A 549,823-nucleotide genomic window follows, 5' to 3' on the forward strand; every position below is an offset into this window, starting at 1 on the left:
AACAGTCTGCAAGCAGGTACCGCCCAGTCTGTCTGGGTAATTATTTGTTGCACCTGGGGGTTAAAATCCAGTCCTTGGCTACATACCCTCCTCCATAGCGACATCTTCTACACTTCCCATTTGTGTTAGATCAGAAATACTTCATACAGGCTTTATAGGGGTTATGGGCAAATATTTCTATAGAAACAGAAGCTGCTCATTCTCCCGGCACCTAATGAGCCTCAGGCACAGCTGTACCCAGCCCAAGCCCCACCCACTAATACTGTCCCATCATCCCCCTCTGCCCCAGCCCAAGCCCCACCCACAAATACTGCCCCTCCACCATCACCCTCTGCCCTAGCCCAAGCCCCGCCCACAAATACCGCCCCCGCTTTGCCCCCACAGCAACAACCTCCAACTGGCACCTACCCACCCTGCTGGGAATAGCTGGGGGTTTGTACCTTTTATGGGTCTGTGGGTTCCTGGGATGTGTAGGGCAGAACCTCCTGCAGGTACCGGATTCTACCCCTTCCTGTCTGTCTGACAAACCCAGAGCTTTCCTATTAACCCTGAATCTCCCCTAGAGAAGCCTGTGCCCTGTATAACATGGTGCCTTATTAATAGGGAAACGTTACTCACCGGCCCCAGGAACGGGATCCATTTCCCTCTTTATTGTGGGCAGAGGCTCCTCAGTGTCCGGCTCTTCATTCTCCCATTTCCCCTCTAACCTCCTTGGTTCCATCTCTGGAGAACCTGACAGCAAGGAACAGAAACCCACCATATAAAGCTGCCTGTGGGGCTGCGCTTGGGCCCCCCCTCTGATATTAGTGCAATAAATACATGTTGTACAGGGAGGGGTTTATCCAATCAGTAAACTGCCCCTCTCTATCAGCCCCTGCAGCGGGATTAACCCCCAGTCCCACAGCCGCCCCTCTCTATCAGCCCCTGCAGCGGGATTAACCCCCAGTCCCACAGCCGCCCCTCTCTATCAGCCCCTGCAGCGGGATTAACCCCCAGTCCCACAGCCGCCCCTCTCTATCAGCCCCTGCAGCGGGATTAACCCCCAGTCCCACAGCCGCCCCTCTCTATCATCGGCCCCTGCAGCGGGATTAACCCCCAGTCCCACAGCCGCCCCTCTCTATCAGCCCCTGCAGCGGGATTAACCCCCAGTCCCACAGCCGCCCCTCTCTATCAGCCCCTGCAGCGGGATTAACCCCCAGTCCCACAGCCGCCCCTCTCTATCAGCCCCTGCAGCGGGATTAACCCCCAGTCCCACAGCCGCCCCTCTCTATCAGCCCCTGCAGCGGGATTAACCCCCAGTCCCACAGCCGCCCCTCTCTATCAGCCCCTGCAGCGGGATTAACCCCCAGTCCCACAGACAGTGCAGGGAGGAGGAGGAGGAGGAGGAGGAGGGAAAAGCACTTACCCAGTAGCCCAGGCTGGAGATGTGAGTGCAGGGGAGGGACAATGCCAGGGACACAGGGGAGGGAGTTACATGGGCAGCAGGACACAACTCCCAGCCTGTTCCTTGGTAACTCCCCTCCTCATATTTTAGCTCTATCTGAGCTGTGTATGTGGTGGGATGTGCTGGGGTCTTTCACCCCTCCCCTAGGGGGCAGTTCCTCCAATGATGTAAGCCTGCATCTCACACAACTGTCACTGAAAATGGGGGTGCGTGTGGAGGTGCCACCATCTTATTGGTGGGCAGCTATGACCGTTTTTAAAAATTAAGCTGCAGTTCAATGATCATCAGCTACAGGCAGAAATCAGGATTTAGCTTGCATTACAGCTGTATGACTTAAATTCCAAATTGGGTTCTAATTTTTAATTTTTTCTCAAATGATATACGGTGCTGGTTTCCCTTTGGGCTAAACATTAACCCTATCTGTAACAATGGCCCCTTTATTGGAGCTCCCTATAGATCCTCTCAGGTCCCTGTCTGGGTTTCACATGAGGGGTGGGCGTGTCCTAACGGTCCCTGCCAGAAGCACAGTAGGAGGGGGAGAGCCAATCACAGCCCTGCAGTCACACAAGCACAGACAGGCTTCAGTTCCCTATCAGGTCAGCCTAGCTGCTGATTGGTTCCCGGATTCCTTACTGAAAAGCCCCTCATTCCCCTTTGATCTCCTGCACTGAGCGCCAAAAAAGATACAAAGTTTCTCCAACTTAATTAGTTAGCTTTTGACAGAGCCCAGAAAACTCACCCCCCCCCCCCCCCCCAGCACTGAGATACAATTGTAACTAATTAGCTAAACAGGTCTCTTGGGGGAACTGAGACTTGCAGCTTAAAGGACAAGTCAACCCAAAATATTTTTTTTTTGCCTTATAAAGGAAAACATAATTCTAAGCAACTTTGCAATATTACAAATATGTAATGGTTTTTTACTTATTTGTATATATAATTGCTATTAGAAGCAGTGTTTGTCCTTGGGGGCTCTGGCATATGAAACAATGTAACACAAGGCAGCAGCCTGACAGACCTGACTCGCTGGGGGAGACTGACCTTTGCAACACTGGTTAAAGGAGACATATTGGATAAATGGGAAAACCCCTAACCCTGTAGGCAATTATGAATAATATCTGGTGCTGGTTTCCCTTTGGGCTAAACATTAACCCTATCTGTAACAATGGCCCCTTTATTGGAGCTCCCTATAGATCCTCTCAGGTCCCTGTCTGGGTTTCACATGAGGGGTGGGCGTGTCCTAACGGTCCCTGCCAGAAGCACAGTAGGAGGAGGAGAGCCAATCACAGCCCTGCAGTCACACAAGCACAGACAGGCTTCAGTTCCCTATCAGGTCAGCCTAGCTGCTGATTGGTTCCTATCCTACAGTGCAGGGTACGGAGGGTCGCCGGCTCCCCAGCTCATCCAGAGAATTCAGCCAGCAGGAAGTGGAACAGATGGGCGGGGCTAGTGGGGTTTGGGGGAATTTCTCAATAAATCAGTCAGAAACACAACTTTAAGCACAATCCTTCTATATCTAGAGGAGTATAATTCCCTGGTACATTCTTAATTTTTATAGGATATGTCTCCTTTAAGCACACAAGGTATAAATAGGGGCGAGCCCATAAGCCACTCCCCCAACATTAAAAAGAAACATTGCACAATTTACCCATGAACAAGGGTTCCCCCTTTAGTTATTAGTCAAAAAAGAAACATTATACCATTCACATTATAAGGTCATTAAACCTGAGTCAAAAAGAAACATTACACAGCTCACATTATAAAGTATCCATGTTCACTGGTCATCAGTCAAAATATGAAAACATATTCAACAATATTATGTACATTTAATATCTGAAGTAACACGTGTGTTTGTCTCTGTGTCACCAAAGTCATCACTTCTGGGAAAAAGAACAATTTTGAGGAAATTTTTTCTTTTTTTTTTTCTTTTAAATAAATGCATACAGATTGCACTCTCTATTAAGCCCCCGTGGCTGTAATGTATAAAATAGTTTTGGATTCATAATTTGGCCACGTGTTACTTCAGATATTGCCTTAAATGTACATGATATTGTTGTTCAATTCAAATTGCTGATTGGTTGCTATGGGCAACCTCACCAGGGATGTTGACTTACACACTATAATAAATATGCCCCATATAGGTTTCATTGCCCAGAGCTGGTTGATGGGGAGCATCTACCACTACAACCGACAATTCCATCAGTACCAGTTAAAGGAGAAATATCACATAAAAATTAAGAATGTGCCAGTGAATTATTCTCCTCTAGATATAGAAGGATTGTGCTTAAAAAAGTCTCAGACTGATTTATTGAGAAATTCCTCCAAAACCCCACTAGCCCCGCCCATCCGTTCCACTTCCTGCTGCCTCGTTCCCCCAGGCTGTGCAGGGGAGCCGGCGGCACCATACCTCCCAACATTTGAAAAATGAAAAGAGGGACAAAAAGATTTGGCACGCCCACTTTGTGTGACCACGCCCCAATTGCCACTCCCCCCAAAAAATACTCCTTTTATATAGTTGAAATGGCGGGATCAGACGCAAATGTGCTATACCCTCATACTGTACTACCTAAGGGAACCAATATAGCAACTCCTACATATAAATACAGATATAGAGAGAAGGCAGTGAGTTATAAGTGAGTTCTAACTATCTACCAGTTTTGCCCCCCCATACACAGGTGTCCCCCCATACACAGTAGCCCCCCCCACAGTGTCCCCCATACACAGTAGCCCCCCCCAAAGTGTCCCCCATACACATTAGCCCCCCCATACACAGTAGCCCTTCCATACAGAGTAGCCCCCCCACAGTGTCCCCCATACACATTAGCCCCCCCATACACAGGTGCCCCCCATACAGAGTAGCCCCCCATACAGAGTAGCCCCCCCCACAGTGTCCCCCATACACATTAGCCCCCCCATACACAGGTGCCCCCCACACAGTGCCTCCATACATGCTGCCGATGCTGCAGCTTCTTCTTCAGCGTCCCCTCTCTATATGCGGCTCCTTGTTCTGTGGAGCCAGGCCCTTTTATAAGGGTGTGCGTGTGACGTCAATACGCACGGGCGCAACCTTATAAAAGGGCCTGGCTCCGCCGAACAAGGAGCCGCATATAGAGAGGAGCCACTGGGGGAACGCCTGACTGCAGCCAGCGCGTCCCGCTGTCGGGATAGTTCCATGAATGTCCCGCATTACGGAAATGCGGGACATTCTTGGAACTATCCGGGACAGCGGGACGCGCTGCCAAAACCGGGACTGTTGGGCGGTATGGGCGGCACTGTAGGATAGGAACCAATCAGCAGCTAGGCTGACCTGATAGGGAACTGAAGCCTATAGGCACATATCTCTTCTTTTGCCTACCCCTAGTCCCGAGCCCTTTTTACCCCCACTGTGGGCTACCTCCCTCTCCTGTTTTCTGCACCATCAACAACCCAGCAGTGCTCCTCGCCCCCCCCCCCCCCCCCCCCCCCCCCCCGTGAGCCCAGTGTCCCAGGGCACCTGTTCCTGCATGCACCCATATGGGGGGCTGGGCCTGGGTAGGGGGAGCACTGAGCCCCTGGTACTCTGTGTATAACTGTATCTATACTCATACATTATAGGAAGCTGGCAGTGTCTAACAGTAATCTCTAATAGAGTCATTCTTGCCCACCAGTTAAATGGTGACAGCTCTCTGTCTCAGTGACAGCTTTAGGGGATTCTCAGAGTCCATTTGATTGGTCATCAGTGTGTGGGCTCTATCCAATCTCAGAAACATCACTGTACGGAACCTCAGGTCTCGCCCAAAGGGGTGGAGAGAAGAGATGTCAGTGCCTCCCCCGACCATACACAGCCCTCATAGAGAGATATGGGGAGGGGCCTCAGTGAGGAACAGGCTGGGAATTGTGTCCTGCTGCCCCTGTAACTCCCTCCCCTGTGTCCCTGGCATTGTCCCTCCCCTGCACTCACATCTCCAGCCTGGGCTACTGGGTAAGTGCTTTTCCCTCCTCCTCCTCCTCCTCCTCCTCCTCCCTGCACTGTCTGTGGGACTGAGGGTTAATCCCGCTGCAGGGGCTGATAGAGAGGGGCGGCTGTGGGACTGGGGGTTAATCCCGCTGCAGGGGCTGATAGAGAGGGGCGGCTGTGGGACTGGGGGTTAATCCCGCTGCAGGGGCTGATAGAGAGGGGCGGCTGTGGGACTGGGGGTTAATTCCGCTGCAGGGGCTGATAGAGAGGGGCGGCTGTGGGACTGGGGGTTAATTCCGCTGCAGGGGCTGATAGAGAGGGGCGGCTGTGGGACTGGGGGTTAATCCCGCTGCAGGGGCTGATAGAGAGGGGCGGCTGTGGGACTGGGGGTTAATCCCGCTGCAGGGGCCGATAGAGAGGGGCGGCTGTGGGACTGGGGGTTAATCCCGCTGCAGGGGCTGATAGAGAGGGGCGGCTGTGGGACTGGGGGTTAATCCCGCTGCAGGGGCTGATAGAGAGGGGCGGCTGTGGGACTGGGGGTTAATCCCGCTGCAGGGGCTGATAGAGAGGGGCGGCTGTGGGACTGGGGGTTAATCCCGCTGCAGGGGCCGATAGAGAGGGGCGGCTGTGGGACTGGGGGTTAATCCCGCTGCAGGGGCTGATAGAGAGGGGCGGCTGTGGGACTGGGGGTTAATCCTGCTGCAGGGGCTGATAGAGAGGGGGGCTGTGGGACTGGGGGTTAATCCCGCTGCAGGGGCTGATAGAGAGGGGCGGCTGTGGGACTGGGGGTTAATCCCGCTGCAGGGGCTGATAGAGAGGGGCGGCTGTGGGACTGGGGATTAATGCCACGAGAGGGCGGAAATAGTACAGTACTGACAGTATAAGAGATGTATGAGGGAGTGAATAATAAACTAATTAGAATGCAGAGCAAATACCTGCAAGACACTCTGTACCAGGAGATATAGAGGATTGTGGATCCCGGATGTTCAAGTGCCTGAGGCATAGGGAGGGTAAGTGTCAGCCTGAGGCACAGGGAAGGTAAGTGACAGCCTGAGGCACAGGGAGGGTAAGTGACAGCCTGAGGCACAGGGAGGGTAAGTGACAGCCTGAGGCACAGGGAGGGTAAGTGACAGCCTGAGGCACAGGGAGGGTAAGTGACAGCCTGAGGCACAGGGAGGGTAAGTGACAGCCTGAGGCACAGGGAGGGTAAGTGACAGCCTGAGGCACAGGGAAGGTAAGTGACAGCCTGAGGCACAGGGAGGGTAAGTGACAGCCTGAGGCACAGGGAGGGTAAGTGACAGCCTGAGGCACAGGGAGGGTAAGTGACAGCCTGAGGCACAGGGAGGGTAAGTGACAGCCTGAGGCACAGGGAGGATAAGTGACAGCCTGAGGCACAGGGAGGGTAAGTGACAGCCTGAGGCACAGGGAGGGTAAGTGACAGCCTGAGGCACAGGGAGGATAAGTGACAGCCTGAGGCACAGGGAGGGTAAGTGACAGCCTGAGGCACAGGGAGGATAAGTGACAGCCTGAGGCACAGGGAGGGTAAGTGACAGCCTGAGGCACAGGGAGTTGTTACAGTAGCAAATACACAAGTCAGAGTTCAGTGATATGACTTCTGCACAAGAGCTAGCTGTGAATTTAATTGGGGTTAAAATACTTATTTAGTGGGGGATAATAATAACAATAATAATAATAATAATAATAATAATAATACTATTGAGGATGCTAGGAGCTGTAGGGCCAGCTTCTCCCTGAGATTGGTGCCTGGGCAGGAAGCAGAAGGAAAATACGGGCTGGAGTCGGAGCCCAATGCTGGCAGAGAGAGAAGGGGCCTCTGTGTCTGAGCTTCTCCCACTCGCTCCCCTTTCTCTTTGCTCTGTGAGTGGTTCTCTTGCAGCACAAGTCAGACGCTCCCTTACTTGCAGCCCATAGTGAGCTCAGTGCATACATGCCCGGTCCCATGCTCAGCACCATACTCAGTAGTGCCGAAGATACCCACAATGCAGTGCAGAACAGTGCAGGCCCTCAGATAAAGGAGAAGAAAGTCTCATACTGTGTCCCCCACATAATTCTCTAATATTCTGGCTTTTGGTCTTGGTTAAAGTTATCATGTACAAAGCAGTGAATTGCAAGCTCTCTTGGTTGCTCTCAGTCAGTGTCCTGCAAGTTGCAGGAATTTCTCATTTGCTGGAGAGTTACCCCAGTCTGGTTACCAGTATACCCCCTAAACGTGACTTGGTGGCTCATTGGGACTGTCTCTGCTGGGGCCCAGTACAAGTGTAACATGGGGCCTCTCCGGCCGTCAGTTACTGTAATTCCAAGTCATTTCCCTATGGCACAGTATGGGCACACATCTAACTAAAGGGACAATCTGCATAGACATATCATATAAAAATGATGAATGTACCAGTGAATTATACTCCTCTAGATATAGAAGGATTGTGCTTAAAGTTGTGTTTCTGACTGATTTATTGAGAAATTCCCCCAAACCCCACTAGCCCCGCCCATCTGTTCCACTTCCTGCTGCCTCCTTTCCCAGGCTGTGCAGGGGGCCGGCGGCACTTTACGATAGGAACCAACTAAGATATAATTACCCCTTATTGGGTCAGAACAGCCCTATTGGGTTTATTTAATGGTTAAATGATTCCCTTTTCTCTGCAATAATAAAACAGTACCTGTACTTGATCCCAACTAAGATATAATTACCCCTTATTGGGGCAGAACAGCCCTATTGGGTTTATTTAATGGTTAAATGATTCCCTTTTCTCTGTAATAATAAAACAGTACCTGTACTTGATCCCAACTAAGATATAATTACCCCTTATTGGGGGCAGAACTGCCCTATTGGGTTTATTTCATGCGCACAGGCCCCGCCCATTCCCAACATGGAGTCACATTCGTCCTGTCAGTAGATATTTATCTGGGTGGGAAATGGCACCTTGTGACTGCACCCACAAACTGGCCCATTGGTTTCCCTGATTGGATAAACCCCTACCTGTACAACATGTATTTATTGCACTAATATCAGAGGGGGGGCCCAAGCGCAGCCCCACAGGCAGCTTTATATGGTGGGTTTCTGTTCCTTGCTGTCAGGTTCTCCAGAGATGGAACCAAGGAGGTTAGAGGGGAAATGGGAGAATGAAGAGCCGGACACTGAGGAGCCTCTGCCCACAATAAAGAGGGAAATGGATCCCGTTCCTGGGGCCGGTGAGTAAAGATGATGAATACAATAGTGCCCATTATGTTCCATAGGGAACCCTGAAATATGTCACTCTCTGGATATAACTTCTTATATTATCAATATACTGAATAATGAGAAACTGTATTCATAATTGGTTTCTCTGTTAAAATTTCCATCAGCAGAACCAGAAGTGTTGCAGATAAAGGTAGAGCAAGAAGACTCTGACGACCATCTAAACCCAGCAGACAGTGAGGCTGGGACATATGATGGGGGTAGGTATCCTTGGTAACCATCCCTCAACTTCTTACTGTGGCATAGCTGGCAGCTATACAATAAATACTTCTGCACAGCAGTTCTACTCTATGTTATGGCTGAGATTCTAGCTATCTGTATAACAGAGCATTCTGTCACAGTGGCACAGATCCTATCTGATCCCCCCATTGTAAGCAGCAGTCCTGCCCTGCTTTATGGCTGAGATTCTAGCTATCTGTATAACAGAGCATTCTGTCACAGTGGCACAGATCCTATCTGATCCCCCCCATTGTAAGCAGCAGTCCTGCCCTGCTTTATGGCTGAGATTCTAGCTATCTGTATAACAGAGCATTCTGTCACAGTGGCACAAATCTAATATCCATTATTCACATCTTTGTAGTACAGGTATAGGACCTGTTATCCAGAATACTTGGGACCAAGGGTATTCCGGATAAGGGATCTTTCTGTAATTTGGATCTCCATACCTTAAGTCTACTAAAAAAATCAATAAAACATTAATTAAACCCAATAGGATTGGTTTGCATCCAATAAGGGGTAATTATATCTTAGTTGGGATCAAGTACAGGTACTGTTTTATTATTACAGAGAAAAGGGAATCATTTAACCATGAAATAAACCCAATAGGGTTGTTCTGCCCCAATAAGGGGTAATTATATCTTAGTTGGGATCAAGTACAGGTACTGTTTTATTATTACAGAGAAAAGGGAATCATTTAACCATTAAATAAACCCAATAGGGCTGTTCTGCCCCAATAAGGGGTAATTATATCTTAGTTGGGATCAAGTACAGGTACTGTTTTATTATTACAGAGAAAAGGGAATCATTTAACCATTAAATAAACCCAATAGGGCTGTTCTGCCCCAATAAGGGGTAATTATATCTTAGTTGGGATCAAGTACAGGTACTGTTTTATTATTACAGAGAAAAGGGAATCATTTAACCATGAAATAAACCCAATAGGGCTGTTCTGCCCCCAATAAGGGGTAATTATATCTTAGTTGGGATCAAGTACAGGTACTGTTTTATTATTACAGAGAAAAAGGAAATCAGTTTTAAAATTCTGTATAATTTGATTAAAATGGAGTCTATGGGAGACGGGCTTTCCGTAATTCGGAGCTTTCTGGATAATGGGTTTCTGGATAAGGCATCCAATACCTGTATTAGTAAGATTAATGAGTAGAATGACTGAGAGTGATTTTTTTTCATGGTAAAGGGTGCAGCTGCAAAACTAATTAAAATATATATCTTTATGAATATTGAATACTGTATATTTACTAAGTATGGAAAAGTTAATCTTAAAATGAACTTAATACAATTCAGACTGCTGTATATTTAACAGAATTGCAACTGCCCTTAATCTGTTCTGTTTGTTTTAATTTTTTAATTTCCTTTTTGTTCTGCAGCTCACTGGTCTTTTAACCTCTGGTTGCTAGCATCACTGACCCTAGAAACCAGGCCGGGCTCTGAATGCCAGATTAAGAGATGAATGAAAAAGTGCCTAAATAGAAAGATAAGTAGTAAATATTAAGCCTGGGAATAAATCTGCCATCCGGTGACAGGGGTCAGTGACCCTGGCAATAAAATTCCAGATTGGAGTGAGGCAGAATAGAAAAGAAAATATTTAAAAAACTTCCTTCTTTATCTATATGAAATAAAAAGATAATTTGCTCTTTAAAGGGACACTGCCATGATATTTATGGGGTACTCTGCCATTTAACCTTTTATTCTTGAACCAACAAATGTATTTGTAGCTGTAATATTGGTGTGTAGGCGCCATCTCAGTGCCTTGTGCCTGAGTCTGAGCTTTCAGCCAGCGCTACTCATTAGAACTGCTTTCAGCTAACCTATTGTTTCTCCTACTCCCATGTAACTGGGGGAGTCCCAAGCCGGACTTGGATTTCTTACTATTGAGTGCTATTCTGATACCTACTGGGAGCTGCTATCTTGCTCCCTTCCCATTGTTCTGCTGATCGGCAGTTGGGGGGGAGGGGGGATATCACTCCAACTTGCAGCGCAGCAGTAAAGTGTGCCTGAGTCTGAGCTTTCAGCCAGCGCTACACATTAGAACTGCTTTCAGCAAACCTATTGTTTCTCCTACTCCCATGTAACTGGAGGAGTCCCAAGCCGGACTTGGATTTCTTACTATTGAGTGCTATTCTGATACCTACTGGGAGCTGCTATCTTGCTCCCGTCCCATTGTTCTGCTGATCGGCTGCTGGGGGGGAGGGGGGGGGGATATCACTCCAACTTGCAGCGCAGCAGTAAAGTGTGCCTGAGTCTGAGCTTTCAGCCAGCGCTACACATTAGAACTGCTTTCAGCTAACCTTTTGTTTCTCCTACTCCCATGTAACTGGAGGAGTCCCAAGCCGGACTTTGAACCTCTTTTGAGGTTAGTGCAATGGGCAGCACTGCCTTCAGTCAGGTCCAAGCTCCACCACTTTCTGTGGGAAAGAGAAGCCCAGGAACAGGAATAGGTCTCATCTGTTCCTCCCTGGCAGGTAGGGTGCTTATGGTATTACTGTTCAGCACAGGGTTTTAAACTGTTCTTTGAACCCCCCTCACCCTAATCTTATGGGTCCCTTTATTTTATTAGCAGATATTACAGAGGATGATATCATACAGATAAAGATTGAGGAGGATGAAGTAGATCCTGAAGATCACACAGACACTGGAAAGAGAATAGAATTCACTAATAGGGGTATGTGTTGCCCACATTTATTGTAAATTGTAATAATATATGCTGTTTTGTCCCTTCTCCACCCATTATCTGCATGTACAGATAGAGCAAACCCACCTGTACCATAAAACTGTGGCAGCATAAGGATTCCCCTGTATCTGAGTGGGCCCAGCACAAATAATCCCTCCTCCTCTGCCCCCACTACCAGCCCCACTCACGCCACGTTGCATGTGATGTTAAAGGTAGGAGTGGGGCTGGAGAGGGAGGACTACAATACAGCAGACTCCTAGTTCAGTGTCCCGCCCCCCACGACTGTACTTTCTGCTGTATAGTTAGTTACGTCACTGTGTAAGCATATCTGCAAAAAAATAATCCCATAAAAAATAAAGACAAGGAAACATATAGACCAGTTCCATTTCAGTACTTTATATTACATTGTTACCCCCATATATAATAAAATGCACTAAGTTTGCTCAGGAGCCCATAGCAACAGGTGACCAGTAAATGCTATCTGCTGATTGGTTACTTCTCCTAGGCAAATTTAGTGTCTTTTATTACATAACCCCATGTTTTACAATGTTTGTTGTGTTCTGACACATTTGCTATGTTTCCTTAGATACCTGTGGTTCATGTAGCGCCCCGGGGGCAGCTAAGGGGCCGTCACTGTGTGGAGCAGGACTCAGAGGACATTCACAGTTTAAATCGGGCACAAGATCTGAGAATCGTTCAACAAGTTCTAAAGCTCTGTGTTTTATCTGCTGCAAATGTGGGAAAAGCTTCCCCAGCAACAGTGACCTCCGTAAACACGTCTGTGGCCCCCGCGCTAGAAGGCGGAGCTTTAATAGTAGGCGGAACGAGGAAGCAAAGAGGAGAAGGAAAAAACCCAAGGAAAAGCAGCTCTTCATCTGCACAGAATGCGGGAAGCACTACTGCAGTAAGCACAGTCTGCAGACACATCTGATGATCCACACTGGCGAGAGGCCGTTCAAATGTAAGGAATGTGGCAAAGGCTTTGCTCGCAAGGTCAGCCTAGTGACCCACGAGAGGATCCACACAGGGGAGAAACCATTTGCCTGCAAAGAATGTGGCAAGAGATTCTCCTACAAGATCAGCCTTATGACACACGAGTGGATTCACACAGGGGTGAAACCGTTTAAGTGCACGGCCTGCGGCAAAGGGTTCTGTCTCAAGAGTCAGCTTCAGGGTCACCTAAAAAGCGACAATCCATGTACGGAAAACGGGAAAAATTCCGATGGGAAGACCCCCGCAGAGGAGAAAATCTTCACCTGCAAACAGTGCGGCAAAACCTTCTCTCGGAAAAGAAGCCTCGACAGCCATCAGAAGATTCACCCAGATGGGAAGCCCTTCCTGTGCACGGAATGTGGGAAAAGCTTCTCTAGGAAACGGAACCTCCATAAACACCAGAAAATTCATACAAGGGAAAAACCCTATAAGTGCATGGAATGTGGGGAAAGTTTCGCTCATAAGGGAAGCCTCTCTTGCCACCAGAAAATCCATTCGGTTGAGAGACCTTTCAAGTGCAATGAATGTGGGAAGAGCTTCACGCTAAAGACAACGCTTCAAACACACCAGAAACTTCACACCGGGGAGAAACCATTCTCCTGCACCGAATGTGGGAAAAGATTTGTTCAGAAGAGCAACTTTCTGATCCACAGGAGGATTCACACCGGGGAGAAACCATTCATCTGTTCCGAATGCGGGAAGGGCTTCTCTCACAAGATTCACCTTTTGTCCCATGAGAGAAATCACCGAGGTGAAAAACCGTTTACCTGCAACGAATGTGGAAAAAGTTTCTCCCAAAATGGCAGCCTCTACAATCACAAAAAGATTCACACCGGGGAGAAACCCTTCACCTGCACGGAATGTGGCAAAAGCTTCTTCCAGAAGAACAAACTTCTACGGCACGAGATGATCCACACTGGGGAGAAACCTTTTGTATGTACAGAGTGCGGCAAGGGCTTCTCTCAGAAGGGCAACCTGCACACTCACCTGAAAGTTCACACAAAAGACAAACCGTTCACGTGTACAGACTGTGGGGAGAAATTCACCCTCAAAAGCAAGCTTCAGAAGCATCAGAAACTCCACATTGACTAGGAACCCTTGGGAGATCTAAAAGCTTCTCTTTCTGAATAGAAGTGCTAAAGGGGCTTCTTGTAGGCCTTGGTCAGTCAGCCTTCCCTTCCTTTGGTGTAGTGTTACACCCAGCAGGGGTGCAAGTGGAGGACAGATGTAGGGGCACTAAACCGCGACCTTGCAGTTGGTGGAACTTATTCCCCAGAGGACTTTCCAGTCCTCTACAAAACCCTGTAAAGAAAGAAGTTCCTCAGGAACCCTAGCAAGAAGGCTATGTGTATCATTTCACATACAGATCACATCCGTCTCCAGTCAATGGAACCTTTTTGCCCATAAAGGACCAACGACAGCAAAAACCAGGCCTCTTTATTGGCACTGACATAGCAGCTAATTCCCACCCATGACATGAGCATGAAGTATGGTCGCTAAGTCATTATTCATCTGTGTTTTATCTCATATACATGCATTACACAGGCATAGGAGGAATATTCAGATATATCATGTGCAATGAGTATATATATAAAGAGAATTGATGCTACTAGCCCCTAAAAACACCAGTCCCTGCACATTATGAGTGGTTATTTCCACCCATAATTGGCCCTGGTCTGGTCCTGTCATGTTGCTAAAGCCAAGAAAGGCTGCATAGGAATTAAAGGGGACCCAAGAACCCCAAGTTGTGTTTAGGAGAGGGGAATACCTATGCTGGCATAGTTCCCACTCTGTACAAAGTAGAGGTTTGTTGATTTGACCGGTCTCACCCCCAATGATGCCCTGTAAGGGGGGATGCCCCACCTCAGAAGGGTTAATAATTAGTGACGGGCAAAATGTTTCGCCAGGCATGGATTTGCAGCGAATTTCCGTGTTTCACCATTGGCGGATTGTTTCGCGAAACAGATGAAAAAATTTGCAGCGGAAAATTTGCCGCACGTTCAAAAATTGTCGACAAAATAATGATGAAAGAATAGTTGCTGCCGACAATTTTTTTTTGACGTGAGACATTTTCGGCGTTTCGGCGAATTTTCTGCCGTTTCGTTAATCTTTTGAAAGATTCGCACATCTTTCGACGAAGCGAAACGAGACAGATTCGCTCATCACTATTAATAATAACTGCATAAAAAGCTGGAAGTAACATTGTAATGGAGAGGTAGGGTTGCCACGTGGCTAGTATTTTAATGGCCTGACTTGTAAAAATGATGATTGGTGCCAATGGTAATAAGGAAAATAGATAAAGGTGGCAGCCCTATGAAGAGGGCACAGCATAGAACTTAACTGGTTTATTGCAAGAACTAAATGTCTCAAAGGCTCCATAACACAAGTGTTGCCCCAAGGGAAATCTCTATATTCCTGAGCCTATTCAGTTCCTGCTCTACATGGTGGGGCTTCCGGCTGCTCTAGTAACTGGAGCAATATAGCATTTTCTACTTAGGGCCTCCTTGCCTCAGGCTTCCAGATCTATCCACCCTCTTCCACTGAGTGTGGCCTGTAGCCTGGCTATCCTATTCCTTATATGGACTAAAGGAAGTCATCTGACACCCCTAACAGGGAATTCCTACAGGCCCAGGGCATGCCTAACCAAAAGAGAGACTATACCCATACCTCCCAGAGCCAGCTCAGGGCTATACCTGCCAGTAGGGGAAGGAATAAACCCACTTGTTGGCCGTGCAGTGCCAATCAGTAATGGATTACTGAGCTACTGTGATAAAGGTAGGTAGAGTTCTACAGGTACAGTTTCACATTGTACTGGGACATGGGGAGAAACTTACCAAGGAGACGTGGGACTATGGGGTCCTTCCCTGTGGTATCTGCCATATTGAGCCCTATAGGAACAGTGTATCATGTCCATCTCCTCTTAGTTCCCCTTACAAAGCAGCGACGCCGGGGGAAGAAAGGCTGAGAAGCTCTACTAGACTGTTCTATGAAGACAATATCACCCACTTTTGTTTTTCCACTGACTTGATTACTTCATGCTAATATTCAGCATTCTGTGCCAGCTCAGCTACTTGTGATTGGTTCCTTGAGGATGGACCAATCACTGTCAATACTGGGACTATCCTATCACTTGTAGACGATGGTGCTACTCAATCCCCGACTGCTCAAAGCCCAAAAGGTGATGAAGGTACATGGGATTTCTGTGGGCTGTCACCCTACATCATTTATTTTACAACAGAGATGAAAGCCACCAAAGATGTAGGGCAATAGCCCACAGAATAGTCAGTTGCCTTCTCCCCTTCTTTTGTGGGAACCATTGAGCTTATGGTGTTGGGGCCTTTTACTCACTTTCTCTACAGCCTTGGCCTTGTCCACAGGACTAAATGACCTTATCAGTAACTGTTGATTGGCTAGAACTGTATAACGGCATCATGGGATTTATACAGATTTATTTTACAACAGGGATTACTAGTAAATACTATTTTTATATGGAATTGCTTTTACAGCGCATGTGTTTAATGAGAGGGGATGTGTTTGTACCAATGAGCAGCGTGATTGGCTGCCGCTCTCTCCTTTTTCTTCCATGTACACATTTGTATTTTCTATATAAGTAATAAAAGTAAGTGCTCCTAGTGGCATCTCTCGGGTATGTGCTCATAATGCTGAAGCGCCATGCAGGGCCCGTCTGCTCCCAGCATCCCTTAGTCATCTCCATCATATACCATATATGCTTTTGGCCCAGGTTCCCTAAGCTGCACTAAGGGGTATATTTACCAGGCTGTGTAAGAAGTGGAGTGAAAGTAATCACCGGTGATGTTGCTCATAGAAACCATATCAAAGCATCTGATTGGCTGCTAACTGTTGAAATCTAATTGCTGATTGGTTGCCCTGGGCAACATCACCAGTAATGCTGCACTCCACTTTTTATACAACCTGATAAATATACCCCTAAGCGTGCACGTGTGGAAGGGAAATGCAGGAGTTTGGTTGCTGAGAACAGAAAACGTGTATTTTCTATGACAGCTCCTCTATCAGAACCAAAAGCATCAAGTGTCCAACTCACAGAAGAGAGCCTGTCTGTGCTTGTGTGAGTGCAGGGCTGTGATTGGCTCTCCCCCTCCTACTGTGCTTCTGGCAGGGACCGTTAGGACACGCCCACCCCTCATGTGAAACCCAGACAGGGACCTGAGAGGATCTATAGGGAGCTCCAATAAAGGGGCCATTGTTACAGATAGGGTTAATGTTTAGCCCAAAGGGAAACCAGCACCGGATATTATTCATAATTGCCTACAGGGTTAGGGGGTTTACATTTATCCTATATGTCTCCTTTAAAGGGGACATATTGGATAAATGGGAAAACCCCTAACCCTGTAGGCAATTATGAATAATATCCGGTGCTGGTTTCCCTTTGGGCTAAACATTAACCCTATCTGTAACAATGGCCCCTTTATTGGAGCTCCCTATAGATCCTCTCAGGTCCCTGTCTGGGTTTCACATGAGGGGTGGGCGTGTCCTAACGGTCCCTGCCAGAAGCACAGTAGGAGGGGGAGAGCCACTCACAGCCCTGCAGTCACACAAGCAAAGACAGGCTTCAGTTCCCTATCAGGTCAGCCTAGCTGCTGATTGGTTCCTATCCTACAGTGCAGGGTACGGAGGGCCGCCGGCTCCCCAGCTCATCCAGAGAATTCAGCCAGCAGGAAGTGGAACAGATGGGCGGGGCTAGTGGGGTTTGGGGGGAATTTCTCAATAAATCAGTCAGAAACACAACTTTAAGCACAATCCTTCTATATCTAGAGGAGTATAATTCCCTGGTACATTCATCATTTTTATAGGATATGTCTCCTTTAAAGAAAGGGGCAGTAAAGATGAATTGTTAAATCTTTGCCCTACGAGATATAAAACCACACCTCGTCCAATGAAACGCCCAATGGCATGAAACGCGTTAGTGCCCTGTAGTCCCTGTTTTCCCAAGAGCTCTGCCCCATGGCACGGGCTATTTGAGCATCAAATAAACATTTCATATGCGACACTGCTGATGGTTTGTATTGCTATTTTATCTATTCAGGCTCCAGGGCAGAATTCCCATCAGGAGGTTCACTACTTAGTGTTTGCTTTTATTGTTGAGACTGAAGCTCCTCCTTTTTTTGATCCTTGCCAGGAATGTAATCTGATTATTAGGTGTTTTATTCGCTGATGAAATGGGGTTGATGGGGGAGGGGCGACATGTCCAGAAATCCCCTGTGCCCCATTGCCCCGGAATGATCAAGCAGTAAATGTAACGGAGCCATTCAGATAAAGGGCAATTCCTGCCTTTGTGTTGGGGAACCCCACAGGCTCTGATCCTGGATTTATACATAGAATTCCTGCCATAAAGCAAGACTGGCTTCTGTCGTTTAGCAGAATATATTAAACATTGTGCTCAGGCAAAAATGACATGTTTTATTCTGACAACAGTAACCATTTATGGGGAATAAGGTGTTAGACACTAAACCTTGTACTGCAAACATAACCCATGGTTTTAGTGGTACATATTTCATTAAAATAAAATATATATATGATTACACTGAACTCATGCTTCAATATAAACGCCCGAAGTAGCACTATTAGGCCTGTGGCACATACAGGGTGATTTGAGGCTACAAAGAGTGGAGATGAAATCCCTGTCTGTGCAAAAGGCCTAAGAACAGTAGGTTGCAGACACATTTTGGTTTCAGGCACCGTCCTTTTTGGTCCAAGAGTAAGTCATTTGCCCATTCCCCATACAGTACGGAACAGAGCAATGAGAATTGCAGTTTGTCTTTTTGTTATAGTTCCAAAGAATCTAGAATGGTAAATAAATGTACATCTCCCCCTAACTGGCTTTCAGGCTGGGCCCCCTTAGCCCATAACAAGGTTACAGATATATAGAAACATTGGGGTAACAGTCACCCTGCTATAGTTCCAGGGGTACCCAGGGCACAAATAAGCACTCACCCCAAATCCCCCCCTAACTGGCCTTCAGGCTGGGCCCCCTTAGCCCATAACAAGGTTACAGATATATAGAAACATTGGGGTAACAGTCACCCTGCTATAGTTCCAGGGGTACCCAGGGCACAAATAAGCACTCACCCCAAATCCCCCCCTAACTGGCCTTCAGGCTGGGCCCCCTTAGCCCATAACAAGGTTACAGATATATAGAAACATTGGGGTAACAGTCACCCTGCTATAGTTCCAGGGGTACCCAGGGCACAAATAAGCACTCACCCCAAATCCCCCCCTAACTGGCCTTCAGGCTGGGCCCCCTTAGCCCATAACAAGGTTACAGATATATAGAAACATTGGGGTAACAGTCACCCCGCTATAGTTCCAGGGTACCCAGGGCACAAATAAGCACTCACCCCAAATCCCCCCTAACTTGCCTTCAGGCTGGGCCCCCTTAGCCCATAACAAGGTTACAGATATATAGAAACATTGGGGTAACAGTCACCCCGCTATAGTTCCAGGGGTACCCAGGGCACAAATAAGCACTCACCCCAAATCCCCCCCTAACTGGCCTTCAGGCTGGGCCCCCTTAGCCCATAACAAGGTTACAGATATATAGAAACATTGGGGTAACAAACCCCTGGAACTATATCAGGGTGACTATTACCCCAGTAGCCTCTTGCCCCTGTGCTGCTTTGGGAATGTTAGCCTTAGATGAACCCTAGCGCTGGGGGCTTTGGGGAAAATAAATAAGTGCCCAATCACGGCCTGGTTCCAATCTGTGCTTGAATACTGTGCATTGCTAAGAATGGATGGACATTTCCTACAACAGCAGTTCAGCAGTTCTCATCCCGCGAGGGCTGGGGGTCAGGGCAAGAGGTGCTATTGGGAAACATTTGTGTCCATGCTGTTTCATATAATTTTTCCTGTAGAAGTTGTTCTTTGATTCTATAGACTGCCATTATTTGCTGTTCTGATATGAAGCTCCTCTGTTCCATGCCACCAATCAGCTCTTCAGCCAGGCCTATCATTCTGTCAATGGGCATTTTCTCTTTCACAACACCCTCCGGCTCGTCGCTGTCACTCTCTTCATCTGAGTTTTCGCTAATGTCTCCATCTGGCAGCTGCAGAGCTACCGGCGCGTCGTTGTCAGCAGTGAAACTCTCTTCTATCGCCTCCTCATCCAAGAGCCGGGCTTCCGGGCACGACAGGCTCCGCGCGTAGTTCATCAGTTCCGAGGTGAGCTGGGATTCGCGGAGCTCAGTAAAGCCCAGAAAGTCGCATTCCTCGGCAGGGTTATCCAAGGCGAATGAAGAGGGACACAGGTTACGCCACCCATGAATCAGTGCTTGCTTATCCACTTTATCCCAGGCCAATGCAGCAGTCCAAATGGCATCCTTGATATTGGCCTTAGCCTGGAACTGTGCCCCGGCCATGCCCTTATTGCACTCCGTCAGCATTCTCTGCAGGAATTCGCTCTTATAGTTTGACTTGAATAAGCGCAGAATCCCTTGGTCCAGGGGTTGGATGAAGGACGTACAGTCGGGGGGCAAACACACAGCAAACACATTATCTTTAACAAGGAATTCCGCGCTGGGGTGTGTGGGGCAATGATCTAAAATTAACATGACCTTGGCATCCTGGCTGAGTCCCACCGACATGCAGTGTGCCCTCGCCTCGGGAACAAAATGGTTCTCAAACCAGTCCTGGAAGATTTCTCTGGTGATCCCCGCCTGCTTATTGGCTGTGTAGGTAACAGGGAAAACACGGACACCTTTAAACGCACGCGGGTTTCTGCTTTTGCCAATAACGAGCAGCCGTGCCTTGTGCGTCCCCGCCGCATTGGAACAAGCCAGCACAGTGAGTCTTTCTTTGGGGTCTTCCAACCCGCTTGATGGCGGCTTCTGAGCCGTAGCGACCAATTTCTGTGGCAGATGCCTCCAAAACAGGGAGGCTTTAGCCGCGTTATACACCTGCTCTGCCGATAGGTGCTCGTCGCTAACCAGTTTATTGAGCTTCTTCACAAAGTTGTCGGCTACATTATACTCCTCGGAGGCTTTCTCTCCGTTTATAGACAAGATACTGAGGCCATTCCTCTTCTTGAATTTGCCGTACCAGCCCGACGAATACTCGCAAGGCGTTGAGATGTTCAGCAACACGTGGAATTTTTTTGCCTGGGCCATGATAAGGGACCGAGAAAGCGGGAAGTTCTCCCTGCGGCGCTGGCGGATCCATTCCATAAGCACCTTGTCCACGGAAACGTTCTTTGCTTGGTGCAGGGTTTTTCTATCGGCCATTAAATCGGGGGCGTCGCTGTTACTGTAGAACGTCAACAGTTTATCCTTTTGCTTCTTTAGATCATAAATAGTGGACGTGCCAATCCCGTATTTGTCGCACAGGGACTTTACGGAGGCGCCATTTTCTAGATCCTGCAGCAACGTCACTTTGTCCTTTATGCTCAGCGAGACGCGCTTCCGCTTGGTGTCCGGGGGAATTCCTGGGGTACCTTCTGTCATACTAAAGAATGAATGTGGGAACTGGACAGGAGTGTGCAAGCTGACGGGGTGGTTTATATTGTATTCCATTAGGGGCTGAGCGGCTAAGTACTGGAAACTGTCTGCAGGGGTGCAGGGAGAGCAATGAATGTCTGAGGCAGTCCTGCAGGCCAGAGGGGGCGCTGGGATTTCTGGGAACATTCCTGCAAAGCCAAGGGAAGGGCCGCAGCTTTTGCCCTGGGGGGAAAAAAAAAACACAAGTGTTGGTTCAATGTAACACAGATTTTGTTTACCAGCAACACTGCACTGTAGGATAGGAACCAATGAGCAGCTGGGCTGACCTGATAGGGAACTGAAGCCTGTCTGTGCTTGTGTGACTGCAGGGATGTGATTGGCTCTCCCCCTCCTACTGTGCTTCTGGCAGGGACCGTTAGCACACGCCCACCCCTCATGTGAAACCCAGACAGGGACCTGAGAGGATCTATAGGGAGCTCCAATAAAGGGGCCATTGTTACAGATAGGGTTAACGTTTAGCCCAAAGGGAAACCAGCACCGTATATTATTCATAATTGCCTACAAGATTGGGGGTGGGGCAACAAAAATAGACCAGCAGCGGGAGTTTGCACACAATTCTGGGCCTTCTGCTCATTGCGCCCAAGGCAGGACCCACCGCTCAACATCCCTTGGCCCACTTATCACCCCTCGTGGTTCTCCCCACTGCAAGCATGGCCCTACTACTACGGGGGGGGGGGGTCATGGGAGGTAGCAGTGACAGTTTGGTTGGGCAATCACAGGATGATGCAGTAACACAGCCCAGACGGAAACCGTATATTATTCATTATTGCCTACAAGTTTATGATGGTATTCACTTATCCTATATGTCTCCTTTAAGTGAGTATATATATATATATAAATAATGTTAAGTGTATTGGTGCAGCCCAATAGAGCAGTGACAAGTTCCCACTAACACAATTCCCATCTAATACTGCGCAGCCTCAAGAAAATACTCACCAGCAGTGGAAGATGTTGCGGTGGCCTTTTTTTTCTTCCTGCTCTAGGGTTGATTGAAGGACCCCTGCCTATAGGAATAAAGAATCTAATTAAATTCAAATTGCATTTGCCTAACCTAGAAATCTCCCCCCAGTTAAGTAAATGTAATTTTCATTTGTCAGTGTTACAGACAAGAAGCTGCGGCTACTTACCTCTACCAGTAAGTGGAATGGCGCAGTTTTCCATTGAGTTTAGATCTTCGCACTCCATTTCTTCCTTGATCTTTATTTGTAATATTTCTGGTTCCTCCTCTGGGAGATCTACCATCAAGGAAGAGACAGGTCTGGTTTAAATCTCACCTGAAAATTACATCTTTACTTTCCCAAAGATTCTTACTTGCTCCCTGTTACAAAAGAGCAGTGAGTGAGCCCAATAATTCCCCATAAGCACAGTAGGAATCATGGGAGCCAGTCACAACTCTGTTGTTATTCAGAATGAAACTTACTGCCCACTAGATGGGGACTGGCTGACTTCAAACAATAAAACTATTAAAACTCCCCTACAGTTCTGGCCCTCCAGCCTGGGACAGCAGCCAGCAGGAGGTGGAACTAGCAATGTTTTTTGGGAACTTTCCATTGAAGCAGCACAAACAGTTTAAAGACACACACCCTCAACCGTTAGTGATGTATAATGCAATAGGAAAACACACTATACGGCTCATTTAATACAGAAACGTTACTCACCATCCCCAGAGACAGAATCCATTTCCATCTTTGTGATGGGCAGGGGGTCCTCAGTGTCCGGCTCCAGTTTTTCCGCTAACCTCCTTGGTTCCATCTCTGGAGAACCTGACAGCAAGGAACAGAAACCCACCCTATAATCAAAACTGCAGGCAATTTATACCACTTTTTATATGTTTACTGGTATTTTCTATTCTTTTGAATTGCCCAACTGTTGTCACGGTCCCCTCTGATATCTCTGATCTCCTCTCTATTTGCCTCCCCTAGAGCCCATTAAAGAATCAGTGAGGTTTAGCAAAGGATGATGGGTAGCAGAAAAGCCAAGTTTAGCAAGTGCTAAGCAGACCAGTAGCAAGGTGGGGAGTATTCAGCTACATGGAACGCTTTCCTGCAGGGGTTTTATTCCAAAGTCAGTGGTCCCTTGATGTGACAATCATGTACACTGTAGCCCTGTACCTCTATCACTGCCCTCTCTGCAGAACAGACACCAGTGCAAATTATATACACAAAGTGCAATTCAGAAACAAGAGCCACACTTACATTCCATAAGATGTCCAGTCCAATCAGGCCAGGGAAGTCTATTGTTATCGTCTTCCTCCCAAAGCGCAGAAAATGTCTCTGGAAGCTGAGAGGTTAATCCAAGTTGAACAGCGGCCTAGGGGATCAGCTTTGCCCTGTAAACCCCTTCTCAGTTATTATACCCCTAATGAGATGACATGCTAGCTCCTCCTACATTGGGTATCAAACACACAGGGCGACCCCCGTTGCATCATTACAGCATCTCTGCTACCGGCCAATCCGCACGCTGGATTTCCTGAGAACAAAGAAACACACAGTGAGCTGCTTCACAATCTTTAAGATTCAAGTTCTGCCCCTACTCCCAGAGAAAGGAATATAAACATTCTGCTGTTAAAAGGAATGGCAATATAGAAATATTATTATATTGCCATTAGTTTAACCTTCTATCCAGTGGGGATTTGTAGGATAGAATGGTGGAACCACACGTGCCATGACATTAGTACTGACACACTAACTATAACACACGTATGGATGGTCACATATATAGAAAGCTCTTTATGGGGGATTGTGGGCAGCATTTAGATATAATGGTGGAATGATCATGGTGAATTAGGGATGTGGCCACCCCATTCTGCTTACTTGGCAGAGCCTAGCGCCCAGAGGACCCAGGCCGGCTACTAACCCAAGTCCCCCGGATGGCAGTGCCCTGGGCAATTATAAGAAGCACATGGCCCCATGATTTTATTGCTATATTTTTCATAAAGAAGAGTTCAAACTGTAAGGTCGGTTTAATACATACAATATACAGGGTGCAATGATTTGGCAGTTCTTAAGCAAGACTCGCCCCGGCCCTTATGATCTTATTTCCTGACTAAACACAGACTTATAAAGACACATTCCCTCAAGGCTGTATAAGACTTAGGTATTTCCAATGGAAGGCATCTAGGCACTATTAGCTTATAAGCGCTTTGGGGGGGTAATTTTTTACTGCAAGGCAAAGTCGCCCCAGTACGGTACCCCGCTGCAACCATATGCATTAGCCAATTCAGTACCATAGAGAACCTTGTTGCTATGGGTTACTGCCATGGTTACACTGGGTACCAAAGTGATGCTGTTACAGAGAGAGCCCCAGGCCAATCACTGGAGATCACATGACTCACATATAAGGCACAATACACGGGCCAATCAGAGGAGCAGGAATAGTGGGACCCCCATGTAAGCTGAAGCCCCCCAGCTGCACGTCCCCGGTGTATATATCGGAACGCACCCAAGCGCTGTTACATGTATGAGGGGCTCCTGTGATGTTGGGCCCCATTGGCTATTCCCCTGCCCAGCAATGACCCACTCTCCCTGGGACAATCCCCTGCGCACAGGCGGCTCCGGTTTCAGCTCGGAGTGGGACAAATACACAATGAGTCGCCCAATCCCGCGGCCACTAGCGAGCAAAAGGCGCCCAAGGAACCCCCAACCCGAAGCGAACGAACAAAGACCTGGGACTCCTCACCTATACCGCTTATCTCGGAGAGGCTTGGGGGAGTCGCGAAAATATGACGTCTTTCCTGTCTCCCATGGTCCCTTGCCGGGCAGTTTGCGGCTTCACGCTGCTGCATAGTTCCGGCCGCACAGCCTGTCCTGGAATCTGATTGGAGGATCCCTGGAGCGTCAGCCTGTCCTGGAATCTGATTGGAGGATCCCTGGAGCGTATCTGTGGGGCCCCCTGTCCCGCTGCTCAGTTCTGTGCGCTTGTGGGACTGTAACTGCCGATACCGGATAAACTCCCCTTCCCCGTACCGCTACTGACACGGCTTTATTCGCGGTGTTCCTGCATTTTGGACATAATGGACTCCAAGGCTTCGTGTTTATGATGCGCTTGGTCACGCCCACTCCACTCCTGGCCACACCCCCCGATTGTGCTTCTGTCGCTCTAAGGTTCTACTGTGCATTGAATTCCAGGTGACAATAGCAACCAGCGTGGGGAGACACGGGTTAATAACTGCAGAGACCTCTCCGAGGGCTGAGAATTCCGCGACTTGAGAGTGAAAATGATTTGACTCTGGCTCCGTATTGCCAGAGGTGTGAGGGGGATGTTAGCCCACCAACAAGATGGCGGCACCTATATTAGTGACAGGGAATCTGCTGCCTATTGTGTGTATGGCAAGCCCCACTTGCTCCTCTGGCCGGGACTGGATAGCTTTGTAACGTTTGGCTCGTTAGTGCCCCAGGTCTTGCCAGTCTGCGGAGCCTTAACCTCAGGTGTTTGTCCAGGCGCGGGGGCGCTAGAAAAGGCCTGTCCAGCTAGGTGAGATAGGACATGGATTACACGCAACATGGGCCATTGAAGTGAGTGATCAGCTTTTTAGAGTGGATTTAATCAAGAATGCAGGCTTACACAGGCAGAACTTCATTTGATAAAAAGTTTTGCCTTGATTGAGCACTGTAATGGTTAAAGGAGACATATCCTATAAAAATGATGAATGTGCCAGGGAATTATACTCCTCTAGATATAGAAGGATTGTGCTTAAAGTTGTGTTTCTGACTGATTTATTGAGAAATTCCCCCAAACCCCACTAGCCCCGCCCATCTGTGCCACTTCCTGCTGCCTCCTTTCCCAGGCTGTGCAGGGGGGCGGCGGCACTGTAGGATAGGAACCAATCAGCAGCTAGGCTGACCTGATAGGGAACTGAAGCCTGTCTGTGCTTGTGTGAGTGCAGGGATGTGATATGTCCCTATTAAATGATGCCTAGCTGCATATTTTTGACAGAACCACATGAACTTCTATAATATTTATATGATATGTCTCCTTTCATCACTTGGATTTCCTTCTCCTTCTCTAACCCATTTGCTTTGGCTGTTGGCTACTGGGCATGCCCAGTTCCTCTCAGATTACTAAACACGCCCTCCAGTCTAGCAGCCAATGAAGACATAGCATTGCTGGTTCCCATAGAAACTCAGCTCTGGCTTTCTGCTTCTTTTTTCTCCCAACCTCCTCTCCTGAGTGCAGCTTAAAGGAGACATATAGGATAAATGGGAAAACCCCTAACCCTGTAAGCAATTATGAATAATATCCGGTGCTGGTTTCCCTTTGGGCTAAACATTAACCCTATCTGTAACAATGGCCCCTTTATTGGAGCTCCCTATAGATCCTCTCAGGTCCCTGTCTGGGTTTCACATGAGGGGGTGGGCGTGTCCTAACGGTCCCTGCCAGAAGCACAGTAGGAGGGGGAGAGCCAATCACAGCCCTGCAGTCACACAAGCACAGACAGGCTTCAGTTCCCTATCAGGTCAGCCTAGCTGCTGATTGGTTCCTATCCTACAGTGCAGGGTACGGAGGGCCGCCGGCTCCCCAGCTCATCCAGAGAATTCAGCCAGCAGGAAGTGGAACAGATGGGCGGGGCTAGTGGGGTTTGGGGGAGTTTCTCAATAAATCAGTCAGAAACACAACTTTAAGCACAACCCTTCTATATCTAGAGGAGTATAATTCCCTGGTACATTCATCATTTTTATAGGATATGTCTCCTTTTAAAAACACAATTGCATGGATACAGCCATTGGCGAATTGTTTTGTAAAACTTCCACGAAATTTCGGCATGAAAATTTCACGGTTGGGTCAAAAAAGTCATGTTAAAAAAAAGGTTGCGGCCATGTAAAAAAATTGCACGCGTCAAAAAAGTTGTGCAGTACGTGCATTTTGCACATTTTGTTGCCTTTTTGTGATTTTTTTCATACTTTTGCTGATTTTACGGTGATGCAAAACAGGTCAGATTCGCTCATCACTAGCGTCCAACACCCAAAGATTATTTTTTATCTGTGGCCCCCTTGGAATTCCCACACTGAATTAATACAGTTATTACTTACGTACTGGGAAGAGAAGACATCTTTTTATCTGGTTTGGCTTAGGGAGGAGATTGAGATCATCAAGGTAGTACATTTTGTACTAATTAATCATATAATCAATACATTTATTTTATTGGGTATAAATCCAGTGCCTGGTTGTCTTTCTTTATTGCTTTACGTTTTTGGAGGTGGTAGACTAGAGCACCCCCCCTCACATATAGGGTAGATTAGCTCAAGTAATAACCTGTGCCGGTTATATCTCTGTACTATATCCATGGTTATCCTATAGAGTTCAATGCTTTCCTTCTGTGATGTCTGCCAGGAAAATAACTTACCGTCCAGAGGCCGATTAATAAAGCCTGGAACTCATATTTTCCTTTTAGGCTGGAAATTAAGACAATAATTAGTTAAAGGAGACATATAAAAAAAAAATAACAATGTACCAATGAATTATACTCCTCTAGATATAGAAGGATTGTGCTTAAAGTTGTGTTTCTGACTGATTTATTGAGAAATTCCCCCAAACCCCACTAGTCTGAGGACCCCTGCCCTGGAGCAGAGGAGGAGAGGAATAGGAAGGGAAACAGCTGCTGGCCAGGGCTTCATCTTGTGCTCTCTGTCCCCTTCACCCAGCAGGAGGGATTCACCCCATTGTTGCCCACTGCCATGGGAAAGGGATAGAAGAGCTCCCAGACATATGTTTCCCCAAGATAAATGGAATAAATGACAGTGTTACACTACAGAGCTTGGTCAGGTCAGTCTCTAAACCATCAGGGACATATTTATCAAAAAATCATAATCCCACCATTAAGGTCCCAGAAACCACCTTCATTATCAACTCGGCACAATTGCTCTCTGTGAGAGAAGAGGGGAGAAATCCACTGATCTGCTAATCCACAAACTGCCTTTCCAGTGCCTGGTCCAAAATAAGGCTCAGTATAACTGATTGGATGGCACCCAAAGTATAGTTAGTACCAAAGTCGGGTGCTCACTGCGCAATAATGCGCAAAAAGAGCAAAAAACGGCATGCTGATGTAAAAAATACAACTTTTTAAACAAAAAAATCTCAACATAACATGTTTTTAAACCCAGTCAACTCCAGTTCTGGCTCCTGATGAAGAGAAAGGGGGGTTGAAACAGGGCTGACCTAATAGGGAACTGTTTAGCCCAAAGGGAAACCAGCACCGTATATTTTTCATAATTGCCTACAGGGTTAGGGTTTCTTTTTTCATTTAGTTAGAGGAGTATAATACACTGGCACAGTCTTGTTATTCACACAATATCTCTCCTTAAAAGGGCACATATTACTCTAAAATGGCTTTTCCCACTGGAGGTGCAGGCTAATAGAGCACACACTCCTGTTGGGGGAAACAATAGTTTTCTTTATAAAAAAAAAAACAGTCCCCGTCCATTCTAGCCCTCTAGCACCGGAGGACCATGTTATTTATCACGCACAGAGGCAGGCCGACCCACCTTCGCCACAGCTGCCCCCCCCCCCCCATCTGAAGCGATGTGAAGGCCTTTCCACTGGTGACTCCATTTATTGCCAGTAGTGATGGGCGCAATGTTTCGCCAGGCATGGATTCGCAGCAAATTTCCACGTGTCGCCATTGGCGGATTGTTTCGCGAAACAGATGAAAAAATTCGGCGCATGTCCAAAAATTGTCACCGGCGTCAAAAAAGAATAGCCGCGCGCCGAAATAATAGCCATGTGACAAAATAATAGCCGTCTGGGAACCCAATACCCCACCCCCCCCCCCATCCCCTGCACATACAGCTCCCTCTCTCCCTCACTCACACTCACACTCAGTGCCGCCCATACAGTGTCGGGCTCATGTTCCCTTCTCCCCGGCACATAAACCCCCAACTGATCAGTATCCGGCACGGACTCAGAACTAAATGCCCCGCACTCAGTGTGGCCCTTCCCTGAATACTGCAGCCGAGGGCCCAAAGGCCCCTGTACTGTGCTACTTGCCTGGGATTCCCAGCCCCGCCCATTCCCTTTATACCCGCCCCCCCGCCCATATTATACCCGGGGCCCTTATTTCTCTGCTGCCCCAGCGGGAGGGATCGGATTTATAGAGACGGGGAATCGGCGGCAGAACCCGAACCCTACGGGGAGAATGTGCCCGATCCCTGGGAGTCTGAATCCCCCGGCGCTATTCTGCGCCTCCTCCGTACATTCCTCCCAGATAATCCCACTGCCGGGCAGGGAACTTACTGTGGCACCCGATCAGCTACAGACTGTGCGATATTTATCAGCGGAAGGAATAATAAAACAACATTTTTTCAAGATGAAGAAACACAGAGGCGTCAGTTCTACAGGTTAGAAAGAAGGTAAAGCATAATGGGCGGGGCTTCAACACCACCCAATAGGAGGCATACTTGATGTTGCTAGTTGACCAATCAGGGCAAAGAAAGGCTGAATATAAGGAGGCTCCGCAGAGGCGATTGAATTAATTTTTGTTTTTACAAACAGAGTTTGAGGAGAGAATGGCAGAGACTGCAGCTGAGACCGTTCCGGCCCCTCCCCCGGCTGAAGCCGCCAAGAAGAAGAAGCAGCCCAAGAAGGCGGCAGCGGGAGGCGCCAAAGCCAAGAAACCCTCCGGGCCCAGCGCGGCCGAGCTCATCGTGAAAGCCGTGTCCGCCTCTAAGGAGCGCAGCGGGGTGTCCCTGGCCGCTCTCAAGAAGGCTCTGGCTGCCGGAGGCTACGATGTGGAGAGGAACAACAGCCGCCTCAAGCTGGCTCTCAAGGCCTTGGTCACTAAGGGGACTCTCACCCAAGTCAAGGGGAGCGGAGCCTCCGGATCCTTCAAGCTGAACAAGAAGCCGCTGGAGAGTAAGGAGAAGGCGGCCAAGAAGAAGCCAGCGGCGCCCAAAGCCAAGAAACCAGCGGCGGCGGCAAAGAAGGCGCCCAAGTCTCCTAAAAAGCCCAAGAAGGTCTCGGCAGCAGCAAAGAGCCCCAAGAAGCCCAAAGCTGCCAAACCCAGGAAGGTGGCCAAGAGCCCGGCTAAAAAGGCCGCCAAGCCCAAAGCTGCCAAGAGCCCGGCTAAAAAGCCCACCAAGCCCAAAGCTGCTAAAGCAAAAAAGGCCGCTCCTAAGAAGTAATGTGGCCCCGGGGCCCCAGCGCATTGCACCAAAGGCTCTTTTCAGAGCCCCCACCTCCCCCAGCAAAAGAGCCGATATCTGTGCGACTGCGTTACTGTAATATGCCGGGGTGTTCAGTTCGGGCAGAGCCCCTGTCCCACCCAGTGGTACCGGCCCTGGGCCCTACGGTCTAGTCCCGCCCTCACACGGGTTGTACAATTCCCCATTATATTTACTCCGAGGGATCATTTTATATCCTCTGGGCCGATCCCTCATTACATTACACGGGAGAGAAACAAGTTACCCCCAAAATAAGGGAGCAACGCCCGCGTCCGTGTTCCCTGCCACAAATAGAGATTCAGCCGGGGGGAGATCCGTCCAAAACTAACTACAGACCGGACCTGTAACCCAGCGCTGAGTGCACAGTTAGTGACAGGGCGGCACCTAGTGGTGATTCGCGGTTTTACAGCTTCATTTAGCAAATATTCATTTCCATGGGTTTTGGTTTCAGCCCTTGTCTCCCGGCTGAGCGGATTCAGGTGGAACCCGGGGAATAAAACGGGGAGCGGCTGTTCCAGTGCGGGAAACTGACAGTTTGTTACACGGGGTTCCCTTACTGATATCTTGGATTAGCGGCATTGAAGTGACAATGTGCACTGGGCTCAGCACTACATTGCAACAAAACATAAAGTCCAACGCTAAAGGCTCCGTCCCCTTAGCAGGTTATACTGTACGGGAGCAGAATCAAGAACAGTATCTAGTAAAATTATGTCTAAATCAAGAACATTTTGGCGGGATGTCTGAAATCACCAACGGGTTTCTCTGACCCAAACAAAGAAGCAATTACCGTAACCCATTAAAATAGGCTATGTAGCGTTGCAATGATTTCCTAGATCAACAGCGCCCCAGGTGGCATTTCATGTGAACAGAACATTCCCGAGCAGAATCGGTTATTCAGCCTATTTCTTGCAGAATCAGAGACTCCGGGCTGAGCGCGGTTGCCAAGTAGCAGCTGCGCTTAGAAATGACCTGCACTGTAGGGCGCGGCGCTTGTTGCTCGGCTCATAGGGCCCGTATAGTGCGGTCAGTCAGTAATAAACACAGGTACCGGCTCTTTTGCTGGGGGAGGTGGGGGGCTCTGAAAAGAGCCTTTGGTGCGATGCGCAGGGGCCCCGGGGCCACATTACTTTTTAGGTGCCGCCTTCTTTGCTTTAGCCGCTTTGGGGTTGGCGGCCTTGGCCTTTTTAGCCGGGCTCTTGGCAGCTTTGGGCTTGGCGGCCTTTTTAGCCGGGCTCTTGGCAGCTTTGGGCTTGGCGGCCTTTTTAGCCGGGCTCTTGGCCACCTTCTTGGGTTTGGCCGCTTTGGGCTGCTTGGGGCTTTTGGCGGCCTTTGCCGGTTTCTTCACCTTCTTGGGCTTTTTAGGGGACTTGGGCGCCTTCTTTGCCGCCGCCGCTGGTTTCTTGGCTTTGGGCGCCGCTGGCTTCTTCTTGGCCGCCTTCTCCTTACTCTCCAGCGGCTTCTTGTTCAGCTTGAAGGATCCGGAGGCTCCGCTCCCCTTGACTTGGGTGAGAGTCCCCTTAGTGACCAAGGCCTTGAGAGCCAGCTTGAGGCGGCTGTTGTTCCTCTCCACATCGTAGCCTCCGGCAGCCAGAGCCTTCTTGAGAGCGGCCAGGGACACCCCGCTGCGCTCCTTAGAGGCGGACACGGCTTTCACGATGAGCTCGGCCGCGCTGGGCCCGGAGGGTTTCTTGGCTTTGGCGCCTCCCGCTGCCGCCTTCTTGGGCTGCTTCTTCTTGGCAGCGGCGGGTTCTGCCGGGGGAGGGGCCGGAGCGGTTTCAGTTGCAGTTTCTGTCATTCTAAAAGATACCAGTCAAACCCACAGAGAACAATAAATTCTCTGTGTTTTCCAGTCCTCTTTATATACATCCCTCCTTTTCCCCGATTGGTTCATTCTCTGGCTAATCTTTCCTTCCTATTGGGTGATTTTCATTTCCCCGCCTATAAACCTTTTCCATTCTAACCTGTAGCGCGGATGTCCCTGTGTTTCTATAGACAAAAACATTCGTATTTTCTATCGGCTCTGAGTATAAATATGCCCCAGTCTGTATGGGATCAGCTGCCCCAGTAAGTGCCCGGGTCTGTGCCACTAATTCCCATTCTATTGGCTGCCTATATTGCCCAGAGCAGCTCCTTGGAACTCAGTCCCGCTCCCCGGAAAGGCTCCGCTTCATTTCTCTCCTTCCCATTTCTGGGAATTGTTGGGGATGAATAGAAATCCTTCCCCTCCCGCTGTTCCCCCAGAGAAATAAGGGGGCCCCGGGTATAATATGGGCAGGTGAGTGAGAGAGGGGGAGGCTCTAAAGGGAGTGTGGGGGGGTCGGAGTCCCAGGCAAGTAGCACAGTACAGGGAGCCATTGCTGGGGGAGTTTGGCTGCAGCACTCAGGGAGGGGTCGGTCCCACTGACCGGATTGGGTTATTGGTTCCATTCTAGAGACTGATCACTTGCTGATCCCCAAACATGGGCACAGGGAGAGGGAACATTAGATGCTGCACTGGATCCAGATCTGTATTATTAGTATATGGGGCAAATCCCCACTGCACTGAATCTTATCATAAGGAATATGGGGGGGTGCCAAACTGGGGGGCAGGAAGGGTAGAACCACTGGCTCAGCGCTGGGGTAAATAAAGTGAGAAACCCAGACTGGTACCAAGATGCCCAAAGGGTGTTGGGCAGGAGAAGCCCATTCAGTCTCCGACTCACTGACACACAGGGCCCTATAGGGAACATGGGCCCCAGGGGGATACATTGTGCTGCTGTGGGGGGAGCGGAATTACTGACTAGTGAATTTTGTCACCAGATATCGGGGAAAAGCAGTTTGCCATGGGGAATTTTTTCATGAAAATGTATGTTTGCCATTGGCGGGTCATTTTGTGAAACAAAATAAAGTTGTTGCGCATCAAATAACGCCGCAAGTCCAAAAATATTTTTTTTGACGCACATTATTCTGGCTGTTTCAGGAATCTTTTTAATCCTGTCTGTAACAATGGCCCCTTTATTGGAGCTCCCTATAGATCCTATCTCTTCTCTGTCAGAGTTTGAAATGGAGAGTGGGCGTGTCCTAACGGTCCCTGCCAGAAGCACAGTAGGAGGGGGAGAGCCAATCACAGCCCTGCAGTCACACAAGCACAGACAGGCTTCAGTTCCCTATCAGGTCAGCCTAGCTGCTGATTGGTTCCTATCCTACAGTGCAGTGTACGGAGGGCCAATCAGCAGCTAGGCTGACCTGATAGGGAACTGAAGCCTGTCTGTGCTTGTGTGAGTGCAGGGCTGTGATTGGCTCTCCCCCTCCTACTGTGCTTCTGGCAGGGACCGTTAGGACACGCCCACTCTCCATTTCACACTAGACAGAGAAGTGAGAGGATCTATAGGGAGCTCCAATAAAGGGGCCATTTTTACAGATAGGGTTAATTTTTAGCCCAAAGGGAAACCAGCACCAGATATTATTCATAATTGCCTACAAAATTAGCCATTTTTCCCATTTATCCAATATGTCTCCTTTAAAAAAATCGGCACCTGGGGCTTCCCTGTATATTACAGCTGCTGCGCTTCCTGGATTATTGTTCTCTCATAATAAAAACAGCACAATGGTAGCACTTTTTGTGTTTGGGGACCAAGGGATCAGGCAAGTTCCACAGAGCCAGTTACAGATCTTATAGGGAGGGGGTGAGTGGCTCTGAGAAGAGCCTTTGTGTTGCTGGGAGTAGGGCAGGAGATGGGGAGCAGTTACTTGGCGCTGGTGTACTTGGTGACAGCCTTGGTGCCCTCGGACACGGCGTGCTTGGCCAGCTCCCCAGGCAGCAGCAGGCGGACCGCGGTCTGGATCTCCCGGGAGGTGATGGTGGAGCGCTTGTTGTAATGAGCCAGGCGGGAAGCTTCCCCTGCGATGCGCTCAAACACATCGTTGACAAAGGAGTTCATGATGCTCATGGCCTTGGAGGAGATGCCGGTATCGGGGTGCACCTGCTTCAGCACCTTGTACACGTAAATAGCGTAACTCTCCTTCCTTGTCTTCCTGCGCTTCTTCCCATCTTTCTTCTGGGTCTTGGTCACCGCTTTCTTGGAGCCTTTCTTCGGGGCTGGAGCGGACTTGGCTGGTTCAGGCATGATCAACTAACCTTACGCTTTCCGATATACGAGAAAACTATTCTTTCCTCCTCCCGGGCTGCTGCTGCTTTTATAGCCCTCCCATGCAAATAAGGGAACTCGGAACCTGCGTCTGTAACTGGTCGGTTTGTGTCACATGGCATAAACCCTCCCATCTACAGCTACGGATTGGTGTTCCAGATAGCGTCTGTGTGATTGGCTGCAATCGAACTTACATGACAAAAAAAAAAGGATGAATGCGCTTAGAGCAATTTATTGGCGCTTCCTAAAACCCCACTGTGATTGGCCGAACCAGAATTCACCCAATTAGAGAAGAGAGGTGTGTCCTGCGCTGCCTACTAAAACCAGTACTTGGCGTAAGAACGCTACATTCTTCTATTTCTTTGCAGCTGAGTTGTATTGACGATCATGTCCGGCAGAGGCAAACAAGGCGGGAAGACTCGGGCTAAGGCCAAAACCCGCTCATCCCGGGCTGGGCTGCAGTTCCCAGTTGGCCGTGTTCACCGCTTGTTGAGGAAAGGCAATTATGCCCAGCGGGTGGGAGCCGGAGCTCCGGTCTATCTGGCCGCAGTGCTCGAATACCTGACCGCTGAGATCCTGGAGTTGGCCGGGAACGCTGCCCGGGATAACAAGAAGACCCGTATCATCCCCAGGCACCTGCAGCTCGCTGTGCGCAACGATGAGGAGCTGAACAAACTGCTCGGAGGGGTGACTATCGCTCAGGGCGGGGTCCTGCCCAACATCCAGTCCGTGCTGCTGCCCAAGAAAACCGAGAGCTCCAAGGCGGCCAAGAGCAAGTGAGCTGCCCGGTCACAGTGCCCCCATCAGGAAACACAAAGGCTCTTTTCAGAGCCCCTACACCGGCTAAAGAGGGCTGCATGGCGCACACACAGGGGGGGGGGGAGGGGATTCCTACTGATCATTATAGTTCCTTACAAGCCCGTTAGTACAGACAGAAGGCGGTGGAGGCGTTTATAAGCTCCCCCAGTGGTATTTGATAGAGGTCAGTCCGTACTACGGATATATAAACTGGCTTTGGTCCTGTAATAAAACTCATTAGGGAAAGATGTTGGGAAAACTCTTAGTGAAGAGAATCCTGTGAAACACGGCGCTTCTGTTAGGGTTCCGGGGAGTCTCCTGTTTCTAACCCCCCAGCACTGAGGGTTTTGAAACAGACTTGGGTTTATTCTGGAGACCGAACTGAAGCGGTCAGTGTGGGGCCGGGACTGTGGGAGATTGTGCTGCTCAGTGAGTACCAAGTACCGGTGCGGAGACCGAAACCCACTGTGTCCTGTGTATAAACCGCATCGACTCCCAATAGAACAGACAGGGAGCGATGCGATCTTTTACTTTAGATCAAGTTTCTCTGGCACAGTGAATTGTACCCCGACATTATACGTGTGTGGGCGGATTCTATGGCAGGGGGTACAGGCACTATTAGATGTGGCGGGATTTCCCGGGAGGGATTACTCGAAATACGGTAATCCGAACTGCTCTGCCATTGGGTTTAGTCCTCACAGTACATAGCGATATATAAAAGAAGCAGTAACAGCTCTGAGACTGAGCAAGTGGGGGCTCTGAAAAGAGCCTTTGGGTGCGATGGATCATTAGCCGGAGGGAGCAGATTCAGCCCCCGAAGCCGTAGAGAGTGCGGCCCTGGCGCTTGAGAGCGTACACCACATCCATGGCGGTGACGGTCTTCCTCTTGGCGTGCTCGGTGTAGGTGACGGCGTCCCGGATGACATTCTCCAGGAAAACCTTGAGGACCCCCCGAGTCTCCTCATAGATGAGGCCAGAGATGCGCTTGACTCCCCCTCTCCGTGCCAGGCGGCGGATGGCGGGCTTGGTGATGCCCTGGATGTTATCCCGCAGTACCTTCCTGTGCCGCTTGGCGCCTCCTTTCCCCAAACCCTTCCCGCCTTTGCCGCGTCCGGACATTTTGCTATTAGTTCTGATAAAATATCAGTCTGTAGCACAGTCTCTCTGGTCGCTCTTTTATACACAGATGAGAAGGAGGAGCCAACTGAGTTCGGGCGGGGTTTAATGTACCGCCAAAACTCCTTCATCTCCGATTGGCTCCAGACAAATCGATTTCAGTTTCAAATGACCCGCCAAAACAGCCCGCTCTAATTAACGAACTGAATCCAAATCCATCGCTACAGGATACGGGGAGAGGGGATTATTTTTATTTTGCGTTGCAAACGTTGCGGCTGAGTGAGACTTTATGTGCAGCCTGAAATGTCCCTTATCTGCTATTTATTCTTACCCTGTAGGGTCATTATGTTTGGGGATCGTTCTGCTGGAAGTAACTGCTTGGGGCAAAAAAAGTAAAACCTTCAGAGTCCCCCGAACGCCGCTTTGTATTTGTAGTAGGGATGTGACCTCAGCAAGTTCCCTGGGATAGGAATTGTATAGGATTGTGTGAGAGCCAAACTGCCACTAGGTGTCGCCCGAGCACCAAGGAACAGTGTAACAATCAGAGCCGGGCGTTAGATTAGTGGAGCTGACTGGTTCCGTGGTTTCTTTTCCGTTGTTATACGCGGCCCAGTGGGGCTTCCGATTCAGAAAAGACGGCAGTGGGATTTGGCTGGACAAAAACATTTTACACATATAAGAGGGAAATGTACATTGTATAAAGCGCGATGCATTTACATGCACCCGGTACCGAAATATCACCGCTAATAAATCAAGCCGAACCGTTAAACTGTAAATGTATTTTCCTGTGGGGCGGCTGCTAGAGGGAACCCTGGTCTATTTTGGCGGCCAAATGAAATCTAGCGATTATCGAACATAGAGGCGGGATCTATTTAAATTAACCAATAACACATGATATTTTAGGCGGGATTAAAGAAACTGAAGTGGATTTGCGGAATCGGCAGGGGCGTGCTTCTAATCACCCAATCACAGGGAGGAGACGCCAATAAAAGCAGAAACCAGAAGCAGTTTGTTTCAATTTGAGTGTTACTCAGGTTTTGTTTTTATAGTTACAGAATGGCCCGTACCAAGCAGACCGCCCGCAAATCCACCGGAGGGAAAGCTCCCCGCAAGCAGCTCGCTACCAAGGCAGCCAGGAAGAGCGCCCCGGCCACCGGCGGAGTCAAGAAACCTCACCGTTACCGGCCCGGCACAGTCGCTCTCCGGGAGATCCGCCGCTACCAGAAATCCACCGAGCTGCTCATCCGCAAACTGCCTTTCCAGCGCCTGGTCCGGGAGATCGCTCAGGACTTCAAGACCGACCTGCGCTTCCAGAGCTCAGCCGTCATGGCTCTGCAGGAGGCCAGCGAGGCTTATCTGGTCGGTCTCTTTGAGGACACCAACCTGTGCGCCATCCACGCCAAGAGGGTCACCATCATGCCCAAGGACATCCAGCTGGCCCGCAGGATCCGAGGCGAGAGGGCTTAGATCCAACCCGCACAGCCTCCCAGCAGCACAAAGGCTCTTTTCAGAGCCACCAAATCCCCAATCAAATCAGCTGAACCCCAGATTATCCACTTACTCCCGTGTAATATCCGCATTTCCCTCTATATAAAGGGGCTTTGGTTCCATAATCAGCTCCCATTCAGGGTCCCATTCCTGCACCGTTTCTAGGTGTTATCGCCCTGAGGGGAGAGGCCAAAGGAAAGGCCCAAGTGCGCTTTACTGCAATGTAGGAAGTTTATCAGCCGTGGGAGGGAGAATGTGCTACAGTCCGGGATACACAGGGGAACAGTGTGAGAATCAGGGGGGCCTGAGCCAACACAGTCGGTTCCCTCGCACTGACACCCGGTCTGTGGCTCCGGCACCATTGTGCCCCGAAATCTCAGTGCCCGCCGCTCCCCCCGTCATTACTCACATGAGGTTCTCCAGCCCAAAGATCCCACTATTTGCCCAGGGTCAACGATAGTGAGAGTTGCACAGAAAAATCCTGTTCAAGCCGAAGCCGAAGCCTCAGCTCATATTTCGTGTGCGGAAGGGGACACAAGGCGAAGACTTTTGAGAGGGACCGGTGTTACCAACAGATTAGTTATCAGATCGCTAAATATTAACTTCCCCCCTGCGATACTGCGACTGGGCCGGACACTGACCAACCTATGGGGAGTGTATGTTTGTGTGGGGGAAGAGACTACGGGCTAAACCAGAAAATTACAATGGAGTTTATCAAACTGAAAGCTATGTAGAAAGTTTAGAATATAACGAGTTACAATTCAGTGACTATGGGCGGATCCGAAAATTGCCTTTGGGTTTATGAGCGGATCAGCAGTCAGATTTACCCGTATGTGTCACACAGCCGTGTTTAGATAATGTGGGCGGCTCTGAGAAGAGCCTTTGGGTGCATGTTTTTTTATAGTTTGACTTGTCGTTCGGAGCTTTACTTGCCCTTGGCCGCCTTGGAGCTCTCGGCTTTCTTGGGCAGCAGCACGGACTGGATGTTGGGCAGGACCCCGCCCTGAGCGATAGTCACCCCTCCGAGCAGTTTGTTCAGCTCCTCATCGTTGCGCACAGCGAGCTGCAGGTGCCTGGGGATGATGCGGGTCTTCTTGTTATCCCGGGCAGCGTTCCCGGCCAACTCCAGGATCTCAGCGGTCAGGTACTCGAGTACTGCGGCCAGATAGACCGGAGCTCCGGCTCCCACCCGCTGGGCATAATTGCCTTTCCTCAACAAGCGGTGAACACGGCCAACTGGGAACTGCAGCCCAGCCCGGGATGAGCGGGTCTTGGCCTTAGCCCGAGTCTTCCCGCCTTGTTTGCCTCTGCCGGACATGATCCCCAATACAATTCAGCTGCAAAGAAATAGAAGAATGTAGCGTTCTTACGCCAAGTACTGGTTTTAGTAGGCAGCGCAGGACACACCTCTCTTCTCTAATTGGGTGAATTCTGGTTCGGCCAATCACAGTGGGGTTTTAGGAAGCGCCAATAAATTGCTCTAAGCGCATTCATCCTTTTTTTTTTTGTCATGTAAGTTCGATTGCAGCCAATCACACAGACGCTTTCTGGAACACCAATCCGTAGCTGTAGATGGGAGGGTTTATGCCATGTGACACAAACCGACCAGTTACAGACGCAGGTTCCGAGTTCCCTTATTTGCATGGGAGGGCTATAAAAGCAGCAGCAGCCCGGGAGGAGGAAAGAATAGTTTTCTCGTTTATCGGAAAGAGTAAGGATAGTTGATCATGCCTGAACCAGCCAAGTCCGCTCCAGCCCCGAAGAAAGGCTCCAAGAAAGCGGTGACCAAGACCCAGAAGAAAGATGGGAAGAAGCGCAGGAAGACAAGGAAGGAGAGTTACGCCATTTACGTGTACAAGGTGCTGAAGCAGGTGCACCCCGATACCGGCATCTCCTCCAAGGCCATGAGCATCATGAACTCCTTTGTCAACGATGTGTTTGAGCGCATCGCAGGGGAAGCCTCCCGCCTGGCTCATTACAACAAGCGCTCCACCATCACCTCCCGGGAGATCCAGACCGCGGTCCGCCTGCTGCTGCCTGGGGAGCTGGCCAAGCACGCCGTGTCCGAGGGCACCAAGGCTGTCACCAAGTACACCAGCGCCAAGTAACTGCTCCCCAGCTCCTGCCCTACTCCCAGCAACACAAAGGCTCTTCTCAGAGCCACACACTTTCTCTTTAGAAGATTTGTAACTTGTTCTGTGATGTTAGTGAGGAATTTTCCTTAATATATGTAGAAAACAAAGCTAATCCGCACTATTAATGGCCATTACGTCCCACATGACTTGCCTGCTCGGGTTCCCATATACAGTTTATATAGGGAGGCACAACTGGGGGACGCGTTTCTAATCTATAGAATAGGAGAGATGTTTGTGCTGTTTCTGTAATGCAGAACATGCTGATCCCATTGTACAGGACATTGTTACAGTGTCCCATTGGCTGTAGGTGAGGTTGGATACAGCGTTGCTACTCATACCCTCCTATAGTAACGCCGAGGGTGATTTCTACCCACAGCCATAGCTTTCTCCTAGTCTGGGCTTTCCAGCCGATTAGAGGCCGCACAGGACATGACTTGCACAGGGAGGCAGATTCCTACACCCAGAGCAGTGTCTGACCGTACGGATTATTATGGGGGGGAGCCTGGGGCTGTAGTTGCTGTGTGAATATTGTCCGGGACGCAGTGAGTTAAACAACGCGCTGAGAGAGGGGGGAGCAGGGAACCGCCATTACTAGATCCTCACTCGCTGTACTGTAGTGTATTCAGCTGCATTTCAACCCTTTCCTGTGGCGCTGTATTTAATTCCAGTGGGCGCGGGTAATTGATGACAACGGATTTCATTGTTCTATTTTACGTAAAACCGTTATTAGGGAGTTAAAATGTAAACAAGCCAATAGTAAAGCCGCATCTTTGGAGGGAACCAATGTGTGAGCTTTTTTATTGTTCTTAATAACCAATACGTGTTCACAACTACTAAAGCGTCATCTTAGCTCCGCCCACACGTTCAGTTCCCTTTCAGGTCCTCTCCGGTTGTATAAAGAAGAGGTTGCCCGAAGCGCTTGTTACGTAGAACTCAATTTGAGAATGTCTGGACGCGGTAAAGGCGGGAAGGGTTTGGGGAAAGGAGGCGCCAAGCGGCACAGGAAGGTGCTGCGGGATAACATCCAGGGCATCACCAAGCCCGCCATCCGCCGCCTGGCACGGAGAGGGGGAGTCAAGCGCATCTCTGGCCTCATCTATGAGGAGACTCGGGGGGTCCTCAAGGTTTTCCTGGAGAATGTCATCCGGGACGCCGTCACCTACACCGAGCACGCCAAGAGGAAGACCGTTACCGCCATGGATGTGGTGTACGCTCTCAAGCGCCAGGGCCGCACTCTCTACGGCTTCGGGGGCTGAATCTGCTCATAAACCGATATAAACACAAAGGCTCTTCTCAGAGCCGCCACATATTCTCTTTGGAGCTGTTACTGCTTATAAATTAAGTTCTTTTAGTTATGGAACCAGTTCACTCACTTTTTGTCTAGAGTTTCACAGGATATCTATATTTTAGTCTTTCATTATGGGTGAGATCTAAAAACGCTTTCTTGGGTCTGTACTTTGGGCTAAACATTAACCCTATCTGTAACAATGGCCCCTTTATTGGAGCTCCCTATAGATCCTCTCAGGTCCCTGTCTGGGTTTCACATGAGGGGTGGGCGTGTCCTAACGGTCCCTGCCAGAAGCACAGTAGGAGGGGGAGAGCCAATCACAGCCCTGCACTCACACAAGCACAGACAGGCTTCAGTTCCCTATCAGGTCAGCCTAGCTGCTGATTGGTTCCTATCCTACAGTGCAGTGTACGGAGGGCCGCCGGCTCCCCAGCTCATCCAGAGAATTCAGCCAGCAGGAAGTGGCACAGATGGGCGGGGCTAGTGGGGTTTTTGTGGAATTTCTCAATAAATCAGTCAGAAATACAACTTTTTAAAGAGCAAGGAAAGGCTTCTACTATAGCCCCTTATATATTATAGAGCCCCCTTGCCTTTAGCAAATCGCCAACTTTATTTTTTAAAATAATGCTAACTTCTCCCAAATATTGCCTCTGTCACCCCTAACTACTAAAGCGTCATCTTAGGAACTGAAGCCTGTCTGTGCTTGTGTGAGTGCAGGGTTGTGATTGGCTCTCCCCCTCCTACTGTGCTTCTGACAGGGACCCTTAGAACACGCCTCCCCCCTCATTTGAGACAGAGACCATAGCAGATTTTTGGGGAGCTTCAAAAAAAGGAGCCATTGTTAAAGTTAATACCCCACTATAGTCCCTGGGATACTAGGAATTGTCTAAAACACTCAGATCGCACAATCACTCAAAAATGCCTTTGCAAGAGTTTTTTGTGCGATATGAGCGTTTTAGCAATTCCTAATACTGTCTATGGCAGGGTACTTTCTGGTGCTTTGTAGCCCTGACACAACATGGGCCCCATGTCATTGCCCTTATTGAAAAGGAACTGCAGTTGCAAATGAACAAACAAAAAACAAAGTCTTTATTTCTGTTGAGAGAAGCGCTATTATATCCCTATGGGAGGTTATTGTGCTTGATGCTACTCAGATCCAACACAAGTCTTGTATTCTGCTTCCTCTCGTGTAGGGTAAATAGCAGCGCTGGGTGCAATGGAGAGGGAGGAGCTGCTCATAAGGAAACACAGTTTATCCCGTGGGATTTCAGGTGACGGGAGAGGTTGCGCATATGGAAGAAGCTCCTCACACACTCAGTGCAGCTGAACGGTTTCTCCCCTGTGTGAACGTTCTGGTGATGGCGAAGGTCTCTTTTCTGTAGGAATCTCTCCCCGCACTCTGTGCAAGTGAAAGGATTCTCATCTGTGTGAAGTTTCATGTGTTTCTGCAGGTTGCCCTTGAGGTAGAATCTCTTCCCACACTCTGTGCAAATGAAAATCTTCCTCCCCGTGTGAATTCTCTGGTGGCTGCGCAGGTTGCTCTGCACATTGAAGCTTTTCCCACATTCTGTACATTGGAACGGTTTCTCCCCCGTGTGGATAATCTGGTGACGCTGGAGCTGAGCTTTCCGGCTGAAACTTTTCCCACATTCACGACACTTGTAAGGTTTTTGCCCAGTGGGAGGTCTCTCTTGTAACAATCTCTCCCCGCACTCTGTGTTCTCGTCTGTGTGAAGCTTCTGGTGTCTGTACAGGTGGCCCTTAACTGAGAACCTTTTCCCACATTCCGTACATTTAAAAGGTTTTTCCCCCATGTGGATCAGCTGGTGTTGCTGCAGCTCAGTGTTCCGGCAGAAACGTTTCCCACATTCGGTGCATGTGTAGGGTTTCTCCCCTGTGTGCATAACCTGGTGCCGCTGGAGCTGGGTGTTGTGGCAGAAACATTTGCCACAATCCCTACACATGAAAGGTTTCTCCCCTGTGTGAGTTCTCTGGTGAATATGGAGGCTGTTTTGCTGAGAATATCCTTTCCCGCATTCTGTGCATGTGAATGGTTTCTCCCCTGTGTGGATTAACTGATGTCTCTGAAAATTTGATTTTGAACTGAAGTGTTTCCCACACTCTGTGCAGAAAAAAGGCTTCTCCTCTGAGGGAACATTATTATTATTATTCTGGGTACAGAGGTGGGAGAGAAGATCGATGTTACTAGAGAAGCTTTCCCCACATTTACAGCAGATAATAACTGGCGCTTCAGAGTTAGCTGAGCCGGAATCACACTCAGAGTCAGTCAGTGCTTTGTGCTGTGCTGCCCCCGGCAATACTCCAGCCCCCGGTAATGGCTCCTTGGCTGTATCCAACATATGAGTCTGACCATTGGTCTCTGGTATTAGGGTGCTCTGAGGCTTTAGCCAAAGGCTAGAGGTTTTAAGCTGCCAATTCAATTGAACATTAAGGCGATTCTCTAAAAGAAGAAAGACAAAGTGAAGACAATTAAACAATAATTGTATTAAAGTACAGGGAAAGGTAGAATCAATAGGGACAACCCCCTGTGCAGCAAATATAGAGGATAAACAAAGTCTGTATGTCCCTGTGTATTCCTCTTCCTGAAACCCCGGAGCCTGCTAATGAAAGCAACAGTGATGCCTGAAAACTGAAAAGGGCTTTAACGGTATAAAAATACAATTTGCTTTGTGCCTGCATGGGTACGACTGGTGGGTTGGCTTCAGAAAGAGATCAATCAACTATCCCCGGTTCCCTGTTTCACTAGTAATTCAATATTGATGCAAGGGAAGACATTACAGGGATTTGTAGTTATAAATGTATGATAAAATTTACAAACCATACCGGGTGAAGGTAAATCGCATATGGTGGTTCTAACTATTATTATTAATATTATTACTTACTTTTCATAGGCTGGCACCTCCCTGAATGGCAGTGTTGTGGGGGCACCCAAAGGCTAAGTAAAATGGATGTGCAACTGATCAGCTACAAACCTACAATAGAGAGGGGACTGATCAATGCACATTTCCTGGTTCCATTTCACTAGTAATTCAGTAACTGTGCAAGTGAGTTTTTTTTAAAAAACATAGTATTTAGTTTATTAATTCATCAACTCTCTCTATTTTATATGCTTGTAGCTGATCTGGCCACATCAGTGCACTTCCATTGTACTTATATATTTACTTACCTTAAGGTCCCCATACACAGGCCGATCCACTCGCTTGGCGATGTCGCCAAGTGAGCAGATCTTCTCCCAATATCCCGATATCGGGAGAATCCAGGCCAAACGATCGAATTATAACGATGGGTATAGGCAAAGTCCGTCCGATGCGGTCCCTGATCCGACTAGATTTTCTAACCTGCCCGATCGAGATCTGGTCGATTTCAGGCCAGATATCGGTCGGGCAGGCCCGTCGGTAGTGCCCATACACGGGCCGATTAGCTGCTGAATCTGTTCAAGGGACCCATATCGGCAGCTAGAATCGGCCTGTGAGAGAGAGAGAGAGAGAAGACACAGGCTGCAGAGCAGATAACTTCTGTGCATGGGTTTAGGAGTAACATAGGAACCTACATAGCACATGAGCTTTGCAGAATAGAATGGGTTTGGATTGCTGTGTAAGGACCCTAGACCCATTGTATTCTACAGAGCTTATCTGCTATGTAATTGGTGCCTTTTCTTCTTTTTTTTTAACTGAATGGCTGCCGTACATTATATTTTAATTACTTTTCAACAATTTTTGGTGTTACTGTTTCTTTAAAGGAGACATATTGGATAAATGGGAAAAACGCAATTATGCAATAATATGAATAATATCCGGTGCTGGTTTCCCTTTGGGCTAAACATTAACCCTATCTGTAACAATGGCCCCTTTATTGGAGCTCCCTATAGATCCTCTCAGGTCCCTGTCTGGGTTTCACATGAGGGGTGGGCGTGTCCTAACGGTCCCTGCCAGAAGCACAGTAGGAGGGGGAGAGCCAATCACAGCCTTGCACTCACACAAGCACAGACAGGCTTCAGTTCCCTATCAGGTCAGCCTAGCTGCTGATAATTTTTATAGGATATGTCTCCTTTAACCCTAAATATAAAGTACTCACTGTCTGCAAGAACAGAGTCCATTTCCCTCTTTATTGAAGTCACATGACCCTCAGCATCCGACTCTTCATTCTCCGATTTTACTTCAGTCTTTACAGAACCTGACAATACAAGTACATAAGACACAGCAGCCGTATCTAACTATCTCTGTGCCACCTTCTGTACACTATATAGGGTCATTTTCAATATGGAACACAAAGTAGATGTGCTGCCCCACTGCTCTTTTATGAATTACTGTTACACAGGGGTTTTTGCACTGATGCCCAACAGACACAAGAGCTGAATATATACAGAAGGCAGAGCAGTATAAAAATCTGAAATAAAAACAACACAGACAAGCAATACAGGATTCACAATCATGTCATGTCCAGACCAGAGCTTTAAATTCCCAAAATTTTAAGGGTTCGGGATCAGCTGAACAATAACAATCGAAATCCTGCAAAAACCCTGCTGTACTCTCCTAGCAAAAAATAATGAAGGGAACCGTATTGGGAAACCGTCCCTACCTGAACAAAATAGGTTAAACTTGATGGGCAGGTGTCTTTTTCCAACCTCCTGTACTATGTTCCAGCCTTTAAGCTAAACATCCAGTCAGCAGATTTATGGGTTTCAAAACAGTGGAGAAAATGTGATAAATTGCCAGTTCCAGCAAGTAATAGGGAATTTGTAACACCAAGTAGGAACATTAGGGCAAACAAAATTCCCACATACTTACCCCCATCAGTAAGTGGAACGGCCAAGATTCCCGTCGGATTCTGATGATCCACAGGGTCCGGTTCTTCTTCCTTTATCGTTACCTGGAACATATCTGTTTCTGCCTCTGGGGAAGCTGCCAGTAAGGAGCAGACAACACAACAGATTTTTTAAAGGAGACATATTGGATAAATGGGAAACCCCTAACCCTGTAGGCAATTATGAATAATATCCGGTGCTGGTTTCCCTTTGGGCTAAACATTAACCCTATCTGTAACAATGGCCCCTTTATTGGAGCTCCCTATAGATCCTCTCAGGTCCCTGTCTGGGTTTCACATGAGGGGTGGGCGTGTCCTAACGGTCCCTGCCAGAAGCACAGTAGGAGGGGGAGAGCCAATCCCAGCCCTGCACTCACACAAGCACAGACAGGCTTCAGTTCCCTATCAGGTCAGCCTAGCTGCTGATTGGTTCCTATCCTACAGTGCCGCCGCCCCCCTGCACAGCCTGGGAAAGGAGGCAGCAGGAAGTGGAACAGATGGGCGGGGCTAGTGGGGTTTGGGGGAATTTCTCAATAAATCAGTCTGAAACAGAACTTTAAGCACAATCCTTCTATATCTAGAGGGGTATAATTCCCTGGTACATTCCTGTTTTGCACAGAATATGTCTCCTTTAATAAGAAGAAAAAACCCTCAGGCTCCTTAATATGAATTCTCAGTATAACATGATGGCAGAGATGATTCAGTACAGGGAGCTTGTGGGGGACACAGTGTTATAAAATGAATATTAAGATGTTAGCTCTGCTTTACTAAGGAATCATCTCTGATCACCGCACATACATAATTACCCATGATGCTCCTTTAACATAAGACAATTACTTACTGCAGCAAGATACTGAATCCATCTCGCTCTTTATTGGGGTCAGACGATCCCTCATTCTCCGGGGTTACTGTAGGTTCAGCCCAGAAAGATCCCAAAGTCAGGAAACTTCATATACACACACTGAAACATCAGCAGCTCATTAGAAAATACTGTCAGGGAAATAGCAATGCAAGAAATAAACTGTATAATAGTTTAGAAATAAACACAACTTGGCACAGACAGTGCAGGGAGGAGGAGGAGGAGGAGGAGGAGGGAAAAGCACTTACCCAGTAGCCCAGGCTGGAGATGTGAGTGCAGGGGAGGGACAATGCCAGGGACACAGGGGAGGGAGTTACAGGGGCAGCAGGACACAATCCCCAGCCGGTCCCTCACTGAGTCCCCTCACATCTCGGCTCAGCTCTATCCTAACTGTGTATGGGAGGAGGAAGTGACATCATCAAGCCGCCCCAAAGAGGCGGTACCTAGCTCCTCCCACCAGTGACACGGGCCAGTCTCAGCCAATAAAGTAAACACTAACAGCAACCTACGACCTAGTGCCCATAGCAGGGTGCGCCGCCATTTTACTGGTGGTTAGAGCTTGTATCATGAAAAGTTCATGCTGAGTTTGGTAAGTGCACATAAATGGTGGGGGGATTACTTAATGTTCCCCTACGTAGCACAGCACTCCAATGAGAAACCCACAATAAATATTTTGTACAACGGAAATATTGCCCTTGCTCACTGGGTGATTTTTGTTCTCAGATAACGCAGTTTTGCTTAAACTTGAATAATTAAATCAGTATTGGGCCAAACCTACCCAATCCTAACTATTCATAAATTAATATAATACCAGGGTTATTAATATTTGTTTGTAATTATTTATTAGTGAATTATGTATCATACTGTTAGAAATTCACTAATAAATAGCACAGACTGGACAGTGTGTAATATATGTGTCACCAAGCAACATGTTAATTCCACAAGTCCCACAGCCGCCCCTCTCTATCGGCCCCTGCAGCGGGATTAACCCCCAGTCCCACAGCCGCCCCTCTCTATCGGCCCCTGCAGCGGGATTAACCCCCAGTCCCACAGCCGCCCCTCTCTATCAGCCCCTGCAGCGGGATTAACCCCCAGTCCCACAGCCGCCCCTCTCTATCAGCCCCTGCAGCGGGATTAACCCCCAGTCCCACAGCCGCCCCTCTCTATCGGCCCCTGCAGCGGGATTAACCCCCAGTCCCACAGCCGACCCTCTCTATCAGCCCCTGCAGCGGGATTAACCCCCAGTCCCACAGCCGCCCCTCTCTATCAGCCCCTGCAGCGGGATTAACCCCCAGTCCCACAGCCGCCCCTCTCTATCGGCCCCTGCAGCGGGATTAACCCCCAGTCCCACAGCCGCCCCTCTCTATCGGCCCCTGCAGCGGGATTAACCCCCAGTCCCACAGCCGCCCCTCTCTATCGGCCCCTGCAGCGGGATTAACCCCCAGTCCCACAGCCGCCCCTCTCTATCGGCCCCTGCAGCGGGATTAACCCCCAGTCCCACAGCCGCCCCTCTCTATCGGCCCCTGCAGCGGGATTAACCCCCAGTCCCACAGCCGCCCCTCTCTATCGGCCCCTGCAGCTGGATTAACCCCCAGTCCCACAGCCGCCCCTCTCTATCAGCCCCTGCAGCGGGATTAACCCCCAGTCCCACAGCCGCCCCTCTCTATCAGCCCCTGCAGCGGGATTAACCCCCAGTCCCACAGCGGCCCCTCTCTATCAGCCCCTGCAGCGGGATTAACCCCCAGTCCCACAGCCGCCCCTCTCTATCGGCCCCTGCAGCGGGATTAACCCCCAGTCCCACAGCCGCCCCTCTCTATCGGCCCCTGCAGCGGGATTAACCCCCAGTCCCACAGCCGCCCCTCTCTATCAGCCCCTGCAGCGGGATTAACCCCCAGTCCCACAGCCGCCCCTCTCTATCGGCCCCTGCAGCGGGATTAACCCCCAGTCCCACAGCCGCCCCTCTCTATCGGCCCCTGCAGCAGGGAAGAGGAAGGTATTTATGTAGGTGTGCTTCAGGGGGCTGTAGGGGGGGCCACTAGGTTAATGGAGATGAAAATCTTGCACTTTGGCCTGTGTGACCTTAGTCATGTTACATGTTAGGAACTTGACCCAGTAACAGCAGCATAAATAAAGAAGCAGGGGCTAGTTGAAAAGAAGGAGCAATTATTAAGCTACAGGCTAAAAATAAAAATCACTATAAAAATGGAAAGAAATTATATAAGTATAATCTTCCTAAAATGTTCCCTGTGAGGTGCTCCCACCTTTTCTGCTGGTCCCAGGCAGGAGAAATGGCATCTTGAAGGGGACATATTGTGTGAAAAACAATATAGTGCCAAAGAATTGTACTCATATAAATATAGAAGGAATGTTTTTTATAAAGTTGTGTTTCAGACTGATTTAATGAGAAATTCCCCCAAAACCCCACTAGCCCCGCCCATCCGTTCCACTTCCTGCTGCCTCCTTTCCCAGGCTGTGCAGGGGGGCCGGCGGCACTGTAGGATAGGAACCAATCAGCAGCTAGGCTGACCTGATAGGGAACTGAAGCCTGTTTTTACTTTTGTGAGTATAAAATCCGTGCTCTTTTGGGCTCTAACTAAACAGAGGGTTCAAGTCCCTCACTAGGCCCAGTCCCTGGGGTTTGCTATGGGAACAGTGTGTTTTGTTCCCTTTAACTGTATTTATGTATTTACTACATCCCCTTTCTACATAACCTAGAGCTCTGGTACAAATGTTCCAGGCACAGCCATTTCCCTCTTTATTTTTGGCAAATAATCTTCAAGGTTAGGGCACACATCATAGATCTGCTTGACTGGCAAGGTGGCCAAACTAATGTACCCATGCCCATAATGGCCACCTACATTCAGTGGCAAATCTAGTTGATTTAATAGTTTAGCCCAAGGGCAACAATTAAATCATAATACTGGCTGGGCAGGCTCATCCCATGCAGTCCTTTTCAGCGTGAAACACTGCTTGGTAGACATGTGACTGATTCTGAGGCACAGATATCTGTTTGGCAGGAACATACAGGGGCCAATAAGCAGCTGATTTAAAGGAGACATATTGGATAAATGGGAAAACCCTAATTTTGTAGGCAATTATGAATAATATACGGTGCTGGTTTCCCTTTGGGCTAAACATTAATCCTGTCTGTAACAATGGCCCCTTTATTGGAGCTCCCTATAGATCCTATCTCTTCTCTGTCAGAGTTTGAAATGGAGAGTGGGCGTGTCCTAACGGTCCCTGCCAGAAGCACAGTAGGAGGGGGAGAGCCAATCACAGCCCTGCAGTCACACAAGCACAGACAGGCTTCAGTTCCCTATCAGGTCAGCCTAGCTGCTGATTGGTTCCTATCCTACAGTGCAGGGTACTGAGAGCCGCCGGCTCCCCAGCTCATCCAGAGAATTCAGCCAGCAGGAAGTGGAACAGATGGGCGGGGCTAGTGGGGGTTTTTGTGGAATTTCTCAATAAATCAGTCAGAAACACAACTTTTTAAGCACAATCCTTCTATATCTAGAGGAGTATAATTCATTGGTACATTCATAATTTTTATAGGATATGTCTCCTTTAATCTTAAATTTCTTTGTGTATGCCCAAGAGCCCAGCAGCATGTTTGTGTGTTCCCATTTAGTTATAGAGTATCAACACGCAGCACATGTCCACCATCATTAGCAGTTCTTAAAGTATGACCTCATTTTAAACACCCCATCCCATTGGACAGTGCCCCAAGAGACAATGCAGCAGCTCCTACCTTTACTCCTCTTTTTTTTTTTTTTTTTAATTTATTTGTCACAGATAAAACAGCTTTGGGTCAGATTGGGTAGCAGGTCTGAAGGGTAACATTACAGACTGGGGTTCTACCCAGCGCTGACCTCATTTTATAACTGATTTCTGTATATACATGGATAGAGAATTGACTTAAGGAGCAGTCACACATTATCCTCAATCATGGATAGTAGGGTTAGACACTGGGGAGGCTGGACATTTGTGGGGGAACATTATCTCTGTTAGGGTAGGAATGTCAGTTGCAAAGGCAAAAACATAGGAGTTGGTGAGGGAGAATTACTCTATAATGCTTTATAATATCCAGTTATACATGGCCAAGTCCCCTGCTGTTTCTGTGATGATCTTAATGAGAATATTCTAATGCTCAATCTCCATATTTTTCAAAATATTTATCACTGAAACCACTGACATAACAATCACCCTAACTGGCCTTCAGGCTGGGCCCCCTTAGCCCATAACAAGGTTACAGATATATAGAAACATTGGGGTAACAGTCACCCTGCTATAGTTCCAGGGGTACCCAGGGCACAAATAAGCACTCACCCCAAATCCCCCCTAACTGGCCTTCAGGCTGGGCCCCCTTAGCCCATAACAAGGTTACAGATATATAGAAACATTGGGGTAACAGTCACCCTGCTATAGTTCCAGGGGTACCCAGGGCACAAATAAGCACTCACCCCAAATCCCCCCTAACTGGCCTTCAGGCTGGGCCCCCTTAGCCCATAACAAGGTTACAGATATATAGAAACATTGGGGTAACAGTCACCCTGCTATAGTTCCAGGGGTACCCAGGGCACAAATAAGCACTCACCCCAAATCACTCCCTAACTGGCCTTCAGGCTGGGCCCCCTTAGCCCATAACAAGGTTACAGATATATAGAAACATTGGGGTAACAGTCACCCTGCTATAGTTCCAGGGGTACCCAGGGCACAAATAAGCACTCACCCCAAATCCCCCCTAACTGGCCTTTAGGCTGGCCCCTCCAAGCTGGGGTAACCCCACAAGATGGCAGTATTAGGACATCTGAAGTTGCTCAATTTTATCAGAAACAAAGATAACATTACTTAAAAAAAGATACAAACTGCAATTGCAAATCAACAGAACAAACTCGTGAATGATTTCTGTTCCTTAATGCCCAAAACAATATTTACTAAACAAAAACTGACAACTCAGATCCAACACAAGTCTTGTATTCTGCTTCCTCTCGTGTAGGGTAAATAGCAGCGCTGGGTGCAATGGAGAGGGAGGAGCTGCTCATAAGGAAACACAGTTTATCCCGTGGGATTTCAGGTGACGGGAGAGGTTGCGCATATGGAAGAAGCTCCTCACACACTCAGTGCAGCTGAACGGTTTCTCCCCTGTGTGAACGTTCTGGTGATGGCGAAGGTCTCTTTTCTGTAGGAATCTCTCCCCGCACTCTGTGCAAGTGAAAGGATTCTCATCTGTGTGAAGTTTCATGTGTTTCTGCAGGTTGCCCTTGAGGTAGAATCTCTTCCCACACTCTGTGCAAATGAAAATCTTCCTCCCCGTGTGAATTCTCTGGTGGCTGCGCAGGTTGCTCTGCACATTGAAGCTTTTCCCACATTCTGTACATTGGAACGGTTTCTCCCCCGTGTGGATAATCTGGTGACGCTGGAGCTGAGCTTTCAGGCTGAATCTTTTCCCACATTCGCTACATGTGTGCAGTTTCTCCCCTGTGTGGGTAACCTGGTGACGCTGGAGCTCAGTGTTCTTAAAGAAACGTTTCCCACATTCGGTGCATGTATAGGGTTTCTCCCCTGTGTGCATAACCTGGTGCCGCTGGAGCTGAGAGTTGAGGTAGAAACATTTGCCACAATCCCTACACATGAAAGGTTTCTCCCCTGTGTGAGTTCTCTGGTGAATATTGAGGCCGCTCTGCTGAGAATAGCTTTTCCCACATTCTGTGCATTTGAATGGTTTCTCCCCTGTGTGAGTCAACTGATGTCTCTCAAAATTAGATTTCTTACTGAAGTGTTTCCCACACTCTATACAGAAAAAGGGCTTCTCCTCTGCAGCTCTACTGGGAACATTATTATTATTCTGGGTACAGAGGTGGGAGAGAAGATCGATGTTACTAGAGAAGCTTTCCCCACATTTACAGCAGATAATAACTGGCGCGTCAGAGTTTGCTGAGCTGGAGTCACACTCAGAGTCAGTCAGTGCTTTGTGCTGTGCTGCCCCCGGCAATATTCCAGCCTCCGGTAATGGCTCCTTGGCTGTATTCAACGTATGAGACTGGCCACTGATATCAGATATTGGGCTACGGGTTTTAAGCTGCCAATTCAAATCATCATGAAGGCCATTCTCTAACAGAAAAAAAAAGACAAAGTTGAGACTATTACAAAAATAAACATTAAAAGGATAAGGAAAGGTAGAATCACGGGGGGGAGTGGGTGTGTGTTTAAGGGCTCTGGCACACGGGGGAGATTAGTCGCCCGCGATAAAACTCCCTGTTCGCGGGCGACTAATCTCCCCGAGTTGCCTACCCCTGCCATCCCACCGGCGAACATGTAAGTCGCCGGCGGGATGGCAGACGCGGCGGGGCAATTTCAGGGAATCGCCGAAAAAGACTCGCAACCCCAGTTAGCCAATTGCTTACTTCATACCCCAGGCCGTGGATGGACTGGAGGGGAAGTTTAAACTTCACCTATCCAATCCATATACAGCTGTACCAGGACTTAGATTCAGTGAGAAAAGGAGCCGTACAGAAATCTGTGTAGGTAAAGAACATGAAGCAACAGGAGCTTCTGCCCTCCTTTCCCAAGTCTGCAGCTCAGTGACAGCAGGGGGGCAGCTAATACAAGTAAGTGCAGCACTGCAGGTGACAGCCCCAGTGGGTCCCAGAGACACCTTAGTCCAACACCCACCTACTAATAATCATAGAATTATTATCACTAAAATTCCTATGTATTCATTTACCTGCAAACCTAGGGCTTCCCAATAAAAGGAACAGTTAAAAAAAAATATGTACTGTTGACCCGCACTGGTACAACTGATGTTTGCTTTAAAAACACTACCATAGTTTATACCAGTGATCCCCAACCAGTGGCTCAGGGGCAACATTTAGCTCTCCAACCCCTTGGATGTTGCCCTCAGTGCCCCCAAACCAGGGAGTTATTTTTCAATTCCTGTCTTGGGGGCAAGTTTTGGTTGAATAAAAACAAGATTTCCTACCAAATAAAGCCCCCTGTAAGCTGATAGGGTGCATTGAGTTTCCCTAATAGCCAATCACAGCCCTTATTTGGCTCCTCCATAAACTTTTATGGTGCTTGTGTTGCTCCCCAAGTCTTTTTACATTTGACTGTGGCTCACGAGTAAAGGTGGCCATACACGAGCAGATCCGCTCCCTTGGCGATGTCGCCAAGCGAGCGGATCTTCCCCCGATATCCCCACCTACGGGTGGGCGATATCGGGGACCATTTAGGTAAAAAAAATAATAATCCGATCGTTTGGCCCTGGGGCCAAACGATCGGATTATGTGGGCGGCAATGGGGCAGTCGGATCGGGGACCGCATCAACGAGCCGATGCGGTCCCCGATCCGACCAGATTTTCTAACCTGGCCAATCGAGATCTGGCCAATTTCAGGCCAGATATCGGTCGGCCAGGCCGCTCTGCTCTCCCCATACACAGGCCGATTAGCTGCCGAATCGGTCCAAGGGACGGATATCGGCAGCTATAGTCGGCCCGTGTATGGCCACCTTAAGAAAGGTTGGGGATCCCCTGGTTTATACAATGCTGCTGTGTAGCCCCAGGGGCAGCTGTTCAGTCTAGAAAGGAGAAAAAGGACATGTTACTAAGCAGATAAGCTCTGTAGAATACAATGGATTTCCATTCATGTGCAAATCTAAATCCATTGTTTTTTAAAGATCTTATCTGTTATGTAATCTGTACCTTTTAAATTAAATGGCTGCCCCCGGGGCTACACAGCAGGGTATTTATATAAACTATAGTAGGGTTTCTGTAGCAAACACCCCAGCTGTACCAGTGCAGGAACGGCTGCCCCCGGGGCTACACAGCGGGGTATTTATTTAAACTATAGTAGGGTTTCTGTAACAAACACCCCAGCTGTACCAGTGCAGGAATGGCTGCCCCCGGGGCTACACAGCGGGGTATTTATATAAACTATAGTAGGGTTTCTGTAACAAACACCCCAGCTGTACCAGTGCAGGAATGGCTGCCCCCGGGGCTACACAGCGGGGTATTTATATAAACTATAGTAGGGTTTCTGTAGCAAACACCCCAGCTGTACCAGTGCAGGAATGGCTGCCCCCGGGGCTACACAGCGGGGTATTTATATAAACTATAGTAGGGTTTCTGTAGCAAACACCCCAGCTGTACCAGTGCAGGAATGGCTGCCCCCGGGCTACACAGCGGGGTATTTATATAAACTATAGTAGGGTTTCTGTAAAAAACACCCCAGCTGTACCAGTGCAGGAATGGCTGCCCCCGGGGCTACACAGCGGGGTATTTATATAAACTATAGTAGGGTTTCTGTAGCAAACACCCCAGCTGTACCGGTGCAGGAATGGCTGCCCCCGAGGCTACACAGCGGGGTATTTATATAAACTATAGTAGGGTTTCTGTAGCAAACACCCCAGCTGTACCAGTGCAGGAATGGCTGCCCCCGGGGCTACACAGCGGGGTATTTATATAACACCCCAGCTGTACCAGTGCAGGGAAACAGTACATTTTGTTTAATTTCCTTGAAAGTATCAATAAAAATCAAAATGTACTGTTGCTCTGCTCTGGTAAAACAGTTTATATAAACAAAAAGTGCTGAATAGCCATCGGGGGGGGGGGGGTACCTATTCAAACTGAAACAGGTCTATAAGCACCTTTTTCCCAGCTTGAATGGCTGCCCCCACGGCTAAACAGCACAGTTTTTATACAGACTATTGTAGGGCAGCTGTACACTTTTATTTAACTTTCCTTTTTATATTACTGTTCTTTTGATCTTGAACATCTCCCAGAGAAGCCTGTGCTGATGGTTATTGTACTGATCAATGTGCTATACGGTACTCACTGTCTGCCCGAACAGAATCCCTTTCCCTTTTAATTGCAGTCATGTGATCCTCAGCATCTGATTCTTCATTCTCCGATTTTACTTCAGTCTTTACAGAACCTGACAATACAAGTACATAAGACACAGCAGCCGTATCTAACTATCTCTGTGCCACCTTCTGTACACTATATAGGGTCATTTTCAATATGGAACACAAAGTAGATGTGCTGCCCCACTGCTCTTTTATGAATTACTGTTGAATTTTTTTTTGTTTTTTGCACAGAAAAAGACAGACATTAGAGCTGTATACCTGTATTCTTTGTCTCATTGCTAATACTTTAGCTTCTTGTACCATACGTGTAGCCCTCTGGGGGCATTATGCACTTATACAGCTCTAATGTCTGCTCTGTTTGTGCCAAAAAAAACCTTTTTAACAGTAATTCATAAAACAGCAGTGGGGCAGCACATCTACCTTTTTTCTTAATTTTGAAAATGAACCAATAATGTTTACAAAAAGTGGCATCAAACTCATCATTTTAGGTTTTACAATATTTTTTATGAAATATTTGGTTTTAATATCAAACCCACATTTGTATGTATATATATTTAAAAAAACCTGCATAATGTGTAAAAGAAAACCTGACCAAAGCTATAAATTCCCAGTTAACAATTGAAATCCTGCAAAAAAAAAAAACCTGTAGTAAATACTATTAAATGGGGCCTTATTGGGAAACTGTCCCTACCTGATCAAAATAGGTTGAACTTGATGGGCAGGTGTCTTTTTTCAACCTCCTGTACAATGTTAACCGTAACATTTTTATTTTAAAAAATCCATTGTACCCTTATCCAGTAACACTTCTATGTTGGACTAAGTTAATTAATATTTATTGTTTTACACACAAATACCTAGATAAAATCCCTCTTCTAGTTGCTTCTAGTTCTGTGCTGCTTTTCAAAAAGACGATGGGGGGGCGACATGCATTCTAGCAGCTTATACATGCACGTTCTAATCTCCTTGCTTGACTTTCTTGTTAAAACTGGAAGTTAGTTGCTTCTGCACTGAAGGCAAGTTGAAAAATTCTCCTTGAAGCTGGAGCTACTAAACATCCGGATTTAAGTCAGAGAAGGATATTGGAGCCCATAACGGCCGTTAGATTGCACTCGCTACCCAGCATGCAACCAGAAGAGGTTATCTAGGTATTCACATATAAAACAATAAACTTTGTCCAAGATAGAAGCATTATTGAAGGGGGGGAGGGTAGGATTTTTTTTATATAAAATTTTATATAAATTTCTAGTCCTTTAAAGGGGACCTGTCACTCTAAGAAATAATTCTGAATCATTTTCTATCGTGTTAGTCAAGCAAATGAAACTTTACTTTACAATATATAATCTATTTTCATTGGTTCCTTCAGTCTTGAAACTGAAATGACAGCAAGCAGGCAGGGAACATTTTGCAAAGACTGTTACTGAGGAAAAGTTTTGTATAACCCCAAAATGTGGTATATGCGCCATCTAAGTGATATGTATGAAGTGCTGAATGGACAGTGAAAGTAATTGTAAATAAAGGTCCCCATACACGGGCCGATTGTAGCTGCTGATATGGGTCCCTTAGACCGATTCAGCAGCTTATCGGCCGTGTATGGGCAGAAACGAGGGGCCTGGCCGACCGATAAATCTGGCTTGAATTTGGCCAGATATCGATCGGCCAGGTTAGAAAATTTAGTTGGATCGGGGACCGCATCGGCTCGTTGATGCAGTCCCTGAACCGAATGCCCCATTGCCCCAGGGCCAAACTATCAAATTCGCTTACAGGTTCCCCGATATTGCCCACCCGTAGGTGGGGATATCGGGTGAAGATCTGCTCGCTTGGCGACATCGCCAAGCGAGCAGATCTGCCCGTGTATGGGCAGCTTAATACATTTATTACAGATATGGATGCTATCTGGTTTTATGTTTAATTTGCAAAGGACTTCTTATACAGCTTTTTATGTGTAGGTGACAGGACTTTAAGTTCAACATCCAGCCAGCAGATGTATGGGTTTAAAAATAGTGTGATAAACTGCCAGTCCCAGAGGGAGATGCCACATTCCTACAGACAAATCCCCACATACTTACTCCCATCAATAACGGCCAAGGCTCCCATTGGGTTCTGATGATCCGCAGGGTCCAGTTCTTCTTCCTTTATCGTTACCTGGAATACTTCTGTTTCTGCCTCTAGGGAAGCTGCCAGTGAGGAACAGACAACACAACTTTTTTTAAAGCACAATCCTTCTATATATTTTAGAGTATAATGCACTGGCACATTCTTGTGTTTTTACACAGTATGGCTCCTTTAATAAGTACACTTACCCACATAAGTTCCCTTAAAGTGCCACACAAACCTTTTGTTTTACATTGCTTTCTTAATTAATTTCTCAGGCTGATGCTCCTTTAACATAAGACAATTACTTACTGCAGCAAGATACTGAATCCATCTCGCTCTTTATTGGGGTCAGACGATCCTTCATTCTCCGGGGTTACTGTAGGTTCAGCCCAGAAAGATCCCAAAGTCAGGAAACTTCATATACACACACTGAAACATCAGCAGCTCATTAGAAAATACTCTCAGGGAAATAGCAATGCAAGAAATAAACTATAAAACTATAATAAGATCAGGAGCTATAATGGCTGAGACATCTGTGCATGCCCTGGGTACTGGCACTTACTGATACTGGAGTTACATAAGTGAATTGTGTGTCCCACAACTTGGCACAGCTTCTACACAGAGGGAAAAGCACTTACCCAGTAGCCCAGGCTGGAGATGTGAGTGCAGGGGAGGGACAATGCCAGGGACACAGGGGAGGGAGTTACAGGGGCAGCAGGACACAATCCCCAGCCGGTCCCTCACTGAGTCCCCTCACATCTCGGCTCAGCTCTATCCTAACTGTGTATGGGAGGAGGAAGTGACATCATCCAGTCTCCACGAAGAGGCGGTACCTAGCTCCTCCCACCTGTGACATCGCCCCGTCTCAGCCAATAAAATAAACGAGGAACGTAACCTACAACCTGCTGCCCATAGAAGGGCACACCGCCATTTTACTGGTGGTAAGAGCTTGTAGCATGGACCATACAGACTCTTTGTGAGCGTATAATGAGCACTTTAATAGTAATTTTACCAAATCAGTGTTTAGTGTCAGTATTGGGCCAGACCTGCCCTAGCTCACATATTAAAAAAATAAACCCCAGTGTGGTAAGTGATTAAGGATTATTAACGTTTGTTTGGAATTAGTGAATCATTTATAATACTATATAATAATGTTAGATATGTTCAATAATCTTAGAAACTCACTGATAAATAACACAGACGTGGTAGCACAGTGTGTAGTGTATGTGTAGTTTCTATTGAATGTGTTACTGAATAAGTATGGAAAAGGGTGGGGTGACAGGAGGGGTAATAAGGGGTGTGGGAGGCCAAGGAACTTGCCCCTGTACCGGCAGCGCAACTAGAGATGCAGGGTCACATGATCCATTTTGGGCTCAGGTAAAGGGGAAGGGGGAGGCCTTTTAAAGGAGACATATCATATAAAAATGATGAATGTACCAGGGAATTATACTCCTCTAGATATAGAAGGATTGAGCTTAAAGTTGTGTTTCTGACTGATTTATTGAGAAATTCCCCCAAAACCCCACTAGCCCCGCCCATCTGTTCCACTTCCTGCTGCCTCCTTTCCCAGGCTGTGCAGGGGGGCGGCGGCACTGTAGGGTAGGAACCAATCAGCAGCTAGGCTGACCTGATAGGGAACTGAAGCCTGTCTGTGCTTGTGTGACTGCAGGGCTGTGATTGGCTCTCCCCCTCCTACTGTGCTTCTGGCAGGGACCGTTAGGACACGCCCACCCCTCATGTGAAACCCAGACAGGGACCTGAGAGGATCTATAGGGAGCTCCAATAAAGGGGCCATTGTTACAGATGCCGGGGCCTTATTTGAATCTTAATACTGGAAAAGAAAAGGCGCTCACTGAGCTATAGAATAAAAATAAACTTTAGGAATATCATAGAGAATATAAATTTTTCAAAAGATCATTCAAAGGCATATCCATAAAGTCCATAATCGGATAAAGAAATCTTCCTATAAAGTCCCACGTGGGGTACCGCTTCCTTATCTACTGGTCCCAGGCCGGGAAGAGGGGCCAACATTTACTAATCTAGTCATTCTCTTGTATTATGTAAAATGTCTGTAATAATGTGATTAGTTCTCTCATTTCATTCCAATCACATTAATGCCAATTAAGGTGTTTGGAATAACATACATTGAATTTGTGCTCCGTACACCTATCTTTTCATTTCATTTTTGTTTGTCCCACTTCCCACACCCAGGTAACTTACTAAGGTGATATTTGGTTGGATCTAATAATAACTCACAGTTTTGGATTCTTATTATGTGGCATATATTGGCAAGTGATACACCTGTTTGTATTTCCACGTTCTATCATACCATCATTCTTATCTAAACGATTGATTACATATGTACAATGGGATAATTTAATGAGGGCTAAAATGTTCTTTACATTATGGACTTTTTTGAAAGATTATTTAGGCTTCAACTCGAATACTAGTTATGGCTCAGCTTCTATTATATTCCAATGCTTAAAGGCACTGAATCTTCTCCTGCTCCTTCTTTCTGCTGTTCCCCCGGGCCGGGACATGTGCAGCCGAGCTTTTTACTTAAATATAATCTATTCACTGTACTGCCCCCCCCCCCTCCCGCCAAGAAGAAGGAAAATGCGGGAAAAGATTGTGACATAGTGATTTCACCTTTTCTTCTCCTTTAAAAATGTCTTATATAGAATGTTCATAAAGCTATGCTAAGGCCATACACAAGCATGTTTAAGCTGCCAATTCAAGTCTTTTAGACTGTATGGGGACCCCCCGATAGGCCTACCCACCAATATCTGACTAATCTCTCTGTGCGGAACCAGCCCTATGTTTAACTTCACAGTTGCCTGGGGAATGCCTTGTGTCACTTAGATATGGGAGCAGAAGAGATAAGAGCCCTGGCTGGGGCAAAACAAAGGATTCAGTAGGATAAAATCTATAGAAAAGAAGACTGAATACAAGAAGCAAAGATAAACTACAATGCAAATTTTCAATACACTGGAATGCCCTTGCCAGGCAAACATACTGCCTCTTATCCTGTGAATGCTCCCCAGGGTCCTGGAACTTGCATAGAGTCTTTCTCTTACAATAGCCTAAAGCTAGATACAAATGGAGAAACAGTCTATTCAGCTAAACACCCTGGCAGCCCAACTAGCCACATAGTCCCTAATCCAATATTTGTGGATCGGCCTGCTATAACTTGTAGGGTACCCAGGGTTACAGATATATAGAAACATTGGGGTAACAGTCACCCTGCTATAGTTCCAGGGGTACCCAGGGCACAAATAAGCACTCACCCCAAATCCCCCCTAACTGGCCTTCAGGCTGGGCCCCCTTAGCCCATAACAAGGTTACAGATATATAGAAACATTGGGGTAACAGTCACCCCGCTATAGTTCCAGGGGTACCCAGGGCACAAATAAGCACTCACCCCAAATCACCCCCTAACTGGCCTTCAGGCTGGGCCCCCTTAGCCCATAACAAGGTTACAGATATATAGAAACATTGGGGTAACAGTCACCCTGCTATAGTTCCAGGGGTACCCAGGGCACAAATAAGCACTCACCCCAAATCCCCCCCTAACTGGCCTTCAGGCTGGGCCCCCTTAGCCCATAACAAGGTTACAGATATATAGAAACATTGGGGTAACAGTCACCCTGCTATAGTTCCAGGGGTACCCAGGGCACAAATAAGCACTCACCCCAAATCCCCCCCTAACTGGCCTTCAGGCTGGGCCCCCTTAGCCCATAACAAGGTTACAGATATATAGAAACATTGGGGTAACAGTCACCCCGCTATAGTTCCAGGGGTACCCAGGGCACAAATAAGCTCTCACCCCAAATCCCCCCCTAACTGGCCTTCAGGCTGGGCCCCCTTAGCCCATAACAAGGTTACAGATATATAGAAACATTGGGGTAACAATCACCCCGCTATAGTTCCAGGGGTACCCAGGGCACAAATAAGCACTCACCCCAAATCCCCCCCTAACTGGCCTTCAGGCTGGGCCCCCTTAGCCCATAACAAGGTTACAGATATATAGAAACATTGGGGTAACAGTCACCCCGCTATAGTTCCAGGGGTACCCAGGGCACAAATAAGCACTCACCCCAAATCCCCCCCTAACTGGCCTTCAGGCTGGGCCCCCTTAGCCCATAACAAGGTTACAGATATATAGAAACATTGGGGTAACAGTCACCCTGCTATAGTTCCAGGGGTACCCAGGGCACAAATAAGCACTCACCCCAAATCCCCCCTAACTGGCCTTCAGGCTGGGCCCCCTTAGCCCATAACAAGGTTACAGATATATAGAAACATTGGGGTAACAGTCACCCCGCTATAGTTCCAGGGGTACCCAGAGCACAAATAAGCACTCACCCCAAATCCCCCCCTAACTGGCCTTCAGGCTGGGCCCCCTTAGCCCATAACAAGGTTACAGATATATAAAAACATTGGGGTAACAGTCACCTCGGTATAGTTCCAGGGGTACCCAGGGCACAAATAAGCACTCACCCCAAATCTCCCCCTAACTGGCCTTCAGGCTGGGCCCCCTTAGCCCATAACAAGGTTACAGATATATAGAAACATTGGGGTAACAGTCACCCCGCTATAGTTCCAGGGGTACCCAGGACACAAATAAGCACTCACCCCAAATCCCCCCCTAACTGGCCTTCAGGCTGGGCCCCCTTAGCCCATAACAAGGTTACAGATATATAGAAACATTGGGGTAACAGTCACCCCGCTATAGTTCCAGGGGTACCCAGGGCACAAATAAGCACTCACCCCAAATCCCCCCCTAACTGGCCTTCAGGCTGGGCCCCCTTAGCCCATAACAAGGTTACAGATATATAGAAACATTGGGGTAACAGTCACCCCGCTATAGTTCCAGGGGTACCCAGGGCACAAATAAGCACTCACCCCAAATCCCCCCCTAACTGGCCTTCAGGCTGGGCCCCCTTAGCCCATAACAAGGTTACAGATATATAGAAACATTGGGGTAACAGTCACACCATCCACGCAAAACCTAATATATGAAAGTGCTACTCGCTGGCCATAATTGCTGCATAAAAAGGAATAACCAATACACATTCTCTCAATTCCAACAATAAATGTGGCTGCAGAAGTGACTCTGGGAACAGCAAGATTAGGTTCAAGGTAAGCAAATAACAATTTCCTCCCAGTGTAACTTATCTAGGAGCTGCAACACTGGGCTGCCATTAGCGGGAGATTCCTTATCTTTGTTTAAACAAACTCTCCCAATTCATGGGGGGGGGGGGAATGGTAAATATATAACTGTGACCAATAGAGCCTTTGTAGGGAAATATAATTAAATTCACAAAGAAAAGGGCAGAATAAGTTTCCTCTGTAGGATTTAATTATCCAGCTAATGTTGAGATAAATATACTGCCACTAATCCAAACAAACCTTTGTACAGTCCTTATCTATGGTCCCCAAGCTGCCAGGGAGCCGCATATCAGCGGGAAGGGGGGTGTACGCAATAGCTGAGCCTGTAGGTGGTCATACACGGAAACCTACGGGTGGGTGATATCGGGCTAAATCGGTCGTTTGGCCCTGGGGTGGGTATAAGCGATATAGCCGACGGAAAAATCAAACCTGGCCTGACCGATTTCAGGCCAGATGTCGGTCGGGGAGGCCCATGGTTTGTGCCCATACACGGGCAGATAAGCTGCCAAATCGGTCTAAAGGGCCAATATCGGCAGCTAGAATCAGCCATGTATGGGCACAAACAAAGGGGCACCATGAGGGGTACAAGGCGGATTTTCGGCCTGTGGATAAACGCAGACCATGAATCCACCCCTACACTCAACAAGACCTATTGATGTGCGCAGGTCCAGATTTGTATGCTCACATATGGGACACGGGGTCTAGGTGCGCTGGGGATTTCTGCGAGTCCTGTCCACAGTGCTCGGTGTGCAAAATAAATGGATGCGCTTACGTGGGATCCTAGGGAGGGGGGAGGGAGTGAAGTGGCGGCTGATGGGGTGCGGCCTCTGGGTGCCCAGTGGGCAAATTCAGTCTTGATTGTGCCCGGAGCCGCCCCTGGGGGATTAACCCCCAGTCCCACAGCCGCCCCTCTCTATCAGCCCCTGCGGCGGGATTAACCCCCAGTCCCACAGCCGCCCCTCTCTATCGGCCCCTGCGGCGGGATTAACCCCCAGTCCCACAGCCGCCCCTCTCTATCGGCCCCTGCGGCGGGATTAACCCCCAGTCCCACAGCCGCCCCTCTCTATCGGCCCCTGCGGCGGGATTAACCCCCAGTCCCACAGCCGCCCCTCTCTATCGGCCCCTGCAGCGGGATTAACCCCCAGTCCCACAGCCGCCCCTCTCTATCGGCCCCTGCAGCGGGATTAACCCCCAGTCCCACAGCCGCCCCTCTCTATCGCCCCTGCAGCGGGATTAACCCCCAGTCCCACAGCCGCCCCTCTCTATCAGCCCCTGCAGCGGGATTAACCCCCAGTCCCACAGCCGCCCCTCTCTATCGGCCCCTGCAGCGGGATTAACCCCCAGTCCCACAGCCGCCCCTCTCTATCAGCCCCTGCAGCGGGATTAACCCCCAGTCCCACAGCCGCCCCTCTCTATCAGCCCCTGCAGCGGGATTAACCCCCAGTCCCACAGCCGCCCCTCTCTATCAGCCCCTGCAGCGGGATTAACCCCCAGTCCCACAGCTGCCCCTCTCTATCAGCCCCTGCAGCGGGATTAACCCCCAGTCCCACAGACAGTGCAGGGAGGAGGAGGGAAAAGCACTTACCCAGTAGCCCAGGCTGGAGATGTGAGTGCAGGGGAGGGACAATGTCAGGGAGACATTTCCAATTCAAAGTCGGCATGGGCTCTCAGTGAAAAACCCAAGATAGAGAACAAATGATTTCTACCCCAAACCCATAATATTTAGCAGAGTATGGATGATTTACCCAGAAGCCCCTATGGTACCAGATGGTAGCTCCCCTGCCTGGTGTCACATGGGTCGCTGACAGTTTCCTACTTATAACAATAACACTAGCTGTGCTGTGGATTAAGGCCTCTTGTAACAACATAATAACCTTATATAAATATGTTTTATATTAAAGAAAAAGGAGATATTTTTAAAGTGAAATCTTTTTTAGCCAAATCTACTTGCTTTATTCAGGCAGCGAGAGCTCCCTCTATGGGTCAGACAGATGCAAAGCAATGACAAGGCTGCTTCTTGCTGTACCGAATAGTCAGTCTGTAAGTCAAAAGGTAACAACCACACACAATTCTGTACAAATATAGGTTTTATTTTACATTTTGCAAGGAAATGACCAAACTAACAGGGCTTGCTACTCCTTTCCCTCCTAAGTACAATGATTCCAAGGGCATTTTTCTATAACACCATTATCCTACCTGCTACCTATTAATCTACTGATTTAATACAGTTTGGACACTCCAGGATGAGTTGTGCAGGCAGGGACATAATTATTGCTAGATACAGCGTGACCCTTTATTTACAAGGGGCTTATTGGATGCTGTGTAGCCAGCAGTGGCGCAGTTTAGCCCCCATATTAATAAATCAGGCAGAGAGAATAAAATGATTCAGGAATCTCCCATTCAGAGTCTTATAAAGGTGATTGTACTGGTAGAACCATTTGTCCCATTGTATACAAGTGAAAGGATCCTGCCTATTGAGATCCAGCTGGCGTGCCTGAAACCAGATTTACTCATTGTTAGGGATGCACCAAATCCAGGATACATAGTACAGATATAAGCCTTTCTCTCTGGTTGCTAGTAGGTTGCTATGGTAGCAGATGATTATTCACATGCCTTCCCCCATGTTCTGTACATGTAAATGGTTTCTTCCTATGTGAAGGGCCTGGTGTTTGTAAAGATTGCTCTTTTGGGAGAATGTCTTCCCACAGTCTGTGCAGGTGAATGGTTTCTCCCCGGTGTGGATTTTCTGGTGGCTGTGAAGGTGGCTCTTTTGGGAGAAGCATTTGCCGCACTCTGCACAAGTGAATGATTTCTCCCCTGTGTGAGTGGTCTGGTGGCTCTGCAGATTGCCTTTCCGAGAGAAATGTTTCCCACATTCTGTGCAGGTGAATGGTTTCTCCCCCGTGTGGATCTTCTGGTGTCTCTGAAGGTGGCTGCCATGAGAGAAGCTTTTCCCACATTCTGTACACTGAAAAGGTCTCTCCCCCGAGTGAATGTTCAGATGCCGGTGGAGGTGGCTGTTGTGAGAGAAACTCTTCCCACACTCCGTGCACGTGTATGGTTTCTCCCCCGTGTGAATCCTCTCGTGGCTGCGCAGGCTGCTCTTGACAGAGAAGCATTTCCCACACTCTGAGCAAGTAAATGGTTTCTCCCCTGTATGGACCAGCTGATGTCTCTGGCAATGTGACTTGCGACTGTAGTGCTTCCCACATTCCGTGCAGAAGTAAGGCTTCTCTTCTGCGTTTTCTCGGAAAGGTCTCCTTGTGAAATGGTTATTTCTAGTCATCGTACAGAGGTGAGTGAGAAGGTCGCTATTCACAGAAAAGCTTTCCCCACATTTACTGCAGATAAAACCGGATGTATCACAACATGTTGTGTTGGACTCACAATTCAGGTCAGACAGAGCTTCCTGCTGTACCGGCCCCAGTAACGCACTGGCACCCTGTAATGGCTTCCTGGCTCTATGCAGAGCCACAGAGGGTACACTGGCTTCTGGTGCCTTGGGACTTCTTAGCCAAGGTCTTGGGGATTCCTGGCCACAACCACTTCCATTATTTGGGATAAGAGCTAACAAAGAGAAACACAGCTTGTTACAGACACATCTCAGTTTAGGATTCCCTACAACTTATAATATTCTGGTGTTAAGGAGACAAAGGATAAACGAAAAGACCTCTAATCCTGTAGCCTAATCTGTAAAAATGGCCCCTTTATTGGAGCTCCCTATAGATCCTCTCAGGTCCCTGTCTGTATTTCAAATGAGGGGTGGGCGTGTCCTAACGGTCCCTGCCAGAAGCACAGTAGGAGGGGGAGAGCCAATCACAGCCCTGCAGTCACACAAGCACAGACAGACTTCAGTTCCCTATCAGGTCGGCCTAGCTGCTGATACAAATACAGGTAGCATTACAAGCAGCTAGCTACTACTGGGCCCTCTGCCTACAGCAGTCGGCAGCACAATGCAGAAGAGTCCAAGACAACACTTCCTGTTATACAGTCCCATATATTCCCTAAGGGTAAAGCCACATGGGATGGGTTCAGTTTGGTTGCACCAGTGCCAGTAGCTCTGCACTATTTGCATTCATTTGGGTTTCCAACAGGGGAATATAAGGGATGCCCAAGAGGACTAGGCAATTTTTCAGGTATATACAGACATAGAAAGGGTAACTAAATCACTGTTGGGCTTATTGGACTTGTGGACTTATTGGGAAAGATAAAGGGCTGTGATATAAAATGCCATGCAACATGTGAGACAGCACTAGGGCTCTGTGTAAGGCTTACACATGTTATGAAATAATAATACAATACAATAATGACTGAATACCCTGTAATTACCCCTGATCCCAGAGTAGCCTGTGTTCTGTACCAGGGACAAGTTACTCACCGGCCACAGAAATGGAACCAATTTCCCTCCTTTTTGCAGTCACATGATCCTCAGAGTCAGACGCTTCATTTTCTGATTTCACTTTATTTTCAGTCTCTATATGACCTGACAACATACAAAGTATAATGCAGTTAGATGTGATCCCATTAGAGGAAAACCATGAAAGAAGAATACAGGGTATGAAGAGACACTAGGGAGAAGAAGGTATCGCACAAAGCACAGGAAGGAGAGCGGGGAATCCTAGAAAGGGACAGTTAGAGGGGAGGACATTGGGGAATGACACCCAGTACCTCAGATAGAAGGTTTGTGAATGAGCAAACTCTAGAGCGATGATCCCCAGTGGCTCGGGGGCACCATATTGTGTAGCCTCAAAGTAGGTGCCAGTTTTACATTTATGGCTTGTAGGAAAGTTTTGGCACAGAGTTTTACCCCAAGCAGAACCTCCTGCAGGCCAGCAGCCCACATTGGGCTACCAAATAGCCAATCACAGCCCTTATTTGGAAGCCCGTGCTCTATGTAACAAACATGATACCTGAACTACAGACAATTTACTCACCGGCCCCAGGAACAGAATCCATTTCCGTCTTTATTTTGGGCAGCGGATCCTCAGTGTCGGGCTCTTCATCCTCAGATTTCACTTTAGGCTCATTTTGTGCAGAAGCTGACAAGAGACAGGGGATGATGCAGTTGGCCAGTGCTGCCCCTTAGTTTCTCCATGCAGTGCTCACATTCTCACACCCCCTATAATGGTACACCCCAATGTTAATAACAAGGTGCTCTTAGAAAATGTTGCATAATATCTGCAAAGAGTGCTATTTTTGTTTTATTGGCTTTTTATAGGGCCAGTCGTTGCTACAGGATGGCAAGGCAGAAGCACTGATCTATAATGTTCCATTTAGTAGGGCTAGCTACAGCTCTACTGACAGAGTACTGCTCGATACAGTAATGATGGTTTCTCATCTCTGTGATACAGAAACGTTACTCACTGGCCCCAGGAACGGGATCCATTTCCCGCTTTGATGCAGTCACATGATCCTCAGTGTCCGGCTCTTCTTTCTCTGATTTCACTCTAAGTACAGAACCTGCCAACAGAGAATGGAACCATAGTGGGCCATTTGCTAGCACATATAAACTAGCTACAAACACTCTGCCTACATAAAGCTATTATAGATATCTATAATGCCCTGAAGTTGTGTTTGTGCATTAGACTTTGGCTTTTCTGTTGAATGGTACCAAATGTGATATACTCTGGGGAGTCCTGAGATGCAACAAGGGAGACAAGCTGGGAGCAGACGGACATTGCTCTGTATTGGACATCAAGAATTGAAAACTGCTGGACACAGGGGTTCTTAGAGGAAAAGGGTTAGGTATATAATATATACTATGAAGTCAATGAGAGGTTGTGAGACCAACAAAAAAACGATGAGGCACATAGACCATTGAATCCAAGATATCAGTGACATCTTCCATTTACAGAAGCACTGGCTGTAGCTGAAGTGATCGGGCCACTTCCCTAGTTCAGCTAGAGCTGTATATTGTATCTCCTACTAAACACAGGCATGTACATTAGAAGCAGTATGACAGCTCCTAGATAGACCTAGATAGAGTAAAGACTCAACAACTGGCCAGTTGGGGTGGCAAAGGGAATTGGTTAGAAGTAGAAGCAACTAAAGCAGAACGACTCCAGCAAACCAAGTAGGGAACGAACCTCTACTCAGGGAACGAGCCTCTACTCAGGGAACGTGCCTCTACTCAGGGAACGTGCCTCTACTCAGGGAACGTGCCTCTACTCAGGGAACGTGCCTCTACTCAGGGAACGTGCCTCTACTCAGGGAACGTGCCTCTACTCAGGGAACGTGCCTCTACTCAGGGAACGTGCCTCTACTCAGGGAACGTGCCTCTACTCAGGGAACGTGCCTCTACTCAGGGAACGTGCCTCTACTCAGGAAACGTACCTCTACTCAGGGAACGTACCTCTACTCTGACCCCAAAACAGAAGTGAGGAAGAAAGTAATTACTTATAATAATAATATAAGGGGCACGCTTTCTGCAAAAGAACCTTGGTGACAATAAAAGCTGCTAATTTCAGAGAAAGTGTTGCCCCATTCTGTGCTATGGGAATGGTTTCTTACCTGTACAGATGTACTGATGACTGTGCAGGCTGCACTTTTGCGAGAAGCTTTTCCCACACTGGGCACATGCAAAAGCTTTCACTCCTGTATGAACACTATGGTGTCTCCAAAGGCTGCGCTTATCATAGAAGCCTTTGCCACATTCCGTGCAAGTGAATGGTTTCTCCCCAGTGTGGCTTTTCTGGTGATTACGGAGGTAGCTCTTTCTGAGAAAACATTTCCCACATTCCATACAAGAGAAAGGCTTCTCCCCCGTGTGAATCCTCAGGTGTGTCACAAGGGTTTGCTTGCTGCAGAAGCCTTTCCAACACAAAGTGCAGCTAAATGGTTTCTCCCCTGTGTGGCTTTTCTGGTGATTTTGTAGATAATTCTTTTTGATAAAACTTTTCCCACATTCCATGCATGTGAAAGGCTTTTCCCCTGTGTGGATTCTCTGGTGGGTGTTAAGATTGCCCTTTAGGGAGAAGCTTTTCCCACAATCAGCACATTTATAAGGCTTCTCTGCTTTGTGAATTTTCTGGTGGATGTAGAGATTGCTCTGCACATTGAAGCTTTTCCCACATTCCGTGCATCTGAATGGTTTCTCCCCTGTGTGGATGATCAGGTGTCTCTGGAGGTGGCTGTTGGTATAGAAGCTTTTCCTACATTCCGTACAGGCAAATCGCTTCTCTCCGCTATGAACCAACTGGTGCCGTTGGAATTTGGACTTACTACTATAATGCTTCCCACATGTTATACAGGAAAAAGGTTTATTTACTGCATTCTCTACTGTATGTTTGTCAGTATAACTATCATTCCCGGTCTCTGTGCAGATGTGACTGATCTCTGAGAAACTTTCTCCACACTTATTGCTCATGAAAGATGAGGCTTCGGAGCTGTTTGTGTCACACTCAGAGTCAGTTCCAGACAATACTTTCTGTGACGGCTCCTTGGCTGTATCCAATGTATTCAAATGATCATTGGCTTCCAGTCCTGGGGGGCTCTGGTGCCTTAACCAAAGCCTGGGGGTCTCAGGGTTACAATTTCTTTTGCCATTTATGTAACTGTCTAACAAAAAACACAAGACAAGTTAGGAAAGGAAGTATTTCTCACAAATCTGTGTTACTGACCATCACAGACAAACACAAAGCCATCCCTAGCAATGGCACAATCCCAGGCTACTTACCCCTGTCAGTAAGTGTATCTGCAGAACTTTCCTCTGGGTTCTCATGATAATCAAAGTCCAGTTCTTCTTCTTCCTTGATCTTTATCTGTAATATTTCTGAATCAGCCTCTGGGAAACCTTCTGGAAGAGCACACAGGAACATGGCAGCCTTTATTATTATTAACATTTATTTATAAAGCGCCAACATAAGCCTTATACACATATACTTATATTATATACATAGTCTTATCTCACTGTTCTCTGTCTGACATTTGAAATTGGCTAGAATATTGGCTAGAATATTGGCTAGAGCCGCACTTGTAATCTTGTAATTGGCCAGTGGTACTGGTTAGGCCGGTGTTAAAGAATTACCTTTAGGTATAATAAAATATATATATTACTATTCAGCTTAGCTGATGGAAGCACCTCTAAACCCCTCCTCCTTTTATAAGGTCTGGACTGAGAGTCAAACAGCCCCCCCACTAGCCCAATAAATAATGACTGTCTATGGCATCTTCGGCAGCCCCGGATTGCCAGTATGGGCCTCATTTTAAGTCACTAGTACTCCCGGACATGCTAGTAAATAAGTCACAAATCAAATGCAGCTGACTAATTGATCCAGATGACAGATAAGATATTTCCTAGTGACCTGTGAGCTTTCTGTAAAGTGACAGGGATTTAATACTGGGCAGTTACTCACCAGCCCCGGAAACTGAATCCCTCTCATTCTTTATTGGGGTCAAGTGTTCCTTCATATTCCAGCATCACTGATAGGAAAATAAAGCAAATAAAGGAAAGAAAAAATGTCAGTATAAAATAACTACACATTCAACCGTCAAGGTATCGCCAGTTAGATCCACTCACTGGCAGCAGATCCCAACCCCTCCCAACTGCTCATATTGCTCCATTTGATCACTCTCCTTTGTGCTTCTGAAAGGTGCCCATACGTGTTACAATAACAATCTTTCCTGCAACTCCACTAGCGTGAGAGCTGAATCGTCAGATATGCAGATAGAAACAACAGAATTCTACCCCTATCTGAAGATTCAACATTAAAGGAGACATATAGGATAAAGCATATGAGATAAAGCAAAAAACCTCAACTTGTAGGCAATTATGAATAATATCCGGTGCTGGTTTCCCTTTGGGCTAAACATTAACCCTATCTGTAACAATGGCCCCTTTATTGGAGCTCCCTATAGATCCTCTCAGGTCCCTGTCTGGGTTTCACATGAGGGGTGGGCGTGTCCTAACGGTCCCTGCCAGAAGCACAGTAGGAGAGGGAGAGCCAATCACAGCCCTGCAGTCACACAAGCACAGACAGGCTTCAGTTCCCTATCAGGGAAGCCTAGCTGCTGATTGGTTCCTATCCTACAGTACTGTACTGAGTGCCACTGCACCCCCAATAAAAATTTTCCACCTTGGCTAATCGATGAGATGACCAAAATCCAAGGCTTTTGCCGATATCAGTAACCTTGTCAACCCACCAAATATTGTACGAAACGTCTTTCATATGATAATATCAGTGCGTGTATGGACACCTTAAAATTCAGTGCAGTTTAATTAAATGTACTTTTTGTGGCACTGTGGTATCATCCTTATAATGTACCAGTGACAGGAGTAGAGGTGTATTACTGTGAGTACATATACTGAGCCAATTCAAAGGTGCAAGTTCACAATTCAGATATATAGAGAGATATATTAGGTAGAGAAACAATAACTACCTAGTAATAATCAATGCCACATAAAAAAGTCCCATGGAATTTAATGAGATTATATATATATATACTGTGAGCGTAATTATCTGCAGTGTACAAGCAGGCAGCAGATTACGGTCAGATCCCATCTGTTTATGAGATGTCCTGGTGATCAGTGTTAAAGGAGACATATTGGATAAATGGGAAAACCCTAATTTTGTAGGCAATTATGAATAATATACGGTGCTGGTTTCCCTTTGGGCTAAACATTAATCCTGTCTGTAACAATGGCCCCTTTATTGGAGCTCCCTATAGATCCTATCTCTTCTCTGTCAGAGTTTGAAATGGAGAGTGGGCGTGTCCTAACGGTCCCTGCCAGAAGCACAGTAGGAGGGGGAGAGCCAATCACAGCCCTGCAGTCACACAAGCACAGACAGGCTTCAGTTCCCTATCAGGTCAGCCTAGCAGCTGATTGGTTCCTATCCTACAGTGCAGGGTACGGAGGGCCGCCGGCTCCCCAGCTCATCCAGAGAATTCAGCCAGCAGGAAGTGGAACAGATGGGCGGGGCTAGTGGGGGTTTTTGTGGAATTTCTCAATAAATCAGTCAGAAACACAACTTTTTAAGCACAATCCTTCTATATCTAGAGGAGTATAATTCCCTGGCACATTCATAATTTTTATAGGATATGTCTCCTTTAAAAGACCCTGTCACTTACACAGCGGGATTAACCCCCAGTCCCACAGCCGCCCCTCTCTATCAGCCCCTGCAGCGGGATTAACCCCCAGTCCCACAGCCGCCCCTCTCTATCGGCCCCTGCAGCGGGATTAACCCCCAGTCCCACAGCCGCCCCTCTCTATCGGCCCCTGCAGCGGGATTAACCCCCAGTCCCACAGCCGCCCCTCTCTATCAGCCCCTGCAGCGGGATTAACCCCCAGTCCCACAGCCGCCCCTCTCTATCAGCCCCTGCAGCGGGATTAACCCCCAGTCCCACAGCCGCCCCTCTCTATCGGCCCCTGCAGCGGGATTAACCCCCAGTCCCACAGCCGCCCCTCTCTATCGGCCCCTGCAGCGGGATTAACCACCAGTCCCACAGCCGCCCCTCTCTATCGGCCCCTGCAGCGGGATTAACCCCCAGTCCCACAGCCGCCCCTCTCTATCGGCCCCTGCAGCGGGATTAACCCCCAGTCCCACAGCCGCCCCTCTCTATCGGCCCCTGCAGCGGGATTAACCCCCAGTCCCACAGCCGCCCCTCTCTATCGGCCCCTGCAGCGGGATTAACCCCCAGTCCCACAGCCGCCCCTCTCTATCAGCCCCTGCAGCGGGATTAACCCCCAGTCCCACAGCCGCCCCTCTCTATCAGCCCCTGCAGCGGGATTAACCCCCAGTCCCACAGCCGCCCCTCTCTATCAGCCCCTGCAGCGGGATTAACCCCCAGTCCCACAGCCGCCCCTCTCTATCAGCCCCTGCAGTGGGATTAACCCCCAGTCCCACAGCCGCCCCTCTCTATCAGCCCCTGCAGCGGGATTAACCCCCAGTCCCACAGCCGCCCCTCTCTATCGGCCCCTGCAGCGGGATTAACCCCCAGTCCCACAGCCGCCCCTCTCTATCGGCCCCTGCAGCGGGATTAACCCCCAGTCCCACAGACAGTGCAGGGAGGAAGAGGAGGAGGAGGAGGAGGAGGAGGGAAAAGCACTTACCCAGTAGCCCAGGCTGGAGATGTGAGTGCAGGGGAGGGACAATGCCAGGGACACAGGGGAGGGAGTTACAGGGGCAGCAGGACACAATCCCCAGCCGGTCCCTCAGTGGATCCCCTCACATTTCAGCTCTAATCCCTGCTGGGTACTGGGGATGTCCTGGCATCTCTAAGCCCCGCCCATTAGGGAGGCAAATAGAGAAATTATTTACTGAGTAATATCACTATATTAAACTCATACAAATCCGATTTGCGGAACAGTTGAAGCAGCTGCTCGCTATTCCCTGGGCAGACTCCCCTATCCCAGTCCGGGCTGCGGATGACATGTTTGCACAGACTGCGTCTCGCTAGATACCGCCCCTTCAGCTCCCAAACCCCGCACATGCGCAGTGGAAGTCATGCGGTTGCCTAGCAACGTTTGGAAGCCTTTTTGTCAAACCAGCTGACATTCTCAATTGGCTGCAGTCAGTAGCGCTGTTTTATGCTAGGAAGGGAGGAGTAATCCCCGGCATTTCTGCTGCCCACCTCTGTTAAAGGGGTAGGTCACCTTGTTATAGAATGGCCAATAGTAAGCAACGTTTCAGTTGGTCTTCATTAATTATTTTGTACAGTTTTTTAATTTTTTGCCGACTCCTTCCAGCTTTCAAATGGGGGTCACTGACCCAGGCAGCACAAAAACTACCGCTCTATAAGGCCCCCATTTTATTGTTTTTGTTACTTTTAATAACCATAAACGCATTTGTTACACAATTTTTTTGTCTTTTTTTCCGCCTGTGGTTTTACACGACTGCGCCCAATTTGACGCACAGTGAAATTTTTTTGATGCCCGATGAATTTTTCCACAACAAATTTTCCCGGGTTTTGCAAAACAATTCACCAATGGCAAAATGCGTAAATTCGCTGCAAACTTACCTTTCTATTCAGACCATCTACTATTCATATTCCAGTTTATCATTGCAACTCTACCTTACAAAGTCCCTGGTTGCTAAGGTCAGTTGGACCCTAGCAACCAGATAGCTAAAATTCCAAAATGGAGAGTTGCTGACAGGGTCAGACTGGGGTGTGAAGGGCCCACCGGGGCTCCTGTCCCAGGGTCCCTGCAGGTGCACTCAGCCGGGCGCGTCCTCTAACCCCCCCTGTAGGAGCCCCCCTAACCCCCCTCGCAGGGCCCCCACCTGACGTCCTCCCCCGAGCGCATAAATTTGACGTGTCAGGGGAGGAGTGTTCTGGAGGATTTTTCCCGGTGTCCCGGCGGCCCAGTCCTACCCTGGTTGCTGAATAGTAAAATAATAGAAAAAACCCACAAATAACAATAAAAATATATATATATATTTAAGACTATCACTCTCTACATGATACTAAAAGTTAACTTAAAGGTAAACAACCCGTTTAATATCTGCCCTCTACCTGCCATTTAGCAGAACTTGCCGACAGGCCTTCTGAGCTCCCTCTGGCTCTCTGTGGATGAACATATAAATCCATACACAAACGAGGCATAGTCTCCTCTAACCAGTATATAATATAATATAGTTTCTCTGAATGTGGGGTATTGCTGAGGCTCAGCTGGCTCTATGGGTATAAATCAGCAGCCAGTCAGCAGGTAATGCCAATTAACCAGCCCCAGAGGCGCTGCTTCCATGAAGTGCGCCCCCCTCAGGTTACTAGCGGCGGCAAAAACAGCTCCTGGTAACTAACAATGAGTTTGGGGTTTTTAGATAAACACCTTACGGGGAGAATAGGGGTAGGATACAGAAGAGATACATGCCTTTATATACATTCCTTATTATGATAATATATCTGTGTGTGTGGTGGGTGGGAGGCCCAGAGAGTCCCCTGCCCAGATGCACAGAGGTAATACGATTAGTCATGTACATCTCATAAGGATATTACCATCTAAATAAAAGTATGTACTTACCCCAGGCAGGAGGATGAGGGGTGTGGGTAGGTGTAACTGTACCAGAGGCTATTATCTGCCACATTTAAAGGAGACATATCCTATAAAAATGATGAATGTACCAGTGAATAGAGATGTAGCGAACTAATTCGCACGAACATCGGGTGTTCGCAAGTCCGCAAGTTTGCGAACTTTTCGCGTATGTTCGCAATTTGGGTTCGCGTGGCGTTTTTCCGCTGCGTTTTTTCTAGGCCTAAAAACGCAGCACAAGCCACACATGGCGTTTTTCAAATCCCGTTTCCATGGTGCTAATAGTGCGAAATAGCAAAAAACGCAGCATATTTCCGCTAGGTCTGCCAGCTGCCTTTGCATATACATAGGAATAGCTTGCGTTTTTACGCAACGCTGTGTCAACAAAGTATTTTTCAGAGAAGTTTTTGCCCTTGATCCCCCCCCGCATGCCCCTGTCCAGGTCGTGGCACCCTTTAAACAACTTTAAAATCAGTTTTCTGGCCAGAAATGGCTTTTCTAGGTATTAAAGTTCGCCTTCCCATTGAAGTCTATGGAGTTCGCAAATGTTCTCACTTTTTGGCGTAAGTTCGCAAACTTTTTTTTTGAGGTTCATTACATCCCTACCAGTGAATTATACTCCTATAAATATAGAAGGATTGTGCTTTAAAAAGTTGTGTTTCTGACTAATTTATTGATAAATTCCACAAAACCCCACTAGCCCCGCCCATCCGTTCCACTTCCTGCTGGCTGAATTCTCTGGATGAGCTGGGGAGCCGGCGGCCCTCCGTACCCTGCACTGTAGGATAGGAACCAATCAGCAGCTAGGCTGACCTGATAGGGAACTGAAGTCTGTGCTTGTGTGAGTGCAGGGCTGTGATTGGCTCTCCCCCTCCTACTGTGCTTCTGGCAGGGACCGTTAGGACACGCCCACCCCTCATGTGAAACCCAGACAGGGACCTGAGAGGATCTATAGGGAGCTCCAATAAAGGGGCCATTGTTACAGATAGGGTTAATGTTTAGCCCAAAGGGAAACTAGCACCGGATATTATTCATAATTGCCTACAGGGTTAGGGGTTTCCCCATTTATCCTATATGTCTCCTTTAATGGAAGTGGGACAGCAGCAATATCTAAGCCACTAGATGTTAGATAGAGTTACATCTACAGGTCCTTTTCAAAAAATTAGCATATTGTGATAAAGTTCATTATTTTCTGTAATGTACTGATAAACATTAGACTTTCATATATTTTAGATTCATTACACACAACTGAAGTAGTTCAAACCTTTTCTTGTTTTAATATTGATGATTGTGGCATACAGCTCATGAAAACCCAAAATTCCTATCTCAAAAAATTAGCATATTTCATCCGCCCAATAAAAAAAAAGTGTTTTTAATACAAAAAAAGTCAACCTTCAAATAATTATGTTCAGTTATGCACTCAATACTTGGTCGGGAATCCTTTTGCAGAAATGACTGCTTCAATGTGGCGTGGCATGGAGGCAATCAGCCTGTGGCACTGCTCAGGTGTTATGGAGGCCCAGGATGCTTCAATAGCGGCCTTAAGCTCATCCAGAGTGTTGGGTCTTGTGTCTCTCAACTTTCTCTTCACAATATCCCACAGATTCTCTATGGGGTTCAGGTCAGGAGAGTTGGCAGGCCAATTGAGCACAGTAATACCATGGTCAGTAAACCATTTACCAGTGGTTTTGGCACTGTGAGCAGGTGCCAGGTCGTGCTGAAAAATGAAATCTTCATCTACATAAAGCTTTTCAGCAGATGGAAGCATGAAGTGCTCCAAAATCTCCTGATAGCTAGCTGCATTGACCCTGCCCTTGATAAAACACAGTGGACCAACACCAGCAGCTGACATGGCACCCCAGACCATCACTGACTGTGGGTACTTGACACTGGACTTCAGGCATTTTGGCATTTCCCTCTCCCCAGTCTTCCTCCAGACTCTGGCACCTTGATTTCCGAATGACATACTTTGGACCACTGAGCAACAGTCCAGTGCTGCTTCTCTGTAGCCCAGGTCAGGCGCTTCTGCCGCTGTTTCTGGTTCAAAAGTGGCTTGACCTGGGGAATGCAGCACCTGTAGCCCATTTCCTGCACGCGCCTGTACACGGTGGCTCTGGATGTTTCTACTCCAGACTCAGTCCACTGCTTCCGCAGGTCCCCAAGGTCAGGAATCGGTCCTTCTCCACAATCTTCCTCAGGGCCCAGTCACCTCTTCTCGTTGTGCAGCATTTTCTGCCACACTTTTTCCTTCCCACAGACTTCCCACTGAGGTGCCTTGATACAGCACTCTGGGAACAGCCTATTTGTTCAGAAATTTCTTTCTGTGTCTTACCCTCTTGCTTGAGGGTGTCAATGATGGCCTTCTGGACAGCAGTCAGGTCGGCAGTCTTACCCATGATTGCGGTTTTGAGTAATGAACCAGGCTGGGAGTTTTTAAAAGCCTCAGGAATCTTTTGCAGGTTTTTAGAGTTAATTTGTTGATTCAGATGATTAGGTTAATAGCTCATTTAGAGAACCTTTTCATGATATGCTAATTTTTTGAGATAGGAATTTTGGGTTTCCATGAGCTGTATGCCACAATCATCAATATTAAAACAAGAAAAGGCTTGAACTACTTCAGTTGTGTGTAATGAATCTAAAATATATGAAAGTCTAATGTTTATCAGTACATTACAGAAAATAATGAACTTTATCACAATATGCTAATTTTTTGAAAAGGACCTGTAGGGTGTGACATTTTTCAACAATTTTTACTTGAAAAAAATACCCATAGACTACAAATTGCTGCAAAAAAGCAGGAACTGTAAAAAAAAAAATGGCCATTGACTTTAATGCATTTTGCTAAATATTTTTACTGTTTCTCAGATTTTTCAGCAAAGCGAAACTACACCGATGAGATTCGCTCATCACTACTAGGGATGCTCCAAACCCTCATTTGTGGCATTTAACCAAATCCTAAATCTTTCATGCTGGGTTTGTCAAATCCTGAACCTAATTGAAGCCCATATTTGCAAATGTAAACTAGCATCCAGAGAAGCAAAGAATATTTTTTCTGCAATTTTCCTAAATGTCTGCCCTAAAGTCATGTAAAAAGCTTCCCATTTGGCTCGGCCAAACCAAATCCTGGTTTCATTGCATCCCTCGCTAAAGATCTTTGTTGGATTTATTCAGGCACTGGAAGTGGTTAGGATTATACTGCCCAACATCTGGGTATGTACGATAGGGTTGCCACCTCTGCCGGCTTTCTTAGTCGGGCAGGGGCGGGGGTGCCATCATGGGGGCGGGGAGGAGGCGGGCCATGATGTTGTGAGGCAGGGAGGGGCAGGGCCATGATATCACAGGGGCGGGGTAGGAGTTTTTGACACGGGCAGCCCTTCCGAAAATCCAGGTCAAACCCAGACAGGGGGCAACCCTAATGTACGACTAGTCTGGCAAGCGTTTAGGCTGATAATCCTGTAATCACGATGGATCGAAAATTATTGTTCTACCACAAAATTTCTCTGCAGCTCCTTTTTTCTACCAGCTGTTCCAACCCTTCAGCCTCAATGAATGGAACAAAGCCAAGTTGGCCTTGCGTGTGTATAGCCCCTATCAGTCTGTCTGGCCTGCCTGCTGATACCAAACTGTTCCTATGCCGAGCATCAAAGAGAAAGGAATCATTTATATTGGGCTTTTCTCTCATGGGACTCAAGGCATGTTCCAGCAAGCAAGGCAGCCATTCAGGCCAACTCCATCTCCTCAAATAGTAGTTAAATCAATTAAAAAAAAAAAGTAAATAAAATGTATAACTATTCCCAAATGCTCAGCTATTAATAAATAGCAATCATGGCTCTAAGCTATTGTCCATATAGGGTATAACCCCCAGAGGCCCTCAACAAAGACCCTCATTTAAAGAAGGATAAATGAAAAAAAAAAACCCTAACCCTGTAGGCAATTATGAATAATATCCGGTGCTGGTTTCCCTTTGGGCTAAACATTAACCCTATCTGTAACAATGGCCCCTTTATTGGAGCTCCCTATAGATCCTCTCAGGTCCCTGTCTGGGTTTCACATGAGGGGTGGGCGTGTCCTAACGGTCCCTGCCAGAAGCACAGTAGGAGGGGGACAGCCAATCACAGCCCTGCACTCACACAAGCACAGACAGGCTTCAGTTCCCTATCAGGTCAGCCTAGCTGCTGATTGGTTCCTATCCTACAGTGCCGCCGGCCCCCCTGCACAGCCTGGGAAAGGAGGCAGCAGGAAGCGAAACATATGGGCGGGGCTAGTAGAGTTTTGGGGGGAAATATTTTAATAAATTAATCCAATGGTAGGGACATTTGTCACTATAGACCAGTGATCCTCAACCAGTGACTCGGGGGCAACATGTTGCTCCCCAACCCCTTGGGTGTTGCTCTCAGTGCCCCCAAACCAGGGAGTTATTTTTGAATTCCTGACTCGGGGGCAAGTTTTGGTTGAATAAAAACAAGATTTAGTACCAAATAAAGCCCCTGTAAGCTGATAGGGTGCATAGAGGCCTCTAATAGCCAATCACAGCCCTTATTTGGCTCCTCCATGAACTTTTATGGTGCTTGTGTTGCTCCCCAAGTCTTTTTACATTTGACTGTGGCTCCCGAGTAAGAAAGGTTGGGGATCCCTGCTATAGACCATAGAGATTAGTTCTCCCAGTCAGGTAAAGCCCTACCTATCTGGAAGGCTATGGGAAAGAGAGCAGCCCAGGGTCAGTCAGGACAGAAAACACTTTCCTTTATCAATGGATATATTGGCATTTTTATTGTATGCAGAGTTTTCCCTGTTGTTCTCATGGATCTGTACTGGAAGTACTGGAAAGCCTGATGCATTCTGCTGTACTGAGTCAGGCCATACACTATACACAGGTTATTTACAAAGTATAGGTTTTATTTCATATGTCACCGAGATGTGTCTATACTAACTGGGCTTACTGCTCCCCTCATTGGTCTTTGTTAACCCTGATCTAGTGTAATAATTCCAATTAAACTCATTATCCTACATTCTACGAATCTAAGAACATGATTTAGTGCAGCTCGGAAGCCCCGTGGCCTACAGCCGTGCTACATAGTTACTGGTACATGTATATTTATCAGGCTGTGTAAAAAGTGGAGTAAAACATTACCGGTGATGTTGCTCATAGAAAACCAAAGCAAAGCATCTGATTGGTTGCTAACTGTTGAAATCTAAATGCTGATTGGTTGCCCTGGGCAACATCACCCTTAATGTTTTACTCCACTTTTTACACAGCCTGATAAATATTCCCCTTTGTTTCTATTCGTCTGTTGTTCCATTGGCGTAAGAGCACTGCTCATATATCTTCCCCTAAGTTCTGCGCATGTAATATGTTCCTCTCGGTATGAACAGTCTGGTGTTTGTACAGAGTGCACTTCTGTGTGAAGCATTTGCCACATTCAATACATTTGAACCGCTTCTCTCCCGTGTGAATGGCCTGGTGTTTGTACAGAGTGCCCTTCTGTGAGAAGCATTTGCCACAGTCTGTGCACGTGTAGGGTTTCTCCCCGGTGTGGATTTTCTGGTGACTGTACAAGTTGCTTTTTTGAGAGAAGCTTTTGCCGCATTCCGTGCAAACAAAAGATTTCTCCCCCGTGTGAGTGGTCTGGTGGCTCTGCAGATTGCCTTTTCGAGAGAAATGTTTCCCACATTCCGTGCAGGTGAATGGTTTCTCCCCCGTGTGGATCTTCTGGTGTCTGTGAAGGTGGCTGCTGTGAGAGAAGCTTTTCCCACATTCTGAACATTTACAAGGTTTCTCCCCCGTGTGAGTCTTTTGATGTCGGTTTAGGATGCTTTTATGAGAGAAGCTTTTGCCGCATTCTGAACACGTGTATGGTTTCTCCCCTGTGTGAACTCGCTCGTGACTTTGCAGATTGCTCTTAAGAGAGAAGCATTTCCCACATACTGAGCATGTGAATGGTTTCTCCCCTGTGTGGACCAGCTGATGTCTCTGGCAATGTGACTTGCGACTGTAGTGCTTCCCACACACTGCACAGAAGTAAGGCTTCTCTTCTGCATTCTCTCTGGAACGTATATTAGATATCTCATCTTTCTCATCTTGGGAACAGAGGTGGGTCAGGAGATCGCTATTCAGAGAGAAGCTTTTCCCACATTTATTGCAAATAAAACCTGATGAATCAGAGCTTGTAATGCAATTGTCATATCTAGTGCCGGACTCCTGCAATGGCTCCTTGGCTGTATCCAATGTATCACCGGCTTCTGTAACAATAACATTCCGGCGTCTTCGCCAAGATCTGGGGGTCTCAGAATTCCGACTGCTGCCATTATCTGTGTTAAATATAAATCAAACAAGGCAGGTTTAAAAAAAATAAATAAATAAATAAAAATGAATGTGATCAGTAAAACAAATAATACATGAACTCCCTACAACTGTTATTTGTTGTTTATTACCTGAGCAGATTAAGCACAAAAATACTAACCTGTTTAGAGTGCCTGCATATGGCTTATTATGGCTAATATACTCAATATGAAGGTTTACTTCTCCTTTAAAGCAATACTGCCATGGGAAAACATGCTTAAACCCCATCAGTTCTGCATTGTAATCTGTTTTTCCCATGGGGCTAGCCATATTCTTCATTTCCCAGGGTGCCACAGCCATGTGACCTGTGCTCTCATAAACTTCAGTCTCACTTTACTGCTGCGCTGCAAGTTGGAGTGATATCCCCCCCTCACCCCCAGCAGCCGATCAGCAGAACAATGGGAAGGGAGCAAGATAGCAGCTCCCAGTAGGTATCAGAATAGCACTCAATAGTAAGAAATCCAAGTCCGACTTGGGACTCCTCCAGTTACATGGGAGTAGGAGAAACAATAGGTTAGCTGAAAGCAGTTCTAATGGGTAGCGCTGGCTGAAAGCTCAGACTCAGGCACAATGCACTGAGATGGCGCCTACACACCAATAGCAAATGAATGGATAGTGAGACATTCCCAATCTTTTAGGACTTTTTAGTACATATAACAAAAACTATTTTGTGCTACTTACCGGCTCTGGGAAGAGAAACCCTTTCCTTATTCGCTGCAGTAACATGATCCTCAGCGTCCGACTCTTCATTGTCTGACTTCACTAATGAACCTGGCAATGTACAGGGGATTAAGGAGTTAGAGGTATCTTCATCCAATAGTAAAATAAGTTTTTTTTGTGGGCAATTAATATTTACTTGGCTTTACACTTAGGTTTAGGGGTCCCCCCTGCATTTGGAAGTACAGTATCGTCTTTATTACACAGAGGAGCAGGTTTCTAGGCAGGGTGAGGATATTGGGGTGCTCTTCTGTGAGGTTATATGAAACAAAAACTTGTGCCAGGTAGCGGGCAGCTTTTACTGGTCTAAGGCTGTTACATTGATAAACAGAAACATCCCATTGGTTGTCAGGCTGGACAAACTTTGCACATGTTGATAAATAACTCCTGCTGGTCTTGAAGGCTCCATTACTATTCCAGTGGTCTGATTGGCTACATGTCCCTATTCTTTCATGAGGACCCTGCCTAAATTTCATTATATCCCAGCCTGCCCATCCTAGGTAAATCACCCATAAAAGTAGAAAGTGCTCTTGTACATATAGGGAAAAGGTTGCTTAAGCTTAATGGGGGCTTCAATACCGAGCAATGGTTTGTATTCAATTTGTACTGACTCCAACCAACAGAAAGATTTAGGTATAAATACTCTTTAGTATTACATTCTGTTTCCTATGCGATAGCTGGGCTCCATGTTGGCTGCACCCGTTTTTAGGGATATTACAGTATTTGTCTAGTCTCTAGGGCAGCGGTGGGCAAACTTTTTGGCTCAAGGGCCACATTGACTTTTAAAATTTGACAGACGGGCCAGCGTTACGCCGTATTAAAAAGACCAACGGGTCAGACATGGCCCGCGGGCCGTAGAGGGAATACAACCCATATTGACCTTACTGTTAAACCAGTTTATAAGAGTGGACCCATCCCAGAAGGGAATTAATAAAAGTGAATTTCATTGGAGCCACAATGTACAACGGCCAATCAGACTTATGCTTTGAATAATCTTTCTGCAGTTGACCAATCAAAGCTAGTTGAAGATGGGTTACAACACCAGATTAATGACCCCATTCCCAAGATCGGGAATCACTGGCCAGGAGTTTGTGTATTTGAAGTCAAGACATGGCAGTTGCTAACCCTGCTTTTTAGTATGGGGGAGTAGGGACATTTTGGTGAGTTTCCTTGGTGCTGTTTCCAGAGCAGGAAAGGAGCTCTGTGCAGGGGTTCTAAGTTAAACTAGTATAAATGAGATATTTCCTTCCAGTTGGAAGTTAGGGCTCTATCCTATTTGTTTTTAACAGTACTGATATATCCTGAATTGTTTAGAGCTTACAGTCTAAAGGTCTCCATACACGGGCCGATTGTAGCTGCCGATATGGGTCCTTTGGACAGATTCGGCAGCTTATCGGCCCGTGTAGGGGCAGAAATGAGGGGCCTGAAATTGGTCAGATATCGATTGGGCAGGTTAAAAGATTCAGTCGGATCGGGTACCGCATCGGTCAAGCGAGCAATTCTTAACGTGTATGGTGACCTTAAGGGGTATGTTTAGTAAGAATGGAGAGAAATATCTCCGGTAAAGTTGCCCATAGCAATAAGATTTGAAAGGTCACCTACAAGTTAGAAATCAAAGCAAAGACCTAATTGGTTGCTACAGGCAACCTCACCGGTGATATTTATCTCCATTCTTGGTAAACACACCCCTAAGGGCCCTATCAAATTCACACACTCTAGGGTTAGTTTTATCAGGAGCCAATTAACCTGCCTGTGTGTATTTGGGGTGTAGGAGGAAACTAGGGCTACCAGGAAAAAAAATCTACGCAGACACAGGGAAAACGCAGAATTTCCAAGAAGATAGTGCCCTGGCTGGGATTGAACTCAGGAGCCCAGCGCTGCAAGTCTGGATCTGTAGTGGGTGACTGAATTAGGGCAGCACGGATGGTGCAATAGTTATACTAACCACTTACTCTTTACAGACTACAAATGGAAACTCCGACTATAGAAATACAAACAATATGGCAGGTTCACTTTACGGTATAGAAGCAAAAGCGTAAATAACGCAGCGCATACATCTTTGTCGTATGGTTTAATGATATTGCATAGGTAAAGGGCCACTTAAACATACATTTGTGCTGAAAAGATTATAGGGTTCACAATTATTTAGTGCAACAACACAAAGGGACTGGGTGAATGCACTATATAGCCAAATGTATGCAGACACACTGGTGGGTTTAACCATCCCTATCACTGCCGGCACAGGTACCAATACATCAGGCAGCGCCATTCATGATAATTCTGTGCCTCCTACTTTGTTGAACAGTTTGGAGAAGGTCCTTTCCTGTTTCAGCACAATACTGCCCCCCTGTGAGTGAGTGAGGCCCATACAGAATGGGGGTGGAAGAACTTGAGGGCAACAGAGCCCTGAACTCAACCCAACAGAACACCTGTGGCCCAACAATGTTTCAGCATCTATTAGGAACCTTCCCAGAAGAGTAAAGTCTGTAATAGCAGCAAAGGGAGGGGCAACATCAAAATAATCCCATTGGGTTTGGTATTAGATGTTGGACAAGCAGCTGTCACCATATCTTTAGGGACAGGAGGTGCATATATTGGCTAAATAAAGGTCCCCATACACGGGCAGATTCGCTCGCTTGGTGATGTCGGGAGAAGATCCGCTCACAGGATATTTCGATCGTTTGGCCCTGGGGCCAAACGATCGAATTATAACGACAGGCATAGGAAAATCTAGATTTTCTAATCTGCCCGATTTAAAGGAGACATATTGGATAAATGGGAATAACGCTTATTTTGTAGGCAATTATGAATAATATCCGGTGCTGGTTTCCCTTTGGGCTAAACATTAACCCTATCTGTAACAATGGCCCCTTTATTGGAGCTCCCTATAGATCCTATCACTTCTCTGTCCAGTGTGAAATGAGGGGTGGGCGTGTCCTAACGGTCCCTGCCAGAAGCACAGTAGGAGGGGGAGAGCCAATCACAGCCCTGAACTCACACAAGCACAGACAGGCTTCAGTTCCCTATCAGGTCAGCCTAGCTGCTGATTGGTTCCTATCCTACAGTGCAGTGTACGGAGTGCCCCCCCTGCACATCCAGAGAATTCAGCCAGCAGGAAGTGGCACAGATGGGCGGGGCTAGTGGGGTTTTTGTTGAATTTCTCTTTCTCTTCTGTGTCAGAAACACAACTTTAAGCACAATCCTTCTATATCTAGAGGAGTATAATTCACTGGTACATTCATAATTTTTATAGGATATGTCTCCTTTAAGGCCAGATATGGGTCGGGCAGGCCCGTCGGTAGTGCCCATACATGGGCCGATTAGCTGCCGAATCACTCTAAGGGACTCATATCGGCAGCTACAAATCGACCTGTGTATGGAGACCTTAACTCCCGTAAGAAAGTATTTTCCAACATTCAGTACATAGGAACCTCAATCTTAATCGTTCCTTGTGACTCAGTAGACTGCTCTTTTATGAGGAATCCTTGTTGGGGTAATGCACTATTTGGAATGGTCGCTACTGACAGAGAAAGGTTCCCCACCTTCTCAGTGCTTCTACGGCTTCTGGCTGCGTGAGTATTCTGATGTCGCTGCAGGTTGCGCTTAACAGCAAAGCCTTTCCCACATTCTGAGCAGGTGAATGGTTTCTCCTCTGAGTGAATGGCCTGGTGTTTGCTTAGATTGCTTTTCTGATAGAAGCTTTTCCCACATTCAGAGCATGCAAATGGTTTCTCCCCCGTGTGGATCCTCTGGTGGCTCTGGAGACTGCACTTTAGAGAGAAGCTTTTGCCACATTCTGTACAGGTGAAGGGCTTTGCCCCTGTGTGGATATTCTGGTGTCGGTGAAGCTGGCTCTTCTGAGAGAAGCTCCTCCCACAATCTGTGCATGTAAATGGTTTCTCCCCTGTGTGCACCGTCTGGTGTTTAAGAAGATTACTCTTCTGTGAGAAGCACTTTCCGCAGTCTGTGCATGTAAATGCTTTCTCCCCCGTGTGGATTTTTTTATGACTGTAAAGGTTTCTGTTGTGGGAGAAGCTTTTCCCACACTCTGCGCAGGTGTAGGGTTTCACCCCTGTGTGAATGTTCAGGTGACTATGCAGGTGACTCTTTTGAGAGAAACTTTTACCACACTCTGTGCACGTGAAGGGTTTAACCCCTGTGTGAACGGCCTGGTGTTTGTAAAGATTGTTCTTCTGAGAAAAACATTTGCCGCACTCTCTACATGTGAAATCTCTCTCCCCCGTGTGAATGGTTTGGTGCCTCCAAAGGTTTCGCTTGACATAGAAGCTCTTGCCACATTCGGTACAGGGGAAAGCTTTCTTTCCTGCATGGATTTTCTGATGAAGGTGAAGGTAGCTTCTGTTACCGAAGCTTTTGCCACATTCTATACAAGTGAAAGATTTCTCCCCCGTGTGGACTTTCTGGTGGCTGCGAAGGCTGCTCTTGCGAGAGAAGGTTTTGCCACATTCTGTACAAGTGAATGGTTTCTCCCCTGAGTGTATTTTCAGGTGGCTAAGAAGGTTTCCATTGTGAGAGAATCTTTTCCCACACTGTGCACACTTGAATGGTTTCTCCCCTGTGTGGACAATATGGTGTCTGTGAAGGTGACTCTTTTGAGAAAAGGCTTTGCCACACTCTGTACATGTGAACGGTTCCCCCCCTGTGTGGCCCAATTTATGTTTTATTGGCCGAAGGTGTCTATGAGATTTATGGCTACTAGGCTCTTCTTTTACATCGTCTATCATTGGTTTGTTGTTATTGTCCCCACTCTGTTTACAGTCATGAGTGAGAAGGTCCCTCTTAACAGAAAAACTTTGCCCACATTTACAGCAGATAAAGCCAGATGCCTTGGGGCCTGCTGAGCAATCCTCATATCTTGTGCCAGCCTCAGAATAAGGCAGGGCTTTGTGCGGAGCCGGCCCCAGCAATACTCCAGCCTCCTGTAATGGCTCCTTGGCTGCATCCAATGTATCTGAGCAGTCACTGGCTTCTGGCAACTGACATAACCAAGGTGTGGGGGGTTCAGACTCCCAATTCTTTTCATCATTTAGCCAGTTTTCTAACAGAAGAAAAGAAACAAGACCTGTCAGATCAGAGGATTAACTGACAGAATTCCCCACAATTCATCAGACTGTCAGACCTTACTGAGAGGGCTAAATATGGGAGCATTGCATTGGCCCTTTGCCCATCTGGATAAAGCACAAAATTCCCGGAATGGTTTGCATTGTCTCTTACATTTCCAGAGGGTATATGTCCCACAGGGCAACGTGACTGTGGCTCTTAACTGAATAAAAGAGGCAAAGTGCTAAACAACCAATCCATGTGCTTGTTGTCTTTGAAGTCAGAACAGCCGGACAGTGCTGCCTAACCTTATTCACACCAACCAATCTTTCTGCACTATCTGTTTCCCAACGCGGTAAAGAAACATTATCAGGTCAGAGAGAAGCCAAGGAGAAATGTTATAACACAATGACAGGCAGGTTTTTAGGGTGTTCCATTGCACAGCAGTCAGGGGTAATTTCTTAAATGCACCTAAAGCGCCCAGGGCCCACCATTAGTCCTTTTATCTGAAATTACATTTGAGTGAAACCCCCAGAGATGGCAGATCCCTCCTTCTACTCAGCGGGGCGAGGGCTAGACAATTTTATTGTTCTGTGGTTATCCATGTAGAGGTGGTGGCTTGTGAGAGTCTGCTTGCTCATTTTCCAGCCCTGGGCACTCATGAGACAGTCTGGGGGTGCCTTATTTTCTCCCCCCCTGCGTAGAATTAGGTGGCCTTTCAATTCTGTTGCATAGCTAAAGGTGGCCATACATGGGCCGATTCTAGCTGCCGCTATCTGTCCTTAGACCAATTTGGCAGATTATTTGCCCATGTATGGGCACGAACGACGGGCCGGCCCGACCTACATCTGGCTTGATATCAGGGGCCGCAACGTTTAGTTGATGTGGTCTCCGAACCAACGGGCGCCTTTACCCCCCGTTCTAATTCAATTGTTTTGCCCTGGGATCAAACGACCGAATTATCCAGATATTGCCCACCCGTAGGTGGGAATATTGGGTGGAGATCCCAATGTGTGGCCAACTTTACTCTTAAATAATATCCTATCAGTAGGGGCACAGGCCCATGTAATACAAACAGCAAGAGCTGAAAGCAGCCACCCCACTCACACTGACCACAGGCTTTGTAGGGATGGGAAGTATTTTACACGGAGATCACCACCTACAAAAGCCCAAAACCCATCTGATTGGCTTCGGCTACATGTTGCCTAAAAATGTACAAAGTTTCTGTGCAGTTTAAAAAAAAAAAAAAAAAAAAGTTTTAAAAAAATCGCAAAAGTCACAAAGGCTCAAAAGGTGGAAACTTTTTTTTTCTTTTTTTTTTAAAATAATGTGATTACTTTTAATTATTAGGAAAAAACAAAAGACCAAAATGTGAAGAGTGTGATTTAGAGACTTCAGTTTTTTATTTTCCCCGCAAAATCTCTGTGAATTGGGCTCAGTGAATCGTTGTTTTTCCTATTGGTTTTCAAACTATGAACTTTTTGCTGCTTCTGTTCCCCTATTTCCTATTTTTTCACTCTTCTTACCTATTGGCTGAAGTGCACCGACACCGTTATATTGGAAGGGTGTGGGAAAATATTTACCAGTTTGACTTTTACATTTAAGATGTTTTGGTTTGGTAAATCTTCTAGTTAGAAAAATGTGTATTTGAAAAAAAGAGAAGATTTGTTTTGCTGGCAATATCAAACGACATTTGCTTCTAAATGCCAATGCCATATTTAGGAGCAGTGTGGATAATGGGTCTCAAGTTTATTGATAAAAGACCTGTATATAAATATCATATTTGGTCCAGGAAACATGTTCAATATTTACGTAGCTATTACACACAGTTCGGCATTTTCACAACAATATTCACTGAAAGCAGAATATGTGCTAGAAAACCCAGCTATCATTCAGTAACCCCCTAAGGGTGTAATGAGATTTCAATAACATTTCATTTCTAGTCTGACAACTATTTTAATCTCTATTCGATTATGGCAGAAGCTTTTTGAAGTAAATAGATTGTCCAACGTGGTTTAGTGCATGGAAGTAGCATGAAGTGATCCTTTAGAAATAGGGCCCTTAAAGGAGACATATCCTATAAAAATTATGAATGTACCAGGGAATTATACTCCTCTAGATATAGAAGGATTGTGCTTAAAGTTGTGTTTCTGACTGATTTATTGAGAAATTCCCCCAAACCCCACTAGCCCCGCCCATCTGTGCCACTTCCTGCTGGCTGAATTCTCTGGATGAGCTGGGGAGCCGGCGGCCCTCCGTACCCTGCACTGTAGGACAGGAACCAATCAGCAGCTAGGCTGACCTGATAGGGAACTGAAGCCTGTCTGTGCTTGTGTGAGTGCAGGGCTGTGATTGGGTCTCCCCCTCCTACTGTGCTTCTGGCAGGGACCGTTAGGACACGCCCACTCTTCATTTCAAACTGGGACAGAGAAGTGATAGGATCTATAGGGAGCTCCAATAAAGGGGCCATTGTTACAGATAGGGTTAATGTTTAGCCCAAAGGGAAACCAGAACTGGATATTATTCATAATTGCCTACAAAATTACCTTTTTTTCCCATTTATCCAATATGTCTCCTTTAAATGGGCCAGTCACCCAGACATAAAAAGCTGTATAATAAAAGTCCTTTTTAAATTAAGCATGAAATTAAATGAATTACATTTTTAAATGAAAACATCTATATCTGTTAGGTATTTAAAAACCTCAACTGTCAATCATATATTGCCTGTCCCACCCCTATACCTGCGGCATAAGAGGCAGGAGAGTCAATTGATTTCACTTTCCATTCTGTACTTCCTAGATATCACTGCACTCCTCTCATTCCCCCTCCCACCTCACTGTCTATCATTGTGTATCCTGTGCATGGGCATCAGCTCCCCCATTCTGACACATAAAACAAGATTATGGGGAGATACAAAACTTGCCTTTATACCTGTGCCCATAGCCTACTTGCTACGACTGTAAATTCGCAGACTGAAGGAAAGAAGATTTAAAGGAGACATATCCTATAAAAATTATGAATGTGCCAGTGAATTATACTCCTCTAGATATAGAAGGATTGTGCTTTAAAAAGTTGTGTTTCAGACTGATTTATTGAGAAATTTAACCAAAACCCAACTAGCCCCGCCCATCTGTTCCACTTCCTGCTGCCTCCTTTCCCAGGCTGTGCAGGGGGGCCGACGGCACTGTAGGATAGGAACCAATCAGCAGCTAGGCTGACCTGATAGGGAACTGAAGCCTGTCTGTGCTTATGCGATTGCCGGGCTGTGATTGGCTCTACCCCTCCTACTGTGCTTCTGGCAGGGACCATTAGGACACGCCCACCCCTCATTTGAAACCCAGACAGGGACCTGAGAGGATCTATAGGGAGCTCCAATAAAGGGGCCATTGTTACAGATAGGGTTAATGTTTAGCCCAAAGGGAAACCAGCACCGTATATTATTCATAATTGCCTACAGGGTTAGGGGTTTTCCCATTTATCCATTTTGTCCCCTTTAAATAATTGATATAATATAAGTAAAGTTTATTTTGCATGACTAACATGATAAGAAAGGATTTGAAATTTTCTTGGGATGACAGTACCCTTTAAAGTTGTTATGTGACATTTTACTTCCTGCGCCAACCACTCATTCGTGCCATGGATCCCTGACTAACAGAGCAGGTGTAATTAGTTGTACCGGGGGATATTGGTAGGTAGCAGGAGCATATATCCCGGATATATATATATATATAATTAACTCATTCCAACTCAAGCCTGCAATGCTCATATAACTAAAAGCTATGCTATATTATTTATATATATATATATATATATATATAGATGCACCATAGACAGGTTACTCACCGGCCCCAGGAACAGAATCCAATTCCATCTTTATTACAGTCACATGGTCCTCGGTGTCAGACTCTTCAGTCTCTGATTTCACTTTAGCTTCGGTCTCTACAAAACCGGACATGGACAAGAGATGATGCTGTTGGATTGTGCTGCAAAATGCTAAATTATTACCCACAATTCAAGCAGAACTGCATCCTCCACAATCAGACACTATGGATTCAGACACTGTGCATTCATGAAACCACAAATTTTTTGTTTTAGAAAAAAAAAAATCATATTTTTTCTAATTTATAGAACTTTTCGTTATGTCCACGATAATTTTAATTTTTAGTGGTTTTCGTTAACTTCCACAAAAAAGTTGTATTTTTCGCAACGACTACAACCACTTCTGAATGTTTCCGTATTGTGACTATCTTTTGGCCAGGTTGGAGCTGCAGAGTGCCATTGAGCCCTATGGGAGACTTTCCTTGGGCCGGGTTGGAGCTGCAGAGTGCCATTGAGCCCTATGGGAGACTTTCCTTGGGCGGGGTTGGAGCTGCAGAGTGCCATTGAGCCCTATGGGAGACTTTCCTTGGGCCGGGTTGGAGCTGCAGAGTGCCATTGAGCCCTATGGGAGGCTTTCCTTGGGCCGGGTTGGAGCTGCAGAGTGCCATTGAGCCCTATGGGAGGCTTTCCTTGGGCCGGGTTGGAGCTGCAGAGTGCCATTGAGCCCTATGGGAGGCTTTCCTTGGGCCGGGTTGGAGCTGCAGAGTGCCATTGAGCCCTATGGGAGGCTTTCCTTGGGCCGGGTTGGAGCTGCAGAGTGCCATTGAGCCCTATGGGAGGCTTTCCTTGGGCCGGGTTGGAGCTGCAGAGTGCCATTGAGCCCTATGGGAGACTTTCCTTGGGCCGGGTTGGAGCTGCAGAGTGCCATTGAGCCCTATGGGAGGCTTTCCTTGGGCCGGGTTGGAGCTGCAGAGTGCCATTGAGCCCTATGGAAGACTTTCCTTGGGCCGGGTTGGAGCTGCAGAGTGCCATTGAGCCCTATGGGAGACTTTCCTTGGGCCGGGTTGGAGCTGCAGAGTGCCACTGAGCCCTATATGGGAGACTTTCCTTGGGCCGGGTTGGAGCTGCAGAGTGCCATTGAGCCCTATGGGAGGCTTTCCTTGGGCCGGGTTGGAGCTGCAGAGTGCCATTGAGTCCTATGGGAGGCTTCCAAAATCATACATTGAAGGTTTCAAAGCCAGAAATGTTTTTGCTCCGTTTACGAACGTTCGGATCCGAAAATTTGGTGACTTTCGGAATGCAACCGCGATATATTCGTATGACCGAGAAAAGAATTTTCGTGACATTTTCGAACATCAGAAATTATTGTGGTTACTCCAAATTTTTTCCAATTGTGATTTTAAACACCCAAAATTCATGGTTTCGTGAATGGGCCCCTATATTTTGCACCAGATGCCAAAAACACAAGATTAGCACCATTTATTAAAATGGGTGCATCCCAGGAGGGTCTCTTGGCAAAACTCAAGGAAGTCCAGTATTTGCAGCCTGCTTATGGCAGCTGTTGGTTCCTTTTTAAACAAAGCTATAAGGTGCAACTGGCAAAATGACAATGCATCTAGATGCGAGTATATTGTGTATGGCATATTACAAATGGCATTTTTTGTACATAGCAATGTGCAGTGTGACTGGAGGTGGGCCCCGCCCACTTCAACAACCACTGAAAGTCTGAGATTTTTGGACTATGTCCTTTCCTGTTATTTCAACAATCCTAGAAAGCCCAGACTATCCCTTAGGGAAGACTGTGCCCTGCATAAGAAGACTCCAGCACTACAGAACTTACCTGCCTCTGGACTGGAATCCTTTTGCCTCTTTATTACAGTCAGACGTTTCTTCCGATCCTGCTGCTTATTCTCTGATAACACTTTACCTCCAGTGTTTCGAGACCCTGACAAAATACAGGGGAAAGTACAGTTACTTAACTTGGTAATTGCAACCTGTGACAATATATTTAAAGGAGGTATATCCAAACACTCTGCTATCTGGAGCCTAATCCTTTACAAACTGGAAGGAATGAGTTGCAGGTATTATGCAGAGTAATAGTCCTCTCTACTAGAAGCCTACTGCTCTACTGCATCACCTGACTCTCCTCTGATCACTCATATGTGGGTGGGATCAAGCACAATAAGGGAGGGGTCACTATTACACCCCCAAAGGGCCTCCCTACTTATCTTTTGGGTCAACACGCTTATTACTACAGCGCATACAGTGTGGCCTTTGAGTGCTCCCATTGTGTATCTGGGAGCAGAAAGATTAGTGAACCAATGGTCTGTGAGTGCATATCCAAGAGTCCCACTAGGCTTTGAGAGCTAATGGGAAAAGCATTTTGATGAAGCACCTAATGGCCAGTGTTCCACCAACCTGCTTTATAGAGCCCACAGATGACTACAGTATGAAAGCACTCCAGCCAGGTTTGGATTGCACCTAAATCACCTCCACCTAATCCACCTTTATCCTTAGGGAACGTATGTTTAAAGGGGTACATTTTGTGGGGATATCTCCCCTTTAGTAATTTGCACACCAATGTAGCACATCATTTTAACACAAAATCCAGTGCCTTTTCACACATATGTTTATGTCCAGAGAAGAGAAAAAAACAGAAGGTTATTGTTGCAGGTTTCCTGAGTAGGGATAAAGCTCGACCCACTGTATGCAAGTAGCAGGGAATGTTCAGTTGTATGATGCTGGATTCACAGTAGCTTCTGTTCCACACCAATATACTGGTGACTGAAGGGGGGTGATATTTGCCCCCATATTTATTACACAAAAGCCTCCATCTGAGCATTTTTGGCATATCTGAAGGTGAATCTATAATTGTACGGAGTGTTCCTTTCCAGTTTGATCCAAAGGAGGAATTGTGTTAGGATCGCAGTGTGCGAGACGAAGGTTTCTCAGTTTGCAAACAATTTACATTTTTATTCTGTATTTTTAAGGGACACATTTCCCATAAGAAAATCTTACCTTTGCAAATGTAGCGGTGAGTGTGCAGGCTGCACTTCTGTGAGAAGCTTTTCCCGCAGTCTTTACATGTGAAGAGTTTGGCCCCTGTGTGAACGCTGTGGTGCCTGGAAAGGCTGCGCTTATCATAGAAGCTTTTCTCACATTCTGTACACGAGAAAGGCTTCTCCCCTGTGTGCCCTTTCTGGTGGTTACGGAGGGAGCTCTTCCTAGGAAAACACTTCCCACATTCTATGCAGGAGAAAGGCTTCTCCCCCGTGTGTATTCTCAGGTGTGTCACAAGGGTCTGTTTGCTGCAGAAGCTTTTCCAGCAAAAGGTACACCTGAAAGGTTTCTCTCCCGTGTGGGTTTTCTGGTGGTTTTGAAAGCAGCTTTTTTTGATAAAACTTTTCCCACACTCAGTGCAAGTGAAGGGTTTCTCCCCTGTGTGACTTTTCAGGTGATTCTGAAAGTCCGTCTTTTTAATGAAACATTTCCCACATTCGGTACAAGTTAATTCCCCAGTGTGAATCCTCAGGTGCATGTTAAGATTGCCCTTTAGAGAAAAGCTTTTCCCACAATCAGCACATTTATAAGGCTTTTCTGGTTTGTGGAGTTTCTGGTGGCTGTACAGGTTGCTCTGCACATTGAAGCTTTTCCCACATTCCGTGCATTTGAATGGTTTCTCCCCCGTGTGAATGATCAGGTGTCTCTGGAGGTGGCTGTTGGTATAGAAGCTTTTCCCACATTCCGTACATGCAAAACGTTTCGCTCCGCTATGGACCAACTGGTGTTTCTGTAGTTTAGACTTACAGCTGTAATGCTTCTCACATATCACACAGGAAAAAGGTTTATTATTTGTATTTTCACCTACACATCTCTCAGTATGATTATTATCATTTCCAGATTCAGTGCAGACATGAGCAAGCAGATTGCTATTCTCCGAGAAACTCTCTCCACATTTAGAGCAGATGGAAGCTGATGCTTCAGAGCCGGCTGAGCAATCCTTATATTTAGCGCTGGAGGTTAGTGCTTTGTGCTGTGCCGGTCCTGCCAATACTCCAGCACACTGTAAAGGCTCCTTGGTTGCATCCAATGTACTCAAGTGGTCATTGGCTTCTGAAACTTCTGTTCTGGCTGTTTCAGGGTCACTGTCCCTTGAGTGATTTATGCAGTCGTCTAAAAAACAGATTAAAAAACAAAGCATGTTAGCGGAGAAAGTCCATTCCTATTCCACCTTAAGTAACGTGCAGCTTATTACAAGCAGTTGCAAACACATACATTATTTTCATTCACACTACCTGCTAATGCATTATTGCCCTGCTGTATTATTCCTTAATGACCCAACTTGTTTAAAGGAGACATATTGGATAAATGGCAAAACCCCTAACCCTGTAGGCAATTATGAATAATATACGGTGCTGGTTTCCCTTTGGGCTAAACATTAACCCTGTCCCTCAAAAATGAAAAATTATTGGTGAACTTTGTATAAAGTACTTACGAAAAATGCTTTAGCTCCTAGTTGTTGCTCTGTGCTGCAACCAAATACAACTGCAAAAATCCAAAAATAGGAAAAAAAGCTCCAGCAGATTAACTGCAAAACATTTATTATGGGTAGCCCCCATTAACCCTGTCCCTGTCTGGGTTTCACATGAGGGATGGGCGTGTCCTAATGGTCCCTGCCAGAAGCACAGTAGGAGGGGGAGAGCCAATCACAGCCCTGCAGTCACACAAGCACAGGCAGGCTTCAGTTCCCTATCAGGTCAGCCTAGCTGCTGATTGGTTCCTATCCTACAGTGCCGCAAGCTCCCTCTGCACATCCAGAGAATTCAGCCAGTAGGAAGTGGAACAGATGGGCGGGACTAGTGGGGTTTTGGTGGAATTTCTCAATAAATCAGAAACTTTAAGCACAATCCTTCTATATCTAGAGGAGTATAATTCACTGGTACATTCATAATTTTTATAGGATATGTCTCCATAATGTGCAGTAATATCCATTCATCCTTCAGTAAGACAATAACACTTCTCCTTCTTTGACCTTCTCTTTTATTAACCAAGAACCCTATAAAAGCTTGTTCTCTGTATAAAAAAAATGGTTCCTGTACAAACACATGACTCACCGGCCCCAGGAACGGAATCCGTTTCCCTCTTTATTGCAGTCACAGTATCTTCAGTGTCCGACTCTTCGTCCTCAGATTTCACTTTAGGTTCATTCTCAGAACCTGACAATGTACAGGGGGGATGATGCAGTTACACGATGACCACATATAATTTTAGTTCTGTTGGCAACTGCCAGCTGCACTGGATCATTTATGAAATGAGCAATTTGTGTTTAGGAGTTGTTTCCAAAAAAATCACATGTAGAATGCTGCATTTTTTTGTAGATTATTTTCTGATTTGTAATGATGGGCAGTTGTGGAGAGAAGATTCCCAGGGAGCAGGATAATAAGAAAGGCACGAAGGGCAACTATCAGACCAGGCCATAGGTAGTTTGGTGGTGGGAAGCCCAGCCAGCACGTATCAATAAAGTGCATGATAAGAATCTGGTACACAAGCATCCTGTATGTGAGCAATCAAGAGAGTTGTATCCCATACTTTCTCCACTTTATGCCAGAAAGTTTATATAGCACCAATTCAACCTCTATATACTTACACCAACAGTAATGTTTTCAATAATCTAACATAAGGAGTTTAAAAACTTCTGAAACTTTACTGATTAATATAAGATGAGAATGTTATAGGATTAATCCTCAGGTATAGTTCAAAGGTAAATATGACTTAATAATGAATTCAGTGGGAATGGGAGCAATAGGCAAGCCTGCAACTCTGTAACTGAACTAAAGTAGTTTATTTTTGTATCATCTGTTAAAAACATATCTGTAATGATGTGGTCAAGTGGAAAGATACATAAAAAAGAGAATATCGGCAAATAAACATAAAAAAAACCAAAATCAGAATTTAGTGTTACCGTCCAACAGGTGAAAGAAAGCAGGGAGATCCCTAAACTCCAGCCCAGTGTTACTGCCCCACAGGCACAAGCAGGGAGATCCCTAAACTCCAGCCCAGTGTTACTGCCCCACAGGCACAAGCAGGGAGATCCCTAAACTCCAGCCCCGTGTTACTGCCCCACAGGCACAAGCAGGGAGATCCCTAAACTCCAGCCCAGTGTTACTGCCCCACAGGCACAAGCAGGGAGATCCCTAAACTCCAGCCCAGTGTTACTGCCCCACAGGCACAAGCAAGGAGACCCCTAAACTCCAGCCCAGTGTTACTGCCCCACAGGCACAAGCAGGGAGATCCCTAAACTCCAGCCCAGCGTTACTGCCCCACAGGCACAAGCAGGGAGATCCCTAAACTCCAGCCCAGTGTTACTGCCCCACAGGCACAAGCAGGGAGATCCCTAAACTCCAGCCCAGCGTTACTGCCCCACAGGCACAAGCAGGGAGATCCCTAAACTCCAGCCCGGTGTTACTGCCCCACAGGCACAAGCAAGGAGATCCCTAAACTCCAGCCCAGCGTTACTGCCCCACAGGCACAAGCAGGGAGATCCCTAAACTCCAGCCCAGTGTTACTGCCCCACAGGCACAAGCAGGGAGATCCCTAAACTCCAGCCCAGTGTTACTGCCCCACAGGCACAAGCAGGGAGATCCCTAAACTCCAGCCCGGCGTTACTGCCCCACAGGCACAAGCAGGGAGATCCCTAAACTCCAGCCCAGTGTTACTGCCCCACAGGCACAAGCAGGGAGATCCCTAAACTCCAGCCCAGCGTTACTGCCCCACAGGCACAAGCAGGGAGATCCCTAAACTCCAGCCCAGTGTTACTGCCCCACAGGCACAAGCAGGGAGATCCCTAAACTCCAGCCCAGTGTTACTGCCCCACAGGCACAAGCAGGGAGATCCCTAAACTCCAGCCCAGTGTTACTGCCCCACAGGCACAAGCAGGGAGATCCCTAAACTCCAGCCTGGTGAATCTCTAGCTACTTACCCCCATCAGTAAGTGAAACCGTAGAATTTTCCATCTGGTTCTCATCATATTCAAAGTCAGGTTCTTCTTCTTTGATTTTTATCTGTAAAATTTCTGGTTCATTTTCTGGAAAACGTGGAAAAAGGAACATGTAAGCCTGTTACCAAGGATATAGTTATGGAATGTATCAGAAATGCAGCTTTATACTGGTTTAAAAATGTCTTTAGACAGGGGGAATGTGTAATTCTAAGCCTATATTTTTAAAGCAATACAAAATAGTTACACAAAGTTACTTACCAGCCTCAGACACTGGGTCCATCTCACTCTTTACAGAGTTCACATGGTCCTTCATATTCCAGTGTCACTGTAGGTGCAGTCTCTAAATTTGGGAAAATAAATCACATTTGAATTAAATGGAAAAAACATGCAGCAGCTACAGTATTCCTACAACAGAATGCATCTAGCCCCATTAGCCCATAACAAGTTTACAGATATATAGAAACATTGGGGTAACAGTCACCCCGCTATAGTTCCAGGGGTACCCAGGGCACAAATAAGCACTCACCCCAAATCCCCCCCTAACTGGCCTTCAGGCTGGGCCCCCTTAGCCCATAACAAGGTTACAGATATATAGAAACATTGGGGTAACAGTCACCCTGCTATAGTTCCAGGGGTACCCAGGGCACAAATAAGCACTCACCCCAAATCCCCCCCTAACTGGCCTTCAGGCTGGGCCCCCTTAGCCCATAACAAGGTTACAGATATATAGAAACATTGGGGTAACAGTCACCTCGCTATAGTTCCAGGGGTACCCAGGGCACAAATAAGCACTCACCCCAAATCCCCCCTAACTGGCCTTCAGGCTGGGCCCCCTTAGCCCATAACAAGGTTACAGATATATAGAAACATTGGGGTAACAGTCACCCCGCTATAGTTCCAGGGGTACCCAGGGCACAAATAAGCACTCACCCCAAATCCCCCCTAACTGGCCTTCAGGCTGGGCCCCCTTAGCCCATAACAAGGTTACAGATATATAGAAACATTGGGGTAACAGTCACCTCGCTATAGTTCCAGGGGTACCCAGGGCACAAATAAGCACTCACCCCAAATCCCCCCCTAACTGGCCTTCAGGCTGGGCCCCCTTAGCCCATAACAAGGTTACAGATATATAGAAACATTGGGGTAACAGTCACCTCGCTATAGTTCCAGGGGTACCCAGGGCACAAATAAGCACTCACCCCAAATCCCCCCCTAACTGGCCTTCAGGCTGGGTCCCCTTAGCCCATAACAAGGTTACAGATATATAGAAACATTGGGGTAACAGTCACCCTGCTATAGTTCCAGGGGTATCCAGGGCACAAATAAGCACTCACCCCAAATCCCCCCTAACTGGCCTTCAGGCTGGGCCCCCTTAGCCCATAACAAGGTTACAGATATATAGAAACATTGGGGTAACAGTCACCCCGCTATAGTTCCAGGGGTACCCAGGGCACAAATAAGCACTCACCCCAAATCCCCCCTAACTGGCCTTCAGGCTGGGCCCCCTTAGCCCATAACAAGGTTACAGATATATAGAAACATTGGGGTAACAGTCACCTCGCTATAGTTCCAGGGGTACCCAGGGCACAAATAAGCACTCACCCCAAATCCCCCCCTAACTGGCCTTCAGGCTGGGTCCATAAACTGTAATTCCCCTTCTTTATCAGCCCCTGCAGCGGGATTAACCCCCAGTCCCACAGCCGCCCCTCTCTATCAGCCCCTGCAGCGGGATTAACCCCCAGTCCCACAGCCGCCCCTCTCTATCGGCCCCTGCAGCGGGATTAACCCCCAGTCCCACAGCCGCCCCTCTCTATCGGCCCCTGCAGCGGGATTAACCCCCAGTCCCACAGCCGCCCCTCTCTATCGGCCCCTGCAGCGGGATTAACCCCCAGTCCCACAGCCGCCCCTCTCTATCGGCCCCTGCAGCGGGATTAACCCCCAGTCCCACAGCCGCCCCTCTCTATCGGCCCCTGCAGCGGGATTAACCCCCAGTCCCACAGCCGCCCCTCTCTATCGGCCCCTGCAGCGGGATTAACCCCCAGTCCCACAGCCGCCCCTCTCTATCGGCCCCTGCAGCGGGATTAACCCCCAGTCCCACAGCCGCCCCTCTCTATCAGCCCCTGCAGCGGGATTAACCCCCAGTCCCACAGCCGCCCCTCTCTATCAGCCCCTGCAGCGGGATTAACCCCCAGTCCCACAGCCGCCCCTCTCTATCAGCCCCTGCAGCGGGATTAACCCCCAGTCCCACAGCCGCCCCTCTCTATCAGCCCCTGCAGCGGGATTAACCCCCAGTCCCACAGCCGCCCCTCTCTATCAGCCCCTGCAGCGGGATTAACCCCCAGTTGTACCCTGTACGTGAATGCACAAAAGAGGAAAGATGGGGACACAGAAGAATGACACACGCACTTACAGTGTAACACAATTTCCAACCGGCTCCTCAGGAAGGTCCCTCAGCTCCATCCGGTCAAAACATTCAAGGGAAGGAACTGAGACCTTTCGGCCCCGCCCCTGGAGGGAGTACCGGAACCCCTTCCAATAATAGCCGAGAGCCTCGAAGTCGGGATAGCCAATAAAACTGCTGATTTCACTTCAAAATGAAGCAGTTTGCTGCCATTTTGTTGGTGGTCAGAAAACAACGCTAATGAGCTCATAGCCCAGAAGTGATTCCCCTTCGATAAATAAGACATTATATTGAACCCACTCCTTACAGAACAGTATAAAACTGGCTAAGTGAAAATAGCAGCACAGCTTTCTGATTCGTGTGGGGTGGTGCGAGTTCCCAGCATCCTGTGCATTAAATGTGATGGGAAATAACATTTCACTAATATGAAGCTACATTGCTGCTTTTTTCACGCAAATTGGAGAGTTGGTGGCAAATGGGTACTCACAGAATAATGAAGGGTGTGAGAGAGAATAAGAGGGTGAGGGGACATGATGGTGTGGGGAGTGGAGGCAAGAGGGAAGAGAGAGACAAATATTAGGGGAAGAAGAAGATAAGAATAATGGAAGAATTAGATGACATAAGGGGGTGTTTATGTATAACACCCCATGACCCCCCCCGCCGGCCTTACAGTCAAATATAAAGATTCTTTATTCCCCTACAGCTGTAAGAAGGCAAAAGATTTTGAGCTGTATTAAAGGGGAGGGGGTGGCCATCCTATTTTTTATTTGTTTGTTTTTTAACACAACTGAGTAAGAAGTAAATGTATTTTAAAAACTTAAAAGTATTTAAAGGAGACATATCCTATAAAAAATTATGAATGTGCCAGGGAATTATACTCGTCTAGATATAGAAGGATTGTGCTTAAAGTTGTGTTTCTGACTGATTTATTGAGAAATTCCCCCCAAACCCCACTAGCCCCGCCCATCTGTTCCACTTCCTGCTGGCTGAATTCTCTGGATGAGCTGGGGAGCCCCTGGCCCTCCGTACCCTGCACTGTAGGATAGGAACCAATCAGCAGCTAGGCTGACCTGATAGGGAACTGAAGCCTGTCTGTGCTTGTGTGACTGCAGGGCTGTGATTGGCTCTCCCCCTCCTACTGTGCTTCTGGCAGGGACCGTTAGGACACGCCCACCCCTCATGTGAAACCCAGACAGGGACCTGAGAGGATCTATAGGGAGCTCCAATAAAGGGGCCATTGTTACAGATAGGGTTAATGTTTAGCCCAAAGGGAAACCAGCACCGGATATTATTCATAATTGCCTACAGGGTTAGGGGTTTTCCCATTTATCCAATATGTCTCCTTTAAAAAAATGTCTTGAGATATATTGATGACTTGTGGTCATTGTTATTGCTTTGTGCAATTTTCTTTTACAAAGTCATAAACTGAAAAAGGTAGATTAAGTGCCAACAGGGCATCAGTGTGCCTGTCCTGGCTTTCATGCTGCTCTAGCATCTCCACCCAGGGTCCACCTATGGTACCTCTGCCGGACACACACCCTTTACATACCCCCCCCCACCACAACCACCACCACCCAACGCATGAGGGGAGGACAACGGCGGCCAAGGGAAGTGGCAACAAGGTCGGTTCTGGGCTGCTGGGGCCCACCAGGTGGATTTTGCCAGTGTCCTGGTGTCCCAGTCCGACCCTGTCTCCACCATCAGATTCCTCCTCAGGGCAACTACATGCTCATCAATTACTGCGCCAGCATTGCTGCACAAGGTAAGGGGCAGAGCAGTGAACAAGTTCCCAGCCAACTCGGTATTCTCATGTTGAGCCCCTTGCAGTCCTCACCCTGGGTCCTGGCGAATTCCCTCGCTAACAGCACTTACAAAACAAAGGGAAGTAAACTAAATTTAAAAAGCATAGATAAAGCAAGATTTAGAAGTACAAAGAACATTTAAAGATTTGTAAAAAAAAACTATATGCCTCAATTAAACTCTGTAGCGATAAACTAAAAGGTGACTGATTATAAACCGATAAGATTGTGGGATACACAAGTGACCATGGCATACACAACCACAGTGCCACAGTATTTAACCATCTGTCTTTGTGGGTAGTCCCTCACAGAAAATGTTTGTTGGCCAGGGGGAAGGGAAGTAGAGTCACATCTCTGTGAAGGTCACATCTGCAAGTGCATTTCATTTGGCCCATATCTCTCCTCTCTTATTGGCCCAAACATGCTGGGTAAGTTGCCTAACATTCTGGTACATATGGGCAAGCATTCAGCTCACAGATATTGCAGTACCTTTCAGCTTTTATGCTGTATGGGTGTTTATGGCAGATGAATGGGATACAGAGTGTTAGCACAGTTCATGGTTAATCTCCCTTCATTCCTCGTGAATTTTCACTTGATAGCCACCCTCATGTTACTGGACTACAAATCCCAGCATTCCCAATCAATTTTTTGTAGGAGGCTGGGACAATTGATGCTAAACTGTTTCTTGTCTAAAACAGAGAGATAAGATTGCAAGACAAGTGGATCGATATGGACTGTTCTTGTACAGTGCACCCTGTACAGAATGCCTCTGGCCAGGGAATTACAGGATTAGAGATAAGGCACTGGCAGTGAGGGCAGATAAGCGTGGGGGTTGGGTCTGTGCAGAAGTACACACAGTAGAAATGCCAGGGACAGGGGAGTAACTAGATACTACAGAAAATTCTGCTTAGGGTTCCAGATGGTGCAGGAGATGCCTTTATGTAATCCACAGAATGAAATGGGGAATCAGTCAGGACTCCCATGGGGCCCATTCTTCTCCCTCTGGGCTTGTGTTCCCCATTATTATGTGCCTTGTCAGGAACTATGACAGCCCCTGCAAGTGAAGGCATTAAAGGAGACATATAGGATAAAGGAAAAATTCTCTAACCTTATAGGCAATTATGAATAATATCCGGTGCTGGTTTCCCTTTGGACTAAACATTAACCCTATCTGTAACAATGGCCCCTTTATTGGAGCTCCCTATAGATCCTCTCAGGTCCCTGTCTGGGTTTCACATGAGGGGTGGGCGTGTCCTAACGGTCCCTGCCAGAAGCACAGTAGGAGGGGGAGAGCCAATCACAGCCCTGCAGTCACACAAGCACAGACAGGCTTCAGTTCCCTATCAGGTCAGCCTAGCTGCTGATTGGTTCCTATCCTAGAGTGCAGTGTAGTGGGACTAGTAGGGCTTTGGGAGAAATTTTCAATAAATCAGCCCAAAACACTACTTTTTAATGCCCATTTCTACTGTATTTAGAGGAGTACAATTTATTGGCACAATTTAGTTTTTTACACAATGTGTCCCCTTTAAGCATGTGACCCACAAGTGCATGCGAACAGGGCAGTTATTAGTAATCACACGGCCCTCCCACTAGGGGCCCCAGTTATTAGTCCACCAGTCACCTTTGTGGAGCCCCAGTAAAGATAACATGCCCCCTGGGTGGGGCACTGAAACAGTGATCTCTGATTAGCTTATCGCCACGCTGTTTTTACCTGGACAGCCCTTTCTGAAAACCATCACTACCCTAGGACTCGCTATAGTCCACTCTGATAAAACCCCAATTATGCCAAATCTCCATCAATGACCTGCCCAAACCTCATCCCACAAGCCCCACCACTTTTGTTACCCACAAACTGTGACTTTCCATTATGAGCCCCTGACTGCAGTACCCCTATACACCCTGATGGTGGCCCTAAAATGCACATACATACACACCAACCTACTCTCTGTTGCACCCATTATGCCCATAGCTATACCCCCAATCACACTCCCAGCTCTGCCCATTGCTGCCTGTGTTTGGGATATACTTTGTTTTAGGCTTTTCTCTGTGCATTAACATTAATTAGGGTGCAAATTACAGAGGTTGGGAGACCGGGTGGTTATTGCGGCTGAAAAGGTGGGAGGGGCAAACAAAACAGGGTGACACAAAAAAAAAATCCATGTTCTGCAAATATATATATCTGAGCACTCACCTTACTGATATACCCCCATTTCACTAAATATATTCTGACAATTTGTATAAAAACTGCTAAAATACTTAAGGGAAGGTTTGCTGATTAAGGTGTTAAAGCACAGCAGTTAAAATAGTAATGCATACTGCTAACTATAAAGCCCACAACCGGCACGATTGACGTGTGGCCACCAAAAATATGGCGGTGTGCTTCTACTGTCTGCGACAGAACTGCAGTGTCTGCCAGCTGTCATTTTATTGGTCCTCAGACAGTGGGTTTAACCTACTCTGACTACATCATAGAGAGGGTGGGAGGTCGAACAGATGCAAGCTCCTCCCTCCATACAGACCTCCGATAGAGCAGGAATGTGAGGGGACACAAGGGGGAACAGGCTGGGGATTGTGTCCTACTGCCCCTGTAACTCCCTCCCCTGTGTCCCTGGCATTGTCCCTCCCCTGCACTCACATCTCCAGCCTGGGCTACTGGGTAAGTGCTTTTCCCTCCTCCTCCTCCTCCTCCTCCTCCTCCTCCTCCTCCTCCCTGCACTGTCTGTGGGACTGGGGGTTAATCCCGCTGCAGGGGCTGATAGAGAGGGGCAGCTGTGGGACTGGGGGTTAATCCCGCTGCAGGGGCTGATAGAGAGGGGCGGCTGTGGGACTGGGGGTTAATCCCGCTGCAGGGGCGGCTGTGGGACTGGGGGTTAATCCCGCTGCAGGGGCTGATAGAGAGGGGCGGCTGTGGGACTGGGGGTTAATCCCGCTGCAGGGGCTGATAGAGAGGGGAGGCTGTGGGACTGGGGGTTAATCCCGCTGCAGGGGCTGATAGAGAGGGGCGGCTGTGGGACTGGGGGTTAATCCTGCTGCAGGGGCTGATAGAGAGGGGCGGCTGTGGGACTGGGGGTTAATCCCGCTGCAGGGGCGGCTGTGGGACTGGGGGTTAATCCCGCTGTAGGGACTGATAGAGAGGGGCGGCTGTGGGACTGGGGGTTAATCCCGCTGCAGGGGCCGATAGAGAGGGGCGGCTGTGGGACTGGGGGTTAATCCCGCTGCAGGGGCCGATAGAGAGGGGCGGCTGTGGGACTGGGGGTTAATCCCGCTGCAGGGGCTGATAGAGAGGGGCAGAAAAACATGGTGTAAAACAATGCCACCTTTTTTTGTGCTGAGCCCAGTGTCCCTATGGCTCGTATCTACCACACATACAATCAGTGCCTTTAGGATACTTGGATTATCTGAGGGCCCAGCACTTCTGCTTGTTATAAGCAGGTGATAGTAGCATTATAATTCTTAATAAAAGGGCACAATACTATTTTCTATAATGGAAGGAAGGAAAAGGTTCCTAATGTGGTTACCTGGGGTTGGGGGGGGGGGGGTATTGGGAAGAGATAATTACATTGCAGGGGGTAATTCTAATACACTTCTCCCCTAGCAAAGGCACTGGGATTCCTTTATACTGTCATCTTTTGATGTCTTTTCTTTTTAAAAACTGCAATTAGAAAATGAAGCATCTGACCCAAGTAAAACCTGAAATGGACTCCGATTCTTACATTGGTGAGTTAATTATTTACTACAAGAGCCACCATGTCTTACTGCTCCCTTCATATGTATCTGTGGTCTGATTTCTCGCTGCTTGTGCCCTGGGTGCCCCTGGAACTATAGCGGGGTGACTGTTACCCCAATGTTTCTATATATCTGTAACCTTGTTATGGGCTAAGGGGGCCCAGCCTGAAGGCCAGTTAGGGGGGATTTGGGGTGAGTGCTTATTTGTGCCCTGGGTACCCCTGGAACTATAGCGGGGTGACTGTTACCCCAATGTTTCTATATATCTGTAACCTTGTTATGGGCTAAGGGGGCCCAGCCTGAAGGCCAGTTAGGGGGGGATTTGGGGTGAGTGCTTATTTGTGCCCTGGGTACCCCTGGAACTATAGCAGGGTGACTGTTACCCCAATGTTTCTATATATCTGTAACCTTGTTATGGGCTAAGGGGGCCCAGCCTTAAGGCCAGTTAGGGGGGGATTTGGGGTGAGTGCTTATTTGTGCCCTGGGTACCCCTGGAACTATAGCAGGGTGACTGTTACCCCAATGTTTCTATATATCTGTAACCTTGTTATGGGCTAAGGGGGCCCAGCCTTAAGGCCAGTTAGGGGGGGATTTGGGGTGAGTGCTTATTTGTACCCTGGGTACCCCTGGAACTATAGCAGGGTGACTGTTACCCCAATATTTCTATATATCTGTAACCTTTTTATGAGCTAAGGGGTTTGCTGTCTGGATAATTTTTTTTAGCTCATTTTAGTTGCAGCCTTACTTGACCTTTAATTTGCCTCTGCTAATTTCCCAGAAGCAGAACCAGAAATATTACTGATAAAGATAAAAGAAGAAGAATCAGACTCTGAAGATCATATGAACGTAGTGGAGAACTCAGCAGTTCCTGTTACAGATGGGGGTAAGTAGCTGGACATTCTGTCTGGGCTGGATAGTAATGCTATTGCAAAATGAAGATTCAGTATAAGCTTCCTTTCGTGGAAATAAGGAACAGTTAGTTCTAGTCAATTAAAGATGGACACTGTTTTCTGAAATGATGTATAACATGTATAGAGAGGATTTGTGTCAGAGTCAGTTAGTTTGAAAGAGTTAGAAGACCTAACAGGGTTCTATGGTTCCATTCCCAGTGTGAGGGCAGAACTGTGTTTCTGGGGCAGAACCATACAAATAGAAGCTGCTCATTAGTAACACAGACTGGGGTCAGATAGGATCTGTGGGGAGCTCCAATAATGTGCCCTAAAAGCAACAATTCTCTTTAACTCCAATTAACCTCGGGTTCCATATATTATTTATAACTGAGGAGGCAGTCGGGAACTTTTGAGCCAACTAATAACCCACACACAGTTCATTTCTGCCTAGAATTATGAGCCCCCCCTGCCCCCGCTTGGAGCTCACATACAAATGCATTATTCCCTGTACATTTTCAGGTGCCTTAGAAATTGAGCTTAAAGTAAAATCAAATGAAGAGTTGGGCACTGAGGATCATGGGACTGCAATAAAGCGGGAAACAGATGCAGTAACGGAGGCCGGTGAGTAATATTCCTGCCGTTAAACAGAGATATATTTAGGGGATAGTTGGGGCGATGGCAAAGGTTTTTGGAATGATTTAGCCATTTCCCCTGCGTGCTGCAATAGGGCATAGCAAGCACCATTATTAATATCCTTTATTTGTATAGCAAATGCCTTTAACCCCAGGGGTTATGGGAGGAGCTGTGTGAGCAAAGGATGGAGTAATAGCTGACAGTTATTGGCCCTCCTGCCTGCAGTACAGATTCCATGAGTGACTGTGCACGTAAATACAGTGGCTTGCAAAAGTATTCGTCCCCCTTGAACTTTTCCACATTTTGTCACATTACAGCCACAAACATGAATCAATTTTATTGGAATTCCACGTGAAAGACCAATACAAAGTGGGGTACACGTGAGAAGTGAAAGGAAAATCATACATGATTCCAAACATTTTTTACAAATAAATAAGTGCAAAGTGGGGTGTGCGTAATTATTCAGCCCCCTTTGGTCTGAGTGCAGTCAGTTGCCCATAGACATTGCCTGATGAGTGCTAATGACTAAATAGAGTGCCCCTGTGTGTAATCTAATGTCAGTACAAATACAGCTGCTCTGTGACGGCCTCAGAGGTTGCTAAGAGAATATTGGGAGCAACAACACCATGAAGCCCAAAGAACACACCAGACAGGTCAGGGATAAAGTTATTGAGAAATTTAAAGCAGGCTTAGGCTACAAACAGATTCCCAAAGCCTTGAACATCCCACGGAGCCCTGTTCCACCGATCATTCAGAAATGGAAGGAGTATGGCACAACTGTAACCCTACCAAGGCACGGCCGTCCCCCTAAACTCACAGGCCCAACAAGTGCTGATCAGAAATGCAGCCGAGGCCCATGGTGACTCTGGGGGGGCTGCAGGGATCTACAGCTCAGGGGGGGAATCTGTCCATAGGCAACTATTAGTCGGGCACTGCACAAAGTTGGCCTTTATGGAAGAGTGGCAAGAAGAAAGCCATTGTTAACAGAAAACCATAAGAAGTCCCGTTTGCAGTTTGCCACAAACCATGTGGGGGACACAGCAAACATGTGGGAGAAGGGGCTCTGGTCAGATGAGACCAAAATGGAACTTTTTGGCCAAAATGCAAAACGCTATGTGTGGCGGAAAACTAACCCTGCACATCACTCTGAACCCACCATCCCCACTGTCACATATGGGGGGGCAGCATCATGCTCTGGGGGGGCTTCTCTTCAGCAGGGACAGGGAAGCTGCTCAGAGTTGATGGGAAGATGGATGGAGCCAAATACAGGGCAATCTTGGAAGAAAACCTCTTGGAGTCTGCAAAAGACTTGAGACTGGGGCGGAGGTTCCCCTTCCAGCAGGACAACGACCCTAAACATAAAGCCAGGGCAACAATGGGTTAAACCCAAACATATCCATGTGTTAGACTGGCCCAGTCACAGTCCAGATCTAAATCCAATGGAGAATCTGTGGCAAGATCTGAAAACTGCTGTTCCCAAAGGCTGTCCATCTAATCTGACTGAGCTGGAGCTGTTTTGCAAAGAAGAATGGGCAAGGATTTCAGTCTGTAGATGGGCAAAGCTGGTAGGGACAGACCCTAAAAGCCTGGCAGCTGGAATTGCAGCAAAAGGGGGTTTTACAAAGTATTGACTCAGGGGGCTGAATAATTACGCACACCCCACTTTGCAGTTATTTATTTGTAAAAAATGTTTGGAATCATGTATGATTTTTGTTCCACTTCTCACGTGTACCCCACTTTGTATTGGTCTTTCACGTGGAATTCCAATAAAATTGATTCATGTTTGTGGCTGTAATGTGACAAAATGTGGAAAAGTTCAAGGGGGCCGAATACTTTTGCAAGCCACTGTAGCTACATTTCTCTGTTCCAATCTGTTGTGCTGTTGATCCCACTAAGGTACCCGCTGACATGGCGCATCAGCAGATTAGGTTGTCAGATGTGACAGGTGATGCGCTTTGTGTCAGATCAGTTACACTGACCCCTGTCCTGGCACACGTGGTCAGCTGGTTGGGTGATAGAGTTAAAATTTGAAACCCTGACTGACCAAATCTGGGCACATTTAGCCAAGTCTGAAAACCATTCTCTTTAAGGTAGTCAAGTGAGTAGATCTTTTTCCGATATGCCCACCTACGGGTGGGCAATATCGGGCTAATTCAATAGTTTCAGGCTAATTTCAGGGAGGCCCATCGTTGGTGCCCATACACAGGCAGATTCCGTCCAGAGGAGCGATATCGGCAGCTAAAATCGTCCACTTTTAAGGTGGCCACACACGTGGCGATCTGCAATCTTCAGACCTGCCACTAACCTTCAGGGCTGAAACGGCAGATAAGGAGGTAGAAACAATATGATTTCTACCTCCTTCTGCCGACTCAGCCCTGACAGCAGATTTTTCTCAGGTGCCTTCTATGGCGCCCGATCAAAATCTTTTAACCTGGCCGATCGGGGAGTCGACCGATATCAGCAGCCTCCTGCGATACTGGTCGACTCGCCGACTTGCCATACACGCACCAAATATCGCACGAAACGAGGTTTCCTACTATATTATCGGTGCGTGTATGGCCAGCTTAAGGGCTCTGGCACACGGGGGAGATTAGTCGCCCGCGATTAACTCCCTGTTCGCGGGCGACTAATCTCCCCGAGTTGCCTACCCCTGCCATCCCACCGGCGAACATTTAAGTCGCCGGCGGGATGGCAGACGCGGCGGCGCGATTTTGCACAAATCGCTCCGCCGCGTCTGCCATCCCGCCGGCGACTTACATGTTCGCCGGTGGGATGGCAGGGGTAGGCAACTCGGGGAGATTAGTCGCCCGCGAACAGGGAGTTAATCGCGGGCGACTAATCTCCCCCGTGTGCCAGAGCCCTAAGACTTTCTGTTGTCTGATAAGGAACTGCTCATGGGCTCCATTTTTTATCTTTTCTCCCACTCCCCCATATCTGCCCCAACTTGCCCCTCTGAGTACAGAACCTACGCTTTGCATCTTTGTCTTATTGTATTTTATGTTTTCCTGATCATTTCCTGACTTGGCTTATTTTTTCTTAGAGAGATTACTTGGTGATAGAAGGAAGCTGGATCCCATAATTTGCAGACCTTGGCAAAGACAAGAGAGACCCCCAGTAGCGGGTTCCAGCGATTCCTCTGACATATTGGATGCAGCCGAGGAAGGCGCTGGGGTATTGCTGGGGCTGGCACAGAGCCGGGCACTGACTGACTCACAGTTCGGCACAAGATATGAGGACTCCTCACCAGAATCTGATGTCTCTGAGTTTCCCTGTGAGAAATGTGGCAAAAGCTTCTCTCTAAATAGTGACCTTCTTGCCCACGGCTGTACCCCGCCCTGCAGTACAGAGTTCTCCAAACGACCCATGAGAAAGAACACCAAAAAGAAGCCTTTCTTCTGTGCAGAATGCAACAGGCACTACTGCAGCAAACCCAGCTTCCAGAGGCATCAGTTGGTCCACACCGGGGAGAAACCATTTGAATGTACGGACTGTGGCAAATGCTTTTCTGACAAGAGTAACCTTCGCTGCCACCAGAGAATTCACACTAGAGAGAAGCCTTTTACATGTATGGAATGTGGCAAAGGATTCTCTGATAAGAGCAACCTTCGGAGCCACCAGAGAACTCACACGAGGGAGAAACCATTCGCCTGTACAGAATGCGGCAAAAGCTTCTCTCAGAAAATCGGCCTTCACAATCACCTGAAATGCCACACGGGGGAGAAACCGTTCATGTGTACAGAATGCGGGAAAAGCTTCTCTAATAAGAGCAACCTTAACACCCACAGGAAGATCCACACCGGCGAGAGGCCGTTCATCTGTACCGAATGTGGCAAAACCTTTCCTCGGAAGAAAAACCTCCAGAGCCACCAAACCGTCCACACGCAAGAGAAACCGTTCACGTGTTCAGAGTGCGGCAAATGCTTCTCTCAGAAGAAAAACCTTCACACTCACCAGAAAATCCACACGGGGGAGAAACCGTTCAAGTGCAACGAGTGCGGGCAGGCCTTCCTCCGCAAGCGCAACCTTTTGTCCCACGAACGGATTCACATCATAGAGAAACCCTATATATGCGGTGAATGCGGGCAAAGCTTCTTTCTGAGCAGTGAAAACCCTACACACTGTTGCACCAAGGCCGCAGATAATAATAACACTTCCAATGGACACAACGGCGGAAACGCTGGGCACAGCGCGACTAAATCCGCTTTCCAGCTGGACATCACCGCCTGGAAACCGTTCAAATGTTCAGAATGCGCCAAATGCTTCTCTCAGAAGTGCAACCTTCAAAGCCACCAGAAGATTCACACGGGGGAGAAACCTTATCCGTGTTCGGAATGTGGGAAGAGCTTCTCCAGGAAGGTGAACCTCAAAATCCACCAGAAAATCCACACCGGGGAGAAACCCTTCACCTGCGCAGAATGCGGCAAATCCTTCGCTCTGAGGTTGACACTCAATAACCACATGACCATTCACACTGGGGAGAAGCCGTTCACGTGCTCAGAGTGCGGGAAAAGCTTCAGCATAAAGAACCGCCTGCGCATCCACCAGAAAGTGCACACAGGGGAGAGGCCGTTCGAATGCACAGAGTGCGGGAAGCTGTTCTCCCGCAAGTTCAACCTCCTGACGCACGTTAGGATGCACATGCGCAGAAACGCGCTACATGCGCAGGAGGAGGGGAACGCTGCCGTGTAAATAATGGGGTAAATGAACAGAGACAACATGACGCATTTTACACTTTTTTTAAAAATTTGCCATCATTATCCTTTATTACCCATAAGCCAAACCGGTTGCCGTAATCATGAGTTTCATATCTTTGAACAGAAAAATCTGAATGGAAAGTCACCCGGAAAAGGAGAAAATATAGAGTATATTCCGAATATTCTATACAAACTCAACAGACTGACAGGGGAGTCGTTATCCCTGGGAATGGTCGCTCCGACATTAGTACATGCACTTAGGGTCAGGCTGGAGCCTTCCCTACGTACAGACTGGGATACGGGTTTCCCTACCAAACTCACATGGAGGAGAGAGTTTTGTCACGTGATACAAACAATGCAATTCACATACATCAGATAAATAGTAATGTTTCCTTTTACTTGTGCATAGTGTGCATGTGCTGTGCCTCACACTCTCGTGCGATGTTCTGTGCACACTAGCGTCATAAACCATTCCTACCTAAAACAGTTTGTAATTCTTTGTAAAGCACAGCAACGCTGTAAAAGGTGTCTCTAGTGGCACAGATACCCATTGTAAGCAGCAGTCCTGCCCTGCTTTATGGCCGAGATTCTAGCTATCTGTATAACAGAGCATTCTGTCACAGTGGCACAGATCCTATCTGATCCCCCCATTGTAAGCAGCAGTCCTGCCCTGCTTTATGGCTGAGATTCTAGCTATCTGTATAACAGAGCATTCTGTCACAGTGGCACAGATCCTATCTGATCCCCCCATTGTAAGCAGCAGTCCTGCCCTGCTTTATGGCTGAGATTCTAGCTATCTGTATAACAGAGCATTCTGTCACAGTGGCACAGATCCTATCTGATCCCCCCATTGTAAGCAGCAGTCCTGCCCTGCTTTATGGCTGAGATTCTAGCTATCTGTATAACAGAGCATTCTGTCACAGTGGCACAGATCCTATCTGATCCCCCCCCCCCCCATTGTAAGCAGCAGTCCTGCCCTGCTTTATGGCTGAGATTCTAGCTATCTTGTTATATTTACTGGGTGCAAACCCATTTCCTCCTTAAACCCCAAATGTGTCTTAGTTCTTTAAAAAAAATGCTTTCTGTAAATGACTTACCTCCTAGTGGGCTGGCATTGTGGTATCACTTAGGGTGAGAGGTGCTTGTTCTGTCCAATCAGATTTACCTTTACAAATGTACGAGTGGATTGTCATTTGACTGAAAGGTTTCTTGTTGCTAAACCTGCAAAGCATCACAGATTTCTAGAGCTGCAACCATAAGATCTGTAACCCCCCCCCCCCCCCCCCAGTGATCCCCTTTATTGCTGGAGGAAAGGCTTTTCCCCCACAGTAGCAGAGGTTTAATGCAACTATAGTTTATATAAATACCCCGCTGTGTAGCCCCGGGGGCAGCCATTCCTGCACTGGTACAGCTGGGGTGTTTGCTACAGAAACCCTACTATAGTTTATATAAATACCCTGCACATATACCTTCCCTATCTTTATTTCCTGAAAGCACCTCCAGCATATAGAAAAGCCCCTCCTGGGCTGATGGAGAAGGAAATGCCTCGGGGTAGTGTTGGTTAAAACAAGCCTTTGGGACTGATTTTGTAGGTCCCTACGGTTAGTGAGCATATGACCTGCTGTAACTAATAGTACTTCCCATACTGAGCTCACCCACAGGCAGGCAGAGCTGGTAGATACAACCTTGTTCATAGTTGAGGACATACATCACTTTAATGACATCACAGTTTGGAGGAATGTTTAATATTATGATAGCCATTATAAAAAAAGTTAGTATTTCCAAAATAAGTGCACTTTGACTTAATTCCTAAAGCCATCAGCGGCTCCATCTACTGGTCAGATATGGAATTTGCAGCTAAAAAGAGCCAAAGTCTATGTTTGCGTTATCCTACTGTGCAGTAAAGCCGCCATGGCAAGGTAAATACACACTTCTGTAATATATCACCGAGAGCATTTGTTTAAGGGGATGTTCACCTTTAAATGAACTTTTAGTATGATGTAGGACTATTCTGGGGCAATTTGCAATTGGTCTTCATTTTTGTATTATAATTATTTAGCCTTTTGTTCTGCAGCTATCTGGTTGCTAGGGTCCAATTTAACCTAGCAAACAGACAGGTATATAAATAGAAGAGGAAATAAATAGAAAGATAAGTAACAATAACAATAAAATTGTAGCTTTACAGAGCAACAGATTTTTGGCTGCCGGGGTCAGTGACCCCCATTTGAAAGCTGCAAAGAGTCCGAAGATGAAGGCAAATCATTCAAAAACTAAGACCAATTGAAAAGTTTTCTAAGAATAGGCAATTCTGTCACATACCAAAAGTGAACCCCATTAAATTGGTAGTGCAATGGCTCAACATGTTCTTCTTCTCTTCGACACAAGTCTATATCCTTTCTCCCAGCGCTCAGTGAAGGTTCCCAATCTGCCAGCTTTCCTTTGCTCCAGACACAATGATTCCTGGTATCAGTGCAGGGCTGTGGATACAATGAATATTCACGGGGGGAAATTCCCCTCTCTGTGGCTGTTCTGGTGTTTCTGAAGGCTGCTCTTCTGAGAGAACCGTTTGCCACATTCAGTGCAGGTGAATGGTTTCTCCCCGGTGTGAGTTTTCTGGTGATTGAGAAGGCAGATCTTTTTAAAGAAGCTTTTCCCACAGGCTGCGCATGTAAATGGCTTTTCCCCTGTGTGGATTCTCTGGTGTTTGTTGAGATTACCTTTTAGGGAAAACACTTTCCCACATTCCATGCATGCATAGGGTTTTACCCCCAAGTGGATTTTCTTGTGGCTTTGCAGGTTGCTCTGCACGTTGAAGCTTTTCCCACATTCCACGCATTTGAAAGGCTTTTCTCCTGTGTGAATGTTCTGGTGCCTTCGAAGGTGACAACTCTGAGAGAAGCTTTTCCCACAGTCTGAGCAGGTGTAGGGTTTCTCCCCAGTGTGGATTCTCTGATGAGCATGGAGGCTGCTTTTTCCAGAAAAGCTTTTGCCACATTCTGTACATGGGAACATTTCTTTCTGTGGTTTAACCAAGCGAGGCCTGTGAAGGTTAGATTTATGGCTGTACTGCTTGCCGTCTCCATTCTCCACTGCGGACGAGTTACAAACGTGATAATTACCAGACTGGGTACAGTGATGACTGAGAAGGTCGCTATCGAAAGAGAAGCTTTGCCCACAGGTACAGCAGATGAAGCCCGGTTCTGTACACGCAAAGGCTTTATTTTCTGTGTGAATATTCTGGTGTTTCCAGAGGTTGTGCTTATCGTAGAAACTCTTCCCGCAGTCTGTGCACGTGAATGGTTTTACCCCCGTGTGAATCTGCTCGTGCCTTTGCAGGGTGCCTTTCTGAGAGAAGCATTTGCCACATTCCCCGCAAGAGAACGGTTTCTCCCCCGTGTGCAGCTTCTGGTGGCTGCGGAGGTTGCTCTTATAGAAGAAACTCTTGCCGCACTCGGGGCATTTGAAGCGCCTTTCTGCGCTGTGATTTTTCTGGTGGGTGTAGAGAGTCCTTTTGTGAGAGAACCATTTGCCACATTCCGTACAGGTGAAATGTTTCTTGCCTGTGTGAATGATCTGGTGGTTGACGAGGTTGCTTTTGTGGAAGAAGCTTTTCCCACATTCTGTACATTTGAATCGTCTCTCTCCCGAGTGATTTCTCTGGTGGGCGGTCAGTGTCCTTTTGTGAGAAAAACTCCTCCCACAATCTGTACATTTGAATGGTTTCTCCCTTGTACGGCCCAACTGCTGTCCCACAATCCTTTCTGTTTCTACACATTCCTTATCTGAACCGTTATTTCTCCCATTCTCGGTACACATGTGAGTGAGGAAATCTCTCTTCACAGCAAAGTTTTCTCCACATTTATTGCAAATAAAACCCGACGCTTCAGAACCTGCAGAGTAATTCTCATAATTTGTGCCGGATTCACACTCCAAGTCACTAGGCGTTTTCTCTTGTGTCGACCCCGGCAATACTCCAGCATCTTCTGTCTGCCCATTGGCTGCTTTCAGTGCATCGGAGCAATCACTTGTTCCTTGCCTTGGTGGGCTCTGGTCCCGGTGCCAAAGTCTGGGAGCCTCAGGGTCACTATTATTTCCATTACGGATGCAATTCTCTAAAAGAAAAAAATATGTTAGGACAGTAATTCACTACCATCATAAAGAAAAACATGACATATATCTGTAATATTAGATTATACCACATGGACTTTGCTTAGGAATAAGCCTGTTATTGCACTAATAGACCCATTTTCTGTGGCAGCACAGAAAACAGGCAAAATGCCAACATAATATTTTGCAAGGCCCGTGGAAAGCCCAGAAGTTGTGCAAAATTCCCCCTACACTGTACCTGAGTGAAGCGCCCTAGAAGCTCCCTCTGATAGCAGCTGCCATTTTAGCTTGGTCTTAGTAGCTTCCTGCTGCAGTTATTGCCATTGGAAGCTCAGATTACACATTCCCAAGGGTGGGGGAAGTGAGTTCTTATGCATTCTTATGGGAGGGGGAGAGGAGACTCATGACCCAAACCTGAATGAGCCCTAAAACAGAGGAAGTCTAATACCGAAGAACATGTTCCTAAAAAAGGAGAAAATAAATCCTGTGTTTCTTTTGATTGAGGATTCTGTGAGTACTTATGGCTGTATTTATATAGATCTTTCTGATAAAGCTACTGAGTTTGTACCTTTCCTTCTCCTTAAACTACTGTACAGCAATGTTCTGAGGGCAACAGGGCCCAGTGTACAATAGCTCATTCCTTTTATTTGTAGTGACCATCAGTGATTCCTTCTTGCTGCCTCAGTAGCCGCTATAGGAGTAGTATTCAGACACAGAATAGATGTACAGCTTGTTTTTCTAAACACTTTCCGCGCCCGGGCTCTATAGAACTAAATGGTTCCTGCACAACAGACAAATCACTCACCGGCCCCAGGAACAGAATCCATCTCTCTCTTCAGTACAGTCACATGATCCTCCGTGTCCGACTCCTCATCCTCTGATTTCACTTTATCCTCGGTCTTTAGGGAACCTGACAATGTACAGGGGACGGTGCAGTTAGGTGGGACTGTGACCACATTTTATTGCTATAGTTTACACTGTGTATAGGATAACTTTTTAATTGGCTGAGCAGCATAAACTGAGCACCTCCCCATAATGGCAGATGGAGGCTGCTCAGCTTTCCTTATACAGTTACAGACAAGACGTTGCTTTTTGAGATAGTGGCTGAGCTGGACAAAGGCTCCTTCCCAGAAGGCACGGTGGGAAGTCTGGAAACTGAAAGGTTGGTAATTGGAATCATGAATATATATTATACAGCCATAAGGCAGAGCAAACACTACTTACCCGCATCTGTAAGTGGAACTGCTGAGCTTTCCACTGGGTCCTGATAGTCACAGTCCGGCTCTTCCTCCTTTATCTTTATCTGTAATATTTCTGGATCTGCCTCTGGGAAGCCTGATGGGGAGGAATTACGTGGGTCATATCACATATAAAAGCTCTCAAAGGCAGAATAAGCTCCCAAATTCCAGAGCAATTTTATTTTCTATAAACCCCAAAAAAGCCATTGATGTAAAGGTGCTCAGGGAACTTCTCTAAGCACTTTTGCAATATACATCAATTTTCTATTTTTTTGTGGTATCTAAGATATTTGCAGTTTTAGACTCTGAATACTAGGCTTTTGTCTCTCTGAGAATCAGCAACCCTGGGGTTAACCATCGATACAGGAAATCCACACAAAGTGCATAAATATGGTCATTTGCACTCCAACCTTCATAGACAGCTTTAAAGCCAAAAGCCTGATATAAGGGGAAAAATGCTAATATCCCAGAAACCATTAGAACTAGAAAAAAAAACCATAAAAAAAATAAATATAAGAACAGACACTCACCACTCCCAGATTGTAAGTCCATCTCGTTCTTCACTGAGCTCAGGTTTTCCTTCATTCTAGAATTTCATTTGGGCTCAGTCTCCAAACCTGATGAGACAAGTAATGATGGGGAATGATTACACAGGAGGTTTCTTTCTATAATGCACAAACATGCTGGAAACTTCTCATAGTGACAAATAATAAATTATATTTTATGAGTTGTCAGCAAAATAAAGGTTTTTTCAAAATTAGTGTTTTCTAACCTCTAAAAATGCACGTTTCCTATAACCTTGTGCCTTTATATGGGCACAGAACCCCTCAGTGACTGCTAATATCCTTATCATTTACAGTAGGGGGTACATTATCCCTTATAATACATGAGTGATACTCAGAGTTCCCTGTATAACTCAGCCTGCAGCCTTGTGCCTTTATATGGGGGGCACAGAACCCCTCAGTGACTGCTAATATCCTTATCATTTACAGTAGGGGGTACATTATCCCTTATAATACATGAGTGATAATCAGAGTTCCCTGTATAACTCAGCCTGCAGCCTTGTGCCTTTATCTGGGGGGCACAGAACCCCTCAGTGACTGCTAATATCCTTATCATTTACAGTAGGGGGTACATTATTTAAATTTTTAAATAAAGGGACCATATTGTGTGACAAACAAGAATGTCAGTGAATTATACTCCTCAATATATAAGGAACCCCCAGTCCCACAGCCGCCCCTCTCTATCGGCCCCTGCAGCGGGATTAACCCCCAGTCCCACAGCCGCCCCTCTCTATCAGCCCCTGCAGCGGGATTAACCCCCAGTCCCACAGCCGCCCCTCTCTATCAGCCCCTGCAGCGGGATTAACCCCCAGTCCCACAGCCAGTGCAGGGGAGGAGGAGGAGGAAGAGGAGGAAGAGGAAGAGGAAGAGGAAGAGGAGGAGGAGGAGGGAAAAGCACTTACCCAGTAGCCCAGGCTGGAGATGTGAGTGCAGGGGAGGGACAATGCCAGGGACACAGGGGAGGGAGTTACAGGGACACAGGACACAATCCCCAGCCGGTTCCCCTCACATCTCGGCGCTATTGGGGCCGGTTACACAGAGACTCAGTAGGATAAAGGCCGGACATGCCCAGACGCGGAGGGATACACATGACAGCGCTAGTTGCTGCCGGGAGCAGTGACACGGTTAGCGCACTATCACACACATTTGCCCAGGGAACACAAACTGCAAATCAGCCAGAAAGAAGTTTCGCCCCTGAATCCAAGGTTCCCGCTGGGAGAGCCGGTACCGGTGCCCCGATTCCTTGAATAGAATTTAAGCGGCCAAAGTAGCAATGAATGAGTAACACGGTCCCATCCCGGGCGCCTGAGCTTTCTTCCTACAGAAATTCCAACACAGACTCCTACAAAACAAGTAGTGGGCGTGCCCAAATGCGCAACTTCCGCTTCCGCCGGTAAACACGGGGGCGTGGCTGGCCGAGTAGCGCCGCTATCTGTGCGGTGATTGGTTGTTTAATGAAAGGTGCCCGTATGTTAGTGTGTGTGTGGCTGCTCAGTACCGTATTATCAGTGTGAGGGAAATGGCACCGTGTGAGGGGCGCTACTTTATCCAGCAACCTGCAGGTACGCTTATTTGGCGGCCTATCAAATTGCAGTACAGGAGTAACTTGAAAGCTAAATGCTGATTGGCTGCTATTGATACATAGACTGAAACGATCTGTGTGAGGCGGCGTTATCCTTCCCAGGAGTCATTTTTAGCCATTTCCATCCCCCCCCCCCCACTGCCACCTGAAACCTCCCTTAATTTCTGCATCAAAAATGTTTGGGGCAGTGACAGTGTTGCTGTAGGTACAGCTTTCTGCCTCAGGTTTGTATGAGCGGCTCATATAGATAAGGGACATGCAATCCCTTCATATGGAATAGATCTTAAAGGAGAAGGAGAGTCATTTTACTGCCAATAGATTTGCCACATTAGTGCAGGGTCGGCCCAGACCCAACTCTTGCCGGCGCTCCCTCTGCCTGACAGTTCCTCTCCTGATGGTCCCTGCACCCCCCCATCCCACCCTGCACCCCCCCGTCCCATCCTGCACCCCCCCAGTCCCACCCTGCACCCCCCCAGTCCCATCCTGCACCCCCCAGTCCCATCCTGCACACCCCCCGTCCCATCCTGCACCCCCCAGTCCCATCCTGAACCCCCCCAGTCCCATCCCATCCTGCACCCCCCAGTCCCATCCTGCACCCCCCCGTCCCATCCCACCCTGCACCCCCCCGTCCCATCCTGCACCCCCCAGTCCCACCCTGCACCCCCCCGTCCCATCCTGCACCCCCCCCCCGTCCCACCCTGCACCCCCCCCGTCCCACCCTGCACCCCCCCCGTCCCACCCTGCACCCCCCCCGTCCCACCCTGCACCCCCCGTCCCATCCTGCACCCCCCCGTCCCACCCTTCACCCCCCAGTCCCATCCTGCACACCCCCCGTCCCATCCTGCACCCCCCAGTCCCATCCTGCACCCCCCCAGTCCCATCCTGCACCCCCCCAGTCCCATCCCATCCTGCACCCCCCCAGTCCCATCCCACCCGCACCCCCCCGTCCCATCCTGCACCCCCCCCAGTCCCACCCTGCACCCCCCCCCCGTCCCACCCTGCACCCCCCCCCCGTCCCACCCTGCACCCCCCCCCCGTCCCACCCTGCACCCCCCCCCCGTCCCACCCTGCACCCCCCCCCCCGTCCCATCCTGCAACCCCCCCCCGTCCCATCCTTCACCCCCCCCGTCCCATCCTTCACCCCCCCCGTCCCATCCTTCACCCCCCCCCCGTCCCACCCTGCACCCCCCCGTCCCATCCTGCACCCCCCCCCCGTCCCACCCTGCACCCGTCCCCCGTCCCACCCTGCACCCCCCCAGTCCCACCCTGCACCCCCCAGTCCCATCCTGCACCCCCCAGTCCCACCCTGCACCCCCCAGTCCCATCCTGCACACCCCCCGTCCCATCCTGCACCCCCCAGTCCCATCCTGCACACCCCCCGTCCCATCCTGCACCCCCCAGTCCCATCCTGCACCCCCCCGTCCCATCCCACCCTGCACCCCCCCCGTCCCATCCTGCACCCCCCAGTCCCATCCTGCACCCCCCCGTCCCATCCTGCACCCCCCCAGTCCCATCCTGCAGTAGTGCCACATAGAACAATATGTTTATTCTGCAGAAACCATTCCCATACCTGAGTCACAGCTTTAGAAGCTTTCTCCGTTTGCTTAAAGCAGACATATTGGATAAAGGAAAACCCCTAACCCTGTAGGCAATTATGAATAATATCCGGTGCTGGTTTCCCTTTGGGCTAAACATTAACCCTATCTGTAACAATGGCCCCTTTACTGGAGCTCCCTATAGGAATGTGTGATCTGAGCTATAACCGCTAGAGACTGCAGGCAGGAAGCTACTTAAAATTGCAGCTGCTGTCTTAGGGCTGTGGCAGATGGGGAGACTAGTCTCCCGCAACAAATCTCCGGTGGTATGGCATACGTGACACGCGACCACGTATGCCATCCCACCGCCAATTTACATACTTGCCGGTGGATGGTATTTTGGGGAGATTAGTCGCGGGCGACAAGGGAGATTTGTTGCGGGAGACTAGTCTCCCCATCTGCCACAGCCCTAAGACAGCAGCTGCCATTTTAAGTAGCTTCCTGCCTGCAGTCTCTAGCGGTTATAGCTCAGATCACACATTCCTAAGAGAGGGGGGGGGGGGGGGAGCAGGAGAGAGGAGAGAACTGCACAGATTCTGGGAATTAAGGAGGTTTCTGAGAGAGGAAGTCAGACACTGGAACATCATGTTTACAAAAAAGAAAGAAATCCTGTGTTTCTTTTGATAGAGGACTCAGTGCAGTGTTTCTGTGAGTACTTATGGCTGTATTTACACAGACCTTTCTGATAAAGCTACTGAGTTTGTACCTTTCCTAGCTCCCTTGTTATAAGGCAGTTATAATTAAGAGATTTATTTAAAAAAAAAAAAACACTGTCTGTTTAATCTTTGGGTTTATATTCATATTGTTTGGGTTCCTTTCATTGTTGACATTTCAAGTTTTTCTCCCCACCCTGCATAAAAAGCAAGACTTGCTACATTCACAAACACTATTTACATACAGTACACACTAAAAAAATCCATGGAAAGGGTAGAGCCAAATTCAAGGGTCCGGCCCTGAGATCCAGCTAGCGCCTCTGGGCATCCTCAGCAGGGCATTGATGGTGTCCTTCACTTTTTTACGGTCCTGGTCGGTGAGGCGGAATTTAGCCTCTGTCTGCAGCATTATATCCCTCATTAGATTTCGGGGCAGGGCCTTCTTTCCCCGGGAGCCGTCGATGTTTACGTTCTTAGCCCACTGCTGGTACAGAGGGAAGGGGACGTGGTGCTGGAAGATCATTTGTGCAAAGCGATGGGATTCGTTGTTGGCGCGGCGTGCCAGGTGGGTGAGGGTTTTCTTTGACAAAGGGGCCAGGGGAACGTCCGGCAATTGCTCTCCTATTTTCCAGTTGCCGGCTCCTGACGTTGATGGGGAGCTGCCCTTGGTGCCAGGGAATGGGGTGCTTGAGAGCCAACCCTTACCGGCTTTGCCAACATCATTAGCAGGAGCCGGCGTGGCAGTTACCATCTCATCCCCATCACTGCGTTTAGGTGGTGGAGACAAGGGGGTGCATTCATTTTGCAGCGGCTCAGCGACTTGCTCTTGGCTCTTTGCTTCCTTTTTAATGTTACTCGTCATGGCCTGAGCCACCGCGTCTTTCACAATGTCCCGCATGGAATGGGTCAGCGCCTCCGTGGCAGCTGTCACTGCCTCCGATACAGCCGATTTTACGGTTTCCGAGACAGTGCCCCTGAGAAACTCCAGCTGTTCCTGTAATTCCCTGATCAAGCGCTTGTGCTCCACACAGTCCTGGCAGGCAACTGCGGGGGAGTCAAAGGCACAGAGACTCGACTGCTGCTCGTCAGAGTGCGGCCGTAGTGGGAAGGACTCCTCTCCCAGCAGCATCATGCTCTGTCTCAGGAGACTGCCTGTATCGGGAAGTGCTTCTGTGCGCTGGGCTGCATCTCTCTCATGGGTTCTGCTTGCCACAGCCCTCTCAGGGGTCTGACTGGAAGCAATAAATTGCCCTATGAGGTAGACATCAATAAAACGACACGTCAATACTTACTTACATCACATGTACAGTGCTCGTCCCACTGCAAGCAATCTGCATTCAATGCATGTAAATAACATCATTCTACACGTCATATCTGTTGTAAAGTACCAAAGAATAATCTACTTCCTGTAACCCTTGTTTGTTCATTTATTGTAAAACCTGTCACTATACTGGCACTATACAGTGGACGTTACTAGAGGTTACCACAGAAACAATTTTTGTAGTGCCCAAAAATGTTTCAAAATGGCACCGTCAGCCTGCAGTCATCTGACCAGTCACATTATTGCGTATAGTATAGTAGGAAGTGATCAGATCCTTCTGGGTTAATCCCTGCGATAGGTCCACCCAGCAGTTCCTATGCAAGGGGACAGATAATGTGACAAGTATTTACCATTATACAGCTCTGCTTGTGCAGGGGGGCCGGCAGAAATCTTGCTTGTGATTCGCTACCAGTCTGCAGTACAAAGGGCTAATGGATCTGAAAGAAGACCAATATATCTTCCTCTATATTAAGGCAGTTTATGTAAAGGCAGGCTAAAACTAGACCTAAATCATGGTTTTCCTACAACTGGTTGAAGAAGGGGATGTCCCTTACCCAGCAGCCCCCTAGATTAGTAAAAGAAATCTCTCGGAGGCATGAGGTAGGGCTTGAAACTGACTGCTGTGAGAAAACCAGCTTTCCAATCAGTTGGTGTTTTCACAAGTAGGGCGTTTCCTTGCCAACAAATATGGATCAAGCCCCGCCCCCTGCCAGACACAAGGAAAGAGAGCAGCCCATCATAAAACAATCCTATCTTTGCACTTGACTAAGTATTGAGTGCACATTGGCTTTACACTTCCAAGGGGAAGTCCCAAGAGCAAATTCAACTGTGTATCAAGCCAAGCAGACTAACAGCCACTTCAGCAACAATTCTGCTCACTTACCCCCATCAGTAAGTGGCACTGCTGCACTTTCCATTGGGTCCTGATGATCTTCTGGTTCTTCTTTCTCTGTCTTTATCTGTATTATTTCTGGTTCATTCACTGGGAAACCTGCATATGAGGAACACAGAGTGTCAGTAAGTGTTTAGCTGATAGGACAGGTTGAAGGTTCAGACCCCAAATTATTTTCTGGGTTCCTGGGGTACGTAGGGCAGAACTTACCACAGGTGCGGGATCATACCCTTTCCTGGCAAACCAAGGCTTCCCTAGTAACTATTCATGCCCCGCTTGATAAGTCTGTGCTCCGCTGAGCAAGCATTTAATATAATAAGACAAGTATCTCACCTACTGTAGAAACCGAATCCATTTCCCTCTCTGCTATATGTTCCTTAAAGGTCGACTCTGTGTTCTCCATCTTTACCTTCTGAACAAATTCTAAATGGGACAAAATTTGCAAACATATAAATGATTGCCAAATCCACTAGTAGATTTCTACGAAAGCTGTATGTACAATGTTCAATGTAACATGAACATCCTTATATCTAGGTGTGTTTGCCTTCAATAATTCAGCCAAACCATACGATCCATCATAATAGCGTGTTAATACATTTTAATTTGGGTTGCACTTTGTAGTAAGTTGCTAAAAACTCCAGCCCGGTGTTACTGCCCCACAGGCACAAGCAGGGAGATCCCTAAACTCCAGCCCAGCGTTACTGCCCCACAGGCACAAGCAGGGAGATCCCTAAACTCCAGCCCAGCGTTACTGCCCCACAGGCACAAGCAGGGAGATCCCTAAACTCCAGCCCAGTGTTACTGCCCCACAGGCACAAGCAGGGAGATCCCTAAACTCCAGCCCAGTGTTACTGCCCCACAGGCACAAGCAGGGAGATCCCTAAACTCCAGCCCAGTGTTACTGCCCCACAGGCACAAGCAGGGAGATCCCTAAACTCCAGCCCAGTGTTACTGCCCCACAGGCACAAGCAGGGAGATCCCTAAACTCCAGCCCAGTGTTACTGCCCCACAGGCACAAGCAGGGAGATCCCTAAACTCCAGCCCAGTGTTACTGCCCCACAGGCACAAGCAGGGAGATCCCTAAACTCCAGCCCAGTGTTACTGCCCCACAGGCACAAGCAGGGAGATCCCTAAACTCCAGCCCAGTGTTACTGCCCCACAGGCACAAGCAGGGAGATCCCTAAACTCCAGCCCGGTGTTACTGCCCCACAGGCACAAGCAGGGAGATCCCTAAACTCCAGCCCAGCGTTACTGCCCCACAGGCACAAGCAGGGAGATCCCTAAACTCCAGCCCAGTGTTACTGCCCCACAGGCACAAGCAGGGAGATCCCTAAACTCCAGCCCAGTGTTACTGCCCCACAGGCACAAGCAGGGAGATCCCTAAACTCCAGCCCAGTGTTACTGCCCCACAGGCACAAGCAGGGAGATCCCTAAACTCCAGCCCAGTGAAATCGCTGGCTACTTACCCCCATCAGTAAGTGGGCCTGCTGAGCTTTCCACTTGGTTCAAACGATGTTCTATGTGTGGTTCTTCTGGTTCTGTCTTTATCTGTATTGTTCCCGACTGAGTGGAAAGTGGAAAGCCTACAAGTGAAGAGCAGCATTACCAGAGAAATACAGAGCTTTTATCATTAAAGCCTGATTATTCAATAGCGATGGATTAAAAAAATAAACTCACCATTAACAAAAGGGGAACCCATTTCACAATTTACCGAGTTCAGACGACCCTTACAGTTGGGTTCCTCATTCTCCAATTTCACTTCTAATCTTGGGTCACACCCTAAGAAGAAAAGAAGTGAATGAACAGAAAGCCATAACAATAAAAGCCATAATATTAACAGGAGGCAAGTGTTTAGGATCATTTTCATTAAAGGAGACATATCCTATAAAAATGATGAATGTACCAGGGAATTATACTCCTCTAGATATAGAAGGATTGTGCTTAAAGTTGTGTTTCTGACTGATTTATTGAGAAATTCCCCCAAACCCCACTAGCCCCGCCCATCTGTGCCACTTCCTGCTGGCTGAATTCTCTGGGTGAGCTGGGGAGCCGGCGGCCCTCCGTACCCTGCACTGTAGGATAGGAACCAATCAGCAGCTAGGCTGACCTGATAGGGAACTGAAGCCTGTCTGTGCTCGTGTGACTGCAGGGCTGTGATTGGCTCTCCCCCTCCTACTGTGCTTCTGACAGGGACCATTAGGACACGCCCACCCATCATGTGAAACCCAGACAGGGACCTGAGAGGATCTATAGGGAGCTCCAATAAAGGGGCCATTGTTACAGATAGGGTTAATGTTTAGCCCAAAGGGAAACCAGCACTGGATATTATTCATAATTGCCTACAGGATAAGGTTTTTTTTTTCCATTAATTCAATATGTCTTCTTAAATATTGGTCAAACAATGAAGGTGAATAATAACATCCCTCTGGTATTGGAGCAATAAACCAATGCTATGCAGCGAGTGGTTTATATAAAAGCTCCATACTAAGGAGGTTTGGGTGTTTAAGTTCAAAGTCAGAATTTGTCATCCAAATAAATATTTACTCACCAGAGAGATGTGGCTCCATGTCCGGAGAGATTAGTGCTTCTCTTGCTGTGAGGACATATTTATCCACATCAGAAGTGCCGGAGATCCATGACATGGACTGTCCTGCCTATAGGAAACAGAAGTAACAGACAGTATAATCCCTTCCATGGGAACCACCAACAGGATACTGCACAGTCTTCTGATACTGAGAACCTCTTTACCTGCCTTCTGAGGTGGATAACCGGAATCACAAATGTTCTTCATCTATCAGTCTCTTGAAGGATAATCAGGCACCAGCATCATGGATGCCATACTCTGGCACAACTGGGTTAAAGGAGACATATAGGATTTACTAAAAAAAACTTCTAACCCTGTAGGCAATTATGAATAATATCCGGTGCTGGTTTCCCTTTGGGCTAAACATTAACCCTATCTGTAAAAATGGCCCCTTTATTGGAGCTCCCTATAGATCCTCTCAGGTCCCTGTCTGGGTTTCACATGAGGGGTGGGCGTGTCCTAACGGTCCCTGCCAGAAGCACAGTAGGAGGGGGAGAGCCAATCACAGCCCTGCACTCACACAAGCACAGACAGGCTTAGGTTCCCTATCAGGTCAGCCTGGCTGCTGATTGGTTCCTATCCTACAGTGCCGCCGCCCCCCTGCACATCCTGGGAAAGGAGGCATCATTGGCACAGTATTGTTTCTCACACAATTTGTCATCTTTAATGTCAATGTTATAAAAAGAAAAACCCACCTAAATAAAAAAGCTTCTGATTTATATCAGGCATTGGCCCCTGCAGCAGGATTAACCCCCAGTCCCACAGCCGCCCCTCTCTATCAGCCCCTGCAGCGGGATTAACCCCCAGTCCCACAGCCGCCCCTCTCTATCAGCCCCTGCAGCGGGATTAACCCCCAGTCCCACAGCCGCCCCTCTCTATCAGCCCCTGCAGCGGGATTAACCCCCAGTCCCACAGCCGCCCCTCTCTATCGGCCCCTGCAGCGGGATTAACCCCCAGTCCCACAGCCGCCCCTCTCTATCAGTCCCTACAGCGGGATTAACCCCCAGTCCCACAGCCGCCCCTCTCTATCAGCCCCTGCAGCGGGATTAACCCCCAGTCCCACAGCCGCCCCTCTCTATCGGCCCCTGCAGCGGGATTAACCCCCAGTCCCACAGCCGCCCCTCTCTATCAGCCCCTGCAGCGGGATTAACCCCCAGTCCCACAGCCGCCCCTCTCTATCGGCCCCTGCAGCGGGATTAACCCCCAGTCCCACAGCCGCCCCTCTCTATCAGTCCCTACAGCGGGATTAACCCCCAGTCCCACAGCCGCCCCTCTCTATTGGCCCCTGCAGCGGGATTAACCCCCAGTCCCACAGCCGCCCCTCTCTATCAGTCCCTACAGCGGGATTAACCCCCAGTCCCACAGCCGCCCCTCTCTATTGGCCCCTGCAGCGGGATTAACCCCCAGTCCCACAGCCGCCCCTCTCTATCAGTCCCTACAGCGGGATTAACCCCCAGTCCCACAGCTGCCCCTCTCTATCAGCTCCTGCAGCGGGATTAACCCCCAGTCCCACAGCCGCCCCTCTCTATCAGCCCCTGCAGCGGGATTAACCCCCAGTCCCACAGCCGCCCCTCTCTATCAGCCCCTGCAGCGGGATTAACCCCCAGTCCCACAGCCGCCCCTCTCTATCAGCCCCTGCAGCGGGATTAACCCCCAGTCCCACAGCCGCCCCTCTCTATCGGCCCCTGCAGCGGGATTAACCCCCAGTCCCACAGCCGCCCCTCTCTATCGGCCCCTGCAGCGGGATTAACCCCCAGTCCCACAGCCGCCCCTCTCTATCAGCCCCTGCAGCGGGATTAACCCCCAGTCCCACAGCCGCCCCTCTCTATCAGCCCCTGCAGCGGGATTAACCCCCAGTCCCACAGCCGCCCCTCTCTATCGGCCCCTGCAGCGGGATTAACCCCCAGTCCCACAGACAGTGCAGGGAGGAGGAGGAGGAGGAGGAGGAGGAGGAGGAGGAGGAGGAGGGAAAAGCACTTACCCAGTAGCCCAGGCTGGAGATGTGAGTGCAGGGGAGGGGAATGCCAGGGACACAGGGGAGGGAGTTACAGGACACAATCCCCAGCCTCTCACATCTCATTACTGTGCATGATCAGAATACACATAGCGAGTTACAGATTCATCTTTCTGCCGCAGAACTTCCAGCGTCGCTGCTCTATGACACATCGGAAGCTAATTCATTCCAGCCACTGAACTCAAAGGACCAATCATGTATCCCCTTATCCTCCCTGACACGAACCGCTCCGCCATGTTGTTGGAGGGCATATTCCTCCACACAGCCCCCTAACATTAGCACTTGTACGTTTTAGGTGAAGCCGCATCTCTTTCTTCAGATAATAGTGAAGTTTCCGACTTATCAATCGGGTATTCGGTTTTGGGCTGCGCTCGTAAAGAAAATGCTTTCAAGAAGAAGCGGGTTAGTTATACCGTCACATGACCTTAAATGGGCGGGGCGAACCAGCGAAGGGCGGGGTCATTGATTTGTTGACGCTTATGGGGCCCTAGGTACGGTAGCGCTTTGGGGCTCTCTGAATGGGATACAGAACTTCCCATTGAAGTGAACGTCTTACATAAACTGCTCCGATACTTCCCTTCAGAATCCAACTCTCTGACATTAGGGCTCTGCAAGAAACTGGAGACAAATGACATTTCCACTAATATGAGTGACAGTATATAGTCACTAAATGGCTCATCCACTGCATCATGTGACAGCGCAGGCTCCTCCCACTCAATACTCCAATTTGCAGCAGAGGGTTCTTACTGTGGATAGTAACACAATGGGCCCCATACAGGCAGCTGCAATAATTAAAGACATTGGAAAAAACCCTTTATCCGTGATATGGATTCAGGCGAATAGCGTAAACCGTGAGAGCCCAAATCTGCAGGTTGTTCAATAGCGGCACCTAGTGGGGATTTGCGGTTTCACAGGATAATTCACGGCTTTATTTCCATCGCTGGATCAATACTTTTCTCCACTTTGCACTTGGGAAATGCAGGAAGGAAAGAGAAACTGAGACAGAGAAGGAAAAATAAAAACAATGATCTAGAAGAAAAAAAAAAAAAACAACATACCGGTATATGAAAAAAATGAGTGTACTAAAGGGCTGGTATTACCGATGGGAATCACGCACCTCGCTGGGGGTCTGTCCGAAATCAGCCAAAAGGACCTGCACTCACTAACCCCAAGCCCAGGGGAACCGATACATCTCTTTGGTCCCATCAGCCTTTTTATGGCCGCGTTGGCCTAGACTGTGTATGAAGAATTTCGGGTCGGGGCTCAACAATTAATAGTATGAGAGAGTAAACTCAAAGCGTTTATATTCTGTGCTGCCCCAAGGGGATGGCAGTAACGGGGTGTAAGTGCCTGGGAAACCCGGGCGGGACAGTTCCTAGGGCAGGGGGGAGAAGGCAGCAATGGGGGGGGGGGGGTGTATTTACTGCATTCGTCTTTGATAGGACTGAGAGGGATTGTTGCCAGGAGACTGGGCAATAACTACCCAATGTACCCGGTGTTACCCACAGCCAATCAGCTCACGCATAATTACAAGTTTTCGCATTAGATACAGTATTAGGCTCTGGCTGAGTAGCGTTACTGGAACAACTAGATTCGTAGCAGCTCTGTCCCCATAAACATTTTTATGTACATTCTCGGTACCAGAGAAACAGCTCCCAAGGGAATATGTGGCGGCTCTGAGAAGAGCCTTTGGGTTTATATCGGTTTATGAGCAGATTCAGCCCCCGAAGCCGTAGAGAGTGCGGCCCTGGCGCTTGAGAGCGTACACCACATCCATGGCGGTAACGGTCTTCCTCTTGGCGTGCTCGGTGTAGGTGACGGCGTCCCGGATGACATTCTCCAGGAAAACCTTGAGGACCCCCCGAGTCTCCTCATAGATGAGGCCAGAGATGCGCTTGACTCCCCCTCTCCGTGCCAGGCGGCGGATGGCGGGCTTGGTGATGCCCTGGATGTTATCCCGCAGTACCTTCCTGTGCCGCTTGGCGCCTCCTTTCCCCAAACCCTTCCCGCCTTTGCCGCGTCCGGACATATCTCTTCCTATTCACCGTACAAGGTAAACTAAAGTATTAGCCCTCCAACGGGCCCTTATATACATATGGACAGAACCTGGGAGGGAACTGAAATGATGGGTGGGGCTAAAATGACGATATAGTAGTTGTGAACATGTATTGGTTATTGAGAATTATAAAAAAAAAAAAAGACCAAATATTGTTTCCCTCCAAAAATGCGGCTTTACTATTGGATTGTTTAAATTGTAGCTTCCTGATACGGTTTTACGTAGACTAGGACTGTGAAATCCGTTGATAGTTATCAATTGCCCGCTAAAATATCCGCGCCCACTGGAATTAAATACAGCGCCACAGGAAAGGGTTGAAATGCAGCTGAATACACTACAGTACAGCAAGTGAGGATCTAGTAATGGCGGTTCCCTGCTCCCCCCTCTCTCAGCGCGTTGTTTAACTCACTGCGTCCCGGACAATATTCACACAGCAACTACAGCCCCAGGCTCCCCCATAATAATCCGTACGGTCAGACACTGCTCTGGGTGTAGGAATCTGCCTCCCTGTGCAAGTCATGTCCTGTGCGGCCTCTAATCGGCTGGAAAGCCCAGACTAGGAGAAAGCTATGGCTGTGGGTAGAAATCACCCTCGGCGTTACTATGGGAGGGTATGAGTAGCAACGCTGTATCCAACCTCACCTACAGCCAATGGGACACTGTATCTATGTCCTGTACAATGGGATCAGCATGTTCTGCATTACAGAAACAGCACAAACATTTCTCCTATTCTATAGATTAGAAACGCGTCCCCCAGTTGTGCCTCCCTATATAAACTGTTTATGGGAACCCGAGCAGGCAAGTCATGTGGGACGTAATGGCCATTAATGGTGCGGATAAACTTAGCTTTATGTTCCACTTATATAAAGGAAATACCCTTAGTAACATCACAGAACAAGTTACAGATCTTATAGGGAGGAGGTGGTGGCTCTGAGAAGAGCCTTTGTGTTGCTGGGAGTAGGGCAGGAGATGGGGCAGCAGTTACTTGGCGCTGGTGTACTTGGTGACAGCCTTGGTGCCCTCGGACACGGCGTGCTTGGCCAGCTCCCCAGGCAGCAGCAGGCGGACCGCGGTCTGGATCTCCCGGGAGGTGATGGTGGAGCGCTTGTTGTAATGAGCCAGGCGGGAGGCTTCCCCTGCGATGCGCTCAAACACATCGTTGACAAAGGAGTTCATGATGCTCATGGCCTTGGAGGAGATGCCGGTATCGGGGTGCACCTGCTTCAGCACCTTGTACACGTAAATGGCGTAACTCTCCTTCCTCGTCTTCCTGCGCTTCTTCCCATCTTTCTTCTGGGTCTTGGTCACCGCTTTCTTGGAGCCTTTCTTCGGGGCTGGAGCGGACTTGGCTGGTTCAGGCATGATCAACTACCCTTACGCTTTCTGATAAACAAGAAAACTGTTCCCTCCGCCTCCCGGGCTGCTGCTTTTATAGCCCTCCCATGCAAATAAGGGAACTCGGAACCTGCGTCTGTAACTGGTCGGTTTGTGTCACATGGCATAAACCCTCCCATCTACAGCTACGGATTGGTGTTCCAGAAAGCGTCTGTGTGATTGGCTGCAATCGAACTTACATGCAAAAAAAAAAAAGGATGAATGCGCTCAGAGCAATTTATTGGCGCTTCCTAAAACCCCACTATGATTGGCTGTACCAGAATTCACCCAATTAGAGAAGAGAGATGTGTCCTGCGCTGCCTACTAAAGCCAGTCCTGGGGGTAGTAATACTACATTCTTCTATTTCTTTGTAGCTGAGTTGTATTGAGGATCATGTCCGGCAGAGGCAAACAAGGCGGCAAGGTTCGGGCTAAGGCCAAGACCCGCTCATCCCGGGCTGGGCTGCAGTTCCCAGTTGGCCGTGTTCACCGCTTGCTGAGGAAAGGCAATTATGCCCAGCGGGTGGGAGCCGGAGCTCCGGTCTATCTGGCCGCAGTACTCGAGTACCTGACCGCTGAGATCCTGGAGTTGGCCGGGAACGCTGCCCGGGATAACAAGAAGACCCGCATCATCCCCAGGCACCTGCAGCTCGCTGTGCGCAACGATGAGGAGCTGAACAAACTGCTCGGAGGGGTGACTATCGCTCAGGGCGGGGTCCTGCCCAACATCCAGTCCGTGCTGCTGCCCAAGAAAGCCGAGAGCTCCAAGGCGGCCAAGGGCAAGTAACGCTCCGAACGACAAGTCAAACTATAAAAAAAACATGCACCCAAAGGCTCTTCTCAGAGCCGCCCACATTATCTAAACACGGCTGTGTGACACATACGGGTAAATCTGACTGCTGATCCGCTCATAAACCCAAAGGCTCCTCTCAGAGCCGCCCATATAGTCACTAAGACAAGTTTGCCGTGTATCTCTTACTATAGTTGGCCTGGGCCATGATGGGGGCCGTCGGGCACTGATAGATTTAGGGGCCTTTGTGCTGCTGGGAGGCTGTGCGGGTTGGATCTAAGCCCTCTCGCTTCGGATCCTGCGGGCCAGCTGGATGTCCTTGGGCATGATGGTGACCCTCTTGGCGTGGATGGCTCCCAGCAGCACAAAGGCTCTTTCAAAGACCCCCCCCCCCCCCTCCCTATAGGGTCTGTAACTGGCACTTTCCCTGCGGATAGAGAGTCGGTGACACGGCTGGAGAGTAGGATTTAGAGCCATATAATAACTGCCACAACACTGGGTGAGGGGATTCTGATATCCGCGGACAAGAAGTTCTTTTTAGCGCATTAATTGCATTTGCCTTGTTGCCGCGCAGGGGGGGTGACTATCCCGGGCGGACTGATACAGTCGCACTGCCGGTAACAGGGAGGGACACAATGTTGCTGTTTGGAGTTCAATAAACCTCATAACGGGAGCTGCAATTGATTTCTGAGTTGGTGAAATAATGTATCGGGGTAAAGGGATCTGAGTGCCCCCCAACTTCTCCTTATTCTCTGATCCCAGGGGAGTCGGATGTTACAGGGAACTGATTTTGAGGGGATTTCTGAATTTGTCATTTTTATGATTTGGGGCTCAGATTATATACAGGGAATATGAATGTGATTCCCAGAGATTAGTGGGAACATTCAGCAAATACGTTTTGAGGTTTGGATTGCGCTTTCCAGTTACTGTATATAATCAGTTATAATGTATCACTTGAACTTTGATTCATATAAAAGAATTATATAAATAAGTGACGTCTCAATCCAATAAAAACCTTTCCTGCTTCCCCTTATACTGTGTGCGCCCAACGGACGCTTTCTTGGCGGGCGATTTAAAACCAGCAGCTGATCTCACTGAACCAATCAGTACAAGTAACCTATGGGCGGGACTTAGTTAATCGACTTGTTTGCGAGGACAATGTATTATTATGCGCTAAACTCCGCCCACCAGCTCAGTTCCCTCTCAGGTCCGTTCCCGTAGGATAAAAGAGAAAGCACGAGCTATTTCCCGTAGACTGTAACGATTAGCGAATATTTGGGATCATGTCTGGACGCGGCAAAGGCGGGAAGGGTTTGGGGAAAGGAGGCGCCAAGCGGCACAGGAAGGTACTGCGGGATAACATCCAGGGCATCACCAAGCCCGCCATCCGCCGCCTGGCACGGAGAGGGGGAGTCAAGCGCATCTCTGGCCTCATCTATGAGGAGACTCGGGGGGTCCTCAAGGTTTTCCTGGAGAATGTCATCCGGGACGCCGTCACCTACACCGAGCACGCCAAGAGGAAGACCGTTACCGCCATGGATGTGGTGTACGCTCTCAAGCGCCAGGGCCGCACTCTCTACGGCTTCGGGGGCTGAATCTGCTCATAAACCGATATAAACCCAAAGGCTCTTCTCAGAGCCGCCACATATTCCCTTGGGAGCTGTTTCTCTGGTACCGAGAATGTACATAAAGATGTTTATGGGGACAGAGCTGCTACGAATCTAGTTGTTCCAGTAACGCTACTCAGCCAGAGCCTAATACTGTATCTAATGCGAAAACTTGTAATTATGCGTGAGCTGATTGGCTGTGGGTAACACCGGGTACATTGGGTAGTTATTGCCCAGTCTCCTGGCAACAATCCCTCTCAGTCCTATCAAAGACGAATGCAGTAAATACACCCCCCCCCCCCCCATTGCTGCCTTCTCCCCCCTGCCCTAGGAACTGTCCCGCCCGGGTTTCCCAGGCACTTACACCCCGTTACTGCCATCCCCTTGGGGCAGCACAGAATATAAACGCTTTGAGTTTACTCTCTCATACTATTAATTGTTGAGCCCCGACCCGAAATTCTTCATACACAGTCTAGGCCAACGCGGCCATAAAAAGGCTGATGGGACCAAAGAGATGTATCGGTTCCCCTGGGCTTGGGGTTAGTGAGTGCAGGTCCTTTTGGCTGATTTCGGACAGACCCCCAGCGAGGTGCGTGATTCCCATCGGTAATACCAGCCCTTTAGTACACTCATTTTTTTCATATACCGGTATGTTGTTTTTTTTTTTTTCTTCTAGATCATTGTTTTTATTTTTCCTTCTCTGTCTCAGTTTCTCTTTCCTTCCTGCATTTCCCAAGTGCAAAGTGGAGAAAAGTATTGATCCAGCGATTTCCTCCCCCAGTTTGATATCACTGACACGTCTGTTTCAGCAGAACTGCCCCAACTGCCCCCAGACTCCAGTAAATCCCAGTTCATTGATCTTTAGGGAAAAGTTTAGACGTATCAACTGTGCATACAGTCCTGCCACTCACTTACAGTGTCGGGCTCATGTTCCCTTCTCCCCGGCACATAAACCCCCAACTGATCAGTCTCCGGCACGGACTCAGAACTAAATGCCCCGCACTCAGTGTGGCCCTTCCCTGAATACTGCAGCCGAGGGCCCAAAGGCCCCTGTACTGTGCTACTTGCCTGGGATTCCCAGTCCCACCCATTCCCTTTATACTCGGATTTATAGAAACGGGGAATCGGCGGCAAAATCCGAATTCTACGGGGAGAATGTGCCCGTTCCCTGGGAGAGGGAACTTACTGTGGCACCTGATCAGCTGCTGATTGTGCGATATTTATACGGTAATTGGAAAATAAATTTTCCAGGCTGGAGAAACACAGAGAAGCGGCGGCGCTACAACACCACCCAATAGGAGGCATACTTGATGTTGCCAGTTGACCAATCAGGGAAAAAAAGGCTGAATATAAGGAGGTTCGGGAGATTCGATCAAAATTACTTTTTGCAAACAGAGTTTGGGTCGAGAATGGCAGAGACTGCAGCTGAGACCGCTCCGGCCCCTCCCCCGGCTGAAGCCGCCAAGAAGGCGGCAGCGGGAGGCGCCAAAGCCAAGAAACCCTCCGGGCCCAGCGCGGCCGAGCTCATCGCGAAAGCCGTGTCCGCCTCTAAGGAGCGCAGCGGGGTGTCCCTGGCCGCTCTCAAGAAGGCTCTGGCTGCCGGAGGCTACGATGTGGAGAGGAACAACAGCCGCCTCAAGCTGGCTCTCAAGGCCTTGGTCACTAAGGGGACTCTCACCCAAGTCAAGGGGAGCGGAGCCTCCGGATCCTTCAAGCTGAACAAGAAGCCGTTGGAGAGTAAGGAGAAGGCGGCCAAGAAGAAGCCAGCGGCGCCCAAAGCCAAGAAACCAGCGGCGGCGGCAAAGAAGGCGCCCAAGTCCCCTAAAAAGCCCAAGAAGGTCTCGGCAGCAGCAAAGAGCCCCAAGAAGGTGAAGAAACCGGCAAAGGCTGCCAAGCCCAAAGCTGCCAAGAGCCCGGCTAAAAAGGCCGCCAAGCCCAAAGCTGCCAAGAGCCCGGCTAAGCCCACCAAGCCTAAGGCTACAAAGAGCCCCGCCAAGGCAGCCAAACCCAAAGCGGCTAAAGCAAAGAAGGCCGCTCCTAAGAAGTAATATGGCCCCGGGGCCCCAGCGCATTGCACCAAAGGCTCTTTTCAGAGCCCCCCACCTCCCCCAGCAAAAGAGCCGGTAACTTCCTCTCACCCAGTGCAGCGGCGATTCCCGCCCAGTTGTGCGATACAGCGCAGCCCCCATAGCAACCCCACTGTTACTATTCCATTGGGCTTAGGTACTGATTGTTACATAGTAATTAGGACCGGGGCGGGGGCAAGAAAAGCCGAAAAAGACCCAAAGCCTTCCCATCCCAACCGAGCAGTTACATTTCCTTACAAATAAATGAGCCTGTAAAAACCGCAACTCCCCGCTAGGTGCCGCTATTGCACAACTCAACTAGCAACCTGGGGCCGCCAAAGCGGTACTGACACCCGTAACGCCCACAGATTCAGCTTTTCCCCCCTAATAGGAAGGCAGGAAACGGGAAGTCCGAGTCCCAAGGCCGCACCAGTGTCACATTGTACAACGAAGCCGCAGCCGCTTTGTGCGCAGCTCACTATTTGCGCTGTTCTGACGCGGAAAGTAGAGGTTATTCTGTACTCGCACATCTATTATTAGCGGGAAAGCGCATTGGGCTCAGCGCTTAAGTATTTCCAGATTGACAGCGGGAAATATCAAAGAACTCATAATCCGTGCTTCATAATAATGGCAGTAACACTAAAATATTAACCTCACGGTACTTTACACTGCAGAAAATGTAATAAGAGAATCATTGCAGCTATAGGTACAGATCTTCTAAAGAGAGTGTGTGGCTCTTAGAAGAGCCTTTGTGTTGCCGGGAGTAGGGCAGGAGATGGGGCAGCAGTTACTTGGCGCTGGTGTACTTGGTGACAGCCTTGGTGCCCTCGGACACGGCGTGCTTGGCCAGCTCCCCAGGCAGCAGCAGGCGGACCGCGGTCTGGATCTCCCGGGAGGTGATGGTGGAGCGCTTGTTGTAATGAGCCAGGCGGGAGGCTTCCCCTGCGATGCGCTCAAACACATCGTTGACAAAGGAGTTCATGATGCTCATGGCCTTGGAGGAGATGCCGGTATCGGGGTGTACCTGCTTCAGCACCTTGTACACGTAAATGGCGTAACTCTCCTTCCTTGTCTTCCTGCGCTTCTTCCCATCTTTCTTCTGGGTCTTGGTCACCGCTTTCTTGGAGCCTTTCTTCGGGGCTGGAGCGGACTTGGCTGGTTCAGGCATGATCAACTACCCTTACGCTTTCTGATAAACGAGAAAACTGTTTCCTCCTCCTCCCGGGCTGCTGCTTTTATAGCCCTCCCATGCAAATAAGGGAACTCGGAACCTGCGTCTGTAACTGGTCGGTTTGTGTCACATGACATAAACCCTCCCATCTACAGCTACGGATTGGTGTTCCAGAAAGCGTCTGTGTGATTGGCTGCAATCGAACTTACATGACAAAAAAAGGATGAATGCGCTTAGAGCAATTTATTGGCGCTTCCTAAAACCCCACTATGATTGGCTGAACCAGAATTCACCCAATTAGAGAAGAGAGGTGTGTCCTGCGCTGCCTACTAAAACCAGTACTGGGAGTAAGAACGCTACATTCTTTTACTTCTTTGTAGCTGAGTTGTATTGGGGATCGTGTCCGGCAGAGGCAAACAAGGCGGCAAGGTTCGGGCTAAGGCCAAGACCCGCTCATCCCGGGCTGGGCTGCAGTTCCCAGTTGGCCGTGTTCACCGCTTGCTGAGGAAAGGCAATTATGCCGAGCGGGTGGGAGCCGGAGCTCCGGTCTATTTGGCCGCAGTACTCGAGTACCTGACCGCTGAGATCCTGGAGTTGGCCGGGAACGCTGCCCGGGATAACAAGAAGACCCGCATCATCCCCAGGCACCTGCAGCTCGCTGTGCGCAACGATGAGGAGCTGAACAAACTGCTCGGAGGGGTGACTATCGCTCAGGGCGGGGTCCTGCCCAACATCCAGTCCGTGCTGCTGCCCAAGAAAGCCGAGAGCTCCAAGCCGGCCAAGGGCAAGTAACGCTCCGAACGATGAACTCTAAGCATCAAATAACCCAAAGGCTCTTCTCAGAGCCACTCACATTATCTAAACACGGCTGTGTGACACATAATATGTAGCAATGAGCCATAATATATTGACTCAGTGTAATATCGTTAAAAGCGCTTGTTGGTTCCTTTTACGACTTCCAAGCGTGTTTTTGTGTTTTCCTAAAGGCCAAATGTATCTTTTCCTGGAGCCATTTACAAAGAACGTAGCAAATGGGGAAAGTCCCAGGGCTCTCCTAATGCTCATGTAACAGCCCAAGATTGTTGGGGTTATGGGAGAAGAGATTCAGTCTGGAGCAATAATTAATGAGCGGCTTTGCTTCAGGAACACTGCTGTATAAATAAGCTGCTGAGCCACTAAGGCTGCCTGGAGAAAAGGCACAGGTTACATAATAGATAAAACACTGTATTCTACATAAGTTATATAACCTGTGCCATTTCTCATTTTGGATGGCTGCTCCCATTGGTAAACAGCAGGGTATTTATATAAACTATAGTAGGGTTTCTGTAGCAAACACCCCAGCTGTACCAGTGCAGGAATGGCTGCCCCCGGGGCTACACAGCGGGGTATTTATATAAACTATAGTAGGGTTTCTGTAGCAAACACCCCAGCTGTACCAGTGCAGGAATGGCTGCCCCCGGGGCTACACAGCGGGGTATTTATATAAACTATAGTAGGGTTTCTGTAGCAAACACCCCAGCTGTACCGGTGCAGGAACGGCTGCCCCCGGGGCTACACAGCGGGGTATTTATATAAACTATAGTAGGGTTTCTGTAGCAAACACCCCAGCTGTACCAGTGCAGGAATGGCTGCCCCCGGGGCTACACAGCGGGGTATTTATATAAACTATAGTAGGGTTTCTGTAGCAAACACCCTAGCTGTACCAGTGCAGGAATGGCTGCCCCCGGGGCTACACAGCGGGGTATTTATATAAACTATAGTAGGGTTTCTGTAGCAAACACCCCAGCTGTACCGGTGCAGGAATGGCTGCCCCCGGGGCTACACAGCGGGGTATTTATATAAACTATAGTAGGGTTTCTGTAGCAAACACCCCAGCTGTACCGGTGCAGGAATGGCCGCCCCCGGGGCTACACAGCGGGGTATTTATATAAACTATAGTAGGGTTTCTGTAGCAAACACCCCAGCTGTACCGGTGCAGGAATGGCCACCCCCGGGGCTACACAGCGGGGTATTTATATAAACTATAGTAGGGTTTCTGTAGCAAACACCCCAGCTGTACCGGTGCAGGAATGGCTGCCCCCGGGGCTACACAGCGGGGTATTTATATAAACTATAGTAGGGTTTCTGTAGCAAACACCCCAGCTGTACCGGTGCAGGAATGGCTGCCCCCGGGGCTACACAGCGGGGTATTTATATAAACTATAGTAGGGTTTCTGTAGCAAACACCCCAGCTGTACCGGTGCAGGAATGGCTGCCCCCGGGGCTACACAGCGGGGTATTTATATAAACTATAGTAGGGTTTCTGTAGCAAACACCCCAGCTGTACCAGTGCAGGAATGGCTGCCCCCGGGGCTACACAGCGGGGTATTTATATAAACTATAGTAGGGTTTCTGTAGCAAACACCCCAGCTGTACCAGTGCAGGAATGGCTGCCCCCGGGGCTACACAGCGGGGTATTTATATAAACTATAGTAGGGTTTCTGTAGCAAACACCCCAGCTGTACCAGTGCAGGAATGGCTGCCCCCGGGGCTACACAGCAGGGTATTTATATAAACTATAGTAGGGTTTCTGTAGCAAACACCCCAGCTGTACCGGTGCAGGAATGGCTGCCCCCGGGGCTACACAGCGGGGTATTTATATAAACTATAGTAGGGAACATTGTGTGAAATAAATAAAGAAGGAATGTGCTTAGCAGTGTTTGAGCTGATTTATTGAAAAATTCCAACAAAACCCCAGTAGCCCCGCCCATCTGTTCCACTTCCTGCTGCCTCCTTTCCCAGGCTGTGCAGGGGGGCCGGCGGCACTGTAGGATAGGAACCAATCAGCAGCTAGGCTGACCTGATAGGGAACTGGCCTGTCTGTGCTTGTGCGAGTGCAGGGCTGTGATTGGCTCTCCCCCTCCTACTGTGCTTTTGGCAGGGACCAATAGGATACGCCCACCCATCACTTGAAACCCAGACAGGGACCTGAGAGGAGTTACAGGAAGCTCCAATGGGATAATTGAATGCCCATGTATAACATTACAAGGAAACTGCAAAACCTCTGTAGCAATATATGGACTGGTGGTTACTATTATTACACTGTGGTGTAGTTGCACCTACTCAGGCTGAGTAAGGGGTATATTTATCATGCTGTGTAAAAGGTGGAGTAAAACATTACTAGCGGTGCTGCTCATAGCAGCCAATCAGATGCTTTGCTTTGGTTTTCTAACTGTTGAAATCTAATTGCTGATTGGTTGCCCTGGGCAACATCACTGGTAATGCTTCACTTCACTTTTTACACAGCCTGATATACACCATAGTGTTGGGTTTCACAGGGTAGAATAAATGCCCTGACTGCCCCCGCTAGGAAGTCTGTGGTAGAAACAGCACTGTGATTAATTTGCTCTCTGATAACTGAGAGGCTCCAATAGCAGAGCAGCACAGAGTTACCGGTGCAAGTCCCTGCTGCTCCTGCCCCACGTGCCCCACGTGCCCAATGTGCTGCTGGGCGATGATGTTCCTTTTCCTCTCAATGGTTCTCTGCAGAGAGTGAATTTGCTGGTGTTTCTTGAGGTTGTTCTTTACAGCGAAAGTCTTGCCACATTCTGTGCACGGGAACGACTTGCGCTTTCGTTCCTTCCCTTCTTCCTTTCGGTGAATTCTCTCGTGGACGTTCAAGTTGCACTTCCTAGAAAAACATTTTCCACACTCGGAACACGTGAAAGGTTTCTCCCCGGTGTGGATCCTCTCGTGGGACGTCAGGCTGTTCTTGGTAGAGAAGCCTTTGCCGCATTCCGTGCAGGTGAATGGTTTCTCCCCGGTGTGGATCATCTGATGTTGCACAAGTGAGTTTTTGGTTAAAAAAGTTCCGCCACATTCTGTGCAGTTAAAAAGGTTCTCCCCCGTGTGGGTTTTATGGTGGTTGAGCAGTTTGCTCTTCTCAGAGTAACTCTTGCCACATTCCGTGCAGGTGAATGGTTTCTCCCCCGTGTGAATCTTTTGGTGTTTGCGGAGCTTGCTCTTCTCGGAGAAGCTTTTGCCACATTCCGTGCAAGCGTAAGGCTTTTCCCCCGTGTGGATTTTGTAGTGGATGTTAAGGTTGCCCCTTAGATAGAAGCCCTTACCGCATTCCGTGCAAGTGAATGGTTTCTCTCCGGTGTGAATCTTCTGATGTCGGTTAAGATCTTTCCTTAGAGAGAATGTTTTATGGCAGTCCTTGCAAGTAAATGGTTTCACCCCTGTGTGCAGCAACTGATGCGTTTTTAGGCTGCATTTATTGTTGTAGTGCTTCCCACACTCGCTGCACGGAAACCGAACCCCCTGCACCTCCTCATTTTTGTGCGGATCCGTGAAATTCTCAGGACAGTCGGCGCAGAGGTGGGCGAGAGGGTCGCTATTCCCGGAGAAGCACCTCCCACATTTTTCACAGATAAAACCAGATGTGTCGGCGCTTGCTGAGCAATCCTCATATCTAGTGCCGTCAGTCAGTGCTGCCCCCGGCAATACTCCAGCCCCCGATAATGGCTCCTTGGCTGCATCCAATGAATCAAAATGATTGCTGGTTTCTGTCAATAACCGCCTCTCGTGCCTTATCAAACATCTGGGGGGGTCGGGGTCCCAACAGTTTCCATCATTTATACAACTCTCTGTAAGAAAAACAGAAAGAGGAGTAGGAATTCTGTCAATCCAAAATCCCTAAATGTGGGGTTTATTTTGCTGAAATTACAGTAAGTAACCTACTTTTATTTAACTATAAGGGGTATATTTATCCAGCTGTGTAAAAAGTGGAGTGAAGCATTACCTGTGATGTTGCTCATAGCAACCAATCAGCAATTAGATTTCAACAGTTAGAAAACCAAAGCAAAGCATCTGATTGGCTGCTATAAGCAACATCACTAATAATATTTTACTCCACTTTTTACACAGTCTGATAAACATACCCCTAAATACACTTCCAATACAAAGTAATTAGGCAATCCCATGATTATATAGTCATTTGTACACAATTGCCCCTGAGAGCAGTATCTGCCATTTTCTGCACTGATGGTCCTGACTAGTTATGAGCGAATCTGTCCTGTTTGGCTTCGCTGAAAAATTCAGGGAGAAGTTAAATGGAGATTAATGCAGTGGGGCCCATGTGGGATTCCTCATTAAAGGGATGCTAAAATCACAATCACAATTACAAACAGGTCCCTGGCTACTTACCCCCATCAGTAAGTGGTGCGGCTGAGCTTTCCATTGGGGTCTGATGGTCCTCAGGGTCCGGTTCTTCCTCCTTTATCTTTATCTGTAATACTTCCAGCTCTGCCCCTGAGGCCAATAAACCAATACAAAAAGCAATTTTCAAAGGCACATTCCTTCTATTTCTAGATTATTATAATACTATATGTCTTTATTTTACCATTCTATTTATCTAATGCTCTGTTATACAGATAGAATAGCTAGAATCTCAGCCATAAAGCAGGGCAGGACTGCTGCTTACAATGGGGGGATCAGATAGGATCTGTGCCACTGTGACAGAATGCTCTGTTATACAGATAGCTAGAATCTCAGCCATAAAGCAGGGCAGGACTGCTGCTTACAATGGGGGGATCAGATAGGATCTGTGCCACTGTGACAGAATGCTCTGTTATACAGATAGCTAGAATCTCAGCCATAAAGCAGGGCAGGACTGCTGCTTACAATGGGGGGATCAGATAGGATCTGTGCCACTGTGACAGAATGCTCTGTTATACAGATAGCTAGAATCTCAGCCATAAAGCAGGGCAGGACTGCTGCTTACAATGGGGGGATCAGATAGGATCTGTGCCACTGTGACAGAATGCTCTGTTATACAGATAGCTAGAATCTCAGCCATAAAGCAGGGCAGGACTGCTGCTTACAATGGGGGGATCAGATAGGATCTGTGCCACTGTGACAGAATGCTCTGTTATACAGATAGCTAGAATCTCAGCCATAAAGCAGGGCAGGACTGCTGCTTACAATGGGGGGGGGGGGGATCAGATAGGATCTGTGCCACTGTGACAGAATGCTCTGTTATACAGATAGCTAGAATCTCAGCCATAAAGCAGGGCAGGACTGCTGCTTACAATGGGGGGATCAGATAGGATCTGTGCCACTGTGATAGAATGCTCTGTTATACTGCAGTGGATATATGTGAACTTTTTCACTGTATCTGTATAAGAAGATGGTTCTAATATCACAGGACAAGTTACTCACCCGCTGCAGGGACTGACTCAGTTTCACACTTTATGGCAGTGATGTGATCCTTTGCGTCTGAGCCTTCATCCTCACATTTAATTTCAGAGACTAAATAGAAAAAATGTAATTTGTATGAATGATGTAAATCAGTAAGTATGAATCAAAGTACTGTAGTCGAGTAATATAGTACTATAAAGTGTAGAAGCAGCAATATAGTATCTGTACATGGGGGTGCAGCAATTGCCAGGCTTCCCTGTGGCTGTGGCAGTGGGCCCCAAGGCAGAGATGGTTCCATGGGGGGAGCACCAGCAGCCAATAACCCCTGGGCCCCCCCCACTCACCCTGCCCTGCAGGCAAATTCCCATCCTGTGTCCCATCCACTTACCCCCATCAGCAAGCGGAACTGCTCTCCTTTCCATTGGGCTCTGATAATAATCAGAGTCTGGTTCTTCCTCCTTTATCTGTAATATTTCCATTTCCTTCTCTCTGAAACCTGCAGAGTGGGATGTAACTTTCATTAAATGAGACATATTTCGTAAAACAACAAGAGTGCCTTATACTCATTAAAGGAGACATATCATATAACAATTTATAGAAGAATTATACTCCTACAGATATAGAAGGATTGTGCTTAAAAAGTTGTGTTTCAGGCTGATTTATTGAGAAATCCCCCCAAATCTCCACTAGCCCCGCCCATCTGTTCCACTTCCTGCTGCCTCCTTTCCCAGGCTGTGCAGGGGGGCGGCGGCACTGTAGGGTAGGAACCAATCAGCAGCTAGGCTGATCTGATAGGGAACTGAAGCCTGTCTGTGCTTGTGTGACTGCAGGGCTGTGATTGGCTCTCCCCCTCCTACTGTGCTTCTGGCAGGGACCGTTAGGACACGCCCACCCCTCATGTGAAACCCAGACAGGGACCTGAGAGGATCTATAGGGAGCTCCAATAAAGGGGCCATTGTTACAGATAGGGTTAATGTTTAGCCCAAAGGGAAACCAGCACCGGATATTATTCATAATTGCCTACAGGGTTAGGGGTTTTCCTTTATCCAATATGTCTCCCTGTATTGTTCTGTACAAATAAAATGAGCTTTGCCCTATAGAATTCTAACTCACCATCAGCAGGAGGGGGATCCGTTTCACGTTTTATAGAGCTCAGACAATCCTCACATTCCGACTCCTCATTCTCCACTTTCACTGCCAACCTTGGCTCCATCTCTAAGGAACAAAAATCAAATAAAGTTTGTGGGATTTGTCTAGTGCAGACATCGTTACTATGGGAACTGCCTCCCAGGGGGGCACAGAGCAGCGGCAGGGGGAGCGCCACTTGCTGGAAAGGGTTACTTTTTACTTCTCATCATAACTTGTGATTCCCCACAAATATACACCGTGAGGCACAGGTAGCCAGGTATGGGTGGGAACATAATTACCGGCCCCGCCTATGGGGCCAACTGCCACTTTTTCTGCACAACTGCAGTTCCAAAATCTTTGCTCAAATAAGTTCTATAGGAAACCCCTCTGATAGGTTTCTCAGTCACTGGGAAAGAAAGAATCCCAGAAAGAGCAAAACCGGATATTCCTGACAGGGTACTGTAAATGGACACAGGGTTAAAGGCTGAAAAAAGCAAATGCACTCACGTGGCTCCATGCTGGAAGGGGGTCGGTCTCCTCTCATTCACATGCAGCTTTCTATTCCCACAGCTAAAGGGCAGAATCACCCGTAAGTCTTATTGGTTTCATACAGGGGTCTCTTCTCTGTGATGCTGAGACTTATTAAGATGAGACTGAACACACAGCAACTGCCAACTCATGTTCTGCACAGGAGACAGTTAAAGGAGACATATTGGATAAATGGGGGGCAACGCTAATTTTGTAGGCAATTATGAATAATATCCGGTGCTGGTTTCCCTTTGGGCTAAACATTAACCCTATCTGTAACAATGGCCCCTTTATTGGAGCTCCCTATAGATCCTCTCAGGTCCCTGTCTGGGTTTCACATGAGGGGTGGGCGTGTCCCAACGGTCCCTGCCAGAAGCACAGTAGGAGGGGGAGAGCCAATCACAGCCCTGCAGTCACACAAGCACAGACAGGCTTCAGTTCCCTATCAGGTCAGCCTAGCTGCTGATTGGTTCCTATCCTACAGTGCAGGGTACGGAGGGCCGCCGGCTCCCCAGCTCATCCAGAGAATTCAGCCAGCAGGAAGTGGAACAGATGGGCGGGGCTAGTGGGGTTTTGTGCGAATTTCTCAATAAATCAGTCTGATACACAACTTTTTAAGCACAATCCTTCTATATCTAGAGGAGTATAATTCATTGGTACATTCATAATTTTTATAGGATATGTCTCCTTTAAAGTCATTTCGTTAGTATTCTGACAGTTAACCCCCAGTCCCACAGCCGCCCCTCTCTATCAGCCCCTGCAGCGGGATTAACCCCCAGTCCCACAGCCGCCCCTCTCTATCAGCCCCTGCAGCGGGATTAACCCCCAGTCCCACAGCCGCCCCTCTCTATCAGCCCCTGCAGCGGGATTAACCCCCAGTCCCACAGCCGCCCCTCTCTATCAGCCCCTGCAGCGGGATTAACCCCCAGTCCCACAGCCCCCCCTCTCTATCAGCCCCTGCAGCGGGATTAACCCCCAGTCCCACAGCCGCCCCTCTCTATCAGCCCCTGCAGCGGGATTAACCCCCAGTCCCACAGCCCCCCCTCTCTATCGGCCCCTGCAGCGGGATTAACCCCCAGTCCCACAGCCGCCCCTCTCTATCAGCCCCTGCAGCGGGATTAACCCCCAGTCCCACAGCCGCCCCTCTCTATCAGCCCCTGCAGCGGGATTAACCCCCAGTCCCACAGCCGCCCCTCTCTATCGGCCCCTGCAGCGGGATTAACCCCCAGTCCCACAGCCACCCCTCTCTATCAGCCCCTGCAGCGGGATTAACCCCCAGTCCCACAGCCGCCCCTCTCTATCAGCCCCTGCAGCGGGATTAACCCCCAGTCCCACAGCCGCCCCTATCAGCCCCTGCAGCGGGATTAACCCCCAGTCCCACAGCCGCCCCTCTCTATCGGCCCCTGCAGCGGGATTAACCCCCAGTCCCACAGCCACCCCTCTCTATCAGCCCCTGCAGCGGGATTAACCCCCAGTCCCACAGCCACCCCTCTCTATCAGCCCCTGCAGCGGGATTAACCCCCAGTCCCACAGCCGCCCCTCTCTATCAGCCCCTGCAGCGGGATTAACCCCCAGTCCCACAGCCGCCCCTCTCTATCGGCCCCTGCAGCGGGATTAACCCCCAGTCCCACAGCCGCCCCTCTCTATCAGCCCCTGCAGCGGGATTAACCCCCAGTCCCACAGCCGCCCCTCTCTATCAGCCCCTGCAGCGGGATTAACCCCCAGTCCCACAGCCGCCCCTCTCTATCAGCCCCTGCAGCGGGATTAACCCCCAGTCCCACAGCCGCCCCTCTCTATCAGCCCCTGCAGCGGGATTAACCCCAGTCCCACAGCCGCCCCTCTCTATCAGCCCCTGCAGCGGGATTAACCCCCAGTCCCACAGCCGCCCCTCTCTATCAGCCCCTGCAGCGGGATTAACCCCCAGTCCCACAGCCGCCCCTATCAGCCCCTGCAGCGGGATTAACCCCCAGTCCCACAGCCGCCCCTCTCTATCAGCCCCTGCAGCGGGATTAACCCCCAGTCCCACAGCCGCCCCTCTCTATCAGCCCCTGCAGCGGGATTAACCCCCAGTCCCACAGCTGCCCCTCTCTATCAGCCCCTGCAGCGGGATTAACCCCCAGTCCCACAGCCGCCCCTCTCTATCAGCCCCTGCAGCGGGATTAACCCCCAGTCCCACAGCCGCCCCTCTCTATCAGCCCCTGCAGCGGGATTAACCCCCAGTCCCACAGCCGCCCCTCTCTATCGGCCCCTGCAGCGGGATTAACCCCCAGTCCCACAGCCGCCCCTCTCTATCAGCCCCTGCAGCGGGATTAACCCCCAGTCCCACAGCCGCCCCTCTCTATCGGCCCCTGCAGCGGGATTAACCCCCAGTCCCACAGCCGCCCCTCTCTATCAGCCCCTGCAGCGGGATTAACCCCCAGTCCCACAGCCGCCCCTCTCTATCAGCCCCTGCAGCAGGATTAACCCCCAGTCCCACAGACAGTGCAGGGAGGAGGAGGAGGAGGAGGGAAAAGCACTTACCCAGTAGCCCAGGCTGGAGATGTGAGTGCAGGGGAGGGACAATGCCAGGGACACAGGGGGGGGAGGGAGTTACAGGGAGTTTCCATGCCCCCTAACAGCTCTCACCGGACTGAGTTGGAAGGGAAGAATCGGCCTCTCTCAGCCCGGCCTTTGGGGGATGCTCGGTCCCCTCCCTATGACACACACGCAGCTTCTCCCTCACACACAGGACCAATAGAAACAAGCGCAGACTATTACTTCCATGGTGTCACGGTTAGAGCGCCGCCATTATATTGGTGGGCACTTATAAACATTGCCATTTACAACTCAGAAAGGTAGAAAAGAAAGGAACCGTTCCCCAATCGCTCAGTATATAAACGCACGTCACTGAGAGAAAGAACACAGAACCGCCTTACAAACGGAACCCTAGTGAAGTATTGCAAGCCGGAATTGAGTGCGCCCCCTTCGGTGGAAGCCGGTACTGCAGGGCCGAATGTATTGCTTATTATACCATCTTTCTGTTACATCTGCCGATACATTCGGATTATATTTATATACATTTTATCACCAATACGATTTTTACACAACATACTGATTAGTGGGATTTTATTAAACATTATTTACATTTTCCTCTTTAAATAAAACCATTTCCCAGCTGAAATGTATTAAAGTTCCCCCTCCTTCCCTTAGTAGATATATTTGCAATCAAAAATCTATTACCTCTTTTTCAGGAAAAATATATCATTTGGTAGGGCAGTTAATTAATTACACTGATATACCCCCCCCCCCCTTGTATTTTAATTTAATTAATGAATTGCCTATCTGTCATACCAGGGGATGCAGGATGTTAACCCTTTCTCTGCTGCTGCCTGAGTAAATAACAGAAACACATTTTAACAGCAGTAGTTGCTACCTGCTTGTTTGCTGGTTTGTACCAGCGCAGAGATATGCACACATTGGGGAAGGGCTTACTGCAGGAGTCCTTTGGCTGCCATGCTGTGTCATAGTTCTCAGTGGGTTAAACATTACTTGGGATTCTTGTCTTGCTAGTTAATACAACTAGTTAAAGGAGACATATCCTATAAAAATTATGAATGTACCAGGGAATTATACTCCTCTAGATATAGAAGGATTGTGCTTAAAGTTGTGTTTCTGACTGATTTATTGAGAAATTCCCCCAAACCCCACTAGCCCCGCCCATCTGTGCCACTTCCTGCTGGCTGAATTCTCTGGGTGAGCTGGGGAGCCGGCGGCCCTCTGTACACTGCACTGTAGGATAGGAACCAATCAGCAGCCACTCTTCATTTCAAACTCGGACAGAGAAGTGAGAGGATCTATAGGGAGCCCCAATAAAGGGGCCATTGTTACAGATAGGGTTAATGTTTAGCCCAAAGGGAAACCAGCACCGGATATTATTCATAATTGCCTACAGGGTTAGGGGTTTCCCATTTATCCAATATGTCTCCTTTAAAGGAGACATATTGGATAAATGGGGGGCAACGCTTATTTTGTAGGCAATTATGAATAATATCCGGTGCTGGTTTCCCTTTGGGCTAAACATTAACCCTATCTGTAACAATGGCCCCTTTATTGGAGCTCCCTATAGATCCTCTCACTTCTCTGTCCGAGTTTGAAATGGAGAGTGGGCGTGTCCAAACGGTCCCTGCCAGAAGCACAGTAGGAGGGGGAGAGCCAATCACAGCCCTGCAGTCACACAAGCACAGACAGGCTTCAGTTCCCTATCAGGTCAGCCTAGCTGCTGATTGGTTCCTATCCTACAGTGCAGGGTACGGAGGGCCGCCGGCTCCCCAGCTCATCCAGAGAATTCAGCCAGCAGGAAGTGGCACAGATGGGCGGGGCTAGTGGGGTTTTTGTGGAATTTCTCAATAAATCAGTCAGAAAGACAACTTTTTAAGCCCAATCCTTCTATATCTAGAGGAGTATAATTCCCTGGTACATTCATAATTTTTATAGGATATGTCTCCTTTAATGCAGTAATTGCCGGGTGTAGCTCAAACACATGTATCCTGCTCTGTTGTGTGGATGTAATACTAACTAAGTTCTACTGTCTTTCTGCTGCGGGATGCTGGAAGTTATAGTTCAAAATGCTGCAGGATAAAAATCCTTCTTATACATACTAAAAATGTCTTAAATTGTGGGCCCATTTGCATTAGCCCCTATAATAACCCATTCCTGGTTATGTGTATCCAAGCTCCCACCAGTACTTACCCAGGGATAGAGCTATAACTCTCTGTACTTGCTGCTTGTGGGCTGCTCTCTTGCCCTTGGATAAGTGAATCCAAGCTTTCCCACGGTGGACAAGAACAAAGACCAGATTAAGGTTATTTTTTTTTTATTGTTATTGTATTAAAGTCTATGGGCAGTGTGAAGCAGGTATACGAAGAATATTCAGTTGCCCCTTCAAACTGCTTTCCCTAAGTCTCCCAACAGGCTCTTTTAATAAAACCATAGGCTCCACCAGTGTGAAAGGGAAGGAAATTATCCATTCAGAATGGATGAAAAAGTCACATAAAAACACACACTATGGGGCACATTCATCAAAGTCAGAATACAAAAAATTTGTATTTTTTCTAAGTTTTGGTACTGTGCGTACTGTGACAATCGTATTTGTCGCAACGAGTACGTATATCAGATTCATTCAGGGTTCGGTATGGTGACTTTCCTTGGGCCGGGTTGGAGCTGCAGAGTGCCATTGAGCCCTATGGGAGACTTTCCTTGGGCCGGGTTGGAGCTGCAGAGTGCCATTGAGCCCTATGGGAGACTTTCCTTGGGCCGGGTTGGAGCTGCAGAGTGCCATTGAGCCCTATGGGAGACTTTCCTTGGGCCGGGTTGGAGCTGCAGAGTGCCATTGAGCCCTATGGGAGGCTTTCCTTGGGCCGGGTTGGAGCTGCAGAGTGCCATTGAGCCCTATGGGAGACTTTCCTTGGGCCGGGTTGGAGCTGCAGAGTGCCATTGAGCCCTATGGGAAGCTTTCCTTGGGCCGGGTTGGAGCTGCAGAGTGCCATTGAGCCCTATGGGAGGCTTTCCTTGGGCCGGGTTGGAGCTGCAGAGTGCAATTGAGCCCTATGGGAGGCTTTCCTTGGGCCGGGTTGGAGCTGCAGAGTGCCATTGAGCCCTATGGGAGACTTTCCTTGGGCCGGGTTGGAGCTGCAGAGTGCCATTGAGCCCTATGGGAGGCTTTCCTTGGGCCGGGTTGGAGCTGCAGAGTGCCATTGAGCCCTATGGGAGACTTTCCTTGGGCCGGGTTGGAGCTGCAGTGTGCCATTGAGCCCTATGGGAGACTTTCCTTGGGCCGGGTTGGAGCTGCAGAGTGCCATTGAGCCCTATGGGAGACTTTCCTTGGGCCGGGTTGGAGCTGCAGAGTGCCATTGAGCCCTATGGGAGGCTTTCCTTGGGACGGGTTGGAGCTGCAGAGTGCCATTGAGCCCTATGGGAGGCTTTCCTTGGGTCGGGTTGGAGCTGCAGAGTGCCATTGAGCCCTATGGGAGACTTTCCTTGGGCTGGGTTGGAGCTGCAGAGTGCCACTGAGCCCTATGGGAGACTTTCCTTGGGCCGGGTTGGAGCGGCAGAGTGCCACTGAGCCCTATGGGAGACTTTCCTTGGGCTGGGTTGGAGCTGCAGAGTGCCATTGAGCCCTATGGGAGACTTTCCTTGGGCTGGGTTGGAGCTGCAGAGTGCCATTGAGCCCTATGGGAGACTTTCCTTGGGCCGGGTTGGAGCTGCAGAGTGCCATTGAGCCCTGTGGGAGGCTTTCCTTGGGTCGGGTTGGAGCTGCAGAGTGCCATTGAGTCCTATGGGAGACTCTCCTCGGGCCAGGTTGGAGCTGCAGAGTGCCACTGAGCCCTATGGGAGACTTTCCTTGGGCCAGGTTGGAGCTGCAGAGTGCCATTGAGCCCTATGGGAGACTTTCCTTGGGCCAGGTTGGAGCTGCAGAGTGCCATTGAGCCCTATGGGAGACTTTCCTTGGGCCGGGTTGGAGCTGCAGAGTGCCATTGAGCCCTATGGGAGACTTTACTTGGGCCGGGTTGGAGCTGCAGAGTGCCATTGAGCCCTATGGGAGACTTTACTTGGGCCGGGTTGGAGCTGCAGAGTGCCATTGAGCCCTATGGGAGGCTTCCAAAATCATACACAGAAGGATCAAAGTCAAAAAGGTTTTCTCGCCGATTGTTCGGATACGAAAATTCACCTTAGTGAATCTGGCCCTATATATATAACACAACATCTATTTGACAAAACATAACAATCCTATATTATTAAAACAAAAATAAGAGTCCAATCTGTGACATTATTAAAACTTGTGAAACAGGGTCAAATAATGAAACAGAACATTAATCGAGAGCCATCTTTTCTGCGAGGTAGTCCAGAGCCCCAGGAAATCCTGTGTATTTATGGTTGGGATCTGGAAAGGCCTTTCGGATTCGCCTGATAGCGCAGGCCGGTATAGGTTTGTGTCCTTCTGCTCCAAGATAGCCGTACAGCCACACCATAAAGGAACGAAAAGCTGTTTTCCGCAAACACCTATTTAAAAAAAATAAATAAAAAAATAAGATAATGAAGGACTGCGATTAAACACATAATGTGCCCCAGCCAGTCCACTAGGGATGAGTAGCAGCTCTCAGCATTATATGCTTGCAATCCCCCATCTTGTCCACAGGCAGTCTGCCCCTAGGTGAACCTGATTGGATGAAAGTGCTTTACACCTTTGAAAGGTGTGTGAAGGCAGAGCAGTGACTGGCTACTTGCACCCCCATTCTGTTCTGGGGTCATTAGGACACACCCACATCTCACAGATGGACCAGAGAGGATCTATGGGAGCCCCAATAAAGAAGTAATTTTTCAAGATAACAGTCCTTTTAAGCATCATGGTCTACATGCTGATGGGGATTAAAAAAAAAAAAACAAAGAAATATGTCCCCTTTATAGGGAAAGTACACATATTCTATGCCAATTAGCAACTGGTCTCCATGTTCAGCAGCTCTTCAGTTTGGAATTTCAGCAGCTATCTGGGTACTAGGGAGCAATTCACCCTAGCAATCAGGCAGTGGTGTGAGACTGGGAGCTGTATGGGAGGGGCCTGAATAGAAAGATAAAGAATAATAATATCATTGTAGCCTCACAAAGTAACACTTGGTTGCTGGGGTCAGTGACCCCCATCTGAAAGCTGGAAAAAGTAAATAATTTTAAAAAATGAATGAAAGCCAAATTTAAAGTTGCTAAAATCAGAACATTCTATAACATTATGAATGTTAACGACCCCTTTAAATTAAACACAATTAGAGATATTTCTTTTTCTTGAACCGTCCGTAATTTTTCAGACGATCTGGTAACATTCCTGTACAATTGATACTGACAGTTCTGTACGGGATGGACATAGATAGCTGCAGATTACAAGAGCCATTGAGTCCTGAGTGCACAAAGTTGTATTTAAGCTTTGGGGATCTAGGCCGCCATGCAGTACATGCACTGGCACTTTGCTTGGCCCCATCCTGACACAGCGTCGGACTGGGCCGTTGGGGGTACCAGGAAAAACCCCGGCGGCACAGATTTGTTCCCCCCCCCCCCCCCCCCCCCCAGGGTGCTCCCGTGATTCTTTATTTCCCTCCCCCGACGCACCGCAGGTAAGTTTCTTTTAGGAGCGCTCAGGGGAGGCGGTCAGAGGCTTCTGCGGGATGGGGGGGGGGGAAGGCGGCGGGGGCCATTGGGGGGTGCAGGGGCCCCTGAGGCAGAAGCCCCCGGTGGGCCCTGCACCCCCCCAGTCTGACCCTGTCCTGACAACAGGAAAGAAAACAGCCCAGAACCAAAAGAGGTTGTAGTTCTGGGAAAGTAATGGAGGGGACTGGATATGTTTACCTGGGGGGAGGAGCTCCTACTAGCATTCAAACAAATAGATCCACCTTTCAATCCAAACTGGATAAACTCTAAAAATAAATATATGTATAGAAGCACCTCATATAGACTCTATGCTTGGGCAGCCGCTTCATCTTGTAATTGATTATCTTGAACCCAGTGTCCACTCTGGCATAGTCCACAACCTGACTGAGAAATGTTGAGTGTGCGGTTATGCAGTGAGCCCCACAAGGAATGAGATCTCGGATCTTCTCAACTGCAGTGCAGCAAAGGTTCTCTGTTTGGGTGTCTATAGGAACACAGTTTCCACAGTTGCACCAATCCACATTCTCAACCCGTTCAGCTGTTTCTTCCGTGTCACCATCTATGCTGCTGCTTTCTGGGCTGTTTGTATTCTCATCCTCCTCTTCATCATCATCTTCATCATCATCATCAACGTCGTTGTCCTCATCACTGGATTCCTGACTACCCGGGCTTTCTGCCCTGTTCATTCTTTGCCTTTGAGGATTAAAGGGGAAGCAGCCAGAAGTAGCAGTCACCGCTGGCCTTTTTCTTAGACGCTCAAGTAAATCCTTTAGCTGTGTGTGGAATAACTAGATATTAGGTCTCATAATCATATTTCAAAAAAATATAGTGCATTAAGTGCATTACAAAATATTATCATTTAATACCTTATCACTTTCAGATGAAGGTCTGCCACCAATGCCTATGTCACTTCCTGCTCCTTGTTGGGGGGAAACAACAGCATTTTAATGTGCCAATAAGTCTGAAAACACATTGTATAACTTAAATCCCTAAACTCCAGCCCGGTGTTACTGCCCCACAGGCACAAGCAGGGAGATCCCTAAACTCCAGCCCAGTGTTACTGCCCCACAGGCACAAGCAGGGAGATCCCTAAACTCCAGCCCGGTGTTACTGCCCCACAGGCACAAGCAGGGAGATCCCTAAACTCCAGCCCAGTGTTACTGCCCCACAGGCACAAGCAGGGAGATCCCTAAACTCCAGCCCAGTGTTACTGCCCCACAGGCACAAGCAGGGAGATCCCTAAACTCCAGCCCAGCGTTACTGCCCCACAGGCACAAGCAGGGAGATCCCTAAACTCCAGCCCAGTGTTACTGCCCCACAGGCACAAGCAGGGAGATCCCTAAACTCCAGCCCGGCGTTACTGCCCCACAGGCACAAGCAGGGAGATCCCTAAACTCCAGCCCAGTGTTACTGCCCCACAGGCACAAGCAGGGAGATCCCTAAACTCCAGCCCAGTGTTACTGCCCCACAGGCACAAGCAGGGAGATCCCTAAACTCCAGCCCAGTGTTACTGCCCCACAGGCACAAGCAGGGAGATCCCTAAACTCCAGCCCAGTGTTACTGCCCCACAGGCACAAGCAGGGAGATCCCTAAACTCCAGCCCAGTGTTACTGCCCCACAGGCACAAGCAGGGAGATCCCTAAACTCCAGCCCAGTGTTACTGCCCCACAGGCACAAGCAGGGAGATCCCTAAACTCCAGCCCAGTGTTACTGCCCCACAGGCACAAGCAGGGAGCCCGGTGTTACTGACAGGAACCCTGGTTACTCACCCCCACCATAGAGTGAAACTGCAGGCGTATCACTTGGGGTCTGGTAATAATCAGGGTCCAGTTCTTCCTCCTTTATGATTACCTGTGTTATTTCTGATTCAGTCACCATGAAATCTGTGTACACAAGGGACAGATGTGCCACTTAAAGTGCTGCCATGGGAAATATTAGCAATAACATAGCGTAATGGGATACATGCACACACATACACCCGCGGAAGGCTGGTTATATCAAACATGTAGTGCTGAGAATGCTGCAATAAAAGTCACTATGGGAAAGTCATAAGCTACTGTGTCTGCTTTCTGGGTTACCTTTTTCTTAATGTGCATACCCTTACCAAGAGATTGCCCCCAGTGCTGGCGATACCTGGAAGTTAGGAGCAGACTCTAACACTGAAATATGTGGGAATTTTCATTACTTACTTATTAATTTGTTGACAGTAGACATGGCTATAAGGACACACTATTCAGTGCCAGTGCCCCATTATACCTTATGGCTGGGAATGTACACTGGCTGTAATATTATAATATATAGAAGCTAATAATACAATGTTTTCCAAGCAAACACTATTGTCCCGGGGAAAATAAACACAAGGGTACGGCCTCACCATGTAGGTATTTATTCGCTATTCTAAAACAGGGATTCAATTCTGCATGAACTTTACATCAACTGCCACAAACAGGGTAATTCCTACAATCCAGCCCAGTATTACAGGAAGAACTTTGGCTACTTACCCCCCTCAGTAAGTGGTTCTGTCCAGCTTTCTATTGGTGACTGATAATATTCCGGATTCTCATTTTCTTCCTTTATTTGTGGTTTGGAAAAACCTGTAAATGCGGAACAGTCAGTGCCATTGGACAACTAGGAATAAGATATATGGTCCCTGAATTGAATGAGATTTTTAAAGTGATGTTATATTGTCCAACTATGGATTTGTAAGAACATTAACTGTGCACTGGGCCTTTTCTTACCATTGTGAATGGAATTTACATGAAAATGTGCCTAAAAATGTGTGTACTCACCATCTGTAAGTGGAACTGCCGAGTTTTCTATTGGTTTTAGTTCCTCCTTCTCTAACTTTATCTGTAATTTTTCTGGTTTTTTCTCTGGAAAACCTGTAAAGAACAGGACAATTCACCGACGAGCCAAGGATCTGCCATCCCCATCGTGACATACCAGACATTGCACAAACAGACATACCAGACTTTCCTGCACCATAGTCAAAAGCTATCCAAACAAATCTTAGCATTTATGGGCAACTTTTACTATAAAAAGACAATTACTTCAATACAAAACTAAAAGGCTCACCATTGATAGGCACAAAATCCACTTCACGCTTTATAGAGGTTAAATGATTCCTAGAGTCCCACTCTTCACCCTCCAACTTCACCTGCAAACTTGATCTAATTTCTAAGGAAAAAAACAAAAAGCTATCATCATAAGAATGCATGTAGGTAAAATATCTCTCCCATAACAGATACAATATATAGAGTATGGATTTTAAAAATGATTATTACTGTTAACATTTTGCATCTTTTAAAATGGTACCTATATTTGGGATCCCCATTGATCTAATGCTCAATGTATAGAAGGAAGTGGGTAACCAATCACAGGTCTACCTTCATACAAGAAAAAATATACCGCAGTGGCCTGTCAGGTCCACATAGCTGCTGATTGGCTGTAGAGAACAGAGCAAAAGCAGCCAGCAGCAACTGAACAAATGAGGGTTACGGGTAAAGATTTTGGAGAGATTTTCAATAAAGCGGTACAGAACGTAATATTTGAAGGCACATTGCTTCCATTTTACAGACAAACACTTGCCCTTGACACTATAAAAAAATTCCTCATGCAGCAGCTTGGTGGAAAGGCCCTGGTCACATAGAGCGTCAGCTCCACTTCTCTGAGCCTGCAGTTCGTAGGCAGGCAGAAAGAAGCAGATCTGCTCTCTTCCGCAGCTCCATATAGCTGCACTGGCAGGCACAGCTACACAGAGTGGAGCCTAAAACGGCTGAAAACACAAAAGCAGGCATTTTAGGGCCAATCTCTACTCCATGTAGCTGCACTGATGAGGAAGATGCGCCTTTCAGAGCTGCAGAAGAGATCCACTAATCTCCACCTGCCTACAATACAAGGCAAGAGAAGCAGAGCCAACACTTTGTTAGATCACGTCCGTAGTCATTGGGCAGCTGATTCCAACACAGGCAAATAGCTACTCACGAGACAAGACGGGCTCCATTTCAGTAATGGGTGGTGCTCCTCCGGCTGTTCTGACTCCGTAGGAGGGACCTTGATCTGCATTCACTGAATATCAGGAAAACATTAGATAAGATGAAAACCAAAAGTACATTAGCCACACAAAGGATTGAGACTTCCAAACTGTCTCAGTGATGTAACTAGTGGCCCAGACCCCCTGTCACCACTCATTGTATGTGCAGCCAAGGGAGCCTGGATACTATCGCACCCCCAGTAGTTACACACAACGAAGCTTTCTGATTAATAGTTTATTTACTGTATGCGGAGATTTGTCCTCATGATGTCAAAACCAAGCGGCCATGATGCTACTCTGCTATGTAACAACACTCACAGAAGTAACCCAAATGCAGCTTTACAAGTCATACATACTAAAAAGTTTGGGTACAACCTGTGAGTGGGTTTTCTATGTTCTGTAAAACGATATTGGTAGGTGCCCCAGGTGTGTATCCAGCACTTCCACACATCCCAAAACTGCCTGCTTACCCATTTTACTACACCAACTCCAAGAGGCATAATCCATTACCCACAGTTTCCGACCCATTCTGGTCCAACTTCCAAAATTTCATAGCTCTCCTATCACTGCAGGATACCCTCCCATCTGCCCCTCTCTATCGGCCCCTGCAGCGGGATTAACCCCCAGTCCCACAGCCGCCCCTCTCTATCAGCCCCTGCAGCGGGATTAACCCCCAGTCCCACAGCCGCCCCTCTCTATCAGCCCCTGCAGCGGGATTAACCCCCAGTCCCACAGCCGCCCCTCTCTATCGGCCCCTGCAGCGGGATTAACCCCCAGTCCCACAGCCGCCCCTCTCTATCAGCCCCTGCAGCGGAATTAACCCCCAGTCCCACAGCCGCCCCTCTCTATCGGCCCCTGCAGCGGGATTAACCCCCAGTCCCACAGCCGCCCCTCTCTATCGGCCCCTGCAGCGGGATTAACCCCCAGTCCCACAGCCGCCCCTCTCTATCGGCCCCTGCAGCGGGATTAACCCCCAGTCCCACAGCCGCCCCTCTCTATCAGCCCCTGCAGCGGGATTAACCCCCAGTCCCACAGCCGTCCCTCTCTATCAGCCCCTGCAGCGGGATTAACCCCCAGTCCCACAGCCGCCCCTCTCTATCGGCCCTGCAGCGGGATTAACCCCCAGTCCCACAGCCGCCCCTCTCTATCGGCCCCTGCAGCGGGATTAACCCCCAGTCCCACAGCCGCCCCTCTCTATCGGCCCCTGCAGCGGGATTAACCCCCAGTCCCACAGCCGCCCCTCTCTATCGGCCCCTGCAGCGGGATTAACCCCCAGTCCCACAGCCGCCCCTCTCTATCGGCCCCTGCAGCGGGATTAACCCCCAGTCCCACAGCCGCCCCTCTCTATCAGCCCCTGCAGCGGGATTAACCCCCAGTCCCACAGCCGCCCCTCTCTATCAGCCCCTGCAGCGGGATTAACCCCCAGTCCCACAGCCGCCCCTCTCTATCAGCCCTGCAGCGGGATTAACCCCCAGTCCCACAGCCGCCCCTCTCTATCAGCCCCTGCAGCGGGATTAACCCCCAGTCCCACAGCCGCCCCTCTCTATCGGCCCCTGCAGCGGGATTAACCCCCAGCCCCACAGCCGCCCCTCTCTATCGGCCCCTGCAGCGGGATTAACCCCCAGTCCCACAGCCGCCCCTCTCTATCAGCCCCTGCAGCGGGATTAACCCCCAGTCCCACAGCCGCCCCTCTCTATCGGCCCCTGCAGCGGGATTAACCCCCAGTCCCACAGCCGCCCCTCTCTATCGGCCCCTGCAGCGGGATTAACCCCCAGTCCCACAGCCGCCCCTCTCTATCGGCCCCTGCAGCGGGATTAACCCCCAGTCCCACAGCCGCCCCTCTCTATCGGCCCCTGCAGCGGGATTAACCCCCAGTCCCACAGCCGCCCCTCTCTATCGGCCCCTGCAGCGGGATTAACCCCCAGTCCCACAGCCGCCCCTCTCTATCGGCCCCTGCAGCGGGATTAACCCCCAGTCCCACAGTCCCCCCTCTCTATCAGCCCCTGCAGCGGGATTAACCCCCAGTCCCACAGCCGCCCCTCTCTATCAGCCCCTGCAGCGGGATCAACCCCCAGTCCCACAGCCGCCCCTCTCTATCAGCCCCTGCAGCGGGATTAACCCCCAGTCCCACAGCCGCCCCTCTCTATCAGCCCCTGCAGCGGGATTAACCCCCAGTCCCACAGCCGCCCCTCTCTATCAGCCCCTGCAGCGGGATCAACCCCCAGTCCCACAGCCGCCCCTCTCTATCAGCCCCTGCAGCGGGATTAACCCCCAGTCCCACAGCCGCCCCTCTCTATCAGCCCCTGCAGCGGGATTAACCCCCAGTCCCACAGCCGCCCCTCTCTATCAGCCCCTGCAGCGGGATTAACCCCCAGTCCCACAGCCGCCCCTCTCTATCAGCCCCTGCAGCGGGATTAACCCCCAGTCCCACAGCCGCCCCTCTCTATCAGCCCCTGCAGCGGGATTAACCCCCAGTCCCACAGCCGCCCCTCTCTATCAGCCCCTGCAGCGGGATTAACCCCCAGTCCCACAGCCGCCCCTCTCTATCGGCCCCTGCAGCGGGATTAACCCCCAGTCCCACAGCCGCCCCTCTCTATCAGCCCCTGCAGCGGGATTAACCCCCAGTCCCACAGCCGCCCCTCTCTATCAGCCCCTGCAGCGGGATTAACCCCCAGTCCCACAGACAGTGCAGGGAGGAGGAGGAGGAGGAGGAGGAGGGAAAAGCACTTACCCAGTAGCCCAGGCTGGAGATGTGAGTGCAGGGGAGGGACAATGCCAGGGACACAGGGGAGGGAGTTACAGGGGCAGCCTGTCCCTCAGTGAGTTTTCCCTCACCTCAGCTCTGTCAGCGATGCAGAACAGTAACTAGCATCCAAAAGCTCCAGAGGGAGGTACCTTTGTCGCGCCTCAGTGACGTAGTTCTGTTTTCCATCAAAGCCGCCCACTGTGGACAAATTAAAAGCTTGCACAGTTCGCACTTCCGGGTCTTCATTAACCTAACGCCGCCATTTTATTGGTGGGCAAACGCTTCTTAAACTTCTTATAGTGGAAGAAAACCTAATGGTGACATGTACAGGTATTTGACACATTTATTAATCATCTTGCTGGGGTTTTTATATTAATTACCTGAGGTACAAGTACATACTAGTCCCGTGTATAACTGACTGAGGCACTATCCCTGCCTCCCAAACTCCTTTCCAGCAGTCAGTATAGGTAATGCATGAATGAGAGGGCGCAGTTATATCTGCGTTATTATTGTTATAGTGAGCCGTATTTATTGTTATAGTGAGCCGTATTTATTGTTATAGTGAGCCGTATTTATTGTTATAGTGAGCCGTATTTATTGTTATAGTGAGCCTCAGAAAAGGGGGAGGAGCTGACATGGAGGGTTTATAAAGGAAGAGCTGAGTCTTGAAGCAACAGCAGGAGTCATTTCTCCTCCAATTCTGCTTATCAGCTGCTGCTACATTGTGTCAGAAGCCAGAATCAGCAGAGCATTAAACAGACAAATACTGCTTCCCAATAGCAAGTACATTTACAAATTAAAAACTATAGAGAGAGTTTATAGTTATAAGCTGCTTAGAATTGTATTATCCTTAGCCAAAGGGGAGGCAGGGCAGAAATATCCAAAGAGAAATGGGACTGATCCAAGATGGTGTCTGTTTATTGGCTGTCAGATGTTTCTGCCCCCCCCCCCCCCCCGCGCATGGCAGTGCCAGTGTAAAAGGATGCGGGCAGCCTCTGGCCTGTCACCATCCCACCCCCCAATGATACTACCCCAACCCTGACGCCACCACCCCACACACAGCCCAGCCTTTGCGTATTCTGTATTTATATCCCTAGTGGGCAGGATGCATGGGTGTGCTCAGGGCCTGAGAGGGTACAACAGGGCCTGCATTAATGCCTAGTACAGGGCTGTGGATGCAAGTCCAAGGTAGGGGCATGCCTGGGGTTGCCACCTCACCCCTTTTAATGTTGACCACATATTAAATCCACATGGCTAATTAGCAATTAATTTAGACAAATGCTGCATATAAATCAGTACAGTCTGCAGAATGCCTCTCAATTACTTGGTAATTAGCCGCAAAAAGTGGGTAGACGTCCTGCCGTAGCTTCCAATGTATTGTGTAGGTACTCATCCACAGGTAGCAGTCCCCGTGCTGGCTGTATATTTTACAATTATAATTACAAGAACCCGGAGAGTACGCTTATTTGCAGTGAAACAGTGTAGATTTATTGAGACATCTTTTTTAGCACTACATGTTTCGGCTAAACAGCCTTCCTCAGGTGCATATAAAAGTGAACATAGCAAAGGAAATAAATACCCTACACCCACCAACAAGTTGCACCAGCTCCACAGTGTGGCCAGGTGTATGAGTTTTCAGGGAAAGAAATTGTACTGCCATCTAGTGGCCTACTAACAATGTAACACCTTAGAAGTAATATATAATTCTTTAGTTAATTCATAGTACGGCAACAATGTATTCAGTATTTGGTAACAGTGTCTACAAACAGTGATTTATATCGTATTCGCAACATTTTATACAAGGAAAGAAAGGCTTCTCCTACCGGACGCCAATTAGGTAGAGAGATAGTTCTTTTCTGAAATAAGTCCATCATGCAAAAGTTCATTGCTGTAAGGATGAAAGGTATATTGTTATAGGAAACATTTAAAGCTTAGGGCCTCATTCATACCCAATGGTTCCAATGTGTCTAATGTATGAATCCATTTTGCCTCGTTTTGTAACAGTAAGCGTGTTCTATCTCCTCCCCTCCTTGGGACCATTACATCCTCTAAGACCAGCCAGCGTAATGTTGCTGATGTATGTTTATGTAAATAGAAATGCTTGCCCACGGGTGTTTGTGTTTTCTTTTTTTCTGGGTCGTAAATGGTTATAGAATATTTATGTTCACGTATTCGTATTTTAACAGGTCTGGCTGTCTGACCTACATACATCTTTCCACATGGGCATTTAAGGGCATATACTACCGATTCAGAGTTACAGGTGTAATACCCTTTAATGGGGATCTTATGTCCCTTGTGTGGGTGTGTTACAGAGTCCCCTTTGATGATAGAGTTGCAATTACCACACCCCAGACATGGAAAGGTACCATGTTTTGGGGGGCCAAAAAAACGGGTTCGTGTCTCTTTGCCCTGAAGGTCTGATTTTACCAGTTTGTCCGCTAAATTACTTCCTCTCTTGTAGGAAAATAATGGTGGCGTTTTACAGAGTCTGACCAATGTTGGGTCTTTTTGTACAATAGACCAATGGTGCAGGATCAGCTTCTCAGGTCGTTTACTTAAAGGGCCATATTGGCTAACGAATGGTATTTGTAACTGTGATGGGGTATTATCTATTTTCTTTTTAAGTAGACTGTTTCTATCAATTTTTTGTACCTCATCTCTCAATTTGCAAAGCATTACCTTATCATATCCTTTCTCTGCAAACTTCTTTATAAGTTTGTTTGCACTCTGTGTGTATCTTAGGTTGTCTGATGCAATGCGTCCTCACAGTTATACACCCACGAGTACCAGTACTTTACCTTTTGCCCAAAATTCACAAAAATTTGGAACACCCACCTGGGCGCCCGATTGTATCAGGGGTAGGATCAATCCTACAACCACTCTCCCAATTTATGGATGTGTATTTACAAGAGATTGTAAAATTCATACCCCAATGCCTTTGTGACACTACTGACTTTCTCTGCAAATTGCAGGACATAGGGCAAATTTCCCCTAACTGGATGCTGTGCACCATAGATGTACAGTCACTATATACATCTATACCACACGAAGAAGGCATGCATTATATTGAAGAAGCATTACTCAATAGTCATACTCCACATTCAATGATATTTTTCCTTATGGAATTATTATCCTTTGTGCTAAAATATAACTACTTCCGTTTTGAAAAGGAGTTTTACGTCCAAGTGCAGGGCACGGCCATGGGCAGTAATCTGGCACCTAGTTATGCCAACATCTTTATGGATTATCTGGAACGTGTACTGATACTCCAGAATCCATTATATAGAGAATCTATACATTGTTATTTCAGATATGTGGACGACATCTTTATAATCTGGAAATCAGGGGAAATACAGTTGAATGAATTTCTTAATTACATTAATTCACAACATGGCTCCATTAAATTTACAGCGGATTACAGCATTGACACTATACACTATCTTGATGTGCAGGTGTCTAATAAAGAGGGGTATATTGTAACTGATCTTTTCTCTAAACCTACGGAGAGAAATAATATCCTCAGACCGGATAGCTATCATACACCAAATACCATCAAGGGGATACCAAAAGGGCAGTTCTTACGCATAAGACGCATTGCATCAGACGACCTAAGATACACACAGAGTGCAAACAAACTTATAAAGAAGTTTGCAGAGAAAGGATATGATAAGGTAATGCTTTGCAAATTGAGAGATGAGGTACAAAAAATTGATAGAAACAGTCTACTTAAAAAGAAAATAGATAATACCCCATCACAGTTACAAATACCATTCGTTAGCCAATATGGCCCTTTAAGTAAACGACCTGAGAAGCTGATCCTGCACCATTGGTCTATTGTACAAAAAGACCCAACATTGGTCAGACTCTGTAAAACGCCACCATTATTTTCCTACAAGAGAGGAAGTAATTTAGCGGACAAACTGGTAAAATCAGACCTTCAGGGCAAAGAGACACGAACCCGTTTTTTTGGCCCCCCAAAACATGGTACCTTTCCATGTCTGGGGTGTGGTAATTGCAACTCTATCATCAAAGGGGACTCTGTAACACACCCACACAAGGGACATAAGATCCCCATTAAAGGGTATTACACCTGTAACTCTGAATCGGTAGTATATGCCCTTAAATGCCCATGTGGAAAGATGTATGTAGGTCAGACAGCCAGACCTGTTAAAATACGAATACGTGAACATAAATATTCTATAACCATTTACGACCCAGAAAAAAAGAAAACACAAACACCCGTGGGCAAGCATTTCTATTTACATAAACATACATCAGCAACATTACGCTGGCTGGTCTTAGAGGATGTAATGGTCCCAAGGAGGGGAGGAGATAGAACACGCTTACTGTTACAAAACGAGGCAAAATGGATTCATACATTAGACACATTGGAACCATTGGGTATGAATGAGGCCCTAAGCTTTAAATGTTTCCTATAACAATATACCTTTCATCCTTACAGCAATGAAATTTTGCATGATGGACTTATTTCAGAAAAGAACTATCTCTCTACCTAATTGGCGTCCGGTAGGAGAAGCCTTTCTTTCCTTGTATAAAATGTTGCGAATACGATATAAATCACTGTTTGTAGACACTGTTACCAAATACTGAATACATTGTTGCCGTACTATGAATTAACTAAAGAATTATATATTACTTCTAAGGTGTTACATTGTTAGTAGGCCACTAGATGGCAGTACAATTTCTTTCCCTGAAAACTCATACACCTGGCCACACTGTGGAGCTGGTGCAACTTGTTGGTGGGTGTAGGGTATTTATTTCCTTTGCTATGTTCACTTTTATATGCACCTGAGGAAGGCTGTTTAGCCGAAACATGTAGTGCTAAAAAAGATGTCTCAATAAATCTACACTGTTTCACTGCAAATAAGCGTACTCTCCGGGTTCTTGTAATTATACTTGGTAATTAGCAATGCAGAATGTGACCAGTATTAAAGTTTTGTTTCGGACTGATTTATTGAGAAATTCCCCCAAACCCCCACTAGCCCCGCCCATCTGTGCCACTTCCTGCTGCCTCCTTTCCCAGGCTGTGCAGGGGGGCAACACTGTAGGATAGGAACCAATCAGCAGCTAGGCTGACCTGATAGGGAACTGAAGCCTGTCTGTGCTTGTGTGAGTGCAGGGCTGTGATTGGCTCTCCCCCTCCTACTGTGCTTCTGGCAGGGACCGTTAGGACACGCCCACCCCTCATGTGAAACCCAGACAGGGACCTGAGAGGATCTATAGGGAGCTCCAATAAAGGGGCCATTGTTACAGATAGGGTTAATGTTTAGCCCAAAGGGAAACCAGCACCGGATATTATTCATAATTGCCTACAGGGTTAGGGGTTTTCCCATTTATCCAATATGTCTCCTTTAATGGGGTGAGGTGGCAACCCTAGGCATGCATGTGGATGGCCATGGGCCTCCTTCTATCAGATGGAACCCCTGGGGTAAGTTTTATTAAGAACAAAAACATGGCACTTCCATCTGTTTTTGCTAGGAATGTAACAATTCTGGATTTGGTTGGGGGTTCCGGCGAATCCTTAGAGCTAAACTACATGTGAGATTTTGATCAGGTTTTCACACAACAGCAAGCAGAAGCATGAGATTTGTAATCTGATCCCCACGGCTGTAATGCAAGTTGGATGGAGACTTTGGTTCATGCATCTCCATCCGACAGACAATGTATTTCAATGGGGAAAAAGTCTGTAAAAGCTTCTGTGTAGTTTGCACCTTAGATTTTACTATCAGCTCAATATTTTTTGACCCAAGGCGATAAGGACAGGGCTGTGCTGCGTCCTGAGGCTTCTCTCTGTATCGAGCACTGTGTATTTCCTCCAAAGAGCAACCCTCTCCCACCTACTATATAAAACTCCACAAGAAGAGGTCACCATGCATCGGGACCAATAGGAAACTGTTACTGCCTTGGTCCAGGAACCAAATAGGGGATTTCCCAAACCGGTAGGGGAGTTGACCGGGTTGGTGGGTTACCACACTGAGGAGTTGCACCCAGGAGCTAGCAGCACACACTTTATTAAATGATTCTAACAGAAGCCATTAGCTGCACACACTTTCTGCAACTACCAAGTCCCTATTTTAGCCAACTCCTACACAGGTCTGAAGCAGTGAGACCTCTAGTGACTGAATCTTCAACTGAAGGTTGAACTGAAGAAGCTGCTCGGATGAGTAGTGAAACACCTTCAATGATTACCAGTTGCTTGAGATTTACTTATACTGGATATACCATGACCTGGATGAATGAAATCCCTCATAGTCATAGGACACACGTGCTACTCATCTGTAACACATGGGCCAGATGGTGGGATTTCTAAAAACCCTACGTGTCCCATAAGGAGACAAACCCCAAGAGTGTCAACGCTTCCGAAGGCCATTATTGTACAATGCAGAGACTGGCATAATGGGAATGCCACATGACACCACATTTAAAAGAGGCTCTTTATTAGTACCTGCTGGTCACTTCCTGTGCTGCCTTTAGGACTGAAGGTCTCCATACATAACGATCTTTCCTGCAACCATTGGGACATTCCCCACATTGATGTGCAAGGCTGAATCTAAAGATATGGAGGTAGAAACAATACGGATTCTACCTCTACCTGCCCATTCAGCCCTAAACGTAGATTTTGCTCGGGGGCCTTCATTGGCGCCTTATCAAAATCTTTTATTGTGCCCAATCAATGAGACGTCCGGTATCCGCAGCCTTTGCAATATCCGTCTCCCCATTAATCTGCCATACACGCACCGAATATCATACGAAACAAGGTTTCATACTATAATATCTGTGCGTGTACGGCCGGCTTTAGGGTCCTCCATCTCATACACATTTTTACTTCACATCATGTTCGTGATGAAATACATTTAGAGTCCAATTAGTAAAAATATAATGCAGAACCTGCCCGTGGATAATGAAACCAGGTCAGGGTTTTCTATATACATGTTACTTACCTACCACAGAAATGGAACCCACCTTGCTCTTTGTTTCAGTGCCGTGACCCTCGGTGTCCGATTCTCCACTCTCTGATTTCACTTTAGGGCGTGTGGGGACCATGGCAGGGGTCCCTTGGGAGGGTGCGTAGCCCCTGCAGTGGCAGCCCTGGTGGGCCCTGCAGTCTGACCCTGCATATCTAGCTCTGAGAATCCTGCTAATAAGGAATAGGAGTAAATTGGGGGCCTAAATAAGACATGTTGGATAAATACGGTCCCTGACTGTGTTTCAAATTAGCGATGGGTGTGTCCTAACTAGAGATCATTCCAAAACATTTTTATAAGCACAATCCATCTATATTTAGGAGTATAATTCACTGGTACATTCTTAATTTTCACATGATATGTCTCCTTTAAATAATATCATATGCTGGGGTTTAAAGGGCACCTGACAGCTTTCAGCACCTTGGACTGCAAGATGCCAGCCAATTAGCAGCTAGGATCTGACAGGAACTGTAGCCATTCTTTGACTGTGTGACTACAGGGCTGTGATTGGCTCCCCCCCTCCTACTGTGCTTCTGGCAGGGACTGTTAGGACACGCCCACCCCTCATGTGAAACCCAGACAGGGACCTGAGAGGATCTATAGGGAGCTCCAATAAAGGGGCCATTTTTATAGATAATTTTATTATCTATAAAAACCGGATGGAGCAGAAACAGGAAGAAACATCTCTTCAATATACTTTAATTACAAAATCTGTACAAGTTTTTATAAACTGTTTACATTTTGTAATTAAAATATACTGTTGAGTGCCGTGCATTGTCCTGCTGTGCTGTGTGCATAAGTACTGCTGTATAAATATATAAAAATACATCTAGAGACCAATACAAACACACACATATATTGCTCAGAGTACAAAGCAGCATTGCTGTTCCTGATTAAAATAGAAGAGCAGTGTGTTTATTTGCAATAAGTGTAGGTTGCGACACAGTATCAGATAATCAGTCTGTGCATCAGGTACATGGAGAGTAGGGCGATTATGTGGCGCAGAAGCAAGGGGGAGCACACAGAATTCTCTGTTCTGCATTAAGGAATATTTGAATCCTGCATTCCCAGTCCTGTAGCACTAAAAAGCCTTGATTTGTACAGAGCCCCCTTTGGATAATATAAATAAAATAGGGTGCAGATTCAGCATGGGGAAAGGGGAAGGAGCTGCCACTAATTCCTAATACAGATGCAGTTTTGGCATCCATAAACTGGCAGGGTGTGCCAGGCTTACTGGGCATGATTCAGTGTCGGACCGGGGCACCAAGGGGCCAACCAGAGAACCCCATATTCAGGGCCCGCCAACTGGACTCCTAAAATGTGCTGAGAAAATCCCTGATATCCCCACATTTCAGAGATTCATCCAAATCGAACTGATTCACATAGACAAGAAGGCACTGTTATTCAAAACAATTTGCCCACGAGATGCTAGTTCACTGGGAAATAGTTTATACATAGGGGTACACTATACTAATTCCAAGTGTTGTGTTTGTTGTGTTATTGCTGTAAGCTGCGTAAGTGCACAGAGCAATACAGGTAGGGTCATTTAGAAATACTGGGCAAATCTGATGGTTGCTACGAGTTACTGCTTTACCGTTGGAAATAAAAAAAAAAACACAGCACCTGGAAAAAAGTGTTAACGCTCTGTGCTATAGAAAGGAAAAAGGTATAATGGATAATGCCTGAAAAACAATAGTTCTCAATGGAAGTGGGAGCTGTAGAATGTAGCAGCTGAAGAGTCTCGGCTGGAAGGTCCCTGGTCACTGGACAGCCTGTAGCAGGAAATGTAGGGAGCAGGGTCAGACTGGGCCGAAGGGACACTGGGAAAAATCCCCCTGTCCCAGACCCAATCCCAGCCTGCCCTGCCCATTGCTCCCCCACTGAGCTCCTCCCCTGATTGTGGCAAAAATAGGTATAAAGTGCACTTGTGGGGGGAGGGGCAGGTGGCGAGGCCCCAGAGGGAGAGTGGGCCCCAGTGTGACTTGCACACCCCAGTCCGACCCTGGTAGGAACCAAACTCCAATCTCTGGATCCATTTCCTACACCAACAATGTCCTGCTGCCCAGTAAGCCTAAAGGCCCAGTAACTATCAGGAAACAAAAGGGCCCTAAAAGTATTTTCACCTAATCGGCACTTTGTACATTTGGCACCATTTCCAAAAAGCATGATTATTTTTTGTTTTAATTCCTTGCCTCTCCGCCACCACCATTGCCTGCCATGTTCTCCTGTGGGAAGCCACGAGAGGTAACTTGCTGATCTTGTACAATTGCTATTCTCCTCACAAGCAATGTATCATCCAAACAATGTATCATAGCCCTTAGGCTCCGCTGAACAGGCTGGGCGGGGCTTTGACAACAAAGATGGCTGAACACCGCATAGCTGATAAAACACTGCAGTGCAATACAGGGCTTGACAGAAAAGCTTTTTACCTGTACAGGATAGAAATACCCAGCATGTCAGAGTAAATAAAAACAATTCATTCTTGTTGTTACTGGTCCTGTAATGTCCGTCAGTATTGCTCAGTATTATAAATAACGCCTTTCTTCGGACCCCTTGGTGACTGCGACTGTCGCTCATCACACCCAAACTTTCCCAGTACCTAAGTGCTTTCTGCATGAGTCTGTTTGTGCTTTTTGAGGCTGCTCTTTGTAGAAAACCCTTCTCCGCACTCCGGACAGCTGAATGGGTTCTCCCCGTGAAGCTTCTGGTGAGACTGCAGGTTGCTCTTCTTCAAGAAGCGCCTTCCGCATTCGCCGCACTTGAACGGTTTCACCCCCGTGTGCGTTTTCCTGTGGCTGTTGAGGTTGCTCCGCTGAGCAAAGCATTTCCCGCACTCTGTGCACTGGTAGGGTTTTTCCCCGGTGTGCACAAACTCGTGGATCTGCAGAGCATATTTAGTGCTGCAGAACTTGCCACAGAATCGACAGTTGAAGTTTTTGACCTCGGGCTGTTTTTGGCTGACGGCGGTATCCTCGTTCCAGTTGAGTGAGCAGTTGTGGGCAATAAGGTCGCTGGTCACGGAGAAGCATTTGCCACATTTCCCACAGATATATCCCAGTACTTCGGCGGTTCCCAAGGCCTCCCCCTTACTTGTGCCAGACTCGCATTCGGCATTGGTTGAAGCTTTGTGCAGTGCCCCAGGCCCCTGCATTGGATCATTGCCTCTATCCAACATATCTGAGCAAACATCCATATCCGACAAGCTCTTGTGCCTTAGCCAAGGTCTAGGGGCTTCAGAGTCCTGACTTTCCTCGTCATTTAGCCAAGTCACTAACAAAACAAAAGAGACAAGCAACTTCAACCCAAAAATGAATACAATTTATTAGTTATACACAATGCTTTATCTTATGGGCGACCTCATCAGCCTAGGGGATCTTTGCCCCTCATCCCATGAATCGATCACAATTGTTTCCTTCTTATGACTCAGTAATTAAAATGCAATGATTGGTTCAGCCTAATAATGTCCACCTATCCCTATTCTAATAACAAAGTCATTAGAGCAGCCTGAGAAAATCCACATCCAAAGCTTTCCCCATTGATATCTGACCAGAACCAGATCAGGTATTGGTCAAGCAAACTCTAATTTTAACAGTATTTACTTACCCCTATCAGAAAATGCATCTGCCCCACTTCCTTCCACATGATGCCCAGTGGTTCCTGTCCTACTGTGCCGCCGGCCCCCCTGCACAGCCTGGGAAAGAAGGCAGCGGGAAGTGGAACAGATGGGCTTAGCATCTCTTGGGTTAAATAATGCACTGGCACATTGTTTACTCTTGTTTATATATATATAAAGAGAGAGAACTACACAATTAGTTGGTGCTGACCTAGTAATGAAGTCTTTCCTTAGCCTTGCAGCTGTTTCATTGCCTCTGGCTGCTTCCCCAGGCTGTGCAGCCCCTCCCTGAAATCCAGCTACATGGAACAATACATTACTTACCCCCATCGGCACTTCCCATTGGGTTAAGGTGATCTTCGGATTCTGGGGGTTCATCTTTTATTTGGACTTGTATTATTTCAGGTTCAACCTTTGGGACACCTAACGAGAATTGGGAAATGGTGAGCGCCCCCTATCTCTGGGCAGAAAGAAAATATATACATTTTGGGCAAAACATATCTGTTCTACAATGTGTCCCTTTAGTATCTGGATGTGTGTATGTATCTATATGAGCAACACATATACAGTAGATAGCCACATAACGTTCCCCAATAACTTGCTTTGTTGCTTTTATCAAAGTGACCAATCTACCCACTAATCTACCCACTGGCACACAAAAAATAGATGCCCATAAATTGAACCTTTGGTTCTGAAGGTTCACCGGCTACTTACGCCACTGGCTCCCTGTCCCATTTTCACCCTCCTTTTTATGATCCTCGCAGTTTGGTTCCTTTTTCTGCATACTGCTGTGTGAAGTGGCCGAGCCAATGGGAAGCCTACCAATAAAAAGAAGAAGGAGTCATGGGACTGTAATATTATTATTAAACGCAGGGTCGGACTGAGCCTCCGGGTCACCGGGATAATACCTGGTGGGCCCCAGCAGCCCAGAGCCGACTTTGTTGCAGTTTCTCTTTGCCAGCGATGTCCTCCTGATGCGTTTCACATACACACATTCAGGGGAGGACGTCGGGCGGGGAGCCCTGCAGGCGTTAGGGGTGCGCGGGGTCCCAGGGCGGTAATCCCGGTGGGCCCTTCACCCCCCCCACTCCGACCCTGATTAAACATAGCAAAGGTTATGTGAATACGGCCACCTACCTACTCACAAAGTTGGTGAAGACACACTCACTATTTATTTGTAACAAACCAGGGAGCATCTATGGGGAGCTCCAAAAAGGGAGTTATTTTTTTAAAGGAGACATATCCTATAAAAATGATGAATGTACCAGGGAATTATATTCCTCTAGATATAGAAGGATTGTGCTTAAAGTTGTGTTTCTGACTGATTTATTGAGAAATTCCCCAAAACCCCCACTAGCCCCGCCCATCTGTTCCGACGGCACTGTAGGATAGGAACCAATCAGCAGCTAGGCTGACCTGATAGGGAACTGAAGCCTGTCTGTGCTTGTGTGAGTGCAGGGCTGTGATTGGCTCTCCCCATCCTACTGTGCTTCTGGCAGGGACCGTTAGGACACGCCCACCCCTCATGTGAAACCCAGACAGGGACCTGAGAGGATCTATAGGGAGCTCCAATAAAGGGGCCATTGTTACAGACAGGGTTAATGTTTAGCCCAAAGGGAAACCAGCACCGGATATTATTCATAATTGCCTACAGGGTTAGGGGTTTTCCCATTTATCCAATACGTCTCCTTTAAAGGAGACATATTGGATAAATGGGAAAAAAATGTAATTTTGTAGGCAATTATGAATAATATCCGGTGCTGGTTTCCCTTTGGGCTAAACATTAACCCTATCTGTAACAATGGCCCCTTTATTGGAGCTCCCTATAGATCCTCTCAGGTCCCTGTCTGGGTTTCACATGAGGGGTGGGCGTGTCCCTGCCAGAAGCACATTAAGAGGCGGAGAGCCAATCACAGCCCTGCACTCACACAAACACAGACAGGCTTCAGTTCCCTATCAGGTCAGCCTAGCTGCTGATTGGTTCCTATCCTACAGTGCAGGGTACGGAGGGCCGCCGGCTCCCCAGCTCATCCAGAGAATTCAGCCAGCAGGAAGTGGAACGGATGGGCGGGGCTAGTGGGGTTTTTGTGGAATTTCTCAATAAATCAGTCAGAAACACAACTTTTTAAAGCACAATCCTTCTATATCTAGAGGAGTATAATTCATTGGTACATTGTTATTTTTTTGGATATGTCTCCTTTAAGGTATGATCCTTTATATGTCCAAATTTATAACTGGCTCTGTGTATTATTCATCACTGCCTACATGATAAGAAAGATTTTTAAAAACACAGCATTCGCATTTTAATAGAGACAGCAGAATGACAGTTTGCTATGATCCTTGGGGTTTAACGGAGACATATTGGATAAATGGGAAACCCCTAACCCTGTAGGCAATTATGAATAATATCCGGTGCTGGTTTCCCTTTGGGCTAAACATTAACCCTATCTGTAACAATGGCCCCTTTATTGGGGCTCCCTATAGATCCTCTCAGGTCCCTGTCTGGGTTTCACATGAGGGGTGGGCGTGTCCTAACGGTCCCTGCCAGAAGCACAGTAGGATGGGGAGAGCCAATCACAGCCCTGCACTCACACAAGCACAGACAGGCTTCAGTTCCCTATCAGGTCAGCCTAGCTGCTGATTGGTTCCTATCCTACAGTGCCGCCGCCCCCCTGCACAGCCTGGGAAAGGGGGCAGCAGGAAGTGGAACAGATGGGCGGGGCTAGTGGGGGTATTTACAGAAATGTTCAATAAATCAGCCTGAAACACAACTTAAATCCCATTCCTTCTATATTTAGGTGAGTACAAGTCATTGTTACAATATTGTTTTTCAATATGTCCCCTTTCAGCCCAGGGGAAGAAGGTATCTAACCCAGTGCTCTAACAGCCTTTATTAAAGGGATAGGAGCCAATAGAGGGGTTGCTCTGTATCCCAGGGTGCAGTGTGGGAAGGAGACAGAGTTTATATACACCCTGTTTGGGACACATATAATTATATATATAAGGGGCCAAGGCTTGGGCATGCCACAAATTATAAGCCAAGTCCCCTAGGGTGGAACGAGTAACCTACCGTACCTACCGCTCTGGCACATAGGAAGGAAGTGCAAAGCATCAGGAAATGATTCCGTGTAGGTACCGAACAACCTATAATGTTGGGTTCCCAAGGAGCATGGCGACATCTAGCGATCATATTTGGGAATTGCTAATAGCGCCACTTTGGGAACACAACTAACAGTGACCTCTAGCGGTGGATTGTGAGAATTGAAAATGCACGGCAGCCGATCCCGCCCAAAACCGTCTCCGAACTGGTCCAGCGCTTGTCAATCAGCCACCAACCAGCGCTAAGGGCCCGCCTACAGGGGGCAGAGGGCGGGGGCAGAGCAATGGGTTCATAGTATTTCCACCTCAGGGCGATGGGGCACACACGGCAGCACCCCTGTACTCAAAGGTTGGACCCCCCCTGATTTTACCGTTCCCCCCACACACACAAATGTGTCCCTCAGCCGTATTGTTCGAGCCCCTCCCCCCACACTCCCTGCAGCTCCCCCGGCGCTTTATTGAGGGAGTGGAAACAATTGCCAAAGTGCTTTTAACCAACTAAATAGTAACAGTGCCCAGGCGGTGTGAGCGCTACCGGCAAATCCTGCCCCCGCACTCACGGCTCAGGTTCCACTGTAACCCCCCCCCCCCCAGATTTATTATATTGTATAGCCACGTGACAGGAATTTGGCGCAATGGCGGCGGCACGCCCACCTAGTGACGCCACAGAAGCGAAAGTAAGCCTTCATTTGATTGGCTCTCTGAATGTGAATTGATCCAAACTGACCGAATTGTGGAGAAAGTTGCACGTCCCTCCCCCAGGGAAGGCTGGAAGCACCGCCCACCGATACACAGATACAGCCTGAATAGAGCAGTGAGGGGCCGGCTGGGGATTGTGTCCTGTGTCCCTGTAACTCCCTCCCCTGTGTCCCTGGCATTGTCCCTCCCCTGCACTCACATCTCCAGCCTGGGCTACTGGGTAAGTGCTTTTCCCTCCTCCTCCTCCTCCTCCTCCTCCTCCCTGCACTGTCTGTGGGACTGGGGGTTAATCCCGCTGCAGGGGCTGATAGAGAGGGGCGGCTGTGGGACTGGGGGTTAATCCCGCTGCAGGGGCTGATAGAGAGGGGCGGCTGTGGGACTGGGGGTTAATCCCGCTGCAGGGGCTGATAGAGAGGGGCGGCTGTGGGACTGGGGGTTAATCCCGCTGCAGGGGCTGATAGAGAGGGGCGGCTGTGGGACTGGGGGTTAATCCCGCTGCAGGGGCCGATAGAGAGGGGCGGCTGTGGGACTGGGGGTTAATCCCGCTGCAGGGGCTGATAGAGAGGGGCGGCTGTGGGACTGGGGGTTAATCCCGCTGCAGGGGCCGATAGAGAGGGGCGGCTGTGGGACTGGGGGTTAATCCCGCTGCAGGGGCCGATAGAGAGGGGCGGCTGTGGGACTGGGGGTTAATCCCGCTGCAGGGGCTGATAGAGAGGGGCGGCTGTGGGACTGGGGGTTAATCCCGCTGCAGGGGCTGATAGAGAGGGGCGGCTGTGGGACTGGGGGTTAATCCCGCTGCAGGGGCTGATAGAGAGGGGCGGCTGTGGGACTGGGGGTTAATCCCGCTGCAGGGGCCGATAGAGAGGGGCGGCTGTGGGACTGGGGGTTAATCCCGCTGCAGGGGCCGATAGAGAGGGGCGGCTGTGGGACTGGGGGTTAATCCCGCTGCAGGGGCCGATAGAGAGGGGCGGCTGTGGGACTGGGGGTTAATCCCGCTGCAGGGGCTGATAGAGAGGGGCGGCTGTGGGACTGGGGGTTAATCCCGCTGCAGGGGCTGATAGAGAGGGGCGGCTGTGGGACTGGGGGTTAATCCCGCTGCAGGGGCTGATAGAGAGGGGCGGCTGTGGGACTGGGGGTTAATCCCGCTGCAGGGGCTGATAGAGAGGGGCGGCTGTGGGACTGGGGGTTAATCCCGCTGCAGGGGCTGATAGAGAGGGGCGGCTGTGGGACTGGGGGTTAATCCCGCTGCAGGGGCTGATAGAGAGAGGCGGCTGTGGGACTGGGGGTTAATCCCGCTGCAGGGGCTGATAGAGAGGGGCGGCTGTGGGACTGGGGGTTAATCCCGCTGCAGGGGCTGATAGAGAGGGGCGGCTGTGGGACTGGGGGTTAATCCCGCTGCAGGGGCTGATAGAGAGGGGCGGCTGTGGGACTGGGGGTTAATCCCGCTGCAGGGGCTGATAGAGAGGGGCGGCTGTGGGACTGGGGGTTAATCCCGCTGCAGGGCTGATAGAGAGGGGCGGCTGTGGGACTGGGGGTTAATCCCGCTGCAGGGGCTGATAGAGAGGGGCGGCTGTGGGACTGGGGGTTAATCCCGCTGCAGGGGCCGATAGAGAGGGGCGGCTGTGGGACTGGGGGTTAATCCCGCTGCAGGGGCCGATAGAGAGGGGCGGCTGTGGGACTGGGGGTTAATCCCGCTGCAGGGGCTGATAGAGAGGGGCAGTTTACTGATTGGATAAACCCCTCCCTGTACAACATGTATTTATTGCACTAATATCAGAGGGGGGGCTCCAGCGCAGCCCCACAGGCAGCTTTATATACATGACTTTTCTTTCTCTTTCTGCAGGGATTTATCCAGGGAGAATGGACGTGAAAGTGGAGAATGAAGAGAACCATCTGCCCACAATAAAGATGGAAGTAGATTCAGTTTTTGCGGATAGTAAGTCTTGTTATACAGTGGGGATCTCACTGGGGAGATATTCAGGGATTATTGGAAGGGTTGGTTGGTGCAGGGGGGGAGTCCCAGTAACCTGTTTCCAGTCTCCCATTACTCAGAGTCAGAGATTACGCAGATTCAGATAAAAGAGGAATGGGACTCTGATGACTGTGAGGACTCCAGGCCGGATTTCCCAGTTCCACTTACTGATGAAGGTAAGTAGCCAGAGTGCGGCGGTAACTATATATGTCACATGACATTACGGCTTAGTATTGGTGTATGTGAATACATAGAAATCCATGTGATTGGAATGTTTTAAAGGGCTGCTATTTATCCATCTCCCAGTCTGAACCCTGTTAACTTTTAGTTTGTTATAGAATGGCTAATTCTAAGCAGCTTTTCAATTGGTCTTCATTTTTTCTTTTTTTTTATAGTTTTTGAATTATTTGCTTTCTTCCCCCTGACTCTCTTCAGCTTTCAAGTGGGGGGGGGGGGGGGGGGGGGTCACTGATCCTGGCGTCCAAAAGACAAATGCTCTATGAGGCTACAATTTTATTGGCATTGCTACTTTTTGTATTGCTCATTTTTATATTAAAGGAGACATATTGGATAAATGGGAAAACCCTAATTTTGTAGGCAATTATGAATAATATCCGGTGCTGGTTTCCCTTTGGGCTAAACATTAACCCTATCTGTAACAATGGCCCCTTTATTGGAGCTCCCTATAGATCCTCTCAGGTCCCTGTCTGGGTTTCACATGAGGGGTGGGCGTGTCCTAACAGTCCCTGCCAGAAGCACAGTAGGAGGGGGAGAGCCAATCACAGCCCTGCACTCACACAAGCACAGACAGGCTTCAGTTCCCTATCAGGTCAGCCTAGCTGCTGATTGGTTCCTATCCTACAGTGCCACCGCCCCCCTGCACAGCCTGGGAAAGGAGGCAGCAGGAAGTGGAACAGATGGGCGGGGCTAGTGGGGTTTGGGGGAATTTCTCAATAAATCAGTCAGAAACACAACTTTAAGCACAATCCTTCTATATCTAGAGGAGTATAATTCCCTGGCACATTCATCATTTTTATAGGATATGTCTCCTTTAAAACCGTCTCCTAAAAATCAGTAACTGGTTGCTAAGGTAATTTGGACCCTAGCAACCAAATAGCTGCTGAAATTCCAAACTGGAGAGCTGGTGAATATAAAGCTGAGTAACCCACAAATAATAAAAAAATTAAGACCAACTGCAAATTGTCTCAGTATATTACTCTCTACATTATACTAAACGTTAATCTAAAGGCGAACAACCCCCTTTAACCCAGTAGTTGCCAAACTACAACAGGACTTCTTTTCCATATAAACAGACCTTTATTTAACTCTGCAGTCTTCCCTGCAGTTGGCCCTTTCAGGGGGGGATTATATGAAGCAGTTTTGCAGGTTTGTAGCCGACTTTTTTTTTAGTAAATGTTATATTTTCTTTTTCTCAGGGTCCCCGGGGATTTGGCAGAGGGAAGTGAAAGCAGAGAATGAAGCACTTCGTCTCGGGCAGATGAACCTCAGCGCTGAGGGGGATCCCAGTAAGTACAGGAACCATCTGTTTATATAAAGGCAGTGCCAGTTCCCTCACCCCTGTCACAGAGCTTGGAAAGGAAAGCAGAGAGTAATGTCAGTAATGTGTTGTTATAGACACAAAGTGTGCAGCGCTGTACCTGCTCCGTATCGGCTTCAGCTGCACGTGCTCAGTGGGGAAGCTTTAGTGGCACGAGATGGAGCCTTTCCGCCCTGCTGCGCTGCTCTGTTTTCTTCCATCAGGCAAAGAAAATTGTGTGAATTTTGGGGTGTCTAGAAATTCTACTTTTATGCAAGGTTTTCATTATCCATGGAAATGGGAAAACCCCTAACCCTGTAGGCAATTATGAATAATACCCGGTGCTGGTTTCCCTTTGGGCTAAACATTAACCCTATCTGTAACAATGGCCCCTTTATTGGAGCTCCCTATAGATCCTCTCAGGTCCCTGTCTGGGTTTCACATGAGGGGTGGGCGTGTCCTAACGGTCCCTGCCAGAAGCACAGTAGGAGGGGGAGAGCCAATCACAGCCCTGCAGTCACACAAGCACAGACAGGCTTCAGTTCCCTATCAGGTCAGCCTAGCTGCTGATTGGTTCCTATCCTACAGTGCCGCCGCCCCCCTGCACAGCCTGGGAAAGGAGGCAGCAGGAAGTGGAATAGATGGGCGGGGCTAGTGGGGTTTTGGAGAAAGTGTAAATAAATCAGCTTGAACACTACTGTTTAAAGTCAATTCCTTCTGTATTTATATGAGTACAATTCATTGGCACAATATTGTTTTTCACACAATATGTCCCCTTTTAATTCTGCTTCAGAGTAATGGGAAATAAGTAGGGATGAACCAAATCCACAATCTTCGGATCCAGCCGAACCCTGAATCCTTTGCATACGCAACTATTTGCCCAAATATTTAGCAAATTAGTATAAAGAAGGGTTAAATAGAACGGTGTGCAAAGCGCATGGGAAAACATTTTTTTACTTCCGTGTTTGTGACCAAACGTCACATGATTCTAAGGATTCGCCCGAATCTAAATCCTGCCGAGAAATCCTGAACCAAATTCTGAATTCAGTGAATCCCTAGAAATGAGAAAATGCCGTTTTGAAAAAAAAAAATATATATATATATATTTATTCCTTCTACTTTTTTCTTCATCTTCTCCTAGAAACCAAGGAGGGAAATTTGTCTTCTGAAACTCAAAGCCCTTTAATGAACTCACAAGTGCCAGAAAGCGATGACCCGTGTGATGCTGCGAATACAACCCAGGGGCGGCTGCACGAAGGGGACGTGTCGTCGGGTTTTATCTGCGGTCACTGTGGGGTGGTCTGCTCTGAAAACGGGGATCTAGGCTCGCACCGATGCACCCAGCCTTGCACTGAGGAGAAACCCACGGCACAGAAACCTTTTCCCTGCCCCGAGTGTGGGAAACAATATGGCAGCAAGCGGAGTCTGCAAACCCACCAGCTGAGTCACACCGGGGAGCGGCCCTTCTCCTGCGCAGAATGTGGCAAAAGCTTCACAAGGAAATACAAACTCGTGAGGCACCAGATGATCCACAGAGGGGAGAAACCCTATTCCTGCTCCGAGTGTGGGAAGCGCTTCTCTCAGCTGGGGAACCTTTATTCCCACCAGAAGGTTCACACCGGGGAGAAACCCTATATATGCACAGAGTGTGGGAAAAGCTTCTCCCAGATAAACAACCTGTACACTCACCATAAAATTCATACGGGAGAGAAACCGTACTCCTGCCGGGAATGCGGGAAAAACTTCTCGCAAAGGAGCGGCCTTCTAGCCCACGAGAAAACCCACTTAGGGGAGAAACCATTCTCCTGCACAGAATGTGGGAAAAGCTTCTTTTTGAAGAGCCAGCTTCACAGTCACCAGAAATCCCATGCAGACGAGAAGGATTTCCCGTGCACAGAGTGTGGGAAGAGCTTCCCGTACAAGAGCGCTCTGCAGCAACACCAGATCACTCACTCCGGGGAGAAACCATTCACATGTTCAGAATGCGGCAAAAGCTTCTCCCTAAAGAGTCAACTTCACAGTCACCACAAAATTCACACGGGGGAGAAACCCTTTACGTGTGCAGAATGTGGGAAAAGCTTCTCCTATAAGAGCCACCTCCTCCAGCACGAGAAAATTCACACGGGAGAGAAACCGTTCGCGTGTACGGAATGTGGGAAAACGTTCTCTCGCAAGAAAAATCTTTCCATCCATCTGAAAATCCACACGGGGGAGAAACGATTCACCTGCACAGAGTGCGGCAAATGCTTCTTTAACAAGTTCACCCTAATGACTCACGGATTCATACACACGGGGGAGAAACCGTTCATCTGCAAGGAATGTGGGAAGAGCTTTACTCACAGCGGCAGCCTGTACAACCACCAGAAGGCACACACGGGGGAGAGACCTTTCTCCTGCTCCGAATGCGGGAAGACTTTCCATAGGAGAACTCAGCTTCAGAGACATCAGGTGATTCACAAGGGAGAGAAACCCTACGCCTGCTCCGAGTGCGGGAAACGGTTTTCTCAGAAGGGAACCCTCCATACGCATCAAAAACTCCACACGGGGGAATTGCCTTTTTCTTGCACAGAATGCGGGGAGTGTTTCCCCATCAAAAGCAGCCTTAATAAACACCAGAAAAGTCATACGGCTTAGTAAGGTTTCAGCAATAAACTGTAGCGCAGAGACTGCATTTACCCAATAAACAACATTTGCTCAGCAGTTGTTCTGCCCTATTTGTCCTGTGTTACCCCCCTCATCCCGCCTTTAGCTTCTGCTCTATGCCCCATCAGTGCCGTTTACTTTGACCAGCTCTTTCCAACAGTCGGATCTGTCCGTATGGGTTCTGCAAACCAGAAATTCCTTACTGTCGGCATGTGATCGCCATAGCCTTCTGTCTTATAGGAGACATATTGGTTAAATGGGAAACCCCTAACCCTGTAGGCAATTATGAATAATATACGGTGCTGGTTTCCCTTTGGGCTAAACATTAACCCTATCTGTAACAATGGCCCCTTTATTGGGGCTCCCTATAGATCCTCTCAGGTCCCTGTCTGGGTTTCACATGAGGGGTGGGCGTGTCCTAACGGTCCCTGCCAGAAGCACAGTAGGAGGGGGAGAGCCAATCACAGCCCTGCACTCACACAAGCACAGACAGGCTTCAGTTCCCTATCAGGGCAGCCTAGCTGCTGATTGGTTCCTATCCTACAGTGCCGCCGCCCCCCTGCACAGCCTGGGAAAGGAGGCAGCAGGAAGTGGAACTGATGGGCGGAGCTAGTGGGGTTTGGGGGGAATCTTAATCAGCCTGAAACACAACTTTTTCAATACACTGACATTCTTATTTTTCACACATGTCCTGGACCAGCTGGGTCCAAGCACTACTGTCCTGTCTGACAGTGGGAAAGAGCAGCCCAGGGAAAGGAATTCCAGAGAGTCGGCTTATTGTATGGTTATTGACTGGGGTAGAACAGGTTCTGGTGGGCACGCAGGCCTCAGTGCTATACAGGGAACAAGTTCTCAGACTTTTATGTAAAGTAGAAGGAAATGTCAAATACTTTTAATAAGGAATAAGTGCCGGGGTCTGACTGGGCACAAGGAATAGGAAATAGCAAAACAGGCGAGCACTCACCAGATGGGTTTAACTGCAACTTGGTACTCCGTGCTGCAACGTCTCAAACCTGCCTCCAATCCAGGCAAAACGCAGGGAAATATGGATAAATTGTGGACGGAGCACAGGAACATCCTTCCATAAAATATCACTTTTATTCAAACGATTAAAACCATTAGCTTCTGATGAAGTGGCGAGAAGCCATGAAACGCGTAAAGCTGTGGGTGCCTAACTCCGTGATGGTTTTAATCATTTTGAATAAAAGTGATATTTTATGGAAGGATGTTCCTGTGCTCCGTCCACAATTTATCCATATGGGCACAAGGAATAAACCTGGTGGGCTACTGATTCCCACATGGAAGTGTTGGTGTTCCCCCACTGACTTCCCTCCTCCAATTGCAGTAAGGTATATGCACTTGGGGGGGGGGGGGGGGGGGGGGTTGGGCAGGGGGCCCTGACGTCAGGAGTGCTGCTACAATGAGGTGAGTAGAAAAAAATCGCCTCAGGCAGCAGCACCCCCGATGTTGCTAGGGCTGGCAAAAAGCCACTCCTGGTAACTTTAGGAGCTGAATTTCGAGTTTTTAAAACGTAAATTCAGTAATTGCAATTGCGCTCTCTACACTAGCAATGCACCCCCCCCCCCCCCATCTCCTCCAGTGCTGTAAAGTTGAGGGGGGGGGGGCAGCATTGGAGGAGCTTGGGATGCCTGGCATGGCAGTCCTGGTTGGCCCTGCAGAACCCCAGTTTGGCCCTGGCTCTCACCATATTACTCTCCTTGGTGCTTCGCCTGCTCTGGAACAAATTATTTTGCAGAGATCTGAAATCATTTTCCTCTTTGTGGTGCTTCTGCTTTGGATACAGAGTGCCAGCGCATATATGTTTACATTCTGAGCACCATTGGCATTATCCAATCTTCCCTGTATTTACCCAGGAGCAGAGTTCTCTATTCTCTGTGCTTCCTATTCCAGGGCTGCTCTCTTTCCCATTGCCATGTAGGGACAGGGGATTACTGAATATATTCTCCCTCTCACAAGGGAACACATTATTCTATAGCGCCTATACTGTAAGCCCTGGCCCTGGTCTGCTGTTTTAATGTTCAGCCACTAGATGTCACTATCGTAGTGAGAGTGTTAGATTTTACCTTTCACCACTAGGTGTCACTATTTTCTATGGGAACAAATGCGTTTCCCGGTTTCCTTCCTGCCTTGTATTCTAATGCACAGTTCGTTACTTCCTGTGAGCGGGACTGCGGCCAGAGGTACAGTTTGTCTTTCTCTCTCTTTGCCCCGCTGCCCCCAAATCATTGCAGGGCCCTAGGTGCCCTTCTGTGTGGCTTTTATACTGGCACAGAGCTTTCCCATTGGGCAGCTACAGGGAGGCTCAGGGTTTTGTGGGTTTTCTTACCGGCAGGGGATTGTGGGAGTTGTAGTACAACAGCTGGAGGTTGAATATGCCTGATATAGGAAGGTTACAAGATCACTAGAAAAGCCAGCTGAAAGTCTGCGCCGATTGCAGTTGAATTTAACAGCAGCCCTGTAACATGTATTTATTAGACATGACCCTGCATTTCCAGCGATCTGTTTCCCTTCTAATATATAGCGATATAGCCAATAACTTGCCTGAATCGGTCACACGTGTGTATAAACTGGATACATTCAAACACCTTGATTATTTTCCTATAATTTCCATTTTAGCAAGTGTAACACTTGACTGGCTTTTTAGGGGTAATATACCAGGCTAGTTGGACACTTAGAGCACGTGTTACAGCAACCCCCTTTCCCAGGATGGGCCTCCGCTATATGGGAGCTATGTCAGGGGCTTTATGGTGTTGTTAAACTACAACTCACACTGGTGTTGTGCAATAGATCAAAGTGATAGGACGCCAGGAGCTCTTGCAGATGAACTATATGCAGATTTATTGGACAAGGCACATACAGAATAGTGCAACAGGGTATATACTCACAGACACAGCAGTATAGGAATTGGTCACAATGGAATACAGCAGATGTGACACTTAAGGAAACAGTATAGCCCACTTGGAGGATATGCAGAGTATTAGCTGTATACCAGGAACGGATCCCCTCCAGCCAACTATGGTTCAGGGTGAGGAACTGCCTGAATCCTGCGTCTTAAAGGAGACACATCCTATAAAAAATAACAATGTACCAATGAATTATACTCCTCTAGATATAGAAGGATTGTGCTTAAAGTTGTGTTTCTGACTGATTTATTGAGAAATTCCCCCAAACCCCACTAGCCCCGCCCATCTGTTCCACTTCCTGCTGCCTCCTTTCCCAGGCTGTGCAGGGGGGGGGCGACACTGTAGGATAGGAACCAATCAGCAGCTAGGCTGACCTGATAGGGAACTGAAGCCTGTCTGTGCTTGTGTGAGTGCAGGGCTGTGATTGGCTCTCCCCCTCCTACTGTGCTTCTGGCAGGGACCGTTAGGACACGCCCACCCCTCATGTGAAACCCAGACAGGGACCTGAGAGGATCTATAGGGAGCTCCAATAAAGGGGCCATTGTTACAGATAGGGTTAATGTTTAGCCCAAAGGGAAACCAGCACCGGATATTATTCATAATTGCCTACAGGGTTAGGGGTTTTCCCATTTATCCAATATGTCCCCTTTAACTGTGGTCCCTACAGCAAGGCATACAGAGCCTGGGTTGGACTAAACCCTTACAGTCTCCTTTGATGGGGCTAGTGCTGCCCTTACTAAATAAGCTATCTATGCTCACCACTCCTAGAGGGCGCTATTACATAAACTGACTGTGCTGGCTAATTCTCATTCACGGGGCCCTGTCCCCGACTTATCACTAGGGTATGAGGTCCCCTAGGGCACAAATGGCTTCTGGGTCTATGTTTTGGTCCAGGCTCAATTGCAGCTCTGCCCAGAACACTTCCTTGTGCAAGACACTATATAGTCTGCCAAGGGGAGTGGTCAACCTGGGCTAAACCTATGAGGGATAGTGTCTCAGCTGTAACCTGAGTACAGAGGGCTCTGCCCTATAACAGTACAGATATCAGAAAGTAGGGATATTAAGCCATAGGGCACTTAACCCTATGAGTCCCTACACAAGCAAAAAGCCCCCCACTGGGAGGCCCCCAAGGGGTCTGGTAGGTTTTTTCCAAATTTCTGTTGCCCTGGGTAGAGACGGTGCTCTTGTTCCAATAGGGGCTGAATCAAGGGATTTTTCAATTGTTCTTCATTATTTATTTTGTACAGTTTTTGAATTATTTGCCTTATTCAGACTCTTTCCAGCTTTCAAATGGGGGTCACTGACCCCGGCAGCCAAAAAACTATTGCTCCTGATGGATACTTTTTTTTACTTATCTTTCAATTCAGGCCCTCTCGTTTTCATATACCAGTCTCTCATCGCAGCTCCACCTTAGCAAGTCCCTGGTTGCTAAGGTAATTGGACCCTAGCAACCAGATAGCTAAAATGCCAAACTGGAGAGCTTCTGAACAAATGGAAAAATAATTAAAGAACCACAAACGATAAAAAATGAAAACCAATTGCAAATTGTCTCAGAATATCAATGCCATACTAAAAGTTAACCCAACCCCTTTAAGATGCCAGTGCAGCTCCCGGCAAGGGGAATTTTCTCCTGAGACCCTTTGGGGGCTCCCTGGCTGTAGCGAGACTTCCCTGGAATCTGCCCTCGTGTGGTAGGAAAACTCCTTCCAACGGCCAGTAGGATCCCATCCCCCAGGAGAGCTGTTTAGTCTGCAAGGTTATTCTCAGCTACTGTTATCCCTTGGGTGTGTTTAAAGGGGAACTCTGCCCTGCTGGTCTGTGAACTGATTAAGAAGGACACTTCACTGTTAATTTGGGGGCACCACTCGGGGGGGGGGGGGGGTGTACTATGTACCAGGGGTTGTTGAATGGGAGTGGGCTACTCATCCTCTATTACTGCATCTCTATGGTAGAAAGGCGTTAAAGTGTGGTGTATCCCTGTTTTGTACCAGTTTCCAGCGCATAACACCTGGGGGGTTCCAGCAAGTTAATAATTAAACAAACACTATGTAATGAGGGGACGTATCATGTGAGAAGCAGATTTCCACTTTATCTACTTCATGCCGCTCCCTGCCAGGGGCACTCGGCACTTTCTCCAGCAGTTTGTACTTCCCTGTATGAGACAGAGCTGTGATTGGCTCAGAGCCGCAAGGATAATGGATTCAATGTTAAATGTCTGTTTCATTTTGGCAGGTTAAATGGAGTTGGAATTATTAAAAGTCAAGAAGGAAGAACTGGAATGTGAAGATCTAAACCCATTAGAAAGCTCAGCATTTAATTATGGGGGTAAGTAGCCAGGGACTCCATCTGGTACTACAAATAGCTCTGCTGGTGAGACGGACAGAGGGGGAGTGAGAGGGACATAGGGGGAGAGAGAGGGGGAGGGAGAGGGACAGAGGGGGAGTGAGAGGGACAGAGGGGGAGGGAGAGGAACAGAGGGGGAGTGAGAGGGACAGAGGGGGAGGGAGAGGGACATAGGGGGAGAGAGAGGGGGAGGGAGAGGGACAGAGGGGGAGGGAGAGGAACAGAGGGGGAGTGAGAGAGAGAGAGGGACAGAGGGGGAGTGAGAGGGACAGAGGGAGAGAGACAGGGGGAGTGAGAGGGACAGAGGGGGAGGGAGAGGGGGAATGAGAGGGGGAGAGGGACAGAGGGGGAGTGAGAGGGAGAGGGGGAGTGAGAGAGAGAGGGACAGAGGGGGAGTGAGAGGGAGAGGGAGAGAGACAGAGGGGGAGTGAGAGGGACAGAGGGAGAGGGACAGAGGGAGAGGGACAGAGGGGGAGTGAGAGGGACAGAGGGGGAGAGGGACAGAGGGGGAGTGGGACAGAGGGAGAGGGAGAGAGACAGGGGGAGTGAGAGGGACAGAGGGGGAGAGGGACAGAGGGGGAGTGAGAGGGAGAGGGACAGAGGGGGAGAGGGACAGAGGGGGAGTGAGAGGGACAGAGGGGGAGTGAGAGGGAGAGGGAGAGAGACAGAGGGGGAGTGAGAGGGGGAGAGGGACAGAGGGGGAGTGAGAGGGACAGAGGGGGAGAGGGACAGAGGGGGAGTGAGAGGGAGAGGGAGAGAGACAGAGGGGGAGTGAGAGGGACAGAGGGGGAGTGAGAGGGAGAGGGACAGAGAGAGAGGGAGAGGGACAGAGGGGGAGAGGGACAGAGGGGGAGTGAGAGGGACAGAGGGGGAGTGAGAGGGAGAGGGACAGAGAGAGAGGGAGAGGGACAGAGAGAGAGGGAGAGGGACAGAGGGGGAGAGGGACAGAGGGGGAGTGAGAGGGACAGAGGGGGAGTGAGAGGGACAGAGGGGGAGAGAGAGAGGGACAGAGGGGGAGAGAGAGAGGGACAGAGGGGGAGAGAGAGAGGGACAGAGGGGGAGTGAGAGGGACAGAGGGAGAGGGAGAGGGACAGAGGGGGAGTGAGAGGGACAGAGGGGGAGTGAGAGGGAGAGGGACAGAGGGGAGTGAGAGGGAGAGGGACAGAGGGGGAGTGAGGGGGAGAGAGACAGAGGGGGAGTGAGGGGGAGAGGGACAAAGGGGGAGTGAGAGGGACAGAGGGGAGTGAGGGGGAGAGGGACAAAGGGGGAGTGAGAGGGACAGAGGGGGAGTGAGAGGGACAGAGGGGGAGTGAGAGGGACAGAGGGGGAGTGAGAGGGACAGAGGGGGAGTGAGAGGGACAGAGGGGGAGTGAGACAGAGAGGGGAGTGAGAGATAGAGGGAGAGGGACAGAGGGGGAGTGAGAGGGACAGAGGGGGAGTGAGAGAGAGAGGGGGAGTGAGAGGGACAGAGGGGGAGTGAGAGGGACAGAGGGGGAGTGAGAGGGACAGAGGGGGAGTGAGAGGGGGAGTGAGAGGGGGAGTGAGAGGGGGAGTGAGAGGGACAGAGGGGGAGTGAGAGGGAGAGGGGGAGTGAGAGGGACAGAGGGGGAGTGAGAGGGACAGAGGGGGACAGAGAGGGAGAGGCAGACAGAGGGGGAGTGAGAGGGACAGAGGGGGAGTGAGAGGGAGAGGGGGAGTGAGAGGGACAGAGGGAGAGGGACAGAGGGGGAGTGAGAGGGACAGAGGGGGACAGAGAGGGAGAGGCAGACAGAGGGGGAGTGAGAGGGACAGAGAGGGAGTGAGAGGGACAGAGGGGGACAGAGAGGGAGAGGCAGACAGAGGGGGAGTGAGAGGGACAGAGGGGGAGTGAGAGGGAGAGGGGGAGTGAGAGGGACAGAGGGAGAGGGACAGAGGGGGAGTGAGAGGGACAGAGGGGGACAGAGAGGGAGAGGCAGACAGAGGGGGAGTGAGAGGGACAGAGAGGGAGTGAGAGGGACAGAGGGGGAGTGAGAGGGACAGAGAGGGAGAGGGCTCAATCTTCAGGGTTAGGACCAGCAGCACTAAAATGAAATTCATTAATTAGAGCTGAAATTGTTTTTAATGCAGAAGTGGAGCCGTAGTTAATACTTACTGATAGTCTGCCCTGAAGGTCCTGCCAGTAAATCAACAGGTATCTCTAATTACCATGGTTTCTAGCAATTTAATGTTCTGGTGTAACGAACCCTTTAGAGAGAACCCTTACGTGTGCTGAGAGACAACAGAAGAAAGTTATACTTAAGGGCAAGTTCTCTAGTTATAAGCAGAGCAGGGAGGTTCCGGGCACAGGTGATGGGTTCACAGAACCTTTATAGAAACTACAGAATAGAATAAAAGTATTTTTTCAGCCCTCAGTCCCATTATACCTGTCTGTTCCTTTCCCTGGAGCCAGAGTCTGGCCAGAGCCATGCACCACTGCTCACTTGTGCTTGTGATTAGTGAGCTACACAGTGCAACTGCCACTGGCTGTGTAAACAGGCACCCAGTTAAAGGAGACATATTGGATAAATGGGAAACCCCTAACCCTGTAGGCAATTATGAATAATATCCGGTGCTGGTTTCCCTTTGGGCTAAACATTAACCCTATCTGTAACAATGGCCCCTTTATTGGAGCTCCCTATAGATCCTCTCAGGTCCCTGTCTGGGTTTCACATGAGGGGTGGGCGTGTCCTAACGGTCCCTGCCAGAAGCTCAGTAGGAGGGGGAGAGCCAATCACAGCCCTGCAGTCACACAAGCACAGGCTTCAGTTCCCTATCAGGTCAGCCTAGCTGCTGATTGGTTCCTACCCTACAGTGCCGCCGCCCCCCTGCACAGCCTGGGAAAGGAGGCAGCAGGAAGTGGAACAGATGGGCGGGGCTAGTGGGGTTTGGGGGAATTTCTCAATAAATCAGTCAGAAACACAACTTTAAGCACAATCCTTCTATATCTAGAGGAGTATAATTCACTGGCACAATATTGTTTTTCACACAATATGTCCCCTTTAAAAAAATGCTGTATGTTACTAAATAAAGCAGTAGAATGCGGGTGAGAGGCTTGTATTATATACTCAGCCCCCCTATCATATAACTAAAGGGGAACCTAAATGTGAAACAAGTGTATTATCCTTTATGAACTGGATTATCCTTATGATCCCTGTTTTATTTCATTTATTCTCTTTGTTACCTAGAAACCTGCCACAGGGACACTGACATCTCGAGACTTTGGTTACAACACAAAAGTCCAACAGGCCCAGAAGCCAAAACGTCTCTATACAGAGCCAATGAGCCCTTAGAGGCGGCTGGAGGAGCGTTGCCGGGGCAGCACAAAGCTCCGACTGACTCCGGCACTAAACATGGCGACTCGAGCAGCCTGAAGGTGTTGAGTTTTATCTGTAATAAATGCGGAGTGAGCTTTTCGGCGAGTGGCGACCTCCTGTCTCACCAGTGTAACCACTCGCTTATCAACCGACACAGCTGGAAGCAGCACCAGCTCAGAGCCCCCGTTTGTACTGAAACTGGGAAGCGCAACAGCGGCGCCAATAGTTCCCATCAGCTGCTCCGCACTGTAGAGAAATGGTTTCCATGCCCTGAATGTGGGAAAACCTTCAATGGGAGGGGCGGCCTTAACAAGCACCTCATCATTCACAGCGAGGAGAAACCGTTCCAGTGCCGGGAGTGCGGCAAACCCTTCCTGCGCAAACATTCCCTAGTGGAACATGAGCGAATTCACACAGGGGAGAAACCATTTAGCTGCTCTCAGTGCGGGAGATGCTTCTCTCGAAGGGGCGGCCTCTACAAACACCAGGTCATCTGCAACGAGGAGAAGCCATTCGCCTGTACGGAATGTGGCAAACGATTCTCCCAAAAGACTCTGTATCTTATTCACCAGAACAGCCACCCCCCCCCGTGCCCCGATTGTGGCAGAACCTTTGACAAAAAGGCCAATTTTCTAAAACATATCAAAACTCATAAAAAGTGGGTAAAACAGTAAATAGAGTTCCCAAAGGGATTCTCCTAAGGGGGCCCAGCCTGAAGGCCAGTTAGGGGGGGATTTGGGGTGAGTGCTTATTTGTGCCCTGGGTACCCCTGGAACTATAGCGGGGTGACTGTTACCCCAATGTTTCTATATATCTGTAACCTTGTTATGGGCTAAGGGGGCCCAGCCTGAAGGCCAGTTAGGGGGGTATTTGGGGTGAGTGCTTATTTGTGCCCTGGGTACCCCTGGAACTATAGCAGGGTGACTGTTACCCCAATGTTTCTATATATCTGTAACCTTGTTATGGGCTAAGGGGGCCCAGCCTGAAGGCCAGTTAGGGGGGTATTTGGGGTGAGTGCTTATTTGTGCCCTGGGTACCCCTGGAACTATAGCGGGGTGACTGTTACCCCAATGTTTCTATATATCTGTAACCTTGTTATGGGCTAAGGGGGCCCAGCCTGAAGGCCAGTTAGGGGGGATTTGGGGTGAGTGCTTATTTGTGCCCTGGGTACCCCTGGAACTATAGCGGGGTGACTGTTACCCCAATGTTTCTATATATCTGTAACCTTGTTATGGGCTAAGGGGGCCCAGCCTGAAGGCCAGTTAGGGGGGGATTTGGGGTGAGTGCTTATTTGTGCCCTGGGTACCCCTGGAACTATAGCGGGGTGATTGTTACTCCAATGTTTCTATATATCTGTAACCTTGTTATGGGCTAAGGGGGCCCAGCCTGAAGGCCAGTTAGGGGGGGATTTGGGGTGAGTGCTTATTTGTATAATTTTATTTTTATATAAAAAACACATACTGACGTACAAAGGATCAGTATTCTAATGCAGGGGTCTCAAACTCGCGGCCCGCGGGCCATTTGCGGCCCTTGGTACAATATTTTGTGGCCCGCACCAACGCCTTCTCAAAAGCAATGAATGGATCACGATTTTTATTGCGATTTAAGGGATAATGCAAGGCACGGCGGGCGGGAGCTGCCGATTGCGGAAATGAAGTTATGCCATCATAACAGTTAGCTGCTAAGGAGCTAATTGTGCACACAGAACGTCTTCCCATAATAACTGTTATGATGGCATAACGTCATTTCCGCAATCAGCAGCTCCCGCCCGCCGTGCCTTGCATTTTCCCTTGAAAGCCAATTTTTTGTGAAATCCCTTATGCGGCCCAGCCTCATCCTGACTTTGCCTCCTGCGGCCCCCAGGTAAATTGAGTTTGAGCCCCCTGTTCTAATGTATCTAATAAAAAATTGTTTCTAGCTTTATGTGTTTGCTCATCTTCTTGCTGCTATGTTGGAGCCGCTAGCATTACTGCACTGCAGGGCCATAAACAATAACTGCTGGGAAGGAAGTTTCTAAGGAGAAAATAAAGATACAAATCACTATCGGTAGGTACAGCTATTAGGGAGTGAGTGGGCGGCTCTGAGAAGAGCCTTTGGGTTTATATCGGTTTATGAGCAGATTCAGCCCCCGAAGCCATAGAGAGTGCGGCCCTGGCGCTTGAGAGCGTACACCACATCCATGGCGGTAACGGTCTTCCTCTTGGCGTGCTCAGTGTAGGTGACGGCGTCCCGGATGACATTCTCCAGGAAAACCTTGAGGACCCCCCGAGTCTCCTCATAGATGAGGCCAGAGATGCGCTTGACTCCCCCTCTCCGTGCCAGGCGGCGGATGGCGGGCATGGTGATGCCCTGGATGTTATCCCGCAGCACCTTCCTGTGCCGCTTGGCGCCTCCTTTCCCCAAACCCTTCCCGCCTTTGCCGCGTCCAGACATCTCTCTCTCTATTCACCGTACAAGGTAAACTAAAGTATTAGCCCTCCAACGGGCCCTTATATACATATGGACAGAACCTGGGAGGGACCTGAAATGATGGGTGGGGCTAAAATGACGATTTAGTGGTCACGGATTTCTATTGGTTACTACTAAATACACCAAACACATTAAGACATTGTCCTCCCGCCAAAAATGAAGCTTTGTTATTGGTTTATTTAAATGTCAGCTCCTTGGGCGATTTACTGATGTCTGCAAATCGGTTGTTGGATTTAAATCGCCCGCCAAAATATCAGCGCAAACAGGAATCAAATTAAGTTCCGCAGGAGAGGAAGGAAGTTTATATTGTACCTTATTGTGTGTGAGGAAATAATTTCCAGAAAATCCCACTCACACTGATCTCAGTATATTATCTGCCTCTCGCCACCTTTTCACACACTAACTCCGTGCCCCAGGCTCCCCCCATAACAATCCGCACAGTCAGACACCGCTCCGGTTATAGAAATCTCCCTGTGTGACCTCTGTAATCGGACGGAGAAATAAATCCGCCACATGATTTAAATCGCAGGTTCAGAACTGCAACAATGAATCCAGTAATAACGTAACCAATTCTCTCTCATTTGAGTTTGGGCCTAGATACTGTATCGATCACTACAGAAATATTCCCCAAGTGTTTACCGGTATAAATATCTGTACCATTCTATGGATCTAAAGTGCGCCCACCCGAGTTGTGCCGATACATCCCTGGGAATTCGGACAAACACTGAAATTACTAATAACCATCTGGCCTGCTTTCATATAAAGCAAAACCCCCCACTATGAAATTGTTTATCATGTCACAATGTTGTTACATCACGATATAAGTAAATCTAGGTACAGATCTTATAGGGAGGTGGTGAGTGGCTCTGAGAAGAGCCTTTGGGTTTATGAGCGAATCAGTACTCAGATTTACCCGTATGTGTCACACAGCCGTGTTTAGATAATGTGAGTGGCTCTGAGAAGAGCCTTTGTGTTGCTGGGAGTAGGGCAGGAGATGGGGCAGCAGTTACTTGGCGCTGGTGTACTTGGTGACAGCCTTGGTGCCCTCGGACACGGCGTGCTTGGCCAGCTCCCCAGGCAGCAGCAGGCGGACCGCGGTCTGGATCTCCCGGGAGGTGATGGTGGAGCGCTTGTTGTAATGAGCCAGGCGGGAGGCTTCCCCTGCGATGCGCTCAAACACATCGTTGAAGGAGACATATCCTATAAAAATGATGAATGTACCAGGGAATTATACTCCTCTAGATATAGAAGGATTGGGCTTAAAAAGTTGTGTTTCTGACTGATTTATTGAGAAATTCCCCCCAAACCCCACCCATCTGTCCCACTTCCTGCTGGCTGAATTCTCTGGATGAGCTGGGGAGCCGGCGGCCCTCCGTACCCTGCACTGTAGGGTAGGAACCAATCAGCAGCTAGGCTGACCTGATAGGGAACTGAAGCCTGTCTGTGCTTGTGTGAGTGCAGGGCTGTGATTGGCTCTCCCCCTCCTACTGTGCTTCTGGCAGGGACCGTTAGGACACGCCCACCCCTCATGTGAAACCCAGACAGGGACCTGAGAGGATCTATAGGGAGCTCCAATAAAGGGGCCATTTTTACAGATAGGGTTAATTTTTAGCCCAAAGGGAAACCAGCACCAGATATTATTCATAATTGCCTACAAAATTAGCCATTTTTCCCATTTATCCAATATGTCTCCTTTGACGAAGGAGTTCATGATGCTCATGGCCTTGGAGGAGATGCCGGTATCGGGGTGCACCTGCTTCAGCACCTTGTACACGTAAATGGCGTAACTCTCCTTCCTTGTCTTCCTGCGCTTCTTCCCATCTTTCTTCTGGGTCTTGGTCACCGCATTCTTGGAGCCTTTCTTCGCGGCTGGAGCGGACTTGGCGGGTTCAGGCATGATCAACTATCCTTACGCTTTCCGATATAGGAGAAAACTGTTTCCTCCTTCTCCCGGGCTGCTGCTGCTTTTATAGCCCTCCCCTGCAAATAAGGGAACTCGGAACCTGCGTCTGTAACTGGTCGGTTTGTGTCACATGGCATAAACCCTCCCATCTACAGCTACGGATTGGTGTTCCAGAAAGCGTCTGTGTGATTGGCTGCAATCGAACTTACATGACAAAAAAGAAAAAGGATGAATGCGCTTAGAGCAACTAACCCCAACTATGATTGGCTGAACCAGAATTCACCCAATTAGAGAAGAGAGGTGTGTCCTGTGCTGCCTACTAAACCCAGTACTGGGAGTAAGAACGCTACTTTCTTCTATTTCTTTGTAGTTGAGTTGTATTGGGGATCATGTCCGGCAGAGGCAAACAAGGCGGCAAGGTTCGGGCTAAGGCCAAGACCCGCTCATCCCGGGCTGGGCTGCAGTTCCCAGTTGGCCGTGTTCACCGCTTGCTGAGGAAAGGCAATTATGCCCAGCGGGTGGGAGCCGGAGCTCCGGTCTATCTGGCCGCAGTACTCGAGTACCTGACCGCTGAGATCCTGGAGTTGGCCGGGAACGCTGCCCGGGATAACAAGAAGACCCGCATCATCCCCAGGCACCTGCAGCTCGCTGTGCGCAACGATGAGGAGCTGAACAAACTGCTCGGAGGGGTGACTATCGCTCAGGGCGGGGTCCTGCCCAACATCCAGTCCGTGCTGCTGCCCAAGAAAACCGAGAGCTCCAAGTCGGCCAAGGGCAAGTAACGCTCCGAACGACAAGTCAAACTACAGAGAACCGAACACCCCAAAGGCTCTTCTCAGAGCCACCCATATAGTCACTAAGAATTGTAACAACTTGGTCTGTTCTAGACTTTCTCCATAGCTTTCAGATTAATGTACGATATTCGCTGCCAAGAAATTAACAAACTCCACTGTAATTTGCTTATTTAGTCCACAGACTGTTCCCCCCCCCCCACACAGACACGCTCGCCATAGGTTGGTCAGTGTCCTGCCCAGTCGCAGTATCGCAGGGGGAAGATATTTAGTGATGTGAGAACGAATTTGTTAGTAACACCGGTGCCTCTCAAGTCTTTGCCCTGTGCCCCCCCCCCCCAAACCCCTTGTCCCTCCCTCACACTGATTATAGAGCTGGGACTTTGCGATTTGATAGGGGGAGCGGCGGGGAAAAAAAAAGCAGCCGGGCATTAATACATTTCGGGGCACAATGGTGCCGGAGCCACAGACCGGGTGTCAGTGCGAGGGAACCGACTGTGTTGGCTCAGGCCCCGCTGATTCTCACACACTGTTCCCCTGTGTATCCCGGGCTGTAGCACATTCTCCCTCCCACGGCTGATAAACTTCCTACATTGCAGTAAAGCGCACTTGGGCCTTTCCTTTGGCCTCTCCCCTCAGGGCGATAACACCTAGAAACGGTGCAGGAATGGGACCCCCCCACCAGCTTGGGGGCTGATTATGGAACCAAAGCCCCTTTATATAGAGGGAAATGCGGATATTACACGGGAGTCAGTGGATAATCTGGGATATCTCTGTTAGTCCGCAGCAGGAACCCACTGGCCCTACTAGTTACTTATACCCGGGAGCCCCCCCCCTGTATAACAGCTGTATGAGCCGTGGGTTTGTCTCCTGTCCCTCAAAGGTTTCCGTGTAATCTGCCAAATGCCTGAATCCTACCGCAGTCACCTTCCCTCCCTACCGGCTCCTCATGTTCAGCTGATTTGATTGGGGATTTGGTGGCTCTGAAAAGAGCCTTTGTGCTGATGGGAGGCTGTGCGGGTTGGATCTAAGCCCTCTCGCCTCGGATCCTGCGGGCCAGCTGGATGTCCTTGGGCATGATGGTGACCCTCTTGGCGTGGATGGCGCACAGGTTGGTGTCCTCAAAGAGACCGACCAGATAAGCCTCGCTGGCCTCCTGCAGAGCCATGACGGCTGAGCTCTGGAAGCGCAGGTCGGTCTTGAAGTCCTGAGCGATCTCCCGGACCAGGCGCTGGAAAGGCAGTTTGCGGATGAGCAGCTCGGTGGATTTCTGGTAGCGGCGGATCTCCCGGAGAGCGACTGTGCCGGGCCGGTAACGGTGAGGTTTCTTGACTCCGCCGGTGGCCGGGGCGCTCTTCCTGGCTGCCTTGGTGGCGAGCTGCTTGCGGGGAGCTTTCCCTCCGGTGGATTTGCGGGCGGTCTGCTTGGTACGGGCCATAGCGATCTGATAAACCTGCTACTTTCAGAAACAAAAATAAATACAATAACAGCAACCAGCTATGCTCCTTATATATTGGCGCTATCTCCCTGTGATTGGTTAGCTATAGACCCGCCTCTTGCGTACTTAGCAAATGTCCTTTTCAATCAAAAATCCCGCCTAAATACTACTGCACTATTGGCTGTTCCCCATCGGCTCTGAGAAAACCGTAGAGACTACAAACATCCCGCCAAAACGGACCGACTGACTCGTCATATAATATCACTTGCTAAATGGGCAGAACCCCCGGGGTAGGATTTGGCTGCCATTAAGCGCTGAGCCCAATGCGCTTTCCCCGGGTCGCGGCGCCGCTAATAATAGATGTGCGAGTACAAAATAACCTCTACTTTCCGCGTCAGAACAGCGCAAACAGGGAGCTGCGCACAAAGCGGCTGCGGCTTCGTTGTACAATGTGACACTGGTGCGGCCTTGGGACTCGGACTTCCCGTTTCCGGCCTCCTGTTAGGGGGGAAAGCTGAATCTGTGGGCGTTACGGGTGTCAGTACCGCTTTGGCGGCCCCAGGTTGCTAGTTGAGTTGTGCAATAGCGGCACCTAGCGGGGAGTTGCGGTTTCACAGGCTCTTATTTTTAAGGAAATTGTAATAGTTGCCCGGGGGGGATGGGAAGGCTTTGGGTTTCATTAAATGAGAATTCGCTTTTATTACCCCCGCCCCGGTCCTAATTACTATGTAACAATTGGGTTCCCAGACGAGAGAGGGATAAGGGCAGATACTTTTATTCCCAAGAAGACAAGAGCCTGAGGCCGGTACCTCCCTGGCAGAGTAGGGGCCCGGGGAGTTGCAGTGTTGGCAGAAGGGGCGCACTAGGGACTATATACAGTAACTGGAAACACAATCAAAACCACAAAACTTATTTGTTGAATGTTCCCACTAATCTGTGGGAATCACATTCATATTCCCTGTATATAATCTGAGCCCCAAATCATAAAAATGACAAATTCAGAAATCCCCTCAAAATCAGTTCCCTGTAACATCCGACTCCCCTGGGATCAGAGAATAAGGAGAAGTTGGGGGGCACTCAGATCCCTTTACCCCGATACATTATTTCACCAACTCAGAAATCAATTGCAGCTCCCGTTACGAGGTTTATTGAACCCCCAAACAGCAACATTGTGTCCCTCCCTGTTACCGGCAGTGCGACTGTATCAGTCTGCCCGGGATAATCACCCCCCTTGCCCTGCTCTGAGAGGAGCCTTTGGGTTTATGAGCGGATCAGCAGTCAGATTTACCCGTATGTGTCACACAGCCGTGTTTAGATAATGTGAGTGGCTCTGAGAAGAGCCTTTGGGTTATTTGATGCTTAGAGTTCATCGTTCGGAGCGTTACTTGCCCTTGGCCGGCTTGGAGCTCTCGGCTTTCTTGGGCAGCAGCACGGACTGGATGTTGGGCAGGACCCCGCCCTGAGCGATAGTCACCCCTCCGAGCAGTTTGTTCAGCTCCTCATCGTTGCGCACAGCGAGCTGCAGGTGCCTGGGGATGATGCGGGTCTTCTTGTTATCCCGGGCAGCGTTCCCGGCCAACTCCAGGATCTCAGCGGTCAGGTACTCGAGTACTGCGGCCAGATAGACCGGAGCTCCGGCTCCCACCCGCTCGGCATAATTGCCTTTCCTCAGCAAGCGGTGAACACGGCCAACTGGGAACTGCAGCCCAGCCCGGGATGAGCGGGTCTTGGCCTTAGCCCGAACCTTGCCGCCTTGTTTGCCTCTGCCGGACATGATCCCCAATACAACTCAGCTACAAAGAAATAGACGAATGTAGCGTTCTTACGCCAAGTACTGGGTTTAGTAGGCAGCGCAGGACACACCTCTCTTCTCTAATTGGGTGAATTCTGGTTCAGCCAATCATAGTTGGGGTTTTAGGAAGCGCCAATAACTTGCTCTAAGCGCATTCATCCTTTTTCTTTTTTGTCATGTAAGTTCGATTGCAGCCAATCACACAGACGCTTTCTGGAACACCAATCCGTAGCTGTAGATGGGAGGGTTTATGCCATGTGACACAAACCGACCAGTTACAGACGCAGGTTCCGAGTTCCCTTATTTGCAGGGGAGGGCTATAAAAGCAGCAGCCCGGGAGAAGGAGGAAACAGTTTTCTCGTTTATCAGAAAGCGTAAGGATAGTTGATCATGCCTGAACCAGCCAAGTCCGCTCCAGCCCCGAAGAAAGGCTCCAAGAAAGCGGTGACCAAGACCCAGAAGAAAGATGGGAAGAAGCGCAGGAAGACGAGGAAGGAGAGTTACGCCATTTACGTGTACAAGGTGCTGAAGCAGGTGCACCCCGATACCGGCATCTCCTCCAAGGCCATGAGCATCATGAACTCCTTTGTCAACGATGTGTTTGAGCGCATCGCAGGGGAAGCCTCCCGCCTGGCTCATTACAACAAGCGCTCCACCATCACCTCCCGGGAGATCCAGACCGCGGTCCGCCTGCTGCTGCCTGGGGAGCTGGCCAAGCACGCCGTGTCCGAGGGCACCAAGGCTGTCACCAAGTACACCAGCGCCAAGTAACTGCTGCCCCATCTCCTGCCCTACTCCCGGCAACACAAAGGCTCTTCTCAGAGCCACTCACCTCCTCCCTATAAGATCTGTACCTAGATTTACTTATATCGTGATGTAACAACATTGTGACATGAGAAACAATTTCATAGTGGGGGGTTTTGCTTTATATGAAAGCAGGCCAGATGGTTATTAGTAATTTCACAGTGTTTGTCCGAATTCCCAGAGATGTATCGGCACAACTCGGGTGGGCGCACTTTAGATCCATAGAATGGTACAGATATTTATACCGGTAAACACTTGGGGAATATTTCTGTAGTGATCGATACAGTATCTAGGCCCAAACTCAAATGAGAGAGAATTGGTTACGTTATTACTGGATTCATTGTTGCAGTTCTGAACCTGCGATTTAAATCATGTGGCGGATTTATTTCTCCGTCCGATTACAGAGGTCACACAGGGAGATTTCTATAACCGGAGCGGTGTCTGACTGTGCGGATTGTTATGGGGGGAGCCTGGGGCACGGAGTTAGTGTGTGAAAAGGTGGTGAGAGGCAGATAATATACTGAGATCAGTGTGAGTGGGATTTTCTGGAAATTATTATTTCCTCACACACAATAAGGTACAATATAAACTTCCTTCCTCTCCTGCGGAACTTAATTTGATTCCTGTTTGCGCTGATATTTTGGCGGGCGATTTAAATCCAACCAACAACGGATTTGCAGACATCAGTAAATCGCCCAAGGAGCTGACATTTAAATAAACCAATAACAAAGCTTCATTTTTGGCGGGAGGACAATGTCTTAATGTGTTTGGTGTATTTAGTAGTAACCAGTAACCAATAGAAATCCGTGACCACTAAATCGTCATTTTAGCCCCACCCATCATTTGAATCTGCTCATAAACCGCTCCCTCACCCAATCATCCTATTCTCCAACACATAATCCTACCAGCAGGGGGCGCCATTAATCAATGTTCTACGCTTGTTCATATAATTCTGTGGATTTTATCTTTCTCACCCAAGATATTGTATTTCTATTTCATGCTTTTCATACTGAGTAAGGGGCTGCTGCAGGGCTTTACAATCCCCCATTTTTTTCATACACTTGTTACTTATTTGCACCTGAATAAAAAATAAAAAAACACTTAAATGCACAAATAAGATACCATTGTTTTAGAGAGTTTATTGGTTCTGGGCCACAGATGTAAAGTCTAGATTCACAGGAGGGAAGGTGACTATCTCTGTATACAGATCATTTCAGTGTGGCACATAATTGTTCAGGGCACAAGAAGTGGCATTAGATTCTTATTGGATCAAATGACTAATGTTGTAAAGGGTTAAATTACTTTGAGTTACTGATTTCAAAATATAAATGCGTAGGCAGGGAAGCCCCACATTGTATGCCCAAAACTGTTTCAGGCCCGGCTGGAACAAAATGGATACTAAGTGGCATTGACGTGGGCATCATTGCAATTCTATCTAAGTACCTGGGGTGCCGAGAGGTTTTATGACCTTGGATGATGGATTCTGAATAATAAATTCCCAATTGTCCTACATAGTCTTGTCCTGGGCATGAAAAGTGGCACCGAAGGTGGAAACTGTAGCAATTCTGGCAAACAAAGTGGCGCTTAGGCCTCCCCACCGGTGATTCAATTTATTGATGGTGGAAAGGCCTGTGAGAGAGATTAGTCGCCCGCTGAGGTTTATGGGTAACTAATCTCCCCGCGGCCCATTGTGCCAAGATTGTACCATTACATTACACACCTAGTTAGGGGCCGTACCTATCTGCGCCACTGCCCATCCAACACTATATAAATGGAAAGTAGGACCATCTAACCAAATATAGGGTTTAAGGCAAAACGTATCAGCAGCTAGGCCGACCTGATAGGGAACTGAAGCCTGTCTGTGCTTGTGTGAGTGCAGGGCTGTGATTGGCTCTCCCCCTCCTACTGTGCTTCTGGCAGGGACCGTTAGGACACGCCCACCCCTCATGTGAAAACCAGACAGGGACCTGAGAGGATCTATAGGGAGCTCCAATAAAGGGGCCATTGTTACAGATAGGGTTAATGTTTAGCCCAAAGGGAAACCAGCACCGGATATTATTCATAATTGCCTACAGGGTTAGGGTTTTGCCTGCTCCTCTCTACTGATGTGAGTCTCCAGTTATTTCATCCCTCACTTGGGGAAAGGAAACTCACCAGCGCCATTGCCCTGCGCAGCCGAGTGAAAGCCCAATGAAACCATATAATACACCGTATTGGCCTCACTGCCTGTATTATTGGCTTTAGAAAACATGACAAGTCCCGTTTAAGTGCAGGTTCGGTACCCAGTGATGCCTTTCATTTGGATCCCTCCAGTCTGTTCCAGTACAGACCCTATTGCAGAGGCAAAGCATCATGGGAGAAGTTCTGTCAGGGTTCTGTTGGCTCCCTTTCTCTCCTTCCTGTGAGTCTTTATGTGCTGCTGGTAACTGTACTTCCTGGTGAACGTTTTGCCGCAGTCGGCGCAGGGAGGGGTGTGGCTGTTCTGGTGAAGGAGATACAGAGACTTCTGGGAGAAGCGTTTGCCACATTCCGTGCAGGCGAATGGTTTCTCCTCATAGCAGGCCGCCTGGTGGCTGTTAGAGACTGCCCCTGTGAGTGTAGCTCCTCCCACACTGCTGGCAGCGGTACGGCCTCTCCCCCGTATGCACTCGCTCGTGTTCCACCAGGGCCACCCTGCGCTTGAAGGCTTTGCCGCACTCCGTGCAGATGAAGGGTTTCTCCCCGTTGTGAATGAGCATGTGATTCCGCATCCTGTAGCCTTCGGGGAAGAGTCGGCCACACTGGGGGCAGGGCAGGCATTTCTCCTCCGTGTAGATCAGCTGATGCGCTCGGGAAGCGTTGCCGCTGCTTTTCTGCTTCCAATCGCCCATACAGACGGGGGCGCTGAGCTGCTGGAGCCGCCGGCTCTGCCGGTTGATCATCGTGCGGTTACAGCAGTGCGACAGCAGCGCCACGCCGGCCGAGAAGCTTAACCCACATTTATCACAGATAAACCCCGCGGCTTTGGGTCCTGCTGGGAAACCCACAGAGCTTGCACTCAGCCTACAATCCAGGGTGGTCTGCGCTCTGGTCTCCGGCGGCCACAGCAGCATTCCCGGGCTCGCTAATGGCTCCTTGGCTGTATCTAATATAACAAAGTAGGTTTTAGTCCCTACGACTGGCAGAATCCCACAGTTCCACTCATTGGTCGGGCAGTTCTCTATTGGAAGAAAGAAAAATCTTGTCAGAAATGGGGAGTAAGTGGCAGAAATGCAGAGAAACCCATTGGCTTTATTCCTGTGAGCGCAGTGACAGCCCCGCAGCATAAGGTTCTATGGGACTGAGTGTTGGGCTGTTACAGAGGGAAGAACAAAACTACAAATACACATAGTTCAACATATTGACAAAGGGAGTGGGGGAAAGAGAGGGGGGGTAGTTCCCTGGGTACCCCTGGAACTATAGCGGGGTGACTGTTACCCCAATGTTTCTATATATCTGTGACCTTGTTATGGGCTAAGGGGGCCCAGCCTGAAGGCCAGTTAGGGGGGGATTTGGGGTGAGTGCTTATTTGTGCCCTGGGTACCCCTGGAACTATAGCGGGGTGACTGTTACCCCAATGTTTCTATATATCTGTGACCTTGTTATGGGCTAAGGAGGCCCAGCCTGAAGGCCAGTTAGGGGGGGATTTGGGGTGATTGCTTATTTGTGCCCTGGGTACCCCTGGAACTATAGCGGGGTGACTGTTACCCCAATGTTTCTATATATCTGTAACCTTGTTATGGGCTAAGGGGGCCCAGCCTGAAGGCCAGTTAGGGGGGGATTTGGGGTGAGTGCTTATTTGTGCCCCGGGTACCCCTGGAACTATAGCGGGGTGACTGTTACCTCAATGTTTCTATATATCTGTAACCTTGTTATGGGCTAAGGGGACCCAGCCTGAAGGCCAGTTAGGGGGGATTTGGGGTGAGTGCTTATTTGTGCCCTGGGTACCCCTGGAACTATAGCGGGGTGACTGTTACCCCAATGTTTCTATATATCTGTAACCTTGTTATGGGCTAAGGGGGCCCAGCCTGAAGGCCAGTTAGGGGGGGATTTGGGGTGAGTGCTTATTTGTGCCCTGGGTACCCCTGGAACTATAGCGGGGTGACTGTTACCCCAATGTTTCTATATATCTGTAACCTTGTTATGGGCTAAGGGGGCCCAGCCTGAAGGCCAGTTAGGGGGGGATTTGGGGTGAGTGCTTATTTGTGCCCTGGGTACCCCTGGAACTATAGCGGGGTGACTGTTACCCCAATGTTTCTATATATCTGTGACCTTGTTATGGGCTAAGGGGGCCCAGCCTGAAGGCCAGTTAGGGGGGATTTGGGGTGAGTGCTTATTTGTTACATAGTTACATAGTTACATAGGGTTGAAAAAAGACCAGTGTCCATCAAGTTCAACCCATCCAAGTAAACCCAGCACACCTAACCCACACCTACCAATCTATACACTCACATACATAAACTATAAATACAACCACTAGTACTAACTGTAGATATTAGTATCACAATAGCCTTGGATATTCTGATTGATCAAGAACTCATCCAGGCCCCTCTTAAAGGCATTAACAGAATCTGCCATTACCCCATCACTAGGAAGGGCATTCCCCAACCTCACTGCCCTCACCGTGAGGAACCCCCTACGCTGCTTCAAATGGAAGCTCCTTTCCTCTAATCTATAGGGGTGACCTCTGGTGCGTTGATTGTTTTTATGGGAAAAAAGAACATCCCCCAACTGCCTATAATCCCCTCTAATGTACTTGTACAGAGTAATCATGTCCCCTCGCAAGCGCCTCTTTTCCAGAGAAAACAACCCCAACCTCGACAGTCTCACCTCATAGTTTAAATCTTCCATCCCCTTTACCAGTTTAGTTGCAGTCTCTGCACTCTCTCCAGCTCATTAATATCCTTCTTAAGGACTGGAGCCCAAAACTGCCCCCCATACTCAAGGTGAGGCCTTACCAGGGACCTATAAAGGGGCAAAATTATGTTCTCATCCCTTGAGTCAATGCCCTTTTTTATACAAGACAGCACTTTATTTGCTTTAGTAGCCACAGAATGACACTGCCTGGAATTAGACAACGTGTGATCTACAAAAACCCCCAGATCCTTCTCCATTAAGGAAACCCCCAACACACTACCATTCAGTAGATAGTTTGCGTTTATATTATTTCTACCAAAGTGCATAACTTTGCACTTATCAACATTGAACCTCATTTTCCAGTTTGCTGCCCAGTTATCTAATTTTGTCAAATCGCTCTGCAAAGCGGCACATCCTGCATGGAACTTATAGTTTTGCACAATTTAGTGTCATCAGCAAAAATAGAAACAGTACTGTCTATGCCCCCCTCCAGGTCATTAATAAACAAGTTAAACAGCAAAGGACCAAGGACTGACCCCTGCGGTACTCCACTAACCACACTGGTCCAATTAGAAAATGTTCCATTTACAACCACTCTTTGTACTCTATCCTTCAGCCAGTTCTCTATCCAATTACAAATATTATGTTCTAGGCCAATATTCCTTAATTTGATCATTAACCTTCTGTGAGGTACTGTATCAAACGCTTTAGCAAAGTCCAAGTAGATCCCATCCACTGCCATTCCAGCATCAAGGTTCCTGCTCACCTCCTCATAAAAGGCGACTAAATTAGTCTGGCAAGATCTGTTACGCATAAAACCATGCTGGCACAAACTAATAGTATTGTGAACTGCAATGTATTCAAGTACCCTATCCCTTATTACCCCTTCCAAAAGTTTTCCTACTACTGATGTCAGACTAACAGGCCTATAGTTTTCAGGCTGAGAACGGGATCCCTTTTTAAATAACGGCACCACATTAGCAATCCGCCAGTCTCTCGGCACCATGCCAGACCTCAATGAATCCTGGGAAATTAAGTGAAGAGGTTTGGCAATCACAGCGCTCAGCTCATTTAATACCCTGGGATGAATCCCATCCGGCCCTGGACCTTTGTTTACCTTTACATGTTCAAGTCTCTTTTGAATTTCCTCCCGAGTGACCCATGCGTCAGTAGCTAAATTACTAGAACTGGGCATATTACAAGGGAAGCCTTCATTATCTGGCTCCTCAGATGTATAGACAGATGAAAAATAAGAGTTCAAAATTTCAGCTTTTTCCCCGTTTTCATCAACCAACTTACCCCCCCGTGATAATAAAGTTCCCACCCCTTCTTGCTTCATTTTTTTACTATTCACATAATTAAAAAATAATTTTGGATTCTTTTTACTCCTAGCTGCAATATCCCTTTCCATCTCTATTTTAGCTGCCTGATAGCTTTTTTGCATGCTTTATTTGCTTCCTTGTACCTGATGAAAGTTTCCGCTGTCCCAGCTAACTTGAATGCCCTAAAAGCACGTTTTTTCTTACCAACCTCGACAATAACACTTTTATTCAGCCATAAAGGTTTTGCTTTGCGATGCCTCTCCTTGCTTACAAGGGGGATATACTGTTGTGTATACCTGCAAAGCAATGTTTTAAAGATGTTCCATTTTCCTTCTGTGTCTAACCCCATGAAAAGCCTTTCCCAGTTGACACATTGCAGAGATGCCCTTATACTGGCAAAGTCTGCCCTGGGTACCCCTGGAACTATAGCGGGGTGACTGTTACCCCAATGTTTCTATATATCTGTAACCTTGTTATGGGCTAAGGGGGCCCAGCCTGAAGGCCAGTTAGGGGGGATTTGGGGTGAGTGCTTATTTGTGCCCTGGGTACCCCTGGAACTATAGCGGGGTGACTGTTACCCCAATGTTTCTATATATCTGTAACCTTGTTATGGGCTAAGGGGGCCCAGCCTGAAGGCCAGTTAGGGGGGGATTTGGGGTGAGTGCTTGTGCCCTGGGTACCCCTGGAACTATAGCGGGGTGACTGTTACCCCAATGTTTCTATATATCTGTAACCTTGTTATGGGCTAAGGGGGCCCAGCCTGAAGGCCAGTTAGGGGGGATTTGGGGTGAGTGCTTATTTGTGCCCTGGGTACCCCTGGAACTATAGCGGGGTGACTGTTACCCCAATGTTTCTATATATCTGTAACCTTGTTATGGGCTAAGGGGGCCCAGCCTGAAGGCCAGTTAGGGGGGATTTGGGGTGAGTGCTTATTTGTGCCCCGGGTACCCCTGGAACTATAGCGGGGTGACTGTTACCCCAATGTTTCTATATATCTGTAACCTTGTTATGGGCTAAGGGGGCCCAGCCTGAAGGCCAGTTAGGGGGGGATTTGGGGTGAGTGCTTATTTGTATAATTTTATTTTTATATAAAAAACACATACTGACGTACAAAGGATCAGTATTCTAATGCAGGGGTCTCAAACTCGCGGCCCGTGGGCCATTTGCGGCCCTTGGTACAATATTTTGTGGCCCGCACCAACGCCTTCTCAAAAGCAATGAATGGATCGCAATTTTTATTGCGATTTAAGGGATAATGCAAGGCACGGCGGGCGGGAGCTGCTGATTGCGGAAATGACGTTATGCCATCATAACAGTTATTATGGGAAGACGTTCTGTGTGCACAATTAGCTGCTAAGGAGCTAATTGTGCACACAGAACGTCTTCCCATAATAACTGTTATGATGGCATAACGTCATTTCCGCAATCAGCAGCTCCCGCCCGCCGTGCCTTGCATTATCCCTTGAAAGCCAATTTTTTGTGAAATCCCTTATGCGGCCCAGCCTCATCCTCACTTTGCCTCCTGCGGCCCCCAGGTAAATTGAGTTTGAGCCCCCTGTTCTAATGTATCTAATAAAAAATTGTTTCTAGTGTAGGGATCCATAGGGTTAACTAGTCCCTATGGCTTTAAACCCTGCAGCTTCCTGGTTTTGTGCTGTTACTGGGCAAAGACCCCTGTATCAGTTTTGAGTTCATATGTGTGATTATTGGTTCACAGGGAGACCACTCCCTTGGCACTCTGATATAGTGTTTAGCAGGGGGGTGGGTCTGCCTCTTTGGCTGCCTGTGTTCTGAGAGAGAGGAGCATTGAGCCTGGAGGGAGAAGACTAGGCCTCCAGTAAAGCCATGTGCCCCAGAGTGTGGTCAGCCACTCTGGTGAAGTCGGGGACAGGGACCCCGTGAATGAGGAGCAGTTAGAGAGCAAGTTTTGTGGAGCACTTTGTAGGAAAGTGAGATAGTGAGGGAAGGGAGCAGTTTGGCTCAGAGGAAAGTAGCTGTGGGAGTCCCAGACAGGCACTGTTGCCTTAGTGTAGGGCCACGGTTTAGACCTAGGAGGCAGGTAGTTTGAACCCTGATCCAGAGTTGCCGTGGGGCCTGAGGAGTGTGGTATCCAGCTAGCTGTTCCACAGAGTGAGCAACTGAACCGGTGGCACTGATCCTGCCCGGGCTCAAGGGGAGTTGGGGGGAGCGGGTGTGCCCCCTCTCTGTGCCCCCTCTCTGTGCTGTCCTCAGAGACTGCTATGCTAACTGATGTGTGAGTATATTGCATAACCCTGCAAGTTGCTTGTTGCTGAAAATAAACCAGTTCTACTGTTAAACTGCAAGAACCTTCTGGCGCCCATTTGTTATTCTGCACTGCACACAGCTACAGTGAGTTGTAGTTGCACTACACCCTAGCTCCGTTTGGTTACTTCCACATAGCGAAGGCCCATCCTGAAGGACTGAGTCGCGTGTACCCCATGCTCTAGACCTATCTAGTCGTGCTGTTGGCTTGTTACAGCCAAGAAAGGGTGCCATTTATGGCGCCCAACGTGGGGCGGAGCCATTATCCTGAGGGTGCTGAGCTGGTGTGCATGTAACTTTAAATTTTGCTGACAGGCTGCTGGACTCGATAGGAAAAGGCGCCTGTGGATGCTGATCGTGAATTCTATGTTGTATTTGGCCGTGGGTTCGGGCTTGAAGGTTCCCCCGAGAGTACCCATTGGCTGTTGAAGCCGTCAATCAATCGCTGTGGAGTTTGGCGCGCTTCTGTGAGATCCCGCGGGAAGTCATGCTTGTTGACGAGACTTCGCGGAGCGTCGGCCATTTTGTGACAGACCTCGGACCCAGATGCAAGCGCAACATGCTGCCTGAATGGGAGTTGGCAAGCGGTTGCTACCACTGAGGACTGCAACCAGATTAGTTCCAGATGACCGCGGCTGCGGACTGGATTGCTGTGAGAGGGGGGGTAAGCAAGCCATTTCCCCCGGGTGTTACTGCGCCGGCGGAACACCCCAACTGTAGTGACTTTTCCATAGACCCTGCTTTATCGTCTGGAGAGATGGCGGATAAAGGCCGGGAGGGTGGGAGAAATCTAAGGTGCGAGGTTATGCCCGGATTTCCCACTGGTTGGTCACCCCTATGGACTCCCAAGGACAGAGACACTTAGGGGGATGATCATGTTCTGTTACCCATAAAGGTGGGACAGGAGTGAGTTTAATAAAGTTGATGTTGGGTGGGGTGTGTTTTTAACAGTTGCATGCACCCACTGACTTTTTCTCCTTTACAGCCAAGCACACGATGGGGTTGTAAGTGGTTGAGAAATGGTAACATGTTTTTTCCGCAGGAACCATTGTACCTGGTATGCCTCAGGAGAGGGTACCTGAAGAGGATGTTTGGTACTGTGTGTTGCACTGTATATTATGATTTAAATGTGTGTTTGAACCATTGCCGGGACGGAATGTGTTTTCCCCCGGGTGAATGTAGGGATCCATAGGGTTAACTAGTCCCTATGGCTTTAAACCCTGCAGCTTCCTGGTTTTGTGCTGTTACTGGGCAAAGACCCATGTATCAGTTTTGAGTTCAGATGTGTGATTATTGGTTCACAGGGAGACCACTCCCTTGGCACTCTGATATAGTGTTAGCAGGGGGGTGGGTCTGCCTCTTTGGCTGCCTGTGTTCTGAGAGAGAGGAGCATTGAGCCTGGAGGGAGAAGACTAGGCCTCCAGTAAAGCCATGTGCCCCAGAGTGTGGTCAGCCACTCTGGTGAAGTCGGGGACAGGGACCCCGTGAATGAGGAGCAGTTAGATAGCAAGTTTTGTGGAGCACTTTCTAGTAAAGTGAGATAGTGAGGGAAGAGAGCACGAGCAGTTTGGCTCAGAGGAAAGTAGCTGTGGGAGTCCCAGACAGGCCCTGTGCCTTAGTGTAGGGCCACGGTTTAGACCTAGGAGGCAGGTAGATTGAACCCTGATCCAAAGTTGCCGTGGGGCCTGAGGAGTGGGGTATCCAGCTAGCTGTTCCACAGAGTGAGAAACTGAACCGGTGGCACTGATCCTGCCAGGCTCAAGGGGAGTTGGGAGGAGCGGGTGTGCACCCTCTCTGTGCTGTCCTCAGAGAAAGCTATGCTAACTGATGTGTGAGTATATTGCATAACCCTGCAAGTTGCTTGTTGCTGAAAATAAACCAGTTCTACTGTTAAACTGCAAGAACCTTCTGGCGCCCATTTGTTATTCTGCACTGCACACAGCTACAGTGAGTTGTAGTTGCACTACACCCTAGCTCCGTTTGGTTACTTCCACATAGCGAAGGCCCATCCTGAAGGACTGAGTCGCGTGTACCCCATGCTCTAGACCTATCTAGTCGTGCTATTGGCTTGTTACAGCCAAGAAAGGGTTACACTAGCTTTATGTGTTTGCTCATCTTCTTGCTGCTATGTTGGAGCCGCTAGCATTACTGCACTGCAGGGCCAGGAGTATCAGCCAATCAGAAGCTGAGTGGATCTGGGCTTAACCAGCAGAACAGTGTAAGATGGAAACACACACCTTGTCAGATACCAATTTGCCACAGAACCTGCAAGTGACATACACAGTATAAAATGGAGAATATGGGTTCCCAAAAGAATGAAGATTGTGGGATTCTCAGTTTCCCAAGTGAGAGATAGAGGGTCTTCAGTTATGAGTTGTGTCTCCCTGTGGGCTGTGATTGGGGGAATGACTTGGTTGTACAACAGTGTAGGGGCACCAGTACATATTTGGGGTAAAAGTGAGTCAGTTCCCCCCTAAAGAGGCAACCTATAATGGAACTCATAATAAAATAATGTCCTGTGTGTGGCCCTTCCCTGAATGCTGCAGCCGAGGGCCCCGAGCAAAGGCCCCTGTACTGTGCTACTTGTCTGGGATTCCCAGCCCCGCCCATTCCCTTTATATCCGCTGCTTCTCCTGGTGGGTTTTTAAAGGAGACATATTGGATAAATGGGAAAAATGGCTAATTTTGTAGGCAATTATGAATAATATCCGGTGCTGGTTTCCCTTTGGGCTAAAAATTAATCCTCTCTGTAAAAATGGCCCCTTTATTGGAGCTCCCTATAGATCCTCTCACTTCTCTGTCCAGTGTGAAATGGAGAGTGGGCGTGTCCTAACGGTCTCTGCCAGAAGCACAGTAGGAGGGGGAGAGCCAATCACAGCCCTGCAGTCACAAAAGCACAGACAGGCTGCAGTTCCCCATCAGGTCAGCCTAGCTGCTGATTGGTTCCTATCCTACAGTGCAGGGTACGGAGGGCCGCCGGCTCCCCAGCTCATCCAGAGAATTCAGCCAGCAGGAAGTGGAACAGATGGGCGTGGCTAGTGGGGTTTGGGGGAATTTCTCAATAAATCAGTCAGAAACACAACTTTTTAAGCACATTCCTTCTATATCTAGAGGAGTATAATTCCCTGGTACATTCATCATTTTTATAGGATATGTCTCCTTTAACAATGGTATCTTATTCATGCTTAGAAGTTTGAAGTCTCAAACTCGCGGCCCGCGGGCCATTTGCGGCCCTTGGTACAATATTTTGTGGCCCGCACCAACGCCTTCTCAAAAGCAATGAATGGATCGCGATTTTTATTGCGATTTAAGGGATAATGCAAGGCACGGCGGGCGGGAGCTGCTGATTGCGGAAATGAAGTTATGCCATCATAACAGTTATTATGGGAAGACGTTCTGTGTGCACAATTAGCTGCTAAGGAGCTAATTGTGCACACAGAACGTCTTCCCATAATAACTGTTATGATGGCATAACTTCATTTCCGCAATCAGCAGCTCCCGCCCGCCGTGCCTTGCATTATCCCTTGAAAGCCAATTTTTTGTGAAATCCCTTATGCGGCCCAGCCTCATCCTGACTTTGCCTCCTGCGGCCCCCAGGTAAATTGAGTTTGAGCCCCCTGCCTTAGTGTACTTTGATACTGAATTAGCCACAATCCTTTTCTGTTTGCGGCGCTAAAATAAACCTATTTACAGTAATTCAGCGCCCTCCGTAACAATAACCGGTAGCCGTGACTGGGACCCATAGTCCGGCCCGTAGCAGCAACATCTCAGCACAGACTGACTAGAGAACTAGAATCAGGATTTAGCGGATGACCCAGGCGCAGGCCCCATAAGCGATTATAACCAACTGAACTTTCCGAAAACGAAATACAAGACAATAACTGCTGGGAAGGAAGTTTCTAAGGAGAAAATAAAGATACAAATCACTATCGGTAGGTACAGCTATTAGGGAGTGAGTGGGCGGCTCTGAGAAGAGCCTTTGGGTTTATATCGGTTTATGAGCAGATTCAGCCCCCGAAGCCGTAGAGAGTGCGGCCCTGGCGCTTGAGAGCGTACACCACATCCATGGCGGTAACGGTCTTCCTCTTGGCGTGCTCGGTGTAGGTGACGGCGTCCCGGATGACATTCTCCAGGAAAACCTTGAGGACCCCCCGAGTCTCCTCATAGATGAGGCCAGAGATGCGCTTGACTCCCCCTCTCCGTGCCAGGCGGCGGATGGCGGGCTTGGTGATGCCCTGGATGTTATCCCGCAGCACCTTCCTGTGCCGCTTGGCGCCTCCTTTCCCCAAACCCTTCCCGCCTTTACCGCGTCCAGACATCTCTCTCTATTCACCGCACAAGGTAAACTAAAGTATTAGCCCTCCAACGGGCCCTTATATACATATGGACAGAACCTGGGAGGGAACTGAAATGATGGGTGGGGCTAAAATGACGATTTAGTGGTCACGGATTTCTATTGGTTACTGGTTACTACTAAATACACCAAACACATTTAGACATTGTCCTCCCGCCAAAAATGAAGCTTTGTTATTGGTTTATTTAAATGTCAGCTCCTTGGGCGATTTACTGATGTCTGCAAATCCGTTGTTGGTTGGATTTAAATCGCCCGCCAAAATATCAGCGCAAACAGGAATCAAATTAAGTTCCGCAGGAGAGGAAGGAAGTTTATATTGTACCTTATTGTGTGTGAGGAAATAATAATTTCCAGAAAATCCCACTCACACTGATCTCAGTATATTATCTGCCTCTCACCACCTTTTCACACACTAACTCCGTGCCCCAGGCTCCCCCCATAACAATCCGCACAGTCAGACACCGCTCCGGTTATAGAAATCTCCCTGTGTGACCTCTGTAATCGGACGGAGAAATAAATCCGCCACATGATTTAAATCGCAGGTTCTGAACTGCAACAATGAATCCAGTAATAACGTAACCAATTCTCTCTCATTTCAGTTTGGGCCTAGATACTGTATCGATCACTACAGAAATATTCCCCAAGTGTTTACCGGTATAAATATCTGTACCACTCTATGGATCTAAAGTGCGCCCACCCGAGTTGTGCCGATACATCCCTGGGAAATTACTAATAACCATCTGGCCTGCTTTCATATAAAGCAAAACCCCCCACTATGAAATTGTTTATCATGTCACATCACGATATAAGTAAATCTAGGTACAGATCTTATAGGGAGGAGGTGAGTGGCTCTGAGAAGAGCCTTTGGGTTTATGAGCGAATCAGTACTCAGATTTACCCGTATGTGTCACACAGCCGTGTTTAGATAATGTGAGTGGCTCTGAGAAGAGCCTTTGTGTTGCTGGGAGTAGGGCAGGAGATGGGGCAGCAGTTACTTGGCGCTGGTGTACTTGGTGACAGCCTTGGTGCCCTCGGACACGGCGTGCTTGGCCAGCTCCCCAGGCAGCAGCAGGCGGACCGCGGTCTGGATCTCCCGGGAGGTGATGGTGGAGCGCTTGTTGTAATGAGCCAGACGGGAGGCTTCCCCTGCGATGCGCTCAAACACATCGTTGACAAAGGAGTTCATGATGCTCATGGCCTTGGAGGAGATGCCGGTATCGGGGTGCACCTGCTTCAGCACCTTGTACACGTAAATGGCGTAACTCTCCTTCCTCGTCTTCCTGCGCTTCTTCCCATCTTTCTTCTGGGTCTTGGTCACCGCTTTCTTGGAGCCTTTCTTCGGGGCTGGAGCGGACTTGGCTGGTTCAGGCATGATCAACTATCCTTACGCTTTCTGATAAACGAGAAAACTGTTTCCTCCTTCTCCCGGGCTGCTGCTTTTATAGCCCTCCCATGCAAATAAGGGAACTCGGAACCTGCGTCTGTAACTGGTCGGTTTGTGTCACATGGCATAAACCCTCCCATCTACAGCTACGGATTGGTGTTCCAGAAAGCGTCTGTGTGATTGGCTGCAATCGAACTTACATGACAAAAAAGAAAAAGGATGAATGCGCTTAGAGCAAGTTATTGGCGCTTCCTAAAACCCCAACTATGATTGGCTGAACCAGAATTCACCCAATTAGAGAAGAGAGGTGTGTCCTGCGCTGCCTACTAAACCCAGTACCTGGCGTAAGAACGCTACATTCTTCTATTTCTTTGTAGCTGAGTTGTATTGGGGATCATGTCCGGCAGAGGCAAACAAGGCGGCAAGGTTCGGGCTAAGGCCAAGACCCGCTCATCCCGGGCTGGGCTGCAGTTCCCAGTTGGCCGTGTTCACCGCTTGCTGAGGAAAGGCAATTATGCCGAGCGGGTGGGAGCCGGAGCTCCGGTCTATCTGGCCGCAGTACTCGAGTACCTGACCGCTGAGATCCTGGAGTTGGCCGGGAACGCTGCCCGGGATAACAAGAAGACCCGCATCATCCCCAGGCACCTGCAGCTCGCTGTGCGCAACGATGAGGAGCTGAACAAACTGCTCGGAGGGGTGACTATCGCTCAGGGCGGGGTCCTGCCCAACATCCAGTCCGTGCTGCTGCCCAAGAAAGCCGAGAACTCCAAGGCGGCCAAGGGCAAGTAACGCTCCGAACGACAAGTCAAACTACAGAGAACCGAACACCCCAAAGGCTCTTCTCAGAGCCACCCATATAGTCACTAAGAATTGTAACAACTTGGTCTGTTCTAGACTTTCTCTATAGCTTTCAGATTAATGTACGATATTCGCTGCCAAGAAATTAACAAACTCCACTGTAATTTGCTTATTTAGTCCACAGACTGTTCCCCCCCCCCCCCCCACACACAGACACGCTCGCCATAGGTTGGTCAGTGTCCTGCCCAGTCGCAGTATCGCAGGGGGAAGATATTTAGTGATGTGAGAACGAATTTGTTAGTAACACCGGTGCCTCTCAAGTCTTTGCCCTGTGCCCCTGCCCCCCCCCCCCCCAAACCCCTTGTCCCTCCCTCACACTGATTATAGAGCTGGGACTTTGCGATTTGATAGGGGGAGCGGCGGGAAAAAAAAGCAGCCGGGTATTAATACATTTCGGGGCACAATGGTGCCGGAGCCACAGACCGGGTGTCAGTGCGAGGGAACCGACTGTGTTGGCTCAGGCCCCGCTGATTCTCACACACTGTTCCCCTGTGTATCCCGGGCTGTAGCACATTCTCCCTCCCACGGCTGATAAACTTCCTACATTGCAGTAAAGCGCACTTGGGCCTTTCCTTTGGCCTCTCCCCTCAGGGCGATAACACCTAGAAACGGTGCAGGAATGGGAACCCCCCAGCTTGGGAGCTGATTATGGAACCAAAGCCCCTTTATATAGAGGGAAATGCGGATATTACACGGGAGTCAGTGGATAATCTGGGATATCTCGGTTAGTCCGCAGCAGGAACCCACTGGCCCTACTAGTTACTTATACCCGGGAGCCCCCCCCCCCCCTGTATAACAGCTGTATGAGACCCCCCCCCCTGTACAACAGCTGTATGAGCCCCCCCTGTATAACAGCTGTATGAGACCCCCCCCCCCCTGTACAACAGCTGTATGAGCCCCCCCTGTATAACAGCTGTATGAGACCCCCCCCCCTGTACAACAGCTGTATGAGCCCCCCCTGTATAACAGCTGTATGAGCCGTGGGTTTGTCTCCTGTCCCTCAAAGGTTTCCGTGTAGTCTGCCAAATGCCTGAATCCTACCGCAGTCACCTTCCCTCCCTACCGGCTCCTCATGTTCAGCTGATTTGATTGGGGATTTGGTGGCTCTGAAAAGAGCCTTTGTGCTGATGGGAGGCTGTGCGGGTTGGATCTAAGCCCTCTCGCCTCGGATCCTGCGGGCCAGCTGGATGTCCTTGGGCATGATGGTGACCCTCTTGGCGTGGATGGCGCACAGGTTGGTGTCCTCAAAGAGACCGACCAGATAAGCCTCGCTGGCCTCCTGCAGAGCCATGACGGCTGAGCTCTGGAAGCGCAGGTCGGTCTTGAAGTCCTGAGCGATCTCCCGGACCAGGCGCTGGAAAGGCAGTTTGCGGATGAGCAGCTCGGTGGATTTCTGGTAGCGGCGGATCTCCCGGAGAGCGACTGTGCCGGGCCGGTAACGGTGAGGTTTCTTGACTCCGCCGGTGGCCGGGGCGCTCTTCCTGGCTGCCTTGGTGGCGAGCTGCTTGCGGGGAGCTTTCCCTCCGGTGGATTTGCGGGCGGTCTGCTTGGTACGGGCCATAGCGATCTGATAAACCTGCTACTTTCAGAAACAAAAATAAATACAATAACAGCAACCAGCTATGCTCCTTATATATTGGCGCTATCTCCCTGTGATTGGTTAGCTATAGACCCGCCTCTTGCCTACTTAGCAAATGTCCTTTTCAATCAAAAATCCCGCCTAAATACTACTGCACTATTGGCTGTTCCCCATCGGCTCTGAGAAAACCATAGAGACTACAAACATCCCGCCAAAACGGACCGACTGACTCGTCATATAATATCACTTGCTAAATGGGCAGAACCCCCGGGGTAGGATTTGGCTGCCATTAAGCGCTGAGCCCAATGCGCTTTCCCCGGGTCGCGGCGCCGCTAATAATAGATGTGCGAGTACAAAATAACCTCTACTTTCCGCGTCAGAACAGCGCAAATAGTGAGCTGCGCACAAAGCGGCTGCGGCTTCGTTGTACAATGTGACACTGGTGCGGCCTTGGGACTCGGACTTCCCGTTTCCGGCCTCCTGTTAGGGGGGAAAGCTGAATCTGTGGGCGTTACGGGTGTCAGTACCGCTTTGGCGGCCCCAGGTTGCTAGTTGAGTTGTGCAATAGCGGCACCTAGCGGGGAGTTGCGGTTTTTACAGGCTCATTTATTTGTAAGGAAATGTAACTGCTCGGTTGGGATGGGAAGGCTTTGGGTCTTTTTCGGCTTTTCTTGCCCCCGCCCCGGTCCTAATTACTATGTAACAATCAGTACCTAAGCCCAATGGAATAGTAACAGTGGGGTTGCTATGGGGGCTGCGCTGTATCGCACAACTGGGCGGGAATCGCCGCTGCACTGGGTGAGAGGAAGTTACCGGCTCTTTTGCTGGGGGAGGTGGGGGCTCTGAAAAGAGCCTTTGGTGCAATGCGCTGGGGCCCCGGGGCCACATTACTTCTTAGGCGCGGCCTTCTTTGCTTTAGCCGCTTTGGGTTTGGCTGCCTTGGCCTTTTTAGCCGGGCTCTTGGCAGCTTTGGGCTTGGCGGCCTTCTTAGCCGGACTCTTGGCCACCTTCTTGGGTTTGGCAGCTTTGGGCTTCTTGGGGCTTTTGGCGGCCTTTGCCGGTTTCTTCACCTTCTTGGGGCTCTTTGCTGCTGCCGAGACCTTCTTGAGCTTTTTAGGGGACTTGGGCGCCTTCTTTGCCGCCGCCGCTGGTTTCTTGGCTTTGGGCGCCGCTGGCTTCTTCTTGGCCGCCTTCTCCTTACTCTCCAGCGGCTTCTTGTTCAGCTTGAAGGATCCGGAGGCTCCGCTCCCCTTGACTTGGGTGAGAGTCCCCTTAGTGACCAAGGCCTTGAGAGCCAGCTTGAGGCAGCTGTTGTTCCTCTCCACATCGTAGCCTCCGGCAGCCAGAGCCTTCTTGAGAGCGGCCAGGGACACCCCGCTGCGCTCCTTAGAGGCGGACACGGCTTTCACGATGAGCTCGGCCGCGCTGGGCCCGGAGGGTTTCTTGGCTTTGGCGCCTCCCGCTGCCGCCTTCTTGGGCTGCTGCTTCTTCTTGGCGGCTTCAGCCGGGGGAGGGGCCGGAGCGGTCTCAGCTGCAGTCTCTGCCATTCTCACCCCGAACTCTGTTTGTAAAATCAAAAAGTAATTTTGATCGGATCTCCCGAACCTCCTTATATTCAGCTTTTCTTTGCCCTGATTGGTCAACTGGCAACATCAAGTATGCCTCCTATTGGGTGGTATTGTAGCCCCGCCTATTATTATTTTTTTTATTTTTTTATTTTTTATTTTTTTTTTAAATCTCCTTTCTAACTTGTAAAACTGATGCCTCTGTGTTTCTTCATCTTGAAAACATATTTTTTATTATTCCTTCCGCTGATAAATATCGCACAGTCTGTAGCTGATCGGGTGCCACAGTAAGTTCCCTGCCCGGCAGTGGGATTATCTAGGAGGAATGTACGGAGGAGGCGCAGAATAGCGCCGGGGGATTCAGACTCCCAGGGATCGGGCACATTCTCCCCGTAGGGTTCGGGTTCTGCCGCCGATTCCCCGTCTCTATAAATCCGATCCCTCCCGCTGGGGCAGCAGAGAAATAAGGGCCCCGGGTATAATATAAGGGGGGGGGGGGTATAATATGGGCGGGGGCCCTCGGCTGCAGCATTCAGGGAAGGGCCACACTGAGTGCGGGGCATTTAGTTCTGAGTCCGTGCCGGATACTGATCAGTTGGGGGTTTATGTGCCGGGGAGAAGGGAACATGAGCCCGACACTGTATGGGCGGCACTGAGTGTGAGAGGGAGAGAGGGGGCTGTATGTGCAGGGGGGGGGGGGGGGGTATTGGGTTCCCAGACGAGAGAGGGATAAGGGCAGATACTTTTATTCCCAAGAAGACAAGAGCCTGAGGCCGGTACCTCCCTGGCAGAGTAGGGGCCCGGGGAGTTGCAGTGTTGGCAGAAGGGGCGCACTAGGGACTATATACAGTAACTGGAAACACAATCAAAACCACAAAACTTATTTGTTGAATGTTCCCACTAATCTGTGGGAATCACATTCATATTCCCTGTATATAATCTGAGCCCCAAATCATAAAAATTACAAATTCAGAAATCCCCTCAAAATCAGTTCCCTGTAACATCCGACTCCCCTGGGATCAGAGAATAAGGAGAAGTTGGGGGACACTCAGATCCCTTTACCCCGATACATTATTTCACCAACTCAGAAATCAATTGCAGCTCCCGTTATGAGGTTTATTGAACCCCCAAACAGCAACATTGTGTCCCTCCCTGTTACCGGCAGTGCGACTGTATCAGTCTGCCCGGGATAATCACCCCCCTTGCCCTGCTCTGAGAGGAGCCTTTGGGTTTATGAGCGGATCAGCAGTCAGATTTACCCGTATGTGTCACACAGCCGTGTTTAGATAATGTGAGTGGCTCTGAGAAGAGCCTTTGGGTTATTTGATGCTTAGAGTTCATCGTTCGGAGCGTTACTTGCCCTTGGCCGGCTTGGAGCTCTCGGCTTTCTTGGGCAGCAGCACGGACTGGATGTTGGGCAGGACCCCGCCCTGAGCGATAGTCACCCCTCCGAGCAGTTTGTTCAGCTCCTCATCGTTGCGCACAGCGAGCTGCAGGTGCCTGGGGATGATGCGGGTCTTCTTGTTATCCCGGGCAGCGTTCCCGGCCAACTCCAGGATCTCAGCGGTCAGGTACTCGAGTACTGCGGCCAGATAGACCGGAGCTCCGGCTCCCACCCGCTCGGCATAATTGCCTTTCCTCAGCAAGCGGTGAACACGGCCAACTGGGAACTGCAGCCCAGCCCGGGATGAGCGGGTCTTGGCCTTAGCCCGAACCTTGCCGCCTTGTTTGCCTCTGCCGGACATGATCGCCAATACAACTCAGCTACAAAGAAATAGAAGAATGTAGCGTTCTTACGCCAAGTACTGGTTTTAGTAGGCAGCGCAGGACACACCTCTCTTCTCTAATTGGGTGAATTCTGGTTCAGCCAATCATAGTTGGGGTTTTAGGAAGCGCCAATAACTTGCTCTAAGCGCATTCATCCTTTTTCTTTTTTGTCATGTAAGTTCGATTGCAGCCAATCACACAGACGCTTTCTGGAACACCAATCCGTAGCTGTAGATGGGAGGGTTTATGCCATGTGACACAAACCGACCAGTTACAGACGCAGGTTCCGAGTTCCCTTATTTGCATGGGAGGGCTATAAAAGCAGCAGCCCGGGAGAAGGAGGAAACAGTTTTCTCGTTTATCAGAAAGCGTAAGGATAGTTGATCATGCCTGAACCAGCCAAGTCCGCTCCAGCCCCGAAGAAAGGCTCCAAGAAAGCGGTGACCAAGACCCAGAAGAAAGATGGAAAGAAGCGCAGGAAGACGAGGAAGGAGAGTTACGCCATTTACGTGTACAAGGTACTGAAGCAGGTGCACCCCGATACCGGCATCTCCTCCAAGGCCATGAGCATCATGAACTCCTTTGTCAACGATGTGTTTGAGCGCATCGCAGGGGAAGCCTCCCGCCTGGCTCATTACAACAAGCGCTCCACCATCACCTCCCGGGAGATCCAGACCGCGGTCCGCCTGCTGCTGCCTGGGGAGCTGGCCAAACACGCCGTGTCCGAGGGCACCAAGGCTGTCACCAAGTACACCAGCGCCAAGTAACTGCTGCCCCATCTCCTGCCCTACTCCCAGCAACACAAAGGCTCTTCTCAGAGCCACTCACATTATCTAAACACGGCTGTGTGACACATACGGGTAAATCTGAGTACTGATTCGCTCATAAACCCAAAGGCTCTTCTCAGAGCCACTCACCTCCTCCCTATAAGATCTGTACCTAGATTTACTTATATCGTGATGTGACATGATAAACAATTTCATAGTGGGGGGTTTTGCTTTATATGAAAGCAGGCCAGATGGTTATTAGTAATTTCCCAGGGATGTATCGGCACAACTCGGGTGGGCGCACTTTAGATCCATAGAGTGGTACAGATATTTATACCGGTAAACACTTGGGGAATATTTCTGTAGTGATCGATACAGTATCTAGGCCCAAACTGAAATGAGAGAGAATTGGTTACGTTATTACTGGATTCATTGTTGCAGTTCTGAACCTGCGATTTAAATCATGTGGCGGATTTATTTCTCCGTCCGATTACAGAGGTCACACAGGGAGATTTCTATAACCGGAGCGGTGTCTGACTGTGCGGATTGTTATGGGGGGAGCCTGGGGCACGGAGTTAGTGTGTGAAAAGGTGGTGAGAGGCAGATAATATACTGAGATCAGTGTGAGTGGGATTTTCTGGAAATTATTATTTCCTCACACACAATAGGGTACAATATAAACTTCCTTCCTCTCCTGCGGAACTTAATTTGATTCCTGTTTGCGCTGATATTTTGGCGGGCGATTTAAATCCAACCAACAACGGATTTGCAGACATCAGTAAATCGCCCAAGGAGCTGACATTTAAATAAACCAATAACAAAGCTTCATTTTTGGCGGGAGGACAATGTCTAAATGTGTTTGGTGTATTTAGTAGTAACCAGTAACCAATAGAAATCCGTGACCACTAAATCGTCATTTTAGCCCCACCCATCATTTCAGTTCCCTCCCAGGTTCTGTCCATATGTATATAAGGGCCCGTTGGAGGGCTAATACTTTAGTTTACCTTGTGCGGTGAATAGAGAGAGATGTCTGGACGCGGTAAAGGCGGGAAGGGTTTGGGGAAAGGAGGCGCCAAGCGGCACAGGAAGGTACTGCGGGATAACATCCAGGGCATCACCAAGCCCGCCATCCGCCGCCTGGCACGGAGAGGGGGAGTCAAGCGCATCTCTGGCCTCATCTATGAGGAGACTCGGGGGGTCCTCAAGGTTTTCCTGGAGAATGTCATCCGGGACGCCGTCACCTACACCGAGCACGCCAAGAGGAAGACCGTTACCGCCATGGATGTGGTGTACGCTCTCAAGCGCCAGGGCCGCACTCTCTACGGCTTCGGGGGCTGAATCTGCTCATAAACCGATATAAACACAAAGGCTCTTCTCAGAGCCGCCCACTCACTCCCTAATAGCTGTACCTACCGATAGTGATTTGTATTTTTATTTTCTCCTTAGAAACTGCCCTAGGATTAATTCCTTCCCAGCAGTTATTGTCTTGTATTTCGTGTTAGGAAAGTTCAGTTGGTTATAATCGCTTATGGGGCCTGCGCCTGGGTCATCCGCTAAATCCTGATTCTAGTTCTCTAGTCAGTCTGTGCTGAGATGTCGCTGCTACGGGCCGGACTATGGGTCCCAGTCACGGCTACCGGTTATTGTTACGGAGGGCGCTGAATTGCTGTAAATAGGTTTATTTTAGCGCCGTAAACAAAGTATTGTGAAAGGAGACATATCCTATAAAAATGATGAATGTACCAGGGAATTATACTCCTCTAGATATAGAAGGATTGTGCTTAAAGTTGTGTTTCTGACTGATTTATTGAGAAATTCCCCCAAACCCCACTAGCCCCGCCCATCTGTTCCACTTCCTGCTGGCTGAATTCTCTGGATGAGCTGGGGGGCCGGCGGCCCTCCGTACACTGCACTGTAGGATAGGAACCAATCAGCAGCTAGGCTGACCTGATAGGGAACTGAAGCCTGTCTGTGCTTGTGTGAGTGCAGGGCTGTGATTGGCTCTCCCCCTCCTACTGTGCTTCTGGCAGGGACCGTTAGGACACGCCCACCCCTCATGTGAAACCCAGACAGGGACCTGAGAGGATCTATAGGGAGCTCCAATAAAGGGGCCATTGTTACAGATAGGGTTAATGTTTAGCCCAAAGGGAAACCAGCACCGTATATTATTCATAATTGCCTACAAAATTAGGGTTTTCCCATTTATCCAATATGTCTCCTTGAACGAAACTGGTTACTTCTGTATCAATGTACACTAACGTCATGTTAGGATTATTTTGTGCTCAGTGCTGCCCCCTGGTGGGTCGTTCTTTAACCGCCAATAACCCTTCCCCCCCCCCCCAAGGGCAGTGATGGGGGTGAGTAACCGACTGAATGGGGGAATATCCGTAATGCACGATGGGAAATGCACTATTTGGTGCCAGCGGGCCGCAGCTCCGCAAGGGACGGGCCATTTAATGGGCAGATACCATTGTGACTGAGGATGGGAAACGTTAAAATATTATCTGTACAGAGAATCTGTCAATCATCTTATTCTCCAACACATAATCCTACCAGCAGGGGGCGCCATTAATCAATGTTCTACGCTTGTTCATATAATTCTGTGGATTTTATCTTTCTCGCCTCCAGCGTATTACACCCAAGATATTGTATTTCTATTTCATGCTTTTCATACTGAGTAAGGGGCTGCTGCAGGGCTTTAGAATCCCCCATTTTTTTTTTCATACACTTGTTACTTATTTGCCACCTGAATAAAAAATAAAACACTTAAATGCACAAATAAGATACCATTGTTTTAAAGAGTTTATTGGTTCTGGGCCACAGATGTAAAGTCTAGATTCACAGGAGGGAAGGTGAATATCTCCGTATACAGATCATTTCAGTGTGGCACATAATTATGTTCAGGGCACAAGAAGTGGCATTAGATTCTTATTGGATCAAATGACTAATGTTGTAAAGGGTTAAATTACTTTGAGTTACTGATTTCAAAATATAAATGCGTAGGCAGGGAAGCCCCACATAGTATCCATTTTGTTCCAGCCGGGCCTGAAACAGTTTTGGGCATACAAAGTGGCATTGACGTGGGCATCATTGCAATTCTATCTAAGTACCTGGGGTGCCGAGAGGTTTTATGACCTTGGATGATGGATTCTGAATAATAAATTCCCAATTGTCCTACATAGTCTTGTCCTGGGCATGAAAAGTGGCACCGAAGGTGGAAACTGTAGCAATTCTGGCAAACAAAGTGGCGCTTAGGCCTCCCCACCGGTGATTCAATTTATTGATGGTGGAAAGGCCTGTGAGAGAGATTAGTCGCCCGCTGAGGTTTATGGGTAACTAATCTCCCCGCGGCCCATTGTGCCAAGATTGTACCATTACATTACACACCTAGTTAGGGGCCGTACACATCTGCGCCACTGCCTATCCAACACTATATAAATGGAAAGTAGGACCATCTAACCAAATATAGGGTTTAAGGCAAAACGTATCAGCAGCTAGGCCGACCTGATAGGGAACTGAAGCCTGTCTGTGCTTGTGTGAGTGCAGGGCTGTGATTGGCTCTCCCCCTCCTACTGTGCTTCTGGCAGGGACCGTTAGGACACGCCCACCCCTCATGTGAAACCCAGACAGGGACCTGAGAGGATCTATAGGGAGCTCCAATAAAGGGGCCATTGTTACAGATAGGGTTAATGTTTAGCCCAAAGGGAAACCAGCACCGGATATTATTCATAATTGCCTACAGGGTTAGGGTTTTGCCTGCTCCTCTCTACTGATGTGAGTCTCCAGTTATTTCATCCCTCACTTGGGGAAAGGAAACTCACCAGCGCCATTGCCCTGCGCAGCCGAGTGAAAGCCCAATGAAACCATATAATACACCGTATTGGCCTCACTGCCTGTATTATTGGCTTTAGAAAACATGACAAGTCCCGTTTAAGTGCAGGTTCGGTACCCAGTGATGCCTTTCATTTGGATCCCTCCAGTCTGTTCCAGTACAGACCCTATTGCAGAGGCAAAGCATCATGGGAGAAGTTCTGTCAGGGTTCTGTTGGCTCCCTTTCTCTCCTTCCTGTGAGTCTTTATGTGCTGCTGGTAACTGTACTTCCTGGTGAACGTTTTGCCGCAGTCGGCGCAGGGAGGGGTGTGGCTGTTCTGGTGAAGGAGATACAGAGACTTCTGGGAGAAGCGTTTGCCACATTCCGTGCAGGCGAATGGTTTCTCCTCATAGCAGGCCGCCTGGTGGCTGTAGAGACTGCCCCTGTGAGTGTAGCTCCTCCCACACTGCTGGCAGCGGTACGGCCTCTCCCCCGTATGCACTCGCTCGTGTTCCACCAGGGCCACCCTGCGCTTGAAGGCTTTGCCGCACTCCGTGCAGATGAAGGGTTTCTCCCCGTTGTGAATGAGCATGTGATTCCGCATCCTGTAGCCTTCGGGGAAGAGTCGGCCACACTGGGGGCAGGGCAGGCATTTCTCCTCCGTGTAGATCAGCTGATGCGCTCGGGAAGCGTTGCCGCTGCTTTTCTGCTTCCAATCGCCCATACAGACGGGGGCGCTGAGCTGCTGGAGCCGCCGGCTCTGCCGGTTGATCATCGTGCGGTTACAGCAGTGCGACAGCAGCGCCACGCCGGCCGAGAAGCTTAACCCACATTTATCACAGATAAACCCCGCGGCTTTGGGTCCTGCTGGGAAACCCACAGAGCTTGCACTCAGCCTACAATCCAGGGTGGTCTGCGCTCTGGTCTCCGGCGGCCACAGCAGCATTCCCGGGCTCGCTAATGGCTCCTTGGCTGTATCTAATATAACAAAGTAGGTTTTAGTCCCTACGACTGGCAGAATCCCACAGTTCCACTCATTGGTCGGGCAGTTCTCTATTGGAAGAAAGAAAAATCTTGTCAGAAATGGGGAGTAAGTGGCAGAAATGCAGAGAAACCCATTGGCTTTATTCCTGTGAGCGCAGTGACAGCCCCGCAGCATAAGGTTCTATGGGACTGAGTGTTGGGCTGTTACAGAGGGAAGAACAAAACTACAAATACACATAGTTCAACATATTGACTAAGGGAGTGGGGGAAGGAGATGGGGGGTAAGGCCTATGGGCTCAGAGTAACTGAGGCACAAACAGGGGGAGCCAGGTAGGTCAGTGTCACACAATCCCTGGCTACTTACCCCCATCAGTAAGTGGAACTGCAGAGTTTTCCATTGGGTTCTGGGAATAATCATAGTCTGGTTCTTCCTCCTTTTTATTTACCTGGAATATGTCTGGTTCAGCCGCTGGGGAAACTGCCAGTGAGGAAGAGACAGGGTGTATAACCAACAGATGGTTTCCATTATCTTGCATTGTAACTAGTGAGGCTACAGATAAAAGCCCCCCCGCCCCATGCACAGAGTAACAGCCAACCCTGTAGGCAATTATGAATAATATCCGATGCTGGTTTCCCTTTGGGCTAAACATTAACCCTATCTGTAACAATGGCCCCTTTATTGGAGCTCCCTATAGATCCTCTCAGGTCCCTGTCTGGGTTTCACATGAGGGGTGGGCGTGGCCTAACAGTCCCTGCCAGAAGCACAGTAGGAGGGGGAGAGCCAATCACAGCCCTGCACTCACACAAGCAAATGTAACTGATCCCCAGACTCACATATACCAGGCCGCACCAATCTCTGCCCATGGAATCACTTTACAATAAGCTCCATACCCCCAGGGAAGCCAGTACATTGCATCACAGCCCCAACAGTTTAATTAATGACTTTATTGCACCACAGAGAGATCCTTTTCATCCCTGAAATCCAACCTTTACAGACAGAAATCCTGGCTACTTACCCCCATCAGTAGGTGGAGCTGCTGAGCTTCCCATTGGGCTCAGGTCAGAGTCCGGTTCTTCCTTTATCTCAGTCAGGAATAGCTGCGGCTCCATCGCCGGAGAATGTGTTACTGTTTAGAACAGACATTGTGAAAACAGACGTTAGTTCCCCTCCATTCGGCTGGATTGTGCTACATTGTGTTAGGAGTCAGAACCAGCAGTGCAGAGAACACTAATAACTGTATCATTAGGGAACACCATGTATAAGGGCAGCAGCTGAACTGCGCTGGGGGAGCAGCTTCCCATCAGTTTACATTACAAACAGACTTGCAGTTCCGCAGTGAAACTGTAGGGGGCAGGGTTGCAGCTCCTTATGGGAATATAATGATGCAGCAGTCACAGTATAAAGCCTACACGTCCCACACAGGGACAGAACAGCTGCACTCTCTATGGGAATTCCCTCATCCCCGGCTCTATGGGAGCTTTGCCTGAATATAGAAAAGCTGCGCAGCCCTCAGCCTTCCCTGTGCAGCAGGAGTTCCCTAGTGTAGGGCCCTGGGGAGAGGGGGGCTGCACTTAGCCAGTGTCAGGACCCCAAAAAACAAAGGGAGGGGAAGGAAACACACGCCGTACCTCTTCCTGTAGCCCTCCCTAACAACGGAAGTGAGAAGTGCATTAGGATATAGCGCGGTAAGAAAAGCCGCATCACCTTACACATTGGTTCCCTTAGGAAATAGTGACACCTAGTGACGGAATGTGGAACTGCCCGCTGCCATAGTAACACCTGTGCATGGAATTGTCCCGGCCCGGAGGAGTGCGGAAGGATTACGTCCCTCAGCTACTTTACACCTGTGAAATAGTCCCCCCAGGGCGGGATGCTGTAGTTTCTGATCCTGGAACCATTTGTCATCGTTTTCTTTTGTCCCTCTCCAGTTCCGTGTGTTTTAAACATACAATGAAATGACATTAAAATATAAAACCTGGAAGTTCCTAACTTTCTGCGGCTTCACAGGGATTGGATAGACTGGAAAGTGACCTTTGTACCCCCTCCAGCCGAACCAATCCGCATGTGGCTACACTGGGGACACTTTGGGGTTAAAATAAGCCCTATTTGAAGCTGAAGGAAGTTTTAGCAGGATAACTTTGCTTTAAAATAGCCAAAACCCACAAAGTGTTGGTGGGCGTGGTTTATAGTTGTGGGTGGGGCTTATTTTGGGCACAGAGCACTAAAAGGCACATTTATTATTGTCTCCATCATCACTGGTGAAGTTGCCCATAGCAACCAATCAGATCTTTGCTTTTGCTTTCTAACTGTAGGTGACCAAATAGTCACACCCACATGATGTCACTGCCCTGCCCAGTGACATCACATCCCACCCCACTGCCCGGGATCAGCCACAGCACAAGGCGGCAACCCTACACTGGTTATAAGGGGTGAAATTAAGCCTCTGGGTCGTGTTTGTATGATCATTCCTGTTTGGTGGAACCTGATTGGCCCTCACTGGGCCAGAACTGCTCCAATTCGTATGTAGCGGGACCCCAGTAATTGGGTTTGGGTATCATTTGGGTTCTAGTCCTTCCATGTGAGAGGAGAGTAAGGAGGATATGCAGAGAATGAGGCCTATGTATGGGGGTGCTTGGGGGTCCCCTATAAGCTCCCCTGGCAGGTACAGGAGGACAGAGCGTCTCACTGTGGGAGGGGCTGCTCCGCCCACTTTACCTGGATATTCAATGAGACAGAAAGGAGGAGCCAGTTCAGCTTCTCCCCCCAGAGCCGAACCCGGCAGTTACCCGGCAGTTACCCGGCAGTTACCCCCTCCCAGGGCTCCTTCCTTCTGATCAGATCCTAATAAGTTTGTGCAATGAAGCCGCCCAAGCACCCACACAGCACTCACTAGCCTCTCTCTGGTACGGATATACATGATGGGACCAGTGTAATGTGCCGGTGCATTACACTCCTAAATACAGAAAGAATGGGCTTTAAAATGTAGCCTTTTGGGCTGATTTATTGGAAATTTCTTCAAAACCCCACTAGCCCCGCCCATCTGTGCCACTTCCTGCTGCCTCCTTTCCCAGGCTGTGCAGGGGGGCGGTGGCACTGTAGGATAGGAACCAATCAGCAGCTAGGCTGACCTGATAGGGAACTGAAGCCTGTCTGTGCTTGTGTGAGTGCAGGGCTGTGATTGGCTCTCCCCCTCCTACTGTGCTTCTGGCAGGGACCGTTAGGACACGCCCACCCCTCATGTGAAACCCAGACAGGGACCTGAGAGGATCTATAGGGAGCTCCAATAAAGGGGCCATTGTTACAGATAGGGTTAATGTTTAGCCCAAAGTGAATCCAGAACAACATAATATTTATTATTGCCTACAAGATAAATACCAAGAAGTGATGCATAAAGAGCTCCAGGCAGTTTCTGAGCCATTTTATTCCTCTCAATGTTCCTATGGAAGCCACATCAGCGCTCACAGCACTCGGTACAGGGCACGTCACACTCACAGAATGGCAGCTACACGGCAGACATTAGAGGGCACTTTATTTGGGAATTTGGGCCACATCCCTGCTCTATTCCCAGTACATATAATGGAGCTGTGTGTCAAATGCACAAATAGCTGCGGCTCCATCTGCACTTGCTCTGGGGGTGGAGCTGCACACAGGGGGCTACAAGCTGCTCACAATGATGCTGTAGCCGTCAGGGAACAGAGGAATAAACAGGAATGAATGGGAGAAGCAGAACATTGAGATTCAGGCGTTTGCTGTTGAGCCCATGATTTCCCATTATGTTACAGGTTCGTCCCTCTCGGGGTGGTTCTGTCGATCCTGCAGGGGGCGCTGCTCTCACACAATCGTTCAATCCGTTTCGGGGACCCCTGCTCCTTCCACCTCTCTGCCTTTGCTATGGATTCCCTGGTGCTTCTTGAGTTGTTTCTTCTCGGGGAAAGCCTCGCCGCAGTCTTTGCACCCAAACGTTTTCTCCCTCTCGTGAACCTTCTGGTGAATAGTCAGGTGATTCCTCCGATAGAAGCCGTCGCCGCACTTGGCGCACCTCAAAGGCATTTCCCGTATGTGATTTTTCTTCTGGCACTCCAGGCAGGTGAATGGGCTGAGCCCGGGCGAGCCATAGGGGAAACGCGTTTGGGTAAAATATTTGCCGCACTGGCTGCACGTCTTCTGCACTACGTGCAACTTGCTGTGTCGCCGCAGATTGTCCTTCTTGGAAAAGCTCCTCCCACATTCCGTGCACGTGAATGGTTTCTCCCCCGTGTGAACGTTCTGGTGAAGGCGCAGTGTGACCTTTTGAGCGAATCCGCGGCCGCACTCCCCGCAGGTGAAGGGTCTGTTTGCCACAACGTGAGTCTCCTGGTGGTTCTGGAAGCTGCTCTTCCGAGCAAAGGCTTTGCCACACTCTGTACACGGGAAGGGTTTCCCCCCTGTGTGAAGCTTTGCGTGTTCCGCGATGCCAACCTTATGGGCAAAACTTTTGCCACATTCTGTGCAGTGGAATTGTCCCACCAGGGCCGCGTCACGTGACTGGGAATCGTACAAAGCGTTCGCGCAGTGGTGGGTGGCAAGGTCGCCGCTCGATGAGAACATTCTGCCGCATTTACAGCAGTTACATCTCGGCTCTTCGGCGCTTGCTGAGAAAACAGTGAATTGTGTGTGAGCTCTGTGCTGTGCCGCCCTGCAGCCGTCTGATGTGCCCAGCTGGGCAGCTTCTGGGCATCTATTCACTTCACCATTCAGGCAGTTCTCTAACAAAAGGAAAGGTATATTAGTAAAACCCTCTATATCTACAAACCCTTACACCGGGGATCCCCAACCTTCCTTACAGTCAGAAGTAAAAAGACTTGGGGAGCAACACAAGCACCATAACAGTTCATGGAGGAGCCAAATAAGGGCTGTGATTGGCTATTAGGCAGCCTCTATGCACCCTATCAGCTTACAGGGGCTTTATTCGGCAGTAAATCTTGGTTTTATTCAACCAAAACTTGCCCCCGAGTCAGGAATTCAAAAATAACTTCCTGGTTTGGGGGCACTGAGAGCAACACCCAAGGGGTTGGGGAGCAACATGTTACCCCCGAGCCACTGGTTGGGGATCACTGACCTACAGTCTGCCCATGAACGTGGCACCGAGGGCAATATACTGGCAGGGTGGGGCCGGTGCCGTAACTAGATGTTACTGGAGCCCCTAAGGTTGAACTGTTCTACCAAAAAAATATTGAAATTGCTCTATAATTAGGGAAACGCTACTACACTCCTGCCCCCCCCCCCCCTTTATAATTACCCCCCTGGGAGTGGCATAATGACTTACCCCCATCAGTGTGTGTCACTAGGAGCATTGTTGGTGGCATCAGATCATCGTTAGGGTCCGGTTCTTCTTCCTTTATCTTTATTTGTAGTATTTCTGGTTCTGTTTTGGGGGAAGCTGCCAGTAAGGGAGAGACACGGGGATAAAAACTTATTGCACATTTCCATGGTACGTTATTGGGGTGCAGACGTGTCAAACACAGAACCTCTGGTTACTTACCCCAATGAGTAAGGGGCACCGCTGAGCTTTCCATTGGCTTCAGATGATCTTTAGAGTCCAGATCTTCTTCCTTTATCTGTGACATACCTGCCAGGCCTGCAGATTGAGAATGGAAGAGTCATAAAACGCACAAGGCTCATCCCATCACACACTCTGACAGAACCTCACTGTCTATTGCATCTATTTCCCTTATTCTGCTTAGGGAGCCATTACACATATGTGACTGAGCAATCATGATAATAATGCAATGCTTAATCCACATAAGCAAAGGAGTCTGCATGCAAAGTAAATACCTACTCACAGGACGAGTGTGACTCCATGTTGGGAATGGGCGGGACCTGTGCGCAGGTAGGAGGGGCCCCACACTCACTGTATCAGAAGTGCCTGAGATCCATCAGGTCCTGTCTGTGGGAAACAGCAGGAGGGACATTAGTAGCAAAAACAGCACAGAATTCATTTGAAAAAGTCACTTATGTGTACAAGGGGAGAGTATATACTATAAATGTAATATATACAGACTAATACTGGTCAGTGCCGCACTATAAGTTCCACTGAATACCCATAATGCAGCAGGGGGTGTTTAATGCAGACAGACATAAAGGCTTAAGCAGCTGCACTGACTGCAATGAGAGCAGACAGACAGAAGCCATTGCAGGCTGCAGCCAGGGATACAGTGGCTAAATACAAAGGCAGAACTGTCTCACAGGATATGTATAGGACAGCCCAGGTACCCAGGGACTGACAAGATACACACTCACCTACCCATGTGACTTGCAGACAGGAAGCCTGGGGCGGTGCTCTAGCAAGGAACTCCGTATGGAAACAATGGAAGGCCACAGTGTAATCCCCCCATAGGCAGCAGTGACATCTAGTGATCAACTAAGTGAATTGCTAGCAGGTTCCTTTAACAGGAAAACAGTGACATCTAGTGGTCGCAGGTTTTATTGGAGATTATTTAAAGCGAGAGTCACATTGGGCCCCTGTCAGATTTACTAATATTCACATCTTTTACTCCAGTTGGACTTTGACTTTTTTCCCCAAAGAGGGTTATAATTGATGAAAAAACAATTTTCTTGCTTTTTTCTATACACTTTTTTTCTATGTGCGTTGGTTTGCTCATCCAACCATGCAGGATTCTGTCGGGAGCCGTCCTGCTGATTGCTTTAGTTTCTGCTTTATACATCAAACTTTACTTCCCACAGATACCAGCTCTGTGTCAGATCTCTCCCTCTAAACAGCAACTTCTCTGGACTTACTGGGCTGGGACCTATGTTACCCTGTAGCTGACTACTGCCCACATGATCCTATCTGATCCCCCCCATTGTAAGCAGCAGTCCTGCCCTGCTTTATGGCTGAGATTCTAGCTATCTGTATAACAGAGCATTCTGTCACAGTGGCACAGATCCTATCTGATCCCCCCCCCATTGTAAGCAGCAGTCCTGCCCTGCTTTATGGCTGAGATTCTAGCTATCTGTATAACAGAGCATTCTGTCACAGTGGCACAGATCCTATCTGATCCCCCCATTGTAAGCAGCAGTCCTGCCCTGCTTTATGGCTGAGATTCTAGCTATCTGTATAACAGAGCATTCTGTCACAGTGGCACAGATCCTATCTGATCCCCCCATTGTAAGCAGCAGTCCTGCCCTGCTTTATGGCTGAGATTCTAGCTATCTGTATAACAGAGCATTCTGTCACAGTGACACAGATCCTATCTGATCCCCCCATTGTAAGCAGCAGTCCTGCCCTGCTTTATGGCTGAGATTCTAGCTATCTGTATAACGGAGCATTCTGTCACAGTGGCACAGATCCTATCTGATCCCCCCCATTGTAAGCAGCAGTCCTGCCCTGCTTTATGGCTGAGATTCTAGCTATCTGTATAACAGAGCATTCTGTCACAGTGGCACAGATCCTATCTGATCCCCCCATTGTAAGCAGCAGTCCTGCCCTGCTTTATGGCTGAGATTCTAGCTATCTGTATAACGGAGCATTCTGTCACAGTGGCACAGATCCTATCTGATCCCCCCATTGTAAGCAGCAGTCCTGCCCTGCTTTATGGCTGAGATTCTAGCTATCTGTATAACAGAGCATTCTGTCACAGTGGCACAGATCCTATCTGATCCCCCCATTGTAAGCAGCAGTCCTGCCCTGCTTTATGGCTGAGATTCTAGCTATCTGTATAACAGAGCATTCTGTCACAGTGGCACAGATCCTATCTGATCCCCCCATTGTAAGCAGCAGTCCTGCCCTGCTTTATGGCTGAGATTCTAGCTATCTGTATAACAGAGCATTCTGTCACAGTGGCACAGATCCTATCTGATCCCCCCCCATTGTAAGCAGCAGTCCTGCCCTGCTTTATGGCTGAGATTCTAGCTATCTGTATAACAGAGCATTCTGTCACAGTGGCACAGATCCTATCTGATCCCCCCATTGTAAGCAGCAGTCCTGCCCTGCTTTATGGCTGAGATTCTAGCTATCTGTATAACGGAGCATTCTGTCACAGTGGCACAGATCCTATCTGATCCCCCCCCATTGTAAGCAGCAGTCCTGCCCTGCTTTATGGCTGAGATTCTAGCTATCTGTATAACAGAGCATTCTGTCACAGTGGCACAGACCCTATCTGATCCCCCCATTGTAAGCAGCAGTCCTGCCCTGCTTTATGGCTGAGATTCTAGCTATCTGTATAACAGAGCATTCTGTCACAGTGGCACAGATCCTATCTGATCCCCCCATTGTAAGCAGCAGTCCTGCCCTGCTTTATGGCTGAGATTCTAGCTATCTGTATAACAGAGCATTCTGTCACAGTGGCACAGATCCTATCTGACCCCCCACCCATTGTAAGCAGCAGTCCTGCCCTGCTTTATGGCTGAGATTCTAGCTATCTGTATAACAGAGCATTCTGTCACAGTGGCACAGATCCTATCCCCCCCCATTGTAAGCAGCAGTCCTGCCCTGCTTTATGGCTGAGATTCTAGCTATCTGTATAACAGAGCATTCTGTCACAGTGGCACAGATCCTATCTGATCCCCCCATTGTAAGCAGCAGTCCTGCCCTGCTTTATGGCTGAGATTCTAGCTATCTGTATAACAGAGCATTCTGTCACAGTGGCACAGATCCTATCTGATCCCCCCCATTGTAAGCAGCAGTCCTGCCCTGCTTTATGGCTGAGATTCTAGCTATCTGTATAACAGAGCATTCTGTCACAGTGGCACAGATCCTATCTGATCCCCCCATTGTAAGCAGCAGTCCTGCCCTGCTTTATGGCTGAGATTCTAGCTATCTGTATAACAGAGCATTCTGTCACAGTGGCACAGATCCTATCTGATCCCCCCATTGTAAGCAGCAGTCCTGCCCTGCTTTATGGCTGAGATTCTAGCTATCTGTATAACAGAGCATTCTGTCACAGTGGCACAGATCCTATCTGATCCCCCCCCCCCCCCCCCCCATTGTAAGCAGCAGTCCTGCCCTGCTTTATGGCTGAGATTCTAGCTATCTGTATAACAGAGCATTCTGTCACAGTGGCACAGATCCTATCTGATCCCCCCATTGTAAGCAGCAGTCCTGCCCTGCTTTATGGCTGAAAATATTTATAAAAAGCAGCGCAAACTGTATGTTTAGAAGGCACATCCCTTCATGTCTGGGTGGATAATACAATGGCATGTCCCTGCCTGACACTCTGTCCCTTTGCTGAGTTGCTAATAAAGTTTAGCCAATGAAGAGACAAACGCAGTTACATTGAAATAAGTGACTTTATGGAAACTTTACAGAATGTAACAGAATCTGCCAGTCAATTGCATATAAAAAATACAAAGGAGCTGTAACGATGGGATTGGGTGACAGAATAGCCTTAAAGCCCCCATTGATGTGCACCTACCTCCAGCCATGATCATGGATTTAAAGGGAACTACTCCCACCATTGTTCATCATTCTTCCAGTCCCAGGCTCCACAATGGAGATCAGCAAGCAGGATCGTACCCAATGGAAGCCACCCAATGTGGCTGGTCGGGGATGGAGCAGGGCGACTATCAAGCTTTTAGTAATGTGGGGGTTTAGTTACCCTTTAAAAAAAGCTCTACTTAGTTTCCCCCCTAGTGTTTATTGAGTAACAGTTGTAACTTACTAATATACAGATATAATTAGTCTCCTGAGTGGAGCTGGGAGCCAGGGAATGAAGGGCACCCAAGCTCTGGGCAGAGGGCGGGGCTACATCAGCCTGGTTTATATTGCCCTTAGGGATCAGTGCAAGCCCCTTGGCTACTCAGTTCTGTGTTTGGACACTGGTTGGAAAGCATCTCACAGGAAACACTGACTGCCTGGGCAATAGGGCTGTTACCGTACCGACAGGCCTGCCCGACCGATATATGGCCTGAAATCAGCCAGGTTAGAAAATCTAGTCGGATCGGGGACCACATTGGCTCGTTGACGCAGTCCCCGGACCGACTTTGCCTATACCCATCGTTACAATACGATTGTTTGGCCCCAGGGCCAAACGATCGAATTAGCCTGGATTCTCCCGATATTGCCCACCCGTAGGTGGGGGATATTGGGAGAATATCCGCTCGCTCGGCAAGGTGTATGGGCATCTTTAGTCGCCCGCGATAGGACTAACCGGTCCCAAATGCCTTTCCATGCGCAGTTCCCTGTCTCCGGCATCTTACGGCAGCCCCTCTGTGTTTGCCAGAACCCACAGATCCAGTCTGGGCTCCTAATGCATTACTGACTGTATCCCTTTAAGGAGGGGGCAGATTGCCCATAGGTGCATGTAACCCCTTATCCAACCAGATAGGGGTCCTTCTATAGAATAAAGCGATGGCCGATGTCCTGTATAATAACCCGTGGGTACTAAGGCCCAGCCTTATATTCCCCTGACAAGCTTCTCCCCGGGGGCTTATCCTGACAGCCCTGTAGGAGGCGCTTTCTCATTCCCTTTCCCGTTTTTCTGACTCCCCAGCCTCCGCCCCCACTTTCCTAACCCTATGGGACTTCCTGTGTTTCCTCAGTTCCTTGTTGGTGGGGAACCTCTCCCCGCACTTTGCGCAGCTGAAGCGTTTCTCCCTTTCGTGAACTTTCTGGTGGGCGAGGAGGTGCGACTTCTGAAAGAACGTATCCCCGCACCGCGGGCACTTGAACGGCTGAGTCCTTTTCTTTCCGCAGTCGGAACTGACCTTCTCACACTCGGAGCACAGGAAGGGTTTCTCCCCGGTTTCGATTTTGAGGGAAACCTTTTGGTGAAAGCCTCTGCCGCACACTTTGCACGTTATTTGCACCATGTGGACGATCTCGTGGCGGAGCAGGTTGAACTTGCGGGAGAAGCTCTTGTCGCAGTAAGCGCAGGGGAAGAGTTTGGCCTCCGTGCTTTGTTTCTGGTGGATCTGAAGGCTGCTCTTCTCGTGCCTCATAAGGTTGAACTTCTTGGAAAAGCTTTTGCCGCACTGCGCGCAGGTGAATGGTTTCCCCCCCGAGTGCTCCTTCTGGTGGTTCTGGAGGAGGAGCTTCCGGGCAAACAGTTTCCCACATGCCCTGCAGACAAATGGTTTCTCCCCCTTGTGAAGCCTCAGATGTTCCAAGAGGGCCGCCTTACGGGAGAAAGTCGTGCCGCATTCGGAGCAGTGGAATTCCCCCGCGGGGGCCACGTCTTGGGGCTGGATGTCGTAGAAAGCGCTGATACAGACGTGAGATGGCAGATCTCTGCCCTTACAGAAGCTTTTCCCACATTTACTGCAAATATAACTCGACTCTTTGGAACAGACGTCACCCTGGGCTTTTGGTGCTGGGAGGCTCCGGCATTTTCTCCATAATCTCGGGGGTTCCGTGTGGATACTTCCCTCATCACTTGGGCTGTACTCTACATAAAGAGCCATAAACATAGATACATGGAGTATATACACAGAGTATATACACAGATAGAGTATATACATAGTTGCATGGAGTATATACACAGATAGAGTATATACAGTATAGTTGCATGGAGTATATACACAGATGCATGGAGTATATACACAGATGCATGGAGTATATACACAGGTGCATGGAGTATATACACAGGTGCATGGAGTATATACACAGGTGCATGGAGTATACACACAGGTGCATGGAGTATACACACAGATGCATGGAGTATATACACAGATGCATGGAGTATATACACAGATGCATGGAGTATATACACAGGTGCATGGAGTATATACACAGGTGCATGGAGTATATACACAGGTGCATGGAGTATATACACAGATAGAGTATATACATAGTTGCAGAGTATATACAGTATAGTTGCATGGAGTATATACACAGATGCATGGAGTATATACACAGGTGCATGGAGTATATACACAGGTGCATGGAGTATATACACAGGTGCATGGAGTATATACACAGGTGCATGGAGTATATACACAGGTGCATGGAGTATATACACAGATGCATGGAGTATATACACAGATGCATGGAGTATATACACAGATGCATGGAGTATATACACAGGTGCATGGAGTATATACACAGGTGCATGGAGTATATACACAGGTGCATGGAGTATATACACAGGTGCATGGAGTATATACACAGATGCATGGAGTATATACACAGATGCATGGAGTATATACACAGGTGCATGGAGTATATACACAGGTGCATGGAGTATATACACAGGTGCATGGAGTATATACACAGGTGCATGGAGTATATACACAGGTGCATGGAGTATATACACAGATAGAGTATATACATAGTTGCAGAGTATATACAGTATAGTTGCATGGAGTATATACACAGATGCATGGAGTATATACACTGATGCATGGAGTATATACACAGGTGCATGGAGTATATACACAGGTGCATGGAGTATATACACAGGTGCATGGAGTATATACACAGATGCATGGAGTATATACACAGATGCATGGAGTATATACACAGATGCATGGAGTATATACACAGATGCATGGAGTATATACACAGATGCATGGAGTATATACACAGATGCATGGAGTATATACACAGGTGCATGGAGTATATACACAGGTGCATGGAGTATATACACAGTGGCATGGAGTATATACACAGTGGCATGGAGTATATACACAGGTGCATGGAGTATATACACAGGTGCATGGAGTATATACACAGGTGCATGGAGTATATACACAGGTGCATGGAGTATATACACAGGTGCATGGAGTATATACACAGGTGCATGGAGTATATACACAGGTGCATGGAGTATATACACAGGTGCATGGAGTATATACACAGGTGCATGGAGTATATACACAGGTGCATGGAGTATATACACAGATGCATGGAGTATATACACAGATGCATGGAGTATATACACAGGTGCATGGAGTATATACACAGATGCATGGAGTATATACACAGGTGCATGGAGTATATACACAGGTGCATGGAGTATATACACAGGTGCATGGAGTATATACACAGGTGCATGGAGTATACACACAGGTGCATGGAGTATACACACAGGTGCATGGAGTATACACACAGGTGCATGGAGTATATACACAGGTGCATGGAGTATATACACAGATAGAGTATATACATAGTTGCATGGAGTATATACACAGATAGAGTATATACATAGTTGCATGGAGTATATACACAGATAGAGTATATACATAGTTGCATGGAGTATATACACAGATAGAGTATATACATAGTTGCATGGAGTATATACACTGATGCATGGAGTATATACACAGGTGCATGGAGTATATACACAGGTGCATGGAGTATATACACAGGTGCATGGAGTATATACACAGATGCATGGAGTATATACACAGATGCATGGAGTATATACACAGGTGCATGGAGTATATACACAGGTGCATGGAGTATATACACAGGTGCATGGAGTATATACACAGATGCATGGAGTATATACACAGGTGCATGGAGTATATACACAGATGCATGGAGTATATACACAGGTGCATGGAGTATATACACAGGTGCATGGAGTAAATACACAGATGCATGGAGTATATACACAGGTGCATGGAGTATATACACAGATGCATGGAGTATATACACAGGTGCATGGAGTATATACACAGGTGCATGGAGTATATACACAGATGCATGGAGTATATACACAGGTGCATGGAGTATATACACAGGTGCATGGAGTATATACACAGATGCATGGAGTAAATACACAGATGCATGGAGTATATACACAGGTGCATGGAGTATATACACAGATGCATGGAGTATATACACAGGTGCATGGAGTATATACACAGATGCATGGAGTATATACACAGGTGCATGGAGTATATACACAGATGCATGGAGTATATACACAGTGGCATGGAGTATATACACAGATACATACTGTAGCACTCTAAAGACAAGGGACACTATCACCCCCAACTATGATAGGGAAATTGACTGGGCACTATGGGTAGCCGGAGTACAGTGCTCTCCCACTGGACTGTAAGGGCGGGGCTTTGTAGTTAGGGGTTCCTACCTATTCCAGGGGAACCATACTGTATGGCCAGTGCTCCCAGCAGGGCAATTAGCTACTTACCCCCATCAGAAAGTGTGACTTCCACGCTGTCTATCTGGTCTGCGTCGGAATCAAATTCAGCCTCTTCCTCCTTTATCTTTATCTGTAATATTTCCGGCTGTGGCTCTGGGGAAGCTGGGAGTAAGGGAGACACAGGGCCGTGTAAAGCTGGGAGTAAGGGAGACACAGGGCCGTGTAAAGCTGGGAGTAAGGGAGAGACAGGGCCGTGTAAAGCTGGGAGTAAGGGAGAGACAGGGCCGTGTAAAGCTGGGAGTAAGGGAGAGACAGGGCCGTGTAAAGCTGGGAGTAAGGGAGAGACAGGGCCGTGTAAAGCTGGGAGTAAGGGAGAGACAGGGCCGTGTAAAGCTGGGAGTAAGGGAGAGACAGGGCCGTGTAAAGCTGGGAGTAAGGGAGAGACAGGGCCGCGTAAAGCTGGGAGTAAGGGAGAGACAGGGCCGCGTAAAGCTGGGAGTAAGGGAGAGACAGGGCCGTGTAAAGCTGAGAGTAAGGGAGAGACAGGGCCGTGTAAAGCTGGGAGTAAGGGAGAGACAGGGCCGTGTAAAGCTGGGAGTAAGGGAGAGACAGGGCCGTGTAAAGCTGGGAGTAAGGGAGAGACAGGGCTGTGTAAAGCTTGGGAGTAAGGAGAGACAGGGCCGCGTAAAGCTGGGAGTAAGGGAGAGACAGGGCCCGTGTAAAGCTGGGAGTAAGGGAGAGACAGGGCCGTGTAAAGCTGGGAGTAAGGGAGAGACAGGGCCGTGTAAAGCTGGGAGTAAGGGAGAGACAGGGCCGTGTAAAGCTGGGAGTAAGGGAGAGACAGGGCCGTGTAAAGCTGGGAGTAAGGCTGTGCGCTTCCTATAAACATCTCACAGAGACACAACAAAGATACGTAAGGAAAAGGCTACAGATAAAGCGTTACTGGGGGAGGGAAGATCAGCAAACAAGTGGAGCTAAATATCATAGACTGAATCTGCTGCGTGACTACCCCGCGCGTCTGTGTGCATTCCCTGTGCTTCTGGGAGCCCCTGCGGGATGCAGGGAATTAGTTACCGTCCAATGAAAATGAATCTGTTTCTCTCTTTATTGCAGCTATGTGATTGGTGCCGGCGGGTTCCTTTTCCACTTTCACACTGGGGGCGGTCACTGAATAACCTGCCGAAATAGGACAATAAATTCTGATGTTAAAATGACATGTAAATAAGAACTAATAGGAGCCCTGTACAATAGAGTCATTTGGGGGGGGGCACCGTATGGCCACTGCAGACCCCTGGTTCCTATATCCCTAGCAACAGCACAACAACCCTTTGATTAGTGTTATTAGCCATATGTATGTGGCTATAGGGAATACAGGGTGTGAATGTAAGAAATCCCTGTGTGTAGGAATATAGGAATACGGGGGGGGGGGAGTGTAAATACCCCCCAGCACTATATACAATTACACACAAAGGTAGGTTTCCTGGTCAGTGTGTCTGTGTCAACTCACGGGACAAGCGTGACTCCATGTTGGCAATGGGCGGAGCTTTGCTGGCTGTGTGCTGATTGGAGGGCCTTGGTTCCTCATTACTTTATCAGCTTCTTATCCATCAGGCCTGGGAACAGCGGGGGGGACTAACGCTATAAGAGAAGAGTACGAAATAAATATGAAAGGAACATCAGGGCCAATGTCTCGTGGCTACAGAGATGTAGTACATACAGATACGCACAGATACGAGGGTTCGGCCGAACTTCCGAATCCATCCCAAGGGATTCCAAACCGAACCAACTCCTAATTAGGCACTCACGTATAACTGTAGAGCCAATGTGCCTGGGTGCAGTACAGCAGATATCACATAAACCATAAAGAGAGATTCTGCACTCACAGGACTTAAAAGTGGTAATTTATACAATATATATATATACAAAAACAAACGGAGCACACCCTTCAAGCAATCAAATGCCCTAGGTGCTGGTCACAAATGTGCAATAAACAGAGTACCGCACACATAGGGACTTTAGAAAAAACAAAAAAGAATTTATTGAAAAAGATCCAACGTTTCGAGCACCAACTGTGCTCTTCCTCAGGTTTGACCTACAGCCCTTATATTTGCCTATTTGTGTCTGTTAGTTACCCTCCCATATAGATTGTAAGCTCTACGGGGCAGGGACCTCCTTCCTCTTGTGTCCTCGACAATTAACTTATTGCAACTGTATTTATTTGTATTTATTGTTATACTTTGTATTTATCTATTATCTTATTAACACCCTGTTTGTATTAATGTATCTACTGTACAGCGCTGCGTACATAAGTAGCACTTTATAAATAAAGATATACATACATACATATATATATATAATGTACCCCCCATCATGACACATAAGGATATAGGGCATCATAGACAAGTGACCACACTAAGGCACAATGGCAGAACTCTAAGGTCACTTCTAATATCCTTATGTGTTACAATGGGGGGCATTATTGTTTAGATGTGAAACCATGTGATATTACCCCCAGTGTGAGTTGTACAGATTATCCCTGGCTTGTGTGTATGGAGCACTGCCGGTTCAGCCAATGGGAGCTGTTCTGCATTAAAGGGGAGATACACCCAAACAACAAACCAGTTATATAGCCGGTACCGAACCCCCAGCCCCTACAGCTTATTAGCAGCCACACGGTTCGGCGCTCAGTGCAGGTTTGTGATGAGACCAAATACCTGGTTGCACAGGAAGAAGCCAGTGTAGGCTGCAGCCCCATGTCAGCCCTTGGGATGAGAGAAGCACAAGCCAACTGGCCCGGCCCCGCTCTCCGGGCAGATACAAAGGGACAGGCAGCCGGGGGCCGCCATTCTGGGTGCACACCTGGGTACCGGCTTCTGGGCAATTCCTAGGAAACCTACTTACCCGGTCATGTGACCCTGGAAGCAGGAAGTAATGAGCGGCGCTCCGGAAAATACCTTCCTGTAACGCTACACTAGAGTTCCTACCCAAGCAGCGACACCTAGCGGCTCGACTGCTAATAAGCCTTACACTCATGGCGTACGGAACAGAGCGGCCTCTAGTGGCTGAAAGTGAGAAGTGCGCAGTCCGACCCTCGGAACCGCTGTATCTTTGCCTCTAACCGGGCCAACCGGGCCAACCGGGGGAGGGGCATCAGAGAGAAGCCACCAGAACACTGTAAGATTCCTATAGGAGTCAAAGGAGCTCCGCTAGGGAACTGTCCGTTCACCCTTTGATAAACAGACTGATAGAGACTGACTGCAGCCAATGGGAACATTTCTTTTGGGGAGAATTAGTAGCCCTGGGCCAAAGCTAATGTTAAAGGAGACATATTGGATAAATGGGAAAACCCCTAACCCTGTAGGCAATTATGAATAATATCCGGTGCTGGTTTCCCTTTGGGCTAAACATTAACCCTATCTGTAACAATGGCCCCTTTATTGGAGCTCCCTATAGATCCTCTCAGGTCCCTGTCTGGGTTTCACATGAGGGGTGGGCGTGTCCTAACGGTCCCTGCCAGAAGCACAGTAGGAGGGGGAGAGCCAATCACAGCCCTGCACTCACACAAGCACAGACAGGCTTCAGTTCCCTATCAGGTCAGCCTAGCTGCTGATTGGTTCCTATCCTACAGTGCCGCCGCCCCCCTGCACAGCCTGGGAAAGGAGGCAGCAGGAAGTGGAACAGATGGGCGGGGCTAGTGGGGTTTGGGGGAATTTCTCAATAAATCAGTCAGAAACACAACTTTAAGCACAATCCTTCTATATCTAGAGGAGTATAATTCCCTGGTACATTCATAATGTTTATAGGATATGTCTCCTTTAAGGCATGGGGCAGGCTGGGGTGTCCCTAGGGGTCCCCCAACCCAGTGGCGACAACAAAGGGGAATGTACTTGGTTACTCAATACACTCCTCCTAAAATAGTGGAATAATTTCCCCTTTAAAACAGAATAATGTTATACCAACGAAGCCCCAGGGAGTGGAACAAACCAATCAAGGATAAGGGGGTGGGAGGATCCATGAGTCTGGGGCCCGACACATGATGGGGATTCACAGCACTGATTGGCTGATGTACAAATCAGAAGAACCAAGTTAAGAGCCAGCCTAACATTTATTCACTTTTTATCATTGCTGCCATACTGCTTCCTACATACAGTAATATTATACATGTACGGCCCCCAGACCATTGCAGGTTCAGCCCAAACCCAGATGACAATGTGCCCAGGCCAATGAATAAAGGAGAGCAATGAGCAGAGGATCAACGCACAGGTTCATGTATTGGCTGCTGCTGATCCCATTACCTCCCCTGCATGCTGTCCGTTATCAGGGTTCCCCCTCACAAGCTGTGGCCCCCAGGTCCCTCTGTCCGGTATCAGGGTCCCCCCTCACAAGCTGTCCCTGCATTCCCGGGGCCCCCGGGCCCCTCTGTCCGGTATCTGGGTTCCCCCCTCACAAGCTGTCCCTGCATTCCCAGAGCCCCCGGGCCCCTCTGTCCGGTATCAGGGTTCCCCCCTCACAAGCTGTCCCTGCATTCCCAGAGCCCCCGGGCCCCTCTGTCCGGTATCTGGGTTCCCCCCTCACAAGCTGTCCCTACATTCCCAGAGCCCCCGGGCCCCTCTGTCCGGTATCTGGGTTCCCCCCTCACAAGCTGTCCCTACATTCCCAGAGCCCCCGGGCCCCTCTGTCCGGTATCAGGGTTCCCCCCTCACAAGCTGTCCCTACATTCCCGGAGCCCCCGGGCCCCTCTGTCCGGTATCTGGGTTCCCCCCTCACAAGCTGTCCCTGCATTCCCAGAGCCCCCGGGCCCCTCTGTCCGGTATCTGGGTTCCCCCTCACAAGCTGTCCCTGCATTCCCAGAGCCCCCGGGCCCCTCTGTCCGGTATCAGGGTTCCCCCCTCACAAGCTGTCCCTGCATTCCCAGAGCCCCCGGGCCCCTCTGTCCGGTATCTGGGTTCCCCCCTCACAAGCTGTCCCTGCATTCCCAGAGCCCCCGGGCCCCTCTGTCCGGTATCAGGGTTCCCCCCTCACAAGCTGTCCCTGCATTCCCAGAGCCCCCGGGCCCCTCTGTCCGGTATCTGGGTTCCCCCCTCACAAGCTGTCCCTGCATTCCCAGAGCCCCCGGGCCCCTCTGTCCGGTATCTGGGTTCCCCCCTCACAAGCTGTCCCTGCATTCCCAGAGCCCCCGGGCCCCTCTGTCCGGTATCTGGGTTCCCCCTTACAAGCTGTCCCTACATTCCCAGAGCCCCCGGGCCCTCTGTCCGGTATCAGGGTTCCCCCCTTACAAGCTGTCCCTACATTCCCAGAGCCCCCGGGCCCCTCTGTCCGGTATCAGGGTTCCCCCTCACAAGCTGTCCCTACATTCCCAGAGCCCCCGGGCCCCTCTGTCCGGTATCAGGGTTCCCCCCTTACAAGCTGTCCCTACATTCCCAGAGCCCCCGGGCCCCTCTGTCCGGTATCAGGGTTCCCCCCTTACAAGCTGTCCCTACATTCCCAGAGCCCCCGGGCCCCTCTGTCCGGTAATCAGGGTTCCCCCCTTACAAGCTGTCCCTACATTCCCAGAGCCCCCGGGCCCCTCTGTCCGGTATCAGGGTTCCCCCCTCACAAGCTGTCCCTACATTCCCAGAGCCCCCGGACCCCTCTGTCCGGTATCAGGGTTCCCCCCTCACAAGCTGTCCCTGCATTCCCAGAGCCCCCGGGCCCCTCTGTCCGGTATCAGGGTTCCCCCCCTCACAAGCTGTCCCTGCATTCCCAGAGCCCCGGGCCCCTCTGTCCGGTATCAGGGTTCCCCCCTCACAAGCTGTCCCTGCATTCCCGGGGCCCCCGGGCCCCTCTGTCCGGTATCAGGGTTCCCCCCTCACAAGCTGTCCCTATATTCCCGGGGCCCCCAGGCCCCTCTGTCCGGTATCAGGGTTCCCCCCTCACAAGCTGTCCCTGCATTCCCAGAGCCCCCGGGCCCCTCTGTCCGGTATCAGGGTTCCCCCCCTCACAAGCTGTCCCTGCATTCCCAGAGCCCCGGGCCCCTCTGTCCGGTATCAGGGTTCCCCCCTCACAAGCTGTCCCTGCATTCCCGGAGCCCCCCGGGCCCCTCCTGTCCGGTATCAGGGTTCCCCCCTTCACAAGCTGTCCCTGCATTCCCAGAGCCCCCGGGCCCCTCTGTCTGGTATCAGGGTTCCCCCATCACAAGCTGTCCCTATATTCCCGGGGCCCCCGGGCCCCTCTGTCCTGTATCAGGGTTCCCCCCTCACAAGCTGTCCCTGCATTCCCAGAGCCCCCGGGCCCCTCTGTCCGGTATCAGGGTTCCCCCCTCACAAGCTGTCCCTGCATTCCCGGGGCCCCCGGGCCCCTCTGTCCGGTATCAGGGTTCCCCCCTCACAAGCTGTCCCTGCATTCCCAGAGCCCCCGGGCCCCTCTGTCCGGTATCAGGGTTCCCCCCTCACAAGCTGTCCCTGCATTCCCGGAGCCCCCGGACCCCTCTGTCCTGTATCAGGGTTCCCCCATCACAAGCTGTCCCGATATTCCCGGGGCCCCCGGGCCCCTCTGTCCGGTATCAGGGTTCCCCCCTCACAAGCTGTCCCTATATTCCCGGGGCCCCCGGGCCCCTCAGTGCTACAGCCATGGTGCAGCCTCCTGTGTTTCTTTAGCGGTTTCCTTTTAGAGAAGGCCTCCCCACATTCTTTGCACCTGAAGGGTTTCTCCCTTTCGTGAACCTTGCGGTGAATGACCAGGTGACTATTGTGGAAGAAGCTGTCGCCGCACTCTGTGCATTTGTATGGCAGCTCCTTCATGTAATTGATTTTCTTTTCACACTCTGTGCAAGTGAATGGTTTCTCCTCGGCCTGCCCATCATGGGATCGCCTCTGCGTCACGCTCTTGCCGCACCTCGTACAGGTTCTCTCCACTGTGTGAATCTTGCCGTGCTTCTGCAGGGTGCTCTTCTTCGGGAAGCTCCTCCCACACTCTGTGCATATGAATGGTTTCACCCCGGCGTGCATGTTCTGGTGCACCTGAAGCCCCGCCTTCTGAGTGAAACTCTTGCCGCACTCGGGGCAGGTGAATGGTTTCTCCCCACTGTGGATCTTCAGGTGTTTCTGCAGGTTGCACTTGAGGGTGAAGCATTTGCCGCATTCAGGGCAGGGGAAGGGTTTCTCCCCGCTGTGCACCTTTGCATGCTTTATTACTCCCATCTTGTAGGAGAAGCTTTTGCCGCATTCCTTGCAGCAGAATTCCCCTGTGGGGGTCACATCATAATTATTATTATTACTCTCCCTCCCCAGATCTGTGGCTTTGTTGCCCCTGTGGGAAGTCCGGGCACAGAGGTGGGTGAGAAGGTCCCGACTCGATGAGAACATTTTCCCACATTTATTGCAGATAAAGCCCTGGGACTTGGAGCTGGCAGCGCGGGTCTCATACCTGGGGCCGGACCCACACATTGGATTAGTCCCCACGCCGGGCCGTACCGACACCATCCCAGCTCCCTGTAACTGCTGCTTGGCCAGACCCAACCCATTGCGCTGATAACTGGCTCCTCTCACTGGGGGTCTCTGGGGTCCGTGCGGAGCTCTGGGTGTTTCAGCATCACAGGTCCCCTCATCACATGGATCAGCATCTGAACAGAACAAATCAAACAGGTCAGACTAACTATGTTACCAATCAGCAGGCTGAGTGAGGAGACCTAATGAAAAACCTATAGGAAAGGTGAACCCGCCCCCCCTAACCCTATGGGCAATTATGAATAATATCCGGTGCTGGTTTCCCTCTGGGCTAAACATTAACCCTATCTGTAACAATGGCCCCTTTATTGGAGCTCCCTATAGATCCTCTCAGGTCCCTGTCTGGGTTTCACATGAGGGGTGGGCGTGTCCTAACGGTCCCTGCCAGAAGCACAGTAGGAGGGGGAGAGCCAATCACAGCCCTGCACTCACACAAGCACAGACAGGCTTTAGTTCCCTATCAGGTCAGCCTAGCTGCTGATTGGTTCCTATCCTACAGTGCCGCCGCCCCCCTGCACAGCCTGGGAAAGGAGGCAGCAGGAAGTGGCACAGATGGGCGGGGCTAGTGGGGTTTGGGGGAATTTCTCAATAAATCAGTCAGAAACACAACTTTAAGCACAATCCTTCTATATCTAGAGGAGTATAATTCCCTGGTACATTCTGGTTTACACATGATTTCTCATTTAGGGACAGACACCAACTTACTCCCTTCAGTGATTTTAACTTTCAAGATTTCCATTGGAGTCTGATGGTCCTCAGGGTCCGGTTCTTCCTCCTTTATCTTTATCTGTAATATTTCTGGCTGTGGCTCTGGGGAACCTGCCAGTGAGGGAGAGACAGGGCCGTAAGAACAATTAGAGGGAGAGAAACAAGTGGCCTTCTCTCAGGTCGTTATGGGAGATGTATTCCTGTATTTATGTTTAGCAAGAAAAAATTCATGGGGGCAGTAGGCAGAATAGTCACCCACCTGCAGATGGCAATGAACCCAGTCCCCTCCTCACTGGGGGCAGATATTTCTCACTGTCACAACCTGCTTCAGCTTTGGGCACTGTCTGTAAATAACCTGCAACCAACAGAACATCTGATTTGGAGATGGATACAAATAAGCAAAGATACAAGTAACCAACATAAAAGAAGTTGTTTGTTCCCTCGGGAACATAATGCAGCGTTACCCTGCGCGGGGGGGGTCGGGTGTTTCTTCAGGAGCCCCCCCCCCCACCTGTAAATGCCGGGCAGCCAATTGGCTGAATGTTCAAGAGAGGTCCCCCAGCTACTTACCCCCATCAGTAAGTGGCGCTGCTAAGCTTTCCATTGGGGTCTGATGGTCCTCAGGGTCCGGTTCTTCTTTCTTTATCTGTAACATTTCTGGTTGTGGCTCTGGGGAACCTGCCAGTAAGTAATGGGCACTGTCATGTAAAGCTGGGAGTAAGGGAGAGACAGGGCCACGTAAAGCTGGGAGTAAGGGAGAGACAGGGCCGTGTAAAGCTGGGAGTAAGGGAGAGACAGGGCCGTGTAAAGCTGGGAGTAAGGGAGAGACAGGGCCGTGTAAAGCTGGGAGTAAGGGAGAGACAGGGCCGCGTAAAGCTGGGAGTAAGGGAGAGACTGGGCCGTGTAAAGCTGGGAGTAAGGGAGAGACAGGGCCGCGTAAAGCTGGGAGTAAGGGAGAGACAGGGCCGCGTAAAGCTGGGAGTAAGGGAGAGACAGGGCCGCGTAAAGCTGGGAGTAAGGGAGAGACAGGGCCGCGTAAAGCTGGGAGTAAGGGAGAGACAGGGCCGCGTAAAGCTGGGAGTAAGGGAGAGACAGGGCCGCGTAAAGCTGGGAGTAAGGGAGAGACAGGGCCGCGTAAAGCTGGGAGTAAGGGAGAGACAGGGCCGCGTAAAGCTGGGAGTAAGGGAGAGACAGGGCCGCGTAAAGCTGGGAGTAAGGGAGAGACAGGGCCGCGTAAAGCTGGGAGTAAGGGAGAGACAGGGCCGCGTAAAGCTGGGAGTAAGGGAGAGACAGGGCCGCGTAAAGCTGGGAGTAAGGGAGAGACAGGGCCGTGTAAAGCTGGGAGTAAGGGAGAGACAGGGCCGTGTAAAGCTGGCAGTAAGGGAGAGACAGGGCCGTGTAAAGCTGGGAGTAAGGGAGAGACAGGGCCGTGTAAAGCTGGGAGTAAGGGAGAGACGGGGCCGTGTAAAGCTGGGAGTAAGGGAGAGACGGGGCCGTGTAAAGCTGGGAGTAAGGGAGAGACGGGGCCGTGTAAAGCTGGGAGTAAGGGAGAGACGGGGCCGTGTAAAGCTGGGAGTAAGGGAGAGACGGGGCCGTGTAAAGCTGGGAGTAAGGGAGAGACAGGGCAATCTCCTTCTTATTCACTGAACACTAAATGAACCCTGACTACTTACCCCCATTGGAGCCCATTTCTTCTTTCTCTGTCTCTATTTGGAATATTCCCAGTTCATGGAAACCTACCCGAATGGAAGAGAAATAGAAGACCTTGGAATGAATAGCCCTTATTCCAATATCCCCACTAAAGGTGAAATCCAATGGAGTTTGATGGAACAAAGCACATAACTCTGAGCCCCCCAATAATCTAGACAGACAAGCACGGGGGGATATAATAATCATTCCATGTGGGACATTTTTCTCCATATAACTTTAAGAAGCAATCAGTTGCCCCCAAAACTACAGGTGTTCCAGTAGGGGGCGGAATAATAATGTCTGGGGGGGGGGAGCTCAGTAACAATGGGGGCAATAGGGCCTGACTGGCGCATATTTATGGGTCTCAACACTCCTTATGGCGGCGCCTCCCCAACAATGGAAGTCACAGCTCTCACTTTCAGTGTCTGTTTATTATAGATAAATAGCTAAAGTGTATAAAATATACTTCAAATTCTTTCTTTGACCCCTCCCCCCTTGGCCCCTCCCCCTGCTGGCTTCTTTCCCATGATCCCACACTGTATCAGCTCTCAACACTTTGCACTGTAGGATGACAGCCAATCAGCAGCTAGACAGACCTGACAGGGAATTGCAGTTTTTCTGTTTGAGAGCAGAGCTGTGATTGGCTACCCACATCTTCCTGTGCTTCTAGGCAAGGCCCATTAGGACTTGTAATGTCAAACCAGGCTGCAGCCTATGCCTGTCCCTATCCCCACTACTGTCCATTGGTACATTGGCTGAGCTCTGCAGAGATGCCATTATCCTACAGACCCTGCTGGCTGCTATGGCTGCCATGGTTACTAATGATATCTAGCTTATTATTTGGATATTTTCATACCTACCATCAGCTTGCCAACCAGCTAGAGATTCTGCTAACAGGAAGCGAGAGATGGGGCGCTAGAAAATAATTCCATACTGAAACCAAGATCTTCAACGCTTGGATTCCTAGTTCTGCAGTGACACCTAGTGGTAATACGGGGAAACTGCTTAGGATCTACAGTCCTTTTATTAAAAAAAAAAAAAAAAAGACAGTGACATCTAGTGGTAGAACTCTAAACTGCTATTTTGCTATCCAGTCTTTTAAAAGGGAATGTTACAGTTTCATTATACTTTTCCACTAATTTGATAGTAATGTGTAAATGGAATTGTCTAGGAAAACAGTGTCTGTCTATTTAAATTCTATAGTGGCTGCCGTTACAGGTGGTTCAGGAGTTAGAACCAACAGTACAGGAAATAACAGCCAGTGCAAGGTTTTCCTTCTGTTCCACTTCCTGTTGGCTGAATTCTCTGGATGTGCAGGGGGGCCGGCAGCACTGTAGGATAGGAACCAATCAGCAGCTAAGCTGACCTGATAGGGAACTGAAGCCTGTCTGTGCTTGTGTGACTGCAGGGCTGTGATTGGCTCTCCCCCTCCTACTGTGCTTCTGGCAGGGACCGTTAGGACACGCCCACCCCTCATGTGAAACCCAGACAGGGACCTGAGAGGATCTATAGGGAGCTCCAATAAAGGGGCCATTGTTACAGATAGGGTTAATGTTTAGCCCTAAGGGAAACCAGCACCGTATATATATATATATAGAAATATGTGATGATGATGATGATACATGGGAATCATGGGAAGGTTCGATTCATAAATGTGTATAGTGGGGGGTACGTTACAGGACCCCGTAATTAATATGAAATAGTGTTACTGCAGCTAAATCTTGTCCCCTCTCGCTATACTGCACCTCCCTCTATAGACCTACAGCTGCTGCTCCCCCCCCCCCCCCCCACTTTGTAAGCAGCAGTCCTGCCCTGCTTTATGGCTGAGATTCTAGCTATCTGTATAACAGAGCATTCTGTCACAGTGGCACAGATCCTATCTGATCCCCCCATTGTAAGCAGCAGTCCTGCCCTGCTTTATGGCTGAGATTCTAGCTATCTGTATAACAGAGCATTCTGTCACAGTGGCACAGATCCTATCTGATCCCCCCATTGTAAGCAGCAGTCCTGCCCCGCTTTATGGCTGAGATTCTAGCTATCTGTATAACAGAGCATTCTGTCACAGTGGCACAGATCCTATCTGATCCCCCCCATTGTAAGCAGCAGTCCTGCCCTGCTTTATGGCTGAGATTCTAGCTATCTGTATAACAGAGCATTCTGTCACAGTGGCACAGATCCTATCTGATCCCCCCATTGTAAGCAGCAGTCCTGCCCTGCTTTATGGCTGAGATTCTAGCTATCTGTATAACAGAGCATTCTGTCACAGTGGCACAGATCCTATCTGATCCCCCCATTGTAAGCAGCAGTCCTGCCCTGCTTTATGGCTGAGATTCTAGCTATCTGTATAACAGAGCATTCTGTCACAGTGGCACAGATCCTATCTGATCCCCCCCATTGTAAGCAGCAGTCCTGCCCCGCTTTATGGCTGAGATTCTAGCTATCTGTATAACAGAGCATTCTGTCACAGTGGCACAGATCCTATCTGATCCCCCCCATTGTAAGCAGCAGTCCTGCCCTGCTTTATGGCTGAGATTCTAGCTATCTGTATAACAGAGCATTCTGTCACAGTGGCACAGATCCTATCTGATCCCCCCATTGTAAGCAGCAGTCCTGCCCTGCTTTATGGCTGAGATTCTAGCTATCTGTATAACAGAGCATTCTGTCACAGTGGCACAGATCCTATCTGATCCCCATTGTAAGCAGCAGTCCTGCCCTGCTTTATGGCTGAGATTCTAGCTATCTGTATAACAGAGCATTCTGTCACAGTGGCACAGATCCTATCTGATCCCCCCATTGTAAGCAGCAGTCCTGCCCTGCTTTATGGCTGAGATTCTAGCCATCTTTATAACTCCCCCCTATGACAGAATACCTTTAACTTTCAGCTTCTTTTTAGAAAGGAAAACCAAACCACACCAGCGTTATTATAGATTATTTTATGAAACCAGCGTGTGATGTCACAGGAAGCAGCACCAAATAAATATTCTGTGTATAAAAAAATCACCGGTTGGATATTATGGAACGTTTCTATTATCCATTGATTAAACCTTCATTGCTCATTGGTTTTATTGCAGAGATCTGTCCCTGATTCTACACCAGTTGTCTCTGCAGTCAGGGAGGGGCCCAGACATCAGTACAAAGATGGCTACCTCCATGTTCCTCCCTAACTGCCCTGCAGCCCCCCACGCAGGGGGAATTAGTTAGGAACGCGCTTAGTACAATGAGCACCCAGGGGCTGTTTCGTTTCAAGGGGTGTTTCCTGGACCCCCCGCTCCCTCCCTCCCCACCCCATCCGCCTTGCGTTTTTTAAGTTTCTTCTTCTTCTTTTTCAGGCCCTCCTCCCCGCCTTCAGCCAACCTGAAAAGTCTTTCCCTCTCGTGCACTTTCTGGTGAATGGCGAGGTCGCTCTTCTTGAAGAAGTCGTTGCCGCACACTGAGCAGTGGAACAGCGCCTCCCGCTCGTGCACTTTCTGATGATTCACCAGTTCGCTCTTTCGGGGGAAATAGCGGCCGCACACCGGGCATTTGAAGAGCAGCTCGCTGATGGGGATCTTCCTCCCGCACTTGGCGCACTTGAACCTTTTCTCCCCCATCTGAACCACCCATTTCCCGCAGCCGACGCAAGTTTTCTGAGCCGCGTGAACCATCTGGTGTTTCTGAAGGTTTTCCTTAAAGGCAAAGCACTTCCCGCACTCTGCGCATGTGAACGGTTTCTTGGGCGGGTGATTGCTCATGTGGATACGCAGCGCCGGCTTCTGGGAGAAGCTTTTGCCGCAGTCGGGACACGGGAACAGCTTCTCCTCCCCGTGGGTTTTTAGGTGCCTTTGGAGGGTGCTCTTGCGCCCAAACACCCTGCCGCATTCAGGGCACGCGCAGGATTTCTCCCCGGTGTGGGTGCTCCGGTGATTGCGGAGAGTGGCCTTTTGGGCGAAGCTCTTGCCGCACTCGGTGCAGGTGAATGGTTTCTCCGCCGTGTGGATTTTCTGGTGGTTGAGAAGGTTGCTCTTTTTGTTGAAGAGTTTGCCGCACTCTGCGCACTTGAAGGGTTTCACCCCGGTGTGAATTGCCTGGTGACTGCGCAGCGCGGATTTCTGGGCGAAGCCTTTGCCGCACTCGGTGCATTTGAACGGTTTCAGCCCCGCGTGGATGTTCTGATGGTTGAGCAGCGAGACCTTCTGGGTGAAGCCTTTGCCGCACTCAGTGCAGCTGAATGGTTTCTCCTCGCTGTGGGTTTTCAGGTGGATCCGGAGGCTGCTTTTCTGCACAAACAGTTTCCCGCATTCCGCGCAGGCAAACGGTTTGGCTTTTCTGTGTGCCGTCATGTGTTCCACGAGCGCCGCCTGGAGAGCAAAGTCTTTGCCGCACTCCCTGCAGCGGAATGTCTCCCTGCCGGCAGAGTCGTGGCTTTGGGGGGAGTCGGAGTTACCATCCCCCTCTCTCCCGTCTGTGTCGCTCCAAGTTCTGCAGCAAACGTGCGTCAGGAACTCCCAGTTCACGGAAAAGCTAATTCCACATTTATCGCAGATAAAACCCGATACTTCCGAGCTTGCTGAGCTTTCGGCTTTCCTTCTGCCGGACTCGGAGTTACTGAGCGCGTCGTGCTGCACCGGCCCCTTGGCTTCATCCATCGGATCTGACCAATCACTGGCATCGTGGGTGCCCTGCTCCTCATTCCCTTCAGCATTTATACAGCTCTCTAGCAAAACAAAAGCAGGAAACAGTTAGACACCAATTCCCAATCATCCCATAAACATTATGGATACACACAATCCAGGATTTGGTTCCAGGATTCGATTCCGTATTCAGCCGAAGCAGCATCCCTAATAAACATCAAACAGCCTTGAATGAGCCCAATCGGGAGTGAGTTCTCTCCTACTGAGGCCTGTATTGCAGCAAGCTCCGCCTACTGATGCTCTTTGTATTCAGAGCCATATCCGATGCTCCCTGTCCCTGATTGGATGCCTACCCCTTGTCATGTCAATGTAAGCTTTGCTGTACCTGGGACATGAGGTGCCCGGTGCCCTCTACATGCTCCTGGGCGTGTCTTATTTTATGCTAATTCACTAAGTGAATTTATAATAAGGAAATATCTAGATATATTTTATGAAATAAATTGAATAAATGATTTTAAATCCACAATCAGGGGGTCACGGGAACATCTGCGCCACCAAACTGCAGTGCTTCCCCCCGGCCTATTAATATCAGGAAGAGTAAAAGCCATTGGTCACCCCGTGAGAGAAAGGTGACTTTGTGCCCATATACACTAAGCAATAAGACTCTCTCCCTGATGGGCTGGATTGCTTTTTAGTAGGGTTATAGATAGATAGATAGATAGATAGATAGATAGATAGATAGATAGATAGAGAGATGATAGATAGAGAGATAAATAGATAGATAGATAGATAGATAGATAGATGATAGAAAGATAGATGATAGATAGAGAGATAGATATATAGATAGATAGATGATAGATAGAGAGATAGATGATAGATAGAGAGATAGATAGATAGATAGATAGATAGATAGATGATAGATAGATAGATAGATAGAAAGATAGATGATAGATAGAGATATAGATAGATAGATAGATAGATAGATAGATAGATAGATGATAGATAGATAGATAGATAGATAGATAGATAGATAGATAGACAGATATTATTTACCTTCTTTAAGGCAAACTGGAGATGGTTCCAAGCAGCCCTCGTGGTTCCCCTCCAGCTCCACTACAAGAAAAAGTAGGTTGATATTAGAGAAGGTTATTTGTGCGCATTCCTTTGGCTCTGCCTTACAGGGAACATATCCTATAAACATTATGAATGTACCAGGGAATTATACTCCTCTAGATATAGAAGGGTTGTGCTTAAAGTTGTGTTTCTGACTGATTTATTGAGAAATTCCCCCAAACCCCACTAGCCCCGCCCATCTGTTCCACTTCCTGCTGCCTCCTTTCCCAGGCTGTGCAGGGGGGCGGCGGCACTGTAGGATAGGAACCAATCAGCAGCTAGGCTGACCTGATAGGGAACTGAAGCCTGTCTGTGCTTGTGTGAGTGCAGGGCTGTGATTGGCTCTCCCCCTCCTACTGTGCTTCTGGCAGGGACCGTTAGGACACGCCCACCCCTCATGTGAAACCCAGACAGGGACCTGAGAGGATCTATAGGGAGCTCCAATAAAGGGGCCATTGTTACAGATAGGGTTAATGTTTAGCCCAAAGGGAAACCAGCACCGGATATTATTCATAATTGCCTACAGGGTTAGGGGTTTTCCCATTTATCCAATATGTCTCCTTTCATATATATAACACATTCCCCGTCAGTCTATGTTGCTGCTGGTGGGTCAGTGATGGGTCGATAAAGGGGAGCAGAACATTGGCTGCACATCAGGGGGGAGGGGCAGACAGAAGCCGATGCAGTCAGGGCTCATAATTAGCACTAAAGTCCATGCACAGCTGGAAGCCTGGATCTGCCCCCCCCCCCCCGATACATACGTAGAGACACCTACCCCCATCAGTACCAGAGCTTTCCACTGGGGTCTCATAATCTTCAAAGTCCGACTCCTCCTCCTTTATCTTTATGAGTAAAATTTCTGGCTCTGGTTCGGGTTCTGCTAGTGGGAAGAGACAGAGTCAGGCACAGCTGGACTAAAACAGCAATATCCCTTGGGAGGAAACATGGGCCCCTCCATATTAGCCCCACAGGTAGGTGTTTCACTTACCCACAACCTCCTATTCCTTCCCTCCCACAGGCTGAACCCCCTTTCTACAGATACAGATACCCCTAAGCTAATGGCTTCCCAGAATGGAACAGCCCCGGGTTGGGCAGGTACAGAGGGAATGCCATAGGGTCAGGCAGAGCCAGCGCCATTCCTGAGTGTCAGAGCTACCCGCCACTCCCAGCCAGAGCCGCAAACAGTCCCCCCACAGCCGGCAGTGTGTATCCTCTGTACTATGGGCCACTGTGGCCCCTCACTGACCTCAGGGCTCAGCTCTTCTGTAAAAACTCACCAGACAACTGTGCCTCCATGTTAGTAGAGGGCGGGGTTCCCTGGTGTGGCCTCAATGGGAGGGGCCTCAATCCATATTCACCAGGAAGAGCTGAAAGAGGTGCAAAGAGCACAAGTGTGAGTTCCCTAATCTGCCCCGTGTATTCTCCTAGGGGCAACTTTATTTGTAAGGGCAGAAGCGGTACCCAGGCTGCAGGGCTAGTTATGAGCAGGGGCAGAAGCGGTACCCAGGCTGCAGGGCTAGTTATAAGCAGGGGCAGAAGCGGTACCCAGGCTGCAGGACTAGTTATAAGCAGGGGCAGAAGCGGTACCCAGGCTGCAGGGATAGTTATGAGCAGGGGCAGAAGCGGTACCCAGGCTGCAGGACTAGTTATAAGCAGGGGCAGAAGCGGTACCCAGGCTGCAGGACTAGTTATAAGCAGGGGCAGAAGCGGTACCCAGGCTGCAGGGCTAGTTATGAGCAGGGGCAGAAGCGGTACCCAGGCTGCAGGGATAGTTATGAGCAGGGGCAGAAGCGGTACCCAGGCTGCAGGACTAGTTATAAGCAGGGGCAGAAGCGGTACCCAGGCTGCAGGGCTAGTTATAAGCAGGGGCAGAAGCGGTACCCAGGCTGCAGGGCTAGTTATGAGCAGGGACAGAAGGGGTACCCAGGCTGCAGGGCTAGTTATGAGCAGGGGCAGAAGCGGTACCCAGGCTGCAGGGCTAGTTATGAGCAGGGACAGAAGCGGTACCCAGGCTGCAGGGCTAGTTATGAGCAGGGGCAGAAGCGGTACCCCAGGCTGCAGGACTAGTTATAAGCAGGGGCAGAAGCGGTACCCAGGCTGCAGGGCTAGTTATGAGCAGGGGCAGAAGCGGTACCCAGGCTGCAGGACTAGTTATAAGCAGGGGCAGAAGCGGTACCCAGGCTGCAGGGCTAGTTATGAGCAGGGGCAGAAGCGGTACCCAGGCTGCAGGGCTAGTTATGAGCAGGGGCAGAAGCGGTACCCAGGCTGCAGGGTTAGTTATGAGCAGGGGCAGAAGCGGTACCCAGGCTGCAGGGATAGTTATAAGCAGGGGCAGAAGCGGTACCCAGGCTGCAGGGCTAGTTATGAGCAGGGGCAGAAGGGGTACCCAGGCTGCAGGGCTAGTTATGAGCAGGGGCAGAAGCGGTACCCAGGCTGCAGGGATAGTTATAAGCAGGGGCAGAAGCGGTACCCAGGCTGCAGGGCTAGTTATGAGTAGGGACAGAAGCGGTACCCAGGCTGCAGGGCTAGTTATGAGCAGGGGCAGAAGCGGTACCCAGGCTGCAGGGTTAGTTATGAGCAGGGGCAGAAGGGGTACCCAGGCTGCAGGGTTAGTTATGAGCAGGGGCAGAAGGGGTACCCAGGCTGCAGGGCTAGTTATGAGCAGGGGCAGAAGCGGTACCCAGGCTGCAGGGCTAGTTATGAGCAGGGGCAGAAGCGGTACCCAGGCTGCAGGGCTAGTTATGAGCAGGGGCAGAAGCGGTACCCAGGCTGCAGGGCTAGTTATGAGCAGGGACAGAAGGGGTACCCAGGCTGCAGGGCTAGTTATGAGCAGGGACAGAAGGGGTACCCAGGCTGCAGGGCTAGTTATGAGCAGGGACAGAAGGGGTACCCAGGCTGCAGGGCTAGTTATGAGCAGGGACAGAAGGGGTACCCAGGCTGCAGGGCTAGTTATGAGCAGGGACAGAAGGGGTACCCAGGCTGCAGGGCTAGTTATGAGCAGGGGCAGAAGGGGTACCCAGGCTGGAGGGCTAGTTATGAGTAGGGACAGAAGGGGTACCCAGGCTGGAGGGCTAGTTATGAGCAGGGGCAGAAGGGGTACCCAGGCTGCAGGGCTAGTTATGAGTAGGGACAGAAGGGGTACCCAGGCTGCAGGGCTAGTTATGAGTAGGGACAGAAGCGGTACCCAGGCTGCAGGGCTAGTTATGAGTAGGGACAGAAGCGGTACCCAGGCTGCAGGGCTAGTTATGAGCAGGGGCAGAAGGGGTACCCAGGCTGCAGGGCTAGTTATGAGTAGGGACAGAAGGGGTACCCAGGCTGCAGGGCTAGTTATGAGTAGGGACAGAAGCGGTACCCAGGCTGCAGGGCTAGTTATGAGCAGGGGCAGAAGGGGTACCCAGGCTGCAGGGCTAGTTATGAGCAGAGGCAGAAGCGGTACCCAGGCTGCAGGGCTAGTTATGAGCAGGGACAGAAGGGGTACCCAGGCTGCAGGGTTAGTTATGAGCAGGGGCAGAAGGGGTACCCAGGCTGCAGGGCTAGTTATGAGCAGGGGCAGAAGGGGTACCCAGGCTGCAGGGCTAGTTATGAGCAGGGGCAGAAGCGGTACCCAGGCTGCAGGGCTAGTTATGAGCAGGGGCAGAAGGGGTACCCAGGCTGCAGGACTAGTTATAAGCAGGGGCAGAAGCGGTACCCAGGCTGCAGGACTAGTTATAAGCAGGGGCAGAAGCGGTACCCAGGCTGCAGGGCTAGTTATAAGCAGGGGCAGAAGCGGTACCCAGGCTGCAGGGCTAGTTATGAGCAGGGACAGAAGGGGTACCCAGGCTGCAGGGCTAGTTATGAGCAGGGGCAGAAGCGGTACCCAGGCTGCAGGGCTAGTTATGAGCAGGGACAGAAGCGGTACCCAGGCTGCAGGGCTAGTTATGAGCAGGGGCAGAAGCGGTACCCAGGCTGCAGGACTAGTTATAAGCAGGGGCAGAAGCGGTACCCAGGCTGCAGGGCTAGTTATGAGCAGGGGCAGAAGCGGTACCCAGGCTGCAGGACTAGTTATAAGCAGGGGCAGAAGCGGTACCCAGGCTGCAGGGCTAGTTATGAGCAGGGGCAGAAGCGGTACCCAGGCTGCAGGGCTAGTTATGAGCAGGGGCAGAAGCGGTACCCAGGCTGCAGGGATAGTTATAAGCAGGGGCAGAAGCGGTACCCCAGGCTGCAGGGCTAGTTATGAGCAGGGGCAGAAGGGGTACCCAGGCTGCAGGGCTAGTTATGAGCAGGGGCAGAAGCGGTACCCAGGCTGCAGGGATAGTTATAAGCAGGGGCAGAAGCGGTACCCCAGGCTGCAGGGCTAGTTATGAGTAGGGACAGAAGCGGTACCCAGGCTGCAGGGCTAGTTATGAGCAGGGGCAGAAGCGGTACCCAGGCTGCAGGGTTAGTTATGAGCAGGGGCAGAAGGGGTACCCAGGCTGCAGGGTTAGTTATGAGCAGGGGCAGAAGGGGTACCCAGGCTGCAGGGCTAGTTATGAGCAGGGGCAGAAGCGGTACCCAGGCTGCAGGGCTAGTTATGAGCAGGGGCAGAAGCGGTACCCAGGCTGCAGGGCTAGTTATGAGCAGGGGCAGAAGCGGTACCCAGGCTGCAGGGCTAGTTATGAGCAGGGACAGAAGGGGTACCCAGGCTGCAGGGCTAGTTATGAGCAGGGACCGAAGGGGTACCCAGGCTGCAGGGCTAGTTATGAGCAGGGACAGAAGGGGTACCCAGGCTGCAGGGCTAGTTATGAGCAGGGACAGAAGGGGTACCCAGGCTGCAGGGCTAGTTATGAGCAGGGACAGAAGGGGTACCCAGGCTGCAGGGCTAGTTATGAGCAGGGGCAGAAGGGGTACCCAGGCTGGAGGGCTAGTTATGAGTAGGGACAGAAGGGGTACCCAGGCTGGAGGGCTAGTTATGAGCAGGGGCAGAAGGGGTACCCAGGCTGCAGGGCTAGTTATGAGTAGGGACAGAAGGGGTACCCAGGCTGCAGGGCTAGTTATGAGTAGGGACAGAAGCGGTACCCAGGCTGCAGGGCTAGTTATGAGCAGGGGCAGAAGGGGTACCCAGGCTGCAGGGCTAGTTATGAGTAGGGACAGAAGGGGTACCCAGGCTGCAGGGCTAGTTATGAGTAGGGACAGAAGCGGTACCCAGGCTGCAGGGCTAGTTATGAGTAGGGACAGAAGCGGTACCCAGGCTGCAGGGCTAGTTATGAGCAGGGGCAGAAGGGGTACCCAGGCTGCAGGGCTAGTTATGAGCAGAGGCAGAAGCGGTACCCAGGCTGCAGGGCTAGTTATGAGCAGGGACAGAAGGGGTACCCAGGCTGCAGGGTTAGTTATGAGCAGGGGCAGAAGGGGTACCCAGGCTGCAGGGCTAGTTATGAGCAGGGGCAGAAGGGGTACCCAGGCTGCAGGGCTAGTTATGAGCAGAGGCAGAAGCGGTACCCAGGCTGCAGGGCTAGTTATGAGCAGGGACAGAAGGGGTACCCAGGCTGCAGGGCTAGTTATGAGCAGGGGCAGAAGCGGTACCCAGGCTGCAGGGCTAGTTATGAGCAGGGACAGAAGGGGTACCCAGGCTGCAGGGCTAGTTATGAGCAGGGGCAGAAGGGGTACCCAGGCTGGAGGGCTAGTTATGAGTAGGGACAGAAGGGGTACCCAGGCTGGAGGGCTAGTTATGAGCAGGGGCAGAAGGGGTACCCAGGCTGCAGGGCTAGTTATGAGCAGGGACAGAAGCGGTACCCAGGCTGCAGGGCTAGTTATGAGTAGGGACAGAAGGGGTACCCAGGCTGCAGGGCTAGTTATGAGTAGGGACAGAAGCGGTACCCAGGCTGCAGGGCTAGTTATGAGCAGGGGCAGAAGGGGTACCCAGGCTGCAGGGCTAGTTATGAGTAGGGACAGAAGGGGTACCCAGGCTGCAGGGCTAGTTATGAGTAGGGACAGAAGCGGTACCCAGGCTGCAGGGCTAGTTATGAGTAGGGACAGAAGCGGTACCCAGGCTGCAGGGCTAGTTATGAGCAGGGGCAGAAGGGGTACCCAGGCTGCAGGGCTAGTTATAAGCAGGGGCAGAAGCGGTACCCAGGCTGCAGGGCTAGTTATGAGCAGGGACAGAAGGGGTACCCAGGCTGCAGGGTTAGTTATGAGCAGGGGCAGAAGGGGTACCCAGGCTGCAGGGCTAGTTATGAGCAGGGACAGAAGGGGTACCCAGGCTGCAGGGTTAGTTAGGGGCAGGGCTAGTTAGGAGCAGGGCTAGTTAGGGGCTAGTTAGCGGCAGGGTTAGTTAGGGGCTAGTTAGGGGCAGGGCTGGTTAGGAGCAGGGCTAGTTAGGGGCTAGTTAGGAGCAGGGCTAGTTAGGAGCAGGGCTAGTTGGGGCCGGGCTAGTTAGGGGCCGGGCTAGTTAGGGGCAGGGCTGGTTAGGGGCTAGTTAGGGGCAGGGCTAGTTAGGGGCAGGGCTAGTTAGGGGCAGGGCTAGTTAGGGGCAGGGCTAGTTGGGGCCGGGCTAGTTGGGAGCAGGGCTAGTTAGGGGCAGGGCTAGTTAGGGGCAGGGCTAGTTAGGAGCAGGGCTAGTTAGGGGCAGGGCTAGTTAGGGGCAGGGCTAGTTAGGAGCAGGGCTAGTTAGGGGCAGGGCTAGTTAGGGGCAGGGCTAGTTAGGGGCAGGGCTAGTTAGGAGCAGGGCTAGTTAGGGGCTAGTTAGGAGCAGGGCTAGTTATTGCCTGTAGAGCTCACACATTCCCAAAGCTAAATGGAAGTCTGGAGCCATAATGACATATTAGCAGGATGGGTTCTATGCCTAAACGCCTCCCTCATACTCTCTGGGCTCACACTACATTCGGTACAAACTATCGGTGCCGCTAATTCCTCAGCCGGTAACACATGGCGCCGGGCTGCTATTATTCCGTGACAGGTTGGGGCGGGCCCTGTGTCAGGCCTGGGGGGCGGGAGAGTGACACCGGCTACAATAATAATACAAATCTTACCAACCCTTCGGTACCAGGGAGGCAGGAAGTACCAGCTGCGCTCTCAGAAATAACTCCCTGTAACAACTAGTAACTACAACACTGAGGTTCCTGCTGCCAATACTGCCACCTAGCGATCATGTTTAGGAAGTGACAAGGCGCCCCCTAGCGGCAGGTGTGGGGAATGGCTGAGAGGTCCCAGCCGGTTCCTTAGGGTTAGCGGAAGAAGCAGTTTATCATTCGGCTGATCATTATGGGTATTGTCCGCTGTATCCCAAACTGCACTGCGCTGAGTCTGGCGCTAAATATGAACACTCTGTGCTACATTAGTTACACCAACAGCCCGGTGCCCCACTATATGAACGTGTTTGCAAAGCAGCTGGGAAAACATGATGTTGACAAATAGGAGCAATGAGACAGTGAATTGTATAAAGTATCTAAGACACAGTCTGTGCCCATTGCACGATATCACAAACAATCTAAAAATCTATTGTAAAGCGGCCAGCACGCCTTCCCTTGTTATTGTGTCAGAGCGGCGGAAGGATATGTGTGAGGCTTTGTTCATCCGCACACACCCCCTCAGGTCCCTAGCGCTGCTCTCCGGAGACAAAAGGGAGCTTGTTATATCTGTTGCCCCTCCCGCCATTAGCAAACCGGACCGGTACCGGTACCAAACATGTCTCGCTAGAATTCGAGAGAGATGTACATGGAATCACTTCTTTTTATAGTTGCAGCTGTTTGTCAAATAAGCGGCCGGTAGCAGCTGCCCACCAAGAAAATGGCGGCTCTTGGTGCGCTGAGAGACAAGTCGGAAGTAAAAGCCAGCGCTCGTTTTATTGGCTCAAACAGCGGAGAGGAGGGTGAAAAAGCCTAGTGCGTCCCAATCTACTGCCCGGATAGAGCTGAACTGTGAGGGACTCTGGGGATTGTGTCCTGTGTCCCTGTAACTCCCTCCCCTGTGTCCCTGGCATTGTCCCTCCCCTGCACTCACATCTCCAGCCTGGGCTGCTGGGTAAGTGATTTTCCCTCTCCTCCTCCTCCTCCTCCTCCTCCTCCTCCCTGCACTGTCTGTGGGACTGGGGGTTAATCCCGCTGCAGGGGCTGATAGAGAGGGGCGGCTGTGGGACTGGGGGTTAATCCCGCTGCAGGGGCCGATAGAGAGGGGCGGCTGTGGGACTGGGGGTTAATCCCGCTGCAGGGGCTGATAGAGAGGGGCGGCTGTGGGACTGGGGGTTAATCCCGCTGCAGGGGCTGATAGAGAGGGGCGGCTGTGGGACTGGGGGTTAATCCCGCTGCAGGGGCTGATAGAGAGGGGCGGCTGTGGGACTGGGGGTTAATCCCGCTGCAGGGGCCGATAGAGAGGGGCGGCTGTGGGACTGGGGGTTAATCCCGCTGCAGGGGCCGATAGAGAGGGGCGGCTGTGGGACTGGGGGTTAATCCCGCTGCAGGGGCTGATAGAGAGGGGCGGCTGTGGGACTGGGGGTTAATCCCGCTGCAGGGGCCGATAGAGAGGGGCGGCTGTGGGACTGGGGGTTAATCCCGCTGCAGGGGCCGATAGAGAGGGGCGGCTGTGGGACTGGGGGTTAATCCCGCTGCAGGGGCTGATAGAGAGGGGCGGCTGTGGGACTGGGGGTTAATCCCGCTGCAGGGGCCGATAGAGAGGGGCGGCTGTGGGACTGGGGGTTAATCCCGCTGCAGGGGCTGATAGAGAGGGGCGGCTGTGGGACTGGGGGTTAATCCCGCTGCAGGGGCTGATAGAGAGGGGCGGCTGTGGGACTGGGGGTTAATCCCGCTGCAGGGGCCGATAGAGAGGGGCGGCTGCGGGACTGGGGGTTAATCCCGCTGCAGGGGCCGATAGAGAGGGGCGGCTGTGGGACTGGGGGTTAATCCCGCTGCAGGGGCCGATAGAGAGGGGCGGCTGTGGGACTGGGGGTTAATCCCGCTGCAGGGGCCGATAGAGAGGGGCGGCTGTGGGACTGGGGGTTAATCCCGCTGCAGGGGCTGATAGAGAGGGGCGGCTGTGGGACTGGGGGTTAATCCCGCTGCAGGGGCTGATAGAGAGGGGCGGCTGTGGGACTGGGGGTTAATCCCGCTGCAGGGGCTGATAGAGAGGGGCGGCTGTGGGACTGGGGGTTAATCCCGCTTCAGGGGCTGATAGAGAGGGGCGGCTGTGGGACTGGGGGTTAATCCCGCTGCAGGGGCTGATAGAGAGGGGCGGCTGTGGGACTGGGGGTTAATCCCGCCGCAGGGGCTGATAGAGAGGGGCGGCTGTGGGACTGGGGGTTAATCCCGCTGCAGGGGCTGATAGAGAGGGGCGGCTGTGGGACTGGGGGTTAATCCCGCTGCAGGGGCTGATAGAGAGGGGCGGCTGTGGGACTGGGGGTTAATCCCGCTGCAGGGGCTGATAGAGAGGGGTGGCTGTGGGACTGGGGGTTAATCCCGCTGCAGGGGCTGATAGAGAGGGGCGGCTGTGGGACTGGGGGTTAATCCCGCTGCAGGGGCTGATAGAGAGGGGCGGCTGTGGGACTGGGGGTTAATCCCGCTGCAGGGGCTGATAGAGAGGGGCGGCTGTGGGACTGGGGGTTAATCCCGCTGCAGGGGCTGATAGAGAGGGGCGGCTGTGGGACTGGGGGTTAATCCCGCTGCAGGGGCTGATAGAGAGGGGCGGCTGTGGGACTGGGGGTTAATCCCGCTGCAGGGGCTGATAGAGAGGGGCGGCTGTGGGACTGGGGGTTAATCCCGCTGCAGGGGCTGATAGAGAGGGGCGGCTGTGGGACTGGGGGTTAATCCCGCTGCAGGGGCTGATAGAGAGGGGCGGCTGTGGGACTGGGGGTTAATCCCGCTGCAGGGGCTGATAGAGAGGGGCGGCTGTGGGACTGGGGGTTAATCCCGCTGCAGGGGCTGATAGAGAGGGGCGGCTGTGGGACTGGGGGTTAATCCCGCTGCAGGGGCTGATAGAGAGGGGCGGCTGTGGGACTGGGGGTTAATCCCGCTGCAGGGGCTGATAGAGAGGGGCTGATAGAGAGGGGCGGGTGGGTGCTGCCACAGTACCTGAAGAGGTGGCAGCTGTAGGACAAAGATGTGTTTATATGGGGGAATGTGCTATTCCCTGTCCTGCTGATTTGCTGGGTACCTGCCCATAAGATGGGGATTCCCTGGTATCCCTGCGAGTGAGTGGATCCGGCTCGCTGAGCAGCTGGATGTTACTGGCATGTTTCTTCCAATGCTACAAATCAGTATTAACCCCCCGGCCCATGTGACTGTGAGGCGCCAGATTATAATGTGCTCGTAGCTGTGTAACACGTGACTGTAGGAAGTGCTCACTCCCCAAGCACATGGGGCATTAGGGGGGCGCTGTACCAGTATGATTAGGGTATGTAGGTTGCATGGTGCCCCCCAACCTCTCCTGGCATGGTGCATGCCCCCGCTCCCCAGTATGTTTCTGTAGGAAGCCGTTGACCAGTTCTGTTTCTATGTTATATTTAAGGCCTCTCACATTCCAGTGGAGGATGCCCACTGACCAGTCGGATAATGGTAAGCACAGTACCCCCGCCCCCCCATTCCCCAGCCATCCAATCAGATCATTAGAATAAACAAGGGCCGTTCAGTAGAGCCAACCATTCTGCCAAGCGAATGAGAAAAATGCAAAAATTCATCCAAACAGGACCCAATGGGGTATTGAGGGTTTTCTTTTGGTACTTTGTTCTAAGAGCTGGAATCCCATTACTGGAGAGGTAGAGGGGTTACACAGGTACCAAAATATACCCCCCCAGGCAAGTACTAAACGTGAGTAGCCATTCACTACATTGACTCAAATGGCTGCTGCCATGCATTTGATTAGCCGCGCTGCTTCATTACTATTAGTATGAGGCCGCAGCGTCCTGATTGGCTGGATTTGCTCCTGGGAAGTAACACGTGGCAACCAAGTAAAAATTGGATTTTATTGTTCTACCTGCAGCTGGATGAAAGTAGCTCAGTATTGATTGGTTGCTATGGGTTACTGCCCTGGTGCAAGTTTTCCCAGTGTTGGTTAATGAGCTGAATAGTCTGGGTTGAATAATCGGGCAGAGGATGGCAGTCTCCCTCTTACAGCCATATTGTAACACACAGTTACCCTTTCTCTCTGCTCGTTTAGACGCTGCTCCGAAAGTCAAGTTGGAGGAGACAGAGCTGGACACTAAGGATCATCTGGCTGCGATACAGATGGAAATAGATTCTGGTTCTGGTACTGGTAGGTTCTACATAGGCATATGGACTTATAGCCAAATCTTAGCATAAAGGGACACCGGTTTCTCTCCATTTCAGTAACACAGTAGTGCAGTCCCAGGGCCCAGTATTCTGGGGGGGGTCTCCTGTAGTGCAAAATGCTGCCCCCCACCCAGCACCCTGATCTTTCACAGGGGCAGCTAGGCAGTTTTGGGGGGGCAGCTCTACAAAATCTAATATTCTGATAACGACAAAAATATTGTAACCCCGAATTGATCCCCTAACTGATATGCTTTTTATCGGCAGATGTACCGGAGATAAAACCAGAAAAGCTTCATGTAAAGGTGGAAAAAGAGGAGCTCGATTCCTCAGAAGATCCTCAGAACCAAGCAGAAAGCTCAGCAGGCACCGATGGGGGTAAGTAGCCCTGGGCTAGTGTTAGTACCAAGTGGGACCCACACAGGGACGGGCAGGACAATTCCAGTCTTTCCATTACGTTTGTATTTGGCACCGTCTTCATCTCAACAACTCCATTTCTGTGTCTGTAGAAAAGGGCAAGGTCAGGTGATTAGTCTTACTAAGGTCCTTGCTCGACTCATCTCTCTTTTTTTTTTTTTTCTTAATGGGCAGAACCAGAATTATTACATATAAAAATAAAGGAGGAACAATCAGACTCTGATTATTTCCAGAAGCCCATTCAAAGTGCAGCAGTTCCACTTGCTGATGTGGGTAAGTAGCCAGGGATTTTATCTCTAATATCTGACTAGGTTCTACGGATCTCCCTGCTTGTGCCTGTGGGGCAGTAACACTGGGCTGGAGTTTAGGGATCTCCCTGCTTGTGCCTGTGGGGCAGTAACACTGGGCTGGAGTTTAGGGATCTCCCTGCTTGTGCCTGTGGGGCAGTAACACTGGGCTGGAGTTTAGGGATCTCCCTGCTTGTGCCTGTGGGGCAGTAACACCGGGCTGGAGTTTAGGGATCTCCCTGCTTGTGCCTGTGGGGCAGTAACGCTGGGCTGGAGTTTAGGGATCTCCCTGCTTGTGCCTGTGGGGCAGTAACGCTGGGCTGGAGTTTAGGGATCTCCCTGCTTGTGCCTGTGGGGCAGTAACACTGGGCTGGAGTTTAGGGATCTCCCTGCTTGTGCCTGTGGGGCAGTAACACTGGGCTGGAGTTTAGGGATCTCCCTGCTTGTGCCTGTGGGGCAGTAACACTGGGCTGGAGTTTAGGGATCTCCCTGCTTGTGCCTGTGGGGCAGTAACACTGGGCTGGAGTTTAGGGATCTCCCTGCTTGTGCCTGTGGGGCAGTAACACTGGGCTGGAGTTTAGGGATCTCCCTGCTTGTGCCTGTGGGGCAGTAACACTGGGCTGGAGTTTAGGGATCTCCCTGCTTGTGCCTGTGGGGCAGTAACACTGGGCTGGAGTTTAGGGATCTCCCTGCTTGTGCCTGTGGGGCAGTAACACCGGGCTGGAGTTTAGGGATCTCCCTGCTTGTGCCTGTGGGGCAGTAACACTGGGCTGGAGTTTAGGGATCTCCCTGCTTGTGCCTGTGGGGCAGTAACACTGGGCTGGAGTTTAGGGATCTCCCTGCTTGTGCCTGTGGGGCAGTAACACCGGGCTGGAGTTTAGGGATCTCCCTGCTTGTGCCTGTGGGGCAGTAACACCGGGCTGGAGTTTAGGGATCTCCCTGCTTGTGCCTGTGGGGCAGTAACGCCGGGCTGGAGTTTAGGGATCTCCCTGCTTGTGCCTGTGGGGCAGTAACGCCGGGCTGGAGTTTAGGGATCTCCCTGCTTGTGCCTGTGGGGCAGTAACACCGGGCTGGAGTTTAGGGATCTCCCTGCTTGTGCCTGTGGGGCAGTAACGCCGGGCTGGAGTTTAGGGATCTCCCTGCTTGTGCCTGTGGGGCAGTAACGCCGGGCTGGAGTTTAGGGATCTCCCTGCTTGTGCCTGTGGGGCAGTAACACCGGGCTGGAGTTTAGGGATCTCCCTGCTTGTGCCTGTGGGGCAGTAACACTGGGGCAGTAACACTGGGCTGGAGTTTAGGGATCTCCCTGCTTGTGCCTGTGGGGCAGTAACACTGGGCTGGAGTTTAGGGATCTCCCTGCTTGTGCCTGTGGGGCAGTAACACCGGGCTGGAGTTTAGGGATCTCCCTGCTTGTGCCTGTGGGGGCAGTAACGCTGGGCTGGAGTTTAGGGATCTCCCTGCTTGTGTCTGTGGGGCAGTAACACTGGGCTGGAGTTTAGGGATCTCCCTGCTTGTGCCTGTGGGGCAGTAACACTGGGCTGGAGTTTAGGGATCTCCCTGCTTGTGCCTGTGGGGCAGTAACACTGGGCTGGAGTTTAGGGATCTCCCTGCTTGTGCCTGTGGGGCAGTAACGCCGGGCTGGAGTTTAGGGATCTCCCTGCTTGTGCCTGTGGGGCAGTAACACTGGGCTGGAGTTTAGGGATCTCCCTGCTTGTGCCTGTGGGGCAGTAACGCTGGGCTGGAGTTTAGGGATCTCCCTGCTTGTGCCTGTGGGGCAGTAACACTGGGCTGGAGTTTAGGGATCTCCCTGCTTGTGCCTGTGGGGCAGTAACACTGGGCTGGAGTTTAGGGATCTCCCTGCTTGTGCCTGTGGGGCAGTAACACCAGGCTGGAGTTTAGGGATCTCCCTGCTTGTGCCTGTGGGGCAGTAACACTGGGCTGGAGTTTAGGGATCTCCCTGCTTGTGCCTGTGGGGCAGTAACACTGGGCTGGAGTTTAGGGATCTCCCTGCTTGTGCCTGTGGGGCAGTAACACTGGGCTGGAGTTTAGGGATCTCCCTGCTTGTGCCTGTGGGGCAGTAACACTGGGCTGGAGTTTAGGGATCTCCCTGCTTGTGCCATCTAACTTGCAAATTTTTTTTTTTTTTCTTTCCTAATCATAAGATAAAGCACTGAAAATAAAATCAAAGAGTAAAGGATCGGACAGTAAGGATCATGGAACTGCAAAAAAGAGTGGGAAGGATTCAGGTGAGTTCTTTTTTTTGTGTGTGTGTGTGTGTGTGTGTGTGTGTGTGTGAAGCTCTGGTTTCTCAAGGGAATATTTTCAGTTGGTAGGAAGGCTCTGGTATTGCTGTAGGGATTCTGGTCTGTACCAAATTCCTGTGTTATAACCCCTAACCCTGTAGGCAATTATGAATAATATCCGGTGCTGGTTTCCCTTTGGGCTAAACATTAACCCTATCTGTAACAATGGCCCCTTTATTGGAGCTCCCTATAGATCCTCTCAGGTCCCTGTCTGGGTTTCACATGAGGGGTGGGCGTGTCCTAACGGTCCCTGCCAGAAGCACAGTAGAAGGGGATTTGATTGGATTAGAGGCATTATTCGTTGAATTAACCTTTTGTTACAACGTATAATGTTCCTTAATACGTAATTTCTTACTGATCAGGGAAAGGTGCCAAGAAGAAACGCCACAAGGGATCTCAGGGGATCAAAATGCCCAACAAACTGATCATCGACACTGAGCGTCTGATTATTGAGATACGGAAAAGGCCCTCCCTGTTTAACCCCTCCGACACTGACTTTGCCGACAAGCAGAAAAGGAGAGAAGCCTGGGAAGAGATCTGTGTGGAGATCATCAAAGACTGGGCAGGGTCATCCTCCAAAATACAAGTGAAGTACTGTAAGTATGAGTGCCGCCTCATCCCCAATCCCCCCCGTGTCTCAGCCTCTGCAGCGGAACAGCTGATAGAGGTTCTTGTTCACAAAGATCAGCAAAAGCCTTAATGGAAACGCTTCTTCAAAGAGGGTCTAATATTCTGCGACAATTTGCAATTGGTCTTCATTTTTTATTATTTGTAGTTTTTTTTGTTTTGTTTTTTTTTGTTATTTCATTATCAGTTCAGAAGCTCTCAATTTTGGAGTTTCAGCAGCTATTTGGTTGCTAGGGTCCAAGTTACATTAGCAACCAGGGAGTGGTTTGGATGAGAGACTGGTATTTAAATAGGGGAGGGGCTGAATAGAAAGATAAGGAATAAAAAGTAACGATAAAACTGGAGCCTCACAGAGCAATAGGGTTTGGCTGCCGGGGTCAGTGAGTTGGAGTTGGAAGAAGGAAGCAAATAATTCAAATGCTATAAAAATAAATAATGAAGACCAATTGAAAAGTTGCTTAGAATTGTTCTGTCTATAACATACTAACCGTTAACTTAAAGGAGACATATGGGCTAAACATTAACCCTATCTGTAACAATGGCCCCTTTATTGGAGCTCCCTATAGATCCTCTCAGGTCCCTGTCTGGGTTTCACATGAGGGGTGGGCGTGTCCTAACGGTCCCTGCCAGAAGCACAGTAGGAGGGGGAGAGCCAATCACAGCCCTGCAGTCACACAAGCACAGACAGGCTTCAGTTCCCTATCAGGTCAACCTAGCTGCTGATTGGTTCCTATGCTACAGTGCCGCCGCCCACCCTGCACAGCCTGGGAAAGGAGGCAGCAGGAAGTGGAACAGATGGGCGGGGCTAGTGGGGTTTGGGGGGAATTTCTCAATAAATCAGTCAAAAACACAACTTTAAGCACAATCCTTCTATATCTAGAGGAGTATAATTCCCTGGTACATACACTGGATGCTTATAAATAGTGGCATCAAATAATAAATTCTGTTTCTCTGCAGTAAACGAGATTCGGAAGAGGTGGGTCACCTTACGGGACTACTTTCAGAAGGAACTCGAAGCCCCGACGAAGAAGAATCGCAATGGATCCCGTTCGTCCCGGAAAAGCGCGTTCATCTATTTCAGCGACCTGCAGTTCCTGAAGCCCATTATGGAAGACAGCGAGTAGGTCTCATTTCCCTGCATAATAAACCCCTATGTCCCGTATTCCAGCGCAGTTACATTTGCGGTTTTGTATTTTTAAGGACATCTTTACAGGTGGACGAGGAAATGTACGACGAGCCGATAGATGAGACGCCGGCAGCGAACTCTCCTGCTCCGACGGCTGAGGACGGGAACGCAGAACCAGCAAGGGGCCCGGCGCCATTGAATCCACAGTCTCCGGAGACCGAGAACAGTGACGGGGAATATGTAGGAGACGCGGCGTCTCTACATCCGCTGTCCCCAGCCAGCGAGGAGAGCGTAAGGGAACGTGTGCGAGACAGACCCGCTCGCTATCACCTGTCTCCGGAGAGAGGGGACGTGGCCCCCAGGCCGCGTGTAAGTGAGCCCCAGCCTTTCGCCGCCGGCAAACTCTCCAAGAAGAGGAAGCACATTCACGAGGAAGAGGAGGAGGTCCCGGAGTTGCCAAAACCCATCGCCTATTTCAGGGACACTTCGGTGGATGACGAGAGGGACGAGGATCGGCTTTTCCTCCTGTCATTACTAAAGACTCTCAAGAGATTTTCTGCTTCTCAGAAACTGGAGATCAAGCTGAAAATGAGACAGACTGTGGCACGGGCAGCCAAGGAGGGGAGCCCTCAGCGCGCACACCCCCTGTACCCACACCCATATGCACAGTATTCACACTCCTACACTCAGCAGCACTATATGCAACCGCAGTCGCAATCTTCCTCTCCCTCTGACGCGCCGCGGCGTATGCGCTCGCCATACTCGCACAATTACTCAGGCCCCAGTTATGAAAATGCTCCCAGGCAGAGCCCTCCCTTTCAGTCTTCTGCAGCATACAGGTAAATGGATGGTAAAGATGGAGGTTCCAGATTTTCATCATTAATTGAAATTTAAGAGTAGGTTCAAAGCTGAATCCATTTGCTTTAGCCCCACCCCCTCAACAAGATAATGATTCAGTCAACCCCTCTCTACCAGTACCTGCCAAACTACAAAGTTCTCTATCTGATGCTGGGCTGTTCTCCTCCCCATGGTCAGGCAGAGGGGAGTGGCTTGGACCTTGGTAGGAATGACTGGTTTTCACACTGCCCAATATCTGTGTTCCAGGGAATGCAATGCAAAGTAGTTCGATGGTGAAAGAAGTCCCTGCAGTGGCCAAAACGTATTGAACACCTTTACAGCCTTCATGGAAATACAATGGGGAAAATACTATTGGATTAGACCAAGTCCCACCCATCTGATTATGGGAAAGGAACAGCCAATTGCAGGGATTTCAAAGGTTGTAGCACTGGATTAATTTAGCCAGACAGGGTTGGACTGGGCCGGGGGGGACCTGCTGACCCAAACCCAATTCCCATGGGGGGGGAGTGGGGGCCTCTGGGGCGGTATCCCCGGGGAAGGGTTCTCATGGAGCTGCCGCAGATGGGCCCAGGTTTCTCCCTGGATGTGCCCTGTAGATGTATAAATTTATATCCGCATCTTTTGTGTGTGTTTTTGCCCAACAAACGGGGCCATTTTGTGTTCATTATTCGTACAGCCGGTTGGATGTAGAAAACAGTTTAGTTTGTTATTTATATTAAGTTTAAGTTTGATAATAAAAAACTCGAATAGCGGAGTTGTGAGTGGCTTAATATTTACATTCTACCCTTCCTTGGGTTTGTTAAGAAAAAAAAAATGTTTTTCTTTGTATTTCATTTTCAGACTTACTTACTGTTTAGCCATCTTCTTTTCTCGTGGTGTATATATAGTTACCCCGCTGTGTAGCCCCGGGGGCAGCCATTCCTGCACTGGTACAGCTGGGGTGTTTGCTACAGAAACCCTACTATAGTTTATATAAATACCCCGCTGTGTAGCCCCGGGGGCAGCCATTCCTGCACTGGTACAGCTGGGGTGTTTGCTACAGAAACCCTACTATAGTTTATATAAATACCCCGCTGTGTAGCCCCGGGGGCAGCCATTCCTGCACTGGTACAGCTGGGATGTTTGCTACAGAAACCCTACTATAGTTTATATAAATACCCCGCTGTGTAGCCCCGGGGGCAGCCATTCCTGCACTGGTACAGCTGGGGTGTTTGCTACAGAAACCCTACTATAGTTTATATAAATACCCCCGCTGTGTAGCCCCGGGGGCAGCCATTCCTGCACCGGTACAGCTGGGGTGTTTGCTACAGAAACCCTACTATAGTTTATATAAATACCCCGCTGTGTAGCCCCGGGGGCAGCCATTCCTGCACTGGTACAGCTGGGGTGTTTGCTACAGAAACCCTACTATAGTTTATATAAATACCCCGCTGTGTAGCCCCGGGGGCAGCCATTCCTGCACTGGTACAGCTGGGGTGTTTGCTACAGAAACCCTACTATAGTTTATATAAATACCCCGCTGTGTAGCCCCGGGGGCAGCCATTCCTGCACTGGTACAGCTGGGGTGTTTGCTACAGAAACCCTACTATAGTTTATATAAATACCCTGCTGTGTAGCCCCGGGGGCAGCCATTCCTGCACCGGTACAGCTGGGGTGTTTGTTACAGAAACCCTACTATAGTTTATATAAATACCCCGCTGTGTAGCCCCGGGGGCAGCCATTCCTGCACTGGTACAGCTGGGGTGTTTGCTACAGAAACCCTACTATAGTTTATATAAATACCCCGCTGTGTAGCCCCGGGGGCAGCCATTCCTGCACTGGTACAGCTGGGGTGTTTGCTACAGAAACCCTACTATAGTTTATATAAATACCCTGCTGTGTAGCCCCCGGGGCAGCCATTCAAGCTGGTAAAAAGGATAAAAGGCACAAAAACTATAGGCCTGTTAGTCTGACATCAGTAATAGGAAAGCTTTTGGAAGGGGTAATAAGGGATAGGGTACTTAAATACATTACAGAACCTCAGTGACTTCTAATATCCTTATCATTTACAGTAGGGGGTACATTATCCCTTATAATACATGAGTGATACTCAGAGTTCCCTGTATAACTCAGCCTGCAGCCTTGTGCCTTTATATGGGGGGCACAGAACCCCTCAGTGACTGCTAATATCCTTATCATTTACAGTAGGGGGTACATTATCCCTTATAATACATGAGTGATACTCAGAGTTCCCTGTATAACTCAGCCTGCAGCCTTGTGCCTTTATATGGGGGGCACAGAACCCCTCAGTGACTGCTAATATCCTTATCATTTACAGTAGGGGGTACATTATCCCTTATAATACATGAGTGATACTCAGAGTTCCCTGTATAACTCAGCCTGCAGCCTTGTGCCTTTATATGGGCACAGAACTCCTCAGTAGAGATGTAGCGAACTTTTCGCCGGAGAACTAATTCGCACGAAAATCGGGTGTTCGCAAGTTCGCGAACTTTTAGCGAAGTTCGCAATTTTGGGTTCGCCTTAGCTGGAGCCAAATTTTGACCTCTCACCCCAGAGCCAGCAGATACATGGCAGCCAATCAGGCAGCTCTCCCTCCTGGACCACCCCCGGACCACTCCCTTCCATATATAAACCGAAGCCCAGCAGCCATTTTACATTCTGCCTGTGTGTGCTTGATGAGTTAGCATAGGGAGAGAGCTGTGCAGGGGTTTGAGGGACAGTTTAGGTAGCTTTGCTGACTAGTAATCTACTTTCTACTGCTCTGTATGTAGCTGCTGGGGACAGCTGTCCTGCTGATCATCTGCTGTAACCCAATACATTACACATAGTAGTGCACCAAACACGTTACACATAGTAGTGACATTGCATTGCAAAAAAATCACCTGAGCAACGTTTTTCCACCAGCAATAATATATTCCGTATCCACTACTGCGGCGTTTTGTCTTTGCGTGGGAACCGGCTGTAACCTTTACACGAATTGATTGGCATGTAGGCGCCGGACGTTTTAAAGCAGTTTATTACACAAGTTTAGGAATGTAGTGTGATTTCTGCCCTTTACAGCACAAAACGCAATGCTGTGTCAACAACGTATTTTTCAGAGACATTTTTGCCCTTGATCCCCCTCCTGCATGTCACTGTCCAGGTCGTGGCACCCTTTAATCAACTTTAAAATCAGTTTTCTGGCCAGAAATGGCTTTTCTAGGTTTTAAAGTTCGCCTTCCCATTGAAGTCTATGGGGTTCGCAAAGTTCTCACTTTTTGGCGGAAGTTCGCGAACGGGTTCGCGAACTTTTTTTGTGAGGTTCGCTACATCTCTACTCCTCAGTGACTGCTAATATCCTTATCATTTACAGTAGGGGGTACATGGATGGTTGGAGATGTCCCAGAAATACCCCAGAAAATGAGTATACAGTATAAGCAGGTTTATATTCTGCCAGTCCCTGTGTATCCATACGGTTGTGACTAGTTCCCACCCTCAGAAAGGACCGTCTCTCTAGTGGGTAGGAAATAGACGATTCATATAACAGTGAGCTAGTTCCTATCCCTAGAAAGGCCTTTGGGTGCTGAGGGGGGTACAGAGGAAGGAGATTTGCCAGAGATTGGGGAGGAAGGTTGGCAGGTGGTTGGGGGAAAGCCAAGGGAAAGTCCAGGGGAAATGGTTCTTGAAGGTATTGTGACCTCAAATATGTTCGAATTGCCTTCAGGGAAATCTTGGGGGGACATTGCAGTGGAAGAGGTGGAATTAAGGAGGTTGAAAAAAGGGAAAAATAAGCCAAAAGTCCCCAAGCCCCCCTTGGAAACCCCAGAAGTGGGAGGGAATGAAACCCCGGGTTCCCCCATCACTGGAATGGAAATTGCAGAGGATCAAGGGAAGAACAGAAAAGGCAGAATAGGTAGTGATGGGAGGGGAAATTGATGGGGAGGATTTCCTGGTTGAAGAGAGTGTTTCAGGGGGGCAGGGGGACCCCAGTTTAAAAGGCACGGGGAGGTTACTGTAGGCCGGCTGGCTAAATCTCCCAGATGCCACAGCAAATAATGAGTCTTAGCTCCAGCAATGTGTATTGTATCAGAACAAGGGATGAGGTTTAATAAGATCTTTCCTATGGATAATGTGATGCTATAAACCTTGGGAAGGGAGGAGGTTCTACTGAAGTGACGGTTACAGTGTAAATAAGGGAAATATGGTTTTGTGGGAGGGGTTTGATTTGCAAGGGTTAATTCTTTTGGTACTATTTAATAAGCTTTTAATATGCATGTGCATTCATTCATGTTTTGTTTCATTTTGGATTTTCGACATTTGTTTTCCTGTATTGTTTATTTAATTTTAATAAAAATCCCTATCCCTAGAAAGGACCTGAATGCCTCTAGTGATGAGCTACCAGAACCGGATAGGAATTAGTCCATTCTATACCGACAAAGCTAAATGCCATCCAGTACAAGGACCTTCCAGTAAGGCCCCAAATGAGGATAGAATGTAGTCTAATCTAATAGAGCTGGCTATTTCCCATCCTTGTAAAGGCCCACACAATATATGAATCTTTTGGTATGTTAAATACATAGAAACTAATTTGCTGCTCATTAAATTAAATATTTTTTGAGATATTAGTTATTCTTATATAAGATGTGTGAAATCCATCATCCTGTGTTCGGCTGTTTTATTGCTACTCCATATGAGGCCCAGTACAGGGATAGGAACGAGTCGGTTCATATATAAACAAGCTAATTCCTATCCTAAGGACCTTCCCTAACAGTATAGGAACCATCAGTATTAGGCAAATAGCTGACAGGTCCAGTATAGGGATAGAGTGACCACCTAAACCTTATTAATGCAATTAATGTCGTTTATTTCTAGCCAAGTAAATAAAGTTATGCATTCGATCCTAAAAAGTGGACAAAAAAATGTACTTCAAACAAAAAAGTAATTTTATTTATAATTTTATTAAAACATAAATGAAAAGACAAAGCGGGATCAGACAACAAATCTATGACACAATAAATAAAACTGAAGCTTTTCTTTAACGACCGCCACTTCCATTCCTGGCAAAACAATAGGAAAACGCACCAAACGATAGAGACAAAAGGAGTCGGGATGTGAGGATTCCAACGGCAGCTGTAAAATAGGAGAACAAAGAATCAATTAACACTGTGCAATAATGGAAGCTAGTTTTGGCCACTCCCCTTTTTAAAACCACATCCACTTGAAACCACAACCATGTTATCGCATGACCATAGCCATATTAATGGTGGTAGTACAGCAAAAACCTGCCATACTCTGCCTGCCCTACCCTGCCTGTGTGTGCCATACTCTGCCTGCCCTAGGCTGCCTATGTGTGCCATACTCTGCCTGCCCTACCCTGCCTGTGTGTGCCATACTCTGCCTGCCCTAGGCTGCCTATGTGTGCCATACTCTGCCTGCCCTACCCTGCCTGTGTGTGCCATACTCTGCCTGCCCTACCCCGCCTGTGTGTGCCATACTCTGCCTGCCCTACACTGCCTGTGTGTGCCATACTCTGCCTGCCCTACCCCGCCTGTGTGTGCCATACTCTGCCTGCCCTACCCTGCCTGTGTGTGCCATACTCTGCCTGCCCTACCCTGCCTGTGTGTGCCATACTCTGCCTGCCCTACCCTGCCTGTGTGTGCCATACTCTGCCTGCCCTATCCTGCCTGTGTGTGCCATACTCTGGCTGCCCTACCCTGCCTGTGTGTGCCATACTCTGGCTGCCCTATCCTGCCTGTGTGTGCCATACTCTGCCTGCCCTACCTGCATGCAGCCCGCGGGCCACCAGTTGGACAGCACTGAATTAACACATTCTTATCTAAATAAATTGAAAAAAACAGAGGCCACTGAACAATTACTAAAATTAAATAGTTCTGTGAATAAAAGGAGATTTCAACCACCCTTGATGTTAAGTCCCCATCTGCCCCCCCTCAGTATGTCCCCCCTGCACAGTCTTACGCCTGAATCCTCCTCCCTCCAGAAATAGCGACCAGAAAAGCAGTGAGTGCAGCGGAGCTCCCGGCCGCCATCTTCTTAATCTTCGTGAATGGAGCGGCGTTCTGGCGCATGCGCAGTTGTAGCACATTTCTGGGTTTGAAAAATACATATTCGCCGAAAGATACAGGACGTGGCGAAGAGGAGAAACAAGACAAAAACATGGCGGCTGGGGGCTCCGCTGCACTCACTCTTAACGTTATTATTATTATTATATCCCGCAGCGCTGTACAATAGGTGGGTTACATACATTGGGCATACAGAGTAACATATAAAGCAACCAATAACTGATACAGGAGGGGAAGGGAGCCCTGCCCAAAAGAGCTTACACTCTACAAGGAGTAACATATAAAGCAATCAGTAACCGATACAGGAGGGGAAGAGAGCCCTACCCAAAAGAGCTTACACTCTACAAGGAGTAACATATAAAGCAATCAGTAACCGATACAGGAGGGGAAGAGAGCCCTGCCCAAAAGAGCTTACACTCTACAAGGAGTAACATATAAAGCAATCAGTAACCGATACAGGAGGGGAAGGGAGCCCTGCCCAAAAGAGCTTACACTCTACAAGGAGTAACATATAAAGCAATCAGTAACCAATACAGGAGGGGAAGAGAGCCCTGCCCAAAAGAGCTTACACTCTACAAGGAGTAACATATAAAGCAATCAGTAACCGATACAAGAGGGGAAGAGAGCCCTGCCCAAAAGAGCTTACACTCTACAAGGAGTAACATATAAAGCAATCAGTAACCGATACAGGAGGGGAAGAGGGCCCTGCCCAAAAGAGCTTACACTCTACAAGGAGTAACATATAAAGCAATCAGTAACCGATACAGGAGGGGAAGAGAGCCCTGCCCAAAAGAGCTTACACTCTACAAGGAGTAACATATAAAGCAATCAGTAACCGATACAGGAGGGGAAGAGAGCCCTGCCCAAAAGAGCTTACACTCTACAAGGAGTAACATATAAAGCAATCAGTAACCGATACAGGAGGGGAAGGGAGCCCTGCCCAAAAGAGCTTACACTCTACAAGGAGTAACATATAAAGCAATCAGTAACCGATACAGGAGGGGAAGGGAGCCCTGCCCAAAAGAGCTTACACTCTACAAGGAGTAACATATAAAGCAATCAGTAACCGATACAGGAGGGGAAGAGAGCCCTGCCCAAAAGAGCTTACACTCTACAAGGAGTAACATATAAAGCAATCAGTAACCGATACAGGAGGGGAAGGGAGCCCTGCCCAAAAGAGCTTACACTCTACAAGGAGTAACATATAAAGCAATCAGTAACCGATACAAGAGGGGAAGGGAGCCCTGCCCAAAAGAGCTTACACTCTAAAAGGAGTAACATATAAAGCAATCAGTAACCGATACAAGAGGGGAAGGGAGCCCTGCCCAAAAGAGCTTACACTCTACAAGGAGTAACATATAAAGCAATCAGTAACCGATACAAGAGGGGAAGGGAGCCCTGCCCAAAAGAGCTTACAATCTACAAGGAGTAACATATAAAGCAATCAGTAACCGATACAAGAGGGGAAGGGAGCCCTGCCCAAAAGAGCTTACAATCTACAAGGAGTAACATATAAAGCAATCAGTAACCGATACAAGAGGGGAAGGGAGCCCTGCCCAAAAGAGCTTACACTCTACAAGGAGTAACATATAAAGCAATCAGTAACCGATACAGGAGGGGAAGAGAGCCCTGCCCAAAAGAGCTTACACTCTACAAGGAGTAACATATAAAGCAATCAGTAACCGATACAGGAGGGGAAGGGAGCCCTGCCCAAAAGAGCTTACACTCTACAAGGAGTAACATATAAAGCAATCAGTAACCAATACAGGAGGGGAAGAGAGCCCTGCCCAAAAGAGCTTACACTCTACAAGGAGTAACATATAAAGCAATCAGTAACCGATACAAGAGGGGAAGAGAGCCCTGCCCAAAAGAGCTTACACTCTACAAGGAGTAACATATAAAGCAATCAGTAACTGATACAGGAGGGGAAGAGGGCCCTGCCCAAAAGAGCTTACACTCTACAAGGAGTAACATATAAAGCAATCAGTAACCGATACAGGAGGGGAAGAGAGCCCTGCCCAAAAGAGCTTACACTCTACAAGGAGTAACATATAAAGCAATCAGTAACCGATACAGGAGGGGAAGAGAGCCCTGCCCAAAAGAGCTTACACTCTACAAGGAGTAACATATAAAGCAATCAGTAACCGATACAAGAGGGGAAGAGAGCCCTGCCCAAAAGAGCTTACACTCTACAGGGAGTAACATATAAAGCAACCAATAACCGATACAGGAGGGGAAGGGAGCCCTGCCCAAAAGAGCTTACACTCTATAAGGAGTAACATATAAAGCAATCAGTAACCGATACAAGAGGGGAAGGGAGCCCTGCCCAAAAGAGCTTACACTCTAAAAGGAGTAACATATAAAGCAATCAGTAACCGATACAAGAGGGGAAGGGAGCCCTGCCCAAAAGAGCTTACACTCTACAAGGAGTAACATATAAAGCAATCAGTAACCGATACAAGAGGGGAAGGGAGCCCTGCCCAAAAGAGCTTACAATCTACAAGGAGTAACATATAAAGCAATCAGTAACCGATAGAAGAGGGGAAGGGAGCCCTGCCCAAAAGAGCTTACAATCTACAAGGAGTAACATATAAAGCAATCAGTAACCGATACAAGAGGGGAAGGGAGCCCTGCCCAAAAGAGCTTACAATCTACAAGGAGTAACATATAAAGCAATCAGTAACCGATACAAGAGGGGAAGGGAGCCCTGCCCAAAAGAGCTTACACTCTACAAGGAGTAACATATAAAGCAATCAGTAACCGATACAAGAGGGGAAGGGAGCCCTGCCCAAAAGAGCTTACACTCTACAAGGAGTAACATATAAAGCAATCAGTAACCGATACAAGAGGGGAAGGGAGCCCTGCCCAAAAGAGCTTACAATCTACAAGGAGTAACATATAAAGCAATCAGTAACCGATACAGGAGGGGAAGAGAGCCCTGCCCAAAAGAGCTTACACTCTACAGGGAGTAACATATAAAGCAATCAGTAACCGATACAAGAGGGGAAGGGAGCCCTGCCCAAAAGAGCTTACAATCTACAAGGAGTAACATATAAAGCAATCAGTAACCGATACAAGAGGGGAAGAGAGCCCTGCCCAAAAGAGCTTACACTCTACAGGGAGTAACATATAAAGCAACCAATAACCGATACAGGAGGGGAAGGGAGCCCTGCCCAAAAGAGCTTACACTCTACAAGGAGTAACATATAAAGCAACCAATAACCGATACAAGAGGGGAAGAGAGCCCTGCCCAAAAGAGCTTACACTCTACAAGGAGTAACATATAAAGCAATCAGTAACTGATACAGGAGGGGAAGGGAGCCCTGCCCAAAAGAGCTTACACTCTACAAGGAGTAACATATAAAGCAATCAGTAACCGATACAGGAGGGGAAGGGAGCCCTGCCCAAAAGAGCTTACACTCTACAAGGAGTAACATATAAAGCAATCAGTAACCGATACAAGAGGGGAAGAATGACCCACCAACATTCAGAGGCACAACGACCCCCCACCTTATCCCATTGAGATTCAGTCTCAGTGATCCTCCCCTTACCCCACAGACATTAAGAGGCACAGTGCCCCCCACTCATCCCACCTATTCAGAGGCACAGTAACCCCCCCAACTCCACAGAAATTGAGGCACACTGATATTCCCCCATAGCCCATAGAAAATCCAAGGCACAGTGATACCCCCCCCCCCAGCAAATCAGAGGCACATTGATACCCCCATCCCAAGGCCCACAGAAAATCAGAGGCACAGTGATACCCCCCCCTCAGAAAATCAGAGGCACAGTGATACCCCCCCCAGAAAATCAGAGGCACAGTGATACCCCCCCCTCAGAAAATCAGAGGCACAGTGATACCCCCCCCCAGAAAATCAGAGGCACAGTGATACCCCCCTCAGAAAATCAGAGGCACAGTGATACCCCCCCTCAGAAAATCAGAGGCACAGTGATACCCCCCCCCCCAGAAAATCAGAGGCACAGTGATACCCCCCCCAGAAAATCAGAGGCACAGTGATACCCCCCAGAAAATCAGAGGCACAGTGATACCCCCACCCCCCCAGAAAATCAGAGGCACAGTGATACCCCCCCAGAAATCAGAGGCACAGTGATACCCCCCCAGAAAATCAGAGGCACAGTGATACCCCCCCAGAAAAATCAGAGGCACAGTGATACCCCACCCCCCAGAAAAATCAGAGGCACAGTGATTACCCCCCCAGAAAATCAGAGGCACAGTGATACCCCCCAGAAAATCAGAGGCACAGTGATACCCCACCCCCAGAAAATCAGAGGCACAGTGATACCCCCCAGAAAATCAGAGGCACAGTGATACCCCCCCAGAAAATCAGAGGCACAGTGATACCCCACCCCCCAGAAAATCAGAGGCACAGTGATTACCCCCCCAGAAAATCAGAGGCACAGTGATACCCCCCAGAAAATCAGAGGCACAGTGATACCCCCCCAGAAAATCAGAGGCACAGTGATACCCCCCAGAAAATCAGAGGCACAGTGATACCCCCCCAGAAAATCAGAGGCACAGTGATACCCCCCCAGAAAATCAGAGGCACAGTGATACCCCACCCCCCAGAAAATCAGAGGCACAGTGATACCCCCCCAGAAAATCAGAGGCACAGTGATACCCCCCCCAGAAAATCAGAGGCACAGTGATACCCCCCCAGAAAATCAGAGGCACAGTGATACCCCCCCAGAAAATCAGAGGCACAGTGATACCCCCCCTGAAAATCAGAGGCACAGTGATTACCCCCCCCCAGAAAATCAGAGGCACAGTGATACCCCCCCAGAAAATCAGAGGCACAGTGATACCCCCCCTGAAAATCAGAGGCACAGTGATTACCCCCCCCCAGAAAATCAGAGGCACAGTGATACCCCCCCCAGAAAATCAGAGGCACAGTGATTACCCCCCCCAGAAAATCAGAGGCACAGTGATTACCCCCCCAGAAAATCAGAGGCACAGTGATACCCCCCCCCCAGAAAATCAGAGGCACAGTGATACCCCCCCCCAGAAAATCAGAGGCACAGTGATACCCCCCCAGAAAATCAGAGGCACAGTGATTACCCCCCCCAGAAAATCAGAGGCACAGTGATACCCCCCCAGAAAATCAGAGGCACAGTGATTACCCCCCCCAGAAAATCAGAGGCACAGTGATACCCCCCCCCCAGAAAATCAGAGGCACAGTGATACCCCCCCAGAAAATCAGAGGCACAGTGATTACCCCCCCCCAGAAAATCAGAGGCACAGTGATACCCCCCCCAGAAAATCAGAGGCACAGTGATACTCCCCCCCCATAAAATCAGAGGCACAGTGATACCCCCCCCCAGAAAATCAGAGGCACAGTGATACCCCCCCAGAAAATCAGAGGCACAGTGATACCCCACCCCCCAGAAAATCAGAGGCACAGTGATACCCCCCCAGAAAATCAGAGGCACAGTGATACCCCCCCAAGAAAATCAGAGGCACAGTGATACCCCCCCAGAAAATCAGAGGCACAGTGATACCCCCCCCAGAAAATCAGAGGCACAGTGATACCCCACCCCCCAGAAAATAAGAGGCACAGTGATACCCCCCCCAGAAAATCAGAGGCACAGTGATACCCCCCCCCCAAGAAAATCAGAGGCACAGTGATTACCCCCCCCCCCCAGAAAATCAGAGGCACAGTGAGATACAAATATCCAGTAACTAGCTCAAAATCTACAGTAAAGGTTACAGTCTGTACTAAACTTACATTACAAGTTGTCAACCAATTAAAAGTTGCAGGTCCTGTGACATGGTCGCTGTCTGCGTGTTTGAATGCACCGCGCAATAATGGGGCATGCGCAATAGAGCGGTCACATGGTACTACCACATGGCAGTGACGTCCGAAAGTCCCTTCAGAGGATCCGAGGATAGAAACTAGCCAATACCGTGTGCAGTTTGTAATAGAGTGGGAGGGGCATCCAGGGATGTACTAAACAGTTTCACTTCCTCTCCCCCCCAGTCCCACCCCCAGCAGCTGGAATGTGATCCCTCAAAGGGAGAGGATGGAAAGTGTTTCACTGGTATAACTGCTGTCTCACCCCGTGTGTCCCTGCACTGCTGTCTCTCCCCTTGGCTCCCGGGTGTGTGATTCCCCCTGTTCCCTGCACTGCTGTCTCTCCCCTTGGCTCCCGGGTGTGTGATTCCCCCTGTTCCCTGCACTGCTGTCTCTCCCCTTGGCTCCCGGGTGTGTGATTCCCCCTGTTCCCTGCACTGCTGTCTCTCCCCTGGGTGTGTGATTCCCCCTGTTCCCTGCACTGCTGTCTCTCCCCTGGGCTCCCGGGTGAGTGATTCCCCCTGTTCCCTGCACTGCTGTCTCTCCCCTGGGCTCCCGGGTGAGTGATTCCCCCTGTTCCCTGCACTGCTGTCTCTCCCCTGGGCTCCCGGGTGAGTGATTCCCCCTGTTCCCTGCACTGCTGTCTCTCCCCTGGGTGTGTGATTCCCCCTGTTCCCTGCACTGCTGTCTCTCCCCTGGGCTCCCGGGTGAGTGATTCCCCCTGTTCCCTGCACTGCTGTCTCTCCCCTGGGTGTGTGATTCCCCCTGTTCCCTGCACTGCTGTCTCTCCCCTGGGCTCCCGGGTGAGTGATTCCCCCTGTTCCCTGCACTGCTGTCTCTCCCCTGGGCTCCCGGGTGTGTGATTCCCCCTGTTCCCTGCACTGCTGTCTCTCCCCTGGGCTCCCGGGTGTGTGATTCCCCCTGTTCCCTGCACTGCTGTCTCTCCCCTGGGCTCCCGGGTGAGTGATTCCCCCTGTTCCCTGCACTGCTGTCTCTCCCCTGGGCTCCCGGGTGTGTGATTCCCCCTGTTCCCTGCACTGCTGTCTCTCCCCTGGGCTCCCGGGTGAGTGATTCCCCCTGTTCCCTGCACTGCTGTCTCTCCCCTGGGCTCCCGGGTGTGTGATTCCCCCTGTTCCCTGCACTGCTGTCTCTCCCCTGGGCTCCCGGGTGTGTGATTCCCCCTGTTCCCTGCACTGCTGTCTCTCCCCTGGGCTCCCGGGTGTGTGATTCCCCCTGTTCCCTGCACTGCTGTACAGCTGTGTTTACCTGAGTGAGTGTGTCTGTCCCTGGCCCAGTGAGGTTACAATCTAAGGTCCCTATCCCATTCCCATCAGTCTCTGCCCCAGTGAGCTTACAATCTAAGGCCCCTATCCGATTCCCATCAGTCCCTGCCCCAGTGAGCTTACAATCTAAGGTCCCTATCCCATTCCCATCAGTCCCTGCCCCAGTGAGCTTACAATCTAAGGTCCCTATCACATTCCCATCAGTCCCTGCCCCAGTGAGCTTACAATCTAAGGTCCCTATCACATTCCCATCAGTCCCTGCCCCAGTGAGCTTACAATCTAAGGTCCCTATCCCATTCCCATCAGTCCCTGCCCCAGTGAGCTTACAATCTAAGGTCCCTATCCCATTCCCATCAGTCCCTGCCCCAGTGAGCTTACAATCTAAGTTCCCTATCCCATTCCCATCAGTCCCTTCCCCAGTGAGCTTACAATCTAAGGTCCCTATCCCATTCCCATCAGCCCCTGCCCCAGTGAGCTTACAATCTAAGGTCCCTATCCCATTCCCATCAGTCCCTGCCCCAGTGAGCTTACAATCTAAGGTCCCTATCACACTCCCATCAGTCCCTGCCCCAGTGAGCTTACAATCTAAGGTCCCTATCACATTCCCATCAGTCCCTGCCCCAGTGAGCTTACAATCTAAGGTCCCTATCACACTCCCATCAGTCCCTGCCCCAGTGAGCTTACAATATAAGGTCCCTATCACATTCCCATCAGTCCCTGCCCCAGTGAGCTTACAATCTAAGGTCCCTATCACACTCCCATCAGTCCCTGCCCCAGTGAGCTTATAGTCTAAGGCCCCTATCCCATTCCCATCAGTCCCTGCCCCAGTGAGCTTATAGTCTAAGGTCCCTATCCCATTCCCATCAGTCCCTGCCCCAGTGAGCTTACAATCTAAGGCCCCTATCACATTCCCATCAGTCCCTGCCCCAGTGAGCTTACAATCTAAGGCCCCTATCACATTCCCATCAGTCCCTGCCCCAGTGAGCTTACAATCTAAGGTCCCTATCCCATTCCCATCAGTCCCTGCCCCAGTGAGCTTATAGTCTAAGGTCCCTATCCCATTCCCATCAGTCCCTGCCCCAGTGAGCTTACAATCTAAGGCCCCTATCACATTCCCATCAGTCCCTGCCCCAGTGAGCTTACAATCTAAGGTCCCTATCACATTCCCATCAGTCCCTGCCCCAGTGAGCTTACAGTCTAAGGCCCCTATCCCATTCCCATCAGCCCCTGCCCCAGTGAGCTCCCGGGTGAGTGATTCCCCCTGTTCCCTGCACTGCTGTCTCTCCCCTGGGCTCCCGGGTGAGTGATTCCCCCTGTTCCCTGCACTGCTGTCTCTCCCCTGGGCTCCCGGGTGAGTGATTCCCCCTGTTCCCTGCACTGCTGTCTCCCCCTGGGCTCCCGGGTGAGTGATTCCCCCTGTTCCCTGCACTGCTGTCTCTCCCCTGGGCTCCCGGGTGAGGGATTCCCCCTGTTCCCTGCACTGCTGTCTCTCCCCTGGGCTCCCGGGTGTGTGATTCCCCCTGTTCCCTGCACTGCTGTCTCTCCCCTGGGCTCCCGAGTGAGTGATTCCCCCTGTTCCCTGCACTGCTGTCTCTCCCCTGGGCTCCCGGGTGAGTGATTCCCCCTGTTCCCTGCACTGCTGTCTCTCCCCTGGGCTCCCGGGTGAGTGATTCCCCCGTTCCCTGCACTGCTGTCTCTCCCCTGGGCTCCCGGGTGAGTGATTCCCCCTGTTCCCTGCACTGCTGTCTCTCCCCTGGGCTCCCGGGTGTGTGATTCCCCCTGTTCCCTGCACTGCTGTCTCTCCCCTGGGCTCCCGGGTGTGTGATTCCCCCTGTTCCCTGCACTGCTGTCTCTCCCCTGGGCTCCCGGGTGAGTGACTCCCCCTGTTCCCTGCACTGCTGTACAGCTGTGTTTACCTGAGTGAGTGTGTCTGTCCCTGGCCCAGTGAGGTTACAATCTAAGGTCCCTATCCCATTCCCATCAGTCTCTGCCCCAGTGAGCTTACAATCTAAGGCCCCTATCCCATTCCCATCAGTCCCTGCCCCAGTGAGCTTACAATCTAAGGTCCCTATCCCATTCCCATCAGTCCCTGCCCCAGTGAGCTTACAATCTAAGGTCCCTATCACATTCCCATCAGTCCCTGCCCCAGTGAGCTTACAATCTAAGGTCCCTATCACATTCCCATCAGTCCCTGCCCCAGTGAGCTTACAATCTAAGGTCCCTATCCCATTCCCATCAGTCCCTGCCCCAGTGAGCTTACAATCTAAGGTCCTTATCACATTCCCATCAGTCCCTGCCCCAGTGAGCTTACAACCTAAGGCCCCTATAACATTCCCATCAGTCCCTGCCCCAGTGAGCTTACAATCTAAGGTCCCTATCACATTCCCATCAGTCTCTGCCCCAGTGAGCTTACAATCTAAGGTTCCTATCCCATTCCTATCAGTCCCTGCCCCAGTGAGCTTACAATCTAAGGTCCCTATCCCATTCCCATCAGCCCCTGCCCCAGTGAGCTTACAATCTAAGGTCCCTATCACACTCCCATCAGCCCCTGCCCCAGTGAGCTTACAATCTAAGGTCCCTATCCCATTCCCATCAGTCCCTGCCCCAGTGAGCTTACAATCTAAGGTTCCTATCCCATTCCCATCAGCCCCTGCCCCAGTGAGCTTACAATCTAAGGTCCCTATCCCATTCCTATCAGTCCCTGCCCCAGTGAGCTTACAATCTAAGGTCCCTATCACATTCCCATCAGTCTCTGCCCCAGTGAGCTTACAATCTAAGGTTCCTATCCCATTCCTATCAGTCCCTGCCCCAGTGAGCTTACAATCTAAGGTCCCTATCCCATTCCCATCAGCCCCTGCCCCAGTGAGCTTACAATCTAAGGTCCCTATCCCATTCCCATCAGTCCCTGCCCCAGTGAGCTTACAATCTAAGGTCCCTATCCCATTCCCATCAGTCCCTGCCCCAGTGAGGTTACAATCTAAGGTCCCTATTACATTCCCATCAGTCCCTGCCCCAGTGAGCTTACAATCTAAGGTCCCTATCACATTCCCATCAGTCCCTGCCCCAGTGAGCTTACAATCTAAGGTCCCTATCACATTCCCATCAGTGCCTGGATATTTTTTTTTTCCTGTAATTTGTATCACCAGACCATAATATTGCTAAAAAAAAAAAAAACATTTAATGAAATGTGTTAGATATTGTTTTGCTACAATCACATATTTTTTTTCCTACTTCTACAGTCTGCTGTATGGTAGGGGGCAGCATTAGTAGGAAAGCACCGAATCCATTATTTCTGGGTTTGGACAACCTTCCTTTTTGAAAAATTCAGCTGAATATCAACCAAAACTGAATCCTAATTTGCATATGGAAATGAGGCTACAGAAGGGTTAATAGAATTCTGCGCTTAAAAAAAAATTTATTCTGTGTTCATGTAACAAAAAGTCACCTGATTTTAAATTAGACACTTGGATTCGGCCAAATCCATCTGAAAAAGGCAGATTCTTTGCCGAATACTGAATCCTTACTATTTCCAGCGCTACCCACCCCTGTTTTATTAAAATAATGTTGTCATATAAAGAAGTTTATGAGTCTTAAAGGGGACCTGTCCCCCTAAGAAATAATTCCAAATCCTTTTTAGTCAGGTTAGTAAAGCAAAATGAACTTTACTTACACTATTTCAATTATTGAATTTATTTTCCCTTCAGTCTTGGGATTAGTAGTCACAGCCAGCAGGTCGGCGCCATTTTGTGTTATTAAGGGAAAGCTTTGTATCACCCCAAAATCTTATGCATTTGCCATCTGGATGATGTATAGGAAGTGCTGAATGGGAAGTTAAAGCAATTATTAAAAATCTGAGTTGTCAATCATATTGCCTGCCCCGCCTCTATGCCACAGGCATAGAGGCGGGGCAGGCAATATATGATTGACAGCTCAGATTTTTAAATAGATTTAAAACAGGTATGGATGGTTTCATTAAAAAAAAACTTTATGTGTGGGTGGCAGGTCCCCTTTAAAGGGCACCTATTTGGTAAAAATGATTTTCCACACTGGAGGTGTGGCCTAATATAAATTTCCTTCAACTCTTAAATTAGAAGAAAAAAGGAAATTTTATGTTGCTCCGAAGTCCATTCCCCCAAACACATTGCTCTTCCGGCTGCTTCTTCTCTAGGTGGCGCAGGAGGCGGCGGCACACAGCATATTGTACTGGACGATGCCAGCCAATCCCCATCTAGTGCATAAGCCAACGGAGGTTTTGCAACCTTATAAGGAAATACATTGTTTAAACAGAGCTGTGATTGGCTATCCGCACGCAACTGGGTTTCTGGGAAAGGCTGTTAGGTCACGCCCACTGCTCAGCTGACCAAAGTTAATGAATGTTCTTATCACATATTTAAAGCAATTGCCACAATAATATTTATAATTCCTGCCATTATTTCCCAAAATGTGTATATGACTTGGTATTATGTTTCCTATCCGTGTCTCTGTTCTTCTTTTACCAGGACGTTGCTTCATGATAAGAGTCATCAAAACCTACTGGTTAAGTCTCTGAAGGCCACGTGGGGACATTATAGTAGGACACAGTGTGGAAGAATGTGTAAGGCTGGCACAGCACAAACCCAGGCTGAGTAGGAGTGTGAGCCAACTGCATGGAATGAGGGTCACTGACTGAGCTCACATTGATTGGTTGGATGTGGGAAAGGCTTCTCTGTGATTGGTCATCTTCTCATCCACCTCTGTGCTTGTTCTGGAAAGAATAGGCTTTACCTGCAGAGACAAGAGGATGGACACCCAGGGGAAACATTTGGCCAATAAGGAGTGTGGGCAGGACTTTGGTACTGAGCCCAATCCTCTCACCGGTACTGAATGTGGGGAAACATCATCTCTAACCAAAGACTGTCAGGGGCAAAGAAACATTTCTACAAGAAAAAAACCCTTTGAGTGCACAAAATGTGGGAAAGGCTACATCAGTAGGATTGCCCTACTCACTCACCAGAAAAGTCACACAGTGGGGAAACCTTTCACTTGCACAAAATGTGGCAAGAGTTTCCATCGAAAAGCCAACCTTCTCTGCCACCAGCGCGTCCACTCAAAGAAGAAACCTTTTACTTGTAACGAATGTGGGAAACGCTTCTCTCAAAAAAGTTTACTTGTCAATCACCAGAAAACTCACACGGGGGAGAGAAATGTCACTTGTCCAGAATGTGGGAAAACTCTGTCTTCCAGTGGCAGCCTTCATAATCACCTCAAAATACACACAGGGGAGAAACCATTCACTTGTACAGAATGTGGCAAAGGCTTTACTCAAAAGAATAACCTTGTATCTCATATGTACATACACACAGGGGAGAAACCTTTTGCTTGTACAGTATGTAGCAAAGACTTTGCTCAAAAGAGTAGTCTTTTATCTCATATGAAAATACACACAGGGGAGAAACCATTCACTTGTACAGAATGTGGGAAAAACTTTGCACACAAGAGCAGCTTCCTAAGTCACCTGCAAACCCACACTGGGGAGAAACCATTCACTTGTACAGAATGCGGGAAAGGCTACTTCAGCAGGATAACCCTTCTCGCTCACCAAAAATGTCACACACAGGAGCCTTTCATTTGCACAAAATGTGGCAAGAGCTTTAGTGCAGAAAGCAGCCTTTTTCGTCACCGACATGTCCACAACGTCGAACAAACATTTTCTTGTAAAGAATGTGGTAAATGCTTCAATCAAAAAAGGCTCCTTATCGGGCACCAGAATATTCACACGGGGGAGAGAAATGTCACTTGTCCAGAATGTGGGAAAACTCTGTCTTCTAGTAGCAGCCTTCATATTCACCTTAAAACACACACAGGGGTGAAACCATTCACTTGTACAGAATGTGGCAAAGGCTTTACTCAAAAGAATCGCCTTGAATCTCATATGAAACTACACACAGGGGAGAAACCATTCACTTGTACAGAATGTGGCAAAGGGTTTACTCAAAAATGTTACCTTAAGTCTCATATGAAAATACACACAGGGGAGAAACCATTCACTTGCACAGAATGTGGGAAACAGTTTACACGCAAGGAAAGCCTCTTAGGTCACCTGAATCTCCACACTGGGGTGAAACCATTCACTTGTTCAGAATGTGGCAAAGGCTTTGCTAAAAGGAGTAGCCTTGTACCTCATATGAAACTACACACGGAGGAAAAAAATTTCTCTTGCACAGAATGTGGGAAAAAATTTGTACAGAAGGCTGGCTTGGTATATCACCTGAAAATCCACACTGGGGAAAAATTGTTTTGTACAGAATGTGGAAAAGGGGTTCGCAGTAAGAGCCACCTAGCATCTCATATGAAAAAACACACAGGGGAGAAACCCTATACTTGTTCAGAATGTGGCAAAAGCTTTGCTCAAAGGAATAACCTTGTATCTCATATGAAAATACACACAGGGGAGAAACCATTCACTTGTACAGAATGTGGCAAAGGCTTTGCTAAAGCTGTAGGTCTCCAAAAACATAAGTGTGTTCACCAAAAGGAGAAGAAACCTTTAATGTGTACAGAATGACAGGAATCTTATTTGTTTGTTATTTCTTGTGCCGTACCGGGAAATTAGGGGAACTGAAGGTCCTTCATGTTTGGTCCTTGCGAGTTAGAGAATTAGATTCCCAGTGAACATTATATTGCAGTATTGATTCAATAGAGTGTAAGCTCTGATAAACAGGGCCCTCTAATATCAGTGAGTATTTGTATGTAATTGTATGATTGATGTGTACACCCTTCTATTATATGGCCCTGTTGAATATGCTGGTGCTTTATAAATATGTGTTAATAAACATTTTTCGCAAGTCTAGGATTATTGGAGGAATTTTCATTTTCAGAAAGTACAATTTATATAGCCAATACATACAATATAAACTAATCTACAGCCTACAGGGAACTAATGAAAGTATAGCATGTACGTGTGTATGTGATGCCTAGGGGTATGTGTGTATATGGGAAAGAGCTGTGTAGTGCCCAGGGCTACACAGCGGGGTATTTATATAAACTATAGTAGGGTTTCTGTAGCAAACACCCCAGCTGTACCAGTGCAGGAATAGCTGCCCCCGGGGCTACACAGCGGGGTATTTATATAAACTATAGTAGGGTTTCTGTAGCAAACACCCCAGCTGTACCAGTGCAGGAATGGCTGCCCCCGGGGCTACACAGCGGGGTATTTATATAAACTATAGTAGGGTTTCTGTAGCAAACACCCCAGCTGTACCAGTGCAGGAATGGCTGCCCCCGGGGCTACACAGCGGGGTATTTATATAAACTATAGTAGGGTTTCTGTAGCAAACACCCCAGCTGTACCGGTGCAGGAACGGCTGCCCCCGGGGCTACACAGCGGGGTATTTATATAAACTATAGTAGGGTTTCTGTAGCAAACACCCCAGCTGTACCAGTGCAGGAATGGCTGCCCCCGGGGCTACACAGCGGGGTATTTATATAAACTATAGTAGGGTTTCTGTAGCAAACACCCCAGCTGTACCAGTGCAGGAACGGCTGCCCCCGGGGCTACACAGCGGGGTATTTATATAAACTATAGTAGGGTTTCTGTAGCAAACACCCCAGCTGTACCGGTGCAGGAACGGCTACCCCCGGGGCTACACAGCGGGGTATTTATATAAACTATAGTAGGGTTTCTGTAGCAAACACCCCAGCTGTACCAGTGCAGGAACGGCTGCCCCCGGGGCTACACAGCGGGGTATTTATATAAACTATAGTAGGGTTTCTGTAGCAAACACCCCAGCTGTACCAGTGCAGGAATAGCTGCCCCCGGGGCTACACAGCGGGGTATTTATATAAACTATAGTAGGGTTTCTGTAGCAAACACCCCAGCTGTACCAGTGCAGGAATGGCTGCCCCCGGGGCTACACAGCGGGGTATTTATATAAACTATAGTAGGGTTTCTGTAGCAAACACCCCAGCTGTACCAGTGCAGGAATGGCTGCCCCCGGGGCTACACAGCGGGGTATTTATATAAACTATAGTAGGGTTTCTGTAGCAAACACCCCAGCTGTACCGGTGCAGGAACGGCTGCCCCCGGGGCTACACAGCGGGGTATTTATATAAACTATAGTAGGGTTTCTGTAGCAAACACCCCAGCTGTACCAGTGCAGGAATGGCTGCCCCCGGGGCTACACAGCGGGGTATTTATATAAACTATAGTAGGGTTTCTGTAGCAAACACCCCAGCTGTACCAGTGCAGGAATGGCTGCCCCCGGGGCTACACAGCGGGGTATTTATATAAACTATAGTAGGGTTTCTGTAGCAAACACCCCAGCTGTACCGGTGCAGGAACGGCTACCCCCGGGGCTACACAGCGGGGTATTTATATAAACTATAGTAGGGTTTCTGTAGCAAACACCCCAGCTGTACCAGTGCAGGAACGGCTGCCCCCGGGGCTACACAGCGGGGTATTTATATAAACTATAGTAGGGTTTCTGTAGCAAACACAGAACTATTTATAGCAACAGTACATTTTATTGTAATTCATTTTATACACTTTTATTTTTGGTGTTACTGTTCATTTTGTTAAACATGAAACTGTTGGATAGGCCAGTTTGATTGTAGCAATGTTTATTTATACAAAGAGAGTATTCCAAATGCATGGTTGTTGCATATCCTGTATACTTTGTCTATTGTCCCAAGGCATGTTAGTCTTATAACCCTGAAACATTCTTATCAGTAGTAGCTCTGTTATCTCTAAGAACAGAACAGGCAGAGGGGCCCAGTTGGCCAACACACCCATGGGGCCCCTTGTTACAAGCTCAATGGCTCATCAACAGTAAGGAGAAAACATTCTTATACAGGTATAGGACCCATAATCCAGAATGCTCGGGACCAAGGGTATTCCGGATAAGGGGTCTTTCTGTAATTTGGATCTCCATCCCTTAAGTCTACTAAAAAATGAATAAAACATTATTTAAACCCAATAGGATTATTTTGATTATTTTGCATCCAATGAGGATTAATTATATCTTAGTTGGGATCAAGTACAGGTACTGTTTTATTATTACAGAGAAAAGGGAATCATTTAACCATTAAATAAACCCAATAGGGCTGTTCTGCCCCAATAAGGGGTAATTATATCTTAGTTGGGATCAAGTACAGGTACTGTTTTATTATTACAGAGAAAAGGGAATCATTTAACCATTAAATAACCCCAATAGGGCTGTTCTGCCCCCAATAAGGGGTAATTATATCTTAGTTGGGATCAAGTACAGGTACTGTTTTATTATTACAGAGAAAAGGGAATCATTTAACCATGAAATAAACCCAATAGGGCTGTTCTGCCCCCAATAAGGGGTAATTATATCTTAGTACTGTTTTATTATTACAGAGCGGCCCTCCACCATGTATGCTCGAGAAATTCCGGCCCTCGGCACGGCAGAAGTTGGACAGCACTGCCTCAGCCTATCCAGGCAAGGAACCACATCCATACTTTATCTGAGGTGGGAAAATAACTTTTTTGTTTATTTACTCTGGAATGGATACTTTGAATGTCTATGTATGAGAAGTTCAGACTTTGTCTGATAGCAGGTACAACTCTTCCTATCGTACAATTTCCCCATGTTCCCATAGGGAGCCATGAGTAAGCTCAGTTTCCACAAATATAGTAGAGCTATCTTCATCTTCTCCTCGGTCAGGGCAGGAACACCTGGGGCACAAGAATAGGGATGTAGCGAACTGTTCGCCGGAGAACTAATTCGCACGAAAATCGGGTGTTCGCAAGTTCGCAAACTTTTCACGATGTTCGCAATTTTGGGTTCGCCTTAGCTGGAGCCAAATTTTGACCTCTCACCCCAGAGCCAGCAGATACATGGCAGCCAATCAGGCAGCTCTCCCTCCTGGACCACCCCCGGACCACTCCCTTCCATATATAAACCGAAGCCCAGCAGCCATTTTACATTCTGCCTGTGTGTGCTTGATGAGTTAGCATAGGGAGAGAGCTGTGCAGGGGTTTGAGGGACAGTTTAGGTAGCTTTGCTGACTAGTAATCTACTTACTACTGCTCTGTATGTAGCTGCTGTGGGACAGCTGTCCTGCTGATCATCTGCTGTATCCCAATAGTCCTTGTAAGGACTGCTTTTATTTTCTGATTACTGTTACTCTTCTTTTCATTGTGTATTGCAGCTCCGTCTGTGTGTGTTGGAGACAGGTGTGCTGCTCATAGTAGTGCACTAAGCACCAACCACACATTCACATCATTTTTTTTATTTGTGTTTTTTTACTTTGCTACTGTAATTTATAGAGCCCAGTGCTATTAGTCTAGCTGTGTTGGGGACTGGTGTGCTGCTCCTAGTAGTTCACCCCCAGCACCAACCAGAGATCACTTTTTTTTTATTATTATTATTTTTTTATTTAACTTACTGTTCTTTAATGTGTCCAGTGCTGTTTGCTGTTATTCATAGTAGTGCACCAAACACGTTACACATAGTAGTGCACCAAACACGTTACACATAGTAGTGCACCAAACACGTTACACATAGTAGTGCACCAAACACGTTACACATAGTAGTGCACCAAACACGTTACACATAGTAGTGCACCAAACACGTTACACATAGTAGTGCACCAAACACGTTACACATAGTAGTGCACCAAACACGTTACACATAGTAGTGCACCAAACACGTTACACATAGTAGTGCACCAAACACGTTACACATAGTAGTGCACCAAACACATTACACATAGTAGTGCACCAAACACGTTACACATAGTAGTGCACCAAACACGTTACACATAGTAGTGCACCAAACACGTTACACATAGTAGTGACATTGCAATAAAATCACCTGAGCGATGTTTTTCCACCAGCAATAATATATTCCATATCCACTACTGCGGCGTTTTGTCTTTGCGTGTGAACCGGCTGTAACCTTTACACGACTTGATTGGCATGTAGGCGCCGGACGTTTTAAAGCAGTTTATTACACAAGTTTAGAAATGTAGTGTGATTTCTGCCCTTTACAGCACAAAACGCAACGCTGTGTCAACAACGTATTTTTCAGAGAAATTTTTGCCCTTGATCCCCCCCCGCATGCCACTGTCCAGGTCGTGGCACCCTTTAAACAACTTTAAAATCAGTTTTCTGGCCAGAAATGGCTTTTCTAGGTTTTAAAGTTCGCCTTCCCATTGAAGTCTATGGGGTTCGCAAAGTTCGCAAAAGTTCGCACTTTTTGGTGGAAGTTTGCGAATGTCATGAATCGGCGACGCTCCCTACCTGGCGTGCGGCGGCGTCCTCTCTCCCGGCGCGGCGAATCCAAGATGGCGGCGCCCAGGGCTCCACGTGGGCGCAAGGACGCCGGCGCGATGACGTCACGCGCTATGGCGCCAAATTCAAACTTAAAAGGACGCCAGAGACCCAGGTTCAATGCCCGAGTATAGCTCAACATACCTATTGTGTTCCTGGGTCTCTAATATTCTCATCTGCTTCCTGTTGCTGTTTATTTGCCTGTTCCTGACCTTGAACCTTGCTGCCTGCCTTAAGTGACCTTTGCCTGAACCTGACCTCTCTATTGGATTACCCTGCATCTGTACTTCGCTCAGACTCGCTGGAAGCGGCCTTCCTCCTTGATCCTGACTTCACCCTTCCCGTGGGTGCCGGAGGCGCCCGCTGACATTATACTCTGGCCATGGATCCCGAGGAAGCAGTACTGGACGTCGGAAGAGCCCTTCGCGGGCTGGCGTCCCGTATGGAGGCGTATGAATCCCAGCAAGTCAGAATTGGGCAAGTACTTGATTCCATTTTGTCCCGTTTGCCCACTACTCCCGCTGTCGCGGAAATTCCTCCTGCTGTGGTGGTTCCTCTGCCAGCGATGCCGCCAGCTCGTGAGCCACGAATACCTCCTCCTCCGCGCTACAGTGGCAATCTGCAGGCCTGCAGGGGATTCGTGACTCAATGCCAGATTCAGTTTGAGTTCCAACCTTCCCAATTCTCCTGTGAGCGAGCGAAGGTGGGCTACGTTATGTCTCGTCTGGAGGGCAAACCACTGGAATGGGCAACTTCTCTCTGGGAGAGTCAGTCACCCCTGACATTTGATGTGAAGGAATTTCTACAGATGTTCAGAACCATCTTTGATGCCCCTGGTCGGGTCGCTACTGCCTCTTCACGCCTGCTGCAAATCCGCCAGGGCAGTCTCGGTGCCAGTGAGTATGCCATAGACTTTAGAACCCTCATGGCGGAAACTTCCTGGAATGAGGAGGCTTATAAGGCAGTCTTCTACCAAGGCCTATCGTCCCGTCTGAAGGATGACCTGGTATCCAGAGATCTACCTGACTCCCTTGAAGATTGCTCTCGCTATTAAGGTAGACACTCGCCTTAAAGAACATCAGGCTGATAAAGAGCGGAGTAAAAAGTCTCATCCAGTCCTGGCTCCGCGCTTCCAGAACCCTATGATACCCCCGTCTTCTCCGCAGTTTACCACTTCCCCTTCGGAGGAACCCATGCAACTTGGGAAGGCTCGACTATCTGCACAAGAGAAGCTTCGGAGACGCCTTTCCGGCCTATGTCTATACTGCGGCGGACAATCCCACTTAGCGGTTTCCTGCCCTGTCAAGCTGGGGAATACTCCTGCTTCAAGTAAGACTGTTGTTTCTTTTGCTGGTAGTATTGTTCCTAAGTCAGCGGAACAATCTCACCAATTTCATGTTCCTGTGCAGATCCGGTTGCCCTCCCAGGCAATTCCAGTCTCAGCCTTCCTTGATTCAGGAGCTGCAGGAAACTTTATGGACTTGGCATTCGCAAAAAAGGTTGGCATTTCCCTCTTTCCAGTGACTCCTCCTATTCGGGTCCTCGCCATCGATGACAGACCTCTCTCCACGGACACCATCACTTTAACCACCGGTGAACTATCTGTCCAGATTGGAGCACTACATCTGGAAAAGATGTCATTCCTGATCATTCCATGTCCTTCGTCTCCTGTTGTGCTGGGGTTGCCATGGCTACGACTCCATAACCCCTCCATTGACTGGTCATCGGGTCAAATCTCCCATTGGAGTCAGTACTGCCAAAGACATTGTTTAATTCCTCAGCCACTCCAGCGGGTTACAGTCTCCTCTACGAGTCTTTCAGCTCTGCCCTCCGTCTACAGGGACTTCTCTGATGTTTTTTGTAAAAAGTCAGCAGAGTTTCTTCCCCCGCATCGGCGGTATGACTGCCCTATTGATCTCCTTCCTGGAATCATGCCACCCCGTGGGCGGACCTATCCCTTATCCCCTGCAGAGACCGCTGCCATGAAGGAGTATATCTCTGAGAATCTCCAGCGTGGATTTATCCGTCCTTCTACCTCTCCAGCAGGAGCTGGCTTCTTTTTTGTTGAAAAGAAGGACAGTGGACTCCACCCCTGTATTGACTACCGGGGTCTCAATAAAATAACTGTTAAGAACAGATACCTTTTACCCCTTATTTCAGAACTTTTTGACCAACTAAAAGGGGCCAAGTTTTTCTCTAAGTTGGATTTCCGTGGGGCCTATAATCTCATCAGGATCCGAGAGGGCGATGAGTGGAAGACGGCTTTCAATACCCGTGATGGGCATTACGAGTACCTCGTGATGCCCTTCGGCCTCTGCAACGCTCCAGCCGTCTTCCAAGAGTTCGTAAACTATATTTTTCGGGACCTCCTGGGGAAGTCTGTTGTCGTGTACCTGGATGACATCCTTATCTTCTCTCAAGATTTGGAGACCCATCGCTCCCAAGTCAAAGAAGCCCTTTCTCGCCTTAGAGAAAATTCTCTTTTCGCCAAGTTGGAGAAATGCACTTTCGAAGTACCAAAGATCTCCTTCCTGGGCTACATTATCTCGTCTAGGGGCTTCAAAATGGATCCTGCCAAGGTATCTGCTATCCAGAAGTGGCCACTCCCCCAGAGTACTAAAGCAATCCAGAGGTTTATAGGATTTGCGAACTATTACCGCCAATTCATTAAAGGCTTTTCTTCCCGCATTGCTCCTATCCTTTCCCTCATCCGCAAAGGAGGGAGACCCAATTGTTGGCCTCCTGTGGCCCTTGAAGCCTTCCAGTCCCTGAAGGATGCCTTCATTTCGGCCTCTGTTCTTCGACACCCAGAGCCTCATCTACCCTTCTTTATTGAAGTCGACGCCTCTGATGTAGGAGCAGGTGCTATTCTTTCCCAGAGACATTCTGCAGATGGTAAGCTCCATCCATGTGCATACTTCTCCAAGAAGTTTTCCTCCGCCGAGCAGAATTACAACATTGGGAATCGTGAACTCCTGGCTGTCAAACTCGCCCTCGAGGAATGGCGACACCTCTTAGAGGGAGCATCTCATCCGGTCACGATCTATACCGATCATAAGAACCTAGAATTTCTACAGTCTCTAAAGAGACAGAATCCCCGTCAGGCGAGGTGGTCGCTTTTCTTCTCCCGTTTCAATTTTGTCCTGACGTATCGTCCTGGGACCAAGAATCGGAAGGCAGACGCCCTGTCCCGAAGTTTCTCCCCAGAGGATCGTCTACCTATAGAGCAGGAGCCTATCATTCCATCAATCACAAATATTGCTAAGCCAGTCTGCCGCTCCTCCAGATACTCCCATAGGGATGGCATTTGTACCTCCTGAGTTACGCCTTCCCATTCTCCAGCAGACTCATAGCTCCAAACAAGCTGGCTACCCTGGTTCTGAAAAAACTCTTGAACTTCTTCGACGCCTAGTTTGGTGGCCGACCATCCGCAAGGATGTCCGAGACTTTGTCGCAGCTTGTACTGTATGCGCCACCACTAAGGCCAGCCACTCTCGACCCTGCGGTCTTCTGCATCCATTGCCAATACCCTCTCGCCCATGGACGCATTTGGGTATGGACTTTATTGTGGAGTTGCCGCCCTCCTGTGGTAACACTGTCATTTGGGTAGTGATAGACCGCTTCAGCAAGATGGCACACTTCGTTCCCTTGAGGAAACTCCCCTCGGCTGTAGAACTGGCTCAACTCTTCATACAGCATATCTTTCGTTTGCATGGTTTCCCTGTGGAAATTGTCTCCGATAGGGGGTCTCAGTTTGTGTCCAGATTTTGGCGCTCCTTGTGCAAGTCTCTGGGAGTATCTCTTCAGTTCTCCTTGGCCTATCACCCTCAGACCAATGGGGCAGCAGAGCGTGTAAACCAAGCTCTTGAACAATTCCTGCGAAACCATGTTTCCCTTTGCCAAGACGACTGGTCGGATTTACTCCCATGGGCAGAATTCGCTCACAACAATGCCAGTCATTCCTCCACTGGAAGATCTCCTTTCTTGTCGGTGTATGGTCAACATCCTTTGGCCTTCCCTCAAGATTTTCTCCTCTCCGAAGTTCCCGCTGCAGATGACCAGGCGGCTCACATGTCTGTTATCTGGGCTGCCACCAAGTCTAATTTGGAGAAAAGTTCCCTGGTACACAAGACCTTCGCTGATCGTCGGAGAAAGCCTTCCCCTCCATACAAGGTTGGTGAAAAAGTCTGGCTGTCTTCCAGGAACATCCGCTTGAAGGTACCATCTCCGAAACTGGGTCCCAAGTTCCTGGGTCCCTTCTCCATCTCTGAGGTGATCAATCCCGTGGCAGTCCGGCTACAACTTCCCCCAGAGATGCGGATTCCTAACGTGTTCCACGTCTCCTTGTTGAAACCAGTGGTGCTCAATCACTTCTCCTCTGCTCAGTCCCCTCCTTCTGCCATCCTCGTGGATGGTCAGCAAGAGTACGAAGTTGAGAAGATTCTAGATTCTAGGCTCTCCAGGGGATCACTTCAATACCTCGTCCAATGGAAGGGATTCGGCCCTGAAGAATGCTCCTGGGAGAAAGACTCTGATGTACATGCTCCTCGTCTTGTGAAGGCGTTCCATGGTCAATTTCCTCAGAAGCCTCGGCCTAGTGGTCCAGTGGGGGGGGGGCACTGTCATGAATCGGCGACGCTCCCTACTTGATCCTGACTTCACCCCTCCCGTGGGTGCCGGAGGCGCCCGCTGACAGCGAACGGGTTCGCAAACTTTTTTTGTGAGGTTCGCTACATCTCTACACAAGAAGCATTCATTCTCCCACACCAACAAAAATCATTACAATTACCCTGCATCTTATCACATTTCTTTCCCATAGTAGAGTAGCATTTTCACAATCTGTGTTTCCTACATGAATCTTAGGCAAGTACATTAAGTGATTGTATGATAGTAAACATGGGTCCTACGCATATGGTGGGTGTATCTAGTGACCCTGTTATCTCCAAATATGTTCCCTGCTCACTAATTGAATTTTGTATCTATTGAGACTTCATAGCTATAATCTCTAAGACTAAGATCATTCATAGAGATAGGTGTCCCTACTAAAGGTATCCCCTCGTGGTTGTCTGGAACATGTGAACATCTCCAGCAGTCAGTAGTATGTAACTGCTTTGCAGCCTGCTGGTATAAGAGCCAAAGACCATTTGCCAATTTGTTACTGGTGTAAGGCAAAGATAAGATTACATTTACCCAGAATAACAATATAACAGATTATTAAAGTCCTTTCTTCCTGATGGTGATCCTCTTCGCCCAAAACAGGCCCACCGGTGTCAAAACCTGAAACTGGGACCGTTGATTAACAGACTAATGGGATTATTGTTACCACTCTCGTCTGACTTACTTTAAAGATGCTTTTTATCCTCTTGATTCCAGGAAGGACTGAATCAGTCTCCTTAGTTGTCTCTCTGTTGGTTTGCTCTGGTCTTCGATCTCGTTAGGGGGTGAGAGTGCAGGGACAAGTTCAGACTCTGTCACTGGAGATAGCACTCTGCTCGGGCTCTCAGTCATTGGAGATAGCGCTCTGCTCAGGCTCTCAGTTATTGGAGATAGCGCTCTGCTCAGGCTCTCAGTCATTGGAGATAGCGCTCTGCTCGGGCTCTCAGTCATTGGAGATAGCGCTCTGCTCAGGCTCTCAGTCATTGGAGATAGCGCTCTGCTCAGGCTCTCAGTCATTGGAGATAGCGCTCTGCTCAGGCTCTAAGTCATTGGAGATAGCACTCTGCTCGGGCTCTCAGTCATTGGAGATAGCGCTCTGCTCAGGCTCTCAGTTATTGGAGATAGCGCTCTGCTCAGGCTCTCAGTCATTGGAGATAGCGCTCTGCTCGGGCTCTCAGTCATTGGAGATAGCGCTCTGCTCAGGCTCTCAGTTATTGGAGATAGCGCTCTGCTCAGGCTCTCAGTCATTGGAGATAGCGCTCTGCTCGGGCTCTCAGTCATTGGAGATAGCGCTCTGCTCAGGCTCTCAGTCATTGGAGATAGCGCTCTGCTCAGGCTCTAAGTCATTGGAGATAGCGCTCTGCTCAGGCTCTCAGTCATTGGAGATAGCGCTCTGCTCTGGCTCTCAGTCATTGGAGATAGCGCTCTGCTCTGGCTCTCAGTCATTGGAGATAGCGCTCTGCTCAGGCTCTAAGTCATTGGAGATAGCGCTCTGCTCAGGCTCTCAGTCATTGGAGATAGCGCTCTGCTCTGGCTCTCAGTCATTGGAGATAGCGCTCTGCTCTGGCTCTCAGTCATTGGAGATAGCGCTCTGCTCAGGCTCTCAGTCATTGGAGATAGCGCTCTGCTCAGGCTCTCAGTCATTGGAGATAGCGCTCTGCTCTGGCTCTCAGTCATTGGAGATAGCGCTCTGCTCTGGCTCTCAGTCATTGGAGATAGCGCTCTGCTCTGGCTCTCAGTCATTGGAGATAGCGCTCTGCTCTGGCTCTCAGTCATTGGAGATAGCACTCTGCTCTGGCTCTCAGTAGGACTTCATGGGAGAAATACCTTCTTAGGGCCGTGACAGACAGGGAGATTAGTCACCCGCAACAAATCTCTCTGGTGGTGGGCAACTAATATCCCCGATATCCATCCCACCGGCTAGAATGTAAATCGTCGGTGGGACAGCATACGAGGCGCAGCATTTTGCCAAAGTTGCCTTAAGAGTAAACTTTGGCGATTTCAGCGCCACTTATGTTATCTCACTGGCGATTTATATTCTATTCATGATCCCATGGCAGCCAATCATTAGCCTTGTTTTAGCAGAACTATGTCTCTCTGTCCATCTTTAGGCTTAAGTGTCTCACTGTCTCAGCACAATAGCCCAGAAAGGAATCTCTCTGGTAAAAGAATGGCTCAATGAAAAAATCAGAAAGGGTGTTCAACAGCAAGGAGAAAACATTCTTACTTCAAAAACCCCTCTAATATTAAATGATATGAACAAGATGGAGTAAAGTAACAAGATGATTTCTTTTGTCTTTCACAATGTGTATGACAAAGCTTGGATTGACGTAATGTGGTTGTTTGTGGGAAACACTTATATTTGCCTATTTGTGTCTGTAAGTTACCCTCCCATATAGATTGTAAGCTCTACGGGGCAGGGACCTCCATCCTCTTGTTTTTGACTCTTATTGCAACTGTATCTTTTATTTATTTGTCTTTATTGTAATACTTTGTATTTATTATCTTAATAACCCCGTTTGTATTAATGTATTCTACTGTACAGCGCTGGGTACATAAGTAGCACTTTATAAATAAAGATATACATACAAGTAGGAATCATGGGTAATTTAGAAATCTGCCTGCTAATATACATGGGGGAAAGTGCTTGTATTTACCACAGACTTTTGTTGCCACATTACAATTTAGGAATAATGCAATGTGCGACAAAACCCTAATAATCTTGTAGGGTTGGAAATGTGTTAGAAAAATAGTTTCTCTAACAAAATCCAGTCCAACCTTTTAGGCTTAAAGGAACAGTAACACCAAAAACGAAAGTGTATAAAAATAATTCATATATTATGTACTATTGCCCTGCACTGGTAAAAGTTGTGTGTTTGCTTCATAAACACTACTACAGTTTATATAAATACCCTGCTGTGTAGCCATGGGGGCAGCCATTTAAATTGAAAAAAGGAGAAAAGGCACAGGTTACTAAGCAGATAACAGATAAGTAGCATAGATTCCAATTGTATTCTACACAGTTTATCTGGTATCTTCTTATGTAACCTGTGCCTTTTCTCCTTTTTTCAATTTAAATGGCTGCCCCCATGGCTACACAACAGCTATTTCTATTAACTACAGTAGTCTTTCTGAAGCAAACACACAACTTTTACCAGTGCAGGGCAGCAGTACATTATATTTTAATTATTTTAAAACATTTTTATTTTTTAGTGTTACTGTTCCTTTAATAAAGGAAGGATTTTATTCCAGCTATACAAGATAGAGTAACAGACAGACAAAGAGTTCTGAGATACTGCAACAAAGCAGTGAGAGGTCTGAGAGAGAATTTCTTCCCTCCCTCGTATTGGTAATTCAATACCTTTCTCTTGTTGAGAATCTTCCTCTCTTAGTTTATATGTGAGTCTGGATGTTTAAATCTTCTCCATGGTGGTGGAAGAATAAGTCAAGATGAGTTGAGTTGAGCTCAGCTACAATGAAACTTTTGGCGCAGTCTTTTATACAGTTTTAGCTGAGGAATTCCTTTGATGAACTTCTGAGCCAATGGGAAATTAGTCTTTTGTCTTTAAATGAGGAGGCCCTTTGGTGTAACCACCACAAGGTGTCACTGTTCACATATGACGTAGAACCAATATTCCCCTATCTTGCATATCTCCTTAAATAACCCCAAATTTACAATATTATTGAAATAATTTAAAGAAACATATACCCAATAATTGATTAACAATATAAAGATTAATAGTCTTAAAACATATAATACAAAGTATATAACAAACACATTATGGATTCAGAGGTAAAATGTATGTATAAAACATGATCTTTAACGGATGTAGGGGCCCATAAATTCCTAAGACTTTACCTAATTTCCTTTTGTTTTTTCAGCTGTTGGGGCCCCTAACTCAGGTCCTGAGAACCCTCTTGTGTGTACATCCCTTATCTTCATTATGTTATTTCATCTGGTTCTCCAAAATACCATACGGTTTACATTCTGCCAGTCCCTGTGTATCCATATGCAGTTTGTAATAGTGTGGGAGGGGCACAGAATCCAGGGATGTACTAAACAGTTTCACTTCCTTTCCCCCCATTCCCACCCCCAGCAGCTGGAATGTGATCCCTCAAAGGGAGAGGATGGAAAGTGTTTCACTGGTATAACTGCTGTCTCACCCCGTGTGTCCCTGCTCTGCTGTCTCTCCCCTGGGTGAGTGATTCCCCCTGTTCCCTGCACTGCTGTCTCTCCCCTAGGCTCCCGGGTGATTCCCGCTGTTCCCTGCACTGCTGTCTCTCCCCTGGGCACCCGGGTGAGCGATTCCCCCTGTTCCCTGCACTGCTGTCTCTCCCCTGGGCTCCTGGGTGAGTGATTCCCCCTTTTCTCTGCACTGCTGTCTCTCCCCTGGGCTCCCGAGTGAGTGATTCCCCCTTTTCTCTGCACTGCTGTCTCTCCCCTGGGCTCCTGGGTGAGTGATTCCCCCTGTTCCCTGCACTGCTGTCTCTCCCCTGGGCTCACGGGTGATTCCCGCTGTTCCCTGCACTGCTGTCTCTCCCCTGGGCTCTCGGGTGAGCGATTCCCCCTGTTCCCTGCACTGCTGTCTCTCCCCTGGGCTCCCGGGTGTGTGATTCCCCCTGTTCCCTGCACTGCTGTCTCTCCCCTGGGCTCCCGGGTGAGTGATTCCCCCTGTTCCCTGCACTGCTGTCTCTCCCCTGGGCTCCCGGGTGAGTGATTCCCCCTGTTCCCTGCACTGCTGTCTCTCCCCTGGGCTCCCGGGTGAGTGATTCCCCCTGTTCCCTGCACTGCTGTCTCTCCCCTGGGCTCCCGGGTGAGTGATTCCCCCTGTTCCCTGCACTGCTGTCTCTCCCCTGGGCACCCGGGTGAGCGATTCCCCCTTTTCTCTGCACTGCTGTCTCTCCCCTGGGCTCCCGGGTGAGCGATTCCCCCTGTTCCCTGCACTGCTGTCTCTCCCCTGGGCTCCCGGGTGAGTGATTCCCCCTGTTCCCTGCACTGCTGTCTCTCCCCTGGGCACCCGGGTGAGCGATTCCCCCTTTTCTCTGCACTGCTGTCTCTCCCCTGGGCTCCCGGGTGAGCGATTCCCCCTTTTCTCTGCACTGCTGTCTCTCCCCTGGGCACCCGGGTGAGCGATTCCCCCTGTTCCCTGCACTGCTGTCTCTCCCCTGGGCTCCCGGGTGAGTGATTCCCCCTGTTCCCTGCACTGCTGTCTCTCCCCTGGGCTCCCGGGTGAGTGACTCCCCCTGTTCCCTGCACTGCTGTCTCTCCCCTGGGCTCCCGGGTGAGTGACTCCCCCTTTTCCCTGCACTGCTGTCTCTCCCCTGGGCTCCCGGGTGTGTGACTCCCCCTGTTCCCTGCACTGCTGTCTCTCCCCTGGCCTCCCGGGTGAGTGATTCCCCCTGTTCCCTGCACTGCTGTCTCTCCCCTGGCCTCCCGGGTGAGTGACTCCCCCTGTTCCCTGCACTGCTGTCTCTCCCCTGGGCTCCCGGGTGAGTGATTCCCCCTGTTCCCTGCACTGCTGTCTCTCCCCTGGGCTCCCGGGTGAGTGATTCCCCCTGTTCTCTGCACTGCAGTCTCTCCCCTGGGCTCCCGGGTGTGTGATTCCCCCTGTTCCCTGCACTGCTGTCTCTCCCCTGGGCTCCCGGGTGAGTGATTCCCCCTGTTCTCTGCACTGCTGTCTCTCCCCTGGGCTCCCGGGTGATTCCCCCTGTTCCCTGCACTGCTGTCTCTCCCCTGGGCTCCCGGGTGATTCCCCCTGTTCCCTGCACTGCTGTCTCTCCCCTGGGCTCCCGGGTGATTCCCCCTGTTCCCTGCACTGCTGTCTCTCCCCTGGGCTCCCGGGTGATTCCCCCTGTTCCCTGCACTGCTGTCTCTCCCCTGGGCTCCCGGGTGAGTGACTCCTCCTGTTCCCTGCACTGCTGTCTCTCCCCTGGGCTCTCGGGTGAGTGATTCCCCCTGTTCCCTGCACTGCTGTCTCTCCCCTGGGCTCCCGGGTGAGTGATTCCCCCTGTTCCCTGCACTGCTGTCTCTCCCCTGGGCTCCCGGGTGAGTGACTCCCCCTGTTCCCTGCACTGCTGTCTCTCCCCTGGGCTCCCGGGTGAGTGATTCCCCCTGTTCCCTGCACTGCTGTCTCTCCCCTGGGCTCTCGGGTGAGTGATTCCCCCTGTTCCCTGCACTGCTGTCTCTCCCCTGGGCTCCCGGGTGAGTGATTCCCCCTGTTCCCTGCACTGCTGTCTCTCCCCTGGGCTCCCGGGTGAGTGATTCCCTCTGTTCCCTGCACTGCTGTCTCTCCCCTGGGCTCTCGGGTGAGTGATTCCCCCTGTTCCCTGCACTGCTGTCTCTCCCCTGGGCTCCCGGGTGAGTGACTCCCCCTGTTCCCTGCACTGCTGTCTCTCCCCTGGGCTCCCGGGTGAGTGATTCCCCCTGTTCCCTGCACTGCTGTCTCTCCCCTGGGCTCCCGGGTGAGTGATTCCCCCTGTTCCCTGCACTGCTGTCTCTCCCCTGGGCTCCCGGGTGAGTGATTCCCCCTGTTCCCTGCACTGCTGTCTCTCCCCTGGGCACTTTATAGCCCTGGGATAGTTTGAGAGGGAGCTGTGGGTCTGGGAATCAGTTTATCCTTATGGGATTTATTGCTGGAGATTCCAGAGTATGGGGGGGGGTGATGCTGCTGATACTGTGGGAAGGGATGAATCCATTGGGGGCAGAGAGACGGGCAATGAGTTTCCTCTGTAAAATGTAAAGTATCTCTAGCAAAATGTGTGTAAGTTATATGGGCAAAGAGCCACTAGTTACAGGAACCACATCAATTATAATTGTAACTAAATAACTGACACGTGAATTATATGGCTGAGTGTGAGTGTGTGCCTGAGTGTGAGTGTGTGTGCCTGAGTGTGAGTGTGTGCCTGAGTGTGAGTGTAGGCTTGAGTGTGAGTGTGTGCCTGAGTGTGAGTGTGTGTGCCTGAGTGTGAGTGTAGGCTTGAGTGTGAGTGTGTGCCTGAGTGTGAGTGTAGGCTTGAGTGTGAGTGTGTGCCTGAGTGTGAGTGTGTGTGCCTGAGTGTGAGTGTGTGTGCCTGAGTGTGAGTGTGTGCCTGAGTGTGAGTGTGTGCCTGAGTGTGAGTGTAGGCTTGAGTGTGAGTGTGTGCCTGAGTGTGAGTGTGGGCCTGAGTGTGAGTGTGTGCCTGAGTGAGTGTGCCCTTTGTTGTTGGATCTATAGCCCCCAGCAGGATACACCTCACCCCAAGGTGAAATGTTCCACATGTTGATTCCTTACATTCCAGATTTAAGGAACAGTGATGTGAGTAGATGTGGGGGGTTGGGGGGGGCCATATTGGCTTTTAACCCCTTCAGGCCTGGTGTATAACCAGTTTCTGTGCCACTTAAAGTCCTACATCCTCCCTGGAACAGATCATTCCACTGTAGGAAAAAAATTTTTAAAGGAGACATATCCTATAAAAATTATGAATGTGCCAGGGAATTATACTCCTCTAGATATAGAAGGATTGTGCTTAAAGTTGTGTTTCTGACTGATTTATTGAGAAATTCCCCCAAACCCCACTAGCCCCGCCCATCTGTTCCACTTCCTGCTGGCTGAATTCTCTGGATGAGCTGGGGAGCCGGCGGCCCTCCATACCCTGCACTGTAGGATAGGAACCAATCAGCAGCTAGGCTGACCTGATAGGGAACTGAAGCCTGTCTGTGCTTGTGTGACTGCAGGGCTGTGATTGGCTCTCCCCCTCCTACTGTGCTTCTGGCAGGGACCGTTAGGACACGCCCACCCCTCATGTGAAACCCAGACAGGGACCTGAGAGGATCTATAGGGAGCTCCAATAAAGGGGCCATTGTTACAGATAGGGTTAATGTTTAGCCCAAAGGGAAACCAGCACCGTATATTATTCATAATTGCCTACAAAATTAGGGTTTTCCCATTTATCCAATATGTCTCCTTTAAATGGGAAATATAATTCCAACTTTCCAATGTGCATTCAGATTATTTTTTTGTAAAATGAATCTGTTTAAAGGGGAGATAGTGAGTGAGAAACAATATTGTGCCAGTGACTTGTACTCATATAAATGTATTAGGAATGGGCTAATACTTAATCCCCCCAAACTGCTATATAAACCGGCAGAGTTTACTTTCATCAAAGCTACAGACAATGTATAATGAATGTATATAGGGAATGGGATTAGAATTATAGCTCCTTTCATTAGGAAAACAGGGATTCTGGGGTCTGTATCCCCTTCCCACAGAGCAGCTTTTTTTTTCCCATAAAACCTACAGGTCTGGGTTATTGGGGGTTAAACATTTGCCATTTTGTGTATCAGTGTCACTTGCTCTGGTAATTGTGCGATTAATTATCCCTATCAGCATTGCCAGCTCTTATTATATTCCCCTTAATATATATATTTCCTAAGTATCTACCCCCTTAGCTAATTTGCTAAGTATCTACAACAGCCATATATATACTCTGCCTGCCTATTAGTTCCTACCCCAGTGAGCTTACAATCTAAGGTCCCTATCACATTCCCACCAGTTCCTGCCCCAGTGAGCTTACAATCTAAGGTCCCTATCACATTCCCATCAGTCCCTGCCCCAGTGAGCTTACAATCTAAGGTCCCTATCCCATTCCCATCAGCCCCTGCCCCAGTGAGCTTACAATCTAAGGTCCCTATCACATTCCCATCAGTCCCTGCCCCAGTGAGCTTACAATCTAAGGTCCCTATCCCATTCCCATCAGTCCCTGCCCCAGTGAGCTTACAATCTAAGGCCCCTATCCCATTCCCATCAGTCCCTGCCCCAGTGAGCTTACAATCTAAGGTCCCTATCACATTCCCATCAGTCCCTGCCCCAGTGAGCATACAATCTAAGGCCCCTATCACATTCCCAACAGTCCCTGCCCCAGTGAGCTTACAATCTAAGGTCCCTATCACATTCCCATCAGTCCCTGCCCCAGTGAGCTTACAATCTAAGGTCCCTATCCCATTCCCATCAGCCCCTGCCCCAGTGAGCTTACAATCTAAGGTCCCTATCACATTCCCATCAGCCCCTGCCCCAGTGAGCTTACTGTCTAAGGTCTCAATCACATTCCCATCAGTCCCTGCCCCAGTGGAGCTTACAATCTAAGGCCCCTATCCCATTCCCATCAGTCCCTGCCCCAGTGAGCTTACAATCTAAGGTCCCTATCACATTCCCATCAGCCCCTGCCCCAGTGAGCTTACAATCTAAGGCCCCTATCACATTCCCATCAGTCCTTGCCCCAGTGAGCTTACAATCTCAGGCCCCTATCCCATTCCCATCAGTCCCTGCCCCAGTGAGCTTACAATCTAAGGTCCCTATCACATTCCCATCAGTCCCTGCCCCAGTGAGCTTACAATCTAAGGTCCCTATCCCATTCCCATCAGCCCCTGCCCCAGTGAGCTTACAATCTAAGGCCCCTATCACATTCCCATCAGTCCTTGCCCCAGTGAGCTTACAATCTCAGGCCCCTATCCCATTCCCATCAGTCCCTGCCCCAGTGAGCTTACAATCTAAAGTCCCTATCACATTTCCATCAGTCCCTGCCCCAGTGAGCTTACAATCTAAGGTCCCTATCACATTTCCATCAGTCCCTGCCCCAGTGAGCTTACAATCTAAGGTCCCTATCCCATTCCCATCAGTCCCTGCCCCAGTGAGCTTACAATCTAAGGTCCCTATCCCATTCCCATCAGTCCCTGCCCCAGTGAGCTTACAATCTAAGGTCCCTATTACATTCCCATCAGTCCCTGCCCCAGTGAAGCTTTCAATCTAAGATCCCTATCCCATTCCCATCAGTACCTGCCCCAGTGAGCTTACAATCTAAGGCCCCTATCCCATTCCCATCAGTCCCTGCCCCAGTGAGCTTACAATCTAAGGTCCCTATCACATTCCCATCAGTCCCTGCCCCAGTGAGCTTACAATCTAAGGCCCCTATCACATTCCCATCAGTCCTTGCCCCAGTGAGCTTACAATCTCAGGCCCCTATCCCATTCCCATCAGTCCCTGCCCCAGTGAGCTTACAATCTAAGGTCCCTATCACATTCCCATCAGTCCCTGCCCCAGTGAGCTTACAATCTAAGGTCCCTATCACATTCCCATCAGTCCCTGCCCCAGTGAGCTTACAATCTAAGGTCCCTATCCCATTCCCATCAGTCCCTGCCCCAGTGAGCTTACAATCTAAGGTCCCTATCCCATTCCCATCAGTCCCTGCCCCAGTGAGCTTACAATCTAAGGTCCCTATTACATTCCCATCAGTCCCTGCCCCAGTGAGCTTACAATCTCAGGCCCCCATCACATTCCCATCAGTCCCTGCCCCAGTGAGCTTACAATTTCAGGCCCCCATCACATTCCCATCAGTCCCTGCCCCAGTGAGCTTACAATCTAAGGTCCCTATCACATTCCCATCAGTCCCTGCCCCAGTGAGCTTACAATCTAAGGCCCCTATCACATTCCCATCAGTCCCTGCCCCAGTGAGCTTACAATCTCAGGCACCCATCACATTCTCATCAGTCCCTGGCCCAGTGAGCTTACAATCTAAGGTCCCTATCACATTCCCATCAGTCCCTGCCCCAGTGAGCTTACAATCTAAGGCCCCTATCACATTCCCATCAGTCCCTGCCCCAGTGAGCTTACAATCTAAGGCCCCTATCACATTCCCATCAGTCCTTGCCCCAGTGAGCTTACAATCTCAGGCCCCCATCACATTCCCATCAGTCCCTGCCCCAGTGAGCTTACAATCTAAGGTCCCTATCACATTCCCATCAGTCCCTGCCCCAGTGAGCTTACAATCTCAGGCACCCATCACATTCTCATCAGTCCCTGGCCCAGTGAGCTTACAATCTAAGGTCCCTATCACATTCCCATCAGTCCCTGCCCCAGTGAGCTTACAATCTAAGGTCCCTATCCCATTCCCATCAGTCCCTGCCCCAATGAGCTTACAATCTAAGGTCCCTATTACATTCCCATCAGTCCCTGCCCCAGTGAAGCTTTCAATCTAAGGTCCCTATCCCATTCCCATCAGTCCCTGCCCCAGTGAGCTTACAATCTAAGGTCCCTATCGCATTCCCATCAGTCCCTGCCCCACTGAAGCTTTCAATCAAAGGTCCCTATCCCATTCCCATCAGTCCCTGCCCCAGTGAGCTTTCAATCTAAGGTCCCTATCCCATTCCCATCAGCCCCTGCCCCAGTGAGCTTACAATCTAAGGTCCCTATCCCATTCCCATCAGACCCTGCCCCAGTGAGCTTACAATCTAAGGTCCCTATCCCATTCCCATCAGTCCCTGCCCCAGTGAGCTTACAATCTCAGGCCCCCATCACATTCCCATCAGTCCCTGCCCCAGTGAGCTTACAATCTAAGGTCCCTATCCCATTCCCATCAGTCCCTGCCCCAGTGAGCTTACAATCTAAGGTCCCTATCACATTCCCATCAGTCCCTGCCCCAGTGAGCTTACAATCTAAGGTCCCTATTAAATTCCCATCAGTCCCTGCCCCAGTGAAGCTTTCAATCTAAGGTCCCTATCCCATTCCCATCAGACCCTGCCCCAGTGAGCTTACAATCTAAGGTCCCTATCCCATTCCCATCAGTCCCTGCCCCAGTGAGCTTACAATCTCAGGCCCCCATCACATTCCCATCAGTCCCTGCCCCAGTGAGCTTAAAATCTCAGGCCCCCATCACATTCCCATCAGTCCCTGCCCCAGTGAGCTTACAATCTAAGGTCCCTATCACATTCCCATCAGTCCCTGCCCCAGTGAGCTTACAATCTAAGGCCCCTATCACATTCCCATCAGTCCCTGCCTCAGTAAGCTTACAATCTAAGGCCCCTATCCCATTCCCATCAGTCCCTGCCCCAGTGAGCTTACAATCTAAGGCCCCTATCCCATTCCCATCAGTCCCTGCCCCAGTGGGCTTACAATCTAAGGTCCCTATCACATTCCCATCAGTCCCTGCCCCAGTGAGCTTACAATCTAAGGCCCCTATCCCATTCCCATCAGTCCCTGCCCCAGTGAGCTTACAATCTAAGGCCCCTATCCCATTCCCATCAGTCCCTGCCCCAGTGAGCTTACAATCTAAGGTCCCTATCCCATTCCCATCAGTCCCTGCCCCAGTGAGCTTACAATCTAAGGCCCCTATCACATTCCCATCAGTCCCTGCCCCAGTGAGCTTACAATCTAAGGCCCCTATCCCATTCCCATCAGTCCCTGCCCCAGTGAGCTTACAATCTAAGGTCCCTATCACATTCCCATCAGTCCCTGCCCCAGTGAGCTTACAATCTAAGGTCCCTATCACATTCCCATCAGTCCCTGCCCCAGTGAGCTTACAATCTAAGGTCCCTATCCCATTCCCATCAGTCCCTGCCCCAGTGAGCTTTCAATCTAAGGTCCCTATCCCACTCCCATCAGACCCCGCCCCAGTGAGCTTAAAATCTAAGGTCCCTATCCCATTCCCATCAGTCCCTGCCCCAGTGAGCTTACAATCTAAGGTCCCTATCCCATTCCCATCAGTCCCTGCCTCAGTGAGCTTACAATCTAAGGCCCCTATCCCATTCCCATCAGTCCCTGCCCCAGTGAGCTTACAATCTAAGGCCCCTATCCCATTCCCATCAGTCCCTGCCCCAGTGAGCTTACAATCTAAGGTCCCTATCACATTCCCATCAGTCCCTGCCCCAGTGAGCTTACAATCTAAGGCCATCACATTCTCATCAGTCCCTGGCCCAGTGAGCTTACAATCTAAGGTCCCTATCACATTCCCATCAGTCCCTGCCCCAGTGAGCTTACAATCTAAGGCCCCTATCACATTCCCATCAGTCCCTGCCCCAGTGAGCTTACAATCTAAGGCCCCTATCACATTCCCATCAGTCCTTGCCCCAGTGAGCTTACAATCTCAGGCCCCCATCACATTCCCATCAGTCCCTGCCCCAGTGAGCTTACAATCTAAGGTCCCTATCACTTTCCCATCAGTCCCTGCCCCAGTGAGCTTACAATCTAAGGTCCCTATCACATTCCCATCAGTCCCTGCCCCAGTGAGCTTACAATCTAAGGTCCCTATCCCATTCCCATCAGTCCCTGCCCCAGTGAGCTTACAATCTAAGGTCCCTATTACATTCCCATCAGTCCCTGCCCCAGTGAAGCTTTCAATCTAAGGTCCCTATCCCATTCCCATCAGACCCTGCCCCAGTGAGCTTACAATCTAAGGTCCCTATCCCATTCCCATCAGTCCCTGCCCCAGTGAGCTTACAATCTCAGGCCCCCATCACATTCCCATCAGTCCCTGCCCCAGTGAGCTTACAATCTCAGGCCCCCATCACATTCCCATCAGTCCCTGCCCCAGTGAGCTTACAATCTAAGGTCCCTATCACATTCCCATCAGTCCCTGCCCCAGTGAGCTTACAATCTAAGGTCCCTATCCCATTCCCATCAGTCCCTGCCCCAGTGAGCTTACAATCTAAGGTCCCCATCACATTCCCATCAGTCCCTGCCCCAGTGAGCTTACAATCTAAGGTCCCTATCCCATTCCCATCAGTCCCTGCCCCAGTGAGCTTACAATCTAAGGTCCCAATCCCATTCCCATCAGTCCCTGCCCCAGTGAGCTTACAATCTAAGGTCCCTATCCCATTCCCATCAGTCCCTGCCCCAGTGAGCTTACAATCTAAGGTCCCTATCACATTACCATCAGTCCCTGCCCCAGTGAGCTTACAATCTAAGGTCCCTATTACATTCCCATCAGTTCCTGCCCCAGTGAAGCTTTCAATCTAAGGTCCCTATCCCATTCCCATCAGTCCCTGCCCCAGTGAGCTTACAATCTAAGGCCCCTATCACATTCCCATCAGTCCCTGCCCCAGTGAGCTTACAATCTAAGGTCCCTATTACATTCCTATCAGTCCTTTCCCCAGTGAGCTTACAATCTAAGGTCCCTATCACATTCCCATCAGTCCCTGCCCCAGTGAGCTTACAATCTAAGGCCCCTATCACATTCCCATCAGTCCCTGCCCCAGTGAGCTTACAATCTAAGGCCCCTATCACATTCCCATCAGTCCCTGCCCCAGTGAGCTTACAATCTAAGGCCCCTATCACATTCCCATCAGTCCTTGCCCCAGTGAGCTTACAATCTCAGGCCCCCATCACATTCCCATCAGTCCCTGCCCCAGTGAGCTTACAATCTAAGGCCCCTATCACATTCCCATCAGTCCTTGCCCCAGTGAGCTTACAATCTCAGGCCCCTATCCCATTCCCATCAGTCCCTGCCCCAGTGAGCTTACAATCTAAGGTCCCTATCACATTCCCATCAGTCCCTGCCCCAGTGAGCTTACAATCTAAGGTCCCTATCACATTCCCATCAGTCCCTGCCCCAGTGAGCTTACAATCTAAGGTCCCTATCCCATTCCCATCAGTCCCTGCCCCAGTGAGCTTTCAATCTAAGGTCCCTATCCCACTCCCATCAGACCCCGCCCCAGTGAGCTTAAAATCTAAGGTCCCTATCCCATTCCCATCAGTCCCTGCCCCAGTGAGCTTACAATCTAAGGTCCCTATCCCATTCCCATCAGTCCCTGCCTCAGTGAGCTTACAATCTAAGGCCCCTATCCCATTCCCATCAGTCCCTGCCCCAGTGAGCTTACAATCTAAGGCCCCTATCCCATTCCCATCAGTCCCTGCCCCAGTGAGCTTACAATCTAAGGTCCCTATCACATTCCCATCAGTCCCTGCCCCAGTGAGCTTACAATCTAAGGCCATCACATTCTCATCAGTCCCTGGCCCAGTGAGCTTACAATCTAAGGTCCCTCTCACATTCCCATCAGTCCCTGCCCCAGTGAGCTTACAATCTAAGGCCCCTATCACATTCCCATCAGTCCCTGCCCCAGTGAGCTTACAATCTAAGGCCCCTATCACATTCCCATCAGTCCTTGCCCCAGTGAGCTTACAATCTCAGGCCCCCATCACATTCCCATCAGTCCCTGCCCCAGTGAGCTTACAATCTAAGGTCCCTATCACTTTCCCATCAGTCCCTGCCCCAGTGAGCTTACAATCTAAGGTCCCTATCACATTCCCATCAGTCCCTGCCCCAGTGAGCTTACAATCTAAGGTCCCTATCCCATTCCCATCAGTCCCTGCCCCAGTGAGCTTACAATCTAAGGTCCCTATTACATTCCCATTAGTCCCTGCCCCAGTGAAGCTTTCAATCTAAGGTCCCTATCCCATTCCCATCAGACCCTGCCCCAGTGAGCTTACAATCTAAGGTCCCTATCCCATTCCCATCAGTCCCTGCCCCAGTGAGCTTACAATCTCAGGCCCCCATCACATTCCCATCAGTCCCTGCCCCAGTGAGCTTACAATCTCAGGCCCCCATCACATTCCCATCAGTCCCTGCCCCAGTGAGCTTACAATCTAAGGTCCCTATCACATTCCCATCAGTCCCTGCCCCAGTGAGCTTACAATCTAAGGTCCCTATCCCATTCTCATCAGTCCCTGCCCCAGTGAGCTTACAATCTAAGGTCCCCATCACATTCCCATCAGTCCCTGCCCCAGTGAGCTTACAATCTAAGGTCCCTATCCCATTCCCATCAGTCCCTGCCCCAGTGAGCTTACATTCTAAGGTCCCAATCCCATTCCCATCAGTCCCTGCCCCAGTGAGCTTACAATCTAAGGTCCCTATCCCATTCCCATCAGTCCCTGCCCCAGTGAGCTTACAATCTAAGGTCCCTATCACATTACCATCAGTCCCTGCCCCAGTGAGCTTACAATCTAAGGTCCCTATTACATTCCCATCAGTTCCTGCCCCAGTGAAGCTTTCAATCTAAGGTCCCTATCCCATTCCCATCAGTCCCTGCCCCAGTGAGCTTACAATCTAAGGCCCCTATCACATTCCCATCAGTCCCTGCCCCAGTGAGCTTACAATCTAAGGTCCCTATTACATTCCTATCAGTCCTTTCCCCAGTGAGCTTACAATCTAAGGTCCCTATCACATTCCCATCAGTCCCTGCCCCAGTGAGCTTACAATCTAAGGCCCCTATCACATTCCCATCAGTCCTTGCCCCAGTGAGCTTACAATCTCAGGCCCCCATCACATTCCCATCAGTCCCTGCCCCAGTGAGCTTACAATCTAAGGTCCCTATCACTTTCCCATCAGTCCCTGCCCCAGTGAGCTTACAATCTAAGGTCCCTATCACATTCCCATCAGTCCCTGCCCCAGTGAGCTTACAATCTAAGGTCCCTATCCCATTCCCATCAGTCCCTGCCCCAGTGAGCTTACAATCTAAGGTCCCTATTACATTCCCATCAGTCCCTGCCCCAGTGAAGCTTTCAATCTAAGGTCCCTATCCCATTCCCATCAGACCCTGCCCCAGTGAGCTTACAATCTAAGGTCCCTATCCCATTCCCATCAGTCCCTGCCCCAGTGAGCTTACAATCTCAGGCCCCCATCACATTCCCATCAGTCCCTGCCCCAGTGAGCTTACAATCTCAGGCCCCCATCACATTCCCATCAGTCCCTGCCCCAGTGAGCTTACAATCTAAGGTCCCTATCACATTCCATCAGTCCCTGCCCCAGTGAGCTTACAATCTAAGGTCCCTATCCCATTCCCATCAGTCCCTGCCCCAGTGAGCTTACAATCTAAGGTCCTTATCCCATTCCCATCAGTCCCTGCCCCAGTGAGCTTACAATCTAAGGTCCCTATCCCATTCCCATCAGTCCCTGCCCCAGTGAGCTTACAATCTAAGGTCCCAATCCCATTCCCATCAGTCCCTGCCCCAGTGAGCTTACAATCTAAGGCCCCTATCACATTCCCATCAGTCCTTGCCCCAGTGAGCTTACAATCTCAGGCCCCCATCACATTCCCATCAGTCCCTGCCCCAGTGAGCTTACAATCTAAGGTCCCTATCACTTTCCCATCAGTCCCTGCCCCAGTGAGCTTACAATCTAAGGTCCCTATCACATTCCCATCAGTCCCTGCCCCAGTGAGCTTACAATCTAAGGTCCCTATCCCATTCCCATCAGTCCCTGCCCCAGTGAGCTTACAATCTAAGGTCTCTATTACATTCCCATCAGTCCCTGCCCCAGTGAAGCTTTCAATCTAAGGTCCCTATCCCATTCCCATCAGACCCTGCCCCAGTGAGCTTACAATCTAAGGTCCCTATCCCATTCCCATCAGTCCCTGCCCCAGTGAGCTTACAATCTCAGGCCCCCATCACATTCCCATCAGTCCCTGCCCCAGTGAGCTTACAATCTCAGGCCCCCATCACATTCCCATCAGTCCCTGCCCCAGTGAGCTTACAATCTAAGGTCCCTATCACATTCCCATCAGTCCCTGCCCCAGTGAGCTTACAATCTAAGGTCCCTATCCCATTCCCATCAGTCCCTGCCCCAGTGAGCTTACAATCTAAGGTCCTTATCCCATTCCCATCAGTCCCTGCCCCAGTGAGCTTACAATCTAAGGTCCCTATTACATTCCCATCAGTTCCTGCCCCAGTGAAGCTTTCAATCTAAGGTCCCTATCCCATTCCCATCAGTCCCTGCCCCAGTGAGCTTACAATCTAAGGCCCCTATCACATTCCCATCAGTCCCTGCCCCAGTGAGCTTACAATCTAAGGTCCCTATTACATTCCTATCAGTCCTTTCCCCAGTGAGCTTACAATCTAAGGTCCCTATCACATTCCCATCAGTCCCTGCCCCAGTGAGCTTACAATCTAAGGCCCCTATCACATTCCCATCAGTCCCTGCCCCAGTGAGCTTACAATCTAAGGCCCCTATCACATTCCCATCAGTCCCTGCCCCAGTGAGCTTACAATCTAAGGCCCCTATCACATTCCCATCAGTCCTTGCCCCAGTGAGCTTACAATCTCAGGCCCCCATCACATTCCCATCAGTCCCTGCCCCAGTGAGCTTACAATCTAAGGCCCCTATCACATTCCCATCAGTCCTTGCCCCAGTGAGCTTACAATCTCAGGCCCCTATCCCATTCCCATCAGTCCCTGCCCCAGTGAGCTTACAATCTAAGGTCCCTATCACATTCCCATCAGTCCCTGCCCCAGTGAGCTTACAATCTAAGGTCCCTATCACATTCCCATCAGTCCCTGCCCCAGTGAGCTTACAATCTAAGGTCCCTATCCCATTCCCATCAGTCCCTGCCCCAGTGAGCTTTCAATCTAAGGTCCCTATCCCACTCCCATCAGACCCCGCCCCAGTGAGCTTAAAATCTAAGGTCCCTATCCCATTCCCATCAGTCCCTGCCCCAGTGAGCTTACAATCTAAGGTCCCTATCCCATTCCCATCAGTCCCTGCCTCAGTGAGCTTACAATCTAAGGCCCCTATCCCATTCCCATCAGTCCCTGCCCCAGTGAGCTTACAATCTAAGGCCCCTATCCCATTCCCATCAGTCCCTGCCCCAGTGAGCTTACAATCTAAGGTCCCTATCACATTCCCATCAGTCCCTGCCCCAGTGAGCTTACAATCTAAGGCCATCACATTCTCATCAGTCCCTGGCCCAGTGAGCTTACAATCTAAGGTCCCTCTCACATTCCCATCAGTCCCTGCCCCAGTGAGCTTACAATCTAAGGCCCCTATCACATTCCCATCAGTCCCTGCCCCAGTGAGCTTACAATCTAAGGCCCCTATCACATTCCCATCAGTCCTTGCCCCAGTGAGCTTACAATCTCAGGCCCCCATCACATTCCCATCAGTCCCTGCCCCAGTGAGCTTACAATCTAAGGTCCCTATCACTTTCCCATCAGTCCCTGCCCCAGTGAGCTTACAATCTAAGGTCCCTATCACATTCCCATCAGTCCCTGCCCCAGTGAGCTTACAATCTAAGGTCCCTATCCCATTCCCATCAGTCCCTGCCCCAGTGAGCTTACAATCTAAGGTCCCTATTACATTCCCATTAGTCCCTGCCCCAGTGAAGCTTTCAATCTAAGGTCCCTATCCCATTCCCATCAGACCCTGCCCCAGTGAGCTTACAATCTAAGGTCCCTATCCCATTCCCATCAGTCCCTGCCCCAGTGAGCTTACAATCTCAGGCCCCCATCACATTCCCATCAGTCCCTGCCCCAGTGAGCTTACAATCTCAGGCCCCCATCACATTCCCATCAGTCCCTGCCCCAGTGAGCTTACAATCTAAGGTCCCTATCACATTCCCATCAGTCCCTGCCCCAGTGAGCTTACAATCTAAGGTCCCTATCCCATTCTCATCAGTCCCTGCCCCAGTGAGCTTACAATCTAAGGTCCCCATCACATTCCCATCAGTCCCTGCCCCAGTGAGCTTACAATCTAAGGTCCCTATCCCATTCCCATCAGTCCCTGCCCCAGTGAGCTTACATTCTAAGGTCCCAATCCCATTCCCATCAGTCCCTGCCCCAGTGAGCTTACAATCTAAGGTCCCTATCCCATTCCCATCAGTCCCTGCCCCAGTGAGCTTACAATCTAAGGTCCCTATCACATTACCATCAGTCCCTGCCCCAGTGAGCTTACAATCTAAGGTCCCTATTACATTCCCATCAGTTCCTGCCCCAGTGAAGCTTTCAATCTAAGGTCCCTATCCCATTCCCATCAGTCCCTGCCCCAGTGAGCTTACAATCTAAGGCCCCTATCACATTCCCATCAGTCCCTGCCCCAGTGAGCTTACAATCTAAGGTCCCTATTACATTCCTATCAGTCCTTTCCCCAGTGAGCTTACAATCTAAGGTCCCTATCACATTCCCATCAGTCCCTGCCCCAGTGAGCTTACAATCTAAGGCCCCTATCACATTCCCATCAGTCCTTGCCCCAGTGAGCTTACAATCTCAGGCCCCCATCACATTCCCATCAGTCCCTGCCCCAGTGAGCTTACAATCTAAGGTCCCTATCACTTTCCCATCAGTCCCTGCCCCAGTGAGCTTACAATCTAAGGTCCCTATCACATTCCCATCAGTCCCTGCCCCAGTGAGCTTACAATCTAAGGTCCCTATCCCATTCCCATCAGTCCCTGCCCCAGTGAGCTTACAATCTAAGGTCCCTATTACATTCCCATCAGTCCCTGCCCCAGTGAAGCTTTCAATCTAAGGTCCCTATCCCATTCCCATCAGACCCTGCCCCAGTGAGCTTACAATCTAAGGTCCCTATCCCATTCCCATCAGTCCCTGCCCCAGTGAGCTTACAATCTCAGGCCCCCATCACATTCCCATCAGTCCCTGCCCCAGTGAGCTTACAATCTCAGGCCCCCATCACATTCCCATCAGTCCCTGCCCCAGTGAGCTTACAATCTAAGGTCCCTATCACATTCCCATCAGTCCCTGCCCCAGTGAGCTTACAATCTAAGGTCCCTATCCCATTCCCATCAGTCCCTGCCCCAGTGAGCTTACAATCTAAGGTCCTTATCCCATTCCCATCAGTCCCTGCCCCAGTGAGCTTACAATCTAAGGTCCCTATCCCATTCCCATCAGTCCCTGCCCCAGTGAGCTTACAATCTAAGGTCCCAATCCCATTCCCATCAGTCCCTGCCCCAGTGAGCTTACAATCTAAGGCCCCTATCACATTCCCATCAGTCCTTGCCCCAGTGAGCTTACAATCTCAGGCCCCCATCACATTCCCATCAGTCCCTGCCCCAGTGAGCTTACAATCTAAGGTCCCTATCACTTTCCCATCAGTCCCTGCCCCAGTGAGCTTACAATCTAAGGTCCCTATCACATTCCCATCAGTCCCTGCCCCAGTGAGCTTACAATCTAAGGTCCCTATCCCATTCCCATCAGTCCCTGCCCCAGTGAGCTTACAATCTAAGGTCTCTATTACATTCCCATCAGTCCCTGCCCCAGTGAAGCTTTCAATCTAAGGTCCCTATCCCATTCCCATCAGACCCTGCCCCAGTGAGCTTACAATCTAAGGTCCCTATCCCATTCCCATCAGTCCCTGCCCCAGTGAGCTTACAATCTCAGGCCCCCATCACATTCCCATCAGTCCCTGCCCCAGTGAGCTTACAATCTCAGGCCCCCATCACATTCCCATCAGTCCCTGCCCCAGTGAGCTTACAATCTAAGGTCCCTATCACATTCCCATCAGTCCCTGCCCCAGTGAGCTTACAATCTAAGGTCCCTATCCCATTCCCATCAGTCCCTGCCCCAGTGAGCTTACAATCTAAGGTCCTTATCCCATTCCCATCAGTCCCTGCCCCAGTGAGCTTACAATCTAAGGTCCCTATCCCATTCCCATCAGTCCCTGCCCCAGTGAGCTTACAATCTAAGGTCCCAATCCCATTCCCATCAGTCCCTGCCCCAGTGAGCTTACAATCTAAGGTCCCTATCCCATTCCCATCAGTCCCTGCCCCAGTGAGCTTACAATCTAAGGTCCCTATCACATTACCATCAGTCCCTGCCCCAGTGAGCTTACAATCTAAGGTCCCTATTACATTCCCATCAGTTCCTGCCCCAGTGAAGCTTTCAATCTAAGGTCCCTATCCCATTCCCATCAGTCCCTGCCCCAGTGAGCTTACAATCTAAGGCCCCTATCACATTCCCATCAGTCCTTGCCCCAGTGAGCTTACAATCTAAGGTCCCTATTACATTCCTATCAGTCCTTGCCCCAGTGAGCTTACAATCTAAGGTCCCTATCCCATTCCCATCAGTCCCTGCCCCAGTGAGCTTACAATCTAAGGCCCCTATCACATTCCCATCAGTCCCTGCCCCAGTGAGCTTACAATCTAAGGTCCCTATCCCATTCCCATCCAGGATAAAATGAAAAAACAGCAGCACTCCGGAAATGTTGTAGAAAAAAGTGACTTTACTCAAGTGCACACAGCAACGTTTCGGGCATAAACCAGCCCTTTATCAAGCCTAGTCAAACAAATACAATCAAGTGTTATATACCCACAGGAAAGGGAGGGACCATCACTCCAGCCCTCCATTTAACCCTTTGTGTTCAATATACAAATTTTCAATATATAGATCGCACATATCAAATTTCAAAATTGTAAAAAACATATAAAACAGCACATATATATGCCATAATAATATTTCCATAATATGCTCTAGTGTATCAAGTGCATCAAAATGTAATAGTGATAAATATACTGCTAACGTATAGGAACAATAAATGTCTTACTTTAATGTATTTCATTAAAAATAATTGCTTTTTCCTTATTTCTTTTTCTTTTTGGCTCCGATGCCAAACTCAGGGGACAAATCACCCCTGAATTGTTAGGAATCTGGAGCTTCCACATCTCTAAATCTTACTGTCCTATAACAAAAACAGTAATAAACAAATTTTTAGATAAAAACCAAAAACAAAACACAATATTTGTTAAAAACACAGTATTTGTTAAAAACAAGCACTCGTAATCACTTACTTATATAAATAACATAGGGGTATATTCCCTGTTAAGACCACCTGGTGACAAAGTACCCAATATATTTATCCAGCGCATTTCTAGTTTCTTCAGCATCCACTGTCTATTACCTCCCCTCCTGAGAGGACCAACAGCATCAATAACCTGATATCTAAGTTGTGAAATAGAGTGCTTCATCTCATGAAAGTGTGCTGGTATAGGAAGATGCTGTAAATTGCAACGTATATTAGACTTATGCTGTTTAATCCTATCCTTGACCTTCTGAGTTGTCTCCCCCACATATGCAAGGCCACAGGGACACTTAATCAAATAGACCACATAAGTGGAGTTACATGTGAAATAATTCTTAATTGAAATATTTTTACCTGTATGTGGGTGTGTAAAAAATTCCCCCTTAGTGATGTTATTGCACTGTGCACATGATAAGCATGGAAATGTCCCCATTTTAGGGGTACCAAAGAATCTCTGACTATATTTCTTTTCTGAACCTATGTCAGCTTTGACCAAAAGATCTTTTAAATTTTTATTCCGCTTATAGGCCATCAAAGGTGGTGTAGAAAATTCTGTGACAGTAGGAATACCCATCTGTAACACCTGCCAGTGTCTCCTAAGAATCCTCCCCACTTGTTCACTTGCTACAGAGAATTGGCTGACAAATGCCAACCGTTTCTCTTTCTCTTTAATCTTTCTCTGTGATGGGGTTCTAAGCTGCTCAGTTGTCTCCTCCCGAATTTTTTCCAAACCTTCCTGTAATTTCTTTTTTGGATAACCCCTTGCCTGAAAACGCTCCGACATTTCCTCCAATCTTTTTTCACACTGTGTCCTGTTAGAAACAATCCTCTTAACTCTTTTAAATTGTGTAACAGGCAAAGACTCAAGCAAGGACCTTGAGTGAAAACTTGTATTATGTAACAGATTGTTTCTATCTGTATGTTTCTGATACAAATCTGTTTCTATGTGTGAACCTGTTTTCCGAATAATGACATCAAGGAAATTTACAGTGTGTGTATCATAAATTAAGGTAAATTTAAGAGTGGGGATTACAGAATTAAGATACTGATGAAACTCAACCAATGTCCCTGGAGGTCCCTCCCAGAACAGAATGACATCGTCAATATAGCGATAGTAAAGGGGGCAAAACTGTTGAAATAGTGCATTAGTATACACAGAAGATTTCTCAAAATCTGCCATATACAAATTGGCATACGTAGGAGCAACATTACTCCCCATTGCCGTTCCCTGTAATTGTTTGTAAAAATTGTCACCAAACATAAAATAACTGTCATAAAGCACAATCTGTAGCAAATCCAAAAGAAAAGATTTTTCTCCATCAGTATAATCAGTAACCTCCTGTAACCAATTGTTAACTGCTGTTAACCCCGCCACATGTGCTATGGAGGTATACAAACTAGTAACATCCAAACTGGCTAGCAGCGTTTGATCCGTAACTTTACAGCTGCTTAGAATCTCTAGCAATTGATTAGTATCCTTTAAAAAAGACTTTGTACTGTGAACAATTGGTTGTAAAACCTTGTCCAAATAAATCGACAAGGGAGAGAATACAGAATCAGTATTAGCCACTATTGGTCGTCCCGGTGGGTAATTTAAATTCTTATGGATCTTAGGGATAGTATAAAAAACTGGTGTAATTGGGTCAATTTTAATCAAGAATTTCTGCGTTTCCCCATCAATGATCCCATCCCTGTATGCTGACCCCACAGTCACCCTTATTTTATTCTGAATGGTCACTAGGGGGTCATTGGATAACATACAGTACACATTTTCATCAGCCAACTGTGTTTTAATTTCATTGATATAATAACCCTTATCCAATATAACAAGGGCTCCCCCTTTATCTGCAGGTTTAACAATCACCTGTTTGTATGATAATATATCCGACAAATGTCTCTTTTCATTTTTGGTTAAGTTGTGTCTGGTATTCAAAAGGGGTTTTAACTTCAACCGTGACTTAAGTTCCCTTATATCAGACTTAACTAATTTAACATATGTCTCTACAATTGGATCTGATGTAGGGGGAATAAAATTACTTTTATTTCGTAAACCCACCTTCTTAAGGGTTAATTGTAAATTACTTTCATTACATGCCCCTTTTTCCAATTCCTTAAAAGTAGGTTGTGAAAAAAAGGATTTCAATCTCAAATTACGAAAAAACCGTTCCAAATCTATGTCCAATTGAAAAGTATCACAGCCCCTTACAGGACTAAATGAAAGCCCTTTGCTTAATAAACACATTTCTTCTGATGTAAAGGTATGAGATGAAATATTGATTACCAACGTTTTTTGAAAGTCCGTGCTCTGCGTTGTGGCTGCTGTCTGCGGTCCTTCCGCCCTCCGGTGTCTCCTACCACCCCTCCTTGTCCTTGTGGGGATCGAGATGGACCTGCCCCTAAAAAAGAAGAAGATGAGGAAGCCTCTGATGTCGAGCCCCCAAAGCTGCTACTCGCAGGGGACAGTTGCCTTGCCGAAAGCACGTCTCTTTCCCTCTCCCTGCGGTTCAGGCTGTGGGTCCGCCACTCCCCGCGTCTCTCTGTACCTGCTGGAGACCACGTGGGACGTGTGGAACGCATGGAGCGCAAGTCCTGCTGTGGGCCCTCTCGCCTAGGACCCCTAGGTGTCCAGGTAGTGCCTGACTCGCGCTGCCACCTGTAGATGCGTCCAGTGTTGTAATCAGCCTCATCTCTATGGAATTTCAAACGCTTCCGTTCCTCTATGGACTGACGATGTTTAGACAGGCTCTCCTCCATATGTCTCAGCTGTTCCTGATAAACCTCTGTATTAGTTTGCTGTTTCAACTCACACTCAATCGTTTGAAGGCGTTGTTTTGTCTCCATAACTTCTCTCTGTAAGTACTCAATATTCAATAGAATTATATCAAACGAACATTTATTTACTATTTGTTCATATTTCTTTGCAAACTCTAAATTGTCATTAAATATAGTGGGGCGCAGACTGACACGCAGACCTCTTGGAATACGTTTTGCCCGATAATATTCAGTCAGAGTAATCGCATGTAATTCAAGTCCAATTAACTTGCGCCTCTCTTTCTCATAATCCTTAATCACATCTTGATTAGATATAGAAGTTAAAAATGTACTATTACCTTTACTTGATTCAATAATCCTGGCGGCCTCAACCTCGCTATATGCGAAAGTAAGTGCATGTTGTTCCAAAGATGCAGATTGAGACATTTGAAAATCCATAGGAGCACCACAGGCTATAATTATCAACAAATTGATTAAGGTGTGCTACACAATGGACAAACCAGCTAATTGTAGCCCCAGGTGCAAGCTGAACCCTCAGCCAGGGTAAAACAATATCCAGGATAAAATGAAAAAACAGCAGCACTCCGGAAATGTTGTAGAAAAAAGTGACTTTACTCAAGTGCACACAGCAACGTTTCGGGCATAAACCAGCCCTTTATCAAGCCTAGTCAAACAAATACAATCAAGTGTTATATACCCACAGGAAAGGGAGGGACCATCACTCCAGCCCTCCATTTAACCCTTTGTGTTCAATATACAAATTTTCAATATATAGATTGCACATATCAAATTTCAAAATTGTAAAAAACATATAAAACAGCACATATATATGCCATAATAATATTTCCATAATATGCTCTAGTGTATCAAGTGCATCAAAATGTAATAGTGATAAATATACTGCTAACGTATAGGAACAATAAATGTCTTACTTTAATGTATTTCATTAAAAATAATTGCTTTTTCCTTATTTCTTTTTCTTTTTGGCTCCGATGCCAAACTCAGGGGACAAATCACCCCTGAATTGTTAGGAATCTGGAGCTTCCACATCTCTAAATCTTACTGTCCTATAACAAAAACAGTAATAAACAAATTTTTAGATAAAAACCAAAAACAAAACACAATATTTGTTAAAAACACAGTATTTGTTAAAAACAAGCACTCGTAATCACTTACTTATATAAATAACATAGGGGTATATTCCCTGTTAAGACCACCTGGTGACATCAGTCCCTGGCCCAGTGAGCTTACAATCTAAGGTCCCTATCCCATTCCCATCAGTCCCTGCCCCAGTGAGCTTACATTCTAAGGTCCCTATCACATTCCCATCAGTCCCTGCCCCAGTGAGCTTACAATCTCAGGCCCCCAATATCAGGTCCCTACCATACACTCATGCAGACAGCACACCCTAGTCAGAACGCATGTTCGAGGTCTAGATATACAGGTAGGGGATCTATTATCCGCAACACTTGGGACTTGGCGTTTTCTGGATTTGTTTTTTTTCTGTAATTTGTATCACCAGACCAAAATATCGCTAAAAAAAAAAAAAACATTTTATGAATAATGTTAGATAGTGGTTTGCTACAATCACATATTTTTTTCCTAGTTAAGTAAGTATTGAGAATAAGGTACTGTTGTATTATTATAAATAAAAGGAGACAAAAATATATTATTAGAAGGATTCTATCTGTAATTTGGAGCTTTCTGGATAAGGAATCCCATACCCAGTGGCATAAATACCATACTGCAAACCCCCCGGCATGGGGGCATCCTGATAGAGGGGTCAGGATTCAACAGTCTGCTGTATGGTAGGGGGCAGCATTAGTAGGAAGCACAGAATCCATTATTTCTGGGTTTGGACCAAGCCCCAATCCTTTGTGAAAAATTCAGCTAATTAACGAACCGAATCTGGATCCTAATTTGCATATGGTCTTATTGCTCTTCCGGCTGCTTCTTCTCTAGGTGACGCAGGAGGCGGCAGCACACAGCATATTGTACTGTACGATGCCAGCCAATCCCCATCTAGTGCATAAGCCAACGGAGGTTTTGCAACCTTATAAGGAAATACAGTTAAAACAGAGCTGTGATTGGCTGTCCACACGCAACTGGGTTTCTGGGAAAGGCTGTTAGGTCACGCCCACTGCTCAGCTGACCAAAGATCATCTATGGGGCACTCCGTTTAAGTCAATGAAAGTTCTTATCGCATATTTAAAGCAATTGCCACAATATTATTTATAATTCCTGCCATTATTTTCAAAAATTTGTATATGACTTGGTTTCCAATATATGTCTCTGTTCTTTTTACCAGGTCGTTGCTTTGTGATAAGTCATCAAAACATACTGGTTAAGTCTCTGAAGGCCACGTGGGGACATTATAGTAGGACACAGTGTGGAAGAATGTGTAAGGCTGGCACAGCACAAACCCAGGCTGAGTAGGAGTGTGAGCCAACTGCATGGAATGAGGATCACTGACTGAGCTCACATTGATTGGTTGGATGTGGGAAAGGCTTCTTTGCAATTGGTCATCTTCTCACCCACCTCTGTGCTTGTACTAAAAATAATAAGCTTTACCCGCAGAGACAGGAGGATGGACACCCAGGGGAAACATTTGGCCAGCAAGGAGTGTGGGCAGGACTTTGGTACTGAGCCCAATCCTCTCACCGGTACTGAATGTGGGGAAACATCATCTCTAACCAAAGACTGTCAGGGGCAAAGAAACATGTCTACAAGAAAAAAACCCTTTGAGTGCACAAAATGTGGGAAAGGCTACGTCAGTAGGATTGCCCTACTCACTCACCAGAAAAGTCACACAGTGGGGAAGCCTTTCACTTGCAAAAAATGTGGCAAGAGTTTCCATCGAAAAGCCAACCTTCTCTGCCACCAGCGCGTCCACTCAAAGAAGAAACCTTTTACTTGTAACGAATGTGGGAAACGCTTCTCTCAAAAAAGTTTACTTGTCAATCACCAGAAAACTCACACAGGGGAGAGAAATGTCACTTGTCCAGAATGTGGAAAAACTCTGTCTTCCAGTGGCAGCCTTCATACACACCTCAAAATACACACAGGGGAGAAACCATTCACTTGTACAGAATGTGGCAAAGGCTTTACTCAAAAATGTTACCTTAAGTCTCATATTAAAGTACACACAGGGGAGAAACCATTCACTTGTACAGAATGTGGCAAAGGCTTTACTCAAAAATGTTACCTTAAGTCTCATATGAAAAAACACACAGGGGAGAGACCCTATACTTGTTCAGAATGTGGCAAAAGCTTTGCTCATAGTAATAACCTTGTTACTCATATGAAAATACACACAGGGGAGAAACCATTCACTTGTACAGAATGTGGCAAAGGCTTTGCTCAAAAGATTAGTCTTTTATCTCATATGAAAATGCACACAGGGGAGAAACCATTCTCTTGCACAGAATGTGGCAAAGGCTTTACTCAAAAATGTTACCTTAAGTCTCATATTAAAGTACACACAGGGGAGAAACCATTGACTTGCACAGAATGTGGGAAACAGTTTGAACACAAGGAAAGCCTCTTAGGTCACCTGAATCTCCACACTGGGGTTAAACCGTTTACTTGTTCAGAATGTGGCAAAGGCTTTGCTAGAAGGAGTAGCCTTGTATCTCATATGAAACTACACAAAGTGGAAAAGGAATTCTCTTGTACAGAATGTGGGAAAAAATTTGCACAGCAGGGTGGCTTGGCATATCACCTGAAAATCCACACCGGGGAAAAATTGTTTTGTACAGAATGTGGAAAAGGGGTTCGCAGTAAGAGCCACCTAGCATCTCATATGAAAAAACACACAGGGGAGAGACCCTATACTTGTTCAGAATGTGGCAAAGGCTTTGCTCAAAAGAATAACCTTGATACTCATATGAAAATACACACAGGGGAGAAACCATTCACTTGTACAGAATGTGGCAAATGCTTCACTCAAAAGAAACACCTTGAATCGCATATGAAAATACACACAGGGGAGAAACCTTTCACTTGTACAGAATGTGGAAAAGACTTTGCTCAAAAGAGTAGTATTTTATCTCATATGAAAACACACACAGGGGAGAAACCATTCACTTGTACAGAATGTGGGAAAAACTTTGCACACAAGAACAGCTTCCAAAGTCACCTGCAAACCCACACTGGGGAGAAACCATTCACTTGTACAGAATGTGGGAAAGGCTACTTCAGTAGGATAGCCCTTCTTGCTCACCAAAAGTGTCACACACATGGGCCTTTCATTTGCACAAAATGTGGCAAGAGCTTTAGAGGAAAAAGCAGCCTTTTCCATCACCGGCATGTCCACAATATCCACAAAACATTTTCTTGTAAAGAATGTGGTAAATGCTTCAATCAAAAAAGGCTCCTTATCGGTCACCAGAATACTCACACGGGGGAGAGAAATGTCACTTGTCCAGAATGTGGGAAAACCCTGTCTTCTAGAAGAAGCCTCAATACTCACCTTAAAATACACACAGGGGTGAAACCATTCACTTGTACAGAATGTGGCATAGGCTTTGCTGAAAAGAATAACCTTGTATCTCATATGAAAACACACACAGGGGAGAAACCATTCACTTGTACAGAATGTGGAAAAAGTTTTACACTAAAGGACAGTTTAACCCGCCACCTGAGAATCCACACAGGGGAGAAACCATACTCTTGTACAGAATGTGGGGCAAATTTCAGGTACAAGAGCAGCCTCTTGGATCACTTGAAAATTCACACTGGGGAGGCACCATTCATATGTACAGAATGTGGGAAAATCTTTCAGCAGAAAAGCAGCCTTATCACTCACTTTAACATGCACACAGGGGAGAAACCATTCACTTGTACAGAATGTGGTGAAAGCTTCTATAAAAAGAGCCTACTTGTTGCTCATCAGAAAAGTCACACCAAGCAGGAAGGTGCCCCTTCTACAGAATGTGGGAAAAGCGTTGATCAAGAAACCCAGATTATCAGCCAACAAAATATTCGGGTTAAACCTTTCATCTGTACAGAATGTGGGAAACATTTAACTAGCAAGAGATCACTATCCGCACACCAGAAAATTCACATCAGAGGGACCCCGTACACATGCACAGAATGTGGCAAAAGCTACCTTATAGAGCGCAGTTTGCTCATTCACCAGAGAATTCACACAGGGGAGAAACCATTCACATGTACAGAATGTGGCAAAGGCTTTACTCAATCTGTAGGTCTCCAAAAACATAAGTGTGTTCACAAAAAGGAGAAGAAACCTTTAATGTGTACAGAATGACAGGAATCTTATTTTTTTTGTTATTTCTTGTATTGGAAATTAGGGGAACTGAAGTTCCTTCATGTTTGGTCCTTGCGAGTTAGAGAATTAGATTCCCAGTGCACATTACATTGCAGTATTGATTCTATAGAGTGTAAGCTCTGATAAACAGGGCCCTCTAATATCAGTGAGTATTTGTATGTAATTGTATGATTGATGTGTACACCCTTCTATTATGTGGCCCTGTTGAATATACTGGTGCTTTATAAATATGTGTTAATAAACATTTTTGCAAGTCTAGGATTATTGGAGGAATTTTTATTTGCAAAAAGTACAATTTATATAGCCAATACATACAATATAAACTAATCTACAGCCTACAGGGAACTAATGAAAGTATAGAATGAACATGTGTATGTGATGCCTAGGGGTATGTGTGTATATGGAAAAGAGCTGTGTAGCCCTGGGCTACACCCCAGCGGTACCAGTGCAGGAATGGCTGCCCCCGGGGCTACACAGCGGGGTATTTATATAAACTATAGTAGGGTTTCTGTAGCAAACACCCCAGCTGTACCAGTGCAGGAATGGCTGCCCCCGGGGCTACACAGCGGGGTATTTATATAAACTATAGTAGGGTTTCTGTAGCAAACACCCCAGCTGTACCAGTGCAGGAATGGCTGCCCCCGGGGCTACACAGCGGGGTATTTATATAAACTATAGTAGGGTTTCTGTAGCAAACACCCCAGCTGTACCAGTGCAGGAACGGCTGCCCCCGGGCTACACAGCGGGGTACTTATATAAACTATAGTAGGGTTTCTGTAGCAAACACCCCAGCTGTACCGGTGCAGGAATGGCTGCCCCCGGGGCTACACAGCGGGGTATTTATATAAACTATAGTAGGGTTTCTGTAGCAAACACCCCAGCTGTACCAGTGCAGGAATGGCTGCCCCCGGGGCTACACAGCGGGGTATTTATATAAACTATAGTAGGGTTTCTGTAGCAAACACCCCAGCTGTACCAGTGCAGGAACGGCTGCCCCCGGGGCTACACAGCGGGGTATTTATATAAACTATAGTAGGGTTTCTGTAGCAAACACCCCAGCTGTACCAGTGCAGGAATGGCTGCCCCCGGAGCTACACAGCGGGGTATTTATATAAACTATAGTAGGGTTTCTGTAGCAAACACCCCAGCTGTACCAGTGCAGGAATGGCTGCCCCCGGGGCTACACAGCGGGTATTTATATAAACTATAGTAGGGTTTCTGTAGCAAACACCCCAGCTGTACCAGTGCAGGAACAGCTGCCCCCGGGGCTACACAGCGGGGTATTTATATAAACTATAGTAGGGTTTCTGTAGCAAACACCCCAGCTGTACCGGTGCAGGAATGGCTGCCCCCGGGGCTACACAGTGGGGTATTTATATAAACTATAGTAGGGTTTCTGTAGCAAACACCCCAGCTGTACCAGTGCAGGAATGGCTGCCCCCGGGGCTACACAGCGGGTATTTATATAAACTATAGTAGGGTTTCTGTAGCAAACACCCCAGCTGTACCGGTGCAGGAACGGCTGCCCCCGGGGCTACACAGCGGGGTATTTATATAAACTATAGTAGGGTTTCTGTAGCAAACACCCCAGCTGTACCAGTGCAGGAATGGCTGCCCCCGGGGCTACACAGTGGGGTATTTATATAAACTATAGTAGGGTTTCTGTAGCAAACACCCCAGCTGTACCAGTGCAGGAATGGCTGCCCCCGGGGCTACACAGCGGGGTATTTATATAAACTATAGTAGGGTTTCTGTAGCAAACACCCCAGCTGTACCAGTGCAGGAATGGCTGCCCCCGGGGCTACACAGCGGGGTATTTATATAAACTATAGTAGGGTTTCTGTAGCAAACACCCCAGCTGTACCAGTGCAGGAATGGCTGCCCCCGGGGCTACACAGCGGGGTATTTATATAAACTATAGTAGGGTTTCTGTAGCAAACACCCCAGCTGTACCAGTGCAGGAATGGCTGCCCCCGGGGCTACACAGTGGGGTATTTATATAAACTATAGTAGGGTTTCTGTAGCAAACACCCTGTTATAAATATTCTTTTTCTAATATATTTGTGTAAGTACTATGGTCAACAAACACCACTCACCAAGGTGATATTTAAAGTATATTTAATGTGTGGAAATAAGTTACAGAATTACATACAAATTACCAATTGTTTAGCCAGTCAAAAACAATATTGACAGCTTCCCAATACCATACAAAGTATGTATGTATTCATTTAAAATAGTAAAAATGTATGTATGTGTGTGTATGAGAGTGAATGTGTGTAAGTGAGAGCACGTGTGAGTGTAAGTGTGTAAGAGTATTTGTGAGACCAGCTTTTTGTTACTGATATATATCCCTGTTGGAACCCCTCCCCCACTGTATTACCCCTAAGACCATATGTTTCCAATCAATCACATTCCAGACTTAAGGGACAATGGGGTATGTGAGGTATAGTGTGAATGGCAAGTCAGTTGCTTACTGGAAACATGTTAACCCATTCAGGCCTGGGATACAACTTATTTTCCAATACCCAATATTTAACATTTCCCCCTTTGTACACTGACTTGACAAGAACATAATATTTGTACGCAAACTAGAAAGTGAGAGATTGAGTCCTTGAAAACCCAGTCTACAAATTTCCAGGAATTCTTTGCAATGCGCCAAATTTCTGTTGCACAAATGACAACTGATGTAATATCATGTAATGAGATGGTAAACAGTGATAATCTAAAAGAATTAAAAATAATCTATTATCTATAGGTGGTTCTATCCTCTGGTCATCCATTCCCGGTCTCCTGGTTTGACTTTAAAAATCTTTCATTACAGTGTTTGCCCATAGCCCTGTGTTTAACTGCAATTGCCGGTGAATTTCTTACCTCACATTTTATGGTCTTACATTAAAATCTGTCAGCAAACATCAAACATTTCCCCTGTGAATGAATTCAGATGGGCTCCCTGTAGCTTGGGTAAATCCCCGGCATCCTGCAGCCCTTTGTCCTGTAGGGCCCAACGGATTTAGGCCTTGGCTCTTATAGTAGATCAGCCACTAAGCACCTGTATAGAATCAGGCAGTTGTACCAGTACCGGCATCACCAATGCCCCTCTGGGGTTCTTGGTATTTTTGCAGCTGCCCTGATGTAGAACAGCCATAACGTAGGCCGTACCCAATGAAAGGAAGGTGGGACTTGAATAAGCAGTAATAACACAGTCTTTAGCAGGATCTTAGAAACAACAGTCTGTTTGAGACTGAACCCGACACAGACAGAATCAGGAGGGATGAGACAGTCACTTTGTGACCAGTTCTATCAGTTCATAATCAAATAATTCCTCATGTAACACATATGAATGTTATTCTTCCAATGTTAATTTCACCCTGAGTCACAGTCTGGTACAAATCACTTTACTCCAAAACCTGCACTTCCCTTCAAAGGATGTTGTTTCTCTTCCGCTGTTTTGCAGAGTCGTGTATGTATGTATGTGTGTATATCTTTATTTATAAAGTGCTACTTATGTACCCAGCGCTGTACAGTAGGATACATTAATACAAACAGGGGGTTATTAAGATAATAATAGATAAATACAAAGTATAACAATAAATATAGCTGCACTAAGTTAAAAGATGAGGACACAAGAGGAAGGAAGTCCCTGCCCCGTAGAGCTTACAATCTATATGGGAGGGTAACTTACAGACACAAATAGGCAAATATAAGTGCTGTAGGTCACAGTGGGTGACACTACAATATAAGTGCCAGTGTCCAGCGCGGCCTATAGCTACTGCTAAACTGCACATTTATATTAGTCTGAAATTCTATCACTGTATTACCCTGCCATTCTCATGAATATGATGTTATGCATTGCATGATTAATAATGTCATTCATATTGAAATCATAAATCTCTTATATAAATGCATGAAAAACATAAATAGGGAAAAAATTATAAAGGAACATTAAAAACATTTGTTTAAGGCATAGACATAAAAATCATTATTGTCCATTCATTACTTTAACCTTTTAAAATGTTGTAAGTAATAACTATTGCCCTGGTCCCAACATAATTGCATATTTAGGAAACATATTTAGGAAATATTCCCGGCACATATTATTATATGGGAATGTTTCCTAAATATGCAATTATTTATTTCAAATAAAATATACAAGGAATATTTCAGCAGCTGATGTTATTCAGATGTTCCTTCTCATCCAGATCAATGTCTAAAGTGTATTACTTGTAAAATAGAATGTTAAACCCCCAACTTTGCTTTCTTTTGCAGAGCTGGCCCATTAGCCATGAAAAAACTTAGACATTATACAAATAATGATACCACATATACATGTTGTTAAAAAGAAAATGAGTTCTTTGTTCTTTGATGGGAAATATATTTGTCACTGGTGTCTTATGGTCTTATCATTTTCATTAGTGTTATTATAACTTGAAGAAAAACAGAATAAAAGTCCTAACATATACACTTGTTTTGACTATATCATATATAGATCAGTAGTGTGTGTGTATAGTATGGAACCACATGTCTCAACTTTCATGGGCTTTATTAACTAAAGGTAACCATGTGTCCTAGTGTAATAGGATACCAAAGCCCATCTGTTTGAGAGACCCTTAAAAACCAAGGTTCTCAACCAATTAACCAGACTCCATGTTAAAACAAATAACCTTACATAGACAAAAGGACCACTATTTCTGTTATTTGAGACCTTAAGAAAACATAATCCTATCCATCCCAGCTGTTGCCTCATACCTTAATAATCCTTGCCTGCATTAAAGTTGTTCATCATTCCTGCATCGTATCTTAATAAGCAGTTCAAAGATACAATTTCTATACATTTCTAACATTTCTTCTTTCATAGATTAAAGCTGGCCATACACGTGGCGATCCGACGATGTTTCGTACGACCATCGGTCGCACGAAACATCATCAGATCCGCCACACACCATTCAGGGCTGAATCGGCAGGTAAGGAGGTAGAAACAATAGGATTTCTACCTCCTTCTGCCGATTCAGCTCTGAAGGGAGAATTTTGGTCAGGCGCCTTCTACGGCGCCCGATCAAAATTTTCTAACTTGGCCGATCGGCGAGCCGACCGATTTCAGCAGCTTCCTGCGATATCGGTCGGCTCGCTGACATGCCATACACGCACCGATTATCGTACGAAACGAGGTTTCGTACGATAATATCGGTGCGTGTATGGCCACCTTTAGAAATAGTATCTAGATAACATTTCTTGTTTATATTAAGTTAGTTAATCTCTTGCAACAATGCACCTCTCTGCTGGAAGCCAGTTCAATGGTTTGACTACTACCATGCAGGTTAAACTAATTAACTCGTGCAATTTAAAACTTTGATGGACATTATATTTTACATTACACGTATAAAAAAACACTGATTATGACTTTATACCTCAAAAAACTAAAACATTATATACAGTTGATGATCTTGCAAGAAAAAATATCAGATCCATAATCATAACTTCCATAGTTATTATGTATGTATGTATATCTTTATTTATAAAGTGCTACTTATGTATGCAGCGCTGTACAGTAGAATACATTAATACAAACAGGGGGTTAATAAGTTAATAATAGATAGATACAAAGTATGACAATAAATACAGATAAATACAAGATACAGTTGCAATAAGTTAAGAGTCGAGGACACAAGAGGAAGGAGGTCCCTGCCCCGTAGAGCTTACAATTAAACATATACATCTTATAATTCATCTTTGATAGTTTCAAACATTTCATCACATAACTGGCTGGGTCATATGATAATCCAAAGTATCAGAGGTCTATAAGATGTATATAGAGTACTCTTCTAACATGTTCATAATCTGAATGGTTTAAAACGTACGTTATCAAAAATAATTTATATGAAAAAAAAATTATTAACCTGCGCAGGACGTTAGTATGTGCCGCTTTAAATTCCAACTTTAAACACATAAATTAAGTACAGTGTAGTTAGCAGAGAGCAGATTAATCAATGTTAATTAGGATTTCCCTGTATTGGAACCATGCAATCATGCTCCTGTCAGTCACTACAAACAAACATATAACGAACTTATGAGACAAAGGATTAACAGACAGTCATTATAAAGTTCCTTAAACAATCATCACATAAATCTACACTGCATGCACTGTCTGTCCATGGGCTATAAGGAGACAACACATTCCCTTTATTATCCTTGGTCTGTTCAGTAGAGGAAGAAACCCATCTGAAAAAAATCACAAAAACTGGGAGCAAATATCACAGTTAGTAAACAAGATACAACTTGGATACAATTTTACAATTTCTCAACATTCTTTAAACCTTCAGGAATTTCACTTGTTTAACTTTTACATTTCCCATTACATATCACTAAAGGCCTAAGCCTTCCTTTTACTCTCTGTGAATCCCCCTAAAGGTGGCCATACACGAGCAGATCCGCTCGCTTGGCGATGTCGCCAAGCGAGCGGATCTTCCCCCGATATCCGCAGCTACGGGTGGGCGATATCGGGGAGCATTTAGGTAAAAAATAAATAATCCGATCGTTTGGCCCTGGGGCCAAATGATCGGATTATGTGGGCAGCAATGGGGCAGTCGGATCGGGGACCGCATCAACGAGCCGATGCGGTCCCCGATCCGACCGGATTTTCTAACCTGGCCGATCGAGATCTGGCCAATTTCAGGCCAGATATCGGTCGGCCAGGTCGCTCTGCTCTCCCCATACACGGGCCGATTAGCTGCCGAATCGGTCCAAGGGACCGATATCGTCAGCTATAGTCGGCCCGTGTATGGGGACCTTAACAGATGTTAGTGTATTCAAGCTTTCTAGCTCACATATATCAAATTTCCCATCTTTCCCTGTTACCCTTTATCTAAATAAGAACCAAAAATTGGGTTTTATTAGTGCAATTATAGATTAGAATGCATTTACTCCTGTACCTATTTGGTAAAGGTTAGTAAAATAATTCCCTTGGCAAATATGCCAAAATTTCCTATAATTATAATTTCCCTCAGTTTATAAAACAATTTACATGGAAATACAATGCAATCTTCAGAAAATAAGCTTTGTTTATCTGTTTATACAGTAGAAGTATGCTCATTATATGAACACAATACCTATGGCTGAGCAGTTCTGCCAATCCCTCCCTGGTGTAACCTGAGTATTATCCGTGTGCCCCTTGGAACCCAAGTCTTTAAATGACATCATTTATTGTACTTATCTCTAATTTATAGGGGAAACCAAATATAAATCTTTGTGAACCTGATTTTGATAATGAAAAGTCAACACAGAGTCCTACACAAACTTCTATAGATATCACTATTTTAGATATATTGGTCAATGGAAACAGAACATTCTCCTGGTTCTAGTAAAACAGACTAGAAAAACATGGCACCCTGGGATGGGGGTGGGTAGATTTTTGTACAATGTTCTTAACTGCCTTGTTTAAACAGGAACCTTTCTAACTACACTGAATCTTAAATATCTACCAGAATAATTCTCAACCTAGTCATTGACCCAGCCTTAGAAACCTGAACCAATCAACACCAAACCCCCTTTATTTGAGCATCACAAGCAAACTTAGATGCCTTTGAGCAACAGATTAATAAATTCTGCTCCACAACTTTTGGGTGAGGTCATTCCCTTAAATACTCCCTGTCTCCCTTATACCTATTATAATAACTGGGCTGCATAATCTCAATAATAATGTACTGCCATTTAGGCTACAGACTGTATATGGCTTCAGAACCCATAATGCATAGAGACACTTTATGATACAAATGAAACAAGATACAATTCTGATGTTTATGATTCCACTGCCATAATAACTTTTTTACAAACCTAACTTGGCATTTGGCTAAATAGGGGGGTTATCATTTGAAGTATAAAACTTTTAACACACATTAAACTTTCCTGCTTCTGCAGGTTAATGAATTACATTACATTTACAATAACACTGCTACAGATATACATGTAAATGTTTTTTTCTCAAAAGCCATACCCAATCATATTCATTTACACAATGTTTATGAACCTTTAAAGAATAAGTACTAACATTTCTTTAGCACTAACCATATAATGTGATTATTCCTTTTCTCAGTAACAATGAGTAACTCCTTTCTCTTCAGTCCTGGGTCTTTTATAATGACAGACTGGTCTATTCATGGGACACTGGGAGTGGCCATTCTGTGCATCAGGTTCCCTTGCCTGTGTAACAGCACAGACCTGAGCTTGCTCATGCATTATTTCAGAATCTTTATCAATTTTAATTTGCTTTTTAACTAAGTTATGTCTTTTAAAGCACTTTTTTTAAAAATGACATGCCCATCTGCAAAAATGGCAAAAATATTCCCTTATCTTTGCTTTATTTGATTGGCATATTTCCCTTATCACGTGTATGTTTAAGGGGTCTGAGTTCTGCAGTATAAGGGCTCTGGCACACGGGGTGATTAGTCGCCCGCGACAAATCTCCCTTGTCACGGGTGACTAATCTCCCCGAACTACCAACCCACCGGCGAAAATGTAAGTCGCCGGTGGGATGGCACACGCTGCTCAGGCGATTTCGGCAAATCATTGAAGTTGCCTCGCGAGATTTGTCACTGGCGACTAATCTCCCCATGTGCCAGAGCCCTAAGCAGTCTCCTGTACTTATATATATGTGAGGCTGCTTTCTGAAGAGTATCAACACTGCAAGCACAAATATTAGCTACAGGATCTAGATATTTAAACTTGTTTACAAAAGCTTTTATCATTTGCTGTGTAACTTGATCTCTCTGGTTTTGTTGCTCGAACAAAACCAGAAATGTAAAGGGGTCATCATCTATAAAGGTCTTGAAATTATTAAGCACCTCTATATCAAGCACATTTTCATCATTAATTATATAATTAAGCATTAATAGCCTGTCCCTTCTTGTGCTGTGTATTAGATTCCCATCTGTATCAGTGCCGGGAGTACTCACAGGGATTGATAACCTCTGGGAAATACGTGCCGGCACCCACAGTTTAAATGCTTTATTCTTCTGTTCTTCACTTAAATCATATCTCTCTATATGAGACTCGAACAGATCACAATTCATTAAAACACTACTACTTGCATTGAAATGTGGAATATTTTTGACAATTTTTAAAAGCCGTTTATTAACTTTTAATTGCAATTTTGCCCTATCATAATCTAAAGTTGGGTCACTGAGATCCGGAATAAACATAGATCTCTGTTCTTCTGTAATAACCGAAACCTGGTTATTCCTTTGCAAAACTGATTCTACTGCTGCCAATCTCAGTTCATGCTGAGCAATCCCCTTAGCCAGACAGTCAGTACTAACTGTGTCACATTCCACTTTTCCCTTACCAGAATGAGAATTAGTCTTTCCTACATTATTACTTCCCTTCCTACCTGAGCACATCAACATATTAAATGTTTTCACCATTAACATAACATTGTTAATCTTGTGCTTCATCTTTGAAAATGACATTCCTTCTTCTAACTTTAAATTTGCCCCCACACACTGACTGTACATATCTGACCATATCTCTGCATCAGACATAATGCTATGAGGGATTTTAAACTCAAATTTGCTTTTTCTAGCCAAATTATCAAAAAAATCCATACTCACCGGAAAGCAGAATATTCCTCCTGCGCCGCTATTAATACTTACACAAGTAACTTCTAGGTTCTTTTACTCATATAGACATCTGGGAGCTTCAGTTCAGCTACACCCTTCTGTCCCCCTTTGAAGCTGACAGCGTGTGTATATGTGTAGTGTCCAGGGCTATATTTTGGTTGGACTCGCCATCTGTTATAATTATCCTTTCTCTAATATATCTGTGTAAGTACTATGGTCAACAAACACCACTCACCAAGGTGATATTTAAAGTATATTTAATGTGTGGAAAAGAGTTACAGACATTACATACAAATTACCAATTGTTTAGCCAGTCACAAACCTTATTGACAGCTTCCCAATACAATACAAAGTATGTATGTATTAATTTAAAGTAGTAAAAATGTATGTATGCATGTGTGTTAGAGAGAATGTGTGTAAGTGAGAGCCTGTGTGAGCGTCAGAATATAAGGGTAAGTGTGAGAGCATGTATGTGAGACCAGCCTTTTGTTACTGATATATATCCCTGTTAGAAAATCCTCCCCCACTGTATTACCCCTAAGACCATATCTTTCCAATCAGTTACATTCCAGACTTAAGGAACAATGGGGTATGTGAGGTAAATGGAAAGTCAGTTGCACACTTGAACCATGTTAACCCATTCAGGTCTGGGATACAACTTATTTTCCCATATTTAACATATGGTCACAGAACCCCTCAGCAACTTCTAATATCCTTATCATTTACAGTAGAGGGTACATTATCCCTTATAATACATGAGTGATACTCAGAGTTCCCTGTATAACTCAGCCTGCAGCCTTGTGCCTTTATATGGGCACAGAACCCCTCAGTGACTGCTAATATCCTTATCATTTACAGTAGGGGGTACATTATCCCTTATAATACATGAGTGATACTCAGAGTTCCCTGTATAACTCAGCCTGCAGCCTTGTGCCTTTATATGGGGGGCACAGAACCCCTCAGTGACTGCTAATATCCTTATCATTTACAGTAGGGGGTACATTATCCCTTATAATACATGAGTGATACTCAGAGTTCCCTGTATAACTCAGCCTGCAGCCTTGTGCCTTTATATGGGGGGCACAGAACCCCTCAGTGACTGCTAATATCCTTATCATTTACAGTAGGGGGTACATTATCCCTTATAATACATGAGTGATACTCAGAGTTCCCTGTATAACTCAGCCTGCAGCCTTGTGCCTTTATATGGGCACAGAACCCCTCAGTGACTGCTAATATCCTTATCATTTACAGTAGGGGGTACATTATCCCTTATAATACATGAGTGATACTCAGAGTTCCCTGTATAACTCAGCCTGCAGCCTTGTGCCTTTATATGGGCACAGAACCCCTCAGTGACTGCTAATATCCTTATCATTTACAGTAGGGGGTACATTATCCCTTATAATACATGAGTGATACTCAGAGTTCCCTGTATAACTCAGCCTGCAGCCTTGTGCCTTTATATGGGCACAGAACCCCTCAGTGACTTCTAAAATCCTTATTATTTATAGTAGGGGGTACATTATGCCTTGTTATCACTCATCACATTATTGTGTGTATTGACATAATGTGGTGGTTTGTGGGAAAGTAGGAATCATGGGTAATTTAGAAATCTGCCTGCTAATATATATGGGGAAAGTGCTTGTATTTACCACAGACTTTTGTTGCCACATTACAATTTAGGAATAATGCAATGTGCGACAAAACCCTAATAATCTACCCCCATATGTAACAAAAGGGACCAAGTTTGCCCCTTTTTTTCCTTTTAAACTCAGTAAAGTTCTGGTCAGGTTACCTCATGTGGGGAACGTTACATATTGTGTGATTATTTGAACATCTTGTAGGGTTGGAAATGTCTGAAAAATACCCCAGAAAATGAGTATACAATAAACGTAGGTTTAAATTCTGCCAGTCCCTGTGTATCCATATGCAGTTTGTAATAGTGTGGGAGGGGCACAGAATCCAGGGATGTACTAAACAGTTTCACTTCCTTTCCCCCCATTCCCACCCCCAGCAGCTGGAATGTGATCCCTCAAAGGGAGAGGATGGAAAGTGTTTCACTGGTATAACTGCTGTCTCACCCCGTGTGTCCCTGCTGCTGTCTCTCCCCTGGGCTTCTGGGTAAGTAATTCCCCCTGTTCCCTGCACTGCTGTCTCTCCCCTGGGCTCCCGGGTGAGTGATTCCCCCTGTTCCCTGCACTGCTGTCTCTCCCCTGGGCTCCCGGGTGAGTGATTCCCCCAGTTCCCTGCACTGCTGTCTCTCCCCTGGGCTCCCGGGTGAGTGATTCCCCCTGTTCCCTGCACTGCTGTCTCTCCCCTGGGCTCCCGGGTGAGTGATTCCCCCAGTTCCCTGCACTGCTGTCTCTCCCCTGGGCTCCCGGGTGAGTGATTCCCCCTGTTCCCTGCACTGCTGTCTCTCCCCTGGGCTCCCGGGTGAGTGATTCCCTCTGTTCCCTGCACTGCTGTCTCTCCCCTGGGCTCCCAGGTGAGTGATTCCCCCTGTTCCCTGCACTGCTGTCTCTCCCCTGGGCTCCCGGGTGAGTGATTCCCCCTGTTCCCTGCACTGCTGTCTCTCCCCTGGGCTCCCGGGTGAGTGATTCCCCCTGTTCCCTGCACTGCTGTCTCTCCCCTGGGCTCCCGGGTGAGTGATTCCCCCTGTTCCCTGCACTGCTGTCTCTCCCCTGGGCTCCCGGGTGAGTGATTCCCCCTGTTCCCTGCACTGCTGTCTCTCCCCTGGGCTCCCGGGTGAGTGATTCCCCCTGTTCCCTGCACTGCTGTCTCTCCCCTGGGCTCCCGGGTGAGTGATTCCCCCTGTTCCCTGCACTGCTGTCTCTCCCCTGGGCTCCCGGGTGAGTGATTCCCCCTGTTCCCTGCACTGCTGTCTCTCCCCTGGGCACTTTATAGCCCTGGGATAGTTAGAGAGGGAGCTGTGGAACTGGGGATCAGTTCATCCTTATGGGATTTATTGCTGGATATGGGGTGATGCTGCCGATACTGATGGGGGGGCAGTGAGGTAAAGTCTGTGCAACGTGTGGGGTGAAAGGATTTAGGCAATGAGATTCCTTTGAAAAATGTAGAGTATCTCTAGCAAAATGTGTGTAAGTTATATGGGCAAAGAACCACTAGTTACAGGAACCACATCAATTATAACTAAATGACTGACACTTGTATTATATGGGTTATATGAGTGTGAGTGTGTGCCTGAGTGAGTGTGCCCTTTGTTCTTGGATCTATAGCCCCCAGCAGGATACACCTTCCCCCAAGGTGAAATGTTCCACATGTTGATTCCTTACATTCTAGACTTAAGGAACAGTGATGTGAGTAGATGTGGGGGGTTGGGGGGGGCCATATTGGCTGTTAACCCCTTCAGGCCTGGTGTATAACCAGTTTCTGTGCCACTTAAAGTCCTACATCCTCCCTGGAACAGATCATTCCACTGTAGGAAAAAAATGGTTAAAGGGGAACTCTACCTAAAATCGTTTTGCGCATGGTGCAAGAAAATATAATTCCAACTTTCCAATGTGCATTCAGATTATTTTTTTGTAAAATGAATCTGTTTAAAGGGGAGAAACAATATTGTGCCAGTGACTTGTACTCATATAAATGTATTAGGAATGGGCTAATACTTAATCCCCCCAAACTGCTATATAAACAGGCAGAGTTTACTTTCATCAAAGCTACAGACAATGTATAATGAATGTATATAGGGAATGTGATTAGAATTATAGCTCCTTTCATTAGGAAAACAGGGATTTTGGGGTCTGTATCCCCTTCCCACAGAGCAGCTTTTTTTTCCCCATAAAACCTACAGGTCTGGGTTATTGGGGGTTAAACATTTGCCATTTTGTGTATCAGTGTCACTTGCTCTGGTAATTGTGCGATTAATTATCCCTATCAGCATTGCCAACTATCTACCTCTAGAATAGGCAGGCATTAATATGGCTGTTATATATATTCAGTAAATTAGTAATATTCTTAATATTTAATAATACATTAGTATTAATAATAATAATAATAATACTAATAAAAGTTAGTTTTTATTATTATTTAGCTAATTTACTAAGTATATACAACAGCCTTATTTTTTTCTGTAATTTGTATTAGCAGACCATAATATTGCAAAAAACAAATAAAAAATGTTGTGAAATGTGTCAGATATTGTTTTGCTACAATCACATATTTTTTTTCCTAGTTTAGTAAGTATTGAGAATAAGGTACTGTTGTATTATTAGATATAAAAGAAGATAAAATATATATTATAAAAAGATTTCAATTATTTGCTTTACAAGGATTCTTTCTGTAACTTGGAGCTTTCTGGATAAGGGATCCCATACCCAGTGGCATAACTACCATATTGCAAACCCCCCAGCATGGGGGCATCCTGATAGAGGGGTCAGGATTGTACAGTCCCCTCTATGGTAGTACTTCTCCCCTTAGGGGGGGAGGCTGTACAATTCTACTCCATGCCTTGGGTCCCCAAAGTTTTTTCTTTTTTTTCCAGGGGGGGCATCAATAGTAGCAAAGCACAGAATCCATTATTTCTGGGTTTGGACCAAGCCCCAATCCTTTGTGAAAAATTCAGCTAATTAACGAACCGAATCTGAATCCTAATTTGCATATGGTCTTATTGCTCTTCCGGCTGCTTCTTCTCTAGGTGGCGCAGGAGGCGGCGGCACACAGCATATTGTACTGTACGATGCCAGCCAATCCCCATCTAGTGCATAAGCCGACAAAGGTTTTCTAACCTTATAAGGAAATACAGTTAAAACAGAGCTGTGATTGGCTATCCACACGCAACTGGGTTTCAGGGAAAGGCTGTTAGGTCACGCCCACTGCTCAGCTGACCAAAGATCATCTATGGGGCGCTCCATTTAAGTTAATGAAATTTCTTATCACATATTTAAAGGAATTGCCACAATATTATTTATAATTCCTGCCATTATTTTCCAAAATTTGTATACGACTTGGTTTCCAATATATGTCTCTGTTCTTTTTTTACCAGGACGTTGCTTCATGATAAGAGTCATCAAAACATACTGGTTAAGTCTCTGAAGGCCACTTGGGGACATTATAGTAGGACACAGTGTGGAAGAATGTGTAAGGCTGGCACAGCACAAACCCAGGCTGAGTAGGAGTGTGAGCCAACTGCATGGAATGAGGGTCACTGACTGAGCTCACATTGATTGGTTGGATGTGGGAAAGGCTTCTCTGTGATTGGTCATCTTCTCACCCACCTCTGTGCTTGTACTGGAAAGAATAAGCTTTTCCTGCAGAGACAGGAGGATGGACACCCAGGGGAAAGATTTGGCCAATAAGGAGTGTGGGCAGGACTTTGGTACTGAGCCCAATCCTCTCACCGGTACTGAATGTGGGGAAACATCATCTCTAACCAAAGACTGTCAGGGGCAAAGAAACATTTCTACAAGAAAAAAACCCTTTGAGTGCACAAAATGTGGGAAAGGCTACGTCAGTAGGATTGCCCTACTCACTCACCAGAAAAGTCACACAGTGGGAAAGCCTTTCACTTGCACAAAATGTGGCAAGAGTTTCCATCGAAAAGCCAACCTTCTCTGCCACCAGCGCGTCCACTCAAAGAAGAAACCTTTTATTTGTAACGAATGTGGGAAACGCTTCTCTCAAAAAAGTTTCCTTGTCAAACATCAGAAAAGTCACACGGGGGAGAGAAATGTCACTTGTCCAGAATGTGGGAAAACTCTGTCTTCCAGTGGCAGCCTTCATACTCACCTCAAAATACACACAGGGGAGAAACCATTCACTTGTACAGAATGTGGCAAAGGCTTTACTCAAAAGAATAACCTTGTATCTCATATGTACATACACACAGGGGAGAAACCTTTCACTTGTACAGAATGTGGCAAAGGCTTTACTCAAAAATGTTACCTTAAGTATCATATGAAAATACACACAGGGGAGAAACCATTCACTTGTACCGAATGTGGCAAAGGCTATGCTCATAAGAATAGCCTTGTATCTCATATGAAAATACACACAGGGGAGAAACCTTTCACTTGTACAGAATGTGGGAAACAGTTTGCACGCAAGGAAAGCCTCTTAGGTCACCTGAATCTCCACACTGGGGTTAAACCATTCACTTGTTCAGAATGTGGCAAAGGCTTTGCTAAAAGGAGTAGCCTTGTATCTCATATGAAACTACACACAGAGGGAAAAAATTTCTCTTGTGCAGAATGTGGGAAAAAATTTGCACGAAAGGATTGCTTGGTAAATCACCTGAAAATCCACACCGGGGAAAAAAACATTTGTACAGAATGTGGAAAAGGCATTTGCAGTAAGAGCCAACTAGCATCTCATATGAAAATACACACAGGGGAGAAACCATTCACTTGTTCAGAATGTGGCAAAAGCTTTGCTCAAAGGATCAACCTTGTTACTCATATGAAAATACACACAGGGGAGAAACCATTCACTTGTATAGAATGTGGCAAAGACTTTGCTCGAAAGAAACACCTTGAATCGCATATGAAGATACACACAGGGGAGAAACCTTTCACTTGTACAGAATGTGGCAAAGGCTTTGCTCATAAGAATAACCTTGTATCTCATATGAAAACACACACAGGGGAGAAACCTTTCACTTGTACAGAATGTGGGAAAAGTTTTACACACAAGCACGGTTTCACCATCCACCTGAGAATACACACAGGGGAGAGACCATACTCTTGTACAGAATGTGGGGCAAATTTCAGGTACAAGAGCAGCCTCTTGGATCACCTGAAAATTCACACTGGGGAGGCACCATTCATATGTACAGAATGTGGGAAAATCTTTCAGCAGAAAAGCAGCCTTATCACTCACTTTAAAATGCACACAGGGGAGAAACAATTCACTTGTACAGAATGTGGTGAAAGCTTCTATAAAAAGAGCCTACTTGTTGCTCATCAGAAAAGTCACACCAAGCAGGAAGGTGCCCCTTCTACAGAATGTGGGAAAAGCATTGATCAAGAGAACCAGATTATCAGCCAACAAAACATTCTGGTTAAACCTTTCATCTGTACAGAATGTGGCAAACATTTAACTAGCAAGAAAACACTATCCGCACACCAGAAAATTCACATCAGAGGGACACCGTACACATGCACAGAATGTGGCAAAAGCTACCTAAGAGAGCGCAGTTTGCTCATTCACCAGAGAATTCACACAGGGGAGAAACCATTCACATGTACAGAATGTGGCGAAGGCTTTCATGAAAAGGCCACCTTTCTCCGTCACCAAAACAAACACACAGGGGAGAAACCTTTCTCTTGCACAGAATGTGGGAAAAGATTTGCGTTCTTGAGATATCTCACTGTACATCTGAGAGTTCACATAGGGGAAAAACCTTTTGAGTGCAAAGAATGTGGGAAAGGATTTACTCAATTAAAATTCCTTCGTAGTCATAGCAGAATTCACACAGGAGAGAAACCATTCACTTGTACAGAATGTGGGAAAGGCTTTGCTCATAAGAATAGCCTTGTATCTCATTTGTACATACACACAGGGGAGAAACCATTCACTTGTACAGAATGTGGCAAAGGCTTTGCTCATAAGAATAACCTTGTATCTCATTTGTACATACACACTGGGGAGAAACCTTTCACTTGTACAGAATGTGGGAAAGGCTTTGCTCAAAGGAATAACCTTGTATCTCATATGAAAATACACACAGGGGAGAAACCATTCACTTGTACAGAATGTGGGAAAGGCTTTGCTAAAGCTGTAGGTCTCCAAAAACATAAGTGTGGTCACAAAAAGGAGAAGAAACCTTTAATGTGTACAGAATGACAGGAAATCTTATTTTTTTGTTATTTCTTGTATTGGAAATTAGGGGGAACTGAAGTTCCTTCATGTTTGGTCCTTGCGAGTTAGAGAATTAGATTCCCAGTGCACATTACATTGCAGTATTGATTCTATAGAGTGTAAGCTCTGATAAACAGGGCCCTCTAATATCAGTGAGTATTTGTATGTAATTGTATGATTGATGTGTACACCCTTTACATTACATTAAAATTTAATTATAAAGTGCCAATATATTCCGCAGCACTGTACAATAAGTGGGTTACATACATTGGACATACAGAGTAACATATAAAGCAACCAGTAACCGATACAAGAGGTGAAGAGGGCCCTGCCCAAAAGAGCTTACAATCTACAAGGAGAAAGGGTTTAGAAACAACTTCTATTATATAGCCCTGTTAAATATGCTGGTGCTTTATAAATATGTGTTAATAAACATTTTTCACAAGTCTAGGATTATTGGAGGAATTTTTATTTGCAGAAAGTACAATTTATATAGCCAATACATACAATATAAACTAATCTACAGCCTACAGGGAACTAATGAAAGTATAACATGTACGTGTGTATGTGATGCCTAGGCGTATGTGTGTATATGGGAAAGAGCTGTGTAGTGCCCAGGGCTACACAGCGGGGTAGTTATATAAACTATAGTAGGGTTTCTGTAGCAAACACCCCAGCTGTACCGGTGCAGGAATGGCTGCCCCCGGGGCTACACAGCGGGGTATTTATATAAACTATAGTAGGGTTTCTGTAGCAAACACCCCAGCTGTACCAGTGCAGGAACGGCTGCCCCCGGGGCTACACAGCGGGGTATTTATATAAACTATAGTAGGGTTTCTGTAGCAAACACCCCAGCTGTACCAGTGCAGGAACGGCTGCCCCCGGGGCTACACAGCGGGGTATTTATATAAACTATAGTAGGGTTTCTGTAGCAAACACCCCAGCTGTACCAGTGCAGGAACGGTTGCCCCCGGGGCTACACAGCGGGGTATTTATATAAACTATAGTAGGGTTTCTGTAGCAAACACCCCAGCTGTACCGGTGCAGGAATGGCTGCCCGGGGGCTACACAGTGGGGTATTTATATAAACTACAGTAGGGTTTCTGTAGCAAACACCCCAGCTGTACCAGTGCAGGAATGGCTGCCCCCGGGGCTACACAGCGGGGTATTTATATAAACTATAGTAGGGTTTCTGTAGCAAACACCCCAGCTGTACCAGCGCAGGAATGGCTGCCCCCGGGGCTACACAGCGGGGTATTTATATAAACTATAGTAGGGTTTCTGTAGCAAACACCCCAGCTGTACCAGTGCAGGAACGGCTGCCCCCGGGGCTACACAGCGGGGTATTTATATAAACTATAGTAGGGTTTCTGTAGCAAACACCCCAGCTGTACCGGTGCAGGAATGGCTGCCCCCGGGGCTACACAGCGGGGTATTTATATAAACTATAGTAGGGTTTCTGTAGCAAACACCCCAGCTGTACCGGTGCAGGAACGGCTGCCCCCGGGGCTACACAGCGGGGTATTTATATAAACTATAGTAGGGTTTCTGTAGCAAACACCCCAGCTGTACCAGTGCAGGAACGGCTGCCCCCGGGGCTACACAGCGGGGTATTTATATAAACTATAGTAGGGTTTCTGTAGCAAACACCCCAGCTGTACCGGTGCAGGAACGGCTGCCCCCGGGGCTACACAGCGGGGTATTTATATAAACTATAGTAGGGTTTCTGTAGCAAACACCCCAGCTGTACCGGTGCAGGAATGGCTGCCCGGGGGCTACACAGTGGGGTATTTATATAAACTACAGTAGGGTTTCTGTAGCAAACACCCCAGCTGTACCAGTGCAGGAATGGCTGCCCCCGGGGCTACACAGCGGGGTATTTATATAAACTATAGTAGGGTTTCTGTAGCAAACACCCCAGCTGTACCAGCGCAGGAATGGCTGCCCCCGGGGCTACACAGCGGGGTATTTATATAAACTATAGTAGGGTTTCTGTAGCAAACACCCCAGCTGTACCAGTGCAGGAACGGCTGCCCCCGGGGCTACACAGCGGGGTATTTATATAAACTATAGTAGGGTTTCTGTAGCAAACACCCCAGCTGTACCGGTGCAGGAATGGCTGCCCCCGGGGCTACACAGCGGGGTATTTATATAAACTATAGTAGGGTTTCTGTAGCAAACACCCCAGCTGTACCAGTGCAGGAATGGCTGCCCCCGGGGCTACACAGCGGGGTATTTATATAAACTATAGTAGGGTTTCTGTAGCAAACACCCCAACTGTACCAGTGCAGGAATGGCTGCCCCCGGGGCTACACAGCGGGGTATTTATATAAACTATAGTAGGGTTTCTGTAGCAAACACCCCAGCTATACCGGTGCAGGAACGGCTACCCCTGGGGCTACACAGCGGGGTATTTATATAAACTATAGTAGGGTTTCTGTAGCAAACACCCCAGCTGTACCGGTGCAGGAACGGCTGCCCCCGGGGCTACACAGCGGGGTATTTATATAAACTATAGTAGGGTTTCTGTAGCAAACACCCCAGCTGTACCAGCGCAGGAATGGCTGCCCCCGGGGCTACACAGCGGGGTATTTATATAAACTATAGTAGGGTTTCTGTAGCAAACACCCCAGCTGTACCAGTGCAGGAATGGCTGCCCCCGGGGCTACACAGCGGGGTATTTATATAAACTATAGTAGGGTTTCTGTAGCAAACACCCCAGCTGTACCGGTGCAGGAATGGCTGCCCCCGGGGCTACACAGCGGGGTATTTATATAAACTATAGTAGGGTTTCTGTAGCAAACACCCCAGCTGTACCAGTGCAGGAATGGCTGCCCCCGGGGCTACACAGCGGGGTATTTATATAAACTATAGTAGGGTTTCTGTAGCAAACACCCCAGCTGTACCAGTGCAGGAATGGCTGCCCCCCGGGGTTACACAGCGGGGTATTTATATAAACTATAGTAGGGTTTCTGTAGCAAACACCCCAGCTGTACCGGTGCAGGAACGGCTGCCCCCGGGGCTACACAGCGGGGTATTTATATAAACTATAGTAGGGTTTCTGTAGCAAACACCCCAGCTGTACCGGTGCAGGAACGGCTGCCCCCGGGGCTACACAGCGGGGTATTTATATAAACTATAGTAGGGTTTCTGTAGCAAACACCCCAGCTGTACCGGTGCAGGAACGGCTGCCCCCGGGGCTACACAGCGGGGTATTTATATAAACTATAGTAGGGTTTCTGTAGCAAACACCCCAGCTGTACCGGTGCAGGAACGGCTGCCCCCGGGGCTACACAGCGGGGTATTCATATAAACTATAGTAGGGTTTCTGTAGCAAACACCCCAGCTGTACCGGTGCAGGAACGGCTGCCCCCGGGGCTACACAGCGGGGTATTTATATAAACTATAGTAGGGTTTCTGTAGCAAACACCCCAGCTGTACCGGTGCAGGAACGGCTGCCCCCGGGGCTACACAGCGGGGTATTTATATAAACTATAGTAGGGTTTCTGTAGCAAACACCCCAGCTGTACCAGTGCAGGAATGGCTGCCCCCGGGGCTACACAGCGGGGTATTTAAATAAACTATAGAAGTCTTTCTACCTTTACCAGTGCAGGGCAACAGTACATTATATTTTAATTACTTTAAAAATCTTTTATTTTTTTTGGTTACTGTTCCTTTAATAAACCTCTAAAATTTGAGGTTTTGAAATGCAAATTCAGGTCCCCAATGTTTTGTTTTTATCTATGAGCCATATTCTTATGTAAAAAGAGTTGGGGAGCAACAGGTATTAAAAAAGTTTCTAGGGGATGCCAAATTATGGCTATTAGGTATCCTGATGTGGACTGTTAGCCTGCTGGGGGGTCACTTTGGCAGTGCACATGGTTTTTATGCCTCCAAAGCTTTGGGGGAGGGAACAGGGGGCGGAGCTATAAACAGTAAGTATGACTTGAAGTTGGACAAGAAAGGAAAATCATGGTAATTATGATACAATTTTACTTTTTCACATTATAAAATGTTTGCAATAGGAACCTGCTTATACACCTGTCCTAAATGCACTGCTGTTTTGTCCATTAAACATATCATTGTACAGTAATGGAATGCTGTGGGCTTATAACACACCTTAAGTTAATATATGTGTAAACAGAAATAAGGAAACACAACAGAGTCTTTCAGACTCTTTCCCATATACACACATACCCCTAGGCATCACATACACACGTACATGTTATACTTTCATTAGTTCCCTGTAGGCTGTAGATTAGTTTATATTGTATGTATTGGCTACAGTACATTTTATTGTAACTAATTTTATACCCTTTTATTTTTGGTGTTACTGTTCCTTTTTTTAAAGATGAAACTGTTGGATAGGCCAGTTTGATTGTAGCGACGTTTATTTTTATGAAGAGAGTATTCCAAATGCATGGTTGCTGCATATCCTGTATACTCTGTCTGTTGTAGCAAGGCATGTTAGTCTTATAACCATGAAACACTCTTATCAGTAGTAGCTGTGTTATCTCTAAGAACAGAACAGGCAGAGGGGCCCAGTTGGCCAACACACCCAACACACCCATGGGGCCCCTTGTTACAAGCTCAATGGCTCATCAACAGTAAGGAGTAAACATTCTTATACAATGTATTTCAAAATCCCTCTAATTTTAAATAATATGAACAAGATGGAGTAAAGAAACAAGATGTTTTTTTTTTTTCTTTCACATTTCATCTCTTTTGTTCATAGCTGTACATATATACACACTCTTCTTACCCAGACCTCCACTCACCTACTTCTTAATAACAGGTTCAGTTCCAGTACAGAGTTGCCTATTTGGGTTCCCATCTAAATCAGCAAGTCCTTCCTTACCCTGCTCATACAGGAATGGGATCCTGCTATGGATAAGGTCGGCCAAACACAGAAGGCTGCTGATCAGAAGGGGCTGTTGTATAATTGATCCAGGAGCTAAATGGGTGAGCGCCCTCCCTTCGCTGCCCCTCCATGTAACCTCTGGATGAAATACTGTATTTGCAGCAACACAAAATCAACCTTGCTATAATATAAAACACAAGGCCTACTGCAATCCCACACATTCAGTACCATAAAAACATTTGATAACCAAGTCCCTATGATTCCCATCCATGAGAAAGGGTTCTGTGGGCCTCAATTGGGTCATGTGAGTCCCCAATCCAGGTACAACACTCATTACCTGTGATTGCACAAACCCCACCCTCATCTGCTAGTAGGTAATCTAGGGCCATTCTATTCTGTAACATCACCTTTCTGACTTGGGCCAATTTCTCATTTATTATTTGGATGGAACTTGTAGTTTCATTTATGATACCATCCATTATACTAGCATAACTATTTAATCTATTGACTAATTCTATTCCTTATCCTATCCAGGCAGGGAACCATATCCATGCTTTATCTGAGGTGGAAAATAACTCCCATTTTTGTTTATTTCCCCTGGAATGGATACTTTGATTGTTTATGTATGAGATGTTCAGATATTGTCTGATAGTAGGTACAACTCTTCCTATGGTACAATTTCCCCATGTTCCCATAGGGAGCCATGAGTAAGCTCAGTTTCCACAAATATAGTAGAGCTATAAGTACCCTAGGAATGATTGTACCATGATACCCCAGCCAAGTCTGAAACCATCTCATATTATCTGTCACCTTAGACTCACAACTTTTATCTTCATCTTCTCCTCGGTCAGGGCAGGAACACCTGGGGCACAAGAAGCATTCATTCTCCCACACCAACAAAAATCATTACAATTACCCTGCATCTTATCACATTTCTTTCCCATAGTAGAGTAGCATTTTCACAATCTGTGTTTCCTACATGAATCTTAGGCAAGTACATTAAGTGATTGTATGATAGTAAACATGGGTCCTACGCATATGGTGGGTGTATCTAGTGACCCTGTTATCTCCAAATATGTTCCCTGATCACTAATTGCATTTTGTGTCTATTGTGACTTCATAGCTATACTCTGTAAGACTAAGATCATTCATACAGATAGGTATCCCTACTAAAGGTATCCCCTTATGGTTGACTGGAACGTGTGAACATCTCCAGCAGTCAGTAGTATGTAACAGCTTTGCAGCCTGCTGGTGTAAGAGCCATATAGAATTTGGCAACCCCCTTTTACTGGTGTAAAGCAAAGAGTCATTATTTTATGAAAGTCCTTTCTTCCTGATGGTTACCCTTTTCATCCAAAACAGGACCACCCTTGGCGTCAAAACGAGTGATGCCATTGGTGAATTGTTTCATGAAACTTCTGTGAAAATTCGCCACAGAAAAAGGGCACGGTTGCATCAAAAAAGGGCACGGTCATGTAAAAAAATAGCGAGCAACAAAAATTAGACGCGGGTGACAAAAAAGCCACGTTGACAAAAAAAAAAATAGCGCGACAAATGCATTTCACAAATTTTCTTGCCGTTTCGCAAATTTTATGGCACAGCCACGGCCCTTACAGTGTGAGATGTGTATTCAGTTTGGCTCACAAATCTCTTTATCACCCCCCAATCTCCTGATTGGAGAGAGTGAGCTCCAAATACAGTCTCTGGATCTGAAGAAGAGAACATTTCCATAGTACAAAGTTAGTACAAAGTTAGTGAGTTGCTTATACAATTGCTTAACATAGTCAGTAAGAGAAGCAAGTTCTCCCTGCAATTCCTGTGGAAAAACAATCCAGTATTTAGTGGTCTGCCAAAAAGCAACTCAAAGGGAGATAACTGATGGGGCCCCTTAGGGGTGTCTCATAGATAACAAAGCAAGGGTTAAAGCTTGTACCCAAGTTAGCTTTACCTGTTATTAGTGCTTGTCTATGCAAACCAATACATATTCATAGGTGTTACATTTAAAGGACAAGGAAAGTCAAAATCTGTTAAGCACACAATTAAATAGTACTACTATTGCTGTGTAAAAACACTATATTCCTGGCTTGCCTGATGAAAGATTTACAGAGATACACTTACTACAAACTACATACTTGCTTTAGTGAATGGCGCCGCCATCTTTAACAATGGATGCCCATTCCCTTTCCCTCACTGTCTCTACAGCGCATGCTCACAACTCCGGCTCACACACCATCTCCCAGCCCCCCTCCAATCCCCGCTCTGCTCTCTGGACTGACACCCCCCTGTCCGTTACGCTCCGCTCGCCGCACAACCAACCCCCCCACCCGCACATGCCGGCTGCTTTTGGTTTTGCTCACAACTCCGGCTCACAACTTTAGCACCCCCCAAGGAAAATAACACTCCCCGCTCCGCTCTGCACTCACCGCACAACTGTGCCCACAAGTGACAGCCCCCCCTGCTCACCCCTCCTGCCAGCTGTGTCCTATTCTGCATCGCCATGGCAACCGGACACTAGGGGGAGCGCTCCTCATGTCTAGGCATGTGCTAACTGAAGATCTGGTCGGAAAGTCTGTGCAGGAGCATTGCATTATGGGAATCTTCTATACACAGCTCAGCGTTTTTTCTTCCTGTTTGGCTTTTGATCTTCTGAACAGGTGAACTATGGGGAGACTTAAGGGCACTATTGAGAGAACTGAAGGTATGCCTGCAGCTTGGGATTAACTCTTTACTAGCCTTTCCTTCTCCTTTAAATAGCTGAATACAAGCTATCTGTAACCTCTGAAATGGAGAGAGTGGTTTAACCAGGTGTTATAAATATGTCTTTTTTTTTTCTTCTTATCACAAATCCAAGAGCAAACCATAATCTGTTTACCATTAATATCACTCCCCCCTTTTGGGAACATGAGATGGGAGGTGCGTAGTATTTGCTGGCAAAGGGGATAAATGGGAGGAGCACACAAACGACCATCCTCATGTTTCCAACTATCACCTTCTATCTTATTCCATTTACTGGTCCATTTAATATGGATTTGTGCCCCAGCCTTACGTTTGCAGCTTTTTAAAAATAACTAAAGTGACTGGTGTATGTGGCTGTCAATGGTGTCTGCCTTATCATTCCCTGCAGTAATGTTATCTTTCCCTTTTAATATGCCTACAGCCTTTTCTAACAATTCCTTAAACTGACACCTTTTAAAGTGACACCTTTACCTACCAGTTTAGCAATATATACATACACATACATATACAGTACATACACTTTCCCCTTTATTTGGGCATCTATAATTTCCACCACCAACTGAGTGTTAGAGTTTATCCCAGTTAGTCTGTGAGCCTGGTTAATAAATCTACTTCTCGCCCAGCACCTGACCTGGGAACTGGCACTTATATTGTAATGTCACCCACTGTGACCTACAGCCCTTATATTTGCCTATTTGTGTCTGTAAGTTACCCTCCCATATAGATTGTAAGCTCTACGGGGCAGGGACCTCCATAATCTTGTGTCTTTGACTCTTAACTTATTGCAACTGTATCTTGTATTTATTTTTATTTATTGTTATACTTTTGTATTTATCTATCTTAATGTATTCTACTGTACAGCGCTGCGTACATAAGTAGCGCTTTATAAATAAACATATACATACATACTTCTACTGACAGAACTACTCCCTCTGTTTCTCTCATTTGGCCATAATCCTCTGCTTCTTCCTCACTCCATGTCTCCCTAATCTTAGTTACATTTGTTAAGGTTAAATGTAGAATATGAAACCAAATGATTGTCAGCTGTAGGGTAAAATGTTTTGCATGCAAGAGAACAGACTCAGACACGTAGCCTAGTTGTTCTGTCCTACCTGATTGGTGGGCAGATCTTTATTTATATATTGATTGTTCTTACAGAATGAGGACATAGAGTGGTCTTATAATTTTCACCAATCAGATTTAAGCACGTCTTAGTCATTATGATTGATGGTTGAACTTGATGGATGTATGTCTTTTTTCAACCCAACTTACTATGTATGTTACTATGTTACTATGATACGTGTGGTTTTTAGGACTACTCATCATGAGACCAGATTTGACTTCTCCCCTAATTACAAGTTTTGGCAGTACATCTTAAATCAATAGTTAATTCAAACATAACTATTTGTTTAACTTTGAATGACATGTGATTCAGCCTAGTCCAGAAATATTGATTTTACACAATTAAAGAAATAACATAGTATTAAAATTGCTCTATATAGTTTAATTAATATATATATATATCCATATAACCATAACACATCGATCCCTACTGTGTGTCCAAATTCTAATGGAATTCCTGCATCCATCTGTCCCATGCTTCTAACTCATTTGAGTCACGTAATTTTGACTGAATTTTTTATAGGGGAGCCAATCAAAGGTATCCATGGGATAGCCATATCGGTCTGTCTTGTTAATTTAGACCATTTGTTTATTTAGTCACTTAGATACCCACTTGCCATATACCCATCACTGCCTCAAGTGACAGTGGAATCCCCCATCACTGCCTTAGGGGACAGTGGAAACCTAGGAGCTCCTTTCATCCCTGTTTCTAGAACAGGGATATCACAAATCGGGGTATGGCTACCCCTCATTTTTGGTAAAGTGTTCCCCATTTGGAATTGGGCTTGGAGATACTCAGGCTCCCCCCTATATTAATATATAGATTATCACTATATAGTGGGTTTGAATGGCTAAAATTCACATACAGGATAACCCATCTTTTAATCCCGCCAAATTTTCCAGAACAGATTGATGCAACCAAATCCCATAAGAAGTGCTAGAACTAATTCAATGTGTATAGCCAATGACTGCACTCTATATCTGATGGCAGGCAATCCTTACTAGTATCATTCTATAGTGAATCGTCATTAATATACTGTAGTTACACAGTGAGAGATTAGTTATAGAACAATTACCCCATGAAGGGCAGAGAGAGAGTTCTTATCACTGTAAGAGTTTTGACTATATATAAATATTAAAGGACACATATTGGATAAATGGGAAAACCCTAATTTTGTAGGCAATTATGAATAATATCTGGTGCTGGTTTCCCTTTGGGCTAAACATTAACCCTATCTGTAACAATGGCCCCTTTATTGGAGCTCCCTATAGGTCCTCTCAGGTCCCTGTCTGGGTTTCACATGAGGGGTGGGCGTGTTCTAACGGTCCCTGCCAGAAGCACAGTAGGAGGGGGAGAGCCAATCACAGCCCTGCACTCACACAAGCACAGACAGGCTTCAGTTCCCTATCAGGTCAGCCTAGCTGCTGATTGGTTCCTATCCTACAGTGCAGGGTACGGAGGGCCGCCGGCTCCCCAGCTCATCCAGAGAATTCAGCCAGCAGGAAGTGGAACAGATGGGCGGGGCTAGTGGGGTTTGGGGGAATTTCTCAATAAATCAGTCAGAAACACAACTTTAAGCACAATCCTTCTATATCTAGAGGAGTATAATTCCCTGGTACATTCATCATTTTCATAGGATATGTCTCCTTTAATAATAATATTTTTATCACCCTTTTTACTAGGGGTACGGTTCTTTTGAGAGGCAGACAAATAACCCACACTAATAAGTGTATATTAAATTGAATATATTGAATAGCAAATCAATTGATTACAATAAAATGATTATTTAAAACAAAACAGTATATTTACATTATTTACAGTTACAGATTAATAACAAAGTCTACATCATCACAGCTACCGACAAACACAGAACATGGGGGTCTGGTTCCTTTTCCCTAACCAGCTGATCATGGCTCCCTCTGGTCTGTACCCCCACATCTGCCCGGCCACTTCTGATGCAGTTCCAGGATGCTCTCTCTGGATGCTCCCCAGATTCTCCTCCCAGGTGCTCCTCCCCTTTGACTACTGTCATGTCCATATTTATACACTTTTAGCCACTGCCCCACATACCAACTGATCAGATGGGGTTGATAAGAGCCACACCCAGTCTTTGTTCAGTAACTGCTGAGAAGGCTTCTCCCATACAGTAATGAGTGTTTATGGCTCCTGTAGCAGCCGTACTGTCCCACCATCATCCTCAGAAATACCCTTTGATATGGAGATTTGGCTTCGGGTGTGACTTGAACAACTGGTTTATAGTAATCAGTACAACTCCCCCATACACTGTGTATAACACATAAATATGTATAGAGACACAAACACATATGTATATAACACAAATAGTGGCACCCAAATGAGCAATTTCTTACATCACTATTAATCAAAAACACTTTCACTGACACATTAGTACATTCACAGTTACCTGAACATGAACACAACATGTAATGGGTTATGCACAGCTGTCACACTAACTCATAAGGGTTGGGCACAGACTAACACACTAACTCACAAGGGTTGGGCACAGACTAACACACTAACTCATAAGGGTTGGGCACAGACTAACACACTAACTCACAAGGGTTGGGCACAGACTAACACACTAACTCACATGGGTTGGGCACAGACTAACACACTAACTCACAAGGGTTGGGCACAGACTAACACACTAACTCACAAGGGTTGGGCACAGACTAACACACTAACTCACAGGGTTGGGCACAGACTAACACACTAACTCACAGGGTTGGGCACAGACTAACACACTAACTCACAGGGTTGGGCACAGACTAACACACTAACTCACAGGGTTGGGCACAGACTAACACACTAACTCACAGGGTTGGGCACAGACTAACACACTAACTTACAAGGGTTGGGCACAGACTAACACACTAACTCACAGGGTTGGGCACAGACTAACACACTAACTCACAGGGTTGGGCACAGACTAACACACTAACTCACAAGGGTTGGGCACAGACTAACACACTAACTCGCAGTGTTGGGCACAGACTAACACACTAACTCACAAGGGTCGGGCACAGACTAACACACTAACTCACAAGGGTCGGGCACAGACTAACACACTAACTCACAGGGTTGGGCACAGACTACCACACTAACTCACAAAGGTCGGGCACAGACTAACACACTAACTCACAAGGGTCAGGCACAGACTAACACACTAACTCACAAGGGTTGGGCACAGACTAACACACTAACTCACAAAGGGTTGGGCACAGACTAACACACTAACTCACAGGGTCAGGCACAGACTAACACACTAACTCACAAGGGTCGGGCACAGACTAACACACTAACTCACAAGGGTTGGGCACAGACTAACACACTAACTCACAAGGGTTGGGCACAGACTAACACACTAACTCACAAGGGTTGGGCACAGACTAACACACTAACTCACAAAGGTTGGGCACAGACTAACACACTAACTCACAAGGGTTGGGCACAGACTAACACACTAACTCACAGGGTTGGGCACAGACTAACACACTAACTCACAAGGGTTGGGCACAGACTAACACACTAACTCACAAGGGTCGGGCACAGACTAACACACTAACTCACAGGGTTGGGCACAGACTAACACACTAACTCACAGGGTTGGGCACAGACTAACACACTAACTCACAGGGTTGGGCACAGACTAACACACTAACTCACAGGGTTGGGCACAGACTAACACACTAACTCACAGGGTTGGGCACAGACTAACACACTAATTTACAAGGGTTGGGCACAGACTAACAAAATACCACACAAATACCATTTGGGACAGACTAACACACTAACTCACAAGGGTTTGGCACAGACTAACACACTAACTCACAAGGGTTGGGCACAGACTAACACACTAACTCACAAGGGTCGGGCACAGACTAACACACTAACTCACAGGGTTGGGCACAGGCTAACACACTAACTCACAGGGTTGGGCACAGACTAACACACTAACTCACAGGGTTGGGCACAGACTAACACACTAACTCACAAGGGTCAGGCACAGACTAACACACTAACTCACAAGGGTTGGGCACAGACTAACACACTAATTTACAAGGGTCGGGCACAGACTAACACACTAACTCACAAGGGTTGGGCACAGACTAACACACTAACTCACAAGGGTTGGGCACAGACTAACACACTAACTCACAAGGGTTGGGCACAGACTAACACACTAACTCACAAGGGTCGGGCACAGACTAACACACTAATTTACAAGGGTCGGGCACAGACTAACACACTAACTCACAAGGGTTGGGCACAGACTAACACACTAACTCACAAGGGTTGGGCACAGACTAACACACTAACTCACAAGGGTTGGGCACAGACTAACACACTAACTCACAAGGGTTGGGCACAGACTAACACACTAACTCACAAGGGTTGGGCACAGACTAACACACTAACTCACAAGGGTCGGGCACAGACTAACACACTAACTCACAAGGGTTGGGAACAGACTAACACACTAACTCACAGGGTTGGGCACAGACTAACACACTAACTCACAAGGGTCGGGCACAGACTAACACACTAACTCACAAGGGTTGGGAACAGACTAACACACTAACTCACAGGGTTGGGCACAGACTAACACACAGACTAACACACTAACTCACAAGGGTTGGGCACAGACTAACACACTAACTCACAAGGGTTGGGCACAGACTAACACACTAACTCACAAGGGTTGGGCACAGACTAACACACTAACTCACAAGGGTTGGGCACAGACTAACACACTAACTCACAAGGGTCGGGCACAGACTAACACACTAAATCACAAGGGTTGGGAACAGACTTACACAGAGACATACAAACAACTTACGGCTGCCTAGCTAAGGTAGTGATGAGCGAATCTGTCCTGTATTGCTTCACCATAAAATTTGCAAAACTGCAAGAAAATTTACAAAACAGCGAAAATTGTGCGAAACGCATTTGTTGCACAATTTTTTTTGTCACCGCAGCAATTTTTTTTATGCCCGCGCCCATTTTTACACGACCGCACACTTTTTAGACACACAGAAAAATATGCCACGTGAAGAATTTTTCCGCGGCAAATTTTCACGAAAGTTTCGCGAAATACTTTGCCAATTGCAAAATGCAGAAATTCGCTGTGAATCTATGCCTGGTGAAAAAATTTGCTCATCACTAATCCAAGGTTTGTAGAGCGGTTACTCTTGTAGATACAGCCAAGCAAGGGAATGAAAGTGACAGCGAGAGCTTATCAGAGACAAATCTTGGTCTCACCTTTATTGGCGCCTAAGGTCTCAGTATCCAATCATCTCCTCCTGTATGGCTGTCCTATGATTTCCCCACTCCCGGGTTTACTTCGGCACCAACTGTTAGAAGATGAAGCTGTTGGATAGGCCAGTTTGATTGTAGCTATGTTTATTCATACGAAGATAGTATAGAGAGTCTTAACAGAACTGTCTCTAAACTGATACTGTCTAAATGTTGTATCTCGACGATAATGTGTCTTTCTCTCTCTTCCAAAATGTTGTAATTATACTCCTATGATCCCCCACTAGGGATTTATGATTCTCACCCACAGTGAGTAAGTCACTCTTGGTTTAAATAAATACTCAAATCGAGCCTGGGCCTAAAGTTCCCCCTGGGCCTGAATTCAGATTCACTCAGGATATTACCCAGACAGCTTTATTAGAGGTATACATTAATACAGAGTATTACAATACAGAGTATTAAATAATAGCTCATATGTCCTGAAAGCTCGTGAGGATGTGAGGGAAAAAATTCAAGTACAAAAAAGTTGCCATTTAACCATTTCTTCCTACATGGGGCTGATCCCATGGCAGCCAATCATTAGCCTTGTTTTAGCATAACTGTATCTCTCTGTCCTTCTTTAGGCTTAAGTGTCTCACTGTCTCAGCACAATCGCCCAGAAAGGAATCTCTCTGGTAAAAGAAATCTTCTACATCAGCGCAGTGTCCCAAATGGTATTTGTGCAGTTGGTGTTTCTGAGACTATTTGTGACATTCTTAACCTTGCACTAGGGATACTCAGCCCTGCACTAGGGATACTCAGCCCTCCACTAGGGATACTCAGCCCCGCACTAGGGACACTCAGCCCCGCACTAGGGACACTCAGCCCCGCACTAGGGATACTCAGCCCTGCACTAGGGATACTCAGCCCCGCACTAGGGATACTCAGCCCCGCACTAGGGATACTCAGCCCCGCACTAGGGATACTCAGCCCTGCACTAGGGATACTCAGCCCTCCACTAGGGATACTCAGCCCCGCACTAGGGATACTCAGCCCCGCACTAGGGATACTCAGCCCCGCACTAGGGATACTCAGCCCCGCACTAGGGATACTCAGCCCTCCACTAGGGATACTCAGCCCCGCACTAGGGATACTCAGCCCTGCACTAGGGATACTCAGCCCTCCACTAGGGATACTCAGCCCCGCACTAGGGATACTCAGCCCTCCACTAGGGATACTCAGCCCCGCACTAGGGATACTCAGCCCCGCACTAGGGATACTCAGCCCTGCACTAGGGATACTCAGCCCTCCACTAGGGATACTCAGCCCCGCACTAGGGATACTCAGCCCCGCACTAGGGATACTCAGCCCTGCACTAGGGATACTCAGCCCTGCACTAGGGATACTCAGCCCTGCACTAGGGATACTCAGCCCTGCACTAGGGATACTCAGCCTTGCACTAGGGATACTCAGCCCCGCACTAGGGATACTCAGCCCTGCACTAGGGATACTCAGCCTTGCACTAGGGATACTCAGCCCCGCACTAGGGATACTCAGCCCCGCACTAGGGATACTCAGCCTCGCACTAGGGATACTCAGCCCCGCACTAGGGATACTCAGCCCCGCACTAGGGATACTCAGCCCCGCACTAGGGATACTCAGCCCCGCACTAGGGATACTGACAAAGCTTAGATTGACATAATGTGGTGGTTTGTGGGAAAGTAGGAATCATGGGTAAGTTAGAAATCTGCCTGCTAATATATATGGGGAAAGTGCTTGTATTTACCACAGACTTTTGTTGCCACATTACAGTTTAGGAATAATGCAATGTGCGACAAAACCCTAGTAATCTACCCCCATATGTAACTAAAGGGACCAAGTTTGCCCCTTTTTTTCCTTTTAAACCATAAACCCAGTAAAGTTCTGGTCAGGTTACCTCATGTGGGGAACGTTACATATTGTGTGATTATTGGAACATCTTGTAGGGCTGGAAATGTCTTAAAAATACCCCAGAAAATGAGTATACAGTAAATGCAGATTTACATTCTGCCAGTCCCTGTGTATCCATATGCAGTTTGTAATAGTGTGGGAGGGGCACAGAATCCAGGGATGTGCTAAACAGTTTCACTTCCTTTCCCCCCATTCCCACCCCCAGCAGCTGGAATGTGATCCCTCAAAGGGAGAGGATGGAAAGTGTTTCACTGGTATAACTGCTGTCTCACCCCATGTGTCCCTGCACTGCTGTCTCTCTCCCGGGTGAGTGATTTCCCCTGTTCCCTGCACTGCTGTCTCTCCCCTGGGCTCCCGGGTGAGCGATTCCCCCTGTTCCCTGCACTGCTGTCTCTCCCCTGGGCTCCCGGGTGAGTGATTCCCCCTGTTCCCTGCACTGCTGTCTCTCCCCTGGGCTCCCGGGTGAGTGATTCCCCCTGTTCCCTGCACTGCTGTCTCTCCCCTGGGCTCCCGGGTGAAGGACTCCCCCCGTTCCCTGCACTGCTGTCTCTCCCCTGGGCTCCCGGGTGTGTGATTCCCCCTGTTCCCTGCACTGCTGTCTCTCCCCTGGGCTCCCGGGTGAGTGATTCCCCCTGTTCCCTGCACTGCTGTCTCTCCCCTGGGCTCCCGGGTGAGTGATTCCCCCTGTTCCCTGCACTGCTGTCTCTCCCCTGGGCTCCCGGGTGAGTGATTCCCCCTGTTCCCTGCACTGCTGTCTCTCCCCTGGGCTCCCGGGTGAGTGATTCCCCCTGTTCCCTGCTGCTGTCTCTCCCCTGGGCTCCCGGGTGAGTGATTCCCCCTGTTCCCTGCACTGCTGTCTCTCCCCTGGGCTCCCGGGTGAGTGATTCCCCCTGTTCCCTGCACTGCTGTCTGGGGGGGGGGGGGAATTTCATGTGCAAATATCCCACCTGTTGTTTTGCTCCACATTGCATTGAAATGCTTTACACGTTCAGTTTCCAAGCAGTTTATTGTGGGCAGAACACATGTCCCCCCTCCCCCAGCTGAATGGGCCCATGAGTTGCAGCCAGTGAGTGGGAGTGATGGGGGGGGGCAGTGAGGTAAAGTCTGGGCAATGTGTGGGGTGAAAGGATTTAGGCAATGAGTTTCCTCTGTTAAATAAGTATCTCTAGCAAAATGTGTGTAAGTTATATGGGCAAAGAACCACTAGTTACAGAAACCACATCAATTATAATTGTAACTAAATGACTGACACATGTATTATATGGCTGAGTGAGTGTGTGTGCCTGAGTGTGAGTGTGTGCCTGAGTGGCTGAGTGTGTATACGGCTGAGGGGAACTCAACCTAAAATCATTTTGCGCACGGTGCAAGAAAATTTAATTCCAACTTTCCAATGTGCATTCAGATTATTTTTTTGTAAAATGAATCTGTTTAAAGGGGAGAAACAATATTGTGCCAGTGACTTGTACTCATATAAATGTATTAGGAATGGGCTAATACTTAATCCCCCCCAAACTGCTATATAAACCGGCAGAGTTTACTTTCATCAAAGCTACAGACAATGTATAATGAATGTATATAGGGAATGGGATTAGAATTATAGCTCCTTTCATTAGGAAAACAGGGATTCTGGGGTCTGTATCCCCTTCCCACAAAGCAGCTTTTCCCCATAAAACCTACAGGTCTGGGTTATTGGGGGTTAAACATTTGCCATTTTGTGTATCAGTGTCACTTGCTCTGGTAATTGTGCGATTAATTATCCCTATCAGCATTGCCAGCTCTTATTATATTCCCCTAAATATATATATTTCCTAAGTATCTACCCCCTTAGCTAATTTGCTAAGTATCTACAACAGCCTACCCCATTCCCATCAGTCCCTGCCCCAGTGAGCTTACAATCTAAGGTCCCTATCCCATTCCCATCAGTCTCTGCCCCAGTGAGCTTACAATCTAAGGTCCCTATCACATTCCCATCAGCCCCTGCCCCAGTGGAGCTTACAATCTAAGGCCCCTCTCACATTCCCATCAGTCCCTGCCCCAGTGAGCTTACAATGTAAGGTCCCTCTCACATTCCCATCAGTCCCTGCCCCAGTGAGCTTACAATCTAAGGTCCCTATCCCATTCCCATCAGTCCCTGCCCCAGTGAGCTTACAATCTAAGGTCCCTATCCCATTCCCATCAGTCCCTGCCCCAGTGAGCTTACAATCTAAGGTCCCTATCACATTCCCATCAGCCCCTGCCCCAGTGGAGCTTACAATCTAAGGCCCCTCTCACATTCCCATCAGTCCCTGCCCCAGTGAGCTTACAATGTAAGGTCCCTCTCACATTCCCATCAGTCCCTGCCCCAGTGAGCTTACAATCTAAGGTCCCTATCACATTCCCATCAGTCCCTGCCCCAGTGAGCTTACAATCTAAGATCCCTATCACATTCCCATCAGTCCCTGCCCCAGTGAGCTTACAATCTAAGATACCTATCACATTCCCATCAGTCCCTGCCCCAGTGAGCTTACAATCTAAGGTCCCTATCCCATTCCCATCAGTCTCTGCCCCAGTGAGCTTACAATCTAAGGTCCCTATCACATTCCCATCAGTCCCTGCCCCAGTGGAGCTTACAATCTAAGGCCCCTCTCACATTCCCATCAGTCCCTGCCCCAGTGAGCTTACAATCTAAGGTCCCTATCACATTCCCATCAGTCCCTGCCCCAGTGAGCTTACAATCTAAGGCCCCTATCACATTCCCATCAGTCCCTGCCCCAGTGGAGCTTATAATCTAAGGTCCCTATCACATTCCCATCAGTCCCTGCCCCAGTGAGCTTACAATCTAAGGTCCCTATCACATTCCCATCAGCCCCTGCCCCAGTGAGCTTACAATCTAAGGTCCCTATAACATTCCCATCAGTCCCTGCCCCAGTGAGCTTACAATCTAAGGTCCCTATCCCATTCCCATCAGCCCCTGCCCCAGTGAGCTTACAATCTAAGGTCCCTATCACATTCCATCAGTCCCTGCCCCAGTGAGCTTACAATCTATGGTCCCTACCATACACTCATTCAGACAGCACACCCTAGTCAGATCGTATATTTAAGGTCTAGATATACAGATAGGGGATCTATTATCTGCAACACTTGGGACTTGGCATTTCTTGGATATGTTCTTGCCTGTAATTTAAGAATTGATAAGTATTGAGTACAAGGTACTGGTATATTATTAGATATAAAAGGGTTGATTCACTAAAGTGCATTAAAACGAGCGCTATTTATAGTATGCGTTAAAAATTTTATCGCATCTAATTTTTCGTGTTTTAACGCACAATTGAGTTAACTTAGGCGCGATGCTGCTTGTGTTATTTAAGTAGCGAAGACTATTTTGGTGCGGTATTTGATGGAACGCGTGCTAATTAACGCACTGTGCACAAATAGTCGCCGCGTGCGAAAAACGCACGCCATGTTAGCCATACATGCCAATACTTTCATAAAACTACTGTATTGAAAATGTCCATTTCCCTGCAAACTGGCGGCTGCATCACTCTGGGGACAACACAGACTGAATAAATAACACTGCAAAGTCCATATTGTGTTGCCAAAAGCTCATTTACTGTAATTTTCCATAATTACCGCCTGCCTCAAGTAGGGGTTAATTTTCACACAGACTAATGCGATATTTAGCGCGTCTAAGTGTTTGTGAATCATGCGTTAGTGTTATTTCTGTGCGCTAATTAATGCAATGCGGTAGCGCAAAATTTAACGCATGCGATATGCGACTTAACGCATGCTTTAATACTTTAGCGAATCGTGCATTTTTTTCACATCAATTTTAACGCAAAAAAACATGTGAATAAACTTATTGCACTTTAGTGAATCAACCCTAAGGTGATAAAAAAAATTATAAAAAGATTTGAATTATTTGCTTTAGAAGGATTCTTTCTGTAATTTGGAGCTTTCTGGATAAGGGATCCCATACCCAGTGGCATAACTACCATACTGCAACCCCCCCAGCATGGGGGCATCCTGATAGAGGGGTCAGGATTGTACAGTCCCCTGTATGGTAGTACTTGTCCCCTTGGCGGGGGGCTGTAAAATTCTACCCCTTGGGTTTTTGCAGGGGGGCATCATTTATAGGGATGCACCAAATCTATTATTTCTGAGTTTGGACCAAGCCCCAATCCTTTGTGAAAAATTTAGCTGAATAACGAACCAAAACTGAATCCTAATTTGCATATGGAAATTAGGCTACGGAAGGGGTTAATAGAAGCGCGCGCATAAAAAAAATTAATTCCGTGATCATGTAACCGAAAGTCACCTAATTTGGAATATTCAGATTCGGTTTAGCCAGACACATGGATTCGGCCAAATCCAGCTGAAAAAGGCGGAATCTTTGCCGAATACTGAATCCTGGATTGAGTGAACCCCTACTTACTACTTCCAGCGCTACCCACCCCTGTTTTATTAAAATAATGTTGTCATATAAAGTTTTAAAGTCTTAGAGTCTTAATGGGCACCTATTGGATAAAAAGGATTTTCCACACTGGAGGTGTGGCCTAATATAAATTTCCTTCAACTCTTAAATTAGAAAAAAAAGGGAAATGTTTTGTTGCTCCAAAGTCCATTTCCCCAAACACATTGCTCTTCCGGCTGCTTCTTCTCTAGGTGGCGCAGGAGGCGGCGGCACACAGCATATTGTACTGGACGATGCCAGCCAATCCCCATCTAGTGCATAAGCCAACGGAGGTTTTGCAACCTTATAAGGAAATACATCGTTTAAACGGAGCTGTGATTGGCTATCCGCACGCAACTGGGTTTCTGGGAAAGGCTGTTAAGTCACACCCATTGCTCAGCTGACCAAAGTTAATGAATGTTCTTATCACATATTTAGAGCAATTGCCACAATATTATTTATAATTCCTGCCATTATTTTCCAAAATGTGTATATGACTTGGTATTATGTTTCCAATACATGTCTCTGTTCTTTTTTTACCAGGACGTTGCTTCATGATAAGAGTCATCAAAACATACTGGTTGAGTCTCTGAAGGCCACGTGGGGACATTATAGTAGGACACAGTGTGGAAGAATGTGTAAGGCTGGCACAGCACAAACCCAGGCTGAGTAGGAGTGTGAGCCAACTGCATGGAATGAGGGTCACTGACTGAGCTCACAAGCCTTTTGATTGGTTGGATGTGGGAAAGGCTTCTCTGTGATTGGTCATCTTCTCACCCACCTCTGTGCTTGTACTGGAAAGAATAGGTTTTACCTGCAGAGACAGGAGGATGGACACCCAGGGGAATCATTTGGCCAATAAGGAGTGTGGGCAGGACTTTGGTACTGAGCCCAGTCCTCTCACCGGTACTGAATGTGGGGAAACATCATCTCTAACCAAAGACTGTCAGGGGCAAAGAAACCTTTCTACAAGAAAAAAACCCTTTGAGTGCACAAAATGTGGGAAAGGCTACATCAGTAGGATTGCCCTACTCACTCACCAGAAAAGTCACACAGTGGGGAAGCCTTTCACTTGCACAAAATGTGGCAAGAGTTTCCATCGAAAAGCCAGCCTTCTCTGCCACCAGCGTGTCCACTCAAAGAAGAAACCTTTTACTTGTAACGAATGTGGGAAACGCTTCTCTCAAAAAAGTTTACTTGTCAAACATCAGAAAACTCACACGGGGGAGAGAAATGTCACTTGTCCAGAATGTGGGAAAACTCTGTCTTCCAGTGGCAGCCTTCATAATCACCTCAAAATACACACAGGGGAGAAACCATTCACTTGTACAGAATGTGGCAAAGGCTTTACTCAAAAATGTTATCTTAAGTCTCATATTAAAGTACACACAGGGGAGAAACCATTCACTTGCACAGAATGTGGGAAACAGTTTGCACACAAGGAAAGCCTCTTAGGTCACCTGAATCTCCACACTGGGGTAAAACCATTCACTTGTTCAGAATGTGGCAAAGGCTTTGCTAAAAGGAGTAGCCTTGTATCTCATATGAAACTACACACAAAGGAAAAAAAATTCTCTTGTACAGAATGTGGGAAAAAATTTGCACAGAAGGCTGGCTTGGTATATCATCTCAAAATCCACACTGGGGAAAAATTGTTTTGTACAGAATGTGGAAAAGGGGTTCGCAGTAAGAGCCACCTAGCATCTCATATGAAAAAACACACAGGGGAGAGACCCTATACTTGTTCAGAATGTGGCAAAAGCTTTGCTCAAAGGAATAACCTTGATACTCATATGAAAATACACACAGGGGAGAAACCTTTCACTTGTACAGAATGTGGGAAATGCTTCTCTCAAAAGAAACACCTTGAATCGCATATGAAAATACACACAGGGGAGAAACCTTTCACTTGTACAGAATGTGGCAAAGACTTTGCTGAAAAGCGCACCCTTTTATCTCATATGAAAACACACACAGGGGAGAAACCATTTTCTTGCACAGAATGTGGGAAAAACTTTGCGCACAAGAGCAGCTTCCAAAGTCACCTGCAAACCCACACTGGGGAGAAACCATTCACTTGTACAGAATGTGGGAAAGGCTACTTCAGCAGGAGCACCCTTGTCGCTCACCAAAAATGTCACACACAGGGGCCTTTCATTTGCACACAATGTGGCAAGAGCTTTAGAGGAAAAAGCAGCCTTTTCCGTCATCGGCATGTCCACAATATCCACAAAACATTTTCTTGTAAAGAATGTGGTAAATGCTTCAATCAAAAAAGGCTCCTTATCGGGCACCAGAATACTCACACGGGGGAGAGAAATGTCACTTGTCCAGAATGTGGGAAAACCCTGTCTTCTAGTAGCAGCCTCAATACTCACCTTAAAATACACACAGGGGAGAAACCATTCACTTGTACAGAATGTGGCAAAGGCTTTGCTCAAAATAGTACCCTTGTAACTCATATGAAAATACACACGGGGGAGAAAGCGTTCTCTTGTACAGAATGTGGAAAAAGTTTTACACAAAAGGACAGTTTAACCCGACACCTGAGAATCCACACAGGGGAGAAACCATACTCTTGTACAGAATGTGGGGCAAATTTCAGTCACAAAAGCAGCCTCTTGGATCACCTGAAAATTCACACTGGGGAGGCACCATTCATATGTACAGAATGTGGGAAAATCTTTCAGCAGAAAAGCAGCCTTATCACTCACTTTAACATGCACACAGGGGAGAAACCATTCACTTGTACAGAATGTGGTGAAAGCTTCTATAAAAAGAGTCTACTTGTTGCTCATCAGAAAAGTCACACCAAGCAGGAAGGTGCCAATTCTACAGAATGTGGGAAAAGCATTGATCAAGAAACCCAGATTATCAGCCAACAAAATATTCGGGTTAAACCTTTCATCTGTACAGAATGTGGCAAACATTTAACTAGCAAGAGATCACTATCCGCACACCAGAAAATTCACATCAGAGGGACACCGTACACATGCACAGAATGTGGCAAAAGCTACCTTATAGAGCGCAGTTTGCTCATTCACCAGAGAATTCACACAGGGGAAAAACCTTTCACATGTACAGAATGCGGTAAAGGCTTTCGTCAAAAGGCCACCTTTCTCAGTCACCAGTACAAACACACAGGGGAGAAACCTTTTACTTGCACAGAATGTGGCAAAGGCTTCCCTGGAAAGTCCAACCTGCGCGCTCACCAAAAGATTCACAGTGGGGAAAAACCATTTGAATGTACAGAATGCGGGAAACGATTCATTTCCTCGGGTTCTCTTAAGGCACATATTAGAGTTCACACAGGGGAAAAACCGTTTACATGCACAGAATGTGGGAAACAATTCTCTACCTCAAACGAACTTAAAGTACATTGTACCATACACACAGGGGAGAAACCTTTCTCTTGCACAGAATGTGGGAAAAGATTTGCGTCCTCGAGTTATCTCGGCGAACATCGGAAAATTCACACAGGGGAGAAACCTTTTGAGTGTAAAGAATGTGGGAAAGGATTTGCTAAACTGAATGTCCTTCATATTCATAGGAGAATTCACACAGGGGAAAAACCATTCACTTGTACAGAATGTGGGAAAGGCTTTACTCAAAAGAATCACCTTGTATCTCATATGAAAATACACACAGGGGAGAAACCTTTCACTTGTACAGAATGTGGCAAAGGCTTTGCTCAAAAGATTAACCTTGTATCTCATATGAAAATACACACAGGGGAGAAACCTTTCACTTGTACAGAATGTGGCAAAGGCTTTGCTCAAAAGAATAAACTTGTATCTCATATGAAAATACACACAAGGGAGAAACCATTCACTTGTACAGAATGTGGGAAAGGCTTTACTCAATCTGTAGGTCTCCAAAAACATAAGTGTGTTCACAAAAAAGAGAAGAAACCTTTAATGTGTACAGAATGACAGGAATCTTTTTTTTTGTTTGTTATTTCTTGTGCTGTACCGGGAAATTAGGGGAACTGAAGGTCCTTAATGTTTGGTCCTTGCGAGTTAGAGAATTCCCAGTGCACATTACATTGCAGTATTGATTCAATAGAGTGTAACCTCTGATAAACAGGGCCCTCTAATATCAGTGAGTATTTGTATGTAATTGTATGATTGATGTGTACACCCTTCTATTATATGGCCCTGTTGAATATACTGGTGCTTTATAAATATGTGTTAATAAACATTTTTTGCAAGTCTAGGATTATTGGAGGAATTTTCATTTGCAGAAAGTACAATTTATATAGCCAATACATACAATATAAACTAATCTACAGCCTACAGGGAACTAATGAAAGTATAGCATGTACGTGTGTATGTGATGCCTAGGCGTATGTGTGTATATGGGAAAGAGTCTGAAAGACTCTGTTGTGTTTCCTTATTTCTGTTTACACATATATTAACTTAAGGTGTGTTAATAAGCCCACAGCATTCCATTACTGTACAATGATATGTTTAATGGGCAAAACAGCAGTGCATTTAGGACAGGTGTATAAGCAGGTTCCTATTGCAAACATTTTATAATGTGAAAAAGTAAAATTGTATCATAATTACCATGATTTTCCTTTCTTGTCCAACTTCAAGTCATACTTACTGTGTATAGCTCCGCCCCCTGTTTCCCCCCCCCCCCAAAGCTTTGGAGGCATAAAAACCATGTGCACCAAGTGACCCCCCTGCAGGCTACCAGGATAGCTAATAGCCATAATTTGGCATCCCCTAGAAACTTTTTTTAATACTTGTTGTTGTACAGCTGGGGTGTTTGCAACTGAAACCTTACTATAGTTTATATAAATACCCTGCTGTGTAGCCCCGGGGGCAGCCATTCCTGCACTGGTACAGCTGGGGTGTTTGCTACAGAAACCCTACTATAGTTTATATAAATACCCCGCTGTGTAGCCCCGGGGCAGCCATTCCTGCACTGGTACAGCTGGGGTGTTTGCTACAGAAACCCTACTATAGTTTATATAAATACCCCGCTGTGTAGCCCCGGGGGCAGCCATTCCTGCACTGGTACAGCTGGGGTGTTTGCTACAGAAACCCTACTATAGTTTATATAAATACCCCGCTGTGTAGCCCGGGGGGCAGCCGTTCCTGCACAGGTACAGCTGGGGTGTTTGCTACAGAAACCCTACTATAGTTTATATAAATACCCCGCTGTGTAGCCCCGGGGCAGCCATTCCTGCACTGGTACAGCTGGGGTGTTTGCTACAGAAACCCTACTATAGTTTATATAAATACCCCGCTGTGTAGCCCCGGGGGCAGCCATTCCTGCACCGGTACAGCTGGGGTGTTTGCTACAGAAACCCTACTATAGTTTATATAAATACCCTGCTGTGTAGCCCCGGGGGCAGCCATTCCTGCACCGGTACAGCTGGGGTGTTTGCTACAGAAACCCTACTATAGTTTATATAAATACCCTGCTGTGTAGCCCCGGGGCAGCCGTTCCTGCACTGGTACAGCTGGGGTGTTTGCTACAGAAACCCTACTATAGTTTATATAAATACCCCACTGTGTAGCCCCGGGGGCAGCCATTCCTGCACTGGTACAGCTGGGGTGTTTGCTACAGAAACCCTACTATAGTTTATATAAATACCCCGCTGTGTAGCCCCAGGGGCAGCCATTCCTGCACTGGTACAGCTGGGGTGTTTGCTACAGAAACCCTACTATAGTTTATATAAATACCCCGCTGTGTAGCCCCAGGGGCAGCTGTTTCTGCACCGGTACAGCTGGGGTGTTTGCTACAGAAACCCTACTATAGTTTATATAAATACCCTGCTGTGTAGCCCCGGGGGCAGCCGTTCCTGCACTGGTACAGCTGGGGTGTTTGCTACAGAAACCCTACTATAGTTTATATAAATACCCCGCTGTGTAGCCCCGGGGGCAGCCGTTCCTGCACTGGTACAGCTGGGGTGTTTGCTACAGAAACCCTACTATAGTTTATATAAATACCCCGCTGTGTAGCCCCGGGGGCAGCCATTCCTGCACTGGTACAGCTGGGGTGTTTGCTACAGAAACCCTACTATAGTTTATATAAATACCCCGCTGTGTAGCCCTGGGGGCAGCCATTCCTGCACTGGTGCAGCTGGGGTGTTTGCTACAGAAACCCTACTATAGTTTATATAAATACCCCGCTGTGTAGCCCCGGGGGCAGCCATTCCTGCACTGGTACAGCTGGGGTGTTTGCTACAGAAACCCTACTATAGTTTATATAAATCCCCCGCTGTGTAGCCCCAGGGGCAGCCGTTCCATTGAGCTTGTAACAGGGGGCCCCATGGGTGTGTTGGCCAACTGGGCCCCTCTGCCTGTTCTGTTCTTAGAGATAACAGAGCTACTACTGATAAGAGTTTCAGGGTTATAAGACTAACATGCCTTGTTACATTAGACGTAGTATCAGCTTAGAGATAGTTCTGTTAAGACTGTCTGGATACTGCCTTTGTATGAATAAACGTAGCTACAATCAAACAGGCCTATCCAACTGTTTAATGTTTAACACTATTTAAAACTGATATAAACACTTTAAATGTTTGGAATAAACATTTCAAGCAGAAAGGCAGGCTGGTTATGTTATATAGCCCCTACCCCCATTACTATGCACACATGCTCCTGTCAATCACTTGGCTCCCCCCCTATATATAATATTACAAATCAGTTAGGGACTATACACGGCCTCCATTCCCCTGACCCCCCCGGCAGCTGTTGGTTCTACTGACACTTTAGCACAGACATTCTTTAGGAAATGATGACATTCAACAACTGTAGCTCTGGCTTTTTCCATTTAGCACAAAGCTGCTTTATGGGGGCTAATTTCCCCTTAGCTGCTTTTCCTATTAAAGGAACAGTATACACTCCTTTTCGGCATGGGCTCAGTGAGTGGGGCTTGTGATGGACATACATTTTGCCTATTGTTTAATTTAAGAAATATCTAATTTTTTGTTATGTGTGGCACTTAACAAGAAAATAAAATCAGTTGATAAAATGAATTACCTGTCCACTAAAGAAGCCCCTGATAGTGAGCTGCCCAGAGGCTGGAGCTTAGGGAAGGAATGGGTATATTGGTTTAAGGGGAGACAAGGAGCTCTGGGCAAATTGCCCTGTTTATAAAGGGTGGGGCATAATGAAGTCCCATAAGTGCTTTATATTGGCAGAGAATGCACTGAATGCATTTTTTTAACCCAAGTTCTATTTATTGCATTCATTTTTATCTAAGGTGTTTTAGGTCTCTATTGTCCCTAACTAAAGCTTAGTACAAATGGATTACTGCCAGTCTAACAAGAAATATTTTCATCAGGTTCCTATCCTACAGTGCCGCCGGCTCCCCTGCACAGCCTGGGAAAGGAGGCAGCAGGAAGTTACATAGTTACATAGGGTTGAAAAAAGACCAGTGTCCATCAAGTTCAACCCATCCAAGTAAACCCAGCACCCACAACCCACACCTACCAATCTATACACTCACATACATAAACTATAAATACAACCACTAGTACTAACTGTAGATATTAGTATCACAATAGCCTTGGATATTCTGATTGATCAAGAACTCATCCAGGCCCCTCTTAAAGGCATTAACAGAATCTGCCATTACCACATCACTAGGAAGGGCATTCCCCAACCTCACTGCCCTCACCGTGAGGAACCCCCTACCCTGCTTCAAATGGAAGCTCCTTTCCTCTAATCTAAAGGGGGGCCTCTGGTGCGTTGATTGTTTTTATGGGAAAAAAGAACATCCCCCAACTGCCTATAATCCCCTCTAATGTACTTGTACAGAGTAATCATGTCCCCTCGCAAGCGCCTCTTTTCCAGAGAAAACAACCCCAACCCTGACAGTCTCACCTCATAGTTTAACCCTTCCATCCCCTTTACCAGTTTAGTTGCAGTCTCTGCACTCTCTCCAGCTCATTAATATCCTTCTTAAGGACTGGAGCCCAAAACTGCACTGCATACTCACTGTTACTGCCCCCATACTCACTGTTACTGCCCCCCATACTCACTGTTACTGCCCCCATACTCACTGTAACTGCCCCCCATACTCACTGTTACTGCCCCCCATACTCACTGTTACTGCCCCCATACTCAGGGTGAGGCCTTACCAGGGACCTATAAAGGGGCAAAATGATGTTCTCATCCCTTGAGTCAATGCCCTTTTTTATACAAGACAGCACTTTATTTGCTTTAGTAGCCACAGAATGACACTGCCTGGAATTAGACAACTTGTTATCAACAAAAACCCCTAGATCCTTCTCCATTAAGGAAACCCCCAACACACTACCATTCAGTAGATAGTTTGTGTTAAATATTGGGTATTGCAAAATAAGTTGTATCCCAGGCCTGAATGGGTTAACATGGTTCAAATGTGCACACTGACACGACAATTCACAGTATCCCTCAAATATACCATTGTTCCTTAAGTCTGGAATGTGATTGACAGGAAACATATGGTTTTGGGGTAATACAGAGGGGGAGGGGTTTCTAACAGGGATATATATCAGCAACAAAAGACTGGTCTCTCAGATATACAGATACACACACCCTTACACACTCACACAAGCTCTCACTTACACACATGCCTACATACATTTTTACCACTTTAAATGAATACATACATACTTTGTATTGTATTGGGAAGCTGTCAATATTGTTTGTGACTGGCTAAACAATTGGTAATTTGTATGTAATGTCTGTAACTCTTTTCCACACATTAAATATACTTAATATATCACCTTGGTGAGTGGTGTTTGCTGACCACAGTACTTACACAAATATATTAGAGAAAAGATAATTATAACAGTTCGCGTTTATATTATTTCTACCAAAGTGCATAACTTTGCACTTATCAACATTGAACCTCATTTCCCAGTTTGCTGCCCAGTTTTCCAATTTTGTCAAATCTCTCTGCAAAGCGGCAGCATCCTGCATGGAACTTATAGTTTTGCCCAATTTAGTGTCATCAGCAAAAATAGAAACAGTACTGTCTATGCCCCCCTCCAGGTCATTAATAAACAAGTTAAAAAGCAAAGGCCCAAGGACTGACCCCTGCGGTACCCACTAACCACACTGGTCCAATTAGAAAATGTTCCATTTACCCCACTCTGTGTACTCTATCCTTCAGCCAGTTCTCTACAGAACTTTTTAAAGCATATTCCTTCTATATTTAGATGAGTACAGTTCATTGGCACAATAGTATCCCCTTTAAGTCACAGTCACTTCTCAACTAAAACACAGACCAAAGAAGACCCACGTTAAATACTGTTATATAGGCTGACCTGATAGGGAACTGAAGCCTGTCTGTGCTTGTGTGAGTGCAGGGCTGTGATTGGCTCTCCCCCTCCTACTGTGCTTCTGGCAGGGACCATTAGGACACGCCCACCCCTCATGTGAAACCCAGACAGGGACCTGAGAGGATCTATAGGGAGCTCCAATAAAGGGGCCATTGTTACAGATAGGGTTAATGTTTAGCCCAAAGGGAAACCAGCACTGTATATTATTCATAATTGCCTACAGGGTGAAGGGTTTTTCGTTTATCATATATGTTTCCTTACAGAATTTTTTTTTGTTTTGCTGCTGTGTAGTGCCATCTAGTGGCTAATTTGTAATTAATTTCCCTAACTCTTGCTGCCCTTGAAGATGTACGCATTGAAGTGAATGTTCTTTATTATTATTATTATTAACATTTATTTATAAAGCACCAACATATCCCTCAGCGCTGTACAATAAGTGGGTTACATACATTGGACATACAGAGTAACATATAAAGCAACCAATAACCGATACAAGAGGGGAAGAGAGCCCTGCCCGAAAGAGCTTACAATCTACAAGGGGAAAGGGTTGAGACACAAGGTGTACCATAATTGTTTAGGTATTTCAGTGTTTAAGTCTTTTTCCAGTTCCCTAAGCAAAGACTGTTTGAGGTTTTCTATGTTTTGTTATAAAATTTTATTTATTGCTGATATTAATTAATCTATAACATCCAGTTGGTCTAATAGACTTTCCCAAATTGTTAATGGGCTATTCCAACCTTGTTGCCATATGGTTTGAGTGTAATAATGTAACGGGTAATTGTTCTATACATCATGGGGGTTTATATGTTGTTTGTATATCAGCTAGGGCCATGGGCGGGCCAAGCCGTCCGGGCGCCCTAGGCAACCCGGTCGGCCACCTCGCCCGCCCCGCCCCCTCCGTTGGAGCGCATGCGCAGTTCGGGGGGGGTGCATGCCGTGGGTCATTGCCCCCGCCGCTTGTCATTAGCGACGGGGGCAATGGCAAAGTAGGGGAACTAGGGGTAGGCAGCAGAGGCTTCTGCCTGGTGCCCCCTAATCATTGCGCCCTAGGCAGCTGCCTCTTCTGCCTACCCCTAGTTCCGGCCCTGGCTAGGGCAGTGCTGTCCAACTGGCGACCCCCCTCTGTGTGGCCCCCCAACTGTCTGGCTGCTTTGATGGCTTACCTTTGTGTAAGCTTTAAATGGTATCAATACTGGCCCCCTGCATGGTTAACACCTCAGATTCAGGCTGTAATCCCCCTGTATTGTTTAAAAATGTAAGGCTGATGCCACACCAGGCGTAGGGCTGATTTTTTCGGCAAGCGGAAAAACGCTTGCCGAAAATTCAGCCCTACGCCTGCTACTTGTGCCTGCACCCGAATGAATGGAATACGCTCGGGTACAGGCACATGTAGCCGATATACGCACGAAAACGCGAGATAATGCAAAGTCTCGCGTTTTCGTGCGTATATCGGCTACATGTGCCTGCACCCGAGCGTATCCCATTCATTCGGGTGCAGGCACAAGTAGCAGGCGTAGGGCTGAATTTTCGGCAAGCGTTTTTCCGCTTGCCGAAAAAATCAGCCCTACGCCTGGTGTGGCATCAGCCTTATCCCCTGTGTTGTTCACACCTTTTAATCCCTGCATTGTTCACCCCCTGCAGTGTTCACACCTCAGGCTCAGACTGTAATCACCCACATTGTTCAACTGTTCACACCTCAGGAGCAGTAGAAACCCACAAATAAACCCTGCACACTATAAAAAGAACATATACTGTGGTGGTACTGCAATTAAAACATTTTTTAATATATAGTTATTGTGCAGACTGTAGGAGCAGTGCCAGCATTGCGTCACTGTATGCTGCCTGTGTGTGCCATACTCTGCTTGCCCTATGCTTCCTGTATGTGCCATACACACAGGCAGGGTAGGGAAGGCAGAGTATGGTACACACAGGCAGGGTAGGGCAGGCAGAGTATGGCACACACAGGCAGGGTAGGGAAGGCAGAGTATAGCACACACAGGCAGGGTAGGGAAGGCAGCGTATGGCACACACAGGCAGGGTAGGGCAGGCAGAGTATGGCACACACAGGCAGGGTCGGGAAGGCAGAGTATGGCACACACAGGCAGGGTAGGGCAGGCAGAGTATGGCACACACAGGCAGGGTCGGGAAGGCAGAGTATGGCACACACAGGCAGGGTAGGGCAGGCAGAGTATGGCACACACAGGCAGGGTCGGGAAGGCAGAGTATGGCACACACAGGCAGGGTAGGGAAGGCAGAGTATGGCACACACAGGCAGGGTAGGGCAGGCAGAGTATGGCACACACAGGCAGGGTCGGGAAGGCAGAGTATGGCACACACAGGCAGGGTAGGGCAGGCAGAGTATGGCACACACAGGCAGGGTAGGGAAGGCAGAGTATGGCAGGTTTTTGCTGTACTACCACCATTAATATGGCTATGGTCATGCGATAACATGGGTGTGGTTTTAAGTGGGTGTGGTTTTAAAAGGGGGAGTGGTCAAAACTAGCTTCCATTATCGGCCCTCCACCACGAAGGCCGGAAAAATTCCGGCCCTCAGTACCACAGAAGTTGGACAGCTCTGAGCTAGGGGGATTGCCTGCTATTCTATAGGGTTAGTCGATATCCTGGCCCCTAAATACTATCTTTAGCCTATTAATAAGGGAAGCTTTTCTCCAGTGTAGTTTTAGCTGGAGAATTTATATTTATTATTTCCAGTTTTATAAAATTCACTTTGATGTTGGAAAGTGGCCCCAAAGTGTTTATCAATTGGAGTAAGTTAGGTACAGGTATAGGACCCCTTATCCAGAAACCCGTTATCCAGAAAGTTCCGAATTACATCTCCCACAGACCCCATTATAAGCAAATAATTCTAATTTTTACAAATGATTTCCTTTATCTCTTTAATAATAAAACAGTACCTCTTACTTGATCCCAACTAACATATAATTACCCCTTATTGGGGGCAGAACAGCCCTATTGGGTTTATTTAATGGTTAAATGATTCCCTTTTCTCTGTAATAATAAAACAGTACCTGTACTTGATCCCAACTAAGATATAATTACCCCTTATTGGGGGCAGAACAGCCCTATTGGGTTTATTTAATGGTTAAATGATTCCCTTTTCTCTGTAATAATAAAACAGTACCTGTACTTGATCCCAACTAAGATATAATTACCCCTTATTGGGGGCAGAACAGCCCTATTGGGTTTATTTAATGGTTAAATGATTCCCTTTTCTCTGTAATAATAAAACAGTACCTGTACTTGATCCCAACTAATATATAATTACCCCTTATTGGGGGCAGAACAGCCCTATTGGGTTTATTTAACATTTATATGATTTTTAGTAGACTTAAGGTATGGAGATTTAAATTACAGAAAGACCCCTTATCGGAAAACCCCAGGTCCCGAGCTTTCTGGATAAAAGGTCCAATACCTGTACTGATATATTGGTTTTTCAAAGGCAGATGACTCTGAATATAAGAATTTGCTAATTGCCAATGCGCATCCAATAATTAAGGGAAATGTGGATTTTTACTAGACCCTCATACACATTCTGTTGATGAGATAATTATATTAATGCAACAGTGTTTTAATGTTTTACAGAAACATCAGCCATTCAGACCAAGGAATGGAGATGTAAATAATCTGGGTGTAACTGCTAATTCCTGCCATTCAAACCCCTGAATCTCTTTTATTACCAAGGAAAGGTGACATTACAATGACAATGGCTCTCATAGTGAGGGAATAAAGAATGACAGTGGCCAAACACAGGCTTTTAGTAGAAATATGCAGAGCATCTCAACGTTGCACCAAACAATGCCGTAAGGACAGAACCCTGGAGAAATGTTTTGAGAGAAAGAGAGTTACACTAAGGGGCACTCTGACTAAACTCATTTCTAGTGATGAGCGAATCTGTCCCGTTTCGCTTCACCGAAAATTTCACGCATCGCGAAACGGCAAAAATGTTGCGAGTCCAAAAAATTTGTCGCCCGCAGCTATTCTTTTGACACCCGCAGCTATTCTTTTGTCGCCCACGGCTATTCTTTTGTCACCCGCAGCTATTCTTTTGTCGCCCGCGGCTATTCTTTTGTCACCCGCGGCTATTCTTTTGTCGCCCGCGGCTATTCTTTTGTCACCCACAGCTATTCTTTTGTCGCCCGCGGCTATTCTTTTGTCACCCGCAGCTATTCTTTTATCGCCCGCGGCTATTCTTTTGTCACCCGCAGCTATTCTTTTGTCGCCCGCGGCTATTCTTTTGTCGCCCGCGGCTATTCTTTTGACACCCGCAGCTATTCTTTTGACACCCGCAGCTATTCTTTTATCACCCGCAGCTATTCTTTTGTCACTCGCGGCTATTCTTTTGTCACCCGCGGCTATTCCTTTGTCACGTGGCTATTCTTTTGTCGCCCGCGGCTATTCTTTTGTCACCTGCAGCTATTCTTTTGTCACCCGCGGCTATTCCTTTGTCACATGGCTATTCTTTTGTCACCCACGGCTATTCTTTTGTCACGTGGCTATTCTTTTGTCGCCCGCGGCTATTCTTTTGTCGCGTGGCTATTCATTTGTCACCCGCTGCTATTCTTTTGTGGCAGGCAACAATTTTTGGACGCGCGGCAAATTTTTCCACGCCAAATTTTTTCATCCATTTCGTGAAACAATCCACCAATGGTGAAACGTGGAAATTCACCGCAAATTCATGCCTGGCGAAACCACTACTCATTTCCTCAAATGTCTGTGCGAGATAAAGGTGCAAACACATTTTTTGCGACTTTTTCAAATGGTTATATTGCATATAGCTGCTTTTCTAGGAGTTGCATTACGTAATGTGGCCCTTTCCACTAAATGAAGTTGTTTTGGTTGTTAATGATATGCAAAGAGAAAGTAACTACTAGGGAATTGTACTAGGCTATACACTTAGGCCCATAAATATTTGGACAGAGACGACTTTTTTCTAATTTTGGTTCTGTACATTACCGCAATGAATTTTAAATGAAACAACTCAGATGCAGTTGAAGTGCAGGCTTTCAGCTTTAATTCAGTGGGGGGAACAAAACAATTGCATAAAAATGTGAGGCCACTAAAGTTTTTTTTTTTAACACAATCCCTTCATTTCAGGGGCTCAAAAGTAATTGGACAAATTAAATAACTGGAAATAAAATGTTTATTTGAAAACCAAGCCTTTTATCAACTTAATTGATAAAGACATAATGAAAGACTTGCCAACACCTGCCGATTAAATAGCCTTTGAGTTAATTGTCCAATTACTTTTGAGCCCTTGAAATGAAGGGATTGCGTTAAAACAAATGCTTTAGTGGCCTTTCTACTGTGCCATTTGTTACTTTCTGCAGTTGATCCTTAAGGTATAGTTCTCAGGATCTCTTGGGGCTGCTGAGAGTTGTAGTACAACACACCCATATCATACCTCCCAACATTTGAAAAGTAGAAGGAGGGACAAAAATGTCTGCCGCGCGTAGTGCGGCAAAATTTTTCAGGTCACGCCCACTTTATGGCCATGCCCCCCCAAAACAAGCCCATTTTATAAAACCACACCTGAAAAGCATAACACACACAAAGCGCACCAGAAGACAGACACAGTGGCCCCAATCATTTTATGACATATCGTTGCTCTAAGGATTTCATTACGCACTGTGGCACCTGTATATCATGACACATGACATGACTCATGATAGACATTGGTAGCCAGGGCCCCCAAAAACATTGGTAGCCAGGTGTTATGTTTTGAATTGGTGCCAGAGCAGGGACCCCCTAAAACATTGCTAGCCAAACCAGCCCAGGGCCCCCTAAAACATTGCTGGCTCTCCCCCAGTGTCCCCATACTTTGGGCCACTCCCAACTGCAGCATCCTCCAGCTCCCCCCAGCATCCACCCAACATCCTCCAGCTCCCCCCAGCATCCACCTAACATCCTCCAGCTCCCCCCAGCATCCACCCAACATCCTCCAGCTCTCCCCAGCATCCACCCAACATCGTCCAGCTCCCCCCTGCATCCACTCAACATCCTCCAGCTCCCCCTGCATCCACCCAACATCCTCCAGCTCCCCCCAGCATCCACCCAACATCCTCCAGCTCCCCCCTGCATCCACTCAACATCCTCCAGCTCCCCCCTGCATCCACCCAACATCTTCCAGCTTCCTCCCAGCGTCCTCCAGTTCCATCCCAGCATCCTCCAGCTCCCTCCCAGTGTCCTCCCCAACATCCTTCAGCTGTCCCCTAGTATCCTCCAGCTCCCCCCAGCTGCCCCATACCTTCCTCCAGCCCCCTTCCAGCGTCCTCCCCAACATCCTTCAGCTCCCCTGCAATGTCCTCCTCAGCGTCTCCCAGCTGCCCCTTACCTCCCTCCAGCCACCTTCCAGCGTCCTCCCCAACATCCTCCTCAGCTTCCCCCTGCTTCCTGCGGCTCCCCCACTCCTCCCGTCTGCTTCCTCCGCCTGTGCCCCCCGGCTCTTCTTCTCCCCGTGATGTCACACACATCTCTCGGGAGCCGCTTCTTCTGCACATGGGGACATTTACGAGTGAAACCGGGACAGCGGGACAGCATGGCAAAATCGGGACTGTCCCGCATAAAGCGGGACAGTTGGGAGGTATGCCATATGTATATCATGTCTGGGGTTAATGCAACATTCGGAATCCATTTATGTAGGGACCAGGGTTGCCAGGTTGGCAGTTTTTTAAAAGCCTGACAGGTTTCCAAAGTACAAACCCGCCAATGTACAGATTTGGGCTATTTTTTTGGAGCCTCTGTGGATTTGTAGTTTGGAAACTAGCCAAGTTTTTTCCTCTAGTAAACCTGATTTGCCTGTCCCACTGCATTCTGGGTAATGTAGATTGTATCTAACAATTAGCCTACAGCTAGGATTAATATAAAACTACAATACCCAGCATGCAATTGGACAGTATGTATGTATGTATGTATAACTTTATTTATAAAGCGCCACAAGGGTACGCAGCGCTGTACAGTCTTACAGAATACAAAATTACACACAGGGAGGACAAATGTTATAATAAATAAATACAATAAATACATATATGTATATATATATATAAGTGCCATGTGGTATGAGACACAGTAGGAAGGAGGTCCCTGCCCCGTAGAGCTTACAATCTGAGTGGTTGGGTAACATACAGGCACAAACTGGAAGGTAAGAGGCATCAGGTATGGGCATTTGCCCTTAAGCGCAGGACTGGGCAAAATAATGTTTTAGTGCCCCAGAAGGTAACAGCTGAGTTTTTTCTTAAAGAGAGTTAGTGAGTGTTCCCTACGGAGGGATTCAGGGATAGAGTTCCAGAGGGAAGGAGCAGCGAGATAGAAAGGGTTAAGCCGAGAGAGCGCAGTGGGTGTGGATGGTGTAAAGAGACGGAGGCTCTGAGAGGAGCGGAGGAGACGACCAGGAACATGTAGGGAGACCAGTGAAGAAATGTAGTGAGGAGCAGAGGAGTGAAGGGCTTTGAATGTCAGCAGAAGGATTTTGTAAGCTATCCTTTGCTTGACAGGCAGCCATGCTAGTGAGCTTAATTGAGGCTGAGCAGGATCCCTCTTATGAGAGAGCAGGAGGATCCTGGCAGCAGAGTTTAAGATTGATTGCAGGGGAGAGAGGTGGGAGTCTGGGAGGCAGGTTAGTAGGAGATTGCAGTAATCTAAGTGGGAAAGGATAAGGGCATGGATTAGTGTTTTAGCTGTTGCTTGTGAAAGAAAGGGGCGTATCTTGGCAATATTGCGGAGGAAAAAGCGGCAGGTTTTGGCAGTGTTATTAATATGGTTAGAGAAGGAGAGAGACTGGTCAAAGATAACCCCAAGGCAGTGTGCAGAATTTACAGGGTTGATGGTCATGCCATCAATAGTAATGGTGAAAGGAGGAGGGCCAGGTTTGGGCGGGAAGACCATGAGCTCTGTTTTAGCTAGGTTAAGTTTGAGCTATAGACAGAGGCTAGACAGAGGCTCTATTTTTTATTACTTTTTGCTCTTTCAGGCTCAACCTGTCTGCCCTACAACCTGCTCCCTGCTCTATAGGGTATGTATAGGGAAAAGGGGGCTGGATTCCCCCATTGGCTGTACTCACTCACATGGCTAGGGAAAAGGGGGCTTTACTGCTGTAGAGTTGAGCAGTGTATCCTTATCAGTTTCCACTTCCTGTGCACTTTAACCCTTTACTCTTCAAACCCTGCCCTGTTGGCGCTTTATAAATAAATGTTAATAATAATAATAATAATAATAAAGAATATTCACTTCAATGCGTACATCTTCAAGGGCAGCAAGAGTTAGGGAAATTAATTACAAATTAGCCACCAGATGGCACTACACAGCAGCAAAACAAAAAAAAATAATTCTGTAAGAAAACATATACGATAAACAAAAAACCCCTAACCCTGTAGGCAATTATGAATAATTTCCGGTGCTGGTTTCCCTTTGGGCTAAACATTAACCCTATCTGTAACAATGGCCCCTTTATTGGAGCTCCCTATAGATCCTCTCAGGTCCCTGTCTGGGTTTCACATGAGGGGTGGGCGTGTCCTAACGGTCCCTGCCAGAAGCACAGTAGGAGGGGGAGAGCCAATCATAGCCCTGCACTCACACAAGCACAGACAGGCTTCAGTTCCCTATCAGGTCAGCCTAGCTGCTGATTGGTTCCTATCCTACAGTGCCGCCGCCCCCCAGCACATCCAGAGAAATCAGCCAACAGGAAGTGGAAGTGGAATAACCTCCTGGATCCCCTACAATCTAGTTTTAGACAACAACTCTCCACCGAAACTGCTCTAACCCGACTAACAAATGACCTCCTATCGGCTAAAGCCAAAAAACACTACTCGCTACTAATACTTCTCGATCTCTCTGCTGCTTCTGACACTGTGGATCACCCTCTTCTCCTCCAGACTCTCCGCTCTCTTGGCCTTCGTGACACTGCCTTATCCTGGTTTTCATCTTATCTCTCAGATCGATCCTTCAGTGTCTCTTACAATGGGGAATCATCTTCTCCCTTCTGCCTCTTTCTGTCGGGGTTCCCCAAGGCTCTGTCCTGGGCCCCTTACTATTTTCTCTCTATACCTCCTCACTTGGCAAACTAATCAGTTCTTTTGGCTTTCAGTACCACCTCTATGCTGACGATACTCAGATCTATCTTTCCTCTCCTGATCTCAACCCAGAGCTTCTAACTGGCATCTCTTCCTGCCTGTCCGCTATCTCCACTTGGATGTCCCAACGTTACCTTAAACTAAACCTCTCTAAAACTGAACTGGTTCTCTTTCCCCCATCATAAAGGTTAACAATTCTACCATCACCCCATCTTCCCAGGCCCGGTGCCTTGGGGTTATCTTTGATTCTGCCCTGTCCTTCACCCCTCATATCCAATCACTTATCAAATCATGTCACTTTCACCTAAGAAATATTTCCAAATTATGATAATTTTCACCCAAGATGCTGCCAAAATGCATGCATGCCAGTACCTCTGCCGTGCCTCTCTGCCAGTCCCTCTGCCGTGCCTCTCTGCCAGTCCCTCTGCCGTGCCACTCTGCCAGTCCCTCTGCCGTGCCTCTCTGCCAGTCCCTCTGCCGTGCCACTCTGTCAGTCCCTCTGCCATGCCGCTCTGCCAGTCCCCCTGCCGTGCCACTCTGCCAGTCCCCCTGCCGTGCCGCTCTGCCAGTCCCCCTGCCGTGCCGCTCTGCCAGTCCCCCTGCCGTGCCGCTCTGCCAGTCCCCCTGCCGTGCCGCTCTGCCAGTCCCTCTGCCGTGCCACTCTGCCAGTCCCCCTGCCGTGCCGCTCTGCCAGTCCCCCTGCCGTGCCGCTCTGCCAGTCCCTCTGCCGTGCCACTCTGCCAGTCCCCCTGCCGTGCCACTCTGCCAGTCCCCCTGCCGTGCCGCTCTGCCAGTCCCTCTGCCATGCCACTCTGCCAGTCCCCCTGCCGTGCCACTCTGCCAGTCCCCCTGCCGTGCCGCTCTGCCAGTCCCTCTGCCGTGCCGCTCTGCCAATCCCAGCACTGGCTTCCCCTACCATCCAGGATAAAATTCAAACTAATGACTCTCACATACAAAGCAGTTCATAACTCTGCCCCCCCTACATCTCTGAACTCATCTCTAGGTACCATCCAACCCGCTTGTTACCCCCCTACTGACCTGCTTCCCAACTTCTCTCTCATTCCCCCCTCACACACTCACATTCAAGACTTTGCAAGGGCTGCCCCCCTTCTCTGGAATTCGCTCCCACAATTTATCAGACTTTCTCCCAATCTCTCTGCCTTCAAGTGATCCCTAAAAACACATTTATTTAGAGAGGCTTCCCCTAATCTAGTTTAGCAACACCCTGTGCCCCCCCTCTCATAACTCTGGTCATGCCCATTCCCACACCTTGTGTCTCACCCCTTTCTCCTTGTAGATTGTAAGCTCTTTTGGGCAGGGCCCTCTTCCCCTCCTGTATCAGTTACTGATTGCTTTATATGTTACTCCTTGTAGAGTGTAAGCTCTTTTGGGCAGGGCCCTCTTCCCCTCCTGTATCAGTTACTGATTGCTTTATATGTTACTCCTTGTAGAGTGTAAGCTCTTTTGGGCAGGGCTCCCTTCCCCTCCTGTATCGGTTATTGGTTGCTTTATATGTTACTCCTTGTAGAGTGTAAGCTCTTTTGGGCAGGGCCCTCTTCCCCTCCTGTATCAGTTACTGATTGCTTTATATGTTACTCCTTGTAGATTGTAAGCTCTTTTGGGCAGGGCTCTCTTCCCCTCCTGTATCGGTTATTGATTGCTTTATATGTTACTCCTTGTAGAGTGTAAGCTCTTTTGGGCAGGGCTCCCTTCCCCTCTTGTATCGGTTACTGATTGCTTTATATGTTACTCCTTGTAGAGTGTAAGCTCTTTTGGGCAGGGCTCTCTTCCCCTCCTGTATCGGTTATTGGTTGCTTTATATGTGACTCTGTATGTCCAATGTATGAAACCCACTTATTGTACAGCGCTGCGGGATATGTTGGCACCTTATAAATAAATGTTAATAATAATAATAATGTGATGTAAAACTGCCATGTGTGACATAACCCTAAAGATCTACCCCCATTGATCAGGTGCAGTTACCCATAGCAACCATAAGGATGTTTTCTCATTAATCTGTTAATGCTATATGCTCAGTTAACCTTTTACCTAAAAAAAGATGCCTTATAGCAAATATTATTACATATATTATTACAGTCCTGTTTCTCTGGGCATCTCGCCCTACCACAGGTGATGTTTGACCATCTAATCCAATAAAATGTTCTGTGCTGTATACTAATGTGTTAACCAATGGGATAACAAAGATATCAATATGTAATTACTTATGATAATGATGTTTAGTCATGGGTATAAAAGATTATGTTACAATTTTGTCAGAAGCTGATGAATGCTGTATTGCTATTCTATGCTTGGGGCACCAAATCAATAAACTTCCTTTTCTGAGTGAGGGTTTCAAGTAATCTCAATGTGCCCTGTGTCAGAGAATAACCTCTGAACCTTGCATTGGTCACTATAGGCTCCTACTCCTGGCAAATATAGTGTATTATTACATTACATAATCCCACTAGAGTTCTGGCCAGGTTACCCCAAATGGGGCATGTTACAGATCCCACAACTGCCCCTAGATTAGAGGGCGCTGAAATACCTAAAGAAAGCGCCGAGGGACTGGGGAGCCAATCTGTGCCCAATTCACTCCGGCACGCAAGGAGTTAAGTTAGCTTAGCCTCTGGGTGGAAAGAAAAGTAACTGTACTCACCCCCTCCCCTTGCCTGTCAGCTCTCTCAGCAGCATCTCACTCTGCAGGCATGGAGCAGCATCTCCCTCCCCCCCTCCCTGTTTAAGAGCAATTAGATATTAACCATAGGCAGTAAGTTCTCTCAATTTGCATGTTTATTTTCTTTGCAGGTTCTCTTTATGCAAAAAAAAATGTTTTTCCAAAAGATATATATATATATACTTTACATATTTGGTTTGTCACAGCAAATGGCGGGGGATAGTCCTTGGCCATTTAATCTCTGGTGGTGTTTGATGGTTTTCACATGCCGGCATTCATTATATAACAGTTATAAAAAATGTTGTTGCGATGTTTGGTAAAGTTTTAAATACATGGCAAGGACTACTTTTCTGATGTTGGGATTTCTTTAATAAAGCTGTGGCCTAACTCCACCCACCAAAAATTATGGTGTCATTGTGTTTTTATTGGTCAAGCGTTACACTGAGGGGACAAGTTTGGTAGGGAGGGAATAAGTCTCCACAATCAATGAGTATACAGTAAATACAGGTTTATATTCAGCTGTGGCACACGGTCCAAATTATTCAGTGGCATGGGTGGGGCACAGAATCATGAGTTGTGCTGAAAGTCTCACTCCTGCCCCCCCATTCCCACCCCCAGCAGCTGGAATCTGATCCTGAGAGGAACAGGCTGGGAAGTGTCTCACTGCTGTAACTGCTGTCTCTCCCCCTGTTCCCTGCACTGCTGTCTCTCCCCTGGGCTCCCGGGTGAGTGATTCCCCATGTTCCCTGCACTGCTGTCTCTCCCCTGGGCTCCCGGGTGAGTGACTCCCCCTGTTCCCTGCACTGCTGTCTCTCCCCTGGGCTCCCGGGTGAGTGACTCCCCCTGTTCCCTGCACTGCTGTCTCTCCCCTGGGCCCTTGGGTGAGTGATTCCCCCTGTTCCCTGCACTGCTGTCTCTCCCCTGGGCTCCCGGGTGAGTGACTCCCCCTGTTCCCTGCACTGCTGTCTCTCCCCTGGGCTCCCGGGTGAGTGACTCCCCATGTTCCCTGCACTGCTGTCTCTCCCCTGGGCCCTTGGGTGAGTGATTCCCCCTGTTCCCTGCACTGCTGTCTCTCCCCTGGGCTCCCGGGTGAGTGACTCCCCCTGTTCCCTGCACTGCTGTCTCTCCCCTGGGCTCCCGGGTGAGTGACTCCCCCTGTTCCCTGCACTGCTGTCTCTCCCCTGGGCCCTTGGGTGAGTGATTCCCCCTGTTCCCTGCACTGCTGTCTCTCCCCTGGGCCCTTGGGTGAGTGATTCCCCCTGTTCCCTGCACTGCTGTCTCTCCCCTGGGCTCCCGGGTGAGTGACTCCCCCTGTTCCCTGCACTGCTGTCTCTCCCCTGGGCTCCCAGGTGAGTGACTCCCCCTGTTCCCTGCACTGCTGTCTCTCCCCTGGGCCCTTGGGTGAGTGATTCCCCCTGTTCCCTGCACTGCTGTCTCTCCCCTGGGCTCCCGGGTGAGTGATTCCCCCTGTTCTCTGCACTGCTGTCTCTCCCCTGGGCCCTTGGGTGAGTGATTCCCCCTGTTCCCTGCACTGCTGTCTCTCCCCTGGGCTCCCGGGTGAGTAATTCCCCCGTTCCCTGCACTGCTGTCTCTCCCCTGGGCTCCCGGGTGAGTGATTCCCCCTGTTCCCTGCACTGCTGTCTCTCCCCTGGGCTCCCGGGTGAGTGATTCCCCCTGTTCCCTGCACTGCTGTCTCTCCCCTGGGCTCCCGGGTGAGTGATTCCCCCTGTTCCCTGCACTGCTGTCTCTCCCCTGGGCTCCCGGGTGAGTGACTCCCCCTGTTCCCTGCACTGCTGTCTCTCCCCTGGGCTCCCGGGTGAGTGACTCCCCCTGTTCCATGCACTGCTGTCTCTCCCTTGGGCCCTTGGGTGAGTGATTCCCCCTGTTCCCTGCACTGCTGTCTCTCCCCTGGGCTCCCGGGTGAGTGACTCCCCCTGTTCCCTGCACTGCTGTCTCTCCCCTGGGCTCCCGGGTGAGTGACTCCCCATGTTCCCTGCACTGCTGTCTCTCCCCTGGGCTCCCGGGTGAGTGACTCCCCCTGTTCCCTGCACTGCTGTCTCTCCCCTGGGCTCCCGGGTGAGTGACTCCCCCTGTTCCCTGCACTGCTGTCTCTCCCCTGGGCCCTTGGGTGAGTGATTCCCCCTGTTCCCTGCACTGCTGTCTCTCCCCTGGGCTCCCGGGTGAGTAATTCCCCCGTTCCCTGCACTGCTGTCTCTCCCCTGGGCTCCCGGGTGAGCGATTCCCCCTGTTCCCTGCACTGCTGTCTCTCCCCTGGGCTCCCGGGTGAGCGATTCCCCCTGTTCCCTGCACTGCTGTCTCTCCCCTGGGCTCCCGGGTGAGTAATTCCCCCGTTCCCTGCACTGCTGTCTCTCCCCTGGGCTCCCGGGTGAGCGATTCCCCCTGTTCCCTGCACTGCTGTCTCTCCCCTGGGCTCCCGGGTGAGCGATTCCCCCGTTCCCTGCACTGCTGTCTCTCCCCTGGGCTCCCGGGTGAGCGATTCCCCCTGTTCCCTGCACTGCTGTCTCTCCCCTGGGCTCCCGGGTGAGTGATTCCTTCTGTTCCCTGCACTGCTGTCTCTCCCCTGGGCTCCCGGGTGAGTAATTCCCCCTGTTCCCTGCACTGCTGTCTCTCCCCTGGGCTCCCGGGTGAGCGATTCCCCCTGTTCCCTGCACTGCTGTCTCTCCCCTGGGCTCCCAGGTGAGTGATTCCTTCTGTTCCCTGCACTGCTGTCTCTCCCCTGGGCTCCCGGGTGAGTGATTCCCCCTGTTCCCTGCACTGCTGTCTCTCCCCTGGGCTCCCGGGTGAGTGATTCCCCCTGTTCCCTGCACTGCTGTCTCTCCCCTGGGCTCCCGGGTGAAGGACTCCCCCTGTTCCCTGCACTGCTGTCTCTCCCCTGGGCTCCTGGGTGAGTGATTCCCCCTGTTCCCTGCACTGCTGTCTCTCCCCTGGGCTCCCGGGTGATTCCCCCTGTTCCCTGCACTGCTGTCTCTCCCCTGGGCTCCCGGGTGAAGGACTCCCCCTGTTCCCTGCACTGCTGTCTCTCCCCTGGGCTCCTGGGTGAGTGATTCCCCCTGTTCCCTGCACTGCTGTCTCTCCCCTGGGCTCCCGGGTGAGTGATTCCCCCTGTTCCCTGCACTGCTGTCTCTCCCCTGGGCTCCCGGGTGAGTGATTCCCCCTGTTCCCTGCACTGCTGTCTCTCCCCTGGGCTCCCGGGTGAGTGATTCCCCCTGTTCCCTGCACTGCTGTCTCTCCCCTGGGCTCCTGGGTGAGTGATTCCCCCTGTTCCCTGCACTGCTGTCTCTCCCCTGGGCTCCCGGGTGAGTGATTCCCCCTGTTCCCTGCACTGCTGTCTCTCCCCTGGGCTCCCGGGTGAAGGACTCCCCCTGTTCCCTGCACTGCTGTCTCTCCCCTGGGCTCCTGGGTGAGTGATTCCCCCTGTTCCCTGCACTGCTGTCTCTCCCCTGGGCTCCCGGGTGAGTGATTCCCCCCGTTCCCTGCACTGCTGTCTCTCCCCTGGGCTCCCGGGTGAGTAATTCCCCCTGTTCCCTGCACTGCTGTCTCTCCCCTGGGCTCCCGGGTGAGTGATTCCCCCCGTTCCCTGCACTGCTGTCTCTCCCCTGGGCTCCCGGGTGTTCCCTGCACATCTTATTTTCAAATAAGATGATTATTAAGTATAAGAATATTCTGGTTTATTAATGATAACATATGATTATGTTACTTAATAGAATACATATTCATGATTGATATTATGCATATTTGATGAATTATATGGGGATGAATAATGAATGTTTTATTTTGTTTAGTTGGTAAGAAACTTCTATTCTGAAAAGGAGGTTTGTATCAGATTACTAGCCTAGATGTATAACCTTTGTGTTAAAGCAAATATCAAAGGTTGTATAATCCTTGGTGTCTGTGTGAATAAGATGAGAACACCTTGAAGGATTTTACAAACTCTCCACAATATAGAGCATACCTGTTGAGAGGGTAATAATTAATCAAGGACAGACCAATTTTGAATGGCTAGTGTGTTCTCAAGTATATTGTATGTGTACTGAAGGTATTAAGTAGTTACACAGCATTGTTCTAGTCTGGAGCAATGTCAACAATAGTGTGTAACATCGAATTAAGGAAGGTCAAAAGTTATTTTATATTTTCTGAATATTTCTCAGACCACAATATTTGAGGAAACAGTGCCATCTACAGATGGGGGAGGACATCACGGATCCAGAGGTCACTGTAACAAATATTTAGAACAACTGGTGATAATTTAACTTAAAGACTGCCCTTTGGTGCCAGTTGGTTAGTTGATAAATCCCAGAGGTGGAGTTTTAGATAGAGATAAAGGATAAGTTAGGAGAGAAAAAGGGAAAAAAAGAGAGACTCTCAAGGGAAGGAAAGAAGGAGAAACTAAGAAAAGAAAGAAAGAGAAAAACTAGGAAGGAAATCTAAAACTACGGGGAGACTCTCAACTATAAGAAGACTCATTCTCCAACTAAAAGGAAGAACCAGATGTTTTTAAAGATCCAGAAAGGGAGATCAGGGGATATCACAGGCCAATAAAACTCTACATCTGGTAAATATAAATTCTTGTTATACTTTTTCCTCGATTAAGTTGTATGCTTGGATATTTATTAATGCTATGTGTATTATAGTCTTACCCTAAACATTGACTTTCCCAGAATTGCAAACTGGGAATAATCTGTTTAATTTGGGTTTATTTTTATTTTTCATTAATATATATATGATATCCAAGTTAACGATGTAATGGGGAAATAAGAAAATTTAAGGATAGAATTCCTTAATTCATCAGAATCGATTATTTACTCTTCCTTTGATTCTAATCTATATAATACCTTGTTATTAAGTATTAAAAAATGAATGTATATATATTATCTTGTGGATGCTTGCCATTTATTGAATAATATTTATTGGTTAATTTTCCTTTTGATTAACTATTGAATGTATACCAGGGAGTGTTTAGTGGATTTTTATAAGAAATAATAATTTCATTTTTGTTATATTCATATTTAAATAAATTAATTATTGTATTAAATAATTGTCATGATTTTTCACCTTTGTACCAATTGATTGGGAACGCTCGATATCGAATTCAGAATTGGGCATATATTATTTAAAACTTCTCCTGTTTATTACTAATAAGGAGCCTTAAATTCTCTTATATCATAATAAAATTAGAAATTTATCTAATTTTGTTAAAGATACGCATAATTAGCCCGACACTCTCCCCTGGGCTCCCGGGTGATTCCCCCTGTTCCCTGCACTGCTGTCTCTCCCCTGGGCTCCCGGGTGATTCCCCCTGTTCCCTGCACTGCTGTCTCTCCCCTGGGCTCCCGGGTGTGTGATTCCCCCTGTTCCCTGCACTGCTGTCTCTCCCCTGGGCTCCCGGGTGAGTGATTCCCCCTGTTCCCTGCACTGCTGTCTCTCCCCTGGGCTCCCGGGTGAGTGATTCCCCCTGTTCCCTGCACTGCTGTCTCTCCCCTGGGCTCCCGGGTGAGTAATTCCCCCTGTTCCCTGCACTGCTGTCTCTCCCCTGGGCTCCCGGGTGAGTGACTCCCCCTGTTCCCTGCACTGCTGTCTCTCCCCTGGGCTCCCGGGTGAGTGACTCCCCCTGTTCCCTGCACTGCTGTCTCTCCCCTGGGCTCCCGGGTGAGTGATTCCCCCTGTTCCCTGCACTGCTGTCTCTCCCCTGGGCTCCCGGGTGAGTGATTCCCCCTGTTCCCTGCACTGCTGTCTCTCCCCTGGGCTCCCGGGTGAGTAATTCCCCCTGTTCCCTGCACTGCTGTCTCTCCCCTGGGCTCCCGGGTGAGTGATTCCCCCTGTTCCCTGCACTGCTGTCTCTCCCCTGGGCTCCCGGGTGAGTGATTCCCCCTGTTCCCTGCACTGCTGTCTCTCCCCTGGGCTCCCGGGTGAGTAATTCCCCCTGTTCCCTGCACTGCTGTCTCTCCCCTGGGCTCCCGGGTGAGTGATTCCCCCTGTTCCCTGCACTGCTGTCTCTCCCCTGGGCTCCTGGGTGAGTGATTCCCCCTGTTCCCTGCACTGCTGTCTCTCCCCTGGGCTCCCGGGTGAGTGATTCCCCCTGTTCCCTGCACTGCTGTCTCTCCCCTGGGCTCCCGGGTGAGTGACTCCCCCTGTTCCCTGCACTGCTGTCTCTCCCCTGGGCTCCCGGGTGAGTGATTCCCCCTGTTCCCTGCACTGCTGTCTCTCCCCTGGGCTCCCGGGTGTGTGATTCCCCCTGTTCCCTGCACTGCTGTCTCTCCCCTGGGCTCCCGGGTGAGTGATTCCCCCTGTTCCCTGCACTGCTGTCTCTCCCCTGGGCTCACGGGTGAGTGACTCCCCCTGTTCCCTGTACTGGTGTCTCTCCCCTGGGCTCCCGGGTGAGTGACTCCCCCTGTTCCCTGCACTGCTGTCTCTCCCCTGGGCTCCCGAGTGTGTTATTCCCCCTGTTCCCTGCACTGCTGTCTCTCCCCTGGGCTCCCGAGTGTGTTATTCCCCCTGTTCCCTGCACTGCTGTCTCTCCCCTGGGCTCCCAGGTGAGTAATTCCCCCTGTTCCCTGCACTACTGTCTCTCCCCTGGGCTCCTGAGTGTGTTATTCCCCCTGTTCCCTGCACTGCTGTCTCTCCCCTGGGCTCCTGAGTGTGTTATTCCCCCTGTTCCCTGCACTGCTGTCTCTCCCCTGGGCTCCTGAGTGTGTTATTCCCCCTGTTCCCTGCACTGCTGTCTCTCCCCTGGGCTCCCAGGTAAGTGACTCCCCCTGTTCCCTGCACTGCTGTCTCTCCCCTGGGCTCCCGGGTGAGTGATTCCCCCCGTTCCCTGCACTGCTGTCTCTCCCCTGGGCTCCCGGGTGATTTCCCCTGTTCCCTGCACTGCTGTCTCTCCCCTGGGCTCCCGGATGAGTGATTCCCCCCGTTCCCTGCACTGCTGTCTCTCCCCTGGGCTCCCGGGTGATTCCCCCCGTTCCCTGCACTGCTGTCTCTCCCCTGGGCTCCCGGGTGATTCCCCCTGTTCCCTGCACTGCTGTCTCTCCCCTGGGCTCCCGGGTGATTCCCCCTGTTCCCTGCACTGCTGTCTCTCCCCTGGGCTCCCGGGTGATTCCCCCTGTTCCCTGCACTGCTGTCTCAAATCAAATGAGCTTTATTGGCAGGATCAAATACATTTAGCATTGCCAAAGCAGGTAGAGGGTGTAATGTGTGGGGTTAGGGGGTCAGTATATTGGAAGAGGGGGGGTTTAAGGGGTGGGGATATGGGGTCAGTATATGGGGACAGGGGAAAGTCCTGTCTCTCGCAGTCTATGACAGTCAGTTATGTATTGTGCTGCCATTGTTACTGTTGGTGCCTCTTCTCCCAGTAGGATGCAGAGTTTCCTCTCTCCTTCTATAGAGGGGAAATCTGGGATGTGATGGGAGAGTCTCTGGCAGTGGGTGTCTCTCAGTGCTGAGTATTTGGGGCTCTGGCAGTGGGTGTCTCTCAGTGCTGAGTATTTGGGTCTCTGGCAGTGGGTGTCTCTCAGTGCTGAGTATTTGGGTCTCTGGCAGTAGGTGTCTCTCAGTGCTGAGTATTTGGGTCTCTGGCAGTGGGTGTCTCTCAGTGCTGGGTATTTGGGTCTCTGGCAGTGGGTGTCTCTCAGGGCTGAGTATTTGGGTCTCTGGCAGTGGGTGTCTCTCAGTGCTGAGTATTTGGGTCTCTGGCAGTGGGTGTCTCTCAGTGCTGAGTATTTGGGTCTCTGGCAGTGGGTGTCTCTCAGTGCTGGGTATTTGGGTCTCTGGCAGTGGGTGTCTCTCAGTGCTGAGTATTTGGGTCTCTGGCAGTAGGTGTCTCTCAGTGCTGAGTATTTGGGTCTCTGGCAGTGGGTGTCTCTCAGTGCTGAGTATTTGGGGCAGTGTAGCAGGAAGTGGGTCTCATCCTCTACTGCCCCCTGGTCACATCGCTGGCACAGCCGGCTCTCCCTGGGCCTGTAGGTCTGTCGGTGCCGACCCAGTTCAGTCTGAAGGCTGTGGGCACTCAGTCTGTGCTGGCTCAGGATCTGTCTGTCTTTGGGGTTCTGTAGCCTTTCCAGGTATGGGGCCAGTCTGTATTCCCCCCTAGTGATTGGTAGATAGTTAGTTTCTGGGAGTTTGCTATCTCTTCCCTCCAATCACAGATATATTGCTATTTAGACTGGTTTATTGTTTGTGTTACTTGGCCTTTTATCAGTGGGTGGGAGGCTTGGGTGGGCAGGGTGCTGATGAGTTGTTTCAGGGCACAGGGCTTTTCTTGGGTCTCATTGTGCAATAAGGCTTTATGATGCTGGGTCATGGGGTTTGTGTGCGTAGGTGTGCCCAGTATGAGAGCGCCCTCTTCTATATGGCAAAGAGTAGGGGGAATCTAGAGTCCCATTTGGGTGGGTCTGGGTAGGTGATCGGACCCCACACTTCGCTGCCATAGAGAAGGATTGGGGCGATGACACTGTTAAAGATTTTAAGCCAGACTCTTACTGGGGGTTTAAGGTGGTACAGGTGTCTCCTGATTGCATAGAAGGTTCTGCACGCCTTGTCTTTTAGAGCAGCTACTGCTGGTTTAAAGCTTCCTGATTGGCTGACTTTTAGGCCAAGGTAAGTATACCTGTCAGTGTGACTTAGTGCACTGTTGTTTAGTAGGAAAGGGTGTGTTTGGCTTTGTTTGCTGTTCTTCTTCTGGAAAACCATGATTTTTGTTTTGTTTGGGTTGATGGGCAGTGCCCATGTTGAACTGTACTTCTCCAGCACTGCCAGCTTGGCCTGTAGGCCACTCTCTGAGTAGGAGATCATCGGCATAGAGCAGGAACTTCACCTCAGTGCCATGGGTCGTATACCTCTATAAAAAATGAATAATCCATTAATATCTGGATGTGCTTATATATCTTAGCTGTGTCTAAAAGTCACTTTTATGTAACATTTAGTAAATATACATAACATTAATATTTTTAGCAAAAGTTACAAACCACCTCAAGTGCTGGATGATACACTCTAAGGTATAACACCAAGCCACATATTTTAATACACAATACATATAAAACTACTACATAATTTATTCTTCAGATCTAACCCCTCAATGTAGTTTATTTCACCACTTCCAATACTGCCTATTTTAAATGAGAGTGGTTATGTCTCTGTAGGGCAGTGGTTCTCAACCTTCCTAATGCCACGACCCTTTAACCCTTTCCCTGCCAACGACATAGCTCCTACGTGCTGGCATAAAAAGTCTTCGGGCACCAAGCACTTAGGAGCTACTTTTTCTTTATCTTGTACGCGTTCTCTGCACTCCAAGTGCAGAAAACGAGTGCAAAATAAAGAACTCCCTAGAGAATGAGCACAGGAGAGCAATGAGTGGCCCCTGGGGTGTGATTGCCCAGGGGCCCCATAGGAAAATCCAGACACATAGGTTCTATGTGCTTGGCTTTTCCTGCTCTCCCCCCTCCCTTCCTTCACCACCAATTTACCGAATCTAACAGAGAAGACTGCAGCTGCTGTCCCTCCAATCTCCAGCTGCTTGTCCCCAGGTTAGTGCCACTTACACACACAGTCACACACTTATTACACTAATACGCACTTACACTTACACACACACACATACATTTGGGGGGTTGGGGGTTTCACACATTCACAGCAACTACAGCACTCACACTTGCTTGCATACAACACACATTTTGCCATGTGTACACACACACTTACACACAGTTACGCAATTTTGTGGATTTTTTTTATCGCATCATTTTTTTTCTTGCCGGAAAAAAATGTTTTATTGCCATTGTGAATAGCATATTAGCTAACTGCACTGCACAATACCTTTTGTGTATTTTTTTGTAGTAGACCCCTGGCATTCATAGTTAGAATGTTTTATGTTGATACGTTATGAAATGTGGGGGTACATAATGGGGCAAAATGCAAGCTTTGTGACAATTTTCAGAAATGTTATAAAAACCATTCTGTTTAGCATAGCTTTGTAGTTTGGTAGTTTGCAGTAGAAAAATGTATTTACCCATTTTTGTTTTGTCATAAATTTTTTGGAAAATATATGGTTTTCTAGGGTCTCCATACTGTTAGGGGGTCTTATGGCACATAATACACATACCGGGTGCAAAAACTGCACAAGCTGGAGCGCCATTTGTGAAAATTCATGTGCACTATTTTCATTTGGGTGCCCCTGTACCCCACATAGTCTGGTAAACCTATGCATAGAGGGCATCAAACTGGTCAGTATACCCCTGGCATTCATATTTAGAATGTTTTATGTTGATACTTTACAAAATGTGGGGGTACATAATGAGGTAAAATGCAAGCTTTGTGATGATTTTCAGAAATGTCATAAAAATTGTTATGGTTAGCATAGCTTTGTAGTTTGCCATAGATGGATGTATTTACCCATTTTTGTTTTGTCACAATGTGTTTTTTCAGAAATTATATGGTTTTCTAGGGTCTCCATACTGTTAGGGGGTCTAATGGCATATAATACACATACCGGGTGCAATAATTGCACGAGCCGGAGCGTCATGTGTGAAAATTCATATGAACTTTTTTATTTGGGTGCCCCTGTACCCCACATAGTTTGGTATATCTATGCATATAGGGCATCAAACTGTTCAGTAGACCCCTGGTGTTCCAGCTGGAGATTTGTATGCAAGAAATTGTGTGAGATAAATGCAGCAAATTGCAACATTTTTAGGCGATCGTGGTGGGAGCGCAATCTCAATTGTTCTGAACAGATACAAGATTTTTGGGAGGATGTTCATTTTTATGGTGATGATCCTACCCAGCCAGGAAATATGAAGGGGTTTCCATCTCGTATATTCAGCTTTTAATTTTAATTTTAAATGAAGTGGGGTGTAGTTCCCAGAGCTCTGGGTCCTTTGTTAATTTAATACCTAGGTAGGTTAAATATGTTTCCCTACAATCAAATGGGTATATTTGTTTATACTGTATCTTGTTATATCTGAGGCGGGTATATTGATTGGTAGAGCTTGTGTTTTGTCTGAGTTTATTTTGTACCAGGAGATTTGGTAGAAGTTGTTTAGTTCTGACATTATATTAGGGAGAGTTATATGTGAGTTCGTTATTGAGAGAATAATATTGTCTGTAAATAGTCCTGTGGTATAGTGTCCTGAGCTTGTAGGTATACTTATAATGTTTGGGTTTTGGCGTAGGTTGATTGCAAATGGTTCAACCATTAGGGCAAAAAATAGTGGGGATAGTGGGCAACCCTGTCTTGTGCCGTTGGTAATTTGGAAGGTGTTCGATAGTGCTCCACCGGTGCCCACTTAAAATTGCTAAAATTGCTTTTATAAAGTTTTGGAGTGTAAGGTTCATGTAGCCCCAATGTATTCTATCGAATGCCTTCTCGGCATCTAGGGGGAGTAGTAGTGTGGTTAGTTTTTGGCGTTTGATAATATGTAGGAGGCTATGTAATTTTCTTGTGTTGACTGGGGCCTGTCTCCCTGGGACGAATCCCACTTGATCATAATTAATTAGGGAGGGTAAAACTATGTTAAGTCTGAGTGTTAGGATTTTAGAGTACATTTTTAGGTCTGTGTTTAGTAATGCTATTGGTCTATAGTTTTGACATTGATCTTGAGGTTTTCCTGGTTTGGGAATTGTGGAGATGTGTGCTTGGAGGAATTCCTGGTGTATCTGTCCTGTGTCCATTATGTTTTGGAACAGTTTTTGTAAGTGCGGGATGAGTGTTGTTTGGTAGGTTTTATAATACATATTTGTAAACCTGTCTGGGCCTGGTGATTTAGTTGTTTTATTACTTGTGTTATTTCCTCTATCATTATTGGGGTGTTAAGCAATTCTCGTTGTGTGAGGGATGGTTGGGGGAAGTTTAGAGTTGATAAATATTGTTGTATTGATTTGGTAGTGGGTTGGGGTTCTGTTTGTTGTCTGTTAAGTTATATAAGCAGGTATAATACTGTGCGAATTGATTTGCAATTTGAAGAGGATCTGTGATCTTGTGATTTTGGTTTGTAAGGAACTGTATTCTAGCTTGTGCTTGTTTAATTCTGAGTTGTGCTGCTAGTAGTTTGTCCACTTTGTTGCCTTTAGTATAAGCATTTTGTTTAAGCATTTTAAGTCGGTATTCTGTTTTGGCTAAAGGTATTCACTGGAGTTCTGTTTTTTGTATCTGGAGTAGTCGTTCTTGGGTCTTTGAGGGATGTTTATGTTGGTTAATTTGGGCTAATTTTATTTTAGCTTGTAAGGTTGTGAGCAATTGTAATTGGTTTTCATTGGGTGTGTATAAGTTAATTAACGAGTATACTTGATACTCTATGGAGCATATTAACATAAGGTATCTACCTAGGGGGTTCGCAAGCTGTTGGTGCAACTGGAATGCTATTTTAGTGCCTACTAAGATTGAGACTCCCTTAGATTTGGTACATGATAGAGCATGGTAGGCCATTGGATATCTTTTATTTTGGAACAATGGGGGATTAGGTTTTTTAAAATGTGTTTCCTGGTAGAATAATATATCTGATTTTGCTTTAAATGCTTCATTAAGGGCTAGATTTCTTTTATTGTCACACGAAATTTTAGTGACTTCTTGAAATGATCTTCTTTTGCTTAGCGTTGCTTGTGAGAGATCTGGATATATTTGTAGATCTAGGTATTTTGGGGGCCAGTTATGTTTGAGGCGCGCCACTTGTAGTAGGTTTTCTTTCGTGCAGAAAAAGTGCAGTTTTGCTAGCACATCTGGGAGCTGTTTGAGTGCGTTCCTGGGTTTAGGCACCCTATGGATTCTGTCTATGGTTAGCTCTATTAGTGGTATATTTGGCAAAGTTACTGTGAGTAACTCCGACAGGTAGGTAGTCTTCTTGTTCTTGTGCATGCACTGATTCTGGGATTCCCCTCATCTTGATATTGTTGCGTGGTGATCTATCTTCTAGATCTGTGACTTTACTTGCTAGTCGTTCTACTTCTTTTTCTAGTTTTCCCTGCGTGTTGGCTAGGTTATGTGCTTCTGCAAACTCACCCATTTTGGTCTCGATGTGGGCCGTACTTTTGCCTAGTTTGTGCAGCTCTTTATGTATGTCCATAGAGAGTTGTTTTTTATCAGCCTGCAGGGTTTGTTTTAGATCGACCAGCATGGTTTTTAGTTCCTCTGTGGAGGTAGACTTTGGGTCTAGTGTCTGCATTTGGTCTACATCGCTCAGAGTTAGCTGTTGATTCAAGATGGCGGACATACCCGTCTGGTGTGCCGTGTGAGTGTGCCGGGAAAAATATGTGGTAACTTGTGTAGTTGCTTTTTCCCGTGCTGTCCCATGTTTGTTTAGGGTCCAGGATCTTATTGTTTTGTTAGGTTTGCTGCAATCTCCTTGGTTTAAATGTGCTTTTAGGCTTGTGCTGTTGCTGAGCTCTCGTCTTATGCGTCCATACTGCTAGTTGGCTAGCTCCGCCCCCCGGGTGAGTGTACTTTTTATTAGCTTTATCCCACATAAAATGATGTAAATGGATTGATTGCAGAAGCTGAAATGACAGAAATGACAGTACATATGGGGGTATGTTCCCATTGGGGGCCCTACATGCCACATACTTGTCACGGTCAGTATCCCAAAACTCAGAACAGGCTCCAAGGGTCCGGTCTCGGCTCACGCTTCTGCCTATAACCGCCGCCTTTCACGTCGGGAGGAGCCTTTCGCTACTCGTATGCCTCCAGGTCTTATTGTGAGAGACCCAAGGAGAGAGTTCTGAGCAAGCACGGGAACCAATCGTATGACAGGTAGATGGGGAACACTACGGAGTGGTCAGGGGAGGCCGGGGTCAGCAACGATCAAGCAGCACAGCACAGAATCAGAATCCAGGAGAATAGTCAGGCAGGCAGAGGTCGGTTCAGGCAGCAGACAAGGAAGGTCAAAAACAGGCAAAAGGTCAATACAGGCAGCAAGCAAGAGAGGTCAGGAACAGGCAAGGTCAAGGAACACAGCAGAACAACAGGAATCGCACCCAGGAAGTAACCAGAGGAAAACCTATGTTGGGCAACAATTTCCATTCAGTGAGCGCCTTAAATATTCGAATTTGGTGCCGAAATGACGTCATGTGCGCGCCGGCGACAACCGCTAGTGCCCATACGCGCGCATCAGGAGCGCGCATGCTCATAAACAGCAGAGCGAGGCGCGCGCGCACGTGCCTAGAAGACATCGGCGGGCGTCCCCGCACTGGAGGAGGCGGCGGGCGTCCCCGCCGCCCCAATAGACCACCAGGTATTGTTACAATACTTAGCTAAACCTACACATATTGAGCATCAAACTGTTCAGTGGACCCCTGGCGTTCATATTTAGGGTGTTTTATTTGGTTACTTTATGACCTGTAGGAGATACGATACTATAGACTGGAAGCTTTGAAGCGATTTTTAAATAATTTCACAAATTTTGATAAAAACCAATAACTTTAGGAAAGCATTGCAACTTGGTAATTTGGAGTAGACAGACAGTTGTGCCTATTCTGGATTCCCCAGAATCTGTTCTGGGATTTTCTGGGATAAATTTTCTGGGATAAACCTTCTGTTAGTGGAATTTTTGGCCTTTCAGCTTTCTGAAGCAGTGCTTTGGGAATTTGGTAGTGTCCTGCTGGGAGTTTTTGACCTATACAAGTGAGAAATCACCATAAACCTATATATATTTGGTATTGGCACGTTCAGGAGACATGGGACTTTCCAAATCAGTTGTATTTTCATGCATAAAATAATTTTTGTTTCTTGTGTATGTGTTTACATTATGGAGAATATTATTTTTTTTTTCATTTTAGAAGCCTATATCTTGTTACAGAATTGGAATTACACAAATATTCGACCATATTTTGAAAGTTTAGGTTGTACTGAAAAAAAGTTCAAGAACTGTCTGGCAGAAGAAGTTCCGCCTTTACTGGCAGTGAAAGGGTTAATGCAGTTTGCAGGGCTCTCTTCACCTCTTGTATCGGTTATTGATTGCTTTATATGTTACTCTGTATGTCCAATGTATGTAACCCACTTATTGTACAGCGCTGCAGAATATGTTGGGGCTTTATAAATAAATGTTAATGTAATGTAATACGGCTGCTTTCAGCACAGTAGCTACTTTCTACACATGTGTGACTGGTCCGCATAAGAACATTATGGCATCAACCCTGTCACATACACCTGTATTTGTACGGGGTGTATGTGATGTGGTTGGCGTGATGATGTCATCACGTCGGGTACTCGTATGTGGGCGTATCTGTATGTGGGCGGACCCGCCTGAAGACAGATAAAGGAGTGGTGTCACAGTTCCTAAGACCATCAGAAATATGTGTTTTCCGATGGTCTTAGGCGACCTCTGTGAAAGGGTCATTCAACCCCAAAGGGGTCCCGACCCACAGGTTGAGAACCGCCCCCTGTTCTGCCTTTGACATCATCCAACCCGGTTACAGACAGGACAATTAACTGATTGGCTGGTAGGCGGAGAAAAGCCTAATGCTTAGTGGGAGCCCCAAAGGAGCCTTGCTTTGGAGCCAAAATGACAGGTTAAGCAAGGAGAGGTTGTAAAGGGTTCCCTGCTGTAGCATCCATCTGGAAAAGCAGAGAGAGAGAGAGATATGTAAGATTATCAAATGTCCAACAACTCACCACAAGGAGAAAGAGCCTGAGCCTTCAGCTAAGGGAGCAGATATCACTGTTTGTTTGGAGCAGGCACTCACTGAGCAAATCTTCAGGTAGAATCCTTCAAAAAGTAACTTTATTGGCGTACTGCCTTATGCGTTTTATCTTCACAGACACTATTATAGGCAAAGATAGGCAATCATAGGCAAAGATGTAACAGTAATCACAAGATATTTAAAGGTGGTCTCACCAATCAAAGCACACAAGTTAACTGTTTCACCAATCATAAAAAAGTTTCAATTTGAAATGCATATGACGTTACACACGTTTCACCATATTGGTCATGACTGAAGCCTGTTCAAAGCATAAAAAATTTTACAAAACATAAAAACAAGCACGCCTAATCCAACAACACCAACTAATACATCTCAACTTGCTCCCCCTCCCAACTGTGCTGTAATCTGAGCTATCAGCAGCCAGAGCTGCAGCACGGAAGCTACTGAGACCAAGCTAAAATAGCAGCTGCTATCTTAAAAAAATAGAGGGAGCTGCTAGGGTTGTTACTCAGGTAGGGTAAAGCTTTCTGCAGAATAAATATATAATCTATTGGCAGTAAAATGCCAAAATGCCTCTTCTTCTCTTTTACGTATCACTAATGAGACAACGGCAGGCAGACATTTTGCACAGTGCACAGATAGATCTCCTGCTTAAAAGTCGCAGGTTTTTTAGATCTTCCTTATCCAAGAGGGGGCGATGTTACCTCAGATCTTCTGAGAAGAAAAGCAAGGCGGAGTTCCTATCTGGGCACAAGGCAACCTGATGGTTTAAACTAAGAATTTGATATTTCTTGTTCTTGTTTTTCTCATGCCACATCCTATACATTATAAATATGGAATGCTGTTTTTGTATCACCTTTTTGAGTCAATTTACTTATGGTGATTTTAATATTTGGGAAGGGGGAGGCATCTTCAGAAGATCTGTTGCCTGAGGTAACCATGGCAATAAATCTTACCATATGCCATTACTCTTAGAGGGGAAAGTGATTTTCTTTCATTAATGATAAAAGGGGTGGCTCACCTTTATTATAGTTTGGGGCAAATAAAGAGATATGGTCATTTAACTTATATTTGCAATTAGGTTTAATTAAATAAAATGGATCTTCTCAATATCTACCTGCGGAGGCAGTGTGGCCTAAAGTCTCATCACTCTGCCAGCCTGGGGGCTCACATCACAGGGAGGGGCAGGGAATGCTCCATACTGTGTGTGTCCCTTCTATTGCCATTTCTGCTATTCATTGAGTCCATTGGCTGAATTGTGTTAGCCAATCAGATCATGGATATGCAAATGAATAGCACATCAATGCTCATCAGTGCCTGCCCTTCCTCCACTCTGCTGGGAATGTCAGAATGCCATAGACAGGGCCTTAGTCAGTCAGGGTGTTGGTGATTCCCCTGGCTTGGGCAGAAAGCAGAGGCCTAAGGATCTAAGCAGCACTGCCTTTGCAAATTGAAAATAAAAATTAGTATCTCTTTATTTGTCCCAAATAAAGGCGAACCACCCCTTTAATTGGATTCAGGGAAATATTTTTGTTGTGTTTCCATTTACATTATATTATATATTATTATTATTATTATTATTATTAAATAATATATTATATTCCAATAATATACTATTTTTGTTGCTTGAATGTACACTTCCCAAAGCCCTTGTTAATTTACTTTTCCAGCTGGTTTCTATTCTAAGTTGTGGGGGGGAGTCAGTGGGACACAGCATTTTGTATGATGCCAGCCAATCCCCATCTAGGGTGTAAGAAGCTAGCAGCTTGGAAGATCACACTTTGTATCCCCTTTATACTTATCCCTGTCTTGTTTCCTATCCATGACTCTGTTCTTCTTTTATCAGGACGTTGCTTCGTGATAAGAGTCATCAAAACATACTGGTTAAGTCTCTGAAGGCCACGTGGGGACATTATAGTAGGACACAGTGTGGAAGAATGTGTAAGGCTGGCACAGCACAAACCCAGGCTGAGTAGGAGTGTGAGCCAACTGCATGGAATGAGGATCACTGACTGAGCTCACAAGCCTTTTGATTGGTTGGATGTGGGAAAGGCTTCTCTGTGATTGGTCATCTTCTAACCCACCTTTACCTGCAGAGACAGAAGGATGGACACCCAGGGGAAACATTTGGCCAATAAGGGGTGTGGGCAGGATTTTGGTACTGAGCCCAATCCTCTTACCGGTACTGAATGTGGGGAAACATCATCTCTAACCAAAGACTGTCAGGGGCAAAGGAGAAGTTCTACAGAAGAAAAACATTTTGTCTGTGCAGAATGTGGAAAAACCAGTCCCCAGAACGCTAACACAGGGGAGAGAAATATCACTTGTGCACAATGTAAGGAAACCCAGTCTTTCAGGAGCAGCCGTTTAACTCACTTTGTAATACACACAGGGGAAAAAACAATCACTTGTACAGAATGTGGCAAAGGCTTTGCTCAAAAGTCTAAACTTGTATCTCATATGAAAATACACACAGGGGAGAAACCTTTTACTTGTACAGAATGTGGCAAAGGTTTTGCTCATAAGAATTACCTTGTATCTCATATGAATATACACACAGGGGAGAAACCTTTTACTTGTACAGAATGTGGCAAAGGTTTTGCTCATAAGAATTACCTTGTATCTCATATGAAAATACACACAGGGGAGAAACCATTCACTTGTACAGAATGTGGCAAAGGCTTTGCTCAAAAGAGTCAACTTGTATCTCATATGAAAATACACACAGGGGAGAAACCTTTTACTTGTACAGAATGTGGCAAAGGCTTTGCTCATAACCATAGCCTTGTATCTCATATGAAAATACACACAGGGGAGAAACCTTTCACTTGTACAGAATGTGGGAGACACTTTGCACATAAGTGCCACTTTTTATGTCACCTAAAAATACACACAGGGGAGAAACCATTCACTTGTACAGAATGTGGCAATGGTTTTGCTCAAAAGAATAACCTTGTATCTCATATGAAAATACACACAGGGGAGAAACCTTTCACTTGTACAGAATGTGGCAATGGTTTTGCTCAAAAGAATAACCTTGTATCTCATATGAAAATACACACAGGGGAGAAACCTTTCACTTGTACAGAATGTGGCAAAGGCTTTGCTCATAAGCATAGCCTTGTATCTCATATGAAAATACACACAGGGGAGAAACCTTTCACTTGTACAGAATGTGGGAGACACTTTGCACATAAGTGCCACTTTTTATGTCACCTAAAAATACACACAGGGGAGAAACCTTTCACTTGTGCAGAATGTGGCAAAGGCTTTACTCAAAAGAATTACCTTGTATCTCATATGAAAATACACACAGGGGAGAAACCATTCACTTGTACAGAATGTGGCAAAGGCTTTGCTCATAAGCATAACCTTGTATCTCATATGAAAATACACACAGGGGAGAAACCTTTCACTTGTACAGAATGTGGCAAAAGCTTTGCTCAAAAGAATAACTTTGTATCTCATATGAAAATACACACAGGGGAGAAACCATTCACTTGTACAGAATGTGGCAAAAGCTTTGCTCAAAAGAATAACTTTGTATCTCATATGAAAATACACACAGGGGAGAAACCTTTCACTTGTACAGAATGTGGCAAAAGCTTTACTCAAAAGAATAGCCTTGTATCTCATATGAAAATACACACAGGGGAGAAACCTTTCACTTGTACAGAATGTGGGAGACACTTTGCACATAAGTGCCACTTTTTATGTCACCTAAAAATACACACAGGGGAGAAACCATTCACTTGTACAGAATGTGGCAATGGTTTTGCTCAAAAGAATGTTCTTGTATCTCATATGAAAATACACACAGGGGAGAAACCTTTCACTTGTACAGAATGTGGCAATGGTTTTGCTCAAAAGAATAGCCTTGTATCTCATATGAAAATACACACAGGGGAGAAACCTTTCACTTGTACAGAATGTGGGAGACACTTTGCACATAAGTGCCACTTTTTATGTCACCTTAAAATACACACAGGGGAGAAACCATTCACTTGTACAGAATGTGGCAATGGTTTTGCTCAAAAGAATAACCTTGTATCTCATATGAAAATACACACAGGGGAGAAACCTTTCACTTGTACAGAATGTGGCAATGGTTTTGCTCATAAGCATAGCCTTGTATCTCATATGAAAATACACACAGGGGAGAAACCATTCACTTGTACAGAATGTGGCAAAGGCTTTGCTCATAAGCATAACCTTGTATCTCATATGAAAATACACACAGGGGAGAAACCATTCACTTGTACAGAATGTGGCAAAAGCTTTGCTCAAAAGAATAGCCTTGTATCTCATATGAAAATACACACAGGGGAGAAACCATTCACTTGTACAGAATGTGGCAAAAGCTTTGCTCAAAAGAATAACTTTGTATCTCATATGAAAATACACACAGGGGAGAAACCATTCACTTGTACAGAATGTGGCAAAAGCTTTACTCAAAAGAATAGCCTTGTATCTCATATGAAAATACACACAGGGGAGAAACCATTCACTTGTACAGAATTGCAATAAGAGTGAACTTGCCACTCACTTTCAATGGCACACAAGGGACTTATTGTTATAAATATCCTTTCTCTAATATATTTGTGTAAGTATTATGGTCAACAAACACCACTCACCAAGGTGATATTTTAAGTATATTTAATGTGTGGAAAAGAGTTACAGAAGTTACATACAAATTACCAAATATTAAGCCAGTCAAAAACAATATTGACAGCTTCCCAATACAATACAAAGTATGTATGTATTCACCCTAAGACCATATATTTCATTCCAGACTTAAGGAACAATGGGGTATGTATAGTGTATGTATAGATGTATAGTGTATGTATGGCAAGTCAGTTTGCACATTTGAACCATGTTAACCCATTCAGGCCTGGGATACAACTTATTTTGCAATACCCAATATTTAACATTTCCCCCTTTGCACACTGACTTGACAAGAACATAATATTTGTATGCAAATTAGAAAATGAGAGAGAGAGTCCTTGAAAACCCAGTCTACAAATTTCCAGGAATTCTTTGCAATGCGCCAAATGTCCATTGCACAAATGACAACTGATGTAATATCATGTAATGAGATGGTAAACAGTGATAATTAGAAGAATCTAAAATAATCTATTATCTATAGGCGGTTCCATCCACTGGTCATCCATTCCCGGCCTCTTGGGTTGAGTTTAAAAATCTTTCATTACAGTCTTTGGTCGTAGCACTTGTGTTTAACTGCAATTGAAACTGTAACTGCAACTGCACTGCCAATGAATTTCTTACCACACCTTTCATGGTCTTGCATTAAAATGTGTCAGCAAACATCAAAAGTGGCAAATAAAATTATGGCACTCAATTATGGGAGTCAGTTATACCAAGTAACAGTCTCTGGCATTCCTTGTTACATTCTGTTATTCCATCAAACATTTCTCCTGTACATGAATCCAGATGGGCTCCCTGTAGCTTGGGTAAATCCCAGGCATCCTGCAACCCTTTGTCCTGTAGGGTCCAATGGATTTAGGCCTTGGCTCTTATAGTAGATCCGCCACTAAGCACCTGTATAGAATCAGGCAGTTGTACCAGTACCGGCATCATCAATGCCCCTCTGGGGTTCTTGGTATCTTTGCAGCTGCCCTGATGTAGAACAGCCATAACGTAGGCTGTACCCAATGAAAGGAAGGTGTGACTTGAATAATCAGTAGGGATGTAGCGAACTGTTCGCCGGCGAACTAATTCGCGCGAACATCGGGTGTTCGCAAGTTCGCGAACTTTCGGCGTATGTTCGCAATTTGGGTTCGCCTTAGCTGGCGCCAAATTTTGACCTCTCACCCCAGAGTCAGCAGATACATGGCAGCCAATCAGGCAGCTCTCCCTCCTGGACCACCCCCCCCCCCAACCCTGGACCACTCCCTTCCATATATAAACCGAAGCCCAGCAGCCATTTTACATTCTGCCTGTGTGTGCTTGAAGAGATAGCATAGGGAGAGAGCAGGGATTTGAGGGAGAGTTTAGGTAGCTTTGCTGAGTCTGACTAGTGATCTACTTTCTACTGCTCTGTATTAGCAGCACATAGGGAGAGAGCTGTCCAAGTGTGCAGGGATTTGAGGGAGAGTTTAGGTAGCTTTGCTGAGTCTGACTAGTAATCTACTTTCTACTGCTCTGTATGTAGCTGCTGTGGGCAGTAGTGATGAGCGAATCTGTTCCATTTCGCTTCGCCGAAAAATTTGCGAATCTTTGAAAAGATCCGCGAAACTGCGAAAAATTCGCGAAGCGGCGAAAATGTCGTGCGACAAAAAAATTTGTCGCCCGCGGCTATTATTTTGTCGCGCGCGGCTCTTGTTTTGTCGCACGGCTCTTGTTTCGTCGCGCGGCTCTTGTTTCGTCGCCCGCGGCTCTTGTTTCGTCGCGCGGCTCTTGTTTCGTCGCCCGCGGCTCTTGTTTCGTCGCCCGCGGCTCTTGATTCGTCGCCCGCTGCTCTTGTATCGTCGCGCGGCTCTTGTTTCGTCGCCCACGGCTCTTGTTTCGTCGCGCGGCTCTTGTTTCGTCGCGCGGCTCTTGTTTCGTCGCCCGCGGCTCTTGTTTCGTCGCCCGCAGCTATTATTTTGTCGCACGGCTCTTGTTTCGTCGCCCGCGGCTCTTGTTTCGTCGCGCGGCTCTTGTTTCGTCGCCCGCGACTATTCTTTTTTGACGCTGCGACAATTTTTGGACGTGCGGCGAATTTTTCCGCGGCGAAATTTTTCATCCGTTTCGCGAAACAATCCGCCAATGGCGAAACGCGGAAATTCGCCGCGAATCCATGCCTGGCGAAACTTTTCGCCCATCACTAGTGGGCAGCTGTCCTGCTGATCATCTGCTGTAACCCAATAGTCCTTGTAAGGACTGCTTTTATTTTCTGATTACTGTTACTCTAGTTTTCTTTTCATTGTGTACTGCAGCTCCATCTGTGTGTGTTGGAGACAGGTGTGCTGCTCCGAGTAGTGCACTAAGCACTAACCACCGTTTAACACATAATTTTTTTTATTTGTGTTTTTTTACTTTGCTACTGTAATTTATAGAGCCCAGTGCTATTAGTCTAGCTGTGTTGGGGACTGGTGTGCTGCTCCTAGTAGTTCACCCCCAGCACCAACCAGAGATCACTTTTGTTTTATTATTATTTTTTTAATTTTTTTTATTTATCTTATTAGATATTTAGATATTAGATATATATATATTAGATATAGATATTTAGATATTTATTTAGACATTCTGTCTAAAAATAACAATAATAATTCCGTGTCCAGAAACATCACCTGAGTGACGTTTTTCCACCGGCAATACTACATCCACTACTGTATACGTTGCCATTGCAGGCCTTGTTGTTGCCACTGTCTTTTTCAACCAAGTGCCACCTAGCTGTGAGAGCTTTTTCACATTCTGTCTAAATAACAATAATAATTCCTTGGTATGCTATCTTAGTTTGGGGAATGGTTGTGATACCATTTATCTAACATATTTTTTCTGTCCTCTGTGCTTCAGTGGCTTCCACAACAAAAAAACAAAGATTTTCAACATTTATCTAACATATTTTTTCTGGCCTCTGTGCTTCAGTGGCTGCGACAAAAAAACCCTAATTTTTCAGGAATGTACACATTCCTAATTTTTCAGGGTTCTGCAACAGCGGCAAAATCGTATCTTTTATGGTCACCGCAGGTGATCAATAAAGTAGGCCAAAACTGGGCCCACACTGCAGAATCAGTGTTTTTTGGTTCACTTCACTGTACATTGAATTACCTCTGCCTGACCGTGACTGCTAAACACACCACTACAGAAATATTCCCACCGACAGGACGAACGTCCTGGAGGTGACAAGCAACTAGTAAAAACTATTATTCGCTCACTTGACGGTATCATTAAAGCTTATTGCGTTTTTTTTCGTTGCAGTAAACGCGGCGTTTTGTCTTTGCGTGTGAACCGGCTGTAACCTTTACACGACTTGATTGGCATGTAGACGCCGGACGTTTTAAAGCAGTTTATTACACAAGTTTAGAAATGTAGTGTGATTTCTGCCCTTTACAGCACAAAACGCAACGCTGTGTCAACAACGTATTTTTCAGAGAACTTTTTGCCCTTGATCCCCCTCCTGCATGCCACTGTCCAGGTCGTGGCACCCTTTAAACAACTTTAAAATCAGTTTTCTGGCCAGAAATGGCTTTTCTAGGTTTTAAAGTTCGCCTTCCCATTGAAGTCTATGGGGTTCGCAAAGTTCGCGAACGTTCGCACTTTTCGGCGGAAGTTCGCGAACGGGTTCGGGAACTTTTTTTGTGAGGTTCGCTACATCTCTAATAAGCAGTAATAACACAGTCTGTAGCCGGATCTTAAAAACAACAGTCTGTTAGAGACTGAACCAGACACAGACAGAATCAGGAGGGATGAGACAGTCACTTTATGAACAGTTCTTAAAGTTCAGAATCAAATAATTTCTCCAGTAACCCTATGAATGTTATTCTCAGTGTTAATTTCACCCTGAGTCACAGTCTGTGCTGCAAATCACTTTACTCCAAAACCTGCACTTCCCTTCAAAGGATGTTGTTCCTCTCCTGCTGTTTTGCAGAGTCTTGTCTAGCGCGGCCTATAGCTACTGCTAAGCTGCACATTTATATTAGTCTAAAATTCTATCACTGTATTACCCTGCCATTCTCATGAATATGATGTTATGCATTGCATGATTAATAATGTTCTTCATGTTGAAATCTCTTATGTGAATATATGCAAAAACATAAATAGGAAAATAATTATAAAGAAAAATGAAAACATGTAAAAATGATGCCTTCTTCCCAATACTTAAAAACATGTGTTTAAGGCATAGACATAAAAATAGTCATTGTCCACTTACGTTACTTTAAACTTTTAAAAAGTTGTAAATAATAACTATTTTCTTGGTCCCAACATAATTGCATATTAAGGAAAACATTCTTAAACTGTATAATCTTTTATCTATAGCATGATATTTTTCCCATGTGATACTTTTACCCATGATCAACACATTATACATTATATTTCCTATAAAATATAGGAATATTTCAGCAGCTGATGTTATTCAGACGTTTCTTCGCATCCAGATCAATGTCTAAAATGTATTACTTGTAAAATAGAATGTTAAACCCCCAACTTTGCTGTTATTTTGCAGAGCCGGCCCATTAGCCATAAAAACTTTACTCTTATTTATACAAATAATGATACCGCGTATACAGTACATGTTGTTAAAACAAGAATGAGTTCTTTGTTCTTTGCTGGGAAATGTATTTGTCACTGGTGTCTTATGGTCTTTTGTTTTTCCATTAGTGTTAATTAGAGATGTAGCGAACTGTTCGCCGGAGAACTAATTCGCACGAAAATCGGGTGTTCGCAAGTTCGCGAACTTTTAGCGAAGTTCGCAATTTTGGGTTCGCCTTAGCTGGAGCCAAATTTTGACCTCTCACCCCAGAGCCAGCAGATACATGGCAGCCAATCAGGCAGCTCTCCCTCCTGGACCACCCCCGGACCACTCCCTTCCATATGTAGGGGAGCTGTGTATACTTGTCTCTCCTCTGTGCTGTTACTGTGTAAGGAGGAGGAGCCCCCACCCCCTGTGTGAGCTGACAGGAAGGAAGTGAGGGAAGAGGGTGCTGCTGGGAACGAGGAAGCAGATAGACAAGCAAGGTGTTGGTAGCTCACACAGTGCTCTGTATAATAAAGTAATTGGGAATCCTCCCCAGTGGCAGAAAGCGCGCTCTCTTAGGGTGCGGAAGGAAAGGGGGTCCTGTACAGGGCTCTGAAGAACAAAGCGTGCTCTTCTCAGGGCACGGAAAGCCAAAGGGAGTTCTAAGACTCTGAAGCACTTGCCACATAAGTGGGGGATTCCCCTCAGCAGTTCAGAAAGTACCAGCTACTGTATGTTATGTGAGTGAGGTTGCCCCTGGCTGGCAGGCTGTATCTATCTCTGCTAATTTAAAGGTATAGCGTCCTGCCAATAAATCCATCAACCTTTCCTGTGTTTGTGTGTTGTGGATCAGAGAAGTTTCCCAGGGAGGGGTACCGCAGTCCAACCTGTCCTGACCCTGGGTGGAGGCACGCCATTATCAGTGTACCTGCCCTTCCATATAGCGGAGGCTCAGGGCTCCTGTAGCGCCACACGCAGGTGAATGCGTGCTAGATCTCATGCAGTAGCAAAAGAGGGCTACATTTGGAGGCACTGCTGAGATTGAAGCAGAAATCACTGCAGATATGCCATTAATAACTCCAACCCAGGTCTATGAATGGGCCCTAAAGGAAAAGGTAAACCCAGACCATGTATTTGCCATTGATCGTGTACCACCTGAAGTTACACTGGAAATGTTAGAGAGTAACCTGTCTAAATACAGACATTTGGAGGGTGCACATCTGATAGCAGATGAGGGATCAACCATGGACGGTTATGCAGTCCTGCTTTTCAAAGTGAGTGATCCACTAAATTCAGAAGTGGGGCCATATGCTGTGTTCCCTGCGGGTGATTTATCGGTAGGGTGCCCCCTGGTGTACCCCCAGGCTGTTGTTGCCCCCTGGAAAGTTGAAGCACCCAGTCCAGATGCAGGCTACACCAGTAGAAAAAGGAGGCTGCTGCCGTCACTACCCTGCAATGTGCAGCACACAGTAAAGCAAGAACCGCTTGTAACTGAGACCAGTGAAGCTAAGGATGTCAGCATTTCAGAGCATCCCTTGACTGACACAATAACCCAAATGACAGAGGCATTGGCTCAGGGCTTGCAGCTGAGCCACTATAAAAAGCTAAAGACATTTTCAGGCACAGAGCCAGTTCCTACAGGGGAAGAGGGGTTTGAGACATGGAAGGAATCTGCACTACAAGCGTTAGATGAGTGGGCCTGCTCAGAACAAACCAAGAGGCAGCGAATTATGGAGCATGTCCGTCCCCCTGCAGCTAGTATTGTGTTAAATTTTAAAGCCAGTCACAAAGATTACAATGCTATGGACATAATTGATATCCTCACTTCAGCATATGGGAAGCATGAGGACCCTGACCAGTTATTGGCTGACTTTAAACAGATGAGACAGAAGTCTTCTGAGGATGTATCTGCCTTCACCCTCCGTCTAGAGAATATGCTGCGGAATCTCTTGTCAAAAAAAGTGATTACAGCAGAGGAAGTAGATACACTACGTCTAAAACAATTACTAAAGGGGATGTCCCCATTCTTCCCCATGTATTCCACGTTGCAGATACTCCTGAGGGATAAAAGGGATACCGGCTTTATTGACCTGATGAAAGTGATTAAGCAAGAGGAGGCAACCCTACGCTTTGCTGGTACCTCGCGGGTACCAAAGCAGAACCCCGCTTTACCTACCTCGAAGGATATTAAGCTAACTGGAAAGGGTGTACCATCAATAACCCCAATCCGGAAAAGGTTCCCATCAGAGTGGCATAAGGGGGTACCTGCCACTACCCCTACCAGTTGTTTCGGGTGTGGCCAGGAGGGGCATTTTGTTAAAGACTGTCCTGAGAAATTTTCCCCTAATGCAGTGCAGACAATGTCATGTGGGAAGCCAAGTAGCTACCCCAACAAGGTTACAAAACCCTCTGCGACAAAGGACAGAAACATGGTGGGCCCTAAGTCCTTGGTAGACATCCTGTTAGATGGGCAGCCAGTACAAGCTTTGTTTGATACCGGATCACAGGTCACAATAATCCACTATAGTTATTACCTGCAACATCTATCCCACAAACCTTTACAGCCCGCTAGAGGTTTAGAATTGTGGGGGCTGAATCAGCAGGCCTACCCCATACATGGATTGCTACAAGTGACTATAACCATGCCGAGGTGCCATGGTACACTGCCTCTGTCCCAGGAAGTTGATGCTGTGGTCTGCCCAGATACAGGAAACCCTAACGCTGCTCCCATCATTCTGGGAACAAATGTTAGTGAGGTACGGACTACCCTAAACCCTTCAGTCACTGTGACAAAAGCCCCTAGGTATTCTGACCATGGTCCAGAGGTTGTCTGCAACACCTTCACAGTTACTTACAAGTATGGGTTGTTACGCCATGTTGCTGGGCAAACTGTTGAGATTCCTCCGGGGTCCATTAGGACTGTGAGAGCACTAACTGATGTAAAACCTGAGATGATGAAAGGCTATAGATGTGTGCTGGTTGAAAGCCCCTCCGAGGCAGTGGTCCAGAATGGGTGGAAAGTTGTCCCAGAGAAGAAAGAGTGGGGCAAGAAAATACCTCTAGTTGCTCAAGTAACTGTTCAAAATATCTCTCCATATGCTGTAGTAATCCGGCCTAAACAGGAGTTGGCGTATTGCTACCCCGTTCATGAGGTTTCTGACCTTGCTGAGGTTCAGTCCACCCCAGTATCTGCTTCTGTATCAAACTTGGCATTTGATTTTGGGGATTCCCCTGTTTCTGAGGAGTGGAAGCAGAGGCTGAGTAACGGTTTACTAGAACGCAGACAAGTCTTTTCAACAGACGAAATGGATGTAGGGTGTGCTAAAAGTACCCAGCACACTATCCGCTTATCCGACTCCACTCCATTTAGGGAGCGGCCTAGGAGAGTCCCTCCCAAGGACCGGGAGGATCTCCAGCGCACCTTACAGGAAATGAAAAGGCGAGGAATTATTGCTGACAGTCGGAGCCCCTATGCTTCCCCTATAGTCATCGTGAGGAAAAAGGATGGCTCAATCCGGTTGTGCGTGGATTATCGTACTTTAAATAGACGCACTGTACCTGACCAGTACACTCTACCTCGAATTGAGGAGACTCTGGAAGCCCTTAATGGTAGCAAATGGTTCACTGTAATGGACTTACGCTCTGGCTATTACCAGGTACCTATGGCATCTGAGGATCAGGAAAAGACTGCATTTATATGCCCCTTGGGTTTTTACCAGTTCACAAGGATGCCCCAAGGTATTTGTGGGGCCCCAGCTACCTTTCAGAGACTTATGGAGAAGATGTTGGGGGACCTGTCACCCCGAGAGTGCCTGGTGTATCTGGATGATATCATTGTGTTTGGGACTACCCTAGAGGAGCATGAGCAGCGTCTGATGAATGTGATTGACCGATTAATAGCAGAAGGACTAAAACTGTCAATCGACAAATGTAAGTTTTGCCGCTCCTCAGTAACCTATGTAGGCCATGTGGTCTCTACAGAAGGAATAGGAACTGACCCGGCCAAGATTGAAGCGGTGGTAACCTGGCCCAAACCCCAAAATGTCACTGAGCTGAGATCATTTCTCGGGTTTTGTGGTTACTACAGGCGATTTGTAGAGGGGTATTCAAGAGTGGCCCACCCATTAAATGAATTGTTGAGGCTTTCTAATGTGCATGGTGAAGGGACAAAAAGAGATGCTAAAGCCCCTTTTGGTGATAAGTGGACTTCAGCCTGTGAAGAGGCCTTTGTTCAGTTAAAGAAAAGGCTGACAGAAGCCCCTGTATTGGCTTATGCAGATGCTCACAGACCATATGTCCTCCATGTTGATGCCAGTTATGAAGGGTTGGGAGGTGTCCTACACCAGAGGTACCCAGAAGGGCTGCGGCCAGTGGCCTATCTTAGTAGGAGTCTGGCACCCAGTGAAAAGAATTATCCTGTGCATAAACTGGAATTCCTGGCTCTTAAGTGGGCCATTGTGGACAAGTTGCATGACTTCTTATATGGAGTAGAGTTTGAAGTACGAACAGATAATAACCCTCTCACATATATTTTGACTACTGCTAAACTTGATGCCACAGGGCACCGTTGGTTAGCTGCACTGTCAAACTACTCTTTCACCCTCAAGTACAAACCAGGGCCTAGGAATATAGGAGCGGATGCTCTCTCTAGACGACCGGGTCTGCCTGCCCTGGAGGATGATGGGGAGTGGGAAGAGATACCCAGCATCGGTATGAAGGCCTACTGTGCTACAGCTGCTGTAGTGGATGACAAAGTGGCTTTTTCTGAGTTGAGGGTCGTAGATTCTGTTGGTGGAGGGCCGGAATCTGTACCACCTATGTACTGCTGTCCCATTTCTCTAGTAGGGGGAGAATCCAAGTTAATCAGTCACAAGGACATGGTTCAAAGCCAGAAAACTGATCCTGTGATAGGGCACCTGTGGAGAGCGGTTAACAGCAGAAATCCTGCTTTGCTCAAGAAGAGTTTGCCAGGAGGGTATGAATTTTTCCAACGTGACTGGGGGAAGTTCTGTGTGGAACAAGGACTGTTATACCGGTTGATACCATATCATAATCACCCTGGGAGGCGGCAATTAGTGTTGCCCCTTAAATTCAGGAACATGGTGTTAAGGAGTCTGCATGATCACCATGGACATCTTGGAATGGAGAAGACTTACGGGCTGGTCCAAGACCGCTTTTTCTGGCCTAAAATGAGAGATGCAGTTGCAAGTTACTGCAGGAAGTGCCTAAGGTGTCTGCAAAGGAAGACACTTCCGGTCCTCGCTGCCCCCATGGGTCACCTTAAAAGTTCAGAGCCCATGGACTTGGTGTGCATGGACTTTCTTTGTATTGAGAATGATTCGAGGGGCATCGGTAATGTTCTGGTAGTCACCGATCACTATACCAGGTACGCCCAAGCTTTCCCCACCAAGGACCAAAAAGCCTCCACAGTCGCTAAAGTACTATGGGAGAAGTTTTTCATTCACTACGGGTTGCCAAGTAGATTACATTCTGATCAAGGCAGAGACTTTGAGAGCCGTCTTATTAAAGAGCTTTTGCAACTGTTACATATTGAAAAGAGCCGAACTACTCCCTATCACCCCCAGGGAGATGCCCTTCCTGAGAGATTTAACCGGACATTGTTGGACATGCTAGGTACCCTGCCAGTGGAGGATAAAAAGAGCTGGAGCAAGCATGTGGAGGCTATGGTGCATGCTTATAACAGTACTCGGCATGATAGCACTGGTTTCTCTCCATACTTCTTGATGTTTGGGAGGGAGCCAAGGTTGCCCCTTGATGTCCAGCTGGGTGTATCTACAGATGGAGTGAGTCATCGGGACCACTTTCAGTACGTTTCCCGATTGAGGGAAGGCTTGACTACTGCCTATCGTTTGGCTGAAGAGAATGTTAGCAAGTTGAATGCCAATAACAAAAGGAGGTATGATCATAAAGTCAAGTACAGAGAGTTACTTCCAGGTGACAAAGTGTTACTAAGGAATTTAGGAGTGCCTGGGAAGCATAAGCTGGCTGACCGTTGGAGAAATGAACTATTCGATGTGGTGAGCAAGCTGCCTGGGATTCCGGTGTACAAGATAAAGGGACCAGAGGGTCGAGTAAAAGCCTGGCATAGAAATCACTTACTCCCTGTATCTCAAGCAAGTGATGTTTCTACAGGTATTGACATTGAGGAAGGTCAAATGGAGGGTACTTCTGACTTCCCCAACGCCACGGAAATCCCACCTACGGTTCAACAGACCCCTATGGATGCTCAAATGCCTGAACCTGATGAGGGTGGCAATGATGTAACTCAGAGTGACTCTCTTCCTTCTGAGGACTGGCCTATTCCTGTCAGGGATAATTTGAATCCTGCATCCCCGGAGTTTGTACCAAGGTCTGAGACAAACCAGAGGTTGTTGCTGAGTGATGGAAACCCTTCTAATGAGGATTCAGCTAGAGGACTCCCCCCGAGAGAGGTGAGATGGGGTGCACGAGTTCGGCAGCCCCCACCTGTACTGACTTATGATACACTGGGAAATCCTTCTTATGTACCACATGCTGGACTTTACCATGCCTGGGTAGGGGCAGTGTCCAATCTGGTAAATATGCTGCCGGTGTTTGCACCACCAGGACTATACTATTATTGATTCAGTTTATGAAATGTGCCTTGGTAAGTATAAGGTTGAGTATGTTGCCTGCAGTTCCTTTTCAGCTAGTGGTTATGTAAATAGGCCCTGTGAGCTAAAGCAGGCCAGAAGATTTTGTATGCTTCATGTTATTGCATTACTTGGTTATGTTTTTTTTTTAATTGTTTGTCAGCCAGGAGGTGACAGTTTTTAAGCAGGGGGAGAATGTAGGGGAGCTGTGTATACTTGTCTCCCCTCTGTGCTGTTACTGTGTAAGGAGGAGGAGCCCCCACCCCCTGTGTGAGCTGACAGGAAGGAAGTGAGGGAAGAGGGTGCTGCTGGGAACGAGGAAGCAGATAGACAAGCAAGGTGTTGGTAGCTCACACAGTGCTCTGTATAATAAAGTAATTGGGAATCCTCCCCAGTGGCAGAAAGCGCGCTCTCTTAGGGTGCGGAAGGAAAGGGGGTCCTGTACAGGGCTCTGAAGAACAAAGCGTGCTCTTCTCAGGGCACGGAAAGCCAAAGGGAGTTCTAAGACTCTGAAGCACTTGCCACATAAGTGGGGGATTCCCCTCAGCAGTTCAGAAAGTACCAGCTACTGTATGTTATGTGAGTGAGGTTGCCCCTGGCTGGCAGGCTGTATCTATCTCTGCTAATTTAAAGGTATAGCGTCCTGCCAATAAATCCATCAACCTTTCCTGTGTTTGTGTGTTGTGGATCAGAGAAGTTTCCCAGGGAGGGGTACCGCAGTCCAACCTGTCCTGACCCTGGGTGGAGGCACGCCATTATCAGTGTACCTGCCCTTCCATATAGCGGAGGCTCAGGGCTCCTGTAGCGCCACACGCAGGTGAATGCGTGCTAGATCTCATGCAGTAGCAAAAGAGGGCTACACATATATAAACCGAAGCCCAGCAGCCATTTTACATTCTGCCTGTGTGTGCTTGATGAGTTAGCATAGGGAGAGAGCTGTGCAGGGGTTTGAGGGACAGTTTAGGTAGCTTTGCTGACTAGTGATCTACTTTCTACTGCTCTGTATGTAGCTGCTGGGGACAGCTCTCCTGCTGATCTCATCTGCTGTAACCCAATAGTCCTTGTAAGGACTGCTTTTATTTTCTGATTACTGATTACAACAACGTATTTTTCAGAGAAATTTTTGCCCTTGATCCCCCTCCTGCATGCCACTGTCCAGGTCGTGGCACCCTTTAAACAACTTTAAAATCAGTTTTCTGGCCATAAATGGCTTTTCTAGGTTTCAAAGTTCGCCTTCTCATTGAAGTCTATGGGGTTCGCAAAGTTCGCAAAAGTTCGCACTTTTTGGCAGAAGTTCGCAAACGGGTTCGCGAACTTTTTTTGTAAGGTTCGCTACATCCCTAGTGTTAATGTAACTATTGAGAAAAAAACAAAATCAAACTCCTAACACATACACTTTATACCCTGTATTAACTATATAATATATAGATCAGTAGTATGTGTGTATAGTATGGAACCACATGTGTCCTAGTGTAATAGGATACCAAAGCCCATCTGTTTGAGAGACCCTTAAAAACCAAGGTTCTCAACCAATTTAACCAGACTCCATGTTAAAACAAATAACCTTACATAGTCAAAAGGGCCACTATTTCTGTTATTTGAAACTTTAAGAAAACATAATCCTATCCATCCCAGCAGTTGCCTCATACCTTAATAATCCCTGCCTGCATGAAAGTTGGTTATCATTCCTGCATCGTATCTTAATATGTGGTGCAAAGTAACATTTCTATAATGACATCTTCTTTCATAGATTTAGAAATAGTATCTAGATAACATTTCTTATTTATATTAAGTTAGTTAACCTCTTGCAACAAAGCACAGCTCTACTGGAAACCAGTTCAATAGTTTGACTAATACCATACAGGTTAAACTAATTAACCTGTGTAATTTAAACTTTGATGGACATTATATTTTACATTACACGTATAAAAAAAAACACTGATTATGACTTTATACCTCAAAAAACTAAACCATTATATACAGTTGATGATCTTGCAAGAAAAAATATCGGATCCATAATCACAACTTCCATAGTTATTAAACATATACATCTTATAATCATCTTTGATAGGTATAAACATTTCATCACATAACTGGCTGGGTCATATGATAATCCAAACCATCAAAGGTCCATAAGATGTATATAGAGTACTCTTCCAACATATTCATAATATCAATGGATTAAAATTTATGTTATCAATAATAATTTATATAAAAAAACAATTTATTAACCTGCGCAGTACATCAGTATGTGCACCTTTAAATTTCACCTTTAAATTTCAAGTACAGTGTAGTTAACAGAAAGCAGATTAATCAATGTTAATTAGGATTTTCCTGCATTGGAACCATGCAATCATGCTCCTGTTAGTCACTACAAACAAACATATAACAAACTTATGAGACAAAGGATTAACAGACAGTCATTATAAAGTTCCTTAAACAATCATCACATAAATCTACACTGATGCACTGTCTGTCCATGGGCTATAAGAAGACATCACATTTCCTTTATTATCCTTGGTCTGTTCAGCAGAGGAAGAAACCCATCTGAAAAATCACAAAAACTTGGAGCAAATTTCACAGTTAGTAAAAGATACAACTTGGATACTTTAATTTACTAAGTTTACGAGATCCCAACATTCTTTAACTTTCAGGAATTTCACTTGTTTAACTTTTACATTTCCCTTATATATCACTAAAGGCCTAAGTCTTCCTTTTACTCTCTGTGAGACAGATGTTAGTGTATTCCTATTAGCTAAATAAAAAACAAAAATTGGGTTGTACTAATGAAATTATAAATTAGAATGTATTTACTCTCTTGTTTCTGTACTTATTTGGTAAAGGTTAGTAAAGTAATTCCCTTATTGGCAAATATGCCAAAATTTCCTATAATAATAATGATAGTAGATGAATAAATTCTGCTCCACAACTTTTGGGTGAGGTCATTCCCTTAAATATTTCCTGTCTCCCTTATACCTATTATAATATCTGGGCTGCATAATCTCAAGAATAATTTCCTGCCATTCAGGCTACAGACAGTATATGGCTTCAGAACCCATAATGCATACAGAGACACTTTATGCTACAAATAAAACAAGATACAATTCTGATGTTTAGGATTCCACTGCCAAAGTAGCTTTTCAACAAACCTAACTTGACATTTGTCTAAATAGGGGGTTATCATTTGCAGAAATTCTACAGTATAGAATGTTTAACACACATTAAACTTTCCTGCTTCTGCAGGTTCAATGAAATACATTACAATCACAATAACACTGCTATATATTTCCATGTAAATGTTTTTTCTCAATAAGGTATACCCAATCATATTCATTTACACAATGTTTACAAACCTTTAAGAAGTAAGTACTAACATTTCTTTAGCACTAACCCTATAATGTGATTATTCCTTTTCTCATTAACAATGAGTAACTCCTTTTCTCTTCAGTCCTGGGTCTTTTATACCGACAGACTGGTCTGTTCATGGGACCCTGGGAGCGGCCATTCTGTGCATCAGGCTCCCTTGCCTGTGTAACAGCACAGACCTGAGCTTGCTCATGCATCATTTCAGAATCTTTATCAACCATAATTTGCTTTTTGAATAATTTATGTCTCTTAAAGCACTTTTTGAAAAAATTACCTGGCCGTCTGCAAAAATAGCAGATATATGACTTTATCTTTGCTTTATTTGATTGGCATATTTCCCTTATCACAAGAATGTTTGAGGGGTCTGAGTTCTGCAGTATGAGCTGTCTCCTGTACTTATCTATATGTGAGGCTGCTTTATGAAGAGTATCAAGACTGCAAGCACAAATATTAGCTACAGGATCTAGATATTTAAACTTGTTCACAAAAGCTTTTATCATTTGCTGTGTAACTTGATCTTCTCCAATACCCATAACCTGTCTGTAAACTTGCTCAAATACAACCAGAAATGTAAAGGGGTCATCATCTATAAAGGTCTCGAGATTATTGAGCACCTCTATATCAAGCATAATTTCACCATTAATTATATAATTAAGCATTAATAGCCGGTCCCTTCTTGTGCCGTGTATTAGATTCCCATCTGTATCAGTGCCGGGAGCACTCACAGGGATTGATAACCTCTGGGAAATACGTGCCGGCACCCACAGTTTTAATGCTTTATTCTTCTGTTCTTCACTTAAATCATATCTCTCTATATGAGACTCAAACAGATCACAGTTCATTACAACATTATTCTTTGCATTAAAATGTGGAATGTTTTTCACAATTTTTAAAAGCTGTTTATTAACTTTTAACTACAATTTTGCCCTATCATAATCTAAAGTTGGGTCACTGAGATCCGGAACAAACATAGATCTCTGTTCTTCTGTAATAACCGAAACCTGGTTATTCCTTTGCAAAACTGATTCTACTTCTGCCAATCTCAGTTCATGCTGAGCAATCCCCTTAGCCAGACAGTCAGTACTAACTGTGTCACATTCCACTTTTCCCTTACCAGAATGAGAATTAATCTTTCCTACATCATTTCCCTTCCTACCTGAGCACATCAACATATTAAATGTTTTCACCATTAACATAACATTGTTAATCTTGTGCTTCATCTTAGAAAATGACATTCCTTCTTCCAACTTTACATTTGCCCCCACACACTGACTATACATATCTGACCATATCTTTGCATCAGACATAATGCTATGAGGGATTTTAAACTCAAATTTGCTTTTTCTAGCCAAATTGTCCAGAAAATCCATAAAGCAGAATATTCCTCCTGCGCCCGCTATTAATACTTACACAAGTGACTTCTAGGTTCTTTTACTCATATAGACATCTGGGAGCTTCAGTTCAGCTACACCCTTCTGCCCCCCTTTGAAGCTGACAGAGTGTGTATATGTGTAGTGTCCAGGTCTATATTTTGGTTGGACTCGCCATCTGTTATAAATATCCTTTCTCTAATATATTTGTGTAAGTACTAAAGTCAACAAACACCACTCACCAAGGTGATATTTTAAGTATATTTAATGTGTGGAAAAGAGTTACAGAAATTACATACAAATTACTAATGATTAAGCCAGTCAGAAACAATATTGACAGCTTCCCAATACAATACAAAGTATGTATGTATTAATTTAAAGTAGTACAAATGTATGTATGCATGTGTGTTAGAGAGAATGTGTGTAAGTGAGAGCATGTGAGAGTGTGTAAGGGTGTGTGTATCTGTATATCTGTGAGACCAGCCTTTTGTTGCTGATATATATCCCTGTTAGAAAACCCCTCCCCCACTATATTACCCCAAGACCATATGTTTCCTATAAATCACATTCCAGACTTATGGAACAATGGGGTATGTATAAAGGTATAGTGTATGTATGGCAAGTCAGTGTGCACATTTGAACCATGTTAACCCATTCAGGTCTGGGATACAACTTATTTTGCAATACCCAATATTTAACAGATTCTAGAATATTCATTTAACTTATTTGCCAGCTGTATTCCCCAGCCAGTCCATGCAGGAAACCACATCCAAGCTTTATCACTAGTAGAAAACAATTCTCTTTTACATTTCTTAGGCTTGATGTGTTCAGGTAAGAATGAAATTTCTGTACTTGGTCTTAGCATGGGTGCTACATGTCCTATGGTGCAATCTCCATATGCTCCCATAGGAAGCCATGCATATGCTCTGTTACCACATATGAAATATAACCCTGGTGGTAAGAGTTTAGGAATAGCCAGGCCATGATATCCCATCAATCCTGTAAACCACTGCATATTACTTTCAATTTTAGATTCCCAGATTGCATCCTCACTTTCCTCTGTACATGAACACTTGGGGGCTGATTTACTAAGACACGATTTCGAATCCGAATTGGAAAAATTCCGATTGGAAACGAACATTTTGCGACTTTTTCGGTAATTTTGCAATTTTTTCGTATTTTTTGCGATTTTTTCGGCGTCTTTACGATTTTTTCGAAAAAACGCGAGTTTTTCGTAACCATTACGAAAGTTGCGCAAAGTCGCGATTTTTTCGTAGCGTTAACACTTGCACGCAAAGTCGCGCCTTTTTCGTAGCGTTAAAACTTAAAAGGCACAACGTTTCGCGCAAGTTTTAACGCTACGAAAAAATTGCGACTTTGCGCAACTTTCGTATTGTCTACGAAAAACTCGCGTTTTTTCGCACAAAATCGTAAAGACGCCGAAAAAAATCGCAAAAAATACGAAAAAAACGCAAAATTACCGATCATTACGAAAAAAATGCAATCGGACGCATTCGGCCCGTTCGTGGGTTAGTAAATGTGCCCCATAGGGGCACAAGTGGCGCGCAGCATTGCACACCAACAATTAATATTACAGTGTCCCAAGTTTGTGTCACATTCCTCATTTTCATGTCTCATGAACATTTTCAATGTGGCGCCTTCACAATTAGTTTTCCCTACAAAAATCTTGGGTATACGAATCATACGCCCATTTACTTTGACTGTATGATTGACAAACATAGGCTCCATGTATAAAGTAGGCCGAGTAAGTAGCCCCTTTATTTCTAAATATGTTCCTTGATCTGTGATTAGTATCTACTTCTACCCTGTAACTGAAATCTGTTTCATTTTAATCTTTCATTGTTATAGGGATGCCTATTAATGGGATTCCTTTATGATCCACTGGAACATGTGAGCAAATCCAACAATCAGTAGCATTTAATTGTTTGGCAGCTTCCTGATGCAATTGCCAAACTGCATTTTGCTGCCAACCTTGGTTTATGGTCTGATGGTGATCTTGCATAAAATCATCACCATCCTCTACTAATGCTGGTGACACATCTGTTTGACCTTCAGGTTTTACCTGAGGAAAGAGCGCAAGATTAACCCGAAATGATTTCTGCTCATGTCTCATAAGAAATGTTTTAAGGTATGCTCCCTCCATTATACTCGTAACTAGTGATGAGCGAAACGGCAAAATAGTCGTGCGACCAAAAAATTGTTGCCCGTGACTATTCTTTTGTTGTCTGCGGCTATTCTTTCGTCAGCCGCGGCTATTGTTTTGTTGCGCTGCTATTGTTTCATCGCCCACGGCTATTGTTTTTACGCCGGCGACAATTCTTTTTTGACGCCGGCAACAAGTTTTGGACTTGCGGCAAATTTTTCCGCGGTGAATTTTTTTAGCCGTTTCGCGAAACAATCCGCCAATGGCGAAACGCAGAAATTCGCCGCGAATCCATGCCTGGCGAAATATTTCGCCCATCACTACTCGTAACCTGTATAGTATGAGAGATTACATAATCTTTCTTTTCCTTGCCCACAGATATTGGCTGATCTGGGGATTGCACTTGTGTGATGGTTGGATTATCTGTATGATAATTTATCCTGATCCTCAAATTATCAGTTAGTTTACAAGACCAAGGCACCGGGTCTTGATAACTGATTGTCCAGTTACCATGTGCATAAAGGCCCCCATACACGGGGCGATAGAATCTGCCGATTCGGCAGCTAATCGGCCCGTGTATGGGCAGAAACGAGCGGCCTGGCCGACCGATATCTGGTCTGAAATTGGGCAGATATCGATCGGCCTGGTTAGAAAATCCAGTCGGATCGGGGACCACATCGGCTCGTTGATGCTGTCCCCGAACCGACTGCCCCATGGCCGCAACTGTAATTTTTAAAGCAGCTTGCTACTAGGGATGTAGCGAACCTCAAAAAAAAAGTTTGCGAACGCATTCGCGAACTTACGCCAAAAAGCGTGAATATTCACGAACTTTGCGAACCCCATAGACTTCAATGGGAAGGCGAACTTTAAAACCTAGAAAAGCCATTTCTGGCCAGAAAACTAATTTTAAATTTGTTTAAAGGGTGCCACGACCTGGACAGGGGCATACAGGAGGGGGATCAAGGGCAAACATTTCTCTGAAAAATACTTTGTTGAAAAAGCGTTGCGTAAAAACCGGCAGACCTAGCGGAAATACGCAGCGTTTTTTGCTATTTCACGCTATTAGCACCATGGAAACGAGATTTGCTTACACCAGTACTAGGCTGAAAAACGCCATGTGTGGTTGTGCTGTGTTTTTAGGCTGAGAAAAAACGCAGAGAAAAAAAAACGCGGCAAACCCAAATTGCGAACATACGCGGAAAGTTCGCGAACTTCCGAACTTGCGAACATACACTATAAGATACGCCAAGCGAGCGTATCTTATAGTGTATGGGGACCTTAAGAGTCATCTGTTACTACCCCCACTATAGTAACCACATCGTCATTAATGTCATTGTAAATTCGTAATGAAACACTGTTTCTGCTGAAAGCCTTACATATCTGACATAAAATTCTGTTGTTTCCTCCTCACCACTTTGCACGATCACATAAACAATCATGCTTAACAAGTAAAGGATATATTTTTCCATCCTGTCAGTTGGGAGGGGCTGTCACCAACTTGCGGTGACTGGCATGAATCTAAGTCGGCTTTCCCTCCATGAATAACACGATAGGGTCCCTCGTACCATTTCTCCAAGGACTGTCTCTGGACCACCCAATCTCCAGGTTTCAGATTATGAGTTCCTTCACACGTGTCTGGATCTGGAATAGAGTTAGACACATTTCTGTGCAACATGGTAAGTTGTTTTTGCAGTGCTATTACATAGGTGCTTAAGTCTTTCAGTTTTTGGCTTAGCTCCAAACGCTATTTCATACGGACTAAGCTTTGGGTATACCCTCTTAGGTGTGGTTCGGATGCTATACAGCACTATTGGTAATAGCTGCGGCCATGCCCTGCTTCCTGTTGTTATTGAGGACATTAATTTTGCTAGCCTGGAAGAATAAGTTTATCCCTAATTCCTCACAAATTTCTTTCATCGCTTGTCCTGTGAAGTGGGTACCTCTGTCACTTTCTATTGTTTCTGGTACCCCATACCTACATACCACTTCTTGTATTGTTTTCAGAGCTGTATTTTTAGCTGTGGCAGTAGCTACTGGCCATGCTTCTGGCCATCCAGAAAACATATCAATGCACACCCGGACATGTCTGTATATCCCAGAGTGAGGTAGTGTTATATAGTCTGTAGACGCTGAAATGGATAACTAGGTTTTGACAAGTGTCGCTGTGGAGTTGCTACAGGTTTACCCACATTATGTAATGTGCAGGTTTGACAATTCTTTACGTACTCCAAACATTTACTTGCTAAATTATTCATGTACCACCATGGGCGTCCACAGAAGGGGGCAAGAGGGGGCACTTGCCCCCCCCTGGAAAAGTAGCAAAAAAAACAAAAACCTTACTCCGTTTCTGCACTTTCCCCTCAAGCCCGTTTTTGCTGTGCTCCGATTGGATCTTTCTTCTTGTGAATTCACCAATCAGAGCACAGCTTCCTTGACAGACAGTAAAATTGACCAATCAGAGCACAGATGCACACAGGGATCGGGAGATTTTGCAAACTGGAAACAGAAAAAAAGACTGAAAAGATGAATCTGCAGCTGTAACTTTACCTGAGAACCAACTCTCAACTTTTGCTGCAGTTTTCATCCCACAGGTACTATACAGTTCTAAAGAATCACTAGCTGACATTAAATTGTTTAATTTATAATCTATCCCCTACCCTAACACATGGAGGGTAAGTTAACTCTTTCCCTCTGAAAAAGCTCATTGTGTGTTTATATATGTGTTGTTGTTTTTTGCACTTACTATTTTTTTTTTTTTTTTGTCATTGTTTTGTTCATTTATAGTAAGTTACAGTGGGGCCAATGTTGTGTATCAGTGCCAGTGTTATAGTGCCAGGGCCTGAATATCTGCCATCTGTACCCACTGCTCCTCATGGCATATAATGTGCTGGGTTTGTAAATACGGACTGCATCTCACTGTATATAATGGGGAGTCAGTACCCACTGCCTTTCTTGCTATAAAACTAACATAAACACATCTAAAGGGGTGGTTCACTTTTAAGTTAACCTTTAGTATGTTATAAAATGGCCTATTCCTAGCAACTTTGCAATTGGTCTTCCTAATTAATTTTTTTGAATAATTTGCCTTTCTCTTTTGCCTCTATACAGATTTCAAATGGGGGCCAAAAAATATTGCTCTGTGAGGCTACAATTTTATTATTATTATAATTTTGTATTACTTATTTTTCCAAGTAGGCCCCTTAACTATTCATATTCCCATCTCTTGTTTAAATCACTACCTGGTTGCTAGGGTAAATAAGACCCTAGCAACCAGATAGCTGCTGAAATACCAAATGGAGAGCTGCTGAACAAAAGCTAAATAACTGAAAAACCATTAAAAATAAAAGTGAATTAGAATGCGAACTACCCCTTTAAGCTAACTGATCCCAAACACAAATGTTTGCAGATCCCCTAACAGAAGTGCGCGTATGAATACTTTTACTACTAATACTAAACATTTTAGGGTAAAAAAAAAAAGCACCCCCACCCGCACTTTTGTACAGTATCCCTGGGAGTCAGTGGGAACGGCAAGAGGTAGTTGGGAGGTTAACTTTTACGTCAGCAGTGAATCCACTAAGTGTCACATTAGCTGTAGGTCAGTCTGTGTATGGGCCATATTTAGCCTCCCCTAGTATCATCCTGCAAAAAAAAAAAATATATATATATATTTATCTGTTGCAGGATGATGCTAGCTTACTTGCCCCCCCTTGGAAAATTTTCTGCGGACGCCCATGTGTACCACTGTTCTGAAATTAACTGTGACATTGGCCTTGGTTCAATGTGGCCGGGACCATGTGCTAGCTGTAATATCATAGGTTCTGCATTAGGGGGCACGCATGGTTTTCCATCTTTAACCCACACCCCCTCCCAACCCTGTACTGTCTTCTCTGCACCAAGCTTAAAAATCTTATCTTTCCACCCAGCTGGTGCTGTATCTTGTAATAATCAAAGGCGGTATGAGGGGCGTCAGAAACTTCTGCTTGTGCCAATGTAACTCCTTCAGGGGGGGCTGTGCCACTGCAGGCTTTTCTGTCTCTCCCCGTAGCAGCCTGTCAGTTTTTATTTGCTTTTTTAACCTCTTGCCTGCCGCTACTTCTTTAGTAACAGTATCTGCAAATAGATTTCCTTGTTCCTCTAATGACTTCCCTCCTGTATGCGCTTTTACCTTTAACACTGCAATCTTTGCAGGAAGTTTAACTGCTTCTAACAGAGCACTAACTTCTTTCCAGTTCTTAATTGGGGTTCTTTGTGATGTTTTGAACCCCCTTTTTCTCCATATTGGCCCGAAATCAAATAATACATTCCGACTATAAATGCTGTCCCATACCTCCCAACATTTGAAAAATGAAAAGAGAGACAAAAAGATTCGGTGCGCGCAGCACAACAAATTTTTTTTGACCACGCCCACTTTTGTGACCACGCCCCAATTACCACACCCCAATTTTTTTTAAATACTCCTTTTATATAGATGAAATGGCGGGATCAGATGCAAATGTGCTATACCCTCATACTGTACTGCCTAAGGAAAACTATATAGCAACTCCTACATTAAAATACAAATATAGAGAGAAGGGCAGTGAGTTATAAGTGAGTTATAACTATGTACCAGTTTTGCCCCCCCCATACACAGGTGCCCCCCATACATTAGCCCCCCCATACACAGGTGCCCCCCATACACAGGTGTCCCCCCACACATTAGCCCCCCCACACACAGGTGCCCCCCATACACAGGTGTCCCCCCACACATTAACCCCCCCATACACAGGTGCCCCCATACAGAGTAGCCCCCCCATACACAGGTGCCCCCCCATACACAGGTGCCCCCCAAACAGAGTAGCCCCCCCATACACAGGTGCCCCCCCCATACACAGGTGTCCCCCCACACATTAGCCCCCCCAAAATAATGATACCGAGTGTGCAACCCACATCTGGGGAAAGAGGACCAAACACTTACCGATAAGGAAGGAGGATAGTAACAGACCCGAAGGTCTTCTTACTTCCACTACTTACCAGCACGCCTGAAACAACGTGCTCTCTCAGTGATCACTGCTGGAAACCGCTAAAGTAGTAAACACCTGAGGAAAAGACTTAGCAGGGGAAACAAAAAAAAAACAGTCAGTCAATGACATTCTACCTGTATCAGACCAGTACAAGCTAATACAGATAGCCTTCTTGTTTTCCCCTGCAAAACATACACATCTTGTAGATAATATGTCACTCCCTCTGATGTCTACCGAGTGCACAAGGGCCTGCCCATGTCCTAGACCCCAAAACCCATGAATCGTTCCAGGAGTCCAGTTGGGAAATCTAGCTAAGCATGAGACCCATGAAACTAACCCGGCAAATCCTACCAGTGAAGAGCCTTGTAAGTCCCATAAGCTCTAAAATGGTACCCTACACAAAAGCCTACCAAGTAGCCAGTTTGATACCTACCACACATTATTAATGAATGGTTTGCCAATACTAACCCCCAGAGACTACATGCCTCCAATGGAAGTGAACGGTGCCTGCCTCTATGAGGACACCGCATAGGGAAAGCTTTAGACAAGGCTGATCCTAACCCTTCACTCCTGGTATCCTGCCCAAGCATAATTTGGATGGCACTACAGGATCTGCGCAAAATAGAATGGGGGTCCAGCTGTAATACATGCCCACAAGACTAGCATTTGCAGAAATGCACTCTTACCTATGAGGATATATACCCTAAAAAGGAAAATAGATTTTATCATGTAGATTGGATGTAGAACCTATGACTCATTTGCATGCTCTAAAATAAGGGCACCAACAGGAAGTGAAGACCCAGGTAAAGAAAGGACTAAATCTAGGTAAGGGGACAAAGTTATCCACCTATAGATATAAAGGAAACTGACCCATACCAACAGTATCAGTGCTCAAACCCATAGGCCACTTAGCTCATGGGTCTGTCCCATAGCCTTAGCCTGCTGATGGTCCAAGCACCCTTCTAAGATTCTAAATGTGACAGTTGTAATATGTGGCCTCTGAGCCTAAACTTGGCCCGCTAACTGGCTTCTCTATGTACCTGACCAAGGATACTGGACAGGCCTATCCTACTATCTACGCCAACAGCAAGGCCTGAAAATGATGCACTAGTTATGGCCTTAGTTGCCTATACAGATTACTATTTCTGTAGTCACAAATACAAGAAGTTCTTTAAACTAATGCACCGACTGAATACTGGACTTAAATGCTGAACCAATCATAGTGTCCGGAGCCAGGGAATGTTAATTATTGACCATACAGAGCCCTATTGATCAGGCTTCTAGCATAATGCCCTGCTATATGGATAACCATGGAAACCTACAAGGCATTGTGAGCCCCGTTCCTCTGAGCCGCTCCTTGTTCCTAGAAGTATCTGCGAGATCAGTGGGAATCCTCCAACCGCTAGTCTTGAGAAAAACCAGCACCTAACAGGTCTGAAACCATACCGTAATTGGAAGATAACACATGACTACTGTGTTTACAGTAAGGCTGTAACTCCGAGTTAAGTCACATGAAACACATACACAATTGAACAGCTGTAGCATGCCAGTGCATTTATAGTGTGTAATACCTATCTGCCCCCTGAGTGTTACCCTTAGCCCCTACACAGTATAGCAGTGCATATATAGTGTGTAATACCTATCTGCCCCCTGAGTGTTGCCCTTAGCCCCTACACAGTATAGCAGTGCATATGTAGTGTGTAATACCTGTCTGCACCCCGAGTGTTGCCCTTAGCCCCCTACACAGTATAGCAGTGTGTATGTAGTGTGTAATACCCATCTGCCCCCCGAGTGTTACCCTTAGCCCCTACACAGTATAGCAGTGCATATGTAGTGTGTAATACCCGTCTGCACCCCGAGTGTTACCCTTAGCCCCTACACAGTATAGCAGTGCATATGTAGTGTGTAATACCCGTCTGCACCCCGAGTGTTACCCTTAGCCCCTACACAGTATAGCAGTGCATATGTAGTGTGTAATACCTGTCTGCACCCCGAGTGTTACCCTTAGCTCCTACACAGTATAGCAGTGCGTATGTAGTGTGTAATACCTGTCTGCTCCCTGAGTGTTACCCTTAGCCCCTACACAGTATAGCAGTGCGTATGTAGTGTGTAATACCTGTCTGCACCTTGAGTGTTACCCTTAGCCCCTACACAGTATGGCAGTGCATATGAGGCCAAGATGGCTGCTGGTTTCAGACCAGTGTATCCTACCTAAACACCGTCTGGCTGTTTGTATTGGTCCTGTATTGAAAGAAGAGAAAAATACATATACACTGTGTTGCTGCCCCTTCAGATTTAGCTTTATACCAATATACAGTATAATACCTGCATGCAACACCTCTGTTAGATATAATACATATACAGCCACAATTCTGCTTGGTTATACCCTCAAGTCAGTTGGCCACTACCTTAAAAACAAATAAAATACAGCGTAGAGACTGCATTAACATATAAACTACATTATGCAGCCTGGCTGTTGCTTCTACATAAGCCATAGTCACTGGGTAAGCAATACCCAAACAGCCCGTTTCAATAGAAACTATGCTTTAAACCAAAATGAATGTTGTTTAAAACAAGCATGATACAGGGTCACTATCAGTGATAATGTTACCCCGACTTACCTGTAAGCTGCATAAGCCAATATGACCCAAAACTGAATCAATACAGTATGGACATTGCAATCCAGATATAGAGGAGAGCACCATAAAGCAGAATTCTGCTAAAACGCTATTTATTTCAGACCATACTACACAACATGTTTCGGGCAATGTGACGCCCTTTATCAAGTGAAGAGCTCAGTGGCGTGCCTTGTGAGGATCGATGCATCAAGCCTGATTAAAGGTGGCCATACACGTGGCGATCTGACGATGTTTCGTACGACCATCGTCGCACGAAACATCGTAAGATCCGCCACACACCATTCAGGGCTGAATGGCAGGTAAGGAGGTAGAAAACAATAGGATTTCTACCTCCTTCTGCCGATTCCGCTCTGAAGGGAGAATTTTGGTCAGGCGCCTTCTATGGCGCCCGATCAAAATTTTCAAACTGGTCCGATCGGCGAGTCGTCCGATATCAGCAGCTTCCTGCGATATCGGTCGACTCGCCGACATGCCATACACGCACCGATTATCGTACGAAACGAGGTTTCGTACGATAATATCGGTGCGTGTATGGCCACCTTAAGAGGCTGTGCGCTTGAATACCTATTAGTATGGACATTGCTTAGCTCACAGAACCACTAAAATGCTGCAACATATACATTCAAATTGTTAGTTATCTAAGCCCGCCAGGCAACCCCTGATGTGTTTTATCCTACATATCAGTTTAAATGGCATATTACCCAGCATGTGGACCACTCAAGTGGTTTGAACTTATACATTCAGAATTACATGGAATATTACCCACTAATATGTTTAACCTATACATACAGCGTAGATGGTATATTTCCCATGAGATCCACTGAAATGATTTCACATATACATTCAGCATAGATGGTATTTTACTGGAATGACTTAAAATATGCATTCAGTAATAGATGGTAAATTGCCCATAGCAACCACTAAAATGATTTAACATATACATTAAAGCATAAATGGTATATTGCCCATAGCAAACCACAGAAATGATTTAACATATCCATTCAGCATAGATGGTATCTTACGCATGGGAACCACTGAAATGATTTAACAGATACAATCAGCCTAGATGGTATATTGCCCATAGCAACCACTGAAATGTTTTAACAAATACATTCAGCATAGATGGTATTTTGCCCATAGCAACCACTGAAATGATTTAACCTATGCATTCAGCATAGATGGTATTTTACTGGAATGATTTAACATATACATTCAGTATCGATGGTATACTGCCCATAGCAACCACTGAAGTGATTTAACATATACATTCAGTATAGCTGTTCCAATAATCTGGCCCATAAAGATTCTGCTAAGAGCAAGTGCTAAGCTGCCCATTCCAGGCTGGCACATATCCCAATGTACCCACTGGCTGAACCAGGTTACACATACATATTGCAAACACCAGTTCCCAGCCTAAAAAGACCGGCCCAACTCTGTAGGAGACCCGCCAACTCTGTAGGAGACCCGCCCAACTCTGTAGGAGACCCGCCCAACTCTGTAGGAGACCCGCCCAACTCTGTAGGAGACCCGCCCAACTCTGTAAGAGACCCGCCCAACTCTGTAAGAGACCCGCCCAACTCTGTAAGAGACCCGCCCAACTCTGTAGGAGACCCGCCCAGCTCTGTAGGAGACCCGCCCAACTCTGTAGGAGACCCGCCAACTCTGTAGGAGACCAGCCCAACTCTGTAGGAGACCAGCCAACTCTGTAGGAGAGAGACCAGCCCAACTCTGTAGGAGAGAGACCAGCCCAACTCTGTAGGAGACCAGCCCAACTCTGTAGGAGACCCGCCCAACTCTGTAGGAGACCCGCCCAACTCTGTAGGAGACCCGCCCAACTCTGTAGGAGACCAGCCCAACTCTGTAGGGAGAGAGACCAGCCCAACTCTGTAGGAGAGAGACCAGCCCCAACTCTGTAGGAGAGAGACCAGCCCAACTCTGTAGGAGACCAGCCCACTCTGTAGGAGACCAGCCCAACTCTGTAGGAGACCCGCCCAACTCTGTATGAGACCAGCCCAACTCTGTAGGAGGCCAGCCCAACTCTGTAGGAGGCCAGCCCCAACTCTGTAGGAGGCCAGCCCAACTCTGTAGGAGGCCAGCCCACTCTGTATGAGAAGCAGTATGAAGGCAAGTAACAGCAACATGAGGCACCAGAACAAGTGTAACACAGAGCCCTTACCTCATACTCCTGGGCTTCAATCTCACAGCCAGGAAGGAGAAAGGGAAATAAGGAAAGGGGACCTACCTACCGCATTACCTACAGCTGAATCCTGCCCTACCCAGTAATTACCTGCAACTGGTGTCTGCTCCAACAAGCATTGCATTTGCACAGCTCACAGAATAGACAAACTTGCAAACTTACCAATTTGCTCCAAGTGTTGAGATTTTGGAAATCAAGCTTGCATCTTGAGCATTACCTCTGTGTGCTGGCTTGAAAGGCACCCCTTTTTTTTTTTTTTTTAATTACCTCAACCTTGGAAAAGACTTGTGAGGAAGGCAGCTGGCTCTGAAACCTGGAATCCTCCATTTAAAGAAAAAAAAATGATGCCCCAGTATAGGGGAAATAAGGAAAGGAGGCCATAAGGCTCAGGCCGCTAACTAAGTCTGTGTTTCCTCATGCTTAGCTAACTGCCACCTCCCTCTCCCATCTGTAAAAATGAGGAGGAGTGTAGGGGCCACACACCCCACTGGCACTGGATGCTTCACAAGCAGGCCCAGTAGGGCAAACAGATGGGGCATAAGCACCTGCCCCGGACCCACTAACTGCAGCTGGGAGGGCACATGGATCAAGGACAAACAAACGATACCTGCCATAGCACCACCCTGCCCTCCTGATCCCAGAGCCCAGACATCAAGCACTGAAAAAAAATGAGGTAATGTGCTTGGGGGATAAAAGATCTCAATAACCAAAACCCCCAGTTCCTAGGATGCTTTCAGGCAGCCCTAATGCTTCCCCAAGGCTAAAAAGAAAAATTTGCTTCCAATGGGAGCAAAACAAAAAGTGAGGCAGAAGGACAAAAAAGACACCGGAGTGGAGGTAGGGTTGGTCTTTTAAAGCTTTGGGGGGGGCTTCTGATGGGAGCAGAGGGGGGGCTATCCCGGTAAGTGTTGACATGGAGTGGCAACTATGCAAGTGTTATAATAAAAGCAAATGAAGAAATTAGATGTAAGACTATAAGAATTATGCAAAATACAGGAAAAGGCTTAGGATAAGTAGGTGCAGTCATTTAGTCTATTCTAGATGGTGTTACCTGTTCCAGAAAAGTCAGTCCTGACAGCACCCTGACCAACAAAAAAGAGGATAAGTATTCTTTATTAACTGTTGGGTTTAATTTTTTTTTCAAAGTAATTGTTGTTTTGGTGATAATTTACAAAGTTTGTGGATCTATAGGCTTACAGCAGGTTTGCCAGAAGTTACATTCCTTTGTAATTACCCTCAGTTTGAGGTGGGTGGGGTTTGATTAGTTGACCTTTACAGACTGCATAAATAGAACCACAGGCACTCCAGTGCAGCTTGCTCTGGTGGTAGGTGCTTTGTAAGTGTTTGCTCTTTAAGTGGGGGCTCTGTAAGTGGAGTTATAAACTCAAGAGTTAGTGGGGGCTCTGTAAGTGGAGTTATAAACTCAAGAGTTAGTGGGGGCTCTGTAAGTGGAGTTATAAACTCAGGGAGTTAGTGGGGGCTCTGTAAGTGGAGTTATAAACTCAGGGAGTTAGGGGGCTCTGTAAGTGGAGTTATATACTCAGGGAGTTAAACACTAAGGGAGTTAAAAACAAGGTAAAACAAGGTATTTACTACAAGTCCTTACACCTATTTTTGTTTAACTGTTCCTGTAACTAGGAGAATGAGTGGCAGCAACATTGGAGGTCTGACACAGTGCCAGGCTGCCACATGTATGCAGTTGTGGAACAACAGTTCCAAAGTGCATACCTCTGTTGTGGATGTGAGCGAATTGCCACTTTAGAGGCTCGCGTTAGAGCACTAGAGGCAGGGCCGGATTTCAAAACTCACCGCCCCCAGGCCACCCCGGTCCCACGCCGCCCCCCCAGTGCGCATGCGTGCGTCGTGCCTGACCAGCGGTAGTGCGCAGGCGCGAGGGGGCACGCATGCGCAAACAGCGGGGCAAGCAAGCGCGCATGCGTCATGGGCCAAAGTGCATACGGAGCAGTGGGGAGAAGTCCCCATTGCTCCGTATGGGAGCAGAAATTGTGAGATTATTGTGCGGCTGGGCGGCATGCCGCCCCCAGGTTTCTGCCACCCTAGGCCCGGGTCTTTGTGGCCTCTCCACAAATCCGGGCCTGACTAGAGGAACAAGTTGCAACACTGCATTCAATCAACAATCTTGAGAGAAGTCTCTTGCTAACTGAAAAAGAGCTAGTGGGGTCAGATAGTATGGGGGAGGGGAGCAGCAAAAGGATGATAGGCAGTAAGCTGGGTGACAGTTAGAAAATCTAGTGTGGGTAAAAGGAAAAGGGAGGCTGCTCCAGGGTTTGTGCATCCCAACAGATTTGCCAGATTGTGTGAAGAAGATGGGAGTGTGAACTCTGGACTGGCGGTTCTAGGTGAGGCTGATCTCTCTAACAGCCAGGAGACCAGTTTCTCTAGTAGTGGTGGGGAGGAGAGCAGAGCTAGGCCTAAACAGATGGTGGTTATAGGGGATTCGATCATTAGGAAAGTGGACAGGGTAATCTGTCAAGTGGATCGCTTCAACTGGTCAGTTTGCTGTCTTCCGGTGCCAAGGTTCGGCATGTGGTTGATCGGGTTGACACATTATTGGGAGGGGCTGGGCATGACCCAGCTGTCTTGGTACATATCGGTACTAACGACAAAATAAACGGTAGGTGGGGGACCTTAAAGAGTGAGTTCAGGGATCTAGGCTCTAAGATTAGGCAAAGGTCCTCCAATGTCATTTTTTTGGAAATTTGCAGGTGCCACGTGCTAGTTTAGGGAGACAGCGGGAGCTTAGGGAGCTAAATGCGTGGCTAAAGTCTTGGTGTAGGAAGGAAGGGTTTGGGTTCCTAGAGCACTGGGCTGACTTTTCCTTGGGGTACAATCTATACAGCCCTGACGGATTGCACCTCAATGGAAGGGGTCTGCTGTGCTGCTAGGGGAGAGAATGGTTAAGAGGTTGGAGGAGTGTTTAAACTAGACAAGGGTGGGTGAGCTAGAGTTCTATGGGAAAATTAGTGTAGACGGGGTAGGGGGACTAGCAAAGGGTTGTGGGGGAGGAGTGAGAGGGGCATATAGTTTATTAGTTAAGGAGCTTCCGTTACAAGGAAAACAGTCTCATATTTGCCTTAGCTCTAATTCTCCTTAGCTAATGTAAACATCAGAGGGAGAATTAGTAATCTCTGCTGCATGCTGGGTAATGCGCGAAGCTTGTCGGGTAAATTAGGGGAGCTGCAGGCTATTGCATGTATTGGAAATTATGATTTAATAGGTATCACTGAGACCTGGTGGGATGATAAATGCGACTGGGCTGTGAATTTAAATGGTTATACACTTTTTAGGAGGGACAGAGGGATTAAAAAGGGTGGAGGGGTTTGTCTTTATGTAAAGTCAGACTTTAAGCCATGTAATAAAGACATTACCAATGAAAACGTCGAATCTCTTTGGTAGAAATTTCAGTAGGGCTGAAGGTCACAAAGAAAATGATCATTGGTGTATGCTATAAACCACCCCGTATAGATCAGGGGGATGAGGCCCAGCTATTGTTGCAAATGGAGGAGGCTTCACAACTGGGTCAAGTTGTTATTATGGGGACTTTAATTATCCGGACATTGACTGGAGTAATGGGGGGGCTAAGTCAGAAACAGCTAGTAGGTTTGTAAATATGCTAAATGGCAACTTTTTATTTCAGGCGGTTCAAGAACCTACTCAGAATGACTCTATTTTGGACCTGGTAATATCTAATAATAATGAACTCATCTCTAACATTTGTGTGGGGGGGGGCATTTGGGGAACAGTGATCCCAACATGGTCTCCTTTGGGATAATGCTGCAGAGACAGCGCTATTAAGGGAGTAACTAATACGCTCAATTTTAGACGTGCAGACTTTGCCAGTATAAGGCATCTCTGCAATGTGTCAACTGGGAAAGGCTTTTCATGGGGTTAGGCACAGAAGGAAAATGGAACATCTTTATAACATTGCTTTGTAGGTATACACATAAACAGTATATCCCCCTTGTAAGCAAGGAGAGGCATCGCAAAGCAAAACCTTTATGGCTGAATAAAAGTGTTAGTGTCGAGGTTGGTAAGAAAAAACATGCTTTTAAAGCATTTAAGTTAGCTGGGGCAGCGGGGACTTTCATCAGGTACAAGGGGGCAAATAAAGCATGCAAAAAAGCTATCAGGGAGCTAAAATAGAAATGGAAAGGGATATTGCTGCTAGGGTAAAAAGAATCCAAAAATATTTTTTAATTATGTGAATAGTAAAAAAAATGAAGCAAGAAGGGGTGGGAACCTTATTATCACGGGGGGTAAGTTGGTTGATGAGAACGGGGAAAAAGCAGAAATTTTGAACTCTTATTTTCCATCTGTCTATACATCTGAGGAGCCAGATAATGAAGGCTTCCCTTGTAATATGCCCAGTTCTAGTAATTTAGCTACTGGCGCATGGGTCACTCGGGAGGAAATTCAAAAGAGACTTGAACATGTAAAGGTAAACAAAGGTCCAGGGCGGATGGGATTCATCCCAGGGTATTAAATGAGCTGAGCGCTGTGATTGCCAAGCCTCTTCACTTAATATTTCAGGATTCGTTGAGGTCGGGCATGGTGCGAGAGAGACTGGCGGATTGGTAATGTGGTGCCGTTATTTAAATAGGGATCCCGTTCTCAGCCTGAAAACTATAGGCCTGTTAGTCTGACATCAGTAGTAAGAAAACTTTTGGAAGGGGTAATAAGGGATAGGGTACTTGAATACATTGCAGTTCACAATACTATAAGTTTGTGCCAGCATGGTTTTATGTGTAACAGATCTTGGCAAACTAATTTAGTCGCCTTTTATGAGGAGGTGAGCAGGAACCTTGATGCTGGAATGGCAGTTGATGTCATCTACTTGGACTTTGCTAAAGCGTTTGATACAGTACCTCACAGAAGGTTAATGATGGACCAGTGTTTGGGTTATACAGGCGATTTGTAAGGGGTATTCAAGAGTGGCCCACCCATTAATGAATTGTAGGCTTTCTATGCTGCATGGTAAGGACAAAGAGATGCTAAAGCCCCTTTGTGGTGATAAGTGGACTGTCAGCCTGTGAAAGAGGCTTTGTTCAGTTAAAAGAAAGGCTGACAGAACCCCTGTATTGGCTTATGGCAGATGCCTCACAGACCATATGTCCCAAATGTTGATGCCAGTATTGAAGGTTGGGGTGCCTACACCAGAGGTACCAGAAGGGCGCGGCAGTGGCCTAATCTTAAGTAGGCAGTCTGGCACCCAGTGAAAGAATTATCCTGTGCATAAACTGGAAATTCCTGCTCTTTAATGGCCATGTGACAAGTTGCATGACTTCTTATATGGAGTAGAGGATTTGAAGTACGAACGAGATAATAACCCTCTCACATATATTTTGACTACGCATAAACTTGATGCCACAGGGCACCGTTGGTTAGCTGCACTGTCAAAACTACTCTTTCACCTCAAGTTACAAAACCAGGGCCCTAGGATATAGAGCGGATGCTCTCTCTAGACGACCGGGTCTGCCTGCCCTGGAGGATGATGGGAGTGGAAGAGATACCGCATCGGTATGAAGGCCTACTGCTGTACAGCTGCTTGTAGTGCGATGACAAAGTGGCTTTGTCTGGTTGAGGGTCGTAGATTCGGTGTGGAGGGCGGAATCTGTACCACCTATGTACTGCTTCCCATTTCTCTAGTAGGGAGAATCCAAAGTTTAATCAGTCACAAGGACATGGTTCAAAGCCAGAAAACTATCCTGTGATAGGGCGACCTTGGAGAGCGAGTTAACAGCAGATAATCCTGCTTTGCTCAAGAAGGAGTTTGCAGAGGGTAGTTGAATTTTTCCAACGTGACTGGGGGAAGTTCTGTGTGGAACAAGGACTGTTATACCGGTTGATACCCATGATCATAATCACCCTGGGAGGCGGCAATTAGTGTTGCCCCTTAAATTCAGGAACATGGTGTTAAGGCAGTCTGCATGAGTCACCATGGAACATCTTGGAATGGAGAAGACTTACGGCTGGTCAAGACCGCTTTTTCTGCTAAACATGAGAATGCAGTTGCAAGTTACTGCAGAATGCTAAGGTGTCTGCAAAAGGAAGACACTTTCGGTCCTCGCTGCCCCCATGGCGTCACCTTAAAAGTTCAGAGCCCATGGACTTGGTGTTGCATGGACTTTCTTTGTATGAGAATGATTCGAGGGGCGCATCGGTAATGTTCTTGGTAGTCACCGATCACTATACCAGGTACGCCCAAGCTTTCCCCACCAAGGACCAAAAAGCTCCACAAGTCGCTAAAGTACTATGGAAAGTTTTCATTCACTACGCGTGGCCAATAGATTCATTCTGATCAAGGCAGAGACTTGAGAGCCGTCTTATTAAAGAGCTTGTTGCAACTGTTACATATTGAAAAAGAGCCGAAACTACTCCCTAATCACCCCAGGAGATGCCCTTCACTGAGACGATTTAACCGGACATGTTGGACATGCTAGGTACCCTCCAGTGGAGGATAAAAACGAGCTGGAGCAGCATGTGGAGGCTATGGTGCATGCTTATGAACAGTACTCGGCATGATAGGCCACTGGTTTCTCTCCATACTTCTTGATGTTTTGGGAGGAGCCAAGTTGCCCCTTGATGTTCAGCGGGTGTATCTACAGAGGGGGGGGGGGGGGGGGGGGGGGGTTGGATGAGTCATCGGGACCACTTTCAGTACGTTTCCCCGATTGAGGAAGGCTGGGACTACTGCCTATCGTTTGGCTGAGAGAATGTTAGCAAGTTGAATGGCCAATAACAAAAAGGAGGTATGATCATAAAGTCAAGTACAGAGAGTTACTTCCAGGTGACAAAGTGTTACTAGGAATTTAGGAAGTGCCTGGGAAAGCATAAGCTGGCTGGACCGTTGGAGAAATGAACTATTCGATGTGTGAGCAAGCTTGCCGGGATCCGCGTGTACAAGATTAAAGGGACCAGAGGGTCGAGTAAAAGCCTGCATAAAATCATTACTCCCTGTATCGTCAAGCAGTGTGTTTCTACAGGTATTGACATTGAGGAGGTCAAATGGAGGGTACTTCTGACTTTCCCCAACGCCACCGGAAATTCCCAACCTACGATTCAAACAGACCCTATGGATGCTCAAATGCCTGAACCTGCATGAGGGTGGCAATGATGTAATCAGAGTGACTCTCTTTCCTTCTGAGGACTTGCCTATTCCTGCAGGGATTTAATTTGAATCCTGCATCGGAGTTGTAACCAAGGTCTGAGACAAACCAGAGGTTGTTGCTGAGTGATGGAACCCTTCTAATATGAGGATCAAGCTAGAGGACTCCCCCGAGAGAGGTTGAGATGGGGTGCACGAGTTCGGCAGCCCCACCTTGTACTGACTTATGAACACTGGGAAATCCTCTTATGTACCACATGCTGACTTTACCATGGCCTGGGGTAGGCAGTGTCCAATCTGGTAAATATTGCTTGCCGGTGTTTGCACCACCAGGACTATATATTATTGAATTTAGTATTATGAAATGTGCCTTGGTAAGTATAAGGTTGAGTATGTTTGCCTGGCAGTTCCTTTTCAGCTAGTGGTTATGGTAAATAAGGCCCTGTGAGCTAAAGCAGGCCAGAAGATTTTGTATGCTGCATGTTATTGCAATTACTTGGTTTATGTTTTTTTTTTAATTGTTTGTCAGCCAGGAGGTTGACATTTATTTAAGCAGGGAGAATGTAGGGGAGCTGTGGATACTTGTCTCCCCTCTGTGCTGTTACTGTGTAGCGAGGAGGAGCCCCCACCCCTGTGTGCAGCTGACAGGAAGAAGTGAGGAAGAAGGGTGCTGCTGGGAACGAGGAAGCAGATAGACAAGCAAGGTGTTGTAGCTCACCACAGTGCTCTGCTAAATAAAGTAATTGGGAATCCTCCCCATGTGACAGAAAGCTGCGCTCTCTTAGGGTGCGGAAGGAAAGGGGCCTGTACAGGGCTCTGAAGAACAAGGCGTGCTCTTCTCAGGCACGGAAAGCAAAGAGTTCTAAGACTCTTGAAGCACTTGCCACTAAATGGGGGTTCCCCTCAGCAGTTCAGAAAGTACCAGCTACTGTATGTATGTGAGTGAGGTTGCCCCGGCTGGCAGGCTGTATCTATCTCTGCTAATTTAAAGGTATAGCGTCCTGCCAATAAATCCATCAACCTTTCCGTGTTGTGTGTTGTGGATCAGAGAAGTTTCCCAGGAGGGTTACCGCAGCCAAACCTGTCCTGACCCTGGGTGGAGGCACGCCATTATCAGTGTACCGGCCCTTCCATTATAGCGGAGGCTCAGGGCTCCTGTAGCGCCACACGCAGGTGAATGCGTGCTAGATTCTCATGCAGTAGCAAAAGAGGCTACACATATATAAACCGAAGCCCAGCAGCCATTGTACATTTCTGCTGTGTGTGCTTGATGAGTTAGCATAGGGAGAGAGCGGTGCAGGGGTTTGAGGGACAGTGTAGGTAGCTTTGCTGATAGTATTCTAACTTTCTACATGCTCTGTATGTTAGCTGCTGGGGACAACTCGCCTGCTGATCTCATCTGCTGCTAACCCAATAGTCCTTGTAAGGACTGCTTTTATTTTCTGATTACTGATTACAACAACTTTTTTCAGAGAAATTTTTGCCTGATCCCCCTCCTGCACTGCCACTGTCCAGTCGTGGCACCCTTAAACAACTTTAAAATCAGTTTTTCTGCCAATAAATGGCTTTTCTAGGTTTCAAAAGTTCGCCTTCTCATTGAAGTCTATGGGGTTCGCAAATGTTCGCAAAAGTTCGCACTTTTGGCAGAGTTCGCAACGGGTCGCGAACTTTTTTTGTAAGGTTCGCTACATCCCTAGTGTTAAATGTAATATGAGAAAAAACAAAATCAAAACTTACTAAACACATACACTTTATACCCTGTATTAACTATATAATATATAGATCAGTGTATGTGTGGATAGTATGGAACCACATGTGTCTAGTGTAATAGGATACAAAGCCCATCTGTGTTGAGAGACCTTAAAAAAACCAAGGTTCTTCAACCAATTTAACAAGACTCCATGTTAAAACAAATAAACCTTACATAGTCAAAAGGCCACTATTTCTGTTATTTGAAACTTTAGAAAACATAATCTATCCATCCCAGCAGTGGCCTCATACCTTAATAAGCCCTGCCTGCATTAAAGTTGCCGTTATCATTTCTGCATCGTATCTTATGATTGTGGTGCAAAGTAACATTTCTATAATGACATCTTTCTTTCGATTAGATTTAGGAGAATAGTATCTAGATAACATTCTTACTTTATATTAATTAGTTAAACTCTGTGCAACAAAGCACAGCTCTACTGGAAACCAGCCTTCAATAGTTTGACTAATACCATACAGGTTAAACAATTAACCTGCGTATTTAAACTTTGATGGGACATTATATTTTACATTTCACGTATAAAAAAAAACACTTGAGTATGACTTTATACCGCAAAAAAAACTAAACCATTATATACATTGATCGATCTTGCAAGAAAAAATATCGGATCCATAATCAAACTTCCATAGTATTAAACATATACATCTTATAATCAGCTTCTGATAGTATAACATTTCATCACATAACTGGCTGGGCAATGATAATCCAAACCATCAAAGGTCAATAAAGATTATATAGAGTACGCTCTTCCAACATATTCATAATATCAATGGATTTAAAATTTATGTGACAATAATAATTTATATAAAAAAAACAATTTATGAACCTGCGGCAGTACATCAGTATGTGCACCTTAATTTCACCTTTAAATTGCAAGTACGTGTAGTTAACAGAGAAGCGATTAATCAATGTTAATTAGGATTTTCCTGCATTGAAAACCATGGCAATCTGCTCCTGTAGTGCACTACAAACAAAACATATAAACAAAACTTATGAACAAAGAGATTAAACAGACAGTCATTATAAAGTATCCTAAACAATCATTCACATAAATCACAGTGATGCACTGTCTGGCCACTGGGCTATAAGAAGACATCACATTTCCTTTATTGATCCTTGGTCATGTTCAAGCAGAGGAGAACCCAGCTGAAAATCAACAAAAACTTGGAGCAAATTACAGTAGTAAAAGATACAACTTGGATACTTTAATTACTAAGTTTACGAGATTCCCAACATTTCTTTAACTTTCAGGAATTTCACTTGTTTTAACTTTTACATTCCCATTATCAATAACATATCACTAAAGGCCTAAGTCTATCCTTTTACTCTCTGTGAGACAGATGTTAGTGTATTCCTATTAGCTAAAATAAAAAACAAAAATTGGTCTGTTTTTTTTTTTTTTTTTATACTAATGAAATATAATTAGAATGTATTTACTCTTCTTGTTTCTGTACTTATTTGTAAAGGTTAGTAAAGTAATTCCCTTATTGGCAAATATGCCAAAATTTCCTATAATAATAATGATAGTAGATGAATAAATTCTGCCGCCACAACGTTGGAGTGAGGTCATTCCTTAAATATTTCCTGTCTCCCTGTATAACCATATTATCATATCTGGCGCTGCATAATTCTCAAGAATAATTTTGTCCTGCCATTCAGGCTACAGAACATATATGGCTTTCAGAACCCATAATGCATACAGAGGACACTTTATGCTACAATAAAAACAAGTACAAGTTCTGATGTTTAGGTTCCACTGCCAAAGTAGCTGTTCAACAACCTAACTGACATTTGTCTAAATAGGGGGTTATCATTTGCAGAAATTCTGACAGTATAAGGAATGTTTAACACACATTAAACTTTCCTGTTCTGCAGTTCAATGAAATACATTACAATCACGAATAACACTGCCATATATTTCCAGTTAAATGTTTTTTCAATAAGGTATACCCAACTCATATCATTACCACACATGTTTACAAAACCTTTTAAGAAGTAAGACTAAAACATTCTTTACACTAACCCTATAATGTGATTATTCCTTTTCTCATAACAATGAGAACTCCTTTCTGCTTCAGTCCTGGGTCTTTTATACCGACAGACTGGTCTGTTCATGGACCCTTGGGAGCGGCCATTCTTGTGCATTCAGGCTCCCTTGCCTTTGTGAACAGCCAGACCTGAGCTTGCTCATGGATCATTTCAGAATTTTTATTCAACATGAATTTGCTTTTGAATAATTGATGTCTCTTAAAGCACTTTTTGAAAAATTACTGGCCGTCTGCAAAAATAGCGATAGTATGACTTTATCTTTGCTTTTATTTGATTGGCATATTTCCTTATCACAAGGAATGTTTGGAGGGGTCTGAGTTCTGCAGTATGACTTCTCCTGTACTTATCTATATGTGAGGCTGCTTTATGAGAGTATCAAGACTGCAAAGCACAAAATATTAGCTACAGGATCTAGATATTGAAACTTGTTCACAAAAGCTTTTTCATTTGCTGTGTAACTTGATCTTCTCCAATACCCATAACCTGTCTGTAGAACTTGCTCACAATACAACCAGAAATGTAAAAGGCGTCATCATCTATTAAAGGTCTCGAGATTATTGAGCACCTCTATATCAAAGCATAATTTCAACCATTTAATTATATAATTAAGCATTAATAGCCGGTCCCTTCTTGTGCCGTGTATTAGAATTCCCATCTGTATCAGTGCGGAGCACTCACAGGGATGGATAAACCTCTGCGGAAAGACGTGCGGCACCCACAGTTTAATGCTTTATCTTCTGTTCTCACTTAAAGCATATCTCTCTAATGCAGACTCAAAACAGATCACAGTTCATTACAACATTATTCTTTGCATTAAAATGGGGAATGTTTTTCGATCAATTTTAAAAAAGCTGTTTATTAACTTTAACTACAATTTTGCCCTATCATAATCTAAAGTTGGGTCACTGAGATCCGGAACAACATAGATCTCTGTTCTTTCTGTAATAACCGAAACCTGGTTATTCCTTTGCAAACTGATTCTACTTCTGCCAAATTCAGTCATTGGCGAGCAATCCCCTTAGCCAGACAGTCAGTACTAACTTGTGTCACATTTCCACTTTTCCTTACCAGAATGAGGATAATCTTTCCTAGCATCATTTCCCTTCCTTACCTGAGCACACAACATATTAAATGTTTTCACCATTAAACATAAAACATTGTTAATCTTGTGCTTTCATCTTAGGGAAAATGACATGGGGTGCCATATCTTCAACATAATACATTATAATACCACCATGCTGACATAATGAGGAAATATGCGTGGGGACGCATGTAGCTTTGCATCAGCATAAAATGCTATGAGGATTTTAAATCACAAATTTCCTTTTTCTAGCCAAATTGTCCAGAAAATCCATAAAGCAGAATATTCCTCCTTGCGCCCGCTAATTAATACTATACACAAGTGACTTCTAGTTTCTTTACTGCATATAGACATCTGGGAGCTTTCAGTTCAGCTACACCCTTCTGCCCCCCTTTGAAGCTAAGAGTGTGATTATGTGTAGTGTCCAGGTCTATTATTTTGTGGATCGCCCATCTGTTATAAATATCCTTTCTCTATATATTTGTGTAAGTACTAAAGTTCAACAAACACCACTCACCAAGGTGATATTTTAAGTATAATCTTTAATGTGTGGAAAAGAGTTACAGAAATTTTACATACAAATTGAACTAATGAGTTAAGCCAGTCAGAACAATATTGACAGCTTGCCCAATACAATACAAAGTATGTATGTATTAATTAAAGTAGTACAAATGTATGTCATGCATGTGTGTTAGAGAGAATGTGTGTAAAGTGGAGCATGTGAGAGTGTGTAAGGGTGTGTGTATCTGTATATCTGTGAGACCAGCCTTTTGTTGCTTGATTATATATATCCCTGTTAGAAAACCCTCCCCCACTATATTACCCCAAGGACCGATAGGTTTCCTATAAATCACATTCCAGACTTTATGAACAATGGGGTATGTTAAAGTATAGTGTATGTATGGCAAGTCAGTGTGCCATTTGAAACCATATCGTTAACCCATTCAGGTCTGGGATACAACTTATTTTGCATAACCCAATATTTAACAGATTCTAGAATAGTCATTTTAACTTATTTGCCAGCTGTATCCCCAGCCAGTCCATGCAGGAAACCCACATTCCAAGCTTTATTCACTAGTAGAAAACAATCTCTTTTACATTTCTTAGCTTGCATGTGTTCAGGTAAGTATGAAATTTCTGTTACTTGGTCTTAGCATGGGTGCTACATGTCCTATGGTGCAAATCGTCCATATGCTTCCCATAGGAACCATGCATTATGCTCGGTTTACCAACATATGGAAATATAACCCTGGTGCGTAAAGTTTAGAATAGCCAGGCCATTGATTATCCATCAATTCTGTTAAACCACTGCATATTACTTTTCAATTTGTAGATTACCAGATTGCATCCTCACTTTCCTCTGTACTATTGAACACTTGGGGCTGATTTACTAAGACAGCGATTTCGAATCCGAATGGAAAAACAATTCCGAATTGGGAAACGAAACATTTTGCGACTTTTTCGGGTAATTGGTGCAATTTTTTCGTATTTTTGGCGAAAAATTTTTTTTTTTTTTCGGGCGGGTTTTCTTTACGGATTTTTTCGAAAAAACGCGAGTTTTCGTAACCATTACGAAAAGTTGCGCAAAGTCGCGATTTTTTCGTAGCGTAACACTTGCACGCAAAGTCGGCGCCTTTTTCGTAGCGTTAAAACTTAAAAGCACAACCGTTTCGCGCAAGTTTTAACCCTACGGAAAAAATTGCGACTTTGCGCAACTTCGTATTGTCATACGAAAAAACTCGCGGTTTTTTCGCAACCAAAATCGCTAAAGACGCGAAAAAAAATCGCAAAAAATACGAAAAAAACCGCAAAAGTACCGATCATTACGAAAAAAAAATGCAATCGGACGCATTCGCGCCCGTTCGTGGTTAGTAAATGTGCCCCTAGGGGCACAAAGTGTGCGCGCAGCATGCACACCAACAATTAATATTTACAGTGTCCAAGTTTTGTCACATTCCTCTATTTTCATGGTCTCATGACATTTTCAATGTGGCGCCTTCACAATTAGTTTTCCCTACAAAATCTTGGTATACGAATCATACGCCCATTTTACTTTGACTGTATGTGACAAACATAGGCTCCATTGTATAAAGTAGGCCGAGTAAGTAGCCCCTTTATTTCTAGAAATATTGTTCCTTGATCTGTGTGATCTACTTCTACCCTGTAACTGAAACTGTTTCATTTTAATGCTTTCATGTTATAGATGCCTATTAATGGATTCGCTTTATGATCCACTGGAACATTGTGAGCAAATCAACAATCAGTAGCATGAATTGTTGCAGCTTCCTGATGCAATTGCCAAACTGCATTTTTCTGCAACCTTGTGTCATGGTCTGATTGGTGATCTGGCATAAATGCATCACCATCCTCTTACTAATGCTGGTGACACATCTGTTTGACCTTCAGCAGTTTTACCTGAGGAAAGAGCGCAAGATTAACCCGAAATGATTTCTGCTCATGTCTCATAAGAAAATGTTTAAGGTATGCTCCCTCCATTATACTCGTGAACTAGTGATGAGCGGAAACGGCAAAAATAGTCGTGCCGACCAAAAAAATTGTTTGACCCGTGACGATTCTTTTGGTCTGCGGCTATTTCTTTCGTCAGCCAGCGGTATTGTTTATGTTGCGCTGCTATTGTCTTCATCGCCCAGCGGCTATTGTTTTTACGCCGCGACAATTCTTTTGACGCCGGCAACTCAAGTTTTGGACTTGCGGCAAAATTATTTTCCGCGGTGAATTTTTTAGCCGTTTCGCGAAACCAATCCGCCAATGGCGAAACGCAGAAATCGCCGCGAATTCCATGCCCTGGCCGAAATATTTCGCCCATCACTACTCGAACCTTGTATAGTATGAGAGATTACATAATCTTTCTTTTCCCTTGCCCACAGATATTGGGCTGATCTGGGGATTGCACTTGATGTGATGGTTGGATTATCTGTATTGATAATTTATCCTGATCCTCAAATTATCAGTTAGGTTTACAAGACAAGCCACCGGGTCTTGATAAAAACTGATTGTCCAGTTACCATGTGCATAAAGGCCCCCCATGACACGGGGCGATAGAATCTGCCGATTCGGCAGCCGAATCGGCCCTGTATGGGGCAAAACGGGCGGCCTTGGCCGACCGATATCTGGTCTGAAATTGGCAGATATCGATCGCCTGGTTAGAAATCAGTCGGATCGGGGACCACATCGGCTCGTTATGCTGTCCCGAACCGAACTGCCCCATGGCCGCAACTGATAATTTTAAAGCAGCTTGCTACTAGGGATGTATGCGACCTCCAAAAAAAAGTTTGCCGGAAAAACCCGGGGGGGCCATTCCGCGAACTTACCCGCCAAAAAGCGTGAATATCACGAACTTGCGACCCCATAAACTTCAATGGGAAGGCGAACTTTAAAAACCTAGAAAAGCCATTTCTTGCAGAAAGACTAATTTTAAATTTGTTTAAAAGGGTGCCACGACTGGACAGCGGGCATACAGGAGGGGGATCAAGGGCAAACATTTCTCTGAAAAATACTTGTTGGAAAAAGCTTGCGTTAAAAAACCGGCAGACCTAGCGGAAATACCGCAGGTTTTTTTGCTATTTCACGCGTATTAGCACCATGAAACGAAGATTGTTGCTTACACCAAGTACTAGGCTTGAAAACGCCATGTTGGTTGTTCTGTTTTTTAGAGCATGAAAAAAACGCAGAGAAAAAAAAACGCGGCAAACCAAATTGCGAACATACGCGGAAAGTTCGCGAACTTCCGAACTGCGGAACATACACTTATAAGATACGCCAAGCTGAGCGGATCTTATAGTGTATGGGGACCTAAGAGTCAATCTGTTACTACCCCCACTTATAGTAACCACGATCGTCGATTAATTCATTGTTAAATCTAATGAAACACTGTTTCTGCGGAAAGCCTTAGCATATCTGACATAAAATTCTGTTGTTATCCTCCTCACCACTTTGCACGAATCACTATTTAAACATCATGCTTAACATGTAAAGGATATATTTTTTCCACTGTCAGTTGGGAGGGGCTGGTCACCAACTGCGGTGACTGGCATGAATCTAAGTCGGCTTTCCCTCCATGAATAACGACTGATAGGTCCCTCGTACCATTTCTCCAAGGACTGTCTCTGCGACCACCCAATCTCCAGGTTTCAGATTATGCAGTTCCTTTCACACGTGTCTAGGATCTGGAATAGAGTTAGACAATTTCTGTGCAACATGGTAAGTTGTTTTTGCAGTGCTATTACATAGGTGCTTCTTTAAGTTCTTTTCAGTTTTTGGCTTAGCTCCAAACGTATTTCAATACGGACTAGCTTTGGGATATACCCTCTTAGGTGTGGTTCGGATGCTAATTACAGCACTATTGGTAATAAGCTGCGGCCATGTCCTTGCTTTCCTGCTTGTTATTAAGGACATTTAATTTTGCTAGCTGAAGAAGTGAAGTTATCCCTAATTCCTCACAAATTTCTTTTCATCGCTTGTCCTGTGAAGTGGGAACCTCTGTCGACTTTTCCTATTGTTCTGGTACCCCATACCTACATACCACTTCTTGTATTGTTTTCAGAGCTGTATTTTTAGCTGTGGCAGTAGCTACTGGCCATGCTCTGGCCATCCAGAAAACATATCAATGCACAGCCCGGACATGTCTGTTATATCCCAGAGTGAGTAGTGTTATAATAGTCTGCAGACGCTTGAAATGGATAACTAGGTTTTGACAAGTGTCGCTGTGGAGTTGCTACAGGTTTTACCCACATTATGTAATGTGCAGGTTTGAACAATTCTTTACGTACTCCAAACATTTACTTGCTAATTATTCATGTACCACCTGGGCGTCCACAGAAGGGGGCAAGAGGGGCACTTGCCCCCCCCTGGAAAAAGTAGCAAAAAAAAACAAAAACCTTACTCCGTTTGCTGCACTTTTCCCCTCAAGGCCCCGTTTTTGCTGTTGCTCCGATTGGATCTTTCTTCTTGTGAATTCACCAATCCAGAGCACAGCTTCCTTGACAAGACAGTAAAAAATGACCAATCAGAGCACAGATGCACACAGGGATCGGAGATTTTGCAAAACTGGAACAGAGAAAAGACTAAAGATTGACATCTCAGCTGTAAGCTTTACCTGGAGAAACCAAACTCTTCAACTTTTGCTGCAGTTTCATCCCACAGGTATATACAGTTCTAAAGAATCACTAGCTGACATGAAATTTGTTTAATTTAAATCTATCCCCACCCTAACACATGGAGGGTAAGTGAACTTCTTTTTCCCTCTTGAAAAAGCTCATTGTGTGTTTATATATGTGTTGTTGTTTTTGCACCTTACTATGTTTTTTTTTTTTTTGTCATTGTTTATTGTCAATTATGATGTAAGTTTACACGTGGGGGCCAATGTTGTGTATCAGTTGCCAGTTTATAGTGCCAGGGCCTGGAATATCTGCCATCTGTACTCACTGCCTCCTCATGGCATATAATGTGCTGGGTTTGTAAATACGGACTGCGCATCTTCACTGTCATATAATGGGGAGTCAGTACCCACTGCCTTTCTGCATAAAACTAACCATAAAGCACATCTAAAGGGGTGGTTCACTTTTAAGTTAACTTTAGTATGTTATAAAATGCCTATTCCTAGCAACTTTGGCAATTTGGCGTCTTCTAATTAATTTTTTTGAATAATTGCCCTTTCTCATTTTGCCTCTATACAGATTTCAAATGGGGGCCAAAAAATATTGCTCTGTGACGGCTCAATTTTATTATTATTATAAATTTCTGTATTACTGATTTTTCCAAGTAGGCCCCTTAACTATTCATAGTCCCATCTCTTTGGTTTAAATCCAACTACCTGGTTGCTAGGGTAAATAAGACCCTAGCAACAGATTTAGCTGCTGAAATACCAAATGGAGAGCTGCTGAACAAAAAGCTAAATAAACGTGAAAAACCGATTTAAAAATAAAGTTGTAATTAGAAATGCGAACTACCCCTTTAGCTAACTGATCCCAAAACACAAATGTTTGCAGATCCCCTACAGAAAGTGCGCGTATGAATACTGTTTACTACTAATACTAAACATTTTTGGGTAGGCGTAAAAAAAAAAAGCACCCCCACCCGCCACTTTTGTTACAGTATCCCTGGGAGGTCAGTGGGAACGGCAAGAGGTAGTTGGATGGGTTAAACTTTTTACGTCGCAGTGAATCCCACTAAAGTGTCACATTAGCTGTTAGGTCAGTCTGTGTATGGGCCCAATTTAGCCTCCCCGAGTATCATCCTTGCAAAAAAAAAACAAATATATTATATATTTATCTGTTGCAGGATGATGCTAGCTTACTTGCGCCCCCCTTGGAAAATTTTCTGCGGACGCCCAGTGTACCACTGTTCTGAAATTAACTGTGACATTGCGCCTTGGTTTCAATGTTGGCCGGACCATGTGCTAAGCTGTAATATCATAGGCTCTGCATTAGGGGGCACGCATGGTTTTCCATCTTTAAAACCGCACACCCCCTCCCAACCTGTACTGGCTTCTCGCACCAAGCTAAAAATCTTATCTTTCCACCCAGCTGGTGCTGTATCTTGTAATAATCAAAAGGCGGTATGAGGGGGCGTTCAGAAAACTTTCTGCTTGTGCCAATGTAAACTACTTCAGGGGGGGCTGTGCCACTGCAGGCTTTTCTGTCTCTCCCCGTAGCAGCCTGTCAGTTTTTATTGCTTTTTTAACCTCTTGCCTGCCGCTACTTCTTTAGTAACAGGTATCTGCAAATAGATTTCCTTGTTCCTCTGAATGACTTTCCCTCGTGCTATGCGCTTTTACCTTTAACACGGTGCAATCTTTGCAGGAAGCTTGTTAAATGCTTCTAACAGAGCACTTAACTTTTTCCAGTCTTAATCTTGGGGTTCTTTGTTGATGTTTTGAACCCCCTTTTCTCCATATTGGCCGAAATCAAATAATACATTCCGACTATAAATGCTGTCCCATACCTCCCAAACATTTGAAAAATGAAAAGAGAGACAAAAAAGATTCGGTGCGCGCAGCACAACAAATTTTTCTTTTGACAGCCCACTTTGTGACCACGCCCCAATTACCACACACCAATTGTTTTTAAAAATACTCCTTATTATAGATGAAATGCGGGATTTCAAAAGATGCAAATGTGCCTATACCCTCAACTGTAGCTGCCTAAGGAAAAATATATAGCAACTCCTACATTAAATACAAATATAGAGAGAAGGGGCAGTGAGTTATAAGTGAGTTATAACTATGTACCAGTTTTGCCCCCCATACACAGGGTTGCCCCCCATTACGATTAGCCCCCCCATACACAGGTGCCCCCCCATACACAGTGCTCCCCCCACACAGTAGCCCCCCCCACAACCAAGGTGCCGCCCCATACACAGGTGTCCCCACACATTAACCCCCCCATACACAAGGTGCCCCCATTACAGAGTAAGCCCCCCCATACCACAGTGCCCCCCCCATACACAGGTAGCCCCCCCAAACAGAGTAGCCCCCATACACAGTGCCCCCCCCATACAACAGGTGTCCCCCCCACACATTAGCCCCCCCAAAATAATGTGATACCGAGTGGACAACCCACATCTGGGAAGAGGACCAAACACTTACCAGATAAGGAAGAGGGATGAAGTAACAGACCCGATAGTCTTTCTTACTTCCACTTACTTACCAGCACCCTGAAAACAACGTGCTCTCTCAGTGATCACTGTGGGCAAGACGCTTTAAGATAAAAACACCTGAGGAAAAGACTTGCAGGGCGAAACAAAAAAAAACAGTCAGTCAAATGACATTTCTACCTGTATCAGACCAGTACTAGCTAATACAGATGAGCTTCTGTTTTCCCCTGCCCAAAACATACGACATTTGTAGATAATATGTTCACTTCCCTTCTGATGTCTTACCGAGTGCACAAGGGCTGCCCATGTCCTAGACCCCAAAACCCATGAAATCGTTCCAGGGAGTCCAGTTGGGAAATCTAGCTAAGATGAGACCCATTGAGAAACTAACCGGCAAATTCCTACCAGTGAAAAGCCTTGTAAGTCCCATAAGCTCTAAAATGGCTACCCTACACAAAGCCTAACCAAGTAGCCAGTTTATTACCGACCACACATTTATTAATGAATGGTTTTTTGCCAATTACTAACCCCAGAGACTAACATGCCTCCCAATGGAAGTGAACGGTGCCTGCCTCTATGAGGACACCGCATAGGGAAAGCTTTAGACAAGGCTGATCCTAACCCTTCACTCCTGGTATTCCTGCCCAAGCATAATTTGAGATGGCACTACAGGATCTGCGCAAAATAGAATGGGGGTCCAACTAATACCATGCCCACAAGACTAGCATTTGCAGAAATGCACTCTACCTATTGAGGATATATACCCTAAAAGGAAAATAGATTTTATCATGTAGATTGGACTGTAGACCTATGACTCATTTGCATGCCTAAAATAAGGGCACCAACAGGAAGTGAAGACCAGGTAAGAAAGGATAAATCTAGGTAAGGGGACAAAGTTATCCACCTATTAGATATTAAAAGGAAACTGACCATACCAAAACAGTATCGTGCTCAAACCCATAGGCCACTTAGCTCATGGGTCTGTTCCCATAGCCTTGCCTGCATGATGCGTTCCAGCACCCTTCTAAGATTCTAATGTGACCAGTTGTAATATGTGGCCTCTGAAGCCTAAACTTGGCCCGCTAACTGGCTTCTTCTATGTACCTGACCAAGGATACTGGGACGGCCTATCCTTACTATCTACGCAACAGCAAGGCCTGAAATGATGCACTAGTTTATGCCTTAGTTGCCTTATACAGATTTACTATTTCTGTAGTCACAAATACAAGAGTTCCTTGTGTAAACTAATGCACCGACTGAATACTGACTTAAATGCTTGAACCAATCATTAGTGTCCGGAGCCAGGGAATGGTAATTATTGACCATACAGAGCCCTATTGATCAGGCTATCTAGCATAATGCCCTGCTATATGGATAACATGGAAACCTACAAGGCATGTGAGGCCCCTTCACTCTGAGCCGCTCCTGTGTCCTAGAAGTATCTGCGAGATCAGTGGAATCCTCAACCGCTAGTCTTGAGAAAAAACCGCAAGCCTAACAGGTCTTGAAACCATTTACCGTAATTGGAAGATAACACATGACTACTGTGTTTACAGTAAGGCTGTAACTCCGAGTTAAGTCACATGAAACACATACACAATTGAACAGCTGTAGCATGCCAGGCATTTTATAGTGTGTTAATACCTATCTGCCCCCTGAGTGTTCCCTTAGCCCCTACACAGTATAGCAGTGCATATATAGTGTGTCAATACCTATATCTGCCCCCTGAGTGTTGCCCTTAGCCATACACAAGTATAGCAGTTGCATATGTAGTGGTGTTAATACCTGTCTGCACCCCGAGTGTTGCCCTTAGCCCCCTACACAGTATAGCATGTGTACGTTACGTGTGTAATACCATTCTGCCCCCCGGAGTGTACCCTTAGCCCCTACACAGTATAGCAGTGCATATGTTAGTGTGTAATACCCGTCTGCACCGCCGAGTGTACCCTTAGCCCCCTACACAGTATAGCAGTGCATATGTAGTGTGTAATACCCGTCTGCACCCCGAGTGTACCTTAGCCCCTTACACAGGGTTATAGCAGTGCATATGTAGTGTGTAATACCTGTCTGCCACCCGAGTGTTACACCTTTAGCTTCCTACACAGTATAGCAGTGCGTATGTAGTGTGTAAGAACCTGTCTGCTCCCGGAGTGGTTACCCATTAGCCCCTACACAGTATAGCAGTGCGTAGTAGTGTGTAATACCTGTCTGCACCTCGAGTCGTTACCTTAGCCCCTACACAGTATGGGCAGTGCATATGAGGCCAAGATGGCTTGCTGAGTTTCAGACCAGTGTATTCCTACCTAAACACCGTTGGCTGTGTTGTATTGTCCTGTATTGAAAGAAGAGGAAAAATACATATACACTGTGTTGCTGCCCCTCAGAATTTAGCTTTATACCAATATACCAGTTATAATCCTGCCATGCAACACCTCTGTTTAGATATAATAACATATACAGCCACAATTTCTGCTTGTTATACCCTTCAAGTCAGTTAGGCCACTACCTTAAAACAAATAAAATACAAGCGTAGAGCTGCATTTAACATATAAACTACAATTATTTGCGCCTGGCTGTTGCTTCTACATAAGCCATAGGTCACTGGTAAGCAATACCCAAAACAGCCCGTTTCAATAGAAAACTATGCTTTAAACCCAAAATGATAGTTGTTTAAACAAGCATGATACAGGGTCACTATCAGTTGAATAATGTTACCCCGACTTACCGTAGCTGCATAAGCCAATATGACCCAAAACTGAACATACAGTAATGGACATTGCAAATCCAGATGATAGAGGAAGAGCACCATAAAGGCAGAAATTCTCTAAAACGCTATTTATCAGACCATACTACACAACAATGTTTCGGGCAAAGGTGACGCCCTTTATCAAGTGAAGAGCTCAGTGGCGTGCCTTGTGAGGATCGATGCATCAAGCCTGATTAAAGGTGGCCATTACACGTGGCGATCTGACGATGTTTCGTCGACCATCGGTCCACGAACATCGTAAGATCCGCCACACAACCGATTCAGGGCTGAATTGCAGGTAAGGAGGTAGAAACCATAGGAGTTTCTACCTCCTTCGCGATCCGCTCTGAAGGGAAGAATTTTGGGCAGGCGCCTTCTATTGGCGCCCGATCAAAATTTCAAACTGTCGATTCGGCGAGTCGTCCGATATCAGCAGCTTCCTTGCGATAATCGCGTCGACTCGCGACATAGCCATAGCACGCACGATTATCGTTACGAAACGAGGTTTCGTACGATAATATCGGTGGTGTATGCGCGCACCTTAAGAGGCTGCTGCGCTTGAATACCTATTATTGGACATTGACCTAGCTCACAGCACCCCACTAAAATGCTGCAAACATATACATTCAAATTGTTAGTTATCTAAGGCCCGCCAGGCAACCCCTGATGTGTTTGTATTCCTACATATCAGTTTTAAATGTGCATATTACCCAGCATGTGGACCAATCAGTGTTGAACTTATAACATTCAGAAAATTACATGGAATATTACCCACTATATGTTTAACCTAACATTTTACGCGTAGGATGGTTATATTTCCCAGGAGATCCACTTGAAATGATTTCACATATACATTCAGCATAGATGGTATTTTACTGGAATGACTTAAAATATGCATTCAGTATAGATGCGTAATTGCCCATAGCAACCACTTAAAATGACTTTAACATATACATTAAAGCATTAAATGCGTATATTGCCAAGCAACCACAAATGATTTAACATATCCATTCAGCATAAGAGGTTCTTACGCATGGGGAACCACTGAATATGATTTTAACAGATACAATCAGCCTAGTGGTATATTGCCCTAGCAACACTGAAATGTTTTAACAAAATACATTCAGCATAGATGGGTATTTTAGCCCATAGCAACCACTGAAATGATGTTAACCTTATGCATTCAGCAGTAGATTGGTATTTTACTGGAATTTGATTTAACATATACATTCAGTATCGATGGTATACTGCCATAGCAACCCACTGAGTGATTTACCATATTACATTCATGTATAGCTGTTCCAGATAATCTGGCCCATAAAAGATTCTGCTAAGAGCCAAGTTGCTAAGCTGGCCCATCCAGTGCTGGCCACATATCCATTGTAACCAACTGGCTGAACCAGTTACACATAATATGCAAACACCAGTTCCCAGCCTAAAAAGACGGCCCCAACTCTGTAGGGAGACCCGCCAACTCTGTAGGAGACCCGCCCAACTCTGTAGGAGACCGCCCAACTCTGTAGGAGCCCGCCCAACTCTGTAGGCAGACCCGCCCAACTCTGTAAGAGGACCCGCCCCAACTCTGTAGAGACCCGCCCAAACTCTGTAAGGACCCGCCCAACTCTGTAGGAGACCCGCCCAGCCTCTGCAGGAGACCCGCCCCCCAACTCTGTAGAGAACCCGCCCAACTCATGTAGGAGACCAGACCCAACTCTGTAGGGACCAGCCCAACTCTGTAGGAGAGAGGACCAGCCCAAACTCTGTAGGAGAGAGACCAGCCCAACTCTGTAGGAGGACCAGCCCAACGCTGTAGGAGACCGCGCCAAACTCTGTAGGAGACCCGCCCAACTCTGTAGGAGAAACCCGCCCCAACTCTGTAGGAGACCAGCCCAACTACTGTAGAGAGAGACCAGCCCAACTCTGTTAAGGAAGAGAGACCAGCCCAACTCTGTAGGAGAGAGACCAGCCAAACTCTGTAGGAGACGCAGCCCAACTCTGTAGGAGACCAGCCCACTCTGAAGGAGAGCCCGCCCAACTCTGTATGATGACCAGCCCAACTCTGTAGGAGGCCAGCCAACTCTGTTAGCGAGCCAAGCCCAACTCTTGTAGGAGCGCCAGCCCAACTTCTGTGCGAGGCCAGCCCAACTCTGTATGATGCAAGCAGTATGAAACGGCAAACACTACAGCATACATGCAGGCACCAGAACAAGTGTAACAACAGAGCCCTTAGCCTCATACTCCTGGGGCGTCTCAAATCTCACACCGACGGCAATGGAGAAATCCAGGGACAAATAAGGACAAGCGGGACCCCAGTCTGCCCCATCCCCCCATAATTACCTACAGCTGAATCCGCCCTACCCAGTAATTACTGCACACTCGGTGTCTTGCTTCCAACACAGCATATGCATTTGCACAGCTCACAGAATAGACAAACTTGCAAACTTACCAATTTGCTCCAAGTGTCGAGATGGTATTGGAAAATCAAAGCTGCCTTTCTTCCGTCGCATTATCCTCTGGTGCTGGGCATTGAAAGGCACCCCTTTTTTTTTTTTTTTTAATTCCTCAACCTTGGAAAAGACTGTGAGGGAAGGCAGCTGGCTCCTGAAACCTGAACCTCCATTAAAGAAAAAAAAATGATGCCCCAGTATAGGGGAAATAAGGAAAGGAGGCCATAAGGGCTCAGGCCGCTAACTAAGTCTGTGTTTCCTCGATGCTTAGCTAACTGCCACCCCCTCTCCCATCTGTAAAAATGAGGAGGAGTGTAGGGGCCACACACCCCAACTTGGCACTGGATGCTTCACAAGCAGGCCCAGTAGGGCAACAGATGGGGCATAGCACCTGCCCCGGGACCCACTAAACTGCCAGCTGGGAGGGCACATGGATCAAGGACAAACAAACGATACCTGCCATAGCACCACCCTGCCCTCCTGATCCCAGAGCCCAGACATCAAGCACTGAAAAAAAATGAGGTAATGTGCTTGGGGGATAAAAAGTTCTTCAATAAAACCAAAACCCCCCAGTTTGCCTAGATCTTTCAGGCAGCCCTAATGCTTCCCCAAGAGCTAAAAAGAAAAATTTGCTTTCCATGGGGGCAAAACAAAAAGTGAGGCAGAAGGACAAAAAAGACACCCGGAGTGGGAGGTAGGGTTGGTCTTTAAAGCTTTGGGGGGGGCTTCTGATGGGAGCAGAGGGGGCTATCCCGGTAAGTGTGACATGGAGGTTGGCAAACTATGTAAGTTTTATAATAAAAAGCAAATGAAGAAATTAAGATGTTAAGATCTATAAGAATTATGCCAAAAAATACAGGAAAAGGCTTAGGATAAAGTAGGTGGCAGTCATTTAGTCTATTCTAGATGTGTTACCTGTTCCCAGAAAAAAGTCAGATCCTGACAGCACCCTGCACCAACAAAAAAGAGGATAAGTATCTTTATTACTGTTGGGTTTAAATTTTTTTTTCAAGTAATTGTTGTTTTGGTTGATAATTTACGAGTTTGTGGATCTATAGGCTTACAGCAGGTTTGCCAGAAGTTACATTTCCTTGTAATTACCCTCAGTTTTGAGGTGGTGGGGTTATTAGTTACCTTTACAGACTGCCATAAATAGAACCACAGGCACTCCCAGTGCACTTGCTCTGGTGGTAGGTGCTTTGTAAGTGTTTGGCTCTTAAGTGGGCGGCTCGGTAAGTGGAGTTATAAACTCAAGAGTTAGTGGGGGCTCTGGAAAGTGGAGTTATAAACTCAAGAGTTAGTGGGGCTCTGTAAGTGGAGTTATAAACTCAGGGACGTTAGTGGCGGGCCTCTGTAAGTGGAGTTATAAAACTCAGGGAGTTAGGGGGCTCTGTAAGTGGAGTTATATACTCAGGGAGTTAAACACTAAGGGAGTTTAAAAACAAGGTAAAACAAGTATTTTACTACAAGTCCTTACACCTATTTTTGTTAACTGTTCCTGCTAACTAGCGAGAATGAGTGGCAGCAACATTGGAGGTCTGACACAGTGCCAGGGCTGCACATGTATGCAGTTGTGGAACAACAGTTCCAAAGTGCATACCTCTGTGTGGATGTGAGCGATATGCCACTTTAGAGGGCTCGCGTTAGAGCACTAGAGGCAGGGCCGATTTCAAAACTCACGCCCCCAGGGCCACCCCGTCCCACGCCGCCCCCCCAGTGCCGCATGCGTTGCGGCGTGCCTGACCAGCGTAGTGCGCCAGGCGCTGAGGGGCACGCATGCGCTAACAGCTGGGGCAAACAGCAGCGCGCATGCGTCATGGGCCAAGTGCATCGGGAAGCAGTGGGCAGAAGTCCCCATTGCTCCTTATGGGAGCAGAAATTGTGAGATTATTGTGCGGCTGGGCGGCATTGCCGCGCCCAGGTTTCTGCCCACCCTAGGCGCCGGTCTTTGGAGGCCTCTCCCACAAATCCGGGCCTGAGCTAGAGGAACAAGTGATGCAACACTGTCATTCAATCAACAATCTTGAGAGAAGTTCTCTTGCTAACTGAAAAGAGCTAGTGGGGGTCAGATAGTATGGGGGAGGGGAGCAAGCAAAAGGATGATAGGCAAGTAAGCTGGGTGGACAGTTAGAAAATCTAAGTGTGGCGTAACAAGGAAAAGGAGCTGCTCCAGGCGTTTGTGCATCCCAACAATTTGCCAGATTGTGTGAAGAAGATAGGAGTGTGACCTCTGGACTGGCGGTTCTTAGGTGAGCTGATCTCCTCTAACAGCCAGGAGCCAGTTTCCTCTAGGTAGTGGTGGGGAGGAAGAGCAGAGCTAGGCCTAAAACAGATGTGGTTATAGCGGATTCGATCATTAGGAAGTGGACAGGGTAATCTGTCAAGTGGCTCAGGGCTTGCAGCTGAGCCACTATAAAAGCTAAAGACATTTTCAGGCACAGAGCCAGTTCCTACAGGGAAGAGGGGTTTGAGACATGGAAGGAATCTGCACTACAAGCGTTAGATGAGTGGGCCTGCTCAGAACAAACCAAGAGGCAGCGAATTATGGAGCATGTCCGTCCCCCTGCAGCTAGTATTGTGTTAAATTTTTAAAGCCAGTCACAAAGATTACAATGCTATGGACATAATTGATATCCTCACTTCAGCATATGGGAAGCATGAGGACCCTGACCAGTTATTGGCTGACTTTAAACAGATGAGACAGAAGTTTCTGAGGATGTATCTGCCTTCACCCTCCGTCTAGAGAATATGCTGCGGAATCTCTTGTCAAAAAAAGTGATTACAGCAGAGGAAGTAGATACACTACGTCTAAAACAATTACTAAAGGGATGTCCCCATTCTTCCCCATGTATTCCACGTTGCAGATACTCCTGAGGGATAAAAGGGATACCGGCTTTATTGACCTGATGAAAGTGATTAAGCAAGAGGAGGCAACCCTACGCTTTGCTGGTACCTCGCGGTACCAAAGCAGAAACCCGCTTTACCTACCTCGAAGGATATTAAGCTAACTGGAAAGGGTGTACCATCAATAACCCCAATCCGGAAAAGGTTCCCATCAGAGTGGCATAAGGGGGTACCTGCCACTACCCCTACCAGTTGTTTCGGGTGTGGCCAGGAGGGGCATTTTGTTAAAGACTGTCCTGAGAAATTTTTCCCCTAATGCAGTGCAGACAATGTCATGTGGGAAGCCAAGTAGCTACCCCAACAAGGTTACAAAAACCCTCTGCGACAAAGGACAGAAACATGGTGGGCCCTAAGTCCTTGGTAGACATCCTGTTAGATGGGCAGCCAGTACAAGCTTTGTTTGATACCGGATCACAGGTCACAATAATCCACTATAGTTATTACCTGCAACATCTATCCACAAACCTTTACAGCCCGCTAGAGGTTTAGAATTGTGGGGGCTGAATCAGCAGGCCTACCCCATACATGGATTGCTACAAGTGACTATAACCATGCCGAGGTGCCATGGTACACTGCCTCTGTCCAGGAAGTTGATGCTGTGGTCTGCCCAGATACAGGAAACCCTAACGCTGCTCCCATCATTCTGGGAACAAATGTTAGTGAGGTACGGACTACCCTAAACCCTTCAGTCACTGTGACAAAAGCCCCTAGGTATTCTGACCATGGTCCAGAGGTTGTCTGCAACACCTTCACAGTTACTTACAAGTATGGGTTGTTACGCCATGTTGCTGGGCAAACTGTTGAGATTCCTCCGGGGTCCATTAGGACTGTGAGAGCACTAACTGATGTAAAACCTGAGATGATGAAAGGCTATAGATGTGTGCTGGTTGAAAGCCCCTCCGAGGCAGTGGTCCAGAATGGGTGGAAAGTTGTCCCAGAGAAGAAAGAGTGGGGCAAGAAAATACCTCTAGTTGCTCAAGTAACTGTTCAAAATATCTCTCCATATGCTGTAGTAATCCGGCCTAAACAGGAGTTGGCGTATTGCTACCCCGTTCATGAGGTTTCTGACCTTGCTGAGGTTCAGTCCACCCCAGTATCTGCTTCTGTATCAAACTTGGCATTTGATTTTGGGATTCCCCTGTTTCTGAGGAGTGGAAGCAGAGGCTGAGTAACGGTTTACTAGAACGCAGACAAGTCTTTTCAACAGACGAAATGGATGTAGGGTGTGCTAAAAGTACCCAGCACACTATCCGCTTATCCGACTCCACTCCATTTAGGGAGCGGCCTAGGAGAGTCCCTCCCAAGGACCGGGAGGATCTCCAGCGCACCTTACAGGAAATGAAAAGGCGAGGAATTATTGCTGACAGTCGGAGCCCCTATGCTTCCCCTATAGTCATCGTGAGGAAAAAGGATGGCTCAATCCGGTTGTGCGTGGATTATCGTACTTTAAATAGACGCACTGTACCTGACCAGTACACTCTACCTCGAATTGAGGAGACTCTGGAAGCCCTTAATGGTAGCAAATGGTTCACTGTAATGGACTTACGCTCTGGCTATTACCAGGTACCTATGGCATCTGAGGATCAGGAAAAGACTGCATTTATATGCCCCTTGGGTTTTTACCAGTTCACAAGGATGCCCCAAGGTATTTGTGGGGCCCCAGCTACCTTTCAGAGACTTATGGAGAAGATGTTGGGGGACCTGTCACCCGAGAGTGCCTGGTGTATCTGGATGATATCATTGTGTTTGGGACTACCCTAGAGGAGCATGAGCAGCGTCTGATGAATGTGATTGACCGATTAATAGCAGAAGGACTAAAACTGTCAATCGACAAATGTAAGTTTTGCCGCTCCTCAGTAACCTATGTAGGCCATGTGGTCTCTACAGAAGGAATAGGAACTGACCCGGCCAAGATTGAAGCGGTGGTAACCTGGCCCAAACCCCAAAATGTCACTGAGCTGAGATCATTTCTCGGGTTTTGTGGTTACTACAGGCGATTTGTAGAGGGGTATTCAAGAGTGGCCCACCCATTAAATGAATTGTTGAGGCTTTCTAATGTGCATGGTGAAGGGACAAAAAGAGATGCTAAAGCCCCTTTTGGTGATAAGTGGACTTCAGCCTGTGAAGAGGCCTTTGTTCAGTTAAAGAAAAGGCTGACAGAAGCCCCTGTATTGGCTTATGCAGATGCTCACAGACCATATGTCCTCCATGTTGATGCCAGTTATGAAGGGTTGGGAGGTGTCCTACACCAGAGGTACCCAGAAGGGCTGCGGCCAGTGGCCTATCTTAGTAGGAGTCTGGCACCCAGTGAAAAGAATTATCCTGTGCATAAACTGGAATTCCTGGCTCTTAAGTGGGCCATTGTGGACAAGTTGCATGACTTCTTATATGGAGTAGAGTTTGAAGTACGAACAGATAATAACCCTCTCACATATATTTTGACTACTGCTAAACTTGATGCCACAGGGCACCGTTGGTTAGCTGCACTGTCAAACTACTCTTTCACCCTCAAGTACAAACCAGGGCCTAGGAATATAGGAGCGGATGCTCTCTCTAGACGACCGGGTCTGCCTGCCCTGGAGGATGATGGGGAGTGGGAAGAGATACCCAGCATCGGTATGAAGGCCTACTGTGCTACAGCTGCTGTAGTGGATGACAAAGTGGCTTTTTTCTGAGTTGAGGGTCGTAGATTCTGTTGGTGGAGGGCCGGAATCTGTACCACCTATGTACTGCTGTCCCATTTCTCTAGTAGGGGGAGAATCCAAGTTAATCAGTCACAAGGACATGGTTCAAAGCCAGAAAACTGATCCTGTGATAGGGCACCTGTGGAGAGCGGTTAACAGCAGAAATCCTGCTTTGCTCAAGAAGAGTTTGCCAGGAGGGTATGAATTTTTCCAACGTGACTGGGGGAAGTTCTGTGTGGAACAAGGACTGTTATACCGGTTGATACCATATCATAATCACCCTGGGAGGCGGCAATTAGTGTTGCCCCTTAAATTCAGGAACATGGTGTTAAGGAGTCTGCATGATCACCATGGACATCTTGGAATGGAGAAGACTTACGGGCTGGTCCAAGACCGCTTTTTCTGGCCTAAAATGAGAGATGCAGTTGCAAGTTACTGCAGGAAGTGCCTAAGGTGTCTGCAAAGGAAGACACTTCCGGTCCTCGCTGCCCCCATGGGTCACCTTAAAAGTTCAGAGCCCATGGACTTGGTGTGCATGGACTTTCTTTGTATGAGAATGATTCGAGGGGCATCGGTAATGTTCTGGTAGTCACCGATCACTATACCAGGTACGCCCAAGCTTTCCCCACCAAGGACCAAAAAGCCTCCACAGTCGCTAAAGTACTATGGGAGAAGTTTTTCATTCACTACGGGTTGCCAAGTAGATTACATTCTGATCAAGGCAGAGACTTTGAGAGCCGTCTTATTAAAGAGCTTTTGCAACTGTTACATATTGAAAAGAGCCGAACTACTCCCTATCACCCCCAGGGAGATGCCCTTCCTGAGAGATTTAACCGGACATTGTTGGACATGCTAGGTACCCTGCCAGTGGAGGATAAAAAGAGCTGGAGCAAGCATGTGGAGGCTATGGTGCATGCTTATAACAGTACTCGGCATGATAGCACTGGTTTCTCTCCATACTTCTTGATGTTTGGGAGGGAGCCAAGGTTGCCCCTTGATGTCCAGCTGGGTGTATCTACAGATGGGAGTGAGTCATCGGGACCACTTTCAGTACGTTTCCCGATTGAGGGAAGGCTTGACTACTGCCTATCGTTTGGCTGAAGAGAATGTTAGCAAGTTGAATGGCCAATAACAAAAGGAGGTATGATCATAAAGTCAAGTACAGAGAGTTACTTCCAGGTGACAAAGTGTTACTAAGGAATTTAGGAAGTGCCTGGGAAGCATAAGCTGGCTGACCGTTGGAGAAATGAACTATTCGATGTGGTGAGCAAGCTGCCTGGGATTCCGGTGTACAAGATAAAGGGACCAGAGGGTCGAGTAAAAGCCTGGCATAGAAATCACTTACTCCCTGTATCTCAAGCAAGTGATGTTTCTACAGGTATTGACATTGAGGAAGGTCAAATGGAGGGTACTTCTGACTTCCCCAACGCCACGGAAATCCCACCTACGGTTCAACAGACCCCTATGGATGCTCAAATGCCTGAACCTGATGAGGGTGGCAATGATGTAACTCAGAGTGACTCTCTTCCTTCTGAGGACTGGCCTATTCCTGTCAGGGATAATTTGAATCCTGCATCCCCGGAGTTTGTACAAGGTCTGAGACAAACCAGAGGTTGTTGCTGAGTGATGGAAACCCTTCTAATGAGGATTCAGCTAGAGGACTCCCCCCGAGAGAGGTGAGATGGGGTGCACGAGTTCGGCAGCCCCCACCTGTACTGACTTATGATACACTGGGAAATCCTTCTTATGTACCACATGCTGGACTTTACCATGCCTGGGGTAGGGGCAGTGTCCAATCTGGTAAATATGCTGCCGGTGTTTGCACCACCAGGACTATACTATTATTGATTCAGTTTATGAAATGTGCCTTGGTAAGTATAAGGTTGAGTATGTTGCCTGCAGTTCCTTTTCAGCTAGTGGTTATGTAAATAGGCCCTGTGAGCTAAAGCAGGCCAGAAGATTTTGTATGCTTCATGTTATTGCATTACTTGGTTATGTTTTTTTTTTTAATTGTTTGTCAGCCAGGAGGTGACAGTTTTTAAGCAGGGGGAGAATGTAGGGGAGCTGTGTATACTTGTCTCCCCTCTGTGCTGTTACTGTGTAAGGAGGAGGAGCCCCCACCCCCTGTGTGAGCTGACAGGAAGGAAGTGAGGAAGAGGGTGCTGCTGGGAACGAGGAAGCAGATAGACAAGCAAGGTGTTGGTAGCTCACACAGTGCTCTGTATAATAAAGTAATTGGGAATCCTCCCCAGTGGCAGAAAGCGCGCTCTCTTAGGGTGCGGAAGGAAAGGGGGTCCTGTACAGGGCTCTGAAGAACAAAGCGTGCTCTTCTCAGGGCACGGAAAGCCAAAGGGAGTTCTAAGACTCTGAAGCACTTGCCACATAAGTGGGGGATTCCCCTCAGCAGTTCAGAAAGTACCAGCTACTGTATGTTATGTGAGTGAGGTTGCCCCTGGCTGGCAGGCTGTATCTATCTCTGCTAATTTAAAGGTATAGCGTCCTGCCAATAAATCCATCAACCTTTCCTGTGTTTGTGTGTTGTGGATCAGAGAAGTTTCCCAGGGAGGGGTACCGCAGTCCAACCTGTCCTGACCCTGGGTGGAGGCACGCCATTATCAGTGTACCTGCCCTTCCATATAGCGGAGGCTCAGGGCTCCTGTAGCGCCACACGCAGGTGAATGCGTGCTAGATCTCATGCAGTAGCAAAAGAGGGCTACACATATATAACCGAAGCCCAGCAGCCATTTTACATTCTGCTGTGTGTGCTTGATGAGTTAGCATAGGGAGAGAGCTGTGCAGGGGTTTGAGGGACAGTTAGGTAGCTTTGCTGACTAGTGATCTACTTTCTACTGCTCTGTATGTAGCTGCTGGGGACAGCTCTCCTGCTGATCTCATCTGCTGTAACCCAATAGTCCCTTGTAAGGACTGCTTTTATTTTCTGATTACTGATTACAACAACGTATTTTTCAGAGAAATTTTTGCCCTTGATCCCCCTCCTGCATGCCACTGTCCAGGTCGTGGCACCCTTAAACAACTTTAAAATCAGTTTTCTGCCATAAATGGCTTTTCTAGGTTTCAAAGTTCGCCTTCTCATTGAAGTCTATGGGGTTCGCAAAGTTCGCAAAAGTTCGCACTTTTTGGCAGAAGTTCGCAAACGGGTTCGCGAACTTTTTTTTGTAAGGTTCGCTACATCCCTAGTGTTAATGTAACTATTGAGAAAAAACAAAATCAAACTCCTAACACATACACTTTATACCCTGTATTAACTATATAATATATAGATCAGTAGTATGTGTGTATAGTATGGAACCACATGTGTCCTAGTGTAATAGGATACAAAGCCCATCTGTTTGAGAGACCCTTAAAAACCAAGGTTCTCACCAATTTAACCAGACTCCATGTTAAAACAAATAACCTTACATAGTCAAAAGGGCCACTATTTCTGTTATTTGAAACTTTAGAAAACATAATCCTATCCATCCCAGCAGTTGCCTCATACCTTAATAATCCCTGCCTGCATGAAAGTTGGTTATCATTCCTGCATCGTATCTTAATATGTGGTGCAAAGTAACATTTCTATAATGACATCTTCTTTCATAGATTTAGAAATAGTATCTAGATAACATTTCTTATTTATATTAAGTTAGTTAACCTCTTGCAACAAAGCACAGCTCTACTGGAAACCAGTTCAATAGTTTGACTAATACCATACAGGTTAAACTAATTAACCTGTGTAATTTAAACTTTGATGGACATTATATTTTACATTACACGTATAAAAAAAAACACTGATTATGACTTTATACCTCAAAAAACTAAACCATTATATACAGTTGATGATCTTGCAAGAAAAAATATCGGATCCATAATCACAACTTCCATAGTTATTAAACATATACATCTTATAATCATCTTTGATAGGTATAAACATTTCATCACATAACTGGCTGGGTCATATGATAATCCAAACCATCAAAGGTCCATAAGATGTATATAGAGTACTCTTCCAACATATTCATAATATCAATGGATTAAAATTTATGTTATCAATAATAATTTATATAAAAAAACAATTTATTAACCTGCGCAGTACATCAGTATGTGCACCTTTAAATTTCACCTTTAAATTTCAAGTACAGTGTAGTTAACAGAAAGCAGATTAATCAATGTTAATTAGGATTTTCCTGCATTGGAACCATGCAATCATGCTCCTGTTAGTCACTACAAACAAACATATAACAAACTTATGAGACAAAGGATTAACAGACAGTCATTATAAAGTTCCTTAAACAATCATCACATAAATCTACACTGATGCACTGTCTGTCCATGGGCTATAAGAAGACATCACATTTCCTTTATTATCCTTGGTCTGTTCAGGCAGAGGAAGAAACCCATCTGAAAAATCACAAAAACTTGGAGCAAATTCACAGTTAGTAAAAGATACAACTTGGATACTTTAATTTACTAAGTTTACGAGATCCCAACATTCTTTAACTTTCAGGAATTTCACTTGTTTAACTTTTACATTTCCCTTATATATCACTAAAGGCCTAAGTCTTCCTTTTACTCTCTGTGAGACAGATGTTAGTGTATTCCTATTAGCTAAATAAAAAACAAAAATTGGGTTGTACTAATGAAATTATAAATTAGAATGTATTTACTCTCTTGTTTCTTGTACTTATTTGGTAAAAGGTTAGTAAAGTAATTCCCTTATTGGCAAATATGCCAAAATTTCCTATAATAATAATGATAGTAGATGAATAAATTCTGCTCCCACAACTTTTGGGTGAGGTCATTCCCTTAAATATTTCCTGTCTCCCTTATACCTATTATAATATCTGGGCTGCATAATCTCAAGAATAATTTCCTGCCATTCAGGCTACAGACAGTATATGGCTTCAGAACCCATAATGCATACAGAGACACTTTATGCTACAAATAAAACAAGATACAATTCTGATGTTTAGGATTCCACTGCCAAAGTAGCTTTTCAACAAACCTAACTTGACATTTGTCTAAATAGGGGGTTATCATTTGCAGAAATTCTACAGTATAGAATGTTTAACACACATTAAACTTTCCTGCTTCTGCAGGTTCAATGAAATACATTACAATCACAATAACACTGCTATATATTTCCATGTAAATGTTTTTTCTCAATAAGGTATACCCAATCATATTCATTTACACAATGTTTACAAACCTTTAAGAAGTAAGTACTAACATTTCTTTAGCACTAACCCTATAATGTGATTATTCCTTTTCTCATTAACAATGAGTAACTCCTTTTCTCTCAGTCCTGGGTCTTTTATACCGACAGACTGGTCTGTTCATGGGACCCTGGGAGCGGCCATTCTGTGCATCAGGCTCCCTTGCCTGTGTAACAGCACAGACCTGAGCTTGCTCATGCATCATTTCAGAATCTTTATCAACCATAATTTGCTTTTTGAATAATTTATGTCTCTTAAAGCACTTTTTGAAAAAATTACCTGGCCGTCTGCAAAAATAGCAGATATATGACTTTATCTTTGCTTTATTTGATTGGCATATTTCCCTTATCACAAGAATGTTTGAGGGGTCTGAGTTCTGCAGTATGAGCTGTCTCCTGTACTTATCTATATGTGAGGCTGCTTTATGAAGAGTATCAAGACTGCAAGCACAAATATTAGCTACAGGATCTAGATATTTAAACTTGTTCACAAAAGCTTTTATCATTTGCTGTGTAACTTGATCTTCTCCAATACCCATAACCTGTCTGTAAACTTGCTCAAATACAACCAGAAATGTAAAGGGGTCATCATCTATAAAGGTCTCGAGATTATTGAGCACCTCTATATCAAGCATAATTTCACCATTAATTATATAATTAAGCATTAATAGCCGGTCCCTTCTTGTGCCGTGTATTAGATTCCCATCTGTATCAGTGCCGGGAGCACTCACAGGGATTGATAACCTCTGGGAAATACGTGCCGGCACCCACAGTTTTAATGCTTTATTCTTCTGTTCTTCACTTAAATCATATCTCTCTATATGAGACTCAAACAGATCACAGTTCATTACAACATTATTCTTTGCATTAAAATGTGGAATGTTTTTCACAATTTTTAAAAGCTGTTTATTAACTTTTAACTACAATTTTGCCCTATCATAATCTAAAGTTGGGTCACTGAGATCCGGAACAAACATAGATCTCTGTTCTTCTGTAATAACCGAAACCTGGTTATTCCTTTGCAAAACTGATTCTACTTCTGCCAATCTCAGTTCATGCTGAGCAATCCCCTTAGCCAGACAGTCAGTACTAACTGTGTCACATTCCACTTTTCCCTTACCAGAATGAGAATTAATCTTTCCTACATCATTTCCCTTCCTACCTGAGCACATCAACATATTAAATGTTTTCACCATTAACATAACATTGTTAATCTTGTGCTTCATCTTAGAAAATGACATTCCTTCTTCCAACTTTACATTTGCCCCCACACACTGACTATACATATCTGACCATATCTTTGCATCAGACATAATGCTATGAGGGATTTTAAACTCAAATTTGCTTTTTCTAGCCAAATTGTCCAGAAAATCCATAAAGCAGAATATTCCTCCTGCGCCCGCTATTAATACTTACACAAGTGACTTCTAGGTTCTTTTACTCATATAGACATCTGGGAGCTTCAGTTCAGCTACACCCTTCTGCCCCCCTTTGAAGCTGACAGAGTGTGTATATGTGTAGTGTCCAGGTCTATATTTTGGTTGGACTCGCCATCTGTTATAAATATCCTTTCTCTAATATATTTGTGTAAGTACTAAAGTCAACAAACACCACTCACCAAGGTGATATTTTAAGTATATTTAATGTGTGGAAAAGAGTTACAGAAATTACATACAAATTACTAATGATTAAGCCAGTCAGAAACAATATTGACAGCTTCCCAATACAATACAAAGTATGTATGTATTAATTTAAAGTAGTACAAATGTATGTATGCATGTGTGTTAGAGAGAATGTGTGTAAGTGAGAGCATGTGAGAGTGTGTAAGGGTGTGTGTATCTGTATATCTGTGAGACCAGCCTTTTGTTGCTGATATATATCCCTGTTAGAAAACCCCTCCCCCACTATATTACCCCAAGACCATATGTTTCCTATAAATCACATTCCAGACTTATGGAACAATGGGGTATGTATAAAGGTATAGTGTATGTATGGCAAGTCAGTGTGCACATTTGAACCATGTTAACCCATTCAGGTCTGGGATACAACTTATTTTGCAATACCCAATATTTAACAGATTCTAGAATATTCATTTAACTTATTTGCCAGCTGTATTCCCCAGCCAGTCCATGCAGGAAACCACATCCAAGCTTTATCACTAGTAGAAAACAATTCTCTTTTACATTTCTTAGGCTTGATGTGTTCAGGTAAGAATGAAATTTCTGTACTTGGTCTTAGCATGGGTGCTACATGTCCTATGGTGCAATCTCCATATGCTCCCATAGGAAGCCATGCATATGCTCTGTTACCACATATGAAATATAACCCTGGTGGTAAGAGTTTAGGAATAGCCAGGCCATGATATCCCATCAATCCTGTAAACCACTGCATATTACTTTCAATTTTAGATTCCCAGATTGCATCCTCACTTTCCTCTGTACATGAACACTTGGGGGCTGATTTACTAAGACACGATTTCGAATCCGAATTGGAAAAATTCCGATTGGAAACGAACATTTTGCGACTTTTTCGGTAATTTTGCAATTTTTTTCGTATTTTTTGCGATTTTTTCGGCGTCTTTACGATTTTTTCGAAAAAAACGCGAGTTTTTCGTAACCATTACGAAAGTTGCGCAAAGTCGCGATTTTTTTCGTAGCGTTAACACTTGCACGCAAAGTCGCGCCTTTTTCGTAGCGTTAAAACTTAAAAGGCACAACGTTTCGCGCAAGTTTTAACGCTACGAAAAAATTGCGACTTTGCGCAACTTTCGTATTGTCTACGAAAAACTCGCGTTTTTTCGCACAAAATCGTAAAGACGCCGAAAAAAATCGCAAAAAATACGAAAAAAACGCAAAATTACCGATCATTACGAAAAAAATGCAATCGGACGCATTCGGCCCGTTCGTGGGTTAGTAAATGTGCCCCATAGGGGCACAAGTGGCGCGCAGCATTGCACACCAACAATTAATATTACAGTGTCCCAAGTTTGTGTCACATTCCTCATTTTCATGTCTCATGAACATTTTCAATGTGGCGCCTTCACAATTAGTTTTCCCTACAAAAATCTTGGGTATACGAATCATACGCCCATTTACTTTGACTGTATGATTGACAAACATAGGCTCCATGTATAAAGTAGGCCGAGTAAGTAGCCCCTTTATTTCTAAATATGTTCCTTGATCTGTGATTAGTATCTACTTCTACCCTGTAACTGAAATCTGTTTCATTTTAATCTTTCATTGTTATAGGGATGCCTATTAATGGGATTCCTTTATGATCCACTGGAACATGTGAGCAAATCCAACAATCAGTAGCATTTAATTGTTTGGCAGCTTCCTGATGCAATTGCCAAACTGCATTTTGCTGCCAACCTTGGTTTATGGTCTGATGGTGATCTTGCATAAAATCATCACCATCCTCTACTAATGCTGGTGACACATCTGTTTGACCTTCAGGTTTTACCTGAGGAAAGAGCGCAAGATTAACCCGAAATGATTTCTGCTCATGTCTCATAAGAAATGTTTTAAGGTATGCTCCCTCCATTATACTCGTAACTAGTGATGAGCGAAACGGCAAAATAGTCGTGCGACCAAAAAAATTGTTGCCCGTGACTATTCTTTTGTTGTCTGCGGCTATTCTTTCGTCAGCCGCGGCTATTGTTTTGTTGCGCTGCTATTGTTTCATCGCCCACGGCTATTGTTTTTACGCCGGCGACAATTCTTTTTTGACGCCGGCAACAAGTTTTGGACTTGCGGCAAATTTTTCCGCGGTGAATTTTTTTAGCCGTTTCGCGAAACAATCCGCCAATGGCGAAACGCAGAAATTCGCCGCGAATCCATGCCTGGCGAAATATTTCGCCCATCACTACTCGTAACCTGTATAGTATGAGAGATTACATAATCTTTCTTTTCCTTGCCCACAGATATTGGCTGATCTGGGGATTGCACTTGTGTGATGGTTGGATTATCTGTATGATAATTTATCCTGATCCTCAAATTATCAGTTAGTTTACAAGACCAAGGCACCGGGTCTTGATAACTGATTGTCCAGTTACCATGTGCATAAAGGCCCCCATACACGGGGCGATAGAATCTGCCGATTCGGCAGCTAATCGGCCCGTGTATGGGCAGAAACGAGCGGCCTGGCCGACCGATATCTGGTCTGAAATTGGGCAGATATCGATCGGCCTGGTTAGAAAATCCAGTCGGATCGGGGACCACATCGGCTCGTTGATGCTGTCCCCGAACCGACTGCCCCATGGCCGCAACTGTAATTTTTAAAGCAGCTTGCTACTAGGGATGTAGCGAACCTCAAAAAAAAAGTTTGCGAACGCATTCGCGAACTTACGCCAAAAGCGTGAATATTCACGAACTTTGCGAACCCCATAGACTTCAATGGGAAGGCGAACTTTAAAACCTAGAAAAGCCATTTCTGGCCAGAAAACTAATTTTAAATTTGTTTAAAGGGTGCCACGACCTGGACAGGGGCATACAGGAGGGGGATCAAGGGCAAACATTTCTCTGAAAAATACTTTGTTGAAAAAGCGTTGCGTAAAAACCGGCAGACCTAGCGGAAATACGCAGCGTTTTTTGCTATTTCACGCTATTAGCACCATGGAAACGAGATTTGCTTACACCAGTACTAGGCTGAAAAACGCCATGTGTGGTTGTGCTGTGTTTTTAGGCTGAGAAAAAACGCAGAGAAAAAAAAACGCGGCAAACCCAAATTGCGAACATACGCGGAAAGTTCGCGAACTTCCGAACTTGCGAACATACACTATAAGATACGCCAAGCGAGCGTATCTTATAGTGTATGGGGACCTTAAGAGTCATCTGTTACTACCCCCACTATAGTAACCACATCGTCATTAATGTCATTGTAAATTCGTAATGAAACACTGTTTCTGCTGAAAGCCTTACATATCTGACATAAAATTCTGTTGTTTCCTCCTCACCACTTTGCACGATCACATAAACAATCATGCTTAACAAGTAAAGGATATATTTTTCCATCCTGTCAGTTGGGAGGGGCTGTCACCAACTTGCGGTGACTGGCATGAATCTAAGTCGGCTTTCCCTCCATGAATAACACGATAGGGTCCCTCGTACCATTTCTCCAAGGACTGTCTCTGGACCACCCAATCTCCAGGTTTCAGATTATGAGTTCCTTCACACGTGTCTGGATCTGGAATAGAGTTAGACACATTTCTGTGCAACATGGTAAGTTGTTTTTGCAGTGCTATTACATAGGTGCTTAAGTCTTTCAGTTTTTGGCTTAGCTCCAAACGCTATTTCATACGGACTAAGCTTTGGGTATACCCTCTTAGGTGTGGTTCGGATGCTATACAGCACTATTGGTAATAGCTGCGGCCATGCCCTGCTTCCTGTTGTTATTGAGGACATTAATTTTGCTAGCCTGGAAGAATAAGTTTATCCCTAATTCCTCACAAATTTCTTTCATCGCTTGTCCTGTGAAGTGGGTACCTCTGTCACTTTCTATTGTTTCTGGTACCCCATACCTACATACCACTTCTTGTATTGTTTTCAGAGCTGTATTTTTAGCTGTGGCAGTAGCTACTGGCCATGCTTCTGGCCATCCAGAAAACATATCAATGCACACCCGGACATGTCTGTATATCCCAGAGTGAGGTAGTGTTATATAGTCTGTAGACGCTGAAATGGATAACTAGGTTTTGACAAGTGTCGCTGTGGAGTTGCTACAGGTTTACCCACATTATGTAATGTGCAGGTTTGACAATTCTTTACGTACTCCAAACATTTACTTGCTAAATTATTCATGTACCACCATGGGCGTCCACAGAAGGGGGCAAGAGGGGGCACTTGCCCCCCCTGGAAAAGTAGCAAAAAAAAACAAAAACCTTACTCCGTTTCTGCACTTTCCCCTCAAGCCCGTTTTTGCTGTGCTCCGATTGGATCTTTCTTCTTGTGAATTCACCAATCAGAGCACAGCTTCCTTGACAGACAGTAAAATTGACCAATCAGAGCACAGATGCACACAGGGATCGGGAGATTTTGCAAACTGGAAACAGAAAAAAAGACTGAAAAGATGAATCTGCAGCTGTAACTTTACCTGAGAACCAACTCTCAACTTTTGCTGCAGTTTTCATCCCACAGGTACTATACAGTTCTAAAGAATCACTAGCTGACATTAAATTGTTTAATTTATAATCTATCCCCTACCCTAACACATGGAGGGTAAGTTAACTCTTTCCCTCTGAAAAAGCTCATTGTGTGTTTATATATGTGTTGTTGTTTTTTGCACTTACTATTTTTTTTTTTTTTTGTCATTGTTTTGTTCATTTATAGTAAGTTACAGTGGGGCCAATGTTGTGTATCAGTGCCAGTGTTATAGTGCCAGGGCCTGAATATCTGCCATCTGTACCCACTGCTCCTCATGGCATATAATGTGCTGGGTTTGTAAATACGGACTGCATCTCACTGTATATAATGGGGAGTCAGTACCCACTGCCTTTCTTGCTATAAAACTAACATAAACACATCTAAAGGGGTGGTTCACTTTTAAGTTAACCTTTAGTATGTTATAAAATGGCCTATTCCTAGCAACTTTGCAATTGGTCTTCCTAATTAATTTTTTTGAATAATTTGCCTTTCTCTTTTGCCTCTATACAGATTTCAAATGGGGGCCAAAAAATATTGCTCTGTGAGGCTACAATTTTATTATTATTATAATTTTGTATTACTTATTTTTCCAAGTAGGCCCCTTAACTATTCATATTCCCATCTCTTGTTTAAATCACTACCTGGTTGCTAGGGTAAATAAGACCCTAGCAACCAGATAGCTGCTGAAATACCAAATGGAGAGCTGCTGAACAAAAAGCTAAATAACTGAAAAACCATTAAAATAAAAGTGAATTAGAATGCGAACTACCCCTTTAAGCTAACTGATCCCAAACACAAATGTTTGCAGATCCCCTAACAGAAGTGCGCGTATGAATACTTTTACTACTAATACTAAACATTTTAGGGTAAAAAAAAAAAGCACCCCCACCCGCACTTTTGTACAGTATCCCTGGGAGTCAGTGGGAACGGCAAGAGGTAGTTGGGAGGTTAACTTTTTACGTCAGCAGTGAATCCACTAAGTGTCACATTAGCTGTAGGTCAGTCTGTGTATGGGCCATATTTAGCCTCCCCTAGTATCATCCTGCAAAAAAAAAAAATATATATATATATTTATCTGTTGCAGGATGATGCTAGCTTACTTGCCCCCCCTTGGAAAATTTTCTGCGGACGCCCATGTGTACCACTGTTCTGAAATTAACTGTGACATTGGCCTTGGTTCAATGTGGCCGGGACCATGTGCTAGCTGTAATATCATAGGTTCTGCATTAGGGGGCACGCATGGTTTTCCATCTTTAACCCACACCCCCTCCCAACCCTGTACTGTCTTCTCTGCACCAAGCTTAAAAATCTTATCTTTCCACCCAGCTGGTGCTGTATCTTGTAATAATCAAAGGCGGTATGAGGGGCGTCAGAAACTTCTGCTTGTGCCAATGTAACTCCTTCAGGGGGGGCTGTGCCACTGCAGGCTTTTCTGTCTCTCCCCGTAGCAGCCTGTCAGTTTTTATTTGCTTTTTTAACCTCTTGCCTGCCGCTACTTCTTTAGTAACAGTATCTGCAAATAGATTTCCTTGTTCCTCTAATGACTTCCCTCCTGTATGCGCTTTTACCTTTAACACTGCAATCTTTGCAGGAAGTTTAACTGCTTCTAACAGAGCACTAACTTCTTTCCAGTTCTTAATTGGGGTTCTTTGTGATGTTTTGAACCCCCTTTTTCTCCATATTGGCCCGAAATCAAATAATACATTCCGACTATAAATGCTGTCCCATACCTCCCAACATTTGAAAAATGAAAAGAGAGACAAAAAGATTCGGTGCGCGCAGCACAACAAATTTTTTTTGACCACGCCCACTTTTGTGACCACGCCCCAATTACCACACCCCAATTTTTTTTTAAATACTCCTTTTATATAGATGAAATGGCGGGATCAGATGCAAATGTGCTATACCCTCATACTGTACTGCCTAAGGAAAACTATATAGCAACTCCTACATTAAAATACAAATATAGAGAGAAGGGCAGTGAGTTATAAGTGAGTTATAACTATGTACCAGTTTTGCCCCCCCCATACACAGGTGCCCCCCATACATTAGCCCCCCCATACACAGGTGCCCCCCATACACAGGTGTCCCCCCACACATTAGCCCCCCCACACACAGGTGCCCCCCATACACAGGTGTCCCCCCACACATTAACCCCCCCATACACAGGTGCCCCCCATACAGAGTAGCCCCCCATACACAGGTGCCCCCCCATACACAGGTGCCCCCCAAACAGAGTAGCCCCCCCATACACAGGTGCCCCCCCCATACACAGGTGTCCCCCCACACATTAGCCCCCCCAAAATAATGATACCGAGTGTGCAACCCACATCTGGGGAAAGAGGACCAAACACTTACCGATAAGGAAGGAGGATAGTAACAGACCCGAAGGTCTTCTTACTTCCACTACTTACCAGCACGCCTGAAACAACGTGCTCTCTCAGTGATCACTGCTGGAAACCGCTAAAGTAGTAAACACCTGAGGAAAAGACTTAGCAGGGGAAACAAAAAAAAAACAGTCAGTCAATGACATTCTACCTGTATCAGACCAGTACAAGCTAATACAGATAGCCTTCTTGTTTTCCCCTGCAAAACATACACATCTTGTAGATAATATGTCACTCCCTCTGATGTCTACCGAGTGCACAAGGGCCTGCCCATGTCCTAGACCCCAAAACCCATGAATCGTTCCAGGAGTCCAGTTGGGAAATCTAGCTAAGCATGAGACCCATGAAACTAACCCGGCAAATCCTACCAGTGAAGAGCCTTGTAAGTCCCATAAGCTCTAAAATGGTACCCTACACAAAAGCCTACCAAGTAGCCAGTTTGATACCTACCACACATTATTAATGAATGGTTTGCCAATACTAACCCCCAGAGACTACATGCCTCCAATGGAAGTGAACGGTGCCTGCCTCTATGAGGACACCGCATAGGGAAAGCTTTAGACAAGGCTGATCCTAACCCTTCACTCCTGGTATCCTGCCCAAGCATAATTTGGATGGCACTACAGGATCTGCGCAAAATAGAATGGGGGTCCAGCTGTAATACATGCCCACAAGACTAGCATTTGCAGAAATGCACTCTTACCTATGAGGATATATACCCTAAAAAGGAAAATAGATTTTATCATGTAGATTGGATGTAGAACCTATGACTCATTTGCATGCTCTAAAATAAGGGCACCAACAGGAAGTGAAGACCCAGGTAAAGAAAGGACTAAATCTAGGTAAGGGGACAAAGTTATCCACCTATAGATATAAAAGGAAACTGACCCATACCAACAGTATCAGTGCTCAAACCCATAGGCCACTTAGCTCATGGGTCTGTCCCATAGCCTTAGCCTGCTGATGGTCCAAGCACCCTTCTAAGATTCTAAATGTGACAGTTGTAATATGTGGCCTCTGAGCCTAAACTTGGCCCGCTAACTGGCTTCTCTATGTACCTGACCAAGGATACTGGACAGGCCTATCCTACTATCTACGCCAACAGCAAGGCCTGAAAATGATGCACTAGTTATGGCCTTAGTTGCCTATACAGATTACTATTTCTGTAGTCACAAATACAAGAAGTTCTTTAAACTAATGCACCGACTGAATACTGGACTTAAATGCTGAACCAATCATAGTGTCCGGAGCCAGGGAATGTTAATTATTGACCATACAGAGCCCTATTGATCAGGCTTCTAGCATAATGCCCTGCTATATGGATAACCATGGAAACCTACAAGGCATTGTGAGCCCCGTTCCTCTGAGCCGCTCCTTGTTCCTAGAAGTATCTGCGAGATCAGTGGGAATCCTCCAACCGCTAGTCTTGAGAAAAACCAGCACCTAACAGGTCTGAAACCATACCGTAATTGGAAGATAACACATGACTACTGTGTTTACAGTAAGGCTGTAACTCCGAGTTAAGTCACATGAAACACATACACAATTGAACAGCTGTAGCATGCCAGTGCATTTATAGTGTGTAATACCTATCTGCCCCCTGAGTGTTACCCTTAGCCCCTACACAGTATAGCAGTGCATATATAGTGTGTAATACCTATCTGCCCCCTGAGTGTTGCCCTTAGCCCCTACACAGTATAGCAGTGCATATGTAGTGTGTAATACCTGTCTGCACCCCGAGTGTTGCCCTTAGCCCCCTACACAGTATAGCAGTGTGTATGTAGTGTGTAATACCCATCTGCCCCCCCGAGTGTTACCCTTAGCCCCTACACAGTATAGCAGTGCATATGTAGTGTGTAATACCCGTCTGCACCCCGAGTGTTACCCTTAGCCCCTACACAGTATAGCAGTGCATATGTAGTGTGTAATACCCGTCTGCACCCCGAGTGTTACCCTTAGCCCCTACACAGTATAGCAGTGCATATGTAGTGTGTAATACCTGTCTGCACCCCGAGTGTTACCCTTAGCTCCTACACAGTATAGCAGTGCGTATGTAGTGTGTAATACCTGTCTGCTCCCTGAGTGTTACCCTTAGCCCCTACACAGTATAGCAGTGCGTATGTAGTGTGTAATACCTGTCTGCACCTTGAGTGTTACCCTTAGCCCCTACACAGTATGGCAGTGCATATGAGGCCAAGATGGCTGCTGGTTTCAGACCAGTGTATCCTACCTAAACACCGTCTGGCTGTTTGTATTGGTCCTGTATTGAAAGAAGAGAAAAATACATATACACTGTGTTGCTGCCCCTTCAGAATTTAGCTTTATACCAATATACAGTATAATACCTGCATGCAACACCTCTGTTAGATATAATACATATACAGCCACAATTCTGCTTGGTTATACCCTCAAGTCAGTTGGCCACTACCTTAAAAACAAATAAAATACAGCGTAGAGACTGCATTAACATATAAACTACATTATGCAGCCTGGCTGTTGCTTCTACATAAGCCATAGTCACTGGGTAAGCAATACCCAAACAGCCCGTTTCAATAGAAACTATGCTTTAAACCAAAATGAATGTTGTTTAAAACAAGCATGATACAGGGTCACTATCAGTGATAATGTTACCCCGACTTACCTGTAAGCTGCATAAGCCAATATGACCCAAAACTGAATCAATACAGTATGGACATTGCAATCCAGATATAGAGGAGAGCACCATAAAGCAGAATTCTGCTAAAACGCTATTTATTTCAGACCATACTACACAACATGTTTCGGGCAATGTGACGCCCTTTATCAAGTGAAGAGCTCAGTGGCGTGCCTTGTGAGGATCGATGCATCAAGCCTGATTAAAGGTGGCCATACACGTGGCGATCTGACGATGTTTCGTACGACCATCGGTCGCACGAAACATCGTAAGATCCGCCACACACCATTCAGGGCTGAATTGGCAGGTAAGGAGGTAGAAACAATAGGATTTCTACCTCCTTCTGCCGATTCCGCTCTGAAGGGAGAATTTTGGTCAGGCGCCTTCTATGGCGCCCGATCAAAATTTTCAAACTGGTCCGATCGGCGAGTCGTCCGATATCAGCAGCTTCCTGCGATATCGGTCGACTCGCCGACATGCCATACACGCACCGATTATCGTACGAAACGAGGTTTCGTACGATAATATCGGTGCGTGTATGGCCACCTTAAGAGGCTGTGCGCTTGAATACCTATTAGTATGGACATTGCCTTAGCTCACAGAACCACTAAAATGCTGCAACATATACATTCAAATTGTTAGTTATCTAAGCCCGCCAGGCAACCCCTGATGTGTTTTATCCTACATATCAGTTTAAATGGCATATTACCCAGCATGTGGACCACTCAAGTGTTTGAACTTATACATTCAGAATTACATGGAATATTACCCACTAATATGTTTAACCTATACATACAGCGTAGATGGTATATTTCCCATGAGATCCCACTGAAATGATTTCACATATACATTCAGCATAGATGGTATTTTACTGGAATGACTTAAAATATGCATTCAGTATAGATGGTAAATTGCCCATAGCAACCACTAAAATGATTTAACATATACATTAAAGCATAAATGGTATATTGCCCATAGCAACCACAGAAATGATTTAACATATCCATTCAGCATAGATGGTATCTTACGCATGGGAACCACTGAAATGATTTAACAGATACAATCAGCCTAGATGGTATATTGCCCATAGCAACCACTGAAATGTTTTAACAAATACATTCAGCATAGATGGTATTTTGCCCATAGCAACCACTGAAATGATTTAACCTATGCATTCAGCATAGATGGTATTTTACTGGAATGATTTAACATATACATTCAGTATCGATGGTATACTGCCCATAGCAACCACTGAAGTGATTTAACATATACATTCAGTATAGCTGTTCCAATAATCTGGCCCATAAAGATTCTGCTAAGAGCCAAGTGCTAAGCTGCCCATTCCAGGCTGGCACATATCCCAATGTACCCACTGGCTGAACCAGGTTACACATACATATTGCAAACACCAGTTCCCCAGCCTAAAAAGACCGGCCCAACTCTGTAGGAGACCCGCCAACTCTGTAGGAGACCCGCCCAACTCTGTAGGAGACCCGCCCAACTCTGTAGGAGACCCGCCCAACTCTGTAGGAGACCCGCCCAACTCTGTAAGAGACCCGCCCAACTCTGTAAGAGACCCGCCCAACTCTGTAAGAGACCCGCCCAACTCTGTAGGAGACCCGCCCAGCTCTGTAGGAGACCCGCCCAACTCTGTAGGAGACCCGCCCAACTCTGTAGGAGACCAGCCCAACTCTGTAGGAGACCAGCCCAACTCTGTAGGAGAGAGACCAGCCCAACTCTGTAGGAGAGAGACCAGCCCAACTCTGTAGGAGACCAGCCCAACTCTGTAGGAGACCCGCCCAACTCTGTAGGAGACCCGCCCAACTCTGTAGGAGACCCGCCCAACTCTGTAGGAGACCAGCCCAACTCTGTAGGAGAGAGACCAGCCCAACTCTGTAGGAGAGAGACCAGCCCAACTCTGTAGGAGAGAGACCAGCCCAACTCTGTAGGAGACCAGCCCAACTCTGTAGGAGACCAGCCCAACTCTGTAGGAGACCCGCCCAACTCTGTATGAGACCAGCCCAACTCTGTAGGAGGCCAGCCCAACTCTGTAGGAGGCCAGCCCAACTCTGTAGGAGGCCAGCCCAACTCTGTAGGAGGCCAGCCCAACTCTGTATGAGAAGCAGTATGAAGGCAAGTAACAGCAACATGAGGCACCAGAACAAGTGTAACACAGAGCCCTTACCTCATACTCCTGGGGCTTCAATCTCACAGCCAGGAAGGAGAAAGGGAAATAAGGAAAGGGGACCTACCTACCGCATTACCTACAGCTGAATCCTGCCCTACCCAGTAATTACCTGCAACTGGTGTCTGCTCCAACAAGCATTGCATTTGCACAGCTCACAGAATAGACAAACTTGCAAACTTACCAATTTGCTCCAAGTGTTGAGATTTTGGAAATCAAGCTTGCATCTTGAGCATTACCTCTGTGTGCTGGCTTGAAAGGCACCCCTTTTTTTTTTTTTTTTTTTAATTACCTCAACCTTGGAAAAGACTTGTGAGGAAGGCAGCTGGCTCTGAAACCTGGAATCCTCCATTTAAAGAAAAAAATGATGCCCCAGTATAGGGGAAATAAGGAAAGGAGGCCATAAGGCTCAGGCCGCTAACTAAGTCTGTGTTTCCTCATGCTTAGCTAACTGCCACCTCCCTCTCCCATCTGTAAAAATGAGGAGGAGTGTAGGGGCCACACACCCCACTGGCACTGGATGCTTCACAAGCAGGCCCAGTAGGGCAAACAGATGGGGCATAAGCACCTGCCCCCGGACCCACTAACTGCAGCTGGGAGGGCACATGGATCAAGGACAAACAAACGATACCTGCCATAGCACCACCCTGCCCTCCTGATCCCAGAGCCCAGACATCAAGCACTGAAAAAAAATGAGGTAATGTGCTTGGGGGGATAAAAGATCTCAATAACCAAAACCCCCAGTTCCTAGGATGCTTTCAGGCAGCCCTAATGCTTCCCCAAGGCTAAAAAGAAAAATTTGCTTCCAATGGGAGCAAAACAAAAAGTGAGGCAGAAGGACAAAAAAGACACCGGAGTGGAGGTAGGGTTGGTCTTTTAAAGCTTTGGGGGGGGGGCTTCTGATGGGAGCAGAGGGGAGGGGCTATCCCGGTAAGTGTTGACATGGAGTGGCAACTATGCAAGTGTTATAATAAAAGCAAATGAAGAAAATTAGATGTAAGACTATAAGAATTATGCAAAATACAGGAAAAGGCTTAGGATAAGTAGGTGCAGTCATTTAGTCTATTCTAGATGGTGTTACCTGTTCCAGAAAAGTCAGTCCTGACAGCACCCTGACCAACAAAAGAGGGATAAGTATTCTTTATTAACTGTTGGGTTTAATTTTTTTTTCAAAAGTAATTGTTGTTTTTGGTGATAATTTACAAAGTTTGTGGGATCTATAGGCTTACAGCAGGTTTGCCAGAAGTTACATTCCTTTGTAATTACCCTCAGTTTGAGGTGGGTGGGGTTTGATTAGTTGACCTTTACAGACTGCATAAATAGAACCACAGGCACTCCAGTGCAGCTTGCTCTGGTGGTAGGTGCTTTGTAAGTGTTTGCTCTTTAAGTGGGGGCTCTGTAAGTGGAGTTATAAACTCAAGAGTTAGTGGGGGCTCTGTAAGTGGAGTTATAAACTCAAGAGTTAGTGGGGGCTCTGTAAGTGGAGTTATAAACTCAGGGAGTTAGTGGGGGCTCTGTAAGTGGAGTTATAAACTCAGGGAGTTAGTGGGGGCTCTGTAAGTGGAGTTATATACTCAGGGAGTTAAACACTAAGGGAGTTAAAAACAAGGTAAAACAAGGTATTTACTACAAGTCCTTACACCTATTTTTGTTTAACTGTTCCTGTAACTAGGAGAATGAGTGGCAGCAACATTGGAGGTCTGACACAGTGCCAGGCTGCCACATGTATGCAGTTGTGGAACAACAGTTCCAAAGTGCATACCTCTGTTGTGGATGTGAGCGAATTGCCACTTTAGAGGCTCGCGTTAGAGCACTAGAGGCAGGGCCGGATTTCAAAACTCACCGCCCCCAGGCCACCCCCGGTCCCACGCCGCCCCCCCAGTGCGCATGCGTGCGTCGTGCCTGACCAGCGGTAGTGCGCAGGCGCGAGGGGGGCACGCATGCGCAAACAGCGGGGGCAAGCAAGCGCGCATGCGTCATGGGCCAAAGTGCATACGGAGCAGTGGGGAGAAGTCCCCATTGCTCCGTATGGGAGCAGAAATTGTGAGATTATTGTGCGGCTGGGCGGCATGCCGCCCCCAGGTTTCTGCCACCCTAGGCCCGGGTCTTTGTGGCCTCTCCACAAATCCGGGCCTGACTAGAGGAACAAGTTGCAACACTGCATTCAATCAACAATCTTGAGAGAAGTCTCTTGCTAACTGAAAAAGAGCTAGTGGGGTCAGATAGTATGGGGGGAGGGGAGCAGCAAAAGGATGATAGGGCAGTAAGCTGGGTGACAGTTAGAAAATCTAGTGTGGGTAAAAGGAAAAGGGAGGCTGCTCCAGGGTTTGTGCATCCCAACAGATTTGCCAGATTGTGTGAAGAAGATGGGAGTGTGAACTCTGGACTGGCGGTTCTAGGTGAGGCTGATCTCTCTAACAGCCAGGAGACCAGTTTCTCTAGTAGTGGTGGGGAGGAGAGCAGAGCTAGGCCTAAACAGATGGTGGTTATAGGGGATTCGATCATTAGGAAAGTGGACAGGGTAATCTGTCAAGTGGATCGCTTCAACTGGTCAGTTTGCTGTCTTCCTGGTGCCAAGGTTCGGCATGTGGTTGATCGGGTTGACACATTATTGGGAGGGGCTGGGCATGACCCAGCTGTCTTGGTACATATCGGTACTAACGACAAAATAAACGGTAGGTGGGGGACCTTAAAGAGTGAGTTCAGGGATCTAGGCTCTAAGATTAGGCAAAGGTCCTCCAATGTCATTTTTTTGGAAATTTTGCAGGTGCCACGTGCTAGTTTAGGGAGACAGCGGGAGCTTAGGGAGCTAAATGCGTGGCTAAAGTCTTGGTGTAGGAAGGAAGGGTTTGGGTTCCTAGAGCACTGGGCTGACTTTTCCTTGGGGTACAATCTATACAGCCCTGACGGATTGCACCTCAATGGAAGGGGGTCTGCTGTGCTAGGGGAGAGAATGGTTAAGAGGTTGGAGGAGTGTTTAAACTAGACAAGGGTGGGTGAGCTAGAGTTCTATGGGAAAATTAGTGTAGACGGGGTAGGGGGACTAGCAAAGGGTTGTGGGGGAGGAGTGAGAGGGGCATATAGTTTATTAGTTAAGGAGCTTCCGTTACAAGGAAAACAGTCTCATATTTGCCTTAGCTCTAATTCTCCCTTAGCTAATGTAAACATCAGAGGGAGAATTAGTAATCTCTGCTGCATGCTGGGTAATGCGCGAAGCTTGTCGGGTAAATTAGGGGAGCTGCAGGCTATTGCATGTATTGGAAATTATGATTTAATAGGTATCACTGAGACCTGGTGGGATGATAAATGCGACTGGGCTGTGAATTTAAATGGTTATACACTTTTTAGGAGGGACAGAGGGATTAAAAAGGGTGGAGGGGTTTGTCTTTATGTAAAGTCAGACTTTAAGCCATGTAATAAAGACATTACCAATGAAAACGTCGAATCTCTTTGGGTAGAAATTTCAGTAGGGCTGAAGGTCACAAAGAAAATGATCATTGGTGTATGCTATAAACCACCCCGTATAGATCAGGGGGATGAGGCCCAGCTATTGTTGCAAATGGAGGAGGCTTCACAACTGGGTCAAGTTGTTATTATGGGGGACTTTAATTATCCGGACATTGACTGGAGTAATGGGGGGGCTAAGTCAGAAACAGCTAGTAGGTTTGTAAATATGCTAAATGGCAACTTTTTATTTCAGGCGGTTCAAGAACCTACTCAGAATGACTCTATTTTGGACCTGGTAATATCTAATAATAATGAACTCATCTCTAACATTTGTGTGGGGGGGGGCATTTGGGGAACAGTGATCCCAACATGGTCTCCTTTGGGATAATGCTGCAGAGACAGCGCTATTAAGGGAGTAACTAATACGCTCAATTTTAGACGTGCAGACTTTGCCAGTATAAGGGCATCTCTGCAATGTGTCAACTGGGAAAGGCTTTTCATGGGGTTAGGCACAGAAGGAAAATGGAACATCTTTATAACATTGCTTTGTAGGTATACACATAAACAGTATATCCCCCTTGTAAGCAAGGAGAGGCATCGCAAAGCAAAACCTTTATGGCTGAATAAAAGTGTTAGTGTCGAGGTTGGTAAGAAAAAACATGCTTTTAAAGCATTTAAGTTAGCTGGGGCAGCGGGGACTTTCATCAGGTACAAGGGGGCAAATAAAGCATGCAAAAAAGCTATCAGGGAGCTAAAATAGAAATGGAAAGGGATATTGCTGCTAGGGGTAAAAAGAATCCAAAAATATTTTTTAATTATGTGAATAGTAAAAAAAATGAAGCAAGAAGGGGTGGGAACCTTATTATCACGGGGGGGTAAGTTGGTTGATGAGAACGGGGAAAAAGCAGAAATTTTGAACTCTTATTTTCCATCTGTCTATACATCTGAGGAGCCAGATAATGAAGGCTTCCCTTGTAATATGCCCAGTTCTAGTAATTTAGCTACTGGCGCATGGGTCACTCGGGAGGAAATTCAAAAGAGACTTGAACATGTAAAGGTAAACAAAGGTCCAGGGCCGGATGGGATTCATCCCAGGGTATTAAATGAGCTGAGCGCTGTGATTGCCAAGCCTCTTCACTTAATATTTCAGGATTCGTTGAGGTCGGGCATGGTGCCGAGAGACTGGCGGATTGGTAATGTGGTGCCGTTATTTAAATAGGGATCCCGTTCTCAGCCTGAAAACTATAGGCCTGTTAGTCTGACATCAGTAGTAAGAAAACTTTTGGAAGGGGTAATAAGGGATAGGGTACTTGAATACATTGCAGTTCACAATACTATAAGTTTGTGCCAGCATGGTTTTATGTGTAACAGATCTTGGCAAACTAATTTAGTCGCCTTTTATGAGGAGGTGAGCAGGAACCTTGATGCTGGAATGGCAGTTGATGTCATCTACTTGGACTTTGCTAAAGCGTTTGATACAGTACCTCACAGAAGGTTAATGATGGACCAGTGTGGTTAGTGGGTACTGCAGGGGTCAGTCCTTGGTCCTTTGCTTTTTAACTTGTTTATTAATGCCCTGGAGGGGGGCATAGACAGTACTGTTTCTATTTTTGCTGATGACACTAAATTGGGCAAAACTATAAGTTCCATGCAGGATGTGCCGCTTTGCAGAGCGATTTGACAAAATTGGAAAACTGGGCAGCAAACTGGGAAATGAGGTTCAATGTTGATAAGTGCAAAGTTATGCCCTTTGGTAGAAATAATATAAACACGAACTATCTACTGAATGGGAGTGAGTTGGGGGTATCCTTAATGGAGAAGGATCTAGGGGTTTTTGTAGATAAGAAGTTGTCTAATTCCAGGCAGTGTCATTCTGTGGCTACTAAAGCAAATAAAGTGCTGTCTTGTATAAAAAAAGGGCATTGACTCAAGGGATGAAACATAACTTTGCCCCTTTATAGGTCCCTGGTAAGGCCTCACCTTGAGTATGGGGGGCAGTAACAGTGAGTATGGGGGGCAGTTTTGGGCTCCAGTCCTTAAGAAGGATAATAATGAGCTGGAGAGAGTGCAGAGACTGCAACTAAACTGGTTAAGGGGATGGAAGGGTTAAACTATGAGGTTAGACTGTCAGGGTTGGGGTTGTTTTCTCTGGAAAAGAGGAGCTTGTGAGGGGACATGATTACTCTGTACAAGTACATTAGAGGGGATTATAGGCAGATAGGGGGGGTTCTTTTTTCCCATAAAAACAATCAACGCACCAGAGGCCCCCCCTTTAGATTAGAGGAACGGAGCTTCCATTTAAAGCAGCGTAGGGGGTTCCTCACGGTGAGGGCAGTGAGGGGGTTGGGGAATGCCCTGCCGGGGGATGTTGGGTAGGGGGTTCCTCATGGTGAGGGCAGTGAGGGGGTAGGGGAATGCCCTGCCGGGGGATGTTGGGTAGGGGGTTCCTCACGGTGAGGGCAGTGAGGGGGTTGGGGAATGCCCTGTAGGGGGATGTTGGGTAGGGGGTTCCTCACGGTGAGGGCAGTGAGGGGGTTGGGGAATGCCCTGCCGGGGGATGTTGGGTAGGGGGTTCCTCATGGTGAGGGCAGTGAGGTTGGGGAATGCCCTGCCGGGGGATGTTGGGTAGGGGGTTCCTCACGGTGAGGGCAGTGAGGTTGGGGAATGCCCTTCCTAGTGATGCTGTAATGGCATATTCTGTTAATGCCTATAAGAGGGGCCTGGATGAGTTCTTGATCAATCAGAATATCCAAGGCTATTGTGATACTAATACCTACAGTCAGTACTATTGGTTGTATTTATAGTTTATGTATGTGAGTGTATAGATTGGTAGGTGTGGGTTAGGTGTGCTGGGTTTACTTGGATGGGATGAACTTGATGGACACTGGTCTTTTTTCAACCCTATGTAACTATGTAACTATGTAACTATGAAGCAGTGCTTTGGGAATTTGGTAGTGTCCTGCTGGGAGTTTTTGACCTATACAAGTGAGAAATCTCAATAAAACTATATATATTTGTTATTGGCACGTTCAGGAGACATGGGACTTTCCAAATCAGTTGTATTTTCATGCATAAAATAATTTTTGTTCCTTGTGTATGTGTTTATATTATGGAGAATATTATTTTTTTTTTTCATTTTAGAAGCCTATATCTGTAAATAAAGAATTGGAATTACACAAATATTCGACCATATTTTGAAAGTTTAGGTTGTCCCGAAAAAAAGTTCAAGAACTGTCTGGCAGAAGAAGTTCTGCTTTCATTGGCAGTGAAAGGGTTAATGCAATTTCTCGTGTTGTGGTGACCCCCAACCAAAAAATTATTTTCGTTGCTTCTTCATAACTTACCTCCAATACTGCTGCTTTCAGCACAGTAGCTACTTTCTACACATGTGTGACTGGTCCGCATAAGTACATTATGGCGCCAACCCCGTCACATACACCTGTATTTGTACGGGGTGTATGTGATGTGGTTGGCGTGATGATGTCATCACGCCGGGTACTTGTATGTGGGCATATCTGTATGTGGGTGGACCCGCCTGGAGACCGATAAAGGAGTGGTGTCACAGTTCCTAAGATCATCAGAAATATGTGTTTTCTGATGGTCTTAGGTGACCTCTGTGAAAGGGTCATTCAACCCCAAAGGGGTTCCGACCCACAGCTTGAGAACCGCTGCTGTAGGGGATCAGAGAACCATGCCCCCTGTTCTGCCTTTGACATCATCCAACCCGGTTACAGACAGGACAATGAACTGATTGGCTGGTAGGCAGAGCAAAAGCCTAATGGTTAGTGGGAGCCCCAAAGGAGCCTTGCTTTGGAGCCAAAATGACAAGTTAAGCAAGGAGAGGTTGTAAAGGGTTCCCTGCTGCAGCATCCATCTGGAAAAGCAGAGAGAGAGAGAGAGATATACAAGATTATCAAATGTCCAACAACTCACCACAAGGAGAAAGAGCCTGAGCCTTCAGCTAAGGGAGCAGATATCCCAGTTTGTTTAAAGAGCAGGCACTCACTGAGCAAATCTTCAGGTAGAATCCTTAAAAAAGTAACTTTATTGGAGTACTGCCTAACGTGTTTTATCTTCACATACACTATTATAGGCAAAGATAGGCAATCTTAGCCAAAGATGTAACAGTAATCACAAGATATTGAAAGGTGGTCTCACCAATCAAAGCATACAAGTTAATTATTTCACCAATCCTAAAAAAGTTTAAATTTGAAATGCATATGACAATACACCCAGTCCTCCATATTGGTTATGACTGAAGCCTGTTCAAAGCATAGAAAATTTTACAAAACATAAAAACAAGCACACTTAATCCAAGAACACCAACTAATATATCTCAACTTGCTCCCCCTCCGAACTGTGCTGTAATCTGAGCTACCAGCAGCCAGAGCTGCAGCACGGAAGCTACTGAGACCAAGCTAAAATGGCAGCTGTTATCTTAAAAAAATAGAGGGAGCTGCTAGGGTTGTTACTCAGGTAGGGTAAAGCTTTCTGCAGAATAAATATATAATCTATTGGCAGTAAAATGCCAAAATGCCTCTTCTTCTCTTTTACGTATCACTAATGAGACAACGGCAGGCAGACATTTTGCACAGTGCACAGATAGATCTCCTGCTTAAAAGTCACAGGTTTTGATAGAGATTTCCCTTATCCAAGAGGGAGCGATGTTACCTCAGATCTTCTGAGAAGAAAAGCAAGGCGGAGTTCCTATCTGGGCACAAGGCAACCCGATGGTTTAAAATAAGAATTTGATATTTCTTGTTCTTGTTTATCTCATGCCACATCCACATTATAAATATGGAATACTGTTTTTGTATCGTTATTAAAAAAAATTTCAGCGGTGAATAATCACCTTTTTGAGTCAATTTACTTATGGTGATTTTAATATTTGGGAAGGGGGAGGCATTTTCAGAAGATTTGTTGCCTGAGGTAACCATGGTGATAAATCTTACCATATGCCATTACCCTTATAGAGGGGAAAGTGATTTTCTTTCATTAATGATAAAAGGGGTGGCTCGACTTTATTACAGTTTGGGGCAAATAAAGAGATATGGTGTTGGCGATTCCCCTGGCTTGGGCAGAAAGCAGAGGCCTAAGGATCTAAGCAGCACTGCCTTTGCAAATTGCAAATAAAAATTAGTATCTCTTTATTTGTCCCAAACTGTAATAAAGGTGAACCACCACTTTAATTCGATTCAGGGAAATATTTTTGTTGTGTTTTCAATTACATTATCTTATATTATAAATTATTATTAAATTATATATTATATTACAATTATATACTATTATTTGTTGCTTGAATGTTTACATCCCAAAGACCTTGTTAATTTACTTTTCTGACTAGTTTCTAAGTTGTGGGGGAGTCAGTGGGACACAGCATTTTGTATGATGCCAGCCAATCCCCGTCTAGGGTGTAAGAAGCTAGCAGCTTGGAAGACCACACTTTGTATCCCCTTTATACTTATCCCTGTCTTGTTTCCTATCCATGACTCTGTTCTTCTTTTACCAGGACGTTGCTTCATGATAAGAGTCATCAGAACATACTGGTTAAGTCTCTGAAGGCCATGTGGGGACATTATAGTAGGACACAGTGTGAAAGAATGTGTAAGGCTGGCACAGCACAAACCCAGGCTGAGTAGGAGTGTGAGCCAACTGCATGGAATGAGGGTCACTGACTGAGCTCACAAGCCTTTTGATTGGTTGGATGTGGGAAAGGCTTCTCTGTGATTGGTCATCTTCTCACTCATCTTTACCTGCAGAGACAGAAGGATGGACACCCAGGGGAAACATATGGCCAGCAAGGTGTGAGGGCAGGACTTTGGTACTGAGCCCAATCCTCTTACTGGTACTGAATGTGGGGAAACATAATCTCTAACCAAAGACTCTCAGGGGCAAAGGAAAAGTTCTACAGAAGGAAAACATTTTGTCTGTGCAGAATGTGGAAAAACCAGTCCCCAGAACGCTAACACAGGGGAGAGAAATATCACTTGTGCACAATGTAAGGAAACCCAGTCTTTCAGGAGCAGCCGTTTAACTCACTTTGTAATACACACAGGGGAAAAAACAATTACTTGTATGGAATGTGGCAAAAGCTTTACTAAAAAGAATGGCCTTGTATCTCATATGAGAATACACACAGGGGAGAAACCATTCATTTGTACAGAATGTGGCAAAGGCTTTGCTCATAAGAATAACCTTCTATCTCACATGAAAATACGCACAGGGGAGAAACCATTCACTTGTACAGAATGTGGCAAAGGCTTTGCTCAAAAGAATAAACTTGTATCTCACATGAAAATACACACAGAGGAAAAACCTTTCACTTGTACAGAATGTGGCAAAGGCTTTGCTCATAAGAATAAACTTGTATCACATATGAAAATACACACAGGGGAGAAACCTTTCACTTGTACAGAATGTGGCAAAGGCTTTACTCATAAGAATAAACTTGTATCTCATATGTACATACACACAGAGGAAAAACCTTTCACTTGTACAGAATGTGGCAAAGGCTTTGCTCAAAAGAATAACCTTGTATCTCATATGAAAATACACACAGGGGAGAAACCTTTCACTTGTACAGAATGTGGCAAAGGCTTTGCTCAAAAGAATAACCTTGTATCTCATATGAAAATACACACAGGGGAGAAACCTTTCACTTGTACAGAATGTGGCAAAAGCTTTGCTCAAAAGAATGTTGTAGTATCTCATATGAAAATACACACAGGGTGTAGCTGCCCGCCCAAGCCAACCTAACATTTGAGCTGCATAATTCATTGTGACTGTTAATGTAAGAGAAGTTTATAGCAACTTAATGCAAATTTGCAGTACAGAACAATATATATTTTTATATACTCTGTTGTATTGTAAGCAGAAAAGTTAGTCCTGCTGTTAAAGTTCATTTGTGTGTAAAGTAACAGCCAGCAGCATCAGCTAATATAGCCAGCTAAGCACAGGTCATTACAGGGTCAATCTGAGTACTCTAGTCACCTGACAGTCTAGTCCAATCAGAACCCAGCCTCACTCTGGGAGCTCTAGAACCTAGCCAGACAGCCAGCAGCCATCTTAGAGACAGAATCTTCAGAGAGCATGTCAGAGTAATGAAACTGCCCTTAAGATCCTATGAGGCGAAAATAGGTGAGCTATCTTTGTTTATGTGTACTGATTAATGCTGCTAATGACAATGTTATTGATTATATGTTAGAATATACTGAATACTTCTTTTGTATGTTTGCCCCTAGTTCTACCACTTTCTACCACTTTCTACCGCATTCTATGCGCACTTACTGCACGTATATCGCAACAATATTAATAAAACTGATCATCGTTGTTCCTGACTCCCTATCCTGATGATGTTACCAATAAAGAAAGTTATTTTTGTACCAGTGGTATGTTCTTAAAGTCTTTCAAGGATCCGAGGACAGTTACACAGGGGAGAAACCTTTCACTTGTACAGAATGTGGCAAAGGTTTTGCTCATAAGAATAACCTTGTATCTCATATGTACATACACACAGGGGAGAAACCTTTCACTTGTACAGAATGTGGGAAAGGCTTTGCTCAAAAGATTAACCTTGTATCTCATATGAAAATACACACAGGGGAGAAACCATTCACTTGTACAGAATGTGGGAAAGGCTTTGCTCGTAAGAATCACCTTGTATCTCATATAAAAATACACACAGGGGAGAAACCTTTCACTTGTACAGAATGTGGCAAAGGCTTTGCTCGTAAGAATCACCTTGTATCTCATATAAAAATACACACAGGGGAGAAACCTTTCACTTGTACAGAATGTGGCAAAGGCTTTGCTCGTAAGAATCACCTTGTATCTCATATAAAAATACACACAGGGGAGAAACCTTTCACTTGTACAGAATGTGGCAAAGGCTTTGCTCATAAGAATCACCTTGTATCTCATATAAAAATACACAAAGGAGAGAAACCATTCACTTGTACAGAATGTGGCAAAGGCTTTGCTCGTAAGAATCACCTTGTATCTCATATAAAAATACACACAGGGGAGAAACCTTTCACTTGTACAGAATGTGGCAAAGGCTTTGCTCATAAGAATCACCTTGTATCTCATATAAAAATACACAAAGGAGAGAAACCATTCACTTGTACAGAATGTGGCAAAGGCTTTGCTCGTAAGAATCACCTTGTATCTCATATAAAAATACACACAGGAGAGAAACCATTCACTTGTACAGAACAGTGACCTTGCCACTCACTTTAAATGGCACACAAGGGTGTAATAATTTATTCATGCAGAATGAGGCAACAGCTTTTATAACAAAAGCAAAGTTGTCATTCATTGGAAAAGTCACACCAAGAATAAAGGTTTCCCTTGCCCAGATCAGCCTCCTGAGTCACCTGAATATACACACTGGGGAGAAGAATTGCACTTGCACAGAATATGGTAAACGCTTCTACCAAAAATGTTATTGGACTGACACTGTAATGTGAACTGACATAGAAAGTGTATCTATGAGCAAAGCCATGATGAGAGATGCTATGTGGACAAATCTAACGAAACCATCATATCTCCCCCTCTCTGATCCCCTCTGTTACAAGTATGGTCAAAATTTATAATATGAGGCAAAGACTGGCAAATTGATTCATGGGAAACCCTTTTATCTTCATGTTCAACCTGACATGGGAATTAAGAGGTGATCTGCCAAAGGTATAAAACATACAGAGGTGGTTGATCATGGTCATTTAATCTCTTTTAGCTTCATTCATTTTGAGTTTTTCAAGAATCAGTTTAATAAATAATGATAAAGCAAACTGTGGTATCCCTCTCTCTATCTATGATTTATTAGGCGACCCTTCCACTTTATGAAAAACACCACATACAGTAAGTTTAAATGGTAAAGCAATTTTGCAACAAGAGTTTCTGTTTCTGGAGGATCTGGTACAATGTCAACAGACACTGATGTGGGACAATAAAAATATAAATTATGCGGAACAATTAAAAATGCTTTGCTATTCATTTTATTCATTTTTCATCTGTCTATACACCTGAGGAGCCAACTAAGTTCTTCACTTGTTCTTCTGTGTCAGATTTCTTTTTCTCAGAAAAATCCTGCATGGCATAAATATGTTCAGTTTGCTCCTCTCTCCCTTTCCCCCATCACTTCTCCTTCTCCTCCTCCTATCAGAATTTGCTCCCCCTCCCACCTCTGCGTGATCTGAGCTACCAGCAGCCAGATCTGCAGCACGGAAGCTACTGGGATCAAGCTAAAATGGCAGCAGCTACTTTAACCCTTTAAGTGCCAGCAGAATTTGACATTTCAGTTCCCCTCAGTGCCAGACATTTTGTAAACATTCTGTGCTCTCTCAATTTAGGGGCTTTTACTGGGGGCAGGGTTAAGTTTAGGTAGGCAAACTATATATTGTTTTTTTCAGGAGAACCTGAGATTTCCAAATCTGCCTGAGTTTTTGTGTATTTCCACTTCTGGAACAAGATTTAGAGCTTGAAATACAAAAAAGAAAGAAAAATGCTATTTTTCATGATATAGGGATTTATACCAGAAACATATTTTATTTTATGGACAAAAATTCAACTGATTTGGAAAGCCTCATGTCTCCCGAACATGCCAATACCTGATATGTATAGTTTTATTGAGATTTCTCACTTCTATAGATCAAAAACTCCCAGCAGTAAATTACTAAATTTTCAAAGCATTACAGCAGAATACGGCATACTTTACATTCCAAAGCCAAAAATCCTGGAACATTAGGTTTACCCCAGGAAACCATACATTTTTGAAAAGTACACATTCTGCCGAATCCGAAATGGGTAACTATGTCTTCCAACTCCTAAGTACCAAACGGCAATGCTTTACTGAATTTAGCATTTTCTATAAAAAATTATGAAAATTCTAAAAAATCGCCTCAAATCTTCCACTTTCAAGCACCTTATCTCCCACATAACATTAGGTACCAAGAAAACACACCCTAAATATGAAAGCCAAGGGTCCGCTGAACAGTTTGATGCCCATTGTGCATAGGATCACCGATGTATCTGGCATTTACAAACCCCAAATGGAAGTTAGTGCATACAAATTGCCCCAGAGGTCTCTTTAGCTACTGAAGGAGTAAAGCCACAAAAAAGCAAGCTTTCTGTTTAAGCTCAAATTAAGCAGAGAAATCCCTGTCTGAGGGAAGATTTTTTGTTTTCATTTGATGTGTGAAGGTGTCGGTCATTTGTTGGTTGAATTTTGAGAAGTTTTGAGTTGATTTACTTTATTTAAAATCAAATTTTAGTTTCACCCAGAAGGTGAGTGATTGCTAGCCCATTTCCCTTCACTTCTTTGGGCTACAAACTCACTGATAGATCCCCTACCCCTCCCCCGCACCTGGGTGTCAGTTTAATTTGCATTTTGATTCTGTTTCAGCTTAAATCAAATAGTTTTTTCTCACATTGTGTGGGTATTTTTATTTTCATATTGCATTTTTAGTTTAGCACAGGCAGTAGCTGCCGGCAGGGGCCCAAGCCAAGTCACCACTGGGGCAGAGCAACTTACACGGAAACATGGGGTCCGATGTCTTATGTCAGGAGCTCATGGCATAGAGGCTTATATAAAAGCTGCAGCTGAACTAGTGGCCCCTCTGCAATAGTGGCAGCCAGCAAAATGTATGGGAAAGCCATAATCTTTGCCCGTACACTAGCTGCAGTACACACTTTGGTGCAGAGAGGTATCACAGTGGGGGGGAGTTATGTCCCTGAAGAACCCCTTGAAGGGTTGGGCACTAAGGTAGTCCTATCCAATGTGCCCCCTTTCCTACAAGACCCCATATTGCGTCCCCACCTGCAAGCCCTTGGGGAATTAAAATCAAATATTTCTAAAATCCCCTTAGGATGCAAAGAGAGCAGACTGAAACATGTCCTCTCTTTTAAATGGCAGGTTCAACTGCTTCTTCCTCGGGGTCAAGATAGTATTGAGGGGTCTTTCGGGGTTCTGTTTGAGGGGGTGTTGTATAAAAATTTTTACAACACAGAGGAAGTGAGGTGTTTCCTTTGCAAGGAGATGGGGCACACTCACCAGAGTTGCCCCAAAAGGCACATTAAGACCACGGCCAATACTTGCACACCAGGCACTTGCCCTGCTAGGACTATCTCAGCAGGCCCTTTAAAGGGGACATCCACTTCAGTGAAGAACTTGAAGGAGGTTGTTACACAACCCACCTCCACAACTTCAAAACCTCCCCCTTCTTCACTGAAGTTATCTAAGTCTCCAGCCTGTCTTGCAACTGCAGCAAAGGAGAAGAGGGGAAATAAATTCACCTCATCCCCCAGTGGCACAGCTATTCCTACCACACATCAACCTTCCCCTGTGGGTGTGGGGGCACACAAGATTGTAACATCTGCTGGGGTAGGAGCAGTGAGTGACCCTTCCTCTTTAGGTGGCAAGGAAAAGAAGAGGAAATTTAAGTCCAACCACCTGGTACCTGAGGAATGGGCATTAGTAGTCAATGATGGAGCACCCCCGTCTAAGGGCAAGAAGAGCAGTGAAATATCTGGCCCTCATGTAATTACATTGTCTAACCCATCTTTTAGACTCAGTCAACCAGTGTCAGACCATACACTCTCAACTCCAGATTCAGTAAGAAATAATGAGGTTAATGGTCTGGAGAGCCTAGAACAGGGGAACATGGGTTTCTCCACAGAGTCAGGGGTGCAGCACCTGCCTCCAACACATTTAGAGGTTCGGCACATGGAGTGCAAAGGGACACCCAATGAAACACCTGCAGGGTGGGTAGTCAATATCCCTGAGGTGCTAAGTTTTGGGGACTGCAAACTTACTCAGTTTTCAGTGCCTCAGGATATTCCACTCCTAGAGGTGGAAAATATTGGGATAACCCCCATACTGGAATCAGCAGATAGGACTGTATGGGGGGATGATGGGGCTGGGGTGGTGGATACGAAGGAGGATAGCATGGTAGACTCAGAAAAAAACAACCCTGTGAAGTCTGCTGTCCATGTGGAGGTCTCTCCTCCCTTAACTTCCACTGACCCTAATGTTATTGCCATCCGGAGTAATCAGGAGGAAGTAGAAAGGGCAGAGGCTGACTATCGAGCTTCTAAAGCTCCCCCTGTTGTGGAGGAGCTGATTCCATCTGCTGCCCCAGACACCTCTGAAGGTGTTGCAGGAGAAATCGAAAAAGCACCTGAACCATTGCAGGTTCTCCAAATGATGGGTGCTTCTGATCCCATTCCTGCAACATCACGTGCAGATATCCTCAAAACTCAAGTGGAGGAGAGACATTATCAATCCCTCAGCCAGGAAGAGCCAAGGGATGAGGACAATATTGTAGAAGAAGGTGAAACAGGTGTGGCAAATCCTTCTGCCCCTCTCATCCCTGCTGAGGAACTCAAGACATTTCTTGAGAGCAACCTTGGTGTAAAATTGGATAACAAACTGCATCTGGCCCTGGAGAATTGGCATGATTTGCCTTTAATAATACGTTCAGTGAGACATTATATTGGGGTCATAAAAGAGGCCAAGAACTATGGCACAGCAGAATATCTCCGTACCATTAAGTTCCACAAAAAGTGTTTGTCTCATCTGGCCTCTGTGAGGGCTAAAGCACTTCCTAATACACAATAATGGCCTTGAGCATAAGCACACTAAATACAAATGGCTGTCGAGAGCCTTTCCGCATGTTTCAGGTACTTTCCTTTCTTAACCAAGGAAGATAAGTTTTCTTCAAGAGACCCATACCACTCCAGAGCTTGAAGCAACCTGGCATCAGGAGTGGAAGGGTAGAGTCTTTTTTAACCACCTCACATGGACTTCATGTGGGGTGGTGACCCTATTCTCTGAATCATTCCAGCCTCAGGTGCTGAGTGCTAAATCTGTCATCCCAGGCCATGTGTCCCGGTCCAGGACTCGAATAGCACATACAACCTTATAAACATATATGCCCCAACTACTGGACCAGAGAGAACACGGTTCTTTGAAAGTTTGTCAACATACGTGGAGACAATTGACTCAGATGAAGCTTTGATTATGGGGGGTGATTTCAATTACACCCTGGATGCTCAAGACCGCAATGTGCCCCAGAAAAGGGACTCATCGGAGTCAGCACTGCGGGAACTCATTGCCCGCTTCTCCTTGGTTGACATCTGGAGAGAGCAGCACCCAGACACAAATACCATCACCTATGTCAGGGTGAGAAATGGTCATGTTTCTCAGTCCCGGATTGATAGGATATATATATCGGGCCATCTCATGTCACGAGCCAGGTGTAGTACCATTAGGTTGGCTCCATTTACAGACCACAACTGTGCCTCTGTAATAGTTGCAGATGCACCATCACTGGCCAAAGCTGCTTATTGGCACTTTAATAACAGTTTATTGGAGGATGAGGGGTTTGCAAAGTCGGTCCGAGAAATGTGGATGGACTGGAGGAGTTTTCAGGATGAATTTGCCACTTTGAGTCAGTGATGGGATGTAGGCAAGGTTCACCTAAAACTCTTGTGTCAAGAGTATACCAAGAGAGTGAGCAGGCAGCGCAATGCAAAGATTGAGGCATTGAATGAGGAGGTGCTTGATCTTGAGCAATAGCTGTTGGGATGTGAAGACCAAAACCTGCAGCGGGAATACCTAGAAAAGAAGGAGACTCTGCGTAACATAGAACAGCATCAGGCTCGTGGTGCCTATGTACGAAGCCGCATGCAGTTACTCTGTGACTTAGATCGTGGCTCGCGCTTCTTCTATGCTCTGGAGAAGGAGAAGGGGAACTGAAAACAAATCACATGCCTCCTTGATGAAGATGGCACCCCCCTTGAGGACCCAGAGGCTATCCGGGACAGAGCTCGGTCCTTCTATCAAAACCTTTTTTCTCCGGATCCTATCTCTCCAGATGCCTGCAAGGAACTATGGGAAGGGCTTCCAGTAGTCAGCGAGAGGAGAAGAGAGATATTGGAGAAACCTATCACTTTAGATGAGCTCTCTCAAGCACTCAGTTTAATGCCCCACAATAAATCTCCGGGGCTAGATGGACTAACCGTAGAGTTCTTTCAGTTTTTCTGGGATACTCTGGGATCTGATTTCCAAAGGGTCCTGAAGCCCTTGAGACAGGTGAGATGCCCCTTTCATGCTGTCGGGCAGTGTTGTCACTGCTACCTAAGAAGGGGGATCTTCGTTTTATTAAGAACTGGTCTCCAGTCTCCTTGCTCAGCACAGACTATAAGATTGTAGCCAAAGCGATCTCACTCAGACTTAAGTCTGTTCTGGCAGAGGTGATTCATCCAGACCAGTCCTACACAGTCCCCGGCCGGACAATTTTTGGTAATGTTTTTCTGGTCCGAGATTTGCTACATTTTGCTCGGAGGGCTGGTCTATCCCTTGCCTTTCTCTCCCTAGATCAAGAGAAGGCATTTGACAGGGTGGATCATCAATACCTCTTAGGTACTCTGCAAGCCTATGGCTTTGGTCCACATTTTGTAGGCTACCTGAAAATGCTGTACACCTCTGCACAGTGTCTGGTAAAAATCAATTGGTCTCTAACTGCACCTCTAACCTTTTGGCGAGGAGTTCGTCAAGGATGCCCCTTGTCAGGACAACTGTATGCACTGGCCATTGAACCCTTCCTGTGTCTCCTAAGGAAAAGACTAACGGGGTTGGTGCTCAAAGAACCAGATATGAAAGTGGTTCTCTCAGCCTATGCAGATGATGTAATCCTTGTGGCCCAAGACCTATCTGATCTTAAGCAGGCACAAGAGTGCCAAGAGATCTACGCTGCTGCCTCATCTGCTCGGATCAACTGGTCCAAAAGTTCAGGCCTTCTGGAAGGTCCTTTAGAAGTAGAAAATCTGCCTCCTATTTTTCAAGACATCCCATGGGAGACCAAGGTCATCAAATATTTAGGAGTCTACCTGTCAGCTGAGGAGTGCCCTGTCTCACTGAATTTCAGTGAACTAGAGGAGTGTGTCATCATCCGTCTTGGAAAGTGGAAGGGTCTTGCTAAAGTGCTTTCTTTGAGGGGGAGGGCATTGGTGATCAACCAGCTTGTGGCCTCTCAACTCTGGTACCGGCTGGTGTGCCTTAGCCCACCTCAAGAATTCATTGCTAAGATCCAGAGAAGGTTACTGGACTTTCTCTGGTTGGGAAAGCACTGGGTATCTGCAAGTATTTCCAGCCTTCCCTTGAGAGAGGGTGGGCAGGGAGTTGTGTGCATACGCTCCCAAGTGCACACTTTCCGTCTCCAACAGATACAGAGATACCTTTATGCAGACCCTGCTCCACAGTGGTGTACTCTGGCATCCAGCTTTTATCACAAGGTACACAACATGGGGTATGACCGAAGATTATTTGTCATCGAACCTGAAGGGTTCTTAAAAAACCTCTCACCATTACCGGCATACTACCAAGAGACTCTTAAAACCTGGAGCATGGTCTCCGTGTTAAGGGAAGGAGTTATTCAAGGGGAGGACATTCTAACTGAGCCCTTACTTTACAATCCGTCTTTAAAGACTAGGATGTTAGAATCCACCAGCATACGCCGCCACCTTTGCCGGGCTCAGTTAACTAGAGTTGGGGATCTCCTGGATTTTGAGAGAATAGATTGGGTGCAAACTCAGGAAGTTATGCAGCGCATGGAATTGCGCACCACCAGAGTTCCAAATCATTTAATCAAGGAGCAAGGACACCATCTCCTCTGGCTCTCACACATTTATTAATGAGGTTTTACATGCTGGAGAGCCAGATTCCCCTTGGAATGCCCCACCTCCAGCCATAAAAATAGCACCTAAGACCCATTAATCCCCTCAGGCTGCTCCTTCTCCCAACCTGAGCCAGTTGGAGAAAAAAATACATTGACCACCCCCAAAACATATATTTTTGGAAAGTACACATTTGGACGAATTCAAAATTGGTACCCATGCCTTTCTACTCCAATTTACAGAGTCGCAATGCTTTCCCAAAATTGCCAGTTTTGATGAAATACCTGAAAATCACATCAAATCTTCCACTTTCAAGCACCTTATCTCCCACATAACATTAGGTACCAAGAAAACACATCCTAAATATGAAAGCCAAGGGTCCACTGAACAGTTTGATGCCCATTGTGCATAGGATCACCGATGTATCTGGCATTTAGAGACCCCAAAAGGAAGATAGTGCATACAAAGTGTATACACTGCAATATAAGCTATGGGCATGTGCATTATGTGCCATAAGACCCCCTAACAGTAAGGAGACCCTATAAAACTATACATTTTCTGAAAGTACACATTCTGATAAAACAAAAATGGGTAAATACATCTTTCTACAGCAAACTACCAAACTACAAAGCTATGCTAAACAGAACGTTTTTTTTTTACATTTCTAAAAATCGTCACAAAGCTTGCATTTTACCACATTATGCACCCCCATATTTTGTAACGTATCAACATAAAACATTCTAAATGTGAACACCAGGGGTTTACTGAACAGTTTGATGCCCTATATGCATAGATTTACCAAACTACACGGGCACCCAAATTTGAATTTTCACATAAGACGCTCCGGCTCATGCAATTTTTGCACCCGGTATGTGTATTATGTGGCATAAGACCCCTTAACAGTACCGAGACCCTAGAAAGCCATACATTTTCCGAAAGTACACATTCTGACAAAACAAAAATGGGCAAATACAACTTTATACTACAAACTACCAAACTACAAAGCTAAGCTAAACAGAACAGTTTTTATGACATTTCTGAAAATCGTCACAAAGCTTGCATTTTACCTCATTATGTACCCCCACATTTTGTAACGTATCAACATAAAACTTTCTAAATATGAATGCCAGTGGCCTACTGAACAGTTTGATGCCCTATATGCATATATTGACCAAACTGCGTGCCGTACAGGGTCACCCAAATAAAAATAATGCATATGAATTTTCACATAAGACACTCCGGCTCATGCAATTTTTGACCTGGTATGTGTATTATGTGGCATAAGACCCCCCAACAGTACCGAGACCCTAGAAAACCATACATTTTCCGAAAGTACATATTCTGACAAAACAAAAATGGGCAAATACAACTTTATACTGCAAACTACCAAACTACAAAGCTATGCTAAACAGAACGGTTTTTATGGCATTTCTGAAAATTATCACAAAGCTTGCATTTTACCTCATTATGTACCCCCACATTTTGTACCATATCAATATAAAACATTCTAAATATGAACGCCAGGGGTCTACTGAACAGTTTGATGCCCTATATGCATAGATTTACCAAACTATGCAGGGTACAGGGTCACCCAAGTAAAAATAGTGCATATGAATTTTCACATAAGATGCTTCGGCTCATGCAGTTTTTGCACCCGGTATGTGTATTATTGCCATAAGACCCCCTAACAGTAAGGAGACCCTAGAAAACCATATATTTTCTGAAAGTACACATTCTGACAAAACAAAAATGGGTAAATAAAACTTTCTACTGCAAACTACCACATTACAAAGCTATACTAAACAGAACGGTTTTTGTGACATTTCTGAAAATCGTCACAAAGCTTGCCTTTTGCCCCATTATGTACCCCACATTTAGTAACGTACTAACATAAAATACTCTAAATATGAACGCCAGGGGTCTACTGAACAGTTTGATGCCCAATATGAATAGATTTACCAAACTATGTGGGGTACACAGGATGCCAAATTGAAATACAGCAGACAAAATGTCCATGTGCAAAGGTAAGTAACAAAGAACAATGTAAAAAGCAATAAAATTGATAAAAATAAAAAAAATCACTAAAATCATTTTTTTTTGCCTAATAATATCTGCGGTCAGAATAACAGTTTGAGTATTTTGGCTTGGGCAAATAAGTTTTACAGACAAAGTCAAGCGAACAACAACTATACATAACTGAAAATGCAGTAAAATGGCTAAAAATGCAATAAAATACCCAAAAATGCACCAAAATCACAGAAAATGTAGTAGAAACACCAAAATAATACACAAAAGGTATTGCGCAGTGCGGTTAGCGAATACACTATCCGCAATGGCAATAAAACTTTTTTTTCCGGCAAGAATTAAAACGATGCGAGGAACGGCTTGAAAAGCCGTTCCTCCACTCCCAAATCCGGAAGTGCAGCAGGACATAGAATCTACGTTCTGTGGCACTTAGGTACTTTGATACACTAAAAGGGTTAATCAAACAGAGGGAGCTTCTAGGGCTGTTTATTTGGGTATGGTAAAGCTTTAACTTGAGCTAGTGTGACTAATCTATTGACAATAAAATACCAAAATGTCTTTGTCCTTTAAACTTTGCTGAAGCATTAGATAAAGTACCACACCAAAAGCTAATGATAAAATTGAGGGATATTGGCCTGGAACATAATATTTGTAATGGAACATTTTCTAATTGGGCCAGTTTAGGGGTACAGGGGAGTATCGCAGGGGTCAGCCATTGGCCATTTGCTATTTAACTTATTTATTAATGACCTGGAGGTGGGCATTGAGAGTACTGATATTAAATTGTGGAGAACATGCAGGACGCTGCCACTTTGCAGAGCGATTTGACAAAACTGGGCAGCAAAATGGAAAATGAGGTTCAATGTTGAAAAGTGTAAACCCTCCCCCCCTGCTGGCCAGTGAATTATAAAGGTGTCAGCCAGACCCAGATTTGTGGAGAGGCCACAAAGGCCCAGGCCTAGGTCGGCACAAATTTGGGGGCAGCATGCCGCCCCACTGCACCAAAATGTTGAAATTTTGCTCCCATACAGAGCAATGGGGGCCTCTCCCCACTGCTCCATATGTGAGTCTAAACTTACACGCGTGTGTGCTCGTGGGGTATTGGGGGCCAGGAATGTGGGCGGCCTCGGGACAACCCTAGCTGTGAGCCAGAGGCTAGCTGCTGACATGGACTGTTGCAAAATAATATTCTGAATTTATCTCCTGGCCCTGGAGTAACAGCTTGTGCAAATGGTGAATAGTCAGGAAAGTTCCCAGAGAGGGAAAGCATCAGGCTGTGCCCATCAGTGAGTACAATACACAGACCTGAATTGTTTGTGGGAGTCGCCCATATTTATACCAAGGGAGAAACAAGGGACATGGTCATAGGATAAATGGCATTACTGGAGTGTGAACATGGGATCTGAATATAAGGAGAAAAGAAAATACAACCTGTGTGCCACAAAGTGTAAACCTCAGTGAAGGGGCTCAATCAGACAGAGGTGTAGGTTTCGCCAGGTCCACTTCAATAAGTACCATGTAAAAATAAAAAAATCCACTGGAGAGCCAAATGCGTTCTGTGTAGTTTATTGGTTTAGAGATGCATAGCGCTACATGTTTCAGACCTATGGGGTCCTTCCTCTGGTGCAGCACAAAGAACACTAAGGGGCTGATTTACTAACCTGCGAATCCGAATCCGAATTGAAAATTCCGATTGGAAAACGAACATTTTGCGACTTTTTCGTATTTTTTGCGATTTTTTCGTCGCCATTACGACTTTTCGTAAATTGTCGCGACTTTTTCGTACCCATTACGACTTGCACAAAAAGTCGAGACTTTTTCGTAGCCATTACGATTCGCACGTATCTTGTTGCGACTTTTTTTTTATGAGCGCTCGTAAGCGGCGGGGCGAAACTTTCAGACTTTGCATAATTTTGGAAGTCTCCCATAGGGCTCAATGGCACTCTGCAGCTCCAACCTGGCCCAAGGAAAGTCTCCCATAGGGCTCAATGGCACTCTGCAGCTCCAACCCGGCCCAAGGAAAGTCTCCCATAGGGCTCAATGGCACTCTGCAGCTCCAACCTGGCCCAAGGAAAGTCTCCCATAGGGCTCAATGGCACTCTGCAGCTCCAACCCGGCCCAAGGAAAGTCTCCCATAGGGCTCAATGGCACTCTGCAGCTCCAACCCGGCCCAAGGAAAGTCTCCCATAGGGCTCACTGGCACTCTGCAGCTCCAACCCGGCCCAAGGAAAGTCTCCCACAGGGCTCAATGGCACTCTGCAGCTCCAACCCGGCCCAAGAAAAGTCTCCATACTGATGCTTGAATGAATCCGAAACTTTCGTACTCGGCGCGAAAGCTGGGAAAAAGTCGCGACTTTTCGCGCAAGTCGTAACGCTACGAAAAAGTCGCGACATTTTGCGAACCAATCGTAATGGCTACGAAAAAGTCGCGACAATTTCCAAAAGTACCGATCATTACGAAAAATACGCATTCGGACGCCTTCGGAACGTTCGTGGGTTAGTAAATCAGCCCCTAAGTGAACGACCCTTTTAAACCCATAATCCACCAATGAAGTCATGTGATAAAGTTACCAGCTCCATCTAGAGGCCAGGTACACCAATTACATACACAGAGCAATTCAGGGAAATTACCGCAGGGTCTATCCACAAAACACCAAAAATACATATAGTATATATAGTATACATATAGTATATTTACAATACAATATTTACAATACACAGACCTGAGTTGTTTGTGGAAGTCGCCCATATTTATACCAAGGGAGAAACAAGGGACATGCTCATAGGATAAATGGCATTACTGGAGTGTGACCATGGGATCTGAATATAATACCTTTTAAATTAATTATACATTTTTATAAACTATAATAAGAATGAAGCCTATGCACCTGTCTCTTTGTAGGACTGGGGTTCTATTATGTCCCAGGCACCACCTGCAAGGAGCCTGTAAGTTCTCTCCATGCCTTTGGGAGCCTCTATTCTCCCCACACCCTAAAACATCAGTCAGGTTAAGTGGCTTCTCATGAAACTAATAATGACAATACCTTAGATTGCTTATATGTGTATATAGGTAAACAAATATTAAAGGTGTAATTGGGTTTATTTCCCACAATGCCTTAAATGCTTCAGTGATTCTTAAAGGTCTGTTAACCACAGCAAGGCACTGTGGGAAGTGGGAGGTCAGGCAGGAGAAGAGATAAAGATAGACAGATACAGTTACACAGAATTTACTGATGACTTTCATATTGTGAATATTGTAAAGAAATTCAGTTGCAGGGAAGGGGAACAGAATGCAGGGATGTGCTGAAAATTTCACATCATTAACCCCAGTCCCACCCCCAGCAGCTGGAATGTGATCCTGAGAGGAACAGGCTGGGATGTTTCTCCCATTTATCCAATATGTCTCCTTTAATGTCTGGCTCTATAGTGAACTTGCAACCTCAGAAATGTATATAAAATGCTTTGTGCCCCAGTCCCCAACCAGTTTGTTGTGGGCAGATCACATGACTATGGTCCAGGGCCCAATACAGGTTATTCCATCTCAGGATAAATGCCTGTCCCTATGGCAATGCATGCTGGGAAAGATCACATGGCTACAGCATCCCAAACAAAATGGAATCGTCTCAGGATAAATGGCTGTCCCCTGCCCCTGACAGAATGGGCACATAAGCAGCAGCCAGTGATAGGGACTGATAGGGGGACATTGAGCTAAAGTCTATGGGGGAATGGGGCAGTGAGTGAGGGGGACATGGGCCCCTTGGCTGTGTGTATATGGGGGGGCGCATGGTGGGTACGTTTGTACCTTACAAAGTACTCATTATACTGGGGCATAACATGTGGGAGGCAATAAAGTGTAACTTTCTAGATACTCAGTTGCCCTGCTATGAAGCTCTTGGGTACATTCCTAATGGTTAAAGGGGAACTTCATCCAAACCAGCTATTAGTTAATCAGCTCACTGCCTTTCAGACTGGGAAATCTCTAAACAGGAGATCTATCTGTGTACTGTGCAATATGTCTGCCTATCTGTGTCTGCCATTTGTCATTAGTTATACTTTAAGGATATGTAAATCCTACATTTCCCTATCATGTATATAAGTTGGGCACATATTTCCCCCTGAAATGGCAGAATTTGTACTGTATATATTCCCTCTGTGCTCCAGCACCATCACATTTTCCTTTCACTCGGCGGCCATATTCCCTCAGTGACATTATATAATGCAAGCAAGAATACGGGCTTACACAGGCAGAACTTGCTTTGACTGAGCTGTAATCATTAAGCTGAGCTCAGGACAGGCGGTTAGGAGAAAAAAGTGCACAGCTAGAGCAGAGTTTCTATAGAAACCAGTAGTACCATCTCACCATTGGCTGCTAGACTGGAGGGTGTGTCTGGTAACCTGAGAAGAACTGAGCATGCCCAGTAGCCAACAGCCAAAGTAAATTCTTAAGGGGGGGGTTGAAGAAGTTCCAGGTAGAGTAGGAAGCTTAAGTGATTAAGGGGACGCTGCAGCCTTACTATTAACCTTTTACCAACCAGAGTGGCAGGTATTAAACATTCAAGACTGTTCACCGATTCATTTTTAATGCCCTTTAACACGTGTTCTTGAATTCTTTCTTTTCATTTTCGATACATAAAAACTCACCCACGTTCTATTCATCCCTATGGGATTTTTAGAGGAGTATTTATCAAATGGTGACCTCTAACTTTCACCCCTTGATACCTTTGCTTCTAAAAATCCCATAGGAATGAATAGAACGTGGGTGAATTTTCATGTATCAAGCTCTAAACTCACAGTTTGTACAAATCTGCCCCCTAGTGTTACACTTTATATATTGTCTCATTTTGGTGTTTTTTCATTATGGAAGCAAAACAACTGTGTTTCTGCAATTGCACATTAGTTACAGGCAGTTTTTTGCTTCCTTTACTAATAAAAGAACCTTTCATATTAAACAATATATAAACTGTAACACTATGTATGTGATTTATCTATTAATGTGTGAAAAATGTAAAAAACCATATGAAGGGCAAACTAGACAAAAATGAGAGAATTTGAGAACCTGTGTTTATAGGAATACTGTCAGGGGAAAACCTGTTTGTTACAAACCCATCAGTTAATAGAGCTTCTCCAGCAGAATCCTGCATTGTAATCTGTTTTTCCCATGGGGCTAGCCATATTCTTTATTTCCCAGGGTGCCCCAGCCATGTGACCTGTGCTCTGATAAACTTCAGTCTCACTTTACTGCTGCGCTGCAAGTTGGAGTGATATCCCCCCCTCACCCCCAGCAGCCGATCAGCAGAACAATGGGAAGGGAGCCAGATAGCAGCTCCCAGTAGGTATCAGAATAGCACTCAATAGTAAGAAATCCAAGTCCGGCTTGGGACTCCTCCAGTTACATGGGAGTAGGAGAAACAATAGGTTAGCTGAAAGCAGTTCTAATGTGTAGCACTGGCTGAAAGCTCAGACTCAGGCACATTTTACTGCTGCGCTGCAAGTTGGAGTGATATCCCCCCTCCCCCCCAGCAGCTGATCAGCAGAACAATGGGAAGGGAGCAAGATAGCAGCTCCCAGTAGGTATCAGAATAGCACTCAATAGTAAGAAATCCAAGTCCGGCTTGGGACTCCTCCAGTTACATGGGAGTAGGAGAAACAATAGGTTAGCTGAAAGCAGTTCTAATGTGTAGCGCTGGCTGAAAGCTCAGACTCAGGCACAAGGCACTGAGATGGCGCCTACACACCAATATTACAGCTACAAATACATTTGTTGGTACAAGAATAAAAGGTTAAATGGCAGAGGGAATTATTTGCTGTGTAACAGTGTCATTTAGAGATAAAAAGTTCCCCATAAATATCATGGCAGTGTCCCTTTAAGTATAACTAATGGGAAATATCAGACACCGGCAGGCAGACATTTTGCACAGTGCACAGAAAGATCTGCTGCTTAAAAGTCACAGGTTTTGATAGAGATTTCCCCTGTCCAAGAGGGGGCGATGTTACCTCCGATCTTCTGAGAAATAAGTATGGTGGTTTTAACTAAGAATGAATTATTTCTTGTTATGTACTATGTTTCCACTTCTCATGCCACATCTTATAAAGATTATAAATATAGTATTCTGTAATTGTAACTTTATTTTCACTGGTTAATAATTACCTTTTTGAATAAATAGATAGTTTTTTTTGAAAGTTAAATACAGCCAAGAGAATAGTTACAAAATCATTACTGGAAGTAACACCCCTTTAAAGGAGAAGGAAAGTCATTTTGCCATTTTACTACCAATAGATTCGCCACATTAGTGCCACCTAGAACTATATATTTATCCTGCAGAAAGCTTTACTATACCTGAGTATACAGTCCTAGAAGCTCCCTCTGTTGGCGAAATATAGCAGCTGCCATTTTAGCTCGGTCTCAGTAGCTTCCGTGCTGTAGCTCTGGCTGCTGGTAGCTCAGATTACACAGAGTTGGGAGGGGGAGCAAATTCTGATGGGAGGGGAAAGAGGAGAAGAAAGGGGAATAGGGAAACATAATTTATCCTGTGAAAGCAGAGCTGTTATTGGCTATCCATATGCAATTGTGTTTCTGGGAAGAGAGGTTAAAGGCTTCTCTCTGCTCAACTGAAACACAGACACAGTCTGAGTGTTAAATATTGGGTATTGCAAAATAAGTTGTATCCCAGGCCTGAATGGGTTAACAAGTGTACAACTGACTTGTCATTCACACTATCCCTCACATACCCCATTGTTCCTTAAGTCTGGAATGCGATTGATTGGAAACATATGGTCTTAGGGGTAATACAGTGGGGGGGGTTCCAACAGGGATATATATCAGTAACAAAAGGCTGGTCTCACACACACTTACACACTTACACACACACAAACAGCCCTGACACACACACTCACACACACACACACACAAACAGCCCTGACACACACACTCACACACACACACACACACACACACTTACACACACACACACACAAACAGCCCTGACACACACACTCACACACACACACACACTTACACACACACACACTTACACACACACACACACACACACACACACACACACACTCACACACACACACACACACACACTTACACACACACACTTACACACACACACACACACACACTCACACACACACACACACACACTTACACACACACACACACACACACACACACACACACACACTTACACACACACACACACACACACACACACTCACACACACACACACACTTACACACACACACTTACACACACTCACACACACACACAAACAGCCCTAACACACACACTTTTAATACAGTAGAACCCCCAATTTACATCCCCGGATTTTAAGTTTTCCCGCTTTTTACACTGTTTTTTTGTGGTCCCACCAATTTTAATGCATTCCTATGGGCTCTATTCCCGGATTTTACATTTGTATTTCCCGCATTTTACACTGTTTTTATCATGCCTCTCCCTAGCAAATCGCTTAGTTTTAAGGTAAAAATACAGCTTACTTTAGGAATTAAAGTTTCCCCCATGTCTTGCGATCACAGGCACCATCTTAGGAAGGTCAGCGGCACCACTATCGCCTCATATTTCATACTGCGCATGCGTACCTATACGGGAGCGTACAAAATACCGCCAGAGTTGCACAAGTATGGGGAACAGCTGTACAAGGTGCAGATTTTTAAAAGAGTACAGATTTTTGTTTCAGTGCTGTACAGTATTCTTTTCTGCATCTTATTAATTTATAGTGATATTCAAACTTTTAGTAAACACATGCATTAAATGCAAAATGTTTTACAGTACTGTAAAAAGTTGTTTCAGTACTTCTGCTAAAACCTGTGAAATAACTCAGTAAAGGAACTGTGTTGCAAATAAAAAAATATTCCTGTACTTATTTCCTTTAAATCATTGACATTTATATGTCCTTAACACATTTTCCCTGATTTTACATCTTTTTTTCATGGTCCCCTGAAAAACGTAAAATGGGGGTTCTACTGTACTTTAAATGAATACATATTGGGAAGCTGTCAATAATGGTTTTGACTGGCTACACAACTGGTAATTTTTTATGTAGTTTCTGTAACTCTTTTCCACACATTAAATATACTTTAAATATCACCTTGGTGAGTGGTGTTTGCTGACCACAGTACTTACACATATATATTAGAGAAAGGATATTTATAACACTGGGGATAATCTATGGGATAAAAAAAGTTAATAAACCTACCTATTCTAAATTTAAAGCAACTGCCCTAATATTATTTAATTTCCGCCACCATTTTTCTACATTTTGTATCCCACTTATGCCTATTGTAAACTAGCGGGATCCACGACAGACACTTTCTTGGCTTTAAGGCAATTTGTTTACACAGGGGGCCCATTCCCGCATACAAAACAAATCATTAAAAATAAACCCTGCCCTCTGGGCGCTCCCTTCACACATTAGTTCCCTCACTAACCTGGGCCCCTTGTGGACTACCAGTAAGAAAACACAAGTGTTGGGGTCACCCCTGTACTCACGATACTTCTGGGGGGATTTCTCAGCCTCCCGGCTTCCTCTCAGCTCCTTAGACGCTCAGTGTCTTGGTCACTTTCTCAAGTCTGGGCTCCCTCTGCTCCGTGCAGTGGCAGGAAGCCCCCCAGCCCCTCTGAGAGTCCAAAACACAGAGAGGTACCCTTCCTGCTCTGAGAGAGTGTAACACACCTTTCCATACAATTAACTACCTTTCCACAGGACAGCCTTCCTGTAAGCTCCAACAGGTGAGCTGGACTACTGCAATGGATCACCTGATCCACCTGTTCCATCCAGAACCCTATAGCTTCCAGGGCCAGACAGCAAAACCCTTTAAACAGAGACAACATTCTCTGTTTATCAACATCTCCCTTAAAGACTACATCTTCCACTATGGAGAAGGGAAAACTCACATTTTCTCTCATTTGTTGGGTAATTCTACCACACTATATATGTCTGTTTGATTTGTTTCCTATCCATGACTCTGTTCTTCTTTTACCAGGACGTTGCTTCATGATAAGAGCCATCAAAACATACTGGTTGAGTCTCTGAAGGCCACGTGGGGACATTATAGTAGGACACAGTGTGGAAGAATGTGTAAGGCTGGCACAGCACAAACCCAGGCTGAGTAGGAGTGTGAGCCAACTGCATGGAATGAGGATCACTGACTAAGCTCACAAACCTTTTGATTGGTTGGATGTGGGAAAGGCTTCTCTGTGATTGGTCATCTTCTTACCCACCTCTGTGTTTGTACTGGAAAGAATAGGCTTTACCCGCAGAGGATGGACACCCAGGGGGGGAAATTTGGCCAATAAGGAGTGTGGGCAGGACTTTGGTACTGAGCCCAATCCTCTCACCGGTACTGAATGTGGGGAAACATCATCTCTAACCAAAGACTTTCACAGGCATAGGAAAAGTTCAATGGGCGAAAAATCCTTTGCTGAATGTGGGAAAACCAGTCACCAGAACCCTAAAAGAGGGAAAAGAAATGTCACTTGTGCACAATGTGGGAAAACCCCTTCTTCCAGGAGCAGCTTTCTAACTTATTATGTAATACACACAGGGGAGAAACCATTCACCTGTACAGAATGTGGCAAAGGCTTTACAAAAAAAGAGTCACCTTGGAACTTATTTAAAAATTCACATAAAGGAGAAACCGTTCTCTTGTACAGAATGTGGCAAACACTTTGCAGACAAGAACAGTTTGTCAGATCACCTGAAACTACACACAGAGGAGAAACCATTCACCTGTACAGAATGCAGGAAACCTTTAACTTAAAGGAGACATTTGCAGTAAAATATCTTTTCTAGATCACAGAAATGGCAGGTCTTGTGATGAACCGACACTTTCAGTGTTGTTTTAATGACACAAAGAAAAACAAAACAATACTGTTCGTTTTTGCTGGGGTTTGATCCCAGGACCTCCTGGTTGTTGGCTCTTCTCCCTAACCATTGAGCCAGGAGAGCAGCCGGCAAGAGGTTGCTGCTTGGTGTTTCCATTCACCTGTATCCTGGGATTTGTGACTTCACCCCAGCAGCCTTATTGGCTAGGTGGGGTCAGCCAATCAGGGCTGACTCTGCCTTATTTAAGCCCAGCCCTCCTCACACTCATTGCCTGAACATTGGGTAACATTAAGCACTGTGGCCTTTCCCTAGTTTGTGTTTCCTATTCTGGCTCCTTTGTCTTGCTTTCTTGCTTCCTTGCTCCTTTGTCTAGCTCCTGTTCTTGCTCCTGATCTTTGTCTATGCCCGCTCCATCCTGTAACAGCCGCTGCCTCAAGGACCCACCTTCCCATCTCCCACTCGTAACAAATACACCAGCATATTGGCCTTCTTTCCATGCACTGTTAATCCAATGATCTTGCTCATTTGAGCAAACACAGACTAACTTTGGTCCCTGTTTTAATGCTTTTTTCAAACAATAATATAACTGTAAAATTTCTAGAGAAGGACGGGAATTTTGGCATTTTACTAGCAATAGATTAGCCACATTAGTGCCACCTAGAACCCTATATGTATTCTGCAGAAAGCTTTACCCTACCTGAATAAAGTGCACTAGAAGCTCCCTCTGTTTGTTTAAAGGAGAAGGAAAGGTAAAAACTCTATGTAAGTACAGCCATGAGTACTCACAGAAATGCTGCACTGAGTCCTCAATCAGAAGACATACAGGATTTCTTGTCTTTTGTGTAAACATGTTCATAGAATATCTGACTTCATCTTTAAGAAAAATTCTTCAAAGTTTGGAATAACATAATGTTATGTTGGTGTAGGGGATCAGAGAACTCTTTCACCTGTTTTTCTGTCTGTGACATCATCTAGCCTAGTTACAGACTGGAGAGAAACCCGATTGGCTGGGAGTCCCAGTTCACTTATGGGGTAAAAGGAGGATCCAGGGAGCGCCTTGCTTTGGAGTCAAAACCAGAGGTGGGGCCAGCTGGTTATAAAGGGAACCCTGCTGCAGTGCCAGCCAGAGAGAACCAGATCCAGAATGAGTAACCGTCTGAGTGTGCTCTGCTGTGCATCGAGCTCCAGACTATAAAGAGAGATTTGCTTAGATGCTGGTGAATACTGTTACCTCCGTGTGAGTCTCCAGTGTGTGTCCCCTGTGTGAGGGCAGGTATTTCTCCTGAGCCTGCTGCATGGGAGCAGTTGCCTATCCAAAGGGAGAGGTACTTTGGGGCAGGTAGCACCACCTGGGAAAACTAAAGAGCTCTGGGGAAGGGACTGAACTGAGCAGGGGTCATTGTCTGCCCAGATCAGAGTGTGGGACTGCGGCACCTTAAGAGATTGTGCCAGGAGTGGATAGACCACATGAGTTCCCCAGGGCAAGATTTCTATTTGTTATAAAGTTTATTCATGCTTTATTCATCTTTTATATAAAGTTTATCTTTGCTGCAAAACTGTGTGTGATTATTTTCTAGTGGAAATCCTCCTGAGGTGTGCTCCTCAGTGTCCACTAGGGGGAGGCACTGTGCCCCTATAAATTCCAGTTCCCAGTATCTTTCACATACATGCAAAGGGAATTCAGCCTATTAAGCCACAGGTAACAGCTAAAAGAGCGAGTGTAACCAACTTCTGTCATGAAAGGGTTACAGGGGCTTGTGGGAAAAGTGAATTAGGGTTTGTGGGAGAGAAGAATGAATCATGGGTAATTTAGAAATATGCCTGGCTTATATACATGTGTAAAAATGCTTATATTTCCCATGTGATGTAAAACTGCCACGTGTGACATAAAAGATCTACCCCCATATTTGTCCAGGTGCAGTTACCCATAGCAACTGTAAGGATCTTTTCTTGTAAATCTGTAAATGCTATATGCTCAGATAACCTTTTACCTAAATAAGGTGCCTATTAGCAAATATTATAGGTCTGAAAAGTCCCTGCAAATGTTCTAATAAACAGTATGTGTTATGGTCAGGATGTGGTCCAACGACTTTGAGCTAAGAAAATAGGAAGAGATAAAGTCCTGTTTCTCTGGGCATCTCGCCCTACCGCAGGTGATGCTTGACCATCTAATCCAATAAAATCATTGTTCTGTGCTGTATACTAATGTGTTAACCAATGGGATAACAAAGATATTAATATGTAATTACTTAAGATAATGATGTTTAGTCAAGGGTATAAAAGATTATGTTACAGGGAGGGGGGCAGACAATTTTTGCTATTGCTATTCTATGCTTGGGGCACCAAATCAATAAACTTCCTTTTCTGAGTGAGGGTTTCAAGTAATCTCAATGTGCCCTGTGTCAGAGAATAACCTCTGAACCTTGCATTGGTCACTATAGGTTCCTACTCCTGGCAAATGTAGTGTATATTATTACATAATCCCACTAGAGTTCTGGGCAGGTTACCCCATGTGGGGCATGTTACAGATCCCAAAACTGCCCCTAGATAATGAGTATACAGTAAATACAGGTTTATATTCTGTGGATCCATATGCAGCTTATTCAGCTGTGGCACCGGGTCCACATTATTCAGTGGCAGGGGTGGGGCACAGAATCCTGAGTTGTGCTGAAAGTCTCACTCCTGCCCCCCCATTCCCACCCCCAGCAGCTGGAATCTGATCCTGAGAGGAACAGGCTGGGAAGTGTTGTACTGCTGTAACTGCTGTCTCGCCTCGTGTGTCCCTGCACTGCTGTCTTGCCTCGTGTGTCCCTGCACTGCTGTCTCGCCTCGTGTGTCCCTGCACTGCTGTCTTGCCTCGTGTGTCCCTGCACTGCTGTCTCGCCTCGTGTGTCCCTGCACTGCTGTCTTGCCTCGTGTGTCCCTGCACTGCTGTCTCACCTCGTGGGTCCCTGCACTGCTGTCTCGCCTCGTGGGTCCCTGCACTGCTGTCTCTCCCCTGGGCTCCCGGGTGAGTGATTCCCCCTGTTCCCTGCACTGCTGTCTCTCCCCTGGGCTCCCGGGTGAGTGATTCCCCCTGTTCCCTGCACTGCTGTCTCTCCCCTGGGCACTTTATAGCCCTTGGATAGTTAGAGAGGGAGCTGTGGGACTGGGGATGAGTTCATCCTTATGGGATTTATTGCTGGAGTATTGGGGGGGTGATGCTGCTGGTGCTGATACTGAGGGGATAAACCCATTGGGGCTGATAGACAGGGGGTGCTGTGTGTGGGGGGGATGATGAAGAGAATAAATGTATTAATTTAATGTCTGTCTCTAAAGTGACTTTGCAAACTCAGAAATAAACTGTGAGTAAATAAGAGCAGAGAGTAGGTGCAGATACACACAGGGCAATCTCGCCATAGGGAATATGTATGTGAATAAATCAGAGACACAATAAAGTGTAACTTTCTAGATACTCAGCCGCCCAGCTATGCGGCTCTTTAACGCTTGTGTAATAGATTGTTAAAGAGAAACTTTGCCCAAGACATAGTGAAAGCAAATTTCATTCTAAGCAACTTTCCTATATACTTTCATATATATATTTGGTAAAACAGGCAATTTGTTAACTCACTGCCTTTATTTCATGCATTCACCTTTTGATTTCTATTTAAAACTGATATAAACAGTTTTAATATTTGGAATAAACATTTCAAGCAGAAAGGCAGGCTGGTTATGTTATATAGCCCCTACCCCCATTACTATGCACACATGCTCCTGTCAATCACTTGGCTCCCCCCCTATATATAATATTACAAATCAGTTAGGGACTATACACAGCCTCCATTCCCCTGACCCCCCGGCAGCTGTTGGTTCTACTGACACTTTAGCACAGACTTTCTTTAGGAAATGATGACATTCAGCAACTGTAGCTCTGGCTTTTTCCATTTAGCACAAAGCTGCTTTATGGGGGCTAATTTCCCCTTAGCTGCTTTTCCTATTAAAGGAACAGTATACACCCCTTATTGGCATGGGCTCACTTACTTACACTCATACATTTTGGGGGGTTTCACACATTCACAGCACTTACAGCACTCACACTAAGTTGCACACAAACTTACGCAATTTTGTGGATTTTTATTTTTTTTATTGCATCATTTATTTTCTTGCCTGAAATTTTTTTTTATTACCTTACAGTTATGCATAGTTGTTGTTCGCTCGACTTTGTCTGTAAAACTAATTTGCCCAATCCCAAATACTCAAACTGTGATTCTGACTGCAGATATCACTAGGAAAAAAAACATTGATTGTAGTGATTTTTTTGGAATTTTAGCAATTTTATTTCATTTCACATTATTCTTTGTAATGTGTCTTTGCACATGGACATTTTGTCTGCTGTATTTCAATTTGGCTTCCTCTGTACCCCACATAGGGCCTGATTCACTAAAGTGACGATAGAAATTATCGCACGCTTTTTTGCGGTAAAAAGACGCAATAATTTGCGCGCTATTCACCATAGTATTATCGCGTGCGATAAATCGCCATTTTCGCATGCGGTATTTCTCGCGCTAGTTTTACCCCATGCGTTAATTTCCGTGCTGAAAAGAATACGATCGCATGATTCACTATAACTTTTGCGCGATAAATATCGCATTCAGCTATGCAAAAATTAACCCCTACTACAGGCAGGCGAGAAATTATAGAAAAGTACAGTAAATGAGTTTTTGGCAATAAAATATGGACTTACAGTGTTATTTATTCAGTCTGTGTCTTTTTACTCAATTTTACTAAAGTCTTGGCATGTATGGAATTTCCCTACTAATATACAGTACTATAGCGGTGAATATGTTGTCCCCAAAATATACTGTACTGTAGCGGCGAATATTTTTTTCGCGCAAAATACATTACTATGTATATTTTGGCGTTTTTTTTCGCGATTTTGTAATCTCGCAAATTGCGGACATTTTGTGGCGATTTTGGAATCTCGTGACATGTGCGACTTGGGGCCATTTTGTGTCATTAAGGCTGGAGCCACCAAACTGAGAGGAGATGCCTGGGGTTTCTGACTTGCTACCAGGGGAGAGGCGCTACATTATCAGTGTGCTCCTGCGTGCAGGATATGACCAGCCACCGCTGGGGGACTTAGGGGTCCACGAGAGGAAGAGGGCAATCCTGGCCGAGCTAAGAGAAGGTTTGCTCGCCAGGTTTGCCCTTGATGTGGGCCCCCGCCAGCTCCAGCGTCTGTGGTCCGACCTTAAGCGCAGGAGCCCAGAACTGGTCGCTGAAATTAGAGAAGGTAATTATTGTACTTTATTATGCTGTTACAGTATACGTTCAGTAAAAGATTTAGCAAGTAATTTGAACTAAAGGTACAAATGTCAGAAATGTCAGGGATGATGAAAGTAACATAGTAACATAGTAAGTTGGGTTGAAAAAAGACATACGTCCATCACGTTCAACCATAATGCCAGTGAGGAACTGAAACGTTTGCTCACAATAAACCTCTGAATATTATTTCACATCTTTGTGACTCCTTGTCAAAATCCTGTGTGTGCCGTCACCCCATGCCTGTCTAGATTTTGTTTTGCCCCAGGCACCCGGGTATTATTGTTCCTTATGGTGTGCAGCTTCCCAGCACTTCCTATTGTATATATATATACACATCTATTTTCAAATACATATGCATAAATAAGTTTAAAGCAGGGGGGAAGCAGCAGGGAGCGGCCCATAGTGTGAGTCATTTGGGGAAGGGCCACAAATGCTTTAGGGGGCCCTGGCTAACAATGTATGTGTGTCCTTTGTATTGATGTGAGGGTTCACAGGGGGAGGGGCCATTGGGGGCGTGGGAGGAGGGGGGCCCAAAAAATGTTGTTGTGAGGGGCCCCATTATTTATGATGGTGTATGAATGTATATATATATAATATATTACACAAAATAACATCTTGCAATATTATTTCACAGAACTTCAGCTGGCGCCTCCTCCCAAGGCCAAACCCCAGGCCCTCCAGCCTCTACCGGCCCCAGCGGCCCGACCTGCGGCCCCCGAGGCCGCATCTCCCACTTAATTTAAGCCACTTTAGCAAACAGACCCCTAAGTATTTGGCTAAATATTCTTAAATGCCCCCCCCATTTTATTATCTCTAGCACTTCTTTTTTTTTCTTACTTAGATTTTTATAATTTTTGGGGGGTTTTTTGCAAATAAACTTTTATACAGCACCTCTCTAGCACTCTGTGCTCTCCCAGGGCAAAATGTTGCCATTTTTATGCTGCCGATTGTTACAATTAGCGCATGCGATAAATAGCCTGCATGCGGAAAATACCGCGCACGCTATTTATCGCATTGAAATACCGCACGTAAAAAAGCGCGAGTATGCTTATAGTGAATCGTGCGATAAATCGCCAAAATTAAGACGTGGTAAAATTTATAGCGCACGCAAAAAATAGCGCACATTTTATCGCACTTTAGTGAATCAGGCCCATAGTTTGGTAAATCTAGGCATATTGAGCATCAAACTGTTCAGTAGGCCCCTGGCATTCATGAGTGTTTTATGTTGATACATTATGATATGTGGGGTACATAATGGGGCAAAATGCAAGCTTGATGATTTTCAGAAATGTCATAAAAACCGTTCTGTTTAGCATAGCTTTGTAGTTTGGTAGTTTGCAGTAGAAAGATGTATTTACCCATTTTTGTTTTGTCAGAATGTGTATTTTCGGAAAATGTATGGTTTTCTATGGTCTCTGTACTGTTAGGGGGTCTTATGGCACATAATACAAATGCTCCGACTCATAACGAGGCCACTTTCTGGATTTAGTCTTTACCAAAAATCTGTCCCTTTCTGATTTTAACAGTGTTCCCTTCTCTGACCATCACCTGCTTACATTTTCTCTCTCTCACTCTCCTTCCCAACCTGCTCCTTCCCCCACTTTACTAATCCAAAATACACGTGACATAGACCTTCCGGCCTTAGCTCGCTCTTTCAGGTCCAGTCTCTCCTCCTTTAACGAGAAGTCTGACCCTGATACCCTGGTTAGCGAGTACAGCAGTATATTAGCCTCCACAATTGACTCATTTGCAGGAATACAACAACACCCTTATAAACAATAATAAATCCAACCCGCGATGCATGTTTTCTATTTTCAATACCCTTCTGCGTCCCTCACAGACCCCATTACCTCACCCTATGCACTCTCCCCAGGACTTCGCTGATTTCTTCATGAACAAAGTGGAGTCCATCCGCAATCAGATTCCCCCCTCTACTAATACAAACCAGCTCCTCCTTCCTCAGCCCCTTCCTCATGTCTTAACTCTTTTGGTCCCGTAACTGTCTCCGAAGTCTCCCACCTTCTTTTGTCTGTTCCCCTCACCACTTGCTCTCTTGCCCCCATGCCTTCTTCTCTGCTTAAACACTGTGCTGCGGAGCTTACTCCGGCTCTTACTCACATCTTCTACTCTTCTCTGAATTCTGGAAGTTTCCCCTCTTCCTTCAAACAGGCCTGTGTCAAGCCCATCCCTAAAAAGGCCACGTTGGACCCGTCCAGTCTCTTTAATTACCATCCTGTCTCGCTTCTACCGCTTGCCTCCAAAATCTTAGAATGTATTGTCTTCTCCCGTATTACTAACTTTCTTAACGCACATAATTTATTAGACCCGCTGGCTTTCGGCCTGCACACTCTACTGAGACAGCCTTGTGCAGAGTTACAAATGATCTTCAGGTTGCCAAAGCCAAAGGTCACTTTTCCGTACTAATCCTCCTCGGCCTATCGGCTGAATTTGATACGGTTGACCACTCCCTCCTGATGCAAATTCTGCATTCGATTGGTCTCCATAGTCAGGCTGCATCCTGGGTCTCTTCCTACCTCTCTAACCATTCATTCACTGTCTCCTGTGCTAACAAAACCTCATCTCCAGTTCCTCTTAATGTGGGGGTACCCCAAGGCTCTGTATTTAATGTGAGGGTACCCCCAAGGCTCTGTACTTTATGTGGGGGTACCCCAAGGCTCTGTACTTAATGTGGAGGTACCCCAAGGCTTTGTACTTAATGTGGGGGTACCCCAAGGCTCTGTACTTAATGTGGGGGTACCCCAAGGCTCTGTATTTAATGTAAGGGTACCCCAAGGCTCTGTACTTTATGTGGGAGTACCCCAAGCCTCTGTACTTAATGTGGAGGTACCCCAAGGCTTTGTACTTAATGTGGGGGTACCCCAAGGCTCTGTACTTAATGTGGGGGTACCCCAAGGCTCTGTATTTAATGTGAGGGTACCCCAAAGCTCTGTACTTAATGTGAGGGTACCCCAAGGCTCTGTACTTGGGCCATTATTGTTCTCCCTCTACACGCTGTCTTTGGGAGATCTTAACCGTTCATTTGGCTTCAAATATCATCTGTATGCTGATGATATTCAAATTTATTTGGTGACCCCTTCATTAACAGCTGAAACTGAAACTCAAATCTCTAACTGCCCCCTAGCTATCTCTAACTGCCCCCTAGCTATCTCTAACTGCCCCATAGCTATCTCTAACTGCCCCCTAGCTATCTCTAACTGCCTCCTGGCTATCTCTAACTGCCCCCTAGCTATCTCTAACTGCCTCCTGGCTATCTCTAACTGCCCCCTAGCTATCTCTAACTGCCCCCTAGCTATCTCTAACTGCCCCCTAGCTATCTCTAACTGCCTCCTGGCTATCTCTAACTGCCCCCTAGCTATCTCTAACTGCCCCCTAGCTATCTCTAACTGCCTCCTGGCTATCTCTAACTGCCCCCTAGCTATCTCTAACTGCCTCCTGGCTATCTCTAACTGCCCCCTAGCTATCTCTAACTGCCCCCTAGCTATCTCTAACTGCCTCCTGACTATCTCTAACTGCCCCCTAGCTATCTCTAACTGCCCCCTAGCTATCTCTAACTGCCCCCTAGCTATCTCTAACTGCTTCCTGGCTATCTCCAATTGGATGAACCAACGCCACCTCAAATTGAGCCTAACAAAAACTGAACTAATGATCATTCTGCCTAAGCCTGGTCCTACCCCCCCCCTTTTCTATCTCTATTGAAGGCACCCTCATCAACCCTGTCAATTCGGCGCATTGTTTGGGGGGGATCTTTAACTCCTGTCAGGTTTCCTCCGGAGAGAATCCTCCCTCAGTCTTTTTAAAACTAAACTTAAAGACTCCCTATTGGAGCCCTCACCCAGCACCTGATCTGGGAACTGGCACTTATATTGTAGTGTCACCCACTGTGACCTACAGCCCTTATATTTGCCTATTTGTGTCTGTAAGTTACCCTCCCATATAGATTGTAAGCTCTACGGGGCAGGGCAACTGTATTTATCTTGTATTTCTCTGTATTTATTATTATACTTTGTATTTATCTATTATTATCTTATTAACCCCCTGTTTGTATTAATGTATTCTACTGTACAGCACTGGGTACATAAGTAGCGCTTTATAAATAAAGATATACATACATACATACAGGGTGCAATAATTGCACAAGCCGGAGCGTCATATGTGAAAATTCATATGCCCTGTTTTCATTTGGGTGCCCCTGTATGCCACATAGTTTGGTACATCTATGCATATAGGGCATCAAACTGTTCAGTAGACCACTGGTGTTCCTGTTTGGGGGGATTTGCCTTTGTACGCAAGAAATCGTGTGAGATAAATGCAGCGAATTGCAACATTTTTTGGCGATTTTCTGAAATGTCATAGAAACTAACTAACTTAAGGAAAGTTTTGCAGATTGTTACTTTGGTGTAGAAAGGACTCTTTACCCATGTTGGATTTGTCAGAATGTGTACTTTCCAAAAATGTATGGTTTTCAGGGGTCACCCTACATTTCTGCAGTTTCTATCCCACATAAATCTGCCGTGTGTTTATGAATAGGTAAAGGTAAGCCATGAAATTAGTGGCACAAGGTATATTTTGGGGTCTCTAAGTGCCATGTGCTTTGATAAACCTATGTACAGTGGGCATCAAACTGTTCAGTAGCCCTCTGGGGTTCGTATTTAGGGTGTTTTATCTTGGTACCTAATGACCAGTAGAAAATAAGATGCTGCATATTGGAAGTTTTGAGGTGATTTTTGGAAATGTCATAAAAATCAGCAAACTTAGCAAACCTTTGTGGGCTGGTACTTTGGAGTAGAAAGACATTTTAGATTTCGGGGAATATGTACTTTCCAAAAATATATGACTTTTCTTTTTACTAGCTTTATCCCACATGTAATGATGTAAATGTGTTGATTTTGCAGAAGCTGAAATAACAGAAATGATAGATCATATGGGGGTATGTTCCCATTGGGGCCCCTACATGCCACATACTTAGGCAAACCTATACATATTGGGCATCAAACTGTTCAGTGGACCCCTGGCGTTCAAATTTGGGGTGTTTTATCTGGTTACTTTATGACCTGTAGGAGATAAGATACTATAGACTGGAAGCTTTTAAGCTATTTTTAAAAAAATTCACAAATTTTGATAAAAAACCAATAACTTTAGGAAAGCATTGCGACTTGGTAGTTTGGAGTAGACAGACAGTTGTGCCTATTCTGTATTCCCCAGAATCTGTTCTTTCTAAAAATGTATAATTTTCTGGGATAAACCTTCTGTTAGTGGCTTTTTTGTTTCTGATGTATGTGTTTATATTATAGAGAGTATTATTTTTTTTTTTTTTTTTAGACATTTAGAAGCCTATATCTTGTTACAGAATTGGAACAAAAAGTCTACCATATTTTGAAAGCTTAGGTTGTCCTGAAACAAACTGTGTGGCAGAAGAAGTTCCACTTTGAACAAAACAGTTGCAGTGAAAGGGTTAATACAGTTCCTCATGTGGTGGTGACCCCCCAACCATAAATTTATTTTCGTTGCTACTTCATAACTTACGTCCTATACTGCTGCTTTCAGCACAGTAGCTGCTCTCTACACATGTGTGACTGGTCCGCATAAGTACATTATGGCGCCAATCCTGTGACATACACCTGTATTTGTACGGGGTGTATGTGATAATGGTTGGAGTAATGATGTCATCACGCTGGAACTTGTATGTGGGCGTATCTGTATGTGGGTGGACCCGCCTGGAGACAGATAGTGGTGTCACGGTTCCTAAGATAATTGGAAATATGTGTTTTCGACGGTCTTAGGTGACCCCTGTGAAAGGGTAGATCGACCCCCAAAGGGGTTCCGACCCACAGGTTGAGAACCGCTGCTGTAGGGCATCAGAGAACAATGCCCCCTGTTCTGCCTTTGACATCATCCAATCCGGTTACAGGAAGGAGGATGAACTGATTGGCTGGTAGGCAGGGGAAAAGCCTAATGCTTAGTGGGAGCCCCAAAGGACATCTGAGAGAAGAGGAGGATTCAGGAAGAGCCTTGGAGCCAAAACCACAGGTTACGCAAGGAGAGGTTGTAAAGGGTTCCCTGCTGCAGCATCCATCTGGAAAAGCAGAGAGAGGGAGAGAGAGATATACAAGATTATCAAATGTCCAACAACTCACCACAAGGAGAAAGAGCCTGAGCCTTCAGCTAGGGGAGCAGATATCCCAGTTTGTTTAAAGAGCAGGCACTCACTGAGCAAATCTTCAGGTAGAATCCTTAAAAAAGTAACTTTATTGGCGTACTGCCTAACGTGTTTCATATGTTTGTATGTATGTATATCTTTATTTATAAAGTGCTACTTATGTACGCAGCGCTGTACAGTAGAATACATTAATACAAACAGGGGGTTAAAGATAACGGATAAATACAAAGTACAACAATAAATACAAATAAATACAAGGTACAACAGTAAATACAAATAGTGTATTCTCTCCGGAGGAAATCGGGGAGGGCATTCCCAATAAAAGGGGCAGTAGGGCAGAAAGGGTTAAGGCGGGAAACAGCAGTAGTGGTGGGGGGCGCAACCAAGCGATTGCTCTGCAAGGAACGAAGGAGTCGGCCAGGAACGTACGGAGACACAAGGGAAGAGATGGAGTGAGGAGCAGAGGGGTCGGCCAGGAACGTACGGAGACACAAGGGAAGAGATGTAGTGAGGAGCAGAGGGGTCGGCCAGGAACGTACGGAGACACAAGGGAAGAGATGGAGTGAGGAGCAGAGGAGTCGGCCAGGAACATACGGAGACACAAGGGAAGTGATGGAGTGAGGAGCAGAGGAGTCGGCCAGGAACGTACGGAGACACAAGGGAAGTGAGGAGCAGAGGAGTCGGCCAGGAACGTACGGAGACACAAGGGAAGGGATGGAGTGAGGGGCAGAGGAGTCGGCCAGGAATGTACAGAGACACAAGGGAAGAGATGGAGTGAGGAGCAGAGGAGTCGGCCAGGAACGTACGGAGACACAAGGGAAGGGATGGAGTGAGGGGCAGAGGAGTCGGCCAGGAATGCACGGAGACACAAGGGAAGAGATGGAGTGAGGAGCAGAGGAGTCGGCCAGGAACGTACAGAGACACAAGGGAAGAGATGTAGTGAGGAGCAGAGGAGTCGGCCGGGAACGTACGGAGACACAAGGGAAGGGATGGAGTGAGGAGCAGAGGAATGGAGGACTTTGAAGGTTAAGAGAAGGAGTTTGTAAACTATTCTTTGTTTAATAGGAAGCCACGATAAGAAATTTAGCAAGGGAAGGGCCTGAACTCTCCTGGATGAGAGGAGGAGAATTCTGGCAGCAGTATTTAATATAGACTGTAGGGGGGAAAGATGGGCGTTAGGGAGGCCGGTTAGCAGCAGGTTACAGTAGCCCAGTCGTGACAGGATGAGAGCATGCATGAGCAGTCTAGCTGTTGCAGTAGAAAGAAAGGGATGGATTTTGGCAATATTGCATAAGAAAAAGTGACAGGTTTTGAAAGTGTTGTTAGTATGGTCAGAGAAGGAGAGACTGGAGTCAAAGATCCCCCCCAAACAACGCATGGAATTGACAGGGTTGATGAGGGTGGCTTCAATAGAGATAGAAAAGGGGGGAGTAGGACCAGGCTTAGGCGGAAAGATCATTAGTTCAGTTTTTGTTTTTTTGTCATATTCAAAGACACTATTATAGGCAAAGATAGGCAATCATAGCCAAAGATGTAACAGTAATCACAAGATATTTAAAGGTGGTCTCACCAATCAAAGCACACAAGTTAATTATTTCACCAATAATAAAAAAGTTTCAATTTGAAATGCATATGAAGGTACACCCAGTCCACCATATTGGCCATGACTGAAAACATAAAAACAAGCACACCTGATCCAACAACACCAACAAAATAAATCCCCCTCCCAACTGTGCTGTAATCTGAGCTACCAGCAGCCAGAGCTGCAGCACGGAAGCTACTGAGACCGAGCTAAACTGGCAGCTGCTATCTTAAACAAATAGAGGGAGCTGCTAGGGTTGTTACTCAGGTAGGGTAAAGCTTTCTGCAGAATAAATATATAATCTATTTGCAGTAAAATGCCAAAATGCCTCTTCTTCTCTTTTACGTATCACTAATGAGACAGCGGCAGGCAGACATTTTGCACAGTGCACAGATAGATCTCTCTGTCACAGGTTTTTGAGATCTTCCTTATCCAAGAGGGGGCGATGTTACCTCAGATCTTCTGAGAAGAAAAGCAAGGCGGAGTTCCTATCTGGGCACAAGGCAACCTGATGGTTTAAACTAAGATTTCGATATTTCTTGTTCTTGTTTATCTCATGCCACATCCTATACATTATAAATATGGAATACTGTTTTTGTATTGTTATTACATTTTTTTCAGCAGGGAATAATCACCTTTTTCAGTCAATTTTCTTATGGTGATAAATAGCGTGCGCTGTATTTTTCGCATGCACGATATTTATCGTATGCGCTAATTGTCACGACATTATGTAAGCGACAATCAGCAGCATAAAACTGGCGACATTTTTCCCTGGGAGAGCACAGAGTGCTAGAGAGGTGCTGTATAAATGTTTATTTGCAAACCCCCCCCAAAAAACCATTAAAAATATAAGTAAGAAAAAAAAGAAGTGCTAGAGTTATCACACTCGGCAGAAAATACGCTACGTACTAATTTTGAAAGATCCCCGAAACGGCAAAAATGTTGTGCGGGCAAAAAATTTGTTGCCTGCGACTATTATGTTTTGAAGCCTGTGTCAATTTTTGGATGTGCGGGGAATTTTCGCGTGGCGAATTTTTTTATGCGTTTTGCCATTGGCGGATTGTTTTGCGAAACGCATGAAAAAATTTGCTGCGGAAAAATTTGCCGCACGTCGAAAAATTCGCTGCGAATCCATGCCTGGCAAAACATTTCATCACTTGTAGCCGCATATAAATAGTCGCGCAAATGAACGCACGCCATGTTAGCCATACACGCCAATACTTTCGTAAAATTACTGTATTAAAAATGACCATTTCCCTGCAAACTGGTGGCTGCGTCACTCTGGGGGAAACACATACTTGAATAAATAACACTGTAAGTCCATATTTTATTGGCAAAAACGCATTTACTGTACTTTTCTATAATTATTATACCTAGTAATGTATATTGTGCCACTAAATATTTACCACTATTGTACTGTATATTATGGCGACTAAATATTTACCGCTACAGTACTGTATATTATGGCGACTAAATATTTACCGCTATAGTACTGTATATTATGGCGACTAAATATTTACCGCTATTGTACTGTATATTATGGCGACTAAATATTTACCGCTATTGTACTGTATATTATGGCGACTAAATATTTACCGCTATTGCACTGTATATTTTGGCGACTAAATATTTACCGCTATAGTACTGTATATTAGTAGGGAAATTCCATACATGCCAAGACTTTAGTAAAATTGAGTAAAAAGACACAGACTTGAATAAATAACACTGTAAGTCCATATTTTATTGCCAAAAACTCATTTACTGTACTTTTCTATAATTTTTCGCCTGCCTGTAGTAGGTGTTAATTTTTGCATAGACCAATGCGATATTTAGCGCGCTTAAGTTATAGTGATTCATGCGATCGTATTCTTTTCAGCGTGGAAATTAAGGCATGTGTTAAAACTAGCGTGAAAAATACCGCATGCGAAAATGGCGACTTAACGCACGCGATAATACTATAGTGAATCCCGCGCTAATTATCGCGACTTATTTAACGCAAAAAAGTGTGCGATAGTTTTTATCGCACTTTAGTGAATCAGGCCCATGGTCATTTAAATTTGCAATTAGGTTTAATTAAATAAAATGGATCTTCTCAATATCTACCTGCGGAGGCAGTGTGGCCTAAAGTCTCATCACTCTGCCTGGGGGCTCACATCACAGGGAGGGGTTGTCCCAAACTGTAATGAAGGTGAACCACCCCTTTAATTGGATTAAAACAAATATTTTTGTTGTGTTTCCAATTACATTACCTTATATTATATATTATTATTAAATAATATCTTATATTCCAATGATATACTATTTTTTGTTGCTTGAATGTACACTTCCCAAAGCCCTTGTACATTTACTTTTCCAGCTGGTTTCTATTCTAAGTCAGTGGCACACAGCATTTTGTATCGTATGATGCCACTTTTACAAATGTAAATAAGTGCAATTTTCAGTGTATGCTCCTCACTTCAGATACCTCATACCCCAGGCCAAATAAAGTTCAATAAATTGCCCCAAAGTGCCCTCTTCTGCTTTAGACTTAGCAATGAGGTCTTATGAGGAAAAGAAGAAAAAAGAAAAAAAAAGGAGAAAAAATATATATATATAGTGTAATACTGTTATTACTTCACAATGTGCACTCTCATGTTCTTTTTAACACCAGTGATGACTTTAACTTATATCCCCCTTTTGTGCCCAGTTGTGATATCCCTTTCCAATTGCCAATCTACTTACAGACCCCCTTGGGTTTATATGGCAGCCAATTAGTTCACTTGTAGCTCACAACTCTCTGCTTTCCCACCTCTTAATTTCAGGCAGTGTTAGGAACCACTTCACATAGGTAAATTTCCAGCTTTAGGTTACCGTATATACTCGAGTACAAGCCTATCCGAATATAAGCCGAGGTACCTAATTTTACCTAAAAAAAATGGAAAAACTTATTGACTCGAGTATAAGCCCCCCTCGGTGGACGTGCATGCGTGCTGCTGAAATTCCTGGCTTGAAAGGAGGCTTTCTGAAGTAGGCTGCACACTTATATAGGGGAAAACAGGCAGCAGCTCTGCTTGCAGTGCTCCTTAGTCAGGCATATAAATGTGGCCATCTGTACTGCTGAAAATCATGTGTTTTCTTTAAAAACCCTTTAGCCACCTTAAGTAGTAAGGGTTCTTGTTTTGATTCAATTGTAGGATCTGTAACACCACAGTTCAGTTAAAAGCACTACACATCTAAAGAGGACAGCTTTCATTAGCTAATACCGTATAGACATAGCTATATATATATATAGCAAGACTCGAGTATATGGAAGTGGAAGATATACCTCGGTGGCATTCATATTCGTTGCGCATAGTTGGTGGCATTCATATTCGTTGCACATAGTTCTTCCCAACTGAACATTGCGCACACACACACCCCCTTGGATGGGCGTACATGAGTGCATGCGTCCTCGGAGGGGTGTGTGTCCTCTTCAGTTGGGAAGAACTATGTGAGCGCAACGATTACGAATACCACCGAGGTACATCTTCCACTTCCGAGCCATTATAAGACTTCAGGCTTCCCCAACTACAGCAATAGAGAACAGCAAGGCATTTGCAGCTTGTAGCTACTCGTGTACTCGAGTACGTCCATGGGGGGGTGCGCACCCTATTTGGTTGGGAACAACTATGTGAGCGCAACGATTAGGAATGCCAGCGAGGTAAATCTTCCACTTCCATATACTCAAGTATAAGCCGAGGCTTACCTTTTTAGCACATTTTTGGTGCACTATACAGGACAGGACTGCTGAACCCAGGAATGACACTGCAGGTCGTGAACAGGGAAAGAAAAAGGAGCAGCCACCTGATCCATACCAGTGACTCCTGACATGCGCATCCTATACTCTGTGAGTGTATTGGGATGTTTTATTTGTATTAATGTATTTAAGTTTTTACACATATGGCGTATGCATTTATCCCACAGTAAGTGCACAGAAGGGGAAAGGAAACAGAAAGGTCATGGAATTAACCTAAAGTTGCTAAAGTTGGAAATTTACCTATGTGAAGTAGTTCCTAACAGAGGGTGGTTGTTGGGTACAGAGGGTGGTAGTTAATGGTGCATTCTCTACTTGGAATAAGGTTCTCAGTGGGGCCCTCAGGGTTCTGTACTGGGGCCACTTTTGTTTAACTTGTTCATAAATGACTTAGGGGAGGGTATTATGAGTAATGTATCAGTGTTTGTAGATGACACAAAACTCTGCAGACCAGTCAGTTCTACCCAGGATGTGACATCCCTGCAGCAGGATCTTGACCAACTGGAAATCTGGGCAGCTAAGTGGCAGATGAGATTTAATGTGGATAAATGTAAGGTCATGCACCTGGGGGGTAACAATCTGCCCCCACTTATACCCTTAATGGGACTGCACTGGGCAAATCCCTAATGGAGAAGGACCTTGGAGTCCTTGTAGATAATAAACTTGGCTGTAGCAAGCAATGCCAGGCAGCAGCTGCAAGGGCAAACAAGGTTTTGAGCTGTATTAAAAGGGGTATAGATTCACGGGAGGAGGGGGTTATTCTTCCCCTTACAGAGCGCTGGTAAGGCCCCATCTAGAATATGCTGTTCAGTTTTGGTCTCCAGTGCTCAAACGGGACATTATTGAGTTAGAGAGGGTCCAGAGAAGGGCAACTAAGCTGGTAAAGGGTATGGGAAGTCTCAGTTATGGGGAAAGGCTGGCCAAGTTGGGGCTGTTTACACTGGAGAAGAGGCGCTTAAGAGGTGACATGATAACTATGTATAAATATATAAAGGGATCATATAATAACCTTTCTAATGTTTTATTTACCAGTAGGTCCTTCCAACGGGCACGAGGGCACCCACTCCGTTTAGAAGAAGGGAGGTTCCATTTAAATATTCGGAAAGGATTTTTTACAGTGAGAGCTGTGAGGTTGTGGGATTCCCTCCCCGAATCAGTCGTGCTGGCTGATACATTATATAACTTTAAGAAGGGGATGGATGGATTCCTAGCAAGTGGGGGAATACAGGGTTATGGGAGATAGCTCTCAGTACAAGTGAGGGAATACAGGGGTATGGGAGATAGCTCTCAGTACAAGTGAGGGAATACAGGGGTAGGGGAGATAGCTCTCAGTACAAGTGAGGGAATACAGGGGTAGGGGAGATAGCTCTCAGTACAAGTGAGGGAATACAGGGTTATGGGAGATAGCTCTCAGTACAAGTGAGGGAATACAGGGTTAGGGGAGATAGCTCTCAGTACAAGTGAGGGAATACAGGGGTAGGGGGATAGCTCTCAGTACAAGTGAAGGGAATACAGTGTTATGGGAGATAGCTCTCAGTACAAGTGAGGGAATACAGGGGTATGGGCGATAGCTCTCAGTACAAGTCAGGGGAATACAGGGTATGGGAGATAGCTCTCAGTACAAGTGAGGGAATACAGGGGTAGGGGAGATAGCTCTCAGTACAAGTGAGGAATACAGGGGTTTAGGGGAGAGCTCTCAGTACAAGTGAGGGAATACAGGGTAGGGGAGATAGCTCTCAGTACAAGTGAGGGAATACAGGGGTAGGGGAGATAGCTCTCAGTACAAGTGAGGAATACAGGGGTAGGGGAGATAGCTCTCAGTACAAGTGAGGGAATACAGGGTAGTGGAGGAGATAGCTCTCAGTTACAAGTGAGGGAATACAGGGGTAGGGAGATAGCTCTCAGTACAAGTGAGGGAATACAGGGGTATGGGAGATAGCTCTCAGTACAAGTGAGGGGAATAAAGGGTAGGGGAGATAGCTCTCAGTACAAGTGAGGGAATACAGGGGTTAGGGGAGATAGCTCTCAGTACAAGTGAGGGAATACAGGGGTAGGGGAGATAGCTCTCAGTACAAGTGAGGGAATACAGGGTTAGGGGAGATAGCTCTCAGTACAAGTGAGGGAAATACAGGGGTAGGGGGATAGCTCTCAGTACAAGTGAGGGAATACAGGGGTAGGGGAGATAGCTCTCAGTACAAGTGAGGGAATACAGGGGTAGGGGAGATAGCTCTCAGTACAAGTGAGGGAATACAGGGGGTTAGGGGAGATAGCTCTCAGTACAAGTGAGGGAATACAGGGGTAGGGGGATAGCTCTCAGTACAAGTGAGGGAATACAGGGGTAGGGGAGATAGCTCTCAGTACAAGTAGGGAATACAGGGGTAGGGGAGATAGCTCTCAGTACAAGTGAGGGAATACAGGGGTAGGGGAGATAGCTCTCAGTACAAGTGAGGGAATACAGGGTAGGGGGATAGCTCTCAGTACAAGTGAGGGAATAAGGGGGAGATAGCTCTCAGTACAAGTGAGGGAATACAGGGGTATGAGAGATAGCTCTCAGTAAAAGTTAGGGAATACAGGGGTAGGGGAGATTAGCTCTCAGTACAAGTGAGGGAATACAGGGGTATGGGAGATAACTCTCAGTACAAGTGAGGGAATACAGGGGTATGGGAGATAGCTCTCAGTACAAGTGAGGGAATACTGGGGTAGGGGGGATAGCTCTCAGTACAAGTGAGGGAATACAGGGGTAGGGGAGGATAGCTCTCAGTACAAGTGTGGGAATACAGGGGTATGGGAGATAGCTCTCAGTACAAGTGAGGGAATTCAGGGGTAGGGGAGATAGCTCTCAGTACAAGTGAGGGAATACAGGGGTAGGGAGATAGCTCTCAGTACAAGTGAGGGAATACAGGGGTATGGGAGATAGCTCTCAGTACAAGTGAGGGAATACAGGGGTAGGGGAGATAGCTCTCAGTACAAGTGAGGGAATACAGGGGTAGGGGAGATAGCTCTCAGTACAAGTGAGGGAATACAGGGGTATGGGAGATAGCTCTCAGTACAAGTGAGGGAATACATGGGTATGGGGGATAGCTCTCAGTACAAGTGAGGGAATACAGGGGTAGGGGAGATAGCTCTCAGTACAAGTGTGGGAATACAGGGGTATGGGAGATAGCTCTCAGTACAAGTGAGGGAATACAGGGGTAGGGGGGATAGCTCTCAGTACAAGTGAGGGAATACAGGGGTAGGGGAGATAGCTCTCAGTACAAGTGAGGGAATCAGGGGTAGGGGAGATAGCTCTCAGTACAAGTGAGGGAATACAGGGGTATGGAGATAGCTCTCAGTACAAGTGAGGGAATACAGGGGTATGGGAGATAGCTCTCAGTACAAGTGAGGGAATACAGGGGTATGGGAGATAGCTCTCAGTACAAGTGAGGGAATACAGGGGTAGGGGGGATAGCTCTCAGTACAAGTGAGGGAATACAGGGGTAGGGGAGATAGCTCTCAGTACAAGTGAGGGAATACAGGGGTATGGGAGATAGCTCTCAGTACAAGTGAGGGAATACAGGGGTATGGGAGATAGCTCTCAGTACAAGTGAGGGAATACAGGGGTACGGGGGATAGCTCTCAGTACAAGTGAGGGAATACAGGGGTAGGGGGGATAGCCCTTAGTACAAGTGAGGGAATACAGGGTATGGGAGATAGCTCTCAGTACAAGTGAGGGAATACAGGGGTAGGGGAGATAGCTCTCAGTACAAGTGAGGGAATTCAGGGGTAGGGGAGATAGCTCTCAGTACAAGTGAGGGAATACAGGGGTAGGGGAGATAGCTCTCAGTACAAGTGAGGGAATACAGGGGGTAGGGGGATAGCTCTCAGTACAAGTGAGGGAATACAGGGGTAGGGAAGATAGCTCTCAGTACAAGTGAGGAAATACAGGGGTAGGGGGGATAGCTCTCAGTACAAGTGAGGGAATACAGGGGTAGGGGGGATAGCTCTCAGTACAAGTGAGGGAATACAGGGGTATGGGAGATAGCTCTCAGTACAAGTGAGGGAATACAGGGGTAGGGGGGATAGCTCTCAGTACAAGTGAGGGAATACAGGGGTATGGGAGATAGCTCTCAGTACAAGTGAGGGAATACAGGGGTAGGGGAGATAGCTCTCAGTACAAGTGAGGGAATACAGGGGTAGGGGAGATAGCTCTCAGTACAAGTGAGGGAATACAGGGGTAGGGGGGATAGCTCTCAGTACAAGTGAGGGAATACAGGGGTAGGGGGGATAGCTCTCAGTACAAGTGAGGGAATACAGGGGTATGGGGGAACCAATTGGATGCCATATAAACCCAAGGGTAAGTAGATTGGCAATCAGAAAGGGATATCACAACTGGGCACAAAATGTGGATATAAGTAAAAGTCATCACAAGTGTTATAAAGCACATGAGAGTGCATATTGTGAAGTAATAACAGTATTACACTATATATATATATATATTTTCTCTCCTTTTTTTCCTCTTTTACTCATAAGACCTCATCGCTAAGTCTAAAGCAGAAGAGGGCATTTTGGAGTAATTTATTGTATTGTATGATGCCAGCCAATCCCCATCTAGGGTGTAAGAAGCTAGCAGCTTGGAAGACCACACTTTGTATCCCCTTTATACTTATCCCTGTCATGTTTCCTATCCATGACTCTGTTCTTCTTTTACCAGGACGTTGCTTCATGAAAAGAGTCATCAAAACATACTGGTTAAGTCTCTGAAGGCCACGTGGGGACATTATAGTAGGACACAGTGTGGAAGAATGTGTAAGGCTGGCACAGCACAAACCCAGGCTGAGTAGGAGTGTGAGCCAACTGCATGGAATGAGGGTCACTGACTGAGCTCACATTGATTGGTTGGATGTGGGAAAGGCTTCTCTGTGATTGGTCATCTTCTCACCCACCTTTACCTGCAGAGACAGGAGGATGGACACCCAGGGGAAACATTTGGCCAGCAAGGAGTGTGGGCAGGACTTTGGTACTGAGCCCAATCCTCTTACCGGTACTGAATGTGGGGAAACATCATCTCTAACCAAAGACTCTCAGGGGCAAAGGAGAAGTTCTACAGAAGAAAAACATTTTGTCTGTGCAGAATGTGGAAAAACCAGTCCCCAGAACGCTAACACAGGGGAGAGAAATATCACTTGTGCACAATGTAAGGAAACCCAGTCTTTCAGGAGCAGCCGTTTAACTCACTTTGTAATACACACAGGGGAAAAAGCAATCACTTGTATGGAATGTGGCAAAGGCTTTGCTCAAAAGTATAACCTTGTAGCTCATATGAGAATACACACAGGGGAGAAACCATTCACTTGTACAGAATGTGGCAAAGGCTTTGCTCAAAAGAATGACCTTGTATCTCATATGAAAATACACACAGGGGAGAAACCATTCACTTGTACAGAATGTGGCAAAGGCTTTGCTCATAAGAAACACCTTGCATCTCATGTGAAAATACACACAGGGGAGAAACCTTTCACTTGTACAGAATGTGGCAAAGGCTTTGTTCAAAAGAATGACCTTGTATCTCATATGAAAATACACACAGGGGAGAAACCATTCACTTGTACAGAATGTGGCAAAGGCTTTGCTCAAAAGAATAGCCTTGCATCTCATGTGAAAATACACACAGGGGAGAAACCTTTCACTTGTACAGAATGTGGCAAAGGCTTTACTCAAAAGAATAGCCTTGTATCTCATATGAAAATACACACAGGGGTGAAACCTTTTACTTGTACAGAATGTGGCAAAGGCTTTGCTCAAAAGATTAACCTTGTATCTCATATGAAAATACACACAGGGGAGAAACCTTTCACTTGTACAGAATGTGGCAAAGGCTTTGCTCATAAGAATGCCCTTGTATCTCATACGAAAATACACACAGGGGAGAAACCTTTCACTTGTACAGAATGTGGCAAAGGCTTTGCTCATAAGAAACACCTTGTATCTCATATGAGAATACACACAGGGGAGAAACCTTTCACTTGTACAGAATGTGGCAAAGGCTTTGCTCATAAGAATTACCTTGTATCTCATATGAAAATACACACAGGGGAGAAACCTTTCACTTGTACAGAATGTGGCAAAGGCTTTGTTCAAAAGAATGGCCTTGTATCTCATATGAGAATACACACAGGGGAGAAACCTTTCACTTGTACAGAATGTGGCAAAGGCTTTGTTCAAAAGAATGGCCTTGTATCTCATATGAAAATACACACAGGGGAGAAACCATTCACTTGTACAGAATGTGGCAAAGGCTTCGCTCAAAAGAATGGCCTTGTATCTCATATGAAAATACACACAAGGGAGAAACCTTTCACTTGTACAGAATGTGGCAAAGGCTTTGCTCATAAGAATAACCTTGTATCTCATATGAGAATACACACAGGGGAGAAACCTTTCACTTGTACAGAATGTGGCAAAGGCTTTGCTCAAAAGATTGACCTTGTATCTCATATGAAAATACACACAGGGGAGAAACCATTCACTTGTACAGAATGTGGCAAAGGCTTTGCTCATAGACATAACCTTGTATCTCATATGAAAATACACACAGGGGAGAAACCTTTCACTTGTACAGAATGTGGCAAAGGCTTTGCTCATAAGTATAGCCTTGTACCTCATATGAAAGTACACACAGGGGAGAAACCTTTCACTTGTACAGAATGTGGCAAAGGCTTTGCTCAAAAGATTAACCTTGTATCTCATATGAAAATACACACAGGGGAGAAACCTTTCACTTGTACAGAATGTGGCAAAGGCTTTGCTCATAAGTATAGCCTTGTACCTCATATGAAAGTACACACAGGGGAGAAACCTTTCACTTGTACAGAATGTGGCAAAGGCTTTGCTCATAAGAATAACCTTGTATCTCATATGAAAATACACACAGGGGAGAAACCATTCACTTGTACAGAATGTGGCAAAGGCTTTGCTCAAAAGAATAATCTTGTATCTCATATGAAAATACACACAGGGGAGAAACCATTCACTTGTACAGAATGTGGCAAAGGCTTTGCTCAAAAGATTGACCTTGTATCTCATATGAAAATACACACAGGGGAGAAACCATTCACTTGTACAGAATGTGGCAAAGGCTTTGCTCATAGACATAGCCTTGTATCTCATATGAGAATACACACAGGGGAGAAACCTTTCACTTGTACAGAATGTGGCAAAGGCTTTGCTCAAAAGATTAACCTTGTATCTCATATGAAAATACACACAGGGGAGAAACCATTCACTTGTACAGAATGTGGCAAAGGTTTTGCTCAAAAGAATACCCTTGTATCTCATATGAAAATACACACAGGGGAGAAACCATTCACTTGTACAGAATGTGGCAAAGGCTTTGCTAAAAAGAATAACCTTGTATCTCATATGAAAATACACACAGGGGAGAAACCATTCACTTGTACAGAATGTGGCAAAGGCTTTGCTCAAAAGATTGACCTTGTATCTCATATGAGAATACACACAGGGGAGAAACCTTTCACTTGTACAGAATGTGGCAAAGGCTTTGCTAAAAAGAATAACCTTGTATCTCATATGAAAATACACACAGGGGAGAAACCATTCACTTGTACAGAATGTGGCAAAGGTTTTGCTCAAAAGAATAACCTTGTATCTCATATGAAAATACACACAGGGGAGAAACCTTTCACTTGTACAGAATTGCAATAAGAGTGACTTTGCCACTCACTTTAATGGCACACAAGGGTGTAATAATTTATTCATGGATAATGAGGCAACAGCTTGTATAACAAAAGTAAAGTTGTCATTCATTGGTAAAGTCTTCCATCCCCTCTGTTACAAGTATGGTCAACATTTATAATATGAGTCAAAGACTGGCAAATTGATTCATGGGAAACCCTTTTATCTTCATGTTCAACCTGACATGGGAATTAAGAGGTGATCTGCCAAAGGTATAAAACATACAGAGGTGGTTGATCATGGTCATTTAATCTCTTTTAGCTTCATTCATTTTGAGATTTTCAAGAATCAGTTTAATAAATAATGATAAAGCAAACTGTGGTATCCCTCTCTCTATCTATATCTATGATTTATTAGGCGACCCTTCCACTTTATGAAAAATGCCACATACAGTAAGTTTAAATGGTAAAGGAAGTTGCAAGAAGAGTTTCTGTTTCTGGAGGATCTGGTACAATGTCAACAGACACTGATGTGGGACAATAAAAATATAAATTATGTGGAACAATTAAAAAACCTTTGCTATTCATTTTGTCCATTTGTTATTCATTTTTCATCTTTCTGGCTAATGAAGGCTTCCCTTTACATAGGCCTGATTCTAGTAATTTAGCTACTGACGCATGGGTCTTTCATGGGGGAATTCAAAAGAGACTGGAACATGTAAAGGGAAACAAAGGTTCCAATACCGGATGGGATTCATCCCAGGGTATTAAATGAGCTGAGCGCTGTGATTGCCCAACCTCTTCACTTAATTTTTCAAGGCCTCATTGAGGTCGGGCATGGTGCCGAGAGACTGGCGGATTGCTAATGTGGTGCCGTTATTTTAAAAGGGAATATACTTGAATACATTGCAAATCACAATACTATGAGTTTGTGCCAGCATGGTTTTATGCATAACAGATCTTGCCAGAGGAGGTGAGCAGGATCCTCTACTCTGGAATGGCAGTGGATGTCATTTTCTTAAAGGAGAAGGAAAGGTAAAATCTCTATCAGAAAAAGCTTTATCAGAATGGTCTATGTACTGTTTAAATACATCCATAAGCACTCACAGAAACACAGGATTTCTTTTCTTCTTTTGTGTACACTGTGCCAGACTTATTTTTCTCAGAAACATCCTGCATGGCACAAATCTGCTCAGTTTGCTCCTCTCTCCCTTCCCCCTTCACTTCTCCTTCTGCTCCTCATATCAGAATGTGCTCCCCCTCAACTCTGTGTGATTTGAGCTACCAGCAGCCAGAGCTGCAGAACAGAAGCTACTAAAACCTAGCTAAAATGGCAGCTGCTATCTTAATCCAACAGAGGGAGCTTCTAGGGCTGTTTATTTGGGTATGGTAAAGCTTTAACTTGAGCTAGTGTACCTAATCTATTGACAATAAAATGCCAAAATGTCTTACTCCTTTAAATTTTGAAAGCATTTGATACAGTACCACACCAAAAGCTACTGATAAAATTAAGGGATATTGGGCTAGAGCATAATATCTGTAATTGGATAGAGAACTGGCTGAAGGATAGATTACACAGAGTGGGGGAAATGGAACATTTTCTGATTGGGCCAGTGTTGTTAGTGGGTACCGCAGGGGTCAGTCCTTGGGCCTTTGCTATTTAACTTGTTTATTAATGGGGATGGACATGGAAAGTACTGTTACGAATTTTACTGATGATATTAAATTGTGGAAAACTATAAGTTCCATGCAGGACGCTGCCGCTTTGCAGAGCGATTTGACAAAACTGGGCAGCAAAATGGAAAATGAGGTTCAATGTTGAAAAGTGTAACCCCCCTGCTGGCCAGTGAAATAAAAAGGTGGCAACCAGGCCCAGATTTGTGGAGAGGCCACAAAGGCCAAGGCCTTGGGTGGCACAAATTTGGGGGCAGCATGCCGCCCCATTGCACCAAAATGTTGAAACTTTGCTCCCATACGGAGCAATGGGGAGTCTAAACTTACACGCGTGTGTGCTCGTGGGGTATTGGGGGCCAGGAATGGGGGCAGCCTTGGGGCAACCCTAGCTGTGAGCCAGAGGCTAGCTGCTGACATGGACTGTTGCAAAATAATATTCTGAATTTATCTCCTGGCCCTGGAGTAACAGCTTGTGCAAATGGTGAATAGTCAGGAAAGTTCCCAGAGAGGGAAAGCATCAGGCTGTGCCCATCAGTGAGTACAATACACAGACCTGAATTGTTTGTGGGAGTCGCCCATATTTATACCAAGGGAGAAACAAGGGACATGGTCATAGGATAAATGGCATTACTGGAGTGTGACCATGGGATCTTGGTCCTTTGCTTTTTAACTTGTTTATTAATGACCTGGAGGGGGGCATAGACAGTACTGTTTCTATTTTTGCTGATGACACTAAATTGTGCAAAACTATAAGTTCCATGCAGGATGTGCCGCTTTGCAGAGCGATTTGCCTAATATGGAAAACTGGGCAGCAAACTGGGAAATGAGGTTCAATGTGCAACATTCTGCCCTTTGGTAGGAATAATATAAATGTAAAGTTATACACTAAATGGTAGTGTGTTGGGGGTATCCTTAATGGAGAAGGATCTAGGGGTTTTTGTTGATAACAAGTTGTGTAATTCCAGGCAGTGTCATTCTGTGGCTACTAAAGCAAATAAAGTGCTGTCTTGTATAAAAAGGGCATTGACTCAAGGGATGAGAACATAATTTTGCCCCTTTATAGGTCCTTAAAGGGAACCTGTCACTTTTCATTTTACTTAAGGAATGTATTTTAAGTGTTAATAATAATTACATACCTTTATCTTTTTTGCATGGCTGTAACTAATACAGCAGCTTTTAAAATGAGCACGAGCCCCACAAGACCCGACTCTCTGAAAGTCACCTCGCAAAGCCCCATGGGAAATCCTACAATGCAGGCAAAATCTCGTGAGATTTTGTCAGCCATTTAAAAAAAAATGGACGGGAAAGAGGAGCAAGGAGATCACTGTGGCCCAGCTAGTGGATCCTGCATTTTATACACTGTCTCTCTCCCCCTCCCTGGGCCTTCTGAATATAGCTGTGATTTAGTATATGCACGGCTCGGTTGTTTCCTCACTCCCCTCTCCCCCAGTAGCTTCTGAAGGGGCTTGTATGTGGTATAGACATGGCTCCGTTGTTTGCTCACGGTTCCTCACTGTGAGGGCAGTGAGGGGGTTGGGGAATGCCCTGCCGGGGGATGTTGGGTAGGGGGTTCCTCACGGTGAGGGCAGTGAGGGGGTTGGGGAATGCCTGCGGGGGATGTTGGGTGGGGGTTCTTCACGGTGAGGGCAGTGAGGAGGTTGGGGAATGCCCTGCCAGGGGATGTTGGGTAGGGGGTTCCTCACGGTGAGGGCAGTGAGGGGGTTGGGGAATGCCCTGCCGGGGGATGTTGGGTAGGGGGTCCCTCACGGTGAGGGCAGTGAGGGGGTTGGGGAATGCCCTGCCGGGGGTTGTTGGGTAGGGGGTTCCCTCACGGTGAAGGCAGTGAGGGGGTTGGGGAATGCCCCTGCCGGGGGATGTTGGGTAGGGGGTTCTCAACGGTGAGGGCAGTGAGGGGGTGGGGAATGCCTGCCGGGGGATGTTGGGTAGGGGGTTCCTCACGGTGAGGGCAGTGAGGGGGTTGGGGAATGCCCTGCGGGGGATGTTTGGGTAGGGGGGTCCCTCACGGTGAGGGGCAGTGAGGGGGTTGGGGAATGCCCTGGCCCGGGGGTTGTTGGGTAGGGGGGTTCCCTCACGGTGAAGGCAGTGAGGGGGTTGGGGAATGCCCTGCCGGGGGATGTTGGGTAAGGGGGTTCCTCACGGTGAGGGCAGTGAGGGGGTTGGGGAATGCCTGCCGGGGGATGTTGGGTAGGGGGTTCCTCACGGTGAGGGCAGTGAGGGGTTGGGGAATGCCCTGCCGGGGGGATGTTTGGGTAGGGGGGTTCCTACCGGTGAGGATAAGGGGGTTGGGGAATGCCCTGCCAGGGGATGTTGGGTAGGGGGTTCTTCACGGTGAGGGAGTTGGGGAATGCCCTGCCGGGGGCTGTTGGGTAGGGGGTTCCTTACGGTAACATGATTACTCTGTACAAGTATATTAGAGGGGATTATAGGTAAATCGGGGGGTCCTTTTTCCCATAAAAATCAGAACACCAGAGGGCCCCCCTTTAGATTTGAGGAACGGAGCTTCCATTTGAAGCAGCATAGGGGGTTCTTACGGTGAAGGCAGTGAGGGGGTTGGGGAATGCCCTGCCGAGGGATGTTGGGTAAGGGGTTCCTCACGGTGAGGGCAGTGAGGGGGTTGGGGAATGCCCTGCCGGGTGATGTTTGGGTAGGGGGTTCCTCATGGTGAGGGCAGTGAGGGGGTTGGGGAATGCCCTGCCGGGGGATGTTGGGTAAGGGGTTCCTCATGGTGAGGGCAGTGAGGAGGTTGGGGAATACCCTGCCGGGGGATGTTGGGTAGGGGGTTCCTCATGGTGAGGGCAGTGAGGGGGTTGGGGAATGCCCTGCTGGGGGATGTTGGGTAGGGGGTTCCTCACGGTGAAGGGCAGTGAGGAGGTTGGGGAATGCCCTGCCGGGGGATGTTGGGTAGGGGGTTCCTCACGGTGAGACAGTGAGGAGGTTGGGGAATGCCCTGCTGGGGGAATGTTGGGTAGGGGGTTCCTCACGGTGAGGGCAGTGAGGAGGTTGGGGAATGCCCTGCTGGGGGAAGTTGGGTAGGGGGTTCCTCACGGTGAGGGCAGTGAGGAGGTTGGGGAATGCCTGCCGGGGGATGTTGGGTAGGGGGTTCTCACCGTGAGGGCAGTGATGGGGTTGGGGAATGCCCTGCCGGGGATGTTGGGTAGGGGGTTCCTAACGGTGAGGGCAGTGAGGGGGTTGGGGAATGCCCTGCCGGGGGATGTTGGGTAGGGGGTTCCTCACGGTGAGGGCAGTGAGGGGTTGGGGATGCCTGCCGGGGGATGTTGGGTAGGGGGTTCCTCACAGGGAGGGCAGTGAGGAGGTTGGGGAATGCCCTGCCAGGGGATGTTGGGTAGGGGGTTCCTCATGGTGAGGGCAGTGAGGGGGTTGGGGAATGCCCTGCCAGGGAATGTTTGGGTAGGGGGTTCCTCACGGTGAGGGCAGTGAGGGGGTTGGGGAATGCCCTGCCGGGGATGTTGGGTAGGGGGTTCCTCAGCGGTGAGCGCAGTGAGGAGGTTGGGGAATGCCTGCCGGGGGATGTTGGGTAGGGGGTTCCCTCACGGGGAGGCAGTGAGGAGGTTGGGGAATGCCCTGCCGGGGGATGTTGGGTAGGGGGTTCCTCACGGTGAGGGCAGTGAGGGGGTTGGGGAATGCCCTGCCGGGGGATGTTGGGTAGGGGGTTCCTCACGGTGAGGGCAGTGAGGGGGTTGGGGAATGCCCTGCCGGGGGATGTTGGGTAGGGGGTTCCTCACGGGGAGGGCAGTGAGGAGGTTTGGGGAATGCCTGCCGGGGGATGTTGGGTAGGGGGTTCCTCACGGTGAAGGCAAGTGAGGGGGTTGGGGAATGCCCTGCCGGGGATGTTGGGTAAGGGGTTCCTCACGGTGAGGGCAGTGAGGGGGTTGGGGAATGCCTGCCGGGGGATGTTGGGTAGGGGGTTCTACGGTGAGGAGTGAGGGGTTGGGGAATGCCTATGTTGGGTAGGGGGTTCCTCACGGTGAGGGCAGTGAGGGGGTTGGGGAATGCCCTGCCGGGGGATGTTGGGTAGGGGGTTCCTCATGGTGAGGCAGTGAGGGGGTTGGGGAATGCCCCTGCCGGGGGATGTTGGGTAGGGGGTTCCTCATGGTGAGGGCAGTGAGGGGGTTTGGGGAATGCCCTGCCGGGGATGTTGGGTAGGGGGTTCCTCACGGTGAGGGCAGTGAGGGGTTGGGGAATGCCCTGCCGGGGATGTTGGGTAGGGGGTTTCTTCACGGTGAGGGCAGTGAGGAGGTTGGGGAATGCCCTGCCGGGGGATGTGGGTAGGGGGTTCCTTCACGGTGGGTAGGGGAGGTTCTTTCATGCCCGTGAGGGTTCCTCACGGGTGAGGGCAGTGAGGGGGTTGGGGAATGCCCTGCCGGGGGATGTTGGGTAGGGGGTTCCTCACGGTGAGGGCAGTGAGGAGGGTTGGGAATGCCCTGCCGGGGATGTTGGGTGGGGGTTCCTCACGGTGAGGCAGTGGGGGGTTGGGGAATCCTGCCGGGGGATGTTGGGTAGGGGGTTCCTCACGGTGAGGGCAGTGAGGGGTTGGGGAATGCCCTGCCGGGGGATGTTTGGGTAGGGGGTTCCTCACGGTGAGGGCAGTGAGGGGGTTGGGGAATGCCCTGCCGGGGGATGTTGGGTAGGGGGTTTCCTCACGGTGAGGGCAGTGAGGGGTTGGGGAATGCCCTGCCGGGGGCTGTCAGGTAGGGGGTTCCTCACGGTGAGGCAGTGAGGGGTTGGGGAATGCCCTGCTGGGGGATGTTGGGTAGGGGGTTTTCCTCACGGTGAGGCAGTGAGGGGGTTGGGGAATGCCCTGCCGGGGGATGTTTGGGTGCACGGTGAGGGCAGTGAGGAGGTTGGGGAATGCCCTGCCGGGGGATTTGGGTAGGGGGTTCCTCACGGTGAGGGCAGTGAGGGGGTTGGGGAATGCCCTGCCGGGGATGTTGGGTAGGGGGTTCCTCACGGTGAGGGCAGTGAGGGGGTTGGGGAATGCCCCTGCCGGGGGATGTTGGGTAGGGGGTTCCTCAGGTGAAGGGCAGTGAGGGGGTTGGGGATGCCCTGCCGGTGTTGGGTAGGGGTTCTCACGGGAGGGCCAGGTTGGGGAATGCCTGGGGGATGTTGGGTAGGGGTTCCTCGTGAGGGCAGTGAGGGGGTTGGGGAATGCCCCTGGGGGATGTTGGGTTAGGGTTCCTCACGGTGAGGGCAGTGGGGGGTTGGGGTATGCCTGCCGGGGGATGTTGGGTAGGGGGTTCCTCAGGTGAGGAGTGAGGAGGTTTGGGGAATTTGCCTGCTCTGGGGGATTTTTGGGTAGGGGGGTTTCCACGGTGGAGGCAGTGAGGAGGTTTTGGGGGAATGCCTGC

General features: G+C 47.1%; 51 protein-coding genes and 1 long non-coding RNA gene across 94 annotated transcripts in view; 25 read left to right on the forward strand and 27 right to left on the reverse strand.

The window, feature by feature from the left end:
- The first annotated feature begins 8,548 nt into the window (after positions 1 to 8,548).
- Positions 8,549 to 16,170, forward strand: LOC116406477 (gastrula zinc finger protein XlCGF57.1-like). Of its 5 annotated transcripts, none has more exons than XM_031904242.1 (4): positions 8,549 to 8,585; positions 8,742 to 8,831; positions 11,426 to 11,530; positions 12,126 to 16,170. In XM_031904242.1, exons 1-4 carry the CDS (start codon positions 8,564 to 8,566, stop codon positions 13,622 to 13,624), a joined length of 1,716 nt encoding a protein of 571 aa, XP_031760102.1. In that variant the 5' UTR covers positions 8,549 to 8,563; the 3' UTR covers positions 13,625 to 16,170. The 5 variants fall into 5 exon arrangements, with proteins under 5 accessions (XP_031760102.1, XP_031760101.1, XP_031760103.1 ...); XM_031904241.1 differs by having other exon boundaries at positions 8,551 to 8,585; positions 8,739 to 8,831; XM_031904243.1 differs by having other exon boundaries at positions 8,551 to 8,585; positions 8,739 to 8,831; positions 11,429 to 11,530.
- Positions 16,171 to 19,064: 2,894 nt separating this feature from the next.
- On the reverse strand, positions 19,065 to 24,849 carry jrk (Jrk helix-turn-helix protein). Of its 2 annotated transcripts, none has more exons than XM_002941364.5 (6): positions 24,742 to 24,849; positions 23,259 to 23,532; positions 22,722 to 22,826; positions 22,191 to 22,298; positions 22,000 to 22,067; positions 19,065 to 21,225 (listed from the first exon to the last, which is right to left on the reverse strand). In XM_002941364.5, exons 2-6 carry the CDS (start codon positions 23,263 to 23,265, stop codon positions 19,330 to 19,332), a joined length of 2,184 nt encoding a protein of 727 aa, XP_002941410.1. In that variant the 5' UTR covers positions 23,266 to 23,532; positions 24,742 to 24,849; the 3' UTR covers positions 19,065 to 19,329. The 2 variants fall into 2 exon arrangements, with proteins under 2 accessions (XP_002941410.1, XP_004919072.1); XM_004919015.4 differs by lacking the exon at positions 24,742 to 24,849 and adding an exon at positions 24,505 to 24,715.
- Positions 24,850 to 29,543: 4,694 nt separating this feature from the next.
- On the forward strand, positions 29,544 to 30,230 carry LOC100498492 (histone H1B). The gene has a single exon (XM_018095112.2). It carries the CDS (start codon positions 29,565 to 29,567, stop codon positions 30,177 to 30,179), a length of 615 nt encoding a protein of 204 aa, XP_017950601.1. The 5' UTR covers positions 29,544 to 29,564; the 3' UTR covers positions 30,180 to 30,230.
- A 1,059-nt stretch (positions 30,231 to 31,289) lies between these two features.
- On the reverse strand, positions 31,290 to 32,029 carry LOC100496496 (histone H1B). Its single transcript, XM_002941338.5, has one exon. It carries the CDS (start codon positions 32,011 to 32,013, stop codon positions 31,342 to 31,344), a length of 672 nt encoding a protein of 223 aa, XP_002941384.1. The 5' UTR covers positions 32,014 to 32,029; the 3' UTR covers positions 31,290 to 31,341.
- A 1,899-nt stretch (positions 32,030 to 33,928) lies between these two features.
- LOC100485294 (histone H2B 1.1) lies at positions 33,929 to 34,496 on the reverse strand. The gene has a single exon (XM_002941354.5). It carries the CDS (start codon positions 34,322 to 34,324, stop codon positions 33,944 to 33,946), a length of 381 nt encoding a protein of 126 aa, XP_002941400.1. The 5' UTR covers positions 34,325 to 34,496; the 3' UTR covers positions 33,929 to 33,943.
- Positions 34,497 to 34,718: 222 nt separating this feature from the next.
- h2ac7 (H2A clustered histone 7) lies at positions 34,719 to 35,182 on the forward strand. The gene is given in 1 exon segment (NM_001030332.2): positions 34,719 to 35,182. A coding segment is annotated over 1 exon segment (393 nt). The 5' UTR covers positions 34,719 to 34,732; the 3' UTR covers positions 35,126 to 35,182.
- A 2,102-nt stretch (positions 35,183 to 37,284) lies between these two features.
- On the forward strand, positions 37,285 to 37,780 carry LOC100497127 (histone H3). The gene has a single exon (XM_012953339.3). The coding sequence runs from the start codon at positions 37,316 to 37,318 to the stop codon at positions 37,724 to 37,726; it is 411 nt and encodes a 136-aa protein (XP_012808793.1). The 5' UTR covers positions 37,285 to 37,315; the 3' UTR covers positions 37,727 to 37,780.
- Positions 37,781 to 38,640: 860 nt separating this feature from the next.
- LOC100485854 (histone H2A type 1-like) lies at positions 38,641 to 39,107 on the reverse strand. Its single transcript, XM_018095114.2, has one exon. It carries the CDS (start codon positions 39,063 to 39,065, stop codon positions 38,673 to 38,675), a length of 393 nt encoding a protein of 130 aa, XP_017950603.1. The 5' UTR covers positions 39,066 to 39,107; the 3' UTR covers positions 38,641 to 38,672.
- A 320-nt stretch (positions 39,108 to 39,427) lies between these two features.
- Positions 39,428 to 39,912, forward strand: LOC100498072 (histone H2B 1.1). The gene has a single exon (XM_002941348.5). It carries the CDS (start codon positions 39,475 to 39,477, stop codon positions 39,853 to 39,855), a length of 381 nt encoding a protein of 126 aa, XP_002941394.1. The 5' UTR covers positions 39,428 to 39,474; the 3' UTR covers positions 39,856 to 39,912.
- Positions 39,913 to 42,008: 2,096 nt separating this feature from the next.
- On the reverse strand, positions 42,009 to 120,082 carry LOC105945412 (zinc finger protein 665). The gene is made up of 9 exons (XM_031903961.1): positions 119,837 to 120,082; positions 58,117 to 58,236; positions 57,780 to 57,887; positions 55,683 to 55,781; positions 51,895 to 52,964; positions 46,836 to 46,899; positions 45,979 to 46,092; positions 45,266 to 45,364; positions 42,009 to 43,631 (listed from the first exon to the last, which is right to left on the reverse strand). Exons 2-9 carry the CDS (start codon positions 58,169 to 58,171, stop codon positions 42,406 to 42,408), a joined length of 2,835 nt encoding a protein of 944 aa, XP_031759821.1. The 5' UTR covers positions 58,172 to 58,236; positions 119,837 to 120,082; the 3' UTR covers positions 42,009 to 42,405.
- LOC100216020 (uncharacterized loc100216020) lies at positions 65,049 to 101,406 on the reverse strand. Of its 2 annotated transcripts, XM_031903262.1 has the most exons (17): positions 101,294 to 101,406; positions 99,142 to 99,223; positions 98,866 to 98,979; positions 97,001 to 97,102; positions 94,905 to 96,059; positions 93,727 to 93,831; positions 91,911 to 92,006; positions 86,509 to 88,065; positions 82,971 to 83,060; positions 81,270 to 82,258; positions 71,334 to 71,394; positions 70,655 to 70,774; positions 69,490 to 70,536; positions 68,344 to 68,439; positions 67,914 to 68,018; positions 67,358 to 67,462; positions 65,049 to 66,546 (listed from the first exon to the last, which is right to left on the reverse strand). In XM_031903262.1, the coding sequence occupies exons 2-17, from the start codon at positions 99,194 to 99,196 to the stop codon at positions 65,585 to 65,587; spliced, it is 6,759 nt and encodes a 2,252-aa protein (XP_031759122.1). In that variant the 5' UTR covers positions 99,197 to 99,223; positions 101,294 to 101,406; the 3' UTR covers positions 65,049 to 65,584.
- Positions 105,553 to 113,510, forward strand: LOC100487805 (gastrula zinc finger protein XlCGF26.1-like). Its single transcript, XM_004919046.4, has 5 exons — positions 105,553 to 105,739; positions 106,746 to 106,800; positions 107,588 to 107,692; positions 108,219 to 108,320; positions 111,373 to 113,510. The coding sequence occupies exons 2-5, from the start codon at positions 106,749 to 106,751 to the stop codon at positions 113,019 to 113,021; spliced, it is 1,908 nt and encodes a 635-aa protein (XP_004919103.1). The 5' UTR covers positions 105,553 to 105,739; positions 106,746 to 106,748; the 3' UTR covers positions 113,022 to 113,510.
- LOC116411613 (gastrula zinc finger protein XlCGF26.1-like) lies at positions 114,750 to 120,163 on the reverse strand. Its single transcript, XM_031904231.1, has 5 exons — positions 120,079 to 120,163; positions 118,902 to 118,988; positions 118,358 to 118,468; positions 117,939 to 118,043; positions 114,750 to 117,138 (listed from the first exon to the last, which is right to left on the reverse strand). Exons 2-5 carry the CDS (start codon positions 118,954 to 118,956, stop codon positions 115,523 to 115,525), a joined length of 1,887 nt encoding a protein of 628 aa, XP_031760091.1. The 5' UTR covers positions 118,957 to 118,988; positions 120,079 to 120,163; the 3' UTR covers positions 114,750 to 115,522.
- Positions 120,164 to 122,850: 2,687 nt separating this feature from the next.
- On the reverse strand, positions 122,851 to 130,970 carry LOC105945410. Of its 5 annotated transcripts, none has more exons than XM_012953320.3 (8): positions 129,543 to 130,968; positions 127,726 to 127,828; positions 127,526 to 127,627; positions 126,655 to 126,756; positions 126,444 to 126,560; positions 125,311 to 125,400; positions 124,969 to 125,076; positions 122,851 to 124,015 (listed from the first exon to the last, which is right to left on the reverse strand). In XM_012953320.3, exons 2-8 carry the CDS (start codon positions 127,766 to 127,768, stop codon positions 123,051 to 123,053), a joined length of 1,527 nt encoding a protein of 508 aa, XP_012808774.1. In that variant the 5' UTR covers positions 127,769 to 127,828; positions 129,543 to 130,968; the 3' UTR covers positions 122,851 to 123,050. The 5 variants fall into 5 exon arrangements, with proteins under 5 accessions (XP_012808774.1, XP_012808775.1, XP_031760128.1 ...); XM_012953321.3 differs by having other exon boundaries at positions 127,526 to 127,631; positions 129,543 to 130,028; XM_031904268.1 differs by lacking the exon at positions 125,311 to 125,400 and having other exon boundaries at positions 129,543 to 130,969.
- A 273-nt stretch (positions 130,971 to 131,243) lies between these two features.
- Positions 131,244 to 131,626, reverse strand: LOC116411637 (histone H4). The gene has a single exon (XM_031904328.1). The coding sequence runs from the start codon at positions 131,602 to 131,604 to the stop codon at positions 131,293 to 131,295; it is 312 nt and encodes a 103-aa protein (XP_031760188.1). The 5' UTR covers positions 131,605 to 131,626; the 3' UTR covers positions 131,244 to 131,292.
- A 971-nt stretch (positions 131,627 to 132,597) lies between these two features.
- Positions 132,598 to 133,191, reverse strand: LOC100497915 (histone H2B 1.1). The gene has a single exon (XM_002941347.5). It carries the CDS (start codon positions 132,991 to 132,993, stop codon positions 132,613 to 132,615), a length of 381 nt encoding a protein of 126 aa, XP_002941393.1. The 5' UTR covers positions 132,994 to 133,191; the 3' UTR covers positions 132,598 to 132,612.
- Positions 133,192 to 133,364: 173 nt separating this feature from the next.
- On the forward strand, positions 133,365 to 133,825 carry LOC100486008 (histone H2A type 1). Its single transcript, XM_004919047.4, has one exon. It carries the CDS (start codon positions 133,400 to 133,402, stop codon positions 133,790 to 133,792), a length of 393 nt encoding a protein of 130 aa, XP_004919104.1. The 5' UTR covers positions 133,365 to 133,399; the 3' UTR covers positions 133,793 to 133,825.
- A 1,230-nt stretch (positions 133,826 to 135,055) lies between these two features.
- Positions 135,056 to 135,439, forward strand: LOC116411636 (histone H4). The gene has a single exon (XM_031904327.1). The coding sequence runs from the start codon at positions 135,079 to 135,081 to the stop codon at positions 135,388 to 135,390; it is 312 nt and encodes a 103-aa protein (XP_031760187.1). The 5' UTR covers positions 135,056 to 135,078; the 3' UTR covers positions 135,391 to 135,439.
- A 1,357-nt stretch (positions 135,440 to 136,796) lies between these two features.
- LOC100497764 (histone H1B) lies at positions 136,797 to 137,502 on the forward strand. Its single transcript, XM_002941346.5, has one exon. The coding sequence runs from the start codon at positions 136,812 to 136,814 to the stop codon at positions 137,448 to 137,450; it is 639 nt and encodes a 212-aa protein (XP_002941392.3). The 5' UTR covers positions 136,797 to 136,811; the 3' UTR covers positions 137,451 to 137,502.
- Positions 137,503 to 138,240: 738 nt separating this feature from the next.
- Positions 138,241 to 138,689, reverse strand: LOC100498647 (histone H2B 1.1). Its single transcript, XM_018095115.2, has one exon. The coding sequence runs from the start codon at positions 138,634 to 138,636 to the stop codon at positions 138,256 to 138,258; it is 381 nt and encodes a 126-aa protein (XP_017950604.1). The 5' UTR covers positions 138,637 to 138,689; the 3' UTR covers positions 138,241 to 138,255.
- Positions 138,690 to 138,716: 27 nt separating this feature from the next.
- Positions 138,717 to 139,489, forward strand: LOC116411533 (histone H2A type 1-like). The gene is made up of 2 exons (XM_031903962.1): positions 138,717 to 138,747; positions 139,025 to 139,489. The coding sequence occupies exons 1-2, from the start codon at positions 138,717 to 138,719 to the stop codon at positions 139,429 to 139,431; spliced, it is 438 nt and encodes a 145-aa protein (XP_031759822.1). The 3' UTR covers positions 139,432 to 139,489.
- A 2,362-nt stretch (positions 139,490 to 141,851) lies between these two features.
- LOC105945406 (gastrula zinc finger protein XlCGF57.1-like) lies at positions 141,852 to 149,391 on the reverse strand. Of its 2 annotated transcripts, none has more exons than XM_031904239.1 (7): positions 149,101 to 149,391; positions 146,455 to 146,630; positions 145,933 to 146,034; positions 145,208 to 145,315; positions 144,841 to 144,930; positions 143,827 to 143,931; positions 141,852 to 143,267 (listed from the first exon to the last, which is right to left on the reverse strand). In XM_031904239.1, the coding sequence occupies exons 2-7, from the start codon at positions 146,489 to 146,491 to the stop codon at positions 141,985 to 141,987; spliced, it is 1,725 nt and encodes a 574-aa protein (XP_031760099.1). In that variant the 5' UTR covers positions 146,492 to 146,630; positions 149,101 to 149,391; the 3' UTR covers positions 141,852 to 141,984. The 2 variants fall into 2 exon arrangements, with proteins under 2 accessions (XP_031760099.1, XP_031760098.1); XM_031904238.1 differs by having other exon boundaries at positions 148,996 to 149,391.
- Positions 149,392 to 153,146: 3,755 nt separating this feature from the next.
- LOC100496808 lies at positions 153,147 to 161,616 on the reverse strand. Of its 5 annotated transcripts, none has more exons than XM_018095110.2 (9): positions 161,516 to 161,616; positions 158,632 to 158,715; positions 157,723 to 157,824; positions 157,437 to 157,529; positions 157,149 to 157,241; positions 156,417 to 156,530; positions 155,514 to 155,566; positions 154,942 to 155,420; positions 153,147 to 153,513 (listed from the first exon to the last, which is right to left on the reverse strand). In XM_018095110.2, exons 2-9 carry the CDS (start codon positions 158,648 to 158,650, stop codon positions 153,324 to 153,326), a joined length of 1,143 nt encoding a protein of 380 aa, XP_017950599.2. In that variant the 5' UTR covers positions 158,651 to 158,715; positions 161,516 to 161,616; the 3' UTR covers positions 153,147 to 153,323. The 5 variants fall into 5 exon arrangements, with proteins under 5 accessions (XP_017950599.2, XP_031760159.1, XP_031760158.1 ...); XM_031904299.1 differs by having other exon boundaries at positions 158,632 to 158,706; positions 161,412 to 161,613; XM_031904298.1 differs by having other exon boundaries at positions 161,412 to 161,613.
- A 7,676-nt stretch (positions 161,617 to 169,292) lies between these two features.
- zfp90 (ZFP90 zinc finger protein) lies at positions 169,293 to 175,496 on the reverse strand. Its single transcript, XM_004919049.4, has 4 exons — positions 175,105 to 175,496; positions 172,740 to 172,843; positions 172,350 to 172,448; positions 169,293 to 171,682 (listed from the first exon to the last, which is right to left on the reverse strand). The coding sequence occupies exons 2-4, from the start codon at positions 172,807 to 172,809 to the stop codon at positions 171,012 to 171,014; spliced, it is 840 nt and encodes a 279-aa protein (XP_004919106.1). The 5' UTR covers positions 172,810 to 172,843; positions 175,105 to 175,496; the 3' UTR covers positions 169,293 to 171,011.
- A 62-nt stretch (positions 175,497 to 175,558) lies between these two features.
- Positions 175,559 to 182,035, forward strand: LOC101731927 (gastrula zinc finger protein XlCGF26.1-like). Of its 2 annotated transcripts, none has more exons than XM_031904236.1 (5): positions 175,559 to 176,043; positions 177,667 to 177,759; positions 177,876 to 177,971; positions 179,232 to 179,321; positions 180,474 to 182,035. In XM_031904236.1, exons 2-5 carry the CDS (start codon positions 177,684 to 177,686, stop codon positions 181,964 to 181,966), a joined length of 1,755 nt encoding a protein of 584 aa, XP_031760096.1. In that variant the 5' UTR covers positions 175,559 to 176,043; positions 177,667 to 177,683; the 3' UTR covers positions 181,967 to 182,035. The 2 variants fall into 2 exon arrangements, with proteins under 2 accessions (XP_031760096.1, XP_031760095.1); XM_031904235.1 differs by having other exon boundaries at positions 175,562 to 176,043; positions 177,861 to 177,971.
- Positions 182,036 to 184,087: 2,052 nt separating this feature from the next.
- Positions 184,088 to 191,387, forward strand: LOC101731994 (gastrula zinc finger protein XlCGF8.2DB). Its single transcript, XM_004919051.4, has 3 exons — positions 184,088 to 184,176; positions 187,132 to 187,224; positions 190,446 to 191,387. The coding sequence occupies exons 2-3, from the start codon at positions 187,137 to 187,139 to the stop codon at positions 191,246 to 191,248; spliced, it is 891 nt and encodes a 296-aa protein (XP_004919108.1). The 5' UTR covers positions 184,088 to 184,176; positions 187,132 to 187,136; the 3' UTR covers positions 191,249 to 191,387.
- Positions 191,388 to 195,294: 3,907 nt separating this feature from the next.
- LOC101732059 (histone H2A type 1) lies at positions 195,295 to 195,752 on the forward strand. The gene has a single exon (XM_004919052.4). The coding sequence runs from the start codon at positions 195,336 to 195,338 to the stop codon at positions 195,726 to 195,728; it is 393 nt and encodes a 130-aa protein (XP_004919109.1). The 5' UTR covers positions 195,295 to 195,335; the 3' UTR covers positions 195,729 to 195,752.
- Positions 195,753 to 196,710: 958 nt separating this feature from the next.
- On the reverse strand, positions 196,711 to 197,207 carry LOC116411629 (histone H3). The gene has a single exon (XM_031904315.1). The coding sequence runs from the start codon at positions 197,173 to 197,175 to the stop codon at positions 196,765 to 196,767; it is 411 nt and encodes a 136-aa protein (XP_031760175.1). The 5' UTR covers positions 197,176 to 197,207; the 3' UTR covers positions 196,711 to 196,764.
- Positions 197,208 to 198,498: 1,291 nt separating this feature from the next.
- Positions 198,499 to 198,993, reverse strand: LOC100492813 (histone H2A type 1). The gene has a single exon (XM_002942339.5). The coding sequence runs from the start codon at positions 198,947 to 198,949 to the stop codon at positions 198,557 to 198,559; it is 393 nt and encodes a 130-aa protein (XP_002942385.1). The 5' UTR covers positions 198,950 to 198,993; the 3' UTR covers positions 198,499 to 198,556.
- A 162-nt stretch (positions 198,994 to 199,155) lies between these two features.
- Positions 199,156 to 200,313, forward strand: LOC116411635 (histone H2B 1.1). The gene has a single exon (XM_031904324.1). It carries the CDS (start codon positions 199,358 to 199,360, stop codon positions 199,736 to 199,738), a length of 381 nt encoding a protein of 126 aa, XP_031760184.1. The 5' UTR covers positions 199,156 to 199,357; the 3' UTR covers positions 199,739 to 200,313.
- Positions 200,314 to 213,450: 13,137 nt separating this feature from the next.
- LOC116411634 (histone H2B 1.1) lies at positions 213,451 to 214,177 on the reverse strand. The gene has a single exon (XM_031904323.1). The coding sequence runs from the start codon at positions 213,975 to 213,977 to the stop codon at positions 213,597 to 213,599; it is 381 nt and encodes a 126-aa protein (XP_031760183.1). The 5' UTR covers positions 213,978 to 214,177; the 3' UTR covers positions 213,451 to 213,596.
- Positions 214,178 to 214,333: 156 nt separating this feature from the next.
- LOC100492975 (histone H2A type 1) lies at positions 214,334 to 214,802 on the forward strand. The gene has a single exon (XM_002942340.5). The coding sequence runs from the start codon at positions 214,386 to 214,388 to the stop codon at positions 214,776 to 214,778; it is 393 nt and encodes a 130-aa protein (XP_002942386.1). The 5' UTR covers positions 214,334 to 214,385; the 3' UTR covers positions 214,779 to 214,802.
- A 1,142-nt stretch (positions 214,803 to 215,944) lies between these two features.
- Positions 215,945 to 216,440, reverse strand: LOC100493100 (histone H3). The gene has a single exon (XM_002945228.5). The coding sequence runs from the start codon at positions 216,406 to 216,408 to the stop codon at positions 215,998 to 216,000; it is 411 nt and encodes a 136-aa protein (XP_002945274.2). The 5' UTR covers positions 216,409 to 216,440; the 3' UTR covers positions 215,945 to 215,997.
- An 822-nt stretch (positions 216,441 to 217,262) lies between these two features.
- Positions 217,263 to 218,090, reverse strand: LOC100497289 (histone H1B). Its single transcript, XM_031904312.1, has one exon. The coding sequence runs from the start codon at positions 217,971 to 217,973 to the stop codon at positions 217,314 to 217,316; it is 660 nt and encodes a 219-aa protein (XP_031760172.1). The 5' UTR covers positions 217,974 to 218,090; the 3' UTR covers positions 217,263 to 217,313.
- A 731-nt stretch (positions 218,091 to 218,821) lies between these two features.
- Positions 218,822 to 219,769, reverse strand: LOC116411633 (histone H2A type 1-like). Its single transcript, XM_031904322.1, has one exon. The coding sequence runs from the start codon at positions 219,734 to 219,736 to the stop codon at positions 219,344 to 219,346; it is 393 nt and encodes a 130-aa protein (XP_031760182.1). The 5' UTR covers positions 219,737 to 219,769; the 3' UTR covers positions 218,822 to 219,343.
- Positions 219,770 to 220,095: 326 nt separating this feature from the next.
- LOC100492632 (histone H2B 1.1) lies at positions 220,096 to 220,674 on the forward strand. Its single transcript, XM_004919053.4, has one exon. The coding sequence runs from the start codon at positions 220,145 to 220,147 to the stop codon at positions 220,523 to 220,525; it is 381 nt and encodes a 126-aa protein (XP_004919110.1). The 5' UTR covers positions 220,096 to 220,144; the 3' UTR covers positions 220,526 to 220,674.
- Positions 220,675 to 223,304: 2,630 nt separating this feature from the next.
- Positions 223,305 to 227,053, reverse strand: LOC100493966 (gastrula zinc finger protein XlCGF8.2DB). 3 transcript variants are annotated; one of them, XM_031904297.1, is made up of 4 exons: positions 226,951 to 227,050; positions 226,338 to 226,448; positions 225,686 to 225,799; positions 223,305 to 225,315 (listed from the first exon to the last, which is right to left on the reverse strand). In XM_031904297.1, the coding sequence occupies exons 1-4, from the start codon at positions 227,033 to 227,035 to the stop codon at positions 224,543 to 224,545; spliced, it is 1,083 nt and encodes a 360-aa protein (XP_031760157.1). In that variant the 5' UTR covers positions 227,036 to 227,050; the 3' UTR covers positions 223,305 to 224,542. The 3 variants fall into 3 exon arrangements, with proteins under 3 accessions (XP_031760157.1, XP_002942392.2, XP_012808785.1); XM_002942346.5 differs by having other exon boundaries at positions 223,305 to 225,390; positions 226,951 to 227,047; XM_012953331.3 differs by lacking the exon at positions 225,686 to 225,799 and having other exon boundaries at positions 223,305 to 225,390; positions 226,951 to 227,053.
- A 1,601-nt stretch (positions 227,054 to 228,654) lies between these two features.
- LOC100493787 (gastrula zinc finger protein XlCGF8.2DB) lies at positions 228,655 to 232,209 on the reverse strand. 3 transcript variants are annotated; one of them, XM_012953335.3, is made up of 5 exons: positions 231,602 to 232,209; positions 231,141 to 231,248; positions 230,844 to 230,939; positions 230,628 to 230,741; positions 228,655 to 230,067 (listed from the first exon to the last, which is right to left on the reverse strand). In XM_012953335.3, the coding sequence occupies exons 3-5, from the start codon at positions 230,926 to 230,928 to the stop codon at positions 229,166 to 229,168; spliced, it is 1,101 nt and encodes a 366-aa protein (XP_012808789.1). In that variant the 5' UTR covers positions 230,929 to 230,939; positions 231,141 to 231,248; positions 231,602 to 232,209; the 3' UTR covers positions 228,655 to 229,165. The 3 variants fall into 3 exon arrangements, with proteins under 3 accessions (XP_012808789.1, XP_031760162.1, XP_012808787.1); XM_031904302.1 differs by having other exon boundaries at positions 231,137 to 231,248; XM_012953333.3 differs by having other exon boundaries at positions 231,145 to 231,248; positions 231,602 to 232,208.
- A 2,361-nt stretch (positions 232,210 to 234,570) lies between these two features.
- LOC116411624 (gastrula zinc finger protein XlCGF57.1-like) lies at positions 234,571 to 242,344 on the reverse strand. 4 transcript variants are annotated; one of them, XM_031904293.1, is made up of 5 exons: positions 242,251 to 242,344; positions 240,857 to 240,987; positions 240,424 to 240,525; positions 239,398 to 239,511; positions 234,571 to 236,685 (listed from the first exon to the last, which is right to left on the reverse strand). In XM_031904293.1, the coding sequence occupies exons 2-5, from the start codon at positions 240,873 to 240,875 to the stop codon at positions 235,760 to 235,762; spliced, it is 1,161 nt and encodes a 386-aa protein (XP_031760153.1). In that variant the 5' UTR covers positions 240,876 to 240,987; positions 242,251 to 242,344; the 3' UTR covers positions 234,571 to 235,759. The 4 variants fall into 4 exon arrangements, with proteins under 4 accessions (XP_031760153.1, XP_031760152.1, XP_031760155.1 ...); XM_031904292.1 differs by lacking the exon at positions 242,251 to 242,344 and adding an exon at positions 242,064 to 242,241; XM_031904295.1 differs by lacking the exon at positions 242,251 to 242,344 and adding an exon at positions 241,859 to 242,241 and having other exon boundaries at positions 240,359 to 240,525.
- A 3,111-nt stretch (positions 242,345 to 245,455) lies between these two features.
- On the reverse strand, positions 245,456 to 249,707 carry LOC116406459 (zinc finger protein OZF-like). 2 transcript variants are annotated; one of them, XM_031904253.1, is made up of 5 exons: positions 249,215 to 249,707; positions 248,112 to 248,219; positions 247,801 to 247,896; positions 247,539 to 247,652; positions 245,456 to 246,949 (listed from the first exon to the last, which is right to left on the reverse strand). In XM_031904253.1, the coding sequence occupies exons 1-5, from the start codon at positions 249,459 to 249,461 to the stop codon at positions 245,841 to 245,843; spliced, it is 1,674 nt and encodes a 557-aa protein (XP_031760113.1). In that variant the 5' UTR covers positions 249,462 to 249,707; the 3' UTR covers positions 245,456 to 245,840. The 2 variants fall into 2 exon arrangements, with proteins under 2 accessions (XP_031760113.1, XP_031760114.1); XM_031904254.1 differs by lacking the exons at positions 247,801 to 247,896; positions 248,112 to 248,219 and having other exon boundaries at positions 249,215 to 249,705.
- A 2,441-nt stretch (positions 249,708 to 252,148) lies between these two features.
- Positions 252,149 to 262,409, reverse strand: LOC101732411 (gastrula zinc finger protein XlCGF26.1-like). 4 transcript variants are annotated; one of them, XM_031904259.1, is made up of 5 exons: positions 261,941 to 262,409; positions 256,231 to 256,320; positions 255,729 to 255,833; positions 254,894 to 254,953; positions 252,149 to 253,923 (listed from the first exon to the last, which is right to left on the reverse strand). In XM_031904259.1, the coding sequence occupies exons 2-5, from the start codon at positions 256,247 to 256,249 to the stop codon at positions 252,473 to 252,475; spliced, it is 1,635 nt and encodes a 544-aa protein (XP_031760119.1). In that variant the 5' UTR covers positions 256,250 to 256,320; positions 261,941 to 262,409; the 3' UTR covers positions 252,149 to 252,472. The 4 variants fall into 4 exon arrangements, with proteins under 4 accessions (XP_031760119.1, XP_012808797.1, XP_012808800.1 ...); XM_012953343.3 differs by having other exon boundaries at positions 261,937 to 262,409; XM_012953346.3 differs by having other exon boundaries at positions 255,729 to 255,830; positions 261,941 to 262,404.
- Positions 262,410 to 262,495: 86 nt separating this feature from the next.
- LOC100492197 lies at positions 262,496 to 272,530 on the forward strand. 2 transcript variants are annotated; one of them, XM_002942335.5, is made up of 9 exons: positions 262,496 to 262,927; positions 265,403 to 265,449; positions 266,051 to 266,146; positions 266,428 to 266,538; positions 266,752 to 266,850; positions 269,024 to 269,107; positions 269,527 to 269,760; positions 270,749 to 270,911; positions 270,992 to 272,530. In XM_002942335.5, the coding sequence occupies exons 2-9, from the start codon at positions 265,425 to 265,427 to the stop codon at positions 271,758 to 271,760; spliced, it is 1,581 nt and encodes a 526-aa protein (XP_002942381.1). In that variant the 5' UTR covers positions 262,496 to 262,927; positions 265,403 to 265,424; the 3' UTR covers positions 271,761 to 272,530. The 2 variants fall into 2 exon arrangements, with proteins under 2 accessions (XP_002942381.1, XP_002942382.1); XM_002942336.5 differs by lacking the exon at positions 265,403 to 265,449 and having other exon boundaries at positions 262,497 to 262,927.
- A 4,149-nt stretch (positions 272,531 to 276,679) lies between these two features.
- LOC108647838 lies at positions 276,680 to 283,793 on the reverse strand. Its single transcript, XR_001924704.2, has 2 exons — positions 283,579 to 283,793; positions 276,680 to 276,884 (listed from the first exon to the last, which is right to left on the reverse strand). It is a non-coding gene; the product is annotated as an uncharacterized LOC108647838 (long non-coding RNA).
- A 51-nt stretch (positions 283,794 to 283,844) lies between these two features.
- LOC108644510 (oocyte zinc finger protein XlCOF6-like) lies at positions 283,845 to 331,508 on the forward strand. 9 transcript variants are annotated; one of them, XM_031904348.1, is made up of 3 exons: positions 304,945 to 305,059; positions 305,104 to 305,111; positions 328,268 to 331,508. In XM_031904348.1, the coding sequence occupies exon 3, from the start codon at positions 328,547 to 328,549 to the stop codon at positions 331,226 to 331,228; it is 2,682 nt and encodes an 893-aa protein (XP_031760208.1). In that variant the 5' UTR covers positions 304,945 to 305,059; positions 305,104 to 305,111; positions 328,268 to 328,546; the 3' UTR covers positions 331,229 to 331,508. The 9 variants fall into 9 exon arrangements, with proteins under 9 accessions (XP_017950207.1, XP_017950208.1, XP_031760207.1 ...); XM_018094718.2 differs by lacking the exons at positions 304,945 to 305,059; positions 305,104 to 305,111 and adding an exon at positions 283,845 to 283,951 and having other exon boundaries at positions 328,268 to 331,507; XM_018094719.2 differs by lacking the exon at positions 305,104 to 305,111 and having other exon boundaries at positions 304,938 to 305,007.
- znf184 (zinc finger protein 184) lies at positions 289,422 to 291,739 on the forward strand (the record flags this gene model as incomplete). Its single annotated transcript, NM_001171529.1, is given in 1 exon segment — positions 289,422 to 291,739. A coding segment is annotated over 1 exon segment (1,764 nt). The 3' UTR covers positions 291,472 to 291,739.
- On the reverse strand, positions 325,442 to 326,488 carry LOC116411651. Its single transcript, XM_031904391.1, has 2 exons — positions 325,731 to 326,488; positions 325,442 to 325,583 (listed from the first exon to the last, which is right to left on the reverse strand). The coding sequence occupies exons 1-2, from the start codon at positions 326,395 to 326,397 to the stop codon at positions 325,465 to 325,467; spliced, it is 786 nt and encodes a 261-aa protein (XP_031760251.1). The 5' UTR covers positions 326,398 to 326,488; the 3' UTR covers positions 325,442 to 325,464.
- An 11,317-nt stretch (positions 331,509 to 342,825) lies between the features above and the next one.
- On the forward strand, positions 342,826 to 349,125 carry LOC108647837 (oocyte zinc finger protein XlCOF6). Of its 4 annotated transcripts, none has more exons than XM_018094725.2 (2): positions 342,826 to 342,923; positions 345,863 to 349,125. In XM_018094725.2, the coding sequence occupies exon 2, from the start codon at positions 346,144 to 346,146 to the stop codon at positions 348,658 to 348,660; it is 2,517 nt and encodes an 838-aa protein (XP_017950214.1). In that variant the 5' UTR covers positions 342,826 to 342,923; positions 345,863 to 346,143; the 3' UTR covers positions 348,661 to 349,125. The 4 variants fall into 4 exon arrangements, with proteins under 4 accessions (XP_017950214.1, XP_017950213.1, XP_017950215.1 ...); XM_018094724.2 differs by having other exon boundaries at positions 342,845 to 342,981; XM_018094726.2 differs by lacking the exon at positions 342,826 to 342,923 and adding an exon at positions 343,016 to 343,033.
- A 15,644-nt stretch (positions 349,126 to 364,769) lies between these two features.
- Positions 364,770 to 373,242, forward strand: LOC108647836 (zinc finger protein 208-like). 3 transcript variants are annotated; one of them, XM_018094715.2, is made up of 2 exons: positions 364,770 to 364,852; positions 369,571 to 373,242. In XM_018094715.2, the coding sequence occupies exon 2, from the start codon at positions 369,858 to 369,860 to the stop codon at positions 372,957 to 372,959; it is 3,102 nt and encodes a 1,033-aa protein (XP_017950204.1). In that variant the 5' UTR covers positions 364,770 to 364,852; positions 369,571 to 369,857; the 3' UTR covers positions 372,960 to 373,242. The 3 variants fall into 3 exon arrangements, with proteins under 3 accessions (XP_017950204.1, XP_017950202.1, XP_017950203.1); XM_018094713.2 differs by having other exon boundaries at positions 364,816 to 364,904; XM_018094714.1 differs by lacking the exon at positions 364,770 to 364,852 and adding an exon at positions 364,916 to 364,956.
- The window catches only part of LOC101733825 (gastrula zinc finger protein XlCGF8.2DB-like), a 320,033-nt gene continuing 135,037 nt past the window's right edge, over positions 364,828 to 549,823 (forward strand). The window contains exon 1 of the mRNA XM_031904378.1: positions 364,828 to 364,852. The gene's annotated coding sequence lies outside the window, so the exon portion shown is untranslated. The remainder of the gene's footprint in view (positions 364,853 to 549,823) is intronic.
- LOC101733186 (zinc finger protein 721-like) lies at positions 393,658 to 499,493 on the forward strand. The gene is made up of 4 exons (XM_031904343.1): positions 393,658 to 394,649; positions 407,559 to 410,156; positions 496,964 to 497,434; positions 498,137 to 499,493. The coding sequence occupies exons 2-4, from the start codon at positions 407,819 to 407,821 to the stop codon at positions 498,922 to 498,924; spliced, it is 3,597 nt and encodes a 1,198-aa protein (XP_031760203.1). The 5' UTR covers positions 393,658 to 394,649; positions 407,559 to 407,818; the 3' UTR covers positions 498,925 to 499,493.
- On the forward strand, positions 416,022 to 421,558 carry LOC116411644. Its single transcript, XM_031904341.1, has one exon. The coding sequence runs from the start codon at positions 416,066 to 416,068 to the stop codon at positions 421,514 to 421,516; it is 5,451 nt and encodes a 1,816-aa protein (XP_031760201.1). The 5' UTR covers positions 416,022 to 416,065; the 3' UTR covers positions 421,517 to 421,558.
- LOC116411645 (zinc finger protein 850-like) lies at positions 521,224 to 543,349 on the forward strand. 2 transcript variants are annotated; one of them, XM_031904345.1, is made up of 2 exons: positions 521,224 to 521,266; positions 539,783 to 543,349. In XM_031904345.1, the coding sequence occupies exon 2, from the start codon at positions 540,037 to 540,039 to the stop codon at positions 542,791 to 542,793; it is 2,757 nt and encodes a 918-aa protein (XP_031760205.1). In that variant the 5' UTR covers positions 521,224 to 521,266; positions 539,783 to 540,036; the 3' UTR covers positions 542,794 to 543,349. The 2 variants fall into 2 exon arrangements, with proteins under 2 accessions (XP_031760205.1, XP_031760206.1); XM_031904346.1 differs by lacking the exon at positions 521,224 to 521,266 and adding an exon at positions 536,166 to 536,209.

The sequence above is a fragment of the Xenopus tropicalis genome, chromosome 6 (genome assembly GCF_000004195.4).
Source record: "Xenopus tropicalis strain Nigerian chromosome 6, UCB_Xtro_10.0, whole genome shotgun sequence".
NCBI classification, from domain to species: Eukaryota; Metazoa; Chordata; class Amphibia; order Anura; family Pipidae; genus Xenopus; species Xenopus tropicalis.

Coding starts and splice junctions, on each gene's coding strand:
- LOC116406477 (XM_031904241.1), top strand. CDS start 8,564: ATGGATCCCGTTCCTGGGGCCG. Junction 8,586..8,738: donor GGATCCCGTTCCTGGGGCCG/GTGAGTAAAGAT, acceptor AATTTCCATCAG/CAGAACCAGAAGTGTTGCAG. Junction 11,531..12,125: donor AATAGAATTCACTAATAGGG/GTATGTGTTGCC, acceptor ATGTTTCCTTAG/ATACCTGTGGTTCATGTAGC.
- jrk (XM_002941364.5), bottom strand. Junction 22,299..22,721: donor GGATTCTGTCTCTGGGGATG/GTGAGTAACGTT, acceptor CCTTGATGGTAG/ATCTCCCAGAGGAGGAACCA. Junction 22,068..22,190: donor CATTCCACTTACTGGTAGAG/GTAAGTAGCCGC, acceptor TTATTCCTATAG/GCAGGGGTCCTTCAATCAAC.
- LOC100498492 (XM_018095112.2), top strand. CDS start 29,565: ATGGCAGAGACTGCAGCTGAGACCGTTCCGGCCCCTCCCCCGGCTGAA.
- LOC100496496 (XM_002941338.5), bottom strand. CDS start 32,013: ATGACAGAAACTGCAACTGAAACCGCTCCGGCCCCTCCCCCGGCAGAA.
- LOC100485294 (XM_002941354.5), bottom strand. CDS start 34,324: ATGCCTGAACCAGCCAAGTCCGCTCCAGCCCCGAAGAAAGGCTCCAAG.
- LOC100497127 (XM_012953339.3), top strand. CDS start 37,316: ATGGCCCGTACCAAGCAGACCGCCCGCAAATCCACCGGAGGGAAAGCT.
- LOC100485854 (XM_018095114.2), bottom strand. CDS start 39,065: ATGTCCGGCAGAGGCAAACAAGGCGGGAAGACTCGGGCTAAGGCCAAG.
- LOC100498072 (XM_002941348.5), top strand. CDS start 39,475: ATGCCTGAACCAGCCAAGTCCGCTCCAGCCCCGAAGAAAGGCTCCAAG.
- LOC105945412 (XM_031903961.1), bottom strand. CDS start 58,171: ATGAAGGATCGTCTGACCCCAATAAAGAGCGAGATGGATTCAGTATCT. Junction 57,888..58,116: donor GGATTCAGTATCTTGCTGCA/GTAAGTAATTGT, acceptor CCTCACTGGCAG/CTTCCCTAGAGGCAGAAACA. Junction 52,965..55,682: donor GGATTCTGTTCGGGCAGACA/GTGAGTACCGTA, acceptor TTTTTCTGTTAG/AGAATGGCCTTCATGATGAT.
- LOC100216020 (XM_031903262.1), bottom strand. CDS start 99,196: ATGAAGGACCATGTGAACTCTGTAAAGAGTGAGATGGACCCAGTGTCT. Junction 88,066..91,910: donor GGATTCTGTTCCTGGGGCCG/GTGAGTAACCTG, acceptor TTCTTCTGTTAG/AAAACTGGCTAAATGATGAA. Junction 68,440..69,489: donor TCATCAGTACATCTGTACAG/GTAAGAAACCAT, acceptor CTCTGTTGGCAG/GTTCTGTACTTAGAGTGAAA.
- LOC100487805 (XM_004919046.4), top strand. CDS start 106,749: ATGAAGCATCTGACCCAAGTAAAACCTGAAATGGACTCCGATTCTTAC. Junction 106,801..107,587: donor GGACTCCGATTCTTACATTG/GTGAGTTAATTA, acceptor CTAATTTCCCAG/AAGCAGAACCAGAAATATTA. Junction 108,321..111,372: donor AGATGCAGTAACGGAGGCCG/GTGAGTAATATT, acceptor ATTTTTTCTTAG/AGAGATTACTTGGTGATAGA.
- LOC116411613 (XM_031904231.1), bottom strand. CDS start 118,956: ATGAAGGAAAACCTGAGCTCAGTGAAGAACGAGATGGACTTACAATCT. Junction 118,044..118,357: donor AGTTCCACTTACAGATGCGG/GTAAGTAGTGTT, acceptor GTACATTGTCAG/GTTCCCTAAAGACCGAGGAT. Junction 117,139..117,938: donor GGATTCTGTTCCTGGGGCCG/GTGAGTGATTTG, acceptor TTTTTCTTTTAG/AGAATTGCATCCGTAATGGA.
- LOC105945410 (XM_012953320.3), bottom strand. CDS start 127,768: ATGAAGAACATTTGTGATTCCGGTTATCCACCTCAGAAGGCAG. Junction 125,401..126,443: donor AGGCCCACTTACTGATGGGG/GTAAGTAGCCAG, acceptor TGTCCCATTTAG/AATTTGTTCAGAAGGTAAAG. Junction 124,016..124,968: donor AGTGCCACTTACTGATGGGG/GTAAGTGAGCAG, acceptor TCTACCTCATAG/GGCAATTTATTGCTTCCAGT.
- LOC116411637 (XM_031904328.1), bottom strand. CDS start 131,604: ATGTCCGGACGCGGCAAAGGCGGGAAGGGTTTGGGGAAAGGAGGCGCC.
- LOC100497915 (XM_002941347.5), bottom strand. CDS start 132,993: ATGCCTGAACCAGCCAAGTCCGCTCCAGCCCCGAAGAAAGGCTCCAAG.
- LOC100486008 (XM_004919047.4), top strand. CDS start 133,400: ATGTCCGGCAGAGGCAAACAAGGCGGCAAGGTTCGGGCTAAGGCCAAG.
- LOC116411636 (XM_031904327.1), top strand. CDS start 135,079: ATGTCTGGACGCGGCAAAGGCGGGAAGGGTTTGGGGAAAGGAGGCGCC.
- LOC100497764 (XM_002941346.5), top strand. CDS start 136,812: ATGGCAGAGACTGCAGCTGAGACCGCTCCGGCCCCTCCCCCGGCTGAA.
- LOC100498647 (XM_018095115.2), bottom strand. CDS start 138,636: ATGCCTGAACCAGCCAAGTCCGCTCCAGCCCCGAAGAAAGGCTCCAAG.
- LOC116411533 (XM_031903962.1), top strand. CDS start 138,717: ATGCAAATAAGGGAACTCGGAACCTGCGTCT. Junction 138,748..139,024: donor GGAACTCGGAACCTGCGTCT/GTAACTGGTCGG, acceptor TTTGTAGCTGAG/TTGTATTGGGGATCGTGTCC.
- LOC105945406 (XM_031904239.1), bottom strand. CDS start 146,491: ATGAGAGGAGACCGACCCCCTTCCAGCATGGAGCCAC. Junction 144,931..145,207: donor AGTTCCGCTTGCTGATGGGG/GTAAGTGGATGG, acceptor TTTTCTATTTAG/TCTCTGAAATTAAATGTGAG. Junction 143,268..143,826: donor CGCACCACTTACTGATGGGG/GTAAGTAGCCAG, acceptor TTTTTCTTACAG/AGAGTTGTATAAATGATGGA.
- LOC100496808 (XM_018095110.2), bottom strand. Junction 157,530..157,722: donor GGATTTTGTGCCTATCAATG/GTGAGCCTTTTA, acceptor TGTTCTTTACAG/GTTTTCCAGAGAAAAAACCA. Junction 157,242..157,436: donor GGCAGTTCCACTTACAGATG/GTGAGTACACAC, acceptor CCGCATTTACAG/GTTTTTCCAAACCACAAATA.
- zfp90 (XM_004919049.4), bottom strand. CDS start 172,809: ATGCAGAAAAAGGAACCAAACTGCGAGGATCATAAAAAGGAGGGTGAA. Junction 172,449..172,739: donor TGGGACAGGGAGCCAGTGGC/GTAAGTAGCCGG, acceptor AATTCTCGTTAG/GTGTCCCAAAGGTTGAACCT. Junction 171,683..172,349: donor AATGGGAAGTGCCGATGGGG/GTAAGTAATGTA, acceptor TTGTTTTGTTAG/TGACTTGGCTAAATGACGAG.
- LOC101731927 (XM_031904235.1), top strand. CDS start 177,684: ATGGACGTGAAAGTGGAGAATGAAGAGAACCATCTGCCCACAATAAAG. Junction 177,760..177,860: donor AGATTCAGTTTTTGCGGATA/GTAAGTCTTGTT, acceptor ACCTGTTTCCAG/TCTCCCATTACTCAGAGTCA. Junction 179,322..180,473: donor CAGCGCTGAGGGGGATCCCA/GTAAGTACAGGA, acceptor ATCTTCTCCTAG/AAACCAAGGAGGGAAATTTG.
- LOC101731994 (XM_004919051.4), top strand. CDS start 187,137: ATGGAGTTGGAATTATTAAAAGTCAAGAAGGAAGAACTGGAATGTGAA. Junction 187,225..190,445: donor CTCAGCATTTAATTATGGGG/GTAAGTAGCCAG, acceptor TTTGTTACCTAG/AAACCTGCCACAGGGACACT.
- LOC101732059 (XM_004919052.4), top strand. CDS start 195,336: ATGTCCGGCAGAGGCAAACAAGGCGGCAAGGTTCGGGCTAAGGCCAAG.
- LOC116411629 (XM_031904315.1), bottom strand. CDS start 197,175: ATGGCCCGTACCAAGCAGACCGCCCGCAAATCCACCGGAGGGAAAGCT.
- LOC100492813 (XM_002942339.5), bottom strand. CDS start 198,949: ATGTCCGGCAGAGGCAAACAAGGCGGCAAGGTTCGGGCTAAGGCCAAG.
- LOC116411635 (XM_031904324.1), top strand. CDS start 199,358: ATGCCTGAACCAGCCAAGTCCGCTCCAGCCCCGAAGAAAGGCTCCAAG.
- LOC116411634 (XM_031904323.1), bottom strand. CDS start 213,977: ATGCCTGAACCAGCCAAGTCCGCTCCAGCCCCGAAGAAAGGCTCCAAG.
- LOC100492975 (XM_002942340.5), top strand. CDS start 214,386: ATGTCCGGCAGAGGCAAACAAGGCGGCAAGGTTCGGGCTAAGGCCAAG.
- LOC100493100 (XM_002945228.5), bottom strand. CDS start 216,408: ATGGCCCGTACCAAGCAGACCGCCCGCAAATCCACCGGAGGGAAAGCT.
- LOC100497289 (XM_031904312.1), bottom strand. CDS start 217,973: ATGGCAGAGACTGCAGCTGAGACCGCTCCGGCCCCTCCCCCGGCTGAA.
- LOC116411633 (XM_031904322.1), bottom strand. CDS start 219,736: ATGTCCGGCAGAGGCAAACAAGGCGGCAAGGTTCGGGCTAAGGCCAAG.
- LOC100492632 (XM_004919053.4), top strand. CDS start 220,145: ATGCCTGAACCAGCCAAGTCCGCTCCAGCCCCGAAGAAAGGCTCCAAG.
- LOC100493966 (XM_002942346.5), bottom strand. CDS start 227,035: ATGTGTAAGGTGATGCGGCTTTTCTTACCGCGCTATATCCTAATGCAC. Junction 225,800..226,337: donor AGCTCCACCTACTGATGGGG/GTAAGTAGCCAG, acceptor CCTCACTGGCAG/TTTCCCCAGCGGCTGAACCA. Junction 225,391..225,685: donor AGTTCCACTTACTGATGGGG/GTAAGTAGCCAG, acceptor TTCTTCCAATAG/AGAACTGCCCGACCAATGAG.
- LOC100493787 (XM_012953333.3), bottom strand. Junction 230,742..230,843: donor GGTGCCCCTTACTCATTGGG/GTAAGTAACCAG, acceptor CCTTACTGGCAG/CTTCCCCCAAAACAGAACCA. Junction 230,068..230,627: donor AGTGACACACACTGATGGGG/GTAAGTCATTAT, acceptor TCCTTTTGTTAG/AGAACTGCCTGAATGGTGAA.
- LOC116411624 (XM_031904293.1), bottom strand. Junction 239,512..240,423: donor AGATTCATTTTCATTGGACG/GTAACTAATTCC, acceptor CCTTACTCCCAG/CTTCCCCAGAGCCACAGCCG. Junction 236,686..239,397: donor AGTCACACTTTCTGATGGGG/GTAAGTAGCTAA, acceptor CTCTTTATGTAG/AGTACAGCCCAAGTGATGAG.
- LOC116406459 (XM_031904253.1), bottom strand. CDS start 249,461: ATGGAGAAAAATGTCCCACATGGAATGATTATTATATCCCCCCGTGCT. Junction 248,220..249,214: donor AGAAATGGGCTCCAATGGGG/GTAAGTAGTCAG, acceptor ACTTACTGGCAG/GTTCCCCAGAGCCACAACCA. Junction 247,897..248,111: donor AGCGCCACTTACTGATGGGG/GTAAGTAGCTGG, acceptor TGTTGGTTGCAG/GTTATTTACAGACAGTGCCC.
- LOC101732411 (XM_031904259.1), bottom strand. Junction 254,954..255,728: donor AAGCTCTGGTACTGATGGGG/GTAGGTGTCTCT, acceptor TTTTTCTTGTAG/TGGAGCTGGAGGGGAACCAC. Junction 253,924..254,893: donor TCCAGTTTGCCTTAAAGAAG/GTAAATAATATC, acceptor TTGTTTTGCTAG/AGAGCTGTATAAATGCTGAA.
- LOC100492197 (XM_002942335.5), top strand. CDS start 265,425: ATGCCCACTGACCAGTCGGATAATG. Junction 265,450..266,050: donor CACTGACCAGTCGGATAATG/GTAAGCACAGTA, acceptor CTGCTCGTTTAG/ACGCTGCTCCGAAAGTCAAG. Junction 269,761..270,748: donor CAAAATACAAGTGAAGTACT/GTAAGTATGAGT, acceptor GTTTCTCTGCAG/TAAACGAGATTCGGAAGAGG.
- LOC116411651 (XM_031904391.1), bottom strand. CDS start 326,397: ATGGATTTTCAAATGTCTCAATCTGCATCTTTGGAACAACATGCACTT. Junction 325,584..325,730: donor TCCCACGTGGTCTCCAGCAG/GTACAGAGAGAC, acceptor CTTCTTTTTTAG/GGGCAGGTCCATCTCGATCC.
- LOC108644510 (XM_018094718.2), top strand. CDS start 328,547: ATGGACACCCAGGGGAAACATTTGGCCAGCAAGGAGTGTGGGCAGGAC.
- LOC108647837 (XM_018094725.2), top strand. CDS start 346,144: ATGGACACCCAGGGGAAAGATTTGGCCAATAAGGAGTGTGGGCAGGAC.
- LOC108647836 (XM_018094715.2), top strand. CDS start 369,858: ATGGACACCCAGGGGAATCATTTGGCCAATAAGGAGTGTGGGCAGGAC.
- LOC101733186 (XM_031904343.1), top strand. CDS start 407,819: ATGGACACCCAGGGGAAACATTTGGCCAATAAGGGGTGTGGGCAGGAT. Junction 410,157..496,963: donor TTGTACAGAATGTGGCAAAA/GCTTTACTCAAA, acceptor AATGTGGCAAAG/GCTTTGCTCAAAAGAATAAA. Junction 497,435..498,136: donor TATGAAAATACACACAGGGT/GTAGCTGCCCGC, acceptor ACAGTTACACAG/GGGAGAAACCTTTCACTTGT.
- LOC116411644 (XM_031904341.1), top strand. CDS start 416,066: ATGTTAGAGAGTAACCTGTCTAAATACAGACATTTGGAGGGTGCACAT.
- LOC116411645 (XM_031904345.1), top strand. CDS start 540,037: ATGGACACCCAGGGGAAACATTTGGCCAGCAAGGAGTGTGGGCAGGAC.